This window comes from Eretmochelys imbricata, chromosome 5, assembly GCF_965152235.1.
Source record: "Eretmochelys imbricata isolate rEreImb1 chromosome 5, rEreImb1.hap1, whole genome shotgun sequence".
Classification (NCBI taxonomy): Eukaryota; Metazoa; Chordata; order Testudines; family Cheloniidae; genus Eretmochelys; species Eretmochelys imbricata.
Genome location: NC_135576.1, coordinates 5083585 through 5660300, shown reverse-complemented (window position 1 = coordinate 5660300; position 576716 = coordinate 5083585). Strand labels below are relative to the sequence as shown.

The following is a 576716-nucleotide window of genomic DNA, read 5'->3' as shown; positions in this document are numbered from 1 at the left end:
ACGATAAGCAGAGGAGAGCAGAGGAAGAGAGAAGTTAGGCCTAGGCTAGGGGAGAAAGACAGCGTTACGGGGGTTGGGTGTAACCACCTTTCATTCAAGGTCAAAGGAAGTGCCTGAAAGAAAAGCCCTAGCACCCAAAACACAGGCACACAGAAAAGCTGGAGTAGAAGCTGAACTATGTGACCCAAAGGGCCTCAAATGCAGGGATTAGGGTGGGGGGGGGTGGGGCAAACTTTTTGGCCCGAGGGCCACAGCAGGGTTGCAAAACTGTATGGAGGGCCGGGTAGGGAAGGCTGTGCCCCCCCAAACAGCCTGACCCCTGCTCTCCATCCGACCCTTCCCACTTCCCACCCCCTGACTGCCCCCCTCAGAACTCCCCACCCATCCACCCCCCCTGCTCCTTGTCCCCGGACTGCCCCCTCCTGGGACCCCCAGCCCCTAACTGTCCTCCAGGACCTCACCCCCTATCCAACCCCCCCTGCTCCCTGCCTGCCCCGACCCCTATCCACACCCCCACCCCCTGACAAGCCCCCCGGGACTCCCATGCTTACCCAAACCCCCACCCCCAGTTCCCCTGACCGCCTCCCCGAGAACCTCCGCCCCATCCAACTGCCCCCTACTCCCTGTCCCCTGCCCACCCCCTGGGACCTCCTGCCCCTTATCCAACCCCCCAGCCCTGGCCCCCTTACCATGCGGCTCAGAGCAGCATATCTGGCAACCATGCTGTGTGGCCGGAGCCAGACATGCTGCCACGCTGCCCTGCCACCCAGAGCACTGCTCGCGAGGGGAGGGGGAACAGCAGGGGAGGGGCCGGGAGCTCAAGCACCAGGCAGGACGGTCCCGCGGGCCGGATGTGGCTTGCGGGCCGTAGTTCGCCCACCTCTTGACTAGGGTTTTGATTGGCAGGGAACTGCTTTTATCTGTATGCGAGAGAGAAGGGGCAGGATGGAAGAGAGAGAAGGGGCCAGAAGGCCAAGCAGACGATAACAGAAGTGTTGATAACACGACCCTAAGAGAAAGCTTTTTGGGCACAGAGTGCTGGCTGGAAAAGCACGTTTGAAACGGCAAGAAAAAGAACCGCCCCCTGCTGTTTGGTTCCTTACTGCGTTCAGGGAAACAGGACTTTGGTACGCACCATGGTAATACAAATAATAAATAATAATGTACAAATCTTTGTAAATAAACAAGATTGCATCAAAGAAAGTACCTGACTATCAATTTCTCCTCTAGTGGAAACAACCCACAGAGCCCCAAAATTGGGCTAGCCCCTGGGATCAAAAAAGGTTACAACAGGATTTGACAATGTAGAGATACAGGAAGGCTATTCCAGATTATAGGAACTGCAGAGAAGACTCTGGCACCAACTGTGATCGGAGGGGGTGGGAGCGGTGCAGAGAAAAGTGAATGTCAGATAAGCAGGGTTTTGGCATAGAAAGAGACGAGATCTATTTTAAGAGGAAGGTCATTTTGGAACACTACAATAATTTGGAGGAAACAGTCCTGCATTGACATTAGGCCTAGTAGGTATTTTCTCTCTCTAATTCCTGTGATCCTACAGTTTTTTACTGGGTCGTAAAACATACAGGCGGGCAGCTGTCTGAAGAGGGACGTGAGATGGTCTTATTCCTTTGTACCCAGGAGAAGGCAAGCAGCAGCCTTTTGCAGACCCTGGCACCTGAAGAGTTTTTCCCATTTCCTTAATGTCTCAAAGGTTGAGAATCCACAGCCGTGGCAGCATAACCCGGATTTCCCTGAACCTGTGCATTTAAAATGGGTGCACGCTCATCACAAATTGGTACATCTTCACCTTCAGAAGCTAGCCCAGCTGATTCCTGTCTGCTTTTTGAATGCCATGCAAAACCACTGGCTATTGTCTATATCTACACCGCCCAAAAATAACGACACTGCTCGGAGTGTTGTGTCCAGGGGATGCCCTCTTCATCTGGACAGTCCCTATACAAATAATAACCTGGACAGCGAGAGACAATCCTGCTGTTTTCAGCACCCTCACAGGCCTGCAGAGTAGGTATCCATTTCTCAGAGGCTGTGTTCTCCTGATCTTTAAGATGAATCATCGGGAGGTTATCTGTAAATTGTAATTAGATAAAGGATTCCAGCACTTTGTCATGCCGGGGCAAAGCTTGTCAGCAGTGAAATGATCCCACTGAGTTGATTTACCAAGAGCTCTAACAATAGAATTGTGACAATCTTCCGCCTCATTTCTGACTTTAGTTGATCTCTGAATGCAATCTCCTTCAACAGACTTAACCCAGCTTGATTAGACCTGAATGACAGGGGGGATCTGCTTGGGGAGCTGGGGAGAAATAGCCAATCCTGCAATAAATAGCATCTACAGAGTATCTATAGATCTAGGAAGTGCCACCCAGCCTGTTCCTCTGTCATGGCAGGTTTACTCCTATTGTATCATTCACCTGTGTTCCGACCAGTCTAGCTGGGACTGCACCAAGCAATGCAGCTTGCATCACCTCTGAAAGACAGTTCCACAAGCTAAGAGCACGTGCCTGATGCTCACACATGGTCTCTGTTTCTGCTAAAGGGGGCTGAACAAAGCATCTCTAATTTTGATTTTTCAAGAGTTTTGTTTTGCCTCTATCTATTTTGATCCCCCTCTTCCCCCGTGCACTTCACCGTTCAATTGCTAAAAAGTCTGCTGTCGGCCATTGTGTGAGAGGCAGAGTGGGGCGCACGGAGTTCAGCGAGCTGCAGTTTATCAACGCTAACGCCTAGCCCTCAAAACTTCCCGGCTGAGACACCCGTCACCGTCTGGGGAAAACCACTTCCCTTCCAGGGCATTTCATCAGAATTTTCTTGAGAACCAGGAAATGATGATGCAAACAGAGCTACCAAAAAGATACAGGGTTAACTCCTCTGCAGAAATGGGAGTCAGTGAGACACAGGCCCCTCGGTATGCTAAAACCCCACTGCAATGGGACAATCCTCAAGCAGCTCAGCGTGGGGCCTTGGACCAATTTCCTTCTCATGCAAAGAAAGCTGCTCGGACGTGGAAATTCATGCCACGGTTTCCAAAAGTGACTAGTGATTTTAGGTGTCCTAGAGCAGCCAGATTTTTAAAGGGCGGGTGCTCAGCACTTCTGAAAATCAGGCCCCTTTAACTGGGCTGCCAAAAATACAAGGCACCCAAGAATCTCCTTGAAAAATCTTGGCCTCTAAGCTTAGCTCAATAAAGAGCTACTGCTGGAATATTTAAAGGCATTGAAGACCCTAAAACATTCAAGTAGCCCTGAGTGTGTCTTCACGGCTCTGCCAGCTCATAGATGCTTCTCTTGTTCTTTCTAGTTTGGGTTCCCTTTATCTTAAATAAAAAGTCAGTCCAGTGAAGGTCTACGGCTGCTCATTGTGTACGGAAAACAATGGAACAGGCCGGGGGTCCAGATCAAGAACTGAACTTCCCTACAGTTTGCAGTGCAAGATGTATTCATTTGATCTGACTTTGCCTGCATCTGAGTGGATTCCTATTGTCAACGTGGGGAGGCAGCAGGGGAGAGCTAATGATCTCTTTAGCACTCAACAGACTAGCTATCTTGTGTAAGATAAAGGATAATGACACTTATCCGCCTCCTGGGGTGGCGTGAGAATTTGATGTTGCAGTTATTTGAAAAGTAAAAAGCACGGTCACTGACTCAGGTGGGAGAGCACCCACTGGTGAGTCACCAGCACAGCAAGCTGCACCGTAGGAAGAAGATTGTCAGTCTCCAGGGTCCCTGCAATTATTTGCCTTTCTTCTGAGCCTTCAGCACTGCCAAGCAGCGGTAGCAGCTTTTGGACCCTGCACAGCCATCCCAGTAAGAACTGGACTGAGCCGCCCTGGGATCTGGGTGTGCTTAGAGGCCAGTTCTCAGCAGAAGAGACTCAGACTCCTGGTGGGTGAACCACCCTCCAAAATTACGGTCTCCATTTCCGTACTATCCATCAAAAGTGTTTTGAAAAATCAGGCCTCAAAAAACCAAAAATCGTGAGAATGGATTAAACAACAAAATGATGTTTTTTTAAAAAAATAACACCTTTGGGTTTCTTTTCATTAGCCTTCTGGCTTTCAAGCCTCTAGGTTACACTCAAGTCACACTTCCAAGCTGCTCTCTGCAACCATGAGGTTAGAAATTTATTTTCTTTTTCAACTGTTGTATGAAGTGTTGTTGTAGCCATGTTGGTCCCAGGATATCAGAGAGACAAGAGCTTGTATTCAGGTGTAAGATCAAAAGCTCGTCTCTCTCACCAATAGAAGTTGGTTCAATAAAAGATATTACTTCACCCACCTTGTCTTTCTTTTTTAAGTAAAAGCTGAGATTCTGCTCCAATAACATGACTCCAGGAGCTAGGGCTTTAAGAAAAGCACTAAGACCATGAGACTCATGGGAGTTGGCCACACTACAGTTTGATATCACTGATGAGAATACAAAGATAAGAGAGGAGGAAGCCAGATCTCTGGAGTGAAGGTGCAGTAGAAGGTAAATTACGTTACATAAACCCAAAATGTTACTAAGGAAGGTAATCTGGGGCACCTATAAAGGCTGACAATGTCCCTTTAACTGTTTAGTGGCCGGATCCAGCACACCCTTCAGTAGAAGCCTTTGACCTTTTGTCCTGGATTCCCTTTTCATGGCTGCAAGGGGATGCTTGAAGCTTTGTGTTGTTGTGATATAATTCTCCCCCCAGTAGAAGAAGAGGGGGAAATGCCCAGGGGTGGGACATAGCCGCATCACAGCTTGTGTCTACCTCACCACATAGACTTGCTCCTACTTCACCATGGTGGACCATCTCTCACAGACTAATTGCAACAAAATGGATCGCTACAAGGCAAGGCCTACATTTAGAAGGTTTTGGTTGTACAGCTAAACCAGCATGCTACAGAGGCAAAAATGCCCTGTTGGCACAGCTTATACCCACAACACTCCATGTATTTCAGTTCTGCCCCCAAGCAAAATAAGCTCTACCCCCACCCCCGTGTCTATACTAGGGTCTTTTGCTGGCCCAACTCCGTCAGGGATCACACCTCCTCACATCCCTGACTGACACAGCTGCAACAGCAAAAGTTTGCAGTGTAGCAGACACAGCCTCCGGGTTGCACCGCACTTGGGTACTGAACAAGGTGTTATCTACATTTGGGATAATGGATTGTCAGTTAACTCAAGGGAGTTAACGCATTTGCAAAGACCAGCCTGGACATTCTCCAAACTTTTGTGCCTTGCCCTAGGCTAAACCCAGGAAAGACAAGGAGGAGGAATGCTGCAGCATCACTGCAGGGCAGGGCAGGTCTAAAACACCTTACGGTCACTGCTACCACGAAGCTTTGATTTGCCTTTATGTTTCTAAAGGGAATTCAGTGCTGGCAAGAGGTGCTGGGGTGAAAGCAACGAGCCCACACACCCTTATAGGCCAACATCTGGTCATGGCCAGAATGAGGGCTATTTAGGAAGGAAAACAGGGACACAAGTTTTAACGTATTCAAACACTGAAGTGGGGGAGCCATTGGAAGAACTGCGGGGGGGGGGAGGGGGGCGGAATATGGCAACTGCTTGGCTCCAAAACAGGGACTGTCCCTCCTTAAATAATCCAGGGGGCAGGTAGAATACAGGCTGCGGCAGGGCTGAGCTCTCTCCATGCCCATCGTGCAACTGGACCTCAGCCCGGACCTAGAGTGGAAAGCAGAGCTCACCCCCTATAGCAGAACCTAGGGTTTACCTGGACCAGCTACGCAGGCTGAGAACTACAGCTGCCTTGCCTGCGCTAGGATTGTAACACATTAGAAAAGCTCTGATTGCCCTCACTAGGGCAAGGCCACAATTAGCAAGAAGATGGTCCCTCCCACAAACCACCCACAATCGAAGCAGACAGCAAGTGGATACAAACAGACCAGGCAGGGAGCTCATGAGACCCACGTGAGAAGCATAGATTCCCGCACACCAGCTGCCTAAGTTTTTCAAGGCAGCACGGCACAGGCAAGTTTTAAGGGGGAATCTGGAGCAGCCTGGTGTAAAACCCGCAGATTTCAGTTCACAGGGCAGTCCTCCCACACCTAAGTGTGAAGGGGCTTCTGGGTAAATCTGACAATGAACAATTAAGGCCGGGATGGAGGCCTCTAAGAGATGAGTAGCCAGGGCAAAGATACGTTGTGAAGGGCCTTAAGTTAAAACTGAAAAGTAAAAGCTTTCAACCCTGTTCTATAGCTGCTCAAGCTGTTTGCTACTGGAACTCAATGTGGGCCTGTCAGCATCATCCTGTCCACCCCCCCCCCCGGTTCCTCAAGTCACAGCAGAGGCATAAATCTGCTCTCAGATGTGACACGTGTTTCACCCACTAATTATATTTGACAGTATAGCTAAATTGCACTAAAACTCCCTAGTGCAAACAGAACTGGGGGGTAGGGGTGGGGTGGAAAAAAAGACTGCTACAACAAAGGGTATTTACAGGCAATTTAACCCCTTGGGGGTGGCTTAGCTCCTGGCATGTCTAACTCCTCAACAATATTAACATAGCCAGCATTTAAAAATTGCGTCTGTGTCCCAAGAGACATGTTCGGACTTCTGAAAGCAATTTCAGTGAGAGAGGAAGACAGGCACTGCTATGCTACATCGGACCCACAGTCCATTTAGCTCAGTATCCTGCCTCTGACAGTGGCCAGCACCAGCTGCTTCAGATGCAAGAACCCTGCAATAGCAGATGTGGGAAAAATTGCCTCCACATTAAGTCTCATCCTGATCTCAAGTAGTGAGAGGTTGGCTTAAGCCCTGAACCATTAGGTTTAACATCCCCTCCAGAATGCTTGTAAGCAGGAACTAAATGGGTATTGACACTATTCAAAGTTGTGTGTCCGATCACTAAGTTTTTGGCCTCAATGACCTCCTGTGGCAGTGAGTTCCACAGTCTAATTACACACTGCATGAAAAAAAGAGTATTTCTTTTTACCAATGTTGAATACTTCACCTTTTAACTTCACTGAATGTCCCTTTGTTCTTGCACTATAAGACAAGGAAAACAGAGGCTCCCGATCTACCTTCTCTAGCCCATTCATTGTTTTATATACTTTTCTCATGTCCCCCGATTTCTCTGTTTTCACTATACTAGCTCTGGATAATCTTGCTCTCTCACTAACTAACTAACTAACTAGAGAGAGAGAGAGAGAGAGAGAGTCTGTCTGTCTCTTATGAGAGACATGTTATTGGTGACAAAAATAAAAGCAGTTATTATAAATACCTCTTTATTATACTAGGAAATGCCTTTCCTGTTTTACATCCCAGCAGGTATTTGAGACATGGACATTTTATATAAACATTCACCATGAGGAACAAATAGGAACATTTATGAACAATTCATCTCACCTTGAGATGATTTTGGTGAAGGTATAAAGAGGGGGTGTCTTATGTCTATAGAAATTATCATCCCTTTTCAAGGGGTGTAATGTTTCTGTGAATGAGAGGTGTACCAGATTAACAGGATTAGAGATATTGCTCATGAGTTTTCTTTATTTATAAACAGAAAGCGTTACAGATATGGTACAGGAGGCCTAACAAGAGCTCTTGATGGTCTTAGATAGTCCATTTCTCTGTACGTGCCTCCACTGATCTGACCAGACCTTCTCCCAGGATCTCAAAGTCTTCTAGAATGGCTTCCACATTGGGAACGGTGACTAGCTCCTCACAGCTTAGAGATGCCATCATTCTTCCTTTCATGTTGGATGCCTGTAACACACATGCATATGGGTTGGGCTAACTGACATCTGCATTTTGTGCCCAGCAATGCTGTATTCTTCTCCAGAAGTTAAATCTCTAATGCAACCCCTACCCACTCCTACCCTTCCGCAGTGAGCGCAACATGACAAGTAAATGCTGCCGCTGTTCGCTCTCACCACTTCTCTTCCAATCCTGTCCCCTTTTGCTAGCACTACTGTCACTTTTAACAGCTCCTGTTACAGTCAAGTCAGCTGCAAAATACACAGTGTAAACCAGAAGGCTGCAAAAGCACCCTCTTCAGAGCATACACAACCAAGCAGCCCATCAATATAGCAATGATGCAATTTCCAAATCACAATTACCCCTTATATGTGCGCACTGAACACTGGAAAATTACTCACTGATGATATTAGGAGGTGGGGATGGACCCAGGAAACCGATGCATAGAGGGTGCCTTAAAGGTCAACGGGTCAAAGACAACATGTCTGAGCTGCCTTTGCTTTGATCTGTTACTGGGAGTTAAGACCCCAATCCAGCAAGCTACCGTAGGCATGGAGTTATCTCACTGAAGTCAATAGCTATTCAGATGTGTAAAGCGAGGCATGGGCTTGAGGGCATCATCTCATTTCATCGCAGTGAGTGACTAGATTTCCAAGCAGAAGCACTGCAGGGCAGCAAGTGCCCCAGGCACAGAGAGAGGAGCTACACTTGATCCTAGGGAATGAAAGGGACGGCAGAACAGCCAGGGTTGCTAGAAAAACTGTGGGCCAGTAATCAAAAGTTTCTTTGAGTCTGATGAGTTCCTCGTATAAAGCAGCATGACTCACGTCCACACCTGGTGCATCGGACCCACCTTTACCAGCCCCCCAGGGACTCTCCAAGCCACACTCTTGTTCCCAAATAGCTTTGCACGTTAAACTGCGTGGCACAAACTCAGCAGGATCTTTGGGATCCCAGTGCTGCCATCCTGGGCATCTACTGTCAGCAGGAGCTACCGACAACGGCCCTTCTGAAAAATCAGACCCTGGGGTGTCAAACTGGGCAACCAAAAACACAAGCTTCCTTTGAAAATGGGGCTCTTTGCCTCAGTTTCCCTGTCAATGGAGAAAGCACTCACCTACTCTCCAGGAGAGCTAAGGAGGGTGTGCGTGTGTTAGTGTTGGTCAAAGGATGTGTGTCTTGGGGGGCATTATTGCCTAGTGGATAGAGCACTGGACTGGAACTCAGGAGATCTGTGTTCTGTTCCCAATTCGGCCACTGGCTGGATGGCCTTGGGCAAGTCACTTCACCGCTCTGTGCCTCAGTTTCCCTGAGTGTCAGATGAGAGGATACTGCCCGCCTTTGTAAAGCATTTTGAGACCTGCTCTGTGAGACTAGGTGACACCAGTGTTACTACAATCCCCTCCAAACTTCCCACAGCACCAGAACAAACAAGACACTAAAAGCAGAGGGTCAAAAACTCACCTTGAAAGGCTGGGGCTCGAAACTGGAGGGTTTCCACAAAACTCCAATCACCTCCCCGCCGTGCAAGTCATAGAAGAACAAGGCCAGGTCTCCAAAGGCCTCCTGGAAGAGGATTCGAAAGGGAGTCATTTCAGCCGTCAGAAATCACATGTCACAAACCCTATGTAATGCTCCCCAGGAGGGAGATGCACCAAGGACACTGGCTCACAGCCAAGCGAGATCCGGCGAAAGCCTCTTGAAAGTGCAGATTCTACAACTGTTCCATGGATCAACACATCCCAACTTCAATTAAAATGACCTGCCCTCCAGGGGCTGGCCGCAGGGCAAACCCCCGACCCATCCTGCAACAGAACGATACCAACTCCAACGCACTGGAGCTCCTCACGCAGGAGGAGGCGGGATCTGCCAGCCACCGACCCTGCCAGTAACAAAGGTCACTACGAGGCAGCAACACCAGGGAAACCACAACAGTATGGAACAGCTCCCTGCAGCGTAAGGGAAGGAAAGAGGAGTGCAGCCAGCAAGCAGCCCCCAATGATCAGGGTTTCTCTTTTGCGTCCCACTGCAGCATAAGGACAATATAACAGGCACTTAGAGCCTGGTGAAAGGTCAGTAAGAGACTTCAACCTATCCCAGAAGATCTCCTCTAAACTAGAGTCCTATGTCCCTCTCGCTAGGCTGGACACAAACAGAGGAGACTGCACATTTAAGAGAGAGGTGCAGCCCACAGTGAGTACGGTTCCCAGCAGGCCATGCTCCCCTGGATCGGAGGCAGGGCCGTCTTGCAGAACCATATGGTTTGCAATTGGCCTGTGTGCCATGCACTGGCCTTCCTTGCTATGAAGTTTCCGCTTGAGTGAGGCTAACTCCTTCAGGATGAGAAACGTCTCTTTCTGCGGCAGGTCGCTCTTGAAAGTGGGGTAGAGAAGCCCACTCATAGCGCGTCAATCGCTAGACCGGGGCACTAATGAAGCTCCTTCCCGCAGTTCCTCTGCCCCCACAGCCGAGCTCCCACACAAATACTTCAGGTGCGCTGCCAGTATTACACGGAAATTGCAAAATAATCACAAGGAAAGACTCGCTCCCAGCAATACAGCACCTGGGGTCACGGTAACTAGACAATTCCATTTCCTTTTAAAAGTTTGCCACTAGAACTGCTGTCATACTACGTGGGGCTCCGCACGGACTTGCTCTCATGGCATGAATACTTCAACAATGTGAATGACCCACCAAGCCTGTCCTCCCACAGCCTGCTCAGGCGGCTGCCTGGAACAAGGGTTCAGAAGGAACGCTCACGAACCACAATAATAGCCCCAGCTTGATTGCCCTGTGCCCACACAACCCAACTCCCAGTGCGGCAGGCGTGGGGGGTGGGGGCGGGGACGGGACGACTGAGATTAGTAAACAACATCAGGTGTGGTCTACCTGAACGTGTGCCACCAGACACTTGGGGAACAGGGATCAGATCTCAGACACAGGGATAGCCATGGGAGGAATCATAGAAGATTAAGGTTGGAAGAGACCTCAGGAGGTCATCTAGTCCAAACCCCTGCTCAAAGCAGGATCAATCCCCAACTCAATCATCCCAGCCAGGGCTTTGTCAAGCCTGGCCTTAAAAACCTCTAAGGATGGAGATTCCACCACCTCCCTATGGAACCCATTCCAATGCTTCACCACTCTCCTAGTGAAATCTTTTTTCCGAATATCCAACCTAGACCTCCCCCACTGCAACCTGAGACCATTGCTCCTTGTTCTGTCATTTGCCACCACTGAGGACAGCCGAGCACCATCCTCTTTGGAGCCCCCCTTAAGGTAGTTGAAGGCTGCTATCAAATCCCCCCTCACTCTTCTCTTTTGCAGACTAAACAAGCCCAGTTCCCTCAGCCTCTCCTTGTAAGTCATGCGCCCCAGCCCCCTCATCATTTTCGTTGCCCTCCACTGGACTCTCTTCAATTTGTCCACATCCTTTCTGTAGTGGGGGGCCCAAAACTAGACACAATACTCCAGATGTGGCCTCACCAGTGCCGAATAGAGGGGAATAATCACTTCCCTCGATCTGCTGGCAATGCTCCTACTAATGCAGCCCAATATGCCGTTAGCCTTCTTGGCAACAAGGGCACACTGCTGACTCATATCCAGCTTCTCGTCCACTGTCACCCAGAACTGCCGCTTAGCCACTCAGTCCACAGGCTGTAGCAGTGCATGGGATTCTTCCGTCCTAAGTGCAGGACTCTGCACTTGACCTTGTTGAACCTTGTTGAATCCACTTAAAGCAACTCCTAGGGCCAAACTCATGGGAGCGGCTGCCAGGAACAGATTCATAGATTCCAAGGCCAGAAGGGACCGTTGTCGTCCATCTAGTCTGACCTCCCATAGAACACGGGCCAGAGAACTGCCCCAAAACAAATCCCTACAGTAGAAACATCCCATCTTGATTTAAAAATGGTCAGTGACAGAGAATCCGCCATGACCGCTGGTAAATTGTTCCCACCGTTAATTACGCTCATGGTTATTCAGCTTCCAGTCAGGGACCGAGTTGTACTTTCCTCTGTTAGCTCTGCAGACTAAAGTCCACCACTTCTCCACAGAACAGTTAGAGCTTGGGCAGCGGCGGTACAAGTTTCCCACCACCGCCCTGCCAATATGACACAACCCGCATCCCCAGGAGGAGGAGACCCCCCTCTAGGAGTATAACAATTCCACGCCATGCCTAGTCACGTCTCTGCTGAGACAGCCATCAAGCGGCTAATAGTGGGGTCCTCTCCAAGGTGGGTGCTTGCCGATAAACTTTCCTAAGTGCCCCTCTACTCAGCTGCTACCACTGCTCTGATATCCTTGTACACATCACAGTAGAAGTGGCTCTTAATGAGTAGCAGCCTTGCCAGCCATCTCAGAAAGGATCTTGTCTGTGCAGGGGCAGGCATGGAAGAAAGAACACATCAGTGTGGAAGGAGCAGGTGAACCAGGTTGGCATCCTTGGCACTGGAGCTGAGTGGGTGGGGACAGGGGTGGCAGAGTCATCAGGCCTGAAAGGCAGGGCTGTAAATCCGAAGTGGTGCCGAAAGGAGGGATTCAAAGCAGAGGGTGACGTGCTTGGCTTGCTGAGATGGAAATGGACTGATACCCGCCAGCTCATCCCATCAACAGGGCGTTCATTCAGGCTAGGCTAGTCAGGGGACATCTTGCCAAACCAGTTTTAAAATCAGTGCCTCCCAAACAAAATTACCCGCCCACACGTTCCTAGACGTGGGCAAATCTAGAATGTTCAGAGGTAGGTTGATACCAAATTCCTCTCGGATGAAAGGCTCACACCAGTAAAGGGGGACAAGCAGTGATGAGCTGCCAAAATCTTAACAACCGGTTCCCTCCTCACCCCACGAGGGGGGTCCTGGCCCCCCCGCCCCCCCCCCCAGACTCCTGCCCCATCCAACCCCCCCACATTCCTTGATGCCCCCCAGACCCCTGTCCCAACCACCCCCCTCCCCTGTCCCCTGACTACCCCCAGAACTGGGCAGGAGGGTCTCGTGGGCCACCGTGGTGGGTGCCCACCCCACTCCTAAGAGCCAGAGGCACCTGCCGGGGGGCAAGGTGGGGAGTCCCGGCAGTGCTTACCTGGGGCAACTCCCAGGAAGCATCCGGCAGGTCCCTCTGGCTCCTAGGGGTGGGAGAGCGTAGCTCTGGGGGGGAGCACGGGGAGCAGTCACTCCCCCCACTGATCATATCAAAAGTGGCGCCTTAGGCGCCGACTCTGTGGGTGCTGGAGCCCCCACGGGGAAAATTTGGTGGGTGCGGAGCCCCCAACGGCAGCTCCCCGCCCTGCACCCGGACCCAGCTCACCTCACCTCCATCTCCGCCCCTGAACACGCTGCCCCGCTTCTCCGCCCCCCCTCCACCCCACCCGGCTTCCCGCGAATCAGCTGTTCATGCGGGAAGCCGGGGAGGGCAGAGAAGCAGGCGGCTGCTTCGCACTCAGGCCCAGGGTGGTGGAGGTGAGCTGAGGTGGGGAGCAGTTCCCCTGCGCGCCTCCCCCGGGTTACCTGCTGCGGTGCGGGCGGCCCTCCTCGCACCCCCTCGCCCCAGCTCCCCTCCGCCTCCCTGGGCCTGAGCAGGAAGCCGCCGCCTGCTTCTCAGCCCGCCCCGGCTTCCCGCGCGAACAGCTGATTCGTGGGAAATCGAGGCGCTGGGGGGCGGAGAAGCAGAGCAGGGCGGCGCGTTCAGGGGAAGAGGCAGAGCGGAGGTGAGCTGGGGCCGGGCATGGGGAGGGGAGCTGCCGGTGGGTGCTCTGCACCCACCAAATTTTCCCCGTGGGTGCTCCAGCCCCAGAGCACCCACGGAGTTGGTGCCTAAGGCGCCACTTTTGGCTGGTTGTTAAATTTAGAAGCGGGACAACCGGTTCTAAAAGGGCTTCTAAATTTAACAACCAGTTCCAGTGAACCAGTGTGAACCGGCTCCAGCTCACCACTGGGGATGAGCCCGTTAAGGGAATACATTTAAGCACACGTTGACTGTGCTGTGTGTTTATGTTTCAAGCCATGGAAAGCCATCCCTCATAAAAGGGAATAAGGTTTCTGACAATCTGGAAAAAGCCCTGGTTATTCTAAGGGGTGAGTTCTCCAGAGTAACACACCGATGCCGATGTGCAGGGCTTGGAGGTGCTACACAGGCGTGTCTGGCTGGACGACAGCCATTAGCCTTCACACGATACAGCACTGAGACGGATTATTTCCCAGTAAAGTTATTGCTCTGTACATACATAGCACCTTTCCCCTGGGTAAAAAGGCCAGCACAGACATTAAAGGGACAGTGTCTGGTCAAAAACCTTATTGAAGGGCAGATCTCTGAACCTGCGTTACTACCACCACCTGAAATCAGAAAACATTTGGGTGGAGAGTCAGAAAGCCGCCTTGTTCAGCTACTTGAAAAATTACAGCCTTAAAAGGTTTCAGAGTAACAGCCGTGTTAGTCTGTATTCGCAAAAAGAACAGGAGGACTTGTGGCACCTTAGAGACTAACCAATTTATTTGAGCATGAGCTTTCGTGAGCTACAGCTCACTTCATCGGATGCATACCATGGAATTATTTGTAGCCTCTGTGCTGTTTGTAGAGTACTTGTGTCTCACTAAACACGGAGTGTGAACGCAAAGGGGGTCGGCTTCCCTGACTGCCTCTCATGCTCTAGCCAAGCGCTGTAATTCTGAGGTTGCAAACACTGAGGGGGGAGGGGGGTAATTAAAAAAAAGTTTCCCCTGCAGTTTGGCTTTAGAAGTCCATGAAAAGCTCTCAGTTAAATGATTTTATGGAACCAAAAATGTTGGTCTTCCATGACCTGGGAGCCTCTGATCTCAAGAATGGGGAAGGGAGGCCGGACTGTGGAGGGGGCGGATTTTCTGGAGAAGGGGTACGTAGTGCATGAAGGAGGATTTAAAACTGTGTGACCTTGTTTTTCTAATCCTCATTCCCCCCCCACCCTTGCTTCCTGGCTGCTGCTCTCGCTCATTGATTGCATCATGCCTGCCTTCAGCCCGGGAGCTCGCTGGAGAAGGGTCTGTCTCTCACTTGGTCTTTGGAAAGAGTCCAGCACATCCACACTACTACAGCACAAATAATACATATACCACTTAAAGGTTTGTTCAGGGCTTTGAACACGCTAAATGTTCTCGTTAACAACCTGCCTCTAAATCCTAATTAAAATTAAACTGTAGCTATTTGCTTGAGATCCTACCTAAAAGCACTTGCCATTTGCACTCTGCAGGCCTCCCTGACGGGATAATCACTCTCTTGACTGGCACTCTGAGGCTCAGGAGCATATCAGGAACTTGTTTTCCCAGGGTCAGTGAGAAGAGCCAGTGACACCGTCTAGGCAGCCAGCCAGGGGACTGTTTCGGTATCCAATGACATTATAGAGGGAAAATTACACCAGGATTAGAATTTGCCCATAGAGATTAAGTGTCACCAAGAAATTTGAAGAAAAAAAAAAAAAGGACAAACAGAAAAGCTACCATTTTTGTGCAACACACTAAAAACCAATGGGTGGATTCCCAGCGATTTGCGTAGGCCTGCCGACATACTGTTCTGCGTGTGCAAACCACAGAAGGAAAGCAGCCACGTTCTTTGGGCTGCATTAAATAAAAGGTTGCCAAAGGAGTCAGCGAATCGCACAAGACAGAGGTGGAAAAGCCCCAATGGGCCATCTCCCCGACAAAGGAAGAACTGTTCCGTCTAGTATTGTTTACTGGTGCACCGTCAGATCTTGCGAATGTCGCACGTGACTGAATTTTCACTCCTTTCTTTGGAAGATTGCTCCACAGAATTTGTAGGGAGACAGTGTTCTGCAATTTCGAGAAGGGTGGAGAATAAAGAGCACAGCAAGTGACTAATAAAATCCTCTTAGCCGAGGTTAACCTCAGAGAGAGAATGTGGGAGAAAAATTGTTCCAAAATATACACAAGTGCGTGTACATGTGCACACCGACATCTGCCCGTATAGTACGACTCACCGACTCGTTTTGCAATGTGACAACAGAGAATTTCCTAAGGCCACTTGCCAGATTCACCCATCAGAGGGGCCTTTATTCAGAATAGAAACATCTCCTTTCTTCTAGAGGGAAGGGTCCATAGATCCCATCATATCCAGGACAAAAAACCTTCTTCATCCCCAGAAGTCTATTTTTTTCCTCCTCTCACAACGTATCAGCATGTATATTTGCCCACCCTTGCTTTAAGGCAGAAATAAAAGTTGCTTTGCAGTAGGAAATGTTCATATGAAAATTTCTGAATTTCAGTCTGTTCAATTACTGTTAGTTAATCCTTAGAGAATTCAGTGCATGGAAGCATCTCAAACCTACCAGGATCTTCAAAGGGCTGGCCACTCCCACCCTGCCCTGAGAGTTCTGGTTCTGACGCTCAACAAACCGTAACATGAGAATACTCACTGTACAGGGTCTGTGGACCTGCCCACCAGAAGGAAGGTTTTTCTTTTTCTTCTGCACCCAGAAGATCCACAGACCCCTTACAGTGGGCTATCCAGGAGCAGTCTGCAGTAAGGGAGGGTATGATATAACAAAACTCTATGCAGCTGAGTAAATAGACTCTTAACCTGTGGAACCACAGCGTGCAGAATCCTTTGCTCAAGTGCTGCCTTCGAGAAGCTTGTAATACTCTGTAAACTTATGCATGCTATGAAGAGAGTCCACAAGATCTTTCAGTCCAGGAGGTAGCCACTGGGGGAGCTTTGAGTTTCTGGCCTTGTAAACTTCCGTTTTGCACCATTTTATCCACTCGAACATCAATGGATGGAATAAAACCAAAGGAGTCAGTGATTTTCTGAACTCTTTTGTATCTTTGATGTAGATCTTCAACTCTCTCCTAACATCCAGGATATGCCAAAGATTTTCAGTAGGATGTGGACAGAAAGATGGGAAGGACTTTCTTGCGTCCTCTGGCATACTGAATTTACCTTGGACATGAAAGCTGCATTGCTTCTTAAAACTTTGTCCTGATGGAAGGTGCAGAGCTGTGGTTCTACTGAGGAGACTCCCAGTTCTGAAACTCTTCTTGCAGAAGTGAGTGCTATGTGAGAGCTACGAGGAAAACCACTTTTAAGGAAATAAGGACATTTATCACAGAGGTTCAAAGAGTTCTTAGAAAGCCATTTAGCACTAAGTTTAGGTACCAAGGGGGAATCCTGCAAATTGGAGTAGGGTTGACACAAGACACTGCTCTAAAAGATCTTGGGGGGACATGATCCTGTGTTTTCCTGTTGTCTGGAAGATCCTGAGGTTGCAGTCACTTGAAATGTTAATGTTTGAGGTTTGAAGACCAATGTGAGACCTTCGTTCAGGAATTCCAAAACATGTTTCACCTTAGCCTTGATAGGATCTATCTGCAATTATTTACACTGGGTCTCGGATCTGGACCAAATCCTTCTTATGCCTTATTTGTTGAGCTTTTTCTGGATGCTAAGAGCATGCCTCTTAGGGGCTCTGAATATCCTTTTTTGTTTTAGCTGGAACCTCACAAATACAAAGAAACTAGATTCAACTTCCCTGGGTCGGGGTGGAGGATCAGTCCTCGTCATAGAAGATTCCATCAGCGTGGGAGAAACAAAGGGTATTCTGCCTGCTGCACCAAATTTGAAGCCCAGGCTCTCCACATCCAAAGCAGGGCCACCAGAATTACCTCTTCCCTCTGCTTTGTATCCTCTGAACTGTGTTGGGGAGCACTGCAAATCGTGGAAAGGCAGACAGCAGCAGCCCTTCCAGCCACAGAAAGCGTGCATGCATGGCTACGGGTCAGTGAACCCTTCACCTGGGGGCAGAAAGTGGGAATCTCTGCATTAAATTGAGAAGCAAATGGGTGACCGAGGGCTCTGAGTATTGAGTCCAAGATCTCTGGGTGAAGACTCCACTTCTCTGGCTCTCTCCTGTCTGCTGGGTGTTTAACTATCCTCTTATGCCGAGAGCTCAAAAAGGGACAGAGGGTTCTTTTCTGCCCATGAACATAACAGGCTGGTTTCTCGTAACATGGCTGTGGACCTGGTGCCTCCTTGTTTTCTGACAAAAGCTACTTTAGCCGTGCTCGGACATCGTTAGAACATCTCTGTTGCTCAACTCTGCGCCTAGTGCTAGTAGGGATAGCTAACTGCTCTGAGCTCAAGCCCGTTAATGCTATGTCAAAGCTCCTTCTCCACCCATGCTGTTGTATGAATCTGTTCTTTGAATGAGCTCCCCTTTCTCTGAGACTGACATCGCCTGGAGAGAACTGCGGTGACAACTCCGAAATCTTGGGGCCCTATGAGTCTCTTGACTTCCAGACACCAGGAGAGGGATTTCCCCGAAGAGCCTACCCCCTGGATACGCAGAAGAGGTTTCAAAGTCCTTCCTTAAGAAGGGGGTCCATCTTCCCATCCATCTGGTCTTTGAGGAGGAAAACCACCCTCAGCTGGGATCACCGTGTCTTGTACTAGGGATGGATCTATGAACATTACTGTGCCTCTGGGCCAGTCTCCATTGCCAGGTGTGACACCAGTCTCCTGCTAATCGCATTCTGCACCATGATCTTCCATGCAAAGCTGGAAGCCATTCACAGGCCCTTCCCAAACCAGAGTGCTCCTCGCACAGCAGGTGACGAGACAGGGCTGCATGCCTGCAAAGCATCTGCTGCCCAGACTGAACGCTGCTAAAGCTGCTGCCACGTGCCCACTGGGTGGCTGACACAGGTGGGGCGATACGGGCTTTGCCAGCATGCACTGGTGAAACGTGCTGCATGGATATCCTCTGTTTATCCACAGAGCAGGCTTCCCCTCGCTAACGTGCCTGAATCCAACCCTGGAGAGACCACCCTCCATGAGCGAATGAAGGCTTCAGTTCCCACGGCCGATTCAATCCTTAGCTTCCCTGCTGAGACGACCACGGGGCCAATTAGTGCCAGGTGTAATGGTTTCCATGTTGTGGACACCTGCAGCATCCAGACTCATGTCACACAGGCTACCCAACAGCCATCATGTGCAGCATCACCTAGATGTGGACACAGCCATCTCCCATGATCAGTCCTGTGAGCCACTCATCCCCCCGCACCCTGTACTCCTCTTTTCTGTCACGCACCCGAAGAGAGCTCTCTGCAGTGATCTCACTGCTCCAGCACGGCCAGGTTTGGGGGCGAGAAACATTAAATTAACTGAACCAGGAAGACACTGTTAGTGCCATCATTTGCACTGGGATTGTGAGGTCCCTACGCAGGGCTCCAGGTGCTATCTGCTATGGCGATTCTTTCACCAGCTGACATCCCCACTCCCACGGACCAGGGATGCAATCACTATGTGCAGAAGATGGAGAGGTTCCAGTATCCATTTCCTGCAGTGAAAGCAATCTGCACACAAGACACCCACATGCATCCCTGAGGCTCACTGCCACACTTACCCTCAGCTCCTGGAGGTAGCACTGCACTGGATCATAACCCACCACTGGGAAAACGAGGGTCTTGACCGGAGCATTGCTCTTCAGCATTCCCCGGCTGAATGACTTCGCCGGTCGGTCCACGCCCTCCAGGTGCCTGGGGATCTGCTTAGCATTCAGGTGGATAAGGACGTCATAGATATCCAGAGGTGGGCGGAAGACCATCTGCAGAAGGGGAGGAGAGGAAGACAGAGGTAACACTGCTTGCAATATGCAGGATACAGTGTAGGAGCCTTGGATCTTATGCCCAGGTATCCCGGAGGAGGGAACCATCCCCCACCAAGTTCCTGGCATCATTAACTCTTCAATGTCCCATTCCGGGCCAGCATCTGTTTCAGTGACTCTGCTGAAAGGGTTTTTTAATCAACCCAAGTGGTTAGAGTTAAAGATGCAAATAGCGTTTTAAAAAGTTACTGTTTAAACTATTAAAATTGTATCGCAGGGGTCGGCAACCTTTCAGAAGTGGTGTGCCGAGTCTTCGTTTATTCACTTTAATTTAAGGTTTCGCGTGCCACGTCATACATTTTAACGTTTTTTAGAAGGTCTCTCTCTCTAAGTCTATATATTATATAACTAAACTATTGTCGTATGTAAACAAGGTTTTCAAAATGTTTAAGAAGCTTCATTTAAAATTAAATTAAAATGCTGATCTTACACTGCCGGCCTGCTCAGCCCATTGCCGGCCTGCGGTTCCGTTCACTTAGGCCGACAGCGGGCTGAGCGGGGCCGGCCGCCGAGACCCCAGACCGGCAGCGGGCTGAGCGGGGCCGGCCGCCGAGACCCCAGACCGGCAGCGGGCTGAGCGGCTCAGCCCACTGCCACTCAACCCGCTGCCGGTCTGGGGTTCCGTCCGCCGGCTCCTGCCAGCCAGGGTCCCGGCTGCCAGCCCTGAGTCCCGGCCCTATCCACATAGAGTAGGTACCTACCTTCTCCCCGGTTCTAGCCATTCTCTTCCTCTCTCTGCACTGAGATGAGGGTGGGAGTATGCTGAGAACAGGGCTGGGGGTGAAGGAGCAGGCTGGGGGTTGGGGTGCAGGGTCTGGCCAGGAACTAGAATGAGGGAGGGGGCTCAGGGTTGGGGCAGGAGGTTTGGGTGTGGAGCGCTTACCTGGGCAGCTCCCATTTGGTGCAAGGGGTGCAGGTGGGAATGTGCGGGGGGGGAGGGGGGGTGCAGGAGCTCCCATTTGGTGCTCAGGGTGGGAGTGGGGATGTGGGGGGTGCAAGAGGCAGGGCATGGGGTGTGGGGGGGCTGGGGGTGTGTGAGGAGGGTACAGGAGTCAGGGCAGGGGGCTGGGTATGTGTGAGGGGTGCCAGAGTCAGGGCTGGGGTCGGGGGGGGGTGCAGGGACGAGGGCAGAGGGCTGAATGTGTGTGAGGGGGGTTCAGGGCAGAGGGCTGGGGGTGTGGGCTGGGGTCGCGGGGGTGCTCCCAGCCCCCTGCCCTGAGCGGCTCATGGCAGGGGGCTGGAGGGGATATGCCCCGATTCCACCCCCTTCCCCAAGGTCCCCGGAGCAGAGAGCGCGCTGCGGCTCCGCTTTTATCTCTCCCGCTCGTAGCCGCAGGGGGGAGAGGAGGGGCAAGAACCCAGCACGCTGGGGGAAGAAGCGGGGGGAGGGGGAAGCTTGCCTGCCCTGCAAGGAGAGAGCGGTGGGCGGGGGGGCGGAAAGGAGCAGGCCGGGCCGGGTAGGATTTTTAGTGGCACGCTGCTGTCTGCCCAGGTCCAGCAGACAGCAGCGTGCCAAAGGTTGGGTTGCTGACCCCTGTTGTATCAGTTCACCGTTTAACTACTAAGGAGTTCACAACAGAGGTGAGGAAGTAGGAGAGCAGGGGGGTTGCTGCAGCATCCCCATGTTCTACATGGGGCTCCCCTGCCAGCCCCCAGCACGCCCCAGGTCCCGGCTGCCAGGAGTCCTGGGACCATAGAGGAGTTTAAATGTTAATTGAATACATTACTGATAAGACTGAGGCTTATCAGTTAACATTTTACATCCCTAGTTAACAGTAGAGGCCTGGGAGCGTGACCTAGTGACTGAAGCAGGAAGGAGTCAGGACTTCTGGGCCCTACGCGCAGCCCAGCCACTGACTTGCTACGAGACCATGGACAAGTCACCGAGGGCACGTCTACACAGCAAAGAAAAACCCACGGCTGGCTGTGCCAGCCCACTCGGGCTCAGGGGGTCCAGGCTGCGGGGCTGTTTCATTGCTGTGTAGACAAGCCGAACTCTGGGACCTTCCCACCTTGTGGGGTCCTAGAGCCCAGGCTCCAGCCCGAGCCCTGAAGTCTACACTGCAATGAAACAGCTCCATGAGCCCAAGTTGGCACGGGCCAGCAGTGGGTGTCTAGCTGTTGTGTAGACACACCCTTATTCTCTCCTTGCCTTGGCTTCCCCATCTGGGAAGTCAGGTTAATTGCATCTACCCCGTAAAGCATTTTGACAGCCTCAGAATGAAAGATCCTAAGAGCAACATATTGTGGTTACACCACCCGGGTCAGTGGCATGCAGTAGAGTAACTACGTGCATGTCACTGCAAACGAACTTTCCCCATGAATCAGATTCACACTACGGTGGAAACAGAGCAGCCCTCACTAATGGGTGCAGCAGGGGACAGGAAAACCCTCCAGCAAAGTCAAGCAACATGTGGATACGCTGATGAAAGGATTTAAATCCAGTGTCACAAACAGCATGTGAAGTTAAGTCGGGGTCTCTCTCGGTGTAGAACACTTCTGCACTACTTGCTCAGGGCATGTCTGTGAGAGTCATGACAGATTAAAGGGAGGGGGAATGGAAAGGATGTTACATTATTCGTCAGCAGGCCATGGAAGAAAACCAAGCATCCTAAATGCATTGATTTCTGGTGGGTTGCATGCTTCAGCTTCCTCTCTGAAAAGGGAACGAGAAGTTTGTGCCAAGTTCAAACAGAGGGAACAGGAAACAATCAAAAAACAGGATTCCTGGAACCATGCTCAATGCTGCCTCCCTCCTCTCATCAGCCTGGGATTTTCTCTCTGTGGCGAGGCCACTTGAAGCCAGCCATGAGGAAGGGAATAAAATGCACTGCCCAGCTGCTGTCGTGCAGTCTGAACTCTCTCACCCACACACAGTTTGAGAAGAGCCGGTCGCAATCTGGTCACATTGGATGATTGGTGCAGGAGAGAGGGCGGCTGCTTTCCACACATATCTGGGCTCCCTGGCCTGCTGAGAGACCTAGCCAGTATGTTCTGGCCAGGTGGTGGGGAGGGGCCAGCTGGGCTCTGCTTCTCACTCCCCGGCCCACTGAAGCTGGGAGCAATGCTGATCAGCAATACCACTAGCTCAGAGGAGAGGAGCATGGGAGTCCCAGACCCTCAGGCAGCCCTGGCCAGAAGATCTGACAGCGGCCTTCTTAGAGACCAAGCATATCCTCTCCCATCCTGGCTGGGAGGCTGGTGGACCCATGGGGCTTCCTTCGTGTGTGAGATGAGGGTAAGGCCCAGGAGAAAGAAAACTGATTGTCCCTCTCCCAATGTCAGGGACCTTCAGGGGTGCAGTAAGGAGGCACCTAAAGATCATGGAGGTCAAGGGTGACATTGGCTAGGGAGACAAAGAGGATGTAGAGTGGCGCAGACTCCCAGCATCAACAGGCTCCCTGCAGAGGGCATAGGGAGCTGAACTAAGCTGAAGGGCATCTCTAGGGCTCTGTAACACAATGAGACAGCCCCCTCCCGCAGAAGCCCCGAGCCACTGCGCCAGGGGACCTGAGGATTCCATCTCCGGCCTTCCACCACCCCAGTGCTGCAGCCGGTCCCTCAGAGGACAGCTGAGTCTTCGACCATGCACAGGCGAATGAGGGGATGAGTTTATTATTAACAGAGTGGAGCGATGCCGGACAGATAAATATTTGGACAGAGAAGAGATGTGGGGATTTGGCCGCCGCTGCATTAAAATGGAAAAAGCAGCTCATCTGTGGAATAAATGACGTCGCCAACCACAAGCCCATCATCAGCACAGAAATGCATGGGTTGAGGGAACGCCACCCAGGAAAGTGTGGGCTAAAAATACGTATGGGGCTTAGAGGCTGGTCAGCAGCCAGGCTTTGTGGAGGGTAACAGTTCGACAGCCCGTAATTCTTAGCAGCACCGTAGCCTAGTCTGCAGAGCCAGGCAAAAGAGTTATTTAGACTGAGCCTCTTCCCCTGGAAGAAGCTGCCACAGAGCATCTGCCAAGGTCCCTTTGCAGATGGAGGGCCTCCGGGCCTTCGGCTTGCTCCATCTGGCCTGCTCTGCCCTTAGGGAGAAGGAAGGTAAGAGCCTGGCAGGTAGTCCTGTCTAGAGAACAGGGCCCTGGGAAGATTTGGCTTCTGCAGGAGAGGAGATTCGATGGGCAGGAGATTTTGTTCAGTGCTGCCTGCGAAAGGAGCCTGAACAGCTAGGATGCTAATGGAGAAAAGCAGGGGTCCCACTGCCCTGCGCAGCCCAAGGCAGAGTTCTGGGGCATGGACAGAGGACGTGGCGCTCAGCCCCACGACCAGTCTGAACTGCAGCCCCCAGTGTCTCAAAAACATGAGAACGGTCAGGATGCAGCGTGGCCTGGTTATGGCAGCCACTCCCTGCTCCGCATTCCATCCCTTCTGGTTCAACTGAGGAGGGCACAGCTCGCAGCTGCATTTTACAAGGCGTTTTTTCTCCACGGCCCTGGAAACCATGTCCTCTGATCTCCCCAGAGAACAGCTCAGACAGTACAAAAGCAAGCATCTCCCGCGCTGCCCTGCTAAGGTGACTCAGGTCTGGAGGGACCACCTCTAAGACAGAGAGGAGAGTTCCATTTTCATAGCCCATGAGATCCTCAACTACCCTGTTGAAACTGCCAATTAGGGAACCCACGAATGCCAAGCCCCCTGGTTGGGGCATTGTGATGTTAACGCCCAGCCACAGGGAACCAGTCCCACCAGCTCCTTTCACTAGCCACAGCTTCCCTTACCTCTCTGCTGTATCCTCCAACATGCTGCTGAAGTTTTGGTCTGAGAGTCAGATCAACCACATAGAGCTAATTTTCAGGTACTGCCAGACCCCTTCCAGCCAGTGTCCAAAGTAAAGGAATCTAATTTAGGCCACTCTACACAAAAAATTGCACGTTTAACATCATACAACATCACACCTTTAGTTGAAACAGGTTCAACTGTGGTGGGCAGACAAGCCGTTAGTCTGATGAGAGGGATTAGCCGCACTCTGGCTCTGCCTTTTGGTACGGCTGCCCTGCTCCTGTTGCTTGGCTTCTCTGTTACTGGAAGTTTGCAACCAGAGTAGCCCATTGTGCTAATCTCTTTGTGGATAAGTAGCCCTTTTGATCACCCAGGATACTACATCATCCATCCACAATCTTCTCTTTTTCTGCCTCATGTTCTTCTGCCATTAAACTTTCCTTCCAGTGCCCATAAATATACATCACCCACTAAAACCTCTTAAAAATGTAGCCTTCAAATCAAATCTCCTTTTCCATAAGATCTCTAACTAGAGTTTACTGATTTCCAATCACCTCCAATACTTTTTCATTGATTGTGCCATCTATCCATGATATTTTCAGAATTCTTCTATAACACCATACATCAAAGGATTGTATCTTCTTGATTCTTGATCGTTTGAATGTCCATGTTTCACAGTCATAATTTAACACAGACCAAAAGTAAGTTTCTAAGAGTCAGACTTTAGTCTTCAGATTTTTGTCTCTTCTCAGATGTTTATTCTTCCAGGATGTCTCTTTTGCTCTTGTTATGCTTGTGCTAACTTCAGTATCCAATCTTCCATCTTCTGTAATAATGGTTCCTAAGTAGTAATAGTTTCTCACTTACAGTACAGCTGTGTCATTCACTGAAATATTGCATGTTTTCCCAGGATCCTTGCATAACACCGTAGTTTATGCCTTGTCTAGAATTCTTTGAGGGGGTCAATAAGCACGTGGACAAGAGGGATCCAGTAGATAAGGTGTATTTAGATTTTCAGAAAGTCTTCTACAAGGTCCCTCACCAAAGGCTATTAAGCAAAGTAAGCAGTCATGGAATAAGAGGGAAGGTCCTCTCACGGATTGGTAACTGGTTAAAAAATAGGCTACAAAGGATAGGAATAAATGGTTAGATTTCAGAATGGAGAGAGGTAAATAGTGGTGTCCCCCAAGGATCTGTACTGGGCCCAGTCCTATTCAACATATTCATAAATGATCTAGAAAAGGGGTAAACAAAACAGTGAGGTGGCAAAATTTGCAGATGACACAAAACTACTCAAGATAGTTAACTCCCAGGCAGACTGCAAAGACCTACAAAAGAATATCTCAAAACTGGGTGACTGGGCAACAAAATGGCAGATGAAATTCAATGTTAATAAATCCAAAGTAATGCACAAACACATAATTACAACTACAGATATAAAATGATGGGGTCTAAATTAGCTGTTACCACTCAAAGAGATCTTGGAGTCATTGTGGATGGTTCTCTGAAAACATCCACTCAATGTGCAGCGGCAGTCAAAAAAGCTAACAGCATGTTGGGAATCATTAGGAAAGGGAGAGATAAGAAGACAGAAAATATCACATTGCCTCTATATAAATCCATGATACACCCACATCTTGAATACTGCGTGCAGATGTGGTCGCCCCATCTCAAAAAAGATACATTGGAATTGGAAAAGGTTCACAAAAGGACAACAAAAATGATTAGGGGTATGTAGTGTCTGCCATATGAGGAGAGATTAATAAGACTGGGACTTTTCAGCTTGGAAAAAAGATGACTAAGGAGGGATATAATTGAGGTCTATAAAATCATTACTCATGTGGGAGAAAAATAATGAAATGTTATTTACTCCTTCTCATAACAAAAGAACTAGGGGTCACCCAATGAAATTAACAGGCAACAGGTTTAAAACAAAACAAAGGAAGTATTACTTCACACAATGCACAGTCAAGCTGTGGAACTCCTTGCTAGAGGATGTTGTGAAGGCCAAGACTATAACAGCATTCAAAAAAGAACTAGATCAGTTCATGGAGGATAGGTCCATCAATGGCTATTAGCCAGGATGGGCAGGGATAGTGTACCTAGCCTCTATTTGCCAGAAGCTGGGAATGGGCAACAGGGGATGGATCACTTGATGATTACCTGTTCTGTTCATTCCCTCTGGGGCACCTGGCATTGGCCATTGTCGGAAGACAGGATACTGGGCTAGATGCACCTTTGGCCATACAGGGTCAGACCATTCTTATGTTGTCCCATTCAACTCTAGACCCGTGGTTCTCAACCAGGGGTCCAAGGCCCCGCTGGGGAGCCGTGAGCAGGTTTTGCGGGGGCTGCCAAGCAGGGCCAGCATTAGACTCGCTGGGGCCCAGGGCAGAAAGCCAAAGCCCTGCTGCATGGGGCTGACGCCCGGGCCCTGAGCTTCGCCACCCAAGGCTGAAGCTGAAGCCTGAGCAATATAGTTCTGTGGGGGCCACTGCGGCATGAGGCCCCAAGCAATCGTCCTGCTTGCCACCCCCTAACACCGGTTCTGGCTTTTACATGCAGAAAAGCCGTTATTGGGACACAGGTGGGCCATGGAGTTTTTAATAGCATGTTGGAGAGGGCCTCAGAAAGAAAAAAAGATTGAGAACCCCTGCTCTAGACTATACTCCCCTGCTATATTCATTTATCATCTCCACAAACTTCATCAGACATTCTGAATCAGCCAACAGCACTGTGTCAATCTCCATAGCAAATGTTATTAACCCATTTTCCATTCATCTTAATACCCTTTTCTGTTTCTCAACTAATTTCATAAAACACTCGCTATAAATGTTGAATAAAGTTGGGAACATTATACAACCTTCTCTCACTCCTCTGAATCTCCATTAGATTTCCATTTCCATCTCCCATTACAAACCTCTTCTGACTCCAGCATCATTGTTTTATTACTCAGCATTCATTTCCATCAATCCCTACAGATCTTAATATACTGAGCTATTTGTAGTGGCAGATTCTGTCAAATGCTTTTTGGAACTAAATGGAACACAAGTAGACTGGTTTCCCCATTTCAGCTGATCTTTCTAATATGTGTTTCAAGTTCATAATGGTGTTTATCGTGTCCTTTCCACATTTGAAGCTGTATTGTTGTTCACTGACTTATCACTCTTTCCTTGTATTCAGTCTTGAACAACTCACAGGAGTATCTTAGAGGCCTGTGATACCATGCTGATTATTCTGTAGTCTTTACAGTGCATAGCATTGTTCTTTTGGGGGATGTGGATAAACAATGAGGTTGTAAAATCATCTGGCAGTTTTTCCTATCTCAAACATATCTTTCATAATCTCTGGCAGGGCTTTCAAGCCTTCATTGCCTATGGTTTTTAAATAATTCAGCCAATATTCCATCACATCCTAGTGTTTTTCCATTCTGAAGTCTTTTTACTGCTTCCATGATTTCTTTATCCATTACTGGTGCACTTGGTTTTTTCAGGCCCATCGCCACTATATAATTCCTTGATATATTCTCACTATCTCTCATTCTTATCTTTAGGGTCTGTCAAACATTGTCCATTTATGTCCCTAAGGATCATACTGATCACCTTTCTTTTGTAATTAAAGACCCGTATCTTCTAATGCATCTTACTTTATCTTCATCCAATTGTTCAGTTTCATTGCATTCTCATTCAGCCATTCAAACGTTGTTAATCTGCATTTATCCTTTATCATTGTATTAAATCTTTGCCATTCTTTTCCTGTTGTCAATCCGGGTGCTTTTACTTTCCCTCTTTTGACCAGCAGAGCAAGAATTTAATCTGGTATCAATGGTTTTTTGTTAGCTAGTAACATCTTGCCAACATGTTTATTTCCAGCTTCTTTACAGCACCTTCCAGATGTCCCCACGTCACTTGGTGCTTTGCTGAGCCACAAACATTGCTTAATGGGGGTCATTTTGCTCAAGTCTTTGCACCACGGATATACTTATTCCCAGCATCAGAAAGAATTTCCATGCCACCGCTATAGTGAAAAGAAAACTGAATTGGCAGCTAGATAAAGATTGACTAAATAAGACTATATATTACTTATATATCACTTGATCATTGCCTGTTAGGTTCGCTCCCTCTGGGGCATCTGGCATTGGCCGCTGTCAGCAGACAGGATACTGGGCTGGATGGACCTTTGGTCTGACCCAGTAGGGCCATTCTTATGTTCTTAAGGAAACTGCCAATTCCAACTGGCCCCAAAAAGTCCTTATTAAAATGAGTTTTCACAACACCAAAGACCAACAGAAATGTTTTTTTGCTTTTTTTTTTTTAGTTTAACAACTAATGAGTGACAGGGGATGGATCACATGATGATGACCTGTTCTGTTCATCCCCTCTGGGGCACCTGGTACTGGCCACCATCAGAAGACAGGACACTGGGCTAGATGGACCCTTGTTCTGACCCAGTAAGGCCATTCTTATGTTCTTAACAAAGAGGGTATTTAAAAAAAAAAACAAAAAACAAACCTTCCTCTTGCACTGTTTCCAACCCAAACATAAGAGCACTGAACGAGACCCCAAAAGGAAAGTTGACTAGAAACTTATTAGACACAAAGGTGAAAAACTAGTCTATTTTCATTGCCCAAACTGAGAGAAATGGAAAAAGTGAGCTACTAGTGTCAAAAATACATTTGACTCAACTTAAATATCCTAAGATGTTACTTCTAACATTGGCAGAGGAGACAGTTTTCCTGAGGTTTTATTTTCCTTTAACACACAGATTGCGATTTTCAAAACTGTCTCAGGGCTTCAGGCACATTTCTTCCACTGGTATTTATGGTGAGTTTCTCTACATTCCCTAAATTGCTTTGAAAAATCTCAGCTATGGATTTTTAATCTGGCTGAGGCCTGTTAAGCAAAACAGCGGGTTTCAAAAATATAGGCCCCCCCTCTTCATACTCTCTCTGTATCCATGAACAGTGCAGGCATTTCCCGCAGTGGAAGTTAATCTTTTACTGATCATTCATCACACTGGAACTGCTGGGAAATGAATACAGGCACCAGCATTGCAGAGTCTGGGAAAGACGCAGACTTTCCGAGTTGTTGTTAACTCCGTTCTAATGGCAGCTGGTCAACTTCTTTGTTTTAAAACTAATACACTTCCCAGCACCTCTGGAAGTCTGGATTTCATACCCCAGTTTGATTTGCTCGGCACTGCCAACCCACCCAAGAATATAAACCAGGTCAGCGCAGCTGATTCTTGACAGATTTGTGGGCTCAGGAATTTGTTCTTCTCGAGCTACTATGAAAAACTTCTCTGCTCTGAAGTCTTTGTGGTTCCTGCCTGTTGACCTTCACAGGTCGATATGGCCCATTGGTTAGAGCAGAGAATTGAAGGGTCCAGCCCTGCCAATGACCCACTGCGCAAGTGAGTGCATCTTTCTGTGCCTCTGTTTAATCACCTGTAGAAGGGGACAAAAACCTCTTTCACGTTTTGAAAGACTTAACTCCTGTTTGTACGTTGCTCTGTTATTATTCGTTACAATCTACATAGGCAAGACAGGCAAAGAGCAGCAGGGGAAATAGCATCACACAGAGGGGAAGTGACTTGCTCAGCGTCACACAGAAGGGAAGTTACAGAGCTGGTATCATGAACACCTCCCCAGTGCCCGGAGTGAACAGGTAATATGCAAAAAGTATCATTTAACTGTTCAGCAGTAAAACAACAGAGCTTGTGAATAAGACACGGTGATGACATCTCCATGGTGATGGCAGCATAGCCTCCCCCTCTCTCCACCCTTATCCCCACTTCCAATGGCTCCTATGGTCTTAATACAAATGGTTTTCCTTGCCTCCTTGCTAGCCCGCATATAGGGCTTGTCCTGCCTCCTGTCAGGACAGGGTGCCATCGCGTGCCTCACTCAGGGAACCAGCCTCAGAAGCAGGGGCCGGAGCAGATCTGGCATGGAGCTGGGGGCAGCCAAAGAGAGTCAGGATGGCAGGGGAAGGAGGTAAGGTGGGGGAGGGGTTACATGAGAGACAAGGAGATGAGGAAGCAGAGAGGGGGCAAAGCAATGGCTGGTGCTTTCCTTCAGCTGCAGTCCCTCTTGGTAGGGTCCAAGGACTGCGGCTAGATGGCCCAGCAGGTCAGAGCCCCCTTGGGCAGCCGTTCTGGAAACCACACCGCTTTCAGTCACAGACTTACGAGTTTAGAAAAAGCTCTGCCCTCGTGCCTGGCCTGAGGGGCTCAGGAGCCAACTGGGCTGGATCCACACATCCCTACCCTGCATGCTGTTCTCGGCAGCGCCAGAGTCCCACCCTAGAAAGACAAGGCAAGCTTCACGGGCACTGCCCACGCCCACCTCCTTCCCCATGTCCTGCTTCCAGATGCCTTTTCTGTCCAGCTGAGTAATTTAATATAAAAGCCAACCCAAGCTAGAGGCAACCTCCTCATGGAAACAAAACATCAGCCAACAAAGGTGGCTCCTGAGTTATTCTAGGCAACTTTCCACCAAGCTCAACAGGGAGAGATGCCAAGACACATGAAGAGCCAAACTCCCCCGTGAGAAGGGCCCAGGCTAACCGGGGAAGAAAGCTGTCAATCCCTGACCCAGTGGAATGCAGGGCCTCACCCAAGCTGCTAGAAGCCCTGCCAAGGGCTGGCTCCATGGAACACCTCCACCTTCCTCTGCAGCAACATGGGCCGATGGAGTAACACAACCAGCCGTTGGGGGTAGGGGGGAAATAAGAGGGTGTGTGCACAAGGGGATTACAGCTGGAGCACTAGTGATAGCTGGAGTCCCAGCTGCCCGAGCTGTCCCACATTAAACATGACTTTCTGAAGTTTCCACTGCTCAGGCTGGAGCATTCCAGGCTTGGCTTCTGCCCCACGGAACACACACACAGAGTGAGAGTGAGAGAGAGCGAGCGTGTGCGTGTACACATGCAAAAATTTCAACAAGAATACTCGAGCTATTTCTCATGGGCAAAGGGGATTACAAATTCCTCAGTGTAGTGGGGCGCCTGCCCCACTCCAGCAGAAAAGGAGTTAAAAGCAGCCCTGGGAGAGGGCTGCCGCAGGGGAAAGGATTAAGAACAGCTGGGGGAAGCTGACTGAACAGCTGATCACAGCTGTGGCCAGCTCAGTTAGGGCCCAGCTGGCCCTGATAAGAGGGATGAGGGCCAGAAGCTGGAGGTCTCTCACTCTAGCCCCGAAGTGGGAAGGGCTAGGTGCCTGGGAGCAAGGTACCCGAAGTGGAGCAGTGCTGGGGAAGGGCAAAGGGAGCTGGAGAGCGCCAGCCTGGTAAACCCCCAGGCTGCAGGCCTTGTGCAAGGCCTAAGGAAAGGTACTGGGGCTGCAGAGGTACAGCCCAGGGACAGGCAGAGGCAGCTGGTCCAACCCCTTGCCAGTGATGAGTAGCCATTACAGACTGCAGCCTGCCCCAGTGAGCAGGGGCTACATGATGACTGGCAGTAGCCACTGAGGCAAGGTAGGTCTAGAGGGTTGGCGGTTCCCCAGGGAGGGGAGACCCAGAGTGTGGGGGTACTGCTGGGGGCAGGACCCCGAGGTAAAGGGCACCGGGGTTCGTGAGGGACAAGGGGCTAGTGGCAGGCAAGACACCGGCCTGCAGAGGGTGCTCCGTAAGCCGGAAAAGAGCTAATTCCCAGCAGGAGGCGCCACACCAGTGAGTCTTGATCTCGCTACACCCAGTATTTAAAAAAAATGTTTTTTTATTCCCTTTTAATTCTCACCCCCACCAGCTCTAACATCAAAGTAGATGGGGAGCACGACGACAAACCATGGCAGGGAAATGGACAGCCCCTCACACAGAAGGCCCTTCAGCGATCCAGCAAAGGCTGGCTCTGGCCTGGCAGTGAGCAGTCCAGGAAGTGTCTCAGCACCTTCAGCCATTTTTTTTCCCTATACGCCCTGCCCAGACCAAAAAGGAAGTTAAGCGTAAACCTAAAAAAAAAAGCCATTTTAAAAGCAGCTTCTAATTTTCAGCAACTCCAGAGGCCCAGTTTCAGAGGTTCTGAGCATTCATAGAATCATAGAAGGTTAGGGTTGGAAGGGACCTCAGGAGGTCATTTAGTCCAACCCCCTGCTCAAAGCAGGACCAATCTCCAATTTTTGCCCCAGATCCCTAAATGGCCCCCTCAAAGATTGAACTCACATCCCTGGGTTTAGCAGGCCAATGCTCAAACCACTGACCTATCCCTTCCCCCAAACGAGAGGGGGGAGGGACACCTTCAACGAGAGTCATCAGCAGTTGCACTGGTGCTCAGAACCTCGGAAATATCTGGCCTTACTCGTCTCAAAATAGGCACCCACAGTGAAAGTGCCCCAAATTAGCAGACCCCTTGAAAAATGCACAGCATCCATAAAACACCACGAACTGACATAGGAAACGTACATTAACATTATTATTTTGCACTTAAAGTCTCTTTCCCTCGCCCCTCTTGGTTTCCTATTCTCTGCAGAAGTTGGCTGCCAGCTCCCACACTGCTATTTAGATGAGTAAGAGGAGCAGGAAGGATTAAACAAAAGCCACTGTTTTATAGACAATCCTTGGAACGGCCCGCTGTCCCTGACCTGGTTCAAAAAATAAAACTTAAATTAAAGCTTTACCATAGCTTATTAAAACCCAAGATCAACTTGGACTCGGGAAGAGGATTCCCCAAGCCTCATACAGCAGTTACAAGAACACAGTCCAGAAAAACAAGACACATTTGTTATTCTTTAGTTGTACCTCTTACGCAAAATTAAACCCCAATCCTGCAATCAGATCCACGCAGACACCTGTGTCTATGTGAAGCTTTTACCTCCCAGTGAGGCTCAGTTCACAGACGCCAGGCCGAAGTCACTGACCACCGTGGGCATCCTCAGCCACATAAGAACCATTTATTTTTGGTTTCATATTTAAAAATCTTGGTGTCTATGGTCTACCAACGCAAGTTTGTGAGCGTTTTGCCAAAATAAACCCGTAGAGCCCAACCCTACAAGGTGTGTAGGACCAGTAATCACTCCTTGTTTGTACTGCAGTAGTGCGCAGAGGTTCCATCTCTGATCAAGCCAGGAGCTGTACAAACAAGCGCTTAGTAGCAGACAGACACGCCCCGCGCTGAAACGCTGACAATACGAAGCGACAGGACGGGCCAAGTGCTGGAGAAAGGAAGTGCTGCCGTCCTCGTTTTACTGAGCCCAGCTAGAGATGAAGGCCCAGGTTTTTAAGGCTGTTCAGACGTTAAGGCACTTAAATGCGATGCTGATTTTAACGACGCCCAAATAGCTTTACAAAGCTGGGCCCAGGGCCACCCAGGATGTCTATGGCAGAGCTGGAAATTGAACCCAGATCTACTGAACGCCAGTCTACTGTCTTAACCACAAGGCCAGTCTTCCTCTTACGCCCTGCTAGCTTCAATGCTCAGCACCTCCTGGCAATCAGGCCCTGGAAGCTTGCCACACAACACTGCAGAGGAATAAAATAGAAAATGTTTGGGGCCACATCCTGTTCACGCTTACTACCAGGCACAGGCTGAGATTTGCAGAGCTCCGCAGGGATTGCTCCGCTCAGGGCTGCAACGCCAACAAACCAAAGTCCCATTGAATCCCTGTGACGCAGGCTCCGATGCCAATTTTGAAAATGAGACTTGGGCCTTGCAACACCCAGCATTGCAAGAGTTCAGAATCTGGACCTATTTTTGGTGCTGTGACCAGTCTCATTAGAAGTCATTAAAGGCTGCTCATGATCAGACACCCAAAATTTTCCTCCTCAATAACAACTTGCAGGCTCAATTAACTTTCTCCCTTTACACCACAGATCCAAAATGCAGGTAATTCTACTGGGTAAAGCTCTGGGTAAAGCACTGGCAACCAACAAATGAACTTCTTTTGAAAACAAGAATTCAAGGAATAGGCCGCAACCAATGGGGCTTCCCCACAAGAGGCTGCTCAGAGACTGGAGGTTTAAAAACAGACCTGCTCTGGAAATGGAAAGTGGGGAGAGGGGAGAGGGGACCAAACGAGAACTCACAACATCAGTAAAGGACTGCACGGTAAAGATAAGGGCAGCCAAGTGAGCATCATGTGTTAATGCTGATCCAAGAAGGCCATGATGTGGAACAAACCAGAGGGTTTAGACGTGGAAAGAGGTGCTGGGGAGAAAATAAGTGTGAATAAATGATGAAGAGAATGGAGTTAACGATTCAAGCTGGTGAAGACACTGAACCAAATGACGTCACTCACACAAACAGGGAGTCCTTATAAAACATAGCTCCTATTCTCCAGGACATTCTGGATGGGTGGACCCATGTGCCTGCACAGACCCCACTGACTTCAACAGGGTTCTCGCCACACAGGGAAACCAGCAAGATTGGGGCCATAGCGCTTAACAGCGAGCAGATAAGAGGATCTGAGCCAATCAGTGACATGCACACGAAGAGAACGAGCAAACAAACGTATTCCACCAAGGACAGTGACATTTGAGGAGACACAAGGAACTATGGATGGCAGTAGCATAGAAACAGGAAAAAGGAGACTCAGAACAGATCTTCAGGAGAGAGAAGTGTGACTCTGGCTATTACGATCATCTAGGTCTAATCGGTTCTCAGCAACTTCAATTTTTTAGTGTAGACAAGACTTAAATCTCACTGTTAACTAATTTTGCTGCTGATCGTTTTAGCAGGAACAGACAGCTCCTCTGGGCTTGTAGGAGGAGTTCAGGACTGTGAGCCGAGCTTAGGGCAGAGTCTCGCCACTTCCCACATGTACACGGGTACAACCCAACGCTCACATCTCCCTTAGACTTCTCTTGCTAAGCTGTACTGATCTCAATATGTACCTATACCATGGTGCGTTGTGCTCCCGTCTAACAAGCTAAGCAGGGTCCACCAAGATAGGTACATATTTAGGCAGGGTAACCATGCGTCCCGAGAGCAAACGGGACAAATGCCCACTTTTGTCAAAGAAGTGGGGTGCAGAGGAACATGGGAAGGGGTGGTGAACGGTGATCCCAGCTCCACGCAGGACGGGAGGCAGGGCTCAGGCGGCGGGTAGGCAGGGCTCGAGCGAGCAGCCACACCAGCCTCGTGCGGGGAGGGGGGCCCAGGCCAGCCCTCTCCGGGGGGAGGTGGGAAGAGAAGATGGCTCAGCTCCGTGCAGGGGAGGGGGGGCCTCAGGCTAGCCCCATGTAGTGTCCCGTTTTCCTTTTGGGAAATATAGTCACCCTATGTTTAGGGGACCTCCACCAAGGCACACTTGACTTCTGCAGGAAGCGACACTGGCCATTGAGTGAGGGGTGCTCCTCCTGCCGTCCCAGACCAATGCCCAAGCCTGGTTTTAGGGGGTACTATTTTTCTGCTGACAGGTTAAACCTGAGATCCTTTTGCAAGAGTCAGGGCATGAGCCCCAAAGTCCGGGCCACATTGTTACTCCAGCCATTACATTCTGCCTCCCAGAATTCCACCTGCACTTTCAGTTAGATGCACCATCCTTCCCTTCCCGTTCTGAACAGCTGTGCAACGCTGCTGTGCTCGAATGCTAAACTGCTTTCAAACTGCACCCCAGAGGTGGTTTTATTTCAGTGGTGGAAGAAGCAATTCTGTACATCCCCTGCCTACTACACAGGAATGCAGGTGGTTTAATCCTCACCTGGGGAGCTTCAGACTCCTCTGAGCAATATTAAGCACCGCAAACACGGCAGGGAACAGTTATGGAAGATCATTACTGACCCCACATGGCTCTGGCCTAACATGAAGAGTTTTTCATTTACAGAACAGCTGTATGGTACATGTAATCATTCTCACTTTCCCAATGCTTGTCTGGGAAGAGGAACAGCTGCCTGAAGCAAGCGCACCCTCTTCTGGGCTCTTTGGAGAACGGCCACTTCCAGAGCAGTTATTTTTCAGAATACAGCTCCCGCTCCATGATGCTAAGTAACTCAGACTGCAGCATAATGAGGAGAAGGAAGACCCAGGAGAGTGAGCCAAGAGGCTACCATTCGGCACGGATTGCCCATTTGGCACGGACTGCACTGAAAAGATGCCCAGCACCTCTATGGAGAAACTCTACAGAGTCCCACAGGGATCAAACTTGGCTCTCTTCTCTCAACAATATCTACCCTTGTCTTGGGCCTAACAGCAGGTGAAAATTTTTCAACCAAGACAGATTTTCATACAAAAATGGACTTGAAATTTTCAACTTTTTGACTAAACGTTGTTGACGACATTTTTTAGGGGTTTTCCTCCCTCCTGCCCACAAAACATCACGTCACCTGATGAAATGAATAGGCAACAGGTTTAAAACAAACAGAAGGAAGTACTTCTTCACACAACGCACAGTCAACCTGTGGATCTCATTGCCAGGAGTGTTCATGGACAATAGGTTCATCAAGGGTTATTAGCCAAGATGGTCAGGGGTGCAACCCCAACCTCTGAGTTTCCCTAAACTGGTGACTGCCAGAAGCTGGGATGACAGGAGATGGATGGATCACTCGATAAATTGCCCTGTTCTGTCCATTCCCTCTGAAGAACCTGCCATTGGTCACTGTGAGAAGACAGGATACTGGGCTAGATGGACCACTGGTCTGACCCAGCATGACCATTCTTATAAAGCACAGGGCAGGGGTTCTCAAACTGTGGGTCATGACCCTGTTTTAATGGAGTCGCCACGGCTGGTGTTAGACTTGCTGGGGCCCAGGGCCAAAGCGGAAGCCTAAGCCCCACCCCCCAGGGTCAAAGCTGAAGCCCTCGGGCTAAATCCCTCGGTAGCGAGGCTCAGGCTTCAGCTTCAGCCCTGGGCAGTGGGGCTCAGGTTACAGGCCCTCTGCCTGGGGCTGAAGCCTAGGGTGGCAGGGCTCGGGTGGGCTCAGGCTTTAGTCGTCCCCCCCCAGGGTTGTGTAGTAATTTTAGCGGTCAGAAGGGAGTCGTAGTGCAATGAAGTTTGAGAATTGCTGGCATAGGGAAAGGAAGTGGGCAATAACCCCAGCTGCAGAAACAGCTAGAGGCCACTCACCCCTGTGCAGCCCCTCCAGGGCAGGGGTGAGGCACAGCGGGGTGAGGGTGAAGAGCTCTCACGGCTGCCTCCATGCTGAACCTGTTCTGGGGCACAGGGATGCCCATCTCCAGAGGTGGTGCATGCTGCTCCTTTCACCAGCCCCAATTCACAGGCACGCTCTGCCCAGGTGCGCTAAGGAATTACCTTCACATCCTGGCTCCCAAGCGGGTCCGTGAGCTGCTCCTCTAACGCCCGGAGGGATTCCAGCGCCAGCACGAGAAGGCGCTGCAGGATCTGAGGAGGGGCAGAGAGTTGGAGGGTAGAACCAAGGACAACCCCAGACATCACACAGCCCCTGCACTGCGATAGGGACACTTGCTAGGTGCTGGGGCAGGTGCCCAGCTCCGATGGGGGCAGGGAAGACACACTGTTCTCAGCCAGACGACAGTGCTACAGTGAGGGGCATGAGGAAGGGAGGGACAAGGGAACAGGTGCTGGGGGTCAGTTGGGGGCATTGCTCAGGTGCAGGGAGTAAATAGAGCCTGCACAATACCTGCCTCCTGGGTAGCGGCATCTCTGCAGCAGGCCCAGCAAAGAGGCACATCTGGAATAACCCTGACAGAGGAGGGGGATGGGAATCAGAGCACTCCAGGGCAGGGAGATCTGAGGGGGAGCAGAAATTACCCCTGGCTGGCTGCAGGCAGGCACCCCAGCATAGCAGGAACAGCTGGGCGGGAGGATGCCTGGCTCACCTGCGCAGAAGGCCGCTCTTTGGTCCACACTGAGCTCCGTTTGTCTCTGGGGGTGGCAATGAACATGACGGGGAGGTGAAGCCGGGCAGCCACAAACTCGTTCCTGATCTCGGTGTAATCTGCATCTGGGGAACAAACCCAAAAGCAACATCCAAAACCCTGTCCATCAGCCCTGCCCGGGTGTCAGCCATGTCCCTCTTTGCCCCCAGCAGGCCTTCCCAGCACACGCAGCATGGGAAGCCACCACTCTACGTTCTCACCATAGGAACACAGGACTGGCAGGGGGACCTCCAAGGTCACAGAATCCAGTGCAGTGCTATCCCTGGCAACCCAGTTCCACAATCCCCTGGATAATAAAGCTTCATTTTAAATCTAGGTTCCAGAACCTCCCTCCTCTGCTGGTCAGGAACCTTCTTCGCATTTCCAGCCTAAATTTACCCAAAGCCAGTTTATCCCCATTTGCAATTGGACCAACATTGTCCTTTGGCTGCCACAGCTCTTCCCCCTCCCTGGAGTTTGCCCTCCCCAATGTATTTACAGAGGGCAATCGGCTCCCCTTCAGCCTTCGTTCTGCTGAGCTAAATAAGCCAATCTTCTTCAGTCCCCTCTTGTAAGACAGGCCCTTCATCTTTCTTGAACATGGGTGTTCAGAACGGGTCACCAAACACAAGGCTGAGCAGGGAAACAGTCTGGGACGTGGGCAGCAGCCCTAGTCTGCATTTTCTGTCTCTCTTAAGTTGGTCAAAGCCAACACCTGAAGTGGAGAAGCAGAGTGAGGAAACTGTGGGGGTGTATAGAGCAGCACCAACTAAATACAAAGCCCACAGACCAATCCTGGCCAAGATGCTTCCACTGACGTGGCCCCAGGGTCACTCGCAGCTCATCTGAGGTCAGGGATACATACAGCGTAATCGCACACTAGCGCTGAAATCTCCGGTACCACTGACCCTACAGTCAGTGTCTGATGCCAGCTGAAATAGCTTAAGAAATATAACAGCTTCAGCCAGCACTCTGTGCCACCGGCTCCCCCTCTCTGCATCCAACAACTCCACGCAGCAAAAGGACCTGGTTACAAACATGCCCCTCCCGGGCTCACCAGACTTTGTATAAGAGGTTTCACCCCACACATTAAAACAGCCGAGTAACAGGCCCCATAGCAGACATTAAACTCTGAAATGACGAGAGTCTTCAGACTACCGCAGAATTGCTACCTAGGCACAGAGGCTTGGGGGGTAAGGGAGATCCCCATGTGCTCATCAAGTGCGCCTACTCTGCAAGGGAAGGTGCATTTGTAGTACGAGCAGGCATATCTGTGCTAGTCCAAAGTTGGCTAGTTCACATACCAGTAGCGTAGATGTGATGGCAGGGTTCAGCACAGGCTAGCAACCAGAGTACACACCTAGGGTCCCGGGCAGGCCTGTACTCTGGCAGCTGGCCCACAAAGCCATGTCTACACTACTATTGTTACCCAGGCTAGCTAGACTAAATCTTGCACAGCTATGGCTATTTGTGCTACCATCACACCTGCCATGTGGACATATGCTCAGAGCTCCTGTCATCAGACACGGTCCTACTTCGGGGGTGCACAAGATCTTCAGGAAGTGTCCCCGATTTCTTGTTTACAAGCCCAGCCCACGGTCCCCTCTCTTGGGCAGGCACCGTACAGAACCTAAGAATGCCCATACTGGTCAGACCAATGATCCATCTATCCCAGTATCCAGATAGAGGCCAATGCTGGATGCTTCAGAGGGAATGAACAGAACCAGGCAATTTCAAGAGATCCATCCTGTTGTCCAGTCCCAGGTTCTGGCATTTGGAGGTTTAGGGACATCCGGAGCATGAGGTTGCGTCCCTGACCACCTTGGCCAATAGCCATTGATAAGCCTATCCTCAGGAACTGATCTAGTTCTCTTTCGAACCAAGTTTTACTTTAGGCCTTCAAAACATCCCCTGACAATGAGTCCCAAAGGCTGACTGTGTGAAGTACTTCCTCATGTTTGTTCCAAGCCTGCTGCCTATTAATTTAATCAGGTAACCCCTAGCTGGCTTGGAAGGACACCTGCGAGGAGCCAGGAACAGCTTAGAAACCTGGGTGCCACATGGGAACTTGCTACACTACACACAGCACGTCATGGCTTCGGGATCCATGCTCAGTTGCTGGGTCGGTCTCCACAGGCCTTTGGATATAACCACTGGGAAGCTCCGTTACAAGAGCTGCAGGTCAAGAAAGGTTTAGAGGTGGCCATTAAGGGGAAGAGTCACAAATAGGACTTAGGGCCTGATCCAAAATCCACTGAAGTCAACGGGAGTTTTAAAGGGTTTTGGACCAGGCCCTCAGGACAGAATGTGGCCTTGGCATCACTACTATGGGATGGCTGCTCCGTAAAATGACCTTACATTTCACCTCCACCGCGCTCGTTCAACTACAGTCCCCGTGGGGAGCTGCTACTGTTGAGGGTCCGCAACATGGAATAATTTAGTAGCGCTAAGTCCAATCCCCACAGGGCCAGACATCCCATAGGGCAAAAAATCATACGCCACAGGTAACCTTTGCTGACTGTCATAGCCAAGGCACCAAGGCCTAAACTTTCTTCTAACCCCTTCCAAGTGGTCACTGCAGAGCAGAATTGAACCTCATTGGTAGGGCAACAGGAACTTAAAATGGAGCTGCATGTGTAGAATGGGTCCTGCAGATCAATAGAGAGCTTCAGTCACCAACGTGGTCAGGCTGGAATCTTTTGTCAGCACTAAATTCACTCTTAGGGCTCCTTTCGTCTCTAGCCGTCTACGTTTATAACGCACTATACTAACTCTGCACAGGGATCACGCCACCGACCACCGAAATGCAGCCACCTCCGAGTGGAGCATGGCATCTGTTTAACAGTGAACAACACCACCACGTAATCATTTTTAGGAGGGGAAGTTTTCTTTCTAGTCCCTTACCAAAAAGACCTGTTGCTAGTGCAAAATGGCTGCTATATTCCACCCAAAGGCAGTTGCATTTCGTGGCAGGCAATTCTTCACAACGCAGTTTAACGTATGTAAAAAATTTTGGGATGGAGGATGGCTCTAAATGCAGGAGTTATTGTTAATAACTAGAGCAGCACAACTGTGGGATGCACCAATACTGTAGAACTGCTGAAATTGAATAGAGCTACTCAAAAACTTTTTCATCTAAATACACTTTTCTCCTCTGAAAAATGGTTTTTGAACCAAACCAAAAAAAAAAAAAAAATGGTTTTTTGTTTTGTTTGAGATTTTCTTGGTTTAGATGAAAAAAAAACAAACAAAAAAAACTTTCGGTTTTGGGTAAACATTTTTGGTTTTCAAAAACCAAGTTTTTCCCTCTTCTTTTAAAATAAAAAAAGGTTTTTTTCCCCCAGAAAATTCAGGTATGTTTATTCCTACCCTAACACCGAGAGCCACACATTATACACTGGACCCTCGCTAGAACGCAGGGTTTGGGATCCATGCCAAGTACCGCGTTATAGCGGGGACCATGTTAAAACGAAATTAGCATCAAAACTAGCAAAATTAGCAGTTAGAAAGGTGCTTTGCCTCCTGTCCCAAAGCTGCCGTGGCCGGAGAAAGGCATCTCTCCCATCCCCAGGTTGCTGGGGGTTACGGTTAAATTTGGGATCCATGGCCGCAACTGCATTATAACCGAATTCGCGTTATATAGATGCACGTTCTAGCGAGGTTTCAGTGTATATATGGCTTGTTCTCACTGGGAAGCTGCAGAGTTTATGGCCACCTGTGGCTCCCAAGTAGAGTTATACAATATTTTCATACTGTTGCTTTTGACCAGTAAAAATATTTTTACAACAGACAATATATTAAATAATTAGGGCTGTCAAGCGATTAAAAAAATTAAATCACGATTAATCGCACTGTTAAACAATAACAGAATACCATTTATTGAAATGGTTTTGGATGTTTTCTACATTTTCAAATATATTGATTTCATTTACAACACAGAACAGTGTACAGTGCTCACCTTATATTTATTTTTTATTACAAATATTTGCTCTGTAAAAAAAAGTATTTTTCAATTCACCTAACACAGGTCATCATCATCACCACCACCACCCCTCCACCCATAACCACACTGGTCGTTAGGGCACCATCACTGATGAGCAATCAACCAATTGTCTCCACCCCTGGCAATTTGTGCCAGTAGTTGAGTCTCCGTGAAATCCATTCCTGTCCACTCGTATGTTGTCAATCCATCTCTTCTTCTATCTACCGCTTCTTCTCTTCCCTTGTACTGTCCCTTGGAGGATGATCTTTGATAGGCCAGAAGATCTTGTTACATGGCTGTACCACTTCAGCTTGTGCTTCTTCACAGTTCTCAGGAGGTCTTCATATGACCCAGTGCGTTAGGAGATGATGTTGCGGACCTCTTCATTAGTGACGTGGTCAAAGTAGGAGATGCCCAGGATTTTAGGGAAGTATCTCATCTCTACTACTTATATTTTCTGTTCAACTTCTGCCATAAGGGTCCACGTCTGGCACACATACAGTAAAATGGAGATGACCAGTGCATGCAGCAATTTCTGTTTAGATTCCAGGGAGATGTTCTTGTTCCTCCAAATTGGCTTTAGCTTTGCTACTGTTGCTATTGTTTGTTCAGTTCTCGCCAGAATTTCTGCCTTTGATCCTTCATCAGTGACGACTGCCCCCAAATACTTAAACTGTTTCACTGTCTCCAGCTCTTGTCCACTGACAGCGATATGTGAGCTGATCCAGTCATGTTTGTTTGTCATCAGCTTGGTTTTCTCTGCACTGATTTCCATGCTGTATTTTGTGGAGGTTTCATCCAATCGTTTCACAAGGTTAGTAAGTTCATCTTCACTGCCTGCCAGGCAGTCAATGTCATCAGTGATTTGAGATTGTTGGTCCCCCAGTGCTGACTGTGCATGTGTGATCTTCTAGGGCATCAGTCATTATGCGCTCCAAGTAGATGTTGAACAGTGTGGGCGAAAGAAGGCAGCCTTGCCGAACTCCAACAGTTGTGCGAAACCACTCTCCTATTGTGCCATTGGTGAGAACTGCACTGCTGGCCTCGGCATACAGTTGCTTAATGGTAAGAATAAGCTTATGACCAACATTGTAGTTCTTTATGGTTGCCCAGAGAGCTTCGTGCCATACTCCGTAAACTGCCTTCTTGAAGTCAACAAAGACATGGTAGATGTCCTGCTGGTGTTGTAAGTACTTTTCACATAGAACATGAAGATTGAAAATGTGTTCTGTGGTACTTCTTCCACTATGAAAGCCAGCCTGTTCTTCAGCGATGATATTCTCCACTTGTGGCTTCAATCTGTTCAGTAAGACTTTCAACATCACTTTGCTGGGATGGCTAATCAAGCTTATGGTCCGGTAATTTTGACAATTGCAGGTTGCCTTTCTTTGGCAGAGTGATGATTAGTGACTGTGTCCACATGGAGGGACACTCACCCGTCTGCCAGATCTTGTTGTGTGTATCTATTACTATTTCTTCTCCGAATTTGGTCAGTTCGGCTGAGATGTCAATACCTGTAGCCTTTCCGTTCCTGAGTGATTTCACAGCTATCTCCACTTCTTCACACAGTACTGGAAAGTCATCCTGCTCTGTTGAATCTGGGCTATCTAGGACACTAGGATTCGATTTGTGGTTGTATAGATCTGAGCAGTAATTTGTCCACCTATTGATGATGTCCTTTTCTTCTGTAAGATTGTTCCCTTCTTTGTCTTGAATTGCATTAGCTTTGGTTCATCTTTCCTTCATCAGATCTTTTACAATCTGGAAGGCTAATTTGCTATTTTTATTATTGATACACTCTTCAATTTTAGAGCACTGTTTTTCAATCCGTATCTCCTTGGCCACCTTCCTTCCTTTCTTGATCTTTCTGCTAATTGCTCTGTACTGGTCAGCCCCCTCAGTGCTGTTCTTATTTCTCTTGAGTTCTCTTCTGTCTCACATTTGTAGCATTTCATTTGTGACCCACGGTTTTGTCTTCTTACAGAGTTTCCCAAGAATGTCCATTGCTGCCTCATTCATTACAGCATTGAAACTGTTGGTCATTGTTTCTAAGTCTTCCTCTAGAGTAAGCAACAGATCAAATTTTCCGCCGATCATTGCTTGCAATGACTCTGCAATGCTTCGGTCTCTAAGTCAAACTTGATTCTGGTGAACTTTGGCCTGATGATTTTCCTTAGCTGCAGCCAAAAGTTTAGCATCACAAGGTCATAATCACTTCCAATATCAGCACTAATACAAGTACTGTAGTGCAATCTTTTTATCATGAAAGTTGAACTTAAAAATGTAGAAGTAAGTACAAAAAAACCTGCATTCAAAAATAAAACAAAGTCCACTCAGTCCTACTTCTTGTTCAGCCAATCACTCAAACAAGTTTGTTTACATTCACAGGAGATAATGCTGCCCACTTCTTGTTTACAATGTCACCTGAAAGCGAGAGCAGGCGTTCACATGGCACTGTTCTAGCCGGCATCACAAGACATTTTATGTGCCAGATGCACTAAGTATTCATAATTCCCTTCATGCTTCAACCACTGTTCCAGTGGACATGGGTCCATGCTATAATGGGTTCCGTTCAATAATCATCCAGAGAAGTGCAAACCGACGCATGTTCATGTTTATCACAGGAGTCAGATGCCACAAGTAGAAGGTTGATTTTCTTTTTTGGTGGTTTGGGTTCTGTAGTTTCCGCATCGGAGTGTTGCTCTTTTAAGACTTCTGAAAGCATGCGCCACAAATCATCCCTCTCGGATTTTGGAAGGCACTTTAGATTCTTAAACCTTCGGTCGAGTGCTGTTGCTATTGTTAGAAATCTCACATTGGCACCTTCTTTGCATTTTGTCAAAACTCTGGTGAAAGTGTTCTTGAAACGAACATGTGCTGGATCATCATTCAAGACTGCTATAACATGAAATATATAGCAGAATGAGGGTAAACCAGAGTAGGAGACATGCAATTCTCCCCCAAGGAGTTCAGACACAAATTTAATGAATGCATTATTTTTTTAATGAGCGTCATCAGCATGGAAGCACGTCCTCTGGAACGGTGGCCGAAGCATGAAGGGGCATACAAATGTTTAACGTATCTGGCACGTAAATACCTTGCAATGCCAGCTACAAAAGTGCCATGCGAATGCCTGTTCTCACTTTCAGGTGACACTATCAATGCTGCCCGCTTCTTATTATCTCCCGTAAATGTAAACAAGTTTGTTTGTCTTAGAGATTGGCTGAACAAGAAGTAGGACTGAGTGGACTTGTAGGCGCTAAATTTTTACATTGTTTTGGTTTTGAGCGCAGTTATGTAACAAAAATTAATAAAAACTTACATTTGTAAGTTGCACTTTCACCATAAAGACATTGCACTACAGTACTTGTATAAGGTGAATTGAAAAATACAATTTCTTTTGTTTGACATTTTTACAGTGGAAATACTTGTAATAAAAATATAAAGTGAGCACTGTCTACTTTGTATTCTGTGTTGTAATTGAAATCAATATATTTGAAAATGCAGAAAATCATACAAAAATATTTAATAAATGTGAATTGGTATTCTATTGTTTAACAGTGTGATTAAAACTGTGATTAATTGCAATTAATTTTTTTAATCACAATTAACTCAAAAAAAATTAATTGTGATTGACAGCCCTAAAAACAATACCAACACTAGCTCCTATATAGCACTTTTCATTCACAGATCTCAAAAGGTCAGTATCCTCAACCCCATTTTACAGATGGGAAAACTGAGGCACAGGGAGTGGTGGTGACCAGCCCAAAATCACCCAGCAGGCCAGTGGCAAAGCCACGAACTGAACTCAGGTCTCCCAAGTCCCAGTTCAATGCCCTATATTATCATGTCCACATGGTGTCCCAGGTGGCGGTGTTAGTAAACATGTCTGACAATGAATAGACTAGAGCTCAGGTATTGTCTCGAGGCAAACTATGTCCAGGAGGAAATGAGCCAAACGCCTTGGAAATCAGAGACGGCTACACCAATAGATCTAAGCAATAAAACAAAGAACCTACCTTCCCCCACCCCCAAACACCTGGGGGATTAAGACATTAAAACCTACACGGGAAAAACAGAACAAGAAACCAGCCCACATCCCAAGCGCTTTGAGCCCCAGATAATCTGCTGCTTGGGTTCCCAGCCAATCACTCCAACGAGGAAGGCATTCCCAGCCAGAGGGAACTTTGGTGACCGGTAACAGGATACGGAGGTTTTCAGCTTCTGCCTCCAAACGGGTCCCAATCAGCGGCAGCTGAAAAGCAGCTTCTCCCAACAGCTGCTGGGTGGCTGCAGTGAAACCAGGGCAGGCAGTCTCGATTTTGGCTCCCACCCCCAAAATAGCAACCCAACCAGCCTCTGAATAGGCCAAGTCCCTGGCCTTTCCCCTCTTCCTGAACACATACACAGGGATCGTACAAAAACCCTTCCCAGAGGGTTTAACTGAGGTAACAAGACCCTGAGGCAGGATGGTATGAAGGCTTTCCTCACACGGCCCAGTCAATGCAACTGTCTCCTGCCATGGAGAGATCTCCCAATGGAGAAGTCTCCATGGCAGCCACAGTGCTATTAGGGCCAACAGGGACAGTGATTTTTCTCTAGCCTGTCTACAAGGAAGCGAGGCCCATCGATCTTATTCCACAGTCCCTGCCTGCCAGCCACAACAGATGCAGGCCACTTGGGTCACAGTGAGCCCCACAACCTTATGGTGGAAGGTTCCATATACCCCATTCCCAATCCCGAGCCACCTATTAGAAGCACCATCTGCAGGGCTCTCACGGAGAACAAGAGGCCACGATCTGCTGGAATCTCTCATCTCCTCACAGCAGACCTGAGCTAAGGGCAGCCAGAGAACATGCTGCACAGCACCATGGGCCGCACGGGGCTCCATCGACTCACCTTTGAGGTCGGCATTCAGGTTAACGATGAGGGGGCTGTTCTTCCAGTCGAAGGCCGTGAGCAGGTGGAGGAAGCGAAGGAAGCCCACCTGAGGGGAGCTGCGGGCAAGACAGAAACCAATGTAACGGGGTGAGAGGGAGAGAGAATGCTCCCCTGCACAGAGAGGAGTGCCGAGCCAGGCAATGGTACATCAACGAGCCAGGCTCTGCGGAGCCCCAACAGAGAGCCCCAGCTAGGGGAGCTAGGAAGGGGTCTCCCCACGGCCAGGAACCATGGGCATTTTGGCCTCTCTGCCCCATTGAGGAGAGATCGTTCATTAATGTCAGGTGGGAGCTTCTCCCCCATTCACGTCCCTGCAGCTGAAACCAGGGATGGGGCAAAACGTTCTCCTCTGTCCTCTCCATCTCCTGTGTCTGCCTCTTCCACAGAGAAGCAATTTTGTCTAGTGGTTACAGCAGGGGGGCTGGAGTGAGCCACTCTCGTAGTGGGCAAGTCACTACACCTCTGTGCCCGTTTCCCTCCCCATAAAACGGGGGACGATACTTGCCAGCACCACAAGTCAACGGACAGGTTTAATTAAGTGCTTTGAGAGCCTCAGATGAAAGACTCCCTGGCAGTGTGTGACATTATAAACAGCACAACTTACGTGGAGAAATCGGATCCTGAGTGCAGCTACAGAGCGGCTGGGAGGTCTCATGGTTCCACACAGGAAAACTGATAATTATTTTAAAGCCCTGTGGGGTCCTGTCAAGTCCAGGGCCAGTGCAGGATTGGTCTCTATGGTACATTTACTAGTGTTTTGTTCCATCTAGATTTAAACATGCCAAGTTTCCCCGGCTAACTAGCCAGCGGGCTAGTCCGAGCCACTGGTGAGAGTGAATCACGGGGAATTGAGCTGGGACTCAACACACGCATTTCAGGTTGCTCACAGCTCTCAGATGGAAACACAGTTCATTTGCTGATGAGGCCCAGGGTCCAACTGATGGCCTGGAAGTGAAAGGTCTCATAGCTAGGGCCCTACCAGTTTCACACCTGTGAAAAACGTGTCACAGACTGTGAAATCAGCCCTTCCCCATGAAATCTGATTTCCCCTGCTGCTGGGAACCCGGGGCTCCCAGCAGCTACTAGTCTGGCTGTGCTGGGGAGGGACAGGAGTTGTCTTTCCCCTGCACGGCTGCTGTTGGTGGGGAGATCAGACCCACCTCCAGAGGCAGGGCAGAAATGAGGGTGATACACCCCACTTCTGCGCTGCAGCAGCCTGGAAGTTGGGTTCTAGGCTTCCATGCCCCCCACCATTGGCTTCTGCCATGGTGCCAAGCTCAGGGCTTCCTCCCCAGGCTTCCCCTCCTGGCGGCTGCAGCCAGGGCAGCCCAGGCTTGGGGATTTCTCTCCGAATGGTTCCTGCCAGGGCTGGGGGCTTCCGCTCCTGCCAGCTGCAGCCTGGATTCAGGGCTGCCGCTCCCCGCCGCTCCAGCTAGGGCTAGGAGCAGCCCAGGGTGGTGGCTTCTTCCCCCACAGCTCCTGCCAGGGCTCGGGGCTTCCGCCCTGGGGCTTCTACCAGGGCTGGGGCACCCTTTCTCCCAGGAGAGTCCCCAAATTGCCTTAATCTGTCGCTGGCCTCAACTAGCAGGTAGGAGACCCAGGCTGGGGCATGGGGGAGATCCTGGCAGCATGGGGGAGATCCTACCCACATGCACCTCCAGGAACCTCCTCTAACTGCAGGAAGCTTGGAGGCCAGCTCTGAAGGCAGTGCAGAAGTGAGGGTGGCAATCTTCGGGACCCCCCCCCCCAAAACAACAATTTTGCAAACCTCCCCCTCACCCCGATGCCATTTGGGTCAGGACCCCCACGGTTACAACACCCTGAAATTTCAGATGTAAACATCTGAAATCGACCAATTTTAAAATCCTCTGGCCCTAAAGTTGACCAGAATGGACTGTGAATTTGGTAGGTCCCTACTCATAGCCCATGGTGGCTCCAGGCTTTGGACCAGCCACCCATTCAGCTTCTCAGGACTGAACTGGTCCCCAGATGCACTTCATTAATAAGCCATTAAAAACACAGTGTGTGCTAGGGCAGGACGCCCAGCCCCGCCCTCCCAGCTGGCCGGGCAGGACTCCCAGCCCTGTCCTCAGTTCCCCCACCCAAAGCATCTCAAGAAAACAGGAGAGAGTTAACCCAACACAAAAAGCAGTGAGGCCAGGGAACCCTGGTTCTCACCTCGGCGGGGTGAAAGGTCCGGGGTGCAAGAACAGAGACGCCGCCAGCAGATCCACGCACTCATCCGAGAGGCTGTCACTCAGCAGCTGGGCGCGGACCCAGCGCTTGGCTAGCCGGGAGGTGCCGCTGAAGGCGGGGTGTTGCTGCTGGAGCCTGCAGGGAGAAGAATGAGAAGCAACAGCATCACCTTGTTATTCCAGTCACCCAAGCCACCCCAATGGCCTCTGATTACAGAGCTGTGAGCGGATGGATCGTTCGCTGTGAGCGGATGGATCGTTCGCTGTGAGCGGATGGATCGTTCGCTGTGAGCAAGCTGCAGGCACTGGGTTTACTGGGGTTTTCTAGAGAGGGAAGGGGGAATGGGTCAGTCTCATTCACTCCATAGCGACTGCCCAGACCCACTGGTTGTCATAACTGGAGGGGAAGGTGTCTCAGATCTAGCAGAAAGCCGCCCATCAGTTTCCTACCCACCATGCACTCCTCTCTCCCCCACAGTGCTCTGCCCATTCCTTATAGGTGTGGAGAGCTGGAGGACCAGTTCCCGACTGTGACACTGAGCCAGAAAGAGTTACGCAATTAGTAGGCTAAACGACCCAAATGCAACCTTTAAAGACATATTAGAAAAGTATGTAACTGGTCATTAGGGCCATTCCTTATAAATAGCTAGTATAGCCATGTCCGATAGACTAGAGCTTTGAGATGCAAACCTACATTGTTAGGTAATTAGAGGTAAATACTAAAAGGTATTTGTATGTGTTTACTTATATCTTGTTAGAGATTAACAATGTAACTAGATGGTTCCTGACTGTTACTATATTCTATTGATTAAGAGATCAGAAAGGAATTAACAACATTTAGATGGTGTAATAATACCATTGTCTATGTTCCTCTTTGAAGTTTCTAGTAAACTATCTATCTATGAACTGCTTAATGGATAGTTATCTTATGCTGACGAATGCAACTAGTTACCTAGGCAACTCCCTTCTCTTCATGTGCCAATATATATTTATGCCTGTAACTGTAATTTTCACTCCATGCAGCTGAAGGGGATTTTTTTACCCACGAAAGCTTATTCCCAAATAAATCTGTTAGTCTTTAAGGTGCCACCGGACTCCTCGTTTTTGTGGATACAGACTAACACGGCTACCCCTCTGATACTGTGTATACACAGGAAATAGAAGGTTTTACCTCAAAGCCCAAGGAATAGCTGCTGTCAAGAGGCTATTGATAGCCTGCCAGTGATCTATAAAATAACTCTGGGGCCCTGATCCTGCATCTCAGATCTGCTTAAGCTTGGTCAGGGGAAACCTGAGTCACGAGACGGAGTTCTCCAGCTCCCATCTGGTTTGCCCTGCTATTTCCCATGGAAGAATTTGAACAAACTCTTTATGTGGACTGCCTATTCGGACTATAACCTAATGAACTGAGTCTGGAAAGAACTTTGTGCAACTCAGCAGCTCACTATCTCTACTATGAAACTGACCTAAGAATTCTATTTATATCTGCATGAATAATGATCTTTTAACCATAATACTCTCTCTTTTTTTAAAAAATAAATATTAGTTTAGTTAACAAGAATTGGCTGTCAGCAAGTATTTGGGTAAGATCTGAAATATTCATTGACCTGGTGGGTAATGTGTCTGATCTCTTGGGATTGGTACCACTTTTTATATGATGAACAAGATTTTTCGTAATCTTCATCATATTTGACTTGGCTGTCTGGGTGGGAGCCCAAGGCTGGGTTGCTTTAAGGGAGCTGTGGTTTTGGCGTCTTGGTAACCAGGAAGGTATTGTAGATGCTGTTTTGTTGCTGGCTTGGTGAACCGAATTATGAGAATAACCACTAGTTTGGGGATCATGTGTCCCATTCTTTGCAGTTTGCCCCCATTAAGCAATCTGAGTATGGCACTTCCAGGCACCAATGGTCACACCTACCCATAATGCACTCCCCTCCCCCTGCAGGGCATCCCCTCTTCCTTACCCGTGCAGAGAGCTGGTCAGGTAGGGCAGGTGGAGAGTCTCCAGCTCCAGCTGCTGAGACTCCTCTGTGTCCCGGTGCTTCAGCATCCCCTCTGGAGTGACCACCTCCTTCAGGAGGTGGGGCTCCCTGTGGTAGGCCACTTGGAGACGGAAAACATAGCCATCCTGAGAGAGGGCAGGAGAGAGAGCCACGGTGGGTGGGGGCAGGAGCCCAGAGCAACATACACGGGATACGCCTTGAGCTTGGTTACAGCCCAAGCCAAGGTACGTCCCTCTGAGGCAGAGACGATGCTGTATCCCCAAGTCAAGGATGCAGAACAGAAAAGTTACTTATAGTATCCGAGGTTCTTGGAGATGTCTCGTCCCTCTGTTATCCACCGTGAGCATGCACGCACGACATGTGCCCGGAGCTGGAGAAGTCTGAAAGCACCAACTGCTAGTCTGTATATGCACCCTGGCTCACCTGGTGCCTCCGACCAAAGAGATGAAGGGCGGGGAGGGCCGACCACCTCTCCAGTTCCTTCTCCACCACCAATCACAGAAGATCCAAAGCAGAAGGGAAGGAGGGTGGGTAGTGGAACACAGAGCGGGACCACACATCTTGAAAAACCTCCAGTTATTACAAGGTAAAATAACTTCCTTTTCTTTTTTGAGTGCAGGTCCCTCTGTGTATTCCACTGTGGGCAACGGACAAGCAGGACTCCGAAAGGAGGGGAGTGTGAGGTCGTGGATGGCAGAGCCGAACCAAGGACCGCCATTCCAGAAGATGCACCAAACGGACGAATCCGCTACCAAGCTGTAGCATCTCACAATGGTGTGAAAGCCGCTCGAGGTACCCACCTTGCAGATATCAAGTAAAAGGCACTTCCTGAAGCGACACCATGGCCATTGCTTGCACTTTTGTGGAACGAGCTCTTACCCCAGGAGGAGGGGAAAGATTAGCCAGCCAGTGGGCTGTATTTTGCTTTGCTGAGATCCATTTGGAGATTCTTTAAGAGAAGACAGCCTCACCCCTGACCCTTTCCACTTTGGTGACAAACAGTCTAGGAGAATTTCTGATTGGTTTTGTACTCTGCAGGTAAAAGGCTCAGGCTCGCTGACCATTGAGCGATTGGAGCCTCCTTTCTTCTGAGAGTGAGAGAGGTTTTGGGAAGAAAACAAGTAAGTGAACTGACTAGTTCAGGTGAAATGCAAACTGCTTTGGGGGCAAATTCAGGGTGTAAACTTGATGAAACCGTGTCCTTATGGAATATAGAGTAAGAAGGATCCGCCATCAATGCTCCAAGCTCACCAACCCTCCTGGCTGAGGTGGTGGCAACCAGGAATGCAACCTTCCTGGATAAGAAAGACAAGGCGCAAGAAGCTAATGGTTCTTGACTGTTTGGGAGATAAACAGGTCCCTGGTGGCGTTTCCCCACGGAGTCAAAATATTGGTCATCACAGAGTTGTGTAGCTCCCACTCACAATCAACAGCACAATGTCTGCTGAGAAAATCCACTAGCACATTCTGGTTTCCTGGGAGGCAGACTACCAACGCACCTGCTCCGCAGACTGACCGCTTCTGCACACAGGGGAATGGATCTCGCTCCTCCCTGTTGGTTGATATAAAAGACTGTTGTGATATTGTCCAACATCACAATGGCACAGTGACCTTGAATGAGCAGGAGAAAAGCTTTGCAAACCCTTTGAACAGCCCGCAACTCCAGAACATTGATGTGCACCCTGGACTCACGAGCAGGAGAGCGAAAGAGGGGAGGGCTCCTGCCACAGACTAAGAAAGCAGGACAAACAGCAAGTTATCTCAAGTGCCTACACACAAATGAAAGAAGCCTGGGAAACAAGCAGGGAGAACTGGAAGACCTGGCACAGTCAAGGAATTATGATGCGATTGGAATAACAGAGACTTGGTGGGATAACTCACATGACTGGAGTACTGTCATGGATGGATATAAACTGTTTAGGACGGACAGGCAGGGCAGAAAAGGTGGGGAGTTGCACTGTATGTAAGGGAGCAGTATGACTGCTCAGAGCTCCGCTACGAAACTGCAGAAAAACCTGAGAGTTTCTGGATTAAGTTTAGAACTGTGAGCAACAAGGGTGATGTCGTGGTGGGAGTCTGCTATGGACCACCGGCCCAGGGGGATGAGGTAGATGAGGCTTTCTTCTGGCAACTCACGGAAGTTACTAGATTGCAGGCCCTGGTTCTCATGGGAGACTTCAATCACCCTGATATCTGCTGGGAGAGCAATACAGCAGGGCACAGACAATTCAGGAAGTTTATGGAAAGCATAGGGGACAATTTCCTGGTGCAAGTGCTGGAGAAATCAACTAGGGGCAGAGCTCTCCTTGACCTGCTGCTCACAAACCAGGAAGAATTAGTAGGGGAAGCAAAAGCGGGTAGGAACCTGGGAGGCAGTGACCATGAGATGGTCGATTTCAGGATCCTGACACAGGGAATACAGCAGCAGAATACAGACCCTGGACTTCAGAAAAGCAGACTTTGATTCCCTCAGGGAACTGATGAGCAGGATCCCCTGGGAGAACAACATGAGGGGGAAAGGAGTCCAGGAGACCTGGCTGTATTTTAAAGAATCCTTATTGAGGTTACAGGGACAAACCATCCCGATGTATAGAAAGAATAGTAAATATGGCAGGCAACCAGCTTGGCTTAACAGTGAAATCCTTGCTGATCTTAAACACAAAAAAAGAAGCTTACAAGAAGTGGAAGATTGGACAAATGACCAGGGAGGAGTATAAAAATATTGCTCGGGCATGCAGGAGTGAAATCAGGAAGGCCAAATCGCACCTGGAGGTGCAGCTAGCAAGAGATGTTAAGAGTAACAAGAAGAGTTTCTTCAGGTATGTTAGCAACAAGAAGAAAGTCAAGGTAAGTCTGGGCCCCTTACTGAATGAGGGAGGCAACCTAGTGACAGAGGATGTGGAAAAAGCTAATGTACTCAATGCTTTTTTCGCCTGTCTTCACGAACAAGGCCAGCTCCCAGACTGCTGCACTGGGCACCACAGCATGGGGAGGAAGTGACCAGCCCTCTGTGGAGAAAGAAGTGGTTCGGGACTATTTAGAAAAACTGGATGAGCACAAGTCCATGGGGCTGGATGCGCTGCATCCGAGAGTGCTAAAGGAGTTGGCAGATGTGATTGCAGAGCCATTGGCCATTATCTCAGATGACAGAACAAGGAGTAATGGTCTCAAGTTGTAGCGGGGGAGGTTTAGGTTGGATATTAAGAAAAAACTTTTTCAGTAGAAGGGTGGTGAAACACTGGAATGCGTTACCTCGGGAGGTGGTAGAATCTCCTTCCTTAGAAGTTTTTAAGGTCAGGCTTGACAAAGCCCTGGCTGGGATGATTGAGTTGGGGATTGGTCCTGCTTTGAGCAGGGGGTTGGACTAGATGACCTCCTGAGGTCCCTCCCAATCCTGATATCCATAGAATATCAGGGTTGGAAGGGACCTCATGAGATCATCTTGTCCAACCCCCTGTTCAAAGCAGGACCAATCCTCAATTTTTGCCCCAGATCCCTAAATGGCCCCTTCAAGGATTGAACTCACAACCTTGGGTTTAGCAGGCTAATGCTCAAACCACTGAGCTATCCTTCCCCCCACATAAGTACAGCCCTCGGCCTGACATCTGCCACAACCCGGAGCCACGCAGAATCACAGAATCATGGAATCTCAGGGTTGGAAGGGACCTCAGGAGGCCATCTAGTCCAACCCCCTGCTCAAAGCAGGACCAATCCCCAATTTTTGCCCCAGATCCCAAATGGCCCCCTCAAGGATTGAACTCACAACCCTGGGTTTAGCAGGCCAGTGCTCAAACCACTGAGCTATCCCTCCCTCCCTTGAGCTATCCCTCTTATATTCTATGACTCTCTAGATGTCCAGTGCTATACAGTTGTCCTTCTGGGCTCCCCAACCCAACAGGGGCGTGTTAATAATGATCCTTCTGTCCAGAGTGGAGGCGACAAAGGGAACATCAACACATACCCGGTGGGGATTCTGCCACCATGACAGGGATGGTATCACTTGGACAGGAACAGTCACTATGGTGTTCACGGACTGCCAGTTTGGCGAGTACACTGTTTGAAGCCACACTTGTAGGCAACAGAGATGGCATCTTGAAAATGGCATGACACAATCACATGAAGCCATATGACCTAGGAGAGAGAAAAATCTTGACAGGTATTCAGAGGCTGCTTATGACCTGGTAAATAAGATTGGTCATAGCCCGAAACCTGTCCCTCAGCAGGCAAGCCCTTGCTGTGACTGAATTTAAGGATGCCCCAACGAAGTCGGCATGGGGCAAGGACAGATTTTTTGGCATTTACGCTGACCCCCCCGAAGAGGAAAGGGGTAGCAGGATTGTCGAGTCAACACACAGGTCTCTTGGCGTGACCTGGCGACAAGGAGCTGATCATCGAGGTAGAGGAAGACAGTGACACCACGGCGTCTGCTACAGGCTACTGCTGTAGAGAACACCTGGGTAAACCCCCCGGGGGTGGTAGCAATGCCGAAAGGGAACTCTCTATATTGAAAGTAGTCAGAGCCCACCATGAGTTTGAGAAAGCGTCTGTGAGTAGGGTGGATGTCCATGTGAAAACAGACATCCTTCATGTCAAGGGCTGTAAACCACATGTCTTTTTCCAAGGATGTAATTACAGATGCCACGGTGACCGTGCAAAACTTGAGTTTGAGAATAAAGAGATTAAGATGGCAGAGGTCGAGAATGAGTCTCCAACTGCCTAGGAAATACATCGAGCAAAACCCCCCCCCTTTGGTACCGAAGAACCCACTGTGTCGCTCCGCACTGTAAGAAGGACTCCACTTCTCATTTGAGAATATTGGAGACTGAGAAGACAATCTCATCCGTTCTGGTGAAGCCAGCAGATCCGGCGCATACTCCTCCTCAGTTGGGTCGCGGGCAGATCCAGTTGTCCGCTCAAAGGGGAGGGAAGAGAAGAGGAGACTCCCTAGCAGACCAGACCAGCTCTGTGAGATGGTACTGGTCCCATAGCCCCAGAATAACCAACTGGATGGATCGAATGGGGGTTGCAGAGGTTCCCACGGCATGGGGTACTGACAGTTCCAAGGCAGGTGATGAGTAAGTCTACGGTTTAGTCACAGAGGTCACGGAATCTGTGACCTCCGTGACTTCAGCCCTGGCAGCTGGGAGCTGCAGGGCAGTGGTGCCCCCAAGCTCCCAGCTGCCGCGGGCGGGGTAGTACTCCGCAGCTCCCCAGCGGCATGGGGGATCCCCACAGCTCCCCACACCACCAGCAGCAGGGGGATCCCTGCAACGCCCTGGCTGCCACTGCCCATCACAGGGGGATTTCCACAGCTCCCCGTGGCATGGCAGGCAGGGGGATCCCTGCAGCTCCCAGCTGCAGGAGGGGTGGGGGGGCCTGGAGCTCCCAGCCATGGGCATCTGCCCAGCCCCTTCCCATTTTGTCATGGATATTTTTAGTAAAAATCAGGGACAGGTCATGGGCTTCCGTGAATTTTTCTTTAGTGCCCATGACCTGTCTCTGACTTTTACTAAAAATATCCATGACAAAAATCTTAGCCTTAGTGATGAGGTGGAGGTTTGGTCCCAAACTGGTCCAGGCCTTTTGACCAGGTAGGTGTGTCTTGGAGGAAGGAGTGATGGTTCACTGGGCGGTTCAGAATCTCCTGATGAGAAGAAAGCTGATTCTGGGTCCAACAGCGCCACTGGAGGGAAGTCATAGCCCGACAAGGGAATGGGAGAGCAACTCCTCCCAAAGGTCAGCTCTCCTGGGGGACTCATAACCTCTCTCGAGAGGGAGGGACCAGAAGGAGGGGAGATTCGGCCTGGGAGAAAGAAGTTGTTCTCAGGAGGAGCGCAGGTCTCAGCTCTTCCTGGAGCGAGAGGGGTCCCGTCTGCCCGAACCACCGGAGCCGCAGTGAGACTGTCTCAAGCACTGCCATGGAAGACAAGGATGGTACCACAGGTGACCGATGCTCTCAGTGATCTGTGTTCGGTCGGTGGCTCGTGTTTGCTGCCAGATCGCCATCTGGTGCCGATGGGAGCCCTAGACTTATGAGCTTTCACGCCGCTGAGACTTAGGACGTACTACGTTTTCTTGGGCTGGGCTTAGAGACTTGCTCAGTTTAGCCAGGGCTGAATCAGACTGCCTTCTTCCAAGTGGATTTGTAGGAAGACTTAGTCTCATGCTTATGAGAATGCTCCCTGCTCTCCTGAGAAAACCCCAACATGGGATATGCAGTAGAGTCCTTCGCTCCTGATTCAGACCTTGTGGCAGGGGGCACCCCTCGCTGAGTCAGGTCGATGTATGGGGGGGCTGCCCCACTCTGGGTCTGATCAGCCCAGAATCTTGCGCACAGCCCACTACCAGAAACAGGGGTGGGGAGAGTGGAAGAAGAGCTCCCCAAGCCTGGAGAGCGACTAACTAAAAAACAATAAAAATTATCAGATAAAACTTTTAAATTCAAACCTCGAAAAGCTACTTAGAGCTACCTCACTCTGTGCTCACAGATAAAGAAATAAAGCCGAAGCTTCAGACACTGGAGGTTATGACCACGACCACGCAGCAACGAAAAGGAACTAGGGAGGCCATTGGTCCGCCCCGCCCTTTATCTTTTTGGTCAGAGGCACAAGGTGAGCCAGGGCGCATGTGCAGATCAACAGACGCTGCTTTCAATGTCCTCAAGCTCCAGGCGCACGCGTACCCACGGTGGAATACATGTAGGGACCAGCCTTCCAAGAAAAAGAGCAGCATGCCAGCCCCATGCCTGGTGGTCCCTGCGACCCACCAGCCAGAAACCCAGCTCTGCAGCTGGCAGTGCCAGCCGCTGTACCCACCCCACAGCTCCTTTGGCTCCCTCTCAGAGAGCCAGGCACAAAAGCTCCTTGACTCCTGAGACCAGACCAGTCCATCAGAGAAGGATCCCAGCCTGCCTGCACCCCAGGTTCCCGTGTCTGTACCTTGTACACATCTGTGTGGGTGGCCACAGGCCGGCAGAGGAGTTGGTGTTGCTGGCTGAGGAGCTCGGCCAGCCGGAGGTGGAAAGCGGCTTTGACACGTTTGATGGCTTCTTTGTCCTGCGGCCACTGGCCGCTCCCTTCCATGTGGCACACGACTGAGGGGTTAAATCAGCAACAGGAACAGGGTGAGCCCAGGGCAGCAGTGAGAGACCAGATCACAATGCAGAGGGCTGGGCAGTTTAGTGGCTAGAGCAAGGCACTGGGAGCCAGGACTCTGGGGTTTGGTTCCCAGCTCCAGCACTTCACATGTAAACTTGGGCAGGTTATTTCTCCCCCCGGCCTCCATACCTCAGTTTCCCCTCCTTGCTACCCTACCTTTCATTGGGGCTATATACGCCGGGCAGGGCTTCTCAGCCAATGGAAGCAACGACTCCTTATCCTTGATCCTCATGTGGTACGAATAATCCGGTTTCATGGGGGTTGGAGGGAAGACCTAGGACACAGCCAGACTGAAGTTTAATGGGGTGATACTGGAGAAAGCGGGGTGCACACGGCAAGGCAGCACGTCCCTCCCAAATACGGTGCCATTCTCGTGCCCACCATCGCAGCCAGCAAAAGCATGGCCACGCAAGCAGCCATGTGCAATACACCAGCACCGCAGCGGTCAAGCCTTGTGCTCCAGGGCACAGCTGGGTGATCGGCTGGGGAAGCCGCACAGGAGATGAGAGAAGCCACTGGGTCTGTTCCTCCGTGGCAGCTCCTAGGATTCCCGAGAGTGAGCGCACATACAGCGCCCAGCGCAGTGGAGCCTTCTCCCCGACTGGGGCCTAGGAGAATTACTGCCATACCAGGAGGGGACAATTCCCTATCACGGTACAGTCAGGGCACCATTCCCATAGCTCCCCAGGTGCTGGATCGCCCACCCCTGAGGGGCCCCATCCAAACCCCAGCCATCCAGGGCTGGCTTGGGGCCTAGTGCTCCCTATGGCCATATGCAAGACCCAGGTTGGCCTTCTGAACCAGCTCTTCCGCTCCACCGGGCAGGGACTGGGAGTGCTGTGAAGCCAGGGGGCTCAGGCCCTGGAGGGGAGAAGGGGACCAAGCGCTGCTCCCTAGCAAGGCTGGTTCCTCTGGCCAGGCTGGGTCTGAAGCGACAGTCGCAGCCTCAAGCCCCTTCCAGTACCTCACAGCAGCCATTCCCTGCTCCCAGCCTTCCACTCCCAGCTCCTGTCTCCATCACACTTGGCTCCTCACCATGGCTAGGATGTTACCCAGCCCCCCCAATGTGGAGCCTGCTGCGGGGCGAAGGGGGCACAGTCATTCCCATCCCTCGTGCTCTCTCTGCCACATTAGACTCACGTCCGTGTATCTGAGGGTCGGGTGGGTCCCCTGCACAGCTGTCACCATCAGCGGCAGCCCCTCCAGGTTCCAGAGCTTGCGGCTCAAGTCATCATAGGAGCGGACAATGCTGACCATGGCCTCCTCCCCAGTCCCTGCAGGCTGAGAAAACCCCATATGGTCACATGGCAGTGCTCAGTCCACCCAGCCCCACTCTGTAAGTGCAGGTGCAACAAAAATCAACCAGGGACCCCTCCCCTGCCTCCTCAACCACAGCAGTGGGGAGCTGCAACCCTCCTGCTGCTTCTCCCACTGCGCAGCTCTACCAACTGACCAGTTCCCCCACCAACTTCTCTGTGTCCTGCCAAACGCAATCACCAGGCCAACAGCATCAGGGACAGCAGGAGCACGCTGCTGCTCTCTCCCACCACAGCTCTGCACGACAGGGAAGGAAAGGAGTACAAGGAGCCAAGCACAGTTGCCATGTCCCACCCCAGAAGTGGCTGCTTTTCAGTGGCGGAGGAAGAGATCCCTATAAAAGGCACTAAAGGAAGCACAAAGAATTATATTGTACGCGCTAAGGGAGAAGCTGAGGAAGTAGCAAGGCTGAAACAAACACACACACACACCCCCCCAGTAGGAGGAAGAGCCAGTAGAGAACAAATTAGGAATGCCCAGAGCAATGCAACATAGGTGCAAATAAAGGAAAAGCTGCCGGGGGAGACACTGGATCATGGAGAAGGGAGGCACGAGTCCCTCCTGCTACGCAGCTCAGCTGTTGCATTCCATTCCGGGTACCACGTCACCAGAGACGGTCACTAAGAGCAACATCCGATGAGAGGGCTGATGGGTGGGATGGACAAGAGCACAGCCTGTACAGCTGGCGAAGCAACAACTAATGGGACAGGCATCTGCCGAGTGCAACACTGAGGAGGGAGAGGAAACCTTGAGGGTACTAGAGAGCCCAGTGATAGGCACATAATCAGCACAGAGGAGAGAGGGATTTCCATCCACCACCCTCAGGAGAGGGCCTGGAACAAACAAAAGAACAGGAACGGAGACAGATTTCAAAGGAGCAGCTCAGAGGGACCATGCTAAGGCAGATGGATCCGACAGCTATAGGATGCCTGATTTTATGGGAGAGCAGCAGTACCCTCTGCTGGACCAGTTGGTAATTGCAGACTGAAGTCTTTAAAAGGCTGCCCCAACGAAGGGTAGCAGGATGGTTTGTTCACCCTCTCTCTGCTGTCTCCCTCTCATTGCCCAATGTTCCCAAAGTTGCCTGGCCTGGCTAGCAGGGGACATGCAAATAGGCAATACAGAGCCATAGCCTGTATTCAGGTCTACACTGAAATAAAATACCTGTGGCACCAACTCTCAGAGCTTGGGTTAGATGATGCCGAACTAGCGAACTATGGAGCTAAAAATTGCCGTGTAGACATTCGGGCATTTGGGCTGGAGCCCGGGCTCTGACACCTGCCCCCTTTGCAGCCCAAGCCCAAATTTCTAAACGGCAATTTTTACCTCCATAGGCAGAGCCCGAGTCAGCTGACCCAGGCCAGCCACGGCTGTGCTGAGGGTCTCTTAACACAGTGTAGATGTACCCAGGCAGTGCAACAGGCTTGAAGGCCACACTAAATGGGAATCACTGGGCTGGATTAAGCAGCAGGTGAGACCAGATGATTATAACTGTACTTTCTGGCCTTACTGGCTAGGAAACCCTGCACCTCAAGACCCTCCCCCCACCCTTGCTCCCAGGCCCCATTTTGGATTCCTTCCTGCTCAGCTCCCAGAAGCAGCATTCATAGATGGAAGTTACTGGAGTGTCTGTGCACAACCCCAGCAGCTCCTCAAATCCAAATTCTGTATCCTGGCGCTAGCCTGCCATCCAAACTGCTCCCTGCTAGAGATGGGGGACATAAAGATCAGGCCACAGAACAGGTCTGGGTGGGGACTGGGTTTCTCTAATGCCTCCCATCCCAACCAATGCTGATCCAAGTTGTCTTGGAATACGCTATCCAATTTATCGGGTGACAAAACTGACCTGCTTTACATGCTGGTTTCTTACCCCAAGTCACAAGAGGGACACTGTAAAAGCCTCCTTCCTGCACAGCTTAAGTTGGAGGTAACGTTAGCAGAGCTTGGAGCGCCAGCCCCAAGGAAGATGGAAAGAGCAATATGGATCCCTCTCAGGGCTACGGCTCCTTACGCTGAAAAGCACCAAAGCCACCTGGAGACGTTTTCTCTCAGATGACTGTGGGCCATGGGCAGCATCTAAGGGCAGCCACAGAACAAGCCACAGCAGGACCTGGGAAGCATTATTAGCTCATGGGCAAGGAGTAAAGCCCGTGACCTGTCCCTGACTTTTACTAAAAATAACCATAACAAAATGCCTCCACCAGCTGAGAGCTCCAGCCCCACCACCCCGGGGCTGAAGCAGAAAATGTCACGGAGGCCTCTGGAAGCCACAGAATCCATGACCTCCATGACATAATCCTAGCCTTAGTGATACAATAAACAACTCTGTGCAAATCTTCTTTGGATTATGGAAATTAGAGATGGGTCCCATCAAATCCATCCCCCAGGGTCATGGCAGGACCGCTTCCGACGGTGCTTTTACAGCTTTTAAGGCAAGCAGTAGGGCTGGGTGAAAGTTTTCCATCTAAATTGTTTTTCAACAGAAAATTTGATTTTTGATTAAAAGATGTTTTTCAACAAAAAGCATCTGTTTTCTGTGGAAAATTTTGAATTTTGGTTGCAAAAATCAAACACCCCAAAATCAAGTTATTTTGTCTAAAACCTGAAATATTTTTATTTAGATATCCTGCATCAAGAGAGCTTGGTGCCTCATGGGAGATGTAGTTTGGTTTCCTCATGTGCCCATTCTCCTCTAGGGGTTGGGCTCCTCAGCTGGGCTGCGTCTCCCAAGGACTCCCATGATGAAGAGAGACGGGGAAACTGTGGTCCATCATGGGAGATGTAGTCCAACCAGAGAGCTGGGCCTATAGAGGAGAATGGAAGTATGAGGAATCCAAACTACAACTCCCATGAGGCAGCATGGCACCATTTTCCAATCAAAACACTGCTGGTTTTGGCTGAAGTATTTTTGCTTTGGATTTTTCACTAAAAAGAAACTTTTCTGTGGAACATTTCAATAACATGCTTGGTGCCGGTGGGGAAAATCACACAGCCTTCCCTGTGGTAATAAATCAGTCCCGACAGCCAAGGCAGGAACAGCTTCTCGAAGAGAGGAGCCCAGCTGCTGGAGCCAACATGCCGAGCAACAATGATATTCTACCTGCAACAGACAGACCAGGGCCAGCTCTGGAGTGGGGATTGGCACGGGCAGCAAAAATCATGGATATAGTGCTCTAAACTTACACAGCCCTTCACAGGGAGACACGCTTTCCCTACCCTGATGAACTTGATATAGACAAGATGGGAAACTTAGGCTATGAAGGCCCCAGGAGGGCTATTCTCAGATGGGAGAGAGAGAGAATGGCTCCTGGAGGAAAGAACGTATGCAGTGAGTTTTAGGGAGGGATTTGGAGGAGAGGAGGGTACCAAGAAGAAGCATGAGACTTTCCCTAGGGGTTGGGATGTGAAGAGGAGACAGAGAAGAGAACTGGGAGGGGCACAAGGGACATAGGCAGGGTGAGATTACATAGCTCCTTAAAGGTCAAGGAGGAGGCACTTGGCTTGGATGGGGGCACAGACAGGGAGCCAGCAGGAGGTTGGAGAATGGAAGAGAGGGGACTGAACAGCTGTAGAGACGTTAGCAGCAGAATCCTGGAGAGAATGGACGGGAAGGAAAGGAGGTTACAGGAACTAGAGCAAGGCAAGCTAGTCGCAGACCTGGAGAAAACAGAGGACAGTGTGGATTTCAAAGGGGAAGAGGTGACAGGGAGCCCCACAGCTGGAAAAGCAGGAAGGTTCTGGGTCAGGATCGAGGGCGACAGGAGGCGGTGTTTGTGTGGAGAGCCTCAGGGCTGAATAGCAGGGGGACTGCAGGAAAGGATTATGAGACAGCCACAGAACCAATTAATTTGCTGCACTGGCTCAGGGCCTCACTGAGTTTTCAGACAGGTACATTTCCTGTCCTTTTGTTAACCTCAGCATCTCACAAGTAGCAAGCCAGGAGTCTCTAGGCCCCAGAGCTACACCCCTCACACCCTGCCTCCTTCCACAAACGCCAAAGAGAAACCTCCTGCCCCAGCCCTGCGATTTTAGACAAGACCTCACCTCTCGCCCAACTCTGATCACAGACTCCAGCACAGCTCCTGTGTAGCAGATAGAGGATTCAGGAATATCTGCATGGCTACAAAGACAAACCAAAGCAAGAGGAGCTGTGAGATGCACGTGGCCCCACCCTCGGAAGTCCAATCTCCTGCAGAAATCCCACCCCCCATCACCGGTGAGCGCCTGCTAGAGCCCTGGGAATTCATCACCCAAGGAAGGTTAGGGTTACGAGATGGTCACTTCGTTTCTCCCCCGCCCAGGACAAGGCATTATCAGGAACATACCCAAAGGAGCATGGGTTCAAAACCACTGGAAGAACTCAGAGAACTACAGGCTTGCTGAGTTCACAGCCAAACCTCCCAACCTGCCAGTAGCACTGCAAGCCGCAGCTGCTGTTCTCAGATCTCTGCGGGGCGGGGCACGAAGCGATCAGTAGAGCTGAGGGAAGCTTTTAGTTCCGGGCGAGGGTCTCGTTTTTGGACACTAAGCCTAAATTGCCAATTGCAGGTGTTCAGAGCACTGGGCGGATGAACACCCTGCACGGATACAGCACCTGCCATCTGAAGATCTCAGAGAACTTTACAAGCAGGTAAAATCTCCCTTGTAGAGATAAGGAAACTGAGCCACGGAAGTGCAAGGCGACTCCCCCACCGCCCTAAGGTCACATAGATCCAGTGGCAGAGCTAGGAATAGAATCCAGGAGTCCCTACTCCCAACAGCCCTGGCTGTATCGATGGGGTAACGGTGGCTAACTGATGTCAGCGTCCTCAAGTCTCAAACCTCACCCAGTTACCCCTATCCTGAGCCCAGTAACTTGTGTCTGAGAACAGTGTAATCAGCTGACCCCCCAGCTCCATAGTGCTCCTGACCAGGCAGCACGGCGGTCACACCCTACTCACAGACACAGCAGGTGCTTGACAATCTGCTCAGGGATGAGGCGCTTCTGGCACATGGTTTCCGCGCCCCATACCACGGCCTCGCAGATAGCGCCGTCCTGGAACCGCCTTAGCTCAGACTTCTCCCCCCAGAACTTCCGGAACTCGGCAGCCTGCGGAGAGAGCGGTCAGAGCATGGCTTGGGGGAGCAAGCCGCGGATGCGAATGCAGCCCATGGCGATTGCAACTGCCAGCTCTTACCACCTCATGTCTGGTGTGGGTGTCTCAGGCCAGTTCCCTCTAGACAGGCATTCAAAAGCCACCCCTCTATCTGGCTGCCAACCTTGTCAGCAAGGCCCTGGAGATGGAACGCCCCGCATCCATGGAGGCGGGGCCCCTCCTGGTCATGGAGACACAAGCTGGCAGGGCGCACATGGAAAGCTCAGACTGTGCCCTGGGGCACCGCAGCCACTGAAACGGACTGATCAGAGTCGGGCACACGGGGGCTTGGTAGGCAGAAAGAGCCTGCTAGGGAGTGACCACAGCCCTCAGACCTATTCCAGTGATGCCCCAGCGCCCCCGTATGCCCAGGATGTGGCTAAAGCTGATGCAGCAGAGACCGCGCCCCCCCCAGCCCGTGGAACTGCTCAAAGGCCTGAGGATTTTCCCTGTTATTACGTCAGAGTCAGGTCCAATCCCGATCCCCGGAGCGGGGTGGAGGAAGAGACCAGGTGCAAGGTCTCAGTTCAGCTCCATCGCTCCTCTTCCGGACTCATCCCTTTGAGTGCATTGTCCCCTCTTTGCATCCCTCCCCAGGCATCCCCTCCTCCAGCACAAACACACACAGTGTATTGCTCCCCGCACCTTAGCTCTGCCTCCCCCTATCGCCACCCATAAACCGATAGCGAGGGCTCGGCTCCCCTCTCTGCTTTGCCACTGCTGCCAGTCGCCGTGTCCGATTTCCCTTCCCGACACCTTGGCACTTCCTACCAGCCTGCCCCTACACCGGGACGGTGCTCCCGGTAGACACCCACAAAGCCACCACGCCAGCCTCCTTCCGACCCCTCTTTAACTGGCCCTTGCTGCAATGCCGACAGACTACTCGGCAGCCAGCGTGCTGGGGCCGCTGCTTAGCATGACGATCGTCTGCCATCACCTGCTCCTCCACCCGCATCTCTCGGCGGTCTCTGGTACGTGCGTCATAAGCTGCTTGTGCCAGAAAACCGGCTTTTGTTAGCCCTTTGTTCAGCACCTAGCAGGACAGAACCCTGAGCGAGGCTTCCAGGGGCTACTGCAATGTAAGCGCCACCCTCCCAACCCTGGGTAGGAGCAGCCTCGCCCTCACCTCTGGTCGATCTGCCTCTGGTCCCTTCTCCAGAATGCTAGTGGCAAACTCAGGGGTGAGCAAGAGCCCGAATGACAGGTGTCCGGCATCCTTGTGCTTTGGGGGCTCGGCGCTGATAGGCCACTGGGGAGAAACGGGGAACACAGCATGAACGGAACCACCTTTGGCAGAGCAGCACCTGCCCGGGCACCACTCCCCCTCTACTGGGTAGATTCCCCCCAGCCGTGCTGCTCCCCAGAATCCCTGCCCTCTGGGGCCAGGCAGGCAGGGCAGCCATGCACTCAAAACCTCTCCCCCATGCAAGAGCCCCATACCAGCTTCTGCTGTAGTGCTGCCAAGCAGCGGCTTGGTTATCCAGATTAGCTACAGCCCAGCAATGCAAGTTCTTTCGCTACCCCCATCACCAACGGGTCTCAGTCCCTGCCTCGAAGGGACCCCACCGAGAGAGGGAAAAGGGGGGTGCAATCCCCATGGCCTCTCTGCTGAGACCACCAAGCCAGGACAGCCAGGAACTGGACGGAGCTCCACCCGAATCGGTCAGCAAACAGCTACAACTTTTGACCCTGGGCTGGATTTGAACCAGCAGCCTGGATGCGAAAGGCACAATAGGCTGCACCCCCAGCCCCCTGAGCTAGCCAGCCCCCTCTGAGAGGGGCACAGGGCAAGGACTCTCCCTTCCCACCTTTCCCTAGGCAGTACAGCAATGGAAGGAGTCAGGAGGCCCGAGGGAAGAGTCGGCAGGAGAGGGAGCTATCAGAGAAGCAGCTGCTGCGTTGCACAGGAGGCTCTGAGAAGATGGGGGGGTTACCTGCGGTGCCTGGGGCAGGGAGTGCGTCAGCAGCAGCACCCTCCCGGCCAGCCCTCGCGCCAGCAGGGAGGTGACGAAGGGCAGGGCCGCAGCTATGTAGTTCCCGCCTCGATCCATCAGCTCATTCAGCAGCTGCATCTTCTTGCAGGCCCCTTGCAGCTTGGAGACGTGTTTCAGGCTGCAGCGAGGGAAGAGAGAGCCTCAGTCACCTTGGGAAACACCCCTGGGCTTCCCCCTGCCAAGCCACTTCAAGGCAGTGGCACCTGCAGAATGCTCCCACGGTAGGAGGGATGCTGGGAGGGGGTCACGGGCCAGGAACTGGGCCACAGTCAAGGGATCAAGTGCACCCAGCATCATCCAGCTGGCGAGGTAAAGTCTGATACAGCGTGGACCAGCTAAGCTGGGATTCCCAGCTCTCTCCCAGCGTGTACTGGAGTTCCCAGCCCTCGTGGCTCAGGGGAGATCAGACCTTGAAATGGCCACCTAGGCTAGCCAAAACAAACTGCTTGGATGTGTGCATAGCACACCCTTTCTGAGGCGGGGGGAGCAGGGTCTGCCACCCTGACCTGCAGTGGGAGTGGGAGGCAGCTGGGGGGGGGAGGGAGCAAATGATGACCTGAGTTACCGGGCCGCATCTGCGCTGCGCTTTTGCCAGCATCCCGTGCTGAGCTTGGGACAGCCAACTGCTCTCTGACTAATCCCCCGCACACCGTCCCCAAGCCACGGCAACCAGACTTACTGGAAAACGTGGTCCAAGGTCCTGATTAGAGGTTTGGGGGTCATAAGCAGCAACTGGAATCCATCCACCGTTCGGTCGTCCAGGACTTCCATCGAGCGCTTGGCTTCGAACTGGACCTGAGGGAGGGGCAGTTGTGAACGGAGGATAGGGGAGAGTTCATTCCACTGGCAGCCTGAGCATAGGTCCTTCAGCACCCAAGAGCACCCTGGCTGCCCAGTCATCTGCAGCCCAGCTGCAACCCCACACCCCACCCCGATCTGGGAGGAGCCCAGAGGTAGTCCTGGCTCTGAGCCCAGCCAATCCTCGGCCCCAGATCTCACTGTTGGGCAGGACGAACCCTAAATAAAATGACTCCAGGGTGGAGACAATTAGGCTTAGGAAGGAGAAGGCACAAGGTGCCTGTGCTGAGCTCTCACATCCATCTCTAAAGCATCACACACAGTTCTGGGGCTAGAACCAGGAACAGCTGTGCCTGGGGAGCGGGACCCGGATTCCTTATCGCATCCAACGGTGTCTCTGCGTGGCCAGCTAGAAGCAGCAGTTCCCCCTCCCCTGTGACTGGTTATCTTGGGCCCCGGACACTGGCCTCACATCGCCCTGGGGGGTGGCAGTATGGTCTGCACCTCGAGGAGTTCAGAGCGGTTAATCTAGAGACGTTCACCAGTACTATATACACTTTAAAAACCTACAGAGACGATTTTAAATAACGGCCCTTTGCCCTAGGAGCCCAAAGCAGCTTACACAACACTAGTAATAGAAAGGAATTGATTCACCCACACCACTGAAATGCAGCCACCTCTGAGGTGGAGCACAGCAGCTGTTTAAATGCAACATACCTGGGCATGAAACCTACAGCACGTAGGGAATTCCAACTAGTATAAAATGCTGCCAGATGTCAGCTCAGCACCACAGGGTATGGTGAGCACAACACACCCACCTTCTGCTGTCCACACTGGCTTCCCCTAGAATTGCTAATCAAGTTTAAGGTCTCGGTCCTTGTCATCACAGTGCTCCATGGCCTGGACCCAGGGTACCTAAAAGACCATTTACAGCTCCAGGACGAAGACCGTGGCTGACAACGTCACTCCTCTGGCACAATGGAACTCTCACTAATAAGGGTAAAGCTCGTCTGTGCAGGAGACGGAACCGTCTCTTGGGGTGATCAGAGACAGCAGAATGAACTGCCCCAGGAGCTAAGGACTATCACAAACATCACCACTTTCCACTCCAAGAGCAAGGAGCAAGTTTTTGATCTGCCTTCTCCAACATGAACATAAGAACGGCCACAGTGGGTCAGACCAATGGTCCATCTAGCCCAGGATCCTGTCTTCCGACAGTGGCCAATGCCAGGTGCAATGAACAGAACAGGGCTATTTTGAGTGATCCATCCCTTGTCGTCTAGTCACAGACTCTGGCAGTTGGAGGTTTAGGGACACATAGAGCATTGGGTTGCATCCCTGACCATCTTGACTAACGGCCACTGATGGGCTTATCCTCCCTGAACTTGGACAATTCTTTTTTTTAAATCTAGTTATGTGTTTGACCTTCACAACACCCCCTGGTAACAAGTTCCACAGGTTGACGGTGTTGGGTGAAGAAATACTTCCTTGTGTTGGTTTTAAACCTGCTGCCTGTTAATTTCCTTGGGTGACCCCTGGTTTTTGTATTAACATGAAGTGGTAAATAACACCGCCCTATTCATTATCGCCACACCATTCATGATTTTTCCATCTATGTGCCTCTCTGTTTCCCTTAGCCGCTCTGGCCTCAGGCACAGGTGCTGGAACTAGGGGTGTGGGGGGTACTGCCACACCCCCTGGCTTGAAGGGGTTTTCATTATACACAGGGTTCACAGTTTGGTTCAATGGCTCTCAGCACCTCCACTATACAATTGTTCCAGCACCCCAGCCTCAAGAGACAGTCCCATGTCTCTGAGGGCCAAGAGGTGCTTGCAGTGTATGAACATAAGAATGGCCATACTGGGTCAGACCAAAGGTCCATCCATCCCAGTATTCTGTCAGCCAACAGTCACCAACGCCAGGTTCACTCCCTCTGGGGCACCTAACAGGTAATGATCAAGTGATCTCTCTCCTGCCATCCATCTCCACCCTCTGACAAACAGAGGCTAGGGACACCATTCCTTACCCATCCTGGCTAATAGCCATTAATGGACTTAACCTCCATGAATTTATCTAGTTCTCTTTTAAACCCTGTTGTAGTCCTAGCCTTCACAACCTCCTCAGGCAAGGAGTTCCACAGGTTGACTGTGTGCTAAGTGAAGAAGAACTTCCTTTTATTTGTTTTAAAGGTAACTGTACATGCTACATTCGGTGCAATAGACGGGATCACTTCCACTCTACTGCTGGACTTCTGCCTAGATTATTGTCACAGGTCGCTAGGCTCAGCATACAGCGCACACTATCATTTTTAAACACACACACACACAAACAAGCAAGCACGCACACAACAAACTAGCAGACAAACTCACCCCCAGGGTCACTCAGTCGCTCCTCCTTCACCTGGAGAACTCCCTCGCAAAACCCCTGCCCGCTAGCTCCTCTGGTCGCTTTGAAGCCAGCTTCTTAACCCCGTTCTCCCTAGGTTAGCCCCACTCCCTCGTCATGGGATCCTAAAGGGGTTAAGGATCAAGGACAGCAGGCTAGAGCCTCGTTAGTGAGCTCTCAGCCTAGGCAGCCGCTTGGCTCGGCACATGCCGCAAAAGGTGCATTTAACAGCAGCAACAACAAAAAACCCTAGCAAAACAAGACACTCCACCACACACACTGCTCACTCTGGGGAGAAGAGGAGAGACCAGCCAACACACGACATGCTAGTCGCATTGCTTAGTGCGCTACTGGAAGGCTTTCAGATGCTACGGTGAAGAGTGTGATATGAAAACCGACAAGGAATGGGAGAAAACACAATAGGGATAAGGGGTAGATGCTCATACTCCGATCCCAGCTCCTGTGAAAAGTACCTAAGATCTCCAATGACCACAAGCAGGCAGAAAGCCTGGTTCTACACGGTGTCAGAAGACAGCACTTTAAGCTGTACAGCAACCTCTGGAACCATGCTGGGATACTCACTTGATAGGAAGAGCACCACCTACAGAACCCCGTTCCTCTGAGGTCTCCCATCCCAGCACACACAGGGCCTCACCCTGTTTAGCTTGCTGGGCAGGACACAGCACAAGCAGCCAACACACAAGCTGCATCCTTCCTACACTTGCTTGTCTGTAATACACTACAGCTGCGATAGAAAAGCCTCTGACTCCGAAAGGGGAAGGGGCATCCCAGGCAAGGGGAAATTGGCTCCTAGTACCAAACAGGCCTGTGCCAGGACAAAGCCACTTGGCAAGACCAGTCTGGAAACAGCAGGCAAAGGGAGCCTTGGGAGGAAAGAGGGAGGCGAGACTCTATGGGGATGCCCATCCGTAACACTGCCAGTACCTGCTTGTACTTGCTAGCGGTCATGTCGGCGCAGAGGTTCACCAACCCCGAGGGGTCCACAAAGACCACTTCAAACGCCTGGTGGAAGTCGGCCAGGGTGGGCTGGAAGAGAGAGCATGCGGCTTAGCACCCAGACGTAGCACCCACAGAGATACACGCAGCAACAGACTCTGCACCACCCAGACCCTTAGAGTAACAGCAACTCGCAAACGCGGAGCACAGCCCATGTGCCATGCAGGCCATTCCCCTGAGCAGCGCAGTGGGTAGGGGGGTATTTGCATCCCTGGACAGAGAAGACAAGGCACGGCGATTAAGTGACTCGTCCACAGGCATACGCTGAGTCAACAGCAGAGCCAACAATAGAACCCAGGTGCCCATACCCAATCCTAGCCACCGGACCACGCTGCCGGGAGCCACACTTGCTCCTTACCAGCGAGCTGTCTGCGTCCTTTGACAGGCTGATCCCAGTTGCACTCAGGTCCGAGGTAGCTGCGAACAAAGAAAGGGTCAGTGCTCTGTGCTGGGGGGAGTTTATCGTACCGCACCCCAGGACTGGGTTCTAAAGTACTCTCCCTATACAGCCATTTAACCCTGCGGGTGAAGCTCAAGGCTGCATTTTGCTGTAAGTTTCCAGACCATCAAATCAACAGGACTGTCGTGGTTTCTTAACTCTCTCTCTAGAGATCAAATCACAGGGCATCATCCTGCCTTCACCCTAGGGTGGGAGCTACAGAGGATCTGGCTGGTCTTGCTCAGAATTCTTACCAGTCTGCCATAGGACATTTAACTGGGGATCCTACAGGGACAGAGGCACATCTGTCCTCCAAGCCCCTCCAAGCCCAGTCTTGGCTGCATGGCACACTTAGGTTTATGCGCCAGCTTTACACCTTTGGGTTCTAGGTTCGGCTGTGATCCAAGCCAAAGGTGCTGCCATCGGGGAGCTCACCCAGGAACTGCAGAACGCTCCTCAGCACCTGGTAGCCGCTCATCCCCTGGCTGATCTTGTGCTTAGCCAGCAGGTAGGCAACTAGCATGGAGGCCATGAAGCCGTTGAGACACCCCAAGCCCTGTTGGGAGACAAGACACAAAGCTAGGGTAAGCTCCAGACCTGCCCCGGAGTCACAGGCTGCCTTGGCGAATGCAACGGCAACTCCAGAGAGCCCAAGGCACGCAGCCTGATACCCTGCAGTGCCAGGCTCAGCTGAGTAACGACACCAGCTTCGGCTGCCCTTCACCCAGCAGTGCCGGCATGGGCACCCTTGCCTCTTGGACTGCTCCAGGGATCTAAGCGCCTTTCATCTCCTGTGGCTCGAAAACCCCTTCCCCAGGGAACCAGAACAGCCAGCAAGGGAACGTGGCAGGGCCAGGCGCTGACGCCAGAGACCATCACTGGACCCTAGACAGCAGACAGAGGGCCTGCCTGCCCCAGGGCGACACCCTGCAGTTCACACTTCCCCAGCCAGGGGAGCGAACCAATCGCTTGGACTGGTCTGAATGGAGCATCATGAGATCTTGAGGGACCAGGGACCAGACAGGGCCAGGAAGCTCAACCTCAATGGGCCAGCGACCTTGCACACCTTCCATTCCTATCTACAGAGCAGGAACCCGGGGGCAGGAGGGAGCTATTGGAGATCAGCGGGGAGCATACCAAGCTGGTGCGCCTCCCACACACACACCCCAAAGGCAGAGCGGGCCGGGGACAACGTGCCCCCGTCCCTTCCCCACTCCTCATGCGGAAATAAAAGAGGCCAGGCCCCACACACACACGAGGGTTGCAGGGGCAGAGCTGAGCAGGCCAGCCCATCCCCAGACGAGGCTACCTTGTCGAGCTCCCGCTGGTGCAGCCAGACTTTGAGGAGGGTGACTCCGTCCCTCATGCCGGGGAAGTCGGCACCGGCGCCGGCGAGGAAGAGCAGGCTGGACTCCAGCCCCGTGTCGCAGAGGATGGAGTTGTTGTAGTGGGGAGTGGGGGACTCGGCGACTCCTGGGGAGGGAACAAGGCAGCCCGACCCAATCAGACAAGTTACTGGCACTTTTAACCCAATCGAACCCTCCGCATCCTTCTCAGTTAGAAACTCCCACAGAACCTGCAGCGCCACAAGGGGCTGGCTGCAGAACGTGACACCCCTTGCACCGGAGGATGGCAGCGGGGGCTGGCTGCAGACTCGAGCTGGTGCTGCCTTGTAGCCTTCCCAGCTTTGTGGGGTGGGAGCAGCAAACTGCTGTTTCCCCATCGTGGTGGGAGAAGGTCTTTGCGAGCAGGGAAAGGAAACAGTGCAATGTGAGGGCAGACCCTTCGGTGACTTGATACCCCTATATGGGGTGTACTGAGCCCACTGACCAGACAGGATCCAGCAGGGAATGCTAGTGGGTCCAGAGACCCTGCAGGGACCGAGAAACCCACAAACACACTCCCTCTCTCTGTTGCGGGCTACACCATGACCCCACCCTGCAGGAAATTCCGCTCCCCTCCCCCCCATGGCCTCTATCCCAGGATCAGCCACGCACCCAGCTCCCGCACACCCCAACTCTGAATGTCCCAGCCCTACCTTCTCCAGGGGAGCCCTGCTCCAGGAACCAGGCCGTCCGGACGTTGTTCTTGCTGGGGTACAAGCGGCTGGGCTTGAAGAAGCCAGGGGCGGGGCAGGCATAGAGCCGGACAGTCACCAGCTTCTCGTCTTTACCTGCAAGCACCAAGGGGGAGTGAGGTCAGAGAGAGTGACACAGGACAGGGGATTAACCCAGGAAGGAGCCACCACCCCCTTCTCCTTAGAGGGACGAGATCACCAACATTTCCCTTTTACTCCTTAGAGCTCCCAGCAGGAGACGGAGATGTTATCGGTAACGAGGACGATGAATCAACAGCACTGACAATAACTCCTCCTAGTTGCCCCTGCCCACGTCTCCAGCCACCCCGAACTCCCATCCCCACGAGGGGCCAAGGGAAGGCACAGAACAACGCATCTCTCATTCACCTTTCCTAGCACCCTCTCGTCCTGCCCCCAATGCTCCGCCAATCACCCCTGGCTCTCCATTGCCGGACTTTGTGCCTGCAAGAGCAGGCCCTCAGCTTGCGACCCATGGCCAATGCGATGCCTGGCAGCGACAGTCACACCCAGCAGCGACGGCCCAACCCTAGGATTAACCTGGCTCCAAGGCCGGGGTGGGCCTCTTCCAGTTGGCCTGGAAAGAGTCATGGGCACAGAGGATGCTGCTCAAGCAGCAAGGTAAGAGGGACCAAACGGGGTGCATCGGTGCTGCACATTGTGGCATTTCACTGGAGTCCCCACTGTTCTCCAGCCCTTTACTAATGCAACCAAACAGACTCCTATCTCCTGGAGGACCCAGGATGACATTGGAAGGCCCATTCCCGCACCCCCAAATGCTTTGCCCAGGTGCCTGGGCTATTTCCAAAGTCTTCAGCCCCCAGAGCAACCCAGTCCCATTAGTGCCTCTGCACTGCCAGTTCCTGTTGATCGCTCTAGTCTGTGAGGCCAAGCCCGGCTCCTGGAGAGAGTCACATCAATGTCGATTCCAGGCCAGTTTTCTTCCCAGCCCCATGTCCTGTGCACACAGGTACCAGTCTCAGACCCTTGGGCACAGCCCTGCCAGTGATATGGGGTGGGGGTTGCAGCAAGCACACAGGACCTGGCATTGCTCCATGTGATGGCGCCACCGAACTATGCAACTTCACTGACAAGGTGAGAGGAGCCCTGGGGATCAGGAGGCCCTAGGGGAATGACGGGTGGGTGGGGAGTTCACAGACATGATACCTTGAGGCTGCAGGAGCAGGATCGGCTTGAGATGGTTGCTGTTCATGTACGTGAATCGCACGCTGCCAAAGAGCTTTTCCTTGGAGAGGTGCTGAGCAATGTGGGCCAGGTACAGGGCTCTCTTCCGGTGATATCGCTGGTTCAGGTTGTCTTTGTCCTGGAGGATTGCCTGAGCAAGAAGGGGACAGAGGAATCATCTCCGATGCTTCCAGAGCCCAGTTCAGCCCAGCACACATGCCCCTCTCTCCTCTGTAGACATGCAGCCACCTCTGGGGTGAGAAAGTGACAGGCACAGAAACAGCACTGCAGAACGAAGAGCCATCCGCTCCAGCTCTAACAGTGCCAGCAAACTGCAGCCAGCCTGCCAAGCATTAGCAGACCGCATGCCTCCTGCAGGGAAGTGCGGAGCTATTTGGCTGACTCACCCTGACAGCCAGCCCAGGTGGGTCACTTTAGCTGAAAGCCAGGCACATAAAAGGCAGAGTCGTTCTGAGGAGCGAGCTGAAAAGAGGGACAGGAAGTCCTGGCACACGAAGTGCTCTTATGCGAGTTCTTGGCATATAACCTACTACAAGTGCAGGTGAATGGTGCAAAGGCTTCACCTGCTCTTTGACACAGGCTCAGGAGCAGGCCAACGGCAGGCCACATGGTGGCTAAGGAAGCCAGATTAATGACAATGCGTTTGGGTGCAAAGGAAAGGCCCAGTCCTTAGCCAGGCAGAGGGAGCAGAGAGGAGAAAGGGACAGGTTATGCTGGAAATCAAGCAGCAGGAAGCTTTGATCTGGTTAGACTGGGAGAAGCGGGGACAATGGAGTCCCCATGGGATGAGGTCCAACTCCCTTAACAACTTCTGGCACGAAGCAAGGCCTGAGACTGAGGTATCATCTGATCTAAGCCCTGAACGGTAAGCCTGGCACATTAGATAGAGAATCCGCGACCTGCATGCACTGGGCATCTTTACCCTGTGAAAGCACTCAGCGTAAAGCTTCTACAGGACAAGACATCGGCCACAGAAGGAACACGGGAAGTTGCAGGCTCAGCTGTGGTACCACACCAACCCCACGCCTACCAGGGGTGCTTGGACTCACCCGGGGCATCGTCACTGCCAAGTCCACGTTGATCTCCGGCTTGATGCATGTGCCCAGCAGGTAGCTCCCCACCACCGTCACCGTGGCTGGCGGCAGGAAGCGGAACTTCCCCTTTACGCTGGAAGGCACCTGGAGGAACGGAACCTTCACATCCTTTGGGAGCCAGGACTGGTCGGCGAGCTGTGGAAGGCAGGGAAGGAGGTGAAGAATAGCTCCAGATCCCAGCAATGGCTAAGTTCACCCAGGTACGAGCAGGGCTCTGCCAAGTGAGCTGGGACTCGGTCACGCACCAAATACTGCTCAGAGCATCAAAGGTGGAGTGTAGGACCCTGAACCAAAGGCCGTAACTCAGTGGCTGGACATGGGTCCTGCAGGGATTCCCCCTTTGTTTCACAGTCCTCTCTCCTGTATTCCCTATCATACGTATATACATCCCAGCCATGATATCCATGGACCCTACAGCTACAGGACCCTACAGGGCGGTGAGGGCAGGATCTATGCACCCCAGAAACATTCTCCGGAGGGGGAGCGGCAGTACACCCAGCAGGGCTGGAACCGCTGCTCCACTCGGCTGAGTCATAATCACGACACGTGAAACACAAAGGGCAAAGCCGGTTGGAAGTGGCTCATTGCCAGCACTGCTCGTTTATAAGCAGACAGCCCCGTCGCCTCCCCCGGCCGCCCCAGGACGTACATCGGTTTCCAGGGTCTCTGGGACAGCACTCAGCAGGGTGTTGATTTCATGGAGGAAGGCATCGATCTTCTGCTTCTTCTTCTCCTTTAGCTTCACCTCCTTTAGCAGCTCCTCGATCTGCAGAGAGAAGGGGAGACCGTGAAGGGCAGCCTCAGCAATGGAAATCACTGCTGACTTTTATCCTGCCCTTCGAGGGGGATTCCCAGTCGGGACCAGAGGCTAACGCTCTCTGTAGGATAAGACGGGAGCTCCCAGCCCCTCTCAATGACTCCTCTATGCCAAGTAGGTTTCTCCAGCACCCGGACATACGGGTAATATGGTTGCATGATACCAAATACGAATTATTCTCCTCCAAGGGGCATCCTCCACTAGCCAGTGGTAATTCATGTCGGTCCCCGTGCTGCTGCTAATTGCTAAGCTGCACGAAAACTTACAAATGTCAGTTCCCTCTTGTTTGATGCTTAGCCAGAACAAACTGGTTCAACTGACATCCGTTTCACTGTGGCTGGGAAGGGTGAAGGGAAAGAATCCCTGCTACAGCAAAAGACACTGCAGCATCCAGGAGCTAGGCCTGAGAGGTAGGTGTGGGCTTGCCTGCCCAGCCATCAAGCTGGCACAGAACGTGGCTCAGAACTGCTCCTCTTCAACTGAGGGCGTTTAAGGTCAGAAGAGATCCTCAGATCATCTACCCTGACAGCCTGTCTATTGCAGACCATTAAATTTCACTCACTTAGCCCTATACTGAGCCCAATAACGTGCATATATACTTTTCAGTTTTCCAGCCAGGGTTCATGCGGGGTTTGAACCCAAGGCCTCTGAGACCATAAACACAAGACAAACTGCTAGGCCATCGTGCCATTTTATCTAGCTCTGCAAATTCTACAGCAAATGCACATTCCTACACTTCCAAAATGATGTCCAATGCCTCCCCACCCCCAACAGGCAAACGTGTCCCACCCACACCCGAGGCATCCCAGTGCACTATCCACAATTCCAGGCACACATTCAGCACTCACTCAAAGTCAAGCCAATGTCCAAAGAGCAGCCAAAATCAAGGGCCTCCCCAACCACCTTCTTCCCCCAAATAGAGGCCCTGATCCTGCAATTAGGTTCCCCTAGTGCTGACCCATGGGACATTGCGGAACCCCAACAGGAGAAGCAGAATCCAAAGCTCGGGACCCTGCACTTCGTTTGACGGTAGAAACGTGCAGATAGAGAGGGCTCAGCAGCAGTGCTTCTAGCAGGAACAGTCTTGTGATATCACCATGAAAACTACCATCTCAGGCACAAAAATCTATTTAAAAAATTCGGATCCCCCAAAATTAAGGCTTTTTTGGCCAAAATTTTCATACATTTTTCAGCCAGCGCTACTGTCTACCCATCATGTTGCAGGTGAAGAATCAGAGAATCGTTTGTTCACCCGCTGAAAATGAAATCACCCCAAATGAACAAACCCATCAAATTTCCTTTCAGTGCCGCCGCCAGAGGCTCAATGTTGTTATCCCCATTATACAAACTGGAGAGAGGTCAAGGGACTCACTCCCTGGTTGGGGCGGAACTGGGACTGGAGCTTGGCAGTTCCCAGTGCCGTAATCCACCTGCTGCTTCCCAAGCCTCCCCAATCCCCATCACACATTCCTGGCTGGAAAGAATTGGGCTACCGGGACGAATGCAGCACAAAGTGGGTCCCATTTGACTCCCTGGCTTCTCCTGACCTGCAGGCGGAGAAGGCTGGAATGGAAGAGGTTCTCCGTCTCCTTCAATTGGTTCAGCTCCTCATTGGTGGGCAGCTTGTACAGATCAGCCCGGCTGAGTTTCACCTGTTTCACTACGCCCTCCGGGGCTGAAGCCCTTTTCCTTCCCTGGGCTTTGCCTTTCTTGGGGAGATCCTGATTCTCCTCCTCTGTCTCCATGTCTCCCTCCGCATTGTCAAACACCTGTGATGACATAAACAAGCCGATTAGAAGCCATGCAGATCTGATCATAAATGCCACTGGGAGAAAGCATGAAGTCACCAAAGCAGGGTCAGTAAGAAACCTCAAGGTTGGGTGGGATTCAGCCCAGTTCCTAATGGGTAAGGGGACCTTAATACCCAAGCCACCTCCAGGACTGGCACCCACAGACCCACCATAAAATAGTCTAGGACTAAATGGGCCATGGAGACTGAATGAAAATTCTCTGCCTTACACAAGAGGGTTGAAGCACAGCTAACATGAGATGGAGAAGCTGGCACTCCCCCGGGAAGGTAATTTATACACCCCATCAGACTATCAAATGTCTTTTACTTCTTACCCACAGCCTTGCCCTCCGAAAAGTGCTTTACAAACAAAAACACCCTTGAGAGGTCAGTAAATGCTATCCCCATTTAAAGAGGGGGAAACTGAGGCACTGAATTTAAAAGAAGAGTCCCTTCAGACTGTCTTCCCTATTAGTGCTCCAGTAGAAGCTCAGAGTCACGAACAACCTCCATTCCCAAGGTGTTCGTACCTCTAAAACGTTCCTAACTCTGAACAAAACGTTACAGTTGTTCTTTCTAAAGCTAAGAACGGAACACTGATTTAACACAACTTTGACACTTTACTATGCAGAAGAAAAATGCTGCTTTTAACCATCTTAAATTTAAATGAAACAAGCAGAGAAACTGTTTCCTTACTTTGTCAACTCTTTTTTTATTTAAACTTTCCTTTTATATTTTCAATAGTTTACATTTAACACTGCACTGTATATTTTTATTTTTATTGGGGGGAGGGGGCCGAGCGCGTCTCTGCTGCTGCCTGATTGCGTACTTCCAGTTCCAAACGAGGTGTGTGGTTGACCATTCAGTTCGTAACTCTGGCGTTCAAAACTCTGAGGTGCCACAAGTTCTCCTGTTCTTTTTGAGGCTCTGCTGTACATGTCGCAACTGTGATCACGGTTACTCAAGTTAGAGGAAAAACAGCAAGGAGAGGTTTTAGCTGGTTTTCTTTCTGCATTGGCCAACTGTGCGTGTTGTGTGTCTGTGTTTGGATACCACAGTGCTTAACCACTTCACACATTTTTAGCGTCTTTAGTGATGAGGTAGAACAGCGCTGTCATCCTCACCGTACAGATGCAGAACTGTGGCACAGAGAGACTAAATCACTCACCTAAAGGTCACACAGGAAGCCCGGGGCGGTGCAGGGAATTGAATCCAGGCCTGGGCCTAGCATCCTAACAGTTGGCTCATCCTTCCTCTGTAAAGTACTTTGGGATCTTTCAGAATGAGAGGTAATTCTGTATGGACTAGATGACCTCCCAAGATCCCTTCCAGCCCCAGCTCTTTGTAATATGTAGGCCCACATCTAGAAGATGAGCTATTACCAGCAGGAGAGTGAGTTTGTGTGTGTATGGGGGTGGGTTTTTGGAGGGGGGTGAGGGAGTGAGAGAACCTGGATTTGTGCAGGAAATGGCCTAACTTGATTATCATGCACATTGTGTAAAGAGTTGTCACTTTGGATGGGCTATCACCAGCAGGAGAGTGAATTTGTGGGGGGGGTGGAGGGTGAGAAAACCTGGATTTGTGCTGGAAATGGCCTAACCTGATGATTACTTTAGATAAGCTATTACCAGCAGGACAGTGGGGTGGGAGGAGGTATTGTTTCATATTCTCTGTGTATATATAAAGTCTGCTGCAGTTTCCACGGTATGCATCCGATGAAGTGAGCTGTAGCTCACGAAAGCTCATGCTCAAATAAATTGGTTAGTCTCTAAGGTGCCACAAGTCCTCCTTTTCTTTTTGCGAATACAGACTAACACGGCTGTTACTCTGAAACACATCTAGAGGAGCAATGCAAGTTACTCCGCATTGCACTCACTTACCAGGATGTTTAACCCAGAGCAGAAACGGAGAGTCAAGAAACCCACTGCTGGGAAGAATTTTGCCTGCCAGGCCAATGACTCACTAGCTGCCTTTGTCTAACAACTAATATAATAAGCCACACACACCATATCAGTTAATACCACGGAGGCACTGAAGCCTCACCACACGGCTTGATCTGGGGCTTTTCATGGCAAGCTCCTCTGGGCAAGGATTTGTTTCCTTTGCCCTGGCACAGCTACGGTGACGGTGCTGGGAGGGGTCGGCAAACTGCCTGAGTTTTAACGAAACACACGGACCCCACCTGAGCGCCAACCCCAGGCCAGGCTCCCGCAGTGTGGTCAGGCAGGACAACTCGCAGGATCGGGGCCACACGCCGCAGCCCCCGGGCACCTTCCCCCGGGCTTACGAAGCGCAGCATCCCAACAGCGGGGTGCGGGGAGGTTACTCGGTTCAGGGTGACGGGGGCGGGGGGGATTTCCCTGCCCCCCCGCCGGGATTCCCTCCCCCCCAGGTAGCCCTAACCCACGCCGGGCCGGCCGGGGCCTCTCACACCCATTCGCGCGGCTGAAGAGCGAACATCTCCCTTCTCGGTTCCAGGTCACAACACGCGGCAGCCCGGGGCCCAGCGACGGGGGCCCGGAAAATACCCCGCTCCAGGCCAGGCGGGGACACGACGCCGCCGCCGCCCCCACCACCAGGGCCGCGTCTCGCCCGGGCTGGGAGGAGACACGGCTCTGCCTCCCCCTCCAGCCCCAGCCCCACAGACAATGGGGGGAGGCCGCCAGGCCCGGCGGGGGAGGGGGTGACGACGAGCCCCCAAGGCGGGCTGGGAAGATGGGGGGGAGGGGGCGTGGAACCCCGGTCCCCCCCGGCCCTACCCGCTCGCCGCCCGCGGCCGCTCTCGGCTCCAGCTTCATCTCCGGCGCCTGCCCTCACGTGGACAGCCCGCCGAGCCCCACGTGGAACGCAGCCGCCCCTGCTGCCGCCGACACCCGCCCCCTTGGCCGCTCCCGATTGGCTCAACGGGCGACTCCTCTCCTCTGATTGGCTAATTTGCCCCCCCCGGCGCTGTGTTGTCCTCTTAGCCCCGCCCACGGGTGCCGGCAGCAATCAGCACGCTTGCCTGAGAGAAGACAGAAGGCTTCTCCCACGCTCCTCCCCCGATTTACGGCAATTTCGCGACTCTGGGGGGAGTTTTTCAGCCGCCAGCGGTGCTGGGCCTCAGGGCGCTTTACGGCAGCGGGGGGGCCTGGCTGGGTAGGGGCTTGGGCCCAGGCGAGCCCCACTTAGGGGCGGGGTGATGCTCGTGGGCTGCTCTGGGTCCCCTTCCAGCCCCCTGTGGCCGCCCTCCCAGGGCTCACCCCAGATCCCTGTAGCCCCTTCTGCCACCCCCGGGCAGGCCCCTCGCCCGGCTGGGAGCTGGGCCGCCCGGAGACAAAACCGGGCCTGGGGTTGGGTGGGGAAGCCCTAGCGAAGAGCACCTGCCCCTGTTGGCGCCACCGGGCCAGGTCACGCCAAGGGGCTGAGGTTAGGCCAAGGAGCGTGGGGGCAGGGCGGTCTGCTCTTCAAAATGGTGCCCCTCCACCCCCACGCAGCATGACCAGGCATTTGCCAAGGGAGCGAGGTCTCTTCGCTCCCAGAAGTACCAGAGCGTCGGCGTTCTGGGAACGCGTGAGCTGCCACCCTATACCTCCGCCTCGCCTCCTGCCAGTGCCCACGCGGTAGGGCCAGGGAGTTGCCGCCCGTCCCACTGGTCTGGAAGCTGCCCTGCTGGAAATGCCAGCGGCTCTGCTCGAATCCTTTATCTGATCCCTCAGTGCCCGCGAGAAGAACCACAGTCCCGGCCACCGATGGCGGTGTTGCCAACACTCGTGATTTGATCATTCACCTCATGATATTTGAGGTTTTCCTTGATGCCCTTGCCCCTAGAGGCAAGTGATTACATGGGACGCTCAGCTTTCTTTTAAGAAAAGCAAGCAAGCCAGTTCCTAACCTTCCCAGTTGCACAAAAAAGCCTGAAAATGTGAACCAAGGGCACCCTAATAAAAGAATCTAATGATTTTTAAACCGATATTATGATTTTTGGGAGCCCAACATGATTTGTTAATGCCTTGGAGTTGGGAATCCTGCGTCTAGCCCCACAAACCTGTTTGCTTCATGCTAAAATTTAGTTGTTTTTTGGGACCAGAAAGAGTATGTCTATACTGCAAAAGAACACTCACGGCAGCAAGTGTCAGAGCCCTGGTCAACTGATTTGGTCTCATGGAGCTCACACTACAGGGCTGAAAATAGCAATGTAGATGTTCCGCTCGGGTTCTGAGACCCACCTGCCCCGCCAAGTTTTCAGAGCCCAAGTAGGAACATCTACACTGCTACTTTTAGCCCCATAACACAAGCCAAAGTCAGTTGAACTTGGCTCTGAAAATTGGTGCTGTGGGGTTTTTTGCTGTGTAGACATATCCGGAGAGCCACTTGCCACCTGGAATTTCCCACAGGGTCCCCTAATTTGATCCACATGAGATCCCAGAAACCACATTTATGAGACACATGGGCCTCAATCATTTTCATCAGATTTTCAAGAGAAAAGAATGTTTACTACATGGGCTAACAAATGTATTGGACTCAGATTTTCAATCCAATATTATGTGATATGGGAGGTATTTGTATCCAGAGGTTAGCTAAGGTTCGGGTTTGGTGCTAAACAAAGGCATCAGGTTGGGTTCATAGTGGATGGTGCCAAATTCTCACCAGAAAGTCTTATGAGATCTTGGCCATATATAGGACTCTTGCAAGATCAGCTGCAATTTGCAAGATTTTCACCATTCTGGGCAATATCTAAACTGGGGCAGGCAAGCAGCATGGCTGCCCTGGGTGCCAACTTCCAGGGGGCACTGAACTGCTGTTGCCACTGGGCTTTTTTATTTATTTTTTTCCCTCTGCTGATTGGCCAGTTGTGTGTGGTGGGTGGTTGTTGGTTTGCCTTGGCCGCTGTGAGAGGGGTGTCGAAAACATTTACCACCCTGGCTAGGGCGACGCCTGAGTCCAGAGTGCTGATGAATAGGAGCCAGGACTGGGAATCAGGAAACCTGGCTCTAGGCCCATCTCTACTATTAACTGCTGCGTAAGCTTGGCCAAGTCACTTCGCTGTTTTCAGTCCCACCGATCGTTTATTTCGATTATAACCTTTTGGGGGGCAGGACTGCCGTGTGTACAGAGCACTGGACAGGAATCTGGGTTCTATTCCCGGCTCTGCCACTTGCCTGCTGGGTGACCTGGGGCAAGTCACTTCAGCTTTCTGTGCCTCCTTTTCCCCATCTGTAAAATAATGAGACTGACCTCCTTTGTAAAGTGCTTTGAGACCTACTGATGAAAAGCATTAGGTGAGAGCAAGGCATTATTATTACTAGGTGTTTGTACAATCCCTAACACAATGGGGCCTCAACCCAGGCTCTAGGCACTAATAGTAAATAATACCATAAGAACAGCCATATTGCGTCAGGCCAATGGTCTGTCTAGCCCTGTATCCTGACTTCTGACAATGACTAGTGCCAGATGCTTCAGAGTCAAGGGAAATGAATAGAACAGGACAATTTCAAGGGATCCATCCCCTGTCATCCAGTCCCAGCTTCTGGCAGTTGGAGGTTTAGGGACACCTAGAGCATGGGGTTGCATCCCTGCCTATTGTGTCTAAGAGCCATTGATGAACCTATCCTCTATGAACTCATCTAGTTCTTTTTTGAACCCAATTATACGTTGGGCCTTCACAACATCCCCTGGCAACTAGTTCCACAGGTTGACTGTAGAATTAGGTTGTTAATAACATAAGCATTGGCCAGGTATTTTGAGGTGATAAAAATTCCATACAGGCTAATCAGATATGATTTTTTTCAGACAGCCTCCTCTCTGTACAGTGAACCAAACCAGGTCCTTAGAACTAAACACCAGCCAAGCTCCAGGGAGTTTATAATCCAGGTCTTCAAACCAGATCCAAACTTTGGAGCATGAGTCCTTCTATATTGCACTTACATTTTGCTAAAATCAAATTGTGGAAATATTAGAGGAAGTGTTTCCAATCAGAAAAATATTCAGGTCTATTCACAACCTATGATAAGGCACCATGAGACAAGAACCTAGTTTCCCACATACAATATTATTATTTATTTGTATTACAGTAATACCTACAGGCCCCAAATGAGATTGTGCTAAGTCACGCCTGTCCAATGTATGGCCCACAGGCCAGACTTAACCTGATTGATATATCTATGTGGCCTGCATGACACATTCAGACTTTTTTTTAAAGTAAGTTTCTAGTTCTCATTCCTGCAGAGGGAACCTGCTAACTATTAAACGAGTACAAAATGAGACTGCAGACACACTGAAACAGGTTTTCAGGGTGGATCTTGGGCCTAACCTTTTTATCATTTTTATCAATGACCTGGAAGAAAATATAAAATAGTCACCAAGAAAGTTTGAAGATGACACAAAAGTTGGGGGGGGGTAAATAATGAGAGGCCAGGTCACAGATACAGAGCAATCTGGATCACTTGGTAAGCTGGGCACAAAGCAAACTGTGTGTGTTTTAATGCATCTAAATGTAAATGTGTCCATTACAGGATGGGGGAACTCGCTCCTGGGAAGCAATGACTACACAAGATGAAATTGTATTAGCAGAGCTCTGTTAGAAAAATTACCAGGTCAGGGGTTTGGCTCATTGTCAGAATCAGAGCCAGCCTCCAGGCCTCATCGATCCACAGTCCTTCTGAGGGATGTCACGGAGAATCTCAGTCTTTAGTCCTTGTCTTTGTAAAGAGCATTGAAAATGCAAAGCAATGTAAACTGAGCACTAGAGTTGGAAGTTTATCACTGATTTTCCCTAAAGATCCCTGTTCACTCGCATTCCCTACTGCAGCCACGTAGCGCTGCCTTTTAAGGATAGGGAAACCCTGGTCACAGAGCCTTCTGAGTTTTGGAGGGACATCAGCTCAGTGTATGGCAGTGGGAAGCTACTGACAACACCCTGGTCTACAATCTAGCTCAGCAGGGTCTTCAGGTCAATGGCAGGTCTGCAGTAATTCACAACTTAACACAGGGAAACATGCTTCAGTGATTGGGAAGAATGCCTCTGTTTGCTCCGTGCCAGTGTTTATACTCGGTAGGTGCACTGACGTTTACAAAGAAGCTAATATTACAGCTCTGACTCAGCATATTTTGACCTGCGTTTTTTTTTACCACTCCTTGATGCTAGTCTCAGGTAAGTCAGTTTCCGACTCTATTTTCTCTAACCTTAAAAAGAGATCCTGGTCGTTTTAAATCTCATGCCAAGTGCTCTTTGCTTCGTAGCCAGATCGTTTGTGCAGTATTGCTGTGCGCTGTTTAAAAGCTGCTGTGTTTCACCCTATTCTAGCCTTGGGCAGTGTCACGGCTCTGTGCCTCAGTTTACCCATCTATAAAATGGAGATAATCATGCCTACCTCGCATGTGGTGCAAGCATTAATCATGACCACCTGACACAGTGCTGGATACCACATACCCCTGTCTATACTGATTGCAAAGTTGTGGTCAGTAGTGTGTTAGTTAACACAGCTCCTTAAGTCCATGTTCTAACTTAATGTAATGTTCTAGTGAGGACAAGGCCTTGGAGTTATCCTTGTTCTCCTCTTTCAACCTCATCAAAGAGGCACTAGTGGAAAAGGAGGAGCTGGATTCAAAGAACCAAGAGATATGCTGTGTCTATGCTGGCACTTTTGTCACTCAAACTTTTGTCACTCAGGGGTGTGAAAAAACACACCATTGTAAGGTGCGCTGTGTAGACATAGCCTTAGATTCCCTGCTTCCAGGAGCAGAGGTAAAGGATTTGAAAGGCTGGCGTTTGCTCCTATATATCCTTTGTCTTTTACCGTTCTTTAGATGGCGCCATAGCACTGACTATATGGAATGTTTGGCCGGATGGCAGAAGTGGGCGATGAATGATCATATTCATGTATATTATAATAATACTTATTATTTATGTTTGCGATAGGGTGTGAACCTCACACAGAGGCAGATTATGGTTCTGTGGGACCCCACTCCACCCCTGCAGCCCTTCCCCTCCCTGGCACTCCTGCTGGGGAAATGGGGTCAGGGCACAGGGGCTTGCCCTGCTCCACTCCCTGCTCCTGCTGGAGTGTGGGGTCAGGGAGTGGAGCGGGGCAAGCCCCTGTGCCCTGACCTCACTCCCCAGCAGGAGTGCCAGGCAAGCGGGTCAGGGTGCAGGGGCGCCCCAATTGGCCAGGACCCCTGTGCATTGGCCCCATTGGCCTAGTGGCTAATCTGCCACTGACCCCACACAGGCCCTGAAGGTGTTCATGTGGGCCTAAGAGGCCAATTATGGTACCTGGCTGTACCTGGAGGGAGAGCCAGGTTTAACTAATCATGAAGCCCAGCAGGGTAGGAGTGGGCTGGTTAGTATAAAGCCAGGAAGCTGAGAGTAGAAGAGAACTTGAGGGGCTAGGCCTAGGGTGGCTGTGTAGGCTGAGAGCTGGGGCTTGGAACTCTGGGTTGGCTGAACAGAGCTGGAAATACAGACTGAGGGGGAAAGGCTGGTAGTTGGAAAATGAAGCAGAAAAAGCAAGTGATGAGGAATGACTTCGGACTAGGAAAATGTGGCGGGGGAGAATAGAAAGCTCTCTACCTGAAGAAGAGGGAGCAGACCGATAGGGGTGGAAGAAAAATGACTGACATCTTATATTTATCTAATCATTAGCTGAAGATATGAGATGTGAATCCTGTGAAAACAGCAGAATAGATTAGGTGAAGTATCAGCTCTATTAAGAGCTCAAAGAATGCAGGGTGGAGATTTATTAGTAGAATGTGCGCATAAGGGACAGGCTGAGAAACTTTGTAAACCTACAATTTTTGGGAAAATAAAAGTAATTTGCCAGCTACCTAAATTTATGATTGAAGCCAGAGGGACAAGGTATGGGGTTCCCCAGACTGTGGATGAAATGAAAAGTGGTATAGTGAGGACCAAGTGCTATTTGAGTGATTAATGAGCAGGATCTGGGAAGAATACAAAAAGCATCCATAGCCACCTTAGTAACATTTAAAGGTGCAATGCTACCTGATAGGGCTAACAGAGATCAACTCCTCTAGGTTAAACTATATATCCTGGCCCCTGTGCAATGTTATAAAGGTCACAGGCTTAGGCAGGTGGTGGCTGTCTGTAAGGGGAAAATGAGAGGTGGTAAATGGGGAGGGGAATGCTTGTTTGTGCCCTCTGTGGAAGGAACAAAACTAAAATACAGCCATCGTGGAGATAAGGCACAATGCAGCATATCAACTGTGTGTGACAGTGGAATAAGCTAGAGAGAGAAAATTAAAACTACCCACAAAATATCCTATGCAGAAGCTACCAAAAGATTTTCACAGCAGAATGGGGAGATGGGGGAGCATACCAGTGAGGGAAAAGAGCTATGGGTACAATGACATGCAGATCAACAGTCCCCGAGTGAGGTGTCAATAGAGGAGGTTTTAGGACAAAGTGATAAATTAAACAGCAGTAAGTCACCAGGACCAGATGGGATTCACCCAGGAGTTCTGAAGGAACTCAAATATGAAATTGCAGAACTACTAACTGTAGTATGTAACCTACCGTTTAAATTGGACTTTGTACCACGTGACTGGAGGACAGCTAATGTGACACCAATTTTAAAAATAGGCTCCAGAGGTGATCCTGGCAATTACAGGCCAGCAAGCCTGACTTCAGTACCCGGCAAATTGGTTGAAACTATAGTAAAGAACAGAATTATCAGACACAAAAATGAACACGATTTATTAGGCAAGCATAAATATGGCTTTTGTAAAGGGAAATCATGCCTCACCAATCTATTAGAATGCTTTGAGGGGGTTAACAAGCATGTGGATAAGGGTGATCCGGTGGATATAGTGCACTTGGACTTTCAGGTAGCATTTGACAAGGTCCCTCTTAAGCAAAGTAAGTAGCAATGGAATAAGAGGAAAGGTCCTTTCATGGATCAGTAACTGATTAAAAGATAGGAAACAAGGGGTTGGAATAAATGGTCAGTTTTCACAGTGGCGAGAGATAAATAGCTGGGCCCCCCAGGGGTCTGTACTGGGACCAGTGTGGTTCAACATATTCATAAATGATGTGGAAAAAGGGGTAAGTACTGAGGTAGCAAAGCTTGCAGGTGATACAAAATTACTCAAGATAGTTAACTCCAAAGCTAACTGCAAAGAATTTCAAAGGGATCTGACAAGATTGGGTGATGAAATGGCAGATGAAATACAATGTTAATAAATGCAAAGTAATGCACATTGGAAAACATAATCCCAACTATACATACAAAATGATGGGGTCTAACTTTGCTGTTACCATTCAGGAAATAGATCTTGGAGCCATTATGGATAATTCTCAGAAAACATCCACTCAATGTGCAGCAGCAGTCCAAAAAGATAACAACGTTAGGAACTGTGAGGAAAGGGATAGATAATAAGACAGAAAATATCATAAGCCCAGTCAGTATATAAATCCATGGTACCATAAACCCACACCGTGACTACTGTGTGCAGTTTGGGTCACCCCATCTCAAAAAAGATCTATATTAGAATTGGAAAAGGTCAAGAGAAGGGCAACATAAATGATGAAGGGTATGGGATAGCCTTCATATGAGGACAAATTAAAAAGACAGGGACTTTTCAGCTTGGAAAAAAGACAACTAAGGAGGGATATGATAGAGGTCTATAAAATCATGACTTGTGTAGAGAAAGTCAATAAGGAAGTGTTATTTACTCCTTCTCATAACACAAGAACCAGGGGCCACCCAATAAAATTAATAGGCAGCAGGTTTAAAACAAACACAAGGAAGTACTTCTTCACACAACACACAGCCAACGTGGACCTTGTTGCCCTGGGATGTTGTGAAGGCCAAAAGTATAACTAGGTCAAAAAAGAAAGAGAGAAGTTCATCGAGGATAGGTCCATCGATGGCTATTGGCCAAGATGGGCAGCCATGCAAAACTATGCTCTGAAGTGTCTCTGGCCTCTGTTTGCCAGAAGCTGGGAGAGTGTGACAGGGGATGGAACACCTGATGAGTGCTGTTCTGTTCATTCCCTCTGAAGCATCTGGCATTGGCCACTGTCGGAAGACAAGATACTGGCTAGATGGATCATTGGTCTGACCCAGTATAACTGTTCTTATGGGTGAAAAGCAAGGTCTGAAAGAAATTTAAAATCTTTAGTCATGGGAAATCAAACTAAGAGTCTAGCTGGACAGTTGTCCCTCCAGTTGTGGATTTGGAATTATACAATAAAACAAAGAGCAAGACCATCAAATATGAAAACCAAGATTTATGAGTTTATACATGGCAAATGGACTCAGCATTGCCAAATCTATACTGACAACTCTAGAGATGACATCACAGGCAGAGTGGGAAGGGAACAGCCCTTTGTATCCCTGAATCTGGAATTAAGAGATCTATTAGACTATCCAATTTTGTGGTCACTGTGATGGCCAAACTGATGGGCCCACTGATGGCACTAACCTGAATAAGGATGTATGACCAACCGTGACTGGTATCCTGACTCTTTATCAATTAGAAAGAAAGCCTCAAAAAGCAGGAATGACTTCATCAATGAAATATTGTTCTCAGCTATGGAGCTTATACAATTAGATATACACATAGTAATAGTGTAGATGCTGACAAGCCAGGATACTGGGCACTGAAATGGCAGATAAAGCAGTGAAAAATGTGTTAAAAAATGAGGACGTTGATATAAAGATCACTCTGAGTAAAGAGGACTTCAAAAGTTTGGTTAAGAGAGAACTTAAGAAGGAATGACAAAAACTGTGGACCAAAGAGAAAAAAGGATGAAGGTTGTATGAAATATGTCCTAAACTTGAGGGTAATGGCACACTTAATAGCTATGATAGAAGTGAAGTAACTGTATTTAGAGTGCTAACAGGTCACTCTGACCTGAATGGGAATTTATATTTACTGAACAAGTACAAAGACAGGTTGTGTGACACATCTGAAGGCCATGAAAGAGTTGAGCATCTGCTGTGGTAATGCAGGGAGAGTTACACAGAAAGACTCTTTATGAAGTACTGAGATGCCTCAAGGTGAAAGCATAAAGTCCGAAGGACTGGTGAGAGAGTACCAGGAAAGTGAGGTAGCATAAAAAAACCCATTGCTTTGGTTTTGTAAGGCTACAGAACTGGGTGAGAGGATGTAGTTTTTTTGCTCATGTGAAAACTGCGGTAAGTGAGGGTCAGAACCTCACATGCTGAGGCTGCTGCACCAAAAATGACAAGAAAACATAAGAACGGCCGCACTGGATCAGACCAAAGGTCCATCTAGCCCAGTATCTTGTCGTCCTGCCAAGGCCAGGTGCCCCAGAGGGAATGAACAGAACAGGTAAACATCAAGTGATCTATCCCGTTGCCCATTCCCAGCTTCTGGCAAACAGAGGCCAGGGACACTTCAGAGCATGGCATTGAATCCCTGTCCATCCTGGCTAATAGCTATTGATAGACCTCTCCTCCATAAATTTTATCTAGTTCTTTTTTGAATGCTGTTATAGTCTTGTCCTTCACAACATCCTCTGGCAATGAGTTCCATGGGTTGACTGTGTTGTGTGAAAAAATACTTCCTTTTGTTTGTTTTAAACCTGCTGCCTGTTAATTTCATTTGGTGATCCCTAGTTCTTGTGTTATGAGAAGCAGTAAATAACACTTCCTTATTTACTGTCTCCACACCAGTCATGATTTGATAGGCCTCTATCATATCCCCCTTAGTCGTCTCATTTTCAAGCTGAATAGTCCCAGTCTTATTGATCTCTCCTCATGACTAGTAGAGATTGCTGAAAAACTACCTCTGATTTGTGGGTATACTCAACTAGGGCCTGATCCTGCAACCCTTACACATGCAAGTAATCCTTACTCACCCAGATAACCCCATTGAGTCCTCCAGGTCTACTGCTGTGAGTACAGGTTGCAGGATCATCACATGATTCTAAAGGAACATATCCCCTATCCCCTCAGTAGAAACAGTTGCTAGGGTGGAGGGATACTTCACACTGTATAGTTGTTGTTCTTCTTCTTCTTGGCTTTGTATCCCTTTCTCTGGGTGCTACGCTGAACCTAACTAAGGTTCTCCATCTCCTCTCCATCAGGCACTGTCTTCCCTGGGAAGATAGCCAGGTTTAAACATGGTTCCAAATTGCATCCCCCCCCCGAATTTCCGGTGGAGTTTTGTCTCACCTCTGCTATGCCAGGGACTTTGGTTGATCTGGTTGTGATGCTGGCAGACAGGTGCCGGCTCATGCCAAGGCCCTTAGGCCCCAACTGAATGCTGATGACTGCATAGCTGAAACCAGTCCGGCTCACCTGTGTGTTAGTATTATTAAAAGAGGTATTAGATTTATAAAAATGTGTTTTGTGTTTAGACTCTCTGAAATGCTTGCAAGGTGCTGCATGGAGTAACCTCACTTAGAATATCTGTATCTCACATTATAAGGGAGGATTTAAGTGTTTGTTCTGTGATTGTACAAGTGTGTTTTCTGAAATTGGAAACCCCTCTCCCCAGTCAGGAGAGAAGCATTACCAAGTTTCCCATGCTAGTTTACCACAGAAGGCGTTAAGTCCTGCCCACAAGGTGGCTCATTGAAAGCAAATGAGCCATTGTGGAACGTCGGAGGACAAAAGACATTGCTGATGGCTCCTCCCACAAACACGAAGAGGAGATGTGCATGGAGACTTGCCCATCAGTTTGAACTCTGGGGGAAGGGAATAAAAATCCCTGACAGGAATGATCTGCATCTTTATGCCATTTGGACTCTGAGGGGCAAGGATTATTAAGCAAAAGCTCCCCAGGGTTGGCCTGGGTTAGCCCTAAAGGACTCACAGCTTGCATATTACAGAAGCTTCTATTGCCTTTTATAATCTAAGACTAACTCATTTGTGTGTATGTTTACCTGCTTTAACATTGTAAATAACTCTCTCATTTCTTTTTTAGTTAATAAATCTTTAGTTAATTTATTATAGGATTGGCTACAAGAGTTGTCTTCTGTGTAGGATCTAAAGTGCAATTGACCTGGGGTAAGTAACTGCTCCTTTTGGGACTGGGAGTATCCTGAATATTGTTGTGATTTTTGGTGTCGGGGACCATCTGTCAAAGGCAAGTTTACCTGGGTGGCAAGATAGATCGGAGAGCCCAAGGGGACAGTCTGTGACTCCATGTTAAGGCTATTGTAGTGCCTGAGGAGTTCACACTTGATACTTGGGTGGTGAAATCTAAGTTCAGAACTCACAACTAGTTTGGGGGGGTGCACTGCGCTTCTTGGCAGTTCTGCCCTGATGTTGGTACTCACATTCCTGAGCCCCTCCAGACAGCTTGAAACTGGTCACGTAAAACAAGATTCATTGGACAACATTTTCCTACACCATTGACACAGGTATAAAGATGTAATGGGCCAAGTCTCTTCTCATTGACAAGGGGTTAAACAGAGCTATCCTAACCCTTTCAGTAGGGTCTGTGAAAACCGGTTATTGCAGCTCCCCTCTCCTAATGTAACCAAGTCCTCCCCACCACTACCACATGGCTACGCACAGTAGTTTTAAGGAGGGTTAACAAGGCGATTTCTTTGCAGTCACACACCTTGCATGCAGGGCCAGATTCGGATACCCTGATTCTCACTAAGCAGCAGTGAGACTTTAATGGGACAATTTGTTGAGTAAAGCCCTACCCAGCGTGAGTAAGGGTATCCAAATCTGACCGACAGTCGACGCATTTGCTGTTCAAAGTGGGAGAATTCTGAGTCTCCCCCAGCCTCGGGCTGCAACTGCCTGCTCCTTTCAGCCCTAGTGCTTGGTTCACCCTAATTCATATGCTCAGGGCTAGCTTTTCAAGGTAGAATGAGATTGTGCACCCTGTCTCCAGGAGGCGCTGCACACATAGTTGCAGACCAGGGGACAGGAGAAGCCACCTTTGCCCCCTTGGCAGTCTGGACTGGTTAGAGGACCAAAATGGCTCCCGATGTAATTTGGACTGCTCTAGGTTATGACTGGCCTGCCTATGGGCAAGTCTGCAACCTGGAGCTGCCTGGATAGAACTGGTATAATGTGCTTAGCCAGATGGCCTTCCAAAGGGTTAAGAAATCAGGGGCATAAAAGTAAAGGGAACGTAACGAAAAGGATGAGCTTGTTGCAATCTGCCAAGGGAAAAGGAGTGCCAATGCCCGCCTAGCACATTTGATTGCTCATAGATTACATGCTGCCCTGCATTAATAAATTATTCGCATTAATAATAATAATAATTAATAATAATAATCCAAGTCAGGGGTAGGCAACCTTTGGCACACGGGCCAAAGGCGGCAAGCGAGCTGATTTTCAGGGGCACTTGCGCTGCCCGGGTCCTGGCCACCTGTCCGGGGGGCTCTGCATTTTAATTTAATTTTACATGAAGCTTCTTAAACATTTTAAACCCCTTATTTACTTTACATACAACAATAGTTTAGTTATATATCATAGACTTATAGAAAGAGACCTTCTAAACATTTTAAAATGTATGACTGGCACACGAAACCTTAACTTAGAGTGAATAAATGAAGACTCAGCACACCACTTCTGAAAGGCTGCCGACCCCTGATCCCAGTTCTTTTATAGTGCTCTTCGTCAGCGGATCTCAAAGCACTTCACAAAGGAGGTCGGTGCCATTATCTCCATTTTAGTGTAGCATTTACAGACCTCAACCCAGATTAGGGTTTTATTGCACGAGGCACTGTGTAAATGGAGAGTGAGAGACAGCCTCTGCCCCACAGAGCTTAAAGTCCAACATGACAGTGGAAACAGAGATGGGAAGTGATCCACCCAAGGTCTCACTGCAGGTCAGTGGCACTCCAGATCTCCTGAGTCCGAGGCCATGATGCCTCTTTGCAGCTCTGCTGTGCCTTGCAGTTGAGATCTAATAGCAATTTACAACTTATTTAACTGACTTCACAAATCTCCTTCATGAGTCAGTATCCCCACTTCACAGGTGGGGAAACTGAGGCACAGAGAGGTGAAGAGTCTAGCCCCAAAGTCAGTGGCAGAGCCAGGCGTCCTGACTCCCATTTTCATTCTAACCACTAACCCCCACCCCCTCCAATATGTCTCATTTTTCCTGAACTTTGATTTTCTTCTATCCTTTGCTCACTTGTTTGTGCTGTTTTTAAAAGCATCCCTTATTTCATCACCCATTTAAATGCTGCCAAGCGCGGACAAGATTTTGTTCTATTTCTCTTGACTAAGGAATTGGGAGGTTTGATGAAGGGAAGGAGACTTTTTGGCAGCCTCTAGCTGGATTTTCCCCCCTTTGATCTTTTTTGCTTTCTTTCAGTTTCTCACTTGGTTGGCTGATGCTGTTTGACTAGAAATTCCCGCTGTCACCATGCTGCACCAGGGCCATTTTTCCCCTTTCATTCAGGTTCTCAGCCACGCAGCATGCTGGGATCTGTAGCCTCCTATTAAAGAGGTCTGCAAAGGGGAAGAGAAGAGGTTTGTCTCTCCCCCTTCCCCCCCCCCCAATATTTTATGAGTATGATGTAGAAAAAAGGCCTAGCAGTTATTTGTGTGACTTTTACAGGTGGGCAAGCCCCCTTCTTTTCCCTTGGCAGATCACCTCTAACTGGGAGAGCGGCTGCTGCTCCATTTAATGGAAATTAGGGGCAGCTCTTGGACTTTTGGCAAATTGTCCATAAGCCCCTGGCTCTGTTGGGTGACATTAGGAATTCACCTGCTCTGCTCTCTACAGTGGTGAGAACCTGGTTCCCAACCAGCAGATATACAAACCAGGTAAATAAAGGTGAAGTAAATCGAATAGGATGTGATTCCCTATATCGCCTTTCATATCAAGACCAGATACTAGCAGTGGGGTAAGTTCAGAGTAATGGGGAAAAATCCTCAGGCTTCAGTGGAGTTACTCCAGATTTCCACCAATGTAACTGAGATCAGAATCTGGCCCCAGGCATCCCAAAGCTCTTTACAAACAAGGAGTTAGATAGCAGCAGTGCAGCAAATGAAGCCAGCATTTGGTAATCTCTTGCCTGCAGCCTTGGACCTGTGAACCTGTTTTGTTCAGAAGGGGGATGTCAGCCAGAGCACCAACGATTTCAGCAGAAAACACCAGAGCCACTTTTCAAGGGGGAATGGTGAACTCAGTGACATCTTGTCTTTTCTGTAGTTTTGGCTCACTGTGAGCTTTATAAAAACCTTTGCATACCCCAGCTTTTCCTCTTCTGCGCTTAAAAGCTGTGGTTATAATTCTCACCCTGTACTTCCTATGCTGTGAAAGGCAGGATGGAGTAGCTGCTGGCATCCCAGCCCTGAGCAGCTGCCAGTCTGGTCCATTAATACCACTCGCTCTTACGATTAAGACAGAAGAAGCCCAAGATGGAAACGGCTGCTCTGTTGCCCCCGACAGTACGTCAGCATCAACCATCACATGCAAAGCACCATCCCCCCTTGCCAAGTCCCACGTGTGAAAATGCACACACGCTTCCACACAGCCCTTGTGCCCACCCGTGTCAGTTTCACTTTCTGTGCTTGGCTTGCAAACACTGGTCATGGAAATACTTCTGTTGCTCATGGATGGTGAGAGGTGTGTTGCCTTAGGCCATCCTTTTAAAACAATCAGACTCCACAGGCTGGCTACATACTAAGGTCCCATGGCATGAAGATGCCAACACCTTCCCCCTTCCAATTTCGGGGCCAAAATCAAGCATCGTCCATTGATTACAAAAAGGGATTCCTTCAATACGTGCATAGCCAGTCCAGGGAGCAGGTTAAGACACAGGCACATGATGCTACCACTGCAACCCCAAAGTCATGCTCTTATTGATCACTGCCCTATTTCCACCCGGTATGTGCAACAATAGGAACTTCCTCTCCGTCAAACCGGACCCGACATCACGACCTATGGCATGCAGGACCGGGAATAGAAGGCACGAAAGGCAAGTGCCAAGACCTGGCAACCCATGTGGAAACATGAGTAAGGTGCTAATATTACTCCTCCATTTGGGATGAGACATAAAACCAAGGTCCTGACCACTCATGGGCATTAAGGGCCCATGGCACTTTTCCCAACAGGTGTCCTGGCCAAATTCTAACTTGGGTACTTGCATTCTGCCTACCTAATTCCTCCCTGCAGTTTCAGTAGGCTAAGGCATGGTTTCTCACTTCCTGTCCTAAACTGGCATGTAGCATTGCTATTGGTCCCAGCCCAGAAGATGCATTTCAGCTCTGGAATAAACCATTCCTCTAAGGTTTGTAAAGTGCTTTAGGATTCTTCAGGATGATAGTTTTTTGTCTGGGAATGATTAATAATTGCCTTGTATAGGTATAGAGTGCTATACACCTGGGTAACAGGATTATTAATAATTCCCAGACACAAAACTCTTAAAGTGGAGAGTATTTAGCAGTATTTTAAGGGTAAGAAGACATTATGAGAATGCCGTAATTATTCCCCCAAACGTAAGTCCAAATGTGTTACATTATGTAAATGCACAACTGAGGCACCCAGACAACTATAACTCTGCCTTATAGTGACACCACGGAGGGGAAAAATATGTAAAAAACTAATTTTTAAAAATCCGTTCCAGCTAATCTGTCACGAGAAACACCTAAGTGCCTTCGGTTGCACATCAGCAAAGTACTTAAGTAATAGAGAGAGGACAGTGCTAAACTGGGCCTCAGGAGACCTGGGTTCAAACCCCTGCTCTGCCACAGACTTTTTGTGTGACCTTGGGCAAGTCATTTAGCCTCTCTGTGCTCAGTTCCCCATCTGCACAATGGGGATGATAGTCCTATAATACGCAGGGGTGTTGTGAGGACAAGCGTATTATAGATTGTGAGATGCTAAGGAAATCGGGGCCTGATAAGTACCTGAGATAGATGGGAGTATTCCTACTGAAGTCAATGGAACAACTCGTGTAAAGTTAAACATGAGCCCTCCTGAATCATTTGGCTGGAACAGATAACCTGGCCCATTGTGTCTTGCACAGGCACCGACTTTGTCGTTTCCGGGGGGGTGCTCGACACACACTCCGGCCCAGGCCCTGCCCCCACTCCACCGCTTCCCCTAAAGCCCCAACCCGTCCCTTGTCCCCTCTTCATGCCTCCTCCTCCCTCTCCCCCACAGCGCCTCGTGCACACCGCTGAACAGCTGATCGCAGCAGGTGGGAGGCGCGTAGAGGAGCTGATCGGGGGGGCCCACCGGTGGGCGGGAGGTGATGGGCAGGAGGAGCTGATCAGCGGGCCCACTGGTGGGTGCAGAGCACCCACTCTTTTTTTCCCCCGTGGATGCTCCAGCCTCGGAGCACACATGGAGTCAGTGCCTATGGTGTCTTGTCTTCCCCCTCTTTCACACCAGCAAGCAATAGGAAGCATTTATCTTCTCTGTTGAACCACAGCAACGCTGGCTCACCAAATCTCACTCTCTTATCACAAATCTCACCATATTTCTTGTTTTCCTTAAAGCCCCACTTCCTGGAGTTAAGTGATTATGAAACTCTCTGCTTTTTTTTTTTTTTATTTGAAGTAAGTTTCTAGCCCTCAGGGTTGCGGAGGAAAGCTTGAAAACATGACCCCGTCAGCCTTAAAAATCTGAAGGCAAATACAGAGAATCCCCGAATCTATTGGTTTTTTTTAAAGACTCATGAATTTTAAGCCAGGCCCATGATTTGTGGGGGATGGGGGTTGATGCAGGATTTTGAAGGCTTGGGGCCAGCAATCTTGAAAACTACATTCAGAGAACAATCTGACCTGAATTAAGTGGGGATAGGGGAGCTAACGGATGGCTCCGGGGAATTTTGCTAGCGAGGTTTTTCCTTTATTTTTTGGATTTGTTTACTTTGCGACAGGACTTTTCACCTTTTCTCCTGCATGGTCAGTTTTTGTTTTTCTTGGTGGTGGTGGTGGCGGCGGCGGTGGGGGGGAGGGGGCGGTCTCTTGTCTTACACACCAACAGGGAAGAGCAGAACATTTTTAAAAGATACCATAAAGCTGCCCAAAGCATGATCGGGGGGACTCTGAGGGAGGGATAGGACCTGAACCTACTTTTAACCCATTTCTTGAAAGTGTTTGGTTTCTAAGTGCATGGTAGCCCTTTAAAAGGAGCCTCTGACCTGTTTGGGTGAGGATTCCACGCAAATAAAACTCCACATTCTCTGCAGATCAGAATCTCATTCTGTTTCCCCAAAAAAGCGAGGCTTTTGATTGGTACGTGCCCCTCCTACAATTAGATTTTCTTGGAAAGAATCAAGAAAATGCAAATGCTGAGTTTATTTCTTCAAGCATTAAATCAGCTGCTGCCAAATTGGCCAGCAGTCTGGGCACACTTGCTCTGTGACTCACTCCCTTCTCTTCAGGCAAAACCTGAACCGTATTTGCTTGCTACAGTGAAGGCCTTTATTGCTGGCTCTTTGCAGTCTGCTTTGCCACTGTTTGCTGAAACATAATGGAAACAGTAGAGAAACTGTGCTGTGTATGTTTGTTGTGCAACAAGCCATCCCGGCCCCAGTGCCTCCTTCTTCCAAATATTAACTGCGCTCTTGGCAGCGGTGAGGAAGAGGGAATCTTGACTTTCTGCCACCTGCAGCCTGAAAACCAACTCCAGCCGCACAAATGTGCTAGAATATTTACATCACTATAGAAACCTTACGCCCCTTTCATTCCCAAAGGATCCCAGAGCCCTTTGCTAAGGCTATAGGCAGCACCTCTGCAATGCAGCCACTTCTGGGGCGGGGGAGGAGGGTGGCAGCAAACAAGATATGAAAGTCAAGGGATGAAGGGAGAAATTTGGGCAAAAGCACTAAGGGTAACCCGCTGCTTCTACTAAAAGTGCAACGAGAGGATGATTGTAGCAAAGGGGTATGGCCCCCCCACTGAGACTGATTGGGGACAGGAGGAGTGGGAGGGGAGAGGAAGCACCATCCACCCTGATGAGTGGAGCCAGGCCAGCCATGCCCACCCCCTCAGAAGCAGAGAGGCAGGACCAGGGCCGGCTCTAGGTTTTTTGCCACCCCAAGCTCCAAAAGTGCAACTGCCCCAGCAAAAAAAAAAAGGGTGGCCGGAATGCCACCCCTGGCATTGTGTCGCCCCAAGCACGTGCTTGCTTTGCTGGTGCCTAGAGCCTGTCCTGGACAGGACAGGAAGCTTAAAAGGCAGGCCCTGCAGCTTAGTTGGAGGGGAGTTGGTGAAGGAGACAGATGCGTCCTGCCCGCGGCTGAGCCCCACATCTGAGGTTGAGCCCTGCAGTGCCAAGGACCAAGGACTGCTGGGTTGGCCAACTGACAGGAGCATGGAGGAGCTACTGGGACTGCTGCTGGCCATGTGCCCTGGGGAGACGGAAGACGCCCACAAGACAGAGGCATGCTGCAACAGGGTCGTAGGAAGTAACCCAGGGACATCAGACAGTAGTCCAGTTGTGTGGCCAGAATACTGGTCAGCGTGTTTCAGTGCAATCCCTGCTGACCCAGTGGCGGAGTCCTCCGCCACTATCCGGGCGCTGGGCTGGGACCTGGTGGAGTAGGGTGGGCCCAGGTCCCCCTATCCCCTGCAGCTGCCCCACCCCACATTAGGCCGAGAGACCTGCATTTGTCTGCTGTCTGCCTGGGCCAGGGGAAAACTGCCCGTTGCTCTGCCCTGGGATCCCTAGACTGTTTGTTGCTATGCCCTGTCCTGAGGGTCTGAGCTCCTCAGACTGTTTGTTGCTCTGCCCTGCTCGAGGGCCAGAGCCTCATAAACTGCTTGTCGCTCTGCCATGCCCAGGGCGGTCAGAGCCCCGAAAGCGCTAATTCCCCCGTAAGCTTTGTTGGATAGCCACACAGTAGCCAGGGGGCACGCCCCCCCCCCCCAAGACTGATGGGGAGGGACAACCACGGACCCTTACAATGATAAATAATAATACAGTCATCTTATACTTAGCACTTATAGCACTTCTCATTTTCCAAACGCATTGCAACCATAAGCAATGAATCCCCACCAATCCCCTTTGAGGGAGGGGAGTGTTTTATTCCTGTTTTGCAGATGGGGAAACTGAGGCAGCGAGGATCAGTGCCTTACCCAAGGTCATGCAGGGAGGCAGAATGAGAGCTTGCATGAGGATGCATCTATCTTTTGCAGTATGGACGGTGTGCGCCCCTTTACATTCTTCCATGGATGAACAAACTCCCATCAGACCACTGACTGTGTTTTAGTAAATCAAGGAGGGAAATGTCACCCTTATCCCAGCCATTGATTAGTTTATGCCCTCAATGAAGATTAATAAGCATGCATTGAATCCTCCTTTCATCCCTACTTAGCCAGTTGCCTCAATATGCAGCAGAGAGTTCCACAGTTTATTATAATTCTCCCGGGTTTCTGTAACATCACGGAGGTGCATGGCACATTAAAGCAGTGGCTCTCAACCTGTCCAGACTACTGTACCCCTTTCAGGAGTCTGATTTGTCTTGTGCACCCCCGAAGTTTCAGCTCACTTAAAAATTATTTGCTTACAAAATCAGACATAAAAATACAAACGTGGCACAGCACACTGTTACTGAAAAATTGCTGACTTTCTCATTTCTACTATATAATTATAAAATACATCAATTGGAATATAACCATTGTACTTACGTTTCAGCATACAGTATACAGAGCAGTGTAAACAAGTCATTGTATGGGTCATGGTGTATGCACATCCCGTCCCCCGCTGGGGCAGGGCAGGGTGGTGATATCACCGCGGTTAATCCCCCTGGCGACCCTCGGGGTGACTGCAGAGTCACTATGGCAGCCCTCGGACACAGGGCAGCTCAGCCTAATGGCTAGAATCAATATGGTGGCCCTCGGAGTGTGGGTTTAACCCTTTCTTCTCCAGTGCGGGGTATACATACCCCGTCACAGTATGAAATTTTAATTTGCACAGACTTTGCTCGTGCTTTTTATGTAGCGGGAGTTGATATACCCCCGGAAGACCGCTGCGTACCCGAAGGCGTATACGTACCCCCGCTTGAGAACCACTGCATTAGAGAACAAATAGAGAGCTCTCCTGGCCAGAAGACCTTGCAATCTGAGTAAAGAGGACAACAGCAACAACAGAGGAAAGGGGACAGGGAGAGGGAGCATGAGCGACAGGACAATGTGAGGTCACTGGGGAAGCTAGTTCATGTCTCTTGGTGGTTCATTTTGATTTAATTTTTGGAACAGCGGCTGTTTTTTGCAATACAGCTTCATGGTTGGCATCATTCCCCGGGCTTCACAACAGCAGCCCTCAATCTTTGCCGTACGGCGACCACATCTTACAACAGAAAAAAGGTTTTGGACTTTCTAGCCAGAAAGAAAAGGAGAGTAACTGGGACCTTCTGGCATGGTCATGAGCCCCAGCTTGGGAACCCAGAGGAACACCAATGGGTCAAGTTCATCCCTGGCATAGTTCCACTGAAGCCAATGGATTTTCATCAAGACTGGAATGGGCCCATTTGTTGAGACTAGCTCCCAGCCTTAGGAAGCTTATGCTGTAAATTGAATGGGTGCAATACTCTGAAAGGGTGAGGGGCAAGGGTTGGAAAAGACAGACTGGTGGCTGATTAGCAATGGAAGGTGACAGAAGATGGATTTAAAGAGCCCTGGAAGAGGGGGAGAAGGGTGCTTGACGCTCAGGGACAGGAAGACTGTTCCAAGGGGTTGGAGCAGCATGATAAAAGGGAAAGAATTGGAGGAGAAAATTGGAATATTAAGCAGAAAGGGGAATGAGCAGAATGAAGGACTAGAGATAGGAGGGGCCAAATTCTGCTCATTTACACTGGTGTAAATCCAGAGTGACTTCGCCAGTGATATACACCAGCGTAATGAGGAGCCGAGATGCAGGCAGGGGTGGCGCTAGGAGTAGCCATGGAATAGCGGAGGACAGCCTGGGTGGGTGTAGTGTTTCCAATTGGGTTGCCATGCAAGGAATCTGCCCTGGGCATGGAGCCTGGCGGAGGAAGGCACAGCACTTGACGAGCGATGTAAGAAGATAGTGTCAGGCTGAACTAACTCAGCCAGGGTCCTTGAGATAGGATACTTTAGGGTGAATAAGTCTAATGTGGAACCTTGATAAAGGAACAGCTGCTTGCTCTGAAGGGGAGAAGCCTTGTCTGAAGGCCACAAGATAAGGGACAAGCAGAGGCCGGAAGAAAACCACTTCAGAATCTCTCCTTGCTTTCTTGATCTGGAAAGCAGACGGACGATTCTTTGAGTGCAAATCAGACAGGCACCGAGCAGCTATGGCAGCATGTCCGCTCCAGTGTCCTAGAGGGCAAGGCAGGGCCTATTTCAGCCTTTCTGTCACTATGGAGATTTTCAGTGGGGTCAGTGCTGATGGTGGGTTTGGTGATGAAAGCACTGCACTGGTAGCAACTGAGACGACCCAATTTCTGAACAGCCAGTGGCCAGGAGCAAGTTTTGATCAACTGGGCTGATTTCAAGACCACACCTAGGAGGTGAAAAATTCTACAATCCCGTTACCTTCCCTGCTCTAATAAGTAATAATGAGGCTGTGCTCTTGTTTAGCACTTTACATCTATATATCACAAAGCACTTTACAGAGGAGACAAGTATCATAATTCCCCTTTCACAGGTGGGGAAAGTGAGGTGAAGCGACTCACCCAAGGCCAAACAGCAGGCCAGTGTCCGAGATTGTAATAAGCACCCAGCCCAGGTGTCCTGAGTCCAGGTAATATAGGATGTGCTCATTTCCTTCCCAGTAAGGTATGAGTTTGAATTAAACAGAAACATTTGCAATATGATGAACAGGAGCTAGGACACCGATTCCTGTTAATAAATGATCACTCCGAGGCTTCCCTGCTTTGCAGATCGTTTGGAAATACACCTCCCAGGGAGAGAATTTCCAGCATGGCCACCTGCTTATAAACATTGCAAATGTGTGGTCCTGGCAGTCTCAGATAAAAGACTATTCTAATGTGTTTATTATTTATTAATCATCAGAATAATAAGAGTAACAGCAGGGCATTTTCATAGCTCTCTTTCATCAGCCGCTGTGGGGCGGCCCCCAGGTCCTGCGTGAATTTTAAAAGAGCAAACTAGATTTGAAAGGAAAAAGAATAGCCTCTGCTTGTCTTAATTTGAATGGAATTATGTTACGTACAAGGACAAACCAAAGTGCTGAGCAAATGTATCATAAACACCAGGGTCTTACCCATCGCCTCCAAGGAACCAGAACAGGAGATAAGGTAGAAAAAGCGAGAGGAGAAAGTTTGTGGCTCCTTGCACCTCCTTTTAACACAAAGAGGAAGTATGATACTGACAAGGATAGACACCCAGGTGTGACAGCACATGGGTAGGGTGGGCAGAGAGAGTATAAAGAGGAGCAGTGGGATGAAGTTAAGCACCAACAACATAGGCTAAATATCAGGACAGGTTTCCTGTGGATGACAGTGTGTTCCAGTCTCCCGAGGGAATTATTACAAGTCCCCACACTGAGCCATTCAAAACTGGCCTGGAGAGGGCTCTTGAGGGGACAATCCTGCATTGAGAAGAGCCTGGCATGGTACTAATCTTTCCCATCACTAATTTCTATCACTAATTACTGATAAGATAGAAAATACCAGACCTGATGTAGCTGTGCTCTGCCACAGACTTCCTTTGGGACCTTGGGCAAGTCACTTAAACCCAGATCCTCAAAGGTATATTGAGGCACTTAGCTCCTATTGAAATCAACAGGAATTAGGCACCTGAATATCTCTGAGGATCTGGGCTCCAGCCTCTTTGTACCAAAGTTCCCCATCTCTAACCTGGAGATGATAGTGCTTCCCTGCCTCACAGGGATTTTGTGAGGTGCTCAGAGATCTACTGCTGGAAAGCACTATCTAAAAACTAGCTATTCTTTCCCAAGCTGCTCAGACTGTATATGCTCTGTTGCTATGCGGAGGATTTGAGTTCCCAGGGCTCTCATTTTAGCATCTTTTACTAGAGTTGCACTCAGGATGAATTAAAAAAAAATATATTAAAAACAGATGCCAAGAGAGGATCCAGATGTATTTCAAGAGAAGCATTTGTAGAGTTTTTCATTCTTTGCAGCATTTTGAGGTCTGCTTGTCAGGACAAGTCCATGGCCTCTTCTTTGTAAGGTATAAGAATTACCTTACCGGTCCATAGGTGTCTCAGTTACTGACGAGATCTTTCTGTTCCTGGGGTCAGTGCCTCTCCCACTCTGCACCCTTGCTCTTGCTGTGTTTTTCCACCCACAAAAAGAGCAAACAGACATTTTGTCAGAAAGACCTTTAATTCAGACTGAGAGCAAGAAAAACCAGAAGTATGGTCTCGGGCTGGGCCAGGGGTGGGGGGAGGGAGAAGTGAGCGTGTGTGTGACCATGTGTCCTTTCACAGTTTTCACTGGACCAGCCCCTGTAGACACTAAGGTGCAAGCAGGGAGCATGGTGCTGACTGGCTCTGTAATCTGTCATGAGGTAGGATGAGGATAGGCCATGAAGGCGTTGAACGTGAAGAGAAGTAACTGAGTTTTGAAATAATAAAGAGGAACCAGCAGAAGGATAGATGTTGAAAGAATTCTTGCCCTCTTGACACTGGATCCATCAAACTTGTTCTCCTGTGGATGGGTGGGGCTTAGTGCTGAGCCTTCACTTTGGTCTCTTTCCTATGGATCTGCTCACATTTATTTTGGGAACTGCCATGTAAGGGCCAAATTCAACCCTGGTGCAAGTGGGCCCAACTCTATGGACTCAGTTTTGTCTAGAGTCCACCATGCTCCTACTTACAAATGAAAAATGAATCAGTAGAATTTGGCTTGCGAATGATATTTCTGTCCTAATGGCTGGAGGGGAGCTCTTGCTATTTAGCTTTCGAAGCATTGCTAAAGATTTGAGCTTCTGGAATAGCTAACCAGATGCACTGGCAGGCAGCGGCTGGTCACACTGCCTCTGGAGGCTGGCCCACAGAGTAACAGCCATCTGGGGATGGGTCTTCCGCTCAGGTGACAGAGGCAGTTGATGCCGAAATCAAAGGTCCTAGAGGCTCTGTCCGCACTGATGACCATGGTGTTGGTATATAGGCAGCACATGGTTTCAAGGCATTGAGGCAACTCGTTCAATGCATTCTACTTTGCTCCTTCTGCTCTCTTCTTTCTTTTTGCAAAAGGCTGCTGCTGGTTTTTTTTCGCTGTGAGGGAGATCAGTGGGTGGTGGGAGAAACCGGGCCTTCCCTTTCCTCTGGGTTCCAATCCAGGGACCTAAGCAGCCAAGGCCTGGCTACACAGACCCATTGCAGCCAAGGCCTGGCTACACAGACCCATTGGTGCCTCCCTGGCCCCTTTCCTATTTTGCCTTCTGTTAGGCCTTTCCCACAGCCTCTACCCAAGGCTTCCAGGGTGTCAGCCCCTCTCTGCAAGCCTCTTCCCCAGGCTCACTGCAAAGGTTCTCAGCATTTCCTCTACCCCAGCTGGTTCTTCTGCCAGGGCATTTTCCTTACTCTTCAGGCAGGGCAGTCTCTGACCCCGCAGAAGTTCTCCTGCTCCCTGGAGGTCCCTTGGTAAGCACAGAGAACCCCAAGCAGACTCACTTCCTTCAGCTTCCCTTCCCCACAGCCTTGTACGTCCTGTTGCAGGCCCCTCTACCTGCAAGGAGCCTTGACACCTTGCACAGACGTAGCAGATTGGGGCTGACTGAGACCACAGATGCTCATTAACCAATTCTGGCCCAGTGTGGGATTGGCACACCACATCACACCCCTCCTACCGCTCTTCCCCCATTGCCCTACACCTGTTGTCAAGCTACCTCCTGTCCCCAGAGAGAAAGAGGGGAGGGGGAGACTCTGTGATTGAGGATGGGATTCCAGAGACTTTCATTCCAGGTCACTGGTTTGAAGGCAAATCCAGTTACCAAAAGTTGTAACTATCGCATGGTCGCTCGGTGACCCATGAGAAATTAGTTTGGTGTGTCTCAGTCCTATTCCGAGGGGCCCGGGGCCCATAGTACCAAAACCACCATCAGAACTGAGCAAGTCCACAGTCTCAGCAGTGTTCCTGCTCAGAAACAATTATATCCCACGTATACCTGCTTTGCAGATGCAGTGTCCATCATTTTTTAGCCAACACTGGGGATTGAAACAGGAACTTGTATAGATAATTGAGCTAAAGGCCAGATTTTTAAGGTTTTTTGATGCTTAACTCTCATTGATTTCAGTTGGAGTTAGGGGCCTAATTACCTTTGAAAATCTGACCCTAAATCCCTTAGCTGTCAGCTATAGCAGACATATTCTTCTGTGGGTCAGGCACTTGGGATGTAACATGCACTAAACAGTGGGTTACACACACTTTTGGAAATACAAGCCATTGTCTGAGGCTTTCAGGAGCGACATCAGGACATAAGCATCCCAATTGCAGGGTACTGGGAATCACAGATAAAATAGCATTCTAATGTGTTTATTTATTAATCATCACGATAATATGAGTAAGAGCAGGGCATTTTCATAGCACTCTTTTGTCAGCCCCCGCGATGTACCTCATGAATTTTAAAAGAGAAAGCTACAGTTGAAAGGAAAGAAAATGTATAACATAATTCCATTCAAATTAAGAGAAGCAGGGAAAGGGAGAAATCAAAATAAGGCAGAAGAAATTAAAGCCATTTTTTAGTGTTCCTCTAGTTCTGCTTTATCTACCAATTTCTCTCAAACTCACATACTCTGGGGTCCCATTTTGGCATCAATAGGTGCACGTGACTTCCATTAACATGAATAAGTGTTGTGTACTTGTCATAACAACACACTACTTTTGCATTTCTATAGCACCTCCTTGTGTCTGAGGAAGGTTGCAAAGCGCTTTACAAGGTGGTTTGGTATCATTAGCTTAGTTTCATGAAAGAGGAAATTAAGGCCCAAAGATGAGTTGAGACTAGGACCCATGTCTCCTGAGTCTCAATCCCTTGTACTAACCACTAGACAAATCTGTCTCCCAAATGCAGTAACTCTCCTATTGATGACAAAATCTACAGTTATGGTGGAAGTCATCAGATGATGCTGTTAAACATCATCTTAAAAGTTCTTTTTCTTAGCGTGCGAGCAGTGTTCAATCTCTGAAGAAATGTTGATAGTTTTGTGAAAAGGGTTCTTCTGGGGAAGATGTTGAAAACTGCAAAAGAGTTTACTCTGTGCTTCAATCTCTCTAACTAGAGACAGTTCTTGGGGCAGAATTGTTCCCTTTGCACCAGGCTTGGGTATGTGGGCTGAGATTCCTGAAAGAAAGGTTTGTCTGTATGCTGTTTGTGACCATCTCTGCTCCAGGACTGGTGTATACAGTGTAAATAAAATAAGTTGCATTAATAAAACACCCAGACTCCATGTCACAGATTTCTCCTCCAGTAGGAAACCAACCTGCAAAGCCTCAAAACCTGCTAACAATTGCAGATGAGCAACAATTATCTCTGGACCAATCATCAATATGAGTCTCACACAGTTTCTCAGGGGCCAGTAGGAGGTTCTCAGAGAATCTACAGAACTAAGCAGAGTTTCCTACCCTCTGACTCATCTCTTCAGTCACAAGAGTACTCTCTGTGCTGCCTGACATGGGTGAGGCACTTGGGAGGGATGAGGGGTGGGGAGTTGGGTTTGTAAAGGTTGAGCTAATGCAGCATAGTTACCAGGAGCCCAACCAAACATCCAAAAAAGTGAGAGAGGACATAGGGAGAGAGAGGAAACAGTGTCCTTTAGAGTTTCAAGGAACAGGATGTTGACAACCCTACAAATATTTGAAGGGTATAAATATCTTGGCTCCTGGATCATTGGCCTGTGCCTGATGTTAACCTATAAAGCTGGCTACCCATGCCCTGGCCTTGCCGCCTGTACATAGTGACAGGTTCTTGGTCTGTTCATTTTAGATGAATTATTTATATACCCAGGATTCTTCTTTCCTGGTGAGATATTTTTCTCTTTCCATTCCTTAGTGTCTCTCCCATTTTGTGCGCTCTTGTTACACTTTCAATACACAAAAAGCAAACAGAAACTTTCAGTCAGAGCAACTCTTAAAGTCAGACTGAGAACAAGAAAGAATTAAAGTATGGTCTCCATGAGAGGGCACTCAGTGTTTGTGGTGAAGTGTGTGTGTCTCTTCTAACAATCTGCACAGGAACTGGACACAATATGGCTGTCAGTCTCTGCAGCACATGGAAGCCTCAGCTATATAAAGGTGGGAAAGGGCATACATTTAATAGCTAAATGCTAGTGCTGGTTGGACTAAAAAAAAGTCCATAGAAAATGTTGACCAACACACATGCCTATATAAAGTTTTCATTAACAAATTCAAAAGAAAATTTTGACTTTTCAGTGAAAAATTGAAAACTACAAAATTTTCTGTTGAAAACAGAAAAATTCAATTTGAAAAATTTCATCACAGTACCTAATGGGAGTTGTAGTTTGGGTGCCTCATGTCCCCATTCTCTTCTATGGGCCAGGCTCCCCAGCTGGACTACATCTGCCATGATGCATCATGTTTTCCCTTCTTGCTGCGCCACCACAGTGCATCATGAGAGATGTAGTTTGGCTGGGGAACCCAGCCCACTAGGAGAATGGGGTCATCAGGCACTCAAACGACAACACCCACGTGGCAGCCATTCAGAATTGAAACTTTTCAGTTTTTGGCCAAAACATTTTGGGGTATTTGGTTTCTTGAAGAAGAGTCTATATTTTCTGTGGAAAGCAGACACTTTTTGTGAAAGATCTTGTTGTGTCAAAACCCCAATTTTCTGTCTAAAAGCAGCTTTGATGGAAATTTTTTAGCCAGTCCTCTAAATATACCAGAGCTCTCTTCATATTCTGCCTCACACAAGTAACTCTGTTACTATATTCTAAAATGGCAGCAGGCACACCTAACTCATGAATAGCTGTGAACTCAACTTTTCCATCATTCCTAGCAACAGGCTAGTTCAGTCAGCTTTTGTTTGAGGCTGGCTGCAATGAAAGGTGCTTTGATTATTGTGGCACTCTGTACCTCAAAGCAGCACTCATATTCACCCCTGTCATATAATTATGATATATTTCATACAAAGCATGCCGTGTAAGATATCATATGAAAAGTCATGACCTTCTGAAACCCATTGTTCTGTCAAAAAGAAAAGGAGGACTTGTGGCACCTTAGAGACTAACCAATTTATTTGAGCATAAGCTTTCGTGAGCTACAGCTCACTTCATCGGATGCTGTAGCTCACGAAAGCTTATGCTCAAATAAATTGGTTAGTCTCTAAGGAGCCACCAGTACTCCTTTTCTTTTTGCGAATACAGACTAACACGGCTGTTACTCTGAAACCTGTTCTGTCAAAGTATGTGTATCATTTGTGTGTATGAAGTTATGAGGTTTTGCTGTATGGTTGTTACTGATCTGTGTCGTAAGTTTGAGAGTCTCCACTTCTAGTCCTCCAGTGACAACAAAGGAGGTGTCCCACTCCCAGGAGGGTGTTAAATGACCATTAATTAGCAGGGGAGTTGTAGTCAAGGGATTTACAATGCTGTAAGAGGGCTGGACAAGCATCATGCAATGGGGTATTTCTTAACTCTGTGACTCAGCAAAGTCCACCAGGACATGTCTGGACTAGTGTGTTCCAGGAACATGGACTGAGGACATAAAATAGGGGACACTGGCATCATGCTTTTGCCTTTCTCCTTCCCCACCTATGCTGGAAGCAACAAGAATGCTGGGAAGACAAAAGACTTGAACTGAGGAGACTGGTCGCCAGCTTAAAGTGGAAGCCTGTGTATTAGAACTGTAACCTATCTACAGCGTCCAGTAGCGTGAGAAAACTGCTTCATCCAAATAGTGCCTAGTCTAATAAGGTTCGGGATTTAGCTTGCGTGCTTACTTTTTATTTTTATTTTGGTAACTATCTCTGACCTTTTATGTCTACCTCTTATAATCACTTAAAATCTATCTTTCTGAAATTAATAAATCCGTTTGATATATTACCTAAAACAGTGTGTTTAGATTGAAGTGCTTGGGAAATCTCAGCTCAGGTTACAAAGGCTAGTGTGTGTCCTCACCACATCGAGGGAGGGGTGGACTGGGTACTGAACTTCCACTGTTCAGGCTTCTGACCAGGACAAGACCGTATAGTTCTGGAGTACAGGGCTAGGAGCTTGGGAGATTTGCTGGTGCCTTTCTCTGTGCAATTTGTGAGACACTCAGGGAGCATTCATGCAATTTAGCTGGGTGTGGGGGTCTATAAGCTGTTTTACTGAGTGATGATAGTGCCTGGAGGGGTTTGCTGCTTGTCACTAGCAAAGCATTGTGAGAGACAGCCCAGGCTGGAGAGTTAAGGGGGCACAGGGTACACTAATTCCAGGTTGTACCCTGGGGATCCTGTCACAATTATTGCAGAGACAGGGACAGCTCAAGCCAGAAAGAACGAGTCTAGACTCTAGACAGTTCAGCTAAATATTTCCCCTAAGGCACAAGTGAAGAGATGAGGCTCTTTGATCTGTTTCACAGCAATATGGGAAACAAAGCTAGAATAGCTAGACAAAAGGTGCAGGTAATCAAAGCGCAACATCAAGGGCGCAGGAGGCGGCATGGCCCAGTGGACTAGACCTCTGGGAATAACAGTTGCGAATGGAAATTAGGATCTGACCATTGGGAATGGCAGTTGGAAAAGGACAGCTAGACTTGGGCAGTTGGAAATCACAGCGGAGAATAAACTGGACTGGGGCAGTTGGGAGCGACAGTTTAAATGGAGCAGTTCGACTTGGGTGGAATGAGAGCTGGGAATAATTGTTAACCGTGGGCAGCTGGGAATGGCAATTAGAATGGAGCAGTCATCATAGCATCTGTGACTGTTGCTCTTTCACTATGTCAGATGGGATCACTATAGACAGATGTGAAGTGCTCTCTCTTTCTTAGGGCCTCAGGGCCCTTTTTCTGCAGCACTTCGAGCCTTGGCCCTCAGATATTACAGTGATGAGGACAGTATAAAAATCTACATAGAGCCGAACAAACTGCAAGCCCAAGAAGCTGGGACTGCTTCAAAACCCAGTGCAGATCATACATGTTCTAGTACAATGTATTCCCAATCGATTTGGACACTGAGGGATTGAATATTATGTCCAGGACACCTGTGTACTATGTTGCGAGGCCAAGGATGTATTTGAAAAATAAAGAAGTAAGAATATGGAACTGAGCGCTAATTGGCAAAAATATCTATCACCGCAATGCCCAGTCTAATCTCTGCAGAATTTACAGTGTCTGTCATAGGCGTTGCAGGGAGGTCACGCTAACAGCTTATGGATAGGTGGGCGCTTGATGGCTGCCACTGGCTCTAAGGATGAAGAGTCTGAGAATTGGATTAAAGAAAGACTCTTACTACTGCATGTCAATGGCAGAACAAACGCTTTGGAAGACAGTGACCCCAGATTTAATCCCATGAGTAACTATGTTCAGTAATTAGATGCATGCGCAAGTATATCAGGGACTTTAAATGGTTCAGAAAATGTTGCACCTGAGGATGATTGCTCTCATCCATGTAAATCAGGAAGAACTCCACTGGGGTTGCACTGGTGTCAGAGAGAAAACACTCAAGCCCGTTAACTTGTGACAAGGGGAGAGACTTGTCTGTCAGTCTCTGAGTGGGAACTCAAGTTTTGTGGTGGCCTAGAGGGAGGCTGTGCAGGGAAGCCTGGGTGAAATGTAACAGACATGCCTCTGGCTTGTCCTCCTGCAGCTGCTCCTTTATCTCAACAGCAGAGAATTCATTCAAGGGCATGGGAGGCTTGGATTCTAGCTCCAACTGCGATTTCCACCAGACTTTGATCTCACTTATTCACAGTGCTAATACAATACTGGTATGGATCTCATTGGGATATAGGCCTCATGTTTAGGAGGTAACAATAGTGGACCCAGGGCCAGCATTACAGGGTGGCGAGCAGGGCAATGTCACAGGGGGCCCAGCAAAGTTGCTCAGGCTTCAGCTTCAGCCCCTAGTGGCAGGGCTTGGGCTTCCGCAGGGCCAGCATTAGACTCACTGGGCCCAGGGCCAAAAGCCCAAGCCCAAGCCCTACCACCTGGGGCTGAAGCCAAAGCCCGAATTCCTCAGGCTTCCACTTCAGCCCCGCGTGGCAGGGCTCGGTCTTTGGCTTTCTGCCCGGGGCCCCAGTGAGTCTAACGCCATCCCTGAATGGACCTGTTTAGGCTTAAATGTTAGCTAGAATGACAACTTTTGGCTTTAATAGCTGATCCATGGAAGGCAAAATCAAACATGACAGCTCATTAATTGTTGAACAGGTGATCCCACACCATGTTGGAATTTTACTGGATTGTACAGGGGAACCCGAGTCTGATACTGACTCCTGAGGGATTCTGTGTGGTGCAAAGATGCTCTTATGTTTGCCAGTCACTATAGAAATGTTTGTGTTTCTCATGTTCTCTAGCTCAAAGGAACAACTGTAGTAGCCTACTACAAGCATGCGATTTTGGTTAGGCACCATTTTCTGTGGGTGAGACGGCAGCTTGTGGAGGATTCTGAGCTCGACATGTGATGCTGTCCCACAAATTGGACATTTTAGAACCTCAAAGCAGCCCCAAGTTCCCCGCCCTGCTTGGGGCTGGGCACCAATGTCAGCCCTGCAAAAAGAACCCTGAGCGTGGGCGGGGCTGAACGGGGCATGAGGTAGGAGGTGGGTGGATCAGTGGTGGAAGAAGGTGTGGCTGGAGTGATTCAGTTTCTAGTGATTTCCCACTGCTGCACAAGCCTGGTAGGGAATTAGGCCCTGCAGAAGCAGATGACTAGGGAAAGCACAAACTGCCTGCTCTCAGTCTCTCCACCAGCATTAGTGGTGGTTCAGGGATGAACCTGGCCCCTCAGCCTTTCCTGCCTTCTTCTCTTCTGCCTACTACCACAGGGATTAAGGGACCCAAACCTTCACAGTCAAACCTCCACCCTGGGCCTCCATATTCCTGCCTGCCAGCTTTTCTGCGGGAGTTCCACAGGCCTCTGTCCTTGGTCCTCTTCTCCCGCTACACTGTATCTCTCGGTCATCTCATCTGCAAACACAAATTCCACTACCTTCTCTATAATGATGATCCATCGGCTCCCCCGGCAGTCCTGGTGCCGGAGGAGCTGTCAGCTCCCCCTGCGGCCTCGGTGACAGAAGAGCTGTCAGTTTCCCAGAGGGCCCCTGCCAGGGCCCTGGGGCCAGAGGAGTTCTGTGGCCCCACTGATTATTGCGGGGGCGTGCCCCTGCTTGCCAGCCTTGTGCACATCCCTGGCTTTATCTAAATCTTTCTGATTCTTCCTGCATAACATCTCTAAGATACAGCATTTCTTATCCAGCCACACCGCTAAAAATCTCATACAAGCTCTCATTCTCTTGGGTCTTGATCACTGCAACATCCTTCTCTCTGGCCTTGACAAAGGCAGTCTAGCCTCCCTCACATCCATACAGAACACTGCTAAAAAGCTAATTTTTCTAGCCTATCGCTTGGACTCTCTCACTCCTCTTTGAATCCACCCACTGGTTCCCACTTCTCTATGGCATAAAACATCAACTGCTTGTCTTTACTTTCCAGGCCTTTCATGGACAATCCCCACCCGACCTATCAGCTCTCATTTGCTATCAAGCTGTCCATGCTCACCTCCGATCGGCACGTGACACCAGCCTCCGTCACCCAGTTGTTACATTTTTAAACAAGCTTTGTGCTTTCTCTCTTGCTGCCTAGCATACATGGGTGGTGCTCCTCATGAACATTCACAAAGCTACCAGCATCAAATCCCTTCTCAAAATGCTCCTTTGCTGTGAGGCCTTCAAAAATCTTGACAAGAATTAGGCTGTTGGTGTGTTGCGACGACCACTGTCTGTCATGCTGATGGATATTTTCTCATTGTTTCTTTGTGCTCTCCTGTCTATTTGTACCCATCTGTTGTCTCTTGTTTTGTACTTAGATTGTCAGCTCCTTAAGGCCTGGATCCTGTTTTTATTTTGTTTGTACAGCACCTGCTACAATGTATCCTGGTCTATGATTAGGGCTCCTTGGCGCTATGGTAATACAAATCATAAATAAAAATAATAGTAAAATGTGGCCACTCTCTTCAGCCGTCTCATCCATCCTCAGATGGCTACTGAAGAGAATCTGGTCCTGAGTGCCAGATAAAGACTTGAGTCCACCTATAATCCAGGCTCCCCAAAGGACTACCCTTCCCCCGCCCCATCAATCCACACCCAGAAGCCATCCTCCCACTGTCCCTGGCTTCTGTGGGTCTCCCACCCCCACAAGCTAGGAACTCAGCGTCCCTCAGAAGGCAGTTTCACAATTCTCCCTCCCAACACGTGAGTCGGTCTACTGCACAGGTGAGAGAGGGAACCATGCAATTTAGCTGAATCCAACCTCACCTTGTCCTCACTCTGATTGGCAAAGAAGGGTGTGATTGAGGGAGGGTGTGTCAGGAATTCAGTTGGCTCCAGATGTGGTCAGCTGGCAACCCAGTGAACCTGGCTGGATCCAATAAGCCCTCACTGAGTTCCTGTGCTCCCTGCCTGGACAGAAGAGCCAGCAGACCCTCATTTACACTTTTCAGCAATAACATGCTCAATGGGGCTGCTCAATGTATTCCAGGCTTGCGGCTGTGCTAGGGCTGCTATCTGTACCTTGCTCCAACCTGTGCGTGTTCCTGCTCCGGCCACAGTCTCTATCTTCCTCCGATCCCCCTGGGTCCTGACTCCTGGCTCTGACCGCTGGCTTGTCTCCCAACCACGACACCGGTTCTGCCTTCTGGCTCTGCTCCAACTACTAGGTCTGTCTCCTGTTCCAACTAGAACGTCACCCTGCCTATGCCCCAGAGTGTGCCAGGGCGTAGAAGATATATTTATTAGTTACCCTAATCTCATGCAACCCTCATTCCCATAGGAAAGTAATCAGTGGTGGCAGGGATAAGAGGAGGGGAAAACAAAAATAGGGACGTAGGAATTGCCAGACTGTATCAGACCCATGGGCCTTCTCATGCTGTATTGTCTTCAACAGTAGCCAGTAGCAGCTGCTTCAGAGGAAGGTGCAAGAACCCTGTAGTAGGCAGTTGTGGGATAATCTACCCCACATGAAGGTCTCAGCCTAGTCCCTACTAGAGATGGTTTAAGACTTCAACCATGAGATTTCTTATCCATTTCAATACTTATTTAGCATTGACTGGATGTTCTTGTTACCTATCCAAAGGGCCAGTCTCTCTTTCAATCTTGCTAAATTCTTGAACGCAGCAACATCTTGTGACGCTGAGCTTCACAGATCAGTTACATGCTGTGCGGAAAAAGGATTTCCTTTTATCACCTTGGAATCTGCTTCCTTTCACTGAATATCCCCTTGTTCTTTCTCTCTCTCACACATACCTATAGTATTTAACTCCTGCCCCATAGCCCTGCCACCATCCCTTTTACATGGCCGCACCATTAACCACAAAACCATTTCCTCTTCTTCCCTTCCCTCTTCTACCTCCATAGGTTTGTCCAAGGACCCAAGCCCCTGCTGCTGGGGGTGATGGAGCCAGTGCTTGTACGAGGCATTCACTCCAGAACAGTTCTGGATAGAACGGGGTGAACCAGGGCACTACTGTAGTCAAGCAGCAGCCCTGGACCCAAGTCCACCATATACATGATATAGAAATATTAAATATCCGTTTCTGTTTTGAATAATGGCTCCTTTTGATTTTCTTGGATAATTCCCAGAAGATGTTAGGTCATTCAAAGGCCCCTATCTGGAAATATGCCCTTTGTTTGTTTGACAATGAACCTACCAATGCAATAGAATGGAGTAAGTAAAGAGTTCCCAAACTTTTCTGTAATATGGACCACCTCTTAATGGCGACATTGTCTTGAGGATGCCCCTTCCATATGTTGTCATATGGAGTAAGTCCCTTCCCTTTGATGAATATGTAACATACTTGTGGTAACTAAAGCAATTGCATACATGGAAAAATGTAGTAAAGTATTTGTCTTTAGTATGAGCAAGACAAATCTCAGACACACACTCTAGTTTTGGTCTTAATTTCTTCCCATAAGTTTTGTTGTATCTAGTCGGAACAAGGAGGAGAGGCAGATTTCTGTGGACCACTGGCATATGTTCTTCAGACCACTAGTCGCCTACGTGACCCAGTATTGCCAATCCTAAATGTAAACAAAAAAATCATGTATGGAGTGGTGTTGTAGCTATGTTGGTCCCAGGATATTAGAGAGACCAGGTGGGTGAGTTAATATCTTTTATTGGACCAACTTTTGTTGGTGAAAGCAACAAGCTTTCGAGCTACCCGAAGAAGAGCTCTGTGTAGCTTGAAAGCTTTGTCTCTCTCACCACCAGAAATAAGTCCAATAAAAAATATTACCTCACCCACCTGGTCTCTCTGAAAAAAATCATGTCTCAAGCCCCAAATACATAAAAATGATTTTTGGGGTTAGTTTTTGTTGCCTTCTGTTTGTTTTAGCTTTTAGGATGCAGTCAGGTCACATTTTCAAGCTTCCTCTGCAACCATGAAAGCTAAAACTTATTTTCTTTTTCAAATGAACGCTGAAATTCTCATGTATTGCCATGCCTCCTGGAGTTGGGGCTTTAAGAACATCACTAATTACTGCAAGCCTCATGACAAAATCATGAGAGTTGGTAACATGGTGGATCACAGTTTGGGAACCTCTGCTAGGCAGATGGGAATTTCTGCCGATTATAGCCACCCCGTACACCTGCACCTGTGCACACTGCTAGTGTTGACACGCAAAACGTTATTTGCATTCATGATCTTTACCCTGATGCCAAGCAGTGATTAAGTTTCATTGGTGCAAACAGCAGCTCTTCCTGCCCACTCTAGGGGTTGCGCTGATGCAGCTATACCGATGGCTGCGAGCGGGGAAAACACTAGTAGGTCGCTGGATCAGTCAATGCCAGAGGTTTCCAAACTGTGGTCCACAGTGTTTCCCACTCTCTTAATGTTATCTCTGGCTTTGATCAAGACAATCCCCTATGCAGGCAAGGCCATACAGACTGGGCCAAACGCCCTTGAAGCTGCAGGCCGAGGTAGCTGTTACCTTGCAAGTGAGTTAGCAGGCTGCTAATGCAAGCCCCATAAAAAGAGGGAAACCATGTCCCTGGGGTGGGGAAATGATGGTGGCAGGGCAGGTGCCAGGCCCAAGCGATGCAAGGCAGGGTGGGAGGGAGCATCCCCATGCAAGCGGGGTGACTTGAGGGGGCTGCCCCAGGAGGGCAGCCAGAAGGGGGACCCTCAGAGAGAGGGTGGGGTGGGGAGGGGAGGGGTGTTCACTTCTGCCCCCCAGCAAATCACGAGGGCTCCAGCCAGGGGCGGCGGAGGGGCAAGGGCCTGGTTCTTTCAGAGGGGGCGGGGCAGCGTGGGGGAGCTCGCCGGGGGATCTGCCGCTCAGCCGGGTGCGGGGGGGATGGGCCGAGAAGACCGGCGGGCGGGGCTTCGGCGGGCAGGGGGCGGGGCCCGGCGCGGAACGGCGCGCTGAGGTCAGCGGCGAGCGGCGGCGTCACAAAAGGAAGTGGCGGCCGCGGCGGCGGCCGAAGGCGGGGGGGGGGGGTCCGGAGCCGGGCGCGAGCCAGCGGGCGGGCGGGCAGCTGGGCCGGAGGCCCCGAGGCAGCGGAGCGGAGCCGAGCCGCCCCCGCAGCCCGAGGGCGCGGGCGGAGCGCGGCGCCCAGGCCCCGGCGGAGGCAGGCAGGCGCGGAGGGGGGCAGGCGGGCGGGCGGGGGCCCCGGGCCGGCGGGGGGCGCCCCGGGCCCGCTCGGCGCCGCGCCATGGCCCAGCAGCAGGTGAGCAGCTCGCAGAAGGCGCTGATGCTGGAGCTGAAGTCGCTGCAGGAGGAGCCGGTGGAGGGCTTCCGCATCACCCTGGTGGACGAGTCCGACCTCTACAACTGGGAGGTGGCGATCTTCGGGCCCCCCAACACCCTCTACGAGGGCGGCTACTTCAAGGTAGGCGGCCGGCGCGGGCTCAGCCCCCTCTGTGGGTGGGAGTGTGGGGGGGGGGGGGGAGAGAGAGTGCTGAGGTGGGGGGCCCCCTCGCCTCGTGGGGGTGTGTGTGTGTGGGGGGGGAGAGTGCTGAGGTGGGGGGGCCCTCCGCCGTGTGGGGGGAGAGTGCTGAGGTGGGGGGGCCCTCCGCCGTGTGGGGGGAGAGTGCTGAGGTGGGGGGGCCCTCCGCCGTGTGGGGGGAGAGTGCTGAGGTGGGGGGGCCCTCCGCCGTGTGGGGGGAGAGTGCTGAGGTGGGGGGGCCCTCCGCCGTGTGGGGGGGGAGAGTGCTGAGGTGGGGGGGCCCTCCGCCGTGTGGGGGGAGAGAGTGCTGAGGTGGGGGGGCCCTCCGCCGTGTGGGGGGAGAGAGTGCTGAGGTGGGGGGGCCCTCCGCCGTGTGGGGGGAGAGAGTGCTGAGGTGGGGGGGCCCTCCGCCGTGTGGGGGGAGAGAGTGCTGAGGTGGGGGGGCCGTGTGTGTGTGTGGGGGGGAGAGAGTGCTGAGGTGGGGGGGCCGTGTGTGTGTGTGGGGGGGAGAGAGTGCTGAGGTGGGGGGGCCGTGTGTGTGTGTGGGGGGGAGAGAGTGCTGAGGTGGGGGGGCCGTGTGTGTGTGGGGGGGAGAGAGTGCTGAGGTGGGGGGCCCTCCGCCGTGTGGGGGTGTGTGTGGGGGGGAGAGTGCTGAGGTGGGGGGCCCCCTCGCCTCGTGGGGGTGTGTGTGGGGGGAGAGAGTGCTGAGGTGGGGGGCCCCCTCGCCTCTCGTGTGTGTGTGTGGGGGGGGGAGAGTGCTGAGGTGGGGGGGCCCCCGCCTCTCGTGTGTGTGTGTGTGGGGGGAGAGTGCTGAGGTGGGGGGGAGAGTGCTGAGGTGGGGGGGCCCCCGCCTCTCGTGTGTGTGTGTGTGTGTGGGGGGGGAGAGTGCTGAGGTGGGGGGCTCCCCCGCCTCTCGTGTGTGTGTGTGTGGGGGGCCCCCTGCCTCGTGTGTGTGTGTGTGGGGGGGGGGGGGAGAGAGTGCTGAGGTGGAGGGGCCTCCCCGCCTCGTGTGTGTGTGTGTGGGGGGGGGGAGAGAGTGCTGAGGTGGGGGGGCCTCCCCGCCTCGTGTGTGTGTGTGTGTGTGTGTGTGGGGGGGGGGAGAGAGTGCTGAGGTGGGGGGGCCTCCCCGCCTCGTGTGTGTGTGTGTGTGTGGGGGGGGAGAGAGTGCTGAGGTGGGGGGGCCTCCCCGCCTCGTGTGTGTGTGTGTTTGGGGGGTGGGGGGGAGAGTGCTGAGGTGGGGGGGCCTCCCCGCCTCGTGTGTGTGTTTGTGGGGGGGAGGGGGGGAGAGTGCTGAGGTGGGGGGGCCTCCCCGCCTCGTGTGTGTGGGGGGGGAGAGTGCTGAGGTGGGGGGGCCCCCCCGCGTCGTGAGTGTGTGTGTGTGGGGAGGGGAGAGAGTGCTGAGGTGGGGGGCCCCCCGCCTCGTGTGTGTGTGTGAGAGAGTGCTGAGGTGGGGGCCCAATGTACTCCCAAACTACTCTATTGGGGAAGTGCTGCTGCTTCAAGCATAATGGACCCCTAAACCCTTCTGGTACTTCAAGATAAGGGGACCTACTTTCTCCAACCTCCTGTATGAGGGTGGGGTGGGTGGTGGGGGAGGGAGACTTGCTTCAAGGTAAGGAATGCATGGGCCCTGCTACTTGTTGTGGGAAACCCAAGAGCTCTTGGAGTGGACCCCTCCTCCACCCTGTATAGGGGGCTGACACCACCCTCAGGATTCCCCATGCCCCTCTGAGTAGGCCCATCATCCCCTTGTGTGGGTGGTCCTTCAAGGTAAGGTACGGGCTCAGGTTCCTTGTGTCTCTGGGGAGGGAGTGGGGGGATAGCCTACACATGTATGGGTGGGTTGCTTCAAGACAAGGGACCTGCTGCTGCCACCATCTTGTATGTGGGGGATGTGCATCAAAATAAGGGCTCCCCCTACTCGCTCTCAGAATCAACTATTCCCTCCTTCTGTGCCCCCCAGTGTTCCAGAATGAAGTACTGTACTCCATCCCCTCCCAACAGTTACCCCCCCACACCCTGCATGGGGTGCTTAAAGATAGCAAAACCCTTCTCTCCCATTAGACCCTTCTGCAACCTGTATGAGGGAAGCTACTTCAGGGTAAGGGGTCCCCAACCACTGGTTGCTTTTCAGCCTGTTTGAAGGAGTCCTCTTCAGGGTAGAGAACCTCCATCCCTGGGACCCCAGAACTCTGCATCTTAATTCAGAATAAGGGACCCCATCCTTGAGTCCCCATAACCTTTGTAATGGGAACACTTCTAGGGATCCCATGCCCTCTGCCTAAGGATAGCCTGTGGGGAGGCCCTTCCAATCCCTGTGGAAGGGTATGTCAAAGTAGGTGGTCACTCTCATCACCAGGTTGTCCAGGTGCCCCAGCACTCTGCATAGGGGTTCCCTTCAAGATAAAGGATCTAGGGGGCTTCCCTTGTCCCCAGTGATTCCCCTATATCTTTCAGCTTCCCTATACTTGTATATGGAGTCTACTTTAACTTGAAGAACCCACAGTGGTCTGTCATCTCCAACACTGGCAATGGTGGTTTAACATTCTGTATAAAAGGGGACTGCTTCAGTATGAGGGATCTGTTCTCTGGTTGGAATGGCCTCTGTTTTTTCTCCTGATGGTCCTGCTGTGAGGGTTCCTTCATCCCCTTTCCAAGTAATGTATCCATGTCAACACCATGTAGAAAGACAGCTACTTCATGATAACGAAGCCCTATGGCATTCTCCCATCCCTTCCCCTCCCTGGAATGTTAGAAGATAACTACCCTGATGGAGGTATGGAGAAGTAGTTAATCTTCTACTTGTTACAAATAGCATCTTTGAGGGTTGGCTTCTGCAGATGGTACCCCTGATGGACAAATGTGGCCTGTCAGAATTTTGCAGTGTCCAGTGGCCTCTGATATGGCATCACCTGCTGCAACTTATTCCCCTGGGATTCCCCCTTTCTAACAGTGACTCCAGTCAGCTCCATTTTATGCACACTATCTGGTGTCCTTTGACTCCTAGCAAGTTGAAGGAAAAACTTGAACATGTTTACATCAGGTTCTTTGCATCTTCACCTACTTATTGCCTCTCTGGATCAGGGTGTAAATACTTTCTTTTGGGAAACCAAAATATTAACAGCCTGTAGCTTTTTGACTAAATTGGAGTCATTTTTAGTTTAGCCTTATTGTTTTGAAAGAAGAGAACACTTTGGCACAATCTCTTTCCTTTTGTAATGAGTATGGTTGACTTTGTCATGGCAGTGTGATGTTTGTATTTTTAGACTTACCTCCATTATTACTTAGGAAGCAGCCCCAGTTCTGGCCTAGTAACTGGGTCAGCTTTGCATCATATAAGGTGGGGTTAACCTTTCATACCTATACTTTGGAACTGATGAGTAACCCTAATAAAACAGGGAGGGTGGGTCTCAAGTATTTTGTATGTGTTTAGTTACTTGCTGGGTCCTGCATTTGTCTTTGGGCTGTAAAATGCTTGAACAAGCTGGTAAAAGTATTCTTCAGAAATGCACTTAAGTTTAGGTTTCAGCTAGGAGGCCACAATTGACTTGTAGTAAAGTAAAGCAACGAATGATTATGGCTCTGATGCTCTTCCTCATGTTATACTGTACCTGCTGTAGCTTTTCTTCGGGAGAAATTTGTGACATACTTGGCACAATTGACCTATTATACAGGTCTGTGGTGCTATATTTAAAAAAAAAAAAATTATTTTACTTCTATATGTAGATTTATTCCACTCTCATTACCATAGTATGAGTGTTTTCCAGTAGTGCATAAAGTAAATTGACTAACATTTGTCATATGTGACTTGTTCTCCCTCCTTTTCTCCCTAGGGGAAGACTTGTATCTGCTGTGTAAATCTTTCTTGTTTTGTTAAGATTTTGTTTTGGGGCATTTCTTTTAAATACACACAGCTCTGTTTGAGAAGGCAGGTCAAAGAAGTGTACCTTGCACTTGGAGCAAAAGGTGGTGAGGTTTGTGATATACTTCGCTTCTTGCGGGAGTTCCCGAGAGAGCTTGACTGTCTCCTGCACAGGCTGACTTTACCACTATGGTACACAAATTCCATTGTACATCAGGAATGGAGTTGCTGACTAAGGTCTTCATCCTGGAGCTTTGGCAATTGTTCAGATATGCTGGTGCCCAGGCCACTGAGTGTCTTGGAGATAAGGACTGGGGCCTTGAACTTACCTGTATTCTACGGGATGCCAGCATAGAGAGAGGAATGGAGACTTGATATGCTCTTGTCAGGCTGTGTTGCTGAGGAAACTAGGCACAGCATTCTGTAGTAGCAGGGTCTCTTGGCCAACTGGAGCTATTAAAAGTATTATTGATTGATGCTATGTGAAATCGTACTGTTGGCAAAGAATCTAGGAGCCGTCTAAACTACTGCTGGATTCACCAGGTGTGTGCGCATCTTTCAGCTATGGTTCAATCTCCCTTGGCTCCATTACATGGAGTGCTCTCCTCTGCCCACCAACATAATGTCCATCTTGTTCGGATTCAGCTTCAAATAGCTGTTCATTTACCAGCTTGTCCTGTCCAAGCATTGGGCATCTTGATGGGAGTGGTATGGTCAGACTGGTAAAGGATAGCTAGAATGGTCATCTACATATTGTTGACATGAGAGCATGTTGTCTTGTCGGTTCACCTGGTGGCTGCATATAGATTTTTAAATAAGACCAAAGAGATGATCCTTATGAGACCACCACAAGTGACGGCTCTAGTGGCAGAGATGCAGCTTACCACTACTCTTTTAGTGCTTCCCTCCAGGAAGGATTTAAACCATTTTAGAGCAAAGGATCTCTGTCACCTCTCCCAGGCAGTGCAGAAGTATCTTAATGTTAACAGTGTTGACTGATGCAGAGGTCCAGTAGGAGGAGAATAGATGTCTCTATCCACTGATAGCAAGAGATAATCTATCACTGCCACAAAATCAGTTTCCATTCTGTACCCTTGCCTGAATCCAGATTGTGTTGATTGGAGGATGTTCACTTCAGTTAGATGAATTTGTATTAGGCCTTTGGCTAGAGTCTTGTTACACTAGGAAAGTTTTGGCTGGAATAGCTATACTTGTATAACTTACTGGCAAACCCTCCTAGTGTAGATGTAGCTTATACTGACACAAAAGTGCTGCTGGCAACATATCTTGTACCAGTTCCAGAAGACATGTAAGCTATACCAGCAAAACACTTTTATTGCACTATAAGTGCATCTACACTGGGACTTACACTGGCATAGTTCTGCTTAGGGCCCTACCAGATTTGCTGTCCATTATGGTCAATTTCATTGCCATAGGATTTGAAAATTGGTAAATTTCATGTTTTCAGATGTTTAACTCTGAAATTTCATGGTGTTGTAACCATGGGGGTCCTGACCCAAAAGGGGATTGTGTGTGTGGGGAGTCGCAAACCTGTTCTGGAGGGCGGGGAGAGGGGTCATGGGATTGCCACACTCACTTCTGTGCTGCCTTCAGAGCTTCTTCCAGCCACAGCAGATTCCTGGAGGTGGAGGTGGGTATGAGAGCAGCTGTGCAGGAGATGGACAAATCCTGTCCCTCACCTGCCTCACCAGAGCTAGGCACCCCCTTTTCTGGGGCGCTCCTGGGGACATTGGATTTCATGAAGAAGGGCTTATTTCACAGTCTGTGATGTGTTTTTCATGGCCATGAAATTGGTAGGGCCCTAGTTAAGCTTGTATAAACTAAGTGTTGACCAGATATGGTGGTTCTAGCAACTTGTTCAGGAATGGGAGTTTTTGATACTGGATAGTAGTTGCCTAGAGCAAATATATCCAGGTGGATTTCTTCAGTGCTGGTTATGCTGTTGTCTGTTGGAGGAAAGGATGATTCCTTCTGAAATACCTGCACAACACCTCATTCAGGGTTATAAGTGGCAGTGGTTGGTCTTCTCTCTTTCACAAGCTGAGAACAGGTCTTGGGTTGAAATGCCTAAGGTATCCAGTAATTCTTGAATGAACGTACTGGACTCCAGGAATTCATGTGGGCTCTTAATTGGCTCCTATTTGGCTGGTACAGGGGGAGCAGACCCATGTTTGAGAAGCATTCCTGCAAGTGCATATTCTTTTCCACCAAGTAGGATACTAGTCTGTTGCAGTGGTTGGTGCTATGTTCTGATGTGGCCTCTAAGGCACTCAGGATTGATGAAAGGGTTTGCCATCCTTGACAGCTCCTTAGGGTGGAATTTGGCAGCCTCACTGGAGGCTGATAGGAAGGTTCTCCTGCCCTGTAATATAGCCTCAGTATAAGCTTGGAGAAATTTGGTTTCAATTTGTTTTCCACCATCAGTGCTTGAGTTTCTGACCTTCTCTTTCTATTACAAGGTATCAAAAAACCAAGGAGATCTGTTGTGGGTGAAGAGGAGGAGTGGGGTGTGTGTGTGGGAGTGTATGGGTGGTCAAGACCAAGGTTCACCAGATTAACTCCTTGCCCTGTGGATGGAGTGCTGTTGTCAATTAGCATGCTTTGGAATCCAGTGCAGTTTGCCTTTTGTCGAATCAGCGTCATGGGTCTTTCTCTGTTTCTGGGAGCTGGGAAAACTCTTGACAACTGCTTTAATGAGATGGAGTACTTGTGGCACCTTAGAGACTAACCAATTTATTTGAGCATAAGCTTTCGTGAGCTACAGCTCACTTCATCAGATGCATACTGTGGAAAATACAGAAGATGTTCTTATACATACAAACCATGAAAAAATGGGTGTTTACCACTACACAAGGTTCTCTCTCCCCCCCCCCCCCCCCCCCCCGGTAATAGCTTATGCTCAAATAAATTACCAGCAGGAGAGTGGGGTGGGGGGGAGAGAGAACCTTGTGTAGTGGTAAACACCCATTTTTTCATGGTTTGTATAAGAACATCTTCTGTATTTTGCATGCATCCGATGAAGTGAACTGTAGCTCACGAAAACTTATGCTCAGATAAATTGGTTAGTCTCTAAGGTGCCACAAGTACTCCTTTTCTTTTTGCAAATACAGACTAACACGGCTGTTACTCTGAAACCTGTCTTTAATGAGATGGTCTGTCAAGAAGACAGTGGCTGGGTTGTGGTCATCTTGATATTGGCATCTGATCTGAAGATCTGGTCCAAGGTGTGAGTTGGACCGGAGAGAATCTGTGAAAGGCAAGTGCATAGATGGGATTTGGGGTTTTGAGAAGAGTATCAGATGCATGTCTCCCTTTAATCCTGTCCAAAACTGGGAACACAAGGTAATATAGGAAGCCTAAAAAGATGTGGGTGTAACTTTCTAAATTATATAAGCTTGGTTTTTGTGTTGAACAGTGTTTGTGTATAAAACAGGTTTGTGGGCTGTAGTTAAAACTGGGTCTATAAGTAATGTCCCTGATGAGGGATGATTAACATGACGGCATTGAGGTAGGGCAAACCTGAAAAGGGGAATGTATATAATTCTTGGAATAAAAATTTAGGAAGTTGATAATAAGATGCATCCAGAAGCAGAGTTGGATGAACCTTATTTCAGTCACACTAGTCAAAATCTGTAGTTAAGACTCCCAGGATGAGTTGTTTATGTAAAGGGTGAGACTTCCATCATGTTAATAGATACAGTGGGTAGCACAGGAGTTAAAGATGGTACGTAGAAACTAATAGATTAATATATTTAATAGAAAAGCGAAATTTTAAATTTAAAGGGACACAGTTGATTTAAAAATCACACTTGTCTGCAAAGTTATATATTTGATATGATGTCCTAGATGTTTCTCCAGTCATTCAAGATGGGATGGTTTCTGCCTGGAGGAGCTCACCGTTTAAGGATAGGCATGTGGACAGAGGCTAAGGAAGGGAGCAGTAAATAGGGATGGTTCTTATACAAGTCAACTAGATTCTCTGTAGAAAGCATGACAAGTGGAAGTTTAAGAGGGGCTTAAACGTGTGCAGGGTAGTGGCCTTGTAGATGAGCTGAGAGGTCCTACCATGCATATAAGAGACGTAAAGTTGTGAAGCTGACAGATGAGTGGTCAAAGACATGACTACAGAGTGGAGGGAGCAGGGTGATATGAAGCTTGACAAACGAAATGGGGCAGAATTACATAGAGCTCTGAATATTGGTGATAAGAGTTATTTGTAACAATTTAAGGTTAATACCTTTTTAGTTTTTTCTCTATTCCTTCACTTTGTTGTGGGTTTGTGTACTTGAAGTTGTGTTGTAATATACACAAATCATCACCCATCAATCTGCATTGCTACTATGATCACTACTCTGCACAATAACTTGGTGTCCCTGGGTCCTACGTATACCTATCACAACATGTGGTATACCTCCTCCTATGCAGCAAATGTCCCAACAACTACTATGTAGGTGAAATCAGACAATTGCTACACTGTGGAATGAACTCTCACAGAAAAATAGGACCAACACATCCTATCGCCTATAATCAAACACTTTTGACAAATCGATCACTCCATATTTGGCCTTTCAGTCTGTCCTCAAAGGAAACCTGCACAACACATTCAAAATATGAGCCTGGAAACTTAAGTTCATAACTCTGCTGGACACTAAAAACCATGGACTTAAAAGAGATGCTGGTTTTAAGGCTCATTACAAGAATGTGTAATGTGTCCTGCTAACCCTATTTGGTCATAGAACTGCACAAGCGTTAATTGCCCACTTCATTCATGGTCTACAACATAATTGAAGCTCTTATGCTTAACAATCTGTCCCTCCTTGTGTTTACATAGGACATCTTCTGGTTACGTTCTCAAGGCCTGAGGAAGAACTTTGTGAGGCTTGAAAGTCTGTCCAACTTCGGTTGGAGAAAAGGTCCAATAAGATACTGTCACCCACCTTGTTTCTCTCATACCTTGGGGCCAGCACAGCTGTAGCTCATGAAAGCTTATGCTCAAATAAATGTTAGTCTCTAAGGTGCCACAAGTCCTCCTTTTCTTTTTGCAAATACAGACTCTCACGGCTGCTGCTCTGAAACAACACTATGGTCATTCTTGCTTTCTCCTGTATAGTCAAATTGGTTTTTCCTCTTTGTGGGCCTTTATTATAAGAGGAGAGAGATTATGGTTAAAATAGGGAAATATTGTAAAACCACAGCCTGGCTGGGGGATTGAGGGAGCAGGTTTAACACCTGGAACTGTTCGATATTTCTTCTAATAGATGCTGCCAACTTGCTCTCTAGTCCAACTTTCCTAACAACATTCCAGATTTCAGGATCTGTTTTCAAGTATTCCAGTGTCAATTGCTTTTAACCTTTTTATCTGGAGTTGACGTGTCCCATTTAGTAGTACAAAAAGAGGTAGAACAAACATATCTAATTGCTTGTACACGGTCTCCTTCAAGTCACCCAAATCTTCTAGTACATACTGTGTGGCTGTTTAAAGTGCCTGGGGATGTGTAATTAGAAAAATAGACAAACTCATGTTGAAAGACATTCAAGCAATGGTGGCAGCTTCAAACGCTTGTTTTCCACTTCACTTGATGACTGAACTTCTTCCGGCAAGGAATTCAGTGTTCCTTCATAACACTTAGAGAAACCTAGTATCTGAACTTTCCTTTGTACTATCCTCTTACCAAACAGATGTTGGGCACTAATGCCCAACATCTACACTTCATTTTAAACCTCTTTTATACAAGCATATTATTCTCAAAGAAGCTGCCAGTCATTGATTCACTTCAGGATTTTGGCTTCCTAACATTAGATATAGCAGTTGGCTTCTTATACTCTGATCAGTTGCTGGCCTGGTGCATCGAGCTTGAGCCACTACCAGTTACCCTTACTGCTTATTCAGATTGAGGCCTCCCATTCACACTTTCTTTGACCGCTTACTGTATTTGTCTTCAGTCTCTTTTTTTTTTCTTTTTTGAACAGCTTGTGACCCCTGCTGCGGTTTTCTCCACCACTCCAGTAATGCCTCATGAATGAAATACTACATCTAATATCTTGTATAATTTCTTGGGTTTTGAAGCTAGCTGACTTCTTGCTGTAAATTCACTGAAGTTTATGAATGGGTAGAATATTAAGGTAAAATGTTACAATGCTGTGGATGAATTGTGCTGTTCTTAATGCACAGTAGATAAGAGCCTTAAATTGTCCTCTACAAAGCTGCTCCCTCTAACCACACTTTGGTGTCTTGCAGTTTCAATTTTTGTTTCCTGCACAGATCATGTGATTCTCCTAGTGTGCAGTGAATTGAGAGAACAAAGGAATGTAAATATCGCACATTACTGAAAGGTTGGAATTGCCTGCTGATCATTAATGCTTTAAACTTAGTGGTGTTGCAGTGTGCTATAGCTGGAGTGAATAGTGAAAGGCTATTTCTGTGTATAGGATTTTCTCAGTTCTCACTGTTCTAGCACTAGTGAAGCTTTACTGGTACTAGATACAATTGGAATCTGAGAAAGTACTGATTGATAGGTATGGTCCCAGAGTTAAGGTAACCTTTACGTTGCTATTCTGTAGGGACTTCAGTTATGTCTCAAATTTTTCACCATTTGGGCTGAAACTTTTCAACTGTCTGCCTGAAAATAATTGTGGAAGTTAGCGCAATCTTTGCGTACAGACAGCAGTGGGAAGAATTGTGACCTCTCTTGAAAGTTCTAGCACTTCTAAACTTTAGCATGGGTGGCTTGTCATTTGACTAGATATTCTTTTCTGGGGATTAGTAGAAATGTCTTGATTTGGCTGAGTTATCAAGATTCATGTGAAAATTTGTTGACTTTTAATAAAGATCTCCGCAAGTTGTAATGACACTTACATGTGTATATGGTTGCAAAATAAAGTACTTAAAGCTAGGAAATGCCAAAACTGTTCTATCCTCACCAACTAAACTCTGCCACTTGTTGGTATACATTGATACTCTCTCTGATCATGTCATTAAAGCTATCCATAGTACCCTTTCTGTTCCTTATGTAGTTCCTGCACCCAAGAGTTTACAGTCTAAGGGTTTGTCTACACTGGCAAGTTTCTGTGCCACAAGTTATACCACTTTTATTAAAGCGCTGGAATTAAACTGTAGCATGTCCACATTGTGCTTTTTGTGACACTGGAGCACATCCACATTAGCAGCTCTTGCAACCGCAAAGATAGTAGTGCATTGTGGTAGCTATCCCACTGTGCAACTGGCTGCAGGGTGATTTGCTAAGGGTTTGCAATGCTTCATGGGGCAGGCACAGTGTCATGTGATGAAGGTTTCCCAATCCCAGTATTACATCCTGGGGGAGGTATTTTTTCATGCTTTGTGTGTATAAAAGATCTCCTACACTTTCCACAGTATGCATCCGATGAAGTGAGCTGTAGCTCACGAAAGCTTATGCTCAAATAAATTGGTTAGTCTCTAAGGTGCCACAAATACTCCTTTTCTTATTGCAGCATAGAAAACAATGAAAATGTTAAGTAAGCATGATAGACAGTAGTCTCAGCACACTAGCAGCAGTACTGAAGGAGGTATTGATCATGTATGGATAATATCAAATGATCATATAACTAAAAACTATACATAGAAATAGGCAGTTAAGATTGTGTGGCATTTCCTGACTTGTGTGCTTCATTTTACAACCTTAACATACCAGCTAAATTAAGCAAAGTTAGAGGAATGTTCACTACATCTGTGTAGACCGGTGGTTCTCAACCAGGGGTCTGGGACCCCCTATGGGGGGGCCACATGCAGGCTTCAGGGGGTCTGCCAAGCAGAGCCAGCGTTAGACTCACTGGGGCCCAGTGCGGAAAGCCGAAGTCCCACTGCATGGTTCATAAGCCCAGGGTTGAAGCTGAAGCTTGACCAATGCAGCTTTGCAGTGGCCCCAGGCAATTGCCCTGTTTGTTACCCCCTAATGCTGGCCCTGGCTTTTATATGCAGAAATACAGTTGTGGCAAACGTGGTCAGTGGAGTTTCTATAGCATGCTGAGAGGGCCTCAGAAAGAAAAGGTTGAGACCCTCTGGTGTAGACGGAGGGAATACTCCTTTTCGCCCTGTGCACTGAGTTGATAACAATAGTTATGTGGTGGTAGATTTCTGTAATCTCCATTTAAAAGACTAGCGATCAAGACTAGCCCCTAGCACTTTTTCTCAGTAACTTAATTTATTAGCAAAACACATCAATATGACTACTACATCTTTCAAATCTATAGTATTGCCAAAAGTGAACTGCACACTTTTTTTGAAGTCCCAAATGCTCAAGGCTTTTTTTAAAATGGCTATTGTTAAACATAATTGGTGCTATTGCTTAAGAGAACAGTTTGAGATCCTGAGAAATCTGACCTGAAAGCTTCCCCCTTTTTTTTAAAGCCAGTGAATGACCTCACAAGTGCCACAAACAAAAAGAATGAAAATAGAGGATGTCTTAAATGGATTGACTCTTTTAACCTTTGTTTGTTAGCTGCCATAAACAATGAGGAAGATAGCAGGCTGCAGCTCAGATTCCTCAGGGTCAGAGGTGGTAATATCAGACTGTCTAATTGAATGACAGTACTAACTATAGTTCAGTGTCTTTTAGAATCTTACCTGTGTTTTGGAACACAGCAAACAAGCAGTGCTTACTTAGCAGTATTCACCTTAAACAATTAACCTTAATTTGCTGCTTTTTCTTTTTTAAATTTCCCCCTCAGGGGCAAAATTGAGTGCATTATAGTGGATGCATACTTCCAAGAGGCAAGTAAAATTTGTCCAAGTAAAGAGGGGTATCTGTGTTTAAGAGCTCATTAAAATTTAAATACAGGGGTTTCCTCATGCCCTAGTCCCACCAAGGTCTTTGAAAAAAAGCTGGGATTCCATAATATGAAATTATTTGCTAGATGGCATAAGAATACTGTACAAGATACACGTTTAGTGGGGCTATCCAACTAACCATTTAGGCCATGACTACACTGCCACTTTTGTCGGTGTAACTTGCATTGCTCAGGGGTGTGGGGGGGAAAAACTCACCCCTCTGAGCGATGTAAATTACATCAACAGAAGTGCCAGTGTGGACAGAACTATGTCAGCAGGAAAGTTGCTACCACTGCTTGTGGAAGTGATTTTATTATGTGGATGGGAGAGCTCTTCACACTAGCAAGCTTACAGTGGGGGATGTCACCTTCGACTGAATGACCTGCTGTATTTCTGTGCAGGTGTAGGTTTGTCCCCTATTTGTAAACTTTCTATTAATCTGATTTCTAAAAGTCTAAAGCAATGGGGGTTATTTCTTTGGGAGACTCTTCTACAGCCAATGGCACATCACCATCTGCTCCTGCTTTCTTGCCCTGTCAGCTTAGGACTTCAGTGCCCTGCCTGGTTTGAGCCAAACCCGTTAGCCTGCTGCAGAGGCAGAGCCAGACCCAGGTCTGAACCACATCCACTAACAGCTGTAGGCTTAACTGAAAGCAGCTTACAGAAGTGTTCCTGTCTTTGTCACACAGATGCCCAACTCCCAATGGGTCCAAACCCTAAATAAATCCGTTTTACCCTGTATAAAGCTTATACAGGGTAAACTCATAAATTGTTTGCCCTCTGTAACACTGATAGAGAGATGCACAGCTGTTTCTCCCCCCTCCAAGTATTAATACATACTCTGAGTTAATAAGTAAAAAGTGATTTTATTAAATACAGAAAGTAGGATTTAAGTGGTTCCAAGTAGTAACAGACAGAACAAAGTGAATTACCAAGCATAATAAAATAAAACACACAAGTCTAAGTCTAGTACAGTAATAAAAACTGAATACAGGTAAAATCTCACCCTTAGAGATGCTTCAATAAGTTTCTTTCACAGACCGGACACTTCTCTCGTCTGGGCACAATCCTTTCCTCTGGTACAGCCCTTGTTCCAGCTCAGGTGGTAGCTAGGGGATTTCTCATGATGGCTGCCTCACTTTGTTCTCTCCCACCCCCTTATATGGCTTTGGCACAAAGCAGGAATCTTTTGTCTGTCTAGGTGGTCTCCGTTCCCCACCCCCCAATGGAAAAGCACCAGGTTTAAGATGGATTCCAGTACCAGGTGACATGGTCCCATGTCCTGTGAGACCCCAAGCCCTCATTCCTCTCAGCGTGACTCACAGGAAGACCTGCCTGCAAACAGAGCCATCCACAGTCAATTGTCCTGGTTGATGGGAGCCATCAAGATTCCGAACCACCATTAATGGCCCACACTTCACATAATTACAATAGGCCCTCAGAGTTATTACATATTTCTAGTTTCCGATACAAGAGTGATACATTTATACAAATAGGATGACCGCACTCAGTAGATTTTAAGCTTAGTAATGATACCTTACAAGAGACCTTTTGCATGAAGCATATTTTAGTTACATTATATTCACACTCCTCAGCATACTTCTGTAAAATCATATAAGTGCGTCACAATGGTCACTATAGAAATATCTGAAATGTGATTCTTTTCTGCATTCCTGGGGCTCTTCTAAAGAGAGGTTATACCACTGTGACAATACTGATGCAGTTTCAGCGATACAACCCTTTTAGTGTAGACTGTTATATCTATGTAAAGGTGCTTATTCCAGTATTCACCTTTCTTTGTGGGAATAAGTTATACTAGTATAAGGCACCTTTGTAGTGATGTAAGTGCAGCCATGCTAGAGGGGTTGTACTAGTATAATGATTTTAGTTTAAAAAACAAAACAAACCAGTACTCCTAACCAAAGCACTTCCACAAAACCTGTGTAGCCTAGGGCTGAACTTCATACCATTGCTACTAGTTATATCACTTGCACCATACTAAATTTCTTTCCTTCCTTGGGGTTTATGCCCTTTCAATATTTGTATACTGGCCTTCACGCTCCCTTACTCACTTCTTAGCTACACATGTTTAGTTCTTTTAATCTGTCCTTGGAGTCTCTCCCACCAGTATGCTGACTGGTTTTTGGAGCTCTTTTCTGAATAACCTCCAATTTTTGTTTTTTGGTAAGGTGTTTGGTTCTGGTCACCTTATCTCTGATGCAGTCACGCAGTCCATTTGGTTCTGATGGAAAGAGTAGATCTACCTTTTTTTCTGCATGCTGATAACCTCACAGCCCATGCTGGGATATGCTCTCTGGACAGATTTAAGATTGGCCAGCTGTTGGCAACAGTATGTTGTATCCAGTAGATCTCCAAGGTGAACTGCAAAGCAAACATGAAAATGGAGTTAGGCCTCTGCTGAACATCCCCACTAGCTTGCATGTAGGGAGCATTCAGAACACATTTCTGGGGTTAATTTAATTTTTATTTTTGCTTTGCAGTTACCTCTAAGAGATGGTCTACACTGGGAACTTACATTCGTATAGCTATGTCTCTTGTGTGAAAAATGAGAGCTGTAGCTATGATAGTTTAACATCTAGTGTAGAAACTCTTGGGGAGGTAGATTACTTACACTGATGGGAGAAACCATTCTGTCAGTGTAGGTAGTGTACTCTACTGAAACATTACAGCAGTGTAGTTGCACTGCTGTAATGCTTTAAGTGTAGACTTACCCTCACTCTTGGGGTACATCTACACTACCCGGTGGGTAGTGATCGATCTATCGGGGATTGATTTTATCACATCTAGTGTAGATGTGATAAATCGATCCCTGGTCGCTCTGCCATCGACTCTGGAACTCCACCACGGCGAGAGGTGGAAGCGGAGTTGAAGGGGGAGTGGCGGCCATCGATCCCGCACCGCGAGGACGCGAAGTACGTGATTCTAAGTCGATCTAAGATATGTCGACTTCAGCTACGCTATTCTCGTAGCTGAAGTTGCGTATCTTAGATCGATTTCTCCCCCCTCCCCTCCCCCCAGTGTAGACCAGGCCTTGGTGTCAAGTGGTTTGATAAGTGTTCTGTGATACACCCAAATGCCTTTCAACTTTAGTATACAAATTCTAATGTTTCCTCTTGTATGGAAAGGCTAGTGAACATTCAAATTTTCTTGCATATGAAGACATTGTGTGCTCAAACTGAGCTGAAAGCTTCATCTCAAATTGATCACTTAATTGTCTTCCACCAATTATAATGATTTTAAGATAGTTCTCCTATAAAGCACACTTGTGGGTGCTGTAAAAATAATTCTCCTTCCATTTAAATTTCATTGACTTCTGACCAGCTACAAAGGTTATTACATATGGCCGTGACTGTAGTCAAAAAGGCTTGAGCGTTATGATTGCAGTAAACTGAATTTGGGTCTCTGATGTCAGCTTGTTCGGGCATGGATTGTAGTTGGCAAACTTGCCTTCTTTCTTTATTGTGCAGCCTGCACTAAAGTAAGGGCTCCCCAAACTTTCCCTTTCATGCATTTTGAAGGACCAAATATGTGTAATGTCCCTCCTGTGTGTATTTAATGAATCCCAGGCCATTGGGCTGAATGTGGCAAAGCTTGAACATTGGAGGTGTAAAATGGGAAGAAATTATTTTGCAGAGTGGCCTAAATTCTTGTGGCTATAAATCAAAACAGATGCCTACTGACATGCAGGGCTATTATATCGGTATTGCATCAGTGCCTAGGAACCCCAGTTATTGTGCTAGGCACTGTATACACACCATCAAAAGATGAAGTATGTAATATACAAGTTACATAGTACAGTAATATAAACAAATCACTCGCATTTAAAATAACAGAATAAATGTATAACTGTAATAAACCCCTCCACTCCTGAAATCATCCTCTTGCTAAAAGACTGAGGGGTGGGAAGACGAGTGGTGTTATGTGCTTTGGAAGATTAGAATGCTGCTGGCAGACAAAAGGTGGGGAACAAGTTCCAAAGCAGAATGCCCTGCCATCAGTAATCCCTAGTTTGTATTGTGGAAGTGCCAACTCAGCTGCCTCTGCTGATCTCAGCAGTGGCCGTATTGCTGCAGGGAGGCAGGCAATTTCAATGGAAATGAAGATCCAGCAACTCAAAGGTGAAATCTAATGTTCATCTCAAACTTCTGCATAGACAATGCAGATCCCAGAGCACTGGTGTATGTCTACAATAGCCCTTGCACTGGTGACAGAAAAATGTGGGATGCTATCAGAAATGTCAGTGTAGGCAAGGACCCTGAGCTGCCGTATTCTGCTCTAGTTTCCCTTTAAATTGTCTCTGCTAATAGCAATCTAATCTGGAGCTCATAAAGTTGTGATTACTAGGGCAAGTCCTCATTGAAGAGGTCTTTTCACTAGTGCAGATAAGGGAAGAAGGGAACAAGACTATTGCTCTTGGCCACAGCTATTATGTGGGCATCCAGGAGCAGCTCAAATTAACATGTCTAAGTTGAGCACCATTGTTCCAAATGGCAGTCACAATCCCTCAGTTAGAGGTACCCATACATCTTGACTACTTCCCCAGCCCAATAACTCTGGTCTTACACAATTTGAAAGTGACTGATAATTTATGCTTTTAACATAAAGTGGAGGAGTGGGGCTCTGTTTCAAATCAAGCAAAAATTCTTCTATTTTAAGGGTAGTGGTTAGTCTAAATGCTGCAGCTGTTACAATGTAAATGCCGTGGGGATTCTATGTTTACATAAATGTAATGAGGTCCCTGTATGTAGATGAGCACTTATAGTTCTAGTCTTCAAAATAACCCTTTCAGGGCAGGGTGCTGTATTTGCTCCCTTGCTCCTGCTCACATCCACTACAGAACAATAGTACATGTCCATCTGAAGCACACTGTATACAATGAACAATTGCCTTTCATACACTACATTTCATTAGTCTAAAACTAACTTCCAAGGGACCATGTTGGCTCATCAGAGGGGCAGAGAGCATGCGGGGACCTGCCGTTCAGCTTGGGAAAGGCTGTTAAAGTGCCACTTCACAAAATGATCACTCTATGTACCTCTCAGTCTTTAGAGAGAAAAAGAGGGTCAGGTAATCTCTTACTGGACCTGAAAAAGAGCTCTGTGTGGCTCGAAAGCTTCTGTCTTACTGGGCCAACTTCTGTTGGTGAAAGACATTGCCTCACCCACCTTGTTTCTCAAGAGTAGCCATAGTTAATGTAGTGGATGGAATTTTATATGTCAGGAATAATTGGACAAAATTGAGCAAAGTAAAACAGAATATCAAAAACCATCCTACTGTTAATGTAATTTAACTGGAAGTGATCTCCTAAGGGAAGTTGTATGACACGTCTGTATCTACGTTACATAACATACTAGGAAAATGCACTGTATGTAATCTTGCTTTGATATGAAGAACTGCTTAGTCCTCTTCCAGGTCTAGCTCCTGTGTTTTATTTGTGTTGTGAAACCTTGATGTATCTTGATACTCCCAACCCTTGGATTTTTAGGCTATGTATAGGATTGTGGAACTCTGTCGAACTGGCAGACTAGTTCAAGGGGTAAGGGTAGCCCTGTAGCCGTGATTGTGTGGAAGTTAGCAGAGATAGCTATTGGCTTGTAGAAACCTTGCTTTTTCAGTTCTTAATCAAAATGTTGTGTGGTATCCATTCAAATGCCTTACAGAAGTCTATATTACTCCCACGCTATTCCATTTATCAGTCCAGATTTACCTTTATCAAAGCACCTGTAATCTCACTTAAAAAAAATCAGATTAGTTTGACAGATTTGTTTTCCATAAACCAGTGTTGATTGGCATTAATTCTATTACCCTCCTTTAATTCTTTATTAATAGTCCCATAGCAGCTGCTCCATTTTGTCCACAATTTGTCAGCCTGACAGACCAACACATGTCCTCTCCACACATTTACTTTAACACATGCTGCATGGTGAATTCTTATGAATCTCTGAACCTAAAAACCAATGTCTAGAAGCAGTTTGGTGGACTAAAGGATTTAAGGGAAACTCTAACCGCTTCATTCCAGCAGAAGGACACCATATGTGTTTCAGAAGGTATCTTTTATGTCAGACAATGCACAAGCAGTCCTGTTGTAACAGCAGGAAAGACAGTTTCTTCTAGTTTCTGTACTGCTGCGCTCCCTTAGGTACCTTTTTAATATTACTGTGTCATACTTTTGTAGCCACTGTCCTGAATGGTGGTGGTCTCAGCTTGCTGTCAGACTGGATGAAAAGGACAACAAAATCCAGAATTCCTCTGTTATGCTCATTGTTTGCAGAGCATGCACTATCTAGGATGGTCTGCAGTTACCACCTATGTAGTGTGAACGGAAAACCAACACAATGCATTGTTTGGGATCTTTTGGTGGCTGCATAAGGTACTCATGTGAGAGACAGGTGGCTTGGGTCAAGGGCAGGGGAAAAATGCAGAAGCCACGAGTCCGTTGCCTTTGTTAAATATAATGTAGGACACTACAGTGAACTTGTTATGAAACTAAATAGTCAATATAACAATAGGATGCAGTGTGGTCTAGTGCAGGGGTTCTCAAACTTCATTGCACTGCGATCCCCCTTCTGACAACAAATTACTACACAACCCCAGCGGGGGACTGAAGCCTGAGCCCACCCAAGCCCGCCACCCTGGGGGAGGGCCAAAGCCTGAGCCCCACCGTCCTGGGTGTGTGGGGGATTCAGCCTTAGGTGGGGGCTTGTAGCCTTTCTTAATCAAAATGTTGTGTGGTATCAACACCTTACAGAAGTCTATATTACACCAACACTATTCCCTTTATCAGTCCAAATTTACCTTTATCAAAGCACCTGTAATCTCATTTAAAAAAATTAAATGAGTTTGACAGATTTATTTTTCCATAAACCAATGTTAATTGGCATTAATTCTGTTACCCTCCTTTAATTCTTTATTAATAGTCCCATAGCAGCTACTCCATTTTGTCCACAATTTGTCAGGCTGACAGACCAACAGTTACTTGAGTCATCCTGCTTGCCACTTTTAAATATTGGCACAACTTTTACTTTCTTCTTGATTTCTGGAACTTCCCAATGTTGCAAGAGTTAGTGAAAATCAGCCCTAAGGGTCCAAAGAGTTCCTTGGCCAACTCTGTTAAAACTTAAATTCTTGTTATCCAGACCTGCTAAATTAAATATCTACCTTTAATAGCTACTGTTTCCATTCCAACAGCAACTCAGGAGGATGTTCAAGATTTATCATAATTGTGTGATATGACTATCTGGCTTTTTCCAAATATAAAACACATATTTATTGAACACTTCTGTTTGTGCATTATTATTGACAATTCTACCATTTTCTTCTTGCACTGGAAATGGTAAAATTATTCCTAATATACTTAAACTCTTGTCCTTAACTCTGCTAGCAATGGGTTTCTCCTTGTGCTTTGGCTTACCTTATCAATTTTCTACAGTTCCTAGCTTCTGATGTGTATTCATAGAATCATAGAATATCAGGGTTGGAAGGGACCTCAGGAGGTCATCTAGTCCGACCCCCTGCTCAAAGCAGGACCAATCCCCAACTAAACCATCCCAGCCAGGGCTTTCTCAATTTTATTCATTACTGTCAACTTCCATTTTCTTCCATTTGTTATACATTTTTAGGTGCCTTTACTTCTGCTCTAAGGCAGGTGTTTTTAACTTGTGTGGCCTTCTCTATAGATACTAGGACTTTGGAGCATCTAGTAAAATGTTCTTAAACAATCCTCAGTTATCACTCACTTTCCATTCCAGTAGTAACTCAGAATGTCAAGAGTCTGCCAAACCAATCAAAGAATTCTTGAACTGCCCTGTCTATTCTACCTTGTTTTCTCGGAAAGCCAATCCAATATATCATCCCTACAGGAAGACTTAGATTCTTCAAGCATCCTAAGCTAGGCTTGTTTGTGTTCATTATAAGTGAAATCTTAAGCTGGGAAGGAGCCCCCCTACTCTGGGGAAATTATGCAGTTCAGACATCTTGAGGAGAAAGGCATGAAGGTCATGTCCAGGTCTCTGAGCTTGGTAATTCTGATTTGGCCAGAATGACTTTCACTGGAGGCAAAACTCTCCCTTGTTGGCTGCCTCTGCAACAGGTGTTGCTGCATTTAGGCAGCAATTTTTGGGCATGTGCCAGAGGGCCCGGTGCTGGTTTTAGTGAAACTATATTTTCTAATTCCTTCCCCTTCTACACCTCCCTTTAATGGTCAAGTGTCACAATTTTTTTAGCTATTGCAGGTAACTCTTGAGCTATAGCCAGGCTGACTTTCCTTTTTCCCTGTGCTTTGAAGTCCAGTTCCCAGGAAGGCTTCTGGACGTAGAGAAACTGAGTGTCTATTGGAAGAAGAAAAGGAGTACTTGTGGCACCTTAGAGACTAACCAATTTATTTGAGCATAATCTTTCGTGAGCTACAGCTCACTTCATCGGATGCATAAAGTGGAAAATACAGTGAGGAGATTTATATATACACAGATCATGAAAAATTGTGTGTTTATCATACACATTGTAAGGAGAGTGATCACTTAAGATGAGCTATTGCCAGCAGGAGAGTGGGGTGGGGGGAGAGAGAACCTTTTGAAGTGATAATCAAGGTGGGCCATTTCCAGCACATTTCCAGGAGTTAACAAGAATGTCTGAGGAACAGTGGGGGGGAGGAATAAACAAGGGGAAATAGTTTTACTTTGTATAATGAATCAACCACTCACAGTCTCTATTCAAGCCTAAGTTATTTGTATCCAATTTGCAAAGAAGAGTGCTATGTATACGCTTGGCATGTAGGGCTTGTGTGTCTTCTGAATGCGACAGCTACTTAAAGATTCTGTAATCACAAGAAGAAAAGGAGTACTTGTGGCACCTTAGAGACTAACCAATTTATTTGAGCATAAGCTTTCGTGAGCTACAGCTCACTTCATCATTCATGCATCCGATGAAGTGAGCTGTAGCTCACGAAAGCTTATGCTCAAATAAATTGGTTAGTCTCTAAGGTGCCACAAATCCTCCTTTTCTTTTTGCGAATATAGACTAACACGGCTGTTACCTGACCTTGTGATTACAGGTTTCAGAGTATGTGCTTTTGCACAGAGTGGTTCTGTACAAACTGGAAAGTTAGAAATTGCTTGAACAGTATTGCTGGTTACAGTTTACTATTAGCAGAACTTGGTGAAGGCATGTTATGCTTTTTTGTGTAATTTCCCAGTCTATGCCATAACACTGAGTTTAAAACACTTGGACAGAAAACCAGTCTGTACATTTAGAGAGTGTTTTAAATAGAAAACTACAGCATGGATGACCTGCAGGTAATTCTTTTCCTGGTTGTAAGGTAGCTAGTATTTCCAAGTTTTAAACTCGTGAATTTAAATGGGCACTGATTACCATATGTAGTGGCTTAATGCTTATTACTTTAGGCTGAAAAACGGCTGATTGCAAAGGAGAGTTTAAGAACTATTCTATCAAATTAAAATATTTTTTCCATTTTTTGCTTGTATTAATAGGTACAATGAAGGAACACGTGCTTCTTACTGTTTCTTTAATATAGAATGAAGCATCAAATGACAAGTTATCAAGGTTCACAGTACAAAATTGTTTCCGAGTTCCCTGATACAATGTTATAATTCTCTGTTCTAGACTCAACTCCTTTATGCAGCCACACTTCCATATATAAGCAGCTGAATATATTTTCAAGATAAAAATATGTAGGTAACTATGTAAATATCGACCCGTAGAACTCTCTGAGAGAACAAACATTTGTAAAAATGTGTGTGCATGGATGTTCACTTCTGAATTGTCTTGGTCCTGCCGCATGTTCTGATGGATATTGAAAATCATTTTACATTTCTCTTGGTAACGTTTAAAAAATTATTAAAGAAAACTTCCATGTAGTCTTCAGTGTTTACTACAGAAATGGTAGATTCATAAACCATGGTGTGGTGCTTGGATACCTCTTTGGATATGTTTACTCTGCACTGAAAGATCAATAGCTGGCCCAAGTCAGCCGACTCTGGCTTTGGGGCTATAAAATTGCAGTGTAAGCATTCAGGCTAGGCTGGAGACTGGGCTCTGAGACCGTGCAAGTAGGGAGGGGTTCATTCCATCAGTGCACAGGGTGGACTGTACTCTGGGAATTAAGCAGAGTTGTGTAAGGAAGGAGTCCATCCTGTGCACTGAATGAGGCAGGAGTCTGGGGGACTTGGCTTGGGGGAGGAGTATGTGATCATGTAATTAGTCTGTTAGAATGCATATGCACAATAGAACTGAATTATGGTGGACCAGGCATTGAGCATTTTTCAGCTTTTGAGTGCTTGACTTTACTACCTTAACACTCTTACTGTAGTTTAATTGCTGTAAATGCATACACCTTTTGTCCTCTATCGTGCTGTAGATAGCAAAACAGTAACCAACTTTATCATGAATCCATAACTTGGTTCTAATCTTCTGCCTCTTTCCTTGTGGAGCGCTTAATTAATTTATGTGCATTGGCAACAAAAACTTGACATCTGAATAAACTAAATGAAGTTTGAACTAATAGCTTGTCTTTTTGCCATAAGGATGTATTTGTAACTGCCAGCTGTGATATGTTTTTATAGGCACCACTTCATGTTAAGCAATACCAAGTGTTAACTTCTTGGCAGAAGAAAATTACAGAAGGCTAGTCATAAACTTTCTGAATCTCTGATCTGCCAGTTACTGGTATCTGAACCTGTATTTGTACATAATCTTTGTACAAGAGAAAAAGTGATGGATGAGTTGTGATGGTTCAGCTCTGTATTCAGATGGAAGCAGGGATTTTTTTCTAGTGCACTTTCAGCTGTGAAAGAGCATTCCGTGGAAATATGGCTGTGGGCAAAAGTAGGTGGTAGGTTAAAAATCTATTAGGAAAATAACATCTCTGTTCCTAGTTCAGTAAAATAGCTTTATGTAAATGCTAGCATCTATTTAAAAGCTGCCTCGTTACTTTTAGTGTTAAGGATTTGTCTAAGGCATCTTCTGAATTCAACTTGTTCTTAATTTCCCACCAGCACTTCTATGGTGCAGCTCCATGGTTGGTAGCAATTTGAGCACTCTAGTTCATACAGAGTGCTGAAGACCTTTTTAACAATGTCATCTAGACCTGCTCTAAGCAGAACTAGATGACATGGTGGTTAAAATGTTGCTTGGTCTGCACTAGCAACATCAGCAAGTCTATGGGTAACAATTAATACTTGGCAAGAACTCAAAGCAGTACCGAAGCTTCCATTTAAAATAAAGGACTACAAAAGTAGTCCTTACTGCTGTGAAGATGATGCAGTGTTTTCTTCCCAAGTCTCTTTTTGTGGGAAGATGCATAGCAATACAAAACTTCTTTCATTCTGGGTAGGAAACTTATTCCTTAGGCTAGTATGTTTTGGATAAGCTTTCCTAACCCAATTCTTGACATGTACTGTAACTTTCATCCATAGATCTCAAGGCATTCTTATTGAAATGGATTAAAAGGGCTAACGGTGTTAATATAACCCAACCTCTGTTTAATGTTAAACAGTGTGTAGCAAGGTCCGGCGATTGTTATACAGATACCTAAGCCTGGCACCATGGCACAAACACCATTCAAAAAATCTTTCTAACCTTTTAACTAAAAATACAGCAAAGAAGGAAAAGCAGTTAAAGCATTTGAAATATAAATTATGAAATACGGCTTTCATTTTAGCAACATCCCCTGCTGCCTTTCCCTTTAGCTGTAAACCATCTTGAGAAGGAAAAACTCTGACAGTCTCTTAGGTGTTATCAGAGAAGGTAAGTGTCACTCCAGAAGATGTTTGGGATTCATCAGGAACTGGTAGGGGTGACAATATCAGCTAGGTCCCTCTCTCTGGCCTGTTCTGATTAGGACACCTCTTAGGGTCAGGATGATGAAGGCCCATTTTTCCAGGAAACCTGTGAGGGACAGCCATGATGGTGGAGCTTGCTCCAGTAGCCTTTGTCTATATTTCCATCTGTTTTTTTATTCTTTTCCCCCACAATATTTTTCTACCCACCACTCCCTAATGGATCTTTAATAGTCCACCCCCCTCATTTTTGTCTACCAACTAGGCTTAATATCTGACACCAATTTTGGCTCTAACTTTCTGTTCCACATCTGTTTGTTTGGTTTTTAACTTCACAGTCCTTGAATCATATTGATAGATCTCTTCTGTTTAGACTAGACTAATTCAGTTTTTTGCCTCCCTTTTCCAATCAACATTTGTTATAGGTTATTATGACATCTTAGAAACTTTTTACATACTTCTTACAGTTGAGCTCACAACTCATGTACGTTTGTAGGCCCAGTTGTCACAATTCACAAAGCTGCTTTTATTAACTTTCAAGGCCCTTTTATAGTCAGTCCCCACTTCATCTCCCATTTGCTGTTGAGCTATTGGTGCTTGCCTCTGATCAGCCATGATGGGAGCCTCCACTACCCACGTGTTAAACTTTGTGCTTTCTCATATGTCTGCCCTACATGCTTGGGAGGAGATCCCAGTAAATATCAGCAAAGCTACCTCATTGTTAACCTTTGAGTCCCTCCTCAAAACTCTCTTTTGCTACGAGGCCTGCAAAAGACTTGACACCGGTTAGGCTGTTGGTGTGCAGAGACCGCTGCTTGTTATGCTGACCACTGTTGTCTCATTGTTTCCTTGTATTCCCCCATCTGTCTGTCTAGATCAGTCAGTCTCTTGGCTTACGTTTAGATTATAAATTCTTTAGGGCGGGGGCCATCTTTTTGTCCTGTGTTTGTACAGTGCCTATCACAGTTGCATCCTGGTACATGACTCAGGCTTCCAGTTGCTATGGTAATACAGATAATTAAAGAAGGTATTGTCGATGCAGAGGCATTAAAAAAACTATTTTTTTTCCAGAGGAACTGAGAATCTGCTGCTGCCATGAACTTCAGTTGAATATGTGAGTGCTCAGTAAGCGAGAAAACTAGGCCCTACAGTAAAAGTGCCAAAGACCCATTTTCAAAAGTCACATCTAAAAAGTAAGATGTGCAAATCCATATAAGTTAAAAATTTCAATAAATGCCTAAAATTGAACAGTGAGAGTGTGGCTGGTCTAGGACTGTAACTCAGATGTTCTGACTTGAGTTTGTGCTCTGCCTGTTTAGATCATGCTGCCTCAGGTTTTACAAGAGTTCTTAATATTTTTGTAGGCTTTTAGTTACAATTCTTGGTAGAAGGCCTGGACATGAACATGTAAAGCTTACCTTCTGTTGATAGTAGAGTGACCTATTCAGATTCATTTGGTCCAGTAATCTTGTTTTGAACTTTGTATGGTATTTATCTTGCACTTTCTATTAAAATGGTGAAAAGCGAGACAAAAAACATGGCATACTTGACACTAGGCTCTGGAGTGATGTGAACCTTGATATACCAGATCTCACTGAAACGGTGCACAAGAATATTTCATGCTCTTACCACATGCTCTTTCCAGAATCTGATATTTCAGCTGGCACTAATTTGATGATTAAAACTCCTTTATCAGAATTCCAAAAGGGCCCGCTTTACTTCATGGTCTAACAGCAAATTTAAGTGGCTTTCTGTAGCTATGAAGAGAGGTAAGCTGCTAAAGAGCAGCAGAAACTAAATATTTTAAAAAGATGGATAACCCATGCTTTAAATGTCCCTAAAGAACCTTGCATGTGGGATGAGCACACAGACTCCCAGGTGTCAGATGTAAGTGTTTAAACTTGTCTGAAACAAGATCTGATGGCAATATTAACAAACCCTTACTTCTGCTTGGCTAAGTTCGCTCTAAGCTGCGTGGATGCGCAGCAGCCTATTGAGTGCCATGCAGGCACTGAGGGCTGTGGCGGGGAGAGATGCCTCTCTCCCAGCCCCGCCCTGCTGCAGCCAGGGGAGAGGGCTGGGGGGGGGGAGTCCTCATCCCAGCCCCATTCCAGAGCCTGCACCCCCAGCTTGAGCCCTCGCCCTTCTGCACCCAACCCCTCAGCCCTACCTCTGCCACATGAATATGGAGGTGATACGTCACACATCTCCATATTGGGGCACATAACAAAATTCATTCCGCACATGTGTGGGGAAAAATTATAGAAATATAAAAAAATTATAAATATAAAGAAATATAAAAAATATTCACTGCTGCTTGGTGAACTTCAGTGCTTCCAGTGACTAAAATCTTGTTTAAATGATCTTTTTTTATAAAGCGCCCCTTGTAAAAGCACACGGGGTGTTGAACAACAATTATAAATCCAACTTCTTATTCATTAACAAAAGAACACTCTGACCAAAGTGAAATTACAGACAAGGTGGGTAAAGGGTACATTTTAAGAATGTTTTAGCTAATGCCTTTTAAAACCGCTTAGGCAGGGTGAGGTTGAACCGCTTAGGCTTTTAAAGGTTCGTCTTTAGAAACCTAGTCTAGACAAGCCCCAAATGACACGTAATCACTGACATCAGCACTGAAGTGCTCCCTTGAATCCTAAAAATGTCATGTTGCATTGTAGTACATTCAGATTTAGGGCTGGTCTACACACAAAAAATTGCACTGAAATAACAAGGTATTACCTTTAAGCCTGTTTAGTTATTTTGCTGCAAGTCGGTGAATGAAAGTGGTTACAGTTGATTTAGGCAAAGTTGGTTGACTGAGCCGCTTTTACTCCGAAATAACTGTCCCCACACACTTTTAAATCATCTAGTTATTTTTAGTTGAAGGGAACTGACTTAATTAAATCAGCTCAAGTTTTTGTATACTAGCCCTTAGTAAATTGTTTAATTACAATTTGTAGAACAATGGGATAGCTTCCAGTGCTCCATTCCAATCACTAAGGTTTCCTGAGACTTATATGGCCCTGCAGTTAGTTGCTGACGTGTCCTGAAGCATGAGAGTTGGTATCCCTTTAATCCTTTTTATAAACTTTTATCCTAGATGATATAACTGTGGATGTTCTTATTATCCATATAAATGTCTAATCCTTTTTTGAATCCTGCTAAGCTTTTGGCCTTGATATTGCTTAGCAGTTATTTCCAGAGGTTGCTTATGAATTGCTTGTTTCCTAAGATCAATTTTAAATTTGTTGATATTTAGTGCTGAAATCCCCAAAATTTTGAATTACAACTTGTATCGTTATGAGGTGGGTGTCAAACCTTCCTGGTTATGTAATGCCCAGACCTGCCTTATAGGTGTCTCCAAACTTCCAAGAGGCCTTGTCTCTCTCACCACCTGGCCCCAGATTTTTTACTTTTTGTCCCCACCTTTCTTGAAGTCTATCATCATATACATTAGGTGGCCTGCCTGTTACTCAGAAGTCCCCAGCAAAAGGTTTCCTCATCTTCCTTTGGGCATCTGTAAACTTTGAAAAGACATTCTTTGTTCCTGTAGACTTGAGAAATGCCCATACTGTTGAGACCAGTGGGACTTTTCAGTCTTTGTTTCCTTGGATTATAGAATTTCTCCTTCCTTTTTTTCCCTTGTTTGTACAGAATGGTAGAGGGCTCCCAGGGCAGAGTGACCAGAGTTCAGTTTTACTGAATAGCTGTTAGAAGTCATTACAAAAGATTATTTTTATTATGATATTGATCTGTTTAAAGCCTAGCAGAAGACCCCACCTTTGTTTTCTCTTATGTGCATTTTCCCCTCTTCCCAAACACACAGTTATGCTAGTGTTTTGAGCATGGTTGTTTAAAGGCAAAGGTAGGCTACAGGATTTTGTATTCCTTTCTAATCTTTTTAAGTGTTTCTACTAGTGTGGACAGATGGGATACAAGCCATCAAATACTTACTTTATGCATTTTTTTTCTGTCTTGCTGATAGACTCCTGTTTGTTTACAAATAAGTTTCATTTCTGGAACTGCTTTGGCTAGAGGGTGCAGAATTCCTTTGTTCTTAACTGCTACTACTTACCTGTAACCGAAAGGTCTAACAATAATATGTACTGGTGTGAATAAGGATCCAAGGGTTTGATCTCCACCAGCACAGATTCTCTAGTAATCACATGGGGCAGGCTGCTGTTTCCTTTACCTTCCCTTTTTCACCTAAGGAACTTAATCTGAAATGGTTATCTAAAATCTGGCCCTGTAGCAAACCTCTAGTGTCCCTCTTAATTTTTCGGTAACTTTAAAGCATAGTTCATGTCTGGCTTCATGATTTCATTGGTGAAAATCTAAGAATATACAAAAATGCCTTTATTAGTTTGCTGTATTCAGTTGTTTTAGATCCAGTCTTGACTTAATAAGGAATAGCTTCATTTTAACATTAAACAGTTTTAACGTCCTATGGCAAATGCTGACCAATCTGACTTTCTAGTACATGTTTAATTTGCAAACTAAAATCTTGCTGTTGTGGCTTTTTTGCGTTAAACAACTGAACTGCACAGGATAATGAACTAATGATGCAGACTCTCAAGATCATTAATCTGTTTCTATTGCTCTAGCTGTATTAAAATCAACTCTAATCACAGCTGAAGAGCAAATGAACTGTGTTTTACCTTTAGGTATAATTGGACATACTGCCTTGTAAGTTTGTTTTTTGTGCTTCTGTTCCATCTGTAAAATAATGGGTTATTACCTATGCTGCAAAGCCTAATACATAATTGATTGTGGGATATACACACACTGCAGCACATACCATTATCTAGGCTGCATGGGCTGTTTTTGTATCTGATTTGCTTATAACCATTCTTTTTTATAATAAAAGCTAGAGGATTTTCAATCCTGTCATTAGGGGTACTTGATTACTCTTTTCCCAATCCTGATAAAAGTATCCAAAATGAAATGCTAAATCCCTCATCCAAATGCAAACTGACTTCTTTTTTTTTTTTTGAGGATCAGTGTCCCAGTAAACATCAAGCAGTGAGCACTGCACATACCATTGCTCACATACTTTTGAGGTCATTTCCCCAACATCTGACTCCTTGGTCGTTCCATATGAGGAAGATCCGGGGTACTGGAACCTGGAATCCTGTCAAACTTACGTAGTGTTGCTGTGCTCTGTAAAGTTATGTTCCACTTTCTCTGTCTCTCTCTCCTGGATCTTTTTGTCCAAAAGATGCTGTTCAAGTGTAGCTTAATGTATGCGTATCAGCAGGTACTTACATGGATGTCCTCTAGACACTTTATTTTGCCTTGTGGTGGAAGTCTTCCTTTTAAGGCCATAATATATTGGCAACTTTTGATGCAGATCTTGCATACCTGCTTTTTGAAGGCAGCCCTCTTCAGGGCTGCCTTCAAAACTGTAGTGTGGTCAGGTACAGCTTAGTTTCTTTCTGAAAGAAGAAACAGCAGGTAGTACTCCAATTTAAATGAGCCTACTGGTATATGAGGAAAGGTCTCTGATCCAAACACTTAGAATGAACAAACACTCCCACGATGGAAATGCATTTTTTTTTCTGAAGGTGGAGTAATGCTTCCACCCCTGCTCACAAGAACTTGGTAGCTTTGTTAAAGCAGAGCTCAGTCAGTTCAGACAAGCAGCAAAAATAAGTGCAATGTAGAATCTATAGCATGGATAGTAGCTTTTTTGTACCCACTTATTCAATTAACATTATAAACTGTCGTCAAATTGTTGGGCACAAAAGAGCTTCTCTTCTTCCCCAGTCTCCATTTCAGTTACAGCAACACAGTGCCCAAAGAACAAAATAGGGTCAAAACTGACCAGAAAGCAAGAAGTGCCCCACTTTTGAGATGGAATTTTCTAAAACACTTTTAAATTTACTCTTCATTTTTGCTGAATATATTTGCAAAATATTTATATACACTGGGGCTGAATTTTGCCACCACCCTCTTTTGAGAGAATTTTGTGACTTAAATGCCATTTGTATATAGCCAGAAAATTTAATTGTAAACTCTTCAGGGCGGAGATGGTTGCTATTAAAAAAAATAAAGTGACACAAATACTATGGGGCCCTGATCTGACTGGGAACTCTGGGTGCTGCAACAGTATAAATAATAAATCTGTGAAGTTAATCCCAGTACATGATGCAGTAAAGATTTTTCTGGATATTAATGTGCTGCACAAAAATAACACTTGTTCAGTTGTTAGCTGTACAGCTTGTGTGGATGCAAATGTAGGCAAATTGATTAGTGTATTACATAACACTAAAATTCTCTGAGCTTCTATTTGGCAAGCCTCATGCATAGTCCTCTGAGGCAAACAAGTAATTTTTCAGTAACTGGGTTATGAGTGAGCAGAATTCTGCATAATGTTTGGTTTTGTAGCTTTGAAAGAGAACTTATGTACAACAGAAGTAGATACAGCATCTTTGTTCTTGTACAGGGGTTAGTGTTTTTTCGATTAAGCCTTAATCTAGCAATTGACAAACTTTAAAATATTGAAGACTGAAGTAATCAATAACTTAAGTCTGGTTAAAATAACTAGTTTTGGTCTTGTATACACCTATATTTAAGTTAGTTAGAGAAAGTCATTAAACTGACCAACTTAAAATATTCCATTTTCTTGCATGTAGTGGAATAGTCAACGCTCGGTGTATATAAAGTAACTGTTTAGATCAGTAAGGTATCAAGTTGAGACTGAATGCATACCACTTGATTTTAATAAATACTACAGTTTACATATGCAAACACTAATGTTCTTAGTCCATTGATGAGCCTTGTACACACTCTGGCTTGAGAGATTACTGAAAAATAGAGTGCAAAATTTTATTACAGTAGCATCTAGAGGCTCTAATCAGAGTCTATTCTGTACATACTATCTGCAGATTCAAACCATAGCATTCATCAAAATAATCTGGTAGATACTCAACCTAAAATGTTGTTTTCTAATTGGAAAAATAGAGCTTTATCAACACTCCACTGGTCATTGAACTCCTGAGTGTTTACATCCATAGAATACTGGAAAAACAGTAGAAAACTGTGGCTCTAGAGGTTTATTAGATCTGAAGTGGTTACACCACTTTTCAATGAAATGCCTTTTTTAAATTACGCAGTTTGAATCTTTCAGAAGTGTGCAAGTGTACTCCCTCCGTCATACAGGATACCTCCATATTAAGCCACCATTTCACTGTTTGCTTGTATAACTAATGCAGTTTACTAATCCTGTTTCACTGCTTGTTTCCCAGAGTGCGTGGATGCAAACGAAATTTAACACTACTTGGTGGTGAACCTGTTGTGATGCTAGGATGTCACACTTAGAATTCCGGGTGACAAACTGTCAGTCCTTACTTGGCTGAGTCCTGTAAGCCTAAATAAAAACTGGTTCTTCATTCTCCTGGTATTAATGCATCTTTTCCTCACACTGAGCTTATTGGCAGTTTCCCCTAGCAACCAGCACACTGCAGCAGTTTGCACATGAGAAGCACAGCTGTACAAGGCGCAAGAATATCATCACTAGCTGCAATTTTAGATACTCATGGGTTGGGGAGAAAGCATGTTTGTGTATTGAACAAACTTAGCACCATAAGATGGCCTTCTGTAGAGTTCCTTGATTTGCTTTCCAGAACTGACTTTATTCATAATACTAGAATGGAATAATTAACTCTCAATTTGAGGTTTGTCATGAACAGCATCTTAGTTCAAAGCCTCTTTACTAGCACTCATCTTCAATAGTTATGTTAATACTTTTTCACATTCAGTGTGGAAAAGCAGTGACTTCTGTTTGTTGTAGAAATGTAGGCCTGAAAGAGACCTTGAAGTCATCAAGTCGAGCCACCCGTGCAGAGGCAGGACCAAACATACCTAGATTTCTGACAGGGATCTTGTCCAAATGGTTCATAAAAACCTCCAGTGAGTGGGATTCCATAACCTCCCTTGGAAACCTATCCTAGAGTTAACTATCTTACAGTTAGAAAGTTTTTCCTAATATCTAACCTAAATTTTCCTTTCTGCAGATTAAACCCATTACTTTTCCTACCTTCAGTGGACATGGAGAAGAGCTGATCATTGTCCTCTTTATAACAGTCTTCATATTTGCTAATGGCTATTATCAGGTCCCCCCCATCTGTCATCTTTTCTAAAGACTAAACATGCCCATTTTAGCCTTCCCTCACAGGTCACATTTTCTAAACCTTTTATCATGTTTGTTCTCGTACCCCTCTCCAGTTTGTCCACCTCTTTCTTAAAATGTGGCATCCAGAACTGGACACAATACTCTAGCAGGTTCACCAGGGCTGAGCAGAGCAGGACGCTGCCTCCTGTATCTTACATATGACACTCCTGTTATACACCCCAGAATATTAGCCTTTTTTTGCCACTACATCGCAGCTGTATTACAGCATAGCCAGTTAATCCTCATTGTGTAGTTGTACATTTGATTCCTTCCTTGTCCTTGTTGATTTCAGACCAATTCTCTAATTTGTCATGTTCATTTTGAATTCTAATCATAGAATCCTAGAATATCAGGGTTAGAAGGGACCTCAGGAGGTCATCTAGTCCAGCCCCCTGCTCAAAGCATGACCAATCCCCAATTAAATCATCCCAGCCAGGGCTTTGTCAAGCCTGACCTTAATCCTGTCCAAGTGCTTGCAACCCCTCGCGGCTCAATGTCCTCCACAGATTTTGAGTATATTCTCTTGACTCCAATATCCAAATCATTTAATGAATATATTGAATAGTATTGGACCCAGGACTGACCTCTGAAGGGATCCCACTGGGTCCCCCTTCCCAGTTTGACAGTGAGCTATTGATAACTACTCTGAGCACAGGTGCCGACTCCATGGGTGCTCCAGGGCTGGAGCACCCATGGAAAAAAATAGTGGGTGCTCAGCAGCCCCATGGATTAGCTCCCACTCCCTCCCACCTGGTATGACCAGCTGTTCAGTGGGGAGGGGGAGCAGCAGTGGGGCAGGAAGAGGAAATAAAGGAACCCCCCCCCAGTGCTTTCCCTACCAATCTATATAATTTAGCACAATTGTAGCTTCAGCACTTTCTAAAACACGGGAAACTGAGTGTGGAATGGTTCTTGGGCTCAGGGCAGGATCTCTTCTCCCTATATGGCTAGATGCGAAAGGCGTAGAGCCAAATTCAGGTTTCTGCCTCAAGCCATGCTGTGCGGGGGTGCAGTGTTGCAGGGGCTCCTGCCCACTGTGATCAGCTGTTCAGCAGCATGCTGGGGGTGGGGGGAGGAGTTGGGGGTAGGAAGAGGCAGAGGGTGGCTTGGGGGAAGGGGTGGAGTAGGGGCAGAGCCAGGGGTGGAGTGGGTGTTGAGCACCCCTCGGGAAGTTGGTGCCTCTGACTATCATCTTTCAGCTAGTTGTGCACCCACCCTTATAGTAATTTAATCTAGATCACATTTCCCTTACTTGCTCATGAGCAAGCAATGTGGGACTGTCAAAACCCTTACTAAAATCAAGACTTCCCATGGAACCGAACCGGACCTAACCTACCTGTTCTGAGTTCTTTAAAGTCTGCTGTTTTGAATTCTGCTGTTCTTATTCTGCTGCTCACTCCTTCCTTTCCTTAAAACAATGAAACCACCATTTCATCATCACTTTCACCCAAATTGCCTTCCATCTTTACATTTGCAACCAATATCTCCCTGTTGGTCAGAATCAAGTCTAAAATGGAAGAAACCAGGGAGACAGTCTTTACTTTCTGAAACAAAATGTTGTCCCCAGTACATTCCAAGAATATAATGGACATTTTGTGTATTGTTGTATTAAAGCCCCCATTACTACCAAGTCTTGGGTATTGGATTTTTGTTTGTTCTAGAAATGCCTCATCCACCATCTATTCCTGATTTGCTGCTCTGTAATAGACACCTACCATGACATCACCTTTATTTTTTTCCTCCTTTTATCTTTATCCAGATGTTTTCAGCTTGTCTGTTTCATCTCCTTCTGGACCTCAAACAAGTGTATATATTCTTGATGTACAATGCAACATCACCTCCCTTTTTCCCTTCGTGACCAATCTATTTCCTTCTGTACCAATGTTCCAGTCATGAGATTTATTCCACCAAGTCTGTCAGTTATGTCATAATTTAGTTTATGTACTAATACTTCTAGTTCGTGTTTGTTCCCCATTCTCCTATTTGTTTAGACATCTAAGATATTGAACAGATTTTCCTCTTTTTGCTCCTATCATCCTATTGTAACTTTGCATATCACCCTGCCCCCCCCGAAACATCTAACCCTCTGCTAAAAATCCCTTTTTTATTCTTGCCTAGGAGCTTTTTGTCACTTGCCCTCTTTGAATCTAGTTTAAAGCCTTCCTCATTGAGTTGGTGAAGAAAGATGCTGTTCTCCTTCTTGGCCAGGTGGACCACATCTCTTCCTAGCAGTCCTTCCTGTGACCACATCCTGTGGTCAAGAAAGCTGAAGCCCTCCCATTGAAACCATCCCTACAGCCATGTATTCATGTCCAATGTGTACGTGTCCCTCTCTGGGGCCTTACTCGCAACTGGGAGAATGGACTAGAACATAACCTGCTCCCCAAACTCCTCCATCCTTGCTCCTGAGCCCTCCAATCACTGTTGATCTGCTCAGGGGCATACCTGGTAGTATTATTAGTGCCCCTGAAGATGAGCACCATGGGGTAGTGGTCAGAGGGACACCCTTTCCATTATGTCTTGGATGCAGGATCCAGGCAGGCATCACACTTCCCAGGATATCATGTCGCTGTCAGGTTGGCTGTTACCCTGATCACCAGCACTCATTGCTGCCTCCCCTTCAGTGTGAAGACCATGAGCCTGCCAGCGCTGGGGGGAGGTGGTTCCTCCTTAGCCATTGTAGGGGTCTGCTTCTCTCCTTCTGTTGCTAGTGGAGCATACAGGTTCTTGACCAAAATGGGCAGAGGACCCTCAGAGGCGTGAGTTCTCCTTCATCCTCTGGTGTCACGGTAGTTGGCTAGTATCCTCTTGTCCCAGATGTTTCATCAACAGGATACACCTAGAAGTCTCTGGGCTCTTGGATGATGTGCATACAAGCCATCTTTCTGCAGCTCTTACCCGCTTCCTGAGGGACTCCACCAACAGACATCTTTCACACTGGGTGGTTCCCCCTACCTGGCTTTTGTTGGCAGGGACATGTAGGCCACATTGCCAGCAACTCAAGACCGGGGCCTGGGTGGAAGCCTTGAGGGTTAGGATACTTGTCTGGGAGGGCCCCCACGGGTGCAGGTAGAGGAAGAGCTAGTGGTGGTGATGCGTAACAGTTGAACCCATACCTTTCCAACCTCCTTTCCCTGAGTTGAAAACTTTTTTTTTTATATATTCACCTGGGAAGTTTAGGTTCCATTTCAAAATGACATCAATTTTAAAATAAGCTAAAAATAGTTTGTGTTCTCCCCCCCCCATATCCCCTAAGTCTCTGACTATTTTTATGGCATCATGATCACATTCTGTTTTTAAAATGCCCACTTTTTTTCTCCACTGCAGTGTGAAGGACCTGTGGGGGAGGGTGGGAAGAGGGGAATGAAATTGACCTTGCATAAAGTAAGCTTGAGAGATTCTCCATGTTTTGTTTTTCATCTATAATCTTTGTTAATTCTAAGACTAGTTAGTGTTCAGATGGAAGTGTGACTTAAGCTGGTGTCCCTTTAAGTCCTGACACCAACGTATGCATTAAAAAATTTCAGATTGCATGTAGTCTTCAGTTCATCTTCCCTGCATTATATTTAAAGAGGATAATTTTGTTGGTGAAGACCACATGACTTGCTGGACATGTCTACAAATTCATTTCCTTGTAAATTCTTACCTTGGTATGTTGCTTGGTAAACTGAGTGCTAAATTAGTATGTGGTTATGCATTTTGGAGGAGAGGAACAGGATAAAGTGTGGTTTTTTGTTTTGTTTTGTTAAAGCCACATTTTCTGAAATAGTCTGAACATGGCCTGGCCTTGCCTTCTCTACACTTAAGCAAGTACAGCAGGGGATGTCAATAGGCGGGCCGTGGGCCAAATCTGGACTGCCAGGTGCTTTTGAACAGACTCCAAAATCTTTTTATTTACTTATTGTTTTCTCTGGAGTCTGGACCTTGACAAAAAATGGTTGACTGCCCCTGAAGTATAGCATCTCTGCTGCGAACAGATGTCAGCAATAGGTAGCCTGTCTTGTCTGGGCAGATATTAAAAGGCTAATGTAAGTAACTGTAAGACAATGGTCACTATCAGAAAGGATGTTGGGCTAGATGGCCCATTGGTCTGACCCAGTATGGTTTTTCTTATGTTCTTAAGACCCCTTTAAAGTGCAGTTGTACTTTGAATTGTCAGTGTGAAAATGGCACTACCAGAGTCGACAGATCTGATCTAGGTCATCTCTACTTCGTTTAGGAAGCAAAACTTTTTTCTGCTGTTTAGCCCTATTAACACTGCAAAGCCAGCATAAGTGGAGGGAGAGATTCTATTTTGACTTGTGCATCAGCAGAACTGTTAAATCATTTCCAAGTACAGGAGCAAATTCTGCCCTCAGTAGTTACATCTTTACAACCAGATGCTACTGAAGGGATGCACAGATGTAAGTAAAGGTAGATTTGTCTTGCTGAATCTATTGCTAATGCCTGAGCCAGGAAGAATAGTGTGACAATTTATTTCTAGCACTGGAAGTCTAAAAACCTTTAAACAAACAAACACAACCTTTTCAGTTTGCTTGTGTTTGCTTAGTTTCTAAATGTAGCTACAGTAGTTCAAATAAACCATCAGTTTCTTGTATAGGTGCTTCATACAGCAGCTGATGGAAGTGCATTTTAAAAACCACAAATTGATAGAAGACTAAGTAGTAGGCATAGTACCTGAAACTACTTTAAAAAACAAAAACAAAAAACAACCCTAGATATCCAGTTCAAGTCCTAGTAATTTAGTAGCATAAACAGTCCTAACCACAAAGAACATACAATCAAATTAAGACAAATATAGCAAGGAATAAGGCTTTCACCAAAAAAGGACACAAGTCTATGTGCATTGCTTCACTGGGTTGGTTAGCTTTTAAATTTTCTTTTTTGGTATAGGAGTCTGGGTCTTCATTTGTCACAGGGCTTTGAAGGAAGAGGTAGGTTGGTCCCAAGTGTAAAGGTCTTTTGTGTAATCTTGTGTTTTTTGTAGAAATGTTGAATGTCTAGCATAAAGAGTAATACTAAACCTGATAAAATTGGCTTGGTTAGACTTGAACTGTCACTTCACAGAGCTCTAAAGAATGGAAACTGTTCACTTCACTTTGAAAATATCACAATATGGGAGTTCAGTCAGCCTAACATACAATCAAACGAGGGACTTGGGGTTATAACTTTGTTCAGCAGACCTCTCTGAAAAGTTAAGCATGATAAACAAAACATTCAGATATTTTTATGTGGGTGTCACATTGCAAACACCACATGACCGAAACTTATCTTAGTCAGCTGGTGACTTAGCAGAAAATTTTGAGATGGGAGTGTCCTCGCTTGACACTGGATGGTTTAGACACAACAAATGCTGCATGTTGGCAGGGGGTTAGACTAGGTGACCCTTGTGGTCCCTTTTAACTCTGTGGTTCAGTGATTCTATGAAATTGTCCATGCTTTCTCAATAGTTTATATTGGGTATGAAGTTGCTGCTGTTTTGGGGAAGGGCTTATGCCTTGCTTTATAACCACAATTTGGTGGTGGGTGAAGCCCTAGTTATTAGAACTGAATTGCAGGCATTTCTGTCATAAATACTAACTGAACCAGCAGCTGCATCTTGTTGCCTGAGATACCAATGCAGAAACAATGAACAGATATTAGATGTTGTGCCCCTTCCAGTGTCTGTCCATTGTAGAATATGGTAAATGCACTTACGAACCATATTTTGTCAAATTGCTTTCTAATCACCTGAATTGCTCCCCAGGTTTATCATAAACCTCTTGTATTTGGACAGAAGTAAACACCCGGTGGTGGAATGATTTTTATATTTTGTAATGCACCAAGAGTTATTACTGGTAATGCAGTCAGTGACTAGGCATATGTGGCATCCATTTAGTGCTTAGTAGCTTTTTTTCATAGTCTTTCTCACTATAACCTCTCACTCAGAGGGGATATTGGTCAGCATGCTGGGTTTATCCCTGCTCTCAAGAAACTCATGGGATCTTCAACATCAGTGCTAGTCTCTCAGACTGGAAGGACCTCTGTTTTAATGACTTGCTGAAGGACAGCAGCTACTGAATAATAGTTTAGTACCCCACCAGTATTGCATTCCTTTGTGAATGTCGGCTCTGAATCAAAAACCTGGCATAGGGAATAAAACTCTCTTCAGGCTTATGCTACTAGTTGTGTTAACTGGAACTTGTGTGCTGTTCCTGTGTACTTATACTGAATTTCTTTTAGTGAATTTTGACTTGGGCACTTCAGAATAGCATTTGAAGTGTAAGGATGTCCTCTTACTTTAGAACCTTTGCTCCCTATTTGGTATATGAACTTAAATGTTAGGGCAAATAACATATTTGCCATAAAGAAAAGGAGTACTTGTGGCACCTTAGAGACTAACCAATTTATTTGAGCATGAGCTTTCGTGAGCTACAGCTCACTTCATCAGATGCACCTATTTTATTAAATATCATATTTGCCATAAACATTTGAAATAAAGCTTAGCTAGGAAGCTGTGGGAATTCTGAAGCATCTCTCATTCTTTGCAATGCGTGGTAATGATTACGTGGTGTAAAGTAGCAGTAAATGAAATTTGGATATTATTATTATTATTATTATTATTATTTTATTATTTTTCAAAGCATAGTACACTAATTTGAGCCTTCCAGGAGAGGGGTTTGTGAATTCCAAACTATATTACTGGAAGGATGAAGTAACTGTCTCAAGACCAAAAACCTTGCTTGTCTTAAAATCCAATTGTCTAAATTAATAACCAGTTTGACTTGAACAGATACATTTAATTCTAACTCCAAATCTCCTTCATTCCAGTAACTGAGCCTGGCCAAAATGTAAGGAGGTTATGGTTTGAAATCTGTATCTGTAAGAACACAGGTACAGTTCTACCTGGTGAAGAAAGGTCTTTAGGATGTGGCCAGATTGACAGCATTTAAACTTGACCTATGAGAAAATAACTTCTGGAGTACTGACACCATAACTACTCTCCATAGGCTCAGCTACTTAATGATAGAGATAGCATAGAGGAAAAGAACAGTTCACCCCACAATTGTATATGAGCCTTTGTTTTGCTTTGCAGTACCTTTTTAAAAAGTCCTGATTCCTGCTGATCTTACTAATGGTGTCAAAGGCAATAATTGTTATCTTTGTGTGAATATCCTAGGTGATATGGCCATATCACGGTAGTTAATTTGTTTTGCATTACAATAATTAAAATACATCTTGATCTTGAGGTATTTATTAAACTAAAATGTGTAAACTTTGTCAGCTGATGCATGTATAAAATGTGCCAAAACTCTAAAACGGGAAATTGAATTTTTACACTTCCAAGAGATTATTCTAAAAATTGAGAAATCAAATCCAGCTATAAAACACAACTTAAGACTTTTAAAAGAGCTCATCTATATCTTCTGATATGAGATGTTAATGGTGAGGAAAGCTTCTGTTACAATAAAGGCATGTGTACATGAACACTTGGTGTATAGCAGGTTAGTGCAAGGTAGATTCATGCCATGAAGTAAGCTTGCCATGAAGTAAGGTTATGTCTACACTACAGCTGTGCTGTTGTAGTGACCTATTGTAGACACTTCCTACATAAATGAAGGGGCTTTTCAATCCACCTGTCCAAGAGGTGGTAGCTAGGTTGACAGACGAATTCTTCTGTCAACCCAGCTGCCTCTATGCTGGGGATTGGTTGACCTAACCATGGCACTCAGGCTAGGAAATCTTTTAGTGCCCTGAGCAACATAGCTAGGTTGATCTAATTTTTAAGTGCCTTTGTGGTCATGTAGAGCAGCCCTATGTGTAAGTGTTCAAGTTCTTGGAGAAGCAAGTTCATGCTAGGGGGGAAGAAGGCCTGAGGTGATGTGTGGTTGTTTGCTGAATGGTTGTGTTCCTTGAGGTGTTTAAACTTCCACAACTTAGTGTTTTTAAAATGGGAATTTTAAAAGTGCTTAGCTGTCACACTGAAGTCAGTGGTAAAAGCTCCTACTTTTCAGTGGGGGTGAGTTAAGCCAACAGTGAGCCACTTTGAAAATACAACCACAAGTTTCTAGCCCTTGTAGCAGAGAATATGCTGAATACAAACTGATAGAGAGTTTGCAGACAGACAACAATTGTAAGGGCCAAATGTACAGAAGGCTCTAAATATAGGTGCCACTGTAGTTCATTCGTGCAGAGGGGAGATACTTCCCAGAAGAGATCCTTGGTGGCATGGCAGGCTGCGGTCAGTAGATGAGTCATTACCCTTTTGTAAAATGTTGTGTACATATAACTCAATGTGTGGTGTCTGGTGCTGGCCAATCTAAGTGTGGCAGGTGTTGCAGCCGTTAGGAAGCAGGCACAGTGGGCTGCCTCTGCATTCACTCAAGGCCAAGCTTGTTGTTTGGTGGATGAGACCTTAGAAACAACTGCCCTTAGGATCTTAAAAATGCCCCACTCTTCTCAATAAATTGGTAACAGTGATGCCTAACAACTTAAATGCTAGAACTATGTTTCCCTGATCATTTGAACAGAAATATCCTTCTACTCTGGGATTAGAGGCACAGTTTGGGAAGATTGCTACTTCCCTCCCTTCCCCCATCTTCAGTGTGGTCTCTGGAATCCATTCAGTGTTTCTGTTGGATGAAAATTGACCAGTTAAACATTTGCTCCCGCAATTATGAACATTGTTGTTTGTGAATGGTGGGGGGAATGTTACTGGTTATATAGTGATACATGCTGAAGTTTTTCAAGAAGGAAAACAAAATCCCTTTTTCCTGAGAAGGAACTTGGAATCAGTTTATTTTGCAGTAGCATCTGTCCCCTTTTGGCATGGATGCAGTACAGGTAGTTCACCAACTATTAGTTGAAATTTTCTTAATTTGCAATTTGAGACCATAGACACACAGTATCCCTTAACACATTCTTTTATTAGCTGATTAAGTGTGTTCTGCAACTTGCTCTTTTCCCATCACTACTTATGTGGCTGGAACTCTAAAAAGTTACACATACTGGAATGAGGATTGTCTAAACTGAATGCAGCTGAACAGAGGCCAGATATCCATTTCTGTAGTCAAGAGTGATCACAAGAGTAGAAATATGGTATTTTTGCCAAGATGGCCTATGAGAGCTTCTGACAACTAATGGCAATCAGCTACAAGATTCTTTGTCAGGGTACACAATGTATTGTTCTGTTTTCCCCTTGTACCATCACTGCATGTGTAACAATAGCAAAAGTAGCTTCTAAATGCTACCTGCCCACACTACTTCTGCAATAATCAGTTAACTATGTTATTTGTCTTAAGATATCAAACCTCTTCCAGGAACAGAATTTTAACAAGCTGTAAGGAAATGGTTTTTCCTTTTTGAAAACCTGGAAAAATGGTCAAATGTGACCCCTAACCACTTTGTAGCTAAACTTGCATTGGGAGTATGTGTGGAGAGCTAGAACACCAACTTAATTTAAGCAAAACAAAACCCTCAGGACTTTTATCACGAACCAGAATGTGTCTGGAGGTGTCTACTTTTAATGTACTGTAATCTAGTTCTTTTAAACTGAGCCCTTTTGAGTGGCAATTACCATAAATATGTTGTATTAGTATGTGTATCTCCTTTTGAGAGCTTCTCAGGTGGCCCAGTCCTAATTTGTATTACTTTCTGACACAATTTAAAAATTGTTTTCAGTGGTGCTATAGCCATTTTTGTCCCAGGATGTGAGAGAGAGAGGGGATGGGTGAGGTAATATCTTTTATTGGGCCAACTTCTGTTGGTGGAAGGGAGAAGCTTGTGTGCTTCACAAAGCTCTTCCTCAGGACCTTGTCCCTTCCACCAAGAGAAGCTGATCCAATAAAAGATAGTCTTACCTGTCTTGTCTGTGTCAGGATTCAAAAAGAAACTTCAGCCTCTCCCCCAGTTCTATTAATGATTGTAGATCTTAAGAGAAGGATTTGTTAGCCTATCTCTCAAGTTGTCATTCTAGTGACCTACAATTTCTCAATCTTGATGTCATAAAGAAGCTGTTTCATAGTCACTAAAAACAAACATCTTATTTTTTTAAAAAAAATACTATGACTAAATCTAGTTTGGAGTTGGTAGGGAGGGAGAAGTGCTGAAATGATTCTTAATCTTTTTAATACTTGAAATCCATCTGCAACCGATGATGCCTACAGGCCCATATAGCCCAACAGTTCATTCTGCTTTTGTTATTTCTTTAAATAAGTCCTAACCTGGATGGGTCTGGTTTGATACTAAGCAGATGTGACAGCATTCCCAGAGTACAACCTGAGCTGTGCCCTCTGTCCCACCAACCTGGGGTATCCCTCTCACCCTAGGATGCTGTTGGCAGGCTACAAACCTCTGGCAGGTACTGGACTTACACAGACATCCACAGGTAGGGACATACCCAACTGAGTTACATAAACGCTTTGCCAACCACTCATGAACCAGCAATATAGAGGCTCCAGCCAATTCCTTCCAGTTCCCTAGCCTTGCACCCCAGAACTGTACCGTCTTGCTCTGGTCAGAAGCCTGACCGGTGTAAGTTCATTACCCAGTCTGCCTCTCCCTCAGTGTGGAGAGGACACACGTTAGCCTTTCAGAGTAGCAGCCGTGTTAGTCTGTATCCGCAAAAAGAAAAGGAGTACTTGAGGCACTTTAGAGACTAACAAATTTATCTGAGCATTAGCCTTTGTAACCAGAGCTAAAATTTCCCAAGCACTTCAGTCAAAACACACTGTTTTAGATAAAATATAAAATTTATTAACTACAGAAAGATAGATTTTAAGTTATTATAAGTAGTAAGCATAGAGATCAAAGCTGGTTACCTAAGAAATAAAAGTACATTTTCAGTCTAGTTTATAGAACTCAAACAGGATTTGAATCGAGAAGTGTCTCACTCTGATAGATGATACAAACAGGTCTCAGATCCTCAGTACACAGGCTGGAACTCCAGCCTGTGACCACCCTTGCCAGTTCAAAGTTTTTTGTCCTCCAGATGTTTCTTCCAGGTTTTGAGTTGTGGGGGGAGTGAGGACAAGTCATGTCACTTCCCCTCTTTATAGTTTCTTCTAGCTTGCTGGCAAGATTTTGCTATGATGTGGGTCCAGCAGTGTCCATTGTATATGTAACCCTTCTGCCCGTCAGAGCTGGCAGCAACAAGGGCCGGGTTCAATATCTAGGGGATCCATTCCAATAACACAATGCAAACCGGCTCGAGCCCCCACCCAGTGACCTGGGACAAATATATACCACCCCCGCTGGGCCGCCTCCAAGAGGCAATACTTCCCCTCTCGCAAGCACATAGTCTGAGTGTAGCAAAAAGCCTTTTAATAACAGAGAGAAACAATGTGGCATTATGTTGGGGAAACACCACCAACAGGATTCATAACACAACCCATGAGCAAAAAAAACCCACCCCAGGCAAATTGAGGCATGCCCTTTTCCCTTTGGTTCTTGAGTCCAGCAACCCCAAATCACCCAAAGTCCCAAAAGTCCAATGCCCCAAAAGTCTCTGTCCCTGGTCAGGGCAGCCCCAGACTTCGAAAGTTTATCTGCGGAGCTTTACCTCCCAACCTGGGTGGAAATGGGACGGGGGTAAGAGGCACCTTACATGATCTGAAGCTGACCGCCCCATAGCTCCATAGCAGCGCTCTGCTCCGCCAGCCGCCCCACGAACTCCTTCGCTCAGCTCTACCGCCCACAAGCAGCTCCTGCCATCCACACGCTGCTCCGCGTCGAACTGCTTCACCAGCCGTCCCGCAAACTGCTCCACAATATATCTTCAGGCTCCCCCACTACTTAACACAACACTCAGTGATTTCAGCTCTTAGGTGAATTCAGCTTGTAGTAGGGGAGCCCCAGTGCTGGTGCACTGTCAGCCCAAAGTGAGCTCAGCAGCCTATAACTAGACTTCTAATGAAATCAAAATTAGCTCTGATATTCCACAGTGGAGAGAGGAGGAAGTGCAATTAGCATGTAAGGCCCTCACCAAGGGGCCCATGCCACCAAGTATTAATACTTGTCCCCAGCCTCTCTCCATTCACACAGTTTTGGAACCCATGACCCTTGCCTAGCGAGTGCTACTTAGTTGATGGTGAATCCCTCCATCATAACAAAAGGCCACGTACAGTTCCAAGCACAGTTCCCATAATCAGGGTAATAACAATTTATTCTTCCTGCCCCAATAACAGAGACACTGGGGATCCCACAGCAGCCAAAGTGACCATTTGGGCAGCTATGGTCTCATTCTAGGCGTGGTGGGTGTGCCTATGCAAATGAGATCGGCCCCTGAAGTTCTTTTCCACAACTTGCCACACCTCACCACCAGATGTCAGGGTGGAGCTCATCCTGACACTGCTTACATCCTCCCCCCAGCCGAGACTTTGTCGTCCCGACAAATCACACTCCCTTTATACCAACTCATTGGTTTCCTCCAAAGGGCCTCAGGAAGCCCACTTTAGCTTCCACAAGCCTGTGTGCTAAATGTATTGGCTCCTCACTAGTCACCCCAGGTGCATCATAAGTTGACCGTTTCACTGGTCTTATCACCCTGTCTCGTCTATTGAGAATCTCTGTTGCCGAGGTAGGGGGAACATCCTCTTGATTGACGGATGGAGAGGCTTCCCTGGAGGGTCCCTCGGCTACTGGCGTAGGCCCCTGCACTCCTAGTTCTAACGCTGGAGGGTCCAAGGTGCCCAGGACATCCTCTACCTGTCTGTCCCCATTGTCCAATAACCTGTGTGTGTCATCACAGGGGGGTCTCATCAGTAGCACCGGGGTATCAGAAAGGGGCCTAAATAGTTCCGCTATTGGGTTTAGGGCGGAAGAGGGAAAACTCTCGTTTGGTTCAGCTGTTCGAGACTGAAATCTTGTCTCCATCCCAGGATACACCAGGGTTGTGTCTTCCTCCTCAGACTCACTCTCAGATGTGCAGAATAGGGGTAAGTTAGCTGCAGGGGGCCCACTGTCTGTGTTGGATGGCGGCTTTGGTCTAGCACCTCTGTTCTGCCCGGCGGCCCTGCCATGGCCCATCTCATAAGGGGTGCTTGCCAATTCCCCCACAGGGAGCAAAAGGTTTCTATGCACCGTCTTTATTTGCCCTGGACCATCTTCAGGTTTGATCTTGTAGACCGGCAGATCTCCCAGCTTTTCCATCACCAGGTAAGGTATTGCCTTCCATCTGTCAGCTATCTTGTGTTTGCCAGCAATACCCAAATTTCGCAGCAGGACTCTGTCCCCCGGCTGGAGCTCCTGCGAACGCACTCTAGCATCATATCGGTTTGTTGCGGTCTGCGTTCTTCCGAGCCGCAGCGGTAGCTAAGCGATAAGCATCCCGCAGCTTTTCTCTTAGTCGGGCTACATATTGCTGATGAGTTTCATAGCTATCTCCATCCTCTGATACACCAAAGCACAAGTCTATGGGTAATCTTGGTTCTCGCCCAAACATCAAGAGATATGGGGTGACTCCCGTAGCATCGTTCTTTGTGGCATTGTAGGCATGCACCAGAAATGCGACATGCTGGCTCCAGGTTGCCTTCTGCTCTGGTCGCAAAGTTCCCAACATATCTAATAGGGTTCGATTGAACCTCTCTGGCTGAGGATCACCTTGGGGGTGATAAGGCGTTGTCCTAGACTTTTTAATTCCTGCTATCTTCAGCACCACCTTCAGAAGGTGACTCTCAAAATCCCGCCCCTGATCAGAGTGTATCCGAGCCGGGAATCCATAGACTGAGAAATATTTGTCCCACAATACTCGAGCAACGGTGGTGGCCCTCTGATCACGTGTGGGATATGCTTGTGCATACCGTGTAAAATGGTCAGTCACTACTAGAATGTTTCCAACATTCCTCTTGTCTACCTCTACAGACAAGAAATCAATGCATACCAACTCCAAAGGTTTGTTGCTGGTGATGTTGTTGAGATATGCAGCCCTCGTGGGCAGAGTTTTCCTTTGAACACATCGAGTGCAAGTCTCACATTTCCTGCGAACATCTTCAGCCATTCGGGGCCAATAGAACCTACTACGAATAAGTTCCAGGGTCCTCTCCATCCCTAAATGCCCAAAGTCATCATGCAGGGCCCTCATGGCCAGGGCTCTGTACTTTTTTGGCAGTACTAGTTGTGCTCGTCGTTTTTGTAAAGGGTCAGTTGTCATTCGGTGTAGCACTCCCTGAATCAGTTTTAGTTTGGTCCATTCTCTCAATAGTAGTTTACCCTCCGGGTTAGGTGGGACAACTGCAGCTGGGCTTCGCCCCTCCCTTTTGGCAAGTAGTGTATCACGAATGTCAATATCTTGCCGCTGGGCTTCTTGCCAGTCAGCCGCATTGAGCGTGGGCAAAGGAGATTGGTCTAATGCAATATAGTTCACTGAAGCAGAAGGCATGCATTCAGGGGGCAGGCCCAAAGCTTCTGCAACACATCCCTGAAAGCCCTCATGGGCCTCTGGCTCTTGGCGACTCACACTGCAAATAGCTCTCACTCCATCTGTGGGTATCACAGCAACTTCTGGAGCCTGCGGACGCCTGGACAATGCATCTGCATCTACATTGCTTCTCCCTGATGGGTACTGAATGCTGAACTCATAGCTAGCGAAGGCGGCCACCCATCTCTGCCCTGTAGCATCCAGCTTAGCACTTGTTAACACATAAGTCAGTGGATTGTTGTCTGTCCACACCTGGAACTGAGCAAGTAGTCTCGAAATTTCTCAGTGATGGCCCATTTCAAGGCCAAAAATTCCAGCTTGTGGGTGGGATAGCGAGTTTCACTATCAGACAATCCTCGGCTGGCAAAGGCTACAGGTTTACATTTGCCTTCCACTTCCTGGTACAGGACTGCTCCCAGACCCTCCAAACTGGCATCAGTATGCAGGATAAATGGTTTGCTTGGGTCAGCAAAAACTAGGACTGGAGCATGAGTTAGGCAAGTAATGATTTCTCGAAAAGCCCTTTCACATCTCTCATCCCACCGTGGCCCAAATGGTGCAAAGAGGCCATTGTGTCTCTGCACAGGAGGCTTTGGGGACCTCCCCTTATTCTTGGACTTAGATTTGTTCTTGCTGGACTGATGTCCCCTGGTAAGATCATTCAGAGGCTTTACAATCGTAGCATAGTTTTTCACAAATCTGCGGTAGTAGCCACTAAATCCAAGAAAGGTCTTGAGTTCTCTGTAGTTACTTGGACGTGGCCATGTAGTGAGTGCTTCTATTTTATCAGGATCAGTACTCACACCTTCTTGGGACACAATGTGACCCACATACTTCACTGAGGTTCTGCAGAACTGGCATTTGTCAATTGAAAGCTTCAGACCATAATCCTTCAACCTATCAAGCACTTTAAGAAGTCTTTCTTCATGCTCCTCTAAGGTTCTTCCAAACACAATCAGGTCATCCAAATAAACTAACACTTGCAGTAAATTCATGTCTCCCACAACTTTCTCCATGAGACGTTGAAAGGTGGCAGGTGCTCCAGAAATCCCTTGGGGCATGCGTTCGAACTGATAAAACCCTACTGGGCAGATGAAGGCTGTCTTCTCCTTATCTTCTTCTCCCAGAGGGATCTGGTAGTATCCACTTCGAAGATCCAACACAGAGAACCACTGGCTTCCCAGCAAACAGTCTAGGCATCTTGCACTCGAGGCATAGTGTACTGGTCGACCACAGTATGGCTGTTTAGGGTGCGGTAGTCAATACACATCCGGATTTTCCCATTCTTTTTGCGGACTACCACAATGGGTGAGGCGTATGGGCTGCGGGACTCTGTAATGATGCCATTCGCAGCCAGCTCCTGAAGATGATGTCGCACATCTTCCATCTCAGAGAGAGCAATCTTCCTAGATCTCTCCCTGAAAGGTCGAGAGTCATGTAGTCTGATATTGTGCTCTACTCCTTTTGCACATCCCACTCATGCAGTGAGAACACCTTGGATCTTTCACAAAGTTTCTTCCTCAAGCGATCTTTCCAGTCCTCGGACACTGGTGAATCTCCAAAGTCAAACTTTGCTGGGTCTATTGTCGGAACTTGAGTTTCACACTGGGGTTTTTACAATCGACTCAGGCTCAAAGAGGTCTGCTATCTTTTGTCCTTGCTTCACAAAAATATCACGACTCGTTTCATTAGCAATCAGTATAGTCACCCTTTCCTGGGCTTCAGCAGGTAGGGTTATGGCTCCACTGGGGACCAGCACTCCTTCAGGGAGCTCTCCTCCCATCGGCTGCTCTATCATTGATAACGTCCCTTTACTGCCTTTCAGACAGGTATTCATGACAAGCACTTCTTGCTCCGTCCTTGCAGGCACTACTAAGGGGGTAGTGCCCTAAGCGGTAGCTCAGATGTGTCCCTTTTAGCGCTCTCAATTTTCCTATAGGCTTCAGCACAAAGCGTATGGATCATCAGGGTATTCAGGTATTGGTCCCCAGCCCGCCTTCTGCAGTAATCCGCGAGTACCTTGAAGAGACTGGAGTTGGTCCCTATCAGCACAGACACATCAGAAGTCCCTTTAGGGTTAGGGCATATTAAGGCAGCTGTGTCTACCTCTTCTCTTACCCCAGCAACCTCCTCTGGGAATTCCAGGTGCACTATGACATACCCTTGATAGGGGTATTCATCCATGCTGAGGCCACACAGGCCAAGGCCAGTCAGTGGCTGTATAGGCAGGTGCCTAAGCATCTGTTGGTAGAATGACTGAAATATAATAGTCACTTGAGATCCAGTGTCAAGCACTGCTTTACACTCCACCCCTTCGATCCTCACCATGACCTCTGCTCGAGGCCCTATCAGTCCTGCAGGGATCCCAGCTGGACAGTCTTTTCTGGGGGAATCTTCAAATCCTGCAGACCTGGGGGGTCCCCGTCCCCAGACCCTCTGGCAGCTACCGGATCTCTCCCAACTGATCCTCAGCTTTCCATACACTAAGGAGGGGTTTTCTTCATTACGGCACTTGGCAGCACTGTGTCCATCCTGACCACATCGGTAGCAGCTCATCCTGACACTGCTTACATATACATGTTCTCTCTGAGAAGTCTTCTGAGATGGTGGTTGGGAGAGTGGATTCCTTTCAATGGGCTATCTGCGCATCTTGCTACTCCATTGTTGTACCTGAAAGGCTGATTGTGCGTGTTCCTTGTCTTGCAACATATTTCAGTAACTCACAGCAAAACTTCATAACCTCGCATACAGTGATAGAACATAAAATCCAACAGGATATTAACATTCAACGGATCAAGACTTTAAAATATGTCACAAGGCGTACTTTGTACAAAACATATCATAATTATGATAGTGGTGAATATGAGGGTTCCAGGGTGCAGCTTTGAGGTACAGAATGCCACAGCAAGTGTTCAGAAATTTTTGGAGTTCTTTGTTTTTAGTAAAATGTGTTTAATTGGTTGCTAGTGGGGTGTTAATTCTTATGAACTGTTTTATCTTCACTCCCAAACACTGGTATCTGGTTTTTTTTTTTTAAGTGCGTGTGTGTGTGGGGGGCGGAGGGTGGGACCCTTACCGTATATTTGGGCTGTTCCCCACAACACTCAAACCTAGCTTTTCATCTTCCTATTTCACTTCTGCCTGTCTCACTGAATGTGGCAGCTCCTAATTGTGATTCCTGGATCTGAGCTATTTTGTTCTTGACATGTAATGTGTAGCGGAGAAGTTCATGTCCAGTGCAGTGGTGAACTCTTAGAACAAACAAATGCTTAATGGTTATTTAGTGTGAACAAGCCAGTGTGACTTCTACATAACTAGGGCACAGATGAAACATGTAACAACGCAACTGCTTTTTAAATTTTGGTTATTTTACAGAGCCTTTGAGTTAGGCTAGCCTTCTTTATACCAAGCACTTTAGTGTCAGTTGGTATTGCTATAGCCAAAGTCCCGAGCTGTGATTTGACATGATTGGGGCAGAAGGGCAGACGGAAATCCATCTCTACCAATTCTGCACTTACCTGACTTAAGATCTGTTCCTGCCGCTGGTCAGGAAGGAAGTGGGATTTTTCCAAGACATTACATGGCACATGGTAAACCTCTTAGATGACTCTGTCTCTTAACCATGTAAGCTTTCTTCAGTGCAGGAGCTTAAACTGTCAAATTTACCGTTGGTATTTTAAGGTATAATATTAGCTTAGGACCTTACCTTTAGCATGCAGTCTTTGAAGTATTAAAAAGTGAGTAACAACTGTTCTGTGCCGTTTATGAAACCTTAGGCTGGAGTGATGAAAACTCTAGATTCTATATTTATCATGTTGAAAGGTTGACTCCTGCCTCTGATCAGCTTCCCTGGCCCATCTGTTAAACTTTCAAACAAGCACCTTCATGCTTTCTCCTGTGCTGGCCCTCACACTTGGGAGAAAATTCCCATAAATGTCTACAAAGTCACTTTACTGTTCTCCTTTTAAAACTCTCCTCTTGCTAGATCTCCAAAAAAACCCCACCAAATTTGACAATGGTTTGTGGTCTCAGCACACCAGGACCCTGTCTATGATGCTGACCAATATTGTTTCACAGTTTCCTTATATTTCCCAGTCTATTTGTATCCTCCTGTGTAAGCTTTTTGGTGCAGGGACTATCTTTGCTCTGTTTGTACAGAGCCTAGCACAAAGGGGTCTTGGTCCATGACTAAGGCTCTTAGGTGCGATAGTAACACACATTATTTGTAACTCATCATTCCAATCAATGTTGTATTTAATACTTGTCCTGGTATCTAAGGAGGACATAGGGAGAGAGTGAATGATTCATAACCTAATACAGTAAAGGGGTACAAAACTTCAGTGCGAAGTTTAAACGTGGGCCCAGGTTGGTACTAATAATAAACTCTTAATCTGCAGCTTTCAAAGCATTCCAGTAGTTACTAATGATTTCAGTCAGTTTTTCAGTGGATAGTATAAAGGTAATAACAACCTTGTTTGTGTTTACAGTGGAGGCTGAGAATTGGCATATATATACTCATCTATTTTTATTACCACTAGAGGGTCCTCCAGGTCATACTTCACTCATTTTGGCAATATGAGGAAGCTTCTGCTGGCTATACTGTGGACAGAACTTCAGTTTCCAAAGCTTATCTGTTCAGCACCTTTTCACAAGCACTGAATTGTTCTCAAAATACCTGTAACCCTTCACCCTCTTGCTGTTATGGATAAGGCTACGATTTAGTCACAGAGGTCATGAAGTCACGGAATCTGACTTCCAGCAAGTTCCATGACTTCAGCCTGCAGTGGTCGTGAGCTGCAGGGTCTCCTGCCTCTCGCAGGGGCAGGGAGCGGCAGGGTACCTCCATTGCTGTGCCCCTGCCCACCCCCTCGAGCTCCTGGCTGCCCTGGGCAGTGGGAAAACCCCCTCCCCCTGGAGCTCCCAGCCGCCACTAGTCCCTGTGCTGCTGCCCCACTTCAGGCAGTGAGGAGACCTGTATATCCCCATTTTGTCACATTTTTTAGTAGAAAATCACAGATAAATGCATGACGGCTGTGACCTTTTCTTTTTTGCCTGTGACCTGTCCGTGAATTTTACTAAAAATATTCGTGACAGTCTTAGCCTTAGTTATGGATAATTGAGGCATAGAATACCATTGTGACCTAGTCACTAATATTGTTGTAATACTTAAAACAATTTAAATAGAGATGTACGCCATCAGTGGATAGAAATATATTATTTCTAATTTACTGTGAACTATGAGAAGTTGGAGACCATTCTCCTTCTGAAACAGGTAGAAGATCAGATTAATTTAGGCAGTTGTCAATATTGTGAACTACTCTAGGCTTCAAATAATTCCTCAATATTTTGGGTCTAGGCTAGGATACCGTTCATTAGGCTGTTACTTGTAGCAAATGTTCAGAATTTGTTTTTGCAAGGACCAAGCATGTCTTCGGTGCTACTGCAATATCATAATGAAATATTTTTGAATTATAGCACCAAGAAGGATGCCCTAGTCAACATCAGTCACATTGTACTAGGTACTATACAAACATAAGATGCTGTCTTGGACCAAAGAGCTTGCAGAGTAATATTAAGACAAGACATAAATGAAACAGGAGGAGGGAGAACATGAAGGGAGGACAATGACAAGTAATGAAACCATATGGTTGCAGATAATGCACACTTTGATTCTGATTACTTCTTCTGTTTTCCACCTTTCCCTATTTTGAAACTTATTAACATCAGCTTATTTCCTTTCTTGTATGTAGAATTCTCTCTTGAATCTTTATATTAGTCCAAATACTTGTCCAGTTTCTCTGAGACAATTCTCAAGACTTGAGTGAACCTATATTAGGGGCCTGCCAATGCACAGAGCACAACTGTTTGTTTGTTTTCATCAGGTGAAGTATTAGAGCCCTTGTCACTGGAGAAGAGGTATGGACAAAGAACGTACTAGGCTTCAGTTGCTTCTCAGGATTTCTAGATGCATTTGTGTGTAGCTGTCACTGTAGCATCACATGAGCTACTAGTACCCTGTGAGCTTTCTGCTCTTGCTCCTTCTGTCCAAACTAAAATATCTGCCAGTCTTTTTTGACCTCTCCTTCTCATGACTGTCCAGCCACCCACTTAAGCACAACACAGCAAAAACAGATCTTAATTTTCTCCCACACATGCTCCCCATTCCCTCAGGCACTGCAGATATCCCTTATGTCCACTACTTATGCATCCTCGTAGACCTCTGTCTAGAAAATCCTCACATTCAGTCTTGTCTAAATCTTCCCACCTTTTCATGAACATCTGTAACAGCCTTTCATGTCTGTCCAAACAGGTCCAAACCTCTTAACCTGATTGTCCTAGAATCATAGAAGATTAGGATTGGAAGAGACCTCAGGAGGTCATCCAGTCCAACCCCCTGCTCAAAGCAGGACTAGCACCAACTAAATCATCCCAGCCAGGGCTTTGTCAAGCTTGGCCTTAAAAACCTCTAAGGATGGAGATTCCACCACCTCCCTTGGAAACCCATTCCAGTGCTTCACCTCCCGCCTAGTGAAATAGTGTTTCCTAATATCCAACCTAGACCTTCCCCACTGCAACTTGAGACCATTGCTCCTTGTTCTGTCATCTGCCACCACTGAGAACAGCCCAGCTCCCTCCTCTTTGGAACCCCCTTTCAGGTAGTTGAAGGCTGCTATCAAATCTTCCCCCTCACTCTTCTCTTCTGCAGTCTAAACAATCCCAGTTCCCTCCGCCTCTCCTCATAAGTAATGTGCCCCAGCCCCCTAATAATTTTCGTTGCCCTCCGCTGGACTCTCTAATTTGTCCACATGCTTTCTGTAGTGGGGAGCACAAAACTGGACACAGTACTCCAGATATGGCCTTACCAGTGCCGAATAGAGGGGAATAATCACTTCCCTCAATCTGGTGGCAAAGCTCCTACTAATGCAGCCCAATATGCTATTAACCTTCTTGGCAACAAGGGCACACTGCTGACTCGTATCCAGCTTCTCATCCACTGTAACCCCTAGGTCCTCTTCTGCAGAACTGTTGCCTAGCCAGTTGGTCCCCAGCCTGTAGCAGTGCATGGGATTCTTCCTTCCTAAATGCAGGGCTTTGCACTTGTCCTTGTTGAACTTCATCAGATTTCTTTTGGCCCAATCCTCAAATTTGTCTAGGTTACTCTGCACCCTCAGCAAGTTTGCAGATGACACTAAGCTGGGGGAGAGGTAGGGATAGGTTCCAATCCATCCCATCATCCAGATTATTAATAAAGATATTGAACAAAACGAGCCCCAGGACTGGCCCCTGGGGCACTCCACTTGATACCAGCTGCCAGCTAGACATCGAGCCGTTGATCACTACCTGTTGAGCCCAACAATTTAGCCAGCTTTCTAGCCACCTTATAGTCCATTCATCTAATCCATATTTTTTTTTAATTTGCTGGCAAGAATACTGTAGGAGACCGTATCAAAAACTTTGCTAAAGTCAATATATATCACATCCACTGCTTTCCCCATAATCAGAGCCAATTATCTCATCATAGAAGGCAATCAGATTGGTCAGGCGTGACTTGTTGTTGGTGAATACATGTTGACTGTCCCTGATCACCTTCCTCTCCTTCAAGTGCTTCAAAATGATTTCCTTAAGGACCTGCTCCATGATTTATTTCCAGGGATTGAGGTGAAGCTGACCGGTCTATAGTTTCCCTGGTTCTCCTTCCCTTTTTTAAAGATAGGCACTATATTTGCCTTTTCCCAATCGTCCGGGACCTCCTCCAATCTCCATGAATTTTCAAAGATAATGACGACTGGTTCTGCAGTCACATCAGCCAATTCCCTCAGCACCCTCGGATGCATTAGAGCTAGACCCATGGACTTGTGCATGTCCTCCTTTTCTAAATAGTCCTTAACCTGTTCTTCCACCACTGAGGGCTGCTCACCTCCTTCGCGTATTGTTGCCCAGGACAGCAGTGTGGGAGCTGACCTTGAAGACTGAGGCAAAAAAAGCGTTGAGTACTTCAGCTTTCCCCCATCATCTGTCACTAGGCTGCCTCCCCCATTTAGTAAGGGTCCCACATTTTCCCTGATCTTTTTCTTGTTGCTAACATACCTGTAGAAACCCTTCCTGTTACCCTTCACATCCCTGCAACCTCTTTTTGGGTTAGAGAAATGCCATCTTGCTCTGATTATCCAGAAAGTTCTTGCAAAGAGGATTTTCTTGGCTTGTGACTTTGACCATATCACCCCTCTCTGCTTCCTTTCACTGGCTCCCCCTTCTCTGCTATAGCAAACCTAAATGACCTGTTCCACATTCATAACTTAGCCCAATTTAGCTATCATGCCTTATGTTGTTGAGCCAATGACTCTGCCTCCACTCCACCAACAATGCTAGCCTCCATTGTCCACTTGTCAGATTTGCCAGAGTTCCTTCATGCTTTCTCCCTTTCTGTCCTTTATTCCTGGAATGAGCTCCCTTTTAAAGATCCACAAGGCCACATTTTCCTCCTTCAGATCCCTTCTTAAATCACTTCCGCTGTGATGTATACAATGTTCTTGACAGTGGTTAGGTAGCTGGTATGTCATAAACGCTGCTTATTGCGGAGATCCTCACTATTACCATGTGCTTTTCTGCATCTGTGTTTATCTGTTCTCTTCTGGTACTTGTACTTGTAAGCTGTTGGCTGGAGACTGTTTAAGTATCTGTACAGTGAAATCCTGGTCTGGATTGGGGCCTCCTGGTGCTGCTGTACTACAAATAATAACGGCCAGAGCAGGCTGCTGTCCCTTCTGTACTGCAGCAACAGAAATAACTAATGGTCTCTTTCTGTAGAATTTCAGACACTAAGCACAAAGTTTACTGCCTGTTCTAATGTACTTGTTAGACTTGGGAAGCAGTTTGTTGGAAATCATAGTAATAAGTCAGAAGCGTCACTGCTGCTTCTATCTGTCTTGCAGAGCTAGAAGTCCACCTTGGTATATATTGATAATACTTAGCACTTAGAGTGTCCTCTGTTTGTAGATTCTATCAAAGTTTCTGTAATAGAGCCCATTACAATAGTGTGTGAATGCCTTCAGAGTTAGTCCATTTTTGGCTATAACTTTCCTCCCTACTACACTGAAATGACTTCTGAGTCTTAATTTCAATATCTCCCTGCTACCAACTGAAAGGATGCATTGTTCTGGTAATTTTGAGTAGCTTCTTTTTTTAAAGTACCTCACTAATGTAAGAGTCAGCTTTTTTCCCCCCATTCATCAGATCCTTTATGGTGCAGTTTGCTGTGAATTAAGTCATCACCTACTTATGAATAAAGCTGTCATTTAATCTGGTTAGAGCTCTCCAGAACATCCTCTAAACTTGGAGTGGGAAGAGGGAGGAGATGGGGAGAGAATGTGAACCTCTTACAGGTCAGAAATGGAATCTGACAAATGGGATCATTGTTCAGGCTGTTACTACTTCCATAGTGACAGGTTTCAGAGTAGCAGCCGTGTTAGTCTGTATTCGCAAAAAGAGGAGGAGCACTTCACTCCAATGAAGTGAGCTGTAGCTCATGAAAGCTTATGTTCAAATAAAATTGTTAGTCTCTAAGGTCCCACAAGTACTCCTTTTCTTTTTACTTCCGTAGTAAGACCTGTTAACCTTCAGGGTGACAGTCTCCCTTGAGGAGGCTTTTGCGTTAGTTTTAAATATATGACTAAACTAACAGTGATCTAGCTGAAACAGCCCGTGCTTATGGAGATGCCAGGCTTTCAGTTTTAAAAACACACCTTCAAGTTACCATGCTTATTTAAATACAGATTTTCACCAGTCGATAACTGCTGGCATGTCACTTGAGTTACTGTCATGAACCATCTGAGCAGCATCATGTGTGGGTATAACTAACCTAACTTGCTGAGAAGAATGTCACCTTACAATGTTTTGTAAACTAACTGTACACTAGGACTAGGAAACCAATATAAAGTTTTCAGATTAGAATAAAAGTCCTCAAAACTCAACACAATTTCCAAAAGGGGTGGTGTAACTGTTTAGCCCTTCATGTAATAAGTTCCACTGCAGACCAGATCTGCTGCTTATTGCCAGTGTTAACTGCGTCCCCCTAGTTTCCTCACCCATGTCCACAGCTTTAAACAGAAGAGTTCAGCTGTTTATTAATGTAGTAATTTGACCATGAGCAGAATGGTAGTATCAGTTCTTATTTGGGGTTTTTTTGTTGGTTTTTGTATGGCAGTGAAATGGAGACTTCAAAAGTTCTAGTTTTTAGGTATCTAGCTAATCTGATGTCGTATTAGTCTTCAGAAACCATATTTGTTTTGTTTCTTAAATTATAACCAGTGCCTCTAGCTTCAGAATTTTCTCCCCCAAAAGAATTGCTGCCTGAACTGATGGTGAGAAATACCGGGTTGCATAACCCTGCAGCAGTAGTTATTTGGTTTACACTTAAAATTCTATAAATAATTCTCTTCCCTTGCTGCTTTCAGCAGGGGGAAGGCTGCATATGAAAAAGGTGACTGCATCAAGATGCTGCCTTGTGTTTTTAGCTGAACATGTGACTGGCTGTCTCTCTCGGGAAAGCTTAGCTGATACAATTCTGAATTGCATATGAAGAGATGGCATCAAGGTGGTTAGTCAGTGAATGACTCATGAATGTTCAGAGGTTAGGCTGATATTTATTTAAAGTACTATCTAAAAATATTTAGTTAAACATGAGTGGAATGAAAAAGATGCTTCCAAAGCAAGCCATTTCCCATCTACTGTGAATGAAAGGGTGATGCACTAGATTACATGGCATACCTGAAAGGCTGAATGACTGCATCTGTTCATTTCACTTCAGTTTGTACATGTAAAGCCACAAAGCAAAGGAGGAGGTTGAATTGCTCATCAAAACCTGTCAACTTAGTAAAACCCAACAAACTGTCTGAGGAATGCAGACAATAGTAGGGTGAGGAGAAATAGGGGGAGCTGAGATAAAAATATATCTTGGTGTGTATTCCATTGTGGCTTCTGTCTTTGGGTGATTGGCTGTGCATAAAATATTCACTTACCATTATCTTTGAATCGGACTCTGAATAAAGTAAACATATGATCAAAATAGAGCAGTGTTTAAAAACAAGTCTGGAGAACTACATGCATCACACTTTCACATTCAGTCATTGCATAGCACGGTAAACCCGCTTTTAAGAAGCTGAGTCTTTTATCCAGATCATTGAAGTTCAAAACACCGTTCCATAGATCAAACAAGATTCGTCTGGAATGTTTGGGAATTCAGTCGCAGACTGATGCAGCTCTTAGTAGATGACACCAGTCTGGACTTCTGAATTAGGTAAATAGTGACAATGCTAACATGGAGTGCTTTTTCACACTATTGCGATCAAGGCCCAGCACAAATTCTAGTGGGTAGAAGCTTACTCATGACTTGCTGAGATATCCTAAACAGCTGGCTGGATTGCACGGTGTCTGCACTGCATCTGGGAGGAGGCTTCCCAACCCAGGTCCACAGACGTGAGCTAGGGTGCTAAAAATATTTGTGTGGATGGTGTTTTGACGTTGTGACTCAAGCCTACCCCCTTGAAAGCCTGAGAGCCCAAACTCCAGCCCAAGTCCCAACATCAAAGCATAGTCTACCCACCTATTTAGTGCACTACTGTGAACCCCACTAACACAGGTCTGTGGACTCAGATTGGGAGGCTTGCTCCCAGATGCAGTGTAGACATACCCTTAGTATCTAATGTAGCCTGCCTATTTTCTCCACCCCACCAGCCACCACAAGTGGGCCCCTCAGCCTGAACAACTTCAGATGCTATTGTTGGGTCCTGTTCAGTGTTACACTGTAGTGATGACTACGTAGACTTCAGTTTTCTGCAAGAAATGCTGTTAAGTTTGGGGAATTTGTGCCTTTTTCTTAAAAGCATCTGTAGTTGAGTACTGTTTCCTCTCGATGGGTGCATGAATATAATTTTTATGAAGGCCCTGTAAATTGTCTAACTTGACTATTGATTTAATGAGAGCAGAATGTCCCAGTATGAATGATAGTTGCTTAATCATAGCAGCAGCAGCAGCAGCATTGCTGTTAGGAATGGATTGGAAGTAGAAATGTTATCCAGTTGTGCCTGAATGTGTTCTGAAAAGTATTTTCTCATCTAACCAGCAGGTAGTGCAGGCTGCACATAAACTGATGCTTTCAGAGGCTTAAGGATCGTTCCTGAAGTTGTTCAAAGTAAATTTTGGCAGATACTTCATCATGGATTCAACAGAATGAAAATTCAGCCGCTAGACTAACAAACTTTCTTTTCTGCCTTTCATACTGCTTTGTTGTTTGGGTAGCATTGACTACACTCTTTCAAAGCCCCTCCTTGAAACACATTTGCAAAAGACCTATTAAACCATATCCCTCACTTTGCTGAAGCACTGAGTCGATGATAGAAGAATATTTTTAATGTGGAACTAGAACTAATGAGGCCTATGCTAAACTTCACTGCTTTTTTCCAGCCATGTGCACCTGTTCTCTAATCTACATAAATAAATAGGTCATTGAAGGAGGAGGCTAGACTTCAGGATACTTGTTGATGCTTTATACTTACACAACACCTTTCAGCTATAACTCAAAATGATTTAAAGACCTCAAGTATCTATTTCCCATGTTCTGAGTGAGGTTGACAGCCTAAACTCAGGAATGGTTTGTGACTTGCTGAAGGTCACACAGCATACTGGCAGTCTGGAATATAAATTGCCTTTTTACTCCTGGATCCTGTCTTCAAATAATATGTCAATGACAATAGCTACACAACTTGTTTGTATAAGAAAGCAATGGCTAGATAATAGCTAGAGCTGCAAGTGAAGGGTCAGGGAAAACCCAGATAACCTGGCAAATCCTAGACTGAGCCTAGCTGGGAGAAACTATCATTGGGAAGCTGTAAGGTTCCACCTTGTCTTCCAGCATGACTAGAATGAACCTTTTTCACTTTACCCATATAATGTTACATAAGCCAATGGATGCTAGAGGTTTGGCAGTACTAAGGTATCAGACTGTACGTTAATGGAGTTCAGCTACACAGTTCCTCATGCTTGGGTTTGTTTAGTCTGGAGAAGAGAAGATTGAGGGGGGACATAAGCTTTCAAGTACATAAAAGAATGTTACAAGGAGGAGGGAGAGAGAAATTGTTCTTTCTAACTCCTGAGGCTAGGACAAGAAGCAATGGGCTTAAATTGCAGCAAGGGCAGTTTAGGTTGGACATTAGGAAAATCTTCCTGTCAGGGTGGTTAAGCACTGGAATAAATTGCCTAGGGAGGTTGTGGAATCTCCATCATTGGAGATTTTTAAGGGCAGGTTAGACAAACACCTGTCAGGGATAGTCTAGATAATACTTGGTCCTGCCTTGAGTGCAGAGGACTGGACTAGAAGACCTCTCGAGGTCCTTTCCAGTCCTGTGATTCTGTGCTACCTATAGCTGAGGATAAGTTTAAAGCCTATTGGGCTCTGTCCTATTTTTTGTCAGCTTCCAAGTTCTTGTGTAATCACCTTGAAGACTTAATTATATTCTTGTCAGAATAAGAGAACCACTCTACTAAACTACCACCACTTTTGGCAACACTTAAGTGTTCGTGGAAGTTCTCCAGTCAAAGCATGCAAATGAGTTTGAAATTCTTTGAGGCTTCCTACCTCCATTTGCCAAGCCTAACTTTCAAAGCAAAGATATATCCGTGGATGATGTAAGATTGTCTTGGGGCTTTGGAGAGGATGGGGAACTCTGAAGTGTGTATGCTTGGTATCCATCCATAAAAACATACGGGCCACAAATGTACTTTGTCCTCTCCCTCACTTGAAGTAAAGACTTGGAACTGACACCCTGAAGCTTGGAGAACAAGGCTTTGGGGAGACCATAAAGAGGTATTTCCATTAGAGGAAGGGAAGGAAATAGTAAGACATGATGTAGAAGAATTTGAGCAGAGGTAGGGTCCAAGGACCAGTTAAGGCAATGGGCAGGCTTGTAGATTACATATGTTTGGGGGAAGCATTCAGGATCAGTGATTGCTCTAAACAAAGGTGCTGCTACTTGTCAAATTTCAAAACTAAATGAATGATTAAATAGATTTAAATTCTTACAAGTGTGGGAGGGCAGGTGGGAACCAAGTTTAATGATATCCTCTGGCCAGTTATGCAGAATGCCAGATACTAGATTACCATAATAGTCACTTTGAGTCTTAACTGAGTACAAAATATTTCGGTCAATCTAAACCTTAACTCAAGCATTTCAAATGTTCTCTTTTAGATTTGTGATGGAGTGGGAATGATACCTTACCTTGTTGATGGGGTGGGGGAGCAAGTCGTCATTCTGTAAATGTCTGTTTTCTGAAAGGTTGCTAATGCTTGGAGATTGACATAGTAAAAGCAAGACATGTGTAATCCCCACCAAATAGTTTGTCATGTACCTTCATTCTGACCTGCAAAAAATTCTAATCATACTATCCGGGTGTGTTGCCTTTTTTTTTAAATAAAAGCTAGCTTGCAAATCAGATTGAAGGTTGAACTTAATTTCTCTCCCTGGGCTGCCTGTGCTGAACTAAATTTATAACAAATCACCATTTCTACTGTGACACTAGCTGTATTATGTGAAATGAACTTCCATTTAAGGTTTCAAAACCAACTGCAGAACATGTGCTGCAGAGCCTGTCAGTTAGGCACTAACCTAACTAACCTTAGGCACTGTAATACAGAAGGAACCAAATAACTAACTCATTTTTCTTTTCCATGTGCTTAATTGCAGGGTTTTTTCTTTGTTTCTGCTGGTGCTGCTGAAAAGTAGGTATTACGAACACTGTGCATGTGAACATAGCTCGCTTTGAGCCTGGGATGTAATTCTCTGAACAGTTCACTAGTCCAGCCCAGCTTTGCAATAGGTCCTGGCTTTGTCCAGTTCTTATTGGTATTGTATGTTGCTGAGCTAGTAAGCCTTTGCATTGAAAAATGGGCATTGCAGCGTTGGCTTGGTTAATACAGACCTTGGTAGCCATGTGCTGATCCCAGTGCTGACAAAGCAACAAGAATAAATAGCGTGGTAGGGGAAGGGCATGGTTTCAGGAATATGCAGTTGGCCTATTGTCAAGGGGAGTAGATTATTCTGCTTTCAGCATACTTCTGCCATTTTAAACAGCTCCACAGCAAGCTGTCAGTACTAAAATATTTTTAAGATACATTTGCTGTGTTTAAGGCTGAATGCCTATGTAATGTAAGGATGCTGACAATGAGTTACCACAGTCGATGTAGTTTTACTGCAAAAGTTGACCTCTTGTATTTCAAGAGCAGTTTAACCTTGTCGACTCAGCATTTGAATCAGCTATCCTGTCATTCATACCTAGTAGCAATATTTAATTGGTCAATACTGTGAACCATCTCTAATAAAATTTCACTCGAAGTTAGAAGTGACTTAATTCAAAGCTGCTTTAAGATCCTAAACACTCTACTGGTTTGCCCTTAGACTAAGTTTCTGATTAGCTCAGGAGTTTGTAAATTAAGATTAACGGCTGTAATACATCATGAAGGCTAAAATATCTGAGCTTGACTCCTCTGACACACAAGGGAGAACATTTTAAAAAAAATTGTTCCTTCTCTGAGTTAGTGTAGGGAAATGACAGAATAACTGCTCAGATTTTCACCCATTCCTTGTTGATGACACTTGGAGGAAAGGACCAAATGTTGCTCAGTTTACACAGATCCTCTAGAGACAGCGCATGCATGAGAAATATATATCACTTGTGCTCCATTCTTCTATCAAGGGCTATATTTTACCCTGATTATCATAAGTATTGTGGAGCTGTAACTTTGAACTTGGTCAGTATGTAGGCTTGCTGCCTTGTTTGTCCATTTCCTGTTGATTTTAACACTGCCCAAAACCATTCGAGTATTTAACGGCCACAAAAGCCATAATTGCCCATAAATATGAATTTAAGATAGACTTAGTATTTACTGAAAGTAGGCATTTTCTATACACTATTTCTTGCTTGTAAAATTTACAAATTACAACACAATAATAGTAAAACTCTTAATTTGTAAATTTTAATGTTGCTATTATAATAGTTCCTAGAGGCTCTAATCAGAATCAGGGCTCCATTGTGTTTGGCTCTGTGCGAACCTGTAACATGGTTCCAGTCTGAAAAAGCTTGTAACTTAATATAAATGGTTCACTTTGTGTTAAGTGACCTACAAAATGCTATACAAAAAAGGGTTTATTCATTATTTTAAAATGTATAAAGGACACTTTTCGACAGGGTTTTTACCTGGAAGATGCTAAGAGTGTCCGGATGGGTTTTCCTAGCAGACCTTGTGGATGGGGAACAGTAGGCAAGGTGGTTTTTGTATGTATCATGAGCTCATTCATGTTAATTATAGAAGAACAAGGGTTGTAGGGGTTCAACAAACGTGTTAAACTCTTTGGTGTGTAAACAAAAACCAACAGTTTTGACTAAAAATTCCTTCATCCTTTCAATAGCTTAATTTTCATTTCCTGTGATGTGTTTTGTTTCACTAGATCTCTAGTCTTCCAGATTAGACTGAGAATTGCAGGCCACCTTTATAATCATAAAGCAGCAAAACATGATACAAACCCAATTTTTTCCTTTATAGGTTATCTTTGGGAGTGCATACCCTGCGTTAAGTAGTTGCTTTCTAGTTCTATGCAATGGGCATGTTCATTCAGGATTCCCAGAACTAATTTGGCTGTCTTGTTTGTATTCATTCAACTACTTATTTTTTTCTAATATGCATAGCTGAAAGCCAAGCTGTCTGTAATAGAACTCTGTCTTGGTGCTTTCTGCTTGTACTTACGTGAAGTGTCTGAAAAGTGAAGTAAATTATGGATGCAGTCGGTGCTATACTGGGAACTCATGTTCAGGTATGATTTCAATAAGGACTTGAAACTTAGGGGCCAGAGGTGAAAAGTTGGTGTATAGCTCACTACATACATCACTTGGAACAACTTTTTATTGTTGAGGCTTGCAAAGACGTTGCACTCAACTTGACAGCATTTCTGTGTGTAATGCAATAGCTTTTGAATGTCACATCGGATCAATTCCAAAATTCCAGGGAATGTTCTAGGCATCAATGAGCAGAATGCAATTGTTTTTAGGGGAAATGGGCGATACATGAAGCTGCTGTCATCTGTTTAGCAGTCACTGCTTCAAGTACCTCTGCAGTTGTCTCTAGATCAAACGACTGGTGTCTGGTAGCCATTTAGTGCCTTCTGGCATAACAATCCCTCTGCTTGTGGTCCTGATAGTATTTAGCATGTGATGCCCTGGATGACTTCTCTCCCAGATAGAGAAATCAGTGTTCTCCCTGCTGAAAGCTCTGTGAGGTGGATTCTCAGCCAGCAGGGACACCCAGAAGAAGTGAGGAAGGAATGAAGTGTCCTCTCTACTAGTGCCCTTCCTGATCTGTAGGGGTAGGACACCAGTCATTCACTCCTCCTTTCCAGCCCAGGGTTGGGGGGAGACACTAAGCCATTGGCATGTGGGAAGGGAGGGAACAGAACCCCTGCTGTGGTGGGAGATGGAAATGGGTAGGAGGAGACAGATCCCCAGGTATGGTGGGGAGAAGGCAGGACCCTATTAAGGGAAAATGGAGGGGCAAAAGCCAAAACATCAGAGGAAGTGGGGAAATTTTACAGTCCCTGAAATAGAGGGGGATTTGGAGGGTGGCAAAGAGAGCTTGTTGGTTGGAATGTAAGGATGCAAGGAGCCCCTGCTGTGTTTTTGTGAGCTTGGCCTACACAAGCCACAAAGTGCGTGACCCACTACTTTGTATTAATGGCAAGTCCGTCTAGTTAGTTTTAATAGTAATGCTGGTCTTGTAGGTTCTGAAGTTGGACAGCATCAAGGTGATTTCGCTTCTTGACTGGCTTGCTAAATGGGCTGTTAATACTTAAGATGACCTCCACTAAATGTGGTGGTTAATACTACATCCTGGAAAACATTTCAATAATCCAGGCTTAACGTGGAAGAGCAAATCCATTAGGTGAGTTTTAAAAAGGTGTGATGTACCAGCCAGCATTAAAAGGCATTTTGTGGGATTAGATGTTAAAATTAACACAGCACTGGTTTGTATAGTTCCAACTTCTGTTGGCCTTGTGCCTCATGTTAAGAATGTGCCGTGCAGATACAGCCATTTTGGCTGAAGGCTTTCTTCTAGAATGCAGCTGCTGTAAACAAGGTGTATAGTTGGAAGCCTGAGTTTCCTGCTTATTTGCAGCATACTCAGCGGTCACTGCACTGTTTACCTATGCTAAAAATAAGTGTGTATCTGTATAAGTACCATGTATACTTTGGCGACTGATATTTGAGAAAAGGAGTACTTGTGGCACCTTAGAGACTAACAAATTCATATGAGCTCAAATAAATTGGTTAGTCTCTAAGGTGCCACAAGTACTCCTTTTCTTTTTGTGAATACAGACTAACACGGCTGCTACTCTGAAACCTGATATTTGAGAACTAGTCCCATGGTCTGATATGCGCAGATTATTGAAGACTCTGCCAGTACATAATAAATCATTGATGGGGATTCTCTGCCTTAGTTTCTCTCAACTGAAATACCCAAACTTTTGGTTGTCCAGATGGGAATTTCCCATCTATTTTAAAACCTTTAGTTACTCTGGCACAATCTGCCCACGCTTATGAAGATGAAAGCATTTTAATGTGCACTGGGCAAATGGATGAGTACCAAGTTGCTTTAATTTTTTTTGTTTTGGTGTGGAAAGACTGGGTTACTGATAGCATTAGAATACTGTGGGACAGAAGAGGGAAATCATCAGTGCCAATATTCCAGTTAACTGCTGGGAAACATCAAATACGTGTATTTAAGTGAAAATCTAAAATTAACAAACATTTGATTGCTGCGATAACTTTCTGTAAACAGGCACTTTGGGCCTTAGTAGTGGTTAAGTCCTTTACACACGAAGGAATTGGATGTAATCCAAACTATTGGTTGACAGTTGTGCACGCTGGGTGATAAACCTAAAGTAGTAGCTCTCAGCCAGGGGTACATGTGCCCCTGGGGATATGCAGAGGACTTCCGGGGGTACATTAGCTCATGTAGATACTTGCCTAGTTTTACAACAGGTTACATTAAAAAGCACCTGCGAAGTCAGGACAAACTAAAATTTCATACAGACAATGACTGGTTTATACTGCTCTATATACTATACATGTAAGTACGATATTTATTTATATTTCAATTAATTTTATAATTATATGGTAAAAATGAAAAAGTAATTTTTCAGTAATAGTGTGTGGTGAGTTTTTTGTATTTTTAGGTCTCATTTTGTAGGCAAGTTGTTTTTAAGTGAAATGAAACTTGGGGCACACAAGACAAATCAAACTTCTGAAAGGGATACAGTAATCGGGAAAGGTTGAGAACCACCGAACTAAAGAGATAAATTTGTTACAACAGTACCCCTTAATCATAGAATCATAGAATATCAGGGTTGGAAGGGACCTCAGGAGGTCATCTAGTCCAACCCCCTGCTCAAAAGCAGGACCCATACCCAATTAAATCATCCCAGCCAGGGCTTTGTCAAGCCTGACCTTAAAAACTTCTAAGGAAGGATCATCTTACGTATGAGGTGCATAAGATAACATGCTTGAGTTTTATGCTTTCTCCTGAGCTTACCTGAACAGCAATAACTTTGTGTAGTAAGGTTTGTTTTTTAAACGGGTTTTACTGACTACTTCTTGCAATAAAACAGTTGACATAGATGGAGACTAAGGGCTTGTTTGGACTACAGGGATGTGAATAGCTATGTGCGATCAAGTGCTGTGCTGTAACTCTTCTGTGTTGATGCTGTGGGTGCAAACTGAAAGGTTCCAAGGTCCCTTTAACATAGTCCGCTTCAAACAGGAGTTCAGTACCTTTTCTAGGAGGCAGAGGTTGAGTTGAAAGTATCTAGAAAGTCAAAAGTTTATATATATATATATATATATAAAAATAATTTAAAAACCACTTAGTGGGCAAAATATTTCTAAACTGCCACCACCTACCCATGTCCCTCCATGCCACCCTGTTAAGAAACCTGTGTAGCTAATGAGGTAAGTTGTAGTATGAAGAAATAATTGTCTTTTGGAAAGCTACTAAATGCTACTTCTAGTGTAAGCGTGGCAGTGGGTATTCATTGTGCATTAGTATCTTCACACTCTGAGAAGCAAGGAACATCATACATTCAGGGCACATGCACAACCGCCCCACTCCCACTCCACCTCATAACTTGGAACAGTGTAAGATTTTTTTCAGTTAGGCTGTCTTCTGTTCTGCACCTCAGAGGAAGCTAAGTTTCAGTGGTGTTGCATGTTCATAGCTTGTAAAGAGTGTTGGGAATAAAAAGCAAGACGTAACATATTATAGGGAATGTAATTTTTTTTTAAATGGTCTTTTCAGAGGTGCCAAGCAACTGCAGCTCCAGTTGACTGCTGTGGAAGCTGCTGGTCCTCTGCACATGTGAAAATCAACTCAGTAGCCTTCTGAGTACTTGTTTTTTTTCATGAAACGTGCCCTTCTCCCCCCCCCCCAACAAATTTTAAATGTTGTGATAGAGTAACCTGTTCATATTAATACTGTTCCTAGCGGGGTCAGTGGTATGTAAATATTTTGGATGGAGTAAGTACTTGACAATTCTAGAAATGCAAAGCAGCGGTAATTACAACACTCTACACATATTAATTAGCTCTCCAAATACATTTAAGAACTGACTGGAAATTTTTAGTTTAAACTCTTTTAAAAATAAATGTACAGTAAAAGCCATTTTATCCAGGACTTCAACTGGAAAACTCTATAAACTGGCATTTCTGATTTTCATTGAAAGTCCGGTTTATATTCTGGTTGGTGCAGGGCCGGCAGGGGGTGTGGAATGCAGGCTCTGGGAGGGAGTTTGCTTCTACAAATGTATTTAAGTTGCATAGTGTGGTGTGTCAGCAATCTAGCTGAAGAGACTGTGTGTCAAATTACATAGGATGGAATCTGCAACCAACCCATTTTATCAAGCATGGTATCATAGTGATGTTTAATTTACCCCTTAGTATCTCTTAACACATGCCTCGGAACTGGCAAAACCCAAGTGTTTCGAAGAGCTATAGTGAGGGAGGTCAAGTGTTCAAATCTCTGAAATCTAGGATTTGCCCTGGTCACTTTCTGTAGTTGGTGTAAGGTAGACTTAAAATGGCTTAACAGCTTGCTGGGGGGGCCACAGGGGAGGGATGTTGGATATCAAACTTATGTTTTTTCCTGATTTGTGTCTTGGGGCTTTCTGGGTACTCATTCTAAAAATAAATTCCACTTGAGGTTAGGTCTAATTTAACCAAAGGCATGCTGCCTCAGATCTGTGCTACTCTGACAATATATACAGTAGAACCTATCTTAACCCAGTTCAGGGTAGGTCATGTAAAAAGTATCCAGATATCCTCCATTCGTCGCAGGTCAGTAGAGGTTGTATAAACTTATTTGCCACAAGTAACAAACTGTCACTCAAAAATGACCTTAATATATGGTCTTCTGACTTATTTAATCTTGGAAATATTTTAAATGGTAGTTTGATGATGCTGGATTCCTAGCTATGGCGATTAGTGAGTCTTTACCAGCTATGGGGCAGCTTGCCCCTGAAACTCCTGGTCTCCTTCACCCATTCAATTGAAATATATTAATGCTCAACTGGTGGAAAGCTGCTTTAAACTGATCACTTCTGTTAAGAAAGTAAAATGCTGAGTAATACCTGGAAACCTGTTTGTGAAAACTCTAATGAATGTCCTGGTTAAGAGTTCAGTTTCACTTTTCAAGCTAATGATCAGGAGAAGGAGAGGTGAAAGTGATCACTGTAAAATTCCCCAATTTTTTTAGATCATCTGGGTTTCCCCAGTGCACTTAATCCTTCTGACCTACAGCTGGCACAGTGAAATTCTGACCTCTGGTGCTAACAAGCTATTCAGTGGAAAAGCAGATTTCTGTAACTGGGTTGCTACACTAGAGCATCTCTGTACTCAATACTTCAATTTAGCTAAACAAAATAGAGCAGCAAATAATTGCTTGTTTCCAAATTCTGTTGCTTCCTGATCTTTTGTAAAGACGTGACTGGTTACGATGTAAATTAAATCTCTCAATTGCCTACACACCAAAAAGTGGTTCCCTAATGTCTACTTTTTATCTGCTCCCCCAACAGTGTTGTGTGGCGCTCTACAGCCGTGGTTTTTAAACTTTTTTTCTCAGACCCAGTTGAAGAAAATTGTTGATGCCTGTGACCCAACATAATTATATCTTTTGACTAGTTTTCATAAAATCATAACATTGCAATACATTCCATCTTAACCCACTTTGTGTAACTAGCACTAGACACTAGCCTTAGGAAGCCTATGGTAAGGAGCGTGGGAGGTGGTCCAGGGTGGGGTGTGGAGGTGAGGGCTCTGGGATGGAGCTGGGGATGAGGGGTTCAGGGTGTAGGAGGGGGCTCAGGGCTGGGGCAGAGGGTTGGGATGCAGGGGTGAGGGCTCTGGCGGTGGGTGCGGGCTCTGGGGTGGGGCCAGGGATGAGGAGTTTGGGGTGCAGGCAAGCTGTCCCAGGGCCAGAGGACCCCTGCCCCCATCACCCTCCCAACTGGCAGCAGCTAGGTTCGGGGAGGGGCGCCTATCTCTCTCTCCCTGCTAGCAGGAAGTATGGCGCTCCGGGGGGGCCAGGGAAGAGGCCCGTAGCAGCCCTGCAAGCACCGACTTGCTCCCCTCCACAGTTCCTGCCCATCCCCTACCTCTCTCCTCTCCAGGTCCCTGCTCTGTGGCAACGATCTTTATAATTTGAATCAGCAAGGTGACGCAATGTCTGACATTCCATGACATTCATGCAGCTCGCAGAAGCTACTAGATCGCACGCCCTGGTTCTCATGGGTGACTTTAATTTTCCTGATATCTGCTGGGAGAGCAATACAGCGGTGCATAGACAATCCAGGAAGTTTTTGGAAAGCGTAGGGGACAATTTCCTGGTGCAAGTGCTAGAGGAGCCAACTATGGGGGGGGAGCTTTTCTTGACCTGCTGCTCACAAACTGGGAAGAATTAGTAGGGGAAGCAAAAGTGGATGGGAATCTGGGAGGCAGTGACCATGAGTTGGTTGAGTTCAGGATCCTGACACAGGGAAGAAAGATAAGCAGCAGGATACGGACCCTGGACTTCAGGAAAGCAGACTTCGACTCCCTCAGGGAACGGATGGGTAGGATCCCCTGGGGGACTAACATGAAGGGGAAAGGAGTCCAGGAGAGCTGGCTGTATTTCAAGGAATCCCTGTTGAGGTTACAGGGACAAACCATCCCGATGAGTCGAAAGAATAGTAAATATGGCAGGCGACCAGCTTGGCTTAACGGTGAAATCCTAGCGGATCTTAAACATAAAAAAGAAGCTTACAAGAAGTGGAAGGTTGGACATATGACCAGGGAAGAGTATAAAAATATTGCTCGGGCATGTAGGAATGAAATCAGGAGGGCCAAATCGCACCTGGAGCTGCAGCTAGCGAGAGATGTTAAGAGTAACAAGAAGGGTTTCTTCAGGTATGTTGGCAACAAGAAGAAAGCCAAGGAAAGTGTGGGCCCCTTAATGAATGAGGGAGGCAACCTAGCGACAAAGGATGTGGAAAAAGCTAATGTACTCGATGCTTTTTTTGCCTGTCTTCACTAACAAGGTCAGCTGCCAGACTGCTGCGCTGGGCATCACAACATGGGGAATAGATGGCCAGCCCTCTGTGGAGAAAGAGGTGGTTAGGGACTATTTAGAAAAGCTGGACGTGCACAAGTCCATGGGGCCGGACGAGTTGCATCCGAGAGTGCTAAAGGAATTGGCGGCTGTGATTGCAGAGCCATTGGCCATTATCTTTGAAAACTCATGGCGAACGGGGGAAGTTCCGGATGACTGGAAAAAGGCTAATGTAGTGCCAATCTTTAAAAAAGGGAAGAAGGAGGATCCTGGGAACTACAGGCCAGTCAGCCTCACCTCAGTCCCTGGAAAAATCATGGAGCAGGTCCTCAAAGAATCAATCCTGAAGCACTTACATGAGAGGAAAGTGATCAGGAACAGTCAGCATGGATTCACCAAGGGAAGGTCATGCCTAACTAATCTAATCGCCTTCTATGATGAGATTACTGGTTCTGTGGATGAAGGGAAAGCAGTGGATGTATTGTTTCTTGACTTTAGCAAAGCTTTTGACACGGTCTCCCACAGTATTCTTGTCAGCAAGTTAAAGTATGGGCTGGATGAATGCACTATAAGGTGGGTAGAAAGTTGGCTAGATTGTCGGGCTCAACGGGTAGTGATCAATGGCTCCATGTCTAGTTGGCAGCCGGTATCAAGTGGAGTGCCCCGGGGGTCGGTCCTGGGGCCGGTTTTGTTCAATATCTTCATAAATGATCTGGAGGATGGTGTGGATTGCACTCTCAGCAAATTTGCGGATGGTACTAACCTGGGAGAGGTGGTAGATACGCTGGAGGGCAGGGATAGGATACAGAGGGACCTAGACAAATTGGAGGATTGGGCCAAAAGAAATCTGATGAGGTTCAATAAGGATAAGTGCAGGGTCCTGCACTTAGGACGGAAGAACCCAAGGCACAGCTGCAGACTAGGGACCGAATGGCTAGGCAGCAGTTCTGCGGAAAAGGACCTAGGGGTGACAGTGGACGAGAAGCTGAACATGAGTCAGCAGTGTGCCCTTGTTGCCAAGAAGGCCAATGGCATTTTGGGATGTATAAGTAGGGGCATAGCGAGCAGATCGAGGGACGTGATCGTCCCCCTCTATTCGACATTGGTGAGGCCTCATCTGGAGTACTGTGTCCAGTTTTGGGCCCCACACTACAAGAAGGATGTGGATAAATTGGAGAGAGTCCAGCGAAGGGCAACAAAAATGATTAGGGGTCTGGAACGCATGAGTTATGAGGAGAGGCTGAGGGAACTGGGATTGTTTAGTCTGCAGAAGAGAAGAATGAGGGGGGATTTGATAGCTGCTTTCAACTACCTGAGAGGTGGTTCCAGAGAGGATGACTATTCTAGACTATTCTTAGTGGTAGAAGAGGACAGGACAAGGAGTAATGGTCTCAAGTTGCAGTGGGGGAGGTTTAGGTTGGATATTAGGAAAAACTTTTTCACTAGGATGGTGGTGAAACACTGGAATACGTTGCCTAGGGAGGTGGTGGAATCGCCTTCCTTAGAAGTTTTTAAGGTCAGGCTTGACAAAGCCCTGGCTGGAATGATTTAATTGGAGATTGGTCCTGCTTTTGAGCAGGGGGTTGGACTAGATGACCTCCTGAGGTCCCTTCCAACCCTGATATTCTATGACCCAGTACTGGGTCGCAACCTGTACTTTGAGAAACACTGCTCTACAGTGTATATGGATTGGTTTTGTACACTCAGTGCATTCAGATTGTTCAATTCTGCAGTGTTTGTGTCTTAACAAGCAGTTCAGTGGTTAAATAGCCCCCCAGTTTACCCTACAGTTGTGCATGCAACCCAGAAACTGCTTAATAGTTTATATAAAGGTGCTGTCTTTGGATCTGTGTAATCTCTGGATGGACTACAATACAACATAGCAGTGGGAAAGTGCCTGTCAACGTTATATAGACTTGTCTAAACTGGTTTTCAAATTTAAAATGCTCTGCATTTAAATACATGTAAGGCTCCAAGTTGAAGGCACAAAAAGCAAAGAAAACTTAGGCTGAAGTTGTCTTGGACATGCCCAGCAGCATGTTAAGATCTTGTTAAACAAGAGATGCAAAGTTACCCACTGATAGTTATTCTGACCAGCTGTAAGCAAGCTTTCTATCTAGCTCAACCCTGGGTTTATTATTTCTGGATTTAATTTGGACTCTTGAACACTACTTTTCTCTCTTGTTCTAATAAAATGTCAGAACCAGGAATTGAATGGGCTTAGACTGCTGACTGATGATCATTGTTGCATTATATTGTGAACATCCAGTTAGCATTTTTCTAAGTGTATATTCCAATAAACCACATCTGCTTAGGATTTGACACTACTGTACTTCCATAACACATGCTGTCTACCTGTATGTGGACACTATGTAAAGGTGCTTAAAAAATTCAAGCTACTGAGAGTGCTGGTTTTGCTTTAAACTAGAGGAGCCTAAATTGCAAAACATGCTGGGTTTTTATTTCAGCGCACCTCGCCTCCTTACCAAACCTTAAGAGTGAGTTTTAAGACGCTAGTTTGTACCTACCTCTAGTTTTAACTGTAACTAGAATCTATCTAGTTGACATCTAAAGGTCTATTTGTTACTTCTTGTTTGTTAAAAAGATGCCCATCTAATGCTATGGGCATGCTAACCCACCATTAGTATAATAAAATTCTGTTATCTAGATTCCGGTTTAAGTGGCAGGATTACACAGCTCTGCGACATGTAAGCCTCCTAATATCTGAATTTGTGAAGGGCTCAAATGCCATGGCATCAAGTGTAGTATAAATACTCTGCTTGAAGTAGAATTTCTACTTCCTCCACCAACCAAGTCCTTCAAAACTGCCAACAAATATTCCTTGTGCCTATTCAGGTGCATTGGTTTGTGCAGTGCACAGGTATTGATGTAAATGTTCTTTAATTAGCCCCACTAATGTGCTTGGCACACTAGAAAATTCATCCTACTGGGGCCAAAAAACTTAACATGTTTTGAGATTTTAAAAAAGGAAACTGATAATATTGGCCACTGAATTCTTCAGTGATTTTTAATTGTCAGTGATTTTTTTTTAAAACAGTTAATTAAGACATCTCGGGACTTTGACTCGAGTTAGAGCTACATGAAGTTGAGACAGTTGCTTCCTTGTCTTTCCCTCTATATTACAAGGATTGCCAGTCCAATGAACCTCAGTCCTGATCTTCAAATTCTCCTGTTCAAGTACCAGTCTGTGCACGAGACCCAATAATGGAGCTAAACTTTGTAGATTTGTCAGGTGCCTAATGTCCATTAAAGCACTAACAAAAAATGATCAACTTTGTTTCCTTTAGACTGAAATCACTTTGGCCCCCAAACCTTCCAGTGTGAAAGACTAACATGGATTAGTTTGCTGGTTTCCATGCATTCTGTTACATGAAAACTGAGATTAATTTTATTTGTTGCAGGCTCACATTAAATTTCCTATCGACTATCCATATTCACCGCCTACCTTCAGATTCCTGACCAAAATGTGGCACCCCAACATTTATGAGGTAAGATACTTTTAGTGGTGCTTTTTCTCTTCAGGTGTACTAGAGACATGGTTTTAGTTTTGAGACTTACGTAATGCAGTCGACGTTTGCTTGTCTTTAGTCACAATTAAGCCACGTTCTAGCTGTTATAACATAAGGCTTTGTATTCTGGTAAGCACTCTAATTCAGAGAGTGGTGTTCAACCCTTGCAGATAACTGCAGTTGTAACTGCCTCAGATTTACCACAGTTGTGAAGTTCTGTTGTTGCTTGGAATGTTGGCAGTTACCAGCTTTTTTTCCATCCAGATTCGTTTGGGATCTTACTAATGACTGACAATTTCTCCAATCAACTTTTTATCTGACAGTTTGGTCAGAAATTTGATGGACAGTGAACTTTAGATTAAAATTAAATAGCTTATTTTGAAGCTGTTTTTCCTTTTATATTAAAGCAATAAATAGGCAACTATTGGGACTTACACAGTATACAACCCCAAGCTAGAGAGATGAGATTTTCAAATGTATGGGGGAAAGCTTGCCTCACGTTTAACTAAATGTGAATGCTCTTCCCTCCAGTTATGTTCTCCCTTGCTCCCCAAAAAATCTTTACTCTTCATCACTAACAGTATTGTAGATCATTTTGTGATATAATTACAATGGTCGATCTAACCTCTTCAGCAGTTAGTAAAAAGGCCCTCTCTAGTTTCAGTATGTCACACTTCCTGATGATCTTTCAGGTACCATGTCAGTCTTAATTAATTATTGGTCTTGGGTTAAGGAATTTAGAAGTCTGCATCAGGCATCATGAGACCTATCCCAGAAGCAGCTCTAGGCAGGTCCAGCACTTCGTCAGTGCAAACAAATGTGACACCTAGTGTGGATTTCTGGATTCTTTTGGAAACTATTTATCTTCCTTCTTTTTATGACCTGTACTTTTTTCTTCGAGCATTTTAGTCTGTAAAGCCTTTGCCACTGGAGACCTTGCAGCATCATTCTATGTTTGACACTGTGTGCATGTCACAGAAGTACCTAACTTCTGAAGTCTTGTTTGGAAGTTCAGAGCCTATTCTGAAATTGTAGATTGGCCTTTAGTGGAGGAGTCCAGACAAATCCCTGGGGAACCTTTTCACCTTTGACTATTCTTAACAAAATTTCTGTTCTTAATTTTTTGTTTTGCCAGTCCTCTCTCATGAGAAATAAATGCACTCAGAGGATACTGCATCCACCCCCCTTGTAAACCCTCCATTCTTTCAGTAGTGGCCTTAATACAGGCTTTCCTAGGATGAATGATATTCGCTTCTGCTTAATGGGCTCAATGGAAAACGAGGGAGGCATTCCTTCCCAGGGTCTGAGCGCACTTCTTCGATCTCTTAAGGAATGAGGACTCCAGCCCAAGTCTTGGACTTAAATGCCCTTACTCCAACATTGAAGTACATTGTGCTGCTCCTGAATGACCAATCCTGAACAAATGGTCTTAAACGTTGTTTTCTCAGTAATCTCTCTAGACTGGAGGTTAGTTATTGAGCTGATGGCTTAGTCTTAACTGTTTGACTGGTGGCTTTTCCAAATCTGCACTGGCAAATAAGATTATACTCCATATTAAATTTCTTGATGCTGAGGAGGGGGGCTTCTTTCTTATGCAAAGGACTGTCGTGGGTTCAGATAGTACATGGTGATTGGTATCCTTATTGTGTCATTTGGAAAATCTTCCAACTTTTGCCTCCTCCTCTTGTTTTATCTCCTGTTTCAAGTTTTTAAAATATCTTTCTCAGAGCTCTGCTTCAACAGCACTGGATTTTGTGATCTCTAAGACCAATTAAAAATTAGGTCTGTCAAGCAATTAAAAAATATAATTGTAATTAATTGTGTTAATAATAGAACACCATTTATTTAAATATATTTGGATGTTTTCTACATTTTCAAATATATTGATTTCAATTACAACACAGAATACAAAATGTACAGTAGTCACTTTATATTTTTGATTAAAAATATTTTCACTGTAAAAAAACAAAAGAAATAGTATTTTTCAAACCTAATACAAGTACTGTAGTGCAATCTCTTTATCATGACAGTTGAACTTACAAAAGTAGAATTACGTAAAAAAAATTGCATTCAAAAATAAAACTATGTAAAACTTTAGAGCCTATAAGTCCACTCCGTCCTACTTCTTGTTTGTCTGAACATGTTTGTTTACATTTGCAGGAGACAGTTCTGCCCGCTTCTCGTTTACAATATGACCTGAAAGTGAGAACAGGTGTTTGCATGGCACTGTTGTAGCCAGTGCTGCAAGATATTTATGTGCTAGTTGCGGTAAAGATTCATAGATTCATAGATATTTAAGTCAGAAGGGACTATTATGATCATCTAGTCTGACCTCCTACACAACGCAGGCCACAGAATTTCACCCACCACTCCTGCAAAAAACCTCTCACCTATGTCTGTGCTACTGAAGTCCTCAAATCGTGGTTTAAAGACTTCAAGGAGCAGAGAATCCTCCAGCAAGTGACCCATGCCCCATGCTACAGAGGAAGGCGAAAAACCTCCAGGGCCTCTTCCAATCTGCCCTGGAGGAAAATTCCTTCCCGACCCCAAATATGGCGATCAGCTAAACCCTGAGCATATGGGCAAGATTCATCAGCCAGATACTACGGAAAATTCTTTCCTGGGTAACTCAGATCCCACCCCATCTAATATCCCATCACAGGCCATTGGGCCTATTTACCATGAATATTTAATTACCAAAACCATGTTATCCCATCATACCATCTCCTCCATAAACTTATTGAGTTTAATCTTAAAGCCAGATAGATCTTTTGCCCCCACTGCTTCCCTTGGAAGGCTATTCCAAAACTTCACTCCTCTGATGGTTAGAAACCTTCGTCTAATTTCTAGTCTAAATTTCCTGGTGGCCAATTTATATCCATTTGTTCTTGTGTTCACATTGGTACTGAGTTTAAATAATTCCTCTCCCTCTCCGGTATTTATCCCTCTGATATATTTATAGAGAGCAATCATATCTCCCCTCATCCTCCTATGTCCCTTCATCTTCAACCACCATTCCAGAGGACGTGTCCATGCTGATGATGCGTTCTGCTTGATGATAATCCAAAGCAGTGTCAGATGCCAAAAGCATCTTTGGGTCAAGTACTGTAGCTATCTTTAGAAATCTCACATTGGTACCTTCTTTGTGTTTTGTCAAGTCTGCAGTGAAAGTGTTCTTAAAATAAACATGCTGGTCATCATCTGAGACTGCTGTAACATGAAATATATGGCAGAATGCGGGTAAAACAAAGCAGCAGACATATAATTCTTCCCCAAGGAGTTCAGTCACAAATTTAATTGACACATTTTTTTAATGAGCGTCATCAGTGTGGAACCATGTCCTCTGGAATGGTGGCCGAAGCATGAAGAGGCGCATGAAAGTTTAGCAAATCTGGCACGTAAATACCTTGCAATGCCAACTACAAAAGCCTGCCATGCAAACGCCTGTTCTTGCTTTCTGGTGACACTGTAAATAAGAAGTGAGCAGCATTATCCTGTAAATGTAAACAAACTTGTTTGTCTTAGTGATTGGCTGAACAAGAAGTAGGACTTAGTGGATTTGTAGGTTCTGAAGTTTTTATATTGGTTTTTGAGTGCAGTTATGTAACAAAAAAAACTTACATTTGTAAGTTGCACTTTCATGCTAAAGAGATTGCACTTCAGTACTTGCATGAGGTGAATTGAAAAATACTATTCCTTTTGTTTAACATTTTTATAGTACAGTAATGAAAAAATACAACATGAGCACTGTCTACTTTGTATTCTGTGTTGTAATTGAAATCAAAATATTTGAAAATGTAGAAAAACATCCAAAATATGTAATAAATTTCAATTGGTATTCTATTGTTTAACAGCGCAATTAAAACTGATTAATCACAATTTTTTTGAGTTAATCGCGTGAGTTAACTGAAATTAATCGACAGGCCTAATAAAAACTAATCCATACTGAATAGGGAGTGGGTTTAGCTGTGGATTCACAATCCCCAAATCTTCATGCAGGAAGTGAGGGCATTACTTGGGCATGTGAGGATGTGCCCGTTCAGTTATCTGAATCCCCAAAGTTTTTTTAAACCCTTCTTGGGTTGAAGTAGAAGGATCTTTCCCCAGTAGTTGAAGGGGGTGGGGAATGGCATTCCTATAACTGAAGGAAGAAACTAGCCTAAAACTCTGTGTTCTTGTTTTTGGAGGTCATTGTTTGAGAAAAAAGTTTTTACTTTCACAGCTTGCATATATGTGTAACTAAGGACTATGAAGCTTCCTGAAATCAAAAGAATCTGAAGTAGTAGTTCAATTTGCTGGCAGTTGTGTGTACTGCAAGACTAATTGATTTAACATGAGGAGAAACTGGGACACTTACAGTTGCATGTGAATGTATGCTGCTATCAAGAGTGGACTGAATCCAGGTACGCAGACAAAAGGAACCAAATATTCAGTTGTTGCTGACGAACGCACATGGGGAGGTGTCAGAGACAGAGTTCTGATTACAGTAGTGTGAGGAAGACATAAAAGTAAACCTTAATTCAGTTATACCCTGCTAGGAATAATAGCTATTTTCTATATTGAGCTTCTGTTAGGCCATCTAGTCCACAATCTTGACAATGCTATGTTTAAGTCCAATTTCTAATGCCCCAAGCAATGCGGCTTCAATTTGCCATGAGAAATAAGTTTAAATAAGTCTGTTTAATACAACTAACTCTCAGGAAGTTTTTTTCTAATATTCAGTCTAATTTTTCCCTTGTATTACATTCAGTTATTTTAATTATACCCCATTACGCAATCCTCAGGTCCTTTCCATCCTCTGTTTACAGGTTTCAAATATTTATCATTTAAATGGGTTTAAAATCTCTTAATCCATACGGGCCCCTATTCACTTTTGTTCTCTGAACTCCCTCTCCTCTGTCTAAAGCGTGAAGCTGAATGTATGTGATGTGTTAAACTTCCCACCACTTTTGAGTGCTGGAAAGAAGAACTTCTCCTTTCCCACTCTTCTGTTCCACCAAATAGTTGCTAGTCTGAGTACGACTTGTGGGTTAGACCAGCTCACTCAATCACTCTGGAGGCTTTTTGCTGAGTTCAGACTCGCTTTGTTGAACTACAGCAGCACTGCACTCTGACACAAGACTTCAGAGCTGAAACTACATAAACAATAGAAAACACTAATCAAACCCTTGTGGGCCATAGGATTAATACAACATCTAGAAGCTTACATTTACTTGGGAAAACATTGCTGTAATAGGGAGGGACTGTCCAAGCCAGGTGACACTTTCCATTATACAAAATAAAATCTACTGCTGAGGAACTAACTTCGCATATGTGGCATTCCCTCCTGTACTCAGCTCTGCTGGCTTTCTCTAGTAGCTCCAAAGCAGTGGCTCTCAAACCTTTGTACTGGTGACCCCTTTCACATAGCAGCCTCTGAGTGTGACCCCCCGCCATATAAATTAAAAACACTTTTTAACACCATTATAAATGCTGGAGGCAAAGTGGGGTGGGGTGGAGGTTGACCGCTTGTGATTCCCGCCCCCCATGTAATAACCTCATGACCCCCGAGGGGTCCCGACCCCCAGTTTGAGAACCCCTGCTCTCAAGTGACTAAAACAGCCGCAAGGCATTACTTCCCTGACCAAAAGCGGAAAATATCTAACAACCAAGTTCTACCAGTTTTTAGGTGAGCATCTGAGCCTCTAGATGCTAAGAAGAAGCCCCCAGTGAGGCTGAAAAGATCAGTGACTGCCACCAAGGCATATTGGCAAACATTTCTGAATGGGAGTTCCACAGCCAAGGTCCCTGACCTGAGTGCTCTGCCAACCTGATTAGAACCCGTGAGAGCCCAAGTTGTTTAAGTTCAGATCCAGGAATGCATTTATGTCTGTGCAGGGTGGATTGATTTCTAAAGCCAAGTGATTTAAGTGACCAATTTCAGTCATGATTTAAACAAGGAAGCAGGAAACTTTTATTTAAATCTGTTTTAATCTTGGTTTGTAGTTATGTTCTTTTCCCTAAAGAGAGGCCGATTTTTTTTTTCATTGGTTGGTAACCATTAAAAGATGTTGCTAGGCAACTAAAGATAGCCTTAATGCTACATTTGGTGCTGCTCTTTGCTAGCTGGGAGGATACACTGTATTGATTGATTTAAGCAATTTTATATAGCTTACTTTACTCAGATTCTTAATTTTTATAATAGAAAAAGGTGATTGTGTGTTTTTAGTAAATTTTTAAAATTTGATTTGTAAAGCTGTATTTGGAAACTAAAAATGCACAAAAACAGCATTTTAAAATTTAAAACTTGTTGTTACTAAAGTTTCTTAAATATGCTGGATGCACAAACATTTTCAGAAAGTTTATCAAAACATGCTTTGCTTTAAAACTGATTTTTATTAAGCAAGTGAAGTACTAGCTGTAGTTAATGAATTGAGCTGGCTGATTGATTGTTTCTGCTTACCATGTCCTTCAAGATCTTAAAATTAGTAGATCTCACACCTAGTTTTTAATGATAGTTTGGAAGAGGAAAACCAGCTTTCCTGTTTTTGTTTTGTTTTGTTTTTTTTTTTTTTTTCCAACTCCTAGTTTTTCTTAACTTTTTTGAATGAACTAGTATTTGAACCTAAACTAATCGAATAAACTGAAATGAAGCAAGTATTCTTTCAGCAGCTGCAGAAGAGACTACTGCTGTCAAACAGTGGTTTAGCACTTAGTTTCTGGTCTCAGGTGCGTAGCCAGTGACTTCCACCAGTTCAGTTGTCTCACTTTGTCTTTAAAACTTGGTAACAAACATGGATTGTTTAAAGTAGTTTACGTTTAAAAATATTTAGTAAATCAGGGTCTTAATGCAGGTTGTCATAATTTCAAACTTAATTTAAAATATGTTTATTTTTATCTGCCTAAATCCACTTGTAACGTGTTTCATGCCAAAGAAGGGGGCGGTTATGCGAACAGGGAACATTACTGAGGGTGGCAAAAAACTGGGCTTTTCGTTGAGTTAATCTGAGAATCAGAAATGAAATTAAGTAACAAACTTCCTTCTCATTTTTTGAGGAAATGCCAAAAAAATTGATGTTCCATCTAATCATATTTAATAGGCTTTGCCTCCACTGAATAATGCCACTACAGTGTGAGTTCATCTTTGTGGTATGCCACAGGACTGTGGTGGTCCATAGTGAATCAGTGTTCAGTCTGTCCCATAGAAGAGATCACAAACCACAGGGCAATATAAAGCTTTAAATCCATGCATAGTTCCTATTTGTATCATTTGGAGTTGGGCCATAGATTAAAAGGACTATATGCCTGTAAGGGTGTAATTATGTGCTGCGAAAGTAGCTCTTTCTTCCTCTGGGATGCTGGGAGGGAGCCTGTGTAACCCTCTGAGAGCATCTCTTCTGTTGCTCTCCTCTGCATGGTGCCAGAGCCCATTTAGGAGTGCATCATGCTATCTGGTCAGTTTACTCTGCTCCCAATGAGGAGCACTGCTGTGATTCCTTGAGTTAGGATAGAATGCCAAACTCAGCTGAGCACTTCAGTATGGGAGTGGTGTTCAGTTCCTCATGACAGGAAGTGAGCCAGCTTGGATGAGGGAGCAAATGTGAATGGTCTCATGTTTACAGACTTCTTTTGCAGGTGTGTGACTTCTAGTTGTGGTGATCTGAGATCTTAACCTGTACTTTCAAAAGTTTCATATTGTAATCCCTCTGGAGTTTTCGCTAACCGAGAGAATAATGCCATTTTATACTTCCTAAAATTCTCGGTAGTCCCCTCATGTTTTATTCTCTCAAAAGGAAGCAAAGTAATGTAAGTTTATGAGGAGGCCACTGTGTTCTCATAGGGATTCAGTGATTTAGCTGGATATTTCAGTAGCCATTTGGAGCTACATAAAACTTCTTGTCATGCCTGGGATTCCCTGTGACTGCAGTTGACTATTTTTATATCAGTCGCCTTATAAACTGTAGATTTTTGGGGGACTTACGTGACTTTTGGTATTTGTTACCTTCTGTCTTTCTTTAAAGACTGCAGCAATTCAAAATGGTTAAACATCTTGAATAGAAATTGCAGTGTTGTGTAGCAGGGTGGATTGTTTTAAATCAGATCACTTAATGAGTGGTTTTAATCCATGATTTAAATCAGTAAGCAGGAAACTTTGATTTAAATCAGTCTTAATCTTGTTTTGCATTTGTTTTTTTTTAAGTTATAGTAGACCCTCAGTTACGAACACTTCAGGAATGAAGAATGTTTGTAACTCTGAACAAAACGTTACGGTTATTCTTTCAAAAGTTTACAGCTGAACATTGACTTAATACAGCTTTGAAACTTTATTACGCAGAAGAAAAATCCTGCTTTTAACCATCTTAATTTAAATTAAATAAGCACAGAAACAGTTTCCTTACCTTGTCAAATCTTTTTTTAAACTTTCCCTTTTTCTTTTTCTAGTAGTTCACTGTATTTGGTGGTTTTTTCCCTCTCTGCTGTTGCCTGATTGCATACTTCTGGTTCCTAATGAGGTGTGTGGTTGACTGGTCGGTTCGTAACTATGGTGTTCTGAGATTCTACTGTATTTTCCTAAAGAGAGGTTGATTCTCATTGGTTGGTAGCCATTAAAATATTTTCACTTGCAACTAAATATAACCTTTACACTAAATTAGATTCCTCTTACTTTTTTTTTAAAAGCATCCACCCTGTTGTTCATTAGTCTACTTCTTAGCATATGCGCAGCGTGCCTCAGGTGGCATGTGACCAGGATTCATCACCAAATTTGGTCCGCTGGTTAGATTGTTAGCTTCCCCGGCTTGGGTCGGGTACTGATGGGGAGTGCAACGTGAATGCTGATCCAGTTTACGCAAACTGCAAATTTATGTTGTCTTTATGCACAAAGGCCTCCACTTGAAATATGTAAAATGGCTAAAGAAGAACTTGGTGGTGTTCATGACCCTGTACAACTGCACAGGTTTGCCGTACTTTACTGTTTAATAAATATTTTGATCTTTCCTTGGGTGAAATTGCCCAGGAACTACCAAGTGGCTGAAAGCTCTTGGTCAACCAGTCCTCAAGCGTGGTGTTCCAAATTGTTAGTGCAATAATACTGCTAATGTTTACTGAATCTTTCACCTCTGTCTTGCAGAATGGAGATGTATGTATTTCAATTCTTCACCCACCTGTAGATGACCCACAAAGTGGAGAACTGCCATCCGAAAGGTGGAACCCCACCCAGAATGTCAGGTAATAAAATACAGAACCACTGACTCCACAAATGTAGACCTTATGAAAGTTCTCTTGTGGTCAGTATGTCCAGCCGGACCATAGCCTGTCTTCCGGCCTTCGATGGAAATGGGACAACTGGCTTGGCAACAATCTCTAAAAATGGCTCATCTGAATCTGACAGAAATAAGTATCTTAAATTGGAAAAATAATCTTCTAGTTAGTTACTGGAGTGCAGTGTGCTCAGATACTGTGCTGCCTTGTTGAGATTTCCACTCTGTGTGGTGACGTATCATTGTTAAAATTTGCTCAGAGAATAAACTTGCTGTCTCAAATTTAGACTAGCCTTTCCAAATCCACACTGTCCTAAACTACCATTCTACTTTAGAGTAAATACTCCACTGAGATACCAGAAGTAGAAAAGACCCATCTTTCAGGATTTGTCTGCAAACTCATTTACTAACATTTGAGATTTGTCCTGAGGGATTGTGCAACTAAAAAGGGTAGAAAGATCCTCTTTAAAAGGCATTTCTGTGGCCTTCTATCTAGTCCTGGTGACAGACTAAATCAAGCAGGGGGACCCAGCCTATGGGCTGGAATTTTGATGCCGGTGGCTTATGCTCTCTGCTTATACCTTGGGCCTTTTCCTGCTTTCTCCCCTGCCTTTCAGTATTTGGCAATCTGTTGTCCTAAGCAGATGGTTGCCAGGTATTTCCCCTTGGTGCCCAAAGCTGAATGAGTCACGAGTTGCCAAAAGCACTCCAGGCTAACCAACGCTTTCCTTTCTTTGGGCAGGTCTATGTTTAAAAAGCTGCATCTGCACAACTGTAGCACTTTAAGGAAGATGCTGTATGCCTGCAGCAGAGAACTCTCCATTGGTGTAGTTAATCCACCTCTCTCAGAGGTGGTAGCTGTATTGACAGGAGCTCTCCTGCTGACATTGCGCTTAGTTTGGTATAACTAGATTGCTCAGGAATGTGGATTTTTCAAACCCCTGAGTATCCTAGTTATACCAAAGTAATTCTGTAGTGTAATCTACTCTTTGGAAATCCTAACGCTGTATAGCCTCTCTTGAGTTTATAGTGCTCCATGCCACAATATGCCTCTAAATGACACTTGCTTTATGTACAATGGTGAACCATGCAATCAGTGGTAATAACTATTTAGCTACACAGTGGAAAGAATTCTTGCTGTGATTTAAGAACTTAGAGTAAAGCTTTATGCTGTGTTTATGTTTCTGTCTTATTCACAACCAAAAGATAAGTTAAAAGTAACTCTCTCTAATCTGCATTATGTTTTTAGAAAAGTATCAAAGTGGAAGTATACAGTGTTTACAGTGTTACTTATTACTGAACAGTGATTCCCCTATTTCAGATCTTGCTCTATCCCTTGATTTTTTTCTTTTCTATTTTTGTTGGTAAAGTGTATTGAGGTCCCAGCCTATTGGAGGGAAGTCTAATTTTTGGAAAGAGTCAAACAATGACACTATATAGGAGAGTTTCTGCCTTGATAGCTTAAGTAGCCAAGTGATGGCACTTTTGCTGTTGTGATACTGAGGGCATAGAGCTCTGTCTCTCTATTCCTCAACAGTTTCTTCACTTACAATTAGCTTTCAGAAGATTGTCTCCTAGATCATGATTTTAAGCTCTGACTAATTTTGGTTTTGTTAATTTATCATTAGAAAGAGCTGTTGTCTAACCAAATGCTTTGGCAAAGAGGAGATAAGGAAGGTTCCTGACCCTTAGGGCAGGTCTACATTACGAGGCTAAGTTGACCTAATTTCCGCAACTCCAGCTATGTGAATAACCTTAGGTTGACTTATTGCGGTGTCTGCACTGTGCTGGGTCAACAGGAAGAAAACTCCAGTCGATTTACCTTACACTTCTCGTTCTGGTGGAGTACCAGAGTTGACAGGAGAGAGATCGGTGGTCGATTTAGCGGGTAGACCTGCTAAATCAACCCCCAGTGGATCGATTGCTGTGCATGGGTCCCCCGGTAAGTGGAGACAAGCCCTTAGAATAGGCTAGCAAGCCACAGTCTGCAAGGTGCTGAAGTAGAATGGTCTTGGCTGAAAACGGCATTGTAATGAACCAGTGATTTATAATCCCAACTACATATATAAAATGATGGGGTCTAAATTAGCTGTTTTCACTAAGAAAGACCTTGGACTCATTCTGGATAGTTCTCTGAAAACATCTGATCAATGTGCAGCAGCAGTCAAAAAAGCTAACAGTGTTGGGATCCATTAGGAAAAGTATAGGTAAGACCAAAAATATATAATCCATGATATGATCACATCTTGAATACTGCGTGCAGTTCTGGCCATCCCATCTCAAAAAAGATATATTAGAATTGAAAAAAGTACAGAGAAGAGCAGCAGAAATCATGGGTATGGAACAGCTTCTGTATGAGGAGAGATTAAAGACCTGGGACTGCTTATTTTAGAAAGGAGACAACTAAGGGAGGCTGTGATAGGTGTATAACATCATGAATGGTGTGGAGACAATGAATAGGAAAGTGTTATTTACCCCTTCACGTAACACACAAACTAGGGGTCATCCAATGAAATTAATAGGCAGCAGACTTGAAACTCACATAAGGAAGTCTCCTGACAATATAAACTATCTCTGTAATCCCTGCTGCCTAGTCATTAGTTGGCAGTGTACTTCCACTGTGGGATCTAGAGTATCTTCAAGAAGGATTTAATTCTTTCACTCCTAGAGTAGCTGTTCTTCATGTCCCTTTTGAAAATGTAGAGAAGACTTAGACCACTAGAAACATTAATTTTGTTGACGTTCTTACCATACACCACCAGGCAGGTGAGAATAACCAGATATTTGGTAGTATTTCTCATTGGTGACCCTCTGGGCCAGTACTTAAGGTACACACTTAAGTCAAATGAGCTTTGCTGGTTTAGTGAGGGTAGAATATCTCAAGCCACTTCCCCTCATTCTACTTCCTTGAGAATCTTATAGGCACTATCCTAGACCATGTCTTCGCTACAGGGACTATCGCCATGTAGCTACATCACCGTAGCTATGTCAGCATGACCTTGTAGTATAGACTCAGCCTACAGTGACAGAAGGGGTTTTCCTATCGCTGTAGGAACACCACTTCCTCAAGCATCGGCAGCTAGATCAACAGGAGCATTTTTCTGTCGTCTAGCTGCGTCTCAGCTGGTGATTAGGTCAGTATAGCTATGGTGCTAAGATGTGTGTCCCCTATGCAACAGGGACACACTAGTGTTAGGCCCAACTCTTCTTACAATTAAGGCAGAGTGTCTGGAGAAGGGCACACACAGTTTGAAGTCAAGAGATCCTGAGTTCTAATTATGGCTCTGGTTCCTGTGTGGCCTAGGGCAAACAGAAGAGTGGGCAAATCATATCAATCTGTAAAAATGGGGATATTTATTAATGTCTTAGGGGTGCTGAAGATGGATTAACATCTGTACAGTGACTTGAACAAAAAGCCTTGGACCAAGGTATTCCTTTGGACAATAGACAATAAGAATAAAGCTTGTCTGTGCAGGAGATGGAACTTTCTCCAGTAGTGATCAGAGACTGGAATGAACTCTTCCAGAAACTGACCACCTTTCACTCCCAGTGCAAGGCTAATTTCCTTTACCTTGCATTCAGAGAAAGCTAAGGAGTGACTTGATTACAGTTGAGAAGTTACGTACAGGAGGAACAAATATTTAATAATGGGCTCTTCAGTCTAGCAGAGAAAGGTATAGCATGATCCAATGGCTGGAAATTGAAATTTAGACAAATTAAGACTGAAAACAAGGGATACCAGTGAATAACTAACCATTGGAACAATTTACCTCGGGGTTGATTCTCCATCACTGACCATTTTAAAATCAAGATTGGATGTGTTTGTAAAAAATCTACTCTGAATTATTTTAGGCAAGCTCTGTGGCCTGTGTTGTACAGGTCAGACTAGATCACAATGGTTCCTTCTGGCCTGGAATAAATGATCATGACATCTCCTTGATATTTCTAATAAGAAGCCATATAATTGTTGGACTACCTACAGGTTACCACCTGTAGGTAGTCCAATGTATTTGGTAGTCCAGTGTGTTTCCTGTTGCAACTGGAAGTTCCTGTAGTGTTCCATATATCGCAAAGATCCAATGTGTTGCACAACTACTATGCCATCTGCCTATATACACATCATATACAGGGTTTATTTTTAAAGTAAGATGTGAAAAGGAATGACTTCCATCTATCCATCTTTTTTCCTATGGAATGCTGACACCCATGTGGGTTGTCAATAATGGGGATTGAACTTGTGATCTCTGGATCTCTACTGCCTGAGCTAAAAGATCCATGTCTTTTAGCCAAGGCTGTAGCAAGCTCATCAACTTCTGGGGCCTAGCTACCACTAGAGGGAGACAGTGCCACACTGTTTGTGGGTGTGGCTTGTGGTTTATGTATCTGGCTGGTCTTTATATTGCTGCTATTTTGAATCCCTACTAAATTGTAACACTTTCAGAATAAGCCATCCCAGAGCACTGATGGTGACCTGTCTGACATCGGTATTTTCAAGAAACATATACCATACTTGAGACCTAAGTGAACAAGCATTTACCTAGGAAACACGTATCCCAAATACGTAGTTATAGGCAGTGATGAGCTGCCAAAATCTTAACAACCGGTTCCCTCCTCACCCCACGAGGGGGTCGTGGCCCTCCCTCCCCTGCCCCCGGGACTCCTGCCCCATCCAACCCCCTGCATTCCTTGAGGGCCCCCCACCGGGACCCCTGCGCCATCCACCCTGTCCCCTGACTGCCCCCAGAACCGAGCAGGAGGGTCTCATGGGCTACCGTAGTGCCCCACCCATAAGAGCCAGAGGGACCTCCCTGGGGGGTGAGGTGGGGAGTCCTGGCAGCGCTTACCTGGAGCGGCTCCCGGGAAGCATCCAGCAGGTCCCTCTGGCTCCTGGGGCAGGGGAGCGTAGCTGGGGGGGAGCAGGGGGAGCGGCTGCTCACCCCACTGATCACATCAAAATTGGTGCCTTAGGCACCAACTCCACGGGTACTCCGGGGCTGGAGCCCCCACGGGGAAAATTTCGTGGGTGCAAAACACCCACCGGCAGCTCCCCATCCAGCTTGCCTCCGCCCCCCGAATGCGCCGCCCCAGTCTGCTTCTCCGCCCCCCCCCCCCCAGCTTCCCGAGAATCAGCTGTTACCTGGCACAGCACAGGCGGCCCTCCTCGCACCCCCCACCCCAGCTCACCTCCGCTCTGCCTCTGCCTCTCTGGGCCTGAGCACGAAGCCACTGCCTGCTTCTCAGCCCTCCCAGGCTTCCTGCGCGAACAGCTGATTCGCGGGAGGGCGGAGAAGCAGAGCGGGGCGGCGGGTTCAGGGGCGGAGGCAGAGCGGAGGTGAGCTGGGGATGGGTGAGGGGTGGGGAGCTGCCAGTGGGTGCTCTGCACCCACCAAATTTTCCCTGTGGGTGCTCCAGCCCCGGAGCACCCATGGAGTAGGCGCCTAAGGCGCCACTTTTTGGCCTCTCAGGACAACCGGTTCTAAAAGGGCTTCTAAATTTAGCATCTGGTTCCAGTGAACCGGTGCGAACCAGCTCCAGCTCACCACTGGTTATAGGCATAACACTGAACACACTCTTGGACAGTAATCTATACCCCTCATGGTAACGTTTCACTCTTTAGAGCAATATAACTAGCAGATATGACTTATTTCTTGAGTTCTGTAGATGCAAGTGTTTAGGCACTGTTTTCTCAGCTCTTGTCTTTGGTATCTCCTGCTATCTCAGGGGAGGCAAACTTTTTGGCCTGAGGGCCGCATCAGGTTTCTGAAATTGTATGGAGGCCTGGTTAGGGGAGGCTGTGCCCTAACCACTTGTGCCAAAGAGGGTTGGAGGTGACATGGGGGCACAAGGGAAAGAGTTTTGGGACAAGGGCTGCAGGGGGGGTCGGGCACGGTAGTGCTGCGCCCGCATGGCTATGCGCGCCTGGATCGAGTCCTCTTGGCGTTCCATTATGCTTATCAGCCGATCCCGTGCTTTGCTGCCAGAGCACCGCGCTTTTGTGCCGGTACTCCTCATTCTGCTGGCAGATCCTCCTTTCACTGTCCCGCCACTCTTGCCCTTTTCAATTTTTCATTACTTGAATGCTGCATTACTTCATGCAAAATATCTTCCTTGCTTCTACGTGGCCTCTTTCTAGTTCTTTGGAGTCTTTCAGCCGGTGATAACACGGACGGCTGAGATCTCAAGTTTCAGAGTAGCAGCCGTGTTAGTCTGTATTCGCAAAAAGAAAAGGAGTACTTGTGGCACCTTAGAGACTAACAAATTTATTTGAGCATAATCTTTCGTGAGCTACAGCTCACTTCATTGGATGCATTCAGTGGGTTATCCATAGCTGTTGGCTCTCAAAAGCTTATGCTCAAATAAATTTTAGTCTCTAAGGTGCCACAAGTACTCCTTTTTCTTTTTGAGATCTCAAGGTTGCATCTGTAAAGGCAAAATGCAACACTTAACAGAGGCAGCATTGTTCACACCAGACAGAGCAATGATTCCCCCGTACTTAAGGGCAAGCACAGTCTACAAAGTAGCATAATTTGCCCGTCCCAAAGCAAGCGCACATAACCCACGGGAGCCCCAAAATGGTGAGTAAGCACAGAGTCAAGGGGGACTGATTCTTTCATGGCTGGGGTTCTATGCCTTGGGGAGAACCAACAGCGCACGGGGCCCCTATACTGAACACTGTCCCCACATTTTCCACAGGAGTTTGTCCCGGAAGATATCTCGCTGCTGAGGGTGACCTGGGAAGCAAGGGAGGGTCTTCTACCGCAATGCAGCTTCTGCCCTTCCCCATATGCAGCTTGCCTGTGTGCAGCAATGGTCCCCCCCCCGCCCCTCACAGCACAGTGGTGCGGACAAGTTAGCCTTACTGGGGCAAGGACCACAGTGGTTCTCCCAAGAAACCTGCACAAGCGCATTGCCCAAGTTCTCAATGAGACCTTTGAAGAGATCACTGAGGCTGAAAATTGCAATGTGAGAGAGCACATCAATGCCCTATTCTGCATCTAGGCATGCATGCAGCCCTCACCCCAAGAGCCTGCACTGAATAATTTTACTTCCCAAAATAAAAAGCTGCTTACTGGGAACCTCCTCTGATGTTTGTCCTTCCCCAAGCACCGGCCGCTGCAGCTGGCTACCTTCCTCCTGGCTTGAGAACAGCTCCTGGCTGCATGCATCTAGGGATTCCAGGGTGTGTTCCTCTGCCGGAGCATGCTCGTTCCCGCTTTGCACCTCCTCCTCCTGCCTTGTTGAACTGGGCTCTGAAGTGTCCATGGTGTTACTCTGAGTGGAGGTGGGTTCGGCCCCAAGTATTGCGTCCAGCTCTTTGTAGAAACGGCAGGTCGCAGGGGCAGCACCGGAGCGGCTGTTTGCCTAATGGGCTTTGCGGTACACATTCCGCAGCTCCTTCATTTTAATCCTGCACTGCTGTGCGTCCCGATCATGGCCCCTTTCCATCATGTCCCTTGATATCTGCCCGAAGGTATCGCAATTCCCATGGCTGGAGCGCAGCTGGGACTGGACTGCTTCATACCCCCCAAACACTGATGGGGGTCCAGCACCTTGCCATTGCTCCATACTGGGGATCATCTGGCACGTGGAGGCATGGTCATGTGGAAAGATTTGCTGAAAGTACTCCATGCCTGGCTGAGCAAACAGGAAAGGGATTTTCAAAATTCCCAGAGAATTTAAAGGGTGGCTCTGACGGTTGGTCACCTGAGGGCAGGGCAGTAGAGTTCAAAGTGATGACCAGAGTGGCTAGAACAGGCATTGTGGGACACTTCTGGAGGCCAATCAGAGCGCATTAACAGACCAGGGCGTCCACACTGGTGCCGCGGCGCTCCAGGGGGGATGCACAAAAACGTTATTCCACTCGCCGAGGTGGAGTACCAGCAGCGCTCTAGCCACGGAGTCAGAGCGCTCTTCGTGCCTTGCCAGTGTGGACGGGTCGTGAGCTAGTGTTCCTGGGGCTCCTTCAATATGCTGTAACTCGCAAGTATAGCCAAGCCCTTAAAGCAAATACGTTTGTTCTCAAATTCTAAACTCTTTACGCCAGGGACTCTGGCTGTGCAGGTTTCTGCTACTATCTTATAACTGCTTAGGCAGTAAAGCACACTGGTGCTGACAGCCCCCACTATCTCGGGTTTGGGGGGGAATTCAGCACCAGTTTGCACAGGCACCTTGACGCTTTCTCCTTTCAAATCTTCGTGGTGGAAGATCTTAGTGCGTCATTCGTGGAGTTGGTCAGATAACTTTTTGACAAATCACCTTTTTATTGGAAAATGCAGATTCCTCAAGACCTCATGGGAACTTATCAGGTTAAATGAAACTTTAATCGGGAAAGTTTGACTCCTGTTTGGAATTTCTGGTCAGAGACCACACGTCTGCCATTATAGCCAATAGCTCAGTAGTTGGGGCACTCACCTGGGACATGGGAGACCCCCGGTTCAAGTTCCTACTCCAAATCAGGTAGGACTGGAACTTGGGTCTCCTATATCCCAGGTGAGTGCCCTAATCACTGTTCTGTGCGGTGTCTCTCTGGCATTATTTTTTGTTGTTGAAGAAAAACTTCAAAAGGTCTTGGGTCCATCCCAGTACTTAACAGGAACAATTTGCAGTCCTAAATATTTGCTGGATGGGAAAACTCTTTCCCCACGAGTTTTCATTCTACAATCTCTCCAGTGAAACAAATTCCTGTTTGTTCTATACCACCCTATTCCCTCCACCTCTAAAATGCCTGACTAGTGGTGGTGTGAGCACATAAATCCTGTCATGCTGTTAACTCTGCTTTCATTTCAGCTGTGGGGTGTGAGTTTGCACTTAACTTTATTCCAAGTCTCAGCCCTAAACGTGTTCCTAAAATGGCAGCCTTAATTCACCTTCAAGACTTCTACCATAGCTCCATGAATGCTTAGCGCTGACCTCTCTAATGTTACTTTTTTATTTTCCAGGACTATCCTACTGAGTGTAATCTCCTTGCTTAATGAGCCCAACACCTTTTCTCCAGCCAACGTGGATGCATCAGTCATGTTCAGGAAATGGAGGGACAGTAAAGGAAAAGACAAAGAGTATGCTGAAATTATTAGGTAAAGTCTTGTTTGGGCAGGAGACATTGCAATAAGAATTCAGTTTGATGCTTCACACATCTTCTTAAAACCACTTATTTTAAAGTTTCTTGATGAGCTTGATGCTAACAGAGCTAGACGTTGAAGGGGTCATGGAAAATTACAATAGGGTCATAAGAGCAATGAATGAAATCATTGGGGGAATCTGCTTCACATCTTAGATATGTATACACAAATGCAAGGAGTATGGGGAATAAACAGGAAGAACTGGAAGTTAGCACATAAACTACTGGAATATTGGGGTAGAGTGATAGCTTCTTCAGGAAGTGGGAGAGGAGGTGGTGTTGCATTGTACATCAAGAATATACACGCTTGTCCTGAGGTCCAAAAGAAGGTGAGAGGCAGACTGGTTGAAAGTCTCTGGGTAAACATAGAAGAGGCAAGAGGGTCACGAGGGGTGACTTCATGGTATGGATCTACTGTAGACCAGCAAATCAGAAGAGGAGGTGGATGAGGGATTTCTAGAACAAATAACAGAAATATCCAATGCACAAGGCCTATTAGTAATGGGAGACTTTACTAATGGGATCTTCCCCGACATCTGTTGGAAAAGTAACTTAGCAAAACACAACACGTCCAATAAGTTCTTGGGGACAACTTCCTCCACTTTCTGAAACAAGAAGTAACCAGGGGAACCATCATGTTAGACTTGATTCTGACCAACAGGGAGAAATTGTTTGCAAATCTGAATGTTGAAGGCAATTTGGGTAAAAGTGCTCATAAAATGGTGGGTTTCATGATTCTAAGGAAAGGAAGGAGTGAAAGCAGCAGAATAGGAACAGTGGACTTCAGAGGAAAAAAACCAGACTTTCAGCAGACTCAGAGCTAGTAGATGGGATTCCATCAGAAGAAAATCTAAGGGATAAAGGTTCAGGAGAGCTGGCACTTCCTCAAGGAGACAATATTAAAGGTACAACTGCAAACTATTTTTCCTGTCTTCCCTTCGCATTGGAATAGAAAAGGCCAGTATGGCTCCATCAGGAGCTCTTTAATCTGAAAATCAAAAAGGAATCCTACAAAAAGTACAAACATGAATGAATTGCTAACGATGTCTACAAAAAAAATGGCACAAGCATGTAGGGACAAAATCAGAAAGGCTAAGGCACAAAATGAGTTACACCTAACAAGGGACATAAAAGCCAATAAGAGGAGGTTCTTTAAATACATTAGGAGCAAGAAAAAGATAAAGAAAACTGTAGCTACTCTACTTAATGGGGAAGAGAAGAGCTAATTACTGATGCCATGAAGAAGCTGGCATGTTTAATGCCTATTTGTGTCCGTCTCACTAAAATGATTGATTAATGACCAGATACTCAACACAATATCAACAAGGGGAAAGGAACACAAGCCAAAATAGGGAAGGAATGAAATAGGCTAAAGAATATTTAGGTAAGTTAGATGCATTCAAGTCAGCAGGGCGTGATGAAATTCATCCTAAAATACTTAAGGAACCAGCTGAAGTAATCTCAGAACTGTTAGCAATTATCCTCCATGAGTTCTGGAAGATGGGTGAGGTCCCAGAAGACTGGAGAAGAGCAAACATGATACCTATCTTTTAAAATGTAGGAATGAAGAGGATCCAGGGAATAAGACTAGCTAGCCTAACTTCGATACCTGGAAAGATATTGGAACAAAATATTTAGTAATCAGTTACTAAGCACCTTGCAGGTAACCTTTATAAGGAATAGCTTGCATGGATTGGTCAAGAACAAGTCATGCCAAACTAACCTACTTTCCTCCTTTGACAGGGTTACAGGCCTAGTGGCTGGGGGGGAGGGAGGGAAAGCTGTCGATGTGATATGTATTGATTTTGGTAAATCTTTTGACCATCACATGACATTCTCATAAGCAAACTAGGAAATGTGGTTTAAATCACACCTTAAGCTGTGTGCACAACTGGTTCAAAGACTACTTGGAGTAGTTATCAATGGCTTGCCGTCAGACTGGGAGGGCGTACCTAGTGCTGTCCCATAGGGGCCAATCCTGGGTCCAGTACTAGCCAATATTTTCATTTTGACTTGGATAATGGAGTGGAGAGTGCCCTTATAAAATTTGCAGATGACCTCAAATTGGGAGGGCTTGCAAATGCTTTGGAGGACAGGATTAGAATTCAAAATGACCTGGACACATTAGAGAATTGGCCTGAAATGAACAAGATGAAATTCAGTAAATACAAGTGCAAAGTACTACCCTTATGGAGGAGAAATCAAATGCACAACTACACAATGGGGAATAACTGTCTAGACTGTAGGTAGTAGTACTGCTGAAAAGAATGTGGGAGTTATCTGGATCACAAATTGAAGGAACCAACAACTTGATGCAGCTGCAGAAAAAGTGATTCTGGGTTGTATTAATAGGAGTGGGGGAGGAGTGTAAGATACAGGATGTAATTATCCTGCTCAGTGAGGCCTCAATGGGAGTACTTTGTCCAGTTCTGAGCACCACACTTTAGGAAAAATGTGGACAAATTGGAGAGAGTCCAGAGGAGGAGAACAAAAATGATAAAAGGTTTTGAAACCTGACGTGAGGAAAGGTTAAACTTGGTATGTTTAGTCTTGAAAAGAGAAGAGTGGGGGGCCACGGGGGACCTGATAAGTCTTCCAATATGTTACGGGCTGTTACAAAGAAGATGGTGATCAACTGTTCTGCATGTCCACTGAAGGCAGGACAAGAAGTAATGGGCTTAATCTGCAGCAAGGGAGGTTTAGGTTAGATATTAGAGGAAAACTTTCTAACTACCAGGGTAGTTAAACTCTGGAACAGGCTTCCAAGGGATGGTGTGGAATTCCCATCATGGGGGGTTTTTCAGAATAGGTTGCACAAACACCTGTCAGGGTGGCTTAGGTGTACTTGGTCCTGCCTCAGCACAGAGGGCGAGATTTGATGACCTCTTCAGGTCCCTTCCAGCCCAGCACTTCTAGGATTCTGGTCAGATTCAGATGTGTGTTTGGTTTTTTATTTGATAGATTGGACCAACTTCTGTTCGTTTAGCATCTCTTGTACTAATCAGTTCCATCTTCTATGTACTGAGCTGTGACACGGAGTACCTTTCCCAGACCTGAAGCAGAGCTCTGTGTCACTTGAAAGCTTCTCTCTCTCTCCCCCCAACAAGTTTGGTCCAATAAAAGATATTCTCGCCCACCTTATGTCTCTGATATCCTGGGACCACACTGTTTCAACGGCACTGCAAACGTAAATAGTCACTTCTAACCTGAATATCTCTGGAAGCTGTTACTTTAGCTCTCTTTAGAAGGTTAATCTTAAAGCCATTTCTCTGCCTTGGTGGCAGGAGCCCCTGCTAGAGCACCCTTAGCATGCTGTTGAAGCTGACTGCTGGCACAAAAGGGTCAACATATCTTCTTTTGACTGCTTTCCTTTGTCAGATTGTATGAGTATTATGCCAGAACAAAGTCCTTTGGCCATTAACAAATCCCCATCTGGATCATTCTCTTTGCACATTGCTTGTGTGGCTGGGTGAATGGTTCATTACTCATGTAACTTGGTTAATTCCATGCTTAATATATTCACTTGAGGTTGCACTCCTGACCCTCTTGTATTTTTAAATGCTGTTTCTGTCCTGTAACCTTACTTAACAAAATCTGCAGTGCATGTTTGTGAGCTTGAAGAATCTGTTTTAAAATCCTGCCTGTCTTTCGTTTAGAATGTTGATTCTTAGAAGTCCCTCATTCTGTCAAGTCACTAGTCACTGAAGAACCCTAGTAAAGGCAGTGCTTTCAAGAGCCTTTTTGAGTACTGGAGGAATCTCCCTTCCCCAGGTGATAGTGACTAGACATGCATGGAGCCATGTCTGTTTTTATTTAGGGCACAGTTTAGGAATATGTTGAGAGTTCTGGATTGGAACTGATGACTGCCGATCATTAAATCAGCCTCATAGTTGCATAAGTGTTGGGGCAAGATCCTCTGCCTGTGTACAGTCCTATAGCACCAACTCACACCAGTTGAGGAAACGGCCCCCCTGCTGTTAGGGTAAAACGTCATTATCTCATTCTTACACCATCAACCCTTTCCACAGTGAAACATGCGGATGGCCAACTGTAACTGGGAGCGTGACGCGTCGTCTCTTAAAGGCAGTACCCTAGTTATCAGCTGGCTAATCTTTCGGTATTTCTGTAAGAGGGAACTGTTTACACACTCACACTTCCAAACAGTGTTGCTAGAAAGGACTGGATAGCTGTAGTTCAAGGTAGCAAACATTTAGCCAACTGGATTTTCAAAAGCACTTGGCAATGACTTAGCTCTGTTTGCATTTACTTCAGTGGGAGCACAGCAATGCTAAGCGCTTCTGAAAATGCCATCCTAAGTATAGCTGGATAAAACTTTTAGTGGAACTTAAATGCTTTTGGAGAAACTTTGAAACTGTAGCCACCAGAGGAAACCATTTGATGTCTTTTTTATTTTTATTTTTTTAAGGACCCCATTTTGGAAAGAGGAAGATTGATTAATTAATGCAATGAAACTTGGGCTACCTGTGACTAGCTTATGCAAGTCACTAATATTGGACCTTAAAATACACTATCTTGTGTTGCTGGAGTTTTGGAAGAGTTTACTGGGACTGATAACAATTTGTAACAACCCCACACTAGTGACTGGAGGAAAACAAATTTGTGGTTTAGCTTCACTTGCTATGCTTTTGACTCAACTGCTGGCTTCCTATGGAATGCATGTGCTGAAATGGCTTCATTGTCTCTGTGCCAGGGATGAGGTTTATGTTGGTTCTTGGAGATTGCTCTGCAGGTGTTTGGCAGGAAAAGCTACAGCCCTCTTGGAATCCAAACCTGTGATCACATTGCTGCTTTCTCTTCTCTACCTTGCAGGAAACAGGTTTTGGCTACCAAGGCTGAGGCAGAAAAGGATGGTGTGAAGGTCCCCACTACACTGGCAGAGTACTGCATCAAAACTAAAGTGCCTTCCAATGACAACAGTTCAGATTTGCTTTATGACGACTTGTATGATGACGACATTGATGATGAAGATGAGGAGGAGGAAGATGCCGAGTGTTACGATGATGATGATTCTGGCAATGAAGAGTCGTGACCTGCTCCCTACATGCCCCTGTACTGCCCTGCCGATTCAGGCCAAAAGGGAGCAGTGGTAACCTAGCAACAGTCCAGCAAAAAATACACCAGGGGAAATCAACAACAAACTCTTGTCTCCTGATCTATGGATCTCTGTTTGCTCTTTTTTATGGACCTCTTATATATATAGAGAGAGAGAGAGAGAGAGACCCTTCACAGAATGTCTGAATTCTTGCATTCTTAACCCTTTCATCACTGTATTATGATTTCTTTTTTTAAGGAAGAAACTCCCCCTCGCGTCTCTACGAAATGTTCACAGTGAAACAGGTTTGGTCTGTGTTTAAATACTTTAATTAAACACAGTCTTGCATCGAGATGTTTAATGTATTTAAAGCTGGAATGAACCCATTGGAAGTTGGGTCCTTGGGAGTTCACAAATATTGCATTTACTGGGAAGAAAAAACAAAAAAAACCACACAAAAAAGCAAATTGCCAAGGTTTAGCTGCTCCATTTACAATAATAGCGTGTGCACATTTGTGTAGCTTTGTGGTGGTGGTTTTTTCCTTTTTTCAAGGCTTGGGTTGGAGAGTGTAAGCTACTGTGTAGAGCTTGATGGAATGTGTTACTGAAAGGTACAGTATTCCTTTTCAGCCTGTTCTAGTTAGGAAGTAGATAGCCCCTGGAGCCTTGCGCCCAGAGGGCAGAATCAGCTGCCTTTTTACAAAGTGTATGATATGAACCCTAAAATAAACACTTAACACTTCACATCTGTACAACTGAGCCCTGGGTGACTATTTATTTTTTCAGACTGGTTGGGGTTTAGAAATCACTATGCAGTTTGTTAGAATGCTGCTGAGATCTGCTGCTGGCTCCCATTGTTGGGAGGGAATCGTGAAAATACCAACTTAAATCCTCTCCTTCAGAATGCAGAGTTGGCCCCCTTAAAAGTGGTGGCAGGTTTAGTCTGCCAGTATTAGCCCTAGGAGCATGTGTTCAGTGTCTAGAATCTGCCGTTTTCAATAAGCTACTACACCTTTGGAGAGTCTAGTCTGTGCGTTAGTCGTAGCTGCCAGTTGCTCTTCTCTGCACCCTGAATACTTACTGTTGACTTTTAGCATCTTCCTTTGTTTGTTTAAATGGGTAAGACTAGTTGTGGATTGGCAAATGATAGCACCTCCCGAGACTTGCTCTTGTAGATTGTGAGCCTTGAGGCAGAATCCAAAATTCCCTTGCGCAACACAATGCGCTCACAAGAACTAGAAATACCAATCTGGCCTTCCCCAGGCTTACCAGTGGACAGACTTTCTGAATCGACCATCAAACCAAGCCTGTCCTCATTACTGGAGAGGGAAAGGGGATCCTGATGACAAAGCTTTGCTGTGGTCACATAGCTCTCAAATACTGATGCCAGCTTGTTCATGGCTGAAGAGCTGTGACAAAGAAGTGCATGAACCCAGATGGCTGGAGCTCTGCGAACCAGGATTTGAAGTAGTTGCTGCTAGGCTTTCACCATGTTAACTGGGTGGTGTGCAAAGTCCAGGCAGTTCAGCAACTCAGAAATCTCCTTCATGTGCTGGGGAGTTTTTGGCAGAAGATCAGACCTATCATCCTCAAATTTCCAGCAGAATTTGATTGCTTAACCTGGTTGCCATCACAAATCCATTGTAAAGCACTCTTGTGATTTGGCTGCAGTGTGGCACCCTGAGTTGGCCTTTGGGACTATTTTTTGTCCACTGGTTAGGACAGCATTTCACATGTACTGAGCCTTTCATCACTTCAAGAACCTACTCCAGGGCAGTGACTCATAGCCTGTGTGGTGCTGTTCTGGCTTCAGTGGGAGTTTTGCCTATGTTGGGGGAGTAAGACCCTGTCTCCTTTAATGACATCTTGGTTGCCCCCTTGCTCTCAGGGTTTCCAGTGGTATATCACCACCTTTCACTAACCCTGCCTCCTCAGAGTTGATTGGCTTGGGAAGCCTTCTAACTTGTTAATAAAGTGAAAGCTGGGAGTGCTGGATCTGTGAGCACAAAGGCTGTGACTTCCTGGTATCAGAAGAGCAGATATGTCCCCTTGGGCTGGGAGCTGATTTTATTTAAAAAAAAAAAACACTGAAGTAAGGTGCCAGCTGTTTGGAATTGAAAGCAGTCCAGCCTCAAGTACAAGGAAAGAGCAGGAAAATTTATGCCAGGGACTGGGAATGCAGGGTTCACTTCAAAAGGTGGGTTTTTTTTTGTTTAATGTTGGTTAAAGCCTTTTTTGCTGATAGAAACCAAAGGAAAACGTGGCTGTTCCTTTCTGAAGGCTCCACTGTGTGATCCTATCAAGACATTCCAGGACATGGTATGAGAGACCGTGGCGCCAGCTTATTGGTGGGGAAACCCCCTCCCTGTGCCCCATGGCATGACCAGAAAAAGCACCCTGTTGTACCTTATTGATTTAAAGGCAGCCTCCTACCTAAACTTGCATCCCTTCACCCATGTCCTCACGCTGGATACGAGAACCTCAGCTTGCCTGCCTGTACGGCATTTCCTTAGGCGCTAATCAGTACCTCTCCTTCAGCAGCCAGATTGAGTTCTGCGGAGTCACATCAGGCTTTGCCCACCCTCCTCTCTAGGAATGAGGGATCTTTTCCCTGCAGCACTTTTGGAGTGAGCAAATGGGGCTCCTGCATGAGGCATGTAGTGTAGTTACCACTAAGGCAAACCGTTGCAGCCAGAAACACATACTTCCAGATCGAGCACCTGCAGGGTACTAGCTTCTTAAAAACCAATAGGAATGTATACAGTGCAATTAGATCACAAGAACCAAGCGCATATCCCTTGAACTCCTTCATGGGAATAGTTCTTGGGGAAAATAACTGTTCCCTCTGAGGCAGCCTAGGGAAACTACCCTCACTTTTTTTGGTGTGGTGATGGTGGTGAAGGGGATGGGTGTGACTTAAGATGGGGAAGCAAACAACCCAATCAATGCAACACCCTTCGTGCTGATGACTTGGTTTGAAATGAGGATACTGCATCTTTCAGGACCTTTTCCTTGTACTTTGACCGTCTTCACTGTATACTCTCCAGTGACTTGTATTCTCAAGCTTGGTGTTGTAAGATGCGTTATGATTCTTCTGTTACCCTTTATTTTATTTTTTTTAAAAAAACCTGTTCCAAGAGCTCCTACATTAGCCAGATTAACTTCTCTCCCCCTCAGTCCCCTGCAGTGTCATTGCTTGTTGACTCGCTGGTTTCCTTTTCAAGGTACAAATAACCGAAGTATGACTATTTAAGAGATTATGAGGAAAAATGTGTACCTGACCTGTGTATTCTTTTCTTAACCCCCCCCCCCCCCAAAATCCAAACCAATGTTGAAGTTTACATTTATAATTCAAGTGCAGTTTTCAACCATTCTGAAACCAGCAGGGTGCACTAGATTTTCTTAGTAGTTTTCTTAGCTGAAAATCCTGGATGTTCTCTCCCCAACCCCCCTTTTTTTCCCCCTTCTTCCCCCCCCAATATAATTTACCAGAAAGGATTAACTGATGCATTTTGTGTTGTCTTCCCCTTCAGTAGTTTATTTTGTCTTTTCTGCACATCTGTCTACTAATAAAATGTGAAATAAAAATATCCCTGTATTGTTACTTCCCTGTCAATGAGACCACTTTGTTGCAAACGTTAAAAGTTCTGAATGTCAGCTCTTTGAAGAGGTGGTGAGGTTCTGTCTAGCCTTCAGAGGGGCAACACCCAGCGTTCGAAGGATTGTATAAAGAAAGATGTAGACCCTGCCCCCAAAATATTAGCCTTTAACGTTAATGTCATGGTGGAGAAAATCCTACCTGCCCCAAGAATGGTCTTAGGAAAGACCAGCACAACATGGAGAAACTGTCACTGGTGAACTACAGTTAGCATACTTGACAAACTCATAGAAATGTAGGGCTGGAAGGGACCTCGAGGCCATCTGGTCCAGCCCCACACTGAGGCAGAACTAAGTGAAAAGGGTAAGTTTAAATGACAAAGAAGAGAGAGGACTTTAATAGAGGGTGTCCAGGTTTTTTCTTACACTGGAATTAATCCAGTGTCTCAATTGCCTAAAAGTATCTTGCTTTATACAGTGCCTGAGCATGTTCCCATTGAAGTAACAAGTGTTGCTGCTGATTTCATTAGGAGCAAAACATGACCACAGTGAAACCTGGCTTAAGTGGTCATGGCAGACCCTGATGGCTATTTGCATAGTGGAAATGGACTTAAAACAGCTACTGGAGTGACCTGTACCCTGTGAGCTCGTAAGCCAAGACCTGGTTGAAGAAGGCTGGCCTCATGGACAGGTGTGTCCTAAACTTCAATCTCCCTATTCCCCTTCCCCATAACTAGTATTTGCTGATGTTAGAATGAACAAATGCTACAATAGGTCTAAAATTAGATCAGTGCCAGTTGATGTTTCCCTCTAGTGAATACCCACTCACTATGACGTGTAACTACTGCTAGACAATAACGTACGGAACAGTGAATGGCCCTGAATGGTAGTAAACTTTGTTTCAGCAATCAGTTCTCCCATCAATGATCGTGCTGCACCTTAGTGCGAGTGGAGCTGTGTTAAGATGGTCCTGGCATGACTGCTGGTAGGGGCTGGCTACTAGAGGTGTACTGCATTGCCCTGGACACATATCAAAGCTAAGGGAGTACTTAACTATTTCCTATACTGCTGTATAATGCAGGGGACATCTGCCAAAGGCAGGTATGAATTTTGTATACTGGAAAAACCACACCAAAAAAAAGGGGTGTGAGACTATCCAGTCTTCACTAACTTGAAATTCCACTGTTCAACCACCACTTCTGTGTAATGCTGCTCTCCTTTCATTTTTGTTACTCGCGTGTTGCCTAGAGCACCTCTGTGGACCTACTGAGGCAAACATTCCCTGGGCAGGGGCAGTGCCTGGAAAAAACCACCATAGGACAGGGGAAATGACCCCACAACAAACCTAACTTCAGGGGACTATGCAACTAAAAGATACTTACCCTCTTAGTGTTTCAGCTTCATAAGCTTAAGTTTCACACCTTTACAAATTCTTCTGGACGCTAGGCTTATGGTGACAGAATAATTTAGGTTGATGTAATGGAAGAGAAGGCCTTGCCTGTACAGGCTGCATCCCTAGGCCTACCTGGAAATGTGAATCCTAAATCCACTCAAGTATATTTCAATGGGGGTTATTCAGGGGTCTTCAGCCAGCTGAAAATACAGTAAAGTGCTTGAATGCAGATAAATAAGCTGCTCATTGTATTTTCATGGGGCTGAAGGCCCCTGAATCACCCCTGTTGAAATATACTTCCTACCAACCGTACCTCGGGCACTGCTCAGTGGTGAAGCTCCACCTCGCCTACTGCATGATGGGGGAAGCTGGCTGCCTGTGGACAGAGAGGGACAAGTCACTGGCAAGTAGCAAGCCCCTCCCACTGCTGGGCAGGCACCACAACTCTTAGTAGGATGTTAGACAATAGAGAAATCACAGAGTAGACAGCTAGGGTGGTGCAAAACAGAGTTGAGTCTGCCTGCCCCAGGAAGGGTGCTTGTTTATTTCTGCACAGGTTCAAGCTGCTGCAGGGCCTGTTACTCCTCCAGCTGGAACTGACAAGAGTAGCACAGAGGGATGAGGGCTGCAGGTGTGAAGAAAGTGCAGATCTCCAGCTCACAACACCCTGAGGAGGCCGTGGTACTTGCTGTCAATGCAGAACCCATAAAGGATTGCAGATGAGTGCTACTTCCCAGAAAGGACTGCAGGGCCTTTGTTCTGTTTTCTAGGTGACCTGCCCAACCCCCCTTTCTCCAGAGCTCAGCCTCAAAGGGCAATGAAGCCTGTTCTGCAAGGAGATGTAGACTGGACACTAACAAGGCAGCTCAGTGGTACAGCTGTTGCTGGTGCTTTCCAGTATTCAGGTAGAGAAGTAATGAAAGGCAGCAGGTTCCATCTCAACTCTGAGGGGACGTCTACACTGCAATTACACAGCCCTGTGAACCTGAGCCAGGTGGCATAGGCTAGCTGTGGGTTTTTACTTGCAGCGTAGACACTCAGCCCAGTCTAGGACCCAGCAAACATCTACCCTGCAATTAAATAGGCTCTTAAGTGTTCAATTGCAGTGTAGACAGACCATGAGAAACTACCTGTAGCAATTAGTAGCTGAGTTATACATGTGATGACTATCCACACTGCTGGCAAAGCTGGTTTCTGTCTACCCAGAGCCAGCTAATCAATGAAAGAGGCAGTCTTAATGCCAGGTAGCTCTAAAATGTGAGCTGGTACAAACCAAGGAAGTAGATTAAAAGCATCTCACACTTTTGAAAAGGGAAGGCTTGACCCTTCCTGGTAGAAGCTGGTCAATACATAGCCCCACTTCAGAAATCTATTAAACCATGCTGAGTCACAGACTGGTCCTCTTTCCAGCCCCTGCCTTTAATTTGGTCAGTAAATACAATCAGTGACACCTCTCCTCACTCATTGTGCCTAGGTTGCCAACTCTTAAATGATTCTGTGGTTGTACCAGTAATAGACCAGGTTTGCTCTCCTAGGGCTCTCGCCAAGTAAGTTTACCGAAGTGTGAAACTTTCCCCACCCCCTAGAGGGCCTACAGCTCAAAACCGTCCAATACATTGTAAATGGTGCTTAGAGAACATGCTGGCCTGCTGGAGGGTAAATTTCCAACTGGGAGCAGAGTAGTGGTGTCAAGGTTACCTGTATGCACCTCCCCTAGAGCCCTAAGACCCCTGCTTAACTTTGACTGGCCACATACCTCATGAGGGAAAAAAACATACTTCAAAATCTTCTCCAAGGCCTCAAAGTTCAAAGAGAATATCGCATGGCTAGCTTTAACTCCCCCCCCTCCCCCCAAAAAAAAAAAAAAAAAGGGATGTGGCTAGTGTTTACCATTCTCTGGGTACTCTATTAAAAGTCCAGAAAGTCTTTCCTACCACCAAGACTGATTTCTGCTTCTTGCTAGAAAGAGATGCAGAAAAGCCAAAGTAAAAGCAGTTTTCAGGCTTGAGTAGCCTTTGAAAAGTTTGGACCCCAAAATTGTTTAAAATATTCCCATTTTCCCTAAAGAAGATTCATAGATATTAAGGTCACCCACCCACTCCTGTGATAAACCTCTCACCTATGTCTGAGCTATTGAAGTCCTCAAATCTTGGTTTAAAGACTTCAAGGAGCAGAGAATCCTCCAGCAAGTGACCCGTGCCCCATGCTACAGAGGAAGGTGAAAAACTTCCAGGGCCTCTTCCAATCTGCCCTGGAGGAAAATTCCTTCCCAACCCCAAATATGGCAATCTGCCACAGATTCATTACCTCTTCCTCAGCCTGAGGCACCTGGCAAGAAAACTGACCCATTTCCTTCCCACAGGGAAGCTTTAAAGGTGTCCTGCAAAGGAACTTGGGGTGTGGGTGGTTCTGTGCTGCCCTGAATTCCACTCCAAAAGGAGCAGCTTGCACTTAGTGCCCTCTAGCAGTACATAAATCAGAGATGATCCAATTGAAGCCAGCATGAAAACCCCAAGTGTCATTCCTCAGTTACACATGGGGCCCTAGGGACTTCCTAAACCAGCTGTTAGCAAAACACCCCCAATGGAGTTCATTAGTGGCTTTTAGCACACAGGCAAAGGCCCACTTCAAACCACCTCTGGGGATTTGCAGCTAAACCTTGACAGGGCGTTTGTGCTCACAAACGGGACCAGAGCTGACACATTTGGGCTGCCAACCATTTTCTAAGATAACCTGCTGGCATTTTAAGTCTTCTGAATTCATTGCTTACTCTGGCCCTATTCAATCTAAGGCAAGCCTCTACCTGTACCATAGCAGCCTCTGCTGGCTGTAGTTCTGAGCTGAAGGCAACATTAGGGCAGGCATCAGACTGTGGGTCAGAGGAGTCTGTTCTTCCACACCCTAGAATAGGCGAAAGATGCCAGTACTGATCCCCACTGTGAAAGGAGCCAGTCACATTTCTGGTGACTTCACCTTTCCCTTGAACTTCAGCCACAACGTCCTTTTCTTTCTTTAAAAGAGCACTGGAGGGCAGCTCTTCTCCACCCTTCCTTACCGCTGCCTCTAGCGCATTCAAACTGGCTCGAGCTGCCAGACTATCACTACACGTGCTGTTGCATGGGGCCACTTTTGCATTTGTCCCTCTGCCGAAAGGAAGATTGATCCCTGGACACCGGCTGCTTTTTTTTTTTTTTTTTTTTTTAATAAAAGCCCAACTTCTGGGGCAGTAGGCAGCGGAGGAGAGGACCAGCCTGGAGGTCATACAATGAAGACGCTATTTCCACTGCACAGGGCTGTAGCGTAAGAGGCTCCAGCTAGCTAAATAGCTCCAGGATGAGGTGCACAGATCACACCATGCACCCCTCAGAACTCCCTTTACATCCACTTGGCTTAACTAGCGGAGATCCAGCTTGCTACCCAATTCTAAACAGCCGGTAGTGCCTTTGAAGGCACAGACACCCCTTCTCCCAAAAACCCCTTGCCCACGCTGATGGTCTCATCCCACTGTCTGCAGGAGAGAGAATGGGAAGGGGTTTAGAAAGCTCCTCGAGTCTTTGTTAATGGAGACAGCAAACACCAGTTATACGCTCAGATCTTTATTATTAGGTGGAGTAAGGGCTAAAAAGAAATGAAACTTCTAAAACATTCACCGTACTGGTGCAGGACAGGAAGGACCAAGAGCTTCCTCCTTCAGTCTTTTAAAAAAAAAAAAAAGAAGAAGAAGTGGGGAGGGGTAATGAAGTTTCCATCCATTAGCTCTGGGTATCCTGGGCAGGGTGGCTTGGGGCAAGAAGAGGTACAAGACACAGCTTATACTTTTATTTAAGAAACCGCTACATAGTTTTGCCTCTAATGATGCAAAGGAGGTTCCAGGACACGCTGACTGAGCCATCCAAAGTCTCTTGCTAGAGAAACAAAAAAAAAAACCTGTCAATTTTTTTTTATTTATTTAAAAATTGTGAAATAAAAAGATGATGCTGCAGCTCGTGGCCATGGTAACAAAACTGCCCACGAGAGTTCGTCTTCCCCACCAGAGGCGATGGGGGGAGGCAGGGGACAAAAGAAGGGAGAGGGCCCGCAAACCGTAACAGCTACATCTGAAAGAAAAAAATCAAACCAACAGGAGACAGAACCCTGGATTTGTCTTTTGGGCCAGGCCTTCCCATCTGCCTGAACTAGGAACTACGTTAAATAAATGGGCTCCTTCTTCACCGAAACGGCACAGTTTTTCTCTTGACAGATTATAAAGCCCACAGAGCTTTAAAAAAAAAAAAAAAAAAAGGAAGATGCCTTGATGCAGAATGGAAGTGAATAATTAATTCTCCCTACAAAGAAAATAAAACAGGCTGCAAAGATGCAGAAACCACATGTAGGCTCTATTACATTTACAAATACATACATAAATATATTACATACAACAGCAACTCAAAGAGGGAGCGGGCGAGAGCCACAGAAGGATGGCTGGCTGCAGCTCTCCCCACACAGACGTTTGGCTGAGCAGTTACTTTTTCTCCTAATAGTTCCAGGAATGGGCATCGGCTTTTTCTTCTTTCAGTCTTCCCCTGCCTTCCCCCTTCCTTGTTTCGGTTTTAGTTTGTCCAGTATGGAGAAGTGCCATAGGCGGTTTTGGTAGCCTGAGACTTTTGCTGCATGGTGCTTGGCTGATTGCGCTGGCCAGATCCACCCTGGAAAGAAATGAAAAGGGAGCACATGTTCAGATCAGAAGCCACCGTGGCTGGATCCCTAATCCTGAAGCCTCAGGGAGCACACTGCATTTATTACCTTGGAGCAGTAAAAGACCTGCCTGCCCCATCCATCCTCTCAGCAGCCCTGGGGATGGCCTTTAAAAGCAGCAAAATCTCTGTTAAAGCAGGGAAATGGTGTCCCTTGGCCCCACTTTGGGGGAAGAGTTGGGAATTCCAGTATCACGCTGCCCCAGGCCTCAACACAATCCACAAACAGCCAAAGTGAATCCCACCAGGAACACATGGCAGAAGTGCTGAGTAAGCTCATTTCCACAAGGCTTGCCCCATCTGGGACAAGTCAGCCAACCACCTCGCTGCCTCTTTTCAGCCAGAAAATTTTCTTGTGTGCTGCAGCAAGGAGATGGCTTAAGTGATTAGCTGGGAGTGATAGTGTGCTGCAGGGAAGAGATTCCTTGAAACTGCACAGTGAGGGCACGGCCAGTACCCAGCTTTCTACAGGTCAATGGAATCAAAGCATCTGGATGCTCTGAGAAGCGTTTTGCCACAACCTTTACAACAACCTGAACCCCAAAGGGAAGAGTCGACTCTGGATGACCGCCATTCTGGCTGTGTCACGTGATGTAACTGGACGTCAGGCCATCTCATATCTGCTTGGAAAACACCAATCTCCACTAGCACTGGCCTTTAGGAGTCAGGAGGGACATGGGCCCAGAGCACAGGTTGTGATGTCAGAGTTCTCTCAGCACTTCAACATACATTATGGGCAGACACTCAAGCAGAGATGCTGCAGCATTTGTCCCCTGCTGCCAAGATACCGTCCTGCCTTCCAGAACACAGACAACTCAGCCCCAATCTAGGTGACTTTCACCACAGAGCAACTAGCGGTTTCCTCAGAAGAGGAGGAACTCAACTCAGCCGAGAAGAACTAAGATTAACCAAACTGTCCACGACCTGAAACAAGTCAGCTGACAGCCTGGGTGAAGCAGAGACCCCTCTCCCACTCTGCTTCCTGACCACTCACAATAAAAGATCTTTTTAAAAATCTTTGATGCAGTCAGCTTGAGACTTTCCCAACCAGCACCCGAGCGATCTCCTCTCTTGCTGATCGTCTGTTAACCAAGATAACCTAGGAGGACAAATCTGAGGCATAGGACACTTGGGGTCACTGTGGTGATGGTAGGGGGGGAAAGACTTATTAAAGCCAACCTAATCATTGATAATAGTAATCTGTCAAAGGAACAAGACCGCCTTCCCTCAATGACCTCTGGGAACACTCCAGTTCCGTGAGTCTCTTAGGGCAGAGGACCAAAACACATTCCCCACCCCTCCAAACTCAAACAGCAGGAGACAATGATTGGCCCATGATCCAGGAAAATCATCCAAGTGGCTAACTCCAATGCCAGCCAACTCTAGATCAAGAATGTGACCAGCTGCATGACCTGAACTAAGTCCATGATTTCTCTGGATAATAAGCCACACTGCAGAAAACTAATTAGAAGAGGCATGTAAAAACAAGGAGAGTGAAGGAAAATGGTCAGAAGTTGGGTGGGCAAAGGAGGTCCCCCCAGGGAGGGCTGGGACACCAGAGCACACAGGCGTAAGATGTCAGACACATCCAGGGACAGGGAAACAATTTGTTATGTTCAGACTCAAAGCAGAACTTTGCATATTTTTCAAGAGACATTAACAGAGATAAAGGGAAGTGAACTGGCCAGAGAAACTGAATGCAGAACCACCAGAGATACTAGGGGAGCTGGCGAGGGGCGCTTATTTTGTTGCTAGCTGTATTTCTTTTATTGTCACAGAACAATTACGATGGTTGTAAACATCTCCATGACCTGCCCAGGAAAGGACAGTGGCAGTCTCTGCTGGCTCCTAGAGCTGCGTGTCTCTGCACTGAGATTGTGTGCACTAAGGGGAACACTGCCACAAAGCCATGTTAGCCTCTTGGGAACACGGCATCTTAGTCTGTATTACCTAACGAGGTACTCTGCCAATGGGCAGAGCCAAAAGGAACAGGACAGAGTACCTGTGATGGGTGGGATCAGTTTGGACACGCTCTCTGGCTGATGGTCATCGAGTTACTTTGAGCAGCAGCCTCAGAAAGGCACCAGGGATTGACAGACTCACCTGCCCATCTTGCTGAAGGTGGTGATGCAGCATCTGGGAATGAGGCTGCTGATGTGCAGGCAGGATATGCAGGAAAGGGGCTGGAGCATAACCTGGGGCAGCACCAGGGTTCAGTGGCCCAGTGGATCCAAGAGCAGATGGCAGGCTGAAAGGAGGTGGTGTGCCAGCATGGAATCCCTGCTTGTCAAACGTCTGCATGGAGGCAACAGGGAAGCAGTTAGACACTTTCCTCAGCGTCCTTTGGGTGACCGAACAAGGACAAGAGTTGCCTGAACAAAGAGAACTTTGACTCTTTACCAATCCAGTAAACAAACCCAGATCTAATACACATCGGCACTTTAGCTAGATATTTACAATCAAGTGTTATCTTTCCTCTTAAAGGCACGCTACTGTGCTGCCTGGAGTGAATCGGCTGACTTGGCTATCAACTGCCCATTGTGATTTCACTTTCTCTGACCTGTCTACTTGTTTGTCCTTAGACTCCAAGCTCCTCAGAGCAGAAGCCATTCTTAAGTGTTTAGAAAGTCCCTAATACATTGTGGGTAATACCACAAACAAGCAGTAATTGTCCGTGACTCAAGAGTAAATGATCCATTGACAGACACTAAATTGTGCCTATTAACAGTAGAAGATGGCCTCTTGGCTTCCCCACAGGCAGGAAATTCATGCACATTCTATACAATGCAGCGGACCAGCAAAAAAAACAACTAGTTCTTAGCAATCAATTTGCTCATAACGAAGTCAGGAAATATTTAAGCCAGTCAGGGCTGCTCAGTAAAAATGGCAGAAGAGATCACAGCAGGAGTTTTGCTTCAAGTCCCCAAACCCTCGCATCTGGTGCTGAGCAGCAGATTTGAGGCCCACGTGCATTTGTTCAAAGTATGTACAGCCCCGCTCATCAGAAATGCAGGAGCAGATCCCAGGTAGGCAGAAATACCTACATGGATCCCCACCCCAATGCCCTTACAAAATGGCGTAGGGATTCTATGCTCCGGAGAGTGGAATAGGGAATTAGTACTTAACCCCATTTATTCCACAGCTTTTCAAGGGGAGACTAGCTGCACCACAAACAGCCACAAGACAACGGCACTGGGTGGAAGATGGAGTGATCTGGGATCAATGCACACACAGCTCAAAAGGAACAGAGAAAGTCCATGGCCATCATTACAGATCTGTGTTTGTCCACACAGTCCAGCCTCTCTCGAGACGATGCTATGGCCCCTGTGTTTAGGACAATTCAGCCCTAAAACATTTGTGATATCGCATTTTAACAGCATCTCGGGACTCAACCGAAGTTAGGCAACAATGCAGGAATCTTTGCTTCCACATTAACAGCCTTTGTTATGAGTCAGCATGGCAAGAGCAGGCCAAGGATGGAAAAGAGCAGTGGTGTCAAATGAGACACTTGGAAGTCCTCTTTAAAATCAAGCGGAGTGAGTGAGTGCTGGAGAAAGGCCAGAGTCTGGGATTACCCCTTGGAACAGGGCTGAGAAATCACCAGCGGCCAAGAGGCTCCCTGGGAGGACGAGTCCTGCTGAAATGACACTGGCCAGTGAACTGACAATTTTACCCTTGGGCACAGGAGGGAGGAGGGCATGTTCATGCTTCTCAGAAAGAATGAGCCATAGCTCCTCACCTGAGTCTTGTTATAGACTGAGCCACTGATATCAGGCACACCTGTGTTACTTGAGGTCACAGAAACACCTGGAAAACAAAAAGCCGCTGACAACGAAAGAGCCAAAGGCAACCCAACCTGACCCTTTCTTTCCCTTGCTCCTGGGAGCCCCATAATGCCCCTTGGCTGTTGCCTACATCCTCTGTGTCAGCACCCCAACACACTATATCAAATGAGGCTACTCTTGGCTGGGGTGTGCAGTTTCCTCCCATGCCATCCCAGCCCCTCTACAATTCCCCACATTAGGAGTCAAAAGAAAGTGCAAAGGCCTATTTCCTGAGCTCCCTTCATAAATCAGGCGTGAGACCACTGGTGTACGCTGCCCGTGCCCACTATCCACAAGCTACATCACCATTTCTAAGGCACCGAGCTGGGTAGTACCTAGGGGCACTGAACGTTCATTTAGATCAAGAGAAGTCAACGTTCCCCTCAAATTAGGGTGCACGCTACAAGACACTGTGTGGTTCCCCGGTCCACAGTTGCTGAACCAGCTAGTGTGGCAGGATCAGAACCAAGTTGGGGATCACCAGCTGGGAGGCTGGCCGTTCATTCCCAGTGTGAACTAGAATCAGGGCTCACAACTTGAGCTGTTTCACTTACGCAAGAAACAAAGATCAAGGTCTCTGGCCGATGAATGAAAGGATTGGGCTGGCGGGGTTTCCACTGCTCTCAGACATGTGAATAACAAGGCTGAGGATATAGGTACTGAGCAGCTGGTCTGAGGAAGATTTTTCTGGCCAGTATTTACTTAAGTCAGGGTTGGATTAGTTGTTGCCAGGTGGTCAGTGTACATTTCTCAAGTGGTCCCACTAGCATCTGCAGAATTTAAGGTTTCATATAAAACAAATCAATGTTCTAGCCCTTGTGGTATGCAAAGAAAGCATTCCAGGTATGAATGGATGCTATCAGTGATGGAGTCTCCGGAGAGCCTGAAACACTAACTCAGAGAGCTGATACTTGCCCCTTCACCTCAAAGGGTGTTGATTCTGGAGCCTAGTCATGAATGTAAATAACATTCATGATCTAAGTGGTAACCATTTCAGCAAAGAGACAGCTGCTCTGGGATCAGGGACCTAGCGTTGGTGGAGTGCCACTATGCCTCCACCACATGCGAACTTTAGCTTCCAGCTGGCAGAGGTAACACTTTGCTGTTTCTCCTCTGGGTAACTGAACAAAGCTGGACTTCAGCCACTCACCTCCTTACACAAATTCAGCTGTTGGCTTAGAAGGAACGTTTGGAACATTAAAAGCATTTTGAACATGAGAGATGGAGAAACAGCTTGGGACTCACCCCATTTGAGAGCTGGTCGTCATGCTGACCTGACACTGGGAATACTGGAAGTTTGCCCTGCAAGATCCCTGATCTGAAGTGCTTATGTGCACCTCAGATCCCTTTATTTGTTACCTTTCCCAGGTCCAGTGCCAGCAGATTTGTTTTGTGCTTGAGATGATCCACTGTAGCCTCCTTTGCTGTAGTCTCCAGCCGCTGTTCCCTGCGTTAAGTCATCATAGCCTGCCAACGTGGACAAGACATAGTGCTACCATGAGCAAGCAGCTCTGAGGACATTAAATTAAATGGCACAGTTGCACTGTCCATTGGAGTAACCTTACCTGCTCCATAACCATGTTGTCCATAACCACTTGCCTGCTGAAACGGGGTGGAAGCAGTGTTCAAATTGACGCCATGCTGCTTGGCTGATGCTGGAGGTACCTGGAGGCAAAAGGCATTCTCAGTTAGAAAACAGCATAAAAGCCAGTTTCCACTGCCATCTAGTGGGGAAGGTCATCCCATGTCTCTGCTGGCAGCCCTGCACTGCATCTCCCAGCTGTGAAATAGAAGACTTTAAAGTGCCAGGAAATTCCCAGTTCCTTTCGCAGTACCTCAGAGCAGTGAGATCTAGTGCAGGACTGGGAGCCAGGACCCATGAGTTCTACTCCAACTTCCCACCCTGACTGCAGTATAGCCTTGTGAGAGAGACACAGCTTCTCTGTCTCAGTTTACCCCTCTTGTAAAATGAGGACAGTAACTTCCAAGCTTGGATACATGATAACTTTGCTCTGTAATTGTTAGGTAATCTCCACCCCAAGAAACATGCATGTTTTATATATTTATAAAACCACAGTGAACAATGAATTTCCTCAAGAGTCTGGAGATCACAAACCGGAGTCACCCAAACACACTGGTGGGATTACAGCCCCATAACTCAGGGAGCCTGGTATTTATTTTCTATAATAAAAATGTACAAAGCCTGGATCCAAGCCCTGTACAGACTGTCTGCACCTCTCCCTCTACCTCCTCCTCCTCCCCCCCCCCCCGGGAACCCCTTGCCTCCCAGTCTCCCATTGGTGTCCCATAGCCTCTTCCCCCTAACTGATTTCTCCAGCCTCTCCCAGTACACTGACTCAGCTTCTGCCTCCCTTTCCAGCAGCCATCAGGGGCTGCTGTAATGCTATTGGGCTCAAATTTGTAACTCCTGGATGAACCATCACCTTCACCCCCCTTGCCCCAAAGAATTTTTGACACTGATCAACAATCTCTGCTGAAGCTCTATACCACTCACCATTGCCTACATAAAGTTAGAATATTACAGTCCTGGCCCTTTAACGTTCCTCTAGTCCTGCGTGGACACTGACATTCTACACGGAAGGCACAGAGTGGATGACAAACTTGGATGTCAAGCTTTAATGTTGCTTGCCAAGTTGCCATACAAAAGAAGAAGTTCCAGATGGAAGCTGAGCCTCATTTCACCAGAAATGCCCTGCAGGATAGGGGGAACTTTAAAGGGCCAGGACTGCACTAGGCAAAGCTAGAGAAGCACAAAGAGGGCAGCTAGTAGTGTAAGGTTTAGTTCCCATGACTTACAAACATGGTGGGCCCATACTGGAATGCACTGGGTACTCCTGGTACGCTGGCGTAATATGGTAAGCCCGTGTAGCTGTATCCTGGGGGCAGCGTAGGGTTTAGGAAGGGCTGCTGAGTGGTGTGGTGAGTCTGCGTCTGATTCTGCTGCGGCTGGGCCAAGGTGGTGGCGGGAGCAGGGGAGGCAGAATCCCCGCGGCCAAATTTTGTTACATCACCTGCAAGAAAAGCCATCAACTGTTTCAGGAGGGTCCTTTCCCATCCTTTGCTTTCTCAGCTCTCCAGCACTGGCAAAAACTATCAGGGGCTGGGCTTGTGCTACAATCAAGAGGATGTGAGAGTTTAGTGGTGAAAGCAGGGACTGAGAGCCAGGACTCGTGGGTTCCATTCCATCAACTCATTGTGTGACCCTGGGCAACAGAGAACCCTTTGTGCCTCAGTTATCCCGCTGACAAAATGGAGATAACAATCCTTACCTGTTGCACAGGGGGATTCAGTCACTGAATGTTAGATCATTGCATTAAATGTACTATAAGCATAAGCTCTGAGTGGCCAAACAGCAAACTGTTAATTGGGTTAAAGTACCACTCTCCCAGAAGTTAACCTGGCTAGCAACATCTCCTGGGCTAAAGGAATGAGGGCCTTTGACAAAAACATGCAAGTCTCTATTTGCCAAGCATGACCAATTAGATCTCTGGTTCTTCACAGCACCAGAGGTCTGGAGACAGTAGATAAAGGTCAGGAAAGCCAGGCTTGCATCTGAAGCCAACTAATTAAAGACGTAGGAAGGGAAATTTGATTATTAGCCCACAAGAGGCCTTCTAGTAGCACTAGGCAATCTGAACAAGAAACCTAACCACACTAGTGTCCTGGGGACAGCTTCCAAGGCAGTGTACTCATCAATTTCTGGGGGTGTGGAGGCAGAGATCCTGTAGGTGCTACCACAATACAAACAATAACTATGGAATGGAATGAAGTCAGAAAGGCATTTAGAGAGGTCTGAAAGGGTCTAACCAAGAGTAACAGATTGACGCTGAGCAAAGGAGGCTGAATACCAAGAATGGGAGTTATTAGCTGCAGATACTTTCCCAGTAGAAAGAGTTCTAGCAGTTGAGTCATCTAAACCCAGACACAGCACCGCAAGGAACAACCTTGTATTAGCTTTGGGATGGACTACAATTCGGAAGTTAAATCCCTCTTTCACATGATAGGACTTGTGTATGGAGTAGATATTGGCTGAATATTCCTGTTAACATCTTAAGGAAATCCACTGTCAGAAGCTGAAATGTTGCCACTTATGATTCCTGCTCTTGTCTAACGAGTTTGGACTGGCCGGCTCAGCTGCCTGCAGAGAGGAGGCCAGGATTGCTCCTTTGGCCATAGCAGCATGCCCTACGTTCAGAAACCAATGCTTCTATTCAACCATCATCCCCATCTTGAATTACTACTAACCTGAGTATGGGTTGTTAGCAAGGCTCCCATCTCTGCCTGTCAAGGTTGCAGGAGCAGGGAATGTAATTCCATAATAATCCTGAAAAAGACAATATTTATTAATACTCAAATGCATAACAGAGCCAGCCTGTTTTATGAATGCTGCCTTATGTGCATGCAAAGGTTCATGAAAGCAGAAGATTCCCAGCAACACTGGGATGGGTGAATGGGTTTATTTTTCCCTCCTGCCAAATATGCAAAATCAGGGATGCATGGACAGAATCTTATCCAGGCAGGCTGTGGCAGAGTTGAAGTTTTGGTGTGGCAGCCCCTGAATCCCCAGCTCTACAGAATGCCTGTTTCTTAAACACATGTAATGATTTCTCTTTAAAAACCATTCGGTTTTGTTCAATATCTTCATAAATGATCTGGAGGATGGTGTGGATTGCACTCTCAGCAAATTTGCGGATGATACTAAACTGGGAGGAGTGGTAGATACGCTGGAGGGGAGGGATAGGATACAGAAGGACCTAGACAAATTGGAGGATTGGGCCAAAAGAAATCTCATGAGGTTCAATAAGGATAAGTGCAGGGTCCTGCACTTCGGACAGAAGAATCCCAGGCACCGCTACAGACTAAGGACAGAGTGGCTAGGCAGCAGTTCTGCGGAAAAGGACCTAGGGGTTACAGTGGACGAGAAGCTGGATATGAGTCAGCAGTGTGCCCTTGTTGCCAAGAAGGCCAATGGCATTTTGGGATGTATAAGTAGGGGCATAGCGAGCAGATCGAGGGACGTGATCGTTCCCCTCTATTCGACATTGGTGAGGCCTCATCTGGAGTACTGTGTCCAGTTTTGGGCCCCACACTACAAGAAGGATGTGGATAAATTGGAGAGAGTCCAGCAAAGGGCAACAAAAATGATTAGGGGTCTAGAACACATGACTTATGAGGAGAGGCTGAGGGAGCTGGGATTGTTTAGCCTGCAGAAGAGAAGAATGAGGGGGGATTTGATAGCTGCTTTCAACTACCTGAAAGGGGGTTCCAAAGAGGATGGCTCTAGACTGTTCTCAATGGTAGCAGATGACAGAACAAGGAGTAATGGTCTCAAGTTGCAGTGGGGGAGGTTTAGATTGGATATTAGGAAAAACTTGTTCACTAAGAGGGTGGTGAAACACTGGAATGCGTTACCTAGGGAGGTGATAGAATCTCCTTCCTTAGAGGTTTTTAAGGTCAGGCTTGACAAAGCCCTGGCTGGGATGATTTAACTGGGAATTGGTCCTGCTTCGAGCAGGAGGTTGGACTAGATGACCTTCAGGGGTCCCTTCCAACCCTGATATTCTATGATTCTCAGCTGGCGACAAGCATTCCAGCTCTGTAACACAAGCACTGCTGTAGAAAACCCCAGACATTACCTACGAAATGGTGCAAACGTATATTAAAATGACCAGTGAGGGAGTTGCTAGAGGGGCACAATCAGAGTGTTACCACCCCAGATGGAGGATATAAGAATGTAAGAATGGCCCTACTGGGTCAGACCAAAGGTGCATCTAGCCCAGTGTCCTGTCTTCCAACAATGGCCAATGCCAGGTGCCCCAGAGGGAATGAACAGAACAGGGAATCATCAAGTGATCTATCCCCTGTCGCTCATTCCCAGTTTCTGGCAAACAGAGGCTAGGGACACCATTCCCACCCATCCTGGCTAATAGCCATCGATGGACCTATCCTCCATGAATTTATCTAGTTCTTTTTTTTAACCCTATTATGGTCTCGGCCTTCACAACATCCTCTGGCAAGGAGTTCCACAGGTTGATTGTGCGTTGTGTGAAGAAATACTTCCTTTTATTTGTTTTAAACCTGCTGCCTATTAATTTCATTTGGTGACCCCTAGTTCTTGTGTTATGAGAAGTAGTAAACAACACTTCCTTATCTATTTTCTCTACACCAGTCATGATTTTATAGACCTCAATCATATCTCCCCTTAGCTGTCTCTTTTCCAAGCTGAACAGTCCCAATCTTATCAATCTCTCCTCATACGGAAGCCATTCCATACCCCTAATCCTTTCTGTTGCCCTTTTCTGAACCTTGTCCAATTCTAATACATCTTTTTTTAGATGTTTAATTTAGATGTTCTATTACAGTAGCACCTAAAGAGTCAGGACCCCTTTGCGCTAGGTGTCACACAGACTCAGAATAGAAGCTGATCCCTGCCCCAGACAGTTTATAATCTAAAGACAGGACCCACAAGCAGAAAGACACCCAAGAAGCACTGTGTAAATTACAATTTTTCCCAACTCTCTGCCCCTCCATAACAACCCCACCAGCAGCCCCATTCCAGGTTTCTCAGCCAACCTGCACTCTCACCATCCACCCAAAAAGCCCTCCACCCACCCCACTGTACCGTGTTCCCACAGAAAGAGAGAAACTTTTTCCTTTCCCCAGACTAAAGTTAAACAGCTGCTTCCAGATGCTCCTCCATTTCCCCCATCGTACCTACAAAATGCCTATGTATATGTAACCCAAAACTCCATTAGGCTGTTTTGCTCTCAGACTTCATGCCTCCTTGTCCTCCTCACCCCTAAACCTGCCCTTCAGTATTACAGCTTGACATGCCCCTTCTTGCCACTGAATAGATTTGCTTCAGATTATTCCCACACACCCCCGTCACCCTCCCCAATATATCATCTTGTACTTATTGATGCTGGGAAAGGATTTTTCTCCACATTTCTAATCTCTGTGTTCCTTTGGATCACACACATCTGTCCTCAGTTGAGCTCCGAGCACCTCCTAATTTTGTATCATTTGTGACTGTCATGAACATGCTCTCCATACCCTCTTCTCCATCTCTGAGGAACACTCAATAAGACAGAATTTAATAGAGCCCTATAGTACCAACTGGACACCTTCCTGCAATTAGATCCATTGCTATTTATCATTATCCTTTGCTTACCAATCTTCCAGTTTGTAATCCCATGTGAGAGTGTCATTTCCAAGCTATTATGTATTAACTTTAATGAGAGACTATCAAATCCTCTGCTAAAATCCCAACGGATTATGTCAAATTAAAGTGATATTTACCCTAACCGTCTCTCTCCAAGAGAAACAACAGATACAGAGTTTCAAGGGAAATCTGAAAGGTGCTAGGTCAGAACTTACATTCCAGATATCCCTTGGGGACAGTCACCTTCCTAGATGAGGTGGACAACAAATACACACACACACACACACCCCTATATGAGGGCACCTCTGTGGAATACAGTTGGGAAGGATGTTACATCCCATTGTCTTTCACGCCAATTACAGGAAAATCCAGATTCTCCTTCCCCCCCCACTTGCCCCATGAAAACAGTCACAAGAGAAACAGCACAGACAAATATCCCACAAGGAAAGTGTGAGTTTTTTGCAAAGCAAATCCACATTCACCCACATGAGACTGAGGGGGGCACGTGTTTTTGTTCTTAAAAACAGTTCAGGCATTATGTTCTTGGCCCCACAAAATGTGGCATTTGATGTGCCATTGATGAGAGCCAAGTCCACGCGATCACAAAACACAGACCCTACAGGTCTGATATCAAGGTTACACAAAGGGCTCAAACACAGATATGGAGCAGCAATGCAGTTACCCAAGAAGACAGAGCAGTTTAGTAGGTAAATAATGGAGCAATGCTACCTAATCTGGGGAAAGCTGGTCTGATGCTACATCAGTGACTATTAAAGGAATCATGATAAACTTATTCCAATGGCATCTGACCCCACCAATCCCGCAAGATATTAGAGAGAAACCTTCGTATGCATACTGGAGATATGTAGGCGGGTATGGAGAAGGGGCACATTCAGAGCTGGTTGGAGCAGCCCTATGTCTAGACTTAGTGCTCCAAAACTGTAGGAATGGTTAGGAAAGTCAGGGGCACGGAATTGCTTGCCTCCCCTCTGCTAGTCTTGCTGGCCCGAAAGTTTACCATCACCGCTCTTATCCCAGGGAGTTGTACCAAGGTGGAACTCCAGAGAGGAACCCCCCCAACCCCCTCCAGGCTTGGCAGGAGTTCATTATGCTAATGCTCATAGATGATGAAAAACAGGTATATAGTTTTTACTGCATTGCTCCTCTTTCTAATCTAGACATTTAACTGAATGACTCACACAAAAGCAAAAACCTAAACCACACTAAGCCATTTACTCCAATATAATGCATTGTAGTCTTCTTGGGTTGCTATTACTGCAGGGATCTGTGAGTTATCCACAATCTCACTGTGTAACAACCGTTTGACTGGTGAGGGCTGGGAACCGTCTCCCCTCAGTTGCTCCCATTATGTCTAGTTTACAAATGTGCTCTTTAAAAGGACATTATTACAGTAGCTTAAACCTCATCCATTTTAATACAAATTCTTATTTATGTTTCCAATATGCTTGATTTAGAAAAAGAATTTTAAAAATAATTTACTTTTCATCATCTATGATGATTGTTCACTTTTCCCCTTCCCAAGTTTCTACAGTGAGCCATCAATTTCACTTTTGTTTTCGTCAGTTTCACTTTCTAGAGCTCATGAACTGTCACACTGCAGCAAAGCTTGGGCTGCAAATGCCACATGAAGCTCTTTGTTTGGGATTAGTTTTTAAGAAGTTAAATTCAGCAGACCTCCGTTTATCAGATCTTACTGGGACCAGGGCCAGATTGGATCATCAAAAATTCCGATAATCCAGAGATTGGGAAAGTGCAAGGCTGCAGCGCCATCTAGCGGCTACAGGAGAGATCTCCTACTTCTAGACCTACATGTGCTGGTTGTTCCGTTAATACGGAGAGCTGGATAATGAAGGGTCAGATACATGGGGTTGTACTGTACTCAGTATATTTTATGAAGATAAGGACAGTGAGATAATATCTTTTATTGGACCAACTTCTGTTGGTGAAAGAAAAACTTTCACTGTGTAAGCTCCTTTCTCTCACCAAGAGAAGTTGGACGTGAACCACCTTCTCTCTCTACTTTCCTGGGACTAATATGTCTACAACAACACTACATACAATACATTTTATAAGACATTTAAAAAGAAAGCCTACAATTTAGAGCCTGAAACACCTGACAGTGGTCCTTTATCTACAAAGTAAATCTCCCTGGACTACCTTGATTATATGTTCATACTGTGTACTACCAGCCTACTATTAAACATATTTCAATTTAAAAGTAGGAATTTACAGAGGTAGAACGTAACTGCCTCATTCAGAATTTGGCCAAAAACCAAAGGATATCACCTCAATCCATTGTAGATGTTACTTCAGGATTTGTAACGATCTCAAATGGTCAAGACATTGGTTTTGCAACTCATCTGAAAGGCAGCACTGCCAACAGTACAATGACCCTGAGACATTACATATACACTCAGACACTGGTGCGGCAGAGACTCCAAGGGAAGCACACCACCAACGGTGGATCACAGTGACCAGACTGGGCCCCCAGTGAACCCTAGACAGGCCACCACATTTTCCACGAGAGTAATAATTACATTCTTTCCACTAAGGGGCCTCCTCCAAGCAAGCTCTTCTAATGCCTAGGGATGAACCTGACAACTACTGAATCACCAGCAGCGCTCCGTACAAAGCCCTCAAATCTCTTCAAAGATCTGGAATTCAAATACCAATCCCATGTAACCCTGCTCAGCTTGAGAGTCTGACAGGTAGGAAGGCTGCAATCCTAGGTCTATGTCACATGCCTGAAAGAATTCAGATTTCCTATTAAAAAAAAGAACAAAACTGTATGGAAAATTCTGGAAGTTCAGGAGTTGAAAATAATTGTGGTTCTACAGTCAAAGAGAACTGACTCATTCAGATCTGAGAGCTTCAGCACTTTATGCTATATGACTATGATTAAGAACCCTAATGCCTGAGCTGTTTAAATATTTCAGAATGTAGTTTAGCAGTACATGCTGCACAGAGCACACAAAGGGCAGAGGTCAAATATCCAGGGCCTCTAATAGTGCTGCGCAGAGAGGAGATGTTTAACATCCCTGGGGGAAAATATGGACATTGGTATAGAAGCGTCAGAAGACACTTAAGTCAGCAGTTGGAAAGTGAAAATGAAAATAGGGAAATTTTAGAGAACCAGAAAATGATGAAAGGAAAAACATCCCACCAAATAAATTCAGGGACATGGAAGGCATGCACAGTAGACCGCAGACATCTAACAAGCTACAAGTACTTTGGCATAAGCCTTGTGAAACGTTATCATCATGGCTACCAAGTCTCAAGGATGCCTGTGGCAGATTTGCCTGGTATTGCTGTTCCCCGCTGGAGTCATGTCGCTGGACTGTAACCTGCTTCGTCACCAGCAAAGCAAATTTAACTGGTACAGTCTACAACTGCTGCAAAACATGGGTGGGAAGTTTCCTTTGGAGTGTCTGGAAGACAAGACAGCCTTCCAGTTTCCTGAGAAGATTCTGAAGCCCAAATTTCTACAACAAGCCCAGATGTCTGTCCATGAAATTCTCCAGCAGCTCTTTGGCATCTTTAGCAGGAACCTACCCCAAACTGGCTGGGAAAGAAGAAAAGTGGAGAGGTTCCTAAATGGGCTCGCTCTGCAGACTGAGCGCCTCGAGGCATGCCTACATGCAAAGGGAGGGAGCAACATTCTGAGACTGAAGAAATACTTCCAGAGGATCCAAGATTTTCTTAAGGAGAAGAAATACAGCACCTGTGCCTGGGAGATTGTCAGAGAAGAAGGGCAGAGATGTTTTCAATATATTCATAAGCTCACAGCGAGGATGAAAAACTAGGCGACAAACATTTTACTATGAACATTTGAGAAGTTTGGGTGAAACAGCGAACTGGGACCAAGAAACCATCTGACCTCAAGTTTAAACTCTGATACGGACTTTGTGACCCTTTTCAAGTCAACTTATGTGACTCAGTTTGCTGTCGGTAAAATGGGGATTATACCATACACTTCAGCGGGTGGGGCTGATTGTTTAAAATGCTCTGAAGAGGAAAGAAGCTACAGAACTATATGAATGTACTTCACGTACTGTGTGCAGAGTCTCATCCAAAAGCTAAGAAATATATTAGAGGCTGGACACAGGTGGAGAGGAAAAATATTTTGCAATTGTTATTTTCTTTGTGCATTGTCAAACTTATCCTGATTGTGGGAATGGAGACGGTCACATCTATATTTATTTATTTATATATTTAAACTATTTATATTTTTAAAATAAAAGTATGGCTAAAAAAAATTGAGGAACTGGTTGGAATGAATGTATTCTGCAGCATAATTAACATCCCTATGCTCTTGTGAGCCTCACATACCTTTTATGAGATGAATGTAACTTGTATTGGTCAGGGCAGTGACACTCAGCCCTCAGTGGTTCAAGGAGCCAAATTAGCGATTAACTTTACCCAAAAGAACCGCAGTAGTATGAATTCACGGTTTCATTTACTTTATATATATAAAAATATAATTCTCACAGCAAAATGACTGACCAATTACAATTGCTTAACATCATAAAAGCATCCTGATTGGTTAATTAAATCACACTGTTTTACTATCATGTGCTACAAAGTTGCAGGACACACATTAAAGAGCCACTTGCAGCTTGCGAGCCTCAGTCTGAGTATCACTGGTCTAAGGAAAGACACAGAAGACAGACAACTGTTATTTCCAGTCAGATCATATTTTCAGGGAAAACAAAGGTAGGGCAGAAACATAATGGATGGAATTGGAAGCAAAATTAGAGACTTCATGGTATCACCAGATCCACAAGGGGTGGAAGATATGTGACAACTTGCAGACTCGTAACAGGGAAAGATACATCCCAATATCCATCTCAAAAGTCTGAGCAAAGCTAGGAGCCCAACTGGATTTATCTGCAAAGGAGATGAAAAGTCTAGGTAATCTCCTAAACTTCTATCTGGGTAGGACTAAGCAGCACTAGGCCCTTCAAATGTCCAGATTATGAAAATAGAATTCCAGCTGAGAAGGATGATGTTTCGGGAAAAAATACTGCTATGGTAGTAGATGGATAGACTGGTTAAGATAAAAATCTGATGTACCCTTTGGTAGGAACTCAAAATGTGGCATAAAGAGACCGTATCATTAAAGTTCATTACACTGGGGGGAAGGGTGGGAGAGGATCTGCCATCAAGGCTCCAATCTCATCAGCTCCAATCTCATCCTATGAGTCAACATGATGGCAACTAGGAAGGCCCTCTTCACAGATAAATGAAGTAGGGAGCAGGTTGCCATTGGTTCAAATGGAGGTCTCATGAAGTGGTTCAGAACCAGGGTTGAGGTCCAAGGATGGAGTGGGGTGTCTAATGTGGGAGCTAGGTATACCTTGACTGAACTGATGGATCACCCAGATGTCTTCAGATCCAGCAGGTAATCTAGGAGGAGGGAAAGGGGAACCAATCCAGGCTAGAGGTAACAACGACCACACCAGTGAACAAACCTCTTCCGTTGTTGCAGGTAGGTAGTGTGGGCCGATGTTTTCTACTCTTTAACAAAGACCAGCTGTACCTTCATAAAGCAGGAAGCCTCTATTCCCCAGAACCACCCAGGAGCCACACCCTGAGGCACAGAACTGCTAGGTTGGGGCGATATGCGCAACCCGCATCATGAGACAGGAGATGAGGCATGGTCAGGAGTTTGACTGACGGACAGACACAGTTGAAGGAGGTAAAGGATGGGCCGTCAGTCATGACCCTGATTGCCTTGCCCCTGATGAGCGGCAGGAAATGGAAGCAAGTGTTCCTGGCTGCCCTGATTGCCAATAGTTTGATGTGGAGACTAGCCTCTTGGTCTGTCCATCTGCCCTGAACCATAAGTGTCTCTAGGTGGGCTCCCCAATATAACAGGGATGCGTCAGTTAGAGAGTCACTGATTGGGCTGGGTGACAGAAAGGGACGCTCGCACAGATGTGAAGTTGCTTCTTCCACCAATTTAGGGAGTTCTTTATATGCAAGGGGACCATCACCTGCCGGTCCAAGGTGTGTCTTCAAAGAGCCAGTTGTTCTGAACCAATCCTGGAAGCAGCGGAGGCACTGCCTTGTGTGATTGGCCACAAGGGTGTAAGCTACCATATGGCCCAAGAGTTGAAGACAATTCCTTATTGTGGTCCTCTGAAATGTTCTGCCAGACTTGACAAGATCATAAATCTGTCTAAAGGGAGGTATACTTTGGCTGTCAATGAATCCAAGTACAACCCTATAAACTGTATCCTTTGTACTGGTACCAGCATGGATTTCTTTATTTTCAGCTGAAGGCCCAACACCTGGAACAGAGCAAGAGCCATGTGGGTGGAAGCCAACACTGCCTCAAAGGAGCAGCCGGTGAGTAACCAGTCGTGAAGGTATGGGAAGATCAGGATCACTTCCTGCAGCAGGCAACCACGACCGCTAGAACCTTCGAAAACATCCTTGAGGCCGAGGAGAGGCTGAAGGAGAGTACTTGATACCGGAAATGATCTTGGCCCATGGCGAATAGTAGGTATTTCCTGTGCAGTGGGCATATAGTTATATGGAAAGTAGGCGTCTTGTAGGTCGAGGGCCAAAAAGCAATCCCCTTCATCCAGTAAAGGAATTATAGTTGCCGGAATCACCAGCCTGAATTTCTGAGGCTTTACAAGCTTGTTCAACAGTCTTCGATCTACAATCGGCCTCCAACCTCTGTCCTTCCTTGGCACTAGGAAATATTTTGAATAGAAGGGAAGGGGACCAGTTCTACTGCTCCTGTCAGAGGAGAGAGTCCACCTCTTGCTTCAACAGAAGCTCATGAGAGGGATCCCTGAAGAGGGATGGGAAGGGGAGTGGAAGGGAGAGAGTGACATAAAATGGATGGTATAGCTCAATGTTATCAGCTCCAAGACCCACTAGTCTGTGGTTCCAGGTGAAAATGGACAAGGTAGTCCCCAAAGGGAGAGAAGTGGGCTAAAAGGCCCCACTGTACATCCAGGAGTGGGAGGATTTGAACCCGTGACCAACCTATCAAAACTGCTGTTTAATGATGCCTGGGTGGTGGTGGAAGGCAGTTGAGCAGCTCTATTCCTCTGAAATCTCTCCTCCTTTCTAAAACCTTCCCAAGGTCTAAGGTACCCCAAGAACTCAACAGGCCATGACCTCTGGGCTCTCTGAAACTACTGAAACGTTTCTTGCTTGTAGGCGTGTCCAATGCCTAGGGAACACAGGGCAGCCCTGGAGCCCTTCAAGATGTGCAGGAACATTGTCTCTGAGAAGAGCTTATGACCATCAAAGGAGAAGTCCTCTACTGTGTTTTGAGCCTCTCTTGGAAACCCTGAAAGTTGGAGTCATGACATCCGAGCATAACTACCTCGCTGTGGCGATAGATCTGGCAGCAGTGCCTACAACATATAGGGACATTTGGAGAGAATAACTCCATAACTATGGACTGGAATTGCTTCTCTAAGTTGTGTGCCAGCTTTCAGTAAAGGCTGCAAGCCTGTTGTAATTAGTAAAGTAGTATTTGGATATGACCACCTAATAGTTTGTGATCCAGAACTGCAGGGTTGAGGACAAGTACGAATTTCATCCAAAGAGATCCAGCCACTTTTGATCCTTGTCATGAGGGTAGATCTTGAAAAGTGCCACCTATCCTGTTCATTCACCGCATCCACCACTAGGGAGTTAGGTGGTGGTCAGAATCCTTAAGCACACAGTGTTTCTTATCCACCTTTTTGCACATTGGTGGAATAGTGGCAGGTGCTTGCCACACCATCTTAGCCAGGTGAGGAGAGTCTCATTAATAGGTAGCACCACTCTGGAGGGTGTAGCTGACTGCAAAGTATTCAGCAGTTTGTGTTGCAGATCCTTGACTTCCTCCAGAGTGATCTGCTGAGTGTCTGCTACCCTTCTAATGAGGTCCTGAAGCTGCCTGAAGTCGTTGGCCATGGAAGGTGGTGGAGGCATAAAGGCCTCATCCTGCAACAACAATGAAATGGGAGTCTGAGGAGTTGCTTCTTTATCTGCCCTACTCTCCTGCTCCTCAAATGTCTCCTGCTGTGGGGGTGGTCGATAGGGAGGGGAAGATATGAAACCCTGGTCTCCCTGAGGGACTGTACCAGTGGTTTGGTACATTGCTACTGACAGTCAGCCCATGGGTCCCAATATAGCCATTGCAGTGCTCCATAAGAAAGCAGGATTAGCATGCAAGGCTGGTTCCATTTCCCTTGGTGACCCACAACATCCTCCCTGCAACTGACCGAAAGCAGATTCCCAAATGGGTATGTAGGAAAACCCATCACTGAAGTCAAAGAGACCATTTGGAAGTTGTCTTCCTCCATATCCTCCCATGGGGGGAGTGAGGCAGCTGTTGAAGATGGAAGAGAGCCCTGTGCCACAGGATGGCCGCTCAGAGACCACGCTGTTGGTACCGAGAGATGCTCAGTACCTGTCAACAACTCTGATGGACTCTGGTTCATCCGACACCAAGAGTTCCCTCGAGTATCAGAATTTCTGTGGTATTAGAAAGGACCCCAGTACCGATGCCATAAGTGAGGTCGCTGTAGCTGAAGCCGACAGTCCTGACAATGATGGGCATACCGCTGGAACTGTAGATGTCTGGCGCTGTTGCTTCCTTAGTACCGAGGGTATGGCTTGCACAGGCACCCCTGGCTTAGCTGCTTGCATTGGTACCGAAAGCTGGCTTAAGGCGCATGATGGCACCAATGGCCAAGTGGGATGCATAGGTACTGATGGCGAGGCAGAACTTGATGGTATCCTGTGCTTGCCTTCCTTACTGGTGGAGGGTACCAGTACGCTATCGGAGCCATGCTTCTTGTTCTGGGAGCTCTGGGGCTTCACAGTCATGTTGGTACCGGAGGACAGGGATCTTGCTCCTTAGAGTGGGAGTCCATGGTTCTCTTTCTGGGAGTCTTCCCAGTGGGCTCCAAAGACTTCTCTTGCTTAGGCAAGCATGCCCAGAGGCTGACAGGGTGCCAGATCTGTCTGGGGATGGATATATGGGGGAGAGGGGAGAATCTCCTGATCTAGCTCAGAGGATGGGTTGAAGAGATCGTTCTATGGCTAACAGACTGAGCTTTATCTCCCTGTTCTTCCTTGCTCTGGACTTAAGTGCCAAGCAAAAGAAACACTCCTAAGAGACATGGGACTGCCCCAGGCAACAGACACATTTGGAGTGCCCATTGCTTATCGGTATAGCCTCCCAGCAAGACAGGCAGCATTTGAAGCCTGGTGAGCCAGTAATGCCCCGCCAAGAGAAGACAAGTTGCCTGGAGGAAAAGAAAGACAATCCTCACACCTAAAAATTAACTAACTGTAGTAAATTCTAAACACTAACCTACAACAATAATCTACCTAACTGCAATAAAAACAGAAGGCCAAGTACGCTCTAGGCCGAGGCAGTAGAGAAGGAACTGAGGGCAGTTCACCCGCACACCACTACATAGCCTCGGTGCCTGAGGGCTTGTCTACACTTATTGATCAACATGCGGTGATCAATGCATCAGCGGTCGATTTAATGGGTCTAGTGAAGACCCACTAAATCGATCGCAGATCACTCTCCCACCGACTCCTGTACTTCACCTGAACGAGAAGCGCACGTAGTGTGGACCCCCCGGTAAGTAGATCTATGAACGTCGACTTTAGCTATGTTATTCTCGTAGCTGAAATTGCATAACTGAGATCAGGGTGGGCAAACTACGGCCCGCGAGCGGTTTTAAGTCGTCCCACGAGCTCCTACTGGGGAGCTGGTTTGGGGGTTGCACCACGCAGCTTGGCCCTGCTCCATTGCTCCAGCCAGGGTGTCAGGTCGGGGGCTGCACCATGGGTGCAGGCTCCACACGGTGCTTACCTCAAGCAGCTCCCGGAAGCCGTGGCATCACCCCACTCCGAGGGTCGCAGGCCCTCCATGCCTAGGAGCCAGAGAAGGGATATGCCACTGCTTCCAGAAGCTGCTTGAGGTAAGTGCCACGTGGAGCCTGGACCCCTGAGCCTCTCCCCATGCCGCAACCCCCTGCCCCAGCCCCGATCCCCTCCCGCTCTCCACATCCCTTATCCCAGCATGGAGCACCCTCCTGCACCCCAAACCTCTCATCCCCAACCCTACCTCATAGCCCACACCTCCAACCCGAGCCCTCACCCCTTCCTGCACCCTAACCCCAATTCTGTGAGCATTCATGGGCTACCCTACAATTTCTATTCCCCGATGTGGCCCTCGGGCCAAAAAGTTTGCCCACCCCTGACTTAGATTGATCATCCCCCCGTAGTGTAGACATGGCCTGAGACAAGGAGGCATAAGGCATGTGTGAGAGCTGAAAAGTCCCAGCTAGCTAGAAATCTCCAATCAGGGGTTCGAGAAGCACATGTGCACCGGAAATGGAGTACCCATAGGAGTGTTACTCAAAGAAGAACCTTAAGGAACTTACACCTTCTAGGTAATCGCACTGAAAGGAGATACTTGAGCAGCCAGAATACATCAGCAACAGCTTCATCGAAGTAGGACAGCCTCAAGGAAAGCTCTTAAAAATCACCATAAACTGAAGTGGTTTCTGCTGGGCAGAACGACTACTCTGAAAGATTAACTCACAGTGAAAGCAAGTCATCTGGTTCATGTACTTACCATTGGCAGCCTGGATTGGAGCATCTGAAGATCGTCATAACCGTAGATCTGCTTGAAGACAGATAAAAATACAACGACATTGTAACACTTTTCGCTAATATTGGCCTATCTGTGGGTTTTAAGACAGAGATTAATCTAGACCCAGCCAATTTTAAAAACACCAGGCTATCGCAGATCTTGTACGATCAAGTTCTATTTCCAAGGGCTAGCACAGTTAAAGTTTGGTTGACATGTCAATTACAAACCCTCATTTTCCCATCATCATTGGCACTCTGAGATTTGAGGTCTGAAGATTGTAGTCAGTACAGTTCTCAAGGGCACACGGTTTACTAGAAACTGAACCACAAGACATTCAGAGCTAGGAGTTAATCAACCCTCTTAACTGCATTGTTTGCTATTATTGCTCCCCGGTACATGGTGCTCCAAGATTCAGTGAACAGGCCTTCAGTTTGCAAGATACAATCGTTCATTTCTAGGTTAGAACTGAGGAATGACTATTCCCTCCCTTCGGTGAAGAAGGAAAAGAACTAGTGGTAGGACAGAGTGTCCAACTGAGGAGACTAGACTGTGCAGCCCTGAGATGAAGTCTGTTCCAAGGCATGCTGACATCTATCTGAAAATACGGGTGACAGGACATGTATCTGGTTTTGAGCACAGCACACCCAATCTATCCTAGAAAGTCAAACATTTAACTCAGATGATTCCATTTCAACTGAAAGGGCCTAATACTAATCCCATTTAAGTCCCTGGGGAAACTCCCATTTTTCAGTGGAAGCAGAATCAAATCTGTAATCAAGGATTTTCAAAGTCAGTTTTGAATTTAGCAATGAATTGGAAACCTGCACAGTATGGGAATACTTCCCATACTCTTCAGCACCTGGAGCAAGGAGTCCAGGATTCCACACGCAGCATGTGCCAAAAAAAGACACACACTGGCATAGACAGTGGTGGGTCTGGAGGACCCTTTGGCACCAAGGAGTTAAGTAATCTAGGGCAGGTACAATGAAGTTGCTTACTGGGTAGGCAGGCAGGAGTCCTCCAGGTCCCACAATATACTGGTTATGCAACAAGGGTGGTACACCTTGGGGCAGGTTGGGGGGAGCTTTGCCTGTAGAATCAAAATACAAAAATTTTAACAAGCCTCAAACTAAAGGCTTCAGCCCTGAGACAAGTTTGCTGGCCTGCCCTGAAGGCTGAACTATCACAGTGTCTAGACAGCAGAGATTTGCTAAAGAGGAATGGTGAATAAAAACTGGAAGCTAACAATACCTGAAAGAGGGCCTGAATACTATAACAGACATCTTGCTAGCTAAGGGACTGGACATACGAAGAGATAAAGATCCTACACGGGCTCAGAGGTACAGAACATGGTCCCATCCCAAAGATCAGTCTGGGTTTGGTGGATTAGTTCTCAGGTTAGTAGGAGTCTGAAATGATGGAAAGGGTTACGGACCCATTGCTCCCTCCCCTAGTCCCTTTTCAGAGGAAGAGTCCAAGCCTCATTCTCACTGCAACAGATAGCATTCCCCACCCCCCACCCCCCCAAACCCACACAATCGGCTGGAAATCACTTGTCATCAACATCATAATAACTCTCTTTTATGGGTACTGCTGGCTTCAGCTATAGCTAGGAAGAGCGAAGAGGAGAGGTCATAATGCGGCTTGGATCTCATGCTATGAAGCAGGGCTGTGCTGAGGACCATGGGGGGAGTAATGCACTTTGTCTGGCCAGTCATTAGAATCTCCACTGGCAGTACAAGTGGAAGGGGAAGAGAGAAACACCTGTGCATATGATTCAGGCAGAATGTCCCGTTCCTTCACCTAAGGGATATCCCGACCCATCACATTTCCTTTTGGCAGCTAAAGCGGACTGCAAAGCCAGCAGTGAACTTCAGTACTGCTTCCATTTAAGCACAAGACAACTCATCTCCCGTCTCCGAAAAAGATGAGTCTTGCCACCACCATACAAAATGAATAGCCCTGGCAGTTTCGGGTATTCTTTTTCCCAGCAGAGCCATTTGCAGTGGCATGGGCAACACATGAATCCAGAGCCTCCTCTCTGCAGTCGCCAAGGCAGCAGTGCTTTGCCATGGGGTAATGAAGGCTGGAATTGCAGTGGATTCTGATACTGCCACATGAACTTGGACTGCAGGGGGAGAGTGAGAAGTAAAAGCTAATGTGAATAAAGCCAAGAGCTGATCATGTTGCTTAGTTTGCAAACCAATTCTCTACAGGTCCACATTTACTAAATCAGGAGCAGCTCTGGTTATTATCTCTAAAGCTTTCTGAAGATGGAACATGCTACATAAATGCTAATCATTACCCATCAAATATTCCCAACACATAAAAGCAGGCAACTTTATTTCATAGGCCAGCAAGTAAAGCATGCTGAAAAATGCAAGTCTTTAAAGAGTGTATATTTCTTGGCGTAGTTATTGCTGGCGTGGTGCTCAACTGACAACCCTGCAGACTGAGGTCCTCTGTCTATTCATGTGATTTGTTAATATTGCGAACCTGAAGACACTAAGGGAGCTGCCCGTGTAGAAGCAGCTGGCATAGACACACTGGTAACGCTCAGGCCAAGGCTGTTTGTAGTGTTCATACTGCTTGCCATGCTGACAACCGAGGATGTGGTGCTAGTGGCTGAGGTTGAAGCAGTTGAAAAGGTTGTTGAGGGCTGGAGTGAAGCTGTGCTCTCAGCACTGGTGTGCTAGAAAGGAGACAAAAAGAATGGGGATCAGAGCAGACAAACCACACTGCAAAACACCTGGGTAAAACCACCACCCGACCTTGTAGGCAGCAGCAGCATGTGCAAGAGAATCCTAGCGTTATCATCCGTTTTATACACATACTCAACAAGGAACAGTGAGCCAAAGGTTATAAATCCATTAAGAGGTTCTATAAACCTACACCATGAGAATGAAACGCAAGTTACCAGGCCTGAGTTGGAACTTGGAATTATATATCTGTGGTTCGGTTGTTTTTTTTAGTGTGTTAAATATGGTCATTTTGGCTCTCAACAGAATGATCCTTTAACTTAGATAAGGTCACACTTGTGTTATCTTTGCAAGCGTCATGGGGTTTATCTAAGGAAAAGGATATTTGCTTTAAAGGGCACATGCTAATAGAATTTCTTCAGGCCACTTGCAGAAATTAAAAGAGAAATACAAACTTAAAAACCGTGATGCCCTTAGTGGTAATGGAGATGTGTTAAACTGATATGCAAGCCAGATAGGGTACTGCTTGCAGCATAGTGCCAGAGAGCAATATAAGTGCCATAATGGCAAAGCTAAAGCTCAGCAAAGAATGGGAAGAGGGAACGTTCTGCTAAGTAAGAAATTTCAAGGTACAGTAAAAGCTGTTTTATCTGGCACTTCAACTGGAAAGCTCTATAAACCAGCATTTCTGATATTTATTGAAACACCGGTTTATAGTCCGGTTGGCGCAGGGCTGGCAGGAGGTTGGGGTGCGTGAGGAGGTGCGGAGCGCGGGCTCTGGGAGGGCGTTTGGATGTGGAAGGGGACTTGGGGCATGGATCTGTGGGCTGCTCACCTTGGGTGGCTCCCCGCAGGCGGCGACCTGTTCTAGCTGCTCCCAGGCAGAGGCGCTCCTAGGCAGCTCTATGCCTGGTGCTGCCCCGACAGCTCCCATTGTCCATGGTTCCCAGCCAATGGGAGGTGCAGAGCCAGCGCTCGGGGTGGGGCCAGGGCAGCCCCCAGAGCTGCCTGCCGTGCCTCCGCCTAGGAGCAGCCACAACAGGTCGCCACTTGCGGGGAGATGCCTGAGGTAAGCGGTCCACGGATCTGGTGCCCCACACCTCCTCTTGCACCCCAAGCCCCCTCCCACACACAAACCCCCACCCAGAGCCCATGCTCCACACCCTATCTCGTGCCCCCAGACTTGCACCCTCTCCCGCACCCGAACTCTCCCCCTCTTAGTTAACCGGCATTTTTCACTAACGGGCACCCCCCACTCTCCCAACATGCCAGATAAAACAGCTTCTACTGTACTTGCTGACTAGGGGTGATGTAATGGTTTCTAACACACTTACTGGAGTGCTACATATACGGAACCCATACAGAAAAGCCCTGTACTAACCATAACCAATCCATGCACCATTTTGGAGTTGCATACAGAGGGGCAGCCCACCACAGAACAAGACAGCAACCGTCTTTCTGTTCAGCTCTAGTAGCACCACATTTATTCAATACTGGTTGTCTTGTTACCAGAAACAAACTGACATCTGCAGATGACAGTAATGCACATGCAACAGATTCCAGAATCACGTATTACATGGTGTTCTTCACACACCTCAGACCGTGTCATTTGCACACTGCCTGCTAACTCAACTCCACCGAGGTTAGCAATAACATTCAAAACTTCGGAGCAGCTTCAAACAGCCACTTTACTATGACTTTTTAATGTCTCTCTCTATTCCCTTATGTGGAAGTTTCCTCTGGGGTTACATTTGTCTGAGGGGCAGGATGGGCAAAATTCAGTGCTAGACCATTGACAGCTTTAATGTCCAATCAATCATGAGCCATCAGCAATAAAGACAAGATCTTTATACCACTAGCGAGTTGGGAAATTCCCCCTCTTCCCTAGTGAGATAAAGCACTTGTCTCAGTCCCTCGTGGGTGGTAACACTTTAAAAAGGCATTGTGACACTGGCAGACCAGGTGTCAGCTCATGCCTAGGCCCAACCAAACATTGATGAATGCATAGCTGGAAACCAGTCTGGCTCACCTGTGTGTTAGTGTTATTAAAATAGGTATTAGATTTATAAAAATATGTTTAGTGTTTAGACTTTATGAAAAGCATGTAGGATGTTGCATGTATTAATCTCACTTAATATAACCTAATAACATGGGGTACAAATGTTAAGTGTTTGCACTGTAAACCTCTAACTGTAACTCACCAAACAGGAAAGAAGCATTAACTAATGTAAAGGCTGGCTTCCTATAGAAGGTGTTAGGTCCTGTACACAAGAAGGCTCACTGAAACCAAACGTGCCACTGTGAAACATCAAAGGACAAAGACTTTGCTAAGTGCATTCCTCCTCCCACCCCCATGAAGAGGACACGTGTGCATGAGTTCATCCCATCAGCTTGAACTCTGGGAGGAAGGGAATAAAAATTCCTGACATGAAGAAACTGGTCTTTTATGCTGGTTGGACTCTGAAGGGCAAGGAATACTAATCAGAAGCAAAAGATCCCCAATGCTTGGCGTGGGTTAGCCCTGAAGGACTTAGAGAGCTTGCTTATAATAGGAGCTTCTATCACCTTTTGGAACTTAATACCAATTCATTTGTGTGTATGTTTACCTGCTTTAACCTTGTAAATAACTCATTTATTTTTCTTAAGTGTATTATATAGGATTGGCTACAAGTGTTATCTTTGGTATAGAACTTAAAGTGCAATTGACTTGGGTAAGTCCCCTTTGGGACTGGGAGCAACCTAAATATTGTTATTTTTGGTGTAAAGGACCATCTCTCACAAAGGCACGCTTGCATGGATGGCAAGACACACCAGAGTACCCAAGGGGACTGTCGGTGACTCCATGTGAAGGCTGTTGCAGTGCTTTAGGAGTTTACACGTGATACTTTGTTGGTGAAATCTAAGGATAGAATTCACAACCAGTTTGAAATTTGTGCCCTGCTTCTTAGCAGTCTGCCCTGAGACTGGTCCCACTCCAGATAGCTTGACAGGCATCTTAAACTTTTATCAGGAAAGCTGACTGCAGATTTAATGAGACAAGGTGGATGAGGTGATATCTTTTATTGGAACAACTACTGTTGGTGAGAGAGACCAGCTTTCGAGCTTACACAGAGCTCTTCTTCCGGTCTGGGAAACGTACTCAGAGTGTCACAGCTAAATGCAAAGCGGAACACATTGTTTAGCATCAGTAGAGAACACATTTCAACACTGCAGACAACAATGTAGACTAAATAGCTGTTATGATGCAAACGGGACTTACCGCATGTGAGGTGCTCGCAGACAGCACTGCAGCAGAGGAGAGGCTGCTCTGATGATTGGAGAGGGAACTAGAAAGACAAATTTTAAAGGGTTAATCAATAAAACTAAACTAAACAGACTAATCATCCTGAAATTTCTCACAACTGAACATTATAAAAGCATTTAAAAATACTTCTTAATGTTTTAGTGTTTTATTTTAGCACTAAAAAGAAGTTATTGAGATATACAGAAAACCAGTTCTGGAATCAAAAGCAACACAAAGTCAAAGGTCTTCTTACAATGGAGAATGGCAATTAACTACTCTCCTCTCAGTGTTATAAGAAAGCCATTGTGACTGACACGAAAACATTGCTCATTAGAGTTTGTAAATTTCTATGAGTTTTAAAGGAGTAAAAGTTTCTTATGGGGTTGCCAAAGCAATGACTACAAGCCATTTATAAGAAATAGAATCCCTTCTGAATTCAACTGCATAATACTGACCCCACTAATGAACATTCCAGAGTATTAACACTACATGTCTGCTAATGGTCTCAACCCCTTCAGAAAAACAGGGACCAAAAAAGTGTAGATTAAAAAGGGTGAAGTAAAAACAGGAAGAACATTTCTCACTTAGAACACCGAAAGGGAATTCTAGCATCAAACTGAAATCACACCATCGAGCCCCCAAATCCATTTTAATCACTCACAATATGCATACATAACACTACAGATCTTCTATTGCTATCTGTAGTGTTGTTCTAGCTGTACTGGTCCCAGGATTCGAGAGACACAGTGTGGGTGAGGTAATATCTTTTATTGGACCAACCTCTGAAGAGCAGCTCTATGGAACTTGGAAGTTTGTCTCTTTCACCAACAGAAATTGGTCCAATAAGATATTACCTCACCCACCTTGTCGCTCTTATATAAAAAAAATTCCAATTACATTTTAAAATATTCAAACACAGTAAAACTCAGGGAGTCAGAGCATGTTAAAGTGTCCATTACACAGAATATTCACTGTAGAAATTCTAGGTAGAAACAGTGAGAAGATAAACGGAAGAGTAGTTCAAATAAAAATAAAAAAGACTAAACAATAGGAGTTTGCATGTATCTGTATGTCATGTAGACTCTTCAAGCTCGGATTCAGGAGCAACTTCTGTGCTCTCAAACCTTCACTGCTTTAGGCAGGTCTCCACTTTCTGAATTTAAAACACAAACCTGATTGCCAAAGTACACTCTTCATTTAATCAGATGATTTAAAGACCTAAATCCCTCATCTTGTTTACAAAGGAAAAGCCTCATATCTCCTGAGAGATGTAGAATCATAAAGGACAGAACTCAGCCTTGAAATAACAAAGGATCAGCTCCTTTTGCAACAGTAAGGAGCTTGTTTCTCACTATCCGGTTCACATACATTAGGACAGTTCTCAGAGGCAGACTTACTCCTCAGAAATCTCCTAGCAGAAATGAAAAAAGCAAGCCACATTCTTCCTGCTAGATGTGAATCTTCTGATGCCTCAGCAGAAGGAATATGGTCTTCCCAGTTCCTACATTTTCAGGCAAGCCAGCCATTCTCAAACTCCTAACCCTAACTTTTTAAATCAACTCTCGTTTCTTGTACTGCATTGTTTTGCTTTTCTCGTCCTTGAGTTAGGCTTTCCCCCCACATCCAGCACAACTCAGCTAGTTTATCTTCAAGCTCCTTTAAATCTCTGGGGAAAAGGCTTAAAGTTTTTCTAAATAGTGGAAATGGACTCTTGTAGAGATTCTACTTTTAGGGAGTAAATTCATTCTTCCTATAACTGCTTGTTTTCAATCAAGGAGTCCAACCTCCAAGATTATACTGCTAACAGCGACACCAGCACCAGATTTCAGCAGCTGTCCTGTAAAAGCCTTCTTGGCAGGTGTCTAAAGCTTATTTTTAAGCATTTTAAATGACCAACAGCTTCACCTTTCCTCCCACCCCAAAACTAATACCACCGCAGCAAAATAAGGATCAAACAAAATGCAACCACCACAAACAAAGCCAACCACCCAGAAGAGTAAAGCAGCTCAGAACCAGGTCTGCTCACACTCACACGTCTATATGCTCCCTTCAGAATTCTGGCATTAAGAAAGCCCCATTCATGTCAATGAGGGACAGGAGGACAAGTGTCCTGACCATGATTAAATACAGGCATTTTCTTTGGAGATGCACCAGTAGTGTTTATAACCAGACTGAAAGTTAATAGTGTCAGACAGTTCCTAATTCAGGACCAAGCCCTTTGGTGCATGTCCAGGAGGAGGACCAGCACACACCTCTGCAGCTTTACAGATCAATTTCACTAAGACTTTTAGTACCGCTCTCTCCTGCAGCCACCAGGATGAGGAGACACTGTGGCAGAAGGAAGGAAATGGTTCAGTCATGCACAGGTAGTTTTCGAAATGCACATTCCCCCGACACTTTGATTCATCGGGGTCCACTACTGAAAAGACTCAGACTCAAGAGCTGTCTGCACATGCAAGTCAGATATGTGCTTGGAAATCAGGCATCACTGTCTTTTCAGGTTACTCCAAGTCTGTCCCACATCATGCACACCCCAACCCAAATTTCTAGCAAGGCGCCTCACTCATCGTTTGTGAAGCGCTTTGGATCCCTTTTGGATGAAAGGTGGTACAGCAAAAACATGAGAGATCGAGTCTCGGGTGAAAGGAATAATTCCAATTACTTGAGTCATTTAAGACTTCACTCAACACTGGCTGTCCAGTAGGGCACAACCATGCACTAGCTGGGAGATGGACAAGACCCATTAGGTCCTGGCTCAATCCATTCCTAAATTCAAGAAATAAAGTGCAGAGGTCAAACAGCATAAGTAGTTTGTATAATTAATATAGACTCACGAGGACACCTGTTCAAGAAAGAAGCTTTAATAATGTGCAGTGGGAAGCAAACAGCTGGCAAAGAAGAGCTGAGTGGTGATGGACTGAACTTCCCAGAGCTTCAATCTGACATTTCCTCAAGGAAACATCTTAGCAAGAAGCACTCGGAACCACTCAGCCCTCAGTCCCAATGTAGGCATTTTTTACTTTAAATGTGTGACGATCAAGGATTTAAACATCTACAACATTTTAAAATGGTCAGAAAAGCAACTGCTAAAGAATTGAATTTTTATAGGATAAACCACTGGCCAGATTAATAGCTGGTGCTGTGGATAAGGTGACAGAAACACCAAATGAAGGTGTGTGTCTCATTTGGAATCCATTATAGGCTACACTGAAGCAGCAGATCCTTAAATACAATATTGCTGCTAAATCTATGAGACTCCAAGCACAGAGATCTGTGGGCACAGTACCACTGATATGTAGCATGTGGTTCATATATTCCAACCAGAAACATTATCCTGGATCTCTTATGAATACCTGTCCTAGTTCAGGTTAAAACAAGAGAGGGGACCGCATTTATCTGGAGTCACCTTGTACACTGACCCATTTCTATCCTGCGCACACTGCCACTAATCCCAAATTCAACCCGTTTTCCTTTGTCCTCCTACTGTACCTGCTTAACTGGGAGAGTGAGCTGCTGGCCAAGTCACTGGACTGGGGCAAGCTGGGTAACGCTGCTGTGTGCTGTGGAGCTGAAGGCAGAAGCGAAGCAGTGGAGGACGCCGTGCTAGGCAGAGACCCCGCAGTAGGAAGCGAGGGAGAGGTTTCTGTCTTAGACGTTGGAACTGATGAAGTAGCTGCAAGTTAGAAAAAGCCAATCAGAAAGGAATTCCAGCACACACAACCCCACGTATTTGATTCAGGAACAAAGAGACTTTAAGGCAAGGCAGCACATTCCAGTCAATTTACCAATGTGTGATGGATTGGTGCCGATGACTTAGTGACCCGCAGGCACTGGTAAAGCCATGCCATCTGTTACTTTCCTTTGACAGGTCTATGATTTTCACTAGTAGATTTTTAATGAGTGAGATTCCTTTGTTTACTTATCTATTGTCACTTTTTTTTTTTGCCCACTGGTCTGTCACTCCCCCTCTGAATCTCCTGCATTGATTCCAATCTTCTTCCACATCAATTTTGAACTCCTCGTCCTCACTTTCAAGGCCCATCCCAACCTTTGCCTACATCTCTTTTTGTTCCTCTCCTAACTGCCCCACTTCCACCCTATGCTCTACCAACACAGCATGTCTTGATAATCCCATGGCGATCTCCTCTTACAACCCTGTGCTTTTGCCCATGCCTGGAACATCATCCACAACCCTGATGTAGCCTATTCCTCATGGTATTTCCTCAAGGCTCACTTATTTCGGGTAGATGACCTCCATTCTCGCCCTCTTTATAGGGTTTTTCACACTCAGATTTCCAGCACAATGGCTTTACTAGTCAAGAATGAAGAACTGCTAGCTGTAAAAAACTGCAGACACCAAGTCCAATAGAAAATAATAAAGGAGCTAATGGCTTTTATGCAACTAAGGTAACACTCCGTGCATCTTTCAATTCCCTTTTCTTCCTCCCACATATCACTCTGCTCTTCTGGTTACACCTAGTCTAACTTGAAGCGTAAGCGTGACAAGGGTCTGTTGTATTTGCCTGTAAAGCTCCAGGCACATCTATTATGCTGTAGAAATAAAAAAATAATTTAATCTATTTGTAAACAAGAACAAGTCGCTGTTTTGATACTCCTCAAGTGAGTTTTGGACAGACAAACACAGTACGTACAACTTACTGGTTCAGAGTAGCAAGGAAGTACATCCCTTTAATAAATGGTTTAGAAGTATTTGGGAAGTGCTGACAATGAAACAAAACAAGCTACAATCAAACATAACGCCCTTTCATTGAGCACTTTTGGTGACCCAAACAGATGACGAATATGTCCTTGTTTTACTCATCCTAGAGAGATGGAAAATGCTGAGAATGAACTGTTCTACTACAAATCAATTAAAAGTCACCTACTTATTACAAGTGCACCTTTCCCGGGGATCACTCCATTGTATTGTTAAGCTGGAGGATTCTAGGACACTAATGTAATTATCCAGTTAAATCCATGCCATTGTTGTTTGATGTCCCATGAAGAACTTCAATTACAACATGGAAATTCAGAAGTTCTCGAACTCCTTGCTGAAATTCACAAGCAGGTACACTGAACAGCCATTTGCTACTAAGATTCAGAAGGCCAGTTACTCCTTTCATGCAGCTCAATCTTTTTATACCTCATGGTTTCAGTGACTATGCCCCAACGAGTTAACTATTAACTGGTATGCAAAATACAAGAGGGATGAAAAGACTCAGTCTTAAGAGTGTCCACAGTACAATTCGGATATGTGCTTGGAAGTTAAGCATCATTGTCTTTCCATGTTAGCTGTTTTGTTGTAGCTCTGAGACCCCCAGTTAGGATCAGGCCCTCCCACTGTGTTAGGTGCTATATAAACAAATATGAACAGTAACTCCCTCAAGAACTTGCATTCTGAAACCGAGCACAATGAGTATGAGAAACAAAGAGAGGGAAGGGGGATGAGGGTGATGAAAATAAAAGCATGTAGTGATATAGGGAGCAACTGCACTACTTGATGGTTCATGAAAATGCCATTTAAAAAAATAAAACTAGCTGGTCCTGATAGACACACAAGCCATTGCTGACTGGCTGAATTCTTGTGAGGGTCAAAGCAGAAATGGGTCTTGAGGAGGGAATCTGAAGGAGGAGGTAATGACCATCCAGATCACTCAGATGCAGGGATGGTGCGGCATGCGTAAGGGGTGGCACAGAAAACAAATCACACAGATGGCTGTAGAAGAAGCTGATAATTGGATGAACAAGGCTGGCATCCCTTTGCAGAGGAGGAAGCAGCAAGGGTGACACTATAAGAGACAAGACAGGAGAAGCAGAGGGGGGGCAGTCATGAAGGGCCTAGACAGGAAGGACAAGACACTTGCACAGGATGTGTTTACAGAGGGGAAACCAGGCAAGAGAGCTGAAGAGAGGAGTGACATAGTTGAGCAATGGGCAGGAATAGAGTCCCAGCTGTCATATTTTGAAAGGATAGGAGGGGTTGGGGAAGGCATGATGAGGAGAGGACAGAAGTCAAGATGGAAGATTAGGACTTGGACTACAGTTTTAACAGCATGGACAGAAAGAAAAAGGTCAGAGTTAGAGTGTGTTATTAGGGGGGAAAAAAGAAGGGTTTGAACATAGCCTGGATGTGTAGGGTAAGTGTGGGAGGAATCAAAGATGGTCCCCAGCTTACAAACCTGTATGACAGAGGACAGCAATGTGAACAGAAATAGAGGATTAGAGGTGGGCAGAGGGGACTCTGTATGAGCTAGATTCTAGAACAAATGCATAACCTTTAAGAGTTCCAAGGTCAGTTAAGGATGATCTATTTTGCACAGCAAAGAATTTGAGACTAAAAAAGTAGCCAAGTGGGTCTTCAGAGAATGTTGTAACTTGGGAGAAGAACAAATCCAATAAATAAAAAAGCAGGCCACTGTGCTACAGACAGGATAACTTACACAGCTCCCTTGTGGCAGCTCGTGCTTGGGTTGTAAACCGGTTTTCGGCTGGAACAGTATTTTACAGATATTTTGAGAGCAGCTGATTCAAAGATGGTAAATCAGCAGACTCTCAAGCTTTTCTTTCCCCCCACCCCTAAGCTGAATTTTGTGCTGATGAAAACATGCCAGGTTTGCAGATCTGGGTACTCAAGACCTCTGTTCACAAAGCTTGTATGAGGAAGAGTACTGGAAGGACAAACGGCCCTACTTCTGATACCAACCCTGAGGGTGGTTTTTGAGAGATGGATACCTTCCCAGAGTTGGGATGGACACAAGGTGTGGGGCTGAGGGGGTGGGGTTTACAGGGATATCAATTTGTGCTGCTACCCATAAAAAGGAACACAGACATGCTCATACAGGGCAGAAAAGCATAGTGTGATAGTGATAACGATAGGAATGCCAGAAAGTGAGCCACAGTGGGCACTACCAGTAAGAGACTACATGAAAAAAGGTTAATGAGAAAGGCCAGACAACCCCTGCCCCTGCATCAGCATGTTTTTTGCTCTACTGCCACAGGCAAGCCATCCAGCAGAGGGAGCATGCTAGCCAACCTTATTCCCAGAAGTTTGCTGCAGGATAACAAGAGATAACAAAACAAAGCCACATTCCTTTTGAACTTTACTAAAAATAAAATTATGATCTCTCTGTTCTCCAAATGGGAAGCTGGAAAATTGGTAAGAAACATCCAATTGACGGCAATGTGGGCATAAGAATTTAAAAAATAACCCAGGGAACTGCCCTGTGACTCCAAGTCCGATGAGGTGAGCTGTAGCTCACGAAAGCTTACGCTCAAATAAATTGGTTGGTCTCTAAGGTGTCACAAGTACTCCTTTTCCTTTTGCGAATACAGACTAACACGGCTGTTACTCTGAAACAAGTCTATTCAGTGTTGCACATCCGGGAGCAGATTTAATAAGACTGATTTAACATTTCGATATTAGCCAATAAGTAAAAGTGCAGCTCACATGAGAATACCAGAGTTAGAGTTACCAGTGCCTTGTCCCTTTAAGAATTGAAGATCTGCAAAGTCACTAGAAATAGAGTTTCAGAAAACCATGAGAGAAATTAAACGACAAATCCCTGGGGAAAATGTGTCACTCTATCCCAGAAAACAATCAGTTTTAAAGAAAGAGTGTAAAGTAACAGACAAGGTGGGAGAGGTAGTATCTTCCACACCTGTCTCGCGAATATCCTGGGACCAACACGGCTACACCACCACCACCACCACTGCATACATTTAAAAACAGCAGGATAGATTGGGAACTCCCACCAGAAGGATAGATGAACTGAGGCTAAGCAGTTTGATTTATCAAACTGAAAGTAGGATTTGAAAGGGGAACGCTGAGAGAACAGAAGCTGTAATTAGGAGAGTTTGCTTTGGACAGAGCCTCAGGAGCTAGCTGGAAGGAAAAAAACTCAGCCTGCCAAACCTCAGGTGCATCTCAAGGCCCTATAACCAGGGAAAAGATGCAACTGAATTTTACCTGCATGCAGCTCTTAAACCCAGCGCAAGAGCCAAAAGACACATCAGGATTCCCTACTCGGAGAACTTGATTTCAGAGAGAAAGTACTGTTTGCCTCACAAGGAGCTGACTCTGACCTAAGATATAACCCTGTCCTTGCAACAAAACACATTCCTCCATTTAGTCCTGACAGGATAGTCAGACTGTGATGCAACCTCATTTAAAAGATAATCAAGTTGCACGAGACCTTGTTTGAGAAGCTGCATACTCCTGTAGCTGAGGAAGCAGAGAAACACCAGAAGTTGGGGAATGGACGGCATGCTATGGCAGCAGCTTGTAATTCTGTCAAATTGCCATACACAGAGCACAGGTCAGAAAGGGAAGCAGCACCTCCTCTTGAGTGAAAAGAATCTCAAAAGGTGACTTGTTGATGGATGAGATAAGGGAACTAAAGGCTAGTATTGATGAACTCAAAGGTGCAAAAGCTGAAATTAGTATAAGCAGCAAGCTGTCTGGGTGCACACAAAAGCAGTGAATGGTACGAGCACACATGCAGGCAGGCAACCCCAGAAAAGAGGATGTGCTAGCTCAGAGGTGGACAAACTACAGCCCGCGAGACCGTCCGGTCCAGCCCCTGAGCTCCTGGCCTGGGAAGCTCGCCCCCGGACCCTCCCCTGCTCTGGGCAGCGGAGCAGCGAGCTCCTGGGGCATGCAGCTGCAGAGCCGCGGCCTGACCCGGTTTCTGTGCTGCACGGCACAGCTGCCTGTCCTGGTGCAGCCGCACCACCAGCGCGGTAAGGGGCCAGGGAGCAACGGTGGGTTGGATAGAGGGCAGGGGAGTTCGGGGGGTGGTCAAGGACCAGGGATGTGAATAGGGGTCGAAGTGGTCAGAGGGCGGGGAACAGGGGGGTTGGATGGGGCAGGGGTCTCAGGGGGGCAGTTAGGGGCGGGGGTTCCAGGGGCCATCAGGGAGAAGGGGTGGTCAGATGGGGCAGAGGTCCCAGGGGCGCAGTCAGGAATGAGATGGGGGGTGGATTGGGGGCAGTTAGGGGCCGGGGGCCGTCAGGGAGAAGGAGTGGTTGGATGAGACAGGAGTCCCGAGGGCGCAGTCAGGAAGGGGGAGGGGGGGGCTTGGATGGGGCGGGGGGGTAGGGGGCCGTCAGGGGACAGAGAGCGGGGGGGGGGGTGGATGGGGCAGAGGTCCCCGGGGGGCCATCAGGGAAGGAGAAGGGGGGGTCGTTGGATAGGGGGCAGGGGCCAGGCCATGCCTGGCTGTTTGGGGAGGCACAGCCTCCCCTAACCGGCCCTCCATACAATTTCAGAAACCCGATGCGGCCCTCAGGCCAAAAAGTTTGCCTGCCCCTGTGCTAGCTGCAGACAATCTGGCAGAGGTGATACTTGTGACCGCTGTTTCAGATGTGGCAGTATGGAACACTACCAGTCAGGTGTCATGCAGGAAAATCACAAGAGAGCAGAGGCAAAGTCGACACTATCAGATCTACCAGGAGCAGCCTGTATTTGCCATTAAACACCCAAGCTGCAACCCAGAGTACTCAATTTAGGGTATGTCTACATTACAAGTTGCAGCACTCCAGGTACGTCACTGTAGTGTAGACACTTGCTACAGCAACAAACAGGGTTTTTCCCCATCACTGTAGTAAATCCATCCCCTCGAGAAGCAGCTGCTAAGTTGATGGAAGAGGAGATGAGGTTTGCATTTTCCTACCTGGACAACGTTCTTGTGGACAGTGGCACTTTTGAAGAACGCACAGAGAACACAAGGAGAGTATTGCAACAGTCACAGAAGCATATAATTAAGATGAACGTTTCTCAATATGACCTTAAAACAGAGGTACATTACTCAGTAATGGTGGTATCTGCTGAAGGTTATAAAATGGATCCAACTGACACCTTGACTCTGTGTTCTCGCAGAGAAACCACCGAACACAATACAGGAACTCTGCAAGCTGCTAGGCTTCATCATCTACTACTGAAGCTACATTCAAGACTTTTCTAGAATAGCACAGCCACTGTATGACTTGATTGTTTCAGTGGAATCTGACTCAACACTGTCAAAAGTGGCTTGGAAAAAGAAGAAAGCTAAAGGGCAAGGAAAGGCATTTGGACAGATATCCTCCCAACAGCCACTTCTCTGGACTCAGCGACATCAACATGTTTTAAAACAACTGCCACCAAAAACTGCCTATCCTGATTTGCGTAACCCTTTCTCTTTCATGTAGATGCTTCCAATAAGGGATTAAGTGCAGCCCTCTATTAATTTCAAGAAGATAGAATAACTGGTATGGGTCAAGAACATGTAGTACAGCTGAGGAGAATTATCACCTTCACTAAGGAAAGCTGGAGTTTCTAGCTTTGAAGTGGGCTGTTACTGACCAGTTCCATGATTATTTCTATACACAAAATCCATCAGTTTACAGCAGTAACAACCTGCTAACCTATGCCTTCATTTCTGCCAGGCTGAATGCCACAGGCTTCAAAATTAGCTGACTTGAACTTCAAAGTTAATCATCATCTAGGGAAATCTAAGGTGTAGCCAGATGCTTTATTTAGAGTGCCCCTTGATATGGAAAAATAGATGACAAAATGCACAAAAGAGACAAGCAAAGATGTTAATGCTGTCTTTCAGTCCTTAGATGTACAAAAAGATGACAAGGTATCTTAGTTAGCAGCCATTACTACCATCCCTTTGCTAGTAGAAACTCATGTCCACAGTTATTAAATCCACCATAAAACCATTTCCACGAGAAGATATTTTGGACGTTCAAAAGGAAGATCCAGCTGTTGCTAAAATTCTTCATTATAAATCCATGGGGTAAAGACAAAATAACCAAGAGAACACAGGAGGATATGGTAATATGTCCACCCTGATGTGTGAGAGTGGTACCACTGCATCTGGAAACAGATGCAATACTTTATTGGAAAACCAAGTTACAAAATCAACTGGTATTACCTGAAAAATAAAAAAGAAAGGTAATCAACAGCTACATGAAGAGATGGGACATTTAGGAGCAGAGAAAGTAATCAGTCTTTCAAGAGATCGGTTTAATTGGCCACCGATAAAGGCAAAGATCAAACATTACATTACTAGAGTCTGTACATGAGTCAAGCAAAAGAATCCTCACCAGCCAACTAACAGTTACAATAGAACCATTTAAGTGTGAAAATAATTTATTCGGAAAGTTACAGCACTACCGCTTCTATTTTACATCTCTCACAATCCCATGCCACCCATAAGGCAATGGGCAGGTAGAAAGGCAGAACTGAACTCTTCGCTATGTTGTGAACCTTGCTAGAAAAACAAAAGTCAAGCTGAAAAGTTTCCCTTAAATAAGGTCATCTAAGTCTATAACTGTACACAAAATGAAGCTACAGAGTTCTCCCCTCTATATATTATATGGGGGATCACATTTACGTATTGACATTGCATTTGGTTTACCTATAAACTCTGAATATATACCTGGGCACCATAAAGATTAAGCTGAGAAATGGACACAGAAGATGAAAAAAGCATATGAACTGGCATCAAAGTGTTCTCAAAAATCTGCTACTTGTGGTAAAAATCACTATGATCAGAAAGTGCATGGTGTTGCCCTCCTTCCCAGTGACAGTACTTGTGCAGAATCTTTCAGAGAGCGTGATCAGAAAAATTAAGATCCTATTGGAAAGATAAGATTCATGTTTTATTTGAAAGGAAAGGGGATAGTCCAGTCTATGAATTAACAAGCAAAAAATGAGGAAGGATGTTTTAAAGAGTTCTCCATTGCAATCTTTTAGTTCCCTGTGACTGCTTGCCCTTGGATGTAACACCATCTTCTAAACCACAACAAAGGAAGAAACAGAGACCAAGGCAAACTAGCGCAACAAGAGATCAAAATGAGAACAAGCATTTGGACTCCAGTGATTATGATAATGACAGTGAAGATGAACTACATTATGTGATGGTACCAGATATTGTCCACGGCAGAGATTCTGTGAATTCCAAGGCAGAAACATTTCATCCACATCTGGGAAATGAGGATGTGGTTGACCCTGTGAATTTGGAAACTGCATTAGACTGATGTGCCATTCACACCAGCCACTGAAAAACATGAATGCCAAAACGAGACCATGGAACCTGAAACCAGCAGTGCACAAGAGGGCAGATCACCAGAACAATCCATTGACACTCCAGGTCATCCAACTAGAAAAAGAAGAGCCACACAGACACCAAAATATGAATTTTTAGGGACACCAACTTATCAGGGCCTAAATCAAACTACTGAACTCGTGAATGCACCATCTCGCTATCCTCATGTTTGTCAGATGCCATACCAAATGCCTATTCCTGTACCTTATCCTGCAGTCTATCCAAGACACATGTAATACTGGTAAAGTGATACTGACTTATGGTATGTCTATTGCTCTAAAATTAAATGAAGTGTTTTATAATTCTGGATAGTTTGTTATGATGTTAATTTAGTATGTTTTCTAAATAGTCTGCCATATGCCACCCAGTGACTTGGAGTTAACATGATTCTATCACTGCTCATATGGGAATTTTATTTCTTGATATATGAATATCTTCAGGGATCTATGGAGTTCAGAACTGACTGTTCAGTTGGATTTTGGAACTAAAATTGCCAGACTTTTTCTGCTTAATATGAAATAAACTGAAGAGAGATGCATACATTTCCACCATCCGTACCAGAACTTGAGAGAGAGAGAGAGCGCGCGCCCGACCCAAAGACTCAGTTGAAAATGACAGTTACAAGTTTGGGCATAAGCTTTCGTGGGCTAAAACTAGCATCACTTCATCAGATTGCATCTGATGAAGTGGGTTTTAGCCCACGAAAGCTTATGCCCAAATACATGTTAGTCTCTAAAGTGCCACAAGGACTCCTCATTGTTTTTGCTGATACAGACTAACACAGCTACCACTCTGAAACCAGTTACGAGTTTGTGCAACTTGCAAACTTCTAATAAATCAAATTAATGGACTGTAGGTTATACATAGTTAACAGAAATGTTGGGACAACATTATATTTACATGGGGGGAGTGCAGCACTCAAGGGAACATCAGGGTTATATTTACCTGTGCCCTGTCCCTTTAAGGATGGATGATTTGCTGAGGGAGTCAGAGGGGACAGCTCTGGTTGCAGCAGCATGTGCTCTGAAAGGACTGAGCAGCAATGGGGCTTGTGCAAACTGTGTGTTTATTTTTTGATACCAAGTTTAAAACTCAAACTGTTTAGCCAAAAATTAAACAGCGAAAGTTGTACAAAGCCTTAAACAATCTATGACTACAATGGTGTGCACGTTGAGGGGTAGGGGACAGTCAGAAAAACAGCTGTGTATATAATGGAGCTTTATAAACTTACTGTCAAGAGTTGGCTGTGTTCGAACACCACTGTGCCCATTCTGTAAACAAAGGGAAAACGAATGAGTAAGCCACCTGAAAGAGGTGGTATTAAAAACCCTACATGATTCAGACATTTAACAGGCTGCTCATTGCAAAACTTTATATTCATTCCAACTTGAAAGTCAAGAGGGACGTGAAATAATCAATTGCCATTCCATGGGCTAAACTATATAGGAAAGTGTAGGTACAATGTTTGTGAGACACATCCCAGGGACACAGGAATAAAAAGGAAACAAGAAGGCTATATGAATGAGTGATGGTAAAGTCAGGGACACGTGAGAAACTGTTGTCTCCCTGATCTAATAGAACACACAACTGCACCTAGGCAAATTACATAGAGAGTTTGGAACCCTCCATTGGGAGATAAGGTTTGAGAGGAAACAATTGCTTATTGGATCATTCTGGTTCATAAAAGTGAATGCTCTAGATTTATAATCCTCTGCACCATCACATAGAACTTGTTTCAGAAGTTAAGTGTGATTGAGCCATTAAGTTACAGAGACCAGAACGTAATTATGTTTGAAATTGTTACAAGGAGATCATATGGAGAAATACAAAGAGGATGTTATTGTCATTTAAGAACATAAGAATGGCCATACTGGGTCAGACCAAAAGTCCATCCAGCCCAGTATCCTGTCTAGCCACAGTGGCCAATGCTAGGTGCCCCAGAGGCAGTGAACCTACCAAGTAACGATCTAGTGATCTCTCTCCTGCCATCCATCTCCACCCTCTGACAAATAGAGCTAGGGACACCATTCCTTATCCATCCTGACTAATAGCCATTAATGGACTTAACCTTCATGAATTTATCCAATTCTCTTTTAAACCCTGTTATAGTCCTAGCCTTCACAACCTCCTCAGGCAAGGAGTTCCACAGGTTGATTGGGCGCTAAGTGAAGAACTTCCTTTTATTTGTTTTAAACCTGCTACCCATTAATTTCATTTGGTGGCCCTTAGTTCTTATAGTATGGGAACACGTAAATAACTTTTCCTTATTAACTTTCTTCACATCTCTCATGATTTTATATACCTCTATTATATCCCTCCTTAGTCTCCTGTTTTCCAACCTGAAAAGTCCTAACCTCTTTAATCTCTCCTCATATGGGACCCGTTCCAAACCCCTAATCATTTTAGTTGCCCTCTTCTGAAATTCACAGATTTGTATATTCCAAGGCCAGAAGGGACCATCGTGATTATCTAATCTGATCTCCTATATAACACAGGCCAAAGAACTGCCCCAAAATAATCCCTAGAGAAGATCTTTTAGAAAAACATCCAAACGTGATTTAAAAATTGCTGGTGACAGAGAATCCATGGCAACCATGGTAAGTGGTTCCAATGGTTAACGACCCTTATTGTTAAAAATGTATGCCTTATTTCCAGTCTGAATTTGTCTAACTTTGAGCCACTGGATCCTGTTATACGTTTCTCTGCCAGCTTGAAAAGTCCTTTATCAAATGTGTACTCCCCATTTAGGTACTTATAAGACCATAATCATGTCATCCCTTAACCTTCTTTGTTAAGCTAAATCCACTGAGCTCCTTGAATAGATCATTATAGGGCATCTTTTCTAATCCTTAAATCATTCTTGTAGCTCTTCTCTGAACCCTCTCCAAATTATCAATACCCTTCTTGAACTGTGGACATGAGAACAGGACACAATATTCTAACAGCAGTCACATCAGCACCAAAAACAGGTAAAATAACCTCTTTACTTCTACATGAGATTCCCCTTTTTATGTATCCAAGGATCACATTTGCTCTTTTGGCCAGTGTCACATTGGGAGCTCACGTTCAGCTGATTAGACAACACGATCCCCAGATCTTTTGCAGAATCACTGCTTCCCAAGACAGAGTTCCCCATCCTGTAAGTATGGTCTACATTCTTTGTTCCTAAATATTGATATTTAGCTGCATTAAAACACACACTGTTTGCTTATGTACATCTTATCAAGTGATCCAGATCACTCTGAATCGGTGACCTATTATTTACCACCTCCCCCAGTTTGTGTGTCATCTGCAAACTTTATCAGTGATTATTTTATGTTTTCCTCCAGGTAATTAATAAAAATGCTTAATAGTATAGAACCAAGAACAGATCTCTGCAGGATCTCACTAGAAACATACCCACTCGATGATGATTCCTCATTTACAATTACAATTGGAGACCTATCAGTCAGCCAGCTTTAAATACATTTAATGTGTGCCTTGTTAATTTTATATAGTTCTAGATTTTTAATCAAAATGTCAGCCAGTGCCAAATCAAACACCTCACAGACGTCTACGTATATTGCATCAAACACTATTATCTTTATCAACCAAATGTGTAATCTCATCACAAAAAGATGTCAAGTTAGTTTGGGAGGATCAATTTTTTAATAAACCTATGCTGATTGGCATTAACCCTCCTTTAATTCTTTATTAGTTGAGCCCTATATCAGCTACTCCAGTATCTTGCTCAGGATCAATATCAGACTGACAAGCTTATAATTACTCAGGTCATCCCATTTACCCTTTTTAAATAATGGCACAACATTAGCTTTCTTCCAGTCTTCTGGAACTTCCCCAGTGTCTTCCCAAAGACTTACTGAAAATTATAACAGCCCAGTGAGTTCCTCAGTCATCTCTTTTTAAAGTCTTGGATGCAAGTTATGTGGACCTGCTGACCTTGTGATCTTTAAAATGTAATGTGCATATTCTCCTTGGTCTTGTATTTTTATTATTTAACATTTATAACGTGGTAGTGCTTGAAGGCCATAACCCAGTCAGGCCCCACTGTGGTATATGCTGTACAAATGTAATAAACAGTCTCTGCACCAAAGTTACGCTGGCAAGATATCATGGTGAACATGTAATGTTAATTTGTTTTTTAAAAAACAAGATGCTAAGCTTCAGGAAGATGGAGTCAATCAAAATGAGAATGTTAGCTAGAAACAGACTGTAGAGCAAATCAAGAAATCAAAATCCAGAGAAACATCACAAAGATCTGCATACCTGAGGACCGAAGGGCAAGAAAAGCAACAGCAAAGAACAACAGAGTTGGGGGGGGGGGGGGAAGGGTCGGTCAAAAGAGAGTCTTTTTAACCAGTCCAAAAGATGTTAACAGAACAAAACATCATCTCTGTGTTAGCCACTGAAGTCTCAGAGCACCAGAACTATTGTTGAGCTCAACAAAACAGTTGAATTATAGCCTTAGTATGTCACCAACACCCAAACCCATCAGTAATTAACCCAATTAATGTCTTTTCAATAGCGAAGGTTTCTGAAATCTACTCACCGTGACTGCAACAGGGGTTGAGTCCGATGGAGCCATGGAGCTTTGGTATGCTATCCTGCTATGCACAGAAGTCTGGTCATAGGAGGAAGTTGTTGTTACGGGGCTAGTGCTCTGGGACGAGCAGGTCAGACTGGAAGAAGTGATGGCAGAGGTTGTGTAGGTGGACTCCTGTACTGTATTGGATATTGGCAAAGAGGTATTCAAAGGATCACTGAAAAAAGTAAAAGTTATTTATCATCTTGTTAAATGTCATTTCAGATACCTTCATGACATTACCAGCTCCTGCATAGCAACCTGGAACTGGATACCCATTTGCTCAGCTAGAAGTTGCTCACTTTCCAGTTTCCTAGCATAACACAAATTAATGTGGGCCTAGGCAACGTTACAGCAGCCCTCTGTTCAGAGCCAGCATCTGCACTGAGCAGCAGGGGCCATTTCCCCCTCATAGGACAACTGTATTTTCTCATCCCATGTTCCATTCTTCCCCCTCTCAAAAAGGCTAGCTATGATAATTGTTTTCCTGCTTTTTCCTGGCTAGAATTAGCATTCTACTTCGTAAGTGATTTCTTATGCTTTTAGATTGTAAGGTTTAGAGGGAAAACACTACTTCTTACCATGTGTCTGTATCAGAGCCCAGCACAATGGGGTCTGATCAGACTGAGGCCTCTAGTCAATATTCTAATACTTTGAGATCTACTGACAAAAGGCACTAAGAAAGAGCTGCTCTTATTACACAACACTGCTGTAAGTATCCATGACAATTTACATACACAGACTAAGATTTGTACCCTGCCCCTAGATCTTTCTAAACTCTTTACATTTGTTGCCTTTCCAGTATTGCCTGAGTCAACATCAGTCTTGTAGGACTTTACAGGTTAAAAAGCACTTTTTAAAAACTAAATTCTGTTGCCTGTGATTCAAACATTACTTTAAGACAGTTAACACAGCAAGGCATATTTTCCACATCTTGGATACTGAACCTGGGTATCCCTCCATTTCTGTTTATACAGTCTCTTTCAGGCTCCCATACATCAGCACATTGCTGCAATGTTTGCTCTGCCAAAACCGGAAGGGTTAGGCTTAGGGTTTTTTTAAGGTTCGTACTGGATTTTTAAAAACATTTACAAAATTTAAGATGAATGGAGGAATTTATTTTTGCAAATCTTAATTCTTGAAAATTCTCCATCAACTTTTTAAGGACGATTTTACACAAACAAAACTCTGAAAAAACATTTGAAGAGTAAGCATGTATTTGGCTGCTATGTTTGCATTTCTTTTGTTATTACTGGAGACATTAGCATTTTAATAAGGGCTTTCCGCCCACCTCAGAGCCTGGCTGCCTTTAGGCTGAGCTTCCATTGAAGTCAGACCTCAGTTTATGGTGTCAGTCTGCTGACAGAGATGGACGTTGTGATGCATTTATCTCTGCTGAGTCAATTATAAGAGTAGATGGGCTGGGAGGGAGCCAAAGCCTCACTTAAACAGCTTTGGGAATCAGCATAATTAAAAATGTGAAGGGTAGCTCATAAAGAGAGCATTTAAGTTCAATTCATTCCCCCCTCCATTCTAACCCATTTTTCAGAATGTTTCTCTAGTCACCAGAAAAGGGACCTTCCTGCTTTTAAGGGTGCCATCCTCAGAAAATAAAGATTGAGGCTTACAAGTAATTATATTTAGCTTCCGAGACAGCTATACCAAACAGCCCCTTGGCAGAAGAGACCTTGATCTTCACATGGCACTTTTTTGGTACAAGAGAACACATAAGGATGCAGAAATGGAACTCTTACGTACTTTACAGGTTTTGAGTACAAGCTGTTGCTGGGCACCTGGCTGATATTCTCATTGCTTGGGGCTGACCCAAACTCTGGGAGAGAAGGCTCTGACCCAAACTCCAGAGCTCCAAACTGAACGTTTAACCCTGTCACATCGGCTGATCCAGGCATTTCCACTGCAGAGGCCGGGATCTGAAAGTAAAAACAAAATCCTGTATCTATATAGTTTATATGAAAGAAATCACTCATGAACCACCTTGAACTCTAGGGAACTACGAACATACAGAACACCAAGTATGTAACTTGGTTACAATCTCACAGCCTTGGCTTCTAACCTGTATCTGTTGGCCAATGCAGCTGCCTCTCAGACAGAGCTGCGTAATTTCTCCCAACTAGAATCTCTCCACCTTAAAACTTAATTGTCGGTCCCACATACTTTTTGGGGCCTAAGAGATTAAGTCATACTGTCCTCTGTGCCTACTAAAGAGTATTTTGTTTTAAGCATTCACCTCCCAGTCACTAGTTAGTCCAAGAACACTCAGAAATGGTTAAATTTCCTCACAAAACAATCAGATATGTGCTTGGAAAATACCACATCACTGTCTTCTGGACTATAAAGCCACCCATCTTAAAATTTAAAACTAAAAGTGCATCAAGACTGCCCTATAACGTTTCCCCACCCCCACAAGTATCTTAAAGCCTATATGTGCCATATATTTGCCTCTGCTGTGTTAGCCACCTTAGAAGCTGGGGGTATCCTCCGTTTCAGTGGTTTGATCTGTTTCTGCTGCGTTTGATGGGCAGACGCTGCCTGGTTATCCATAGACATGCTGGGGAGCTGCAGCATTTTGCTTGCAGCCATAGAACTGTCTACCGGTGATGGCTCTCGGAGTTTTACTTGGGAGGAGAAGGACTCCAATCCAGGAGGAGGAACAGGGACTGTCTGTGTCTGCTGTTGTTGTCGCTGGGTCAGCTGGCTGAGAACTGGAGATGGTTCAGGCTGGGATTTAAAGTCTAGCCAGCATTTGGGAAAAAAATCATAATTGATGCATTAAACTCTGCTCCCAGGACTTTTATGTTCCATCTCTGTAGTTGTAGTTAAAGAATTAGTGCTTTTATTCACCCCTCTCAGAGCTATTGCTGCAGACCGTGTGCACACTCAGTCAGCTGCCAACGCATTATTTTATATAATCTTCAGATTCTGAATATGAATATTATTTTTGCAACCACAGAGCTGGCAACTTAGTTTTCTTTTTTGAAATGAAAACGGAGATTCTGAGACAGGACTATATGGCAATTTTTTAAAAATGGGGAATTAGGCAGCTGTTCATATGGCCACACAACTGCATTATACTCAAGTCTCTAGCAGAAATGCTATGTATTATTTTAGTCAGACCTTGCACCGCTCCACAGTGTGAGGACCTGCCTGAAAGTGGGACTCTGTTAAATGTGGAAAGTGCAATTCACGATAAAAGCTAAAACTCGCGACTTTTGGACAAAGTTTGTCAAGAAATACTGACATGTTAGAGACCATATAATTAAGTTTTCTGATCTCCTGATTCTAAGAGGAGGAATATTTTCAAAGGCTCAAATAGGAGTTAGATACCCAGCTTCCACTGACTTTCAATTGGAGTTGGATGCTTAACTGCCCTTTATAAATCTCCTCCATAGTTTTTAGTTGTTGAAGGACAGGCTTATAAGCAATGATTCAAAACTCTAGTTCACAAACACAAGTGGTCCACAGAACATTGCAGGTCACATGTTGCCAGCTTCTCCTTATTTCCAGCTGCTAAACTGCATTAAAATACAGCTGAAAACACAAATATTTTCTTAATATTACTTTATGTGAATTGTGGTTGCTACCACAATGGCTGCTTCTATACTGGCAAAACCAGGACCTGTAATTCTCCACAGTAAGAGCATCACTGGAAGCAACATGTAGAGACTGCTCAAGCAATTGTTATCATGGTCTTGTCTAACCCTCCACAGAGAAGGGTCTACGTAATTGTGAAGGGGAGGGATGGTGATCTACTCCATCATGGACAGAAAGTGAAGTACGAAGGATGCAGGCGGCCCCAGGATTAAGAAGTGATCCACACTATTAAAGAGCCAGAGAACTCACCATAAGGTGGTATTAACTTAGTCTAGGATTGAAAATTTATACTTTGTCATTAGTAGAAGTACAGTCAAGGTAACATAAAAAGGTCTTTCCCCAGAATTCCTAGAGACATTTACAGTCATACTTTATATTAAGGTTCCATTTACAAATAGTTTATAAAGGGTTATTAATAGATTTTTTAAAAATAAATGGCTAATCAATTGTCAGAGATGACCCGAACAGGCGGCTTACAACCATCTGTAACACTTTCTACTGAAGCCATGTATAAAAATACTACTCACGTCTATTATGCTTATAACAGCTATCATTTATTAACCTTTTATAAATGGAACCTCAATATAATGTGACTAAGTTTACTAGTCTCCTTTAGGAAGCTAATTTCAAAAGAGAAGCCATTTCTCAATATCATTTTAAAAATCTCTTATATAAGGTCTGGCACTGAAGGGTCAAAGTTCCATAGTCAATGGCTTTAAATAATAAAAAAAAAAAGGCAAAACCTATCTAAATACTTACCAAACTGACTGAGGACCGAGGATTGGCTAATCGGGGGTTTTAGATCCCAGGATGAGGTGGTGGCGGCTGCGGAACTACTGCTGTTTTGCTGAGAGCTCGGAGAGGTGAACTGACCCAAACCTGGAGACTTCAGCTGGTCCAAGAGCGGAGATCCAGTGGAGTTTGCTAATTTAGAGGATCCAAGTTCTCCAAACCCAGAACAGAGAACTGAAGACTAGCAAGAAAATGAAGAAAAAAATATTTCACTAAATGTTAACATGACCAAACCTGTGAGGTTGGAGTTAATTGCTCACATTGGCAGCAATGCAGTTCATACTTTATCCCCAGATTTCTAATTAAAAGTGAAAAGTTAAAACTTAGCAAGAAAATCCAACTGAGCACTAACAATATGGGGCCAGATCCCCAGCTATTGTATACTGGTTTAGCTCCACCACTGTTAATGGACATATGTTGATTTACCCAAGCTAAGGATCTGACCCATGTAGTTTTGTTTATATAGTGCCTTAGAACAAAGTAAAGGTAAAGTTACTGGCAACAGTATTTAATTTGTTTCAAAACATTTTCCTACATCTAATCTCCAACTCTATTAAAACTAACAAAGGGTTGCCAACTTTCCATTAGTCCAGAAAACTCAGAAATAGTTGATTTCCACACAGACCAGTCAGATATGTGCTTGGAAAATACCGCATCACAGTTCTCTGGCCTAGAATTCAATGCTTTATACATGGAGTGTTTCATTTTAATCAATATGCAGAGAACTTATCTGCACTTTTCTCAAGAACCAACACAAGCAGTTCACTTAAATGGACAAGTAAACTCATGAGCACAAAAAGGTCCATCTGATACTTTTTTTTTTTGGTGAGGACATTTTTAGTCCCGTGTCCCCTCATATTTCAATACCACCTGCAACTTAAGTGCTGCAAAGAAAAGTCATGAAAAAAAAAGAAACTAACTGAAAAAGTATAAAGTGTTTATTCCGTAAGATTCTGAGTCTTTAAAAGCCAAGATGAATTTTACCAGACTCTGAGGAGAATAGGAGTTTAGAGAACTGGAATTGCCAGTTCCTGATGTCATCTGGGTGTTGTGTTGGGAATTCGTGAAGACTAGGGCTTGGCCAAAGCTCTGCTGTTGGGGAGACTCGAAGGAGTTGCCTTCTGTTTCTTGGCTAGAAGTCACAGGCTTCTGAAGTAATGTTACTAGGTCAATGCTACAAGAAAAAAAGAGTAAGAAGCTGTCAAATACTAAAATTGGGATATTTGAGGACTGAAAGAAGATCAAATAACTAAGATCAGTATGAAGGACACTATGCTAGCCACATTATTTAACCTTTCTGGGTCTCATCTCTGCAGCACACAGCACCACTCAGAAGAGCGAGAATCCAGCTTTCTACTCAGACGGCAAGGTCCTGCCATCTGCTCGAGCACAGGGTTACCACTGCCACATTTACTGCTTCATAATTGAAGAAAACCTTGCATTTTGTTCTGTACTTTAGCATTTCAAAGTGAAATGCAGTGCAATTTCAATATCATTTATCTTGGGTATGTCCAAAGTACTTACCACCATGGTAGCTAAACACCCATTGGCTTACCTGCTAAGCTCATGGAGATCAACATGATTGAGCCATGGGGGAGTAAGTGAAAAGAGGTGTTATTTGCTTACTTCATAGAACCATAGAATATCAGGGTTGGAAGGGACCTCAGGAGGTCATCTAGTCCAACCCCCTGCTCAAAGCAGGACCAATCCCCAATTTTTGCCCCAGACCCCTAAATGGCCCCCTCAAGGATTGAACTCACAACCCTGGGTTTAGCAGGCCAATGCTCAAACCACTGAGCTGTCCCTCCCCCTTAATCTTGCCACTCAATATGTACTTCACATGTCTGTAGCACCTGCAACCTGAGAATCTTAAGGTGTTTTACAACTATTACTGCATCAAACTTGCACCCCTCCATGAGGTATTATTCCCATTTTGTAGATGGAGAAACTCTCACACATAGCAGTGAAGTGACTAGCCCATTATCACACAGGAATTCTGTGGCAGATGCAGGAATAGAACACGAGGCATGTGCCTGAATTTGCTCCACATTACACATCATTAGGATTTGGAACACACACCTTTCATATACTTAATACGGCCTCTTGTACACCACAGTGTAGTCAGAGCCTAATACTAGATAAAATCAAGTGTTAATACTAAATCAAATTCACCCCAAAAATTCTGATTAGACATGAGCTTGTCCATTCACATCCATGTCACCTCCTGAGGGCAAACACAGGATTGTTTTCGAGTATTTTCTCCAACAGAACTTTGAAGTGTGCCAAATGCTGAAGCTTCAACAACTTTACAGGGAGCACGTGAAAGAGTTTAGGCTGTGAGAACAGTCAATGTATCCGATGAAGTGAGCTGTAGCTCCTGAAAGCTCATGCTCAAATAAATTGGTTAGTCTCTAAGGTGCCACAAGTACTCCTTTTCTTTTTGCGAATACAGACTAACATGGCTGTTACTCTGAAACCTAGAACAAAGATGTAAATCCTCCCCTACCTTTGCCCAGGAGTGATGTGATTCTCAGCTGGAACAGAAGATGCAGTGAAGACCTTTGTTTCAGAAAGCTGAGAAAGGGGGAAGAAAGAAGGAGGGAGAAAGTGTATTTTAGTTATACGTGCATTGAAAGTTTACAGGCAGCAATATTCAAAATAAATAACCCAACCCTGGTTATATAACTTAGAGAGATCAGGAATATCGAATCATAGTAACATGTAGCACTGCAGATCACTTTTAAAGGACAAAGAAAAAACAGCCCAATTTTAATAAGGACTTGTACACCGTTCTGCACTGATTTAAACACTGGTGTAAGGCCTGGTCTACACACAGATTCTGTATCAGTATAACTATATCTCTAAGGGGCGTGATTTTTTTTACCCAAATAGTTATTTCATTACAGACCCTAATGCAAATGCAGTTATAGTGGTATAAAGATGCCTTACACTGGCATAAATTAGTTTATTCTCATAATGGCCAGGGAATAAGATATAACAGTACAATATAAGCATCTTTCTAATGGTATAACTGTGTCCACTCTAGGGGAAATGTGCTCCTTTTACTACACCAGTATAGTTAAAGAAAGCCAACTTCTGTGTTTAAACAAGCCTTAAGAAACCAATTTAGCTAAACTGATGAAACCCCCTTTGGTGTAGATGCAGTGGAAGCTCCGGGGCTAGGCGCACAGCACCGGCTGCAGCCCCCAGTGGAAGCTGCGGGGCTGGGGCTGCAGCATCCTGGTTCCAGCCATCCCCAGTTGCAGGGCAGGGGCGCACAGTCCCACCTCCACCTCCTGAAGCGTAGAAGTCATGGAGGTCCAGTAAAGTCACGGAATCTGTGACTGCTGTAACCTCCATGACTAAATCATAGCCTTAATAATGAACAATAAAGAAGGTTAAGAGTTTAATTTCAGCCCAAATAAATTCATAGTAAAGGCTCCTGCTCCATCTATAGTGCCCTTCCCCCATTACGTGTTATTGTAGTACAGACTGTACTATGCTTTCTGCAGCGTTGTGAGATTCCTGCATTATTATGCCGCTAAGAAGTCAGTTAAGAGCGGAGTCGGTAGGCTGTGATCTGCAATCCCTTAGTTAAATATTAAATCCTTAATATAACATTAACAGTTTTCCATGCCCACTTAACCTGGAGTAAGATCAACAGTGACTAAAAACCCTGACAAACCCTGCAATCAGGTTAGCTAGAGAGCTTGACAGACTTGAGACAATTTCAAAGTGCCTCTTGGGCATGTAGGGGGAAAAATGTTCTCTATCCAAGGAAAATGGCATGCAAAACAACTCCCAAGATGCAGGTTAGTAGCTCTGCTGTATTTAAGTTTATGCTATGGACTGTGGCAAACAGTAAACAAGCAGCAGATTTGAGAGTCTGCTGGGATAATGGCATTTGTCAGAGCCCATGACATGTGCAGCAGCTGAAACAGATGCCACCAGAGTTTCTTAGAAGCAATTTTATCTGCTTCTGAATAACTGTCTGGGATAACCAATTGTGCTACACAACAAACAAACCCTTCACTAATGTACTAGCACATTCCTAGAAATAGGTGGATGACAAACAATGGTCATCAATTGTTTTTAAAAGTCAACTTCACAGGGGCGCCTCCCCTTCTTACAGTGACGTCCCTTCAAATACAAACATCAGCAAAGTTTCAATTATAAAACCTATGCCTTGTCAGCAAGTATGCAACGTTTACCAGCTGCCAACCATCTTCCACACCCAGCTAATATGGCTTGGGAGCAAATACTCAAGATGCGTATTTAAGAACTGAAGCGAAATACAAAGTAAGAGTAACAAACCAGGAAAATTAGGACCGTAATGGGTATGTCTACATTGCAGCTGGGAGTGTACCTCCCAGCCTGGGTTGACAGCTAGTTTGGCTCAAGCTAGCACACTACAAATAGCAATGTGGACCTTATGGCTTAGGTTCGCAAGCCCACCCAACCCCCAGGGTCGGAGCTCAGGTGGCTAGCCCTGGCCTCTGCCAGTGCTACAAGGCCACAATACTATTTCTAACATGCTAAATCAAGCCAAGTTCACATGAGTCAATCTACCCGGGCTGGGAGGCACCCTGTTACTGAGGCCTAAGAAATTAAAACTAAATGAAAATGGTTTTCATGCCATCTTAAATCCTGTTTAAGGGACACTGCCAATTTAATCACACTTCTGTCCAATTTTAAAAACAGATCTACTGCTGTTGCAAGTAAAAATTATGATTAACAGAAATAAGAAAAATAGCATTTCTTTATTTTTCAATTTATTTTGCGCATTTGACAACAATTTTTATATGTTTTATGATTATCAAGAGGAAAAAAAATTTAAAATAGGAGACTGTTTGTAAAAACTGGCAGGAAGACTGATGACCAACTGTAGTACCTGAAAATATATTTGCTTTTAAATTGACTTGCCTTCGCATTGATACTGTCCCTTTAACAAAATACAATTTCATATGTTAGACACACTAGGTGGGTGAAGTAATATCTTCTTATATTGTAATTCCAAGGGTCTATTTCTGTTTAAACAGAATGGAGAGTATCACTATCCTAGATTCATAGAGTTTAAGACCAGAAGAAACCATTAGATCATTTAGTTTGCCCTCCTGTATATCACACGCCATTAAATCTCACCCAATTACCACTGTTCTGAGCCCAATAGCTTGCATTTGACTAAAGCATAATCTGCCCATGCCTAAAGTATATTTCTCATTTAAAACAGTCAAGCTGTGTCTTCCAGCCACTGGTTCTGGCTATGCCTTTCCCCACCAGATTAAAGAGCCTTTTAATAGCCTATACTTTTTCCATGTGAAGGAATCAATGCTTTTGTCCACTGAGAGACTGGATTCCACTAACAGTTCGTGATAGACCAGCCACTGAAGTCATTAGTTTGTTGCATGAGTGTGGTTGGCAGGCCAGAATAGAGGGATCCCTGGTGTGAAGTGAGACAAAGTTAGCCTCCAGTCCTGCAATGAGCTCCATGTAGGCCAACCCCTGTGCCCACATGGAAGTACACGACTTCAATGATGCTCCAAATAAATGTATGCAGGGGTTAGCCTGCATAGAGTTCTTTGAACAAGTAAGGCCTTGCTCCAGTGATTTGACTATACTATACCAACAACAGAACCACTCCTCAGACATTAAAAGAAAATAGAAGACATTTCTAATTAATCTAAAACTGACATCTTTAAAGAATGCATACTGGATAATAATACTTGACACTTTTATAGCACTTGTAATACTTCCCAGATTACAACCTCCTTGGAAGCTAAGAAAGAATTTTCAGATTTGTCTTTGAAGTGACACAATCCTCTCTCTAGTAAGAACCAAAACCACCACCAGTCTCGACCAAACATTCTGAAGCAAACTCCTCCTCTTCGGAAAATGCGCTTAGAATATCTGATGTCCACATACAGCAGAAGGACCTTGATTTTTAAAGTTCTCCATTTCCTTACCAAATTTCCCCACTCCACCCCAAACTCCTCTAACCTGCATATACAGTGGTTTGTTATTGTTGGGTTGATCAGACTGGACTGGTAGGTATTAATATTATTAGAATACCAAAAATGTGCTAGGTGCTTTACAGATATGAAGCAAGGCCGCTGGCCTGAGAAAAATACATGGACACAGGCTGGGGGCTAGGATGTAAAAAAAAAAAAAAAAAAAATGTGATTGATGTGTCTTGTTAGTTCAATTTTTTTTAAAATATTCCATTAACACAGACTGACTGACTCACGTTTTGAAAAAAGTCAAAAGAATTATATAGATCTTATAAACAGAAAAAAATGGATCAAATATTGGGCACTCACTAAGTTTTAATACTTAATCTACCAGTTCATAAAGATCATTATATAAAGAAGACTCACGATGCTAACGGTGTAAGCTCTTGACAATGCAAGGGGAAATGTGTGTGATTAACTCTCATAAGTGCTAAATAGTAGAGTTGGGTTAAGAATGAAAATAACATTTTAACTACAAAAAAAGCTGTAAAATTCTTATATTCACAAATAGTTCACTCAGCCTGATAAAATGGGGAATAATATTTTTATATTATTTGAATAATAAGTACAATGGAATTAATCAAATAATTGATTTTATGATCTTCACTAAATAGAAATGAACTAAAAAAAATTTTTCTTACAAACCCTCCATATGTTGCAAAGTATTATACAGGACATTGATATTTGACTTCTGAAGGAGATGCACAGACAGCACAGAATGAATAATTGCTGCCTACCCAACCACATATACTTACATCTTCATTCCAGTCTTCTGCCGTCCATTCTTCTATTGAATTCTTCCATGCTCCTGTTGCAGTTTGGGAGAGAAGAGAAATTAGGCACAAATGGTAAGGCCCAATATCATATTTCAGTTCGCACATTAAAAGCCATCTTACCATCCATCTCTAATTACAGTTATGAATGCAGTACATGCAGGAAATTATGGTCAGGACCATGAGATGCTCTACAGAGTTAGGGTCTTTCGGGAAATATTTTTAACATGTTCTCTAGAATTTAAGGATATTTCTAGCCCTTCTGGTACCAGAGATGGTTTATGTTAAAGGAAAGACTATAGTGTCCTTAAATCAGCCATCATACTCAATAGCACCAAACATGGTGAGAAATTCACCCACTCACCTTTCCCTGATGATTAAGCTTAACAATGATGGAATCCTAAAGCAGAGTAAAATCTGAGCTCTGCACCACCATAAACATGGGATCCATACTGGCTGCACAGGTGAGCAAGACCTGCTGAGACTTCCAAAGTCTGCATCTGGACCAGTGATACTCAGACCTCAGTGGTTCAGGAGCCAAATCAGCGATCAGCATTACAGTGATACGCAGACTGAGGCTCGTTTACTATTTTTATATACATTTCTCACAACAAAATGACTGACCAAGTATTATTTTATCAACTACAATTGGTAAGCAACATAGTAAAAGCAGCCTGATTGGTTAATAACTTAGATTGGCTAGTTTCAGAGTAACAGCCGTGTTAGTCTGTATTCGCAAAAAGAAAAGGAGTACTTGTGGCACCTTAGAGACTAACCAATTTATTTGAGCATGAGCTTTCGTGAGCTACAGGTCCGATGAAGTGAGCTGTAGCTCACGAAAGCTCATGCTCAAATAAATTGGTCAGTCTCTAAGGTGCCACAAGTACTCCTTTTCTTTTTAGATTGGCTAATAATTATATCACACAGTGTTTTATCATCATCATATGCTGCAAAGAGCCACAGGAGACACACTGAAGAGCCACTTGCGGCTCACGAGCCTCAGTCTGCATATCACTGGTCCGTGCCCGCCTGAGCTGAAGGCACACAGTGGTGTCCCTTCTAGGACATTCCCTTCCTGCCTGCTGGCTGTCTCCTCAGGCCAGGATAACCCCATTCCACTTTCCCCTGAGGTAGAAGAGAGCCATTTTACAGGAAAAAATATCTCGTTCCTACTGTGGCAGCATGGCGGTTGGCCTGCCACTCCAGCTGGAGCATGGTGCCAAGCCAGGTATGTCACAAGTTGTAGAGAGCAGGCTGTGCAGTGCAGCAGGTTGACTAATGCTTGTGGAAATAGCACAGTAGTAGGAAATGTGCTTAATGTTTTTAAAACTGGTCTCTTCCACAGGAAACAGCAAGGGAGAGAGTGGGCACACAACAGTCAAACGATTAGAAAGCAGGGGTGCTGGGGCACACACGCTTGAGGCTATCCCAGGAACAGAGCCACCAAATTAACTACACAACCACAAGCGAAGAACCCACCACCAGTAAAATTTCAGTTTCCATCACCTTTGATCAAATGTAGCTTCATAAGACACCTCCATTTTAGTCGCATTCTTGTATTCAGCTCTGAACCATTTGCAATTAATGAATTTTAAAATAAAGCCCCTTGAAGACAGCATCAAATCCAGTCTGTGCTAATTAGATCAATATAGGTGTATATATATCAATATATCTTAGTTCATTCCTCTGTGTGTTTTACATTGCAGCTAAGCCATAGACAGTAGGATTGAACACTGCTGATTTGGCAGCATGAACAGCCCTGCCCCCAACTCACACATACCCCCAAAAAAGAAAGAGGACTTATACCTTGGAGTCCACAATTATTTGGCAGGTCCTGAGCAAGATAATGTCCACTCTGGGCTGGCTCTGTGGAGCAATATAAAATTGCCTGAAATGTCTCTCAATCACACTATACCAAATAGCCTCTCACTGAAGCTCTCCATATAAAGCGTTGAGTCATGTACCTGCAGCTAAGCAAAGTAATTTTTGGCGTTTCCAGGGAAAATTCACCAGATCTCGAATTCCTGGACAAACTCCCAAGCTAGCCCACGTGTCCATGGCTTTTCAGACAGAAGGAAGAACCCAAGTATAATTTAGATGTGGAAGTTAGGTCAACCTTTTCTCAGGCTTCTTTCTCTTTGCCAGTGGAGGATTGCTCCCTACAGGATATGTTCTAAATGTACTTTTATTTGTTTCTCTTAAGAATGCATCCTCATATCTACTCTGTGTCTGTCTTGTGTAGACTGTAAAGCTCTTCAGGGCAAGGATGGTCTCTGTATTTTGTGTCAGTACTTTAATAATAAGTAATAGTGCTCCAAGTGTTTTGTCTAGTTTTGTTTTACGCAAGTCCAGCAATGGGGCTTCCACCAGTCCCCTGTGGAGATTATTCCAAACCAACAGATCCCACAGTTAGGACATTTCCCTGACATTCAACCTAACAGTTCATTCCATTATTGTTATTTTATACCCCCACTGGATCAACCCATCTTCTGTATTGGCACCCTTCAAACATTTGCAGACAATGAGCACGTCTCCCCAACTACGTAGTTTAGTAGATTAGCCAAGTTAAACATATTTCATTCTCAATCTTGCTTCCAAAGTCAATCCCTCCAGCCTCAACTACTTTGTTGCTCTTCTATGAATTAATTCCTATTTGCCAATGTCTTCCTACGTTGAAGGGCCTGGAAGTGAATACAGAATTCCAGGTATGATCTTACTACTAGCACAACAGGTCCTCTCTTCAACATGTTCATGCCTCAGCAGTCCAAAAAACAAAGAAAGAAAAAAAATCATCACACTGGCTTTAATGCCACCTTTCAGCACTGCAAACTTGAACAATTTTCTGTCCACTATTGCTCTAAGTCTTCTGGGACACTGCAGTTTTTACAAGTATCTTCTTTCTTTTGAAAGTTTGTGTTTTGTTTTTCCAAGTATGTTTGTTATGCAAATTTCATCCTGGATAGCCATCTGTGGGTGCTTCCATTTTTCTTCTGTAAAAGCTGGTTTATCTGCTTTGCAGCAGCTCAACGACCCAGTAAAAGTGCATTCTACTATTTATTGCTGGTCTGATTGCTACTATTTTCCTCCTAATTTCTGGCTACTGATCACACCTTTGGGATTTTCTCCCCCTTTCACTCTAGATGCATTATCTTGCACTTTCTGAGCATGAAACTTATTGTATCCCTGTCTGTTTCTAACCTCCCTAGCTCCCCACTGTGTTGTTATCCTTGTAATTTACAGCCCTTCCCAGTTCAGTAAAATCTGTAGTTTTCATTAAAATGTTCTTTCCATTTCAACAATGGACCTAAAACCCAACCACTTGCAGCTTCCCAGCTCCACCATTACTGCCATCCTCCGAGACTGATACATTGTGGTTTATTGCTCTCTTTTCTTTGTGGCCCTTCTGCCAGTTTCATCAATCACATGGGACTGCATATATCCAAGCCAATCTGAATTACATTTACGACTAAATTTGAGGCACACTATCTGTACTTTACTAAACATCTGATCACATCTACTGCATTCTTCTCATTCACTGATTTTAGAATTCCATTTAAAAAAAAGTGACGGAGTCTGCTATGCCTTGTTCTATATCAAACCCACGCTGTTTATTACTCAGGATCCCATTATTTTCTAGACGCTTTCTCCCATAGCAAGAAGTCGCAAAGAAGCGAACGCATTTGGTGTATTGCAAAAAATCTGAAAGCCAGGGGCACCTCTGGCCACCTGGCAAGTACCCCATTAACCTACCAACTCTCAGAGTGCTCAGGTTTATTGCTTTTCATGTAGGGATCATTCATTTTGCATTTTAAAAAGTTCTCTTTAAGCTATTTATACAGCATACCCTACAACTATAAAAAAAACAGTGGACAGCAAATAGTACGGAAAGTGTAATAAACAGCTCCCTTCTACTCTTTGGAATAGATTTGTGTTACCTGTTTTAGGTTCTATAAGTTATTTAGACTCCTCCTTGCCTTTCCTCTTCACAAATCAGCAATACTTTGGTGTTGCATTGTAACATCATGGAACCTGCTGGCTTTTCCATGATGACCCAGAATGATGCATCTCGAGAGCATCCATGCAGCCTTTTGCAACTCTTCTGCCATCTGTGACAGCCCAGGACAACATATTCTAAGGCATCTTTAGTGCAAATGGATTACACAAGAGAAGAAGAATTTTTAAAATGCTGAAAAATTGAGCCTGATTAGTGGGGGGACAAATTAACAAGTATGATGAACTCAAAACTGAGTTGATATTAAAAGGACATCTTTTAAAAAGCTAAACTGTTTTGTAATTTGTGGTTCAGTATTTCCACACTAGCAGTCCAGTACTTTTCTTCCAGCTAAACATGCAAAAGCCCTTCTCAATCTGTCTTTCCACTCCTACCTAGAGAGAATTCCTCATTCTGCTTTTTTTGCTGCCCGTATCTTCGCTCTGCATGCATTCTTGTTTCTTTGCATTATTCTTATTCTTCTAGTTACTCGCTCTTCAGTATGGCAATTTTTATGAAGTTCCTCCAGGATTCTCTCCCCACATTTTCCTCCCACTGCACCAGCCTTCAATATTCTTCAAAATTTGGTTTCCTGGAATTTAATACCCTTGTACTGATGTGTTCTAGCCCATTTAGAGCTAGGAGAACTTCAGTGGCTCATGCTTTAGCACTGAACTCTATTACCCCCACACCATTTTTCAGTGAATTGTTCTACTCTTGGTAAGTAGATAAGGATAGCTCCTCCACCTGGGTCACAAAGTTGTCCTCTGTGTAACTTAGGAATCGGTGCTTAGTCATATTTAGCTGTTTTTGTTACCCAGACATCTGGGTAGAGTCCTCTATTAGTATACCATCCCATGATTTCAAATATCAGTAGCTCATCCAAGTATTTCTCTAGCTCTCCATTCTTAGTGAGGATGAGACTATCAATTTTTCACTGAAGATTCTTCTGTCTTGTATCTTTTTCTTTCTTCATTAAAGTAGGATTTCACTGCTTCTAAAATAATTACAGTAGCATGCCCTGCCTCCCACCTCTCTTCTCTGCCTCTGTATAGCAAGCACCAATGTTGTTAACATTATAGGCGGGATTTCACAACATGTGGTATCACTTCTACTGCCTCTTCTGGCCTTAACTTATTTTTAAAAAACAAACATCAGTGCATTAATACTCTTTATTCTAGGTATATGTGTTTTGCTGCAGGACAAATCTATTCAGAATAATTCATTTCGGAAATACATGCCAGATTCTGAGTTAAGTAAAAGCTCCTTTCCACCTAGTTTAAAGTCTGCCTAAGGAACCATATCAGTTTTGAACCAAGGAGATTTGCCTCCTATCCACCTAAATGGAGAATGACTAACGCAGAAAGTCACACCACAAAGGGCTCACACCAGTGCTCAGTGAAGCCGAAATCCTTCTCCTTACATCAGCAGTTGGCTGCCAGTATCAGCCTTTTCCTTTCATTTGACAGTAGAAGATGACCCGCATAGAAACCTGCTATCTTGTGAGCAATTCCTCAGATGGTCAAGTCATCCATTTTCCTCCACTTGCTGGTTCCCAACTGGACTACTGTAACTCACTGCATTTCTCCAGCATGACACAGGATCTTTTGCCCTCATCACACCTCTTGACCTGGAACTCAAAGAAGCAGCATGCTATCCTGTTCTTCTTCTGAGTCACTGATAAGTCAGATCGTCAGATCATGTTCTTTGCTTTCCAGTATCAGGACAAGACCACTCCCCTTTCAACCTACTATTCAACCTACTCTGCCTCTAACCAACAATGAACATTCCACCCTTAAGACTCCACTAATAAATACAAAACCTTCTTAATCTTCATAGAAGATACAGACTGTTCCATTCGTACCCATTCTATGGCCTATTCACATTTCTAGTTATTCCCTGTTCTGGAAGATGGCAAGATCTCTCCCACACCTCAGTAACTAATCTGTTTGCCTTCCTGTATGTTAACGGTGGGAATTTCAGAAGTGTCCGAGTGATTTAGGGGCACAAGTCCCAATGACTTTCAGTGAGACTTGTGCTTGTAAATCACTCATGTGCTTTGGAAAATCCCACCGTAATGTAGCTATCAAAAATTCCCTGTAGGGAAACGAATTTGAATAGCTCCATTCTTCAACCTTTCTTGACTCATAGGGAACTGTTTATAATTTTGCAAACGAGAACTACCCTTCTCATTGTCTAACCACAGAGCTGTACGTATACAGCCGTCCTGAGGCTGGAGTACAGCAGCAAGCTGTGTTAAGTGAGCAAATACCCATGTCAGGTGAGAAGTATAAATATTTTCAGATGTTCATGAAAAAAACACAGCAGAACAGTTATTTTAATGGCAACTTGCTACCGCTTTTCATTCCAGCTCTTCCACTTTTGGAAGCCATCTTACCAGTTCCATCATCTGCATCATTCTGACCAGTCTCCCAAACCTCTGGCTTTGGCCCAAATCCATCTGTGGCAGAAGTCTCCGTGTAGTCTGCAGGATTAAATGTCCTAGAGTTTAAAAAGGGTTGGGAAGAACAGAAATACGCAGAAAGTGAATACCAAAACCACACAACATGAAATGCCCCAATTTATGGTCTATATTTGTATTAGATTTTTACCAGTTCTTCTCTTTCATATAGGGCTATTTTGATAATTTGTGTTTTTCAGAAAAGTCAATTTCTTTTTACTCCCAATAAGGGGGTGATGGGAGGGTGGGGGTGCGACCAAAAACCACGACAGTATTAAAAAAGTCATTGTAAAGAATCTGAACAAAAAACTTAGTTCCTGGAAAAGTTGCAATACCAGGCAAACCGTTCCCATCCTCATTAAACATTACTTTACAACCACAGCACAACACTTATCAATTGGTCATTTCTCAGCAGTATACTACTGATGAGAATCCCTTGTCACATGCTTTTAGGGTGCCTGACATGTATGCAGGGCAACAGGTAGTATATCAATAAGATGATGGCAGGGAGGTGTTCTGAAATACCCACTGAAGCCGAAACAGCTCAATATCTAAGAGATAGCCGAATGGTGACCCGGGGGGGAGGGGAGGGGGTTGTTTTTCAACCTGTCACATGAGAATTGGGTGAGAAGAGGGAAAGAATAAGGCGCCGGCTTATCTAGGGGATGGAGGGAGCTAAGACACAAAAAAGAAGAGAAAAGGTGGTATTATCTTAACACCACGGATATGATCCACAAAGTTACTGAGAGCAAATAATGGCTAAATATAAAACACTAAGAATGGAGGGAAGCTCCCGCACCTTCTAGTAGAAAAGATTAGATTCACTTGTCTTTTCGGGGGGGGGGGGGGGAAACAGGGGGGTAAGAATCTACGTGCTACAAACTACAGCCAAACAAGTTTCCTTTCAAACTGGGCTACAAACCAGCCATGCAGAACTTTCAACCTGCAAAGCCTCTGGATTGACTTGGACTTTCCTTGTGGGGACTGGGTTACATGGGGACACATTCAGTTTTCTGAGGACTGGGAAGAGATTTTGTTTAAGGGGTTGGGGTTTTTTTGAGTGTCTCTGACATGTTGATGCTGGTGTACTCACGTTAATGTTAGTTTGCCTAGAGATGGGAACAGTCACTCTGCATACAATGAATCCAACTGGTATTTCACAGACACTCTTTCACAGTTCTATATGCTTTCTATCCACAGCAATATACAATATATTTGTCAAGTAGTATTAACAGATTGGACAGCAATTAACACTCCTGCTGTGTTTGATTTTTCCCGAGAAGTATGCGCATCACTTACCCCATGCCTTGGGCTGAAAATCTCCCAGCTCCTCGCCCTCTACCACGTCCAAACCCTACAAGAAGAGTGAACACCCTTTAATAGCATCCATACAGATGAGCTGATTGCTAATCTGTCACAGGAGAATACTGGGTTTGAGGAAGAAAGCTAGAATGGGTGAATTTACTAAATATAACTTCTCTCTCCTCAATTCCCCTCAAAGTAAAAATCCCTCCTCTAATCTATACAAAGAACAAAATATTAGTTCATCATAATATTTAGTAGTATAGTAAAGCAACAATTCTTCCCCCTCCTCTTAAAACTAGCAGAGGAGAGGATCAAACAGACCAAGGTAAGGGCCAACATAAAATCTTAGGTACATCACACACATCAAGACAGTGCCTCTACTGTTGAATGTATGTCAATCAACCTAGTTCTGTACAGTACACAAATTAAACTTGGGTGGGCAAATATATACTAGAAACGACTCAAACTGTATTTTTTTTTGTCTAGTATGGAGATATATAGCTATCATATCTAAGTTCAGTGTACAGTCCTTACCTTTCAATTTCTTGTGCTTGACTCCAAGGCCTGTACAACAAGCCTCAGCCTACACCTCTGGCCTAATCGTGTCACACTTCCTCTCATTCCTCTGCTGTACCAACGTCAGCCTCAACAACCCATTTTGTTTCCCTCTCCTATTCCTGGTCTGGGCCTTTCCCCGCAAGCTGTCCTTTGTGTAATCTCAGTTCACCACACCGAAACTCTCGCCTTATTCAAATTATAATTAAGGCTAAGATTTTGTCACAGATATTCCTTGTAATAAGTCATGGACAGGTCACGGGCAATCAAGAAAAACTCACGGAAGTCCATGACCTGTCTTTGACTTTTACTAAAAATATCCCTAGGGAGCTGTTGAGTCCCCACAACCCCCTCGGTGACTGCAGAGGGGGCCCCGCTAGCAGCTCTGGGTTCCCACACTGCCCACGGCAGCCAGGAGCTGCAAATTACCCCCAGACCGTTACTTGGAGCTGCGGGGGCCCCGCCACCAGATGCGACCAGGGTACCCCGCAACTCCCAGCCATCGCAGGCAGTCGGGGGACTTCCACGACCTCTGTGACAAAATCGGAGCCATAACTATATCAAGTGACTCCCTTCTTACACGATTCTCAGAAGAAATTAGTTAAGTTTATATTTTAATGTAACACCAAATTATTCCCTCCTTTGGGTTGTACTCTTGACATCAGCCTCAGACTATAAGCTCTTTGGCACAGGAACGGTCTTTACTTTCACGTCTTGTATAGTGCTGACCACACATTAGAATCATTTACATTACTTTGAAATGCTAAAATAGACTGCTGTTGGGATTATTAACAGTCTTTCATATGTACAATGCATTTTCATATCTGGCTTTCCATTTATTTTTTGCTGCCAACAGGTGATGGCATTACACTTGGAGAGGAAAATACATTCAGAGTTCACAACTACCTATTTGCATAACAGAACCCCTGGGAGCCTAGAGATCCAGCTACACACCAAAGCAGAATATTTTATTATGGGTGCAATTACAGGTTACCAAAACAGGGATCTTCAGGTTGCCCCAACTATCAGGAGAAGTATGAATTTGTAACATTACCCTGCTATTGTAATCTTTTAGGGCTCCCAAGTACTAATTACAGTCATGAAGCAATTGGACGTGTGTGTGAATGTAAGCTCTTAAACACATACAAGAAAGCAAGGCATTGCTTGCCTGACCTTAGTATGTTCCAGGAAGGGCATTAAAATTTGGACCAGGTTAATCTGTTATTGGCAGATCTGGCCTCAATCTTTCTGTAACTTCTCTCCAAAAGAGGAGAAGCTATTCAACTCAAGGTACCTAGTCTGCACAGCAGGACTGGAAAGAGAGGACATTGTCATGATTCTTTAAGAAACAGAGTCCAGAGAACCCCAACAATCACAGCATGAATATTTAGACAGATAGGACACGTTTCAGATTTTTAGGGAAAAGTCCTGCCCAGGGGCTGCTTCTGGAAAGGGCTGAAATACCTAACATAGGCAGATGGGTAGGAATGCTTCAAGGACTCTTCAGCAACATCATTTTGGATATTGACAGAGGCAAGACACCTGGATAATAACCTACAGAACTAGACGGGGTGTTTAGAGCAGAAAGATATTGATTGAAGCAGGAGGCATTTGTTTCAATAGCTAAAGCAGAAGTATAAGCAGCATATGAATGGGTTGAGCAGCAGAGCACCTCTATTTGACCAGGTGAAAGCATTATAGAAGGAGAACTTGAAACAGATGAAAGATCAGATCAGAACATCAGAATGACCATACTGGGTCAGACCAAAGGTCCATCTAGCCCAGTATCCTGTCTTCCGACAGTGGCCAATACCAGCTACCCCAGAGAGAATGAACAGAACAGGTAATCATCAAGTGATCCGTCCCCGGTTGCCCATTCCCAGCTTCTGGCAAACAGAGGTGAGGGACACCATCTCTGTCCATCCTGGCTAATAGCCACTGATAGACCTATCCTCCTTGAACTTATCTAGTTCTTTTTTGAACCCTGTTATAGTCTTGGCCTTCACAACATTCTCTGGCAAAGAGTTCCACAAGTTGACTGTGCGTTGGGTGAAGAAAACCGTTTTTGTTTTAAACCTGCTGCCTATTAATTTCATTTGGTGACCCGTAGCTCTTGTGTTATGCGAAGGAGTAAATAACATATCCTTATTTACTTTCTTCACACCAATCATGATTTTATAGACCTCTACCATATCCCCCCTTAGTCGTCTCTTTTCCAAGCTGAAAAGTCCCAATCGTATTAATTTCTCCTCATACAGCAGCTGTTCCATACCCCTAATCATTTTTGTTGCCCTTTTCGGTACCTTTTCCAATTCCAGTGTATCTTTTTTGAGATGGGGCAACCACATCTGCATGCAATATTCAAGATGTGGGCGTACCATGTATTTATGTAGAGGCAATATGATATTTTCTCTCTTCTTATCTATCCCTTTCCCAAAGATTCCCAACATTCTGTTTGCTTTTTTGACTGGTGCTGCAACTTGAGTGGATGTTTTCAGAGAACTATCCATAATGTCTCCAAGATCTTTTTCTTGAGTGGTAACAGCTAATTTAGAGCCCATCGTTTTATATGTGTAGTTGGGACTATGTTGTCCAATATCCATTACTGTGCATTTATAAACTTTGAATTTAATCTGCCATTTTGTTGCCCAATCACCCCATTTTGTGAGAACCCTCTAACTCTTTGCAATCTGCTTTGGACTTATCTTGAGTTTTTTGTATCATCTGCAAATTTTGCCATCTCACTGTTTACCCCTTTTTCCACATCATTTATGAATCTGTTGAACAGCACCAGTCCCATTACAGACCCTGGGGGGACACCACTATTTGCGTCTCTCCATTCTGAAAACTGACCATTTATGCCTACTCTGTTTCCTATCTTTTAACCAGGTACTGATCTATGAGAGGACCTTCCCTCTTATCCAATGACAGCTTTCTTTGCTTAAACACCTTTGATGAGGGATCTTTTCAAAGGCTTTCTGAAAACATCTAAGTACACCATATCCACTGGATCAACCCTGTCCACACGCTTATTGACACACTCAGATAATTCTAGCAGACTGGTGAGGCATGATTTCCCTTTACAAAAACCATGATTGACTCTTCCAACAAATCATGTTCATCTAAGTGTCTGATAATTCTGTTCTTTACTATAGTTTCAATCAGTTTGCTTGGTACTGAAGACAGGCTTACTGGCCTGTAATTGCCAGGATCACCCCTGGAGTCCTTTTTAAAAATTCGCGTCACATTAGCTATCCTCCAGTCATTTGATACAGAAGCTGATTTAAAATGATAGGTTACAAACCATAGTAGTTAGTTCTGACATTTCATATTTGAGTTCCTTCAGAACTCTTGTATGAATACCATCTGGTCCTGGTGACTTATTGTTTAATTTATCAATTTCTAACAAAACCTCCTCTAATGACACCTCAATCTGGGACAGTTCCTCAGATGTGTCACCTAAACAGAATGGTTCAGGTTTGGGAATCTCCCTCACATTCTCAGCCATGAAGACCAATGCAAAGAACTCGTTTAGTTTCTCCACAATGACCTGATCTTCCTTGAGAGTTTCCTTAGCATCTCGAACGTCCAGTGGCCCCACGGGTTCTTTAGCAGGCTTCCTGCTTCTGATGTACTTAAATTTTTTTTGCTGTTATTTTTTGAGCCTTTGGACTAGCTGTTCTTCAAATTCTTTTTTGGCCTTCCTAATTATATTTAAGATGACAATTTAGTGCATGAAGAGAGTGCTAGATCCTGTCCTTCTGTTTCATTAAGGACTGAAAAATGGAGTTACTGGTTAGGGCTAGACATCATGACTGCAGCAATTTCACTGCATATTCTGACCTCAAGAGGGGTGGTCTTCTAGGTAACTAACCAGGTAGTTCTATTCTGGATCTTTTTTAAAGGAATACAGGCAAGCTAGGCCTTGTCTGCATGGGAACACTCAGGAAATTGATACAAATTAACCAAGGGTATGACCACACTATTGAGCCTATGCGGACATAACTATTTTAGCACAATTATGTCAACATAGCCCCCAAGTTTAGATGCAGCCTACACTGTCAAAAGGAGTATTTCTGACAGTGTAGGAACACAACCTTCCTGAATGACATTAGCTATATCAACAAAAGCTCTCTTCTACTGGCATAGCTGCATCTAAATTAGAGGTTTTACGCTGGTCTGGGTGTGGGGATTTTTGACACCCCTATCTAACACAGCTATGCCTACATAACTTTGAAGTTTAGACCAAGCCTAAAGCTGTAAATTTAAAGTGGATTAATTAAATTGCATTAGGCTTCTGTGTGGATGGTCTCATTCAGAATTAAAGTGGCCTTAATTCAGTTTAATTCACTGAGAGAAATTAAACCAAATTAAGGTCACTAATTCTGAATAAGAGCATCCACACCAGGCTTTAATGAAGTTTAACTAATCCCCTTTAAATTTTGATTCAGATTAATTTTCTTGAGTGTTCCCATGTATACAAGCCCCAACTTTCCATGATGTTAATTCCTCCTGTGTTGTTTGGGAGAGTTCCAGCATGAAGTGATGCAAGGAGGTTGCCGCAATGGAGCCTGGGTGATCAAGAGAGGCTGGCTGCATCCTAAAGAGAGGAGACATGCTACTACCATGCATGGCAACACAGCCCGACTCTGGAAAACCTCCTGTGCACAATCTGAACGCCTACAATCTTTTGCTATCTTTGCTTCCAACACAGTAGATTTCGTTGGAAGTGGAATCAGAAGTATTCCATGACATTACAGATTCTCTTAGGAAGCAACCGAGTCCACATTTTGAATTTTTTAAACGAAAAAGTTCTGTCCTCCCAACTCTGAATTTAAAACTCAGCCTCTAAGATCTTTAAGCGTCTGGATCCCTAGAGGTGTTTAGCACCTGCAACTCATACAGAAATCACTGATGAGTCACTATGGCATTACAGGTTTCTTTCATCACATATTAGGAAATTTTTTAAACACTGTCCTTTAACAGTGATCAACAGATTGCAGTGTAGCAGGAACCTTAAGTGCTCTGATGCAGCATTCACCCAAGGGAGGGAAGGCAGGCCCTGTTATTTTATGGAATTGCCTTGTGCATATAGTTTCTACAACAAAAAATACACCATAACAGTCAGTTTTCAAAACAAAAAGTGTCAAGTTTTTTGGCAACACAACAGGCAATGCTCTGACTGTAAATTTCCATCTGCCCAAGAAAAGAGAATGAGCAACTTTGCAGCAGCAGATTTTAAACTCTCTCAAGCAGGCTGCATCAACAAAAGCAAACAATGGGGGCACCAGGCAAAGAATAAAATTACAGCTCTAATTGCCACTCCTAATCCTGACATTTCTCAGCTTCCTTTACACTTAGATCTGCAAACAGGTTCAAGTGTTAAGCCAAATCTTGGCTATTCCTCTCCGCTCACAAGCAGCCAGCAGTGGAAAGTTTGTTGGGGTCTTTTTAATCATATTGCTCATTTTGACATTTTACTCTAGTTTGTTCCCACATTTTACTAATTAAGCCAGGTGGCCTTTTTCTGTTCACTAATGTATCTCACGCTCTTAATCAACTTTGCACACCAGCTGTAGTTTGCTTTGTTGCATTTAGAGAGATTTTCCATAGCAACTCAGTTACAGGAAATAGGATACCTGGATCATCTAAGGTGATGAGCATTCTCCATTCCCAATGAAGTCCACTGAGAGTTGCGGGGACACAGATGCTCACAGGATCAAGCCCTTGTGTGGTTTAATGATTGAAAAAACCGGTTACCTATCTTTTAGTAACTGTTGTTCTTCGAGATGCATTGCTCATGTCGATTCCATTCTAGGTGCATGCACGCCCATATGTCGGAGATTTTTGCCTTAGTGGTATCCGTAGGATCAGCTGTGACGCCCTCTGGAGTACCACGCTCATGCGTCAGCTTATCAGGCACTGCTGGCCCTACACCCTCTCAGTTCCTTCTTGCCAGCAACTCCAACAGAGGGGCAGGAGGGTGGGTAATGAATGGACATGAGCAATACATCTCAAAGAACAAAAGTTACCAAAAGGGAGGTAACCGTTTTTTCTTCTTCAAGTGCTTGCTCAAGTTGATTCCATTCTAGCTGAGTCACAAGCAGTATCCCTGGAGATGGGCTCGGAGTTCAGACGTTTGGCTTGTAATACTGCTCTACCGAAGCCGGCGTCATCTCAGGCTTGCTGGGTAAGCACATAGTGAGATGCGAACGTGTGAAGGATGATCAGGTGGCGGCTCTGCAGATATCTGGAATTGGCACATGGGCCAGGAAGGCGACCACCGAAGCTTGCGCTCTAGTCGAGTGGGCAGTTACAACTGCCAAGGGAGGCACTTTTGCCTGATCACAGCAAAATCAAATGCAGGCGGTGATCCAATATGAAATTCTCTGGGTGGACACTGGATGACCTTTCATCCTATCCGCCACCGTGATGAACAACTGTGTCGACGTGCAAACTGGTTTGGTCCTTTTGATGTAGAAGGCTAGCACTCTCCTGACATCCAGGGAGTGCAACCTACATTCCTCCTCAGACTTATGAGGATTTGGGAAGAAGACTGGCAAAAATATCTCCTGGCTCGTATGAAATTGCAAAACCACCTTGGGAAGGAAAACTGGATGCGGCCGCAGCTGGACCTTATCCTTGAAAAACACCATACAGGGTGGCTCCGAGGTAAGTGCCGTAATCTCAGAGATCCTTTGGGCAGAAGTTATCACCACCAGGCACCCCTTTTTCATTATTTTAATTCCCATAGTAACAGGTTTTTTTTCTAATAAACATTCCCCTACAGTGTTTGGAATGCAAAAATGCTCTAGATCAGCAAGAAGAAAAAATAATTTACTAAAAACTGACTAGGAACAAAAGTGAAACTGACAAGTCTGGTCTCATTTTTCAAAGTGTAAAATGCCACAATGAAAGTTAAATTGATAAACTTATTACACTTTTAATCACTTCACACAAATAACGAATCTTGTTTTTTTATAACTTTAGGATTTTTAACCCAATTGTGTCCTGCTAAGCAGTTCTCCAAATCATCTTTGTTATAGAACTCTACCCAACAGATACTCTCAGAATCACAGAAATGTATGGCTGGAAGGGATCTTGAGAGCTTATCTAGTGCAGCCCCCCCCCCATGCTAAGACAGGACCAAGTAAACCTAGAACATCCCTGACACGTGCTTGTCCAACCTGTTCTAAAAAACCTCCAGTGATGGGGATTCCACAGCCTCCCTTGGTAACCTACTGCAGCATTTAACGACCCTTATAGTTAGAAAGATTTTCCTAATATCTAGCCTAAATTTCCCTTGATGCAGATTAAGCCCATTCCTTCTTGTCCTATCTTCAGTGGACATGCAGACCAACTGATCACTGTCCTCTTTGTAACAGCCCTGAACATATTTGAAAACTTATCAGGTCCTCCCTCAGACTTCTTTTCTCATGGTGAAACATGCCCAGTTTTTAAACCTTTCATCATCATCAGATTGTCTAAACCTTTTATAATTTTTGTTGCTCTTCTCTGAACTCTCCCCAATTTGCGCACCTTTTTCCTGAAGCATGGCACCCAGAATTAGACACAGTACTCCAGGTGAGGCCTGACCAGTGCAGAATAGAGCAGAACAATTACCTCCCATGTCTTACATACAACACTCCAGTTAATACACTCCGGAATATCAGCCTCTTTTGCACTGCATCACATTGTTACTCCTATTCAATTTGTGATCCACTATAACCCCCAGATCCGTTTCTGCAGTACTCCTGCCTAGCCAATTATTCTGCATTTTATAGTTTGTGCATTTCTTTTTCCTTCTTAAGTATAGTGCTTCACACTTGTCTTTATTGCATTTCATCTTAGTGATCCAAGACCAATTCTCCAATTTGTCAAGATCATTCTTAATTGTAATCCATGTCTTCCAAAAAGCTTGCAACCACTCCAAGCTTGGTCTCATACACAAATTTTATAAGCACACACTACTCCATTATCTAAATCATTAATGAAAATATTAAAAAGTACCAGGCCTAGGAAGGTCCCTGCATCCTCCCAGTTTGACAGAGAACCACTGATAACTACTCTGAGTACAATATTTCAATCAGCTGTGCACCCACCTTATCAAATTCATCTAGACCACATTTCTCTTGTTTGTTTATGAGAATGTCTGGGACGGTGGGACCGTGTCAAAAGCCTTACTAAAATGAAGATATATCACATCTATGAGCTCCCCCCATCCACCAGGCCAGTAACCCTGTCAAAGAAGGAAATTAGGTTGGTTTGTCATGATTTGGTCTTGACAAATCCATATTAGCTCTTACATACCACCCTCTTACCCAGTAGGTGCTTACAAATAGATTGTTCAATAATTTGTTCTAGTATCTTTCCAGATCATAGAATCATAGAAGATTAGGATTGAAAGAGATCTCAGGAGGTCATCTAGTCCAACCCCCTGCTCAAAGCAGGACCAACCCCAACTAAATCATCCCACCAGGGCTTTGTCAAGCTGGGCCTTAAAAACCTCTAAGGATGGAGATTCCATCATCTCCCTAGGTAACCCATTCCAGTGCTTCATGACCCTTCTAGTGAAATACATTTTCCTAATATCCAACCTAGACCTCCCCCACTGCAACTTGAGACCATTGCTCCTTGTTCTGTCATCTGCTACCACTGAGAACAGCCGAGCTCCATCCCCTTTGGAACCCCCTTCAGGTAGTTGAAGGCTGCTATCAAATCACCCCTCACTCTTCTCTTCTGCAGACTAAACAATCCCAGTTCCCTCAGCCTCTCCTCATAAGTCATGTGCCCCAGCCTCCTAATCATTTTCGTTGCCCTCCACTGGACTCCCTCCAATTTGTCCACATCCTTTTTGTAGTGGATGGCACAAAACTGGACGCAATACTCACCAGTGCCGAACAGAGGGGAATAAACATTTCCGTCGATCTGCTGGCAACGCTCTTACTAATGCAGCCCAAGATGCTGTTAGCCTTCTTGGCAACAAGGGAACATTGTTGACTCATATCCAGCTTCTCATCCACAGTAATCCCCAGGCTGTTTTCAGCTGAACTGCCACTTAGCCAGTCGGTTCCCAGCCTGTAGCAATGCATGGGATTCTTCCGTCTTAAGTGCAGGACTCTGCACTTGTCCATTTGAACCTCATCAGATTTCTTTTAGCCCGATCCTCTAATTTGTCTAGGTCACTGGACCCTATCCCTACCCTCCAGCATATCTACCTCTCCTCCCAGCTTAGTGTCATCTGTGAACTTGCTGAGGGTGCAAGCCATCCCATCATTCAGATCATTAATGAAGATGTTGAACAATACCAGCCCCAGGAATGAGCCCTGGGGAACTCCACTTGATACCGTCTGCCAACTAGACATCGAGTCATTGATCACTACCCGTTGAGCCTGATGAGCTAACCAGCTTTCTATCCACCTTATAGACCATTCATCCAATCCATACTTTTTTTTTTTTACTTGCTGGCAAGAATACTGAGGGAGACTTATCAAAAGCTTTGCTAAAGTCAAGATATATCATGTCCACAGCTTTTCCCATATCCACAGAACCAGTTATCTCATCATAGAAGGCAATCAGGTTGGTCAGGCATGACTTGCCCTTGTAAATCCATGTTGACTGTTCCTGATCACCTTCCTCACCTCCAAATACTTCAAAATGGATTCCTTGAGGACCTGCTCCATGATCTTTCCAGGAACTGAGGTGATGCTGACTGGTCTGTGGTTCCCCAGATTCTCCTTCTTCCCTTTTTAAATATGGGCACTATATTTGCCTTTTTCCTATCATCCAGGACCTCCCCCGATCACCATGAGTTTTCAAAGATAATGCTCAATGGCTCTGCAATCATATCAGTCAACTCCCTCAGCACCCTCGGATGCATTAGATGCGGCCCATGGACTTGTATATGTCCAGCTTTTTTAAATAGTCCTTAACCTGTTCTTTCACCACTGAGGGCTGCTCACTTCCTCCCCATACTGTGCTGCCCCGTGCAGCAGTCTGGGAGCTGACCTTGTCTGTGAAGACTGAAGCGAAAAAAAGCATTGAGTACTTCAGCTTTTTCCACATCATCTGTCACTAGGTTGCCTCTCCCATTCACTAAGGGTCCCACACTTTCCCTGACCTTCTTCTTGTTGCTAACAAACTTGTAGAAACCCTTCTTGTTACCCTTCACATCCCTTGCTAGCTGCAACTCCAATTGTGCTTTGGCCTTCCTGATTACACCCCTGCATGCTCAAGCAATATTTTTATACGCCTCCCTAGTCATCTGTCCATTTCCACTTCTTGTAAGCTTCCTTTTTGTGTTTAAGCTCACCAGAGATTTCTCTGTTAAGCCAACCTGGTCACCTGCCATATTTGCTATTCTTTCTGCACATCGGGATGGTTTGTTCCTGAGCTCTCAATAAGTCTTCTGTAAAATACAGCCTGCTCTCCTGGACTCCTTGCCCCCCCACATTAGCCTCCTGGGAACCGTGCCCTGAGGGAGTCAAAGTCTGCTTTTCTGAAGTCCAGGGTCCATATTCTGCTGCTCTCCTTTCTTCCTTTTGTCAAGATCCTGAACTTGACCATCTCATGGTCACTGCTGCCCAGGCTGCCACCCACTTCTTCTTCCCCTACTAATTCTTCCCTGTTTGTGAGCAGCAGGTCAAGAGGAGCACGGCCCCTAGTCGGTTCCTCCACCACTTGCACCAGGAAGTTGTCCCCAACACTCTCCAAAAACTGCACTGCTGTATTGCTCTCCCAGGAGATGTCAGGGTGATTGAAGTCCCCCATGAGAACCAGGGCCTGTGATCTGAAAACTTCTGTTAGTTGTCTGAAGAAAGCCTCCTCTACCTCATCCTCCTGGTCTGGCGGTTTATAGCAGATGCCCACCACAACATCACCCTTGTTGCTCTCGCCTCTAAACTTAACCCAAAGACTTTCAACAGGCTTTTCTCCAGTTTCATACTGGAGCTCTGAGCAGTCATACTGCTCGTTTACATATAGTGCAACTCCTCCACCTTTTCTGCCCTGCCTGTCCTTCCTGAACAGTTTATACCCATCCATGACAGTGCTCCAGTCATGTGAGTTACCCCACCATGTCTGTTATTCCAATCACGACATAGTTCCTTGACTGTGCCGGGACTTCCAATTCCTTCTGCTTGTTTCCCAGGCTTCTTGCGTTTGTGTACAGGCACCTAAGATAACTAGCCAATTTCATACTGAGAAAGTAGTGTATCAGGAGGCCTCTCCTGTTGCACCCTCCTCCTTGTGTCTCCTTCCCATATCCCACCTGCCCACTTACCACTGGGCTTAGGTCACCATCCCTGGCGAACCTAGTTTAAATCCCTCCTCACTAGCTTAGTAAGCCTGCCTGCGATATCTCAGTATGTATCGTACAAGATATCTTAGTATGTATCATAATTGCATGTTGTAACGCTATCAGGCAGTAATTGCAAGAAATAATGCTCATAGATATTACTAATACTCCTTAGGGATAAATTAAACTTATTCAGGAACTTAGGTCTTGAGAAGGAGAGATGAAGATACTGAAGACCCAGCTAAAAAGTTTTCATTCTTTGACTCCTTTCCAAATCAAAGATTATACCCTCTGCTTATTAAGAGAGATTAAGGTCTGAGCAGTAGAGTCACTCCAGTAGGCAATATCTTAACACAAGTGCCAGGGCCGGCTCTACAGTTTTGGCTGCCTCAAGCAGTGAAAAAAACTGCCAGCGCGGACAGCAAAAGAAAGAAGCTGCCATCCATTTGCCACCTCAGCGGGCGATGCAGAGAAGCTGCCGCTGAATTGTCGCTGTGGCCAGAGGAACTGCTGCCCCTTTCGAATTGCCGCCCCAAGCACCTGCTTGGAACGAAAGTGCCTGGAGCCGGCCCTGACAAGTGCTTTTGCCTTCTACTAATCAGCCAATAGTACAAAACTGCTCCAGACCCCAGCTGCTGTTACACCGGCTTGTACTGTTTGTACATTGTAAACATAGCACCATGTCCAGTGCACACAGCTAGAAAAAATGTCACACAGTTGATTACAGTATCTCTGCTGGATAAGCATGCAGCCTACAGAGGGTGAAAATCTCAGAGCAGGGGTTTCTATGGAGAGCTACGCACCACTATTGCCACAGGATTAGCCCCATTCCTGCCACTTTCAGGGATGAGTACACGTCGTCATTTCTCTAAATCAAGCTGTTCTCCTATAAAGGAGTAACATGATGGCCCAGCAAGGATTCTCCTAGAAAACAGCCAGTAAGATTATTCCTGCCTGAGAAGGCAGCTTAAAATAGGAAGGGAGAGATAAAGTCCATTGTTCAAACATTAACCAACCCCTTATTTTGTATCTGGTGTCTAGATTTTTGAGTGACACGTGCATTAGAAATGCAGATACAAATGCTGCATGGGATGCCTCTGAACGGTGTTATTACTAGATTACATAAAGTGACCAATTTGCTCTCTATTGAAAGGGAAACTTTATCCCGGGTCTCAACTTTTCTATATTTAATGAAGCAGCAAGAAACCAGTTTTTATTGCATTAAGCTGACTGCAGGAAAATTTATATTTCTGCTAATATGCAAAGAGAGAGAGGTGGTCATGTGATCCTGAAAAGAGAAGACTTAACAGTGAGGAAGTGAAATGTACAGCTTTAAGCAATCCCTGCAGCTTTTAAGGATTACTGTAGTAAATTTTAACTAGGTATTTTTCTCTCCCAAAATGCACTCATCAACCAATGATCCAGAAGCATATGAAGAGAGAGTTTATCATCGACAGTTAAGAGCTACAGATGGCCTTTCATTAAATTAGCTCATTTATGTGACTGTGCAGTCTATTTGTTAGGCAGATATAGAAGTACCACACAATGCAATGAATTGTGTCTGGTTAAAGATGGTACACACAAAGCATTCCTTTTCTCAGTCTGGTATGCCAGCTTTCTATTAGTGATTATTAAATGCCTAGTTGTGAGACATTTAAGAAACTATCTAGTTATCCTACAGCACTTAGCCTCACTACTGTATCTGAGTGCCTAGGGTAACACCAGCAAACTTTTATTAAAACTGTAAAGAGTTGGGTGAATGTTGGAGACTAATTTTTGGAATACATTTCAACTTGGAGGAGGACACCATCAATTGAAAAACATCTAATTTAAATCTTTTTTTTTAATTTCTTTTCCTTACACCTCAGAAGCTTAAACAGAAATTTCACTTTCTCCACAAAAACTGAGCTCCACCAGTTTAGCACCTTTTGTTTTTTGGTGCGAAAACTCAGAAAATGGTAGCAGTTAATTATAACGTCCCCCTCTCTGAACCGCTACTCTATACACATACTTATCCTGGTATTTGCTGATTCACATGCACAGCCTGGTCATGTTCCTGCACTGCTCTGGAAACTACATGCCCTTGTTTCCTTCCAGTCCTTAAAACAGCAGGGTTAGATACAGATTAACTGTTGCTATCGTGTCACTGAACACGTAATTATCCTCAGGTATTATGCCAAGGATATGGAGTACTGCAAAAATATTCCATGCATATGAAATTAGAAGTATGCTACTTATTGCTTTTATTAGCTCTGACACACTTTTACCCCAGCTCCTCCTAGCAACAACCACTTGTCTTCCAACCCACAAGATACTACGGCTCCCCATGAACCCTCCCCCCATGCTAAAGAAATCACTTCACTCCCAAAAGCTACTTCACCCACTAAATCAACAGAAGCTTCCCCTGACTCCCAAATCCCCGATAAATCCAGATTTCACTCTTTCCCCTTATCTTCAGCGCAATACAATCTAGATTACTTCCTGAGCCTCTTGATTCCCTTTCTTCCCTCACAGTATCCCAGGTTCCCCTTAGCCTTCCATGTCATCTAGCTAGCAAGCCTCAGAGAAGCATGACGACCCCCCCATAGGGTACAAAGCAGAGATAGCATTCTTGACACCACCAGAATCCACTTTGAGGGACTGGCACACGTACAAGTCAAACTCCTCCACCCCTTCATTATCTTTAATAAAATAACCCAATGCTGCCCCACAGGCCATAGTGTATCTTGGGGGTCCACAGCTCTCCACTCAAATTTGACTTTCATGGGGTGGCTGGCACTCCCCATAAGAGCAGGTTATTGAGGGCTCACAGCCCAAATGCTGGATCTCTTTGGGGTCAAGTGACAGATCTGAGTACGCCAGCCCACAGCTGAACCTGCCATGCAGACTTGTGCACCTTGTTTAGGTCACTAAAGCCAAAAATGTCATGAAAATCAAATTACACATTGCTTATTCTTATGGAACCAAAGGGCACAGACTATTGTATGTGGCTGGGCTTTAAAAGCTACTCTTCTTTTTGAGATCTAAAAAAGCCGGTTATCCTTTGAAGAGAAAAGTTGTGATTGTCCACACAAAAGCACCACCACATTACCTCTCCCACGGCCACGTTTCCCACGGTCTGAAGGCCTCTCCCCTTGACTGTTGTCCACACCGTTCTCTTCTACTCGAACTGGGGAGAGAAGACAGAAGATTGATAGGGCAGGAAATTTTATCTTTACATTTGTAAGAAGTTTGAAAAGAGAGTAGCAACAGATTGCGTAGCTCACAGTTTCTAACGAGCACCTAAATAAACTGCTGGATTTTCAGAGGTGCTGAGCTGGTACAGCAGGTGAAGTAGAGGTGATGGGAGTTGTGGGTGCTCAGCACCTCTCAAATCAATACACTTATTTAAGCATCTAAACATGGATTTGGGTGCCTAAATGTAAGTTCGTAAATCTTGCACCCTGCATTGTGTGTGTGTGTGGGGGGGGGGGGGGGGGGGGGGGGGGGGGGGCAAGGGAGATCACCTTTTAGCAGGAACCCTACCTGGGGGAAATATGGGGCAACAGGAGCTCTGCCACTCTTTGGTGCTTCACACTCTCTCCCTGGCCTGTTCTGCTGACCTGTCTGAAGGGGGACAGGATCATGACCTCACCTCTCTGAGGCGGCAGCTAGCCTTAAACTGAGCCTTCCCTACCCAACCACATTCTGACTGTCCCTTGTAAAAGAACCAGTAGGAACTAGAAGGGGGTGAGGAAGAAGCCTCCCATCTCATGCCTTCCCTTTCCCTCACCTCACACACAGAGTCCACCAGAATCTGGTCCATTACATTTAACCTGCATGGGACACAATGTTTGTTTTTTTACAAGAACTCTATAACTACGTTCCGTGGAAAACCTCTGGCTGGATGTTTTGAAGTGTCAGCTGAAATCCAAAGAAGGGGGTCCCTGAAGGAAAATGATGACTCTCACCACTTACTACAGCACTTGCTACAGTTAAATGGAGACTCTGCACTGCACGACTTGTATTCAGCACTGCAATGGGGACATAACTATGTGCACATAAAGGTGCGGAGAGCACATTTTGCAAGATCTAGAACCCATTTGAAAACCCTAAATTCCAGATTTAGCACAGAGCCCAAAACTTGAAGGCCAAGCTCCATTTGTCTCTGACAAATAAATTCTGGGCAACTATTTTTTGGTTTTGGTGAATTAGGGCTTGTCCACATGGTCAGTTAGTACATGGCACACGAGAGCACTGTGCATTCACACTCTGGCTTACCGTGTACTAAGTCTCTGATAGTCCCTTATTTGTTCTAAACGCAACTTGCAAATTTCATAAATATCCGCTTTACATCATCTTCCAGATCATTAAACGAAACAGCATCTAGATACTATTCTATTCTACGTAAGTTCTTACAGACCCTGATCACGGTAGCATCTGAGGGCTTTTCAGTAGTGCATTAAGTAATGTGACTAACATCTGTCACATGTGGTTCATTCACTCATCATCTCTCCAAGGGGAGAATTGTGTGTGCAGTGTACTATTTTATATGGGTGGAAGTTTTGGTTTTTTTTTTTAAATGTACGTATATATTTTCATATGGACTTGGCATGTATTTTTTTTAATAATATAGTATGGGGCACTTTAAGAAATGGCTTAAACAATGGGTAACATACTCAAAGGTGATCTAATTCAGTACTACCTAACTTTGGAAATAGCGTTTGCAGCATTTAGCACTCTTTTGTGCAATGTATTTGAATCACTGTCCTTGAATACACTGTGGTAATTCTAATAATGTTTAGGTTCACACCAAACCCTTTCTATTTGTGTAGAAGCTTATCTTTTGTGCATGGGTGTGCTCATAATCCCCAGGATATACCAAGGCCTTTTCATTTTCCCTTAAGAGGGAAAAACATTTCATAAAACTGAGACCACCCTCAGGTTCTCCCACTCATATGACATGGAACCAAAACTTGGCTATTTGCTTGTTAAAAGAAATGTATGGAAAATGTATCAGTTTTTATCTGCTCTACAATGCTCAATATGAAGTCCTTACAAAGGTTCCATTCCAAATTTAAGTGCCGAACAGCGACTCTCAAAAGATTATGTGATCATAAAAAGGCAGAAGGTATTTCAAATAAATTCAATTTGCCTTTAAAAAGATAAATCAAAGATAAATTCTCTCGAAACCAAGACATGTAACAGCATCATGCATACCTGTTGCCAAAAAAACAAATGCAATAACTCAGTCACCACACTGAGGCTCTGCTGGACTTTATTCCATTAGATCCTCTTCTCTTTCATAACTCAACCAACTTCAGCGGCAAGGAAGAGAAAAACTAAGGCGACTAGTGCTTTAAAAATGAAGGTGTCTGTGCTTACACTCTCGGCCACGGTTGCCTCCTCTTCCCCGTCTGTTGGAGCTTCCCCGTCCACGGCTCACTTCCCTGTCCCCTCGCTTTTCTCTGTTCTCTTTGTTTTCTGAACTCTCTTTTCCAAGGCTTTTCTTCTTTCCCCCTACAGTCTCCCATGAAGTCTATTTGGGTGGAGAAGTATTAGACACAACAGATCAAAAAGCAGAGATAACCAGTCAACTTTCCAAAACTTTCCAGCCCAAACCCCAATTAATAGATAAATGGATCTCATGTGTATAAAGCCACAGATGTATATCATGTTTTTCACATGCTAAACTAGGACAGAGAGCAAGGAAGACATCACTGTGTGAGGGGGAAGAAGATACAGCTTTTTGAGAGCGGGTTTTCCCATGGAACATAGGTAGCACACATTTAATATCTCAAATCTTTCTAGCTGCAGCTGACTCAGGTTACTTTAAAGAAGTCTAGGTAGACAGCATAGCAGAAAACCTGCTAAGAGGTAGGCATTCATCCTCTCAACTGTTTTCAGAAGTCTGACTGGAAACAAACAGGACTGAATCGTTCCATCTCTCAGCATAACAGGGGAGAATGCATATTTGCAACAGGGAGAAAAGAAGTCAATGAGAGAGCAGATGGATTAGAAAATAAAACAAATGAACTTGGCTTTCTTGGAATCTAAGCACTGATGATCAGAGTATCAGAACAGCAGCTTGGGGAAACTGGGCCAAAACAAGTCAGCCCACTATGCCCAAGGACTGCAGCACATCGCATGTAGCATTGCTGTGTTCAGAAACCGCTGCAATGCCCAAGCAAGAGAAAGCAAAGAATCAAGGCTTGAATGTCAGACCTCTGCTCTCATCTTAAATCCACAGTTACATTCAGGATTCATGTCAGACCCTTAGGAATTACAAAACATTTGTAGGAGTTTAAAATGAAATAGCTAAAAAAAACCTTCTCAGAATAATATGGCAGTTGATAATATATTATGTAATTGTAGAATTAAGCTACTGAGCCATAGTTACAAAGCATGCATCTGATGAAGTGAGCTATAGCTCATGAAAGCTTATGCTCAAATAAATTGGTTAGTCTCTAAGGTGCCACAAGTCCTCCTTCTCTTAAAGCAGGGGAGAAAGATTAAAATTTATTTGCACAGTGTCAGTGTGCTAGGCACTTTATATACAGTTATGAGAATGAAGTCCCTGCCTCAAAGAGCTTAGTCTAGACAAACCACATACAAACAGAGGGCAATGTATACCTCCAACCACCATCTGGAATGCTGGATGAAGCTGTGACCTCAAGAGAAGCAATGGTACCAATCATAATGAAGACGAAGTTTGGCTGCCATTAACTCTAGGTCCTGCCCAGTCTCTCCTGAACTACTCAAGCAAAGTTTCCATTCAACTCAAATCAAAGTCCCCTCTCCTGAGGATGAGCTGTGACAAGCTACCCAATGATGGCTAGACAATGCAAAAGCCCCACGTTATCAAGGTAGCAACACAAACTGAATACCGTAATGCTTTAAAAGTAAAAAAATCAAAAATAGTCTGTGCTTCAACTTCTCCATTGGAAAGAGTTAGCACTACAAAAAGTTACTCTGGTGGCTCCCTTTCATGGCTAGCTGATTTTGGGAGAGAGTGGGGGGGTGAGAGGGGAGAGTGATAGTTACAATCCTATTTCAATTTTTTCTCAGGTGTGAGAGGCTGAAGCACCATAGGTTTGGGCTTCTCCTAAGCTGACAGGAGCCTGGACTATGAGTTGCACAAACAGGTGAAAGAATATGCAAAGGACATTAGTTTATATGTGGTAGAAAGCTTGATTTTCCTCCAGTACAGGAGGATTACCATGGGGTTCCAAGCGCTATGGTGGATGAAGCCTACTTACATGCTAAAATCCTGAGAAAGTTTGAGACATCTCTGAAAGGAAAGAAAATCCTACTGGGTAGACAACTTACAAGTCACCCTAAAAGGGGTAGGTCTCAAAAGGAACTGTCGTTATTTTGCTCAGGCATAAGCTGTATGCAAAGACCCAAAAGTTGGGTAGAGGCAAACAGACAGGAATTTTTAAAGGCCTCTATACTATTTTCTAACTAGTCTGTGGAGTTGGTGTCCCTCAACATGGGGAGAGATGTTTTGCTGGAAACAAAGACTCTGCAATAGCCTCTTTCAGAAGCAGAGGATCACAGTTCCCAGCAGTTGAGATCAGTTCTCACTAAGGAGGAAGAGTAGAATTCCTGCTGAAACTATCCAGGTGTTAATGTGTGTGTTAAGTAACAGGTGTAGAGCTATGAAGCAATCAAGTCCTTCCTTCTCCACTTATAAGAACTTCCACTAAAGAAATAGCTGAAGTGGAGGGTTTCATTAAGCCATTTAATGCTTCTTATGCACAGAAAGAATAATTCCTCTAGAAGGAAGAGCCGAGAGGAGTTTGGGTTTCCCTAGGGATATCTTCTAAGGCTAATGCTGGTATCCCCTAACAGGGAAACATCTTAGAGGAGAGGAAAGCCAGCATCAAGGTAACTCACTGCCAATAAGAGTCTGCTAAGTAACAAAGTTTTCAGCTGACCTTGTCTGAAGCAGTCCAAGCACCAGCTGCAGATCTGAACTTGGGCAGCAATGTAACAAAAGAGGCCTGTCTCGGGCAAAGTTATTGGTCTTATCTTAAGTGGCACGATGGATTGTTTGAAGGACCACCTTGGCACTCTAGCTTTGAAGGATTTAGCCAGCAAAACAGCTAGTCAGGCATGAAGACAGACGCTGACAATTTGAGTAATATCCCCAGCTGAAAAAGTATCACAGAATAATATCAGGGTGGGAAGGGACCTCAGGAGGTCATCTAGTTCAACCCCCTGCTCAAAGCAGGACCAATCCCCAATTTTTGCCCCAGATCCCTAAATGGCCCCCTCAAGGATTGAACTCACAACCCTGGGTTTAGCAGGCCAATGCTCAAACCACTGAGCTATCCCACCCCCATCAAATCCACGCAGACACACGTCCATTGGAACTTAAGTCCAACACCTTAACCTCTCGGCCATTCTGGTGAGTAAAGTAGTCAAAGGAACATTGCCTAATCCCTCCGTTGATTCTGTACATCCAGAAGAGGCTGTTAGAAATACTAGAGACGGGGATCTTCATAAAGCAATTATCAGACAGTCAGACGGTATGGAGGCATCAGTTCAAAGACATTCATTGGCAGTCTTTTGGATGCTCTACGAATAGAACTTTTAACTATTTTTTCTTGCTTTTCTGCCATCTCGGCCGCATTAAATAGACTGCTTACAAGTTACTGCAGCACTTTAAGCGTAGCATATATGAACAACTAGAATCCCATGAAAACGTTTGACATCCTATAGTGTCTTTCAGCCAAAGACCCCCAACACACTGATATTATTGATGCACGCTGAAGCTTTTTCATTTCACCTACCACTGGAATGTAGCCACCTGTGGGGCAGTTTGTAGCAACACTACACAACAGATAAGGACAAAGACGACTGCCTAACCAAAAAATTCCTCCTGCAATTAGGTAGACAGAAAAACTTCTCCAGCTGAACTTTAACCATGACACTAAAGCAAATGCCCTCATTGTAACAAAAAGTGACTCAGGGTCTAAGATCCAGTTTTCTCCTCTCTCATTCAACAACAGCCACTGGCTTTAAAGTCCTTCTGTGGCAAAGCATGGTGCTACTGTAATTCTATGGCTGCCAAGGTTGGCGGTGCGGAAGCATACCCTTGTAGAGGGAAGGCTGGGTAGACAGTACCCAGTTCTCAAGAGGTATCCTGGGTGAACTACCAAGAGACTGCCTCAAAAATAACTGAAAAAAGCTAGTGAAGATGCACAGCAGCAAATTTTAAGAGCAGCTTTAAATCCTTTCATTTCATGTAATTAAAAAAATGTATACTGAGAAACTTGGAAAACACTGCTATTTATGACATCAGTATTGGTTCCCAGCAGGCAGGCTCGGTACTACACTGATGTACAACCATCCAAGCCTTCCACACTTCTCTATGGTGAGTGACCAATTTGGAGTGGCTCTCCAAAGGGTGAAAGTGCTATGCTAAGCTATCAGAGTGCTGGCTTGTGTCTGATTTACAGAAAGCTTCTCTGCTAAACAGAGAAAACATTCTAAGACACAGTTGTGCTCTAGCCCATTTAGGTTACCCAAAGAAGCAAGTATTTTCAACTTGAAGACCATGAAGACTCAAACTTTTGAAGTCAGACTGAAATCATTATTTGCTACCATTAAAATGTGATTTTTTTTTTTTTGTTCTAAGTATGTATTTGGTCCCTGCGAGATACCCAAGAAACTCATTCAATGCTTTCTGCTAGTCTTGATTTAACCACCTATTGTACAGCAAGCAATAGTTAAGGCTAAAAGCTAAAAATAACCCTAACTAAATGTTAGGTGCTGGGGGTGTGCTCCAGAGGACGGTGCTGCTCTAGGGGACTGGGGGCTGCCTGAGCAGTAGCTAGTGCCGCTGGCGCCAGGCCTACCCCAGCTGCTCAGATGGCCCTGGGGTCAGCCGTACCAGCCATTGCAGCTATGGAAGTCACAGAGGTCCCGGAAAGTCACATGACCTCCATGAAAGACTTGCAGCCCTAGCAATAGTCCACCTCAGAGGACCCCAACATCAAGATATAGGCTGAGCAGAGGAAGGTTTGTTTGTGACTGTTACCAGCTTACTTAAGAATTTCCTGTCCTCTCAACTAGAAAGATCCCAATTTGTGACCCCTACGCTTTAGAAGCTGAAACAGGATTAACTGGCTTGTAGCAACATCTGAGCAGGACATGTCTTTGCACTGACTCATTATAGGAGAGATAAAGGAAGAGGGTTTAAAAGGAAATGAAGTCCAGGCTTCCCTTCCCAGTTAGGATAAGATGAGGAAGCAGACTGGATCCCATCTGATAAATTTAAAAGGCTCTGCAGGAACAACTTTACTCCCATTTAGACTCTTGTCCACTACTTCTTGGGACAAGAAATTTGCGCTACTCTGTATATTATTAAACACATATTTGGAGATATTCCTCTCCCCTCCTCTTAAAGGAATTCTCACTAATGAGGCTATTAATGAAACAAGTAGCTATTTGCCATGTCCTACTGTTCCATTTTTAGAGTTTGAACTGTAACTCCTCAGGGCACAGACCTCATCTTAATTTTACACTTGTTAAGTGCAGTGCGCACCTATGGAGCGATACTGTATATCTACAAGTGGCTGCTTCTCCTGTTACAGCAGTGAAAATTGGCTGTTCATGGCAAACACACAAGGCTGTTTACTCTGGATCATCTCCAACTGCCTGAGACATCAGACTGATTAGACATGGCAGCACATAACACTGCATTTGCCATTAAGTACCAGATCCAGAGGTGGAACTAAAGTGGTTTTGTTTATATGAAGTCTTAGACCTGGTCTACACTGGGGAGGGGATCGATCTAAATTACACAACTTCAGCTATGTGAATAACTTAGCTGAAGTCGAAATACTTAGACCTACTCACCATGGTGTCTTCACTACGGTGAGTTGACTGCTGCTGCTCCCCCATCGACTCTGCCTGTGCCTCTCGTGGGAATCGATGGGAGAGCACTCGGGGGTCGATTTATTGCGTCTAGAGTAAACCCGATAAATCGACCCCCACTGGATCGATCACTGCCTGCCGATCCAGCAGGTAGTATAGACATACCCTTAGTGTTTATCAGAGGGACTCAGCAGTAAAGTGACAGGACAGCAACAATGTTTTCAAAGCTTAGTTTGGGGTTTGGGTGTTTTGTTGTGCATGCCTGAGTTTTGTTGTTTTAAACGTTTTGTTAAGGCAAAGTTACAATAAAACATTAACATACTACATCATACATCAGGATCAGGTTAATATCCGAAGAACCTAGCTAAAGATTCTGGCTTGCTGGCTGGGAAGCCCTCCTGCTCTGAGCATGCTAAAAAGGGTGACCAAATTTCTCAATACCTATGTTCCTTTTTGTGCTTCTCTTGTGTACTACTTGGCATGAAAGATTTTTTTTCACTCCAAGGACAGTCCAGATTTTACCATATCAATATGTGAGTGAGAAGTCTCCCCAGTCTTCATTTCTTTTTTAGGGAGAGCTGGAAGGAGATAGAGGGATTGGAGATTCCTGAGGTCAAGGGCTTGATTGTTCCCCCACAATCCACTCCTAGAAAGTGGAAAAGGGACCATAACAAAAATATGCTGTTTTGTTCACAAGTGGATCCTTACTGTGTCTGAGTTTCCTTCCAGCAGTATGTTGATTGCTCTATTCACATCCCCATTACAATCATGTAGCGCCACTATGCATTCATCCTGGTTCTTCCCCGTCACTTCCATGAGCTGGTAAAAAAAAAAGTTAAAGCCATATTAGATATCAAACCATTATTAAAAGGAATAAGGCGAGAATTAGTGCTACTCCAGACTCTCCCAAGAAGAACACTGCTGCTGTACCAAAGACGAACTGAAATGCTGTGTTTAAAATACATATATTTTAAAGAATTGCTTGAGATCCCAGAGTCACTAACACCACATTTGCAGACATACAGGACAAATAAATACAGTTTAAGGGTGACCTGAAAAGCCTAACCTTTGCCAAGATCTAAGCTCAGGTTTCTGTGTTTGCTTTTTATTTATAACTTAGGGCACTGGTCCCCAAACTGTGGGTGAGCCCCCCATGGGAGCGTGGAGGAACATTTGGAAGGTGCCCGGGCCAGCCTCCATGGGGGGCAGGGAGGGAGAACCACCCAGCCACACTCTGCCCACCAGCTCCTCTTTGGCTCCGGCCCCAGACCAGGCCCCGGCCTTGGCTCCTGACCGCAGCTCCCGCTCCCAGCCACAGTCCCAGCTCCTGGCTTTGGCCTTGGCCCCCAACCACGGCTTGGTCCCACTCCCGGCTCTCAGCCCCAGCCCCTGGCCCTACTCCCAGGGGGCACACACAGATTACATTACAGGTAAGGGGGGAGTGACATAAAAAGCTTGGGGACCACTGACTTAGGGTCAGATAGCTGTGTACAGCAGAGAAGAGCAAAAGCCTGAGGAAACCTTCCCCACAATAGACCACAGAGCATCATGGCCACAGCAGTCTCTGCAGTGCGCTTTCGGGGAAGGGGAGGGATGACTGACTAGATATAATCTTTGTAGTGGCAGATTCAGCAACCCAACCTGTCCCCCCTACCCCCGACAAAAAAACCCAACATGTATGTTGAAGCCTCTGCCACATTCTGGTCCCTGCAGGTAGTGTAGCCCTCCTATGCAGAGTCTTGGAATCCTATGCATTTCCACACTTAATTAAGTGTGGAAATGCATAGGACACAGGTTATGCTACAAGCAGGGAATACACGATTTGGCTCCTGGTGTGCACCCATTGCCATGGCAACTGAGCACATACCAGACAATTGTGTAATGTAGACATCAGGAAAAAGTACAGAATAAAGAATGCCTCAGACCAGGCTTTATAAATGAAACCGAAGAAAATGCCACTGGAAGGAAGGGAACAGCTGCCATGCAGTCACCCTAAGCTGGGCTTCTAAGTGGGTGGACTGCTGGATTCTGCACCAGCTGAAGCTGCTGATTGCTTTTCAACAGTAACCCCAATAGTAGCACTTGGCAGCAAGTGATAATCATAACCCAAGGCACAGCAAGGAACTGAACTCTTTATACTGCTTAAGTTGCTAGTGATTACCCACTACACCAGGATAATTAGAACCCTAAAGCCTTGTACCCAGATCCTGGCATGCAAATGGAAGAGGAACTGATGAGAAGCAGTTTGATTTTACCATGAATTTATTTGCAATTTTAAGCCTACACATGCTCTTAATGATCTGGGAACTCAGTTTATTTTTTTAAAAAAGATTCAGTTCACCTTTGAGCTATGTTTAAACTTCAGCTTTTCCTGAAAAGCTGCCAAGATGTTAGCAAATGCCGTTTACACAGGTGATAAATACTTCCCACGTATGTGTATGCACAAGAGCTAAATACACTTTGGATTATTATATATTATCATTATTATTCTAAAGATTATTAAGCAATAGCAGCTCATTAGAAGGATGCTGTATCTTAGGAGATTAGGGTACGGACAAGGACTAGGTGGATAAGGTTCAATCCAGACAAGCCTAATGAAACACTGGTAGGTCAGAAAAAGCAATCAGAAAAATTGACAACAACAATATTGGCACCTCTGACTGAGGCTGGCACTTGTCACTGAGTTTTTCAGTTTGAGGATCTTGAAATATCTTGGGCTGCTTCCACCTGGGACGAACATCATTTCGTTTTCATCTGCATGAAACTGTTGTGACAGTTTCTTCTGAAAGCTCACCTTGTTATAATCACCCTGAGATTAGATGTGAGCACTATGAGGTACATAGTGCTTTAACTTGGGCTCATCTAGGAGCTAGTGCAGAAGGCACCTATCTGGTTATTACACAGGGTTTAGCAGACCTGCTTATTGTCCTCTGCGTGGCGTTCTGGCTGTTGATTTGGACCAACAAAGCCCTACCTGGTATGAGATATGCCTACCTGGGAGACTATCCCCCATGCAATACAGCCACAAATGCAATCAGCGGAGGTGTTTAGGTTGATTTAAATGGGAGGAGGCTACTGGCAGGGCATTCTCTGTGAGAAGTCCTGTATTCTGGAACTTGCTTCCCACCACAACCGGGATTCATTAACCTTCAGGGCATGCTGAGAGACCATGGGCTCCCCACTGCCACCAATGGGCTTAATCAAGGGGGTAGGTTGAAGGATACAGGATGCAATGTGAAAGCTTCAAAGAAATCACTCTGTCCTCTGAAACCTGAGCAAACAAAACCATTAAGCACCAGACTAATGCTACATATAAAAGTTAATGCACCAGTAGTAACATGGGAAACGTACTTGTTTCACTTTATCTTCAAAATCTGCATCATTCTTATCATAGATCATCTGAGCGAGGCGAATCTGTTCTGCTGTTGCCTGAAAAGTGCAAACATCCAGTAAGGGTCCCAAAAAGTTTAATATAAAACAAAAACTTGTGACTGTACTCATGTACTATGCCTCCCACTGTCAACACACACCAATTTTTTCTTCCAAAATTTTTTAAAGAGGAATACAAGGAACAGGCTCAGAAGTTACATGAGGAAGGAACTAAAAGGGCCTCATCTAGACCAGCTTTAAGGTTGGGGAGAAGATATGTCAAGGATAAATTAATCTACACTACAATTGTGACAGTCAGGGAATCTAGATAAATCCTAACCATGCCCCTGTAACAGAATAAAAGTCCTACAGAGTCCAGGTGCTTTCACCTTGTTGTAGGGACAGCTTCCATCTACACTACAGCTTTGTCAGTGCGTAACCAAGCCCCTCGACTGTACTATAGTATTAGGTCTCACATTTTCACTTGTGAACAGTCTCTTGTTTTCCCTGTAAGCACTAAACTTGTTTCCTTTGTCTCAATCTGTCACTGAATAATTTTGTTAATGGCTGTTTTTGTTGTTGGAAAGGTTGGTGCTTTGGTTATAGGTTTGGACAACAGACCCACACTGGCAATGTCAGGAACCCCAAGAGCCACATTCGACTGGCATAACAGAGCACACTGCAGCTGCCCTCATCTTTCTGGTGAAGCAGCAGCTGCCCATGGACATTAGTGGCCACATCATGTAATGCTACATTTTGATCCATCGTGTGGCTTTCAGGGATCTATAGCCTCTGTGGGATGAACCTCTAAAGAAAAAAGGAAGGGGGCTTTGGGCCACCTTTTGCTCATGGGCCTCATTCCATTCCCTCCCGAAACATGAAACCTTTTCTATCTGCTGCATACTAAACTGAATGCTGGGGAGATGATTGAGGTCCCAAGTTGATGCTGACACATTGAGAAAGACTTTAGTGAAAAAGGGGATCATAACTATCCATGGAAGAACAGAGGTGAAAACCCACTGTCGAGGGTGAATCTCATTACTACGAGGCCACCTCAGAAAGGTTGCACAGTAAAATTCTATTCCTTGGCTACGAGTCAAAGTAGCCAACACCTCTTTCAAGAAGAATGCCTGTGCTGTTAGGCGTTTACCACAAGCGCACAAGTTAAAGAAGGCAGACAGCTATCACTCCTGCAACAAGTCTAAACACTGAGTGGAAGAGTTTAAAAATTGTTTTCAACACACCTCCCTCAGCTGCAGACTTACTGAGGAGTCATTGCAGCTGTCCCACCCAGTTCCTTGAGGAAAGTGGCATATGCAGCGATGAAAAGTCAGATTCCAGGCTGCAGGACAATCAGTTTGTACTGATCACAGTACTCAGTCCTTTGCATTTCAAGGTGTCCTACATATATTATCCTCACAGAGTAAGTCAGTGACAGAACTGAGAGAGTATTCAGGAGCTCTTAACTCCCAGCTCTATGTTCAATCCAACAGATTATTTTGCCTCAGTTAAAACTAAGCTTTTCAAATCAGGTTGCACCAAATGCATGTAAGCACACACCAGTAAGCATTTGGGTACCTTTACTGTAAAGGAGCAAGGTCCACCAATAATTTTAGGAACAAAGTCCCAATAAGTAAAAACCACTTGCTAGGGCTTATTTAGTGGCACAATACTCCTGTCACGCTACGGCATCTGTTTCCCCGTTTCTGATAACCTACCCACTAATTTATCTCAGTGAAGAATTTAGACAGTAATCACAACAAACAGTAGATGAAGTGAGCTGTAGCTCACGAAAGCTTACGCTCAGATAAATTGGTTAGTCTCTAAGGTGCCACAAGTCCTCCTTTTCTTTTTGTGAATACAAACTAACACGGCTGCTACTCTGAAACAAACAGTAGCATTCCTGAACAGAGACAACTATTTGACCAGAAACAAGAAACCAGTTGTTTTATCCCTGCTCAATGCTTTTAAAGAAAACCAACCATTGTTAGACAAAAAGTAAAATCTTTTGGAACTTGACTGTAATACAAGGTGTGACACATCCACAAAGAAAAACTGGAAATAAAGGCCTTATCTACACTAGGATTTTTTGACTTGCAGATCCCAATGGGTGCAACACCACTAGTGTAAGTATCAATAGTATCTGTATGTACACAGAGTTCAGGAATGTAACCATTGTCCTATTACCCAGAGTTAGAAGATGGTGGTAAAAGCTCCTGAACCCTGTCTGTACTATGGCTATCTTCAGTGGAGCTGCACCCATTTTGAATTATGAGGCCAAACAACACAGACACTGTTACCAAACCAGCATTAGCCATAGGACGTGTCGCTTTCAATATCTGCAGTCTGGTTTGCCCTTATTCAGTAAGTGTCAACTCTATAACTAGCACTGTATTAGCCCACAAAAGGTTGCGCCCTCATTTTTAGTTCTTATGACTAACAAACAAGACAGCCAAGTTCTACCTGTCCGAAAAACCTTCACCAATCACAAAACACACTCACAGGGATTTTTAATTATTTGTCTTACTACCAACACACAAAATCAGAAAGCAAAAAAACCCCAAAAAATCAACTAACACAAATGTTACAAACCCAGTGTAACAGTGATACCATTCAGAGGAAGGAAAAATGTGTAATGTAATTTCTTATTCAATTCAAATTAAGAGCAGCATTACACTGTGGGGTTTTAAGGTGACTTCCGAGGTTAGCAGCATCCTCTCAATTCAGATAAATGAATAAACAGTGACCACAAAGTAAAATACAGCACATTTCTGTTGGTTGGTAAGCTCCTTCATGCAAAAGTGCCAATGTGATATCTGAAGACAGCACAGAGAAAACAGGACAGTCAGTACTTAGAATAAGTAATTCTTCAATTGACCAAACCAGCATCACCTTATGAAAAGGGAGGAGAGAAGAATTTAGACACCACATGGGAAAACTCAGAAGATTTACTGTATCCAAGCTGTCAGGTTATAAAAATAAAGCTTCTCGCCAGGAAAACCACTTTCTGGGTCTCTGCAGTTGAGCGAGACACCAAGTTCAGGACTTACGAATGCAAATCAGAGGGGGAAACTTGGGGTTACATAGTAAAAGAGACTACTATATGAAGTAGAAAGTCAGCCTCCCCATACCACAAGTCAATCCAAGAGCCAAGAAGAGGCACCACTCCCCAAGTGAGCACCAGTAGCCTGCTATATTTTAAGATATGCTGACCTAAGACAGACAGACAGACAGGCTCTTGTCAGCCCAGCAGAACAGATGGGTGACTCCTGAAATAATGCCAGATTTTCAGAAGTGCTTGGCATCCAGCAGCTCCCAAGCTGTTTAAAAAATCTGGCTATTAGTGCCCAGCTTCTCTTTCCCTCCCCCACCCTGATGGACTGGCCTAGACCATCACTGCAGGGTTGCTGAGTCTCTAAACAATGGAAAGATGGCCTAAGTCCATCTGGATAGAAAGCTGGCTAGATCGTCGGGCTCAACGGGTAGTGATCAATGGCTCCATGTCTAGTTGGCAACCGGTATCAAGTGGAGTGCCCCAAGGGTCAGTCCTGGGGCCGGTTTTGTTCAATATCTTCATTAATGATCTGGAGGATGGTGTGGACTGCACCCTCAGCAAGTCTGCAGATGACACTAAACTGGGAGGAGTGGTAGATACGCTGGAGGGGAGGGATAGGATACAGAGGGCCCTAGACAAATTAGAGGATTGGGCCAAAAGAAATCTGATGAAGTTCAACAAGGACAAGTGCAGAGTCCTGCACTTCGGACAGAAGAATCCCAGGCACTGCTACAGACTAAGGACAGAGTGGCTAGGCAGCAGTTCTGCGGAAAAGGACCTAGGGGTTACAGTGGACGAGAAGCTGGATATGAGTCAACAGTGTGCCCTTGTTGCCAAGAAGGCTAACGGCATTTTGGGATGTATAAGTAGGGGCATTGCCAGCAGATCGAGGGACGTGATCGTTCCCCTCTATTTGACATTGGTGAGGCCTCATCTGGAGTACTGTGTCCAGTTCTGGGCCCCACACTACAAGAGGGATGTGGAAAAATTGGAATGAGTCCAGCAGAGGGCAACAAAAATGATTAGGAGACTGGAATACATGACTTATGAGGAGAGGCTGAGGGAACTGGGATGGTTTAGTCTGCAGAAGAGAAGAATGAGGGGAGATTTGATAGCTGCTTTCAACTACCTGAAAGGGGGTTCCAAAGAGGATGGATCTAGACTGTCCTCAGTGGTGGCAGAGGACAGAACGAGGAGTAATGGTCTCAAGTTGCAGTGGGGGAGGTTTAGGTTGGATATTAGGAAAAACTTTTTCACTAGGAGGGTGGTGAAACACTGGAATGCATTACCTAGGGAGGTGGTAGAATCTCCTTCCTTAGAAGTTTTTAAGGTCAGGCTTGACAAAGCCCTGGCTGGGATGATTTAGTTGGGGATTGGTCCTGCTTTGAGCAGGGGGTTGGACTAGATGACCTCCTGAGGTCCCTTCCAACCCTGATCTTCTATGATAAGTCCTTCATAGTCAGTGTCAACCTCAATGCCTTCACAATACGAATCTTTTTTTAATCTTCATTGTACCACTTCCTGTGGGTACACCCCACCTGACAGGTCTCTGGAAGCTTTCTGGATCCTGCTGCAGATGCCTTTTTGAGTGTGGTCCCTATCGGCCACTGAGAGAAGCTTCAGTCTTCCACGCAAGCTCTAGCACTAACTACAGATCCTCTAGCACGGTGGTTTTCAACCTATTCTCCATTGTGGGCTGCATACGCAGCTCCCTCTGTGTTCTGTGGGCCGCATCCACACAATATATATTCTACCTGTATGGCCACATGGGCTGCAGCTGTGTGCTCACTGGGGCCCACGGGTTGAGAACCACTGCTCTAGCATCAAGATTCTAGCCTCTGGACAGTAGAAAGAGCTGAAGTCTGAAAAGATGTGAAGAGCCTGTGGGATAAGATCCTGGCAGAAGACTAGCAGACAGCCTTGCAGTTCCTTGCTGATCTGGAGCACTGCTGAAGAACACAAGACTAGCGTGGATGTAGGAATATGGATCCCAGGCTTGAAGCCAGCAAGCAGTTTGCTCAGTAACCCAATACAGTATTAAAATACAAGCTACTGGACATGCTTGCCAAACTGATACAATGCTTTCTTCCCTCCCCCACTCTCAGTCTTTACTAAACCTAGGGCAGCGGTTCTTAAACTATGGGGCAGGCCTCCCAAGAGAGGCGAGGGAATATGTCAAGGGAGGTGGGAGCTGTGCGCTTTTCATTTATTTATTTTTTGGAGGGGGGGGGGGAGAGCTCTAGCTGTCAGCCCCAGGTGACTGGTCCTTATGCAGAAGGGCTGTGCACACCCAGGAGGCAGGGATAAAGGGGACAGCTGCAGTCCCGTCACCTGGGCTCTCCCCCACACTCCCAATCCCTCACCTGGAGGCAACTCAGGCTCTCATTCCCCGCACCTCATTCCCTCACCAGTAGGCAGCCCGGGCTCAGGCTCCTCCCCTGCCCCATCCCTCACCTGGAGGTGGCAGGGTTCCAACTCTCAGCCCTGCGGAGGCAGCAGCAGCACAGAACTAATGGTGGCAATGGGGCGCCAGGTCTGCTGTGACAAGTGATACTGACGAATATCACTTTTCATATTGCCTTCCTTACTTCTGTGCAGTGCTGCCTTCAGAGCTGGGCACCCAGCCAGCAGTCACTGCTCTCCGCTACGCCTTCAGAGCTGGGTGGCAGTATATATACTTGTGGGAGGGCGTAAACAACAACTACAGACACAAAGAAGGGGGCCCAATCAAATACGTTTGAGAACCACTGACCGTGGGGATGGTTGCAGATCATAATATGCCACTTACTCTCAACCTGAAAGACAGACGTTGCACAACACCTACCTGTACGACTTGTTTCTGTGGTTGTGCTGGCTGTGTGGTTGAAATCTGTGTTTTGTCCCGAGTGCCCCGGGTACGTTCACTGCCCACCGAAGTCATCATATACAGTATATACAAAACAATGTATGTACAAAATAGAAAATCTGAAATAAAAGGAAAAAACGTATCAGCTGGTTAAGACAGGATACATATCCTTGAACTACAGTACCAGAGATATTACATATCCAAACTCAAGGAAGAAGGGTAAACTCACCCACATGATTTATTGCCTGTCTCTTACCATTAAGGCATGAAAATACAACTTTTTCAACTGGCTAGGAGCAAAATAGCATACACAGAGACAACTACTGTGAGTACTTAGGCAAAAGACAAATTCAATGCATAACTGGCCATCGGCATGGACAAATATTCTTAAATGCATCTGCAGTAAACTACATACAGAAATTAGAAACACCGCTGCATGCCCAATTTTTTCAAATACAGGCCTACAGTAGTTAGGAGCCTTTTTAGAAGTTACCTAGGAATTTTATAGCTAATCCTATTATTGCTATATCCTGGTCTAATTTATTATTTTTCATCTTCTTCCTCTTCCATTTACACATAAATACAATTTTTATTGACCAAGACTGAACTCAGCCATTAAGATTTCTGATGTGATAGTTAAAATGTATTCAATAGATTCTGGAGAGAAACACAGTATTTCCTGAACTCTTACATATTTAATTGGAAAAAGGCTGCCTTTACCAGGAATTGACTGTAGCATGATCTGAACCGGAAGACCGTGTTTCACCTGGTTGTATGAATAGGTTTGCCAAAGCCAAACAGTCCTTCAGGCTAAATTTGTCTACAGAGCTCCAACATGAATAAACCTTCACAGCAACTGCACTTTTGCATTCAAAAGACCCAAATCAAACAGAACACATGTAATTGAAGCTCAGCTGGCAGTGTGATCTACATGAAAACTAAGTAGTAGTGGACACTATTTAAACTAAAAAGTGCATCAGTTATGTCACACACTACCTCGCCTTGGCTGTTCAGTAATACTTCACATATGCATTGCAAGACAACAACCTTCAGCAGAGTTTAAAGTAACTTCCTTTGATAAAAGTTCTCTAATGGTAAACTTGAAATACTCATATATCCACTAGCACTTCTTTACACAAATAGCTTTTGAACTATACTATCTGGAAAAAACAGTTAGTGTCCCTCTGAATTCCAGTACACTGAAGATTTAAGTTCAGGTAAACTAATTATACCTTTGAGTCACTTTTGTTTTGTGCTGCCCAGGACATCATAAGTTGAATCCAACTTATAAGCAATGAGTACGGTAGTCTGTACACAGAGTCTGGAAAAAGCATTACTACATTTCAAAGACTAAGGCTGATAGTTTCACACTTTGGTACCTGAAGTTACACATCTAAACAAAATCAAAATGGCCCCATTGTCTAAGAGGTGCTGCACACCTGCAACTCCCACCGTCTCCAACTTGAGTTGTGTGCACTCAGCCCCCCTAAAGCCAGCCCATTTTTTTAATTGCTAATTAAAGATTTGGGTCCCTAAAGCTAGGCACTCACTTGAAATGTCTAAATCTACTTGCACTAAATAAGTTCGTCTCTATATTATGGAAATATCCAAGTTTAACATATGGTTGGAGCTCCGCTATTTTATAACATGGTTTCTTTTTGTCTGTACAAACAGAAACCAAATGGAACCATGTTAAAGAACCAGGTTTTAACCTTCGATGCCTAGGCTAACACAGAGTTCCTCATAATAGGCTTATAACCTTTTTTGCCTGCCCACACAGACCAAAATAAACCATTTTATTACACAGCTGTGCCACAACCACCTTTCACAACCATGTTTACTTTCCAGTGTGAAACAACTCCTTAAAACACACACACACACGGTTTTAGTTCTATTGGGAAATCAAACTGTACAGCATGGTTTGGCCTGCCAGCATGCATAAAGACAAATACTGTTAGTGTTATAGCAGAGGTTGTTTTGAAGTGTTAGCCCTGATTAGAGACCCAGATTAACACCCTATTTTTTAACCCAGTTATTACTCAGCTTCACCCCATCCGTGCTGACCAGCAAGCCAGTGTTATAACCTGGCTCAGCTGCAAGCAAGAACAATCATGCTTACAGTCTAGGGTTGCCAACTGTTTAATCGCACAAACCCAAACACCCTTGCCCTGAGGCCATGCCCCTGCCCCCCCCTTCTCCGAGCCCCCCCCCCCATCACTTGCTCTCCCCCACCCACACTCACTTTCACCATGCTGGGGCAGGGGTGCGGGAGGGGGTGCAGGCTCTGGGAGGGAGTTTGGGTGCAGGAGAAGGCTCAGGGCTGGGGCAGGGGTGCCGGAGGGGGTGAGGGCTCCAAGCAGCGCTTACCTCGGGCAGCTCCCAGAAGCAACCAGCATGTCTGGCTCCTAGGTTCAGGGGCAGCCAGGCAGCTCTGCACGCTGCCCCTGCCTGCAGGGACTGCCCCCAGAGCTCCCATTGGCCACGGTTCCAGGCCAATGGGAGCTGTGAAGTTGGCACTCAAGGCAGGGACAGTGCGCAGAGACCCCCAGCGGTCCCTCTGCCTAGGAGCCAGAAAGACATGCCAGTCGCTTCCGGGAGCCATGCGGAGCCAGGGCAGGTAGGGAGCCTGCCTTAGCCCTGCTGCGCCACCGACCAGACTTTTAGCAGTCTATTAAAATCTCCTGGATTGGTTTCATTAGCCACCAGGAGACTGATTCTGATTCCAGGAGACTCCCGGCCAATCCAGGAGGGTTGGCAACCCTATTAGAGTCATAGGGTACATCTACACAGCAAAACACAACAAAGAAAAAACATGACAGCAAGTCTCAGAGCCCAGGTCACCTGACTTGGGCTCCCAGTATAGAGCTAAAAATAGCAGTGTAGCTGTTAGGGTGCAGAGTGGAGCCCAGGCTCTGAGTTCTGGCAAGGTGGGAGGGTCTCAGAGGCCAGGCTCCAGCCCACACCCTAACGTCTATACTGCTATTTTTAGCCCTATTGTGGGAGCCTGAGTCAGTTGACCCAGGCTCAGACACTTGCTGCAGCAGGGTTTGGTTTTGTTTGTTTGCTTGGCTATGTAGATGTACCCACAGAGTTTAAGGCCAGAAGGAACTGTCAGATCATCTAATCTGACCTCCTGCACATTCACAGGCCACTAAACCCTACAGTTACTCCTGCATTGAGCCCAGTAATCTGGATTAGAATAATGTATTACAGCCCTCCAGAGACTAAAATTTAAGCATGTTTCTTAAAAACCATTGTTGAAAGCCCTGTGGAGATGCAATCTTACAAATAAAAACTATTACAGTTGAACCTCAGGGTTACGAACTGACCAGTCAACCACATGCCTCATTTGGAGCTCAAAGTATTCAATCAGACAGCAACAGAGACCAAAAAAAAAAGAAAAAAGAAAATCCAGTACAGTACTGCGTTAAACAAACTACTAAAAAAATAAAAGGAAAGCAGTACATTTCTTCGGCATAGTTAAGTTTCAAAGCTGTGTTAAATCAATGTTCAGTTGTAAACTTTTGAAAGAATAACCATAATGTTTTGTTCACAGTTATGAACATTTCAGAGTTACAAACAACCTCCATTCCCAAGGTGTTCAAAACCCAGAGGTTCTACTCTTCTCAGCTTGTATTCTGGTAGCTCCCAAATGCCACAGACACACCCTGGAAACCTCCACTGAAGACCTGACGGGTTAAGGGCTTGCCTACACAGTGAGTTAGTGCATGGCAGGCCAAGGTGTGAATCTACAGCACAACAGCTTGCTGAGCACTCTCGCCGTGTGGACATTGCTACAGCACTGTGAAAGTACCAGAGTGCAGTTTAACGTACTGCCAGGACTTTCACTGTACTGTAGCAGTGTCCACACAGAGCATTAGAGCATGGCAAACCGGCATGCTGTACATTCACACATCCTGGGTTGCTGCGCACTAACTCACCATGTAGACAGGTCCTAAGAAACCATGCTTTAAATGGTTTTATTGCACCACTGCACCTAGTGTGTACCAGCCAAGGAAACAGCACCTTTCTAGCAACAAGAGGGTTAGGGTCATGCTCTACACAGATGCTAACATTACTCCCTAACTCAGCATAGATAGGGCCCTGCTGTATCACTTCCTCACTAGAATTTCACCAAATTTCCACAATCATCCTTTACAGCGGTATAAGAAGAAATACCAGGATGGCAACAGACACCTGCTGCTTTCTAAATCAGAGGTTAGTATGGTGCTGAGAATTTTCAGTATTAAGTGGATATTGCTAATTATTTAAGATGTGATTTCACAAGAGCCTCTCCCCCTAACAGACTGGCTTCTCCTTCAGCTTGATCCTGTAGGTTAGTCAAATCCTTTTGACAGTCTGTTGCCATGGAAATGACCAGTATGTCACAAATTCAAGCATCACATCTTGACTGCAAGATCAAGTGAGGAGGATAAGATGGGCTGGGAGGGATAGAACTCCTGGTTAAAGATCTATTCAGGAAAGTTACAAATCCATTTGTCAGCTTTTTGTGTGTCAGAACAGTCCATGTTGATGTCTGGCCCAGTGTGAAAATCCCTTGATTGCAGTTCATATTTGACCTTGCAAAGATAAGTATTCCAGATACACTGCTGCTCCAATATGCACCCGGAACAGCTGTTTTTTGAATAAATGGATTCATGTTAAGCTACAGACCTTTACAGCACAAGTGTTGGAGGAGGGGGAAGTGCTCCAGTAACACAACAGACTGGACTTTCAGACACTGCTATAAAGAAGCAGTCACACTTTTCCTTACAACAGTAAAAACTCTGCTACTTGGGATCAGTTTCAGCAAATCATCCCAAGCCCATTGTAAATTAAGCTCACCCTCATCTGGGAGATACTAATTCCCTCTAATAGAAACCCATCTACTAGCTAAAACCCCCTCAATTTGAATACTGTTTAGCTTCTCAAGTGCTAAAAAACTCCTCACTGGAGGAGATCTGAAGGAGACCAGCCCTGAGCACTTTCAGAACATGATGCAAAACTCAACTTTAGTAATATCTCACAAAAGCCTTCCCACTGTAAAAAAGGCTAAAGAATGAATTTGTAGAAGTCTCCAAGTACAGTGGCTGGCTAAACCGCAAAGTGGAGAAGAGCAGGGACATTTACAGACAAACAACTCTTAAGTTCATATTTAATGCCATTGATTGTACAGAATCTAGCACAAAGGGGCCCTGATCCTTGATTGGGATTCCTAGACAGTATCATGAATACAAGAATGCCTGAGAAATATTAAGGAACAGCAATAACTGCTCCACACTAAAGGTTGAATGCAGCTAGCTAGTTTCCCAATGTAGTCCCAATTTTCATGTGCCAACTCTGAACTTTTCTCAAGAGAAATCAGTTCCCCCAAAGGTTCACACACCTCATCACAGGGTAGAATTCCTGAGCATTTGGTTTTGTTTTGAGGAGGGAAAATATCTAAAGAGGAGTTTATAAAAGTTAGCACTGAAAAAAGTCCTTGTAATTTTTGAAAGGTTTCATAACTTTTTTTTGGATCTTCTCTCCAAGTGCGCTTGGCCTACAAATTTGACATTTATTTCGTTGGCCTTGCTAAAGATAGGTGGTTTTACTGAGAGGGTACTCCCTGTATAATGAGCCACGGTAGAAAACGCTCAATGCAGAAGTGTGTATGTGGCTTAAAAGTGGAAGGATGAACTACCACACTCATACTAAGCTATCCAATTGAGCCCACCCCAAAAAATACCCTTTCCAAAAATTCTTCCTTTAAAAAGGAGGAGTCTGGCAATGAACAGTTAGAGGATATAGCCATTTGCCCACTGTCAAATCATCTTTCAGTATTCACTATCAACTCACCTGTCCTTACACTGCCACCCACTCTTAACCACATAAAATTTGTGTGAGTGCGTACACACACCCACCCCCCCAAACCAGGAGATTACAAAATCCCATTTCCCATTACACTAACATATACTATAAAATTAGTCACTGCAAAAAACCTACACATTCATTCTTACATAATATTCTTACTGGAACAATCTTGTAAGGTCTACATATACATTTACATAAACTTGCACCTAAATCAACTAATTTCATATATCAAAACAGATCAATAAATTTAATTCTACTCAAAAATAGTTTTCTATGCCACATACTCACCACACTATGCAAAAGTTTACAGAACTCTGATATAACAATGTACCTTGGGACTCTATTCCATTTGAAATATTTTCTATAGATGTAATAAACAATTTATAAAACCCAATAGTGTATTTCCATTACAGAACAAAACAAGTGGCAAATTTCAGGCTCGATGGGCGAGAGATTATGGGGCAGTAGAGAACTGCTTGCAATCTTTTAATTATTCATTTCCTAATTTAAACTTTATTTTTAAAAGGTACAGAGTTTCTATACAGAGTGTAAAATTGTTGTTTGGGTGCTAGTTTGAGTCCACTGAAACATACTTTCAGCTTTAACTCTTATGTACGTGTTTTGTTTGTGAATAGGTTCTAGTGAAATTAGCAACTGCACGCTACTCCTTTGAAACCCTCTGCATTGTTACTCTGAATGCCCAATCTTCCTTGGTACATCCTCCCAACCCAGTGGGGTCTTGATCCCAACTGGGGCCTCGAGACACTACCGCAACAAATATTAAATAACACATCAGCAGCGGCACAAGTTTTTTTAAAACCTGAAAACCCTCAAGGGAAGATTCAGTCCATCAGGACTAGGGAGGTCTCGATCAGCGGCAAGTGTGAGGTTGTGTGCCTCTTAGTATCTGTTGCTCTTTTATAATATATTCTGTACCTGATCTACTGTGAGAAAACAGAGTCATGTATTACACTCATTGAGAAATGTTCTTTAAATCCTAAATGCCTGTGTTGTGTGTTAGTGTTCCGTAATTTGTAGTTAAAAGACATCCTTGTTTACAGAAGGCTTTGAAGTGCTTCTATCCAAAGAAGGGAGGATAGTAAAAACTGTCAGCACTGGAATTTTCTGTCTTCCCAAGCACACTAAACTATTTTAATCTGCATAGAAACTTTTTTTAAACACCATAATAGAGGCTCAAACTAGAGAGAGAGACAGACAGACACAGACCAAATTAAAAAAAAAAACAGTAAGAGGACCAAAAAAATTCCATCGTGGCTAGACAAGGTAAAAGAGGCAGTCAGAGTCAAAAGTCAAATCCGACTGAGGAAAACAGAAAGGACCACAAACTCTGGCAAGTCAAGTGTAAAAGTATAATTAGGCCAACCAAGAGAGAATCTGAAGAGCAGCTAGCAAAAAAGTCACAGCAAATGTTTTCGTTTTAAGTACATCAGAAGCAGAAAACCTGCCAAACAACCAGTGGAGTCACTGGACAATCCAGGTGCTAAGGAAGCACTCAAGTAAGATAAGGTTATTGCAGAGAAGCTAAATTAATTCTTTGCATCAGTCTTTGCTACAGAGGATATGAGAGAGATTCCCACACCTTAGCCATTCCTTTAAAGTGACAAATCTAAGGAACTGTCCCAGACTAAGGTATCAACAGAGGTGGTTTTGGAACCAACTGATAAATTAAACAGTAGTAAGGCACCAGGATCAGATTGTATTCACCCAAGAGTTCTGAAAAAACTCAAATATGAAACTGCAGAATTACTAACTATGGTATGTAACCTACCGCTTAAATCAGTCTCTGGATCACATGAATGGAGGATAACTAATGAAACGCCAATTTTAAAAAAGCTCTAGAGGCAATCCTGGCAAATGTAAACCTAACTTCAGTATCATGCAAACTGGTTGACACTACAGTGAAGAACACCATATGTTTGGGAAGAGTGAACACTGCTTTTGTAAAGAGAAATCACGCCCCACCAATCTATTAGAATTCTTGGAGGGAATTAAAAAACAAGGGTGATCCAGGTGAACAAGGGTGATCCAGTTGATATAGCATACCTAGACTTTCAGAAACCCTTTGACAAGGCCCCTTACCAAAGGCTCTGAAGTAAAGCAAGCAGTCATGGGATGAGAAGGAAGGTCCTCCCGTAGACCAGTAACAGGTTAAAAGATAGGAAACAGAAGGAAGGAATAAATTATCAGTTTTCACAGTGGAGAGAGGTAATTAGCAGGGTCCCCCAAGGATCTGTACCAGGAAATGTGTTGTTCAACATATTCATAAATTATCTGGGAAAAGGGGTAAACAGTGAGGTGGCAAAGTCTGCAGATGATACAAAATTACTCAAGATAATTACAGTAAGCAGACTGCAAAACTGTAACTCACAAAAGGCATCTAACAAAACTGGCTGACTGGGCAACAAAATGGAAGAGGAAATTCAATGTTGATAAATGCAAAGTAATGCACATTGGAAAACATAATCCCAGCTATACATACAAAATAATGGGGTCTAAATTAGCTGTTACCGTTCAAGAAAGATCTTGGAGTCATCATAGATAGTACTCTGAAAACATCTACTCAATCAGGAGTTGCAGTCAAAAAAGCTAACAAAATGTTAGGAAAGGGTTAAGACAGAAAATATCTTAATTCCACTATATAAATCCATGGTACGTCAACACCTTGAATATTGCATGCAGTTCTGGTCAGCCCATCTCATAAAAAATATTAGAATTGCAAAAAGTACAGAGAATGGCAACAAAAATTATTAGGGGGCTTGAACAGCTTCCATAAGAGGAAAGATTAAAGGCTGACTGTTCATCTTAGAAAAAAGAGGACTGAGGCCTGGGGGAATATGACAGAGGACTACAAAATCATGAATGGTATGGAGAAAGTGAATTAGAATTTTATTTACCCCTTCACATAGCACAAGAGCCAGGGGTCCCCCATGAAATTGGTATGGAGCAAGTTTAAAACAAACCTAGGAAGTACTTCTTGTCACAACGCACAATCAACCTGTGGAATTCATTGCCAGGGGAACTTATGAATATCAAAAGTAAAACTGGGTTCAAAAACAGAGTAAGTTCCTGGAGGACAGGTACATCAAAGGCTATTAGCCATGATGGTCAGGGATGAAACCCTATGGCCTGGGTATCCCTAAGCTTCTGACTGCCAGGAGCTGGGACTGGACCACTCAATAACTGCCCTGTTAATTCCCTCTGAAGCATTTGGCTGTCAGAAGACAGGATATTGGGCTAGATGGACCATTGATTTGACCCAGTATTGCCATTCTTATGTTTTTATGTAATTCAGTTCTTTCCTTAAAGCAGGGAAGTGCTGGTAGCTGTTTTAAGTTTCCTCATACCCCATCATAAAGACCAAGTTTTTCACCAGCATCAGACCATACAAGAGAAATGTAAGTTGCTCTCAGTAGTACTAGTCATTATTAGCACAACTATTGCATAAGCTTCTAGAGATTCCAACCATCTTAAAAGAATTTGGACACCACACTGGCTCTTATGCTTCTTCTAGTCCCATTGCAGTTTCAGCTTCTACTAAGCCAGCAGTTCTCAAAAACTGTGGGTCAGGACCCCAAAGTGGGTCGTGAACCCATTTTTATGGGGTCGCCAAAGCTGCTGTTAGACTTGCTGGGGCCCGGGGCCAAAGCCCGAGCCACACCGAAGCTCAGGCTGGCCCTTCCACCCTGGGCGGTGGGGCTCAGGCTTTGGGCCCTCCCGCTTGGGGCCATGTAGTAATTTTTGTTGTCACAAGGGGGTCATGATGCAATGAAGTTTGAGAACCCCTGTACTATGCTAATATGTTGTGAAGTCCACACTCTCTCCACTTCTGCAAGAGAGCCAAGACCTGACAATCTGGCTTGGGCAAGAGCAAAAGGAAAGAAAGCTAGCTCTGTAGCATGCTCTCCTCCTAACCAGTCACCCTATGGTAGGCCGTCCGTGGGTGGGGGTGAAGAACCCACACCCACTGTTTAGGAAGGGGCAGGGCTGGTCGCTCCCCACTGGATTTTCCCCCCATCACCTTCAAAACACACAGGGCAAAGCAACATGTTACTGAAAGCTATCCACACTAACTTGTGTAACACTTCACACCTCCTCATCTCCCAGTTAAGTGTAGGGAACAGCAGCAGACCAGGTGAGCACCCAACTGCACAGCGTCTGCAGGATTACTGCAGATCAAGGAAGCAGCTCCCCATGGAGCAAAAGGAAACGCACCTGGGAGGCACAGAGCTCTCAGACAGAGAGAAATGCAAATCATCTGTTTAGTTCAAAATGTGAATGGAGATTTGTGACCTCAGCTTAATCAATGCTGCCATCTGTTACTACTACAGGTAACACTGGTAAAATTTAAGTGACAGAGACAGTTTAGGTAAAGTCAGAAGTGCACTGCCAGAGCCATATAGGAAAGCCTGCCCATCTCCTGCCTAAGCTATGACTGGCTCTTCTGGCTGCCATTACTCCTTCACGTTTCTCGTGACAACGTCAGCAGGACTATTTCAAAGCAGTACATGGTTGGGCTACTGCAGTACAGTGAACACTAGCTAAAAGCACAGATGAAGGGCAATGCAGGCCTGCATTTTGCCAAGAGTTCCAGTTGTTGGACAAAGCTATTAAAAAAATTAAAGTGAACATTTTCCAGTATCAGTCACCACCCAAAGTCAGCAGTATGCTGACAGTCCAAAAAGCAATTGTACACCCATCAACAAACAAGGAGTTAACCTAGTTTTACCTGTATGAAGGCAAGAAGGGACAATCAACAGATAAAGTTAACCAGACAAACCGACTATGGAGGTTTACAAAGTTTTCATAATTAATTTTCTTGGTCCATAAGCACCACTTAGATCCTGTCCTACATAAACCTTTGGTACTTTTAGGAGAATATATAAGAACATAAGAATACCATACTGAGTCAGACCAATGGTACTTCTAGCCCAGTATCTTGTCTTCCAACAGTGGCCAGAGCCAGATGCTTCAAAAGGAATGAACAGAACAGGACAATTATTGAGTGATCTATCCCTGTTGTCCAGTCACAGCTTCTGTCAGTCAGAGGTTTAGGGGTTGCATCCCTGACCATCTGGGCTAATAGCCATTGATGGACCTATCTTCCAAGACGTACAAAAAACAAAAACTGTTAAAGCAATTAAGTGGTACAGTTCAACAGGTCAAGCTAAACAATTTACATCAATAAAAAACAAAACTAAAGAAATATCAGAAATGTAAGGATCAAAAGCTGGAATATTACAGTATGCAATTCATATTCAATTGAAGAAACATCAACTATTAACAAGACTGACGATTCAAGTAACAAATTAGCTACTAAACTGAAAAGCTTTAAGAACACTGAATATTTTGATTAAGTCAGTTAATCAGATTCAAACAGGTATTAACAGAATAAGAAGAATTCTCCATTACCATAGGAGAGGGGAGCGGATAACTTCAGTTATTAAGCTAGAGAACGTGGATTTCAGCTATTCAGTCTGGTATAGCTATCAACTTGGAGGCAGCCCTTAAAGTTTACCATCATTCACGTATGAAAACGAACTCAAGGACATGCTGCAAATGGAAGAGTACGAAGCTAGGTGCTGCAAATCGCAGTAAAAAAAGCATACACAAGCCCTGCACCAAAGACAAGATAACTTCCAGTGCTGGGAATTCACTTTGACCGTGGTGCTTGTAAATAAGGTGCTGTATGGGAAACAACAGGGTACCAGACAGAGGCCAACACGGTGCACGCTGTTGCCAGATCACAGGAATATGCTCAGTGCTTGTGTTCTCCCAGCCCCCTTTCTGCTCCCCCCTGCACTTCTGAATAGCGTTCCCCTGGAACAGGTTCTAAATGAATTCCTAGAATAGAAACAGATACAAGCAACAGTATCTATAAATAGCCAAGCAAGGATTCAGACATATCTGACACTCTTGAACTGTAAGAAACGCAAACCTGCATGCCAAAGCGTTGCATGCCACTGCATCATAAAAAGAGTGCCTAACCCCAATTCACATTAGACATGGAAAACACTGAAAAGTGAAAGGCAGTTCTATACATGAAGGTGCAGCTGTTTAAGGTTTGAACCACAGAGAGTCACCTTAATACAGATCTACAACCTTCTCACCAGATCACATTACAGCTTCCAACACAAATCCCAATGGCTAAATTACCAGCCATCAGGATCATCATCACAGCAAACACTGTTGAAAACCTAGCTAGGCTATATCTAGAGAATCTTCACATCAAGTAGGTATGTTAATTAAATCAGATTTTTTATTCTATCTTCAGAATTTTGATGGTGACCCCAAAAGTGGACAAATACCATGGACTGTGTGTGTTCCTACACTGTCTAGCACAATGGGCTTCTTCAGCAGTTCCACAACAACAGATTGCTACTTGTCACTCACTAACAATGCCCTTTTCACTGCACAAGGCACAAAATCAGGAGAGTCCCTGACTCAAAGATCTTACAATCTAAGCCAAAGGTTCCCAAACTGTGGGGTGCAAAGGTAGGGCATAGGCTGTGGCCAGCCAGGTGTCCAGGCCAGGCCAGCAGTGGGGAGAGTGTGCAGAAAGTCCCCATCAGTCCGGAGAGAGAAGGGAAGCAAAACCCTACTCAGAGAGCAGCCTGGTGTTCTCCCCACTGCTGCCCTTCCCCAGAAAGGATAGCCTGGTGGCTGCAGCCCTGCATATTTTAAACCCTCCAGAGCTTGCCAGACTAAGGGGCTCCAGGCCAGAAGGGAAGGAAGGCACAGAGCTCCAGCCTACTCAGGATCGCGCTGCCAGGAGCTCCTCCAGGGATGAAACTAGCTGGCTTCTGCCACCGCCCCAGACACGAGCTCCCCCATTCCCCTCAGTGAGTCACTTTCTACCCCCAATGCCCAGGAGTCGAGGGGGCTGTTATAGGACTCCAACGGAAAAGAGAGGCACTGCAGCAGCAGCAACAAAAACGCTGGAATCTCTGAGCTAAGCAAAAGGAGACTGCATTCCTTGCCCAGCTCTGGAATACTCTCTAGTCTTCCCACAACTATCATGAAACCTTTTATTCCAGGGCACAGCACAATTTTTTAAAATTCAAAAGTGTATCAGATGAATTATTTGTGACACACCAGGCTTCGAAAAGCTAATTTCACTAGATGGAGAAAAGGTAACTAATAGTTTCTATGCCCATATTAAAAGTTACTTGCTTTACCAACCTTGAGCTTATGTTGTGCACATGATCTTGATGAAAACTCAGATAGGGTATGTTTGGTAAAGTTTACTTTTCCAACTGAAAAGTTATTAGATTGCCCAGTTTTTGCTTAGAACTTTTTTTTGGTCAGGAGCTCAGGTGCAAATAATCATGGAAATAAAAGGGAGAAGGACTAAGTCTTAAGGCATGTCTACAACATACAGCATTTCGGATAACAGGAGTGTGAATAGGAGCGTGCACCAAAGTGCTGTGCTGTAATTCCCCCATGTGGGCACTGCAGGTGCAAACTAAAAGGTTCCTACTTGGCAGTAATGTATTCTTGTTTAAAGAGGACTACATTCATGTGGACTAGGAGCCTTTTAGCCTGTCCCTAGAGCAACAGCATGGGGGAGTTACAGCCAGCACTTTAGCGTGCATTGCTTTTCACAGCCATGCAGTCCAAAGTGCCAAGCACAGTGCAGACATGCACTTAGGAGGTGCTGCCAATGCTGCATTGTTCCTTGTTGTACTTTAACTACTGCTAGTGTTTTGACTAGTTTAAAAACAGTTAAACAGTGAGGTTTCCTCTAATTTCAATAGAACACTGTTCTACGGAGTAATCTTAAAGTCAGTAAATTCCACCCCCAATATCCAGCCTAAATTTTCTCCCCCTTAATTTCAATTCATTTGTACTGGTTGTACATCCTTGAACCCTTCTAAATAATTCCTCTCTCTCTGATGCGCACAACCTTCAAATATGTGTAGGCTTATCATAGATATCCCCCATGCCCTCTATCATCTCTTTTTAGAGTAACAGCCGTGCTAGTCTGTATTCGCAAAAAGAAAAGGAGTACTTGTGGCACCTTAGAGACTAACCAATTTGATTAGTCTCTAAGGTGCCACAAGTACTCCTTATCATCTCTTTATATCTAGCTTTTTTAATCTTTCCTCAAGTCAATTCCTCCAACCACTTGATTGATAAATTGGAAGAAGTTCAGAGAAATAGGAAACAATGTCTTTCTGATAAGGAACATGCCCAAAAATGAATACAATATTCCAAGTGTAGTTGCACCAGAGCTGTACAGGGTGGGAATATTTGATTCCTCTGCATACACTATCAAAAAACTGCATTGGACTATTTGGTTGCCAACACTTGTATTGCAAATTTATATCTTAATGGATTTCCATTGGCATTATTGTTTACCAGACTTCCCTCATTTCATTGAATCCACTTGAATCTGGATTGCTTTCCCCCGGGGGGAACAGTTGCATTTTTTCTAAGCTGAATCTCTTTTCTTTCCACATTTCTCATCTGAAGCTTTCTATTTTTCGGTCTTCGCTATCATTTGCAACTCCTCAAAATTTAGTACCACCTGCAAAGTTCATTTACATGTTGTCTATATGATTCTAGAACATTAATAAAGATAGACACTGATCCCCACCATATTTCATTAGACCGAAGCTTGATATTCTGTCATCCTAAGATATAAATGATTAATTTCTACAACCCCATCAATAAAGAAAGAGAGCCCAGGGAGGATCTGGAATCCCCATCAGAGGTTTTAAAGAACAGGTTGGATCAACACCTGTCAGGAATGATCTAGGTTTACTTGGTCCTGTCACAGCACAGAGGGCTGATCTTGATGACTTCTCAAGGTCCCTTCCAGTCATACACTTCTATGATTCTATCTATAACATACTGCACAAAAATAGGTCTATCAGAGTGAGGTGCCTGCCCAATGTGGCACACAAACTAAAAGCAGGTATAATCTAGATCAGTTGATAGATATATGTTCAAATTTCCTCATCTTTTTTTTAAAAAATAATACAACATTTCTTTTATGGTGTCTGCCTTACTTCCTAATTCAAGTTGTTCATCTTACTTCTTAAAGAAAAATGTTAAAAGGAGTTAAGTATCTCAATCAAACTTTATTCCCTTTCTGATTTATTAATGGACCTACTTTAATATTTCTTTTCCTTCTGATGTTTGTTAAAGCCCTTCTTATTCCTCCTTTTGGCTAGCATTGACTGGTTCTGCTCTTTTTTCCTGCCTTTATCTTTCCTCCATGAATCTTAACTGACTCAAGCATTTGGCTGCCACCCCTGTTCTCCATTTCCAGTACAAGGTTTTAACCTCTTCCCCTCAGCTCTTTGAGCCAGTCTCTGATAAAATTCCACCCTGGCTGCTTCATGGTTCTTGCAATCTTCTTTCTCAGAGGAAATGTATGCTGTTACACCTTAATTAGCATATTTAAAGATTCCTGACATTTCCTTCACATTGATAGGCTTTAATACTCCCTCTTACAACAACTTATTCACTAAAGTTCCTCAAAACTTGTTTTCTGGAAATCTTACTCCTAGACTATTGCATTTTGTGAACCCTTTCCTTCCTTTATTATGCTGAATTAAAGTGGCTCCTGATCTAAGGTTCCATGCTCCATGTTTTAAACTTTTGTCATCCACCTGGTGAAAGTTACAAGCCACGTTCCCTGTGCTGATGGAGCTTGTAATTTTCATGAGTGCTCATGAAATGTAATCCTCAGAGAGCTACTTATGAGGCTTCTCAGAAACTGCAGCTGTACAAGCACTATCAACTGAGTTTGTAATCACCCTCAGCACCAGAGGAAAAAAAAATACTGCATTTACATATGCTGCTAGATTTGTATGGAACAAGCAACTTCCAAGTAGCTTCAAATGTGGTTGAGCTGTGATGGTAACTAGCATCAGTTGCAAAACTTGTAACTTGCATGAGATCTCAAACACTGAGTAGGGTTTATGGAAACCTTGGAAATCAAACCTGTAGTGAAATTGTTGTTAAACAATTAAAAAAAACCCCCACAAGTTATACAGTTCCAGCTCTGTTTTGTGACCTCTACTGGAATACAGGCCTAACAGAAGAGCTTTTTTATTTTCATGTGGCACCCATGGGACATGACAAAAATAATCAAGTTACAAGCACCATTAAAAGGTTCTCAATTTATTATCAGTTACACACACAACCGAAAGAAATTCCCTGACCAAAACTGCAACCCCCCACCCCAACTCCAAAATTCAATTTCATTAAGATTATGGAGTAAGACGCCCCTTGCCTCTCTTTAAAGCATTTCTCAGACAGAATTTTTAAATTAAATCTGATATATTATTTATTAATCTAAAATACATTAATACTTTGTTTTAAACAGAAATTTCAAAGTCAGAGAAATCACAATTAAGATTCAAAAACTAACCGTAACTCTGCCCTTGTATCACTGCCCACTCTCCATTTACAGTGGTAGTCTCCAACACAGGCTACAGACCCACATGACCCTCTCCCCACCAGCACACTCTACAAGCTGGCCAACCAACTGCTTGCTACCCACCCTTTATGTACAAGTCAGAAAAATACCAATTTACTGGTATGAGACTCCCTTGCTGTATTTTGCACACCCTCCTGATATAGGCTGAAGATATCACTGTGTCCCTTCATCCTTCCTGTATGGATCAGGAACCCCTTCTTCCAGATACATGGCAGGGAACCCTATATCGTCAGGATGTAATCCGGCACACCCTCCAAATGCAAGATAAATATTTCCATGGGCTTAATTTACAATAGAGAAGAAGCTACAGGTTACACTGTGACTGAAGAAAATTCTGATAACTGATTTCAGGGATGGGGATCTTTAATTTATAAGTGGGGTGACTGGGTCGGGCAAACGTAAGACCGGTGCAGGAACAGAATTTCCTGGCCTCTCTTTTCTTTTTAAACACAATATACTCTCTACTAGAACTCTGAAGTTGTGTATCTGGGAATAATTTAACAAATTGTGTGTATGTATCTTTAACAAGATCCATTTAGACATAATATCATAAATTGGGACAACTATTGTTTCCAAATATATCATCCAGTATGTACTAAAAAGAGATGCTAGCACCCACCTGCATATTTTACCAACAGGAGAACCTAACCAGCAGCACATCTGCTGCAAGATCAGAGGACGCTGACTTCTGTCAAAAAAAGCTATAGCAACCCACTTGCAGTCTTTACATTATAGTTTATTACACCATTTCACCCCTTGGCATGCAGGTGAGCTATGCTCAGGTAGATTTCATCAGCACCCTTAACCTCAAAACTGAACCATGCAACTGAAGGAAATTTGTAAGACAAACATTAAAACATTACAAATATCAATTTTGCACTTATAAGAAACACCACTGGACAAATATCTTAAATGCATGCCCAGTCTTTTGGACTGTTCTAATAGTAAATTGTACGCAACTCTCCTAATAAAAAAAAAATGCTATATATGCATATGTAAGGGAGGGAGGGAGGGAAGAATGATAAACTAGACAAAACATTACAAGTTGAAGAACTTTGGATACAGACTATCGCGCAGAAGCACCAAATTTTAAACCAGGAACTTGACAAAACATTAATCTGAAATGTGTGCTGTTGATACCGATACACTTATTTCCAACATTACTTCCTGGACAGTCTTCTGTAAGATACTGGCACAATGACCGTGGGCTGTAAGTTATTGTACTTTCTGTAAAGTCATGGTGTCGTAAATGAATTAAGAGAACAGCTTTATGGTGAGTAAAGCACATAGTTGGACATTAGTAATTTTTAAGATGTACTGAAAACTTAACAGCATTTGTGTATTACAAGCACAGCCAGCACTTCCTCCAAAGAACAGGGATTTTAAAGACTACCTTAAGGAAAAACTGTTTTACTAGGACAAATAAGGTGAAACTAAAAAAACAGAACACACAAATAAAATGTTTCTCAACAAATCATTCTGTGTATGCCTTTCATACCACCTCAGGTATTTAAATCTGGGTAATTTCTCCTTCACCACCCACCCCAAAGCAGGAGGCAGATGTTAACTGCCCAATCTGCCACTCTTTCACTGCATGACCTCAGGCAAGTTACATATCTAGTTTGTGTTCTATTTATAGAACACCAGTCACCATAGTATCCTGGCAATAGCCTCGCTAGGTGACTCAGTTTTCCCTTCTGCAATATATGAGAATAATGCTCACCTGCCTTTGCATAGTGTTTTGAGACCCACAGGCAAGAAGCACTAGGTAAGTGCTCAGTTTTGTTATCCTGACTGATCTTGCAATGAAGTCATAATCCTGAGTTTCATGACATCAGGCAGTGGTCATGAAAGTGAACATGAGGTTACAAATATAGCATTGCACTTTCATTTTCAGGGTCAAAGAGAAAAGAGAGATGGCATGTAAAACATCAGCTCTCCTGATCATTGTAATATTGAACTTTTAGCCCCAAAAAAGTGAATTTGAGTAAAGCAAAAAGTGTAAAATTTCTTTTACTCGTACTCATCCACTGAAGTCCATTTGAAGAGTTAAAATATATATATACTACAAGAGTAATATTTCTTGCTTTCTTCAAAAAGGAGATTATTTTTGCAGAGGTAAGAGAGAAAAAAACAATGCTAATCAATATATCATTTTGTTTCCAGGACACAAGATACACCCATCTCCTTTAAAATTACTCTGACTTTTCAAAGATTATGGACACCATTTTAAACAAACAGTGAGGCTAAGAACTCCCACCTTAAGGACAGTGCATATATAAATATATTATGGTCAGAACAGATGACAAAAAAACCTTGAACAAATATTAATTCTATCACAGAGACTACTGGCATATAAAAACAGAATGGAATGAAATAAAATAAAGAGACTGGCTGGAAATCAGTAACCTGAGGTGACAAGGAGGAAAAAAGAAATTAAACCTGGTGTGTGAATATAAAGTCTCAGAATTTAATGAGAAGCTAGAGAAGGCTGTAACTTGAAGCAAAAAAGTCCTTTAAAAATGTTTTTCTGGAACTCATTTACTCCATCATAAATGTAGTGACGACAGGAGGGATGAACTGCAATTGGCAGAGGACAGTGGTGTCAACTTACAAATCATATATGTTGTATACAAACATTTCTTCTGATGGGATTTACAAAGCAGTTGAAGGAGTTAGGTGCCCAAGTGCCATGAAATTCAATGGGATTTGGTAGCCTAACAGGCTACTTTGAAAATCCCAGCCTTTGTTCCTAAAGCCATTCTAGTATTATTAAGAGTTGAAGTATTTTAAAAACCCAATTTGACAAAGGCTCTATTTTTGCATTTTTCAGTTTGGACAATGAAAATCAACATTTATACTTAGATTCACTTTCAAGCTCTCAGTGCTTCAATGTTTGGGTTTCAAAAGAGACAGGGAAATGTTTGTGCAAAACCAAATGTTTTCCTGTTTTTAAACAAGGGTATGGAAATATTATTGGACTGTAAATTGTTTTTATGAAACCTGAGACCAAAGTCTGGAGTCAAATCTAAACATGAAGTTTTTGCTAAAGCTTTTTTTCCTTTTCTTTTTTTTAAAAACCATGTACAATTCAGAAAAAGGGGGACATAGATGTGGCCATTTTAAAGTATAACTAGCCAGGATTTCAACAAAATTGGAGATAATTAAGGCCTGGGCCCTATTTTGTGTAGTGCTGCATGCCCTGAACTCATACTGGCTTCAATGAGTTAAGCCTGGTGAGGAACCTTCACCCATTTGGGCCCCAAGATGCTGAGAAATCTGAGCTACAGACTTTCCTGTTGTCTCTGCCCCTGTAAATGAAACAGCTACCATGAGCATAACTGTGGATGAACCAATCCACTCTGAAGTCCTGTTTTCACTCACACATTTCTGTCTTCAGCAGAACATACTCAGGCTTCATCACAACCAAAGGTGAAGGTTGTGTGTGTTTTGTTTTTTAAAGTTTCAGCTAAGTCAGTTTATGAGCCATGTTTATGTGAAGTCACTTGGTCTGGCAGAGAAACCATGAAGTCTGCAGCTCAGATTTCTCAGGAAATTGAGGAGGCAATGGCCTTATTTTGTTAAGTTACAGAATTAATAGCATGTTTAAACAGCTAGCTATTCTTTCACTCTTTTGGAATCTTATAAGCCACCATGAGATTATTCCCACCCCCACCCCTCAAATCTTTTGTGGTTCATTTTATATCTGAAAAACTTATGTCCAAAATTTGCTGTTTATATTAAAGTTTACATAATACAACAGCAATTTACCAATGCTGATCCAGGCTCCCACACAAACTTAATAAAAATGTTTATATAAAAAACAGGTCACCGGCACAATGCATGTAATGCAGAAGATCTCATAACTTTACACTATTTATGATTATAGTAGAACCAAAAGGTCACAATTATTATTGAACTAGGCATAGTAAAGAACAAAAAACACCCTAGAGAGCGGAAGACAGCCATCATGCCCCCTGCCTGACCTAATCTCTTCCTGTGTCATGTCATGTCCCATCTAACCTAGACTGTAAATTCCTCTAAGCAGGGACTTGGTTTATTTGTTGGTGCTAGGCACATCTACGGTGTCATATTAAAAATTATTTGTTCCCTGCCCCGAAGTACATGAATCTACATACACACAACAGAAACGCAAATATACAAAAATAAACACACCTTTCATGTGTCAAGAATAATACAGAACTTGTTCTTTTTCCTGAAAGCTGACAAACCAACCCCTCCCCTTTTCTGTCCACATGCCATGGCCAATCCAGTTTGTCCTCCTTTCATCCTGCACACCCTATTTACAGCTACATGCTCTATCAGAGAGAACAGACTGGCAAAAAGCATGTAAAAGGTTTTATCCTCAGTTGCATCACTCTCTCCCATGTGCAATGTAGAGGGGAAAGCAGCTGTGATGGTCAGATTTCCCAGCAAGGTCTCTGGGTGCAGGGGACTGGGAACACACAGGCCAGTCCTTGCTCATCTCATTCCCCCACATCAGAGTCCTGCTGCTGGCAGCTTCCCTGGATGCTTAATTTCTCTTCCATCTGGTCTCTCCTAAATTAGGTTCCAATCCCATAAACATTTGCTACCCTTTTCTAGGCAGCGAGAAGCTTCTAGTTACCATAGGCTGACTCAGTGTCTGAAATTCACTTGTGCTGGACTCCAAAGTAAGCCTAGTCACTAAACACACCTTTTTTTTGCTCAATTTTTGTTTACAAGCTAAAATGAACTAAAAAAATGGGGGACACATTTGAGGCTTCTAGATCCAAAATGTAACCCCATTTTCTCCTGTAGCCAACTGCATGTGATTGTTTAAAAATGGTTGTCATCTTTGATTCTGCTCTCTTGAAGGTGGGAAGGAGGAGTTTGTTTATTGAGAGAAGTAATAAAATCAAAACTGGATATTCTGCAGTCCTCTCTCATTGAGTGACCTGGCACTCATGAACAATCCTATAGAACACTGAGCACCAGTGAGGGAAACAAGTCACAGTACAGAAACATTTTAGGTAAGTTTCCAAGGACAAACTGACATATCCTTTCAGTCCTTCAAAATAAAAAGGTAAGACTCTTAGCATTACTTCAGTTCTAATAATTTTGGGTATTTAGAAACACAAGGAAGTGAAATCTTAACCATCTAATACAAGTTTCACCACATTGCAGTCTGCTTATCTTTTTGCACTTCAGTTAACAGAGAAAATGGGTTTGTTTTCAATTTCAGAATTGCACGCACTAGCCCAATTCTGCAATATGTGAGCAGCAAATGATTCAAAACAAAGTTTTATTTTAAAAGTTTTTTGAAGTATTATACAATTTTGTAAAATACATGAGTATACTAGGTACCAAATACTCTGCCCAGCCTTGACTGTGGCACATACACTGACAATGATGGCCATTATTCACCATGCATGCAACTGTAGTGGTTATAAGTTGCACAGACACGGTTCAGGCACTTCTATCACTGTGCAGATGACAGTGGCAAAATGACTGAGCCCTTTCTAGAGCTACTCCCACTGAATTATGGGTCTCTATGTTTTGCCAGTGCAGAGAGAACCAACCGGGTCTCCATTCTACAGCCACAAAAATTTTGATTTTGTTATAACGTGAATGTATCCTTTTGTCTTAGATGTACATGCATTTAAAAAGGAATAGAAGATCAATTCCACTCACCTTTTCAACTCAGCAGAAGTAATTAGTAACTCCGACCATCAATATCACACTTAAATCCACTTAGTGTCTCCTTAACCTGTCCCCTTTTCAACAGCCTGAGGGGACACAAGGGCCCTGTGTGCACCCTGAAGGTCAACGGATTTAGGCTCCATCAACTAAAGGGGGAAAAGTTCTTGAACAGATGGGCACTCACCAGAAATGCCCCATCGACCTCCTTGTAGGTAACTGCTAAGCTCCAGCACCTCAGCTGGTGGTACCACACAGTTTGTCTCTCACTTAATGAGCAAAGCCCCAAGCCATTTAGGGCTTTATAGAATAAAACCAACACCTTGAAATGCTCCGGTCACAAAATGGCAGACAGTACAGATGACCGAGCACAGATCTAAAGCACTCCCTGTGAGAAGCTCCATGAAGCAGGTGAGCCCCCACATTCTGGTCTTCAGGTGTAGCCCACATAAAGTGCATTGTAGCAATCTAACCATGAGCTGATACAAGCACTGATCATTGCAGAAGTGGTTCACCTTCTAGCCAAAGGAAGATAAAAAACAAACATTTTTGTTCACTGCTGCTGTCTGGACATCTAGAAGCAGCTGGGAATGTAACAGAAGTCCCAGATGGGGAACCTGTGTCACAAGCAACAGGAAAAGTCTTCCCTTCAAAGCATCCAAACCAACCTTTCCACCCACTAAATTGCTTCCCCCACCCTCATAGTATTACCTCAATCTTATCTGGATTGAGACTCAACCAACTAGCCCTCCCCCGCCTCCCATATTTAGTTATCCACTGGATAAGATACTCATCTGCACCAACTGGGCCAAATGAGACTGAAGTATAAGGCTGGCCAATGCAATTCTATTTATTTATATCACAGTCATCCCCATAGTAATTAAGCATCCAAACTTAACATCTGCAATGGAGATCACTGACACATGCAAGTCTCAAACTGCACCCCCAACTCAGTGACAGAAGAATGTGCAATCTAAAGCCAAAAGGAAGATCTGTTTCTGAGATAAATCTATCCCCCTTCAGACGTAAGCTACTGAACCCTGCTCTCCACTTAAAATTTAGATCAACATAGCTATGTCACTCAAGGCCAGGGTGGATTTAAAAAACAGATTTTTTAAAGATCAAATCTGTTTATTGAAATTTGATTTTTATTTCATTATTTAAATAAGGTTTTATTTAAAAAATTAAACCCATTTATTTCATTATTTAAATTATAATAAGGTTTCCTTTAAAAACTAAACCCATTTAAAATGAAATTTGAAATACAAAATATATGTTAAAGTCTAAACTTATAATATCTTCAAACGAACAGTTAAATAAAAAAAAGTTGAATCCATGAACCTCTATCAAAAGGTTCCTTTTCTATATAGAGAAAGAATCTGGGGGGGGGGGGGGAACATCTAGTTTTTGAGGTTAAGCTTTGTAAACATGGCACAGTATGTCATGTACTGTATTAAAGCCTGATCCTGTGGACCAACAGACTGACAGTCATCACACATGTTGGGACCTGGCCTCTGACTCCAGGAGACACCATCATGTATCTCATCAGGATCATCCACTGAGTCCATCTGGGTAGTTTCATACTCCTATTTTATAGCTTCTCCCTACCTGAGATCTGAGTGGTTGCATCCGATGAAGTGAGCTGTAGCTCACGAAAGCTTATGCTCAACTAAATTGGTTAGTCGCTAAGGTGCCACAAGTACTCCTTTTCTTTTTGCGAATACAGACTAACACGGCTGTTACTCTGAAACCTGAGTTCTCATGAGCATCTGTGACTCCACCCACCATGGAAGTTTATTCTCCAGCTCCTGGAAAAACACTGATCTGCCCACTACCAGGCCCTTGCTTCTGGGCACCTTAAGTAAATGGTCTTGCTCTGTCTCCTTGCACATGTGCACAGACAGTGATACAAACAAACAGAAATCCATCAGGTTTCACAGTGGTAGCCATGTTAGTCTGTATCAGCAAAAGGAACGAGGAGTACTTGTGGCACCTTAAAGACTACCAAATTTATCTGAGCGTAAGCTTTTGTGGGCTAAAACCTACTTCATCGGATGCATGCAGTGGAAAATACAGTAGGAAGATATATATACACACACACACACAGAGAACACGAAAAACGGGTGTTGCCATACACACTATAAGGAGAGTGATCAATTAAGGTGAGTTATCAGTAGGAGAAGAAAACCTTTTGTAGTGATAATCAGGATGGCCCATTTCCAACAGTTAACAAGAAGTTGTAACAGTGGGGGATGGGGGGGAGAATAAGCATGCGGAAATAGTTTTACTTTGTGTAATGACCAATTTCTCAACCATCTCCCTCAGTCTCTATACAAATAAAATACTGCAATGCAAAAGGTATGTGGGTTACACAAGCAGAAATCTTAGATTATTCTTCTTTTGTTTTTCCGGGTGAGAGTCTGGAGGAGAGGAGGAGGGAGAAGAGAAGAGGAGAGAAAACTCCCATGGCTGTGAAAAAAAAAAAAAAACACACCACATTTAAGAATATTTTCAATACATTCTTGTACCTCTGGGTAAACAAGGAACACATGCCAAATGTAAACAATGTGACAAAGGCAATGCTCCTCAAAAGGCAATGACTTTGAAAATGATGCGGGCATGTCTGAACAATCTGGATCAGCTGGTTAGTAAACTTATTTTTACACCATTTTAATAGACTGACTGCCATATCTTACTGTGCTAATAAATGTTGACAGACTATTCTCAGACATTTGAGTTTTGGGTGGATTACTTATGAATTTCAAAATATTTGTGTTCTAAATATAATTGATATGTTAATTGTGGGAGTATTTATCAGTTACATTTTTACTATTACTGCCGGACTTAAGATTATTTTAATTGTATTGTTCAAACATTCTACGTGAAGATTTCCTGTTTAAAAGTAATGTTTTATTAGGTATTTATGAATTTTAACATTTAAAAAGTGTTTTCCCCAAAGCTGTTTGGTATGTTGCTAAAGATAATAGATTCAGATGATCTTATAACTTGGTACTAACAATTGTAGTGGGGGAATCATTCATTTACAAATATATATAAGGCAGTGCACTAACGGTCAGTGAGTGAGAGGGACTTTCGTTTATCATTTTGTTGCAGAGTCCGGCTTAGATATAAGCAGTTAAGAATGTCCATCATCTGCAATGTCTACAACTTCAGAGTTATCTGCTGGTACCACCAGCAGTGCTGCAACTAAACATCCATCAGACAATAAATTACCTATATCAAAACAAAGACCTTCTTCATCGTTTATGTAACAAATTCTCCCTTTCGTCTTTTTCAGAACAAACATTTAATTGACATGGTTGAATCATTATGACCTGGCTACGCACCACCTGGCAGAGCAGATATTCCTGGATACAGTGTTCAAGAAGGAAATTGAACAGTATGCAAAAAGCATTGATGGGAAATTAGTTCATCTGAGTCTCTGATCACTGAAGCAATGTAGACAATGATCTAGTAACTAATGCTTGCGTGACAGAAGATGGGACTGTCTGTTTTACAAAAATAACTGATACATCAGGAAATGCACATATAGCAGAATACTAAAAGAAGTAGCGGGAAAAGCTCTGTGAACAAACATTCAAGTGTCAAGTGCATAGCTTTGTCACAGAGATAACTGCAAATGCAGCAAAGATGAGAAGAAATCTAGAAGAAGGTAATGAAGGGAACCTGAAACTTATAACACATGGGTGCAATGGCCATTTGGTGTTTCTTTCAGCTAACGACTTAACTCCAGTAATAAAGCAAACTTGCTGAAATTGCTAACACTTCTATAACCACCATTTCTTTTCAGCTTCACTGAAGAGAGCAGGAAGATACAAACTAATTCTTCCCAAGATGTACAGTGGAATTCAGTGGTTGAGCGTTTTGAACAATTTATTAAAAATTGGCCTATTCTGAGGTGGAGGGAGGTGGTGGAATCTCCTTCCTTAGAAATTTTTAAGGTCAGGCTTGACAAAGCCCTGGCTGGGATGATTTAATTGGGGATTGGTCCTGCTTTGAGCAGGGGGTTAGACTAGATGACCTCCTAAGGTCCCTTCCAACCCTGATATTCTATGATTCTATGATGACAATTTGTGGAGAAAATCATGACAAAATAGATGGAACTATCACTGCCAAAGTAGTCAATACCGGACTAAAGAAAAATGTAGAAGATATACTGAAACTTATTTCCATAGCTTTGGACCAACTGCAGAAAGATTGCTGTGGTTTTGCTGGGGCCGTTGAAATTCTGAAAGAACTTCAAGACACACTGAAGAAAGAGATACCCAACAACAAAGTTAAATTGCAGGCATTAAAAAAGCAGATGGATCAAGTACTTGCTTCACCTCATTTTCTTACCAATAGGCTCAACCCAATGCACCAAGGTAATCTGCCAACCTGCTGAAGAAGCAGCAGCTCCTGCGGCTGCGACATGGGCATCTAATCATCACTCATCAATCATGCCAACCAGAATGTCAACACTGGAGGGAGGTGACCATTCAAGCAGTACATGTTTGCTGATGTTTTAAAAAAAAGTCCCATCACTGAACTGGTAGAAGTTACTAGCTAAGCACCCGGAACCAGAGTCTGTTGAAGTGCTAAACCAGCTTTCAACAGCAATAGCCTCTCCTGCAGGCACAAAAAGAATATTATCTTCTTTTGGACCAATACAGTCAAAGTTGAGATATCAACTGGGAGTTGAAAAGCAGGAAAACTTGTCTCTCTCTTCCAGTCTATGAATAAAAACGGAGTGTGGGAGATGAGATCTACTAGTTTTAAAAGTTTGAAGGACAGCCTAAGTAATTTAGGAGACTGTCATCTCATTTTCTAGAGACTTAGGTGAGTAGGAACTTGCGCTCCAGCCACCTTCATTTAGGCAAATTTGAAAGTGTTTCCAGGCTGACCTGAAATAATCAGTTTAATTCACTGACTACAATTAATCCCTATGTTCCTTTAATACATCATTTAGCTGTAAATGTGAAACATGTTTTGATAAGAGAAATCTATGTATCCAAAACATTTAAAATTGTTTTGTTTCATAAAAATAAGTTTTATATGCTGTTATGTTTAATTACATTCCAGTTACCACCCTAATGCAACTTGATACAAATCATGAGCAAAGAGTTAATTACATAAGTAGGCAATATATCATTCACCATTTTCTAACATACTAAAAACGTTCATTCAATAAGAATCTGAAAATATGAAGCTAAACAATTGCTCAAATAAATATGGTTATAGTGTACCCTAAGCAGCAAAAAAGATGTACCAAATCTCATGCAAAGGCTCCATTTAGTTGTGAATCAACATGTTTTAATGGTTATATCTACCAATAAGAATGCACCTTTCTTTAGAAAATAACTGAAATACATATGGAAAAGCTGGTTTAAATCAAGGCTTTCCACTTGATTTAAATCACTTTAAATTGTCTTGATTTCAATCAGTCCACCCTGCTCAGGGCTGTGAAAAATTCATACCCCTGAGTGCCACAGTGAAGCTGACCTAACCCCCAGTGTAGACACAGCAGGCCAGTGGAAAAATTCTTCCGTCAACCCAGCTACCACTATTCAGGGAGGCGGATTACCTACATCAGTGGGAAAAAAATTCTTCTGTCAACATAGGAAGCGTCTACACGACAGCACTCCAACTGTGATGCCCATAGTGTAGAGAAGCCCTTGGACTGTAAACCACATTCTGCCATCACAATTACAATGACTTCAATGAATGTACTCTGGATTTACACCATTGCAACATAGCAGAAATTGGCCACAATATAAGTTAAAGTTTCACATTTTGCTTAAACTGGTCAAGCAGACAGCTATGCACAGTACAAGATTAAAGATCAAGCAAAATGTGGTTCATAAAACTTCAGAGAAAATAGCCAACAGCCATTTCCTCCATATACAGAAAAAAGTGGATGGGATAAAATATCAAATCACTCAGATATGTTCTTACCATATTTCAGTTTTAGAGTTTTTAAAATTTGCAACCAAACAGTTAATCACTTGTTCCACTACGTATGACTATAATAACTGTGGCCCAAACAAAATTCCATAAAATTTAGATCTAGTATAAAGAATCTAAAATAAATATAACAGAAAGGAGGATCTTAATCTGGTCTCTAGAGCTCCTCCCTCAAATAACTACCTCTAGAAACAACATCTTAGTCTTGAGAAATGCAACTAAAATGTTTTAGATGAAACCAATTTTTCCTCACAGTAAAATTGTACCCTTAGATTCCCTTCTACACAGTGCCATGGAGCATATTTGGGAATACACTCAGCTGTAAAATCTGAATTTTACAACTAAGCCATACGGTTGCCTAATGGAGTAAGAAAAGGATTTTTCCCATTAAACTGGGTAAAATGTTTATAACCTGGATGGCTCAAAAATGGAGATGAACAAAACAAAAATATTTTGCTTTTCTTAAAATAACCACAGTCTGACTCTTAAGAGCACTAATAAATGTTGCCATGTATCCCCCCTGTGCAGATTTGAAGTAAAGTGAGATTTCAGTAGAATAAAGCAAAAACCCTGAAATGCTCACTTAGGATGAACTTTTTTAAAATAAAGTTCTAGGAAAGATCAAAGCTCCCTCAATATGGGAAACACTCTACTGGATTTTAATGTAAGCTGTTACCGCTTCACCAGGCTAGTGATCTCTTCAGCTGATCTGCTAGAAGACTGATTTAAGAAACTGGAAGAGAAAGGAACCAGCTGTCAAATCTACCTTCAAAACACTCTGCAACAAGTGCTTCTTGCAGTCTTAACAGCAGCGGTGGGACAAAGAGCACACAAGATGGGAACAACTCCACCCACAGGAACCACATGCAAGCAGCTCAAATACCCTGCCCTAAGGAGTTTACAGTATAAAGCTTATGCTCAAATAAATTGGTTAGTCTCTAAGGTGCCACAAGTACTCCTTTTCTTTTTGCGAATACAGACTAACAGGGCTGCTACTCTGAAACCTAGCATAAAGAGAGAGTATTAAGAACAACAAAAATGCGTGCACACTCACAGCAGGAGAGATAGGAAGTGATGAAAAAAAGTTATTGAACCATGAGGTTTATCACTCATAGCAATTCCACAATTCTTATTTAGACCTTTTTGGGAATTAATGATTTCAGGGTTTTTTCATGCATGAGGCAGACTCTTTAAGAACAGACAAGATTACTTCACTCAGCATAACCATAACTTGGGTCTTATCTTTAGTCACAGTGTGTATTCTTCACAGTATTGAGGAGTAACAGAAAATAAAGAGCTTGGGAGAACATATTCCTGGAGTAGAGTGGAGTGGAAGAGCCTTCAAGGAGGACTGGAAGTTCTAGCTAGTTGTTGACATTAAATGTGGGTGGAGAGGACTTTCACATGGAATAATATGGACAGGGTTTTTCTGCATTTCTTTTGCTATTATTACAGGTTTGTGCCTTAATAAAAGACTTCATCTCACAGCCTCTCATCCTTCCCACAATGAATAGATTATAATGTGTTTAGGTTAGTTAAACAGAAATAAGTATCACAAGCCCTAAATCTGGGCTTTACTGAAGAGCAAGTAGAATATGATGGGTTCTGAAGGAACAAACGCCTTTAAAAAAAAAAAACAACCCACACAGAACTGAAAAACGTGTTAAGAAAAACTATGAAATAAAAGTGTACATTTTCATGTCACCTTCCATCCAGTGATTTCAACACACCCTCAGACTTAAAACTTCACAGCCATCCTGTGTTGTCCTCATGATCCCATTTTTGCAGGTGGGTAAACTGAGGCACAGAGGGGTGAAGTGACTACCCAAGTCACATAGCAAGTCTGTGGCAAAGCTGGGAACAGAAGCAAAATCTTCTGAATTCCAGTCTTGTGCTTTAGCCACAAGACTGACTATAAAGAATTGGTTTCATGATAATGTAAGGTATGTTTGCAGGTTTATTCCATTCTGAAAGTCCTGCCCCAAGTGTAAGACTAGTAACATTCTAGTCTTTGTACATACACTCAACACACCTGTCTTGAGCACCAATTACTACAAGACAGTTCTGAAAAACTAATGTAGTTAAGAGGGGATGAGAAATAGACAGATAAAAGGTTTCAGAGTAACAGCCGTGTTAGTCTGTATTCGCAAAAAGAAAAGGAGTACTTGTGGCACCTTAGAGACTAACCAATTTATTTGAGCATGAGCTTTCGTGAGCTACAGCTCACTTCATCAGATGCATACCGTGGAAACTGCAGCAGACTTTATATATACACAGAGAATATGAAACAATACCTCCTCCCACCCCACTGTCCTGCTGGTAATAGCTTATCTAAAGTAATCTTCAGGTTAGGCCATTTCCAGCACAAATCCAGGTTCTCTCACTCCCTCACCCCCCTCCAAAAACCCACCCCCATACACACACAAACTCACTCTCCTGCTGGTAATAGCTCATCCAAACTGACCATTCTCCAAGTTTAAATCCAAGTTAAACCAGAACATCTGGGGGGGGGGGGTAGGAAAAAACAAGAGGAAATAGGCTACCTTGCATAATGACTTAGCCACTCCCAGTCTCTATTTAAGCCTAAATTAATAGTATCCAATTTGCAAATGAATTCCAATTCAGCAGTTTCTCGCTGGAGTCTGGATTTGAAGTTTTTTTGTTTTAAGATAGCAACCTTCATGTCTGTGATTGCGTGACCAGAGAGATTGAAGTGTTCTCCGACCGGTTTATGAATGTTATAATTCTTGACATCTGATTTGTGTCCATTTATTCTTTTACGTAGAGACTGTCCAGTTACCAGCAGGACAGTGGGGTGGGAGGAGGTATTGTTTCATATTCTCTGTGTATATATAAAGTCTGCTGCAGTTTCCACGGTATGCATCTGATGAAGTGAGCTGTAGCTCACGAAAGCTCATGCTCAAATAAATTGGTTAGTCTCTAAGGTGCCACAAGTACTCCTTTTCTTTTAGACAGATAAAAGTCTCCCTAAAAATAGCAGTTTGTATATCTGCTGTAAAAATCCACTAGTTTTAGGCAAAGTCTATACTACAAACTTACATCGCATATAACTACTGAGCAATGTAGTTATACCAACCTAATCCCCAGTGTAGACAGCATTAAGCCAACGGGAGGGTTTCCCCCGTCAACATAGCTACTGCCTCTTGCAGAGCTGGACTAAATACGCCAACAGGAGAAGCTCTCCCCTCAGCAAAGCACTACAGTGAGGCTGCTGCAGCATTTTAAGTGTAGACCTACCCTAAAACTTGACCTCTCTCCTGCCTAAACATCCTGCTTTTAAATAGCAAGTTTCAAAAGAATGATTCAGACATTTCTAAAAGTTAAAGTACCAAACTCCTTGGTTTTGTGTGTAAGAGTTTTGCACTGGCTTAGGTTACGTGGTAATATTAAACATTTTGTTAGCTCTAAAAATAAGCAAGAATTGTGTAAAGTAATAATACCAAAAATTAATCCTTAACCCAAAGTAATGTGAGGATTTAGGGGGTGGGGAGAGGAAGTGGAAGACAGAGGAGGCTAGCCAAAGCATCATGAGGTAAACAAAGAGCTGGCCATCATTTCTGAATTTCCTGGATTTTGTCTTTATTGTAATCATAACATTTTTAAAGGTCATTTTCTGTACTGATAAGCTAAAAAGGCAGTAACTAGTATGAAGTGGAACAGAGCTTTCACAACCACTTCTGTAAAAGTTGTGTTTCAGAGGCATTATAAACACAAACTTTGCTCATCTTCCCCAATTTATACATTATCAGCATGTATTTACACTAATTACTACAGCACCTGCACATAACACCTCAGGAGCACCAAAAAAACACCTCCAACACTGCAAACTGATTTAGTCTCAGTTGCTCAAGTTTTATAGCATAAGCTTAAAAACAAACACTTTAAACAAAAGTTAAATCAAACCACCATACTTAACTGGGGCTCTCACAAATACAGGGCCAGTCAGGTAAGAATCCAAACCCAGATTCCACTGGGGAATATGATATGACCAAGGGAATTGCTAAAAGGAGCTGGTAGATATTAAAAAAGCAAGACCTTTCCAAAGGCTGATTTGATGCCATTTGTTGTGAAGGGCTCCATTTCAATGGAAAGTGCTGCTCCTCCCGTCCTGCACATCCTCCCCCTCCCTTTCCTTCACTCACATCCAGTTCCAATTTCTCTCCTTGAAAAAAGCAGCTGCTCTCACACCAGGAGGGCCCCTCCATTTCACCAGCCAACACCACCCCAGAGGCTATTGCCTTGATCTTCTGCTTTATTATAAGCATTCATCATTTACTCAAATTAAGATGACTAAGGGCCAGATTGCTCTCTGGTGACAAGGGGAGGGGAGGGCTAGCCCTTGGGTCACCTACAGTGGTCTGCAGGGACAGCCAGGGTATGCACACTACAACACAGAACCCTTGGTTTTTGTTTCACAGGATTTTTCTGTTCCTCTGAATATAAGCAAGATGGCTGAGTGTGTCCACACTCAAGATGTTAACATACCTAGAGCAGAGACATTTTAAACCTGGTTCATTCTAGTCTATTCATAACAGATATTAAACAGCATTTGAAGACATTTCAGTATCAAATTTTTAGTTCTGAGCTGAATTCAGACGTGAATGCACTCAGATCTGAAATGACAGCAGTTCCCTTTCTATACCCAGTTCCCAGCAGAGGGGTTTACACTTTCCTGCAGTAATTTTCTTCATCAACAATAGCAATGAAAGTGAAGATTTGTTATCTACACATAAGTAACTAAACCCAGGAGCACAGCACAGCCCTGGACACTAGTTTCCCAGCAGTCAAGCAGCATCAGGGACAAGGGAAGACTGGGTGGGGAGTGTTGATATAGAGATCATAGAATATCAGAGTTGGAAGGGACCTCAGGAGGTCATCTAGTCCAACCCCTTGCTCAAAGCAGGACCAATCACCAACTAAATCATCCCAGCCAGGGCTTTGTCAAGCCTGACCTTAAAAACCTCTAAATGATGATCATTCACCTTCTTGTCCTTGCACTCCCTACTGTTGCTGCAAGGAAGAAGGTATTATGGCCGGCCTTTCAATGATCACAGCCACATTTGTCTCACTACCTCCCTTACAAAATAAGAAGGGAGCACCCAGGAAGCAGTGGAAGAAAAACAGAATGGAAACCACACACAATACCCAGCGCAATAATAATTCACCCTCCTCTTCCCTGCAACAACAGCTCCCCTTCAGCCTGAACTAGAATTAGAAAAGGGACCAAAGACACACCCCCTCCACAAACCCTACCCTCACTTTGAAGGTACCAGAGACCCTGACCCCACCATGAGCAAAACTCGAACAACCCTGGCATCCTGTGAGGGGACTGGACACCGCCCAGAAAAGAACACACCGATACACACACACACAGAAGCAGCAGGGAACAGTGGGGCAGCAGAGGAAAACAGGGGTCCTTGTCACAGTAAAAAAGAGACAAGAGTTCAAGGCGGACAGGAGAAGGGGGGCAGAGACCCCTCTCCTTGACAGCCATAGTACAGGAGAGCCAGAAATCTGGTGAGAGGGAAAGGAGACCAAAGCCCTCCTTCCAAACTAGTGAAGACAGACAGGGAGTATGTTCGAAGAAGAGACCAGATGCCCCTCCCTCACTGAAAATGAATGTGGAAAGAATAAAATCAATTTTCAGGGGAAAAAGAGCCCTACAGTTCTGCTTTTTCTCTCCCCCACTTCATGTAAGAGCACTAGCCTACACTCTCTGACCCCCTTCCTATGCCTCTCACTGGGAAGAGAGGCTCTGGGAGTATAGGACAGAATCCCTTCCCCCAAGTGAAAACCACAGGGGTTGGGATCCCAAGGGAAGTAAGCCAGAGCCCCCTCCTCCACTGGGAGGCATAGGGAAGATGGGGATTAGAGGATTTAGACCTAGTAAGAGGCACAGGGTGGGGAGGAATAGGACTGACACACTCAGCCCTCAGTTTTAGCCAAGATGGTCAGGGAGGCAACCCCATGCTCTGGGTGTCCCTAAGTCTCTGACTACCAGACACCAGGCCTGGACAACAGCGGATAGATCACTCAATAATTACCCTGTTCTGTTCACTCCCTCTGAAGCATCTGGCACCAGCCATTGTGAGAAGACAGGACAGTGGGCTAGATGGACCATTGGTCTGACCCAGGATGGCCATTCTGATGTTCTTAGGGGAACCACCGGAAAGGGGTGTGTGGGGAAAGGGCTGACAAAGACTCCAAGCAGGAGGTAAGACTAGGACATGGTAGAGAAGAAGACCAGCAAGACTGCCCCGCTTGCCCTGCGAGTGAGAGGAGACAACAGCGTCCCCCAACCCTACAGTGGGAGGAGAACCTGGGAGAAAGGAGACTAGGGCCCTCACTACCCTGAGAAAAGAGACAGGGAATTGGGAGGTGCAAGAGATGATGAGGAAGGGGGGGATGGGGGGTCTCAGACCAGAAGGGCTTGATTCCTCCAACCCTAGTTTGTGGAAAGAGATAGGGGAGCCTGAGGGGCAGACACATCCCCAACTCTTCTCCCGCACCGCTCCTTGAGCATCAGAAAGAAAGGGGAAACTACAGTTCCCCGCCAGGTACAAGGAAGAAACAAGGGAATCTGAGGCCTGGAAACAAAAGGCCTCCCCGAGTTGGGGGAGGGACCCTCTTGACCCACTCTGTTCTCCCCACCCCCAGACCCTTGCCCCTTTCCTTCTCATTAAGATAGAAAGCAATGAGGTTCTGGTGACCTTCTCTCTCCCCACCCCAAGCTCCCTCAAACCAGAAGGGGCCCTACCCTCCTGGGAGGGGGTAAAATGGTGAAGGGGGCTCTGCTCTCTCTGTGGGGGAGAGGAGACAGGTGGCGAGGGGCTCTGGCCTCTCTCGGGGTGGGGGGGGGGGGAGGCAGAGGAGACAGGCGGCGAGAAGGGGTGCTGGTCTCTCTCTGGGAAGGGGAGGAGGACTTTGCTTTCTCTCTCCCTGGGCAGGGGAGATGGGTGGTGAGGGAGAAGAAGATAGGGGCCCCCCCCGCTCTCCCCGGAGGAGGGGGGCCCCCCCGCTCTCCCCGGAGGAGGGGGGCCCCCCCGCTCTCCCCGGAGGAGGGGGGGTAAGATAGATGGTGGGGGGGACCCTGCTCTCCCCGGAGTGGGGGCTCCGCTCTCGGGGGGGGGGGTAAGATAGATGGTGGGGACCCCGCTCTCCCCAGAGGAGTGGGGGCCCCACTCTCTCGGGGGGGGAGTAGATGGTGGGGGCCCCGCTCTCCCCAGAGGAGTGGGGGCTCCGCTCTCTCGGGGGGGAGTAGATGGTGGGGGCCCCGCTCTCCCCAGAGGAGTGGGGGCTCCGCTCTCTCGGGGGGTGTAAGGTAGATGGTGGGGGCCCCGCTCTCGGGGGGCAGATAAGGTAGATGGTGGGGGCCCCGCTCTCCCCAGAGGAGTGGGGGCCCTGCTCTCGGGGGGGGGAAGTAGATGGTGGGGGCCGCGCTCTCGGGGGGGGGTAAGATAGATGGTGGGGGCCCCGCTCTCCCTGGAGGAGTGGGGGCTCCGCTCTCGGGGGGGGTAAGGTAGATGGTGGGGGCCACGCTCTCCCCAGAGGAGTGGGGGCTCCGCTCTCGGGTGGGGGTAAGGTAGATGGTGGGGGCCCCGCTCTCCCCAGAGGAATGGGGGCTCCGCTCTCGGGGGGAGTAAGGTAGATGGTGGGGGCCCCGCTCTCCCCAGAGGAATGGGGGCTCCGCTCTCAGGGGGAGTAAGGTAGATGGTGGGGGCCCCGCTCTCCCCAGAGGAATGGGGGCTCCGCTCTCGGGGGGAGTAAGGTAGATGGTGGGGGCCCCGCTCTCCCCAGAGGAATGGGGGCTCCGCTCTCGGGGAGGGTAAGGTAGATGGTGGGGGTCCCGCTCTCTCCGGAGGAGTGGGGGCTCCGCTCTCGGGGAGGGTAAGGTAGATGGTGGGGGTCCCGCTCTCCCCAGAGGAGTGGGGGCTCCGCTCTCGGGGGGGGGGGTAAGGTAGATGCTGGGGGTCCCGCTCTCCCCAGAGGAGTGGGGGCTCCGCTCTCGGGGGGGGGTAAGGTAGATGGTGGGGGTCCCGCTCTCCCCAGAGGAGTGGGGGCTCCGCTCTCGGGGGGGGGGTAAGGTAGATGCTGGGGGTCCCGCTCTCCCCAGAGGAGTGGGGGCTCCGCTCTCGGGGGGGGGTAAGGTAGATGGTGGGGGTCCCGCTCTTCCCAGAGGAGTGGGGGCTCCGCTCTCGGGGGGGGTAAGGTAGATGCTGGGGGTCCCGCTCTCCCCAGAGGAGTGGGGGCTCCGCTCTCGGGGGGGGGTAAGGTAGATGCTGGGGGTCCCGCTCTCCCCAGAGGAGTGGGGGCTCCGCTCTCGGGGGGGGGGGGTAAGATAGATGCTGGGGGTCCCGCTCTCTCCGGAGGAGTGGGGGCTTCGCTCTCGGGGGGGTAAGATAAATGGTGGGGGCCGCGCTCTCTCCGGAGGAGTGGGGGCTCCGCTCTCGGGGGGGGGGGGAAGCGGGGCTGAGGGGGGGCTCTGCTCCCCGCCCCCAGCGCTGAGGGAGAGACTCTCTCCGGGCATCCCCGCCCCCACCCCCTCAGTGCCGTCTCCCTGGGGGCTCCGGCCTCCCCGCCCCACGGCCGGCCCCGAGTGGGGGGGGTCACTCCCCCCTGGGCCCGCTCGTTACCTGCCCAATGTGCTCACAAAGCAGCAGCAGCGGCGGCGCCCACCACTGTCACGTGACAACCCCCCTCCCCCGGTGCAGCGCAACGCCGCGCGGCCTCTCCCCTCCACGTGACCCACGGAGCGCGCGCGCCGCCGAGCACCGTTCCACGCGACCCGGCGCGCCCGCCCGCTCGCTCTCCCTCCACGTGACAGAGGGAGACAAAGGCGCTCCCTCAGCACGTGACCAAAGGTTTCCTAGCGAGGCGGGGAGCGGGAAGCGCAGTCTGCCCCGCCTACAGAAGGGGCGGAGCTTCGCGGTCCACAGAGACAGGTACAGGCACCGGCTCGAAGGAAGGGGGAGCTCAAGTCCTGGCCCGGGGGGCGCTGGAAGGGAGCGGGGAACTCCGGGGCTGAAGGGGCGGGGGAGGTCAGCCCTGGGGTGGGGGAGCTGGAAGGGAGGGGGAACTCTGGGGCAGGAGAGGGCCTGGAAGGGGAGGTCAGCCCTGGGGGGGGGGCTGGAAGGGAGGGGGATCTCTGGGGCAGGGGAGGGGCTGGAGGGGAAGGTCAGCCCTGGGGTGGGGGGTTGGAAGGGAGAGGGAGCTCTGGGGAAGGGCTGGAGGGGGAAGTCAGCCCTGGGATGAGGAGGCTGGGGAGAAGATGTAGGGGAGCGGGAGTTCAGCACTCTGGGGTGGGGTGGGATGGGGGGGCTGGAAGGGAGGGGGAGCGCTGGGACAGTGGAGGGGCTGTAGTGGGAGGGAGTTCAGCATCCTGAGGGGGACTGGAAGAGAGGGGGAGCTCTGGGGCAGGGGAGGGGGAGCTCTGGGGGAGGGGAGGGGAGGTCAGCACCCTGGGGCAGGGAGAGGGGCTGGAAGGGAGGAGGTGTTTCCATCAGCACCCTCTAAGCCCTGGTCTACACTAGGAGTTGAGGTTGAATTTAGCAGTGTTAAATCGATTTAATCCTGCACCCGTCCACACGACGAAGCCCTTTTTTTCGGCTTAAAGGGCTCTTAAAATCAATTTCCTTACTCCACCCCTGACAAGGGGATTAGCACTGAAATCGGCCTTGCTGGGTTGAATTTGGGGTATTGTGGACGCAATTAGATGGTATTGGCCTCCGGGAGCTATCCCAGAGTGCTCCATTGTGACCGTTCTGGACAGCGCTCTCAACTCAGATGCACTGGCCAGGTAGACAGGAAAAGGCCCGCGAACTTTTGAATTTCAATTTCCTGTTTGGGTACATGGCAAGCTGCAGGTGAGTGCAGAGCTCATCAGTAGAGGTGACCATGATGGAGACCCAGAATCGCAAAAGAGCTTCAGCATGGACCGAATGGGAAGTACGGGATCTGATCGCTGTATGGGGAAAGGAATCCATGCTATCAGAACTCCGTTCCAGTTTTCGAAATGCCAAAACCTTTGTCAAAATCTCCCAGGGCATGAAGGACAGAGGCCATAACAGGGACCCGAAGCAGTGCCGCATGAATCTTAAGGAGCTGAGGCAAGCCTACCAGAAAACCAGAGAGGCAAATGGCTGCTCTGGGTCAGAGCCCCAAACATGCCGCTTCTATGATGAGCTGCATCCCATTTTAGGGGGTTCAGCCACCATTACCCCAACCATGTTGTGTGACTCCTTCAATGGAGATGGAGGCAACATGGAATCAGGTTTTGGGGACAAGGAAGATGATAGCTCACAGCAAGCAAGCGGAGAAACTGGTTTTCCCAACAGCCAGGAACTGTTTCTCACCCTGGACCTGGAGCCAGTACCCCCCGAACCCACCCAAGCTGCCTCCCGGACCCATCAGGCAGAGAAGGGACCTCTGGTGAGTGTATCTTTTTAAATACTATACATGGTTTAAAAGCAAGCATGTTTAATGATTAATTTGCCCTGGCATTTGCGGCTCTCCTGGATGTACTCCCAAAGCCTTTGCAAAAGGTTTCTGGGGAGGGCAGCCTTATTCCATCCACCATGGTAGGACACTTTACCACACCAGGCCAGTAGCACATACTCGGGAATCATTGTAGAACAAAGCATTGCAGTGTATGTTTGCTGGCATTCAAACAACATCCGTTCTTTATCTCTCTGTGTAATCCTCAGGAGAGTGATATCATTCATGGTCACCTGGTTGAAATAGGGTGCTTTTCTTAAGGGGACATTCAGAGGTGCCCATTTCTGCTGGGCTGTTTGCCTGTGGCTGAACAGAAATGTTCCCCGCTGTTAGACACGGGGAGGCGGGAGGAGCTAGCCATGCGGTGGGGGGAGGCAAAATGCGACCTTGTAACGAAAGCACATGTGCTATGTATGTAATGTTAACAGCAAGGTTTATCATGAAAGAGTGTACCCGTTGTTCTATAAAATGTGTCTTTTTAAATACCACTGTCCCTTTTTTTTCTCCACCAGCTGCATGTGTTTCAAGGATCACAGGATCTTCTCCTTCCCAGAGGCTAGTGAAGATTAGAAGGCAAAAAAAACGCACTCGTGATGAAATGTTCTCTGAGCTCATGCTGTCCTCCCACACTGACAGAGCACAGACGAATGCTTGGAGGCAGACAATGTCAGAGTGCAGGAAAGCACAAAATGACCGGGAGGAGAGGTGGCAGGCTGAGGAGAGGGCTGAAGCTGAAAGGTGGCGGCAGCGTGATGAGAGGAGGCAGGATTCAATGCTGAGGCTGCTGGAGGATCAGACTAATATGCTCCAGCGTATGGCTGAGCTGCAGGAAAGGCAGCAGGAGCACAGACCACCGCTACAGCCCCTGTGTAACCAACTGCCCTCCTCCCCAAGTTCCATAGCCTCCTCACCCAGACACGGAAGAATGCGGTGGGGGGCCTCCGGCCACCCAGCCACTCCACCCCAGAGGATTGCCCAAGCAACAGAAGGCAATTCAATAAGTTTTAAAGTTTTAAACTTTTAAAGTGCTGTGTGGCCTTGTCCTTCCCTCCTCCACCACCCCTCCCGGGCTACCTTGGCAGTTATCCCCCTATTTGTGTGATGAATTAATAAAGAATGCATGAATGTGAAGCAACAATGACTTTATTGCCTCTGCAAGCGGTGATCGAAGGGAGGAGGGAAGGGTGGTTAGCTTACAGGGAAGTAGAGTGAACCAAGGGGTGGGGGGTTTCATCAAGGAGAAACAAACAGAACTTTCGCACCGTAGCCTGGCCAGTCATGAAACTGGTTTTCAAAGCTTCTCTGATGCGAACCACGCCCTCCTGTGCTCTTCTAACCGCCCTGGTGTCTGGCTGTGCGTAACCAGCAGCCAGGCGATTTGCCTCAACCTCCCACCCTGCCATAAACATCTCCCCCTTACTCTCACGGATATTGTGGAGCGCACAGCAAGCAGTAATAACAGTGGGAATATTGGTTTCGCTGAGGTCTAACCGAGTCAGTAAACTGCGCCAGCGCGCTTTTAAACGTCCAAATGCACATTCTACCACCATTCTGCACTTGCTCAGCCTGTAGTTGAACAGCTCCTGACTACTGTCCAGGCTGCCTGTGTATGGCTTCATGAGCCATGGCATTAAGGGGTAGGCTGGGTCCCCAAGGATAACTATAGGCATTTCAACATCCCCAACAGTTATTTTCTGGTCTGGGAATAAAGTCCCTTCCTGCAGCTTTTGAAACAGACCAGAGTTCCTGAAGATGCGAGCGTCATGTACCTGTCCCGGCCATCTCACGTTGATGTTGGTGAAACGTCCCTTGTGATCCACCAGTGCTTGCAGCACTATTGAAAAGTACCCCTTGTGGTTTATGTAGTTGCTGGCTTGGTGCTCCGGTGCCAAGATAGGGATATGGGTTCCGTCTATCGCCCCACCACAGTTAGGGAATCCCATTGCAGCAAAGTCATCCACTATGACCTGCACATTTCCCAGGGTCACTACCCTTGATATCAGCAGATCTTTGATTGCATTGGCTACTTGGATCACAGCAGCCCCCACAGTAGATTTGCCCACTCCAAATTGATTCCCAACTGACCGGTAGCTGTCTGGCGTTGCAAGCTTCCACAGAGCTGTTGCCACTTGCTTCTCAACTGTGAGGGCTTCTCTCATCTTGGTATTCATGCACTTCAGGGCAGGGGAAAGCAAGTCATAAAGTTCCATGAAAGTGCCCTTAGGCATGCAAAAGTTTTGCAGCCACTGGGAATCGTCCCAGACCTGCAACACTATACGGTCCCACCAGTCTGTGCTTGTTACCCGGGCCCAGAATCAGCGTTCCATGGCATGAACCTGCCCCATTAGCACCATGATGCCTGCATTGCCAGGGCCCATGCTTTGAGACAAGTCTGTGTCCATGTCCTCATCACTCTCGTCACCGCGCTGATGTCGCCTACTCACCCGGTTTCACTTTGCCAGGTTTTGGTGCTGCATCCACTGCTCGATAATGCGCATGGTGTTTAATGTGCTCCTAATTGCCAAAGTGATCTGAGCAGGCTCTATGCTTGCCGTGGTATGGCGTCTGCACAGAAAAAAGGCACGGAACGATTGTCTGCCGTTGCTCTGACGGAGGGAGGGGCGACTGACAACATGGCTTACAGGGTTGGCTTACAGGGAATTAAAATCCTGTAAAATTTTTAAAATTACAGGGGTGGCTTTACATCAAGGAGAAACAAAAACAACTGTCACACAGAATGTCCCCCTCAAGGATTGAACTCAAACCCCTGGGTTTAGCAGGCCAATGCTCAACCCACTAAGCTATCCCTCCCTCTGGTATTTCAGGCAGGAATTCACAGAGGGGGGAAGGGAGGGAGGGGGGAGTAAATGAATACAAAACAAATCTGGTCTATTTCTTGTTTTGATCCACTCCATCTATCTTTTACATCTTTGGCTGGCAGCAGACGGTGCAGAAGAACTGCAGGGCATGCACATCTCCTGGCTGCTTGGCTGAAGATGGTACAATAGGACTGTTAGCCATCCACATCTCCTGCCTGCTCACCATAAGATGCTACAATAGGACTGCCTGCAGGACTAAAGAGAATGACCTGGTCGAGTCACTCCTAATTTAGTCCCTGCACCCATATCTGCCCAGGCGCTCCTGACCGACCTTACTGAGGTGGCCAGGAGCACCTCGGACATGATGAGGATGGTTTTCAGGCCTACTGTACCGTCTGCTGCCACAAGGCAATAGGTTGCTGCTGCTGTGTAGCAATGCAGTAGTACCCTGTCTGCCAGCACCCAGGAGGCATACGTTGACAGTGAGCTGAGCGGGCTCCATGCTTGCTGAGGTATGGCGTCTGCACAGGTAACTCAGGAAAAAAGGTGCAAAACGATTGTCTGCCATTGCTTTCACAGAGGGAGGGAGGGAAGAAGGGCCTGATGACATGTACCCAGAACCACCTGCGACAATGTTTTTTGCCCCATCAGGCATTGGGATCTCAATCCAGAATTCCAATGGTCAGCGGAGACTGTGGGAACTGTGGGATAGCTACCCACAGTGCAACACTCTGGAAGTCGACGCTAGCCTTGGTACTGTGGAAGCACTCCGCCGAGTTAATGCACTTAATGCACTTAGAGCATTTTGTGTGGGGACACACACAATAGACTATATAAAAACAATTTCTAAAAAAACGACTTCTGTAAATTCGACCTAATTTCATAGTGTAGACATACCCTAAAACTCTGGTTCAGAAAATTGGTTTAATGTGAAAATTGTCACACTTATTCTAAAGCCAGGGGAGGATGCTTCTTCACCATCTGAAGAAGATCCATTAAATATTTTTGAGCTAAAGGTCATTGAAAAGTTAACCTGATTTCAAAAGTGACATTTGTTCTTTGTTTTCCTTTTAAGTCCTTGTCTACTTGCATTTAAACAGCTGTAAAAATGTGAGTGGAGACCAGTTTTATTTCAGTTTAAGTATCTTATTTCAATTCATCTTAAACAGATTCCTAATCTATTTAGGCCAGTGGTTTTCAAACTGCGGGTCACGACCCAGTATTAGGTCGCGGAATGTAAGGCTCTGGGTCTCGGCAGCTTTGGTCAGCACTACCAACCGGGCTGTTAAAAGTCCTGTCGGCGGTGCTGCCCAGTTAAAACAGGCTAGTCCCTACCTGTTCTGACAGTGCACTGCGGCCAGCAGCAGGTCCAGCTTCTAGGCGGGGGGGCCATGGGGCTCTGCGTGCTGTCCCCGCCCCAAGCACTTGCTCTGCATTCCCACTGGGCAGGAACCAGCCAATGGGAGCTGGGTGGGGCAGTGCCTGCAGGCTGGACCTGCTGCTGGCCACTTCCAGGGGGCAGCACAGTCCATGGTGCTGGGACAAGCAGGAAGCCTGCCTTAGCACCCCCGCTGACTGGGAGCCACCCGAGGTGAACCTGTGGCCCAATCCCATGCCCCAACCCTCACCCCCCAACCCAGAGCCCCTTCCTGCACCCCAAACCCCTCATTCCCAGCCCAACCCCAAAGCCTGCATCCCCAGCCCTGACCCTTGACCCCCTCCTGCACCCTAAACCCCTCATCCCTAACCCCACCCCTAGCCCTCACCCCTGCACCCCATCCCCAGCTCCGTTGGATCACGGGCATCAACAATTTTCTTCAAGTGGGTCGCCAGAAAAAAAGTTTGAAAACCACTGATTTAGACTATGTCTATGCTGCACTTTTGCTGGTAAAACTTTTGTCGGTCGGGGTGTGGAAAAACACACCCCGACCGACAAAAGTTTTACAGATGAAAAGTGCCGGCATGGACAGCACTTTGTCGGTGGGAGACGCTCTCTCACCAACAAAGATACTGCCCGTCATGGGAGAGCTCTCTCCTGCCGACAAAGAACAGCTACACTGTGTACGTTACAGCAGCATGGCTGTATCGCACAGTTGTGCCACTGTAAGGTACGCAGTGTGGCCTTAGCCTCAGACTAAACTGAGAAAAGACAAGGGTGCTCACAAAGGCTTTTGCAACAGTTTAAGTTAGTGTAAAAAGCATATCTTAAGTTAAACCAGTGTAACTTTTTCTCATGTAAATGAACCCTACCTCTGAAACAGCTTGTTACTTACTGCCCCTGCAGACTTTCCATACAGTTAAATCCTCTCTCAGGGTATGTCTACACTACGGAATAAGGTCGAATTTATAGAAGTCAGTTTTTTAGAAATCGGTTTTATATATTCGAGTGTGTGTGTCCCCACAGAAAATGCTCTAAGTGCATTAAGTGCATTAACTCTGCGGAGTGCTTCCACAGTACCGAGGCTAGAGTCGACTTCCGGAGCGTTGCACTGTGGGTAGCTATCCCACAGTTCCCGCAGTCTCCGCTGCCCATTGGAATTCTGGGTTGAGATCCCAATGCCTGATGGGGCTAAAACATTGTCCCGGGTGGTTCTGGGTACATATCGTCAGGCCCCCGTTCCCTCCCTCCCTCCATGAAAGCAAGGGCAGACAATCGTTTCGCACCTTTTTTCCTGAGTTACCTGTGCAGACGCCATACCACGGCAAGCATGGAGCCCGCTCGGGTAACCGTCACCGTATGTCTCCTGGGTGCTGGCAGACGCAGTATGGCATTGCTACACAGTAGCAGCAACCCATTGCCTTCTGGCAGCAGACGGTGCAATATGACTGGTAGCTGTCATCGTCATGTCCGAGGTGCTCCTGGCCACGTCGGCTGGGAGCGCCTGGGCAGACATGGGCGCAGGGACTAAATTTGGAGTGACTTGACCAGGTTATTCTCTTTAGTCCTGCAGTCAGTCCTATTGAACCGTCTTATGGTGAGCAGGCAGGCGATACGGATTGCTAGCAGTCTTACTGTACCATCTTCTGCCGGGCAGGCAAGAGATGAGGATGGCTAGCAGTCATATTGTACCATCTTCTGCCGGGCAGGCAAGAGATGAGGATGGCTAGCAGTCATATTGTACCATCTTCTGCCGGGCAGGCAAGAGATGAGGATGGCTAGCAGTCGTACTGTACCATCTTCTGCCGAGCAGCCATGAGATGTGGATTGCATGCAGTCCTTCTGCACCGTCTGCTGCCAGCCAAAGATGTAAAAGATAGATGGAGTGGATCAAAACAAGAAATAGACCAGATTTGTTTTGTACTCATTTGCCTCCTCCCCCGTCTAGGGGACTCATTCCTCTAGGTCACACTGCAGTCACTCACAGGGAAGGTGCAGCGAGGTAAATCTAGCCATGTATCAATCAGAGGCCAGACTAACCTCCTTGTTCCAATAAGAACAATAACTTAGGCGCACCATTTCTTATTGGAACCCTCCGTGAAGTCCTGCCTGAAATACTCCTTGATGTAAAGCCACCTCCTTTGTTGATTTTAGCTCCCTGAAGCCAACCCCGTAAGCCATGTTGTCAGTCGCCCATCCCTCCGTCAGAGCAACGGCAGACAATCGTTCGTGCCTTTTTTCTGTGCGGACGCCATACCAAGGCAAGCATGGAGGCCGCTCCGCTCACTTTGGCAATTAGGAGCACATTAAACACCACACACATTATCCAGCAGTATATGCAGCACCAGAACCTGGCAAAGCGATATTGGGTGAGGAGGCGATGTCAGCGCGGTCACGTGAGTGATCAGGACATGGACACAGATTTCTCTGAAAGCATGGGCCCTGCCAATGCATGCATCATGGTACTAATGGGGCAGGTTCATGCTGTGGAACGCCGATTCTGGGCTCGGGAAACAAGCACAGACTGGTGGGACTGCATAGTGTTGCAGGTCTGGGACGATTCCCAGTGGCTGCAAAACTTTCGCATGCGTAAGGGCACTTTCATGGAATTTTGTGACTTGCTTTCCCCTGCCCTGAAGCACATGAATACCAAGATGAGAGCAGCCCTCACAGTTGAGAAGCGAGTGGCGATAGCCCTGTGGAAGCTTGCAATGCCAGACAGCTGCCGGTCAGTTGGGAATCAATTTGGAGTGGGCAAATCTACTGTGGGGGCTGCTGTGATGCAAGTAGCCCACGCAATCAAAGATCTGCTGATATCAAGGGTAGTGACCCTGGGAAATGTGCAGGTCATAGTGGATGGCTTTGCTGCAATGGGATTCCCTAACTGTGGTGGGGCGATAGACGGAACCCATATCCCTATCTTGGCACCGGAGCACCAAGCCAGCAACTACATAAACCACAAGGGATACTTTTCAATAGTGCTGCAAGCTCTGGTGGATCACAAGGGACATTTCACCAACATCAACGTGGGATGGCCGGGAAAGGTACATGACACTCCCATCTTCAGGAACTCTGGTCTGTTTCAAAAGCTGCAGGAAAGGACTTTATTCCCAGACCAGAAAATAACTGTTGGGGATGTTGAAATGCCTATAGTTATCCTTGGGGACCCAGCCTACCCCTTAATGCCATGGCTCATGAAGCCATACACAGGCAGCCTGGACAGTAGTCAGGAGCTGTTCAACTACAGGCTGAGCAAGTGCAGAATGGTGGTAGAATGTGCATTTGGACGTTTAAAGGCGCGCTGGCGCAGTTTACTGACTCGCTTAGACCTCAGCGAAACCAATATTCCCACTGTTATTACTGCTTGCTGTGTGCTCCACAATATCTATGAGAGTAAGGGGGAGACGTTTATGGCGGGGTGGGAGGTTGAGGCAAGATTGAGGCTCAGCCCCCTCACACTGTCCGAAACCCTTGGCCCCAGCGCAGGAGCCCACACCCCCCTCTCGAACCCCAACCACCTGCTCCAGCCTGGTGAAAATGAGCGAGGGTGAGGGAGACCAAGCGATGGAGGGGAGAGATGGAGTGAGTGGGGCGGGGCTTCAGGGAAGGGAAGGGAAGGGGTAGATCCTGGGTTGCACTTATATTCAAAAATTGATCTTGTGCATAAAAAGGTTGGAGGCTACTGCTGTGAAATAACACACAAATTGCTGTGTCCCTACTGGCACTGCACTCACTGTGGTTTGTAGCACTGAAAATTCTGAGGTGTACATCCTATGGTTCTTTGCACTGAGGTAACCTAAGCCACTCTATGAATTTTTTCCCAATGAATTATGGGAGAACTTGTCTGTCCTTTCTGGGCACTTGGCAGGAATTTTGGGAAGGCTTTGGAGGACTAGCAGCACTCTACCCATCCCACAGAGAACCAACTTTCTAACCACACAAAAGCAAACACCCTTGCCCTGCCCCTTCTCCGAAGGCCCACCATGCTCACTCCATCCCCCCTCCCTCCATCGCTCGCTGTCCACCTTACTCACTCAAGCTCATTTTCACTGGGCTGGGGAGGGTCCTTTTTCGACACTTGGCAACCCTATGCAGAGTAGTCGAGTTATCAGTGGAAGAGTCACATTAACTCAAGTTTCAGCCTAATGGGCCATCCAGTTTGAGTGAAAAAGCACCATCACATTCAAGCTAATGATTTTTGTGTGTGGACAGGACTTGAGTTAGGAGCAACACTTGAGTTATAACTGTAGTTAACTTTGCTGTGAAAAGACAAGCCCGTAGAAAGAATATGAGGTTTCCTTCCATTTCTGACAGTAAATAGAGACAGTGGAAGCTTATGTTTCAGCACAGATAGTGGAAGCTTATGTTTACGGTGATGAAGGGCCAAAATTCCAGTCTTGGTCCTGCGAGTGCTTTTTTTTATTTAGGGAGAGGCAGTTAATGGTGCAATGCAGTTCCATTAGAAAGCTGTTTTTGCGGGCGGGGAGGGGGAATACTTGTAACTTCAAAAATGAATTCTTGTGGTTTAAGATGTTTAGAATTACGTCTCATTGACAACTGGAACCGTCTCTGAATATTTGCATTAAATTACATGCTTTGTTTAAAGGTTAAAGAGTTTTCCTTTTGGAAATATTTGTGGAGCCTGATATTTCTTGGTGTTCCTCACTCTACCGAATGCAGTCACGTCACATCACAAAATTCAAACTGTAGGTAAATTTTGACGCTGTCTTAGGTAAGAGACAATTTTAAAGGTCAAGAGTGGAGAGGAAAATATTTAAGAAATTGCTTTTGTTTGGAAACCAGACATAATCCTCCATCAATAGAGGAAAACAAACACAGCAATGGAGAATTTCATTGTCAGCCTGTAAACCAGCCAGGGCGAGTTTTCAGAAGAAAAAGGAAATATCAGCATCTGGTGATTACTCCATCTCCAGCATCGTTCTGAAAATATCCCTTTGGCCTAGGAGGAATGTGTACAAGTTCATTTTTCAGATGAAGTAACTAAGAATCAGCGTTAAAGTGACTTGCCAAAGGTTGCCAGAGGGATAGCATGGCAGAGCAGGGAACAAACCTCTCTTTTACACTCTGGGCCACACTGTCTCTTTTACAAATTGTTTTACATTTCTGTAATTAGGCCAACTGTAAAATACTTACTTCACCTTTGTAAAATGTCCAAAGACAAGGGAAGTATGTCCATATTCATCCAGTTGGACATTGCCACAGCATTTGATACCTTTGATCACCAAAATGTCTGCCCGCACACCAGCAATCTGCATGTCCTGAAACAGTTCAGTTCCCTCCTCTTAGACTAAATCCAGAGATTCATTATGAGCAACTGTTTCTACATTTCTAAATGCCTCCCCTTTGGAGTCTCACAAGGCTCACTTCTCTCCACCATGTTACTCAACATGTACTGCTTTGTGAAGTTGTTTGGAGAGCTGCCAAGCAGCTTGTGGTAGGTCTATGAGACACAGCTCCATATCTCTTTCATGTCAGATGTAAACAGTGCCATTTCCAAGATCTCTCCACTCTCAGCCAAAATCAGCATCTGGATGAAGTAACAAGTAGTGGTGACAAGATGCAGCTCTGGTGGAGTTCCATGTAGGCTTTGAACCCTTTAGGGCATTCATCCCATACCCGGTGCCTAGAGAAGGGATTTGCATAGTCCCTGGCCTACAGCCAACTTTTGGAACATCTAGCATAACAGGGATTCCTTCCCAGCCTCTTAGGAGTCTGCTACTATAGGGATCCTCAGTGCAAAAGAACCAGAGATTTATTAATTTTGACCAAAGTAGTGAGCTTTGAGTTTTAACTGTATCCATGTGCCTGATGTGTTACAGGAATGGACCTGAAATAATCACACAGTGTGTACTACAGTACAAAACAATGAAGCATAGCTAGAAATGTATAGAAAGTAGAGGTGAAATTTGGATCCGACTATATCATCGTGTTCTCTGACCCTTCTCAGAGAGAAACAGGAGGTCTCAACGTAGGCATGCTGTGAAGGAATAAGAGTGCATCCATATGTAAAGGAGAATCTTCCCCCCCCTTTAGAGTTTTGGTGGGAAGGGGACTGAAAATCATGCATCAAAATGCCTGCCCACCCATAATATCCAGTGAATAGTTACATCCACTCCAAGAGGGTCAGTGTGTAAAGCATTACGGCCTGATCTTGAATGGTGCTGAGCACCCACAGCTTGAGTTGCAGTCAAGGGGAGTCGCGGGTGGAAAGCACTTCTCCGACTCAAACTATTAACGAAGGAGCCCATCTCATTTACGGTTCAGCCATCTTTGACAGGCTGAGAATGGTGCTAGGAGCCAGAGACCCAACCCCACTACACAGCCTATCGTCTGACAGCATAGTGGAACGCTGGGAGAAGTATAGAGTTTCAAAAAAACACAGCTCATTTCCTTTATGGCTGGCCACAGCAGCAGTTTGGGCCAAGCATTCCAGTTCAGGAGGATTATTTCTTGTTCTACGGTTTATATTTTCTTCCAGCGGGGGGGGAGGGGAGTGGGCTCAGCAGAACTGACAGATGTACATATATAGTGTGCAGTCTGAAAATTATGTTTCATATGTTTCCCCCCACAGCCGGTAATTGCAGGTGATCCTTTAGCTCAACAGGCTGTAGGTCTGGGCTTCTGAAAGCACCCAGCTTCAGTCCTCCACTTCCCTCTCTACTTCTCCTAGAGGCCTAATCATTTACATCTTAACTGCCTAGAGCAGAGCAGACAACTGCTGGGCCAAACTCTCCTAAGGCAATAGCATCATAAGGCTCCTTTTTCTATTCCCCCTCACACACAAACCATGCTCAGAGATTGGCCCTATTCAGCTAAACTTGGGGTGCAAAGGTCTTGGATTACTATGTAGAAAGCTGAAGACAGGTTGTTGCATTCTCCTACCTGGTGCTTTACTTGGGTGCAGCAAGCTCTGAAATAGAGGCCTGAGGCGGCAACAAATCACAACACACATTAGTCTGGGAGTGAGGCACTAAACTAGAACCTGTGTGTTAAATATAATGATCATCTAGCATGCTGAGCGACAAAAGAGTGTTGGGATTAATGAGGAAGAATCCAGGATGGCACCAGTCTAGGGCTCAGCTGCACCAAGGAAAGGCCAAGAAGGCACAAGGGTATCAGCCAGAGACAAATGGAAACTAAAGTGAGTGGGGATGACACAGCTCAGAGAGTGGGAGCTCACCTGGTATGCAGGGTGCAGCAGTGGCCACCTCCCCTTCCCCGCATTGCAGCAATGGCACTAGCAGAAAGAAAGGCAGCAAGGAGGGAGGCAGAGCTGAAGAACTAAGGGAGGGAGTTGGCCTGACTGCAGAAGAGGAGGCATAGTCACAGTGACAGAGGAGAGATTTCTAACATGAGGAAGGGCAGGTTGAAAATCTCTACCCTTCTCCTCCTTTCCTGCAGGCCATTCTGTCCCCTCATTTCACCTTTGAGGACCTGCACACCCCTTCCCACAGCCCAGCTCTAGTTTCCTTCTCCCACTCTTGGCTGTGCAGCTCCTGCCAATCCATCTCCTGTAACTTGAAGAGCCTTCAGAACATTTGCTCAGTCATGGGCTACTCAGCCAGTGCAACGTCTGCTGTCTCTCCCGTCCTTTTTCTGCCCCTTTCTGTGATCCCACCTCCCTTGCCATCACCTCCTCCTTTCCCTCAGAGACACAAAGGCCCAGTGGTGATGCACTATTTTGTGTCAGCAACTCTTGTCAGCCCTGACATACTGAATCTGTATCTAAAGGGTGTCATGTAAGGTATCAGTGGAAAACTAATAACTCACTGAATATTCTTGTGTGAGGTATGTACAGTTAACCTACAAAGACTTATACAGATGTGCCAGAAATGTGACTAAAATGTTGTTAAACCAGGCATATCGGGGAAGTTAATAAACAGGTTTTTCCAAACACTTCAAGCCAGACGTGGCCAAGGACAGGGGGCTATTCATTTGTATCAGAGACTGAAGGAAGATCATTTGCGTTGTAAAAATCACAAGTGGGAGAGAAGCCAGGATGGCACCCACGCCCAGCAGGGAAAAGGAACTTTATCTTGAGATATACTTCAGAATACATTTCAGAGGTTTACTGGAACTATAAAGCAAGAGGAAGAGAACCCCTAAAGTTGTCCTTCACCTGAGGAGTTAAAGAAGCCAAGCACCTTGAGCACCATGTGTCAGGGCCTGGTTAAAGAACAGCCCTGCCATGCTGAAAGAATGACTGTAGTGAGGAAAACTTTTGAACAAGAGACTCTAGTTTCAGAAAGCTCATGCTCAAATAAATTGGTTAGTCTCTAAGGTGCCACAGACTCTAGTTTGTTGAGTTTTAGTTTTAGAAACATATTTTTACTTGTATTAGTTTGTAACCATTTCTATCCTTATTCCTTATGCTTGGTGTCACTTAAACCTCTGTCCTTTTCTTCATAAACTTTTTACTTTTACCATAAACCAACACAGTGCTTTGAATGAAGTGGAGGGTTTGTCAGCCTCAGCTGATAAGCTGTGGTGCGCTGTCTCTTGAGAGGAGCAGCGGACTTGATCAGGTTTTGTGGGGGTTCTAGTAAGTGTGACTGAGCAATGCAAAGAAAGACATTTTGGGGAAGAACTCAGGAGTGGGAGGGTGCTGGTGGTGTCGCCCTGCAAGGAGTAACCAGGCTGGTAAAAGCCAAGGTGAGGCTGTTGTGCTGTGAGCTCATGGTTGGTGTCAGGGCTCTCAACCAAAGCTGCACAGCATAGACACACCCAGGCTTACAGGGCAGGTGATGAAAAAACCCCATACTGGTCTAGGAATGGTTGCTGTCTTTCCCCTCCATTCTCTGCCCCTTTCTGTGATCCCACCTCCCTTGACTCCACCTCCTCCTTTCCTGCATTCACCGGATGAGCAGAGGGCCTCCGATATGCTCTTATGTGGCCAGCATTTGAGGATACACTACCCTATAGCATCCTTGCTCAGTGACACGGATCCACAGGACTGGTGCTCTTGAATGGCTCCGGAACAGTCCCTGGGAGGACCCTTTCAGCCCCCTCCGTGTTACTCTGTCACCTGAGTAAGCCCTTTGGCTTCACCACCTCCTGGGACCGAACTTTGGCACCTTCAGCACTCCTGCTTTACGCCATAAGCTCCTCTCAGTGAGTCCACCTGAATTGTACACCTGAGGGAGACTTACACGCCCAAAGGGAACAAATCACCCCCAACTTGCTTAAACTGGAATAACTCTCAGCCAGCATTGTAAAAACAGATGGGTTTATTAGATGTCTGGAAAATAGCATAGAAACTGCTTAGTTAAGATAGAGAACAAAGTCACAGCATAGTCCACCTGTGTCAGTCCAGAGCCCTTTCTCACCCCTCTGTAGTCCCAATCCCGAAACTTCTCCTTGAACAGCCTACAGTTAACAACCCCAAAGGGCCCCTCCTTATTCCTTTGTTCTTGTTCCCGAAAAACATGGTTGCCTGGCTTTCCTCCTTAGCCCTTTGTTCTCCAGCTGTTCTCCGGCTGGCTTCCTGCAGAGAATGGGCCATCCATGGTCGTTAGTTGCTAGGTACCAAATGTCCAGGCACTGAAGTGGCCATTGTCTTTTTCAGGGTCTTCATGGGCATGGGCCCAGGCCCCAGACAGTCATCCATCAGTCACACCTGGATCTCTGCAAGGAGTAAACAACCTTCCCCCCTCATACACACCTATTTAACCACGCGGCACAGAGGGGAAACTGAGGCACATAAAGTATTCATTCAAAATATTATGAAAAAAATCACATTCTGTCACAGGCAGCAAAAGAGACATTTTAACCACTGGAGGTCTGGATTGATCCTGATTTATATTCATTACTGCAAATAAAAAGGTGCGGTCTTAACTCAAGTTAGCAAACCCATGCTGGCTAACTCAGGCTAAAATAGCAGTAAAGAGAGGGCAACTTGCTTTGTAATTTGGGTTAGCAGCTTGAGTTCATCTCCAGGCAGCCCTGTAGGCTTTAAACTGAGCTGCTAACCAGCGTTAAAAGCCCAGTTGTCGTGTCTTCACTGCTGTTTTAAAACCAAGTTGAGAACACAGCTTTTTAATGCAGCATTCACATACCTTCTGATGGGAAGGTGCCCGGACCATTCACACTAGTCAGGAACAGTGAAAGCTCCCTGTCTAAAAGGTCCTTTCTGCTAGCTAAATTGAAATGAAACAGTGAGCAGGTAAAGTTGCTTTTCTCAAGCCAGACACTGATATTTTGTTTTGTTATTGTAGAGGAGGAGAAATAATTATAGCTCTAAAGAGTTTCACAAGCTCCGTGACACACTTCTCTGCACTCCCTAATCTGTGCACAATTAATGAGTATTATTAGCATTCTTTAATAGTCATTTGGCAATGCCATGCTAACGAAGATGGCTATTTGCCAAGCGATGCACAGCGACAAAGACTGAAGTTTTAGAGGATGCTACAGTGAGAGGGTGGAGCCCCCATTCCTGTAATGATATGCATGCAGACTTACTCAGTTTTCCACACAAGAGGTCAGACTACGAGCCTGGGGAGTGAGAGAGAAAAAGAGGAGACCAAGCCAGAAAGCTCTGGGGGGGAGGGTGGGGGGGTTTAAGCTGCACATGCAATAAATACAAAGGAGGAAACAGAAAATACTTCATTGCAAAGCATTTTGAAAGATTTAAATAATGATAGCAAAGACGTATATTATTGCTCATGCCGGGGATTCTTGCATTCCACTCTGAAGCATCAGGTACGTGTTGTTATTGGAGAGAGCATCCCAGACTAAATGGATCAGTGCTTTGACCCATTCTGGCAGTTCCTGTGTTCTGACCTGCTGGATTGTCTCGCTTATCCTCCCTTGGCTCAGGACTGTTCCTTCATGTATCTTCCCCAGTGCTTTATAACTCAGAACTAGATTCAAAGGTAGGGTCAGCAAAGTGATAATGTAAATAATGGATGTGTGCACCACTCTGACCAGCTGGCTTCAGGCATAATACCTTTTCCCTATATTTCACTTCTGCTAGTGCTGTCTAGCCAACGCAGCACAGTTCCATCCACAGACGTCGTAACAATGATGGGCGATCAGAAAGAACCGCGATTGCCTTTCAGATTCCATGCTGTTTGTAAGAGCTTTGGGTAACTTAGGTGCTGTTGGAGGCACAAAGAAAAGTTTGGACATCAGTGATATAAGGGGGTTATGTCAACAGATGATGCCCTCATGCACGTTAATGGGGTCACTGATGCATGAACTTGGGCTGAAGCTCCCCACGGAAAGAGTTCAAGTTTAGACTAGGGCTTTAGGCTAGACTAGGTGCAAGGTTAGCTGAAATGTTCTAAAAGTCATAGGTGGAAATAAGGCACGTTGGCCCAGATCCACAACGGTATTTAGGTGCCTAACTCCCATTGCAATCAATAGACGTTAGGAGCCTAAATAGCATTGTGGATCTGGGCCACTGTCTTTAACATGTACTAAACTGCTTGAGCTAAACTCTTGGGATGGAGCCCAGACTTGTCTACACTTCCGACCTTGTCTACACTTAAAAGGTTTGCTGATATAGCTGTACTGGCAAACACACCTAGGGTAAAAAGAAAAGGAGTACTTGTGGCACCTTAGAGACTAACCAATTTATTTGAGCATAAGCTTTCGTGATGCATCCAATGAAGTGAGCTGTAGCTCACGAAAGCTTATGCTCAGATAAATTGGTTAGTCTCTAAGGTGCCACAAGTCCTTCTTTTCTTTTTGACAGGTTTCAGAGTAACAGCCGTGTTAGTCTGTCTTTGCAAAAAGAAAAGGAGTACTTGTGGCACCTTAGAGACTAACCAATTTATTTGAGCATGAGCTTTCGTGAGCTACAGCTCACTTCATCGGATGCATACCGTGGAAACTGCAGTATTTTCTTTTTGCGAATACAGACTAACACAGCTGCTACTCTGACACCTAGGGTAGAGGCAATTAATAGATTCATAGAGTTTAAGGCCAGAAGGGACAATTAGATCATCTAGTCTGACCTGTAAATCACAGGCCATTAAATTTCACCCTCTTACCCCTCCATTGAGCCCAATAACTTGCGTTTCGCTAAAGCATCTTCCAGAAAGGCGGCCAGTTCCAGTCTGAAGACATCAAGAGACAAGAGAATCCCCCACTGCCCTTGGTAGTTTGTTCCAGTGGTTAATCACCTTCATGGCTAAAAATGTGTCTCACTTCCAATCTGAATTTGTCTGTCTTCAGCTTCCAGCCATCAGTCTTGTTCTGTCTTTCTCTGCTAGATTCAAGAGCCCTTTATAGCCAGTATTTTCTCTCTGTAAAGGCACTTTCACACTGCAATCAAGTCCCCTCTCAGTCTTCTTTTTGATAAACTAAATAGATGCATCTCTAAGTCTCTCCCAGTAAGGCATTTTCTCCAGATCCTCAAATCATGTGTCTCTTTGATGCACCTTCTGCAATATTTTGACATCCTGTTAATACTGTGGACACCAGTCTGACCAATGCCTTATACAGAAATAAAATCACCTCTCTACTCCTAAAAAAACAATGAGGAGTCCAGAGGCACCTTAAAGACTACACAGATTTATTTGGGCATAAGCTTTCGTGGGTAAAAAACCCACTTTGTCAGATGCATGGGGTGGAAAATTACAGATGCAGGCATAAATATACTGGCACATGAAGAGAAGGGAGTTACCTTACAAGTGGAGAACCAGTGGGGACAAGACCAATTCAGTCAGGGCGGATGTGGTCCACTCCCAATAACTGATGAGGTGTCAATACTAAGAGGGAAAATTGCTTTTGTAGTGAGCCAGCCATCCCTCTACTCCTACTCACTACTCCCATCTATATATCATCCTGGTCCGACAAGGGCTTGTAGGTGCTACGATAATACAAATAATACATCCAAGGATCACATAGACCCTTTTTGTCATATTGTCATACTGGAAACTTACGGTCAGTTGCTTTTCTGTTATGATTCCTAAAGCTTTTCCAGAGTCTCTGCTTTCCAGGATACATAGTCCATCCCTTCTGTCAGTTAGTGCCTGCAGTCCTTGTTCCTAGATGCAGTGACCTTGCATTTGGCTATATTAAAACACATTTTGTTTGAATGGGCCCACTTTACTAACTGATTCAGATCACTCTGTATGACCACTCCAGCCTCATCATCATTTACTACTCCACCAACCTTTGTGCCATCTGCTAATTTTAACAGCAGTGATTTTATATTTACTTCCAGCTCACTGATGGAAAATGTTGAATAGCGTTAGGCCTAGTACCAATCCTTCTGGAACCCCACTAGAAACGCACCCATTCAGTGAGGATTCCCCATTGACATCTGTCAGTTACCAGTTCTTAATTCATTTAATGTGTGGTCTATTGACACGTCTAGTGCTAATTTTTAAATCAAAATGTCATGCTGCAATAAGTGAAATGCCTTAGAAAGGTCTAAGTATACTATATCTATGCCATTACTATTACCAATAACATCTATAATCTCCTAAAAGAATTGAATCAGTTTTGACAAGATCTGTTTTCCATAAAACTATGTTGACTGGCATATTCCTATCATTTAATTCTTTATCAATTGAATTCCTTATCTGGTTGTCCCTTATTTTCCCCAGTACTGATGTCAGACTAAATGGCATATATAATTAGCTGGGTCACCTGCTTGCCCTTTTTGAACACTGGCACATTGGCGCTCTTCCAGTCTCCTGGAATTTCCCTACTATACCAAGATTTATTAAAAATTAATATCAGAAGGCCAGAGATGCCCTCAGCCAGCTTTTTTAGGACAGTTGTGTGCAAGTTATCCAGGCCTGCTGATTTTTAAAATGTTTATCTTTCAGTGTTGTTTAATAAAAGAACTGGAGGGCTGGAAGCAACTCCAAGAGGTCAATGAAGTTATGGTAAGGCATGACCAAGTCTACCTAGACCATCCTTCACAGATGTTTCTCTAACCAGTTCCAAAGACAGGGATTCCACAACCTGCCTTGGAAACCTATTCTCATGCTTAACTATTTTTATATTTAGAAAGTTTTTCCTAATATCTAATCTAAAATCTCCCTCGCTGCAGATTAAGCCCATTACTTCTTGCCCTAATTTCAGTGGACATGGAGAACAATTGATCACAGACCTCTATCACAGCCCTTAACATATTGGAAGACTTACCAAGTTCCCCCTGCCAGTTTTCTTTTCTCAAGACTAAACATGCCAAGTTTAAAAAAAAACAAAAAACAACTTTCCTCATAGGTCAGGTTTTCTAAATTTTTATCCTTTGTATTGGTTTCCTCTCAATTTATCTACATCTTTCTTATTGTGAGGAACCTAGAACTGGACATAGTACCCAGCTGATTCCTCCCCAATTCAAAATAGAGCAGGACAATTACTTCCTGTGTCTTACATGTGACATTCTGGTTAATATACCCTAGAATATTAGCCTTTTTCACAATGGCATCACAGTGGTGACTCATTCAATTTGTGATCCATTATAGCCCCCAGATCATTTTTAGCAGTACTGCCACCTAGCAACGATTTCCCATTTTGTAGCTGGGTGTCCGGTTTTTTTCCTTCCTAAGCATAGTACTTTGCGCTTCTCCTGACTACGTTTCATCTTGAGTTCAGATCATTCTCTAATTTATCAAGGTCATTTTTAATTCTAATCCTGTCCTCCAAAGTGCTTACAACCACCCCCACCTTGGTGTCATCCACTAATTTTATAAACCTACTTTCCACTCCATTATCCAAGACATGAATGAAACTATTGAATAGTTTCAGACCCAGCACAGATCCCTGTAGGGCCCTGCTAAATACATCCCCCTAGTTTGACAGTGAACCATTGATAACTACTCTTTGAGGATGGTCTTTCAATCAGTTGTGTACCCACATTGTAGTATTTTCATTTTGATCACATTTCTCGAGTTTGCTTCTGAGAATATCATGGAGGACTCTCTCAAAAGCCTTACTAAAATCAAGATGGATTATGTCCACTGCTTCCCCCTGCATCCTCTAGGCCAGTAACCCCATTGAAGAAAGAAATCAGGTTGGTTGGGCATGGTGGCTAGTCCTTAGAACTCTCAGAGCGGTAGCCATGTTAGTCTGTATCAGCAAAAACGAGGAGACCTTGTGGCACTTTAGAGACTAACAAATTAGAGCATTGGGTTGGACTAGATGACCTTCCAGCCCTGATATTCTATGATTCTATGAAATTTATTTGGCATAAGCTTTCGTGGGCTAGAACCCACTTCATCAGATGGAATGGAAAATACAGTCCATGCAGCTGATGAAGTGGGTTCTAGCCCACGAAAGCTTATGCCCAAACAAATTTGTTAGTCTCAAAGGTGCCACAAGGACTCCTCATTGTTATCCTCTTACAAATTATTTTGTTCCGGGATCTTTCCACGTACCCAGGTTAGGCTGACTGGTCTATAATTCCCCAGGTCCCCTTTGTTCCTCTTTATTTAAAAGACAGTGTGACAGGTTCAGGCCAGATGGCTACAGGAGAGTAATAGAAGGCAGATATATTAGCCCCAGGTTAAGTAGGTCCCTTTTCTCTGGGTAAGGTAACAGGGAAGGTTCCAGAACAATCAGGAACCTTCTGGAGACAATTAAGACAGACAGGCTGATTAGAACACCTGCAGCCAATCAAGAAGCTGTTAGAATCAATTAAGGCAGGCTAATCAGGGCACCTGGGTCTAAAAAGGAGCTCACTTCAGTTTGTGGTGCATGTGAGAGGAGCTGGGAACAAGAGACACTAGGAGCTGAGAGTGAGAACGCGGACTGTTGGAGGACTGAGGAGTGGAAGCATTATCAGACACCAGGAGGAAGGTCCTACGGTGAGGATAAAGAAGGTGTTGGGAGGAGGCCATGGGGAAGTAGCCCAGGGAGTTGTACCTGTCACACAGCTGTTCCAGGAGGCACTAGACAGCTGCATTCCGCAGGGCCCTGGGCTGGAACCTGGAGTAGAGGGCGAGCCCAGGTTTCCCCCAAACTTCCCAACTCCTGGTCATACACAGGAGGAGTTGACCTGGACTGTGGGTTCACGAAAACGGCCAAACTGAGGGCTGCCTTGAAACTCCAAGGTGAGCAAATCCACCAATAAGTGCAAGACCCACCAAGGTAGAGGAGGAACTTTGTCACAACTGGTGTTAACAGTGGGATTTTGTGTACACAGCGCAGCGGAAGAAGGAGGGTGTTAGGAGGGAGAAAAAAAAAAGAGGTTTGTTTTTTTTTCCCACTACAATGGAGGAAGTAGTGCGGGCACTGATACAAGCCACAGCTGCCCAGCAGGAGGCTACCCATGTCCAGGCAGCCGCCCAACATGAGGCAGTGCAGCTTCAGCAAGAGACTAATCACCTGATGATGGACCAGGCTGCTCAAGACCGGGCTATGTTGTGGGAACTGATAAACCAGGTAAAGACCCTTACAGAGCTGAACCGCGTCAATGATGGGACGCAGATCATACAGGCCAGCAATTGGCAGCAGAAAATGACACAGGAGGATGATGTAGAGGCATACCTCCTGGCTTTTGAGAGGACAGCCCTGCAGGAGGCTTGGCCCCAAGAACAGTGGTCTGGCATCCTTGCTCCATTCCTGTGTGGGGAGCCCCAGAAGGTCTACTGTGATTTGCCTGAAGAGGCTGCAGCGGACTACCCCCAACTGAAATCAGAAATCCTGGCCAGATCTGGGGTAACGACTGCAGTGCAGGCCCAGTGATATCATGAGTGGAGGTACCAGGAAAACAAAACCCCGTGGTCCCAATTATATGACCTCATCCATCTTGCATGAAAGTGGTTACGAACTGAGTCCTGGAGTCTGGAGGAGATACTAGAGGTTCTTGTCATCGACTGGTACATGAGAGGACTACCGCCAGACCTTCGCACCTGGGTAAGCCAGAACAAACCCTCCACCTACGACGAGGTTGTCGCGCTGGTAGAAAGGTGAAAGACTGCGAGGGAGCTGACCCAACCAGTTAAGGAAGAAGCACCCCGGGTTAAACTAGCAGCACGAAGCCCTAGAGCTCGGGTGACTGGGCCGCCAGGAGAGCCCAGGTGGAAAAAGAGAGGGCTGAAGGCCCACCAGAATCCACAAAGAGTCAGAGCACTGAGGGGGAAGAGGATCGTGATGTTCGAGTACCCAAACCAAGAGACCGGGGAACGCGTAGGGCTCCATACAGATGTTACGCCTGCGGGGAGTGGGGACACATAGCTGTACAGTGTCCCAATGCCGAGGAGCCTATGCAGCGTAACCTGGGGAACTGGGCAGACCCATGTTCCCTAATCCACCTTGTGGGGATCTCACTAACCCCACATATGTACACCAGACCAGTGAAGCTAAATGGGGTAGAGACCACAGCACTGATTGATTCGGGGAGTGCTATCACGCTTGTCTCGGGGAAGCTCGTGAAGCGTAGCTGCTGTGGGCTAAGCGTATGGGGATAACGTGCATCCATGGGACAGTTGGTTATTACCCCACCATCCCAGTAAAAATCGAGATTCAGGGGAACGCTACTGAGATAGCAGCAGGTGTAGTCCCTAAACTCCCATACCCGGTGCTCATAGGGAGGGACTTCCCAGGGTTTGGAGACTTACTCCCAGTAGGGGAATTGGAGAAAGGGGGAAGCCCTGAAAGTAGTGAGGCATCCACAGTAGACTGTCAACCCCCAACCTTCTCTGAAATATCCCCAGATTTGTTCTTCACTCCCAGACAGCATAGAAAGACGAAAAGGGAAAGAAGGGCAGCTAAGGCCTTGGGAACCCAAATACTGGCCCAAAGCCAGAGGGTCACTCTTGTAGGTAGGCAGACCCGAGCAGCTGAAAAGGAGGCCACCCAGGAGGGTGGAGCACCCAAGTCTGACCCACACCCTAAAGCCTCTGAACCAGTAGAGGCGACAGAGACTGGCCCCCTAGATCTCAGGCAGATTAGCCCCGGGAGAGGAAATTTTGGACGGGACAAGGCTGAAGACCCAAGGTACGACAACATTAGGAAGAAGGTGACCGAAATAGATGGGGTCCCCGTGGAACGGAAAACCCAGGGACCAGAACCCTACTTCATAATGAAGAAGAATCTCTTTTACCGGATTGCACCAGTACAGGGGCAGAAGGTACAGCAGATCCTAGTACCTCAAAAACACCAGAATGCTGTATTAAGTCTGGCCCACAGTCATCTTTTTGGGGGGCATTTGGGCTTAGAGAAGACCCTGGCATGGGTCCTGTGATGATTCTTCTGGCCCAGAGTACATGAAGTGCAGAGGTACTGTGCGTCCTGCCCGGAGTGTCAGCTGCACAGTCCCTGTCCCCACTTGAGGGCACCTTTAGTACCCCTTCCCATCATAGAGGTCCCCTTCGAGTGAATAGCCATGGACCTAGTGGGACCCCTGGAGAAGACAGCCCGGGGCCACCAATATATACTTGTCATTCTGGATTATGCTACTCACCACCCAGAAGCCATCCCCCTGCGTAACATGGCCTCTAAAATGATAGCTAAAGAGTTGGTGGGGATCTTTTGCCTCAAGGCAATGATAAGGAAAGGGGTAAGTCGGGAAGGGAAGGATTGGGACACCCTACTACCCTACCTTATGTTTGCAATCCGGGAGGTACCTCAGGCCTCCACTGAGTTTTCCCCACTTTGAATTATTATACAGACACCATCCCCGTGGCATATTAGATATCACAAAAGAAATCTCGGAAGAGGAACCCCATGAAGGGAGAAATATAATTGACCATGTGTTGCCGATGCGAGAACGGATAGCCCGGGTCACCCCTATTGTACAGGAACGTTTGGAAAAGGTGCAGGAGGCCCAGCGAGCCCATTACAATCGCCAAGCAAAAGTCCGACAGTTCCAACCAGGGGATCGGGTGATGGTGTTGGTACCCATGGCAGAAAGCAAGCTTTTGGCCCAATGGCAGGGGCCCTAGAAGGTGGTTGAACCCGTGGGGGAAGTAACCTACAAGGTGCAGCAGCCAGGATGACAGAAACAAGAACAAATTTATCACATTAACCTCTTAAAGCCTTGGCACCAACGAGAGGCGTGTGTAGTGGCCCAAGAGACCCCGATCCAGGGAAATAACATGCAGGAGCAGATCAGGATATCCACTGATCTGACACCAAACCAGAAGGAGGTAACTGAGATGATCAACTGATACCAGGACGTGTTTTCAGCCAAACCAGGTCAAACCACCGAGGCCTATCACCACATTATCACAGACCCTGGGCAAAGTTAACTTTAAGGCCCTATCGGGTCCCAGCAGCAAAAAAGGAGGAAATCAAGGCAGAGGTAAAAAGGATGTTGGAGCTGGGAGTCATTGAAGAGTCCCACAGTCAGTGGTCAAGCCCGATTGTGTTGGTGCCCAAACCCAATGGTACCACTAGGTTTTGTAATGACTTTCGCTGGCTGAATGAGATATCCAAATTTGATGCATACCCAATACCCCGTATCAATGAGTTAGTTGACCGCCTGGGCAATGCCCAATTTTTGACCACCCTTGATTTAACGAAGGGATACTGGCAGATTCCCCTTGCCAAAGATGTGAAAGAAAAGACGACATTCTCTACCCCAGAGGGTCTGTTTCAACATACTGTTCTTCCTTTTGGACTGCATGGGGCATCTGCCACCTTCCAGCATCTTATGGACAAGCTCCTACGGCCCCATACAAGTTATGCAGCGGCATACCTGGACGATGTGATTACTCACACCCCCAACTGGGAAACCCACTTAGGAAAGGTGGAAGCGGTTCTAGACACGCTAAGACGGGCTGGCCTCACAGCCAACCTGGCCAAGTGTGCTATAGGGCTAGCCGAGGTTAAATACTTTGGCTACATTGTAGGAAGGGGCATGGTCAAGCCCCAACTAAACAAACTAAAAGCTATCCAAAATTGGCCCTGGCCGAATCGGAAAAAGCAAGTCCGGGCATTTCTGGGTGTGGTAGGGTACTACCAATGATTTATTCCCCATTTTGCTACCAGAGCGAGTCCCCTGACAGACCTGATAAAAGCCTGGGGTCCAGACATGGTGAAATGGACAGATGCTGCAGAGAAAGTATTCATGCATCTACGGAGAGCCCTCTGCAGTAACCCTGTGCTTATAGCCCCAGACTTCAACATTTTACAAACAGATGCATCTGAAGTAGGATTGGGAGCTGTCCTATCGCAGATGGTCGGAGATGAAGAACACCCAAATCCTCTACCTCAGCAGGAAACTCGTCCCGAGAGAGCAGATGTATGCCGTGGTTGAAAGAGTGCCTAGCTGTGAAATGGGCCATGGAAACACTACATTATTACCTTCTGGGACGACGGTTTACCCTTCTGACTGACCATGCACCCCTCCAGTGGATGTAGCGAAATAAAGAGAAGAATGCAAGGGTGACCAGATGGTTCCTGTCCCTACAACCTTTCCAATTCACCATACAACACCAGGCTGGAAGCCACCATGGAAATGCAGATGGCTTGTCACGAGTACACTGCCTGACATCCCAAGTTGCCCAACCCCATAGTGTTGAGCAAATGGGGGGCACATGTGACAGGGTCAGGCCGGATGGCTACAGAAGAGTAATAGAAGGCAGATATATTAGCCCCAGGTTAAGTAGGTCTCTTTTCTCTGGGTAAGGTAACAGGGAAGGTTCCAGAACAATCAGGAACCTTCTGGAGACAATTAAGACAGACAGGCTGATTAGAACACCTGCAGCCAATCAAGAAGCTGTTAGAATCAATTGAGGCAGGCTAATCAGGGCACTTGGGTTTAAAAAGGAGCTCACTTCAGTTTGTGGTGCGCGTGTAAGGAGTTGGGAGCAAGAGGCACTAGGAGCTGAGAGTGAGAACGCATATTGTTGGAGGACTGAGGAGTAGAAGCATTATCAGACAGCAGGAGGAAGGTCCTATGGTGAGGATAAAGAAGGTGTTGGGAGGAGGCCATGGGGAAGTAGTCCAGGGAGTTGTGGCTATCGCACAGCTGTTCCAGGAGGCACTCTAGACAGCTGCATTCCACAGGGCCCTCGGCTGGAACCCAGAGTAGAGAGCGGGCCTGGGTTCCCCCGCAAACCTCCCAACTCCTGGTCAGACACAGGAGGAGTTAATCTGGACTGTGGGTTCACAAAAATGGCCAAACTGAGGGCTGCCATGAAGCTCCAAGGCGAGCAAATCTGCCAATAAGCCCAAGACCCACCAAGGTAGAGGAGGAACTTTGTCACAATAGGTACTACATTTGTTTTCCTCTAGTCTTCTGGGACCACACCTGTCCTCCATGAGCTATCAAAGATAATCACTAACAGTTCTGAGATTGCTTCAGCTAGTCCAGGGGTTCTCAAACTTCATTGCACTGCAACCCCCTTCTGACAACAACAATTACTACACGACCCCAGGATGGGGGGACCCAAGCCTGAGCCTGCCCAAGTCCCACCGCCTCGGGTTGCGGGGGGAGGTCCAAGCCCAAGCACGAGCGCTATTGCCCGGGGTGGGGGCCCAAAGACAGAGCCCAAGGGCTTCAGCCCCAGCCAAGGGGCCTGTAACCTAAGCAGAAATGCCCAGGGCTGAAGCCCTCAGGTTTCGACTTCGGGCTTCAGCCCCGAGTCCCAGCAAGTCTAAGCCAGTCCCTATGACCCATTAAAATGGGGTCATGACCCACTTGAGTCCCAACCCACAGTTTGAGAACTGCTAAATTAGTTCCTTAAACATCCTAGGGTGAATTTCATTAGGACCCATGGACTTGAAAACCTTGCATTTCTTTCTCTATCTTGTTAATATTAATTGTGTTAAGTATCTGGTCCCGATGTACCTTTTTAGTGAAGATTGATGCAAAATAGGCATCAATCTTGGCCTTCTTGCTAGCTGCAGTTATTGGCTCTCCTTCTCTGGTAAGTAGAGGACCTACACTTTCCCTCTTCTTTCTTGTGCTCCTAATGTACTAATATCCTCTTTGGTTACTAAGGGACTGGAAGGGACTTGATCATCCTGCTGTGAGAAGCACATCTTCCTACTTCTTTCCCAACAGAGAACAGAAATGCTCTTGAATGCTTCTGCCTGTTCTGCATCATTAACAAATGTTACTATCTTCATGCATCTGATTAAGTGAGCTGGAGCTCACGAAAGCTTATGCTCTAATAAATTTGTTAGTCTCTAAGATGCCACAAGTCCTCCTGTTCTTTTTGCGGATACAGACTAACACGGCTCCTACTCTGAAACTTGTTCTCCGTGGAGCGGCCTTGCAAATGTCAGTGATGGGAAGGTGCTTGTAAAATGCCATAGCTACACCCATTCTCCTAGTAAAAGGAGCTCTAACGCTATATCTACACTGGCACTTTTGTCGGTAAAGCTTTTGTTGGTCAGGGGTATGAAAAGAAAAACAACCTGACAGACACAAATTTCACTGACAAAAGCACCTGTGTGGACAGTGCTATGTCACTGGGAGATGCTCTCCCATCAACACAGCTACCGCTGCTTGTTGGGGGTGGTTTAATTATCTCATTGGCATAGTGCGGCTACAGGGAGACCTTACAGCAGCTAATCTGCAGCGTTACAGATGTGCCGCTGTATCATAGACATAGCCTCAGGTGGGAGGGGAAAGTGAAGCTGCCATATAACAGTCCTCAATACAAAAAGTCTGACCCATCTAGAGAATGATTGTGCTGAAAGGGCCATACCCTTCAAGGAACCAGTATGAGAGATAAACTTAGGAGATCTGAAGTCCTTAATTTGATCCAGGTAAAAGGAGACTTCTCCTTTTGCATCTAAAAGAATATAATCCAGCACTTCCCTTCCTTATGTATGGTTTCAGAAAAGATCCAGGTAAATTTATACACTGAGTCACATGGAGATTGGAAAACATTTTTGGAATGAATTTAGGACGTTGTCTAGTATGCAGGAGAGTTGCCATTAGTTCATGCAGCTCACTAATTCTGCTAGTGAACGTGACTGCTCTCCTAAAGGCTGTTTTTATCAAAAGGTGAAAACAGGGAGCAATCTTGTAATGGCTTGAAGGGGGCAGAGCTCAGCTGAGTCAATACTAAATTCAAATTCCACAAAGAGAGACAATCTTTGGTGGGTGGATAAAGGTTCAGCAGCCCCTTCAAAAATCTCTTTACGATGTGATGTGAGAAAATGGGTTTGTCCACAGTGTGTATTGTGACAAACCTCCATGGGTCCCGTGTTTCCTGGCAGATTTAGCTAGCCTCAGAGGCTCACTGTGACTATCCACGTAACCCTTCTCTCTCTAGAGACAAGGGTCACAGTCTACTGAGCCATTTTCATCATAAGCCAGCGAGGGGGGTGAGGAGAAGTTATCCTTCCTTTCACAGTCTCTGTTGTCTCCAAGTCTCAGTGATTAATCGGGGAGGAGAGTCCGGGCCCACCCTCTACTCCGGGCTCCAGCCCAGGGACCCTAATAGTATCAGCTATGGTAGCTGACCTTTTAGAAACATGACACGTACAATTCCCTGGGCTTCTTCCCCCACAGCAGCCCCCACTTTCTCAAGCTCCACTTCACCCTTACCTCAGGGCCTCCTTCCTTGTGCCTGATATGGTGTGTAGTGCTCAGCCTCTCCAACAGCGCAACTTCCTCCCACAGCTCCTGACATGCACCCCCACCTGACTAACTGGGAGGCTTTTAACTAGTTTCAGCCAGCCCCTAATTGGCTTCAGGTGTCCCAATCAACCTAGCCTTCTCCCTGCCATCTGGAAAGTTCTTAATTGGCCCCAGGTGTCTTAATTGACCTGGAGCAGCTGCCATTTCACTTATCCTGGTACCAAGGATTTGTTTAGTCTGGAGCTAATATATTTATCTCCCACTATTTTTCTATAGCCATCTGGCCTTGCCCAGTCACAGTATGGACTGGTGAAAGAGCTGCCAGGTGTACTTTTACAGATGATATAGCTAGACTCCCTGTTTCTAAGTGTAACAGATATTCTAAGACCATCTGAATCGGAGTTTACATTGGATCTATGTTTCTATTTTCTGCCCATATAGTGAATCTTTTCCATTTGAAGTCATAACACCTTCTAGTAGAGGACTTCCTACCATTAACCTCACACTGGAGCACAAGCTTTCTATTTCCCTCACAGTGCTGTCACCCAAGCCCATAGATGTAGAGATCTGAGGTTCAGGTGGAGCATTTTCCCTTGTTGCTGCCATAATAGGTCCATCAATAAAGCCAAAGTCCTGTTATTGCCATTAGATAAGTGGAGTAGATCAATGAGGACAAGATGACAATGGTACACTGGAGCAATTAAGATCATCCTAGCAGAATCTTGTTTTACTGGGTTTAGAACTTGGAGAATTGGAGGGAGTGGGGGAAATGTATACATGAGATCCATTCCCCACTTTAGGAGAAATGCACCTGTCAAAGATTAGAGAGAGAAAGTGGGTGAGGTAATATCCTTTATTGGACCAACTTCTGTTGGAGGCAGGCTTTTGAGCTTCCTCAAAGCTCTTCTTCAGGTCTAGGAAACGTGCTCAGAGTATTACAGCTAAATACAAGGTGGAACAGATTATTTCTTGAAGAGCGCTGTGTAGCTCGAAAGCTTGCCTCTCACCAACAGAATTTGGTCCAATAAAAGATATTACCTCACCCACCTTGTCTTTTTAATATCCTAGGATGAACATGCCTACAAGATCATCTGTCAAAGACTGACTATCCATCCCCACTTGTGAGCAAAAAAGGGGGCATTTTGCATTGAGTGAGGTAGCAAACAGGGCTTTAGCCATGGATCCCCAATCGTAGAACTGGAAGGGACCTCAAGAGGTCATCTAGTCTAGTCCCCTGCACTCGTGGCAGGACTAAGTATTATATAGACCATCCCTGACACGTGTTTGTCTAACCTGCTCTTAAAAATTTCCAATGATGGAGACTCCACAACCTCCCTAAGGAATTTATTCCAGTGCTTAACCACCCTGACAGTTAGGAAGTTTTTCCTAATATCCAACCTAAACCTCCCTTGCTGCAATTTAAGCCCATTGCGTCTTGTGCTATCCTCAGAGGTTAAGGAGAACAATTTTTCCTTCCTCCTCCTTGTAACAACCTTTTACATTCTTGAAAACTGTTATGTCCCCTCTCAGTCTTCTCTTTTCCAGACTAAACAAACCCAATTTTTTCAATCTTCCCTCATAGGTCATGTTTTCTAGACCTTTAATCATTTTTTGTAACTCTTCTCTGGACCGTCTCCAATTTGTCTACATCCTTCCTGAAATGTGGTGCCCAGAACTGGACACAAAACCTAATCAGCGCAGAGTAGAGCAGAAGAATGATTTCTCGTGTTTTGCTTACAACACTCCTGCTAATATACCCCAGAATGATGTTTGCTTTTTTTGCAACAGCGTTACGCTGTTGACTCATAGTTAGCTTGTGGTCCCCTATGACCCCCAGATCCCTTTCTGCAGTACTGCTTCCTAAGCAGTAATTTCCCCTTTTGTATATGTGCAACTGATTGTTCCTTCCTAAATGGAGTACTTTGCATTTGTCCTTATTGAATTTCATCCTGTTCAGACCATTTCTCCAGTTTGTCCAGATCTTTTTGAATTTTAATGCTATCCTGCAAAGCACTTACAACCCCTCCCAGCTTGGTATCATCTGCAAACTTGATAAGTGTACTGTCTATGGCATTATCTAAATCATTGCTGAAGACATTGAACAGAACCGGACCCCACTCGTTATGCCCTTCCAGCATGACTGTGAACCACTGATGATTACTCCCTATGAACGGTTTTACAACCAGTTTTGCACCCACCTTATAATAATTCCATCTCTGTTGCATTTCCCTAGTTTGTTTATGAGAAGGTCATGCAAGACAGTATCAAAAGCCTTACTAAAGTCAAGATATACCACATCTACCGCTTTCCCCCTACCCACAAGGCTTATTACCCTGTCAAAGAAAGCTATCAGGTTGGTTTGACACCATTTGTTTTTGATAAATCCATGCTGTTACTTATCACATTCTAGGTGTCTGCAAATTGATTGCTTAATTATTTGCTCCATTATCTTTCCGGGTACAGACGTTAAGCTGACTGGTCTGTAATTCTCTGGGTTGTCCTTATTTCCCTAGTATAGATTGGCACTATATTTGCCCTTTTCCAGTATTCTGGAATCTCTCCCATCTTCCATGACTTTTCACAGATAATCGCTAATGGCTCAGATATCTCCTCAGTCAGCTCCTTGCGTATTCTAGGATTCATTTCATCAGGCCCTAGTGACTTGAAGACATCTGATTTGTCCAGGTAATTTTTAACCTGTTCTTTCCCTATTTTAGCCTCTTCTGATCCTACCTCATTTTCACTGACATTCACTACGTTAGATGTCCAATCACCACCAACCTTCTTAGTGAAAACCGAAACAAAAGTCATTAAGCACTCTGCCATTTCCACCTTTTCTGTTATAATTCCCCTCCCCCCTTTGCTCCCCCATCCTAGATCTTCCTCTCGCTTCTAATGTATTTGTAGAATGTTTTCTTGTTACCCTTTATGTCTCTAGCAAGGTTGATCTTGTTTTGTGCCTTAGCCTTCCTACTTTTGTCCTTACATATGTGTGATATTTGTTTATAGTCATCCTTTGTAATTTGACCTAGTTTCCACTTCTTGTAGGACTCTATTTTTAGATCATTGAAGATCTCCTGGTTAAGCCAGGGTGGTCTCTTGCCATACCTCCTATCTTTCCTACCCAGTGGGATAGTTTGCTCGTGCCCTTAATGTCTTTTTGAAAAACTGCCAACTGTCTATTGTTTTTCCCTGTAGACTTGTTTCCCATGGGATCGTACCTACCAACTCCCTGAGTTTGCTAAAGTCTGCCTTCTTGAAATCCATTGTCTTTATTTTGCTGTTCTCCCTCCTAGCATTCTTTAGACTCATGAACTCTACCATTTCATGATCACTCTCACCAAAGCTGCCTTCCACTTTCAGATTCTCAACCAGTTCCTCCCTATTTGTCAAAATCAAATCTAGAACAGCCTCTCTCCCTGGTAGCTGTCTCCACCTTCTGAAATAAAAAATTGCCTCCAATACAATCCAAGAACTTATTGGATTATCTGTACCCTGCAGTGTTATTTTCCCAACAGATATCTGGGTAGTTGAAGTCTCCCATCACCACCGAGTCCTGTGATTTGGATGATTTTGTTAGGGGTTTAAAGAAAGCCTCATCCACCTCTTCTTCCTGGATAGGAGGTCTGTAGTAGACCCCTACCATGACATCATCCTTGTTTTTTACTCCTTTTATCCTTACCCAGAGACTTTCAACAAGTCTGTCTCCTATTTCCATCTCAACCTCAGTCCATGTGTATACATTTTTTATATAAGGCAACACCTCCTCCCTTTTTTCCCCTGCCTGTCCTTCCTGAGCAAGTTGTCCCCTTCTATACCAATATTCCAGTCATGCGCATTATCCCACCAGGTCTATGTGATGCCAACTATGTCATAGTTGTGTTTATTTACTAGTATTTCGAGTTCTTCCTGCTTATTCCCCATGCTTCTTACATTAGTATACAGACATCTAAGATATGGATTTGATTTCTGCCCCCGCCCCCTCCCCAGTTCTGTCTTGTCTCTCCTTTATCCCTGCTATAACAGCCCATGCTCCCCCTAAATTCCAATCTTTCTCCCAGGTCTCCATGTTCTTGACTTACCGGGGGGGGGGGAAGGGTGTGGAAGGGAGGCAGGAGAATGATCTGAAGATCTTGGATCCATGGCAGAAGGATCAAGACATCTTGTCTCCATAGAACGTGGTGGAATCTGTTCCAGACCTGGAGAGTCCAGTCTTCTAGCATGAAAAGAAAAAGGAGAAGAAGGTGGCTAGTATGGCCATAGCATCCAAGGAGGCATAGGGTAGTCCTGCCAGCTTACCCAGTGAGGTATCAGTCTCCAAAGGACATCCAGGGAATTCAGGACCACTCCTTGCCTGCAATTTCTTCCATGAAAGGAACATGCACTTGACACCCATACCAAATCTGGCTCTAGCTTGGATCTAAAGCTCTTGATGACACTCAGTGTAGGAATTCTAAGAAAAAGAAAAAAAAAAGAGAAGGCAGGGAGAAGATCCATGTAGGGGTCTGGAGTGGAAGTAGATGCAAAGCCAGGGAACTTTTTCTCAAACCTTCTTGTCTTAGTCTTTTGTCTGGAGGAGACTGTTTCAATTGGATCTGTAGAGGAGTGCAAATCCAGGTAAATCTGAGCTGTCACTTCAATCATGTGCCATTGGCTCTTTGTTAACAGATCCAGAGGTCTCTATCTCAAGCCCATAGATCTGGATGTATCATGACGTCCGGAGGCTTTTGACTTTGGTTCTGCCCCATGCAACCTCTTGGAGGAGCTGTGCTTAATCTTTCTTGTCCTCAGAACTGAGAAAGATGTTCTGGGCGCATCCTGTGGCTCCTTATCCATGCTTGTCCTGATACAGGACTGATGTAGATTGCACCATGGTCAAAGTCAGTTCCGAGGACTTGACTATCAGGTCCTCAGCTGATTTGGAACTGGAGCCTGGCACCAAAACTTTTGTCACAGAGCTGGAAGACTTCTTGGATCCAGAAGTAGACTGAGCCGCCGATCCTGGTCTCCTACCTTTATAGACAGATCTTTTTCAGCTTTTGGCTCCATAGGCTTAGCAGATAGCACCTCCTTTAACAAAAGAGCCTGAAGTCTATTTTGTTTGTCCTGTCTGACTCAGGGGGTGAATATGTTGCATACCTGACAGCATGCTGGCGAGTGATTTTCTCCTAGACGTTTTAAGCACCAGATGCGTACATCAGAGAAAGGAAAGACTGTTGGACACAAAAATATATTTTTGAAGCCATGCTTCTTCATGTTGACATCTGTCACAATTGGTAAGTCAACAATTTTATTTATTTATTTTTTACTAGCAACTATAAGTTATCTATATTATCAAACTACTGGAAGAGCACAACTATATTTATTCAGTTTTAGGCCACAGCACTAACTACAGAAAGAAACAGGCCTAAGCTGGTTCATGCCCTGACTGGCGATTGGAAAGAACTGAGGCACCAGAAGTCATAGAATCATAGAATATCAGGATTGGAAGGGACCTCAGGAGGTCATTTAGTCCAACCCCCTGTTCAAAGCAGGACCAATCCCCAACTAAATCATCCCAGCCAGGACTTTGTCAAGCCTGGCCTTAAAAACTTCTAAGGAAGGAGATTCCACCACCTCCCTAGGTAACCCATTCCAGTGCTTCGCTATCCTCCTACTGAAAAAGTTTTTCCTAATATCCAACCTAAACCTCCCCCACTGCAACTTGAGACCATTACTCCTTGTTCTGTCATTTGCTACCACTGAGAACAGTCTAGATCCATCCTCTTTGGAACCCCCTTTCAGGTAGTTGAAAGCAGCTATCAAATCCCCCCTCATTCTTCTCTTCTGCAGACTAAACAATCCCAATTCCCTCAGCCTCTCCTCATAAGTCATGTGTTCCAGTCCTCTAGTCACCATGTTAGACGTGTCAACACACCTCCTTTAGCCATGCCCCCTGGCCAGCTTGGATGCTGGGGACAGGAGGGGAGGGGTGAGGCACTGCTGTTAGAAGGTTCCGCCATCCTAGCTGCACCAGGCTGGCATGTCCCAAGAGTGGGAATGTGCAAAGGGCACTCAAAGACAACCCAAGTTTTGGGGTTGGTCATGTCTAACCAGCTCCCCGCAGTGAGGCACTGAGCACAGTCACTGGCTTCCCCCAAACTCCCACCTCTTCCCACCCTCACTCTGCCCCAAGCCCCACCCTGCCTCTTCCAACCCAGTTCTGCTCCCTCCCCCGAGCACACCCCATCCCTGCTCTTCCCCCTCCCCTCCAGCGCCTCCTGTTCACCGCTGAAGAACTGATCGCAGCAGGCGCGAGGCGCTGGAAGGGAGGCAGAAGAGCTGATCAGGGGGCTGCCAGTGGGTGCTAAGCAGCACCCACTAATTTTCTTCTGTGGGTGCTCCAGCCCTGGAGCACCCACAGAGTCAGCACCTATGGCACGGAGTTTGAAGGCTGGCTGAGAAGAGAGTTCTCTCCCCTCAGCGGGAAGCAGTCCCATTATCGGAGAGAGATTTCCCAGTCCATATTTTACTCTGGGCCATATTTAAATGGTCAAGGTGTAACTGCTCCCCCTTCCCAGCAGAGGGTGGAGTGGACCACTGCATGGGAGCCCCCAAAATGTAGCAAGCAGGCTCTATACCGTTACACCACAATCAGCTGGGAAATGCTCACAGCCACTCAAGAAATGTGGAACTGGGCTCAAGCAGAGCCAACTAAACGGTGTCTGATCAGCTAGCATCTTGGAGTGGTCAGTGGCTTTTTCCATGTGCGGGGGCCCGGGCACTGTTCCACTGTGATTCTTTGCTTTGTAACAGCAGCACCACCAACTGGCAGAGACAAGACACCACATTATACTAAAAAATATGCTGGAGCTGGAAAATGCAAAACACAAGCAACCCTCATACTTTAGAAGCAGCCCTGCCGTACTTGGCCCAGGAGCAGTCGCGAGGCAAAGGACTCAGCACCGGGAGGAAGCAAATTAACTATGGGCACTGACACTGGGTTTGTCCCTTGAAAGCACAGTACAGGTGTTCTAAGTTCTTGGCCTTCATCACTGTAGTATCAGAAGAGCTCCCGCAGGTGAAAGTGACAATACTCTCCCTCTGCCTTCCCTGGCAGCGATGCTTCAGAGGGGTGTGGGGGTTTATGGAACAGAAGTGCTACCACTGCAGGAAAGCAGGTGGGTAGCAGTCATGGTAGTGATCGCTATAGCATAGGCCTATCTGCCTCAGAGTTTCATCTGTGCTCACAAGCCTCCCACATTCGTCGTTTTATTGTCCCAGTGCAGCACAGTTGCAATGGTCAGAGAGGAGGTCTCTGGAAACTGGGGCCCAGTCGATACAGCACTTTGGACCAAATAGTACAGACCATGACTTTGAACTGGAGTCTGTTCAAGGAGGAGCCAATGCAGAGAGCAGTGTCTCAGGGCAAGCAATTCCTGGGCACCTGTGTTGCTGAATCCACAAGCTGCTGTGTTTTGCACTAGCTAGGAGCTTCTTCAAGGTACAGGGCTTTGTTCCTGTATATTAAACTCTGTGCAGAAGATGTCTCCTAATTCACCTGGGAGACTCCTTCCCCCAAGTTGGTGGAGATTGATGGGCTCTGCAAGAAACAGCATCAGACCCTCCTTAGCCAGGAGTGGTCTCAAACCTGTTGGGATAGGTACGAAAACAGAGAGAAAGCAAACATGCCTGTAGAGTGGTTAAAACAAAACACTTCACTGTGAGAAGGAAACGGAATGAGAAAACAACTGCCATGGGCGTGTAGATGCAAAATGTCTCCTGTGCACAGAAATAATTAGCGGTGTGCTGAATAGTATCTAGTGGCACAGGCAAGCCTGCGAGTGGTGTGCCAGACCTGCCAGAGATCCTAAGGGCCCTCTATTACATTCTCACCATCATCCTGAAGATGTCTCTAGAGGTAGTGAAGCCAAAACAGCGGTTAAATGAAGATTATGCCTGCCTCAAGAGGGTGGGACAGCAGTAGCATAGCTATGTCATGTTTATGAAGGGCTTTGAGACCCTGCGATAAGACAGCATAGAAGTCTAAAGTATACCTACAGTGTTGCCTTTAGATTTATTTCCTTGTGAAACAGAGACTACTCTGCTGCTGGGGCCATGTAGGGCATGGGATAGATTCTGGCTGCGCGGGGACAAGAGGACTGTTCCATAGTGTCCTTGAGATGATGTTCTTCTCTATACAGTCATTAATATGCCACAAGCAGTTCAGATGTATTTCCCTTTGAACAACCCAGGCCAGCAAGGAGGCCTCCTGACTGTTGAAAAGGGGCATGACCAAGACAGTAGGTCTCAAGTTAGATTCCCAGTATGACACTAATAGCTATTAGGCATTTATACTAGGCTAGGTACAGCAGTTAGGCTCTACTTCCAGCTCCTAGCAGGTTGTTAATACAGTTCAGCATGGTTGCCCCTGGGTTTATGTACAATGGTGGGGTTAAATAGTAAAGACCACCACTAACCAACACTATACAAATACATTTTATTTAGAGATATCCATATTAAGATGCACAAATACTTTTGTTCACCAATTTCAGTTCACACAACTTCAAGTAGTGGAAAAAAACTGCAGTTAGTTACAATTATTCTATATAACAGGGCAGTAGTAAAAGATCCATTTGTCAGACTACAGAATGGTTAACACTCAGATGAGAATGTACAGATCTATGTATTAAAAAGTGCACTGGTCATTGCCACATACACTAGCATGCTTTTTCCAAGAGCAAGATCTTTCTGGCTTGTGGACACAGTAACCCGGTTAATGTGAGATTGAAAATTAACCTCTTAATTTGATTTGGAGATGAATCTATTCACAAATCTCCCCAAACCAGGAATTATGAGTTTTATTCTTTGATCAATACAAGGATGTCAACTTGCAAACCAAACTCCCATTGCGCTGTCCATATGATCAGGTAACACACTGATGACCTAAAGCCGTCACAGTTATCGCCCAACTTTAACTGCTCTCCTCTTACATTCTGAAGAGAAGCCCAAAACACTCAACTGCATTTAGGAAGCGGACGTGGGACAGTCACCAAATCTTTGCAGCTGGTTTGAATTCTTCCACACAAGAAAAAACACCTCATCCCGCAAAAAAATATGCAAGCAAGCCAACGGGGATCACATGTTGCTGGATTCATATTTTTGCGATCCCACATTAAAAGTAGAGAAAAAGTGGTGCTGGATCTGTAGAGTAACTGCAGTGGGTTTAAAATTAATAAAAACACATGGAACCTTAAATCATCTCCTTAACACCAGGAAAGCCCAGCAGGTTCCATTTGTTACTGATACCCCCTTATTTTGCATTCAATAACACAGCGAGAGAGAGCACTGCATGCTGCTCAAGAAAGACCAGCGAGGACTGCTCTATGGATGTTAACACTGAATACCAGGAATCACATAAAATCAGTCTTCAGTTAAACTCCTTGCACTGAAGACACAAAGTGAAACAGATTGACCTTTTCATTATACTTAAAGAAATCCAAGAGGCACACTTTGCATTGATCAGAAATAACCGTGATGTACATTGCAACATTCAATGGATTTGGAATCCAGTGGAAGGAATTAAAACAAAATTCAGGACCTCTGTTCTTATTCCATTAAGATGATTTTAAACTGCTCCCTCATCTACTTGAACTAGAGGTACCTTTCCAGTTCCCTGCATATAAAGCTTGTTTTCCCCCGTAAGGCTTGTTTTCATCGAAGAAGTTGTCTTGTGCACATAATGGAAGCAAGTAACCTCAATGCCTCACAGGGTAGGTCCCAAAAGCACGTCAGGAGAGCTGAGGGTGGGAATCAGTAGACATTGTACATATGCAGTCATCCCCAGAACAAGAAGGTGGAAAGTAAAAAACAACCAGATTTAGATGGCCAGCAGTGCAGGAATTAATTCATTTACAGAGCCGGAATGAGTGGGGAACACAGCCCTCCAGATCAGAGAAGGAGACCAATTTAGGGAAACACCCAGTGCTGGGTAAGAGAGAGTAAGAGAAAGGTGGGAATCAAACTGTAGAAGTTCTGATCCAGCAAAGTACATAAGGGCTTGAAGTATATGCTTAAGTCTCATCAGCTTCAGCAGGGTGTAAGCACATAACCTGGTTTTCTGCTGAACAGGGGCCCAAGTTAGCAAGCCATGATGGAACATGCTGGAGTCCACAGAAGAGTGACTGGGACAAAAGGCTGAATGATGGAAACAAAGCTTGTGGAAGAACAAGAGGGACAGAGCCTGCCGCAGGCTGTTTTGTGAACAGGAAAACTGAGCAAGGGGACTAGCCCCTGCTGCGTTCTGTGAAGTCCTAGGGAAGCAGCCAGTTGAAGTACTAAAGTCCCAACTGGAATTCTACATCCCCTGCACCCAGAGGTAATGCAAGATCAATAGGTAGAGCCAAGCGGAGGAAGCCACAAACAAGGGCCCTCTTCACTATGGCCTGCCAGCAGTGCGCAGAGTGCTGCCCCTCAGCACCCCAGAAATGAAGCCGTTTCCTAAGTCAGGGAAAAGGCTGGAAAGCTCGAGCGCAGTAGGAGCCTGGGGAGGAAGGGGTGGGTGGCAGGCTGATGACAATGAATGGAAAAACTGGTGCTTCCCCGCACTATCTTCACACAGCATCTCTGAAGATAGAAGGCCAGCCACTTTCCACAGGCAAGCTCTAGGCGTTGTAATCAACTGTCAGATAAGGGATGATGAAGAGCTGCAGCCGAACCCACAGACCTTCATTGTTCAAGTGTATTAAAATAGCTGCTTGTCTTCTAAAGTAACAGGCATGTGGAATTCCCCTTGGACAAACTACGCAATACGTGTCTGCCACTTAACCATACGGTCCCAGCAGCAGTGCTTCCCCCCCCCCCCGCATTAATTACGGCAAGAAACTGCCTTTTTTTTGGGGGGGGGGGGGGAGTAATTCTAGCCATTACAGTTGTGAAGAAAGCCCTGTGCTGTAACCAGAAGGAACCTGCAATCAGCTTGGAAGTGTGATGTACCCGCTACAGTACTCCAATGGGGTTTTAACTCTGAAGTGGAATGACAACATTGTTAGTTGTTTCCCTGCTGCTCAGATTGCAGACAGTGGGCCATCACTTCCCACCTTACTGACCACTGCTTTATGAAATCTGGATGTTAGAATTTCAGCTTCTGTAGAGGTTGACAAAAAAGCAGGAATTGTCATTTCACATCCAGCTAGGTAGCAACAGGTTTAAGACACAGCACAGAGTGGTCTTTCTACCCAGGGGCAACCAGTATTTTTCGTACAACTTTCAGTACAAACTATTTTAATATTTTTCAGACCAGACAAGAGTTTGGAATTTATTCTTAAAGGTGAACTGGAAAGAATGGAGAAAAAAAGTTAAACCGCTAAAGAATACAAACCAGAAAACAAGTCAGATTAGGTCTGCTCTGTAGGATCCAATGAGGATAAGTAGGGCCAAAAGCTACACTAAATAAGATCTCTAGGTTACTCCATTTTAGGCATGTGCACATTATATCCAAAGACTAATGACCATACATTGACACAGCTGTGCTGGCTCTGTAGGGCTAGCAGAAAAGGAGGAGTGACAATCTGGTTCACTAGAATTTTTGTGCTAAAGTTCCAATCAGCGACTCATTTGCAAACTCACTGAAAGCAGTGGGGATTAGTGATACACAAGAAGAAACCCAGCTTGAACTTCAAATCATATTGAATTTGCAGGGTAGTTAGAAAAGTAATATTTGTACTCCAATTCAGCACATTGGAAGTCACTGAGAAACAGAACCAACCCCACAAAGCCTCTCTCTTTTTAAAAGTTATTTTTCAGAGAAGAGCAGCTATTTACAGGATAACTTTCTAGACACTGAGCTACATATACAAATAAGTTGGTTTCTGCATGTAGTCTGCAAGTTTTCATTGTTTAATTTGCAAATTGCATGGACAGTTTTAGACATTTAGCCCTCAAGTTAAACACATGAACTACAGAACATTTGAAAAACCTCTACTCCCTTCGCTTAACTGCTTAGGTGCAAGTTCAAGATTGTGCACTGTATCAAAATAGTTGATGCTATAAACCATACTGAGAATTGTTTTGTGCATGCGTGCGCACAACAACCATTTTCAATGCACTGGATGTTTAAGTCTATGAAGTGTGGTCTACTTGGAAAAACATTTTAAAAGAACTACAGTTCACTTTAAGACAACCTAACCCCAAGCCACAAGTTGTGATCCCCACATATTTTAAACATCCTGCGTAGTTTGTGCATCAGAGGCAAGTGGGGAAGATCCAGCACCTTATGTACATATTACCAAACATGTAAGCACTGATGTCTATGAAAGGACTCATCCCAAGACAAAAATCAGTGCATTTGATTTGTGTCTGTCCCATATTCTTGAATGTCAAATAAAAAAAAAAAGTCACCACAATACAAACTTGTTCCAACTTCACGGTTTACATCTTAGAAAAAGACAGCAATGAGTTTCTGTCAGGTAACTTTACAAAGATCAAGGTACCATAAGAGAAAGGCACGTTAACCTCTGATTGGTCCTTTTCGTTATTTGGATGAATCATAGTGATTTATATACCCTGAGACTGCAGGAGGCCATAGTAGGAGAGGAAACCAGGTGAGCAGGTAAACAAAAAGTACAAGTTTAATGAGGTTTAAGATTCAGCACCTGAAATTTCCCTTCTAATTAAGGAAATCTATAGAAAGCTCATGATTTTTAGAATCTGCTTATCTCCAAGGTATTAGTTTTGAGACCAGAGAATCAGTGTTTGAAGGGGTTACAGACAGGAGACTGTACATGTCTCCAAGTGTTTGCCACAGTACTGGACTGAAATAAAATACAGGGCTATGTAAATTTGTATACAGTCAATACCATTACCCAGTTGGTCAGATGGAGCCTACAGCTTAGCTAGCCACAGCATTTTTGTTTTACATATGAATGTCCTGCCGGAACTACAGGTCCCAGCATACAGCTAGAAGAGAGGAGGTTGAAAAATGGCTTCTGAAGGCCTCTGGAGTCTAGGGACAAAACAGACCAGGTTCCACTCAGACAACTCTTGAAAACACTGTGGGTTTTTTTGTTTTTTATAAGTATCCAATACAGGATTTTTAAGTATCCAGTTTTGATGAGGAGACCCAGCACAGATGAAGCTACAAGGATTACCTAATTCCCAAGCAATATATTCCAGCACATGGAAAACAGCCAGAATAGATTCCACATAAAGGGACAATATCAACTTAAGTTTCTCCTTTAAATAGAACTTCTGGGTGGTTCTGAGAGCAACACCAAACCTGCCCTCCTTTCTGCACACACTCCTGCCTGCCCCTATGCTGCTGCTACTTGCAGACCCAGGAGAACAGCATGCACAAACTGCCCCAGAGAAGAGTGTGAATACCTTCCCCTCTCCTCTATTCTGCCCTAAGATTAGGACATGGGAGTGATGCAACTGACCACCAACACCACAGTGAAACCAACCCTCCACGAATTGCTGTAAAATCCACAATGACAATCTGAAAAAAATAAATTGATCTCTGTTTTAGGAAGCCCTGCAGTTACTTTTGACAACAGATGCAGCATTTTCAGATGGAGATGCAATTTGAGATGAGTTGCTCTCAGAGCTTCTTTGACACCACTGCAAAGATGGGCATCTGAAAAATACAAGTCTTCTCTGGGACTTTGCAGCTACAAACTTCTCACAAGAGCAGCACCTCAGGGAGCAAAGTTTAGATGGAAGTGACTCACACCTGAAGGTATGAAAATTGCCAGTCAATGATTATTACGATAGTGTATTTTTGCATTGACCTCAATGGGTGTTGAATTGGACCGGTCTTAAGTGGGTTTTTTAAATAGCTTAGAAATATATATGCTATCTATCTTCGGCACCACTGGAACTGGCCCAGAATTAACACAAACTATGAATCTCAATGAAACTTGAGCTTGGTCTGTGGCTCTCCTGAGCTGGGAGTGCTGGGGTGGTAACACACTCAGCCTCTAATGGGAGGCTGCTTGATCTAACATGGCCTCTAGCTCTCTCAGAGTGATACTGCAGAGAGCTGTGTCAAGCTTCCTTGGCTGGCAGGACAGACTGTGAGATGATGGACTAAGGTTGGAAGGGTTAATAGAAAAATGGCCTGGGGGAATAATGTTGAACTTGAAGGTGGAAAAAGCTGGACAGTTTAGGAAAAGGAAATGGAAATTGGTTCTCTCTCATCATGAGCACACTGGCTAGCTGCTGTAGGGTTCCCACTCAGTACTCATAAGTTGGCTACTATTGGGTCCGTCACTGTTAAATAATTAATCTGCTTCTACATTAGAACAAATGCATATGGTGCTTCAAGGATACCGTGCTTTCTATAGCAGCCTTATGAAAAGTTCTGGATGATAAAATAAACTGCTTGAGACATTACAATGCAAACAGGAGACCATGTTAATATAATGCCAAATATCAGAAAAATGCCTGTCTTAATGATCCTTAAAAACCTTCTTTCCCTCAAAGCAACTCTGAGAAAAAAAAAGTCACAAGGGATATCTGACTTTGAGCACTTGAAAAAATTAGCTAGTCAACAAACAAAGCGAGAACATCACTGGGTTTCTGTACCCTATTTTAAAGCTATTGAAATCTAGTCAGGCAGCCAGATTCACCCCCAATAGGGTTTCTCTACTGTTGCTTCAGAGATGGGAGCTGTGTCTTCACACCCACTTCTATGGCTGGGCTCACAGCCTCCCCACTGCTGTGATACTGCTGTGCCAGCAAACCAGTGACCCATATTTGGATCCCCATGTGCTGCTATCCACCCCGCCAGGTTCTGGTATTTCAATTTTAAATCTAAAACGGTGTGGTCGAAGCAGCATAGTGCAATGGAACAGGCAGAGACTAGCAATCAGGAACCCTAGACTCTTTCCCTATTTCTACTTTGGATTTACCGTGCGACACTTGGCACATCACTTCCCCTCCCAGCCTCAGTTTCCCTAACTGCTCAGTGGATCAAAAGAAATATTTGGCTTTGGAGATTCAGGATCACACCACAGTAAGGCATCCCATCTCAAAGGGGCATCTACTTAAAACACTTGTCTGAAACTTTATCATCTATTACTGTTAAAAGCAGCACAGGATTACCAGGATAAAGAAAAGTATTTCCCAGTTTTCTTTCTGCATTGGACAGCACTGGGTGTATATTCCAGTTACCTTGTTTGGATGGGCTTTTCATGTAAGGGAAAAATTTCCCCCCCAGAACAGGAAACAGTCACCAATAGGATGACAAGCCCTGCAGAAGGCTCAGGAACAAGTGGAGTACTTGAAACTACATCTCCACGACCCCCTTCCCCCACAATGAAACGGACTAATTTTAAATTGGTGTCCCCTTAACACCAACACATCTACATTGGACAATGCTCAAAATAATATGGAGAGAACAATTTCCCCAAGGAGTCAAAGCTACAAACAAATGAGTTTCAAATTAACACGATTAACTATAAAGGGGGTTAGATTTCAAGACCAAAAGGCTTCCTTCAGCATTAAAAAAATTTAAAATGTTACTAAACATTGTGGACCAACTTTAACACAGTGAGCTCTGCTCTCAGAGATGTCAGCTGGAGCTGAGTGCTCAGTGCCTCTGCAAATCTGACCCCAAACAACAGGACCTGCCTGGGAATAAAACACCCCCCAACAGAATGCAGAACCTATCTATAGAAGAGTGATCTTAGACAGGATTTAAGACTACTCCTTCACAGAGATGGTGTCACCATATTTCATGTAGATTAAATATTTATTTTCCTTTGCATATTTCTGGACAGAGTCAAATGCTATATCTCTGCCCCGCCACACATTCATAAAAGAAACCCCAAAAACAACATGTTCCCACCATGGAACAGTGACTGGTGACAGTATAAAAATACTTAGAATCTTTACATCAATTTAAACAACGGAAGTTCTGAGAGAACTACACCATTTACAGCCCTATAATTTAACAGCTACTACTTGGAAACTGCGTAATAAAACCATATTTAATGTTACATTTTTGCTTTGATGCAGATTTTAAGCAATGAACCCACTAGCAGAAGTCTGGAATGCAGTAGTAAAGTTTCTTGGTTTGCAAAGTGATTAAGTCAGGCCTTAGCTTTAAGTAACCTATACTTCAAATCCAGGTGTGCATATGGGACAATGCTTTCCTTACCCTTGACGTGCAATCAGAATGTGGGGGGGAAACCTGCACTTCTACCATGTCTTTCGTCTGATAATTTCAAGTTAGAAATTACCTCAGGTGCCACGCATGCTATTAACCTCATATTACAAATCAGCACAGTGAGGCACAGAGACATGAAGTGACGGGCAACAGCAGCTAGAGCCAGGAAGAGAAACGAGTCCAATAGTTAACCCTGTGTTTTAGCCACAAGACCACCTTTTCCTCACCAGAAATGCACAATCCCTCCATGACTGGGCTTGTATTTTGTTCGCTAAGCGTATCCAGACTGTCATCCTGCACCCACAGCTCCTGGTGAAATCCAAGGCTGGACTGAACAATAAGATAGGCGCTCAGAGGGGGAAAAAAAGAAAGAAAAAAAAAAGACAGTCTCCCATAAAATCCAAGTGACAGCCTATGCTTTTCTTAACATGATGAGTTGAACAGGAAGTCTAGCTACCTGGTAAGTTTCAAATTAAAAAATTAGAGACTACAGTCATTAGAGAAGAAGACAACAACTGTATTTGCTAATAGCATCAACTAACTGTATATGACACCCTCCTTCCAAAGGCCAGGAGGGGAACAATATGAAAATATTAGTGTAACATCCCCCTGCCCACCAAATTTAATAGCAGTAACTGGCTAGACAGGACCATTCCTGCCAACATTACTCACTGCTGGCAGGAGAACTACAAGGTGGGCGGGGGGAATCTCCAACCTGAGAGAAGTTTGTGTCTTTAGGCAGACTCCAGGTACCTGGGCCCTGGCTCCTCCCTGCCATCTAGCCCCAGCCACGCAGATGACCCCCAGCTAGTCTGGAAATTAATCAGATTGAATTAAGTTAGCCACCATGCAAATCTCTCTCCTCCTGGGATGCCATTTCCCTTAGTGCCCCAATAAGCCGCATTCCACCATCATAACAGCTGTCATGTCACACAATACCCCCGCTGCAGTGCGGGCAGCCTACTCTGTAGCTCCAACAACCCTGCAAACTGACACTCAGAATAGAGAGAGAAGGGGTAACAAGAAACAGTAATTTTGCTCATGCACTGCTGGGATGCCAGGCTTGGCGTCTTTGCTACACTCTGGGCTAGAGAAGATGTTCCTGGTGGTACTCTGTCCCTGGGTTCCAACAAGTTTGGTTTCAATTTACTTTCCTTTATGTGTCATTAGACTTGTACTTAAAAAATAAAATAAAATAAAATAAAATCAAGCCAGGCCTGAGCCAGGCTCTGCAGATAAAGTAGTAGCTTATCTCATAAATATTTTTAATATTTTTAATTACAAGTAGTCCTCACTCCAGATAATGTAACCGACACAAAGTACCTGCATACACACAGCCCCTTGACTTTCACAGAAAGCCTGGCAGCAACCACTCTAAGAAAGGAATCCTACCTCACAGCAAAGTAGGGGGCATATGGCTGTAGTTAGCCTATACAGGGAAGAGTCATTTGGAGTAAATACAATAAAAAGGGATTTAAAAAAACCCTTCATATAAAGGATCAAGGAAGTTAAAGCAAAATCTGGTTCAAAAAAAGATGTACAAAACTGTTGAAGACCAACAGAAAACTCTGCCAAAAATAACTTGCATTTAAACCAGAAAACAATGTCATCACACAATTTCTTTGTTAAAAAAGGAAAGACAAAGTAAAGATGGGCATTTGGGAAGAGTTCTCATTAGCTCCAGAGACCAGCATAATTCCCGTGGAGTCCTGATGGAAGGGGGCCTCCTGCCACAAAGAGTTTCGTTCCAGACGAGTCGTAGCAGTGGGTGTAAACAGCATTTGCGAAGAAGTTAATGTCAGAAAAGTAATTCCTCCAGGTTTCATCATGATTCTGTTAAAGGAAAGTTCAGATCAGTATCACTGCAAATTAGCAAAAGACAAGAGCTTGTTTCACAAATGCAAAATTTAGTCTCCATAGCCTGAAAAGGGGCTTTCTGCATTAATGATCCCTGGGGTTTATGCGGATAGACTAGAACTGGAAGATACCAGGGACATCCTGCAGTGTGTTTGATGGCCCAAATTTCCTCAGAAAGAACACTGGGGGGAGGGGAGGAAAATACGGTTGGAAATCTCATTTATAATCACGCAGACTTAATTATTTAATAACTAGAACTGAGAGAGTCTATTACTTTGTACGGAATAATTTATATTATGGTAGCACCTAGGAACCTCAGTCAAGGATCAGGGTTCCCCTCTTCCCATACTGATGATGGTCCCCACCCCTGCACAGTCTGAAAAGGGTAGATGTACTAATCAAACAGGAGCGAGTCTGAAAAACCTATACAATTCCACCAATACAGTGTATTTCTGATCTCCTAAATCAACAGGTTAGATGCACATTCTATTAAGCAACAGCATAGCAGGGTGTACGCAGTGTGTATGCTGAATGTAAGGGTATAACAGAGTATAATATCTTATTTGACAAGTATAAAATAGAGATAGCATTTTTTCCAAAGCAGTAGTTTGTGTGTTGACTTGTTCCATTTTTTTTTTTTATTTCAGCTCTTATCTTGATCCCTCCTGAACGCAGATATCTAATCTAGGCCTCCGGGACTAAGTTTTCTAGACCACAAACAAATAGCCTAAGTCTACTATGACCACATAAGATCTACTTTAATTGTGTGTAACTAACGTTACTGTACCAATGCTCAACATAGAGATCTATTTCTGAGATTTCAATGAGAACTACAAAATAGAGTATGAAGTTTGTCCATTCAGCAGCAGTTATGCAAAAGTTTTGCTCGGAGAATATTTTGTCAAGATTGATTTCAGAGTAACAGCCGTGTTAGTCTGTATTCGCAAAAAGAAAAGGAGTACTTGTGGCACCTTAGAGACTAACCAATTTATTTGAGCATGAGCTTTCGTGAGCTACAGCTCACTTCATCGGATGCATATCGTGGAAACTGCAGCAGACTTTATTTACACACAGAGAATATGAAACAATACCTCCTCCCACCCCACTGTCCTGCTGCTAATAGCAACAGAGTTGTCACTTTGGATGGGCTATTACCAGCAGGAGAGTGAATTTGTGTGTGGGGGGTGGAGGGTGAGAAAACCTGGATTTGTGCTGGAAATGGCCCAACTTGATGATCACTTTAGATAAGCTATTACCAGCAGGACAGTGGGGTGGGAGGAGGTATTGTTTCATATTCTCTGTGTGTATATAAAGTCTGCTGCAGTTTCCATGATATGCATCCGATGAAGTGAGCTGTAGCTCACGAAAGCTCATGCTCAAATAAATTGGTTAGTCTCTAAGGTGCCACAAGTACTCCTTTTCTTTTTGTCAAGATTGAGTAATTCAAAACTGTCTCATCATATTTTGCTCAAGCTTTCATAAAAAGAGTACTTGTGACGGACAGTTACGAGCAACTGAAAAATAGGAGTTAGGCTGAAATCAAACGTTAATTCTTACTAGTATGTGCTATAATTGCTTTGCACCATCCTTTCCCTCTGCCTGGTCTAGCATTGTAAGTTCTTCAGGGTACAGAATGTATCTTATTTTAAAGAGCACTTAGATTTACAGTGCAATACAATACATTGAAAATATAAAGTGGCATTTGCTAAGAACTGCAACGAGTTAGAGAAATGTTCCCCACAGGTCGTTATTTCTGAGGAAAGGCTAAAGGGATTTCCGTCACTGAGTCAGTGTTTTCGTGAAGCGCATTTGACACGCATAGTTCCCAAAACTGTAGAATTAACTGGTCTTCAAGCCCTGTAGCCTCCCTATATAGAAGAGCTTTAACAGCTGCAAGCTACTCACAAGCCAGCCTTTCCCGGTCGTCAACTTCAAAATTTCACTTCCTCCTAGTTTCTGTTTTTGTCCATGGCAGGTGTGATTGGGCTTTTCATCCAGGAACCTTTGGGCTCGGATGTCATAAAACAACAAGGAACCCTGCCCTGTTCCCACTGTTATAATGTGCTCATAAAAGCTCACTGACCGAATACCTGTCAAAGAAAAAGGAATGTTACGATCACATTTAAGAGGAGATGCATGTTCTGGCTATGCAGTGGTGGGTGCTGCTTTAGGGTTATTTTTTCTGTGTTACTAGAATGTATTAGTAGGCAGATTATTTTGTTTCCCTTTAACTGTAAGGCAGCACAAGTCAGTTCTATTTATGTTGCAGAAATCACAGCTGCAATTGCAAATATCTTCCCGTCTCCCCACAAAGGATCTGATCCAGGTCCCATTATTTATATCAGAGTAGCGTGCCAAGGAGCCCCACTAACAGAGTTGTCTTGTGCCAGACAACATACAAACAGAACCAAAAGATGGGCCCTGCCCCCAAGGGCTTACAATCTAAGTAAAGACCTGAACTAGAGAGGTGGGTACAGACAGGGGGAGCACAAGGAAACAATATGGAAAGACTTCCTTAATTTCAGTGGGAGCAGGAGCAGACCCATGACTACTTTGAGGGCTATCATATGCAGATGTACTAATCACTAGGAAGGAGACTGTCCTTTAAGACTCATCTCCCTGTGTTCCAAACATCACTTCAAAAATCTAGGTTTGTGCCCTGAACTAAAAGAGTCATTTAAACTGATCTGCTTTGGGGAGAGAGTTTACCCAAACAAAAGTACGTACCATTACTTTGTTATTAAGGTCCAGTCATCACTTCGCTATTTGCTATATAAAGAATTTGTTTTGTAGATCCACAAAGAAACCCAATAAATCAGTGAGGAACCAAAAACAGCTTCTGCCACCTTCTTAGTATGATACAAGAAGCTTATGAAGCATGCTACAGTTTGTTTAAAATAAGATAAAATTAAACATTCAAAATGGAAGTGAAAGTTGAGTGTAAATAATATGCCTGCTCCCATCCAGCTATGTCGTTTTTACATGTTAGAAAGATTTGGGTTTGGCAATTCAGTGTGCAAGTAGGTTCGGACTCTGTATAAGGGAGCAGAGGCTAGCATAGTCAGTAAGAGATCAATCATTTGGGCTAGAAAAATAGCACTTATTTCTGTTACTCTGAAGCTGCTCTTGAAGAGCAATCCATCAGGGTGCTCACACAAGGGAGGTAGGGATGATGAATGCACACAGAGGACACATGGTCTCCAAACCAATTCCTGCATTTTATAGCTTTTATTAATAAAACTTTCAGAGTAACAGCCGTGTTAGTCTGTATTCACAAAAAGAAAAGGAGTACTTGTGGCACCTTAGAGACTAACCAATTTATTTGAGCATAAGCTTTCGTGAGCTACAGCTCACTTCATCGGATGCATACTGCGGAAAGTGTAGAAGATTTTTTTATACACACAAAGCATGAAAAAATACCTCCCCCCACTCCACTCTCCTGCTGGTAATAGCTTATCTAAAGTGACCACTCTCCTTACAATGTGCATGATAATCAAGGTCGGACATTTCCAGCACAAATCCAGGGTTTAACAAGAACGTTGGGGGTGGGGGTGGGTTTGGAAAAAACAAGGGGAAATAGGTTACCTTGCATAATGACTCAGCCACTCCCAGTCTCTATTCAAGCCTAAGTTAATTGTATCCAATTTGCAAATGAATTCCAATTCAGCAGTCTCTCGCTGGAGTCTGGATTTGAAGTTTTTTTTGTTGTAATATCGCAACTTTCATGTCTGTAATCGCGTGACCAGAGAGATTGAAGTGTTCTCCGACTGGTTTTTGAATGTTATAATTCTTGACATCTGATTTGTGTCCATTTATTCTTTTACGTAGAGACTGTCCAATTTGACCAATGTACATGGCAGAGGAATATTGCTGGCACATGATGGCATATATCACATTGGTTGATGTGCAGGTGAACGAGCCTCTGATAGTGTGGCTGATGTTATTAGGCCCTGTGATGGTGTCCCCTGAATAGATATGTGGGCACAGTTGGCAACGGGCTTTGTTGCAAGGATAGGTTCCTGGGTTAGTGGTTCTCTTGTGTGGTTGCTGGTGAGTATTTGCTTCAGGTTGGGGGGCTGTCTGTAGGCAAGGACTGGCCTGTCTCCCAAGATTTGTGAGAGTGTTGGGTCATCCTTCAGGATAGGTTGTAGATCCTTAATAATGCGTTGGAGGGGTTTTAGTTGGGGGCTGAAGGTGACGGCTAGTGGCGTTCTGTTATTTTCTTTGTTAGGCCTGTCCTGTAGTAGGTGACTTCTGGGAACTCTTCTGGCTCTATCAATCTGTTTTTTCACTTCCGCAGGTGGGTATTGTAGTTGTAAGAAAGCTTGATAGAGATCTTGTAGGGGTTTGTCTCTGAGGGGTTGGAGCAAATGCGGTTGTATTGCAGAGCTTGGCTGTAGACAATGGATCGTGTGGTGTGGTCAGGGTGAAAGCTGGAGGCATGTAGGTAGGAATAGCGGTCAGTAGGTTTCCGGTATAGGGTGGTGTTTATGTGACCATCGTTTATTAGCACTGTAGTGTCCAGGAAGTGGATCTCTTGTGTGGACTGGACCAGGCTGAGGTTGATGGTGGGATGGAAATTGTTGAAATCATGGTGGAATTCCTCAAGGGCTTCTTTTCCATGGGTCCAGATGATGAAGATGTCATCAATATAGCGCAAGTAGAGTAGGAGCATTAGGGGACGAGAGCTGAGGAAGCGTTGTTCTAAGTCAGCCATAAAAATGTTGGCATACTGTGGGGCCATGTGGGTACCCATAGCAGTGCCGCTGATTTGAAGGTATACATTGTCCCCAAATATAAAATAGTTATGGGTAAGGACAAAGTCACAAAGTTCAGCCACCAGGTTAACCATGACATTAATTGGGGATAGTGTTCTTGATGGCTTGTAGTCCATCTTTGTGTGGAATGTTGGTGTAGAGGACTTCTACATCCATAGTGGCCAGGATGGTGTTATCATGAAGATCACCGATGGATTGTAGTTTCCTCAGGAAGTCAGTGGTGTCTCGAAGGTAGCTGGGAGTGCTGGTAGCGTAGGGCCTGAGGAGGGAGTCTACATAGCCAGACAATCCTGCTGTCAGGGTGCCAATGCCTGAGATGATAGGGCGCCCAGGATTTCCAGGTTTATGGATCTTGGGTAGTAGATAGAATATCCCAGGTCGGAGTTCCAGGGGTGTGTCTGTGTGGATTTGATCTTGTGCTTTTTCAGGGAGTTTGAGCAAATGCTGTAGTTTCTTTTGAATCATAGAATATCAGGGTTGGAAGGGACCTCAGGAGGTCATCTAGTCCCTCAAAAGCAGGACCAATCCCCAATTAAATCATCCCAGACAGGGCTTTGTCAAGCCTGACCTTAAAAACTTCTAAGGAAGGAGATTCCACCACCTCCCTAGGCAACGCATTCCAGTGTTTCACCACCCTCCTAGTGAAAAAGTTTTTCCTAATATCCAACCTAAACCTCCCACTGCAACTTGAGACCATTACTCCTTGTCCTGTCCTCTTCCACCACTGAGAATAGTCTAGAACCATCCTCTCTGGAACCACCTCTCAGATAGTTGAAAGCAGCTATCAAATCCCCCCTCATTCTTCTCTTCTGCAGACTAAACAATCCCAGTTCCCTCAGCCTCTCCTCGTAAGTCATGTGTTCCAGACCCCTAATCATTTTTAAAAAAAAAAGAGTCCTTGTGGCACCTTAGAGACTAACCAATTTATTTGAGCATGAGCTTTCGTGAGCTACAGCTCACTTAGATGAAGTGAGCTGTAGCTCACGAAAGCTCATGCTCAAATAAATTGGTTAGTCTCTAAGGTGCCACAAGGACTCCTTTTCTTTTTGCGAATACAGACTAACACGGCTGTTACTCTGAAACTAATCATTTTTGTTGCCCTTCGCTGGACTCTTTCCAATTTATCCACATCCTTCTTGTAGTGTGGGGCCCAAAACTGGACACAGTACTCCAGATGAGGCCTCACCAATGTCGAATAGAGGGGGACGATCACGTCCCTCGATCTGCTTGCTATGCCCCTACTTATACATCCCAAAATGCCATTGGCCTTCTTGGCAATAAGGGCACACTGCTGACTCATATCCAGCTTCTCGTCCACTGTCACCCCTAGGTCCTTTTCCGCAGAACTGCTGCCTAGCCATTCGGCTCCTAGTCTGTAGCAGTGCATTGGGTTCTTCCGTCCTAAGTGCAGGACCCTGCACTTATCCTTATTGAACCTCATCAGATTTCTTTTGGCCCAATCCTCCAATTTGTCTAGGTCCCTCTGTATCCTATCCCTGCCCTCCAGCGTATCTACCACTCCTCCCAGTTTAGTATCATCCGCAAATTTGCTGAGAGTGCAATCTACACCATCCTCCAGATCATTTATGAAGATATTGAACAAAACCGGCCCCAGGACCGACCCCTGGGGCACTCCACTTGACACCGACTACCAACTAGACATGGAGCCATTGATCACTACTCGTAACTCTTTTTGGTAACTCTCAGTGGGATCAGAGGGTAATGGCTTGTAGAAGGTGGTGTTGGAGAGTTGCCGAGCAGTCTCCTGTTCATATTCCAACCTATTCATGACGACAACGGCTCCTCCTTTGTCAGCCTTTTTGATTATGATGTCAGAGTTGTTTCTGAGGCTGTGGATGGCATTGTGTTCCGCACGGCTGAGGTTATGGGGCAAGCGATGCTGCTTCTCCACAATTTCAGCCTGTGCACGTCGGCAGAAGCACTCTATGTAGAAGTCCAGTCTGCTGTCTCGACCTTCAGGAGGAGCTATTACCAACAGGAGAGTGGGTTTGGGTGCGGGGGGGGGGGTGGGGGGGGGGAGAGAAAACCTGGATTTGTGCTGGAAATGGCCCAACTTGATTATCATATACATTGTAAGGAGAGTGATCACTTTAGATAAGCTATTACCAGCAGGAGAGTGGGGTGGGGGGAGGTATTTTTTCATGCTTTGTGTGTATAAAAAGATCTACACTTTCCATAGTATGCATCCGATGAAGTGAGCTGTAGCTCACGAAAGCTTATGCTCAAATAAATTGGTTAGTCTAAGGTGCCACAAGTACTCCTTTTCTTTTTAAGGAAACTTTGGATCCTTCTCTAACAACATAATTAGTACCTCACTGATTCTCCCAGTTAATCAGGAGGATGTTTTAGAGCACCCTTTGGAAAATGGCACTTCAAATTGGTTCATAAGGGGAACATTCAGCAGCAAAGAGCTGATGGCCAATATTTTCAAGCCCAGGTGCTTAAAATTAAACCCATAGTTAGTATAGGATTCAACTCAATAAAAATGGCCCATTTTCAAAGGTGTTAGGCATCCACAAACCCACTGAAATCAATTGGTGCTACAGATGTTTAGCAACTTTGAAAATAAGGCTGCTTATCCAGGTGCCTGAATATAGATTTAGGCATTAACTTTCAAACTTGGTACCTAAAGTTCACTGTGTATAACCCAAAGCAGTACAGAAGTTTACAGTTAGACTATTTACATTTGGCTCAATTTAAATTTTGTAAGAACAAGATTTTACAAAATTTTAAACCCTAGAAATGTTTCCTTCATGGTTTTAAAATTCTAAAAAAACATTCTCTTGCAGAGTTGGAACTCAGTAATGTAGTACAGGGCATGAAGGTGACTAAATAGTTATCATTCGCAGCACACACAAATGCAAGAAGTAAACCGAGTACCAACAGTTACTGAAAATCGTATTTGTAATCTACTGCATTATTATTATTATTAAGTAGTTTACAACATATACTCTGAAGCGATAGCATCCCTTTAAGCATGACAAGAGAGAAATTTTAATTAGATCTGATTAAAGAGCTAGGTGATTGCCTGGCTTCAGAGACACTGTTTTAATCTGTTTTGTCTGGGGAGTATTAGTGCAAAGGTTAAGTTTACATATACTACTACTGATCTGGGAAGTTCACAGGAAAAGCCTTGATATTTACTAGCCTACTGTATTTTATTGCAGCCCTGACTGTTACCTTTTTGGAAACATCAACAATTTGATACTTCACTTTGAAGTTTCCTTACCACTGCCTCGTTCTCTGGAACAGACGGATTTAACATTGTGGGAAGGTTGCCTTGGATCCAGAAAGGAGACATGTGCCTGAGATCCTACTGCATACACTGACCACTCCTGACCATAGGCCAGACACACATTCTCCCTGCAGTAGGGCAACTTGGTGGAAAGTAGCTGGAAATAAATGGAGAGAGAAGTTAACTAAAAAAATGTGTGGGGGAAGAGGGATGCAAGTGACTGAATAAAATCTAAACATCCTTGAAGCCATATTTTATAGAATCATAGAATATCAGGGTTGGAAGGGACCCCAGAAGGTCATCTAGTCCAACCCCCTGCTCGAAGCAGGACCAATTCCCAGTTAAATCATCCCAGCCAGGGCTTTGTCAAGCCTGACCTTAAAAACCTCTAAGGAAGGAGATTCTACCACCTCCCTAGGTAACGCATTCCAGTGTTTCACCACCCCCATAGTGAAAACGTTTTTCCTAATATCCAATCTAAACCTCCCCCACTGCAACTTGAGACCATTACTCCTCGTTCTGTCATCTGCTACCATTGAGAACAGTCTAGAGCCATCCTCTTTGGAACCCCCTTTCAGGTAGTTGAAAGCAGCTATCAAATCCCCCCTCATTCTTCTCTTCTGCAGACTAAACCATCCCAGTTCCCTCAGCCTCTCCTCATAAGTCATGTGTTTTAGACCCCTAATCATTTTTGTTGCCCTTCGCTGGACTCTCTCCAATTTATCCACATCCTTCTTGTAGCGTGGGGCCCAAAACTGGACACAGTACTCCAGATGAGGCCTCACCAATGTCGAATAGAGGGGAACGATCACGTCCCTCGATCTGCTCGCTATGCCCCTACTTATACATCCCAAAATGCCATTGGCCTTCTTGGCAACAAGGGCACACTGCTGACTCATATCCAGCTTCTCATCCACTGTCACCCCCAGGTCCTTTTCCGCAGAACTGCTGCCTAGCCATTCGGTTCCTAGTCTGTAGCGGTGCATTGGGTTCTTCCGTCCTAAGTGCAGGACCCTGCACTTATCCTTATTGAACCTCATCAGATTTCTTTTGACCCAATCCTCCAATTTGTCTAGGTCCCTCTGTATCCTATCCCTCCCCTCCAGCGTATCTACCACTCCTCCTAATTTAGTATCATCTGCAAATTTGCTGAGAGTGCAATCTACACCATCCTCCAGATCATTTATGAAGATATTGAACAAAACCGGCCCCAGGACCAACCCCTGGGGCACTCCACTTGACACCGGCTGCCAACTAGACATGGAGCCATTGATCACTACCCGTTGAGCCCGACAATCTAGCCAGCTTTCTACCCACCTTATAGTGCATTCATCCAGCCCATACTTCCTTAACTTGCTGACAAGAATACTGTGGGAGACCGTGTCAAAAGCTTTGCTAAAGTCAAGAAACAATACATCCACTGCTTTCCCTTCATCCACAGAACCAGTAATCTCATCATAAAAGGCAATTAGATTAGTCAGGCATGACCTTCCCTTGGTGAATCCATGCTGGCTGTTCCTGATCACTTTCCTCTCATGCAAGTGCTTCAGGATTGATTCTTTGAGGACCTGCTCCATGATTTTTCCAGGGACTGAGGTGAGGCTGACTGGCCTGTAGTTCCCAGGATCCTCCTTCTTCCCTTTTTTAAAGATTGGCACTACATCAGCCTTTTTTCAGTCATCCGGGACTTCCCCCGTTCGCCACGAGTTTTCAAAGATAATGGCCAATGGCTCTGCAATCACAGCCGCCAATTCCTTCAGCACTCTCGGATGCAACTCGTCCGGCCCCATGGACTTGTGCACGTCCAGCTTTTCTAAATAGTCCCTAACCACCTCTATCTCCACAGAGGGCTGGCCATCTCTTCCCCATTTTGTGATGCCCAGCACAGCAGTCTGGGAGCTGACCTTGTTAGTGAAGACAGAGGCAAAAAAAAGCATTGAGTACATTAGCTTTTTCCACATCCTCTGTCACTAGGTTGCCTCCCTCATTCAGTAAGGGGCCCACACTTTCCTTGGCTTTCTTCTTGTTGCCAACATACCTGAAGAAACCCTTCTTGTTACTCTTAACATCTCTCGCTAGCTGCAGCTCCAGGTGCGATTTGGCCCTCCTGATATCATTCCTACATGCCCGAGCAATATTTTTATACTCTTCCCTGGTCATATGTCCAACCTTCCACTTCTTGTAAGCTTCTTTTTTATGTTTAAGATCCGCTAGGATTTCACCATTAAGCCAAGCTGGTCGCCTGCCATATTTACTATTCTTTCGACTCATCGGGATGGTTTGTCCCTGTAACCTCAACAGGGATTCCTTGAAATACAGCCAGCTCTCCTGGACTCCTTTCCCCTTCATGTTAGTCCCCCAGGGGATCCTGGCCATCCGTTCCCTGAGGGAGTCGAAGTCTGCTTTCCTGAAGTCCAGGGTCCGTATCCTGCTGCTTACCTTTCTTCCCTGCGTCAGGATCCTGAACTCAACCAACTCATGGTCACTGCCTCCCAGATTCCCATCCACTTTTGCTTCCCCCACTAATTCTACCCGGTTTGTGAGCAGCAGGTCAAGAAAAGCGCCCCCCCTAGTTGGCTCCTCTAGCACTTGCGCCAGGAAATTGTCCCCTACGCTTTCCAAAAACTTCCTGGATTGTCTATGCACTGCTGTATTGCTCTCCCAGCAGATATCAGGAAAATTAAAGTCACCCATGAGAATCAGGGCATGCGATCTAGTAGCTTCCGTGAGCTGCTGGAAGAAAGCCTCATCTACCTCACCCCCCTGGTCCGGTGGTCTATAGCAGACTCCCACCACTACATCACTCTTGTTGCACACACTTCTAAACTTAATCCAGAGACACTCAGGTTTTTCTACAGTTTCGTATTTGAGGGAACTAGATTCAAGCAGTAACATGGACTTGGAAACTCTTCTGGAAGAAGGTAACTATTTGATCTATAGGGCAAAGACTTGAAGGGGAGGGGCAAGGAGAGAAGGTAATGCCACTGAGTGGAGAAAAGCTGGAATTGCAGCTCTTGGAGAGCGGGGAAGGGAGGGAGACAGGCATTTAGACCTTGCCTACATGTAGAAATTGTACTGGTTTAGCTAAAGACTGTTTTTAAACTGACTTAGTTAAACTGGTACAATTCCCTGTGTAGACACTCTTGCTTCAACTTTGTTTAAATCTGTTCCTTATTAACTTAACCTAAATTGAAGTACGCCTAGTTTAAACCAAACCAAGCATCAACAGCAGTTTGCACCAGTCTAAACCAGTTTGAAAGTACATCTTACCGCCATGCCTCCACTACAGAGTCTATTTTGGCATAGCCCCTTATTGCAGATGCAGTGTACACCGGCAGAAGAGTTCAGCCAGCACGGTAATACCACCTTCCTGAACAACATTAGCAACAACGTAAACAACATTTAAGTTTTAAATGTAGATCTGGTTTAACTTAAACCCTTAGTATAACTAACATTAGAACAAGACAAGTAAAAGCTCCTAATTTGTCCAAGATTGGTAAGAAATTAGGAGCTTCCCCCCCTCAAAAGGAAATAAGTAGTCACCTGTCCAGTGCTCTAACTTCATAAACCTTGCCTCTGCTATGAAACTTTTCAATCTTTAAATCAAGGTTTTGGGCAAGTGTCTTACAGACACTGCTGGAGTCTATTCAGACACATTCTAGGGAAACTGACTTAGAGTAGGAAGCAGCCTTAACTGATAGGTTAACTATTAAAATTTAGCGTAAATACACGAGAGAGGCAACCTTTGATAGCGTGTGCTCTGCTTTCCAAAGATGAAAGTACCCATCCAGGGACACAGCTCCTAGCTCCTAGGAGAAGAAAAACAGTTAGCTTCCAGATGATATATCTCCTTACAAATAAATTTCAATAAAAAGCAGCTGTTTAAAGGCTACTTTAGTGACTTGAGTTGAACATATAAATGAATGCTACCTGGAACTGTTGATGAATTTGTACAAGATAAGTCTTAACTGCACGTTGATTTCAGTGGAACACAAGAGCACAAAAGGTACAGTGGGGAAGGACCAGAAGTGAACTGGAAAGCCTACAACCAAACGGTAGCTTAGCCAATGTAAGAACTTTGTTCGATCAAGTGACCAACCCTTAGTAAATGCACTACAAGTTAGCATTAGCAATTCTCAGCACCAGCACCTAAAGCAATATGGGACAATAAATATTAAGTAACATTGCATGTATGCATTTTCACAAAAACTGTTGCATCACAGAGAGAGTCTTTTAGAAGCCATCTCCTCCTCCCTAACAATGGTATTAATTAGTTTGCAAGATCCAGTTTCACATTTTTACAGTTTGACAAATACCAAAAACAAGCTCTGCCAACAAAAAATGTTGAGTTGTCTAATGTTGTATCTTCGGAGTCAAATCAGTTGAATGCTCATTAGCTGGCCACTGGCAGACATGCACTGATCAATAACAACACTACTGACAGGCACATGGTGAGGGAATTTATACACCAGTTAAGAGTGGGGAAAGGATTACCACCAGTGAGCATGGTCCAAACTGGTCTAGTATTTTGCCTATTGTATTTATTGTATAGACACATTCCATAGGCCAAAGAGCTTAAAATCAGAAAACCCACAGGAAAACTCTTCCTTCCAGAAGTAAATTTTATGTTTGCTCCAGTCCCTATCTGTTTGTTAATGGCAGAGACAAAAGAAGCAGACAAAGAACAGTATCAGAGAAGGGGAAGACAAAAGAATCAGCAAGCAAAACATATCGCAAATGCAGGTTTGCTGTTAATTTACTAAAGTGATTCCAGTCGAATTTTGTATCCAATTTTACAAACTGAAAGGTTGCAATTTTTCACTCCTCAGGGTCCCTGTTTCTATCTTACTGACCTTGTTCTTATTGTTGAATGCCAGTGCTCGGACTTTACAGTTGTCTGGATTGGTGTTCTCCTTGGGGATATCTTTCAGTGCCCTGTGTGTTATGTGAGCATAGACAGGGACTCGGGAGAGGTTGTGCCTGGCATCGCTTTTAGTCAGCACATCCTCTGTCACCTCCCAGAGACCCATCGAGCCATCCCGGGAACCTGAATAGAAAGGACATAGCAGCATGTGTTAGGCACACAAAATTTCCCTGTTGAAGACGGAACTTCAGTCAAGCAAATAAGACGTGGCCCTAACAAGAGAACAATAAAGTGCTGTTAGTTTAATCTAGCTGAACACATTGTTGGTCCGTAAGTATTAATAAAGACTAATAAAAGTATGATATTTGAAAGCATTCAAATTTAGACAGATAATTGGGCTCATTAAAACTTGCCAATGGCTACATACATTTTAAAGCACCTAAGTCAATCGAGCTATTCTGAGATCTACGAGCAGTAAACAGGAGCATCAAACTGGAGCTATCATCTTCAGAGAACACACACAACTAGCAGCCGCTTAGAGGTGGCTGGAACAGCAAGGTCTAGCCTACGTAGTTGCACTGGTTTAATTAAAGGTGCATTTTCAAATTGGGTTAATTAAACCAGTGGAAAAACCCTGGATGAACACTCAAGTAGGTTTAAACTTGGCTTTCATTGGTTTAACTTGCAGTGTATTTACAGGTGCAAACTAAACAAACATCAGTTTTAAACAAACATAAGTGTTTAAAACAATGCAAGCCACTGTTTGACTAAACCTGTTTTTAAACTAATTTTGGTTTAAATTAGATTATTAAATTAGATTATTAAATTAAATAAATCCAGTGCATCTTGTGTGTTTAGACAGCCCTGAACGTGTCCGGGAACTCAGATGGCAAGAGACTGAGCAAGCAGAATCTTCAGACGAGCAACTATTTTATTTCTCTCTATTGGGTCTGCAGACACCAGTCAGCAAGAGCATCCTTCCTATGGTCTCTGATGACACTAGACAAGAGTGGATAAAATCAGGTTTTTTTTAAATTACAAAAAAATCCATTTTGTAAAAAAATTTTATTTAAATTATATCAAGTTTTTCTTTTAAAAAACTAACCTGCTTAAAATGAAGTCTGAATTTAATACAAAATATGTTAAGGCCTAAATTTATTACAATCTCTTAAAACATTTTTAAAAAAGTGCTGAATCCATGAACCTCTATCAAAAAATTGCAGTTAAATGCTGCTTTCCTGTACAGAAAAAGAATCAGGGAAAAAACACCTAACTTTTGAGGTCAAGCTTTATAAATAGGGCACAATAAATCATATACTGTATTAGGAGTTTGATCCTGTGTGTGACACAGGGGCTGTGCCACTCGGTGCCAGAGAGTGGCAAAGTCATCACAGGTGTTGGGACCCAGCCTAGGGCTCCAGGAGACACCATCAGATATCTCAACATGATCATCGCCTGAGCTCATCAGGGTGGTGCCATATTCCTATTTTACAGCTTCTCCCCTATCTGAGGTAAGATTGGCTGAGTTCTCAAATTATGAATATCTATGACTCCACCCACCATGGAAACTTTCTCTCCAGCTCTTGGAAAAACCCTGATCTGCCCACTAACTACCACGCCCTTGCCTTCTTGGCACATCAAGTAAATGGCCTTGCCCTGTCAGCAAACAGAAATTCATTAATTTCTCGACTGCTTCCCTCAGCTTCTAAACAAATAAAATACTGCAGTACAAAAGGCGTGTGGGTTACTCAAGCAGAAATCTTAGTTTGTTGTTGTTTTGTATTTCTGAGGGCAATGCGGGGGTAGGAGAGGGGAAGGGAGTTATGTAACAAGGAAGGAGGACGAGAGTACACAACCAGAAAGGAGCAACAATGGCGTCAAAGCAAGACACCGTGGGAAGAAGGGACAACATTCTTCAGAGTGCAGCCTGTAGCACAGATTTCAACATCTGGGAACTGGAGAAAAACTGCTATGGCGGCAGGCTGTAAAACAGACCCCGTATAGGAATATTTTTCAATAAATTCCTGTACCTCTGGGTAAAAAAGGAACACATGCCAAATGTAAACAATGCAAGGAAGAGATGCAAGGCTTGATTGTTAGAATGAAACCTTATGAAAAATGCTCCTCAAAAGGCAATGACTGAAAGTGATATGGACATGTCTGAATATGGATCAGCTGGGCAGTAAACTTATTTTGACACCATTCTTACGGACTGTCTACCATGCTAATAAAGGATAAGACTGATTATTGCCATGTATGTGTGTTTTGGGTGGACTACTGATGAATTTCAAAACATAATTGGTATGTTAATTTGTTGTGGGAATATTTATCAATTACATTTTTACTATTATTGCTGGACTTTAGAGATGATTTTAATTGCTCAATATAATCAAACATCCTAGGTGAAGATTTCCTGTTTAAAAGTTTTATTCGGCATGTATGAATTTTAATATTTAAAAAGTTTTTCAAGTTTTTGGTATATTGCTAGAAATAACTTACTATTTAATTAATTTTCCCTACAAAACTGGGTTTAGAATAAATTATATAATTTCAACAGTGGTACAAACAGCCGCAGTAGGAGGAATCTTTCATTTACAACCTTTTTAATTTTTTTTTTTTAAGGTAGCTGAGAAACACTCAGTGAGAGTGTAACTTGTGTTTACCATTTGGTTTTAGGGTCCAGCTTAGACATTAAAGGTTATGGATGTCCATCGTCTGCAATGTCTGCAACTTCAGAGTCAACTGCTGGTGTCACCGGCAGTGCTGCAACTCAGCTACATCACACAGTAAGTCACCTGTATCAGAAAGACTTTTTTCATCATCCAGAAAAGCTTATGGATGAGTTTGTGATCAGGACCAGCAAAACTCCATAGGTGAAAAAGTTGCTCAGTTATTTATGCTGAAGAAGATACTGCTGTGACTTGGGCATCTAATAATCATCCATCAATAATGAGAGACAAGGTAGGGACAAAATATCTTTTATTAGACCAACTTCTATTCATGGGAGAGACAAGCTCTGCCTGGCTTGAAAGCTTATTTCTCTCTCTCTCCAACAGAAGCTGGTCCAATAAAAGCTACCACCTCATCTACCTTGTCTCTCTAATATCTTGGGACCAACACGGCTACAACTAAAATAATGTCAGGGTGGGAGGTGAACCATTCAAAACAGTACTTGTTTGCTGATGTTTTAAATAAAGTCACACCACTGAGCTGGTAGAAGTCACTAGCTAAGCACCAGAGTTTGTTGAAGTGCTATAGACTGGCTTTCGGCAGCAGTAGCTCCTCTGCAGGCACAGAAAGTCCAAATGAAGAAAATATTCTAATTCATTCAAAATTGAGAAATTGACCGGGAAGTGAAAAAGCAGGAAAACTTGTCTCTCTTCCAGTCTATGAATCAGAACAAGGGATGAGATGTACTAATTTTAAAAGTTCGAATGACAGCTTAAATAATTTAAGAGACTGTTGTCTCGTGTTCAAGAGACTTAGGTGAGTAGAAACTTAAGCTCCAGTCACTTTCACTTAGTGAAATTTGAAAATTTTTCAAGGTGACCTGAAGAAATCAGTTTAATTCACTGACTATAGTTAATCCCTCAGTTTCTTTAGCTGTAAATGTGGAATATGTTTTGATAAGAGAAGTTTAGGTATCCAGAACATTTAAGATATTTTTATGGAACAAAACAAAGTTATATATGCTGTCGTGTTTAAATTCCAGCTATCATCCTAATGCAATTTGACATAAATCAAAAAGTTAATTACCTAATAAATAGACAATATATGATCCACCATTTCTAACATAGTAAAAATGTACAATTAATAAAAATCTGAAAATGTTCAGCTATACAATTGCATAAATAAATGTATTACATTATAGTGCACCCTCCTAAGTTGCAAAAAGATATACCAAATTAGCATAAAGGCTCTACTGACTTGGAAATTAACATGTTTTAATGATTATGCCAACTAGTGAGAATGCACCTTTCTTTAGAAAACAAGTACAAATGGAAAAAATTATTAAAACTGATGATTTAAATACAGGCTTTCCACTTGATAATTTAAATCAGTTGATTTAAATTAGTCCAAGCTGACACTAGAGGAGCACAGTGAGTACAGGTCTGGAAGCAAGGAACAGAGTTCTTACTCCCAGCCCTGAGACCCAATCCCTCTGGACCTTGGACAACTTGCTTCCATCTGTGCTTCCACTTCTTTGCCTATACAATATGTATAATAACTCCTGCACAGTGTTCATGTGTAAGACACTGTAAATTTTAAAGAAAATTCATAACAGCATTAATTGCAAAGTATGGAATTTCAGAGTTTGCATGGAATTAAGTTTACAAGTAAATACAATAAAATACATTCCATCGTTAAAATTGACTAAGTATTTTTTGTATTATGAAATTGCAGATATTTTCCTTTTTTAAAAAAACGTCAAAGATCACAGTTGGGGGAGCGGAGGGGAGTGTATTTTCGTGATTTCTATGCCCTCTGTTCATGTGTGTCTCCTTTGAAGCTTGAAAGAGCAAGTAAGGATCAGTACCCCTTGAAATTGTAGCCTTGAAATTGAAGCCTAACACTTCCTTTTTTATATTTAAAGCATAAAATGGATTCTGAGTCATCTGGACATGGCAGTATCCTCGCATGACATCAATGGCTTAACATATTTTGTCTTTTACCGTCAAATAAATCCCATCAGCTCCCACTAATGCTCATTACTGACCATCACAGTGAAGGGCTTCCCAATAACATTTTATGATACAAGTGTTCTACCACTCAATTAATTTCTATGATCATGGCTTTTAAATGGAGCATAATCTTACTTGTTATGGAGATTTAAAATTCAATAGCACCCCCATTAATTTCTAAACACCCTGATATGCTTTATAAAGAAGCTGTTCTTTTTATTACTGCAAACAGAGAAACATGTCACTGTATCTTGTTAAACTGTTTAGCCCTGAAGCTAAGGGGAGAATTCCATTTGTCACCCTAGGCTTATAAATATCATCTAGAGAATTATTCATCCTATCAGAAGCTCTTACCAAGGAAGAGCCTATTGTTCACCTATAATGAGAGACATTCTTCCTTCAAAGCTGCTTTAGGTCAAAAGAGATTTAATTTTATGTCTATGAACTCCTTGAATAAGACACTCTACACGCTTGGGTGGAGGTTGACCCTTGTATCTATCTAAACATTAGCAAAAACAAGTGACACAGAAAGTCAACCCTCCAGCCCTCTCTGGAGCAGGATACAAAAAGGCCTCCCCTGAGTCTTCACATGAGACATCAGGGGCTGGCAGGCCTCTAATCCCAAACTAGGGGAAGTGGCTAGCAACCTGACCTGACGTGGGACCAGTAGCTCCTTTCGCTGAGAGGGAAAGATGTTTAACCTGCCTCCCAGAAGGTGGTGTGAAATTTTGCCTTCATTTTTTTGACCTACATAGAGGCATGTGGTACCTCCTCCCCCAACTTTATTTCAAATATTTCTGCTTCTTGACTTTAATGGCAAAATATGATTAGTTTCATATTCGTAGGGTTTATTAATTCTCCTTCTGCATCGTTTTGTCTTTGGCATTTTCTGCACCAGGACCCACAGGTAAACAAGCTCTCCAGAACATACTTGGCAAGCTGACTAAAATTTTAAATACAGTACTTATGCTCGGATTTGTTGCCTTAGTGACATGTCCAGAGAGCAGAACCTGTGTGCCACAGAGACACATGCCAAAGAGCCAACCTGAAGCGTCACATGGTATAAGTGATGCGGCAGGCTCTCTTCCCCTGAATGCACAACGATGAAGCTATGTGGGGGTAACAAACAGGGTAAAACAATCATGTACTAGGTTTCTTATTGCTCTGCTGTTCCCTTCTCTCTCTCCACCAAGCGTTCTCAGTAATATCTGTTTTTTTCTCCAACTTTACTAGCTTGTGTTTCTTGAGACACTTCCCATTGTGTGAACACTCTCCTCTCCCCTGCTCCCTCCCCCGCAATCTAGGCTCATTGAAGGCTGAGACCAATAGTAAAGGAAAGCTATAATCAGCTAGAAAAGTGTGAAAGCAGGACCAGTCCCTCTGCAAGACCAACGCAGTTCAGAGTTGACCAAAGATTGAAAATAAGCAGCTTTAAAAAGCACCACTGAGGCTGCAGGTGGTTTCGGGTGGAGCCGCACCCACAGTCAAGCCCAAATCTCCCTCTCTACGTACAGAGGAATGGTATCCAATATTTAATGACTACAAAAGAGATTTATTAAATTGTATTAAACCTTACCTACTAAAGGAGCGGAATCAAGTACTGTACCACATTGTTCAGTGTTGGAGAACATGGTCCTGGAGACTTCACATCTCCACAATCAAGATTTGCTTTACTTTATTTGTTTTCCAGTGACAACGTCTACAATAAGCACGGATATGCAGAAACTTTTGCGAGTGGGATACATTCTCTTCCCGATGCACACTAAGAACTAGCTTAGTGGGATTTAAAGGCACTCAGTATAACTACATGGGTGTGGAGGTCTGGGGTTATTTTTAAAGCACGATTTAATGATTTCATTGCATGTAAAGACATTTGCTGTCTCTAAAGAGTTTAGATACAGACCTGGTTGAGACACCATCCACATGCAATTACACACACACACACACACACCCACCCACCTACCTTTTAGCCTCCAACTACACTTCAGGTTGAATCACGTCCATTCAGGGCTGTCATGGTTAGAGGTGCCCATGTTCTAATAAGGCTTTTTGTTTGTAGTGTGGCCAGTACAGCAGTTCTACAGCCATGCTGTACCATCCACACTAAGAACAAAATGCATTAGAAAAAGGATGCTCCTAGCTAGATCAGACAGCTTGGTGCTACCATGATTATATTTCAAGTGTAGCTTGTGGTTTTGTTTCACAAGGTTTAAACTGGAAGCATGAAAAAAAATTGGGCTTCACTGTTCCTCCATCAAATACCATCTCCCTGACACTCTGACCACCTCATCAGACAGCATGTACTTAAACAGTAGCACTTTGCCAGTCTCTCCTTAAGACACAGACATTAAACAACCACTCTCTAAAAGGCTTACGTTAAGATAAACTTACCAGAAACAGCCATAGTATCACTGATCCAGGCAATAGAAAATATCCAGTCTTTGTGTCCATCCTGAAGGGGGGGGGGAGACAAATCAGCCTGTCAGATTTATCAGTGTGTTTATGTTACATACCAACTGCTAGCAAATGTGCAACTAGTCGTACAGTTTACCTTGAACAGGGAGTTTGGTTTTTTGTACAGCAACAAAAGGAAAGCCCTATTTAAAAAAAAAATAGACAATTGTGATGGCAACACCACAAAACTTGCAAATTTTAGTTTATTACCTTAAACTACTTTTAACTTACTTTTTGAAATAGATTTCAAATAGACAGTGGCCCTGTAACATCAGTGGTGAGTAAAGACGCCTCCTGATGAAGATTAAACTTCATTCAGTTCCAAAATTTAAGTCTGAAGAATCAGATGTTGCACTTAGATAGGTGCATCCCTTACTTTTGAAAAACAATCACATTTCCTGTGTATTTTCCTCATACACACATCACTACTATTGATGTAATCAATTGTGTTCTACATTTTATACGAAGAAGCTATTAAAAATAGTTATGTATTTACAACCCATGACACTGCAGCGCTGGAAAAATAGGTCAGGCTGGAAATATGGGTGTTCCACACACAATAATTACCCATGTAGTAAAGCTAGATAACTCAAGGGCTGCCCCTGTAGTCTGTTCACAGACCTGTGGGCCTGACACACTTTTGACTTCAGTGGGAGTAATTCTGCGTAAGAGAGGTTGAGTCACAGTACTATGCAACTGAATAGCAAGGGACGTCCTAGAAACCTGAGAAGTGAGGCTGCTCTGCAGTTGGTTATCACCCTAAAACAGCTGTCACAGACATCATGACCTCAGCTGCTGTGACTCATTGATGCTCGTAAAGGTCCTGCCCAAGAACAAAGCTCTTAAAAAGACACTCCCTTTAGCTTTGTTTTTTAAGAAACTTTTCTAAAAGGTCATCAGATTTAATTAATTAATTAATTAAATGGAGCATGGTACAGTTTACATCATATGCAGGCAAGAGCTACAAAGTTAGAACTAACCCACAGAGCTCAATTCTGTCCTCAGAATCCATGTGCAAGTCTCACTGGCTTAGGGAAGAACTCATTGACGCCCCCCCACAGTATCATCTCACAACATAGTTTTTATGCTAAACAGCCTGGTTTATGCCTCAGTTTACTGTGTGTGAAATTTCAGTTTTCCGTTAGCAATTTAGGATGTTGCTAATTTCTAACTGAAGGGTAACACTTGTAGTCTCCAAAATGGGTCTGTTGGGGGATGTAGCTTACTAAGAAGCTCTTTCCACAGTGAAGCCTTTGCGAGAAGATTGCTTATTAAGGATAGAATCAAACCCCAGGATCAGCAGAGTAGACTCGTCCCTTGCACGGTTTGCCTGTTCACTCTTCCAGACTAAAAGGAAGATTTTTAAAGATGTGCACAGACCATATTAAACAGGGATGTGTGTCCATATCTCCAGTGCATTCACCCTGACACTTAAATTCTACATGAAGTGAGATTTCTGACCTTGGACTCTTCACTGTAATACCTACTGAGTGACTCTGTACCTTGCCCAAATATGTTAACTTACATCTCCCACACAGACAGGATCAAGTGTAGGCAGACGATAAATCGCAAGGCTGTTTGGATTGTCTCCTCCTGTAGCCAAGAGTGTCCTTGAAGGGTTCAGCTCAATTGCATGAATGCCACAGCCCTGCTGGTTTACCATATCAGGTTCTCGGTCTTTCAGAATAGGAATCTTCGTAATTTGACCAGTCTGGACATCTACCACAAACAGCTGAAAGACAGATGTACATGAAGTTGTAGAGACAGAGCCATTGAACCAAATTCACGTCATAAGTTTGAAGAGAAACAAAATGGCAGGTCACTTGATCCACTCTTGATCCGAGTTATGACACTGTCAGTTCTCATAATGGTGCTTAAATTCAAAACTAAGCCACAAAAATGTATGTTCAAAGAAATGCTACAAGTGTGATTAAAAGGGACAGAGTTAACTTTTTAGCATCTGATTTTAAGGTAACTTCTTAAGTCTTACCTGTAAGAACAGAAGTCTAACACTCAAGACAAAAGTGTTAAGTTGACTGTTTCTTTAAATCCAAACATAGGACACTTAGGGTATGTCTACACTGCAATTAGACACCTGCACCTGGCCTGTATGCCAGCTGGCTCGGGCTAAAGGGCTGTTGATTTGCAGAGTAGACTTTCAGGCTTGGGCTGCAGCCTGAGCTCTGGGACCCTCAAACCCGGGAGCGATAGCTCAGTGGTTTGAGCATTGGCCTGCTAAACCCAGGGCTGTGAGTTCAATCCTTGAGGGGGCCATTTGGGATCTGGGGCAAAAATTGGGGATTGGTCCTGCTTTGAGCAGGGGGTTGGACTAGATGACCTCCTGAGGTCCCTTCCAACCCTGATATTCTATGATCTACACTGCAATTCAACAGCCCCTTGGGCTTGCAGGGATCAGGCTAAGTTAACTGTCCCTTTTCATCACACTTGTAGCATTTCTTGTAACATACCCTTAGTATCAAAGGCTTTTAAGAAGCTGAATTAACAAAATGGAAAAAAGAACAGAAAAACGTTCTGAAATTATCACTTTGCCAGACACTTCTATAATGGGGTCAACACAACAATTTCTGGTGCTTAGAATAAAGTTTATATTTACATATCATTTCTTTGTCAGTTGCCTAGAAAACTAGTAATTCTTTTCCATTCCCTAATAAGCATCAAATGATAAACATTGAGTTAAACCCAAAACATTTAATATAATTGTAGATCTTACAGTTGCTATCCCACACATCTACGTAAGCCAGAGAAGTCCAACTCATTCTGTGGAGGGGGATGAAATCCATCTTTATTTACGATAGGAGAGTCTAGGACTGCATACTACTTTCAATACACAATGGAGGTCCCACTGTTACCAATGGGAATTTTGCACAGAAATCAGAGTAGAATACAGCCTTTACAGAATATCTGAACATTGCAACTTGTTCCGTATTTACTGTCCCATTCAGCACCACTCTCCCTAGGACTATGACTATTTCTTCCCTTTCCCCAAAGTATGGTCTCCCCCCTGTCATTCGTGTCCTACTTTCTTCCAGCAGGAACTCCCAGTTCCTATCCTCTTCTTTATTTCACCCATCAGCAATTAAATAAGTAGTGCAAAACCATGTGCAAGTGCTTTGAGGCACTCTAGTGGGATTAATGTGAGACAGTGCAGTTCACTCCACTCAGAGTAATTGAGTCAGAATGCCTGCAGACTCAGGAAAACAGCGTTGCATTAGTTACGCCTGGTTAATTTTTGGAAGGTTTTCTTCACAACTGTGTGTTAGAAACATCTTTAAAAAAAAATAAAACCTTTGATTCTGTGGAATCTGAATATGCCACATGCATCACATCAATATACCATACAAGCTGCATTGGGCACCCGGGGCAGGCATTTTGACACTGTAGGTGAACGTCTAAAAAACCAACACTAATGCAAAACCATTAGGGCCCCACCAAATATCTACAAGAGGGCTGAGAAACTAGCCCACACATATAAAACGACTTGGAGAAACAATGTCAGCATTCATGGACACCCAATCCTTCTGCTTTCATTTTTTTGGTCTTCCATGCTTAACAGCATTCGCCTACAGCAAGCAACCAAACTAACATGTTTTAAGTTTCAATTTGTTGCTCATGCTATGAGCCTATAACAGTACACTACCCTCCTTCTGTGCCAGTCTGTTCTGTCAGTCCCGTTCTATGTTTCCGGTTCTCTTTCTCCCTCCCCAACATATTGCAGACGAAATCGCTTACTTCTACGACATATCACTGTTTTCTTAAATTCCACTGCAATTATAACAAAAAGATATTTAGCTGTGTTAAGGATTTGTACCTAAACCATAGACTATAAGCTCTTAGAGGTAGGGACTGTTTCTGTGAGGTGCCTAACACATTTCTGGATGATCTAAAAATAATTAAGTCAAAGAATAAAACAACCAGAATACCTTGAGTTTAGCACTGTTACCAAGACCATTATGGGGGAGCAGGTGTGAAAAAGGGGAAGCGGTGGCCGATTTTCTATTCGCACTATCAAGTGCCTACAGGTCTTTCTGGTTTCACTACATTTGCTCATGATCTAGTAAGAATCACAGAATCATAGAAATGTAGGACTGGAAGGTACTAACAGGAGACTAAACGTGTCTCTGAACTGGCTTTAACACAGCCAATCAGACAGATGCCCTGCTGTCCAACAGTGCAAGAAGCAGGAAGGCAGAACCCGTGATCCTGTTACTGATTCATGCATTCAGAAGTACGAAATGTTTGGTTGCTTTAAATTCAGTATTTGTTTTTTAAACCCAGCACATTATGGTATCTAAACTGTAAGTCAGAAATGCCCTATTCCCCATCATTTGCTAAACGTCCCAAACACACCCAGAACATCAGTGTGACTGAAAATAAAAGTATGGATGCAAATGCTCTTCCAAGTGTCTATAGCAGTCTGGTCTCTACGATGGTTAAGAAAGTTCTGGAATGGCTACACTATACAACCCTAGTGGTTTTCCCTTGTTACCTCCACATCTTAAGTGAGGATGAGAACCCCTCCCTCAATAACTCACCTTTGGGTGGAACTTTCATCCTGGTCTGGGGCTCAAAAACCACAACTCATGGGGCAAGCTTATGCTGATATGCTCAGCACTGGATAGCTGAAAGGTTAGTTATATAGATTTGTTTCTTTATTCTTTAACTTCTTCCATAAACTTACTAACTAGCAGCAAAGAGTGATTTATATCAATTGTCTGTATGCAGTAACATGGCATCCAAGCTTTAACCGGACAAAAGAATGCTTTGACAACTACCAGGAACCAGAGGATCACACCCTAATTTGTATCAAATGGAGCAGACTCAAGCTGTCCAGTAGTGAACAATCTTGCACTGGCACAGAAACAGACTGGATGACCCAACAGATCTTTCCCATCTCTAGCTTCTATGATTCCTCATCTCTGAATTAGAGGTATAGGCTGCTCAAGGATCAAGAAGAGAATGCCTGGGTCAGTGCAAACATGGAATGCTGGGATTTACAGTTGCCACAGCCACACCCCTTTAGCTTATGGATACTATGGCTAAAGCCCTGCACAGATACAAAATTTCTATCCACATTTGATCAGTGATCCACAAACGTGGTCCGTGGATATCTGCAGATTTGCAGTACTCTAGCTATGGCTACATTTGACCCCATCCTATTGTACCTTCTTCGATTACTAACTTTATGCGTTCTTTAGAATTTGTATTACAGTAGCACCTACAAGCCCCAGCAGCAATCAAGGCCCCGTTATACTAGGCGATATATCTGCACTTGGGGGAAAGTTCCTGCCGCACAGAGCTTACAATCAAACTAGACCATACAAAGGAATTATCTCCACTTTGCAGTAGAATTGAGGCAGACAGAAATTAAGTGAGTTGCTTGAAGGTCACACAGTTAAGCCTTTGGCAGAGACAGAAGTTGAACCCAAATCTCCAGAGACACAGGCCAGTGCTTTTACCACACAATCCATCCTTCCTCTTTTAATAAACTACTTAAATCAGTTTGCAAGTTCTTCTGTCAGTTCCATTTTGGTTCTTTACCAGTCTTTTCAGAAACAGCAAAGAAGAAAGCCAAACTCATCAGTATGTTACACATAACCACATGACTTGCATGCCCCATTTGATCTTTTGTAACCAAAAATGTCCTACAGTCAACTCAATGGCATTTCTTGGTCTGTAACATGATACTGTACATTTAGAACACTCCATCTGATAAATTCCAAAATTCTAGGGAATGCTGTATGCATCAACAGGCAAAAGTACTGATTCTGATGAAAACTGAAAAATGAGGAAGTCTGATTTCCACTGACTACAAACCACAGAGAGCTCATTTAGTGTACATCTCTGATTGCTTATGCAGGCTGAGCTATACACCCAATAAGATGTGTGATCCTCTAGTTAATGTACTTTCTACAAACGCCATAAGTGGGCACAAACTTAAATTTATACATTACCAGGTTTGTGCATGAATACTGACTGATCGCATCTTTCCTTGTGTGACAAATAAGCACATTATACAGTAACTCCTTGCTTAACATGGTAGTTATGTTCCTGAATAATGCAACTTTAAACAAGACCATGTTCAGCTAATCCAATTTCCACATAAGAATTAATGTAAATGCGGGGGTTAGGTTCCAGAGAAATTTTTTCACCAAAGGACTACTTTATTTTATACATACACACTCACACACAGTATAAGTTTGAAACAATTTAATACTGGACACAGCAATGATGATTGTGAAACTTGGTTGAGGTGGTGAAGTCAGAGGGTGGGATATTTCCCAGGGAATGCCTTACTGCTAAATGATGAACTAGCACTCGGCTGAGTCCTCAAGGATTAACACATTGTTGTTAATGTAGCCTCACACTCTACAAGGCAGCACGAATGGAGGGAGGGGAGACAGCATGGCAGAGAGAGAGAGATACATGCATTGCCCCTTGAAGTATGCTGACCCCACTCTAAGTACACTGCCTTTTCAAGTAGATCAGCAAGTTGAGACAGCAGCTGCCCGCAAGATCCCTCTTTTCTGAGCCCTGTCATGCCCTCGCCATCCCCGCTCTGTGGAAATAAGGTACAGTACAGGAGCGGGGTGTGGGGGGGGGAGGGGAGACACCCTGACTTTAGCTTCCCCCTTTTACTCCCCCCCACCCTGCACAGTAAGCAGAAGGCTCCGGGGAGCAGCTCCAAGGCAGAGGGCAGGAGCACTGGGGGAAGGACAGCTGAACTGCCCGGCAACTGATAGCGTGCTGGAGGGAACTCTGGGGAGCGGGGACCTGATGGGGGCTGCCGGTCCACCCTGGTTCCAAGCCCCCACCAGCTGGCTCCAACGGGCTGCTCTTTCTGCAAGCAGTGGACAAAGCAGGCGGCTGCCAAACAACGTTATAAGGGAGCATTGCGCAACTTTAAACGAGCATGTTCCCTAATTGATCAGCAACTTAACAATGAAACAACAACGTTAACTGGGACAACTTTAAGTGAGGAGTTATTGTACTCATTTTGCACAGCAATTCTTTCAAACTCTTGCAGGAAGTAACATTGCTACCTCCCTATAAACTAAACTGTATTTGGGTTATTTATGTCAACATTTGAGTTTATTGTTGACCAGGACTGACTTGCTGAAAAGTAAGGTCACCAAGAGTTGACAGTAACTTTGTCAAACCAGAATGGAAAGTGGTTTACAGTAAGATTATGCATTAGACTTCACTCTTTAAACCTGTAATATTTCTTTATGAAAAGGTCAAGCTCTCAAACTGGTAGGACTCCCTCACAAAAGAGATTCGAGCAAACAAATCTCAGTACCTCCAGTACCTTCATGGAGAACTGAAGGGGCAGTGTAGAACTAGCACAGTCGTTTGAGAAGCTAACAGATAGGCAGAAAGAGACCACCATCAGCTCTATGCCATGTGAAGGGCACAATAGGAACCTAGATAGAAGTGACAACAGCAGGGTATACGCCTGCTTGCAAACTTGAACACTAGCTCTTAGTACCAGAGACCAAATGGCACATTACACGAAGACGGTGTCCCTAAGACACTCAGCAATTTGAATTACAAACTGTTTTCAGGTTGCGGTGATGCCTGTCAATGAGGGAAGAGTGTTACTGTTCTATCTGCTCCACACTGAAGCCCAGTTTGTCAGTTTCTCATGTGCCTCTCCCATTGTGTTTAATTCCAAGAGGCTGTCAAGACAGTTTATATTTTTAAACAGATTGCAAAGGATGCAGAGGGAAAAGACTGAACCTACCAATGGGCCTCGATTTTGAGACCCCATCACATATCTGCTGAGAAATTCCAAAACAGAATTTGAAGAAAAATATTAATGCAAATGGATGCCATCATGCAGCAGGTGGCAGAACAGCAACTGCTTACAGGTACAAAAAAATGGTCACTTCACTATTTATTAACATGCAACTGAAAGAACGGGTCTCCTTTAGAAGCTCATTTGCACAAAGTCAGATTTAGTCTGTTCAGGAGGCTGCACCTTCAGGTTTACAAACTCTAAATGCAGGCTTACAAGAGAAGAGACTGAAACCCTGATGCTAGGGAAGAACCCCCTTCTATATCCTCCATTTCAGACACATAGGGTATGTCTACACTCCAGTTAAACACCCACAGCTGGTCTGTTTCAGATGACTCAGGCTTGCAGGATTCAGTCTATGGAGATGTTTAATTGCAGTGTAGATGTTCAAGACCCTGAGAGAGGTGAAGGTCTCAGCCCAAATGTCTACACCACAATTAAATAGTCCTGTAGCCTCCCCCCCCAAGTCCAAGTCAGCCAACATGGACCAGCCATGGGTGTTTAATTACAGCATACAGATACCCTAAGAGGTAGAGTAGAAAATAAATTGGCTTGCAAAGGAAATATTAAACCATGCTTTCCCTCAGGAGTTATCAGAGCCTGCATCCAAACAAGGGGGAGAATTACCACATACACACTCTAGTAACCAAGTGCTGCAACATCAGGAGTCCCTTGTGCTCCTCATGATTATTTTGTCATTTAAAAGGAAGATGAAGTGCTCTTATATCTGATCACCACCTGGTCAGCTCTGGCACAAACCCAGGACTGAGCACATGGGACTAGTCTGCTGATCTCCTTAAGTACAAAGGAGATTGGGCCCAGTGCTGACATATGGCCTGCACAGGCCACAAATATTCAAACAAACAAGAGCTGGTGACTTGCAGCAGGACTGCTGAGGCTCTGAGCACAACACAGTCATCACCTAGGGGGAGAAAGAGTTTCTAATGGGCATCGAGCAAGCAAACCACTCATCCCTTTGAAAAGCCATTTCAGAAACAGTAACAGCCAATAAAAGGAAAACTTGAGGTTCTGCGACTTAGCTATCAGTCCTGACAGGGAGCAAGAAGAAATTGAAGAGCAAGGCATGCCGTCTCCCTCTGCTAGGCAGGAAGCAACTGACAACCAAGTCCATTAGGTAAGTGGAGTGACATCACAGCTCTAATATTTTCCTGTCTGAGCTTACAGTAAGTCCCCTGCAACTTCTACTACAAACAACAACAGTGTATGTTCAGGTAGATGTTTTGAACCTGAAGTTTGGTGGGGGGGGGGGGGGGAAATAGGGGGTTAGTAAAAAGACCTTTCCCCAGAGCTATGAAGATTAAAGAGAGAGGCCCCCCAAACACATTGAAGTTCAGACAGTCCAGCACCCTTTATGGTACCACACTGTTTTCTCCAAGCACCAAATCTAGTCATCTCCCACACAGCCCTGAAGTTTCTCTCTAGTTTGTTTGCAATCATATCCATCCCTGCTCCTCTGCCTAAATATCTGGTACCAATCATTGGTATTTAGATACTGCTATATGTGCCTTAAAACATCCTTTGACAGACACGTAAAAGTCTCTCAGTTTGGGGGTGAGGAGCAGTTACTAGCTCTATTTGGTTATGTGTACTGCAGTGGCACCTAGAGAGCCCAATCAAGGGACAGGGCTTGTGACGGAATGCAGCCCTTTCACAGAATATCAGGGTTGGAAGGGACCTCAGGAGGTCATCTAGTCCAACCCCCTGCTCAAAGCAGGACCAATCCCCAACTAAATCATCCCAACCAGAGCTTTGTCAAGCCTGACCTTAAAAACCCCTAAGGAAGGAGATTCCACCACCTCCCTAGGTAACCCATTCCAGTGCTTCACCACCCTCCTAGTGAAAAAGCGTTTCCTAACATCCAACCTAAACCTCCCCATACCCTACAAGCTATTGTAATAGTTTTTGTACAAAGTATGCCTTATGAGGTATCATTTGAAAACTCACTATTTGCTGCTCACTGTTCGGGTAAAATGAGTGGCAACCCTGAAGTTATAAGATACCCCCAAATGGCATTAACACCACATTTCAAACCCCATAACCCTTCCCAGAGAAGGGGTAGCAACAGTTCTGTCCGAAACAAAGGAGTATGTGCTCTACTTCATTTGTATTCAAGCTGTAAACAGTGATCAAGCAGGAAGGGAAACAAAGAGAGCTCAAACAGGTGAGAAAAAAGCAACAGGGACCATCCTTCCGCATAGACTTTGTCTCCTGGTGCACAGCTGGAAATGTTTTTCAAGAAGTGGACTGAAACTATAAAAAGGAGGAACAAACGCCCCAAAGCACCCTTCTCTCTCCCTGCCCGTTGCATTCACTGCACCTGAAGTGACAAAGGAAACATCTGTTCAACTGTGGAAGAAAGGGTCCTGACCTACAGGGTTTGGTCAGTAAGACTGCTGAAAGCATATGTTAAGAAACTTTGCTTGAATCTGAAAGAGTTTGTTAAGCTATTAGTAATGTCTTATCTTTATTTTTCTTGTAATAACTTTTTACTTTAATGCCTCATTACTTGTACTCACTTAAAATCTGTGTAGTTTATAAACTTGCTTTATTGTTTTATCTAATCCAATGTGTTTAAATTGAAGTGTCTGGGTAACTCCATTTGGGGTGACAAGTTGTGTGCATATTATTCTTTTAAAGAAACAGTGGACTTAATATAATTTGTATTGTCCAGGAGAGGGCTGGGCAGTACAGGACAGACATTTCTGTGGGAAAATCCAAGACAGGAGGTGTACTGGATCACCCTGCAGCATAACCAAGGCTGGTTGGAGCCAGAGTGTAACCCAAGTGTGGCTGGCAGCCTAGAGTTACACACAGATAGGGTGCGGCTTGCATACTGGAAGGCTGTTTGTGAGCAGCCCAGGTAGCAGCTACTTCAGCAAGGCATTGTTAGGGCCCTTCATTTTCTATTTTATTTATTTTCCAATAATGTATTGGTGTTTATTACCACAACAACAAAAACAGGTGAAAAAAGTGGAAAAAAAATATTTTTCTGGGTAAATATTGGGGTTTATTTTGGTGGATGGAAGAAGTATTCAGTAGATTAATGCTTTGATTAATGGAATTCAATGTAGTTTGCTGCAGAACTAAAACAGAACGCAAAACACAATGCCACCTCTGAGTTTAAGAAAGCAATACATCTCCAATCTCCAAATAAAACTTCATTTTTTCATTTCATTTCACAACAGTTTACTGTTGTAGACTTAGAACTATTAGCCTATAAATATTTAGCTTGAATAACTGGGTCACACCATTTGCAGCACATACAGGAGGAAAGGATGAAGTTGAGTGTTTCTTTTTTTAAACTTTTGAATACTTCCTTGTGTTCTGAAATGTATTCTTCTACAGATTTTTGTTTCCTTCCCATTTTGTGTGTCAGATCTTTAAACTGGGATCTGCTAACAGCTTTTAATATGTATGCGGCGAGTGTGATAATCATCACTACGTTCACATGCAAATGCACTTCAGAGCTTGTGTGTGTGCGTGCCTGTTTATTTACTGTGTGTATCTTCTACATAGCCTTACTTCAACAGGCAGCTTTGCATCTAAACAAACTAATGTGTTACTGTAATACATATATCTCATGCAATTTATTGCATTTTCCTAATAAAACAAGTTAGTGGAAAATCAAAAAACAAATACTTTTTGTAAAACCCGGCATTTTACTGGTAAAAACTGGTTTACGCTGAAAACAAAGCGGTTTAGGTATTGTAATGCACCCAAGGTTGCAGGGCAGATGTGACAGTTGCTCACTGTATTTGGTTATGCATATTGCAGTGGCACCTACAGACTCCAATCAAGGGACAGGGCCCCACTGTGCTTGTCACTGTACAATCATGACAAAATAAGAACTCGCCTCAGAGAAGTCGTAATCTATTGTGCGTTTGAGTTCTGGCAGAGATACTAGGATAGAATCCTGTCTCATATATATTAGTAACAAATACAAAATAGATGCCAAATTTTATTTAAAACTTGCCAATTGTGAAATCCACGATACTTAAGGACAATGATTGAGCTCTTAGATATGCAAGAATATGTACAGGGATATTTATAGGAAAAAATTAAGGACCCAGAGACTCAGACAAGAAGTTACTTTTCTATCCGATAGAAGCTGTAGCAACTGACAGAGCTGTCCATGTTCCTTACAACATTGCTTATGAAGTGACCAACCATATACACTGCAGATTCATCAGAAAAAGCCACAACTAACATTGTGTCAATACATTTTCATTTTATGGTGAAAAAGTAATTTTAATTTTGTTATGGTATAGCCAAAGGCAGCTTACATAACAAACGCAAAACACTGTTGATGTGGTTTGTTAAACTTTTCATTAAATACTATGAGCTAAATCCTTTACATTAGCTTCAGTTGAGTTGCATGTAGTTTACACTAATTAATTACTCAGATTTACATCCCATATAGCACAATTTAGCCCTTTGTGGGAATAAGTTAACTTTCCTATTGTTAGTGCACATCACTACAGTGCATGGAAGATTTTCTAGTCCTGATTTTCTAACTAAATGTGTGGTTTAAAACCCTATTAAATATGTACCATAAAGTGGCCAAGCTAGAGTGGCTGTAAGAACCTTCATTTTTGCATTTCCTTAAGGTTTCAGTTATGAAGACGCAACATTGCCTTCCGTCTTTTGCTTTTTCTCTTTTAGTAAAGGATATTAAGCCCGTGCTGTGTACTGACATTTAAATAGCCCCCATTAGTCTCTGGCTTTTACACCTCACTGGGGTGAGGGCATAACAGCAAGGTTAGTTTCCCACTTTTACTTCTCAGCTTTGGCAACAGTTTTCCACAAGACTGTGTTAACAAGGCAGCAGCCCATTTGTACCTCTGTCATGTACAGATAAAAAGTGCAGAATGAAGCAAAAACCACTGCAGCCCTGTAAGATCTACAATTCTCATGCAAGGAAAAAAAGATTTTCTAAGCATTTGTTGTGTTTTGCTAAAGTCTCCCTCATGTAAACTGTCCCAGCAGCAGTCCCAGAGCAGGAAGAATGTAAGTGGAGAGAGGATAAGGCATTGTTAGGCTCTGCTCAAGGATTATTTAAATATAGCTATTTTAATTTATCTAGCTAGGCAGTAGTTCTCATTAAGAGATATTACATGCCAAGTTTTCTAAATTCAGCCATTTTTGTTGTAGCCATCACTACAATAGCAGAGTTATACTTTTTTAAAAAAAAAATTGAGAAAATACTATTTCTACCAATTACAGTTAAATGCAATTTCCTCACATTTTGCAAAATGTTCAAGCCAAAAAAATCAAAGTTAAGTCAGCTTCTCATATACCATGCTGTCTAGGTGACTTGGTGCTGTGTCATTTATCAGTTTGCTCCAGCACATATTCTCTTTTAGTAAGTCCCCTCAACTTAGCATAAGGCCAACATTTATTTCTCCATGAAGCTTCATGTAGCTTGATATGTGCAATCCTGGCCCCAATTTTGTCGATGGACTTTTGCAATAACTTCAGTGGAGCCAGGATTTCATCCAACAGAAACAGAAATGTTTATGTTTTTATTTACTTAAAACATTTCACTTTAATATTCTCTGCAGTGTTTGAAATCCAAACAATGCAGCACTAAGAACCTGAAAATGTTTAGCTTCACCAGAAACAAATGAAATTAAACTAGTTCACGTGCCCAAATGGAATGAAGTTAACAGAAGTAAACCAAAATGGGAAAAAATGGATATTTAAAATTGAGTTTAGCAGTTTATGACCATAAAATTGAGAAAATTTTGCATTTAGGTGTATGATTTTTGTCTTCACAGTGTCCCTTTAAAAGCACTTACAGAATATGGTACACAGAGCGCAACATGAACAAGAATGAGTAATGAGAAATGGAGCCTTGTTTTATTATTAGCCTTAGTTACCAAACCAGACTACACCTCTAAAGCTACCTTCCATAAAATCCAATAATGATCAAATCTTGCCATCCTCATGACAAAAATCAAGACTCAACTGTGCCATCATTTTTCCAACAATAAAAGTAGTAAACTCCTCTGACGGAAAGGAGAGAGGCTGGATCTACACATAGGCCATGCATGAAAATAGTAGTTGTAATTATCAGAGGGGAAAACAAGTAAGTCACACTTACTGTGTTGCATTTTGTCCCACACACCACTTGTCGATGGTTCAACCATTGAGACGCAAAAACTTTATTAAGGGTCCCAAGATGAAATTCTCTCTCTTTCAGGAGACTGGGAAGTTGCTGTGCTGCATATCCATGCAACAAACGGTGGTAGCTGGATTCATTCTGCAGCCGAACCTCTCTGCCTTTCAGGTAGTACACCAGAGACTTTTTTACTGGGGGGAGTCTTTTCCTTTTGTGAGTTGAGTGATCCCAGCCATACTGTGAATGACAATCAAAATTCAGTGCTGTCGTCAGTGTATTTTAAATAACTTCCTCTTTAATACAGAACCATAAATTATCAATGAACAAATGAAATACTGTAACCTACCCTAAAATACCATACAAGAGAGTTAAACCAATCCCAGCATACACTTCAGCCATATATGTATTTTAAAATTCTTAATGTGTCAGGCAACTATCGCTGCAGGGATGTCGTACACCAATTCTGACTGTAGTGTGCTGCTGTTGAAATGAAATTTAAAAGATGCCTATGAGCAACAGGAAATCCCAAAGCACTTTCAAACAGCTGAAGGTATCCCCAGTCAAGATTCCAGGTCTAATTATGTCAATTTCCACTGAAATGTATCAAACCCAGACTGCTGGGGGGGAGAGGGGGCGGGGGAAGGAGTGTTCCAACAAATAGCTTCCCCATTCAAACACAAAGGAGGAGCGGTTTTTTAAAATGCACAGCCTGGTTCAATACCGACCTGGGTAGTAACCTGAGCTCCAAAGCACCTCCTCCCACTCCGTTTACAATCACTCCGGAGCATCGAGCACTACTGGCCTGCCACTGACTGAAAAGGAGGGATGGGTGGGTTTATCAGGACCCGGAGGAGTGAGTTTCCTACACAGGAGCAGCCGCGCCCGCCTCCCTGCGCCCCAGGCCCCGGAGTGCGAGTCGGTTACAGGGTTCGAACGATCGAACCCAAACACGGGCAGCAGCCGGAGCCCTGCTCGGGAGCCGCTGGGACCTGGGCATGGGGCCGCCCGGCACCTTGCCCGGGCGCCGCTCCCCTGGGGGCCGCCCCAGACACCCGACACCCGGCTGACACCACGGGGCCCTAAGTCCCCGAGCCGGAGGCGCCCAGCAGCACGGTCAGCAAGGAAGAGCAAACCCCGGCGGCCCCCTGGCAGCCCCCGCAGCAGGCGCGCCAGGAGCCAGCCTCTCCCCCGGGGTGGAGGGCAGGGGCCAGGAGACCCAGGGCCCAAAGCCCCCGGGGCGGCACCCGAGCGAGCGGCAGGAGGCCGGCTGGCCGGGCCGGGCCGGGACGGGACTAGCTCATCCCCTCGGTTGCTCCCCACCCCGCCCCGCGTGTTACCAGGCCTGAGCCTCGGGGAGACTTAGCGCCCAGCCCCGGTACCTGCTCCCCGCATTACCTATCTAGTGTCCCCTCGAGCCTCCTGTCCGCCCCGACCCCCTCAGCCCGCCCCACCGCCATCGCTGCCTTCCCCGGGCCCCCGCCTCCCCTTTCCCTAGGGCCGACTCCCATCCCGGGCCCCCGCCTCTCCTGTCCGGGGGGCCCGTTACCTGCACCCTCTGCAACCCCCCCGCGCATCCCAGGGCTGACCCCAGCCCTTCCCACTGCAGCGCCGGCACTGACCTAGGCCCTGCCCTTTTCCTCCGACCCGAGCACGGACCTCGGGCCTTCCCCCCGCGAAGTTATCGGTCCCCTGGACCCAGCTCCCCCGTGCAGCGTCCGCCGGTCTCCGGGCGGGGGGCTCGACTACCCGCTCCGCAGGCAGAGCCGCTTCACGCTCCCATGAGCCCCTCCCCCCGTCACCCGCGCCCCCCCGGCCGAGCCCTCTCCCCCCGGTACCTGCTCACCCCCCCCCGGCCGCTCCCCTCCCCCCGTCACCCGCGCCCCCCCGGCCGAGCCCCTCCCCCTCGTCACCCGCTCCCCTCCCCCCCGTTACCCGCGCCCCCCTGGCCGAGCCCCTCCCCCATGTCACCCGCTCCCCTGCCCCCCGGCCGCTCCCCTCTCCCCCGTTACCCGCGTCCCCCTGGCCGAGCCCCTCCCCCCCCCGGCCGCTCCGCTCCCCTCCCCCCCCGGCACCTGCTCACCCCCCCCCCGTTACCCGCGTCCCCCTGGCCGAGCCCCTCCCCCTCGTCACCCGCTCCCCTCCCCCCCGGTACCTGCTCACCCCCCCCAGCCGCTCCCCCCTGGCCGAGCCCCTCCCCCTCGTTACCTGCTTCGCGCCCCTCTCCCCCGGCCGCTCCCCACCCCCCCGTTACCCGCGTCCCCCTGGCCGAGCCCCTCCCCCCGCGCCCCCTCCCCCGACGGCCGCGCCCCTCCCCGCCGTCACCCGCGCCCCCCTGACCGAGCCCCTCCCCCCTTTACCCGCCCCCCCAGTTAACCGCGCCCCCCCGGCCGAGCCCCTCCCCCCGTTACCCGCTCCCCCCCCGGCCGCGCCTGTCCCCGTTACCTGCTCCCCCCGGAGCCCTCCGGGCGCCGCCGCAGTGGCAGCCGCCGCTTTCCGCTTCCTGCTAACTGTTTTCCTGGCCATAGTAGGCGGGGGAGACACCGAGGCCCCGGCCCGGGCCCCACATGGAGCAGGAGGGGGAGGCGGCCGCCAGGGGACGGGGCATATAAGTGCGGGGGAGCCAGGCCCGGCAACTCTCACCGCCCGCAGGCCCAGCAGGCCGGGCTTCACGGCATTTTACGCCCCATTGACAAGTTTACGGCGGAGCTCCCGTCGCGCGGTTTCCTAGCAACCGCCAAGACTGGGCAGCGCGGAGTCGGGCGCTCGCGGCGCAACGCCCCGCCCTGCGTGGTTGCTAGGAGACCGGGGTGGACGTGAGCGACTCAACCCCCCGGGCCTGCCTCAGAGGCCTGGTGTTCGGCCCGCAAGGCCTGCCCTTCTGACGTCAGAGCCTGTTCCTGCCCCGCGGCCTGATCCCCCCGCCCTCGGCCTATCTCCCCTTCCGCGGGTCCGCCCCCTCCGTCCCAAAACGAGAACCCCGCCTGCCCCTGGGGGCGACCCCGCTCTTCCGTCCCAGGGTGATCCCCCCCCCGCGCCTTCTGCTCGCCTGCCCCTGGGGGCGACCCCGCTCTTCCATCCCAGGGTGATCCCCCCCCGCGCCTTCTGCCAGTCTGCCCCTGGGGGCGACCCCGCTCTTCCGTCCCAGGGTGATCCCCCCCCGCGCCTTCTGCCCGTCTGCCCCTGGGGGCGACCCCGCTCTTCCGTCCCAGGGTGATCCCCCCCCGCGCCTTCTGCCCGCCTGCCCCTGGGGGCGACCCCGCTCTTCCGTCCCAGGGTGATCCCCCCCGCGCCTTGTGCCCGTCTGCCCCTGGGGGCGACCCCGCTCTTCCGTCCCAGGGTGATCCCCCCCGCGCCTTGTGCCCGTCTGCCCCTGGGGGCGACCCCGCAATTCCCTCCCAGGGTGATCCCCCCCCCGCGCCTTCTGCTCGTCTGCCCTTGGGGGCGACCCCGCTCTTCCATCCCAGGGTGATCCCCCCCGCGCCTTGTGCCCGTCTGCCCCTGGGGGCGACCCCGCAATTCCCTCCCAGGGTGATCCCCCCCCCGCGCCTTCTGCCCGCCTGCCCCTGGGGGCGACCCCGCTCTTCCGTCCCAGGGTGATCCCCCCCGCGCCTTGTGCCCGTCTGCCCCTGGGGGCGACCCCGCTCTTCCGTCCCCGGGTGATCCCCCCCCTCGCCTTCTGCCCGCCTGCCCCTGGGGGCGACCCCGCTCTTCCGTCCCCGGGTGATCCCCCCCTCGCCTTCTGCCCGCCTGCCCCTGGGGGCGACCCCGCTCTTCCGTCCCAGGGTGATCCCTCCCCCCGCGCCTTCTGCCCGTCTGCCCCTGGGGGCGACCCCGCTCTTCCGTCCCAGGGTGATCCCCCCCCGCGCCTTCTGCCCGTCTGCCCCTGGGGGCGAGCCCGCTCTTCCATCCCAGGGTGATCCCCCCCCGCGCCTTCTGCCCGTCTGCCCCTGGGGGCGACCCCGCTCTTCCGTCCCAGGGTGATCCCCCCCCGCGCCTTCTGCCCGTCTGCCCCTGGGGGCGACCCCGCAATTCCCTCCCAGGGTGATCCCCCCCCCGCGCCTTCTGCCCGTCTGCCCCTGGGGGCGACCCCGCTCTTCCGTCCCAGGGTGATCCCTCCCCCCGCAACTTCTGCCCGTCTGCCCCTGGGGGCGACCCCGCAATTCCCTCCCAGGGTGATCCCCCCCCCGCGCCTTCTGCCCGTCTGCCCCTGGGGGCGACCCCGCTCTTCCGTCCCAGGGTGATCCCCGCCCCCCGCGCCTTGTGCCCGTCTGCCCCTGGGGGCGACCCCGCTCTTCTGTCCCAGGGTGATCCCCCCCCGCGCCTTCTGCCCGTCTGCCCCTGGGGGCGACCCCGCTCTTCCCTCCCAGGGTGATCCCCCCCCGCGCCTTCTGCCCGTCTGCCCCTGGGGGCAACCCCGCTCTTCCGTCCCAGGGTGATCCCCCCCCGCGCCTTCTGCCCGTCTGCCCCTGGGGGCGAGCCCGCTCTTCTGTCCCAGGGTGATCCCTCCCCCCGCAACTTCTGCCCGTCTGCCCCTGGGGGCGACCCCGCTCTTCCCTCCCAGGGTGATCCATCCCCCCGCGCCTTCTGCCCGTCTGCCCCTGGGGGCGACCCCGCTCTTCTGTCCCAGGGTGATTCCCCCCCTTCTGCCCCTCGGTGCGACCCCCGGTTTTCCGTCCCAAGGTGATCCCCTGATCCTCCCCTTCTGCCCGTTTGCCCCTCAGAGTGATCCCCGTATTCCATCCCAGGGTGATCCCCCCCCCCAACTTCTGTCCATTTTCCCCTCGGTGCGATCCCCGGTCTTCCGTCTCAGGGTGATCCCCACCCTTCTGCCCATCTACCTCTCAGCATGATCCCCATGTCTTCACCACCTCTGGGTGATCCCCCCTTCTTTCCATCTACTCCTCGGTGGGACCCCTGGTCTTCCCCCTCAGGGTGATCTCCCCTCTTCTGTCCATCTATCCCTCAGCGTGATGCTCCTTCATCCCTCCCAGGGTGATCCCCCCCTTCTGCTGCTTGGTGTGACCCCCTTATCTTCCCCCCCAGATGATCCCTCTTTTGCCCATCTACCTCTCAGTGTGATCCCCTTCTGCCTTGTCTGCACCCAGCATGACCTCCCCGTCTGTCCCCCCCAGTGTGACCCTCTTCTCTATCTGTCCCTCAGTATCACTCCCCCATCTGCCTCCATTTACCCCCCAGCGCAACCCTCCCATTTGACCCCAATTTATGCTCCACTGTGATTCTCCCATCTCACCCTGGAGACTCTCTATCAAAAAGAGCTGCACCAGGACATAATGGGTCTTCTCAGGTGGCAAACCCAAATGCTGCAGACCCAGAATGACCTACAAGTCCAAACAGCCCAGACTTCCTCCTCTTTGCAGTCCTTAGAAAACTCCATAGTAGCAGCTCCCTATTCCTCCCACCATACTACATGGCATCAGGGGCCACATTCTTACTCCTACCACTTCCCTCCGGGTCTGAGGGACCACCAGGACAACTATAGCTTCATATAAACCAGTAAGGATTCTCACAGGTCAGAGTATGGGTAGCTATGAGGGACTACATTTGTGCACTGGAATGGGTAGAAATGGACAGCTCGGGCTGGCCCAGGGCTCCGGCCAGACCAGGTCTCCTCTGGGCAGGTTTGGGGGAGAGGCTCTGGCTGGCCCGGGTCTCCTCTGGCCGCAGCGGGGAGGGACACAGGGTTCCTCTCGGGGGGAGGTCTTGTCCTGTTGTCCTGGCTGCGGGGGGTGGGAGGGGGGAAGGGTCTCGGGGCTCCAGCCACAGAGGGACACAGGGGGTCTCAGGACTCTACCCACAGAAGGGAGCAGTAGGTCTTGGGGCTCCAGCCATGGAGGGGGACGGGGTTTTGTGGCTCTGGCCGCGTGGAGAGGGACGGGGGTCTCCTGGCTCTGGCCATGGGGGAGGGGCATGCCGGTGCAAGGGGTGGAACCAGGGGCTAGCCTCTTCAAAGGGGGGCTCCACCTGCTGCCCATGGCCAGCACAACTCCTGATGGTAAGACAACTCCGAACTACTGTTCCCACTTTGGAAGAGAATCTATCTCCAGAATGGCCAAAGAGTAGCCAAACGGGATAAAAAGGCTAAAAGCTTATAAATATGTTTACAACCGAGGTCACTCAGAGAACTGCCAGGTCTGGAATCTGGTGACTGTGTTTGTGTTAAATTGGATGGAGAAAAAGGACGGACAACTCCAGCTGTTATAAAGAACAGGAATTCAGCACCCAGGTCATACATGATCAGGATTGGGAGTGGAGAGTTCAACAGAAACCACTGACATGTATAGTTCTTTTCCTCAGAAAGAACAATCAGCAGAGCAAACTCTGCAGATGCAGGTGGAGAACAAGAATAATAATAATCAAGGATTCCAAACCAACACAGCCAGTCGTTGCAACTAATGGACAGCCAGATGACCAAGCTGTTACATTTTGGGTTGTGTAACTTGAAAACAAGTACAGTTCAGAGACACTTAACAGACTGATACGTACTGAACTTCAAAGACAGTATGATGGTTGTAAATATTGTAAATGGTAGGAATGTAGAACTTAAAAGGGGAGATGTTCAGCCAATAGGTGGCACTGAGTGCAAAATACCTTTTTTAAATGAACCTCAGACAAACCTGGCAAAACATTAAAGGATGTTCTGACAAACATATCTGGTGTGTATAAGCAAGCTCTGTAGCCGGTCCATATATAGAACAGAAGTATATAACAGTATCCATGTTTGACACATATCCCATGCCCCAAGATAACAAATTGTTGGTGTGATTAGGGTCTGGAAAGTATATCTCAACTTTAGATCTGACCAAGGGCTACTGGTAGATCCCTTAATAAAGGGATCTGGAGAAACAATGGCCTTTGCAACACCTTTTGACCTGTACCATTTCAAGACCATGCCCTTCAGGCTTTGTGGGGCCCTTGCCACCTTCCAATGGCTGATGGACACAGTCCTGTGACCACACAATCAGTATGCAGCAGCCTACGTACACAATATAGTCGTTTACAGTTGTGAGTGGGAAAAACACTTCAAGCATATATTGGCAGTCCTATGGCCCTTGAGGAAGCCAGCCTTATGGCAAACCTGGCGAAGTGGAGATGTAAGTTTCTTGTCTTTCTGCCCATAAGCCTCTGCACTGGTGATCCTAATTAAACATTGTTGGGTGTGTTGCTATATTCTAACAATGGATTACTTGAATCCACTAAGGTTTTTATAAAATCCAGTTCTTTGCTGTTCCTACAGACTTTTCTGCTAATCCATTTAACTGTGTGCAGTAAACACTGGATGGAGTAAGGGCATGAACTGATGTATGAAAGGAAATTGCAGAAATGTGACACTCATGAATTGCAGGACATTATCTGTTATTAACTTATTTAGAATCCCATGGCAAGCAAATGCAATGTATACTGTATTTTTACATTGCTTCACTGTGTTGTGACATATGAATAATAGTATACCGATAACGGTAATCTTTCTTATTTCTTTTAAATAGACTGGTGCCCACCTTGACCCAAAAGTGTTCAGAAATCTCATGTGATTTCAGTGGTTCTTTTTCATTATTTCCTGTGTTTACTGCAGATTTCATACTCGGGTGCCTCTTCTCACATAGCAGCATTCATGTCTGGCCTGAAAAAGACATCTCAGGCTTTGTTCTTATACTTCTCAATACTCCCGTGCGCCCTATGGATTACATCTAGTATTTTCAACATTATCCTATGCGGCTTGGACACAATGTACTTTGTACAGAATCCCATCACATGTAGCAATTTCAGTTGGTGTTTTCACAAGAGAATGAGGCACCCAACTTCCATTGACTTTCAGGGGGAGTTGTTGCTTGGCTCCTTTGACAATCCCATCCCTCATCTCTATAGTCCCAAAACAGTTCTATGCTTGGAGATATGTGCACTTTTTCTGTTGTTCATACAACTAGAATGACTCTCCCCCTTTTGTGTCTGCTCTTGCTTTATCTTAAAAAGAAACAGGATGGGACTTCAACAAGAGTAATGTAAGCGTTACCATCTAAAACTGACCCTCTTTGCCCTAATAAGGATCTTTGATATCATATAAAGGACTGTCGAGCAAGGGATGTTCACTTTAAAGTGCTCTTTACACCAAAACATGGGGAATAGTTAAAATTAAATTTTTACTTAACTTATTGTTTCCCCCCTTCTTTTGGAGTGCATTTCGTAAATGGTTACAATGGTATTATGGTGTTGGTTTCCAGCCTTAACTTTATGCAAACCCTGGACTACAATTAGCTGTTTAATAAAGACAGGTTTCAGAGTAGCAGCCGTGTCAGTCTGTATTCACAAAAAGAAAAGGAGAACTTGTGGCACCTTAGAGACTAACCAATTTATTTGAGCATGAGCTTTCGTGAGCTACAGCTCACGCTCATGCTCAAATAAATTGGTTAGTCTCTAAGGTGCCACAAGTACTCCTTTTCTGTTTAATAAAGTGAGAGTAAGACAAAGGTTTTAAAACACCTCAACTCCTTTGAGCCTAGAAACTCCTAACTCAATACAACAATACCCCAATCCCTCTGAATGCTGTGTTCCAGTTCTGGGGAGACCCCTCAAAACAGTCCAGTGCCTTCTGAAGACCGTGCCTCCTTGGGGTGTCCAATCACAGGCTTGCAATCCCTCTGAATGCTGACTCCCACCTCTTCCGCATGTTGTATCCCACCCTGAGAATCCTCTGCCCTCAGGAGAGCCCTGGGACAGCTCATCCTTGTGAATGCTGCACCCCCCTGCCCGGGAGAACCCCACCCAACCACAGCCCAACCCTCCTGAACGCTGCACCCTGTTTGTGGCACCCCTTGTGATAGCCTGACTGCTGCATCCCATCCTTATGCAGATCCCATTCCCAAAGGAACATTTGGTCACTCCAGACACTGTTTCCCCAAGGGACATCTCCTGTCAATCTCATCCAGCTATCCTGATTGCATTGGGGAAGAGTGAGGTAACAGAGAAGGGAGGTTGTTTGCAAAGTCATCACAGCTCAGCCTCTGTAGACTGCAAAGGTCACTCTGCAGCTCCCAATAACAGTAACTAGTTGGGCAAGTTTCCTCCACCATGAGCCCCAGTCATGTCTGGCTTGTCACAGCCACAATATATGAAAAATAGGGTTTTTTTTAAGCGATCCTAGTTCTGGAATAAGCAGTTAACTTGCCTCTGATTTGGAATGTTAGTAAAACAGAAGGTGTGGATAATAGTCCTTTGTTACACTACACTTTTATGTAGTTATAAATGTAGGGAGCAATGTCTTATACATGCAACTTTCCCAGGAGGATGCATATTTTGCTGTACATATATAATCTATGAGAATCTGTTGGATCTATGCTGATGTACACCAGCCAAGGATCTGGCCCATTGTGTATAAGCTGTGGGAGCATATTCAGAACTGCTACATTCTAAGCATCTTCCTGAGTGAAATTTTGGCAGATGTGAATTGAGGGTTGTTTTTTTCATTCAGCCTGTCACCTCCTATCTAATAATAAACTCATGCTACTACTCCTTTGGAGATAGGTCAGTTTTACAGATGAGGAAATTGCAGTACATATAGGCAATGTGACTTTCCCAAGGTCACTCAGTGGCAGAGCTGAGCGGAGAACACAGGATCCTTGATTCTCTGTCTTTGTGTATTCATTGAGACCACTTAGCTTCAAGGGGACTATTCACATGCTTAAAACTTAGCATGTGCACAAATCTTTCCAGGCCTGCGATAGGTGCACTCGGTGCTAGTGTTATCTCCTCCTGGCTATCCTTTCTGTTGTCAGATTCCTGGCTTATATAGGCCCTGCCTGTTCCTGCCCAGCTGAGCCTTTTCTAATTAAATCCCCCCCCAACCCTTCTCCAGGTGCAGCCTGGGCAGTTAATTGGTCATCTTAAACCCTCCAAGCCTTGTGTGGGGTAGACACCCCATCACAGAGCTTGAGAAGACAGGTTACATGAAAAGTGAGGAGAGACAGTCAAATATTTATAATTTCATATAAATGTGCATTTTTTGTTGTTATTAATAAAGTCAGCTATCCTAATGCGACCATCACCCTAGCTTAATATTGTTTTTCCACCTCTGGCTTCTGATTCTGATAGGAAACCTCACTATAGCATTTTGCTATTATTATCTCTGCTGAGAAGTGGGGAGATACTACTTGCGTTTTGTGTATAGATTATATGGGAAATGCAAATTTCTGAGGTTCTGCTGAATTTATAATACAAATCCTAAACCCACTGCTTTCTTTTTATATATGATAAATCAACTTGTAAGATATTGTCTCCTTGCCAATTTCAGGTAGGAGAGGCTGCTGCAGCCTGGCTGCTTTCCTCCTGTCTCTCTCTTTTCTTTTCTTTTTTTTTTTTTAATACTAACACTTGCTGCAGGTCTGCCTGGAAGGCAGGGACAGACATTATTCTGGCAGTCACCATGGCTGCATTGGGGGAGAGAGACAGAAGGGCCGTTACATCACAGGCCTGAGGGCCGGGCTAGAGAAAGTGAGTTGACATTATTGTGCCTATGTGGTATGAGGGGTATATTGGTAGATCGTCTGCCTTCAGAGGCAGATACACATTCTTCATTCTACACATATCCCTGTATAGCTAGCTAACCTATGGAAGCATTACTGTTAGTCATAACATCTACTTAAAGTATCTGACTGATTTCTTGTTGGAGAATGTGTCTATAGACATTACACCCCACCACTTCTTCCTTCACTCACAATTCACATCCAATATGTGTTATCGCTTGTCTCTCTAATATCATGAGACTGACATGGCTACAATAATACTGCATACATCTGCACCCACTCAAGCTTGCAATACTTTGGCCCAAATTCTATGTGCATAGAACCTGTACCAGGACAGAGCCCTGCTAAAATCAGAGGTCCTATGTATAGAGCTCACTGCAGGATCAGGGCCTCAGTGATGCTTTTGACCAACTCCATCTTATTGGTAAGTCCTCTTGTTCTAAGGTATTGAAAGGATATGTGGAATATTTTGTATTGGTTATATTGCACTAATACCTGAAATGTATGAGCTTATATGTTTTTCCCTATGTTACCTATGAAGATGAAAATTAGAGTATTAAACAACAGAAACACAATTTTCTAAATGTCTCTTTTGAATGGATGATGAACACAGACCTTTGTACCACCTAACCAGGCTTGTGAGACCTGTGTATCACCAAGCCTCAGCCTTGTGTGGGATTTCTTATGCTGTCAGACCGGTCTCCAGAATCTCAGGCCTTTCCGTACGGCAACTTTGAAAGTGACATTGCACAGAATAGAGAAGGCAGAGATGGATCCTGTTCAAGCAGACTGCAAAGAGGACAATTCCTGAGCTCTTGAAACCTTCTGCTGCCTAGAGTCACGTGAAGTCAGAGAATATATTCTTTTCTTGATTTAAAAGACAGGGGTTTTTTTTGTTTTTTTGTTTTTGGTCTTATAAAAAGAGAAGACTTGGGCAGAAGGGTGCAGGAGGAAGCCAAAAATGACAAGGAAGCCAATTTCCATTGTAAACAGACAGACAGAAACACCTAAGAGTAGGAAGTGGAGAATTATACCGCCCCGCCCGCCCCGCCCCGCGCAAAGGAAGGATTGTCTAGTGATCGAGGCGCTAGCGAGAGACCTGAGTTTGATTCCTTGCTCTTCCACAGACTTTTTGTAAGAATCTGGTCAACATTAATTTAGAGCCCATTTTGATCTAGGTAGTGAGAGTTTTGGGCCTATGGAGAACCCTTGTCCTTAGGGGGCAAAATGAAATGTTATCAAAATGAATATGCGCTTCCCTAAATATAGGGTATCCTGAAAGATCTCCCAGTTTCTATTCTACAGTTTTGTTTCAGAAATATTGCTCTGAGGACGGTGTATAAATTGCTTAGTTTCTTTGCCTCAGTGCCCCACCTGTGCAATGGGGATCTACTGTCCAGGGGAGCAGGGAGGATAAACATATTACCGACTGAGAAAAAAGAAGAGGGGGGAGGGATAGCTCAGTGGTTTGAGCATTGGCCTGCTAAACCCAGGGTTATGAGTTCAATTTTGAGGAGGCCATTTAGGGAGCTGGGGCAAAAATTGGAGATTGGTCCTGCTTTGAGCAGGGGTTGGACTCAATGATCTCCTGAGATCCTATGAACAGGAGGACTTGTGGCACTTTAGAGACTAACACATTTATTTGGGCCCACAAAAGCTTATGTTCAAATAAATAGGTTTCAGAGTAGCAGCCGTGTTAGTCTGTATTCGCAAAAAGAAAAGGAGGACTTGTGGCACCTTAGAGACTAACCAATTTATTTGAGCGTGAGCTACAGCTGCTGTTGGCTCACAAAAGCTTATGCTCAAATAAATTGGTTAGTCTCTAACGTGCCACAAGTCCTCCTGTTCTTTTTGCAGATACAGACTAACACGGCTGCTACTCTGAAACCATACAGACTGAGAGGTGCTCAGATACTGTGGTAATGGGGGCTGTACCTTCGACCCAGAAAGAGGCACCTGAGGCACCCCTTCCTCCTGCCACAGGGTGGGGCACTAACCCCTAGCTCTGCCCATAACCCTTTTTCAGTGTTGGATCTCGAGGCAGCTCCAGAGGGGTCAGTATCATCAGCTCTGATTTACAGAAGGGGAAACTGAGGCACACAGCGGGCAGGTGGCTTACCCAAGCAGGCCAGTGGCAGAGCTGGGACCAGGAGTCCAGGGTGCAGAGTCCCGGCTGAGGGCACCATGCACTGGCCCGCAATGCCCCCCCCATGATCCCATGCTGGTGGGGTGGGAGGGCTGACCCCTCCCCCCATGATTCCATGCTGGTGAGGCGGGAGGGCTCACACCCGCTCCACACGGCAGGGACACAGGGGGACTCCCTCCTCAGGAGGGGGTTGGGATGGAGCTAATGGGAGGGGCCAACAGCGGCTCCCGCTCCGGGTGGGGGGGCGGGGAAGACACGTGCCTCCCACCTCAGCGGCGCCGCCGCCTGGCAGCAGCCGGCAGCCGCCCGCGCCCCGCCCCGCCCTTGGCCCTTGCCCTGGGGGTGGAGCCAAATCCAAGCCCCGCCCCCACCTCGCCATCTTCCCACCACTATTCGAGAGGGCAGATGTCATCGCGCGTCCCCTCCTCCGATTGGCCGGCGCGGTCAGGCGTCTGGCGTAGGCACGCAGCTCGTCGCCGAGGGGGTCGGTAGGGGAGCTGTGAGGTCAGCGGCACAAGATGGCGTCACCCCCGTCGCGGCTCTGGAGGTGGAGACGCCGCTCGGGCTTCCTAGGGGAGGGGCGAGGCCGAGAGCGACAACCGGAGCCGTCAGCGGGACCGGGGCCGCCGCTCAGGTGAGTGCGGGCCCCGGGAAGTTCCGCCCCCCCCGATCCTGAGCGGGGAGCCTCCGTCCGTCCTCCCTGCCCCCCGCCCCCCCCGATCCTGAGCGGGGAGCCTCCGTCCGTCCTCCCTGCCCCCCGCCCCCCCGATCCTGAGCGGGGAGCCTCCGTCCGTCCTCCCTGCCCCCCGCCCCCCCCCGATCCTGAGCGGGGAGCCTCCGTCCGTCCTCCCTGCCCCCCGCCCCCCCCCGATCCTGAGCGGGGAGCCTCCGTCCGTCCTCCCTGCCCCCCGCCCCCCCCGATCCTGAGCGGGGAGCCTCCGTCCGTCCTCCCTGCCCCCCGCCCCCCCCGATCCTGAGCGGGGAGCCTCCGTCCGTCCTCCCTGCCCCCCCGCCCCCCCCGATCCTGAGCGGGGAGCCTCCGTCCGTCCTCCCTGCCCCCCGCCCCCCCCGATCCTGAGCGGGGAGCCTCCGTCCGTCCTCCCTGCCCCCCGCCCCCCCCGATCCTGAGCGGGGAGCCTCCGTCCGTCCTCCCTGCCCCCCGCCCCCCCCGATCCTGAGCGGGGAGCCTCCGTCCGTCCTCCCTGCCCCCCGCCCCCCCCGATCCTGAGCGGGGAGCCTCCGTCCGTCCTCCCTGCCCCCCGCCCCCCCCGATCCTGAGCGGGGAGCCTCCGTCCGTCCTCCCTGCCCCCCGCCCCCCCCGATCCTGAGCGGGGAGCCTCCGTCCGTCCTCCCTGCCCCCCGCCCCCCCCGATCCTGAGCGGGGAGCCTCCGTCCGTCCTCCCTGCCCCCCGCCCCCCCCGATCCTGAGCGGGGAGCCTCCGTCCGTCCTCCCTGCCCCCCGCCCCCCCCGATCCTGAGCGGGGAGCCTCCGTCCGTCCTCCCTCCCCCCGCCCCCCCCGATCCTGAGCGGGGAGCCTCCGTCCGTCCTCCCTCCCCCCGCCCCCCCCGATCCTGAGCGGGGAGCCTCCGTCCGTCCTCCCTCCCCCCGCCCCCCCCGATCCTGAGCGGGGAGCCTCCGTCCGTCCTCCCTCCCCCCGCCCCCCCCGATCCTGAGCGGGGAGCCTCCGTCCGTCCTCCCTGCCCCCCGCCCCCCCCGATCCTGAGCGGGGAGCCTCCGTCCGTCCTCCCTGCCCCCCGCCCCCCCCGATCCTGAGCGGGGAGCCTCCGTCCGTCCTCCCTGCCCCCCGCCCCCCCCGATCCTGAGCGGGGAGCCTCCGTCCGTCGTCCCTGCCCCCCGCCCCCCCCGATCCTGAGCGGGGAGCCTCCGTCCGTCGTCCCTGCCCCCCGCCCCCCCCCGATCCTGAGCGGGGAGCCTCCGTCCGTCCTCCCTCCCCCCGCCCCCCCCGATCCTGAGCGGGGAGCCTCCGTCCGTCCTCCCTCCCCCCGCCCCCCCCGATCCTGAGCGGGGAGCCTCCGTCCGTCCTCCCTCCCCCCGCCCCCCCCGATCCTGAGCGGGGAGCCTCCGTCCGTCCTCCCTCCCCCCCGCCCCCCCCGATCCTGAGCGGGGAGCCTCCGTCCGTCCTCCCTCCCCCCCGCCCCCCCCGATCCTGAGCGGGGAGCCTCCGTCCGTCCTCCCTGCCCCCCGCATCCCCCGATCCTGAGCGGGGAGCCTCCGTCCGTCCCCCCTCCCCCCGCCTCCCCGCCCCCGATCCTGAGCGGGGAGCCTCCGTCCGTCCTCCATGCCCTCCCGCCCCCCCCCCCGATCCTGAGCGGGGAGCCTCCGTCCGTCCTCCCTCCCCCCCGCCCCCCCCCCCGATCCTGAGCGGGGAGCCTCCCTCCGTCCTCCCTCCCCCCCGACCCCCACCCGATCCTGAGCGGGGAGCCTCCCTCCGTCCTCCCTCCCCCCTGCCCCCCACCCGATCCTGAGCGGGGAGCCTCCCTCCGTCCTCCCTCCCGCCGCCCCCCCCCCGCCCCTGAGCGGGGAACCTCCGTCCGTCCTCCCTCCCGCCGCCCCCCCCGATCCTGAGCGGGGAGCCTCCGTCGGTCCTCCCTGCCCCCTGCCCCCCCCCCGATCCTGAGCGGGGAGCCTCCGTCGGTCCTCCCTGCCCCCTGCCCCCCCCCCGATCCTGAGCGGGGAGCCTCTGTCGGTCCTCCCTGCCCCCCGCCCCCCCCCCCCCCGATCCTGAGCGGGGAGCCTCCGTCCGTCCTCCCTCCCCCCCGATCCTGAGCGGGGAGCCTCCGTCCGTCCCCCCCGCCCCCCCCCCCGATCCTGAGCGGGGAGCCTCCGTCCGTCCCCCCTCCCCCCTGCCCCCCCCCCCGATCCTGAGCGGGGAGCCTCCGTCCGTCCTCCCTCCCCCCTGCCCCCTCCCCGATCCTGAGCGGGGAGCCTCCGTCCGTCCTCCCTCCCCCCTGCCCCCTCCCCGATCCTGAGCGGGGAGCCTCCGTCCGTCCTCCCTTCCTCCTGCCCGCCCCCCCCCCGATCCTGAGCGGGGAGCCTCCGTCCGTCCTCCCTCCCCCCGCCTCCCCCCGATCCTGAGCGGGGAGCCTCCGTCTGTCCGTCCTCCCTCCCCCCCGATCCTGAGCGGGGAGCCTCCGTCCGTCCGTCCTCCGTCCGTCTGTCCCCCTCCGATCCTGAGCGGGGAGCCTCTGTTGCCCCCAGCCCTCCCCACTCCCCCGCTCGAGATCCTGAGCAGGGAGCCTCTGTGCCACCAGATCACCCTCCCAGCCCCCGATCCTCAGTGGAGAGCTTCTGTTACCCTCCACTCTCCTCACGCACCCCATGTCTCCCCTGTATCTAGAGTGCAAGGTCTCTCATTCCCCTGCTTCCCCTGCACGCTGATGCCTTCTCCTCCCTATCTTGAGCAGGGTCTTGTTAGCCCTCCCATATAGCCCAGGTTCTCCCCTGCCCCCTATAGTTTGTGGGGAGCCTCTTTTACTTTTCCTTACTACGCATACCTATCTATACCAGATGCAGCCCCTTCATGGCTTTAGTAGGGGTTATACACACATCCTCCTATTTCTCTCCCCCCATACTGCCTGGAGACTGATTTCCTCTCTTGGTAGACAGTGAGGGCTCTGATGTTCCTCTCCTGGGGAACTGAGGGATTTATTTCTTCCTCCCCTGTCGAAAGCACACCTTTGGCTCTCAATGGCTACCACACTTTCCAGCTGTGCATGGCTGGGGGTACCCGTCTCCACTTCCGTGCCTTTGTTTTCAAGCCTGCTGCCATTTTCTCTGCTCTGGTCTTCCAGGGCGGGCTGCAGGCAGGGACTCACCTTGTTGATCTGCTGGCCTCTCCCAGTGCTAACCCTAACCCTTTTTTATCACAGTCTTGCTTCACCCAGTGTGAGTCACTTTCCTAGGCACAGGATTTCGGTACTCTGCCTGGTCATTGAGCCACTTAAAGGAGGCTGCACTGTAAGCGCGAAAACAGTACTGTCTCCCTCTGATGTTCAGCTGTGAATTGATGAATGACACCTAGGTGCTGACTGCCACCTTTCAAATGTTTATGATTATTAGAGCAATTGGGTTAGCTGGCCCGGACGAAGCACCTAAATGGCAATCTGTGTCCCAGCGAGCTCACACTCGAGGTTGTAACAAACCATAGCAGGTGGATGGAACAGACAAATAGGGTGATAGAGAACAAGCAACATTAAAACAGGCGCGTGTGTTCCAAAATAGGCAGTATACCTGGCTTGTCCATGGCTTAGCCGTTTTCAGACGGTAACGGTCTCTAGGCATCATGGCAGAGATGAACCTTATGGAGGGATTGGAAGGAGGATAAGGTGTTAGCTCTATGGACTTTGATGGGAATTTTTCCCATTTGGAAGGAGTTGAATAGGAGATGTTGGTGAGAGTGGGGGTGATCTGTATTTAAATGTTGTCTTCCGTTTCAGATCTTAAGTTTTAAGATGTCTGGAAACTGCTTTTGAAAGTACCATGTGGTGCACTCATTTATGAAAAATTGTTACATCATACAAATGATAAGTAAACACACAACTAAATACGTTTAGTTCTATAGGTCTCCCAAGTGAGGATCACAGAGCCTTTATGTCTGCTAACTAAACCTTGCGAAAATCATCCCACATGATAGGTAATGCCTCTGTGGTACAGAGGGTAAACGGACACAGAAGTTAAGTGTCTTGCTCACGCTTTCGCAGGAAGTCTGACAAACAGAGTCACACAACCCAGTTCTCGTGACTCTCAGTCCTGGATTGGGTATAAAAATTGTTCCTGAAGTTTAAATGTCATTTCTCTTGTGCTGTATTTCATAACTAACAGGTGAATGTTGCCAAAAGTAAAAACTCTGTCAGGAATCCCAAAGTTGAGGATTTGATTAAAAGATGTCTAATTAATATAAACATTTGGCAGGGTTTTAAAATTCTAATGGTATTGTTTTTGGTTGGATGTAAACATTCCTTTGTGATATTTGTAATCAGCATTGTTCTGATTCATATGTCATAAAGTGAAAGTGACTAGAAACAAAAGTGAAAGTTTCCAGACTTAATAGCATCTGAACTCAGTGAAACACAAAAAATAAACATAAAGGAGAAAATTAAATTAGGGTTTTTCCTCCCCAGAAATTTCAGGCAGTGTTACTAACACAGATAAAGAAGTAATCTGTCAGTTTTCCTTTTAATATAAGATTAAATTAGATTTGATCTTTCATTTTTTTAAAATGGTTTTAATTTAAATTGCATATTGTTAAGGAAAAAAGTTTGAGTACATTAAAAGAAGACTGATCTTGTAGCTGGAGGGGTAGACAAATCTTACTGGATTTTTAGAAACTGTGATTGTACCTTTAAAGACCTTGTGGAAGAAGACATAATTAGAGCTTGTTGGGAATAGTTTTCCATAAAAAACCACCAATTCATCAAAACCAGAACTTTTTGTGGGAATGTACTAGTTTCGACTAGTTCAACTAGTTAGTTGGTGCGAAAAGTTTCTTAAGTCCACAGTGGAATTTCTGGTCAAATCGAGAGTGAGAAAATGAAGAATAGATAATAGACCAGTGGTTAGGATACTTACCTGGGATGTGGGAAACCTGGGTTCAAGCTCCTACTCCTATGTATATTTATTGAAACAAAGTGGGATTGAGACTCATCTGGGATATACAGAAGAATGGCAGAGTGGGGACTTGACCCTCGGTTTCCCACATCCCAGAGAAGTGCCCCAACCTCCAGGCCGTTAGCTGTTCTGAGGTTGGTCTCCTTTTTTGTGGAGAAATGTTTCTGTTTTGTTCCAAGGAGGAGCAGGGGAAAAAATTGAAATCTCAAAATCTTCGTGGGATGGGAAAACTGTTTTCTACCCAGCTCTAGTCATAATCATCCAAGATACGGTGCTGAAAGGGCTTGCTGTTAATCTAAGAGATGGAGTTTGTAGCTGGGAATATAGGAATTACCATACTGGACAAGATCCAAATCCCTCTAGTCTAGTATCCTGTCCACCAGGTGATGGCAGGTGCAAGAACCCGACAATAGGCAGATGAAGTGATCTGCCCCCACAATAGATCTCATTCTGATCTGTAACGGTTAGAGAATGACTTAAATTCTAAAGGTTTCAGAGTAGCAGCCGTGTTAGTCTGTATCCGCAAAGAGAAAAGGAGTACTTGTGACACCTTACAGACTAACAAATTTATTTGAGCATAAGCTTTCGTGAGCTACTGCTCAGTTCATTGGATGCATGCAGTAGAAAATACAGTGGGGAGATTGTATATACACAGAGAACATGAAACAATGGGTGTTACCATACACACTGTAACAAGAGTGGTCAGGTAAGGTAATTTTTTCCTAATGTCCAACCTAAACCTCCCTTGCTGCAATTTAAGCCCATTGCTTCTCGTGCTATCCTCAGAGGTTAAGGAGAACAATTTTTCCTTCCTCCTCCTTGTAACAACCTTTTACATTCTTGAAAACTCTTATGTCCCCTCCCAGTCTTCTCTTTTCCAGACTAAACAAACCCAGTTTTTTCAATCTTCCCTCATAGGTCATGTTTTCTAGACCTTTAATCATTTTTTGTCACTCTTCTCTGGACTGTCTCCAGTTTGTCCACATCCTTCCTGAAATGTGGTGCCCAGAACTGGACACAAAACTCCAGACGAGACCTAATCAGCGCAGAGTAGAGCAGAAGAATGATTTCTCGTGTTTTGCTTACAACACTCCTGCTGATATACCCCAGAATGATGTTTGCTTTTTTTGCAACAGCATTACACTGTTGACTCATATTTAGCTTGTGGTCCACTGTGACCCCCAGATCCCTTTCCGCAGTACTGCTTCCTAAGCAGTAATTTCCCCTTTTGTATGTGTGCAACTGATTGTTCCTTCCTAAATGGAGTACTTTGCATTTGTCCTTATTGAATTTCATCCTATTCAGACCATTTCTCCAGTTTGTCCAGATCTTTTTGAATTTTAATGCTATCCTGCAAAGCACTTACAACCCCTCCCAGCTTGTTATCATCTGCAAACTTGATAAGTGTACTGTCTATGGCATTATCTAAATCATTGCTGAAGATATTGAACAGAACTGGACCCCACTCGTTATGCCCTTCCAGCATGACTGTGAACCACTGATGATTACACTCTAGGAAGGGTTTTACAACCAGTTTTGCGCCCACCTTATAATAATACCTACTACAGGACAGGCCCAACAAAGAAAATAAAAGAACGCCACTAGCCATCACCTTCAGCCCCCAACTAAAAGCTGTCCAGCGCATCATCAAGGATCTACAACTTATCCTGAAGGACGATCCATCACTCTCACAGATCTTGGGAGACAGGCCAGTCCTTGCTTAGAGACAGCCCCCCAACCTGAAACAAATATTCATCAGCAACCACACAACAAAAACACTAACCCAGGAACCTATCCTTGCCAACTGTGCCCACATATCTATTCAGGGGACACCATCATAGGGCCTAATCACCTCAGCCACACTATCAGAGGCTCGTTCACCTGCGCATCTACCAATGTGATATATGCCATCATGTGCCAGCAATGCCCCTCTGCCATGTACATTGGCCAAACTGGACAGTTTCTACGTAAAAGAATAAATGGACACAAATCAGACATCAAGAATTATAACATTCAAAAACCAGTCGGCGAACATTTCAGTCTCTCTGGTCACTCGATTACAGACCTAAAAGTGGCAATTCTTCAACAAAAAGACTTCAAAAACAGACTCCAACGAGAGACTGCTGAATTGGAATTAATTTGCAAACTGGACACAATTAACTTAGGCTTGAATAAAGACTGGGAGTGGATGTGTCATTACACAAAGTAAAACTATTTCCCCATGTTTATTTCCCCCCTACTGTTCCTCAGACGTTCTTGTCAACTGCTGGAAATGGCCCACCTTGATTATCACTACAAAAGTTTTTTTTTTTTTCCTCCTCCCTGCCCCCCTTTGCTAGTAATAGCTCACCTTACCATATCACTCTTGTTATGGTGTGTACGGTAACACCCATTGTTTCATGTTCTCTGTGTATATAAAATCTCCCCACTGTATTTTCTACTGCATGCATCCGATGAAGTGAGCTGTAGCTCACGAAAGCTTATGCTCAAATAAATTTGTTAGTCTCTAAGGTGCCACAAGTACACCTTTAAATTCTGAAGCATGAGGTTAATATCTCTTTCACAAAATTTATCATTAATCTTGATATTCCTATAATATCCAGTTCTCTTTCAAATCTTAAGCTCTTGGCCTCAACAACTTCCTGTGGCAGTGAGTTCCAGAGTTACTTAAATACATGTGGGGAAAAAGACATGTTTTGCAAAATAGTATTTCCTTTTATCAGGTTTAAATTCCTCACCTTTTAAATTTAATTGATTGTTCCTTTGTGCTATGAGTAGCCTCGCCAGGATTAGATTTTTACTGGTAATTATTGGTAAACATCAATTTGTCTGTATGCACATAAACTAATGGAAAATATTTTTATTGACAATCAGAGTTTATCTGTAAATTCTAAGAAAAATGTTGCTTGACAACTTGATAGAGTTTGATTTAAGCATATTGAGCTTGTATGTTTTGACCTGTGATGTTGACCTTTGGGTTTTAATAGTTATAAAGTTTTAACTTTTTGGATCTCAGCATCTACTGTCGTTACATTTTTGTGCAACCCGCTCCATTCTCTGTTTTCCCCCACAGTTTCCTGCAACTGTGAACATTTAAATTGATAAAAATAGAAAAAAAATTCTTTAAAAATAAGAATCGATATCTGTCAATTATTATAAAAATCAAATTCTGCCAAACCTAGTTATGAGACAAGGAGAACAGAGCCTCGCAAATTTCCTTTTCTTGTCCATTCATTATTTATATACTTTTGTCATGTCCTCCTTTTTTCATCATTTGTTAGGTAAACAATCCCTGTCTTATGACCTCTTCAAATGAGTTTCAATGGCTTTAACCATTGGCTACTATTTGACAGGGTCCCTGCCCTAAAGATCTTATTCTTGTTAAGACACAAGACAGAACAATTCAACCCAGTATGTGTGATGTGTTAGAGAATTTCTGGAGGGGCTATAATATTAAAGCTCTGTGAGAAATGTATTTACAGAGAGATATGTAGGAAAAGAGGGAGATTATTTGAGAGCAGTAAAAGAGCTGTTTTGCTTTACAAGAGCTTCTCTGTGTCATGACAGAATTGTTTGGGTTCTTGTCCCTCTGCTTTATATTTACCTACCCCTGATGCCCTAGGAAGGAGAAACCATTAGTTTTATGGAGCGTGCTCTGTATCTACCTCTGGGATTGCAGTTGATTGATACAAAATTGAGCACTCAGTACCTCCATGTTAATCACCGAGGTGGCTAATCCTCTCTGGTATGTTGTTGCATTGCTTAGTGCCAAGGTCCTTTGATATGGTCTGAGTATGCAGTGTTTGAGTGTGTAGTATTTGAGTAAGTGCCTAAATTCAGTATCCTTAATGACCAGTTGCAGTTGATGCATTCTTGAGACAAGGGGGTCTGTTCAGAAAAGCCAGTGTTGGTTGGTTTTTGCCTTTTTAAAGTAGGAGAGATCACATTTGAGTTGTTCTAGATCTTTGCTTCTGTTGGGTATCTCAATAAATGCTAGATTATCTGAGAAAGTTCATGGAAAATAGGGTATGTGAGTTTTAAAAGGACTGCCTTTACACTCTGTAATTTGAGTTGATTCTGCTGTTTTCCTTAAAGAAGCTGCAGGCTTTATTCAGGATCCTTAAACTTGTGGTATAAACTACATCCCACCATCAACCTCAGCCTGGTCCAGTCCACACAAGAGATCCACTTCCTGGACACTACAGTGCTAATAAATGATGGTCACATAAACACCACCCTATACCGGAAACCTACTGACCGCTATTCCTACCTACATGCCTCCAGGTTTCACCCTGACCACACCACATGATACATTGTCTACAGCCAGGCTCTGCGATACAACCGCATTTGCTCCAACCCCTCAGACGGAGACAACTTCTTACAACTACAATACCCACCTGCGGAAGTGAAGAAACAGACTGATAGAGCCAGAAGAGTTCCCAGAAGTCCCCTACTACAGGACAGGCCTAACAAAGAAAATAAAAGAACGCCACTAGCCGCCACCTTCAGCCCCCAACTAAAACCCCTCCAACGCATTATCAAGGATCTACAACCTATCCTGAAGGACGACCCAACACTCTCACAAATCTTGGGAGACAGGCCAGTCCTTGCCTACAGACAGCCCCCCAACCTGAAGCAAATACTCACCAACAACCACATGCCACACAAGAGAACCACTAACCCAGGAACCTATCCTTGCAACAAAGCCCGTTGCCAACTGTGCCCACATATCTATTCAGGGGACACCATCACAGGGCCTAATAACATCAGCCACACTATCAGAGGCTCGTTCACCTGCACATCTACCAATGTGATATATGCCATCATGTGCCAGCAATGCCCCTCTGCCATGTACATTGGTCAAACTGGACAGTCTCTACGTAAAAGAATAAATGGACACAAATCAGATGTCAAGAATTATAACATTCATAAACCAGTCAGAGAACACTTCAGTCTCTCTGGTCACTCGATTTCTGATCTCAAAGTGACTATCCTTCAACAAAAAAACTTCGAAAACAAACTCCAACGAGAGACTACTGAATTGGAATTCATTTGCAAATTGGATACAATTAACTTAGGCTTGAATAGAGACTGGGAATGGTTGATTCATTATAAAAAGTAACCTATTTCCCCTTGTTTATTTCTCCCCACCCCCCCCCCCCCACCCCCCGTTCCTCAGACATGCTTGTTAAACCCTGGATTTGTGCTGGAAATGGCCCACCTTGATTATCATACACATTGTAAGGAGAGTCATCACTTTAGATAAGCTATTACCAACAGGAGAGTGGGGTGGGAGGAGAGAAAACCTTTTGTAGTGATAAACACCCATTTTTTCATGGTCTGTGTGTATAAAAACATCTTCTGTATTTTCCACAGTATGCATCCGATGAAGTGAGCTGTAGCTCACGAAAGCTTATGCTCAAATAAATTGGCTAGTCTCTAAGGTGCCACAAGTCCTCCTTTTCTTTTTATAAACTACAGGAGTCTTGAAATGCTGTGTTGCATCCACTGCCTTATGATTAGGGTTAGAACAGAAATTTATGACTAACGCATTATATTTTTAGCTGTCTTATCAGCCACTCTGACATCATAGGAGTAATAGTTTAACTGGGAAGATCAATAGCTTAGGAGGACATGAATCGCACCCCTGAAGTCGTCACTGCTTCTGCTGCTAGAAAACAGGCTGAACGTGTACTGCACTTAAAAAGCTATTTGGCTGGTGGTACTGGGTAGTTAAGAGGCTGGTAATGGGATCAGGAGCTTTTAACTGCTTGTTAAAGTTCAACCTATGTTTATAGGCACCTGAATTCATTCCATATGATGTTTGCTGTGCTGTAACCATATTGGTCCCAGGATATTAGAGAGACAAGGTGGGTGAGGTAATAATATCTTTTATTGGACCAATTTCTGTTGGTGACAGACACAAGCTTTTAAGCTGAACAGTGCTCTTCCTCAAGTCTCTGAAGAAGAGCTCTGTGTAGCTCAAAAGCTTGTCTCTCTCACCAACAGAAGTAGGTCCAATAAAAGATATTATTACCTCACCCACTTTGTCTTCCCATACAATGGCTGTCTGGTAGCCTGTGTGAAGTCAGTTTGGTTAAGTCCAGTCTGAATGAACAGATGTACACACACAAAAAGCATTTCTACAGTTGGCCCCACTTATTGGTAACCTCAAGAGGCCACAGTTCAAAATGGCTATGAAGTCTTGGGTCTGGTCTGCTCTACAAAGTTAGTTCGTTGCAAGGCAGTTTACGTCAACCTAACTATGGAAGTGTCTATACTTAAATTTTGCTCCTACCGACGTAACTGCCCAGCTACGCCTGCTTAATAACGCTGCCTCCTCGAGTGACGTAGAGTCAGGGTCGATGTTGTTAGGTCAATGGAGTGTCAGTGTAGACACTGTGTTGCTTATGTCGACTGTTACTGGCTTTCACGAGTCATCCCACAATGCCCCACCCTGACAGTACAATCGATACGAGCGATGCTGGTGAGGATGCACACTGCTGACACATGGAGCAAAGTGTAGACATGCACAAATGATGTCATTACTGTATGCTGACATAAGTTAGATTGACTTAATTTTGTAGTGTAGTGATGGCCTTAACCTTCTTCCTTCCAGTCCTGTCTGAGGAAGTGATACTTCTAGATGTGGAGGCATATTGGCATGACAGTGCCTATGTTACACCTGTTCTAGGGATAGAGGACAGGATTCTTAGGCTTTCAGTTTGGTATGTTTCATCAACAATAAACTCCTTAAAATAAAAATATCTTCATAAAATCTTAGACTTCTTGTTAAGCACCATGTAAAAGAATCCTATATATGACTTGGGATTTAGGTTTCCATTCACTCTTGCAGAACAACTGCGTGCTACCTGGATATCATCAATTTTGTTTTCATGCACTACATTATATTTCTGTACAAAGACAAGCTGAAATGGAAGTATAGTACTTCTAGTTATACAGTTTAGTAGAGATGGGAATTTGTAAGAATGGGAAAATTACCTTTAATGGAACACATTGAGTTAAGTATGTGGGAAATGGATCCAATTGTGCTGTGCTCTGTGCAACCTAGGAAAAAGAGTATCTGGCATCTTAGTTTCTAATTAAGCACTAGAGCACTGACTTTGAACCTGGGTCTCCCACATCCTATTCCCTGCTCTGCTGTGGACTTCCTGTGTGCCCTGGGCAAATCATCTAGCCTCTTTGTGCTTCAGTTCCCGATCTGTAAAATGGGCATAATAATGCTTCCCTACCTCACAGCGGTGTTGGGAGCATAAATACATTAAAGACTGTGAAGTGCATTGAGATCTACTGATGTAAAGTGCTATATAAGAAATAGACATTACTATTATTCATCATTACTAAACAAAAATACAGTAGAAGCTCAGTTACGAACGCCTCGGGAATGGAGGTTGTTCGTAACTCTGAAATGTTCGTAACTCTGAACAAAACATTATGGTTGATCTTTCAAAAGTTTACAACTGAATATTGACTTAATACTGCTTTGAAACTGTACTATGCAGAAGAAAAATGCTGCTTTCCCTTTATTTTTAGTAGTTTACATTTAACACAGTACTGCACTGGATTTCCTTTGTTTGTTTGTTTGTTTTGGACTCTGCTGCTGCCTGATTGTGTACTTCCAGTTCCAAATGTGGTGTGTGGTTGACTGGTTAGTTAGTAACTCTGTGTTCGTAACTCTGAGGTTCTACTGTATAATTAAACATGGAAAAAATTAAATCCTCCCATATATCCCTCATGGAAACATCAATTAAAAGAAGTGTTTAAAAATAAAAAAAGGGTGGGGGGGAATTATAGTAATACAAAAAAGGGCAGTTCCTTCTCAGTGGTTACTGTGTCCTTAAAGTTTTGCTTCTCTCCATGATATTTCAGGTTTTTGCATATCATTGTGGTGTAAGCTCCTCACAAGACTGGACTTGAGTTACTAATTAACATTATTGACAGATAGGAAGCTCTTTGTATTTACAGTTCTACGGTCATTTTTACAAGTAATTACATTGCTATATTTAAATGGCTGACTCTCGTACTCTTTTGAGTGAAGCTCTTTTTCTTCTGACTTAGCAGGTGTGTGTCTGGAAAGAGATTTTTATAAAGGTTTTTTGTCCTGAGTTAATTGCGGAATCATGAGAATAGGGAGGTAGACACAGAACTATCTTTGTCTGCAATGGTTCTTTTGTAAAGCAGTCATGGGCCAGGAAATAGCTGACAAGAGCAACTCACTGTATTCACGAAAAGAAAAGGAGGACTTGTGGCACCTTAGAGACTAACCAATTTATTTGAGCATGAGCTTTTGTGAGCTACAGCTCACTTCATCGGATGCATTCAGTGGAAAATACAGTGAGGAGATTTATATTCACACAGAACATGACAAAATGGGTGTTTATCATGCACACTGTAAGGAGTGTTCTCATATTCTCTGTGTATATATAAAGTCTGCTGCAGTTTCCACGGTATGCATCTGATGAAGTGAGCTGTAGCTCACGAAAGCTCATGCTCAAATAAATTCGTTAGTCTCTAAGGTGCCACAAGTACTCCTTTTCTTTTTGCGAATACAGACTAACACGGCTGTTACTCTGAAAACTGTAAGGAGAGTGATCACTTAAGATGAGCTGTTACCAGCAGGAGAGTGGCGGGGGGGGGGGTGGGGGGGAACCTTTTGTAGTGATAATCAAGGTGGGCCATTTCCAGCAGTTAATGAGAACGTCTGAGGAACAGTTGGGGGGGGGGGCGGGGGGGGGAAATAAACAAGGGGAAATAGTTTTACTTTGTTTAATGAGTCAACCACTCCCAGTCTCTATTCAAGCCTAAGTTAATTGTATCCAATTTGCAAATTAATTCCAATTCAGCAGTCTCTCGTTGGAGTCTTCTTTTGAAGGTTTTTTGTTGAAGAATAGCCACTTTTAGATCAGAAATAGAGTGACCAGAGAGATTGAAGTGTTCTGTATTCAGTCTCTTTATTTTGAGGCTTGCGACCTCCTAGTCTTCCAGTACTTAGAACTGGACTGAAACAATCTGTTCACATGAGTCACCAAACTGTCAGATGGGAACAAGTGAATCACTACATTTGAATTGTGTCCTCGGACAGGTGAGGCTCCAATTCACTTAGCTATCCTGTACCCCAAAGCTTCCTCCTTGGGTGTAGGAAATGGGTTGACACTTGTGTCATGTTGATTACCTTCTTGATCGTTATTTCAAACATTTATTGTGTTCCCGGGCACTGATGATTATGAGCAGTTAAACTGATTTTTATGCTCAGAAAAGAAGAGATCAGAGGTTTCTGTTAGTTTATAACTATACTGCTCTTAATTTTTGCTTTAGTCATAGCTAAGTGATACTGCAAAGTGGTAGCTTGAGAAGTCTAATGTGGGCACAGACTTCCAATTTATGTAGTATCTTCCATCTGAAGATCCCAAACTTGACAAATAGTACTGACTGTAGCCTTGTGACCCTGGGATATATTGTCTCCATTTTAAAGACAGGGTAAACGGAGGTAGTGTGAGACTGTGAAGCTGGGAGTGCTCAGATCCCACACTCATTGCGGTATAAATATTTAGATAGTTGTGAGTTGCCCATGGTCACACAGTGAGACAAGAGCTGCATGGAGAGTTGAGAAGTGCTCATCCCCATTGTAACCAATGGAGATGCTGCTTCTCCACTTAGATGAGCTGCCTTCACTCAGGGTACATCTGTGCTGCCAAAAAAAAATACCCCTCGGTAGCGAGTCTGGAGAGCTGACTTGGGCTTGCGCTATGGGGCTAAAGATAACAGCATAGCTGTTCCGACTGAGGCTGGAGCCCATGATTTGAACCTGGTGCCGGGGCTGGAGCCCGGCTTCCAGCCTGAGTGGAAACATCTGCACTGTTGTTTTTAGCTCTGTGCCATGAGCCAAAGTCAGTTAACCTGGGCCCAGACCTGGTGCCACCGGTTCTTTTTTGCAGTATAGACATACCCTCGCTGTGTAACTTCCCTTTCTTTGCACTGAGCTTCCACATCACGGTGTACAGGTTCTGAACATTTTATTTCCTTTCGGGAGCTGCTGGCTGTATTGTGGTATCAGTCCAAAGGAGGACTTCAAATGCATTCTTGAGAAACATTTCATTAATGAAAAGACCTGTGATTTTAATACTGAGGACAGTGAACAGGGCAGTATTCAGGGTAATATTACAAAGGGAACTGGCTGTCTCCTAGTTACCCTTGGAGTTTGGAGCAAGGACAATTGATCATTCTTATGCCTTCATGGAGCCCGGTAATACATATTCTTCTTCTGTCTTTTACCCAGACTATTGACACACAAATGCGACACTTTGTTGTCACCAGGGAGCACGGGATTTATTTTCTAAAGTAAACCGGCTTGGCTCAGACATGATGGGGAAGGAATGGTTCCTAGGTGATGGGAGAGGGAATCTCGTGTTCAGCGACTTGTCATGTTCTCCCTCACAGCTTTCTGTCTCCTAGAAGAAAGTCCAAGGGTTAGTTTGCCTCTCTTCTCCCTTGTAGTAATGACAATCAGCTGTGCACTCTGCACTCAGGCATGTGACCTGGCTGTCTGTTGGTTTTCCCAGTGGAGATATCTATAGGCACAGCTGTTGGACAGTCATGTGTCTGTCACAACCAATAGTTTAACTCTAGTCTTAGTTTCATTTTGTAACTGGATTGGGACTGGTGCAATTGGGTCAGAAGAAAAAGAGGCTAATGTATTTCTTAAGACTCCTCTTACTTGTAAAGCTAGTAGCTTTGTTTTGTTATAGCATTGTCTGCCCTAAACACTTCTGTGGTGGCTGCTGTCTTGAAACTGCAGCCTCAACTGTTAATGTGCAGAGAGAGAGGCTAGTTTGCGCTGTGTATTGCTGGGCAACTGAAGGTGATGTAGGCAAAAATCAGTGCAGAATTGCTAGCCTGTATGAAGACAGTGGACCAGTTTATGAATTGCTGTTCCTTTAACAAAATGTAGTTTCATATCAAAAGGCTAGGAGAATAAACTGTCAATGAATGCTTGCTTAACATAAAAGAGGGGAAAATTGAGTGTGTTCAGTTGGAAGCAAGGAGTGGAAGGGGAAGATAAAACTGAGCTGCACCGGTGTGAGATTAAAGCTGGGAGACTTTCATAAAATGCTCAGTGCAAACACTGGGCTGGAACTTGGGAGAACTGGATTCTGTTCTCGGCTCGGCCACTGGCCTGCTGGATGACCTTGGGCAAGTCATTGCACCTCTGTGCTTCAGCTTCCTCTTCTGTAATATGGGGATAATGATTCTTGCTTCCTTTGTAAAGCATTTTGACACCTATTGAAGAAAAGGGCAGTAAACGAGCTAGGTGCTGCTATTCTTCTTTATTATGGAACTGTGGCAAGATAATTCTCTGCTCTGGGGATGGTTAAGGAAGCATATGCAACAGTGAAATTCTGCTTTCTTCTGGGATGGGATATGAAGCTGATAGGTTTTTTTTCCCCTGTTTATTTAGAAGAAGCTTATTTTCTGGATATGCGTTTCCTTCCCCCTACACCTTTCCTCACTCATGAGTACGAAATTGCCATTTGTCCAAGCAATGCTAGGACATTGTGGGGTTGGTCTAGGTAGGCTTCTATTTCTGTGTGTGTTTGTCACCTTCAGTCTCTCATAGTTTCATGTGTTTTTCTCTACGTGAATTTAAATCAGATCCATTCTGAGTCAGTTTGGTGAAGTGCTGATGTACATCCTACACCTGGTCATCAAGAGGTCTCTTCCATTTCTCTTTCATGTGATTCTGAATGAACAAACTGATCAGTGCTTTAAATAATGGACATAATTACACTCAGAGTACCACTGTTGGAACATAGGCGTTGTTATACAGGATCAAGACCAGGATCCATCTAGTCGGGTATCCAGTCTCTGACAGTGGCTAATATCAGGTATTTCAGGAAAAGGGTGGGGCCTTGTCTGTTATGGGCAGGTCTAAAAAACAAACTAACAAAAAAAGGCAATCCATAATGGCCAATATTGCAATTGTCTGCCTTGGAGGGACACTGCTTCCTAACAGTAGGCAGTTGGTTTGCTAATGCCCTGAAGAGCTAGGGTTGATCACACTCATGAATTTTTCTTAGATAGTGTAAGTGCAGCAGTTCACATAAACATAATTGTTTGACTGCAAAACCAGGGTGCTGTTGCCTGTATCTTCCTCTTTCTGGATCCTGAAGATGATGTAATCGGACTTGCTATCTGAGTTGTATTTCTTCTTTTTGTAGAGTGGTCTGTGATATGTTCTGCAGCAGGAAGCAGCCCTGTCAGTAAAGAGATGCTGAAGAATAAATCCCTTTCTGTATTAATAGACAGTAGCATAAAGGATTCCCGCAACAAAATTTTGGTGGCCTCAGAGCAAGAGTTGGTGGCTGCTCTGACACTAAGGAGTGGGCCCCCATCAACCTGAGCCCCGCTGCCCCAGGGGTCTCACCTGGGGCCGGTTTAGTTCAACATCCTTATTAATGATCTTGCTCTCACCCAAATGTTACTATGCTGTTAACCAGTTGTAGTTGATGAAATAATACTTGGTCAGTCATCTTGCTGTGAGAACAGTGTACGTGTGTGTGAAAATGGTAAATTCACACTACTGTGGCTCTTTTGGTGAACCACTGAGGTCTGAGTATTACTGCCCTGACTCAGATAGTTGGTGGGCTGTTCTACAATGGAAAAACTAGGACACTCACCTACTGTCTCATCAGTCCTTATTTTCTTTCAATTATATAAAGATAGATTAATTTAATGGGAAACATAGTGTAGTTTGATTTGGGATGTAAAGATCAAAAGTGTCTTGGTTGTACTGGGGTCATAAAGGAAAACCGTTGTTTGGCTGCCCTGTTTACCGCTAAGAAGGGTCTTGAAAGTCCTCCTTATGAGATGTGCTCTTAAATCCAGTGACTTTAATAGCTATTCTAACAAGCCTTTGTAGTTATACTTTCTTTGGTCTGCTTTCAGGTTTAACTCCCATTGATGTATGGTGTTGGTTTAACAGGAGGCATAAAGAGGCAATATAATAACATGCTTCATACATTTTCTTTAGAATAAAAAGATGGGGAGTGTTGAAAAGAAATTGATCTCCCTAAATGGTGCAGTTGCTGAATCTATACAGGTTTCAGAGTAACAGCCGTGTTAGTCTGTATTCGCAAAAAGAAAAGGAGTACTTGTGGCACCTTAGAGACTAACCAATTTATTTGAGCATAAGCTTTCGTGATGCATCCGATGAAGTGAGCTGTAGCTCATGAAAGCTTATGCTCAAATAATATGAATAATTTGAATCTATACAGTAATATTGGCACAAGGAGCTTTTAGTGAATATTACTGGGATCATTAAACCATATTTTCAAACCATCCAGTAACCCCTGGGAGACACAGAACTGTTTCCTTAGTATGTTTTTGTTTTCGGGATTTGCTTTTTTTTCTTTCTTTTCTCTCTCCCTCTCCCCCTTCCTCTCTCTCTCTCCCTCTCTCCCTCCCTCAGTCCTACTCTGGTTTTATTTTAGGGAAGCTCTTAACAGCTCTTTGTTCCAGCCCCCTAACCCCCGGTCCCTGCCGCCCCCCCCCCCAAAAAAAAAAATAAAGGGCAAAATGATTGGAGATAAATCTGCAAACTGTGTTGTCCTTAATGCAACTGCTTAAGGTTTCTCCATCCAGATTTTCTTCCAATCCTGTGATTTAGACAGTCACATGCTATGTTACGTGGATCCTTCAGTATAAGCTTTCTGCACTGGCAGTGTGGCTTTCATCAGATTCTGCTGTTAGTACAGTCTTCTCCCTTTGTGGAGTCACATCACAGTGTGGGGCTTCTTGTTAAATCCTTAGCTAGTGGCCAAACTGTTTTAATTTTACAGTGGGACTTTCAAACTCCGTAGGTTTAGTTGAGCTGAAATGGGGGCTAGTGCATATTTCTCAGCCCTGAAACAAGGAATGTCTTGGCTTTTGTCTTATGGATTTCAAAGCTTGCAGTGGCGCTTGAAGTGATTAGAGTGGGTCTGCTTCAGACCTCCCTTTCTGCCAAGCTTGGTGAAAGAGCAGCTGCTTCTGCTTAGGGGGATGTGGTTGTAACTTCACATAAATCCAGTTTTCGAATGACGTTAGGTATCAAAATCATTATGGAGGGTAGTTCAGTGAAATCTCCTTTCATGAAAGGGGAATACCGACTGCAGTGATGTGAATGCAAGTGGTGTCTGCAGAGTTACATTAGAAGTACAAGGCTGGATTTGTTGCTGCAGACTTTTGGGAAATGTCACCTGCATGGAAGCAGAAGTGACTACAGACTGGTAATTGAGTCTGTGCCTTGTACATTGGTTATCTTTTCTGGCCTGCCTTGGTTTTACTATGCTTTAGACTTCCAAATTAATATTTGAATCCTGTAACAAAGCTTTAACACTTACCAGGAGTAAGAGGTTTCAATTAAATTTTGTAGGTTGTAAGATCTTCAAGGCAGAGTTTGTACCTGCATCTGTGTGTGTTCATAGCCTAGCACAGCAGAGCTCTGATGCCCATTATGGTCTTTGGCTGCTACCATAATACAAATATTTAATATCAAATTTGCATCTCAAAATATTGTCAATCTAAAGGTTTCAGAGTAACAGCTGTGTTAGTCTGTATTCGCAAAAAGAACAGGAGGACTTGTGGCACCTTAGAGACTAACCAATTTATTTGAGCATAAGCTTTCGGTCCGATGAAGTGAACTGTAGCTCACGAAAGCTTATGCTCAAATAAATTGGTTAGTCTCTAAGGTGCCACAAGTCCTCCTGTTCTTTTTGTCAATCTAAAATACCTTCTGTGGCATTTGAGTCAGAAATTGCATATTTGAATCAAATCGCTTGTAGAATCATAGAAGTGCACGCCTGGAGGGACCTTGATAGGTCATCAAATCCAGCCCCCTGTGCTGAGGCAGGACCATATACTTAATTGATGCGATATAAATGACAAACAAACGGCCCTTTATATAATTGAGGCCTCGATTGGCAATTTCCAGCGTGTGGGAAGGCAGCTGAATCTATTGACTTTAGTGGGATCTGCGTGTGTGTGTGTAGTTGGCCTAGGACACACTGTAAATTGCAGGATCAAGGACTGAGAACAAAGTCTCCTTATTGTTTAGAAATCAAAGAGGAGCTGGGTCTGAACTGACTGTGGTGAATGCCTATCACGCCGGAAAGTTTGCTGATTGCATCAAAAGAAATGAGGCAAGAAATATTTTCTTAGGCATCTGAATCTTAGCGGGAGAGTCGCTTCAAAGGGCTCCTGTGGTCTGGAGTCTAGACAACTGTAACCCTTCTGCCAGGTGGTGAATGGCAGCGAAATTATATCTAGGGTCCCCTCTTGACATGTAACTAAACTGGCTAAAGCCCGCTCTGATACCTGAGACCAGTAAATATTCCCTCCCCGGTGCCCTTAACGGGTAGAACTTCCCCACTCCCAAACACTCAGACTGTGTACAGATAAGGGAGCCTTTATTAGGGGACAGGGAACACAGTCATAAACTCGGGAAAATACAGTAACAGAATATGTGTGCAAATGAAGAGTTAACTCCTCCTCTTCCCTGGTAACTTTAGCAGTAGTCCATCTAACGCCCTTCTCACCCACTGGTGAAAATGTCCCACAGTGTCCTTTGGCCGTACCTTCACACCCATCTGCCTGGCTCTTTCTGTGCCATTTGACCCTCTGTTGGGGTGGGGGGTGGGGGCTAATGAAGCCTAAAGTTAGCAGAAGGAGCTGCTAATGTCTTTGCCTCTATGGCTGTGCAGCGCTCTCCTTTTCAACCTTAGCGTGACCCTGGAGGAAGCGCCTCGAAAGCAGACTTCACAGTTCGTATATCAGAAGGCCTTCGGGATGGCATATTTACTTGCTTGCAGAGAGAACTTGTTGAATGAGCTATTAGTGATAGCTAAGCTAAAAGTGGACACGGATAGAGAGAAACCTTACTTACCTAATGAGGAAAAGCAAATAAGGGCTCAGCTTCTGCAGTGAGCTCCAGGCAGGTGAACACGAATGCGGAACTAACATTTATTAGTTATTGAGACTGCTCCTTGTGGTTGCAGGGTCTACCTGTGTGAAGCTCATTGCAGGGTTGGGGACAGTGTTAATGACATTGTCAACAGCTATAAAGATGGCAGAGTCTGGAGAGAGCTTCTCTAACTTAAAAAAAAAAAAAGTCTTAAGAGGCGTGACAAACTAGCTGCAGCCACTCAAAGCCCACCCTGGTAGAGGAGAACCGGCACACGCGGAAATAGTCCGTGGACAGACCGTCAGAGAGGGATCACAGTTCAAGGCAACTGCACCCATATTTCCCCTCTGTGGTCCGGCAAGGGCGCCCACTCTAGGCTTCTGGCTCCTTTAGCCATCTCCTCACTTGGGTGGGGACCCGCGTCTTCTTCGCTTCTGACCGGGGTATCTCCAAGGCTGAGCAGTTCTCTGCCCTCACTGTGTTACCCACAGCAAAAGACAGACTGTCTACACAGACCTGCTTGCTTTTTGTTCAGAGACTAACAACGTAACTGCCCACAGTTAAGCTATCAAACAGCTGTTTCTATGCAAGCTTTTTTATTGTTAAGGTAAAAGCATTACAGAGAAAAGGTATTAAAACACAGTGAAAGAACCTTCACGCAAACTTGCCAGAGATCACCCCAACTCCAGCAAGGGCTCTGGCTGGTCATCAGTCCTTCAGACCCCACAGAAGCGTCTCTTCTGTGGTCAAAAGTTCACAACAGTCTCCGCTCAGAACTAGCACACTCATGAAAAGTTTAGTCCCTCCTTTTATATGGTTCAGGGGTCTTTGAGCTGGAGTTTTCAGGAGCAGGTAGTCAGTAGACAATGAGGTTTTTCTTCCCAGGACTTAGCTTCAAAAGGCCTCCCAAGTACTTCCTAGGAAACCCACTAACTACATATTGTCCCAAACCGTTCTTTGAAGTTTCTAACATTTCTCCAAGGTTCACGTTAGGCAGTTTCCTGGAAAAGTTACATATGATCCTACAATAACACACAATTGTATTTTGAATATAATTGAATTCGATAAAGTTTAATGTAATTCAATAAGGTTTGTCCAGGACATTGTAGGAAATTGTCCTCTGCCACAATCAGATCGCAGAATGGTGGAAGAGGGAGGTTTTCAAAATGAAACCCCTTTCGAAAAGGAACCTGTAACGTGAATGGTTTCAGAGTAGCAGCCGTGTTAGTCTGTGTCCGCAAAAAGAAAAGGATTACTTGTGGCACCCTAGAGACTAACAAATTTATTTGAGCATAAGCTTTCGTGAGCTACAGCTCACTTCATCGGATGCATTCACAATCCACTGAATGCATCCGATGAAGTGAGCTGTAGCTCACAAAAGCTTATGCTCAAATAAATTTGTTAGTCTCTAGGGTGCCACAAGTACTCCTTTTCTTTTTGTAAGGTGAATGTTAACCCACAGACAGCCAAACCCTCCAGTGCAATAAATTCCCTGTCTTGCATTTTCCTGCTATTCCAGTGTTTGCTAAATGCATAGGTAAGGGCTTGCAAATTCAAATTCACACTCTACCTTAATCTGAATGATCTTTCAAGTGTAGACAAGCCCTAAAGGCAAACCAGGTGTGTATTTACTGTGGGGTAGCTATACTGCTGTAAAATCCCAATGGAGGCAAGGCACTGCAAGCCTGACCCCAGATGTACAGTACCTTCCCTCTTAATTTGTGTAAACTTGATTTTAAACACTAGCTTTAATAAAATTTACTGTGAGAAGAGTATAGTATTAACCTTCCCGAGCTCTCTCACAGCAAACACTGCAGCGTGCCGTGTGTCCGGTAGGATTTTACAATGAGATGGGTAATGTGCATTAATTATCCCATGGGAAAAACACACCTTTTTGGGCAGTGAAGACAGCCTAAATTGTAGTCTTCTGGCATGACTGCGATTCCTGGTTGATACCTGTTACTACCATTGAAGTCTTTTTGTGCTGGGCTTTTACAGCTTTATTTTTGTAAGATATTTCAACTAGCCTTTGTGTTCCTGGACCAAGTTCAGTGTCCTATTCACTGACAGTGCTTAGCTAGTGCAGATTCCTGTGTATAACATTTATGCATAGCCCGTTCTTTGCACAGACTGATAGGGTTCATCAGGATTATAGTGATATAATAATCTACAATCTCATCCGTTTCAGGGCCAAACTTTTGTAATCTGTCTTTCTGCTGCAGCAGGAAGGATTAAGCTGCTTCTGGTACTCTGATGTGCAGCCAGTAGTGTAGGGTGTGAGTTTACTCTAGATAATTCCTGTTGGAGTCGCAGAGCAATCCCTCCCCTTTGTGCACTGAAGTTTGAAAATGTTTTTTCTCTCCTCCCATTTAAGGTATCTTTTACAACTTTATTTCTGACAGTTCTCCAGCATTAGCCGGTAAATAGAGACGTGATCATAGTAAGGAATGTAGGATTTGTAATAACCCATGGTAGTGTCCAAAGGTCCTTGTTTGGAGTTGGACCTCGTTGGGCTAGGTGCTGAAATTAGAGGTATACACAGTGCCTGTCCCAAAGATCTTACAGTCCAAGGCTAGTGACATATGAAGGGTGAGGATAATGGAGTCAAATATAGTTTCTACCTACATATAAACTCATGTTGCTTTCTCTTGTAATAAATATCAAGTCGACTTCCCCAAATCCTTGTTTGTTTAGTCATTGTATGTTAATTCTATCTTCAGTTATTGCCCAGCCCTATGATTTGGTGTCTAAAAGGCATAGTCTCTTTAATATAGTGTGTGATCTACTATCTAATGCCTTTCTTTGTTGAGTTGGGGTCAGTTTAAGTCCCATTTACACTGGCAGTTACAGTGCAGCTGTGCCAGGTAATCCATAGGTTGCTTGGTCCTTGGCCGCCTTTCTTTGCATTATTTGGGCTGCAGACTTAGTGTACTCTTTTTTTCTCTGCATCCCTCGAGAAGCTGAAGTACTTTCTTTGTTCCCTCTTCAGGGGTACCAGCTATCTCCAAAGCCAGTAGTGTTTGGTTTAGTGTTTTTTGGAAATTGTACGGAAATTAGAGAAATTGTGAAATAAACAAGCCTAGAGGTGTATTAGAGAAAGCATCAGCAGAATGACACCTGATTGAGTTAAAAATAGATACCGAGTTACCTAACATGACTCATTGCTCACAGCCTAAAATGAGCCCATGGTGCTCCAGGAAGTTTTGGTGGTGTAGCCGGGCGCGGACTCACCGGTGGCACCTCCTGCTGGACGTCTCAGGGAATTAGCATTCCAGCCTCCAGAGCGCCCTCTGTCGGCCGGTGTCTCGCCTTGCTGCTGGCTCCCATGTCCCTCCCAGGACCCCGGTGCCGCTTTAACTGGGTGCTGCCCCCTGGCAGTAATCCAACAGTTCTGGGTTTCATGTTGGGACATGGTGAACAGACAGATCAGGGGATGGTGATGGGGGACCTTAAGAGCACAGAATAAAGTCTCACATTCATGCAGTCACTACTGGATCTCTCTGCCTTTATCATTGTTAGTGATTGTATACTGGTGACCTGCATACAAGACCTGGCAGGTGAGGCTGTTAGGGTGCTAAAATCACCCCAGTCCTTCCCCCTTGGACAGATCCCAGAGAGTCATAAAGGGCACTGCTCCTTCACAAAAGCTCTTGCATATGGAATCAGAAAGGAATGGGGGGAGAGGGCTGTACAGCAGTATTAAAGACAGATCTTGAAGACTCCTCTGCCCATGGTGAGTAGGAAACTTTCCCAGTGTGTGCGTTACATTTCTAGTCCTTATAACTGCAAAGGAAACATTCCAAATGAGAACTGAATGTAAACTGAGGCACTGCTCCCTTCCTGAGTCTGCAGATGGCTCAAACTCAGTACTTTGCAGGCTGGAGCATGCTCAAAACTGCTGCTCAGAGCCCTCTGGGTTGCAATGAAATAGACTGTAGTTTAGCTGCTGACTGTCAAAGCTCTTAGTAGTAGCAGAGGACATTCCTGGAGCTATTCACAAAGGAGGAAGACCCAAAAAGGAGCGTGGGGGGGCGGGTAGCAGCCAGGCAGCTGGTGGTAGGTAAAGTTGTAGAAACTCCTAACTCGCTTGTGGGCAGTTGAGGTGTCTGTTGGCTCAGGTGCAGAGGGACTGGCATGCTCTTTCTTCCATTCAGCAAAGAGGAATTTGTGGACAATCAAACCCAAGCTGGATGTGGCTGTGAAAGTTGCTAACCCTGAACCTGGTCCCGGGGCAGTAGGTTGGGGTAGATTGGTTTCTTACCTGGGTACATCCTCTGGACAGTGCCAGGAATGGGACAGGAGTGGCACCTATATTACATCCCTTTGGCTACTAAACTTCTAAACACAGGTTTAGTCCTGTGTCCTGGGTATTTATTGACAACTTCCAAGGCCTGGGTGTGAGGGGATGGTATGGAGGGAGGGGACGGAGAAGGAAACGCAGGAAGAGGTGCACCAGGACTTAGTAGAGGAATGAAAAGCAAGAGAAAGCGGAGTGAAGTTTGGAGGGAAAGTGTAATAGCAGGAAGAGAGGCGCTAAAGTTACACTTAGAACATTTACTAAATTGAATTCGCAATAAACAATGCACAGCTGTCTTGTTTCTTTCAATGGCAAGGGACACTGCAGCGCAGTTATAGCTGGGGGGGGGCAAGCTAGGAAACTTACTCCTTGGGGTAGTAGGCAATGCTTTCTGTAACCTGCAACCCCAAAAACCCCAACAGAAACCTGGAGTTGTTTTCATGTGCGTTACTTGTGGATCAGGGTAGGTGGTTCTTTTCCTTTCTTTGGTTCAGGTGATGTTACACCTAAAATGCTCTGTTCAGATGTGGCCCTCTCATTGAGAGGGGGTAGACATATTGGAGGGAATCCAAGGAGACTGATTTGAAGAAAGACTGAGTAAGAGTGAGCTTAGTAAATCAATGCCATTTTGGAGTGATGCGGGGAGGCAGGGGGAGAGTGTTAATGCCTACACCCTTCAAATCTATGCAGAGTAAGGAAGGAGAAGAATCCTTGGGTGCCATAAATGTGGTCTGACCAGGAATAGTGGGATGAAATTAAGAAAAGGAACATTTTAGGGGAAACTTCCTAATGATGCCATCTATTAGGCTCATTCTTCTCTATAAGAAAAGGAGGACTTGTGGCACCTTAGAGACTAACCAATTTATTTGAGCATAAGCTTTCGTGAGCTACAGCTCACTTCATCGGATGCATATGCATCCGATGAAGTGAGCTATGCATCCGATGAAGTGAGCTGTAGCTCACGAAAGCTTATGCTCAAATAAATTGGTTAGTCTCTAAGGTGCCACAAGTACTCTTTTTCTTTTTGCGAATACAGACTAACACAGCTGTTACTCTGAAACCATTCTTCTCTAGGAAGATGGCCTGTGGTAAGTGGGTGTCAACGATAGGTCTGCCCCAGTCAGGGTGAGATTTCTTTGATACCAGTTGGTGGGGCCAGACCATGTTAAGGTCCCTTCAAGAATGCATGGTAGGCCCCTCCCATCCAATGTGCTGACCTTGATTCATGCATAATATGAAACTCTAGGATCTAAATCCTGTCTACGTTAGGTGTTAAGTGCTGTTTAAAATCATATTAATTAAAACATGAGCACAATTTTATTGTTTGAAACCACCATCTACTTTTCCTAGCCGAGGCGAGCTGGGCACTCGTTCGGGCTTTTTAGTGCTCGGAGTTATCCGGGCAGGAAGTGTTCTCAGTAATCTGCGAGCTGCGTTTGAGAAGCAGCTTTTCATTAGAATGGGTGTTGCTGAGCTGCCTGCTGCTGTGCTGAAAGGGGCCTTTCTTGGCCGCCAGCGTTCAGATCTAAATCTGGTCAGAGAGCGAGTCATTGGCGAAGCTAATAAAATCTGGGAGTGCCGAATCCATCCTCTTCCTCCAGTCACCAGAGCAGACTCCTTCCCTTCCCTCGGTACTCATCAAAATAAAGATCTTCCCGATGAAACCACGTCCAAGGGCCTCTAGATCTAATAACCTTGCCACTGTAAACTCAGTAACTAGAGAAAACAGATGCATGTTGTGTTTGTTTAGTCAGCTGCGGCCTCTCTTGTGCTTGTCCACAGGTGGCAGGTGTAGTGCACAGACTGCTAGTAGATTCGTGCGTATCTTAGGCACGTTGTATTCCCTTTGATCTGTGTCCCAGCTTCTGCAGAGGTTTTCTTAACATTAACTAAAGAGAGTTTTGGTTAAAATGTTCTAAGATAATACACAATGTTTATGGAATCTACACTATGTAGTTTTCTGCCCGCTAGGTAGTGCAAAGTGCACATGGACCAATGTCCGTTTCACTGCTGGCTTCTGCATAATTCTCTGCATCTCCTGACTCCTGAAAGGCGCTCTCACTTTCTAAGCGTATCCGTGAAAATAGGGCTTTGGACACAAATGAACTAAATCTGGTTTGGTTTGGTTTTTTCCCCCATGTAGGATAAACATGTTTAGTATCTTAAGACCAGCTGGAGAGGAAGGATGCTCTTGCGCTGCAAACACAGAGTCAGGGTACCTAGTTTCTTCCTGACTGTGCCCCGATGGTGTGACTTTGGGCAAGTTACTTAGCAATTTGCCTGCCTGGTTTTGACCTGCCCTGTCTCCAAGGTCCCTGTTGAAAAGGTTCTGGACCGGGCAAGTATCACTGGGGCCTTTGTGACAGTCCTTTGTGTAGCTGCGGAGCAACACCGACGATGATGCACATTGTCGATGAATACCTGCTGACTAGGTTCAGCGATGGCCTCGAAGAACTGCATCACACCACTGAAAATGTCCTCACTTGACTAGACGACTATGCGCACGCTAAATAAATACTTAACAATCCAGATCTGTTTCGCAGACTATAAAATGGGTTTTCTTACTCATGTCTCAGGGGCATTAGGCTAAATTTGAACAAATATTTGCAAAGCTTCCTGAGATCCTTGGGTGGAAGACAAAATAGAAGCTCATAGTATTATATTATTTAACCTATGTGAAAGATTATTAATGCTTCTAAACTGTTTTTCAGATTCTAAATGGCTTCTAAGAAGTCGGGATCCGACTTTCATGGTAAGTGAAATGCCGTATTTTTGTATTGGAAAGATTAATGTGAGGAAACTCCCCGTAAAACATTCTGTGTTGCCTCTAATATAGATTCTACTCCCTCCCCCCCCCCCCCATCTAATAATATAACGGGATTGGGTGGCTCTTGGGATTAATAGGAGACTCAAAAGCCTTTCACCATCCTGCTACTGACCAAAAGTAGCCATTTTCTGTTGGCTGTTGATTGACTTGTGTGCAATAAACTTGGCCTCAATCCAGGTTTTCAGTGGACATGTGTGCACTTCAGAAACTTCCACTGTTGGCATTAACTGGCAGTCAGCACAGAGGCCATGGCTTGAGTGCTCAATGGAGATTAGTCTGCTTTGTCTCTGCTAGAGCTGGTTCTTTCATGTCAGGGCTGGAAGGGCATTGGTGGGGCAGTGGCGCGGAAACTTACGTTTCTGTTGCCTATGCCTGTTCTCTGCCTAAACCAAGGACTTCAGTCTGGTATCTTTCACTCATGGCATTAAGAACACTTCAAACGTGAAAACGGGAAAATCCCTAGCTTGGTGTATGCATGTGCATGTGAAATTAAACCAACAGTAGGCCAGTGGAATAGCGTTTGCAGAAGCAAACTCTATATAGCGAAGGTTGCAACTTCACTTTGATTTTAAACTGTTTTTCCTCATTTATAACTTCCATAAAGTCTCCTTATGACTGAAACTGCTCATGCTTGGAGTCTGCCCTGTGATGAATTTATTTCAAATATAGTTTGAACTGAATCCATTTAAGTAACTTACTTTCGGGTAAGTGAAGGAGGAAAGGAAAGGAGTGGAATTTTCTGTAAACTCCTGATCCTGCACACATTTAAATATGTGCTTAATTTTACACATGAATAATCTCACTAGAGTCCGTTTGTGTAAAGCTAAGTGTGCGTTTGCTGGAGTCGGGTCTAAAGTTTTGGGGACGGGAGAGTGGGAAACTATTCTGACCCTCAAAGTTCTGTGATTGAGGATCCGATTTTTGCAGTTGCATGCAAATATTGCAGTTGTATGTGTAATCAAGAATTGCTTGTGAAATGACCAGTACCAACCTAAGTTAAAGTGATTGTCCATGCAGACTTCTTCCTTTTCATAGAGTGCAGAGTCCCTTCTCTTTCCAGATAGTGTTTCAGGTGAGCAAAATGACACTAGAGCACTCCACCATGTGGGAGAGGAAGGCTTGGAAAAGTCTGCCCCATTAAGTTGACCTTTATGCTTTCTCCTTGCCCTAGTATAAAGGGATCAGAAAGTGACGACAGCAGGGAAAGGACTATAAACAAGTCAGACTGACTAGCCTAGGAAATGCAAAATGAAAACATAATAAATCCTGAAACCAGATTGTAACATTTTCTTTAATCAAAGATGTGACAATAGGTAAGAAATGGTATCTAATTTTTAATATGTCTTGTTAGAGTTCCAGGAGCAAAGTTAGCTGGACCATGTGCTGTTTAATTGCTGATTACTGTTGAATGTAATAAGTATATGTGCAATGCAGAATTAATATTGCATTTGGAGCCAGAGGTTTTATAATTCTGGGCTCTAATTGTTACAATCTGGTGGGAAACGCCCCTTGTATAACAAAATAACAAGAACAAAAGAAATGGCTCTGCAGCATCAGTAGTTAACTGAAATACCCTGTTGTGAGGCTCTCTGTGTTTCTGCTGATATTGGCAATTCTAACACTAAGTTTATTGATGTGCTGACTTAAACTTTCTGGGGAGGGATGGGCACAACTTTTGTTTTGTCATCTCTTGGGGAATTAGTGGGGAAAACTCTTTTCAATCACCTCCCAGCGTCCAAAAGAACAAATAGGTGACACTGTCCCTATAATTGCAGTTTACGACACAACATCTAGCCCAGCAAGTAGCTGCAGCTTAGCGTGTACAGAGTTTCTAGAATTGTACAGAGCTGACACTTCAAATGAACACACTCCCCGTGCTTGCTGTTTATGGGAATTTACATGAGGCTATTACAAAGCTGGTTAGTTGTAAAATCCCTCTTGGTATCTGGCCTTTACTTGCTTTACCTGTAAAGAGTTTGACAGAGTTCCTCCTCTGCTTTGGTGGCTCCTGCACTTACTGGCGGATTTTCTCGCCTCAGAGGTTTACGGCAGCCCTCAGTTGGCTGCTTTTGTGCTTCAGATCTGCCGTTCACTCAGTTAGCCTCATCACTGGCCAGCATGGGGAAAGGAAGAACAATCCCCGCAGTCTCTGCTGATCCACCTAGAGAATCGGGGAACAGGCCAGAGACCTTCCCCTCTGGTGGAACCCACAGTCCAGTTCAACTCCTCCGGTATCAAGTAGGGAGATGGAGGGATGGGGGGAACCCAGGTTATACCTGGAGCTTTGAGGAAGCCACCTTCTGAATTCATACTTCAGAAAGAGAATGCTCCAGCAGGTTTCTCTGAGCACGGAGCTCAGTGCACTGTGGTGGTGTTTGAAGAACTAGAAGCTAGAGACTTGCAAGCCGAGTGAATGGCAGTGCCTGGAAATGTAGCTTTCTGCAGGTGTGTTGAAAAGGTGAACTGAAGTTTCCCAAGGGTAGTGTTTGATGTTCTGCTAACACAGTGCTAATTGTTGCCACGCAGGTTGAAAGCTGCTGCTGCCGCTTCCTCAGCTGATGTCCAAAACTGCTCCAGTTATTCCTCGTGTTTATAAGGGTAGTGCGAAGGGCCAACCAAGAATGGGGCCCCGTCGTGCCAGACGCTGTGTAGAGTAGCAGGAAGTCCTTTCTCAGGAGAGCTAACAATCTAAATAGACAAGACTGACACAGGATGGGGGGAAAGGGTGCAAGCAGGGTGAACCATGTGATGGCAGCAAGGAGGAGATCCGCTAAATGGAAAGAAAAGGGAAGGGGCGAGGGAAGATGGCAAGGAGGGACAGGCAGGAGTGAAGCTGAGGTGAAGACACTGTGATAGAGAGGGAGGGTTGGAGAAAACAGTCAATTGGCCAGAGACAGTCAGAACATCCTGCAGTTTTGACTGGACTATCCATAGGTCCCTGCAGTGGCTGTCTGTTCCTACCAACTAGAGTCTCTGGCTGGTTGTTCTCTGCACGGTTTCCCCCAAGGCTACGTGACGGGGAGAGGAGACACCACCTGGATCCTAGTGCTCAGAGTGTGTGTGTGTGTGTGTATGGGGGTCTTCACTGCACAGTTCTGGTTCCAGGGAGTGCTGGGAGAGGAGCGATCCTGGCTGGACCCCATTTTACACCCTCCACTCAGTGTGACCACTAAAGGTACCTTCCTTATTGTTTTGAACCGATTCCCCACGTCGGTGGTGACCTCTTTACACGTTCACTCATCAAGCTGCTAGACTGTGGAGGCCATTGTTTCCTGGGGATGCACCTGAGGCATCTGGGGGTCAGACCAGGCCTGTGTTTACATAATCGGTGATACACAGTGATACTGACTCTTTTGTTGGTCTTGGCCGAGGCAGAAAGGATGGTTTGAATAAAGTGGGTGCATGTTTTTCTGAACTTCCTGGGTCTGCTATAATAATTGTTTAAACAGAGTCCAAATTCCAAGGAGCCACATATTAAATATCATCCTGTTACTTAATGTGAGTTGTAACAAACTCATGTGTGCGTGCTGCTGTGGATGAACACTGAGTAACAGCCACGCCTACGTCTGTACTAAAATCCAGTTTCTTTTTGCTCCCTGCTTTGAACAATCTGCTTTTTAAAATCATTTCCGGGGAATTGGCATGTTCAGCCCTCTGCAAAAAAAGGCCAATGGCTTAAATCACATTCTGGGCAGGACTCTAACCATATTCTGATACAAAGGAAAATCCCTGACCTGGGTAAAACAAGTGAAATATACCTTTGGGGTTTTTCTCTCCTTTCTCCCCACAAAAGGAAATTCTATAAACCCATCACAAAGTGTTCTGGAAAGGCTACCCTGAGAGAGAGGATGGTTCCCATGTCTATGGCAGCCCGTCGGTAAATGCCAGGTTACAGTGGTGGTCACAGTCAGAATACCGGTATACTGGGAAGACACTAAAAATAATTTCCCAGTAATATTTGTCAGGTATCACACGCTGACTGCTAAGGTGAAACTAGCAAGAAGCAAATTCCTGAGTAGAGCAGCCAGTCTTTGCCTGTACCGTCCCTCACCTTAGTGCTGTATGTCCTGGCTTTAGCTCACGTGGCATTAAAAATAATCATAACTTTTAATCTCTCCCTACCTGGTGCTCAGATAAGACAAGACAGAGAGCAGTAGTCGCACTCCTACTCATGCCTGTCACAACGCGTAGTGTAGCACGGGCATTTTCCCTTTGCCTGGGGGAGCTCAACCCCTGCTCAGCCCCAGGCCCCACCCCCACTCTACCTCTTCCGTCAAGCCCCCACCTCATCCCATCTGTTTCCGTTCCCGCTCCGTCCCCTCCCCTGAGTGCACCCCGTCCCTGCTCCTTCCCCCTCCACCCAGCACCTTCTGCACGCTGCGGAACAGCTGCGAACAGCTGGTCCGCAGCGGGCAGGAGGCGATGGGAGGGAGGAGTGTTAATGGGCCACTTCACCTTGAATGGTCCCGTAAACTATGTGTTAGTTACTTACGCTAAACAATCTGTTCCACTGTGTATTTATCTGTGACACTGAGTACAAGCAAGCCTACACTGCAAAATTAAGTTGACCTAAGTTACGTCGACATACAGCCAGCACAGTAATTAAATTGTCCACACTATGCTCCCTGTGTCGGCGGTGTGCGTCCTGACCAGGAACGCTTGCACAAATTGGGGCAGTTGTGAGACAGCTTCTGAGAGGCAGCAACAGTCCATGTCAACAACGCAGTGACTGCACTGACGCTGTGTTGACCTAACTACATCAGCCGAAGCTCTACGCCTCGCATGGAGGTGGCGTTATTAAGTCGGTGTATTGGATGACTTGCATCAGTTGGAGCTGAGTGTTAGTGTAGACACTTACAGAGTTAGGTCGTTGTACGCTCCCTTACGTCAGCCTAACTCTGTAATGTACACCAGGCTTATGTTTCCCAGACCTCAAGAAGTGCCCTGTCTAAGCTTGAAAGCTGGTCTCTCTCACCATCAGAAATTGGTCCAATAAAAGATATGACCTCACGCACCTCATCTCTCCCATGCAATCAAAGGGCGTCTGGTCTGGTTTAGATGGGTTGTGATTCCCGTTCCCATTGATGGGCACTCTGGTCACGATCTCTGCATAAACTAACACTTGGGAGTTGTTAGTGTACCAGTTCAAATACACACATCCTTAAACTAGACGCCTTGTTGCAGTAATGGCCGTGGTCCCCTCCCAACATCGAAATTGCAGTGCTGTTGAGCAGTCACTGAATATGTTGCTATCTCTGCTGGGGGTGCAATGAGTAAAGTTACTGTTAAATTCTCTGAGAGACTTCTTCAGTTCCCGGTCATGGTGAGGAACAAGATCGGCTCTAGAATAGTCAGTCCCAGGGATTCAAAGCTGAAAGGACACTATCTCTTTAGCACGAATCTGAGAGCAGGCTGATGTGCCAGATCCTGCAAGGCTATCATCGCTTGGGCTCGCTGAAAGTCTTCAGCCCCAGGTGATAGGGTGTTTCCTGTTTTTGAAAACCTGTCCTTCATTAGCGCTTGGCTGCATTCTTGTAGATGATTCAGTAATAGAGGAGCGCAGGAGGTATTTATGAATGGCCATTTAAGTTTGAAATTTGGTCAAAGGGAGATGACACATCAGTGATCTTTGGGATTGCTCAGGCTGTGAAAAGAGGTTAGTTCCTGAGCTCGGTCTCTCCTCTAAGGTGGCGACAGTACTCTGTAGCTGCATCTTCTATAATATTCCAACCCCAAAAGTGAATGTACAGATGAACTGTTCATTGAACACTGGTGTAGGAGTGGGGTTAATATCACTTTCAAACAAATTGCCATTCAGATTGGCGTTTGGAACTCCATCTATTCTCCCAGCTGGGGGTGCTGTCATAAAACTTCAGATGGTCGTTGGTGTTTATTACTTGTTTTCTGGTAGCCCGACCGCACCGGGTACTGTACAAACGTAGAACACAGAGATGGTCCCTGCCCCAAACAGTCTAGAATTCAAGTAGAGGACTAGATAACAGATGGATAAAACAGATTGTGGGGGGACGAGGGGGACACGGTAACAGTGAGAAGTGTGTGATCAGTGTGATAAGCAGAGGGCACAGTATACCAGCTGACTGACCAAGGAAGTGAAATTAGATTGGTACAGAAACTGGGGTCCCAAAACTGAAGTTGAGTCACTGTAAATTGGGGTGGGCAAACTTTTTGGCATGAGGACCACATCTGAGTGGGGAAATTGCATGCAGGGCCATGAATGTAGGGCTGGGGCAGGGGGTTGGGGTGCAGGGTATGGGAGGGGGTTGGGGTACAGGAAGGGGTTCAGGGCAAGGGGTTGGTGTGGAGGAGGGGTGCGGGTTGTAAGAGGGGGCTCAGGGCAGGGGGTTGGGGGGCGGGAGGGGTTCGGGGCGAGGGCTCTGGCCCGGTGCTGCTTACCTTGAGCTGCTCCGGGGTGACAGCGGTGTGCAGCAGGGCTAAGGCAGGCTCCCTGGCCCCAGGCCGCACCGCGCTGCTCCAGAAGCGGCCAGCACCACATCCCTGCAGCCCCTAGGGGAGGGGATTCAGAGGGCTCCACGTGCTGCCCTTGCCTGCAGGTAGCTCCCCTGAAGCTCCCCTTCTACGGTTTCCCATCGCCGGCCAATGGGAGCTGCGGAGGGCGGCGCCCGCAGGCGGGGCAGCGCGCGGGCTGCAGTGACATAGTCCCAGGTGCTTCTGGGAGTGGTGCGGGGCCCACGGTGCCACAGGGTTGGCAATCCCACAGGCCGGATCCAGAGCCCTGACGGGCCGGATGCAGCCCACGGGCCGTAGTTTGCCCACCCCCAGTGTGGATGCATCTTTAAATGTATGTCTACCCTGCGGAGACTATGCCAGCGTAGTCCCCAGTGTAGACACAACTAACACCAACAGAAGTTTTTCTGTTCGTGTAGGAACGCCCCTTGTGCAAACGTTAGCTATGTCGACATAGCAGTTCTGCACTGGGGCTATATTGGTCAGGAGCGTGATTGTTTCACACCACTGGCCGACACAGCTATGTCAACATAACTTTTAAGTGTATACAGAGCGAAAGGCAAAAGAAACTAGTGCAGGGAAACTTACTTGATAATCTGTCCAGAAATCTGAGACCAAATTTCAACCTTTTAGCCATTTGAAAAGTGTGTATAAAAAAATATTTTGGATAAAAGTGGGGCAGCAAACTCAAGCATGCTCTGCGTGTATGTTCTTTTTCTGGCTACTTTCATTTTTGTGCAGGTAGGTTAGCAAAGATAAAATAGATTCACATTTCCATATTTGAAAGCTAACAGGAATGCATAATACATTTGAGTCTCTGATGTAACTTTTACTTTTGATCTTAGGGCCTTTCAGTTATCTTGATGATGTCCCATTTAAGATCGGAGACAAATTCAAAACACCAGCCAAGGTTGGCTTACCCATTGGTTTCTGCTTTCCTGATTCTCCCCAGCTTGTCAGAGAAGCCCAGGTAAGTGGGTGTTTTGTTTGTTTGTTCCCTTTGTTGTTAATTTTTGGTATGTCATAAATTTTGAAATATCCAGATTTAGGTCTTATATAAACGTTTGCTAGAGCTATCCTGGTTGTTCTAGAATTGCCCATTTATGGGGTTTCCTGCACCCTGTTCTGAAAGATCTTGTTCCAGTTACTGTCCTACACAGGATACTAGACTATAGAGACAGATATGGCAATTTTTATGTTCCTGCTGTAATTGCAAGTTTTACGGTGCTTATCACAAATGCTATACATGTCGTCATAATTTATCAAAAAGGAATAAAAGCCCAGGAAATTCTGAAACAGAGCTTTGATACAGTTCAAGTTAGACGTATACTTAAGTAGAACTTTTTAATGGGAAAGTCGGGAAATTCACAGTTCAGATTCCAACAACAACCTTAACTCTGCTCCTTCTGTCCCTGACTATCCTACAGTTTGGCAGTTTTAACAAGAATGGAAAATTCAAATATAGGCGTTCTAGCACTCTTACAAAATCCTGGTTGTTTGGAGTTAGTGGATTTTTTTTTTTTTTTTGCTGTCAAATGAATTTAATTTTTGTTATAATTTGTGTAAAAAGTAGATAAGTAGATTTGGCGCTTTGGTGCGTATGCATGATGTTCTGTGGCTTCTGACTTCCCCGTCCTGCTCTTATTGGGTGGAGAACTACACTTCTAGCTCTTGTTTTGCTTTGTAGTTCTCATTGACAATTTATTTACCCAGCCATGTGGCCAAGTTATGTAATTTGGCAAATAAATCTCTCCTCTCTTTTCCAGGCACGTGGTCTTAAGTTGCCTTAATTTTTTTGGTTAGTTTGAAATCAACTGATTAAACAGACTAACTTTTAAAAAATCCTTGTGTGCTTATCATTTTCAAATTGGTACTAGAAATCCAACCGCACTAATTTAACTGAAATTTTAAATTAGGAGCCAAGGTCCTGTTTAGTGCCAATCCTGATGCAGAGAGAATGGCAGGTCGCAGTAGAGTGGCTTGGTGTTCTTTATGCCATGTGATGTTTCCACAGAGTTCCCTGGAATATGGATTTTGAGTCCTGACCACAGAGCCGATCAAATCAATAGTTTAAGTCTTTTGATTTCATAGTATACTTTCTACAAGGAGTTGATCTGGTATGTTTGAGGCCCATTTTAACCCTAAATGGCTAGCCTGGGACGTGGCGCTAACTCTCCTTTCCCTTTCCCTCCAAGCCAGTGACACACACATTTGGTGTGCCTGATGTGACTGCTGCAGTGAAGTCATGTGTCATGGTGCACGGCTTCCTTTGACATCTGCAGCAGAAGACAGTCCAGCTTGCTGGTGCTAGGCTTGTCTGCTTTCAGCATGTCAAGTGTTGTAGCACGGCATAAGGGCCAAGGCCACTGTGCGAAGTGTCTGTCCTTTGCACTGAATATCCACAGGCTAAGCCTGCGTGCTCAGAAGGTACCACTGTTTGCTCTTGTAAAGCATTAGCGCCTTAAGTAATTTTGGCTGTGGACTGTTCTGTCACTTGTGCAACTGTAAATTCTCTTGTCCTGCAAACTGGCTGTGTGGGCAGGTCTGACATTCTGGGGTGCAGTCCAGACCAGAGAGGGGTTTTGTCACCACCCATCCTGCTGCCTTGGGTGCTTCACAATGCTTTGCTGCTGTAGTTCCCAACCTTTGCGTCTCACAAACAGCATGCAGGTTACATGCTGAGTGTCTGCATATAGCCATAGCCCTGCTCCAGCAACTCTGACCCCAGCAGCCTGTCAGGTACACACCAGCCCCAGTCTGGCGTCTAGCAGCCTTAGTTACGATCCGCAGGGTGACCCCAACACATTCCCAGTCCCAGATTTTCCCCAGAAACGCATGTGCTGCACTGTCCAGCCCTCTCCTGGACAGTTGGGATATTGTAGGTCCATTGATACTGAAAGGGGTCAGTGTACAACGGTTTGCTGGAGTTACCAAACAATTCAGTTCAAACACAACACTGAATTGGTTTTGATTGAGTAAAACAAGTTTATTTCATTACAAAGAGAGATTTTAAGTGACTATAAGGCATTAAAATAAAAAATGGCTACAAGAAAAGCAAAGAAAAAATGCTTTTTAATAACTAAACTTGGTTCAAGGTAAAATCTTTACCACAGGTTCCCAGCAACATTGCTGATCAAATTTTCAAGTCAAGATCTTACACAGAGTCCAAAGGCTGGTTCCTTTATCTCCGTGGTCAAAGGAGGTGAGGGGATGCGGGAGGAGTACCTGGGGTGTTTTTGACCCTCAATTTATAGTCCAGTCACCCTTTGAAATGCATTTTCCTGAGGGTTATCCCAGTTAAAGTTCCTTCCAGCTGTGAGGGTGGAGGCGTGGAGTCTCAATCTTTTCCTGCCCCCCTTCACTGCCAAAGAATGGCCACTTGACTGGTGATTGATCATCAGTCAACTTTGATGACACCTGGCTAGAGGCGCCAGCTTGTCTTTGTGTCTTTGAGAAACAGGTTTGCTCCCTCCCCAGACTTGCCTGGTAAACACATTTCAGTCATTTCAGCTTGTATTCATAACTTTACAGATCACGTTGCTGTGTACATTTCAGCATGATACTACTGACCAGCAAATGTATTAGTTTTCGAATGGTACCTCATGAGGTATGCCTTGTAGAAAGATTATTACAGTGATATGTGCCGTGTGAATATGGGGATGGGCGGCATTTGGCCTAGAGGGTTATGTAAGATTTGATCCTTGTGCTTGCACTTCCAAGGAAGTGCTCATATTAAAATGTGAGAAAGCTCAGGGGACCCTGTCATGCTGGTAATAGCGACACAGATCTGCCTCTATAGAAAAACGCACCCTAAGCTAGGGGCTAATATCTCAGTTTTATGACTCCTTTGCTGGGTTCTTGACTTGGCAGAACTGGCAATACGTAGGTTAGTACCTCTTCTTTCTGTTGGGTACTAAACTCTGCTATGGACTTTAACCTCTTCTGAAGAGAGGTAAAAAATTCCATGATGTTTCCAGCGATGCAGTAATCCAGAATCTACTCTATTCTTGTGTGGCTTGTGGCCAGTTCATCAACAGGGGAATCTGCAGCCTACCAGCAAATCCTGAAACTAGAGCATAGTAGAGATCTACCGTTGAGTAGTGTGCTTGATTTCTACTCTACGCATGCTCTCTTCTGTGGGAGATAGATGCTGTGGTATTGTGTTCATCTTCGTAACAGTTTTTAAGCAAAATCATGTGGAAAGGAGGAATAGAATATATCCATTGGCATATAGCCAAGGTTAGCTTCTAGAGCAGCAGTTCTCAAACTGTGGATCGGACCCCAAAGTGGGTCACGACCCCTTTTTAATGGGGTCGCCAGAGCTGGCATTAGACTTGCTGGGGCCAAAGGCCAAGCCCGAGCCCCATCACCTAGGGCCAAAGTCCAAGCCTGAGGACTTCATCCCTTGTGACAGGGCTCAGGGTTACAGGCCCCCCGCCTGAGGCTGAAGCCCTTGAGCTATGGCTTTGGCCCCCCCACCTGGGGTGCTGGGGACTAGGCTTTGGCTCTGGCCACTCTTCCCAGGGTGGCCTCAGGCTTCAGCCCCCCTCCTGGGGTCATGTAGTAATTTTTGTTGTCAGAAAGGGTCTTGATGCAATGAAGTTTGAGAACCCCTGTTCTAGAGGCACAAAGAATGTCTTCTGCTTGTCTGTAGGTGAGCAGAGATATTAGTTAAGAGAAATCCTCCCCACCCCTTGGGTAATACCCCTAAGTTGTTACTCCATGTTCCTTACTACGTATGGGATGATGATGCCGTCATAAAGTAGTGACTATGTTCCTTACCCTTGAATCTCGTTTTTCCTTACAGTATGACTTCTCCCTGGAAAAGAGAACTGTTGAGTGGGCGGAAGACATCAAAAAAATCCAAGCAGCTCAGAGAGAAGCAGAGCAAAAGGCTGCGCAAGCAATAGCTAATTCCAAGGCTGCTTCAGACAACAACAGCAAAATGGGCTTCTCTGAAGCTCTGCCACTTCCCATTAACCCTATTCTCGCTAGTCTACAGCACAATAACATTCTTACTCCCACCCCTGCCAACAGCAGTGCCATAAAGCAAAAGGTCCTTAGTCCGCCTTACCCAAAGGCAGACTTCAACCCAGCAGATTTTGAATGTGAAGAAGACCCATTTGACAATCTGGAGCTAAAAACTATTGATGAAAAAGAAGAACTGAAAAATATTCTTGAAATTCACGTTGGTACGACTGGGCCAATTGTCACCCAACTGTTGGAGAATAACTTGCCCAAAGTAGGGCCGGAATCTGCGTTACAAGATCAGGAAGTTCTGGCATCCATAGAAAGGGCTACCTTGGACTTCAAGCCCCTTCACAAACCCAATGGCTTTATCACTTTACCACAGTTGGAAAACTGTGAAAAGATGTCCCTGTCTTCCAAAGTGTCCCTCTCCCCCATCACGTCAGTGAGCAATATCAAATCTCTCTCCTTTCCCAAGCTCGACTCAGATGAGAGCGATCAGAAAATGTCAAAGCTCACAAGCACTTTTCACAGCGCTACCTGTCTCCAAAATGGCTCTTTACAGGCCTGCTCTCCCAGTAAGGCTAGTGAACTCAACGGACATCAAGTTGTTGGACTTTCTGCTTTAAATGTGGACAGTGGAATGGAGACATCAACATTATCCTCTTCATCCAGGCTGCCTTCCTTATCTGTGTCAACACCTTGTACAGAAGAACAATCATCTCAAAACACAGCAACTAAGGTAAGGATTCAACACGTTAAAATAGGTTTGGGGTGTTCAAGGGGAAGGTGAATGTGACTCATATTTCTAAAATGCATCCTGTAGCTTCCTTTGATTTAATACTCGGATGTGGTCTGCTGACAATACATGTCTTCTCATGCATTGCTCTATCTTGATCTAAATGGAAAACTGATCAGCTAAAGAGGAAACATTGGATGCTGGGAGTTAGTCTCAGAAGATCACATGTCACTGTTTTGGATGTAGACAGCTGTAATCTAATTCACTTTAGGCCCATGAGGTGTTTTCTGGCTCCTGGCAAGTTGCTAGAGGTATTCATGGTAAGAGATCTTGGGCACCTTGGGTTTAAGGCTCTAGTAAGATTTTTCGCTGCTATATTCTCATACGTTCTGGCTGTTCACCCCAAACTGAGACATTCATTTCTAAGCTACCATGCTGGATTTAATCAAATTCTTTAAGGAAACATTCAGTTGAAATGCTTGTGTTAGGCACATCCGAGGACAGTCAGTATTGAGACGTGGCATCCCCATGCAGGACATTTTCAGATGACCTTATCAAGCTGCTACAAGTGATCTGGCTTATCGCTCAAGAGACTGATGTAGCCCTGCTACAGACCCTGGCAGTGCAAGTATCTCCACTTCCCTTGTAGAGCTGTGTGCTTCAGTGCTGACCGGTACAATAAACTGGCAGCCACTCCTTTTAATGTTCTTCGCTCCAGCATCCCCGCCAAACACAACGGTGGGTTTTTATTTGAGTTAAAATAACACTTGTCTGAAATCTGGTACCTGCTTTTCTCAGGCCTGAACCCGTGCCGAAAGTGCTTGGAATAAGTTAGATGTTTCCTGTGCTCGGAGTTCTAGAACTACTTTGTCATGCTTCTAAACATTGGTTCTGGCCTAGAGATCGGAGACCATTTCAGTCCAGCACAGCTTGAAGGGAAGAAGCAAACTTGGTTTATCCCATCTGTTCCTTTTCCCTTCAAAACATAGGCGTAACTTTCTCAAAGAACCAAAGGGATTTGAACATCCGGTTCCCATTAAAACGAATGGAAATTGGACATTCAGATCCCATAGTTGGCTCTGAAAATCTCAACCCTAGCTATTGCAGGGAAGGGTTTGAAGGTAGGGGGCGGGGAGACCCCTCATGTTCAATATAAAACATTACATCTTGGTGTCATGGTAACACTGGTATACATTCTCCACTCAAAGGCGTTGTAGGATGTCAGAGAGCAAGTGACCTAGCACACACCCAAACAAAGGGGTGGAGAGCCCTTGAGGAATACTTGCCTTTTGTTGATCATTCTACCGCAGTCAATACATACAGCCTTGAAACCAAAGTCCATAAATCAGCTGGCAGGCATAGGCACGCATAATGCTACTACGGAAACCCAGCATTTTGGAAAATAAGTAGTCTTTGGGGCACAGCAAAAGTGATGAGTTTTACCTTTAGCAATAAAATTAGCATTGTGCAGAGGCTGAAGGCAAATGCTGTTAATCCAGAAAGCAGCCGGAAAAGAAAATATGTCCAACCCATCCGTGAGCAGTCATTGCTCTGAATATTGTTTCTTATTAGAGAGCATCATTCACCAAATCATGTGGCTGTGATAGCTTTATCTTCTTCACACATGGCTCAGGCAGAATATCCTGTGGCTCTAGAGAGCTTGAGAAGAGAACGATGAAAATCTAAATAATGGCTCTGCTGAGCAGCTAGAGTTGGTGAGATGTGACCGTCACTGGGCCCATCTACACTAGAGAAATCCTCGCAAGCCCCAAGGAGGCAGGCGTTCTGTAGGATGCTTCAAGGAGGATAAGGACTTGTGAACTGAAATGAAGGAAATTGTTCAACAATTAGATTGAATAGCAAGAAAAGCTTCCCAACTTGAGACTTGTTTCCCAGGAAAGGGCATGGACGTCTCCTTAGTTGAGACACTTAACACTAGGCTGGACAAAGTCGTAGGGGACAAATGCTGTTGAGAACAGTATTTTAGAGCTGAGAAAGAGGTAAGCTGATGTAACTGGGCTCTCCTGTCTCGAATTTCTAGTCTTAACAATAAGCTGGAGGATTTTTTGGATTCCCATGTTACAGTCTTAAGGACTTGGGAAATATACTCTTGTTTAATTTTATAACTAAATACAAAAAGAAAAGGAGGACTTGTGGCACCTTAGAGACTAACAAATTTATTTGAGCATAAGCTTTCGTGAGCTACAGCGCACTTCATCGGATGCATTCGGCATCCGATGAAGTGCGCTGTAGCTCACGAAAGCTTATGCTCAAATAAATTTGTTAGTCTCTAAGGTGCCACAAGTCCTCCTTTTCTTTTTGCGTATACAGACTAACATGGCTGCTACTCTGAAACCATAACTAAATACAGAATTCAGTCCCGAGCATCAGAAGATCATGGTTGTGCGGATGAAAGCCAGGGGTCGTCTGAGGTAATTTTGAAGGTTTCTTCTATTAAGAGCAGCTCTTGACATCTGGGTTAAAATGTCCATACAGAGCCTCTTCCTGTCCGTCTTTAGTCGGACTGTCTGCCCCATTTGGGAACCGTCAGGATCATCCACGTGTGTCATGGTGTCCTGTCACAACTTCTTTTCCTGTAGTCGAGATTGACTTTGGTGGTTTGGATTTGGCGTGACTTGTTAACATTTTAATAACTGCCAGTAGAGACTAGATTTTTATGGTGGTTGCACAAGAATATTGGTCATTTAAAACTGGGACTTACCTGAAACTACACAAGTTGCCTTTTGTTGTAAAAGGGGCTTCCTCTTCTGAGTTTAGATCTTTAGATGCTGAACTTCTTGGCCTCTGCCCTGCTGGATGTCATCTAGTGTCTGACAATTGGTGATCTTCACAATTCAGTTTATACAAAGTAGGCAAGAAGACAAATAGAAAAACTGCTTGTGAGGACTAATGGATTGAAATTAAATGGATCTGGGTGTAGCGCTGACAAATGACATGCAGGCTTCATTTTGTGATGTGTGCTCTTTCTACGTGATGCTGCTTAGCATGTGGGTATTGACAGTTGGGCTATCGATAACATCAAAAATTCAGTATATAATTATATCTCTATTCTTTCAGTAGACTTCCTATCTGATCTTTGTTGTGGTTTCCAGCCTGCATGGAATAAGGCAACAGTATTGTCAAAGCATGCACAGGGCAAGTGCTAAGCCACAATCCTGTATGTACATTAAACATAGGGTTGTGGTTTATAGAAGTGGAGGTTGGTGAGTGTGGTGAATGGTGTTCACTTGTTTCTTTCTCACTAGTTTACTCTGGAGTTTTAGTTTCCTCCTTTGGTTAGGAATATTTTTGCGGAGGGGGAGGATGAGGAACAACTCCCCTCTTCTCATGTCTCCTGCCTCCCCCCAAGATTAAGCAGCTCTGGGATGTACCATTAATTAAGTTGACCTACTGTTGCCCCACAGAAATCAGACATTCTGGGACAAATCGGTATCCGAACACACGAGCCTTCTCTAACAAGTGTCTGCTCCCAGAAGAGAATCCACTTACTGTCCCACCAGCACTGAAGTGATCTCAACTATGACTAACTGTAAAGTCACATTCTCTTGGGGCGTCTGAGGCTGGAATGGCTGGTTTGGAACAAGTGCAATGAAACAGAACTACCTCCATGAGTTGGGTGCTGCTCATTGGCTTTCTTATTTAAATGCTTTTATGTAAGCCAGATCTGGCTGGAGTGTGGGCCAGATGCAGTCCAGGATTATCAGTGGTTTCAGCACAGTAGTAAGGGCTATGGAGAATGCAGTGTGCTAATATACAATGCTTTCCCTAGCCAAGCAAATCTCTGCTTGAAATCTCTGAACTTACATGTCTCCAAATGGCTGTAAGCCCTCTGGTCAGAGGAAGCTGCAGGGAAAAAGCTTTCTGAAGAGGGAATTCATATGGTGACTTCCTCTTAGCTCCAGTTATAATCCATGTCCTGCTCCCACACCCACAAGAAAAACATTAACGAGTTAACTTTTAACTGGTTTCAGCCAGCCTCTGATTGGCTTCAGGTGTCCCAATCAACCTAGCGTCCTCCCTGCCTTCTGGAAAGTTCTTAATTGGCCCCAGATGTCTTAATTGACCTGGAGCAGCTGCCATTTCACTTATCCTGGTACCAGGGATTTGTTTAGCCTGGAGCTAATATATCTATCTCCCACTACTTTTCTGTAGCCATCTGGCCTTGCCCCATCACAGTAGTCAAAAAGCAGGCCTTGTTTGGATGCATCAAAAATGGGATGGATAGAAAATACTGAAATTCTCTCATGCTCTCACCTAGATTACTGCAGTCAGTTGTAGACAACTCAGAAGAGAATATAGCCGAAGGGATACAGAAATGGGCCACCGAATTAGTCCGAGGCCTAGTGAGTAGAAATGATGGGCTAGGTTAGTTTGAGAAGACCAGTAAGGGGTGATGAAAGAGAACAAAATGCTGAATGTGGGAGAGGAGAAATTGCTGGGTGTCCCTTTTACTTTCCTTCATAATCCAAACGCAGAGGGACATTCAGTGAAATCTGTCGGCAATAGCCTCAAACTGATAAAGGGAAATACTTGTACACAGCACAAACTCAGCTCATGGATCTCTGCTGCAAGCCATCAGGCAGGTCAAGAGTTTAGTAGGCTTTAGCAATCTATTGGACATTTGTATGGATAATTAGCAGCCACAATTACATTAGGTTAAAATGTTTTAGAATTATTCTGAGAAGGGCTATAAATCCTCCCTCTTTGGGCCATCTGCTGACTGACAGGTTGGGAAGAAACATCTCTTACAGGTAGGATTCAGAGCAGCAGCAGCTCACCAGCAACCACACAACAGAACCACTAACCCAGGAACCTATCCTTGCAACAAAGCCCGTTGCCAACTGTGTCCACATATCTATTCAGGGGACACCATCATAGGGCCTAATCACATCAGCCACACTATCAGAGGTTCGTTCACCTGCGCATCTACCAATGTGATATATGCCATCATGTGCCAGCAATGCCCCTCTGCCATGTACATTGGTCAAATTGGACAGTGTCTACGTAAAAGAATAAATGGACACAAATCAGATGTCAAGAATTATAACATTCATAAACCAGTCGGCGAACACTTCAGTCTCTCTGATCACTCGATTACAGACCTAAAGGTCGCAATATTACAACAAAAAGACTTCAAAAACAGATTCCAACGAGAGATTGCTGAATTGGAATTAATTTGCAAACTGGATACAATTAACTTAGGCTCGAATAGAGACAGGGAGTGGATGGGTCCTTACACAAAGTAAAACTATTTCCCCATGTTTATTTCCCCCCCCCGCCCCCCTCCCCTCACTGCTCCTCAGATGTTCCTGTTAACTGCTGGCAATGGCCCACCTTGATTATCACTACGAAAGGTTTTCTCTCCCCCTCCCCGGTGGTAATAGCTCATCTTAAGTGATCACTCTGGTTACAGTGTGTATGGTAACACCCATTTTTTCATGTTCTGTGTGTATATAAATCTCACTGTGTTTTCCACAGTATGCATCTGATGAAGTGAGCTGTAGCTCACCAAAGCTTATGCTCAAATGAATTGGTTAGTCTCCAAGGTGCCACTAGTACTCCTTTTCTTCTTACGGGTAGGCTATTCCGTAATTCTCCACTACAAGGTGTTTTATGTTTCGTTGTCAATGACAGGTGTGTACTAGATGGACCAACGGTCCGACCCAGTATGGCAATTGTTGCTCCTCTACCCATCTTTCCTGGCTCTGTCCTTCCAGGCTCCCTTCTCACTAGGAACTTTGCTTGTCAGTATAGTAGACAGCTCTTCAATCTTCTCATTCATCTGTTGTTTTTACAGGTACAGAGAGACTACAAGGAATCAGAGTTCCCTATGGTAAGTTCCCAAATTACCTACATAAGTTGGTATGTTGCATAGTACATTCCTAAATTACCCATACATTGGTAATGTTCTTTTGTGTGAAGGAAGCAATGAATGGCTCCTATGAGTGTACTGACGGTCAATAAAGTGGTCAGCACATGGGTGTGGTCATCTGTACCTTTGTAGGGCCAAGAGTTGATTCTGCTTATTTCATAAATGCTCTTTTTGTTACCTACTCTCTCTAGCTGGCTGTCATCTCATGATGACAGAGCTTGGCTAAATTAGTAAACGTAGATCTAGTATCTTTCAAAGTAGAAGGGGATATCAGGTGAGGAACTGCCTAGGGTGATCCTAGAAGAGATCATTGGGAGCAGAGGGAATGTTTTTGTACCCCACTGCTCAGTTTCATCCCAACAGTGATTGGTCTCCCAAAGGAAGTGTGGGAAGCCCAGCTCTGTTCATTTCAAACGAGATGAGATAACTCCCTCAGAGTTCTGTAAAGAGTAGTCCTACACTGGCCAGGGAGGGAGGAGGCATGGTGCTGGGATAGAGATGTATCACCACTCATTTCTGCTTGGCTTTCCATTCCTAGATAACGCACCAAAACTTCACAGTGTGTAAAGTGCCCAGTAATACCAGCTGCACTAAATGGTCAAGCGGCCCCACGTACTCAGACATGCTGCAGACCCTGTCCGCCAGTGAGAGGCAGTGTGTGGAAACAGTCGTCAACATGGGATACTCTTACGACGATGTCATGACAGCCATGAAGAAGAAAGGACAGAATATAGAACAGGTACGAGCTCTTGCAAAGGAGTGGGAGCTCCAGAGGTGCAGCCATCTCTGTCAGTAGTGTGGACCCCATGGCCTTACAAAAACCAAAACGCTTAGGACCTAATGGAGGCCTGGAATTTGCCATAATTTGCAGATTAACTGGGAATGGATTTTGGAGCTGAAGTGTGGGTGTCACTAGTACCAGGTGAACTGGCTACAGGGAAAGTGTGTCCATTGGCCGCAGCCAGTGGCAGCTTCAGACATGAGACATTCCTTAGGTTGGCACCAGCCTAGAAATGCTTCCTGTCCACTGTTCTGAAATCGGGGCAGGCCCTGAACCACACGTGGCCTTTCCTCTTTTGTGGGGAGAGAGGCTGGGCTTGGAGATCTAGACTTCAAGTGAGGAGCTTTAGCATGGACCTTCGCCTTGCTCAGATACAACGGGGGTGAAAGCCAAATAGCACCTAGGTAAAGAGGCGGATTCTGTGTACAGCTTCTGGGCCAACTGCAGTTACGGGTGCGTGCAGCTATTGCGCTGAAGGCTTTGATGCAGGCTCACGGTTTGGGAGATCTTGGCCCAGTGTTCCCTTTTCAGTTTTCCCACCCACGTGTGGAATGAATTTTGTTATGTGCACCAATATGGAGGTGGTGTGTCACACATCACCTCCATATTGGTGCACATAACAAAATCCATGTTGCAGGGCTGGGGCCGAGGGGTTTGGAGTGTGGGAGAGTGAGGGCTCTGGCTGGGGGGGGGGGTGGGCTCTGGGGTGGGGCCGGGGATGAGGGGCTCAGGGCTGGAGCAGAGGGTTGGGCTGCAGGGGTGTGAGGGCTCCGGCTGGGGGTGCGGGCTGGGGATGAGGGGTTTGGGGTGCAGGCTGCCCTGGGACTCTTCCCCCCCCACCCACCCCCCAAGCTTTCTCTCCCCGCAGCAGCACCTGGGCTGGCGGGGCGGGGAGTATGCGCCCCTCCTGTGGGAGAGGTGCGGCAGGGCCAGGGCTGGGCTGGGGCCACATTATAGGCACCTCTTGCCACGGCAGGTCCGGGCCAGGGCTGGGTTGGGGGGGGGGCGCCACTCCCCTGGCCGCAGCAGGTCCAGGGCTGGGCTGGAGCCGGCGGGGAGAGGCATCTCTCCCTGCCGCAGCCCTTAATAGGCTGATGTGTTGGCCGCACAGCTTAGCGGGAACTTAGTCTTGGCCCCGAAGGATTTGATGGGTACAGATGACGCATGCTGGCTTTCGCAGTGATGCAGCAGCTGGCTCTTTTGAGTGTGTGGCGTTCTTCAGTCCCCACAGCATGTGGTGCAAATGGCCTCAGAACGGCGCTTGCTAAAATGAGGGCACAGAGCTCGCTTCACTGCATAGGGAAGTGGCAGTTCCGAGTCTGGATCCGTTTCAGACTCAGACAGTGTTTCTACCCAGACGAATAGGGGAAGAATGCTGCCAAATTTTCCTTATTCTCACAGTTGCTCTGTGCCCTCTTCAGAGCGTCTCCCTAGCCCCCCAGAGCACGGAGGGGGATGCGTTTAGTGGCCCATCAGTGCTTGCAGTTGGTAGAAAGGATACTTTGTATTGGCTGCTTGAGTGACTCATCTTCTTTCCAGCCGATCGCGAACTTAAAGCATCCTTGTGCTCTAGAGCAGGGTTCTCAACCAGGGGCTTGCAGACCCTCAGGGGTACGCACGAGTTTTCCAGGGGGCACAGCAACTCATGCAGATATTTGCCTAGTTTTACAACAGGCTACATAAAAGGCACCAGCGAAGTCAGGACAAACTAAAATTTCCTACAGACAGTGACTTGTTTATACTGCTCTGTGTACTTCAAGAGCTGGCACTCTTGGTGTACGTGACTTCTGGAGACTGCATGAGGTGCCAAGTTATGAAGAGTCCAACTTCAGAGCTGGGCGGCCAGAGAGCGGCAGCTGCTGACTGAGGGCCCAGCTCTGCAGGCAGCTGCACAGAAGTAAGGGTGGCCATCTTGTGATCTCCCTCCCCTCTGCAATAACCTGATGACTACCCCCCCAACTCCCTTTTGGGTCAGGACCCCTGCAGTTACAATACCCTGAAATTTCAGATTTAAATAGCTGAAATCATGAAAATTACTATTTTTAACATCCTATGACCGTGAAATTGACCAAAATGGACCGTGAATTTGGCTCTTGTCTCAGCAGAGCATCCAGTAAGCTGAACTGATCTCAGAAGGTGCGACCGCTTTCAGATTGGATCAGCTCCCTGAAGTCTGTGGGGAAACCAGGATTCCAAAGGCTTTTCATCTTGATCACTGAACCCTCAGCCGGGTGTTAAAATAGTTGCTGTGTAGAAGTACTAGCCACTTCCGAAAAAAGGGTTGACGGCAGGAATTGTATCCGCGTTAAAAGGCAAAAGAATGACCAGCCTTTAATTTATAGAGGGCTTCTGGCTGAAAGCGTGAAAATCAAAGCTCAGGGAGGGAGAGAATGAAAGGCCAAAAGAGTTTAGTTCAGCTTCTCTAAACAAGTTCCCTTGCTGAGAACCTGTTAGTCCCAACAAGAAGGACTTTCTCCAAGCAGTTAGTGAAGCCCTGTCAGTGGGCTGTGGTGCATGGGTGAGTAGCCTAGTGGTGAGTTCCACTCTCCCATCTTACCTTTTCCCCCACAGGTTCTTGATTATCTGTTTGCACACAGCCAGCTTTGTGAGAAGGGCTTCGATCCTCTCCTTGTCGAAGCAGCTCTGGAAATGTACCAGTGTTCAGAGGAGAAGGTGAGGCTGTCCTGATTCCATGCCAAGGGGAGGTGCTTTGCTCTGTTGTGGCGGCCGGGTTATTTCACTGACTTTCAGAGAGCATCTCTCGCCATGGAAGTCGAGCGAATGCCTGTTCGGCCATTGAGAAACCTCTGGTTTGGGAGCAGTTCTGCTCCGATTACAGAACTGTTTCCTCCACTTCCGAATGTCAGCCACTTCCATTATTTTTGCTACTGCAATGTTTGCATGAAAACAGGAGACCTGCCTTGAGAGCTCAGCTGCTCCAGCTGCCTTGCTTGAAGTCCTCTAGCCATTTTTGGCACCAACTGTTTGCTGCAGCTGATGTCACAAAGGACTGATTTCAGCAGCAGTAAATTATTTGAAACTCTGATTTTGTTTTAATGCCAGAGACTTGGCTCCTGTGAGGCTGGGAAGCTGACTGTAAGAAGGGTTGGTGTTTAATCTCCCGGGCGCTAAGGATCATTGCATTCACTCTCCAAACGCTGCACTGAGGTCCTGGGGCTCATGTCCTGAGCACTTCAAGGGTGAGGCTGGGCCCTCAGCTTGTGCCCTGTGCCCCCTTTACTGTACCATTCCCTCTTTAAAATGAGCTGTCTCCTGACTTACAGCTTTGACAGCAAGACTAGGCAGCCAGCCTCACCCCACCCATCTGCTCCACATAGTCACTGGTCCTTCAGTGCCCGCGCTCCCTCTTTAGCTTGTGCAGCTGGTACATGCAGACCCCCCTGCTCTTTCCTGGACTCAGGATGGGAATGGGACTTGGCAGAAGAAGGGTCAGGCAAGCACGAGGGGCAGCTCCTGGCATGGCAGATGTGGAGTGGCGTGGACTTGGCTGCAGGAAGGAATCTGCACTCAGCCCCTCCTGCAAACCTGGTGACAGAACCAGTTTCACCCAAACCCAGGAAATAGCCAGTCCTTAGATGACACCCCCTTTGGGAAAGGCTTACACAAGTTTGGTGGGAGGAGGGGAAGCCAGGGGACTTGTTAGGGATGTGGGTTGCAGATGAAACCACTTTATGCGAATTCACAATTCAGATGTCTCCTCCTTCTGTCAGTCCTTGGTGTCTGCTGAGACTCAGGGCTCCCAGTTGTGGTGGTGCTGTTGTTGGACACCTGTCTCCTGGAAACTGGGGTGATCCCACTAACGTCCCATAGGCTCTGAAGAGCCATGTGATAGCAAGGGCAGTTCTACAGTTCCCAGACTCAGCCCCATGAGCCTTTAGCTTCTAACAAGCATGGTCACAACTTCAAATTGAGACAACCTTTGGAGGCAGCAGAAACTGAAAGGGCGGGCTTTGGCCTACATGGCCAGTGCGGGGTCCAGACTGGTTCTGGCCAATCCATGGGTAAGGCGTGAAACCAGCAGGCTGCAGGGTGGCCTCAGTGAAGAGCATGTTGGGGACTGATCCCTAACTCTCGATGGAGACTGTGTAGGCCCCAACAATGGTCTGTAGCCTCAAATGGTTAATTCACGCAGCAGAAGTTAGTGATGCATAATACACGCACTGCAGCCCAAGCATCATTGCCTGCTGGTTTCCTTCTTCTTCTTCTTCTTCTTCCCATCGTGCCTAGGAGCCCTGGTCCTAGATCAGCCCCCGCATTGTGCTAGATGCTGTCTGAACACAGAACTGTCTAAAGAGCTAGCAGTCTAAGTCGGAATCGAGAGACAATAGATGGCGAGCCAGATTGATGGGGGAGTCAAGGAAACAGTGAGGCAGTGTAGGTCAACTGTGATGGGCAGTGGTCTCTGACACCAGCCGTCTAATCGTTGTGCAGCTTTCTGTAGAGATTACAAAGGCAAAGGAGGGTTCTGAAGGTGGATAACGAGGACAGCCAAACGGCTGCCATGCCGTTCAGTGTGCATCCTTTAAACAAGTGCGGTTGAACTGGTTTATCTAGGTTTCAGAGTAACAGCCGTGCGCGTCTGTATTTGCAAAAAGAAAAGGAGTACTTGTGGCACCTTAGAGACTAGCCAATTTATTTGAGCATAAGCTTTCATGAGCTACAGCTCACTTCATCGGATGCATCTGATGAAGTGAGCAGTAGCTCATGAAAGCTTATGCTCAAATAAATTGGTTAGTCTCTAAGGTGCCACAAGTACTCCTTTTCTTTTTGGTTTATCTAGGGCAGCTGGGAGTTTTGGCCATTAACTGAGCAGCCCCCATTCTGGCCAGTGGCAGGAGACCCGCTCTGCATTGCATTCCCAGCCCCCGTCAGCATCCCCTGAATCAAAGCTGAGCCTTTTGAATCAAAGCTGAGCCTTTCCGGGAACCTTCCCCTTCTCAAACACTTAATGTCTCTCTCTCTCTTCTAGACAACAGAACTTCTCCAGCTAATGAGTAAATTTAAAGAAATGGGCTTTGAACTGAAAGACATTAAGGAGGTCTTATTATTACATAACAATGACCAGGACAATGCTTTGGAAGATCTAATGGCCCGTGCTGGAGCCAGCTGAAAACACTGGGGTTCTTGGAGAATAATGGAGAGCGCCTCCAGGGGAAGGCAGTCTGCCGGCGTAACCAGACCGCTGTCATCTTCACAGCCGGAGCGTGTGATGTGCTCTCTCTTTGGGAAGAAGCCCTGCGTTTCGTGTACATTGGAGAATGCGACTGACTGAGCCCATCTGTGTGCGTCACTCCAGCGCACTCTTCCCATTGAGAGGAGTTAACTTCCTTTCTTAAATTAAATTTTGAAAGTGCCCTTTCCTAGGTTTCCTTTTCTGGTTTGGCCACGAAGAGTTTAGACTGCCCGAGCACTACTGGAATTGTACATAGACAAAGCTGGAAGTATTCTCTCTCCCCCCCCCCCCCGCCTCACTATTGCACTGGACTTGGACAGAGGAATACAAAGTTAGGTTTGAAACAAGAATGCTCTGGTTCTTTGAAGCTGCTTTCATGGTGTCAGCTTTACTGAAACACTTGACTGTATCACAGTTCAGGTTAACTGAAGTTGACCTTTAGTGCAATGGACTTTTATTTGTATTGGGTTGAAAATTAGTCTGTAACTTAGTGGAACACTGGTTTCTAACCTGTTGCTATGCATAAAGAGAGAAGCTGTTCCTTTCCCTCTTGTTTTTGGCCCTTCTGTCACACTTCTGCCAGACATAGGTGTCCAGTGCTTGAGTGGTGTGTAAACAGAGTTTCTTCACAACAGGTAAGCTCTGAACTCTAGCTGGACTCACACCCAGTGACTGGTCCTTGAACCGAAGAGGTCAGAGCTGGGCCTCTGCAATCTCTCCCCTCCAGGTTTATAGGTTACTTAAACAAATTTCCTCCTAGGAAATCAGTTGATGGTCTGTTTTAAATGATAGTCAGTGTGAAGCAGGGGGTTCATCTTTCAAGCACTTTCTTTAAATACAAACAATATACTCACTGCATTCGTTTCATTTTTTTCACACTGCTTTAGTTACATATTCACTAACATCTAGTAATAGACATCAGGTTTTTTTTTGGTTTGGTTTTGATAGTTCAAAGTGTATTATGTTGTACATTGTTAAAGATCTAAATACATAAAATATACGCAGTTTCTTGATGAATCTTTAATTTGCTAAATATTTTGATTCTGCAGAAAACTCCTAATAAAACCCTAAAATGGAATTCCCAGTGTCCCGTTTCTATCTCTTGCGCTCCGGTTTCAGTAGAGGAGGTGAACTCCTGTTACAATTGGGAGGAGGGATGTAATCATAATCAGTCCCACCTAATAGGTCCTCCAAACCCAGGCAATCCCTGCCACGCCCAGATGCTCCATGCTTGTATTGTGTTTATTTGACAGAGCTGGACACAACTCACAAGGAACTATCAGAACAGGTTTTAAAATGTCACTGTTAACACAGACAAGTGAGAAAGTCTCTGTATTTGCTCCTTAATTCTGAAAGTTGAATTTTTCCCCATGAAAAATCTCTGTCCAGGAAGAAACCCCCCTCAGAAAGGGCATGAAATGCATTGCCAATGAAGCCTACTTTAACCAAACCTCCTTTGATACAGATTCACCTTTTTGTGGTTGTCGTTACGTTTTTTTTGTTTTTTTTTAAAGTCTGGTTGGAGGGTCACCATGTCAGCACTTATGGAGTATCCAAGCACAAACTAACCTGCCGTGGCTCCGATTTGCCCTGGAGCTGTTGGCTGCTTCATGCTAACTCACGCAGCCGTTTCAATACCACTCTCCAGCTTGTGAGAGAAGCTATTGAGACACTTACCTGTGAGCATATATCGAGCCAGCCTGCTTCAGGTTGTTAAACAAAAATCGTCAAGGAAGAACCCGACCAATGTCTTCCCCAGCCAGCTGGTCCTAAATTATGTCGCAGGGTCTCTGAATTCTGTTGTGCCTGGTGCAACAGGATGAAAATTCTCTGGCACCTTCATTTTTACCTTAAGGAAAGGGTGGGGGGAAGCTTAGTGGTTTACATATACAAGTTAATACAGTCAGGGCAATAGGCCAGTACTTATTCCTTACCTCAGGAAGTTTGGGACTGGGATAAGCACATTTGGGTGGTTTTTACTAAAACAATTGGCAGCAAAATGATCAATGTGTGACACTTCAGTTGACATCTTTACGTTTCAGAGTTAACCCGTTGAAATGAATGGGGCAGTTTGCAGCCTCCAGAGATATTGTCTGAGGCAGAGAACAATGAAAACATGAGGCATGTAAGCTGGGAGGGATAATTTAATCAGAAAAATGCAAACTATGATTGGAAATCATTTATGAATGTCTTATGAGATGCCCAAAAAGCCATAATCTAGGGAAGTGGTGGTGGTGGTGGTTAAATTATATTATATGAAACAAATGGTAGAAAGGGGAAGTGAAGAGTAATGACTATAAATCAGAAGTTAGGAATTGTAGAAAATTGATAAAGGGAAGCCAAGGGACATAAGGAGAAATGTATGGCCAGCAGCGTTTAGGACCATAAGGAGTTTTAAAAATATATTAGGAACAAAAAGAATACTGACAATGGTATCTAGTCCATTACTAGATGGAAATGGTAGAAATATCAAAAACGCAGAGGTGTTCAATAAATATTTCTGTTCTGTATTTGGGGAAAAACAGATGACTCAGTCTCATATGGCGATAACTCTTTCCATTCCACTAGTATCTCTAGAGGATGTTAAACAGAAGCTACTAAAGTTAGATATTTTTCAATCAGCAGGTCCAGATAACTTGCAACCAAGAGTGTTACAAGAGCTGGCTGAGGATCTTGCTGAACTGTTAATGTTGATTTTTCACTAAGTCTTGGAGCACCAGGGAAGTTCCAGAAGACTGGAAGAAAACTAATGTTGTGCCAATGTTTAAAATGGGTAACCGGGATGACCCAGGAATTATAGGTCTGTCATTGATCCCTGGCAAGATAATGGAGCAGCTGATCCAGGATTTGATTTAATAATGAACTAAAGGAGGATAATGTAATAAATACTAATTAACATGGGTTAATGGAAAACAGAGCCTGTCAAACGATCTATATTTATTTTTTTGGTGAGATTATACATTTGCTTGACAAAAAGATAATGTAATATACTTAGCCTTTAGTATGGCATTTGACATACTGCTCCAAGATATTTTGATTAAAAAACAAAAATGATATAAAATTAGCAGGGCACATATTAAACTGTTAGCTCTCAAAATGCAGCTGTAAATGGGAAATTATCTAGCAGATCCGTTTCCAATGGGGTCCCAATGTGGTTCTGGTGCCCACAATTCAAGAAGAATGTTGATAAATTGGAGAAGGTTCAGAGAAGAGCCATGGAAATGATTAAAGGATTAAAAAACCTGCCTTATAGTGATTGAGCTCTTTGAGTCTATCTGTTTAGCTAAACTAAGAGAAGGTTAAGGGGTGACTTGTTTATAGTCTAGAAGTACTTGCCTGGGGAACAAATATTTAATAATGGGCACTTCAATCTAGCAGAGAAGGGTATAACACCAACCAATGGCTAGAAGTTGAAGCTAGACAAATTCATACTGGAAATAAGGTGTACATTCTTAATAGAGTAATTAACCATTGGAACAATCTACCCAGGACTGTGATGGATTCTCCATCATTGGCCATTTTCAAATCAATGTTGGATGTTTTTCTAAAATCTGCTCTAGGGGTCGGTCTAGGTGATCACATTGGTCCCTCCTGGCCTTAGAATCTGTCTGCCTTCCAAATGGTTAAGGGTTAAAATGACAGGGCTGCAAAACCCTAATCATCCCCTGCCTGCTGGCTGAGAGAGAACCTTATGGTTGCCACCAGCTTTAATGGTGAAAGCCTTGAAGAAAACCCACACTCTGCGGCTCTGGGGGAGGTGCTGGCAGCTGCCACTCTGCTTAAGTACAGCGCTGTGGCTCCCATGCACAGCTGCCGCTGGACCTTTTTGGGACCAGTCCACAATGGTCTCGCTGCTATAACTGATTCTCACACTGCCTCAGCGCCCTCTGTTCGTCTCCGGAGCACGCAGGGGCCAGTGGCAGCCTATCATGGTGCTTGTTACACCAGGGCACATTTTTAAACTTCAAAATCTATTTCTATTCTTTGTTCTGCCACAGGTTTCTGGTGTGGTCAGTCATCTCTCCCTGTCGCTGTGCTCATTGTAACAGGGTGCAGACGGGAGGGGCTGCAGGCTGCAAATCATTTTTAAAAATAATTATCAATCGTGTGCAGCTGGTGAAGTTACTGGCCTGATACTTCTGATGTCAATAGAAGTGCTGGGCTTGTGTGTGGGGATGTGGGGGTAATACTTCTCCCCCCGGAGTATTATCTTTTACAATCTAATTTGGATTAGATCTCAACAATACATTTAATCCTGGACAAAGTGTACAAGAGCCTTTTGCAGTAAATAGAATTTTAATTTAAATACAGTAAATTTAAGCACAACACAGAAGTCAGCCATGCACGCTAGCATCCACTCACTGCACTCAAATTCCAAAGTGAATTAATTTTAGTTCTTAGTTTACGTGATTTTACGTGGTCAGGCTCTTCATACAACAAGGTTGTTTTATAAAGACTCTGTGCACACCCCATTCATCAATCTGAAATGAAAACCATCTCGATCATACCTGTAAAGAGACACCACCTTGCAGACGAATTAAAGTAACACCTAAATAACAGAACTGAAAGACTGGAGGGGGAAATATTGTTAGTGCATTTGACAGCAGCTTGTGTAGTCAATATTTCTGTTTCCTCTCCACACTCAGAACCCAATTCTCCAAACAAGTGGGCATGTAATACACTACTGTGTGCTGAATGTTAATGCGTGCAAATGTTTCCAGGCTTGGTGCCTTAGTTCCTCTCCTGTTTATGAGAGTTTCTTACACAGTAACAGGAGAAAAAAAATGCATTAAATAGAAAAATTCGATTGTGCCACCACAACCCAGGGACACATGTAGTACCTGAGAGGACTTACCTCCTTTTGAAAAAACTGCCTAGATTTCAAGTTATTGGGTATCCTTTTAACTTAACATTTACAGGGAGAATCACGCTCTGCTCAGTGAACTCTCATTGTGAAATAGGGTTGCTAGGCTGAAATGTGCCAGTTCTAATCCCCTTCATACAGGAGAACTGAGAAGAATGAGCACTGAGACAGAGCACTTAAGGCTTACATGGTGCTTCAGCTGAGGTGCAAAAATCCTGTATCCAAACTAGCTACCACCTCCTGGACGGCTGGCTGGTTCGCTCATCCAGATTGTCACTGATACATCCTGGAAAACTAGTGAGGTAAGCTCAATGGGTTTTTCATGCAATTGGTGTCACAAATGGTTCTTCTCCGGCCCCCTACTTAGAAATGACCATTTTAAATAATGTGTCTAACCCCTCTCCCAGTGAACTTTCAGGCTTTTGCTTTGCTGAGCCTGTCTTTAAAACTCTTCTCCCTGGTAGATGGAGGTTTTATTACTCAGCTGTGCCTCCCTGCATGCCTTTGGGGCCCCTCTGCTTCCCAAATTTAAAGACACCGAGTCCTGCTACTTGCTTCGAGTCTTCGCCTTGGCAGGCGCTCACTTCCTGCTCTGTATGTAACCATCTGCCCAGAGGAACCCTCTCCTCTTCCTGTGACCACTGCATCTACTTCCCTCCCACCTCCTTCCCCCAGCTCCTGCCTAACCTGCATGCTATCCACAGCACTCCACCAAGCTTTGTCTTCTGCAAATATACTAAGAAATTGCTATGGACACTATTGCAAAATGTCAGGATCTACCTGCTTGCAGTCCTGGAACAATGATTGACTGTCTGCTGTATCTCGGCCCCTCTCTGAGCATTCCTGACCCACAAGAGACGGAGGGGAGGGGAAGGGGCTTTCCAACAATCATGTATTTTAAAGGAAAATTCCCAAAGAAACTCAGTATCACATCTCCTCTTACCACTCAGTAATTAGAACCACCCACCCCTCCTAGGGACTAATGTAACAAAATCCATGTTCTTCCGTGGTTTTTTTCTTGACTACTGACTATCAAACATGTCTGCCTTGGTACATGCCAGGGTGTCATGCTTAAAGGATATAAAACAGGTACTTTCTCTCTCCGTGTCTGAATGCCTCATTTCCCTGAGCAGTGAAAGCTGCTTTCTAAGAGGCAAAGGCAACCTGGCTGGCTTCCTGGAGCGCTGGTTTCAAGTGTGACTTGATGCTGGCTTGTAATCTGAATACATTAAAAACCTTAACTCCTCAGATCTTGGAATAAATCGTCTCTCTGCTCCCAGAGATAAGCCAACCGGTTACAAGAGGGAGACCTGACAGCAAGGGAAGTCAGAGAACTTTGAAAGATCACTTCTAAACTTAGGGTTGCTTTGCATATTTCTTGCCTTGGAATTCTGTTCCTGAGCATTTGTTATATGTGAAGTTTCTAGGAGCATTTGCACAGGGATGTTACCTTTGCAAAGCCCCAAGTTGCTGGCTAACACTGTATGTCTATCTAGCTGAAAGATTACTGTACTAATGCTGGTCATAAGCCCAGGCTTCAGTGCAGTTATGGTTGCAGACTGGAAATTCAGATTCTCAAAGGATACACTTGTTATTTCACCCCTGACATTTATGATTAACTGCAATATTTTGATCAAGCCCCTTTTGGCTAGATCAAAGTTCTTTATAAACTCAGATTCCTTTTAGAATAGATTTTAGAATGTGTTCAGTTTCTGGAGTACATGATCTAAGCATATTCTTCACGGTCACTTACGGCTTAAGCTGGTATACTCCTTTGTGGAGCAAATGTGGGACATAAGAGACCTGTCTGTTGCATCTGTGGAGGGATCCAGTTGATGGCTCTGATGGGTGGGGTTCAGCGGCCAACTTCAGGAGACAGTGAGGCTAATGAACGTCTAACCCCCCCACAACAAGCTGGGGATATTTTGCAGCTGGCTCAGAAGGGAAAAAATCAGTTCTGCAGTTTGATCTGAACGGGAGAACTGTACTACCGCATAAACGGCAGCAGTGGACAGACCCACAGCCACCCCACCTACCACTAGGCCAAGATCCTCTGATTAACTGGCACCAATGTAAACTCAGTACAGGCAGCAGCAGGTTACGTGAATTTTCAATGCAAGTTCTCTTGCACATGAGCCTTCTAATAAGTCATTTATTGTCTATCACTTAAAGCATCCTTACGATAGGTCTGCAGTGTTAGTAGCGGGCACAGAATGACGGTAGCCACCACCTTGGTTCTTCTGAAACTATAAACCAGTCTGGCTGCAACTAGATTTTCATTAAACCTCTGTCTGGGTTATTTTACTCCAGCAAACAGCTGTTCGCCTCCATTTCCTCACTCCCTTCTTCAACCAGTTCTTGTAAGTCTGGAATCTTTCTTTTCACAGGCTTTTCTGGTTTCAAAGTGTTTTCCTAGCTGCGTCATTTTCTCAGCAGCACACAAGTGCCTCTAACGAGAGGAGTGCGTCTGAAAACCACAGACTGGGTGGGACTCCTGCTGCTGCAGTGTGCATTTTGAGGCTACAGAATTATTGCTTCAAAGCGTATGGTTTCCTATTATAAGGATGGACCTAAGAATACAGAGCCCCTGGCTTCAAACCAGATCTATAAAGATTTCTCATTTACTTAAATTTCTCTCAGCCATTATCTAAAATATATGTTAATCATAAACACCAAACGTTACACTCGCCACCTCCCTTGCTGCAGGGGTACCTGACCACCAACGGTGGAGAAATAGTGAGCATTTGTTGCAGTAACTAGTCAGTGCGGGATGAATGCAACCTGAAGCGGACTAAGGTGTTGTAGTTCTTTGCAGGGTAGCGTCAGTCTCGGGACAGGCTAAATAGAGCTGAAGCTGGGCTCGCATGCTTTGGATACACTTTGATTTCAGCATCAGGATTTCATCCAGTTTGGTCACATAATTTTCAAAATCCTAGAGTGGAAAACAAATCAACAAAATTAATGCTGGACGGCGGATGATGGGGCGGAGGGGGAATAACTAGCATGCACAGAGTGAGGCGTGAGGAAAAGAGCTGCTCTTCTGAAGCAGTAAATAAAAGTATGTTTGGCATTCTACTTCCAGTGTCATCAGTGCACTCAATATTCTCTTGTTAAAGGCCTGACCTTGAGAAATAGCACAGCTCTGTTTGCAAGAGCCTCGGGGCCCCAGCTACTGGGGCTAACTGGCTTATTTACAGTCTGCCTCCCTGCTGCTCCCCTTTTCTTTTTTCTTCCAGTGAAGTTATTGCTGGCAAAGGGGGCTGGATCATAGATCAGGATGGTAACAGTCCTACATGACTATGGTATTTACTGGGTGCCAAATACAGTAGTAAGAAAAGCACATTTGAAATGGTCTCTGCTCTTGCCATTCTCCAGTTCAGCTGTCCCACCCTCTTTTCTCCAATCTCCAGGACAGATGCAACGCAAGCCCATTCCTATCAATGCACCTCAGTCCTGACCTGGTGGGAATCAGCACTGTGACCATCCCCATAGCCCATTCAATTGTAGGCCCCACTCAGCTGGGCTTGTCCATGCGATCTTTTTGTGGGGCAGGGAAGGTGGTGGGATGGGCTGGTGATATCAATACCTGTATACGAAGAACTGAACGGAGGCCATTAGGTCACATGATAGGAATTTGTGGTGTTGGTAAGAAAGCTCTGACTCAATCCCAAAGTAAATTTAAATTTAAGAATTGCTGTCAGCGATCAGTTACAGAGCACAATGACTTAGAATCATTTGAACTGTGTGCTATGCGGTTTGGATGCTCTGCAACTTCTTATAAGGGGATTTGTGTTTCTAGATTATTATTGTGTTAGGGATTATTCGTTGGTTTTATTACGGAAAGAATACTGCCTGTGTCAACCATTTTATTGGAAGGTTGTATCTGTGTCTCCCATGCACTTCCTTAGCTACATTCAAGACCCATGCCCGAGGGAAAAGAGATTGATGGGCAATAGGTGGGCTATTTAGGAGCACCCCGAAACCTGTTTTTTGGGGTAACACACCACTGCCATGGACTCTTACTTGCCCATAGGGAGCAGGTGAATATATTTTCCAAGTCGCTTCCAGTGAATGATAGAAATTCAGGAGGAAAAACTTAAATATTTTAAAAAAGGAGAGCTGCCTCTGGCTAAACAAATGGAGTATTAGGATGCTGCTTGTCAAACCCCTTACTGAACATCTCTGGAAACATTATTCAGTAAAGAAGCACCAGTGCTGTCAGCTGGAAAGCATGGTAGACTTGCCACATGGTGGCTCCCATTCTGAATTCTCTGAGGTAAGAGTCCCTGCAGCCACACTTGAAGTTTGAAGCTGTTTGGAATTAAAATGCCTTTGACAATCGGGAATGCAGAAGGGGAGCTTAGCTTCAGTGATACAGACAGAGAGCTGAAAAGGCAGCAAGACCTTGATCTGGGAAATGTAAAGTAAAACAATCCTGGGTTTAGAGGAGCAGAGGGGCTTGTTACAAAACCAGATGAGAGCTGTGTGCTTTTACAAGCAAGAGAAGAGGATAACCTGAGAGGACTGGCTGGTGATGATGCACGTGGGGCTGTGTGGATGCCTGCACAAGGTAATGGGACTAAAACCCAAGGTGTGGATTGTGATAGTTATCCAATTTCCTGTGACATCCTGGAGAAAACTGACTAAGTTAAGCCCTATTGAACTAAGTCTGAGTATTTTAGGAGTTCATTACAAATGCAAAGGAGTAAGTATTATTGTGGGCCTGCATGGAACTTCTTTAGGAGGAAGACAGGATTAATGCAATCTCTGGGAAGTATTGTGAGCTTCAAAAAACTATGCTGAACAATGGAGCAGACCTGATTGATCTTTTGGGACAAAAGATCAATAGAAAAGTCTGCTGCAGTTTCCACGGTATGCATCTGATGAAGTGAGCTGTAGCTCACGAAAGCTCATGCTCAAATAAATTGGTTAGTCTCTAAGGTGCCACAAGGACTCCTTTTCTTTTTGCGAATACAGACTAACACGGCTGTTACTCTGAAACCTATATGTGAAGTGGAATTCCTAGGAACTACTTAGGAGAAGGGGATTGCAGACTCCCTCATATGGACTCAATCTCTGAAGCTTTGCAGGGGCGAGGCAGGGTGCGGGGGAGGGGGTTTGCATGCTGCTCACCTGTTACCTGAGGGAAGTTCACAGACAAACTGAATAAAGGAGTAACTGACTTACTAATGAGTGTGCTTGTTCTGAGTGAAAGCTGTTATGAACTTGTGACCACAAAAAACCCCCTGGGTGGAGCTTGAAGGACCGATCACCACCTTGAGCCCTGGCTGCAGCTGGGGTGATCTCTGGTAAGCTTACTAGCATACATGCAGCTTCTTTAATTATTTTAATATATTTTCTCTGTAATGCTTTTACCTTAAGGATCAATGTATTTTCATAGAATGAGCTGGGTGATAACTTACTTGTGGTCAATTACACTGTTTACTCTCTCTGAGGAGAGAAGTGAAACAGGCCTGCTTAGGCAGTCTGTCTTTTGCTGGCGATATCACAACATAGTCTGGGAACTGTACAGCCTGGAAATACCCTGATCAGGAGGGAGAGAGACATGGGTCTCCACCCCAGAGAGGGGATAGGAGAGGAACCTGGAGTGGGAACCCTGCCTGGACCCTAAAGGGGGAATATAGGGGCAGTTACCCTGAACAGTGACAAGGATATCCTAAGGCAGTGGCTCTCAACCTTTCCAGACTACTGTATCCCTTTCAGGAGTCTGATCTGTCTTGCATACCCACAAGTTTCACCTCACTTAAAAACTACTCGCTTACAAAATCAGACATAAACATACCAAAGTGTCATAGCACAATATTACTGGAAAATTGCTTAATTTCTAGTTTTTACCACATAATTATAAAAGTCAATCGGAATATAAATATTGTACTTACATTTCAGTGTATAGTATGTAGAGCAGTATAAACAAATCATTGTCTGTATGAAATTTTAGTTTGTCCTGACTTCACTAATGCTTTTTATGTAGCCTGTTGTAAAACTAGGCAAATATCTAGACGAGTTGATGTACCCCCTGGAAGACCTCTAGATACCCTCAGGGGTACATGTACCCCTGGTTGATAACCACTACCCTAAGGAATCCGTAGTGTGACTGAGGGAAGCAAGCCAGAGCTGCAGTGATGGAGCAAGACACAGTGGAAAGAACTGGGTGAGCGAGGCCCTGCTGACTAGGAATCAGCAGATCTGTGGTGGGACAGGTAAGGGAATCCCAGGTGAGAGACTGATATGTGAGGACCTTTTACTAATGTCTATATACAGGGAGACATCATGTTTCACCGGTGTGCTGATTTTCTGAACTACTGACTGTAATTTGACCCACACGGCAGTGACAAAAGCTTCATGTGGGAAGTAGAAGCATTCTGAATGCTGTGATATCCCTGGAGACTGGTATGAGATAAGAAAAAGATGTTTTAACTTAAACTGTTCATAGTCAGCATGTCATTCTCAATCTCTAGCCAAGTAACTGGCAGAGTGGAGATCAGCCAAGGCACAACAAGCCTTGGAACTGAACAGTCTCCTAAAAATCTGACTCGGGGATCAGATAAGGTTCGGCTCCAAAAAAGGGGAGAGACTGAGAATGGGAATTGATGGGTAGGATGTCACTAATTCTGATTAATGCTCTTTAGGATTCTTACAGAAGTTCAGTGAGCACTGAAGTCATCATTTGAAACACTTACTGCTGCCGACATCTGATTTATCAAGGTCTCTTCCTTAAAACATAAGGATGCCATTTCATCCAGCTGCTCTCGATGGGCTTGAATCACAACCTGCCTAATTAACATAACAAACAAATAATGATGGTTACATAGCTTTCCGTGCCACCTGTAACAATTATGAGTGGGCTCTGACAAACTTCTAAGGAGAAGAAATTCCACAGATGGAGGGCTTCAGCTGGGAAAGCTCTGCCACTGAACATATTCCAGGCAAGATCTTCATGTCATGTACACCTATGTCGCTCTGTTGACTTTAGTGGCCTATGCCAATTTACATCAACTGAAAAGCTGGCCTGGGGCATTTAAACAGGCTTCAGCTGCAAGCACTTCTCAGCTGGTCTTTGCTGTGATGACGGGGTACAAGAAAAAAAGAGTCTTCAACACCTTGAACTGAGTCTAGAAGTAAACAAGTAGCCAGTGCAGAGACTTTAGCACAGAAGCTATGTATTTATGCTGGCCCACACCACACAGAAGGTTGAGCAGCTACTTTCTGCACTAATTTGAGTCCCAAGGACAGTGGATTGCAGTAGTCTAGCCATGGATGACTAAGAGGGGAGTGGCCCACAGCTTCTTGGCTAGTCATAGATGGCATAGTGGCCCATAATGCCTCTTACCAGCTGGAATCCAGGAGCAAAAATGCTGCCCAGTAGGACCTTGAGACTGTGAACCATGCTGGTGAAAGTCTGGCACATGACCTTCCATACACAGTGCAGACACCTCTATTAACTCCTCTAGGTGCTTCTCTCTGCCAGCAAGCACTGCTTCTGTCTGAAAGGGGTTGAGTCACAGCCAGTTCATCTGGATCCATGTCTGTTAGATAATGGGAGGGCAATGTCTAGCTCAGAGGTGGGCAAACTCATATCCGGCCCGTGGGACCCTCCTGCCTGAGCTCCTGGCCAGGGAGGCTAGCCCCCTCCCCCACAATCTCAGCTCACTGCGCCGCTGGCGCAATGCTCTGGGGGGCAGGGCTGCGAGCTCTTTCCAGACAGCACAGCTGCAGAGCCGCGGCCTGACCCGGTGCTCTGTGCTGCATGGTGGCGTGGCTGGCTCCAGCCGGGCAGCCCGGCTGCCTGTCCTGGTGCTCTGGGCGGCACGGCGCTCCAGGCAGTGTGGTAAGGGGGCAGGGAGCGGGGGGGGGGGGGTTGGATAGAAAGTAGGGGAGTTCAGGGTGGTGGTCAGGGGGTGGGGAACAGGGGGGTTGAATGACGGCAGGGGTTTCAGGGGGGCAGCCAGGAAGGAGGGGGGGTTGGATGGGGCAGTGGGAGGCAGTCAGGGGACAGGGGAGGGGCCCTCCATAAAATTTCAGAAACCCTATGTGGACCTCAGGCAAAAAAGTTTGCCCGCCCCTGGGCTAGCTTTTACTATCTTGAATGTGAGTATCTGATTTTGCTATCTGGTTAGCTGGACTGGCCGTTTCATATTTGTTGCCGTAGGGATGCAGTAGTTATCTAACAACTTCTCTATATATCTGACTCCAAAAAGGTGTGTGTATGTGTTTGTAAAATACATATAGCACCATATGAAACATTTAAGCAAAAGTACAATGTGTGTGGTCAGTGTCTCTAGTCCATGCAACAGAAGATAGTGTACTAGATACAAACTTACTGAGCCTTTCCCAGCGCTTCTCTGTTCCAGTTTGATGTTTCTGACGTATTGATCTGGGCGCTAATGATGGATGCATTTGGGCGAGTGTTTTGATTTGCTAATGATCTGATCTCTCTGGTAACGGATCTTGAATCCCGTTCCGCAGCATCACCACAGTCTTGGGTAAAAATACTCTGCATCAGTTTACTCTTAAGCAGCCCTATTTCCTCACCACTGAATGACAACTTGAATGTATCTTCAGAATGGTTCAAGTCCTTGCTCCTGAATTCTGACCTGGGCTGCAGTGGGCTGCTTTCTCTAGAGGGGGATGAAGTTGTACACTCCACTCTTCCTGCATTCAGAATGGATGGGGCACATGAAAAATAACCCTTTTCAGGCAAATCAGCATGTACGGTCTGAGACGTAGGCCCAATGTTGGGTCCTTTACCCATGCTAGATTTTTCTGGGCCGCTCAACAGGCTACCAGTGGTATTCTCAGCATCGGCATCATACTGCCTGCTGTTACCCAGATATTTTCTGCACTTTAAGTTATGAAGAAACAATTCATCTTCATTCTCTCCACAAGGGTTTTTGACTCTGACAGATGCTGATGCTTCTGTCAAGTCTTCATCTCGGACAAATAAACCATTAATAGAACTTTGATGTGTGTTCCATGGAGATGAACCTCCAAGGCTACAAGAAGGCTTTGCATCATGACAGGACTGTGAGAGCTGCTTGTTCTCAGTTTGTGGGGAGTGCTGCAGAGTGGACTTCCTTTCATCATGGTACATTTGTTCACCCAGCTCAGGCATGCTGCCTGTTGGTGAGGTTTTATTTCTGAGAAACTGCCTGTCCTCTTCCTCTAATCTTTTGCTGGGGCTACAGGTTTTTCTTTCCAACATCTGTTTCACTTGGAGAGCCTCTTCTTGATCAGCTGCCTCCTCACTATCAAGGAACGACCTTGTCAGAGGGGCCATCAGCTCCGACGTGAATTCTGATGAAGTATTAGAAGCTCCATAGGGGCTAGCTCCATTTTTTAGTTTCTTCCCTTCTACGTTTCCTGCAACTGGAGCTTGTCCATCTTTGATGGATTCTTCCCTTTGAGCATGTGGAAGGCTGACCTTGTTGCATTTTGTAGTCCCCGAATCCAATGTGTGGAGAACATGGAGACTTTGTGTCCCCTTTTCTGGGAATGAGGAGCTTTCACCAGGATAAACTAGATGTCTGCATTCGGATTTGTATTGTTTGTGATCAGCTGGTAAATCCTTGCTGTTTTTCCAGTTATGGACAAGTTCTTCCCGCAAGCAATAAGGTTTTTCTGCAGTATTATTGTTCACAGAAGAATCAATAGTGAAGTCGTCCTCTGTGCTCCACTCAGATTGAGTCTTGCTGCTTTCTCCATCTATAATAGGCTCCCCTGGTTCTGGAAATGTAAAGTCCTTCCCATAGTCCCAACTGTCATTAAGTTCATGCTCTTGTGTATGTGTTGCATGTTCAAACAATAAACCCTGTCTCTCTCGGCCTTTCTCCTCCTCACTTTCTTGTTCTCTCTGATGAAGGAAAAATGAAAGTTGGCTGCTCTCACTGGTGTTTCTTTTAACTTTCCTTTGGTTGGATATAGGTGAGAAAGAGTCTTCACTAAAATCACTGTCGTCCAGGTCTTCCAGCAGCATCCCCTCTTTGCATTGTGAGTCCGTGGGAGGAAGGCTCCGGTCTTGTTTAACTGTAATTTCCTGGGGCTTGTATTGGGCTAAAAACCTCTCAAGTGGTTGATAGTTCAACTTCTGCTGTAGAATAGGTAGCTGCTGAAACTGCTGGTGGTAAAGGCGCAAATGTTGTTCCCTTTCTTTCTGATGTGGAGGGAGATTTGCCCAAGTTTCAATGCACGGTTTAGTAAAAACATTTGCACAGCGCTGACTGCTGTCTGATGGGTGATTGCCATCTCCAAAGGAAAAGCCATCTCTGGAAATGAGCTGCTTTTGTACAGGTTGCACTGTCTGTATTTTCAGGCATCTGACAGGTTGTTTATCTTGAATACAATTATCTCCTTGGCCACTCTCTTTTGTCTCTGGGACTGCAGCTGTTGCGACAACAAAATCTTTTCCAGTATGATGCTTCTCAGATGGCAGTGTCAGATCATCAATCTTTTTCTTCACGGGATGCCCTATCTTTAGCATTCCTTTAATGGGACTGGTGCGACTGAGCCATGGTGAGGTCGGATTTCCTTTGTGGACATGACCCTTGGCTCCTTTTGGGGTAGAGGAAAAAGGGACATTGGTTGGATGGAACACTGAAGGGGATGCCTTTATTCTCAAAGAACTTAAAGGATGATGGAGTCCTAGTTTTACTTTCTTTGGAGAGCTCTTATCTCCCATGTGCGTGGAAGGAGAGTTTTGGATACGTTTTGGAGATACATTTCCAGCTATCCGACATCTGTTTGTGACAGGGGTACAACATTTAATCCCTTTCTTTAGTTCTTTTACCCTGTAAATAAGGACTGTGCATTAGAAAAATTAAATGCTTTCAAATAATTTACAATATCATTAGGTCAAACTAATACTTTGGTACATTAAATATTGACTTCAATGTCACAATTTGGATTTTAATCATTGGCTAATCCATGGAGGCATCAGATCATCTGCTATAGAAATGCAGTTACTTCTGTGGAGGTTTGCAGCAGCTGTTTCAATGGGGAACAATAACAATACACAACAGTTTTAAATTAGGAAGTGAAGAATACCTCTGATCAATTTAAACTGAAGGAAATTGTATCTACTTCTCCTCTCCTCAAAACCTCTCCTCAAGACCCACGTCCATCTTGATGTCTATAGGAAATTAATGAACTAACATGGCTTTTGATGATTGTCTCTTATCTTTCTCCTCCACCCTTTTCTGTGTTGCTTGTGTTCAGAGTCCTTGACCCGAAGAGTTCACAATGCATCTTCCTCTGGGTATGGACAGCATCTAACATATTCTGGGAAGTACCATCATACAAATAAAACTAGAGTTTGTCAAGGATGTTGGGGTTATCAACCTTACTGTTATGAGGAGTACCATGAGATTTGAATCACTACTAGCTGTTAGGACCTAAATTATGTAACATCTGAAAGAAGAATTTAAAACACCCATGAGAATTAAGTGCCCCAATATAATAGTGTAGTAGATGAAGATGATGTTTATGCACTGTAAGATGCATTTTTTGCTCTTTGCCCTAAGAACTCACCAGTTGATGCAATCCAAATATTTTCATCTCAAACCATAACTCCTTTTTGACTCTCAACATGGAAAATTTAAGTCACCTACCTGTCAGCATATCGTAATGTGTTCAGGGTGTGTTCCGTAGCTATGTGGCTAGGTGACACATTAGCTATCATACACGTCTTAGAATTTCCAATGAAAGAATCTTTTAATACCTTGGAGGAGGAGGAAAAATATAGCTTAAGATTCTCAGCAACTAATGTATTTCTTTTAAACAATCCAGTTTAACAGTTTAGAACCAAGTGTCCCTTTCTTCTCCCACCTAAACAACTTGCCTCTGTTGTGATTTTTCATATAAGATTTAAACTGAATTCAAGTGTTCAATCTGTCCTTTAAACAAGCCCATTTTCTTACTGGGCACCCCAAAAGTGCTGGTGTGTTTGGAAGAATAAAGCATATGTTACAATTAGAGTAACGTAATCCTGATTACAGCTTGCATGATAGTACTACAAAGAATGTAATCACGAGGCTATCTCTAAGTGGTTGTCCACCATATGAACATCTCAGAACAACTGATCTACAAGATTCTCCATATAGAACTTCACACAGGAATAAAATAACTTTATCCTGGAGTTTAGTGAACTCTCCACCACACCATTCATAAAATCATAGAATATCAGGGTTGGAAGGGACTTCAGGAGGTCATCTAGTCCAATCCCCTGCTCAAAGCAGGACCAATCCCCAACTAAATCATCCCAGCCAGGGCTTTGTCAAGTGGACCTTAAAATCCTCCCAGGCAGGAGATTCTACCACCTCCCTAGGTAACCGATTCCAATGCTTCACTACCTCCTACTGAAAAAGTTTTTCCTAATATCCAACCTAAACCTCCCCCCCACTGCAACCTGAGACCATTACTCCTCGTTCTGTCATCTGCCACCACTGAGAACAGTCTAGATCCATCCTCTTTGGAACCCCCTTTCAGGTAGTTGAAAGCAACTATCAAATCCCCCCTCATTCTTCTCTTCTGCAAACTAAATAATCCCAGTTCCCTCAGCCTCTCCTCATAAGTCATGTGCTCCAGCCCCCTAATCATTTTTGTTGCTCTCCGCTGGACGTTTTCCAATTTTTCCACATCCTTCTTGTAGTGTGCAACCCAAAACTGGACACAGTACCCAAGATGAGGCCTCACCAATGTCAAATAGAGGGGAATGATCACATCCCTTGATCTGCTGGCAATGCTCCTACTTATACAGCCCAAATTGCCGTTAGCCTTCTTGGCAACAAGGGCACACTGTTGACTCATATCCAGCTTCTCGTCCACTGTAAGCCCTAGGTCCTTTTCTGCGGAACTGTTGTCTAGCCATTGGGTCCCTAGTCTGTAGTGGTGCATGGGATTCTTCCGTCCTAAGTGCAGGACTCTTCACTTGTTCTTGTTGAACCTCATCAGATTTCTTTTGGCCCAATCCTCTAATTTGTCTAGGTCCCTCTGTATCCTATCCCTACCCTCCGGTGTATCTACCACTCCTCCCAGTTTAGTGTCATCTACAAACTTGCTGAGGGTGCAATCCACACCATCCTCCAGATCATTAATGAAGATATTGAACAAAACCAGCCCCAGGACCAACCCTTGGGGCACTCCGCTTCATAACGGCTGCCAATTAGACATGGAGCCATTGATCACTACCTGTTGAGCCTGACAATCTAGCCAGCTTTCTATCCACCTTATAGTCCATTCATCCAGCCCATACTTCTTCTTCAACTTGCTGGCAAGAATACTGTGGGAGACCGTATCAAAACCTTTGCTAAAGTCAAGGAATAACCCATCCACTGCTTTCCCCTCATCCACAGAGCCAGCTATCTCATCACAGAAGGCAATCAGGTTAGTCAGGCATGATTTGCCCTTGGTGAATCCATGCTGACTGTTCCTGATCACTTTCCTCTCCTCTAAGTGCTTCAGAATTGATTCCTTGAGGACCTGCTCCATGATTTTTCCAGGGACTGAGGTGAGGCTGACTGGCCTGTAGTTCCCCAGATCATCCTCCTTCCCTTTTTTAAAGAGGGGCACTACATTAGTCTTTTTCCAACTTCTGGGACCTCCCCCGATAGACAATTCCCCGGGGAGTAACTGTCTGTAGCTTTTGCTGTCAGCTGGCATTAACCTTGTGAATGCTTATGTTTCCTTTATAATTGGAATGAATGCTTGGGAAGCTATGCGAGTGTCCAGTCTCCAAGGGGTTAACAATATGCAGTCACCAAATCATGGCTTATTTAATTTTATTACTATCATTTCAACTCTGTTCAGTGAAGTGTCAATCACTAGCTTGGTTTTTGGTTTTACCTGAGTTAACTTGCTTTGCCGGAAAGGAGTATGAGCGTGTTCCTGATCCAGAGCCCGAATACATTCCTTTAACTAAAAAGGAGAGAGAGAAAAAAATGTATCAGTCACGCAACAAAAAGGAGAGATTGAAACGGTACCCAAAACTATGAGAGTTCACTATTTCCCCTGTCACCCTTATATCCTTAGAACAGACAGCAGCAGACTACGCTTCCTTACACTAAGGAGTGGGGAAGGCTGCCGGCTTCCGGAGACCCACAGATAAACATATCCACAATAACACTTGCAGTCTTAATGTCTGAGTGACTATTTCACCATCCCGTAACAAAAGAGTCCCTTTGGCAGATTAATAATGGACACACACAAAACATTAGGGCTATGCTTTCAACACAGAGAGTGGGATTTAGCTATAGAACTCCCATTAAAATTAATGGGACCTGAGCAGCTACATGCAAGTGTGCCTTCCTGAAAAAGATACCCATGATCTATTTTCTTGTTAATAATTATCAGCAAGAACAGCACGTAATCTTGGAGAAACATCTGCCTCTTGATTTGTTCGTTGCCTATTAAAAGACTGATATTTTCAAATGTCCATCTCTTTTTACCATGTGTCTTCACCAGCACAAGTAGAAGTGTGTCACAATCCATACCAGACTCGGATGCTTTCTACGATTGAGAAAATGAACCATGGGCCCACTGAGGGAAGCCATTACTAGTGAGAGTACTAGCAGTGACAGGAGAAAATATCTTGAGACAGATTATAGTACTGTGGTAGTAACTCTAGCTTGAGACAGACATTGCATTCTTAATGGGACACCATCCACTTCAAATCATTTTTTTTTTTTCTGAATGTATTTTAATTATTCTTAGAAATTACACCTAAGAGGCCTCTAACTGAAAGAAATTCTCTCTCTATTTTAGGGTTTTATACTGCTAACCATAACAAGTATCTGAGCACTTTCCACATGAAATCAATAGCAACAAAGTCTCTAGTGAATGTTATAGATTTTAAAGCCAAAAGTGACCATTATGATCATCTAATCTGAGCTACTGACATAGGCCAGAGAACCTCATCCAATAATTTCTGCACTGAGCTCATAAACTTCTGTTTGAGCTATAGGAGATCTTTTGAAAAGACATCCAGCCTTGATTTGAAGAGTTCAAGTGATGGAGAATCTGCCACAGTCCTAGGTAAGTTGTTCCAATAGTGAATTATTCTTAAAATTCTATGGTATTTCTCCCTTTTTGGGGTAAAAACTCTGCTTGGGGTAGGGTTCAATGGTAGACCCCGGTGATAGCACCTTCAGAGGAGATTAGAGAAGAAAAGTTTATCTTTTCAATTTATTCACAAATTGCTTTGTAATGCACCTTTAATCAGTTTCACTCTGTCTTGCACAGTCAATTTTCTCTAATTTGTGTGGGTTATTCACACAACAAGAAGTAAAAGAAAAATCCGACTCTAAAACCACAAAAGTTGGTAGGGAGACTCATGGGCGGGCTTTACTCCTTTTAACAGGAAAATACTTTAAATTCATAAACTCACTAATATCAGGTTGACTCTCTCTCTTTAAACACTTGTTTCAATGAGCTTATAAATGTCTTCATAATATTTCCTTTCAGCATGAAAAGTCTCATGCTTTTTCCCTATCCCGAAGGGAAGTTTTCTGAAAAGTATGATAAAAATTCATCCAGATTTTCTGGAATTACAGTAGAATCAAAGAGTTACGAACACCACAGGAATGGAGATTGTTCGTAACTCTGTACAAAACATTATGGTTGATCTTTCAAAAGTTTACAACTGAACATTGACTTAACACAGCTTTGAAACTTTATTATGGAGAAGAAAAATGCTGCTTTTCCTTTATTTTTTTAGTAGTTTACGTTTAACACAGTACTGTACTGGATTTGCTCTTTTTCTTTTTTTTCTCTCTGCTGCTGCCTGATTGTGTACTTCCGGTTCCAAATGAGGTATGTGATTGACTAGTCAGTTCATAACTCTGATATTCTACTGTATGAGAACAGAGACAATCAGGGGAATGGTTTTCCTCCCACTTTTCAGAGGCATAATTTTGCATTCCGATAACAAAATAAAAGGTGTTGTACACAAATATTACAATCAGGTCCACCACATAAAAATCACACAGCAGTGTGAAATGTAAAATATTTACCTGCATATATGACTCAAGTGGATGGAGATACGGTTGTTGTAGGAACCCTGGATCTAAATTGCCTGATTTCTGTGTCCTGTAACAGTTTTTTGTGGTACACTAATGGACAATGGTTCCAACCATTTGTTCTTGGGTATTAGAATGTGTTTATATGCACTCAGAGTTGAGATTATCACCATAATAATAATAAATACTCTCCAATTCTAGAGGGCCTTTCAGTAGTGGAACTTAGTGTTTTTACAAACCTGCATTAAGCCTCACAGAAAAAGAGAACATGAATTTACTATAGAAAATATGGCATATTTTAAAATATCTGACTTTTCAGTGCTATTTTAATCTGGCTGTAGGAATATATTTAAAAAGTTGTTTTTCCTCACAAAGTCTTTTTCTTCTGATTGGATTCATGACTAGAGAGCAATTTAATTGTCAGCATTTAGCATTGTGTATTTTCCACTGGGATCCATCCACATGTTACTTCCTTGTTTACTATCAGTCTAAGAACCAACCTAAAGAACAATAATTACAAAAACCTTCTCTACAAATGTGAGTAACCTACAGCTAAAAGGCTTTGGTTTATTTCTGCTCCTTCCATTTTTGTTTGTTTGTCTGAGTCTCTGGCATCAGCTGCCCTCTCGCTGCCAGCCAAGTCAATGAAAGAGATCCTAGGAAAAAACAAAAAGATGCTTTTACTTTAGCTTCTTTTTTTAAGCTGATAGTAGCAACACACTATGCCATCAGTAGAAAGATTAAATATTACTACCATAAAACAGGGGGAAATACCCACTGCAAGTGTCTCAGAGGCATCACAGTAATGAAATACCAGCAGCTACTGGAACAGAGTCACAGCATTCTGGCACTGTAACAGACAGTCATAACAGGAAGTCTAATTACTTGTGATGAGAGTGCGCCACGGTTTAATGGAGCAGCTATTTCAGGTATAACACATTCCCATCTCTAGATGATCACAATGCCAGTAATTTGAGAGAGAACACAGATTATTTAAAAAAGAATAACTTTTTGGGTCTCCTTCCGGCTAAAACAGATGTTTCATTCCAGTGTTGTCTGTCCTAATCAGATAGAAATGCAGTGCAGTTTATAAAGCCAATTAAAGGGAACTAACTGATGCACTGAATTGTCAGATGGTTTCAGAACTAATCTATGTTCCTGCTGATCTTTCTTCCCTCAAGATCTCCATTTGTTCTCATATTCTTCCCTAACTTTCCTCTTTGGCTGCTAGCTATTTTACCGATCTGTAATTTCTCCCTCTATCTTCCTCTTCGTCCACAATATCCCCACCCTCTCCTACTATCACCTGCATCCCTCCCAGCTTCGTCACTCCTTCAATAACTAAAAACATGGCACACCTACATAACCACATATCCTTCTCTTTGTAATCTTATGCACTCTTCCTCCCTCCTTCTTCACCACCCTCCCAATTATTTATTGCTCAGACCTGCTCTCTTGTCTTACAGTTAGAATAAGCTCCTTGGGGTAAAGATTGTATTTTACTTGTTTGGAAGGTGCCTACCATATTTTTTGACATCCAAAAATAATAATAAGCAGCTGACCATCTTTTCTCTGACTAGGTGGGAAGGATACCCACTTACTGCTGCAACTAATGGCCATTCAGTAAGGACCTCTGGTACTGGGTCACTATTCTACACAGCCCAGGAGCTCAGCAAACACATCTGCAAATCACAGCTTGTATCCTGACCGTCCTTGCACTTGACTGCTTCACTACCACTTACTAACCATCTATGGCTGCTCTGCCATTGCAGATGTGCATGGTCTCATTTAAAGCCAACAGGATGAAACTGAAATGTTTCTATCAAATTCAATAAGTCAGCTTCCAACCTCACCTTCCACGCATTCTGTTTGCGGAGTCTTTAATTTGAATCTGGATGATAGCATGAGAACGGGAGGAATCTGAGTTGACTCCAGTCGCCCCAGTGCTACGCTCCTTCCCACCCTTCAAAATTACCTGGAAAACAAACAGGACAAAACAAAGGTAAATCGTACATACAAAACATGCACACTATTCATATAGTATATTGATTCAGAACCCCATGTATTGGTATTCAGTGCGGCTGACAAAGGGTTTATAAAGTGAGACCATTCATAAGAATGTCAGTGTATTGAACTTCCATTCCTATTTGTTAAATTACTACAATACAAAATCACATGGAATAAATGTATGGTGGAAATGAAAATAACAAAATGAGGCTTCAGAGGTTACTGTTGGACTCATGAGCAGGATGATTTTTAAAAAAAATTCATGTTCTAATCTCATTGAAAGGTTTAGTCAGCCAGAAATCTAAGAGGCAAGTAATGTGTGACACCAAGTACCAATCCACTCATCCATCCCTGTACCCAGGAGCAAATGAAACATTGTCAAAGCAAGCAGCAAGGTTGATGTGATCAATTATACTCAGACTTAACTAGCAAGAACGGAACAAGGTGAGAGGTGGAAGATGGGTTAAGGGACCTTCTGGGCTACAACTCTGGATAATTCTCTGTCCCAAATCTCTGAAGAGTCACAAGATTGCTTCAGCGAGCCCACCAACAATGGGCATCATAAGGAAACAAAAAAGAGTCTATATTATAGTTTCTGGAACAATAAGAATACAATAAAATGTCAACCTAGCAAAATCAAAACACTCTTTAGATACAAATATACAGTATTCATGCCTTCTGCTAGACGTCCACTCTTAATCAGCAATCTAGCTGGCTGCTATAGCTCCTGAATATTTGTTAAACCAGAGCTAAATTCAGGGAAGAGTTTGTGAACAGAAGCCAATGCATCAGTAAATAATGAATAATCATGAGGTATGCATTGAAGACTCTTCTAATACATTTGGTAGCATGCTATTCAAGAGCATCAAATGAGTCTAAAGGCTCTTTCTGTGTTCAAAAGAGCCTATGGACAATATGAAATGAGCTGTTTTGCCAACATACCTGTGAGAACAAAACCATGTAATAACTCTTCTGTAGGCAGGATGTGATAATACAGAGGAATGTATTAATCTACTGTATACCAGATCTGCACTCGAATTTGCAGAAATGTCTCCAGCGTATCCTGTGCTTAGAGTTAATGGAAAAACAAAACCCCAGAAGACAGTGTCTGTCGAGTGGTATATAAATGGACAATATTGTTCCAAGTCCTAAACAATAAATCAACTACGCTATCAGGTAATAGTTTTCAATTCCTTACTGAGCTGAATAACGTAGCTGGAGTCGACGTACCTTAGGTCGAGTTACCACGGGGAGACGACGGGAGAAAATCTCCCGTTGACTTACCTTACTCTTCTCGTTGTGGGTAGAGTACAGGGGTTGACTGGAGAGTGATCTACAGTCGATTTGGCGGGTCTTTACTAGACCCACTAAATCGACTGCCAGTGGGTCGATCTCAGGGCATCGATCCCCGCAGTTGTGTAGACCTGCCCTAATGTTATCAACTTTTCAGATCAGCCATCTGTGTCTTGTTTGCCAAATGCAGTGCATGCCAGTTTGTAAAGTTTTACTTACATTTTCCTTTTGGAACTATTTTTAGTGATTTAAGGTTAATGCAAAAATATTTCATAGCCATTTTTTTTATATTCTAAGATATTTCAGGGTTGGTTTTGCTGGGATATTGTCATTTCTTGGGTGGTTCATTCAACCTCATGGCAAAGATCCCACCTGAGGTGTATCCGTAGCAGTGACAGCTCCAAGTCAGCTTTTTATGTGCATCACTGTAACTTGTCTTAGCTGCACATGAGCTCATTCATTAAAGGCAGTTTTGAAAGTGTCCCTTCATGCTCTGCTGTGGCCACCAAGCTGTTCAGAGTTGTACTGATGCTCTTTTGGAGCCCATAATGGAATGCACATGTGTACATTATACAACCTGGAGCAGCAACACCTGCGTATGCCAAAAATGACCTTATCCACTCCACGGTAACCTATTTGATAAGTTAGTGCAACAGAGGCTTTAGAAGATAAAATAAGCATTACCAATCAAATTACCTCTAATAGTAGGTCTACAGTATCCACTTGAACCTCACGCAGGCCAACAATTTGTACAACATGCTTACTATCTTCTCTTGCAAAAAGTCTGCAGAGGAAACAACAGGGCTTAGTAGAAAAGGGTTATTCTGAAGAAAGTCTTATACAGTAGTAATGATTCTGCCTACACGTCAGTGCTATAGAATAGTGGTGCTCAAACTTTTTCAGTCACGCTACCCCCTTACCAGTAATGGAATCTGTCCGTGCCCCCATACCCCCCCATGACCACATAGACAAGGCTTTCTCAGCAGTGGAGCTTGAGCTGAAGGCAGAGGTGTGGAGCGGAACTGGGAATGGGAGAGGAGCTGGGGCTGGTGTCAGAGCTGGTCTGGGGTCATAGAGGGAATGAGAGCAGAGCTGGGCTGGGACCAGAGCAGGGGGTGGAATGGACCTGCTGCTGGAGCTGGGCTGGAGGTGGACAGGGAGCGAGGGCAGAGCTGGGCCTGGAGACAGTGCTGGACTGGGGGCGCAGCAGGTCTGGAAGTGTGGCACTCCCTCCCTGCCCCACATGGGGGCTGGCCCCAGCCCTGCCACGTGCCTCCCCGAATGTTCCTCCAGGGGGCACGCCCCACAGTTTGAGAGCCACTGCTACAGAGAAGTACTGCAAGGAGTGACTAGCAAGGCAATGAATCAGGTTGTCATTGATATACCACCTGTCATGTATAATATGTACTTTTCAAATGTCACTGTTAAAGGGACACTGGAAGTGTGTATTAGCTGGATGTTCCTGCTAAAATGATCAGCACTGAAATAGTTAATGATGGCATTTAAATTGTCATCTTTAGATTTCAGAGTTCACACCTCTCTGAGAGCTTTTGTTTCAGGCTGCCTCCAGGCTCAGGAAGATCACACTGTATCACTTAACCTTGAAAACATGAATTGAGTATATCTTCACAATCATGAAGGCTCAAATTCGTTTTAATGACAGCTTAGGTTCTGGAACATAGTTCTGTGGCAGTAGGTGGATTCTGCAGCAGATCCGACAGCTGCAGAATCAGAGTACATGAGTGACTCCCTGCTACAAATTACAGAGAAGTGAATGTTACGGTATAGTTGGTAATACCAACTGGTTGGCTTACGTCCAAGGAAACAGCCCTACGGGCTATAGCTCAACATCAAGAAGGCCTCTAAAAAGGGCTGCAGGAGAGCCAACACAGAGAAACATGCTTGCCTCATGATAAGGCACAGACTCTTCAAAGCACAAGGAAGCCTCTTTGCACTGCACTGCAGCACTCTCAAAGTGCACTCCCCTCAAGAGCCCCAGTGGTTCCAGCTGAAAGCTAAAACCATCCTGCCAGGCTTTTATTATTCAGCAGGATTTAGCCTGAATGTTATCTTGTTTTGTTGTGTTTAGATATTTTCGGTCAGGTAAGTTTTTTTTATCTGAGGAACATCTTGAGTTCTTTTGATCTTCCTTGGGTTTAGCTTATCTGATGAAGTGAGCTGTAGCTCACGAAAGCTTATGCTCAAATTGGTTAGTCTCTAAGGTGCCACAAGTCCTCCTTTTCTTTTTGCGAATACAGACTAACACGGCTGCTACTCTGAAACCTTGGGTTTAGTGCCACTGTACTGATCTAGATACTTTTGCTACAGAATTATTAATGTCCGCACTCCAAGTCACACCCTCTTCAGAAAAGAGATTAGTAAACAGCCATCTTGAGGGAGTCGGGGGCCCCACCGCACTGCCAGGGTTGAGAGAAGACTGAGGAGCAGTTTGCATTTTTTTCTTCCTATGGGACTCCTATCCGTAATTCATTCTGCTTATTTTCAGCTGCTTTGTGCTACTCAACTGTTCCTAGAGTGTGTAAAATTCCAGTTCAATCTCAGGTTACCTCGCTAAAGAAAGGTGAAAAGCTAATGTGACTCTGACACATGATACTGTCTTATCACTGTTCATCACAAGGGGTGAAGCCTGGCAGAGTGTATCTAATACAGAGTTCATCTCTCAGATTTGTGTCTTTGCTTGGATTGATTTTATTCCTGTAGAAATAACACAAAGGGGGAGTGTCTATATATGCTACAAAATTTAGGGCCAGATTCTACTATGTTTACTCACATTGAGCAATACCTTACTCCATAAATAGCTCCATTTAAATCAATTTCACTAATTAGAAAACTTAATTCTGTTCAATCCAACTCCATAATGAAATAAACTGATTTGTCATCCTTTTTTCACAGCAATGTGTCTCTTTTATTTAAATACCTTCTCCTTCCATTTAGCAGGTCATAAAGCTGTCCACAGTAGATCTCATAAAAACTGATCCATACATGGAGCTCTCTCCTTGACTGGGATGCCTCTAGTTGTCTAAAAATGTCTTTAGCAGCCAGTGCATAGAGTCCTGGGTTCTGGTGACTCCCTATCATAGTGTAAGTCTTGCCAGCACCAGTCTGTCCATATGCAAAGCAAGTGGCGTTGCCTCTGTAAAGATAATTTTTATTTTTAGTACTACATCTGATCCATTGAGGTCTATTAAAAGAGATTCTGCAATATTAATATCTACACACACTGCTGACCCTCAGTGATGGGATTTTATCATGCATACCCATCTGAGAGCCTGAAAAATACAATCTGTTATATCAGAGATTCTCAAATTGTGTTCTGTGGAGAGGGGGTAGAGACACAGCGCTGGCTCTTGTCCTTGTTTCCAGGTGCTAAAATGACATTAAAAGAAGCTAAAAATACATTAAAAACTTTTGTGGTATTACTCTTCCATGTAAACAATTGTAGCTACCACAGGGATGTTATGTGATCATGAGTGGGGGAAAGGACTGATTGTGAACTGAAGGAGAGCAGGTCTGCATGATTATGAAAGCAAGGAGTAGGGTGTCCATGAAGCCACTTCCATATTAACATATGGTCCACGCAATGAAAAAAGCTTAACAACCCTAGCACTACACTTTGCATGTTGAAGTTTGCTTACCTCAGTTTACTCTCAGTTGCTGTATCTTTGTCTATGGGTGTATCACTTTAACCTTACATGAACAAAGTCCATAAAATGCAAACTAATTCTCAGTGACTACACAGCAAGTTGTCCTCCCCTCCTAGATCTCCCTCCCCTCTTCGCAAGGGCCTGATTCATGTAAATCCAACAATGAGAACACTGGTGATAGAATTTCTGGCCCAGCTGATGACACTTGGAGCTTCTTGATAACAGAAAGCTTCATCTTGTTAATTTTCCAGTATAGACATGTAATTCCTTTCCATCAAGAGGTCAAAATGAAATTATGACCTATTCAAGCTTGCTGTTCTCTGTACTCAAATACAATTATACATGCAAAACCACCCTGATTTTTCCATTAACCAGAAGGTATATTATAAGTCTCTCTCTAAATAGAAATAAGTAAATAAAATAAAGATAAACCACAGCTTTATTGATAAAGTTCATAATTCTTTTATACTACTATGAACTATATAAGTACATTTCAAAGTGCTTTACAAACATTCTCACAACAGTCCCATGAAGGTGTTTTATTTCTCTTTCACAGATGGGTAAACTGAGCAACTGAGTTCTGTGAGACTTACTCTAAATCACAAGAAAGTCTGTCAGAGCAGAGAATTAGGATCCTGGAATCCTGACACCAAATCTCTCATTCTAACTAGACCAAACTGCCTCCCTAGTAATCCTGGGCGTCTGAGTGTGCACTCCTTCTGCAGACAAATCTCCCACTGAATACAAGGGGAGTTTTGCCTGAATAAGGACTGCAAGGTCAGGCCCTTTGTTTGTCAAAATTGTATACACATTTTTCTATATTTTATGTACACACACACACACACACACACACACACACAACCTTAAACAGGGTAAGTGGAAAAGGTGAAATTAATGTTTTTTTAGAGAAAACTTAAGTTACACACCAAAGTCATACATGAAAAATGAAAACTAAAAGGATAAAAGGAATAAATGTAAGCAATGACTCCCTACCCGTTAAAAATGTGCTGAATGAGGGGGTGAGCAGTCTTCATATACACATCCTGATTGGTACATGCCTCCCCAAAGACTTCATCAAAATAAAAAACATGCTGAAAAATAAATATGATTTTTACACTAAAGGAAATTTCTCTCAGTTCTCCTTTACCCCATAATGTGTAGCACATGCTATGGACCTGATCCACCGCTAACTAAAGTCAACAGAAGTTTTTTCATTGACTTCAGGAGGCTTTGGAGCTGGTCCTAAGTGACCAAGTAAAACTCACTTTTTAGCAGCATCAAGCCACAACCCACCAAAAAATAGAATATGGAAGTAGAAAATTAAGAGAAGATTCTGTTCCCTGCCCCCCCACCCCATCATCTTCAAGAATAATGTACAGCAGCCAAGAAACAAAAGCATGAGTGTAACTTAAAAACAAAATTAATCTATTTATGAAATGAACCAATCCACAGCAACACAGTATGGTTATATAGTACAGGTCATAGATCCATTGTGATCTACATTAGCTATTCCACACACTTAAAATGTGTGCTGGAGAGGATCAAACCATTCGCATGCAAAGCTGGATTTTACTATCTGAGAAGTAGAACTCCTGCACTTAGGACCTGATCCAAAGCCCACTGAAGTCCATGAAAAGATATTTTTGATTTCAGTGGACTTTGGATCAGCCCCTTATAGATTTTAAATTTTGCTTATTGGGGTTGCTCTCACTTCAGTGAGGGCCCCAGTGGGACAGCATCTGTAACATTATACTTCAGTACAGAACAAACAAAACAGTGCTGGGTAATCTCAAATAGAAGAGTTGCAGAACTGATGACTACATGAATTATGCATAGATGATCCATACTAACATACATGCAAATCTAAATCAGTTTCAGTAAGGCTACGGCGTATTTCTGCTTGCACGACTAGTGATTTATAGCAAGATTTGTTTTGACAGTATTGCCAGAATATAATTTAGTTGGGGAGATTTATTTTAGCATTTAGATGCCAAGGTGATAGGCATTTATATAGCACCTAAGATAGTTAGCTACATGGAGACTGAGGGAGTGGAATTACAGCATGTATCTGACTGTGAAAGGCGTTATATGAATGGTGCCTGAGAGAGTTAGCAAATTTAATTTTACTACCCTGAACAGTTGCCAGTCCTCGGATTATAAAAATAACACACACTAGGGTCAGTATAGCTTGCTGCTCTCTAGAAATCAGTTCTGTTCCTGGTGCTGTCAGTCAGAATGAGAATTTGAACTATGTCAGCAGAAGGTACCCAGGATTTAGAAACAAAGACCAAATGAGAACTGCTCTTTGAAAAGCATTTGGCTCTGGAGTGAGGGAAAACTAGGAAAGAATCAGAGGACGTGTGTGACTCATTAAAATAGAGATACTGCACTGAAATCCTGTGGAAAGTGGCTATAAGGAACTCAGCAGGCAACTGCATTCTAACCCCGCTTTTGGTAGAGGGTCTTCTTTTGGCATCCAGGCCTCAGAAAAAGGATGTTAATTTTTTGACAAGCAAGGTAGACAGGGAGCAAATGCTAGTTTTTAAGAGAAAAAAAGGTGTTCATTGGGAATTAAAATTCTGGGCTCGCTTCTCCTCTCACACGCTGGTGTAAATCAGGAGTAGTTCCAATGGATTTACATGGGGTAAGTGAGAGAAGAACCCAAACTTCTGTGTTTAATGTGAAAAAGAAAGAAAGGTCTTTTTTTTATTTCCATTATTGAAATCCCAAGCCTGTTTTCATCTCTCACTTGATTGTTAATGCATTACACTGTCGCTCCACCACTCAGGCAGCTAGCACACTACTCCTACTCATTATAAATGGAAAGGGGTTTTAAGAGCAAAAGGAGCTCATATTACCTGCAGAATATACTGGGTAAGATCAACTGCCTCCTTCTTCTCATGGAGAAGAAGAGTTTCTTTATCTTCCACTGTGATGATATTAACTTCCCCCCGCCGCTCCTCTCTCAGGCCCAGCGGGCGTTTTCTGACACACACTCGGATTTTGTCAGTCTCTGTCCACGGCATCTCCTTCTCAGAGGTACTAGATCTAGAACACAGGATCACAAATTTGTGTTTAAAAAAAGAGGATGCTAGACAATTCAAAATATCCATGGACTTGGCCATAAACTCACTTGTTAACTGTTACTGTTTAGCGAAGCTAGCTTGGTTTCTCTCATTTTGAAAGATCTCCAAGAATTAGATATTATAAATGTGAAAGCGTCTATTGTGTCTCTTAAAAGCAGGGATGCAATTCTTTTGGGTACTTTTGTTAAAGTGACAGCACTGATTTTTTTAATATCTATTTTCCTTGTAATTCTGAGCCTATTGCTGACCCCGCATAACTTCGGGTGTCCACAAACTGATGATCCAAAATAACGTAAGATCCAATTTTCTGGAGACTTTTCTGACCAGGAATTTCTTTGGACTTTTTCATAAGAAGATTGCCCTGCCCCAGGAGATGACATATTATTTGCCTCTCATAATGGACCCAGCTCTCTTAACAGCTTTCTCCACACAGCTTTCATTAATATCGGTGTCTCTTTGTCCTTCTTGAACACTTTCATTAAGAAACCTGTGGCTCTTGCAGTCTCTTCTCCTGGCCTGAATCCTGTTCTTCTAATCATTCCTTTTCATTTTGGGTAGAGGCTTATACCTTCCAACTATCCCCTTCACTGTGGAATACCACAAGATTCTTCCTTTAGTACTCTTTCTTGTCTCACTGCCAGTTTCAACTGTGGACACAACTTTTGTGTGGTTGGCATCCAGCATTATATATCTTTCAACATACCCATTAATCCTTCTCTTTTCCATCTGTCTGTGTCTCTACTCCGTCAGCTTCTGACTACACCATAACTTCCTATTACTCAGTGCTTCAGAGACTGAAATCTGATTAGTTGGTAAGAAGCCCATTCTCCCACATCTCTAATATCTGTCACACTCCATAATTAAGATATAACCTATGTTCCAAGGCCAGAAATCTCAGTCAAACTTGATTCTCAGTGATCTTTTCCTCCCACATTTCCCTTGGCTGTAAATCTGCCCATTATCAACCCTATGGTGTTGTCAGAATTTATACCTCTTTGACCCTTAAATTCCTATCACATAATAATTAGTTGTAGTAGGACAGTAGCACCCACAATGTGCAAGGTGCTGTATAAAGCAACCATGAGACATTGTCTATAACCTGAAAAACTCAGCCTAAGAAGAACTAAGAAGGAGAGGGGGTACAGGTTCACTTCTGTTGCCTGCCAAGTCTACTTCAACTCTCTTCCTGCCTCCCTCAGAGACATTAAGTCATTTCTTCTCTAGCTGATTAACCCACTTTATAAATCACCTTGAAATACAATGTATGGAAGATGCTGTCATTAAAATAAAACATGTCATTTCCAATTTTCCATTTTTCAAGCACTCTTCAGCCAAATGAAAAATGATTTTCCACCTGGCTCTGCATCTGAATTAGTCAGTAACTATCATTTTAATCAAACCGTTGCCTTACTTGAAATTAAAATTTCTGTCCTGATGTCCAAAAGCTCTTTCAAAATCTTTTAATGCACTACTTTAAGGCAAACATGCACTAGACTTCTATTATATTAAAAACAATATAACAAGGGTATTTGTACCAGCTCTTCCACTTTTATTGGGACTGCAGGCTTATGATTTCAATGCTGCTGTATTGCCAGTTTTGATTCATCTAAAAGTACAGTGCTCAGAAATAAATGTTAACAGCTGTTCTCTCAAGGGGAAAAGAGGTTTCCATTCCAATATAGGGCCTGATCCTATAGCTCTTAGTCAAACATGTATTCCCATCAATTTTCCGCAATAGAACTTCTCACATGAATAAGGATTACAGTCCCTATATTTGAATGGAAACCTTTTCACCCTTGAGAGAACATTAAGGTTGAGATCATCTGACATGCTTGAGATAAAAGTCCCCTCCTGATACAGGGGGTCCCCTGGTATATGTCAGGGTTGTGTTCCTGAAAAGGGCAATGGATGCTGAAACGACGGATACTGGGGAATTTTTCCCCATAAGAAATAATGGCCTGCCCCACCTCTTCCCACCCAGCCTCTTCCTGCCCAGTTCCGCCCCTTTCTCCGAGCGTGCCCTGTCCCTGCTCCTCCCCACTCCCTCCCAGCACCTCCTGAACGCCAGGGGAAACATCGAAAGAACAGCTATGCAAAAGGTGAAGTGATGGATATGTGGATCGGGACCAGAGTGAATCGGAACACGTTCCCCTATTGATGAGTGATGGATATGCGAAATGACAGATAAGGGGGAGACGTATACCAGGAACCCCCTGCATAAGCAGGATAATGCTAGGGGCCAGACGTTCTCAGTGAAGGGTCATTAGTTCTGGAATTTACTTCCCAGCTCAATTTATCAGAGCCTGGATTTGGTGACTTTCAGGACACAATGAAGGAGTTACCTCTTCTTCCAGGCTTTTCCTGGGCATTGAGGAAGCAGGGAGAATTAGTGAGGGACTGATGAAAAGGAATGCTTGAAGCCTTAATGGAGACCTTATTGATGTTAGAGAAGGGATTTTTAGAAGTTCTGTCTTGTTGAGAGACACATTTTATTACATATACTTTGTACTGGATCAAAGTATCTGTTTTAATTCCATGTACTGCACTCGGCATTTAAGACAGATTTATAGGAAATCTAAACAAATAATGATTCTGTTCTCAGGTGGCATAGAGATATATTTTATATTATTTTCAAAAGAAGAGAGGCAATTGGAGCCTGGCAGAGGCAATAAGGGCAGAAGAAATTTACAAGTGACTCTGTCTGCTAACATTAACATCAAATCATTTGCTATGACAAGTGAAAAACATTTTAAAACATGTTAACAAGAGCTATTTATGTTTCTGTATGCTTAGTTTTATGACATCATTCTACAGTGTTCTTGACAGCTGAGAATGTAGTTATATTTGCCTTCACTTCCAAGGCCCTTCGGTACCTAGCCCCATCCAACCTATTCTCTCATTCACTATTGAAATGTAAACTCCCACTTCTGACTGGCCCAAGATGCCAGCCTCCATTACCCATTATTAGATTTTCAAACAAGTACCTTTATGCTTTCTCCAGTGATGTCCCTCACCTTTAGGAGGAGTTCCCCATAAATATCCACAAAGTCCCACCTCATTATCCACCTTCACTCCCTCCTTAAAACTCTCTAACAATTTAAGCTGCTGGTGTGCTGAGAACACTGCCTACCATGCTGACCTATACTGTCTCATTGTTTCCTTGGACTCCTCTATCTATATCCATCTGTTGTCTCTTGTCTTAGACTATAAGCTCTTTGGGGTGGGGACTGTCTTTTTGTCCTGTGTTTGTAGAACACCTAATACATTGTGGTCCTGATCCTTGACTAGGGCTTCTAAATATTACAGTAATACGAAAGGCAATAATAATAAATATTACTTAATTTTATCATAAACCCATTTATAAGTAGGAAAAATAGATTTAAATATGATGTGGATTAAAAATTCTCCATGCCAAAGTATGTTTCACATCATTTTCCAGCAGTACAGCTGTAAAACTAGCTTTTGACAGCAACTCAGTCTTGGGCAGTTTACAAACATCATGTCATTGTAGAATTTGCCAAGCCTATAAAAGTATTTTCAGAAACATTCTGTAGAATGTAGTGATTTTGGTTCTGATTTGGATTTGTGTGCATGGAAATATTCCAAGCAAAATAAGATAAAATGCTAACAGGTTTTCAGATGTATTTCCAGTAAAGTGCAATGCTCTTTGGGAAACACAGAGGCATTATATGCACTAAATTTTCACCTCTAGAGACTCTCTGGTTCAAATTTTGATTTAGTTCACAAATGAAAATGACTTTGTTGGTTTCCTCTAGTCTTATCTATGCATATCATAAAATACCCAAGACTTAAGAAATGCCCTATATTGGAACAGCATGGAGGTGGTCAGTACCTCAGTACGGGAGTTCCATGACTGGATTAACTTGGAAGTGCTGCAGCTCAGCAAGGAAGTTCATCAGCTGGTCTCCATGCCGGTGACGTTTATACAGTATTTGCCTGTACTCTGCCCAGTCTAAGCCAATACTATTAGTTCTTAATTTTCATAAACATTAAATTTATCCAGATTCTTTTTTAAAGTGATACCTCGGGAGTTCCCTTAATAAAAAACTATATCCATTGTAATATGTCACTTTTACTGGGGAAAACTTGTGACACAGTTTGCTTTCAGCTTGGAGTGCAATATTTTGTGAAAAAACAGTTTTAATTATGCAAGATGGCTACACTGAAAAATATGAGAAACTGACCAGAACAAAAGCAAAACAAAAGCATAAGCACTGCAAGATACTAAAGCTTATTCTTAGCCAATTCTAGTAAATAGCAGCTGGTGAATTCAACTGAATTTTTTTTTTTACTAGTGTTGGAAAGTCCCAAGTGCTAGTTAATGTTTCCCTCCCACACAGGATTTTCCATCACCCTTGCAGAAGTTATGCATTGTTTGATTCTAGTTATACATAAAGTTCATTTAGAGTCTATGAAGAAGGATCTTCCTTTTTAAGCTTCTAAAGGAGTGATTAACTGTGCCAGTTAACTCCAAACATAGTGACTGATATAGACCGACTGGCTAAGCAGTAGTTCTGCAGAAAAGGACCTGGGGATTATAGCGGACGAGAAGCTGGATATGAATCAGCAGTGTGCCCTTGTTGCCAGAAAGGCCAATGGCATATTGGGCTGTATTAGTAGGAGCATTGCCAACAGATCGAGGGAAGTGATTATTCCTCTCTATTGGGCACTGGTGAGACCACGTCTGGAGTACTGCGTCCAGTTTTGGTCCCCCCACTACAGAAGGGATGTGGACAAATTGGAGAGAGTCAAGCGGAGGGCAATGAAAATGATTAGGGGGCTAGGGCACATGACCTACGAGGAGAGGCTGAGGGAACTGGGCTTATTTAGTCTGCAGAAGAGGAGAGTAAGGGAGGATTTGATAGCAGCCTTCAACTACCTGAAGCGGGGTTCCAAAGAGGATGGAGCTAGGCTGTTCTCAGTGGTGGCAGATGACAGAACAAGAAGCAATGGTCTCAAGTTGCAGTCTAGGTTGGATATTAGGAAACACTATTTCACTAGGAGGGTGGTGAAGCACTGGAATGGGTTCCCTAGGGAGGTGGTGGAATCTCCATCCTTAGCGGTTTTTAAGGCCCGGCTTGACAAAGCCTTGGCTGGGATGATTTAGTTGGTGTTGGTCCTGCTTTGAGCAGGGGATTGGACTAGATGACCTCCTGAGGTCTCTTCCAACCCTAATATTCTATGAGTCTATGAAATAAAAATTAATGGTTATTACCTGATACAAGAATGAGGTAGTCCATAATTATACCCGGAAATATGAGTTACTCTTTGTATGATCGGAGCTTCAGAATCCCCCAACAGAGGGACAACGTTATTTGATGAATATATTGTAGGACAGTCCAGTTCATTTTGTGTGCATGTTCCAGGAACAGTCAGAATGTCTCTTCTGGTTATTTTATTGTCCGCTGAGTCTCCTGGTAGAACATGTCCTAACATTTTCACCAAACTTTCCTTCTCTTTGTTAGCATAAAAATCAGAGAAACTCTGCAATTCAAGTTCACAGTCTTTAACTGTTCCACCCTTTTTCTCAAAGAGGGACTCAAAATGTAGTTGTCTACGAGGACCTGACCTGGTCACCTGAGGTTGGACGTAGAGGTCACATGGTTGAAAATCGTGCTTGGTCGTGTCTGCGCCTTCCTCTTCTTCCTGCATAATCTTGATAATTCTAATGAGTTGAAAGAGGCGCTTGCGATCATTCATGTTATGGACCCCTAGTTTGGCATAATCTTTCATGGCAATCTTGGCTAGTTCATCTATCTTCTGAAGGCCCAGGGCAACAAACTGAGGATAATATTTTTCAAGTTCTGCCTCACAAAGGCATTCGTACAGATATGATGCCATCTTCAATTAAGCTCTATTAGAAATCAAACGAATGAAATGTTAGATCCATACATAGCTGACAAAGGTAACAAAGAAAAAACATAGCATTTCCCCAGCTATCTATAGATGTTATCATCTACAACTAGGATAGGCACAAGTTAAAATCCAGGCTGCCATAGACTGGACTGTCTAACATCATGAAATGTAGTAACTGGAAAAAATATACCAAATAAAGGGCAAGCAAATTATTTCTATACAAACATAAACGTACAATAAAATACCATACAGAGATATACACATATCTTCAGTCACTTACTGCTGCAGACTCCCTGCACTTGTGATGTCTACTCAATGAATGCCACAGGCTACTGAAACACAGTCCACCAGCTACAGAATGTAACATGCCTAATTTTAGATGCTCAACTTAATGTCCAGGCATGTGGTCCTACTGATACCCATGATTAATTAACAAAAGTATAAGAAATGGATAAAGACAGATTCAAAGATCAAGCCTAAAAGACTAAGGATTATTATTATATATAGAATACACACACTACAGCATAGACATAGTTACATGCTTTCTTTTTTAAGTTTAGATTTCCTGTGTATTCTGTGTACCATTTGCATTTTCTCAGCTGTATTTGACAGGAACTTATTATCGATAAACTGAAATGTATTGTAGAGTCTCCAAATCTGTACAAAATTATTGGAACTCCATACTCAGGTTTTCTGGAAATATTCAAAAAATATCCGGCATCGTAGTTAAATATGTGAAAATTACTCTCAGTTCTCAAACCTTTGCCTTCCTACCATGATGTATTTTGCAAATGTTTATTTCCAGCATGATTAACATCTGCAAAAATTCTTACTTGTTTTATAAGACAAACAAATGCTTACACTATCTATATCCTTTGCTTACTGAATATAAGAAAATATCTTTCTAGATGTTTGGACAGAACCTAAAACCAACGGGGCCTCAGTCCTGACTGGAGACTTTTAACTGTTAACATCATCATACAAATAAGAAATTGTGTGTTACTAAAAGCCTTCCCCCCCAGTAATGCTGGTTACATTCATTTCCACAGTAATATATTGTTTAAGAAAATTAATTTGCTGGAAAAAAAAACCAAATCTTCACCTGCTATCATTAAAATCAATGGCAAACTAAGTCTGTCTAGTAAAAATATACCTTCTGTCTAATAATATGCTGACTGAATAGGATATTACAGAAATTTAAAAGCTGCATTAGACTTAGGAGCAGGGGTCTGATTTATAAAGACGGCTCAACCAGAATAAAATTACCAGTGGTTGAGCAATAAAACTTAAGAAGTTTGAAGGCAAAACCACTGTTAAATGGGGAGTCCTAATCAATATTTCTGTGGGAAATTCCAAGTAAAGATAGAGCTGCTGCTGAGATTATTAGTTCCTCAGAAAAAAAAAGAATAGAGAATTAAAAGAGAAAGGTGTGAGGAATCCAACAGCTCAAGTAGTCTAGCCACCATATACAGTATGGGTGGAATGTTCAAAAGCACTCAGCATTCCGCTAACTCTACTATTTTGGAAGTTAATGGGAGAAAAGTTAAGCCATCATTATCCCAGCCTATATGTTCAAACAGTAACTCTAGTTAGGATCTCACTCACTAATACAGATGACCTTGTCTGTGTGATGAAAAGAGTAAATGAACACAAGGCTGGCAAACTAATTTCAGATGCCGAGAATCATAGACATTCAAAATGGAAAAGATCTGTTAGATTCCATGTTTTCCATTTCCCATTGGCCAGTGCAGGATTATGCTATAGATTATATTTACCATCTTTAATTATATATAATATTAAACACAAACACATAAACAACAGCACAAAAGCCAGTTACAATATTTACTCCCATATAACTGAACTGGGTTCAGTTTTGTGGAGAGTGGAAGAAGAAGGGAAAACAGGCAGACTTGCCTGGGTACAGAAGTTATGAGTTTTTTTTAAAAAATTCCAAGATTCTGTAAGAAATTAAGTTTTTATATATATTCCATGATGAAGTGTACAAAGAGTTGAATGGCTTCTTCCCCACAAAAGGATAATTTAATTTATGTAATATTTTTTTAGGCTTCAAGAAGAGTACAAATTTTGATTTAAAAAAAAAAAAAAAATTCATTTCTTCAAGAAAATTGCTTTCTTGTTTCATTTCTTGAGGGGGGGCTAGTCCAATAATTAACATGTTTTCTAGAAACAGTACATTGTTAACTCCAGTGCCATCTGCTGGTGAAGGAGACTTCCCTGATTTTTCTATCATGAATAACCATCAGTCTTCTGAGTTTTCCTCAGGATGCAAGTACTTTCATTTTGTACACCTCCGGCAATGTTGTTCTCTCAAGCAAAAATCTAAAACAACATACTTCATTACAATATTTTAATATCAAAGCCTGATCTTGCTCCCATTGAAGTAAATGGCACAACTCCCACTGGTTTCACTGGGAACAGGATCAAGCCCCAAACCTAGGATCTGTTAAAATACTCGACTATGAAATACATTTGGAAAAAGGGGAGCTGTTTCTGTGCAAGTAGAGTTTTCTATCAAAACATATTTATAAGGTCAAGCCACATCAGGTGTAGGGAGCAATTTGTCACTCAATTTGTTTTAGATTTCTGTTCTTCATAGAAACACTGGACATTTTGCAGCTCTTTACAATTCAAAGTGGTTGTCATTCACATCTTTAGATGGCACAAAGATTCAGCTTTATTTTGTAATGCTCACACTCTTCTCATGCAAAGTGACACAGTTGCTTTGACAAAAGACACTGAAGCAGGCCTGTCATATAAAAAATGAAATACATTGAGTCTGTTACCCACAGCACTCTAGTTATTAGTATACATGCAACCTGACAGAGGGATAGTTATTGACTCATCTAAGTCTCAGATTTGAAACACCCAGGATCTCTGGCTTAGAGACAGTTCAGCCCATTATCTTACATGAAAGGTAAACTGAGTTCCATACAATTTATTTATATATTTTGCGGTCTTTCAGACAAGATCTTAAAAAATGAGGGCCTGTCTGCTGTGCATGGACATTAAAAATGCCATGGCATTTTGGTATAAGAGGGGCTTGCTGGAATGTCCTCAGCCAAAGTGGCAAAGAGTCCTGTGCCAAAGTGTTACACACACAGAGTGCAGTGCTGTGTGCCAAATAACCATTTGACTCCATTTCAGTACCAATATATGTAAGTTGAAAAGCATTATGAGAATATAAATCAATATCATCATAACCTATATCCAAAACTTAGTGTAAACTGCTACATGTTTTCTTATACTATGAACTTATCTTCTGACAATCCTGTGCCTGTTATACTTCCTGGAACAGATGGCTAATATACATATAAGCAAAACAATAGATAAATAGTGATGTAACACAGTACTTTAGTTTTACATCACGATGGCATCAGAACCATAGAATCACACCGTGAATGGTTTGTCATCAGAAAAGAATTCCAGTGCGTGGTATTAGATTTTTGCTTTTCTAAAAAAAAAAAAAAAAAAAAAGGACATACAGATAGAGAAAAGCTGGGCAACGGAAGTGGACGCCAATGGAAACTTTGTTTTCTGAAGCCAGGGAATTTGCTAGACAATCTACCTCTTGCCACAAAATTGTGATCTAGGATCAGAGCCATAACTTAAAAATATTTCTAATAATAATAACTATAATAGTAAATTAGCTCTCATAGACCTTTTCCCCCACAGCTCTCACAGTACTTTACAAACCAGAGTATCTTTATCCCCATTTCAGACATGGGGAAATGGAGACACAAAGTGGTGACAACCTTAAAAATGCGAACCAATGCAATGATGCCTTTCAAATCAACAGGTGTAAGGCAGTGGGATGTTAACTCTAAAGCTTAATGTATGCAGTGTTGTTCTAGCCATGTTGGTCCCACGATATTAGAAAGACAAGGTGGGTGAGGTAAGCTTGAAAATTGTCTCCCTCACCAACAGAAATTGGTCAAATAAAAGATATTACGTCACCCACCTTGTCTCTCTAAATCTTAATGACAGTTTAATTGTTAATGTTTTACTCATGGTGATTTTAGTTGATGTCAGACAAGGTTAACTAATAGTTGGCGATCTATGTCTTACAACATATGAGTACCTTGTTTGCCTATGTATTTGCATGGTGCCTAGCACTGCAGTATCCCTGGCTTTTTAAACTACTTTTTAAAAACAAGTTCATGAAAGAGAGGAACTGGGAAACAGAACAGGCAAGTCTTATGCATGCTACCTCTCCAGCTCTCAGTTCTACCAACACATCTCACTTGTCATCTGCAACAATACTGCTCCAGCCCTGAACCTCTCCTGAGCACAGACTGCCAATCATGCCAAAGTTCTTGGTGGTTTTATGAAGTATATAAATAGGGGACTAGAATGAGACCAGTCTAGCCAGACAGTTCTGCATTGGCCTAGGGTGCAAGGGTGGAGATAAACTACATGACCTCGTAGATCTCACTCCAGCTTCAGCTTCTTTGAACTCCAAACTGATTTTCAGCTGTAGCCCAAGGCTGAATATGAACTCAGGACTCTAAAGGTGAAAGGCTAGTGCAGTGGTCCCCAAACTGTGGGGTATGCCTAGGGGGACACAGAGGAATGTTCAAGAGGGTATGTGGCAGGGCCTGGCCCAGCCCCCACAACAGTGGGGAGTGAGCGGCCATGCTTCCAGCCTCACTCTGCCCCCAGACCAGCTCCGCCTCTGATCCCGTTCAGCCCCCAGTCCTGCTCCACCTCCAAGCCCAGCTCCTCCTTCACGCCAGATACGTCCCCAGTACCACTCTACCCCCAGCTCCACTCTTCCCCCCTGCTCCACTCTCAGACCAGCTGGGCCTCTAGCCCCAGCTCCTCCCCCATCCCCAGTTCTGCCCTCAGCTCCACCTTCAGCCCAAGCTCCGTTGCTGAGGAAGTCTTGGTTGTGCAGTAATGTGGGGGGAGGGTGGGCATGGACAGATTCCATTAAAGGTAAGTGGGAGTGCGACTGGAAAAGTTTGCGCACCACTGGGCAAGTGCATTATCCCATTACACTCTGCAAGGTATTTTACACTTCTATGACCATTTGTAGCTCCCTATTATTTTATCAATTATTATGATCTGTATTACATCAGTGGCTAGAGGTTACAGCCATGGCAAGGCTCCATTGTGCTAAGCACTGTACAAGACATATAATAAAGGACAGTCCCTCCAACAAAGAGCTCACAATTATAGTGAATACAAAATGCAACAGGTGGGGGTGGGAACAAAACAGGTGCAAAAGTGTGAGAGGGAATGGAGTAACAGTAATATGAGCACAATTTTCCATAAATTAGCTATGTGATTTGTAGATATAAAATATTTATCATTTACAAGGCCACACTATTATACCATGCAACTCACGGTGTACTTATGCACCTTGATATTATATACTTCTGTCTGTTGCTGGAACAAGAATTATATAAGCCCATTTTGAAGAAACAGGGAAGAAAGCTGAATACTGGAAAAGGACAACTGTTTACAGATTCTAGTATGAGAAAAGCATTTGGAAGAGGAGCATATATCTTCCACGTTATCCGATAAACATTTTACATCTGGACAACGAAAAGCTATTTCTATCCTCCCCATACACCAAGTTTCCTAATCCCGATGTTACTGATACATTAATCGTCGTGCCCCAGTCTGGTAGCTGGACTACCACTAAATTTAAGTGTGATCTGAAACTGATTAAAAAGCCCCAACCAAACACTAATTTTGTTCTTTTGAAATAAATGAGGGTTTTTTTAATTTACAAAAGCCTGCTAATTATTATAATCATTCTCTCTTATTAATTATAGGCTGATGACCTCAGCAGAAAAGACTCCATTCCACAGCTGATACTCGACAACTGCTTAAAACAGCAGCTGAATGGAGATGGGAAATGTCTAATATTCAACCACATGCTAATGAAAAATAATCTGTGGGTTATATTAGGGTGCTGATTATTTGAAAATTGCGCCTTGGCTCCTCTTGCGGGCAAAGCTTCCAAGTGGTTAAGAATGTTTGCTTCGTTTTGTAACTACCTAAAGGCAAGGTGCTGTATGTCTGCAGTTACCCTTTCACTCTGTGTACGTGTTTACTGAGTTCAGTTTCATAGCAACCAGCTTCCTCTGTATTTATAGTTTCCCCAACTCAAGAGCCCCCACATTTCACCAATTGCTTAGATTTTCTAGTTCAGTGGAGAAGAAAAAAAATCCAGAATCAATTTAGGCTCTGTCATGGAGACGCTCTCGGTCGGACAATTATGAGCAGTTCATCTCATTGCACAGTGCACTTACAGAGTGAATGGGAAAGAGGGCATATGGTGTTTAGAGAGGTACATGAACGTGACCAGGTCGCTATTGCTAGTGCACACAAAGAGAAACTACCAGGCACTCAGACATGGTGGGGGCCATAAAGGTAGACAGATTGGGTATGTCTGAGAACTCCTTTAGAGTATGTGAGAAGAAGCATAATTGTTATAAATATGTTGTCTAACTTAACAGCATCTATTTCAAACATCTATTAGGCCTTTTCCCTCAGCAGGCTGCATTTCAGTGATTCCTGGGTGTGTGTCAGCATATCCATGTGCCAGATGCTTTGAGACAAAAAGCCTTTTATCTCTACTATTATTCTTAATAATTTTATATTATGTGGCTCCTCACAGCCTGTCATGGACCAGGATCCCATTGTGCCAGGCACCGCATAAACAGAAGAAAGAGACAGTCCCTGCCCCAAAGAGCTTACAATCTAAATAAACATCCTGTCATAATGAGCTGAATATAAATCTGAGCAGGCAAATGGCCATGCTAGGTGTCATGTTCACAACTTGGAAGGAATCCATGGGCCTGACCTCATTTGGATAAAGTAGAGCAAATTGCAGCCAATCTGGTTTCCTTAATAGAAATGGGGAGGTGGAAGCCCACCTGAGATTGCAGGAGCCACAATACGTCAGGATAACCAAGAGGATCGAGGCAGAGCATTCCACACTGGGTCCAGCAGTCACATCCTTCGCGACACTCAAACTGAACAAACAATGGGGAGCATCCACTAGGACTTGTCACCTTCCTGGCAAAGCTCAGACTGAGATGGGGCAGTGTCCACTGGTACCCATCATCTCTGTGGTGACGGTCAGATCAAGATGGGGCAGCACCTGCTGAGATCCTGTCTCCATAGGGCGATATCCACAGTGAAATAAGGCAGGGCCTGATGAGACCCATTGGCTTGGCAATAGCAGAGGGTCGAGACAGGGCACTGCCCAAAGGCAGTTGGCAGCTCTGTGGTGGCACCTGGATCACAATGGGGTAGTGCCCCCTAGAATCCATATTCTCAACACCAGTGTTCCCATATGCTGGGAAGCAATTTCCCTCCAGGTCTGACTGGAAGTGACCTTGGGGGTTTTTCACCTTCCTCTGCAGCATGCAGGTGTGGGTCACTTGCCAGGATTACCTGGGTGTATCTCACGTCAATATTGCCCTGCTATTGGGCCGGAGTCCCTCCCATTCTCTGCCTGTGTCACATAACACTCTGCTTGTCTGTAGGCTATAATACTTTGGTCTCATTTCGCGTGCCGGGAGCTGGGTGGCCTGTGCTAAGCAGGGGTCAGACTTGCTGATCTGGTGGTCGCTGCGGCTGGCCTTGGACTCTGTGTCTCTATGAGATGGGGCAGCACCACCTAGGACCCATTGTCTCCAGGGCGTCACCCATTCTGAGAAAGGGTAGGGGCAGACCTGGGGCTCCTGGTGTCTGCTGCAGTGGGGGACCCGCTGGTGACAGTCACCAGCTCAGTGGGACGCATAACATGCCTGCTAATGCTGGGATGGAGACAGGCATCCGGACCCACCATCTCCACGGCCAGGGCTGTCCAGGGAAAGGGCCCCACCTGACCTGCTTGTTTGCGCGACGCTCGGAACCGGGCCCCACTGTCTCCACGGTAACGCCCAGGACCAAGACCGGTCAGGGCCCACTGGGCCCATCGTCTCTCTGGCAGCTGCACCCTAACCCCCCCGCCCTCTGACCCCGCTGTCCTCTGACCCCAGGAGCCCCCGTGCAACTTACCTGCGGGCAGCACCGTTCCCGCCTGCCCCGGGGCTAGAGCCCGGCAGACTCGTGACTCCCACCCCACGCAGGCTCGGGCAGCAGCGACTAGGCCGCGTCCCCATAGCAACGCCGCCTGCCCGGTTCGAACGCTCGCGCCCGGGCTGGCGCCGCCCGGGCCCGGAACAAGCGAATGGGACGCAAAGGAAGGGGCGGAGTTTTCCCAGCTGACCAATCGGAAGCTAGGGGTGTGTGAGGGACCGCGCGAGCTGCCAAATCCCATCCAGAGCGTCCCAAATCGAGCCCTCCCATTGGCTCTTCCCTCCATGTGTGATTGGCTGAGGCTAGTGTCAGTCTTTATCAGCCTCGCCCCTTAGCGCTGTTCCTCTTGTCCTGGAAGAGCAGGAGCCGGGAGCCAGGTGAGAGAGGGGTGGGTTGGGGGCGGGGCAGGCGCGGTTAGGAGAGAGGGGGACCTGGGAGTGATTGGGAGGGGGAAAGAAGGGACCCTGGGGTTGATTGAGGCAGTGTGGGGGAGAGGGGGGGTTGATTGGGGCAGTAGGGGGCAGAGAGGGTGGGCCCTGTGGGTTGATTGGGGCAGTAGGGGGGGGCTGGGGTTGATGGGGGCAGAGGGGGCGGGGCCTGTGGGTTGATTGGGGCAGAGGGGGGGCCCTGGGGTTGATTGGGGCAGAGGGGGCGGGGCCTGTGGGTTGATTGGGGCAGGAGGGGGCGGGGGGGGCACTGGGGTTGATTGGAGTAGTGTAGGGCGGGGGGGGGCACTGGGGTTGATTGGAGGAGAGAGCGGGGGGAGGGGGAGAGTTAACACTGTTGTGGGAGTGGGGGACCCAGCCCCTCTATTCTTAGTTTACTGGCACATACTTTTCACAGTGCGCTGCCCTGGTTCAATCTGTAGGGCACACACCCCTTGTTTCCTAGCCCGTGTGCACTGCTCTCTTGACCCAGAGCACCCAGACCCTTCCTCTTCCCAGCATTGCCCTGACCAAAGAGTTCCAGACCCCCTCCGATCCTGCCACTCCCGTTACTAGCATTGCAAGGCCACGTTTTCAAAAATCATGGGTCGGGCCCCAGAAAATCGTGGGATTGATTTGAAAACCATGACGAGGCGTCTAAAAACACAAAGCAGCTGGAGTTCTTTTGTACCTGCCTTCCAGGGCTTGTGCCCCTAGGAGTCATGTTTTCAAGCTTTGCACCACAGTCTGGATTAGATTCTTACTCTTTAGCTGTAAATGAAAATTGAGTGTCTCATGTTTCCATAAAGAAAAGGAGTACTTGTGGCACCTTAGAGACTAACCGATTTATTTGAGCATAAGCTTTCATGAGCTACAGCTCACTTCATCAGATACATATTTCCATGTGGCTTTAAAAAACACACCACATAGTGCAAGAATCATAATAAAATCATGTTGGCTGAGTTTTCTTCCCAGCTCTGCTACTGACCTGGCTGGCCCTGGAGCTAGTTAAAGCACTATAGAAGAGGTAGATATTATTTCTCTGCGCAACCTGGATCTCCTCTTCTCTCTGCATCTCCTACTCAACTTCCAGCAAGCCAGCTCCTCCTTCTATTCCCCATGTACACTATTCTTCTCTCAGTGGAGCAGCCTGGTTCCCCCACTTCCTACCATGCAAGTGGTCTAAGCCACTTCCCATCACTTTTCAGTGTGTACTGCTCCACCTCTACCTAAAAGTCTCTCTGTTTCATACCCTGCCTTGAACTCTGTGTCTCCAGCAAGCACTTTTACCTTCTTGGTTCAAGTCAGAACACTGCATGCTAGGAGCTAGCTGGCAGTTGGTGGGAGCAGAGGGTGAGGCTACTCCCTGCCTAATTCTCCTGTGGGTTTTTGGGGACTTACAAATGATACAGCCAGCTCCATCAGAGAGAGTGATGTCTCTCTACTGCTCTTTGTTAAACGGGAATCACAGCACTTACCTCCCTCATGGATAGAGCCCTACCAAATTCATGGTTCAGTTTAGTCAATTTCATGATCATAGGGTTTTAAAAATTGTAAATTTCGTGATTTCAGATATTTAAATCTGAAATTTCACAGTGTTGTAATTGTAGGGGTCCTGACCCAAAAAGGAGTTGTGGGGAGGTTCGCATTGTTATTGTAGAGGGGGTTGTTACTGCTTCCCTTACTTCTGTGCTGCTGCTGGCAGCGGCACTGCATTCAGAGCTGGGCAGCCGGAGAGCTCATGGAGGGTTGGAGGATGAATCAGTTAATATCTGTAGGTGATGAACTCTCGAAATGCAAAGTGTTATTCCCTTCACGCGCCGACTGCTTTTTCTTGGCTCTGTGAGAAGTATAAGAATGAGAGGGAGGTTGAAGAGGCGTAGTGTTAAATTGTCCTTGAAAAGTATGGTGAGCGGACTTGAGTCATATGTGCTTGATGGAGAAATGGCTGGGTGAGATTTTCTGTCTTGTGTTATACAGGAGGTCAGACTCACGAGATGATATAATGGTTCCTTCTGGTCTTAAAAGCTCTGAGTATGCACATAGGGTGCAAAGAGCTAAAGTCCTGGGTAGATGTTTAGAATGAACCAGCTGGCGGTGGGGGACATGTTTGCAGGTTAATACACACCAGGGCTAGTTCTGCTTACACCTGTTTCGCAGCAGGGCTGGTTTCTGCTTTCTAGACACAACTCACAGCTAGACATGTTTGTTTTGACACAGATGTGCTTTGCAACTGAGAATTGTTGACAGGTTTCAGAGTGGAGGTTATTCCCAGGTCTAGCTTCCATACTCTTGAAGCATGGAATTTCCAGGCATGTATAGGAGATGGTGCTAATAGCTTACATAATTGGTTTGCGTTGCTACAGACCTGAAGAGCAGGTAGTATCGCTCCTAATGATTTCAGATCCTCCAGAATGGATACATACAAATCTTAGAGCTTTGCTGATTATCCTCGTACCACAGGTGCCTTATTAATGGGTGCAAATACTGGCATAGCTTGCAGCCTATTGACGACAACTGAACAGTAGGGGAGCAGCCTTGCTACTGGTTAGTCAGGACAGCTGGATACTAACCTGGGACTGCCATAGCTTCCTGGACAAGTCACTTCTCCTCTCTGTGCCTCAGTTTTCCCATCTGTAAAATGGAGGTGACAGTATCACCTCTGTATGCTACTAAACAATCTAAACATGAAACATTACATGTTTCAAATGTATTATTTAAATGTGGCACTGAACATCAAATTAGGGTTTAAACTACTTCTGTGCCTTTTTACATTACAATCTAGTGGCTAGAGCCATGGAAACGGGTCCTGGGCCACTGGGCTTTCCTTTCTCACTTCTGCCACTGACTTGCTGGCCAGCCCTGCGCAAACTGTATCATGTCTGGAAAATAGCTTGTCTAATACAGTGCTATTTCCCGTAAGTTTTAAGGTGTAAGGCGTCTCTGAGGATAGAAGACTTAGAAACTGAGTACTTGTCATTAATTTCCCTTTGTTTTATTCTCTTCTCTTCCAACATTTTTTATGGTTTGTAGTTAACTGCTAAGATTTCATGCTCAAACAGGTGGAACCAGTTGAGCTTGCTTGATTTTTGTGTCAGGTTTTATGTACTTCGTGACTTCGTGGTTTCAAGTCAAAGGGAAGAGGATATGCTTTCACTCTGCTAGGCAGAGGTTTAACTATAACTACTGACATTGTTATGTGCATGTCTTCATGCATGCTGGAGATAAACATCATGGATAAGTTTGAGGTGTCCATCTGAACTCTAGCAAAGTGCCATAGCTAGGTTGGCCAAACAAATCACCAGGGCCCAGTTCAGAGGAGTTTAACAAAAAGTAATAACAAAAATATATTTTAAATCAGAAAAAAACCCAACAAGCAAAACACACTTTTCTATAATATATTATCAGTTCATTTACCCATCCAGACTACTCCCTATTTCTTATAACAGGCCTGGCTTCCTCTAGATGACCAGTCCTAAAATTATAACTATAGCTGAGATGGAGACAGAAGTTTTACAGAGGGCTTCCCTACTCAGAATCCTGCAGAGAAAGGAAGTCTCTGCCGTCTCTCTGGGTGATTGACAGTTTGTCGAGCAAATCAGCTCTCTTCCCCCTCACTTCTGGTTCAATAAGGGTGTTACCCCATCACATACTTCACATCTAGCGCAATTGCCTCCGTAGATGCTGCATTACAGTGCTTGTTATTCCTGTTCGTAATGATTAATCCTCTGCATTCATATTTGCTCTCATTGCAGTTAGTAGGAGGACCATGGCTCTAAGAGCATGTGGCTTGATAATTTACAGGAGGCTACAGGCGGGATCCCCTTCTTCTAAAGTCGGTGACAACATTGAATACCTTCTTCTGCAGACATCCTATGGCACAAATCACTGGACCCCTCCAAAAGGTGATTGTTCCAATAACGCTAAGAAATCAACGCTAATGTTCCTTAAAAAGAAAAGGAGTACTTGTGGCACCTTAGAGACTAACCACTTTATTTGAGCATGAGCTTTCGTGAGCTACAGCTCACTTCATCGGATGCATACCGTGGAAACTGCAGCAGACTTTATATATACACAGAGAATATGAAACAATACCTCCTCCCACCCCACTGTCCTGCTGGTAATAGCTTATCTAAAGTGATCATCAGGTTAGGCCATTTCCAGCACAAATCCAGGTTTTCTCACAGAAAACCTGGATTTGTGCTGGAAATGGCCTAACCTGATGATCACTTTAGATAAGCTATTACCAGCAGGACAGTGGGGTGGGAGGAGGTATTGTTTCATATTCTCTGTGTATATATAAAGTCTGCTGCAGTTTCCACGGTATGCATCCGATGAAGTGAGCTGTAGCTCACGAAAGCTCATGCTCAAATAAAGTGGTTAGTCTCTAAGGTGCCACAAGTACTCCTTTTCTTTTTGCGAATACAGACTAACACGGCTGTTACTCTGAAACCTGTCGCTAATGTTCCTTGTATCCAAGAACCAGAGACATTACAGAATGTAAAGACCTCTAAGGGAAAATAGTCTAATGGCTACCAGTCTTTTGGGGCAACTGAGACAATTAACTATATTAGCACCAGAGCTGTGTCACCCACCTTTTATCGAACTGCGTGCACCTTATCCTGCACTGGAGGTTGGGCAATGGCTAGACTTGGGTTTGCATTATCCCAAGCTCTATGATGAGTAGAATGGGCATAACTAAATGGGAGGGAGGCAGGCACTGGCAATGCCCTGGGGCGTAGTACAGAGGCTCATCACTAAGGTTAAGATTTTGTCATGGGCAATAATCAGAAATTCACGGGAGCCCATAACCTGTCTGTGATGTCACTAAAAATAACCGGGTCGGGGGAGGAATAACAGCTGGAGTCCTGTTGGGGGCTGTGGGGAAAACTGACAGGCCGAGCCCCCCGCCATGGCAGGGACACAGCCCCCATTCTGGAGCTGGCAGCAGTTGCAGGGCAGAGGCACACAGTCCCAGCTCCAACTCCCGCCACAGGCGTACAGCCGAGGAGGGGCCCCACAGCCCTCACTGCAGCCCCAGCCATGGTGCAGGGGGTGCAGCCCCTGCTGCAAGCCACAGGGCAGGGGCACACAGCCCTAGCTCCAGCCACCACTGTAAGCCGTGGGTCTGGAGTGCATGGCCCCAGATCTGGCCCCAGCTGCAGGGCAGGGGCGCATAATTCTGCCTCCAGCTGGCTTCAGCTGCTGACAGTTGAAGCTGAAGAAGTCACAGAGGTCCGGTAAAGTCACGGAATCCATGACTGCCCTGACCTCCGTGACTAAATCGTAGCCTTACTCATCACTCAAGGTGAATGGCAGAGAAGGCATTTGGTTAAATCTCCCTCAGACACTGGCGGTGGGGAGTATTCAATGCAGAAATAACTTTTAACTTTCAGATTTTATTCTCTCTTGATAGTTCTGGATATCCCAGACACGATGCCGCACACACTGACCACACCTAGATAAATATTTATTTTGTACAGTGCACTAACCAAAACTATCTCGTAGCATAATCTCAGTGCAACTCTGCCCCATATAAAGAAAAAGGTATGCAAACCTCTCCCCGGATCCTCTGAGCCAAAAACATTGGTAAGTAGAATTTGCAGTGTGCCTGAAAGCCAACACTCTGGACTGCTACCATCCACTGCGTAAAGGGAGTTCCGTGATTGAGCATTCCTCATCAAGAATGCCCTGACATTAGCCACAAATGTTCCAGCTGATCCTAGCTGCCACAGTATCCCAAAGGGATATAGAGGCACTTCAGATAGCCAGGAGCCACACCATTTAGGACTTTTTAGGTCCATACCATTATGGCAACCTTTAATTTTGTCTGGAAACAAACTGGTAGCCATTGCAGATCCTGGAATACTAAGTGAATGAGCCATTGCGTTCTGCAATATCTGCAGTTGCTGAGTGGGCTTCAGACATAGGTATAGCACATTGCACTGATAGAATCTGGAGGTGATGAAGTCATGGATAAAAGTGGCAAGGTCCAGGTTTGAAAGAAAAAGTCATAACCATTTTGCCAAGAGCACCTGGTTGGAAAAGCCACTTTGGGCCACCGCTGTTTTTTAATCTTTTAAAAGTAACTTGTGCAGCTCCCAGCCCCATTGTATCACTTCGTACTTCCAAATACCAAAAGGCAGGCCGAGCTCTGCTTCATCGTCTCCGGATGCTTTGCTTAGCCTACCAGCATCAACTACATCTCCTTTGATGTGAGTCCCAAGTTCAGCTAAGTACTTTGAAAACTGACACTGTGATGAGAAGACAGATGTAGAGCTAACTGTCCTCCCACAGCCTAATGGCATGACAGCCTAACCCTTTAAATGGATTGGGACTCAGATGGGGAGTCATTGGAGAGCAGGGAGCCCCGGTGTGATGTACTCTCATTGGCCTTTCATCCACAGGCTACTGCATGTTGTACCATCTGACTTCATGCAGGTGATGCTTTCAATACCACATCCCCCATAGCTGCCTTGCATGCGTACGTAAAAGGAGGGGAAGGAGTACTGAGCTTTATAGTACACATGGCAGAGATCTTGGGACAAAGGCAGAATGATCCCACTCATGTCTCTGGTTCTCGCTGGGGAAAAAGAGCAGAGCCACTTGAGGGCAGCTCTGGGCTCTGCAGGTGTTGTGCACAACACCCTGTGATCAGTCACACTGAAGGCTGCAGATCCAGGGGCAGAAATCAACACAGACTCCCTCACCCAGATTCTCAGAGGTATTAGGCTCCTAACTTTAACTGATTTCCCTTTGAGGATCTGGGTCTTTGTCTTTCCCCATCATCAGGTGTGGACCAAAAAAAACCTATAGCTGTCTCTATAGCAGGCCTAAAGACAGGCTGAAGGGAGTCCAGAAAACATGTTCACTCCTGATAATGCCACAGCTGTCTTACCATTACTTTCACCATAACCTTCCTCCATTTCATTGGCTGGGGTAGTCGGTGTCATTGCCCATATGCCCCTTGTGCTTAAGAAGGGTGGATGAAAAGCATCTGGATTACTGACTCCCATCAGCATGGTATCTGAGCTTCAACAAAATGATATAAGGCAGTGTTTTCAACCTAAATAAACTTGAGATAGTGCTGATAGGGAGAGGGAAATTATTAGAGAAACTGGTACACCAACCTCTGCCTTTCTGGAGGATGTCTGCTATCAGATTATCAAGTTAGTGCCCACTACTGGGAGCCTGTTTGTCCCCTTGCTGATCCTAGACTTGTAGTTATAAATAGTGGTATGAAATGAGTCTTTCCCTCTATATATGGCTGGGAGGCTGCACATCCCATTACAGCCCTCTATTTGAAACCAATAGAGTTACACCATGAATGAATTGAGCCCTTTATATTGTTTTCCTTCTGAAAGTTTCTTTGACTCCCAGTTGCGTGTGCTTTTCTGAGCCGATGCCTGGTTTGTCCTATTTATGTTCCTGTCTGGAATTTTCATGAGAAAACTAAATCTGGCTTTTCTCAGGGAAAGTAAAAACAACTTGGGAATGTTATATTTATCCCTATTTGAAATGGCAATTGTGATCCTGAGGAATCCAGAGTGAATGGAAAGAACTAGAATAGTAACATGTCTGGCTAGAGGGCTGGCTTGCAGAGGGAAAGAGAAATACCCTTACTCCAAGCTGCTGCATGCCGCATACTGTCATCCCATTGCAGCGATATTGGTCTTACAGCTACACAGCAGCTTCCATCCAAACCACTTCAGAAACATTACTAACTGTGTGTGTATATCTAGTATTCATAATCTCTTGATTCACCACTGAAATGCAGCCACATGTAGGGGAGGTGAATCACAGCTCCTCTTTAACACTGCACAGCTACACTAATAATAATTATTTTGTATCAACATACAAAAAATTTTGGGACAAGAAGTGAAGAAGAATTCCAAATCTGATTCAAACTGCCTGGGGAAATGTAGGTAGGCGTAATGTACCCATGTTGGATCCAGGACACAGGCTAGCACCCTTATCTTATTAAAAATGCCAGGGGGGTTGTTAATGATCATAAGTGCTCAGGACCGCGCTTCCATGTCTCAGATGAAAGATGGCACTTCCTGCGCACAGTGCCCACAGCAGGCCAATGGTTCACTACTGATTCAGAGGAAAGAGCATGTCCTACTGACCCATGAAACCAGGTGTTCCTTAGAGGTCCTTCACCCAAGTATTGACCTTGTCCAGATTAGCGTGGCTTGTGACATCTCATAAGATGATATAGCAGCCTTCTTCCTTCATCAGTTCCCTTTTTGCCAGTCTGTGAAGCAGTCTTGGTGGCTGACTGCTTAGATGCCCTGGGCAGGAAGGGAAGCCTAGTTTTATTCACTACTCAGCAGTTTTCATGTTTGGATATAAAACAATGATGAAAACTGAAGATCAAGTGCTTGGTGCTGCCCTTCATGAGCATCAGGCTTGTTGACTTCCTCATTCTGGTTCCTGAGGGCCTGCTTATGCATCCCTTTTGTTGAGTAGTTTGTATTCATGGGAGACATCCCACTGACTTTGATGGGCTTGCTTGCTTGATTAAAAGATGCAGAATCAGGCCCTAAGCCACTTAAGGCACAGCATTAATGAATCCTGTTCTCCTTAGCCAGAAATATGGTCTCTTCATATGGCACTTTGCAGGTGTACAGGGCTCCGATAGGAACACAGAACTGGAAAGGAGGAGAATAACATGGGAAGAGATTTCTGGCACATATAGGGCACTGGGTGCTGATTGGCAGTGTCAGCATATGTGGGATGAACACTAATCCTGAAACCCTTGAGATGGACATAAAAAGGTTTGAAATGTAATGTGTGTTCTGCAATCTCTAATGCAAATGGGTCTAAACGACAGGACACGTGAGCCGTTCTTCATGGCAAATGAGATACTGCACATGTGTTTTCCCTGTTGCCAATTGAACGAACACAATCAGAACAGCCAGTTTTCTTCTCAGAAAATTATTTTTCTCCCCTCCCTCGGCAGGCCATGTGGATCCAGGTGAAGATGACCTGCAGACAGCCCTGCGGGAGACACAGGAAGAGGCTGGACTCAATTCTAGTCAGTTCACCCTCATTGAAGGGTTTAAGAAGGAACTGCAATACATCGTCAGAAGCAAACCCAAAACAGTCATCTACTGGCTGGCAGAAATGAACGACTGTAACACGGAGATCAAGCTCTCAGATGAGCATCAGGCTTTTCGTTGGCTGAAGCTGGAAGAGGCCTGCAAATGTGCTGAGTATAAGGAGATGCAAGCAGCATTCAGAGCTGTGCATCAGTTTCTTTGTTCCAAAGCGTAAATGCTTTCATGGAAGGAAATGGGGACTTTTAAAGAAACCTGGGCTGCTCTTTAAACAAGAATAAAACGGGGGTTGTGCAGAAATGTAAATTTTACACCAACCTGCTGTATGGGGTTAAGATACTCTGAGCTTCTGTGGAGCTTGTGCTTTTACCTTCCCTAGGTTATCCTAGCTCATGTAGAGAAGCATGGTCTGATCTAATCATGAACCAGAGAGCTCTGAGATCAAATCCCTGCACTGACGATCACTCCCCTTGTTGCTTTTGTCAGGTCACTTACGCCCTGAATTTCAGAAGTGCTGAGCAGCCGCAGGTCCTATTGAAAATTGAATCCTTGACCTCTCCTGACAGCAGAAGGACGGTATTGAGAAAGGGAGCATAAGGAGAATTTTAATAATAAAATACAATTACAAAAATTAGGTCCTGAGTTTTGAGCAGAAGAGCAGTAGCCAGAACTGCTGGGCTCTATTCCCAGCTTCGCTGACTCCTTCTGGTAACTTGGGCAAACCATTTCATCTTTGCCAATTGTAACATGAGTTGTATTTCCTTACCTTGTACGTTTAAAGTTTGCAAAGTTCTTTGAGAGCCTGGGATGCAAGGTGTTAGAGATGAACAAAATTTAACTGATAATTTCAAACTCCCTCTGCTATTTTTGTTGTCTCTTATTTTGGTCTGTGTCTCACCCGTTGAAGGTCAGCGGTATATTATGCACTTGGTCTTGGTGGCATAATGAGTCTATGCCTACATTGAGCAGAGGACCTTCTGCTCTAGAAATCTAAGCTAATACACTGATCTCCAGTAGCTGTGATAGTATCTATGGGTTGCAGTCCCTAGTGGGCAATGTGGTCGCTGGCCGTTGAGCACGTCTGGCATTCCATGCAATAGCTGGTCGTGCTAGGCACACACAAGCTAGAACATTAGAGGTGAGAGCTAGAATTAACTCTTGTCTCTGGGCCCTATCTCACAAGGTGCTAAGCCACTGAACACCTTTATAAAAAGATATAAAGGTATAAAAAGATCTTCTGTACTTTCCACAGTATGCATCCGATGAAGTGAGCTGTAGCTCACGAAAGCTTATGCTCAAATAAATTGGTTAGTCTCTAAGGTGCCACAAGTCCTCCTTTTCTTTTTGTGAACACAGACTAACACGGCTGTTACTCTGAAACCTGAACACCTTTAGCTCCCACTGACATCAGTAGGAATTGAGAGCACTCAGCTCCTTGTAGGATTGGGACCATTTTATCTCTACAGGATGATTTGCACAGATTCAGCAGTGCATTGTGCCTTAGCAAGAGAAATGACTTCAATTCTCCTGATATTTTTTTAAACTCAGCTTTATTATGAACACTGTTTCAAACCAAATGCCAGCGAGTGATGAAGAACATGTGGGGGGTGTTGTGTTAGTAACTGTCAGAACAATAAAAGAGCAAAGATATTTTTTTTATTTTTTTTAAAGAAAATCAATCCATAAACAAGCAAGAGAAAATGACTAACAACGTGTGCTGTTTCACAGTCATATTTTCATTATTTTTCAGCTTCTGCTTAACCAACGCCATGTAAACAATGGCATTGCTTTGTTTAAGTGCAAGAATATATATTAAACAAGAATATAGAGCCATTTTCAAGTAACCCATTCTACTCAGTCAACAGTGGTGAACAGCCATTGTCCAAAACAAAAAGTGCTGTATTAGCTGAAGCCATGATTGGTAGCTGCATGTTAATGGCACTGCTCATGAAGCATTCTTTAAGTGCTTTATGATTTGGAGGGATGAAAAGTGCTGTGGAATTGTAAATTAGTGTTGTGTACCAGGAATATAAAACTCTTGGTGAGTCAGCTGCTCTGCCACCAGCTGGTTTGCAATGGTTCAGGATGGAAAGGTGGAGTGCGATGTCTTTTATTTAGAAAAAAGAAACTGTTCTTCCTTAATATTTTAGGGGGGAACTTCAGCAAATGGCTGGAGAATGTCCGGGACAATCATTTTGGTTTTGGCTGCTGAAGGCGGAGCTGATAAGTGACACATTCTCTTATGGCCAAAGTCACTGAGCAGCTTTTTGAGCGCTTAGCTGGCTTGGGGATCCAGGTTTCCATTTTGAAGTCAAATCAAACCTGCCAGGATTTGTTTATTCACCTTTCCATTTGACTTGGAGGAATAACATTTCTTGTGTGATCAGTGGTGCTAGAATCCAAAGGAAAGCAAAAGGCAAGGAACATTAGAAACCAGCCAGGCACTCTGTGGTTACATATGGGTCTCCTTACAGAATAAATCGGAACTCTTGAGAAAGGTTAAGCACTGTGCATCGCAACAAACAGAACACAATTTGCCCTGCTTGCTACAACTTTGTGCACATCATGTGATTGTTCTCAAGTGTTAAACAGTGTTTGCTGGTTTTTACCAAAACCATTAGGCTACTGAAAAAAATTCACTAAGGACAGATTGTTCCCAGTGGGAGTATCTTAGCAGAGGACACTATAGCATAGAAGCAACGGGCTCAGTTAGTGCTGAGGTAGCCCATCTAAAAGTTAACATTATCAAAAAGGGGAGTGACGGTCCCATCCTTCCACTCAATCAGTATTTCCCCGTGCTGCAAGGAAGGGGAATGAGAGTCTGGAATGCTGCGTTGCCAGCTGCCTGCTGTCACTGTTAATGGAGACTGCTCCTGTAAGCCAGCTCTGCTGCAGCTCTCTGGGTAGCTCTTCAAAGCAGAGAGCTTCTTCTTCCTAGAAGGACAGAAAAAAGTGGGACCAAAAAATCAGTTTTTTCACCTAAAATTTCATTTATATCCAAGGTGAGCAATGCCCTTCTCAACAGATTTAGTAATTGTATCTGCCTGCCACTTGCTTTCCCATGTGAATTTAGAGCTGGATCAGCAGCTCTGGAGCCTGAATTCCTTTATCCCCGGAACAGGTATGCAATGGGTGGCAGCAGCAAGCTTCTCACACAGACCGGCCCCTCTCTGGGTATAACGTGATCGAAACAGGAGAGGGAGAAGACTTTACCAGCTGCATTTTGGAGGGAAGGAGGGATGAAGCAGCAAGAGACCAGAGAGGAGAAGATTATACAGTAGAACGTCAGAGTTACAAACTGAACAGTCAACCACACACGTCATTTAGAATCAGAAGTACAGTAACTCCTCACTTAAAGTTGCCCCGGTTAACATTTCGTTGTTATGTTGCTGATCAATTAGGGAACATGCTCGTTAAAAGTTGCCCAATGCTCCCTTATAACATTATTTGGCAGCCACCTGCTTTGTCAACTGCTTGCAGGAAGAGCAGCCCATTGGAGCAAGCTGGTGGGGGCTTGGAACCAGGGTGGGCCGGCAGCCCCCCATCAGCTCCCCGCTCCCCTAAGTTCCCTGTATGGCAGCCTCCCAGCAGGCTATCGATTGCTGGGCAGTTCAGCTGTCCCGCCCCCAATGCTGTGTGCTGCTCCTGCCCTCTGCCTTGGAGCTGCTCCCAGGAGCCTCCTGCTCACTCTGCGGTTGGGCGTAGAGGTGTAAGAGGGGGACTAATGTTAGGGTTCCCCCCTCCCCCTGCTCCTGTACTGCACCTTATCTCCACGGGGGGGCAGGACAGGGCTCAGAACAGAGGGATCTTGCTGGCAGCTGCTGTCTCAACTTGCTGATCCACTTAAAAAGGCAGTGTACTTAGAGTGGGGTCAGGTTTCAGAGTAGCAGCAGTGTTAGTCTGTATCCGAATCTCCCCACTGTATTTTCCACTACATGCATCCGATGAAGTGAGCTGTAGCTCACGAAAGCTTATGCTCAAATAAATTTGTTAGTCTCCAAGGTGCCACAAGTACTCCTTTTCTTTTTTTAGTGTGGGGTCAGCGTACTTTAAAGGGGCAATGTGTGTCTCTCTCACACACACCGTGTGTATCTCTGTCTCTCTCTGCCATGCTGTCTCCCTTCCCTCCATTCGTGCTGCCTTGTAGAGTGTGAGGCTACACTAACAACAATGTGTTAACCCTTGAGGGCTCAGCCGAGTGTTAGTTCATCATTCAGCCGTAAGGCATTCCCTGGGAAATATCCCACCCTCTGACTTCACCACCTCAACCAAGCTTCACAGTCATCATTGCTGTGTACAGTATTAAATTGTTTGTTTAAAACTTATACTGTGTGTTATACTATAACTTATACTTATACACACACACACCTTTGTTTGGTGAAAAAAATTTCCCTGGAACCTAATCCCCCCCATTTACATTAATTCTTATGGGGAAATTGGATTTGCTGAATATCGTTTCACTTAAAGTTGCATCTTCCAGGAACAGAACTACAACGTTAAGCGAGGAGTTACTGTATGCAATCAGGCAGCAGCAGAGACAACAAAAAAGCAAATACAGTACAGTACTGTGTTAAACTCCCTTTAAAAAAAGATTTGAGAAGGTAAGGAAACTGTCCTGGTGCTTGTTTCCTTTAATTTAAGATGGTTAAAAGCAGCATTTTTCTTCTGCATAGTAAAGTTTCAACGCTGTATGAAGTCAATTGTTCAAAGGACACCCATAACATTTTGTTCAGAGTTACGAACAACCTCCATTCCTGAGGTGTTTGTAACTCCGAGGTTCTACTGTAGTCCAAGGGGAGAGATGACCAGAACGTGGACAAAACTTTCAGAGATGGGGATGGGAAGGGGTGGGGGCCTGCATGTGGCCTGGAGGTTGATATGCTAGTACACTTGTGGCTTTCAGGCCTTTAATTGCACAGCTGTGACAACAGTAAAGCAGCTAAGGGAGAAACTTCGTCCCACTTACTTGTTGTAACGAACATTCAGTGTCAGTATAATCAGCCCCAATATAAATGCGAAGGGGCTGAGGACTAGCATGGCTGTCTTCCAGTTGGTGGCTGAAATGGAATCAAATTGCATGTTCACACACATTTTCCTCACTTAACCCCTTTGCTCTGTTATTCTTTCAAGAAAAACCCCTGTAATATCACTCCAGACTAAAATGGACTGTTATAGCCCCATCAAGAGTAGCAGAGAATGTGGGTGGGGGAGATGACTTATGGGTGGTCTCCTTGTTCATGGGGTCATGGGCCAGCTTTGCCATATGCTCAGGGCTGCAGTTTTACAGCCTGTCCCTGGCAGGTTTCCCCCCCTTTCTCAGAGAGTAATGAATGTTCAAAATTCTTTGCCCCACAATCCAGAGTTCTGGGATGCAAGGGGTGGCAGGAGCAAGGGACAATGACTGTTGGATATCAACAGTAAGCTCAGGGTGGAATGGGATTCAGCACTCAATCATAGTAACTCTTACTCCCATGCCGGGGGTGCAGCTGATCCCTAGGAGGTATTTCTCCCCCAGGAGGAATTTCTCCCCCAGGGCATACAGCAGGCAGTTGCATGAAGGGGGGTGCTTTAGTTCTTTCTGGAGCACTGAGCAGCATCAGCATCAGATAGCACCAAGGGGGTGGGGGGCATATCCCACAGGATCAGTTTCCCGTTTGTAGGGAGATGAAGGGATATTGGTACCCGCACTCCACCCTGTCTTTTCCCTTTTCTCATCGGTTGTTTCAACATACCTGTAGACCTGGCCCCAGCACCTTTCCCTCGGTGTCCAGGTTGATTTTTAAATTGGCCAGGCACCTCTGCGAGGGTGGGGAAGGAGCAGAGACGCACACATTAGTGGGCTGTACTGCCAAATAGGAGGGAGAATTGCACTGCATTTTCCTTTCTCTCTATGGCTACACGTTCGTTGCAGGACCCCTTGCTATCAGGGTGGGAAGAGCTTGGGAGCCCTGCTGACGTGCCATCGTGCTAAGAGTGGCTGTGTGCCACTATAGTTCTGACTGTAGCACATCTGGGGCAGCCATAGCCCCACTTCAGTGCACTGCTTCCCACTGCCAAGACAAGCATCACAGCGGTGTGACGTGACCGGGACCAAACTGCAGCCACCGCTGCTCTTCAGACACGTGCATTCAGGAAAGCAAAGTACCCACCCTCCTCCATTGCTAGAAGCATCTGGTGGCTCCATGGTGGAGGAACTGTGCTGTTAAACTCAGCCAACGTGGAGGCAGGCAACTCCAGCAGAGAGCCCCTGGAGCTGGTGTGGCTCTTTGCTGAGGAACTGATGGTTTTAGCTTAGAAAAAAAGAACAAAGATGCAGACAGTTAGTGTTTTTTCTCTATACAGCACCCTGGGCTTGCGTGTCTCGCAAAAAACCACACTGGGACAAAGCCTGCCCTGGCTTATTTCTCCTGCAGCCTCCCTGAGGCAATTTGGATTGCATGATTTGCAAGGGCCCAATCCAGTGGGGCCCTCCATTTTCATGAATTTCAAATGTAACTGAGAGCGCTCAGCAGCTTGCAAGATCAGACCGGTGGTCAGGGCAGAATTTGGCCCGTGGGCTTAGACGAGGTCCCTGTTCTGAGGAACATCCAGTCTAAGGAGGATGGGCACGGTACAAACCAACCGTTAAAAGATCAAGCACGACGGAGAGTACAGGCAGAATCAGAGCTGAGATACACACACCCACGCCCTCCCGACATGTTAAATGACTGGATGTGGCCAAATTGATGTTAAATGATAGGATATGTTGTCTATGAGCATTACTGACAAGTGAAGTAGGCACAAGCTTTTCAGTTCTCAAATGCTGGTGATTAAATATCAGAGAGCTCTAAGCACCAAAGACTAGGGGAGTTATTTTGGGTGGTCTGGGGGTACATGACTAGCATACTGACCTTGGCACTGGGCGGCAAATCAGAGCGGCAAATCAGACCCCCTTTTCCCTGTTCTTGATCATCAGTCTAGACTGGGTAGCAGAAGGAGAGGAGGTTCCCTGCTTCTGGGATACAATTGTTCCATTAGACGCTGCTGTGGGAGCAGAGGTGACATGCCAGCCTCTCTGGAGAATTTGCAGTGTGTATAACCAGGCGTGATGCTATTACACCAAACAGTGTAAGGAATAAAAGGAGACCTGCACTCCAGGGGTGAAGCTTCATTGTCTGAATGAAGAGTTGGGGGGTCCAGCTGGTCTTAGTCTTGGAGAAAGTAAAGGGATTGTGGGGAAAAAGGGACTAATTTACCAAACAACTCAAACAACCCAAGAGAAGAGTAAAGCCTTAATATCAGGAAAAACCTTGTGACAGTGAAATAGTGTCCCCAGGGGAATGGGTAGGAACCATTACAGAAAGCACTGGAACATTCACGGCATGTCCCAATCCTTTTGTGGACCCTGGAGCTGAAGAGTGGGGAACGGATGTGATCTCCATGTATTTAATTCGGTGGACAACTTTGTAAGGAAAATGTTCTTGTCATGAACCCACCTCCCAGTTTATAACCCAAATGGGCTGAAAGGAAGGAGGAATCTGACTGGATGGTGAGCTAGCTAATTATCCACACTGCTTCTTACTAAAGATCCTGGAAACGCTACCAACATCTGATATCTATTGCTGAGAGCTAGCCTAGAGTTTAGACACTAGAACTAGCAAAAGCACAGAATCACAGAAATGTAGGACTGGAAGGGACCTATACAGGTCATTTAGTCTAGTCCCCGGCACTGAGGCAGGACAAAGTATTAGCTAGACCATCCTGAGAGGTGTTCGTCTAACCTGTTCTAACATCTATTACTAAGACGGCAACAGTCACTTAAAAGTGGTGCTCCCATTTTACAGATGAGGAAATTGAATCACAGGGAAGGTAAGTGACTTGCCCAAAGGTACCAGAGCAGAGTCAGGTTTAGAACCCAGGTGATCCTGGCTCTCAGACCTGCGCTCAGGCCAGCGGACCATATTGTCTCCAGTCTCTAGTAAGAATGGTGATGCCAAGGGACCCACAAGGATTTTTCTAGCTCCTTGGCAGGCTGCCTCTGGATTCTGGATTAGTTGCTCCTTCTTAGAAATTAACTCTGACTACCACATGAGCTGCACTGCCCAGCTCCCTGAGGTAGGACCAGGGACAGAGCTATGAACTCATAGCCAGTAGATTACGCTTTGTTTGAAATCATAAAGAAAACTCTCCCAATAGCATTGCCAGCTCTTGTGATTTCATCACAAGTCTTGTGATTTCTGGTGTTCGTCTTTAAGTTCCATTATGTGGAATCATCTACCCTCAGCCTTTTTTCCTTTTTTTTTTTAAACATAAAGTAAGTTTCTCATGATTGAAGAAGGCTTGAAAACGTGACCTAAGGGCACCCTAAAGGCCCACAAACCAGAAGGCAAATAAGGAGAACCCCAAAATTATCAGTATGAAATATCATGATTTCAAAGATGATCTCATTATTTTGGAGGGCCCAGCATGAGGTTTGAACATCTGGGGTTGGCAATATTGAAACAACCAACCTCCCCCCACTATTCTAATTTTCTAAAATCAGTTACTTTTCATTGGTTATTTCCCAATTCCGATATCATGTGTGACCCTAAGAGCCTCTCAGTGCCAACTACTCTGTATCAGCAACTCGTCAGGCCTGACAAATTCACTACACCTATCATACTACTTTCATAATATTTATCCAAAAAGTGTCCTGTAGGGTATCAAATGAAAGCTGATGACACACTGGTCGTTACTATTGCTGTGAAATGTATGTACTGATACTGTATAAGGAGTTCTATGGGCCTACTAAAAATATGTTTTAAACTATGTAACAAGGCACAGTTGACAAACAGGTTTTTCTGCCAGATAAAGCATGTTTATTCACTTATCCCTATCTCCAAAGTAAAATTAAGCATTGTAAGCCAAATACAATAGGAGCTACATTTGCATTCCCAGTTAACATAAGGATGTGATGTCAGCATGGGAAGACACTGGAGACAGAACTGCAGGCGTTTGTCCTATCACTGGGGTGCAAAGACAATTAGCATTGGGGCATAGGAGGAAGACTAGAAGGACCCCTCTTTTTTCCACCACTGAAGGAACAAAAAGGACAGTGCTTTTTGTATCCATGAATGGTGGATCCCCGCCTTGTGGGTTGATGATGCTGGAAGGAAGCTTTATGTGAGAAACAGCTTTAGACGGGGATTTTAGCTTGTTAAAATCAGGTTTAGACTCTAAGAAGCATATTATACCTTTTGTTTCACACGTAGCCAGTCATTCTTACCATCTCTTAAAATCGGAACCTTTGTTAATAAACATATTTGTTCTCACTAGAAATAAATTACAGTGCTGTGTGGTTATAAAGGGCCTGATCCTGAGTTGTTCCAGTCAAACTGTGTGTACTCTGTCCCTCCTGGTAAGTCCTGTAAGTGTCCAGATGGGCTGGATGCTACAGAGGGGGATGCTGATAGAAGGGACTGGTGTGTGTCTGTCACTAGCCTGCACAGAGCGGGTGAGGTCTGCGGAGCCCTGGAAGGCAGGGCTTGTCAATGGCCAGGGGCTGTTTGTTTCAGGGACCTGTGCTACAGCAGGCATGAGGCAGAACTGCTTCATGGTAAGGGCAGGTAGTGGTGAGGTGGCCTCACAGCCCTGAGTACCCCCAGGAGCTTCACAACGAGCAATACCAACTTCCACTTCTTCCCCTTCCTTGCTGGGGTTAGGGTGCGGTGGTTTGCAATCTAGGAAGATCAGATTAGATGATCGTGGTCAGCAGATCACAAGAGTGAGGAAAGACCTGTGATTTCATCAGGGATGAGTGAACTAGTTGGGACTGAACAGAGAAAGAGAATTCTCTGCAATCTACTACTCTGAAAATTGAATCAAGCTTTCTTTTCCTTTTCTTTTTTTTTTTAAATAGCCTCTCAATAATGCAGGTAACTTAAAAAAAAAAAAATAGACGTTTTCTGATCAGTCCAGAGTAGGAGTGTTATGAAAGAGGAGGCAGTTAGTCTGGGATTTTAGGGCCCATCCAGTAGTAGGAAGTATCAGAAATTCCATGAAAGAAAGCCTGACTTTAATGAAATGGCCACCCCACTTTTAGCAAACCCCAAAGTTTCAGGCGATTCAGAGAATATTCCAAACTATATGGTGCTCATCCCCAAAATAGGTTTTAAACTATGTAACAAAGCAAGTTGACAAGCAGGGTTGTCAGAAACCTTTTGACAAAAACCTTTTGAGGTTTGCCCATCACTGGTTATATATATAGGGACCCAAACCTCTGAAGTGCTGAGCACCTATAATTTGCTGCTGAAATCAATGGTAGCTGAGGGAGTTTGGGATGTCACTAAAGCTTCTCAGTATCTTGTGGACCAGGGCCAGAGCAATCATGCATGAGAATGATTTTACATGAGCTACAAGCCTGTTAAGTCAGGTGTTAGATGGATTCTAGGTGATGGATCCCAAAGAGTAAATAGGTTGCTAATGTTAAATCCACCTCTTCTTACTTTCGTGAACCCACACCAATGCATCTACAGCTTCCTGCATCAGGTCACCAAGCCTGGGAGCCACTGTGGGGCTGACAGCACAGACAGTTTCATCTGACAGGGTCTTCCACTTGCTGAATTTGTCTTTCTCCCGGGACACAAAGACCCTGTGGCCTTGCTTCACGTTGAGATGCAAGCCCAGGCCGTGCAAGGTCAAGTGTCCCTTCTTGCTGCAAGCCCACGTTTGGCGCGCCCCGTCCCCGCATGGCTCCAGGTAGGCTGATGCGAACTCCTGTGGCTTGTGGATGGTCAGGCACTGTTTGGTTTTAAGGCTGACGATGGACTTTGTTCTGGGGTCCCACCTCCACTGCTGCTGCTGGGAGTGCAGCTTGCAATCAGCCAGGCTGATCTGGTCGCTATCATGGTGGGCGACCTGGATGCATTTTTCCAGCCGGATGTTCTTTATGAGGAAGCTTTGCCCCTCTGATACTGCAGTACAATCAAAGCAGAGTTTAGTACCTTACATGCACAAGACAAACACACTTCTGCAGAGCATCAGTCGTTAGCTAATGCCTAGGAAAAGAGAGACTCTTAGCCTACTACTTGTTGCTGCGTTTTCATATTCTAGATAAGAAAGAAAAAAATAGCCACACTCAAAGCCAATAGAAATTTTTTTTTTTACAAATTTCACAACCATTTTTTGAATTTCTATGAAATTTTCAAAAAATTGGAAAATATCAGTCAGCTATAGAGCCAATGAGAAACCTCTGAAAATTTGATGATTTTTTTCCTATCAGAATTAAGTTTTTCCTATGAAAAATTTCATTGAAATTCAAAAAATGTTGACAAGCTTAGTTAATCTCACTTAGTACTTCACTGTGGGTCACTACGCTGGGCTCTGTGGCTACTTCCTATGGCAACAGTGGAAATAAAACGGTAAGCCTTAAAAACACTGGAAATGATTAGATAAGGTGACTCACAACTATTCAATCAACAGTACAATTATTGCGTCCAGTATCACTGCGCAGATGTCAGGGTTCCAGACCTGAGAAGTCCCAGGCAACTGGGTTACCCACCTAGTGATGGTCCATAGAACTGCCCTATAATTCTCTCATGACTGTAGGAAGACAGCCCAAAACACAATACTGTTAGCTTTTGAGCTTCTGTAGTGATCATTTTTTGCAATGAGCAACAAAGGTTCTGGGACCTTTAAGTGGTAGATACCAGCCAGTCAACAGAAAGGATTGCATCTGTATTCATTCCAAAATCAACCATAAATCTGACCCACGAGCATCCTGAAATACCCTTTAAACACTCTGCCATACATCTCTAATAGATGCATCTCTTCTGCGACATAAAACATATTATGTCCCTACCAAATTTTGAATGATAATTTGGTTTTGAAGAGAGAGGTATGGAAACAAACATTTCAGATTCTCACCACATTTCCCCTAGGTCATTTATATAATATTTGTAACTTTAAGAATTTGATCATTTATTCCCTCAGTGGTGAAAAATTCTCACATTCACCTCGAGAGTTAAAACCTGCAAAGCCTGAAGGAAAAAGTCTGAAATGCGAAGAGCAAGAAGGAGACTGAAAGATGACTTTAGAATGGAATCCTGATAATGATCTTAACACCTTCCTCTGCAGAATTTCCCCTCTTGGTACAAAGAACAATACTTTTCATTGGCACCAAGTGACTAACTCAGTATGTGAAGGAACAGAGTGACAATGCAAAACAAAACTTCAAGCACAGCAGGGTGCGAAGGGAAACAATAGATTAAAGAACTGTTAGGTTTGCTTGTAGGAAACTCCAGTCTCCTGCTAGACTACATGTCTAATATTGTTTGTTAATTCAGGAAAAAGTACTAAGGGACTTTCTGGCTGTTCCTGAACCTACTGAGAAGAGAATGGACGGAGTTCACTTTTCAGCTTCTAAAATGTTATTTCATTTAAATATTAATAAATTAAATGCTTAATGCTGGTGAACAAGGAGGGTTAGAGAGGCCTACACAGTGAAGTGCTCCGTTTATCCATAGACGGGTTACAGTATGGTTCACAGCAGAGTAAAGTATCTCTAGAGCCCTGCGCGAATACAAAATTTGTATCCACATCCAATCTGCTATCCACAAATTTTTTTTTCAGGAACAGTGTAAATGTATCCAGTGAATGGCACTTGATATCAGCTTGTTTGTTTTCTCAGTGATGCAGCCTTCCTCCCTGGTTATGAGAGAGGAAAACGAATGAATAGGTTTCCCCAGTCACTTACCCCTCCTCTCAGTGGCACATGTATCCCCGGGACATGGGCCTTTTTGTAAAGCAGGGAGGGAAATGATTGCAGCAGCCCCTTGCTAAGGTATTGGCAGCAGGAAAGACACGGTGACCAGAAATCCCAGTTTGGCTGTGATAGTTTCAGGCTTTTACAAATGGCCCCAGTAACCTCATGACCAAGCCAATTTCCCAGAATGTTCTCGGGCCTTGAGAATTGAGGTAGTCATTTACAAATCATCTAACCCCACCAATGCACAGCTGTCATCAGGGTCAAACCGTTGGAACTAAAGTAAGCAGGAGCTCCAGCCAGCCTCCACAGCTGCCCTGTAAGTCATCCAGGCAATCCCAGCAAATTCCAAAAGCTGCAGGAGGGCTCCTCCAAGACTCATTGCTATGCTTCTGAACAGCTCTTGTGAAACTGCAGCAGGTCCTGAGGACCTCCAGAGCAAGCTATGAGACTCATGTCAACCAGTTGGTAGATGTAAATCACTATGCTTACGCTGCTGTCAGGGCTTGAACCCAGGAACTGCAGTTCTAAAAGCAACAGTCTCAAATGCTTGAGTTAAAGGAATAACTTCCTGTATTAGACTCATATCGTCTTATACAGACCAGCCACTAGAAGTGGGGGACCAAGACCCTCCCCTAGCATGGGTTATATACTTCTCCCACTTTGAGAAACTTATCTCCAGTGTCTGAGATCTAGCAGAATTCAGGGGAACCCCCTTTCTATAAAGATGTGTCTTGGGCTGACAGTGCAAAGGTGGCATAAAGCAGGCATAGTTCAACCTGGGGAATACCCCTACAGGCAGAAAGCTTCTACCCCTCCCAGGCCCTGCGCTGGCCCTGCACCACCTTTGCAGCAAATCTGGGCATTGTCATAAAGTCAAGGGTAACTACACCTGTATTGCACCTTCATGGTCCTTTGACGGCACCCACTAAGGTTCCCAGCTCTGAGCTGTCACTTCTCTTGGGTGGAGACCCGAGTCTCTCTCCCTCCTGATGGGAGTTTTAGGGCTTCACATCTCCCTGCCTTACACTGTCATAACCCCAGTGAGCCTAAAGGCCAGCTCTGGTGCATTGCTTTCTCTCCGAGGGCTATGATCAGAGTACTGTCAGCAGTTACAAGTTACCACCAAGCTCTTTCTAAGCCAGCACCTTTATTTATAAGGTAAAAGTATTACAGAGAAAACATCAAAAGCATCAAACAGATATAAACACACACTAAGCATACCACGAATCACCCCTCAGTCTAATGGGGCCCTAGTAGGCCAACGTTTTCCCAGTCCTTCTGCAAGGTTGGGGGCCCCCTTGAACAGAAGGTCCTGTCTGTTTGCTGGCTCAGAAAGAAGGTCCTGAGTCAGTTTAATATATATCCAGTTTTATATCCAAAATCTTCTCTTTATCTGCTGGTCTTTTGAAAATCCAGTTTGAGACAGTCTGTATGAGCCTCTGGGTGGGGGCAGGGGGAGTGCCCTTCTGGGAAGGGTTTACCTGAATCACCCACCACTGCTTCTGGTTCCTGGAGGAGCTGGGGTAACCTCCCCCCCCCCCCCGAGTTGCATACAGTCCCTGGCCCACAGTGATCCATACACTTAACACAATGTGGTCCCCAAACATACTGCATGGGATTGCAATATTCATCACAGGGGTATTCCAAGACAGAGGTGGACTGGAGAAGGAAGGGGTGGGAGCATGACTGCAATGGACCTGCACCCTTGCAAAGCCCCAAAGGGACCAATGAAGCAAAGGTACCTCCTAGGGCAGCCCTTGGAGTTGCCTCAGCCTGCACTGGGCCCCCTGTAGCTGCTGAATAGGGACATACAAACGGCTCAGAGGTGAATCTACCCCTGTGTCTTTCTGCCTCTTCCATCACACCTGGTAATAGACATTGCAGCTGAAATGCCGTGGCAATTTTATGGCTGATGCATGAGGCAGAATGAATCCAGCTCACTCTCCTGATTATTGGGCTAGAGTCTCGGTTGGTTTAAAGCAGCACTGCTCCATGGAAATCATGCCAGGTTACATCAGCTGAGGGCCTAGCCCCTGGCACTCAGCAAAGAGATCAGGAAGGACTCAAACCCAGAAGAGAGGAGGGCAGTTCTACAGGATGGCTGTTTTGGTAGCTGCCCTCTGGGCCTTATCCAGCAGTTGTGACACAGATAAGACTCACAGCAAAGTCAAAGGACTGTCTGCCAAGCCAGGAGGGTTTTGTTTGTTTTTAAAGTGCCTCCATTTGGAAGACAGCAGTGGAAAGCCCGGTTGTAAAAGCAAACGCGGATTCCTAAAGCTCAAAGCCTGAAGGTTAATAATATAGGGGAAATAGTTAAATATTAGCAATTGGAGAGCACAGAAATTTGGATCCAGATTTCAAACCCCTTTAGGGCATAAGACAAGTGCTACATGGGCCTTGTGCATGCTCTCTGAACAGGGGTGGATGTTACCCTTTCATGCTTAGCTGCTTAGTTATAAGGTGGCAGACAAAGAGAGGGAGAGAAGATATCATAATAACAAAGAGCACTAGGTTCCAAATAGCAGTCCCAAAGGAAAAACTGTACTTCGGTGTAACCCTCGCCCTCAGCATACCAGCATTATCCAAAGCATAGGGTGTGTTCTCTTGAGGGTGTGAAGCACCAGCTGCCAGGGGAGGCTCTTACAGATCTTTCAGCTGTTCTCCAGAGTCTCAGCTTTTGTTTAAAAGAAAAAGTTAGTCTCTAACTATTATGGTTGCAGAGAAAACCTTCAAAATGTGACCCAAATTAACTCATCTGAGTTTGCAGAGAGCCTGAAACATAGCTGTGAAGCGTGAACTACCCCGTCCATTTCACTGGATGCAGATGTCAAAGCATGTAAGAAAGGAGAGGAAGGATCATAGTGTCGAGAACTAAAATAAGGGCACCCTCTTAACAACCCATGCCAGAATCAAAGGAGGGCATGGTGGTTTCATTTTCCTGAAGCAGGGCTATAAACACCACAGTGTTTTAATACATGTGCTTGCCCATTCATGTTTCAAGCCCAGACAGAGAAACACACAGTCACAGAGTATTTCTAAGAAAAACCCAGCAGGCAGCTGGTTAAACACTCATAACCATCAAAGGCTTTTGTGGTTAATACAATCTCTGGAAAATACTACCAAGGCAGGGCTGCCATTCCCTGTTGACAGCTCCTTATGCCACAGGTGAGTCTGTGGCCATTTCTCTTATAGCTCCTCTACAGTGAAATTTGCCCCTGTGCAAAGCCCAGCACAAGGTTTATGTGGGGATTAAGTCCTCTTTTGAGGACATTAAGTAGTGAATAAGCCCTGTACTGGTCCCCTGCACAGAGGTCAATTTCATCCCTCCTGTGGACGCTCAAACAGCCCGTCACCTGTAACCCTTCTGCCAGGTGGCACCAGCAGCAACCAGGGCTGGGGTTCAATACCTAGGGGTTCCTTTTCAACAATACAACATCGAACTGGCTCGAGCCCCCACCCAGTAACCTGGGAAAATTACACACCACCCCTGGGTGCCTCTGAGAGGCAATATTTCCCCTCTTGCAGCACACAGTCTGAGTGTAGAAAAGACATTTTTAATGAAAGGAGGGAAGTAACTCAGCGTTAATTAGGGAAAATGCTACAAGCAGGATTCATAAACCTAAAACTGTGAGCAGGACGCCCACCCCCGAGTGCGTGGGGCAGGGTCTTCTGCCTCGTGTTCTTGAGTTCTACAACCAAAAGTTCCTTTTCTGTGCCCTCCTCTGCTCCCTCACCACATCCCACTCACAGTGGTTGTCCTTGGTCAGTGAGGACCCAGGGTTCAGAGGTGCATCTGTGTGAGTTCACCTCCCACCTGGGAAGAAAGGACCTTGCTCGCTCCACAATCTGAGCCGCTCGTTCGCCAGCCGACTGTCAGTCACCTTCTGCTGCCACCTGCCACTCTGCTGTGACCTCGGACCAAAAGGGTAATTCAGGCCTTGGGACAGAATGAGCCTGACATCCCTGCATTAGGTCCCCTCTTAGGCCTGGTTTACACGGCAAAGCAACACGCACACCGGAAGTGTGAGGTCTAGAGAAGTGCTCATCGCCGCGCTGTGTAGACAAACCCTAAGGAGTGCATCTTCCAACGCACTGAACAGGAGGCTCAAGTGAGGCGCGTATTGCTCCGTCTCTGATTTCCATAGATCTAAGCTGCTGCCTCACATCCAAATATACCGCTGGAGCTTGCATATGGCAACAAGGCCACACAATACCCCAGTGAGGTAGGTCAGAAGAGTTTTTACCCATTATAGAGAGAGGTACGTGAGGCACAGAGAGATGAAGGCCAGAGGTAGGGGACTAAGACCATAGATAAACAGATAAATAGGTGGTGTGATTTTCAAAAGGGCTGAGTACTAGCCATACCCATGCATGGACCCTAATGTATACCCAGGGTTCTAGGCAGGCTCACCACTGTATCTTCACGCCCATGTTTAGTTATGCTAGTTAAATGAAAGCTAGCTCGGGCATGCTGGCCTAGGCTGCAGTCATACCTTCAATTGCAGTGGCGACATACCCTAAGGAATAGCCTCGCTCGGCAAGGGTTATTTCAAGAGTGCTATTTCAGCTACTCAATACAGTAAGTGCAATGGGAACTTTACTACTGGTTTCAATAGGAGCAGAGTCAGAACAATGTGGAGCCCTTTTGAAAACCCCACCACAGATTCCTTCATGCCACGGGGAAGGAGGTCTCGCGTGAACCCAGTTAACAGCAGTGAGTTATTCACCCAATTACAAACAAGGGTTTTCTCATTTTAAAAAAAATTCTGCACACAGACCTGGAGGCTCAAATCCCCAGCTCTGCTGCAGGGGATTTCCAGTGAACAACATTGACCCAAAATTCTCTGCTGGCATAATTCCATTGATTACACCCCAGCAGAGAATTTGAATACACTTGAGTTCTGGTAAATGAAATACACTTCCTTTGCTGCACGCAGCAGCAGGAGCGGGAGGTGGGGAGGGATTTTAAGATGCCAGCAGGACAGGACTGTATTAGGGGTGGGGGAGAAATAGGCTGCAAATAGGAGAATGTCTGGTTTCTTAGGCCCTGTTTACACTACAGAACTGAACCAGTTGTATTGAATAAAGAACAGGAGTACTTGTGGCACCTTAGAGACTAACAAATTTATTAGAGCATAAGCTTTCATGGGCTACAGCCCACTTCGTCGGATGCATAGAATGGAACATATAGTAAGAAGATTTTATATATATACACACATACAGAGAAGGTGGAAGTTGCCATACAAATTGTAAGAGGCTAC

The 576716-nt window shown here is 45.3% G+C and overlaps 8 protein-coding genes and 4 non-coding genes across 20 annotated transcripts; 4 read left to right on the top strand and 8 right to left on the bottom strand.

The window, feature by feature from the left end:
- Positions 1–7482: 7482 nt before the first annotated feature.
- On the bottom strand, positions 7483–81014 carry NOL6 (nucleolar protein 6). Of its 4 annotated transcripts, none has more exons than XM_077816616.1 (26): positions 80976–81014; positions 77975–78196; positions 76260–76376; positions 75566–75745; positions 74478–74646; positions 73254–73388; positions 72525–72688; positions 71651–71771; positions 71135–71193; positions 70705–70806; positions 67256–67371; positions 66517–66694; positions 65709–65831; positions 64388–64536; positions 63492–63567; positions 59271–59411; positions 58287–58404; positions 57912–58066; positions 50935–51098; positions 48954–49106; positions 46734–46831; positions 37814–37938; positions 37266–37355; positions 19090–19290; positions 9174–9275; positions 7483–7718 (listed from the first exon to the last, which is right to left on the bottom strand). In XM_077816616.1, the coding sequence occupies exons 1-26, from the start codon at positions 81012–81014 to the stop codon at positions 7566–7568; spliced, it is 3450 nt and encodes a 1149-aa protein (XP_077672742.1). In that variant the 3' UTR covers positions 7483–7565. The 4 variants fall into 4 exon arrangements, with proteins under 4 accessions (XP_077672742.1, XP_077672744.1, XP_077672745.1 ...); XM_077816618.1 differs by lacking the exon at positions 80976–81014 and adding an exon at positions 80650–80716; XM_077816619.1 differs by lacking the exon at positions 80976–81014 and adding an exon at positions 80399–80491.
- Positions 81015–117790: 36776 nt separating this feature from the next.
- On the top strand, positions 117791–219404 carry UBE2R2 (ubiquitin conjugating enzyme E2 R2). Its single transcript, XM_077816615.1, has 5 exons — positions 117791–118056; positions 192283–192369; positions 201500–201597; positions 210569–210703; positions 215578–219404. Exons 1-5 carry the CDS (start codon positions 117880–117882, stop codon positions 215795–215797), a joined length of 717 nt encoding a protein of 238 aa, XP_077672741.1. The 5' UTR covers positions 117791–117879; the 3' UTR covers positions 215798–219404.
- A 4966-nt stretch (positions 219405–224370) lies between these two features.
- On the bottom strand, positions 224371–357490 carry UBAP2 (ubiquitin associated protein 2). 6 transcript variants are annotated; one of them, XM_077816609.1, is made up of 29 exons: positions 357390–357490; positions 320748–320887; positions 314851–314928; positions 312208–312318; positions 305998–306151; positions 303725–303802; positions 288777–288831; positions 287415–287518; positions 282832–282891; positions 281008–281060; positions 276751–276818; positions 275229–275418; positions 274212–274425; positions 272319–272593; positions 271599–271771; positions 269808–270018; positions 266490–266529; positions 256656–256839; positions 253143–253209; positions 249681–249876; positions 248183–248274; positions 247167–247217; positions 233614–233692; positions 232165–232379; positions 230913–231012; positions 230707–230814; positions 229263–229330; positions 227627–227818; positions 224371–225475 (listed from the first exon to the last, which is right to left on the bottom strand). In XM_077816609.1, exons 2-29 carry the CDS (start codon positions 320844–320846, stop codon positions 225380–225382), a joined length of 3411 nt encoding a protein of 1136 aa, XP_077672735.1. In that variant the 5' UTR covers positions 320847–320887; positions 357390–357490; the 3' UTR covers positions 224371–225379. The 6 variants fall into 6 exon arrangements, 5 of the variants coding, with proteins under 5 accessions (XP_077672735.1, XP_077672737.1, XP_077672738.1 ...); XM_077816611.1 differs by having other exon boundaries at positions 247167–247214; XM_077816612.1 differs by lacking the exon at positions 282832–282891.
- Positions 239733–240725, top strand: LOC144265447 (interferon beta-like). Its single transcript, XM_077818090.1, has one exon. It carries the CDS (start codon positions 239812–239814, stop codon positions 240352–240354), a length of 543 nt encoding a protein of 180 aa, XP_077674216.1. The 5' UTR covers positions 239733–239811; the 3' UTR covers positions 240355–240725.
- Positions 255585–255667, bottom strand: LOC144265483 (small nucleolar RNA SNORD121A). The gene has a single exon (XR_013346299.1). It is a non-coding gene; the product is annotated as a small nucleolar RNA SNORD121A (small nucleolar RNA).
- On the bottom strand, positions 258374–258454 carry LOC144265484 (small nucleolar RNA SNORD121A). The gene has a single exon (XR_013346300.1). It is a non-coding gene; the product is annotated as a small nucleolar RNA SNORD121A (small nucleolar RNA).
- LOC144265482 (small nucleolar RNA SNORD121A) lies at positions 272106–272191 on the bottom strand. The gene has a single exon (XR_013346298.1). It is a non-coding gene; the product is annotated as a small nucleolar RNA SNORD121A (small nucleolar RNA).
- LOC144265481 (small nucleolar RNA SNORD121A) lies at positions 274832–274915 on the bottom strand. The gene has a single exon (XR_013346297.1). It is a non-coding gene; the product is annotated as a small nucleolar RNA SNORD121A (small nucleolar RNA).
- A 37886-nt stretch (positions 357491–395376) lies between the features above and the next one.
- On the bottom strand, positions 395377–441582 carry DCAF12 (DDB1 and CUL4 associated factor 12). The gene is made up of 9 exons (XM_077816608.1): positions 441353–441582; positions 438893–439147; positions 426478–426684; positions 424890–424950; positions 417806–417999; positions 416696–416761; positions 412947–413109; positions 406824–407008; positions 395377–404894 (listed from the first exon to the last, which is right to left on the bottom strand). The coding sequence occupies exons 1-9, from the start codon at positions 441431–441433 to the stop codon at positions 404736–404738; spliced, it is 1371 nt and encodes a 456-aa protein (XP_077672734.1). The 5' UTR covers positions 441434–441582; the 3' UTR covers positions 395377–404735.
- Positions 441583–452067: 10485 nt separating this feature from the next.
- UBAP1 (ubiquitin associated protein 1) lies at positions 452068–505441 on the top strand. The gene is made up of 8 exons (XM_077816607.1): positions 452068–452225; positions 480187–480227; positions 487634–487758; positions 491596–492498; positions 498314–498349; positions 498927–499127; positions 501741–501842; positions 504160–505441. Exons 2-8 carry the CDS (start codon positions 480194–480196, stop codon positions 504298–504300), a joined length of 1542 nt encoding a protein of 513 aa, XP_077672733.1. The 5' UTR covers positions 452068–452225; positions 480187–480193; the 3' UTR covers positions 504301–505441.
- Positions 505442–508679: 3238 nt separating this feature from the next.
- KIF24 (kinesin family member 24) lies at positions 508680–541168 on the bottom strand. Its single transcript, XM_077816606.1, has 12 exons — positions 540543–541168; positions 535079–535268; positions 533214–533311; positions 531494–531709; positions 529252–529339; positions 527109–527230; positions 525806–525911; positions 523085–523156; positions 520852–520961; positions 517570–520032; positions 515929–516022; positions 508680–512159 (listed from the first exon to the last, which is right to left on the bottom strand). Exons 1-12 carry the CDS (start codon positions 541166–541168, stop codon positions 512019–512021), a joined length of 4326 nt encoding a protein of 1441 aa, XP_077672732.1. The 3' UTR covers positions 508680–512018.
- Positions 541169–549571: 8403 nt separating this feature from the next.
- Positions 549572–559588, top strand: NUDT2 (nudix hydrolase 2). Its single transcript, XM_077816605.1, has 3 exons — positions 549572–549621; positions 553425–553574; positions 558635–559588. The coding sequence occupies exons 2-3, from the start codon at positions 553439–553441 to the stop codon at positions 558946–558948; spliced, it is 450 nt and encodes a 149-aa protein (XP_077672731.1). The 5' UTR covers positions 549572–549621; positions 553425–553438; the 3' UTR covers positions 558949–559588.
- Positions 559589–576716: the final 17128 nt, after the last annotated feature.

Bases quoted from the DNA above. Each gene is read 5' to 3' on its own strand.
- UBAP2 (XM_077816609.1), bottom strand. From the start codon at position 320,846: ATGATGACTTCGGTGGGCAGTGAACGTACCCGGGGCACTCGGGACAAA. The intron at 247,218-248,182 runs GTAAGCAACTTC...TCTGTCTTCAAG, and splicing joins GACTCCTGCCTGCCTACCCA to CAGATCTACGGTTATGACGA. The intron at 225,476-227,626 runs GTGAGTCTGTCA...ATTTCTTTCCAG, and splicing joins ACCTTCAGCAAGATGGGCAG to GGTGGATCTGGCCAGCGCAA.
- UBE2R2 (XM_077816615.1), top strand. From the start codon at position 117,880: ATGGCCCAGCAGCAGGTGAGCAGCTCGCAGAAGGCGCTGATGCTGGAG. The intron at 192,370-201,499 runs GTAAGATACTTT...TCTGTCTTGCAG, and splicing joins GGCACCCCAACATTTATGAG to AATGGAGATGTATGTATTTC. The intron at 201,598-210,568 runs GTAATAAAATAC...TTTATTTTCCAG, and splicing joins AACCCCACCCAGAATGTCAG to GACTATCCTACTGAGTGTAA.
- UBAP1 (XM_077816607.1), top strand. From the start codon at position 480,194: ATGGCTTCTAAGAAGTCGGGATCCGACTTTCATG. The intron at 499,128-501,740 runs GTACGAGCTCTT...TTTCCCCCACAG, and splicing joins AAGGACAGAATATAGAACAG to GTTCTTGATTATCTGTTTGC. The intron at 501,843-504,159 runs GTGAGGCTGTCC...TCTCTCTTCTAG, and splicing joins ACCAGTGTTCAGAGGAGAAG to ACAACAGAACTTCTCCAGCT.
- NOL6 (XM_077816616.1), bottom strand. From the start codon at position 81,014: ATGAAGCTGGAGCCGAGAGCGGCCGCGGGCGGCGAGCGG. The intron at 72,689-73,253 runs GTAGGGCTGGGA...TTCCCTCCCCAG, and splicing joins GCAGGGCTCCCCTGGAGAAG to GAGTCGCCGAGTCCCCCACT. The intron at 49,107-50,934 runs GTAAGGAAGAGG...TTCTCCCTGCAG, and splicing joins CTGACCAGCTCTCTGCACGG to GCTCCAGCAGCAACACCCCG.
- DCAF12 (XM_077816608.1), bottom strand. From the start codon at position 441,433: ATGGCCAGGAAAACAGTTAGCAGGAAGCGGAAAGCGGCGGCTGCCACT. The intron at 426,685-438,892 runs GTAAGTGTGACT...TCTGTCTTTCAG, and splicing joins GTGGGACAAAATGCAACACA to CTGTTTGTGGTAGATGTCCA. The intron at 416,762-417,805 runs GTCAGTAAGATA...TTCTTCTCCTAG, and splicing joins CATTCAACAATAAGAACAAG to GAGCTAGGAGCTGTGTCCCT.
- KIF24 (XM_077816606.1), bottom strand. From the start codon at position 541,168: ATGGCATCATATCTGTACGAATGCCTTTGTGAGGCAGAACTTGAAAAA. The intron at 531,710-533,213 runs GTAGGGAGTCAT...TTATCTTTACAG, and splicing joins ATTCAGCACATTTTTAACGG to AGGCAACGCCACTTGCTTTG. The intron at 520,962-523,084 runs GTAAAACCAAAA...TCCTCCTCCAAG, and splicing joins GGCAAAGCAAGTTAACTCAG to GTATTAAAAGATTCTTTCAT.
- LOC144265447 (XM_077818090.1), top strand. From the start codon at position 239,812: ATGGCTACCAAGTCTCAAGGATGCCTGTGGCAGATTTGCCTGGTATTG.
- NUDT2 (XM_077816605.1), top strand. From the start codon at position 553,439: ATGGCTCTAAGAGCATGTGGCTTGATAATTTACAGGAGGCTACAGGCG. The intron at 553,575-558,634 runs GTGATTGTTCCA...CTCCCTCGGCAG, and splicing joins TCACTGGACCCCTCCAAAAG to GCCATGTGGATCCAGGTGAA.